This window comes from Hippocampus guttulatus, chromosome 12, assembly GCF_054856545.1.
Source record: "Hippocampus guttulatus isolate MCC_2025c chromosome 12, RoL_Hgut_1.0, whole genome shotgun sequence".
Classification (NCBI taxonomy): Eukaryota; Metazoa; Chordata; class Actinopteri; order Syngnathiformes; family Syngnathidae; genus Hippocampus; species Hippocampus guttulatus.
The window spans coordinates 7,169,102-7,714,864 of record NC_141272.1 but is presented as its reverse complement, the minus strand read 5'-3'; the positions used below and the strand labels follow the sequence as shown (position 1 = coordinate 7,714,864).

Genomic DNA, 545,763 nt, shown 5'->3' with positions numbered 1-545,763 from the left:
TATCAATCAGGGACTGTGGCCAAAATGTACCGTAAATCTACCTTCAGAGGTAATACATATATAAGAAAAGATTTATCTGCACCCATAAACACGTGGCCTACATACGCAATATGTATCCATATTTTCAAGGAATTTCACAGTTCACATATGCAATATAATATAATTAGATACAGCATATAATATAAGCACTCTTATCTGAGCTGAGCAGGGATATGGGCACATCATTTTACATTGGAGAATATGTAGGTCTGTCGCTAGGAGGGTACCCCGAAAGTACTTCTTTTTACACTTTTACATCTTGGGAATTTACACATCTCGGATACAAATAGTTGCATTGGAGTCCGATAATTAGCTCTACGGAACCCCCCGTTTGTGAAAGCGTGTTGTTTGATTGGGCACCACGAGGTGGAGCATTGCAGGTATGACCAACCATTAATCGCTGACGTGTGGCAGTTCAATCAAAAAGGGGTCGAGTGGTGCAGGTGGAGGGTGCCGGTTAGCATGGCAGATCAACCTCTGGCTTGGAAGCAGCCAGACGCATCAACAATCAGTGACAAAAGATGCATTGGGGAGACGGCAAAGTATAAAGGAGAATCTGAGGGTTGTGAAAGATAGATTGTTAGAGAATCACTGGAGGTCAGGATGAAAAATGAAGAAGGGGGGGAGGGTTGATATCGCTGGCAGGAAGACCTGTTCATAGCCTGGGGTGTGAGTGATTTACTGTCATTCATCGAGAAATGTTTTGCTTATTTTCATATCATTCGACTAATAATGGTAAAGACACTTGTAAAAAAAAAAGTTTGTTTAATCATCGTTTATGTAGCTGTGGTTCAATAGGGGGAAATGCCTCCTATGCTTCAAGTCCTATTTTTCAGAAATCATTCATGACATTTTGAAGGCATCATAGGAAAGAGACAATCAAGAGATAAATCCACTGCTTTCATGGCAGTTCGAGGAAAATGTAAACTGAGCAACAACATTTCTTAAACTTGTACAGGAAAACAATCATAAACAATGGTAACTTTTATTCACGAAGAACAACTTTATTCAGAAATAAAAGAAAACCAGCACTTGACTTATCAATTGGTGGTAAAACCTTACAGCATGATACTTTGAACAATGACAGTCATTGCGTAACTAAGCTATACAAAATAAAAACACAATGATTAAAGAATCCCATCCTTTAGAACAGGGGTAGGGAACTCGGGTATCTGCGAGAGTCAATTCCTGCCTGTTTTCGACCCCTCCCTACTCCAACACACCTGATTCAAACAATCAGCTGATCAGCAAGTTCTGCAGAGGCCTGAAACGATCATCAATTGAATCAGGTGTGTTTTTCAAGTTCTGCAGAGGCCTGAAACGATCATCAATTGAATCAGGTGTGTTTTTCATTTGAATCAGGTGTGTTGGAGTAGGGGGAGAGGGAAAACAGGCTGGAGATGGCCTGATTCAAATTCTACCGCACCTTTGTTGATCGAAACAATTGACAGCAAATGGAAGACAGTAAAGAAAGACGTCACGGTGAGTCAGGCAGTGAGTTGCACGATTGACATGTTCTGCCCTTCAAAGCCACCATAGAAAGGTGGAGTGGTTTTGATGCACTTGATTGCTTTCATGAAATAAGGAGTCCTCTGTCACCGTTGCTTTGAGGTGCCGATATATTTATTCAGCACCGTTACTGCTTTGCACAGCCATGCCCAGATATTATTTACACCATGCCCAGATATGTTCTACCCATTCAAACATAATACGGCAAACAATGTTCTGAGCTCACGGTTGAAAACTACTAAAAACTACTTCAATAAGAACACTCTGGTGTATTGCAACAGCATAATGAGGTTTCTTCCAGTGTCATTAATGGTAATGCCATATTGAGTGACACAGGAGAACCCAAAAAAAGAAACTCTTGACCCACTAAAATCCATTTGTGTTAGCTTTCATTGAAAAAACCCCATCTTGAGCCATAGGAGGAAAAATCGTCTGTCTCCAAAACGTAAAACACATTTTGGAATTAAAATTGTGAAAAATATCATTTCAAAAAAAAATTTTTTTTTAGGTACAATGATCAAATTTGGAATTATAACAACTGCCAATAACTCAAATAATGACTCAACATAAGATTCAGTGCGTCGTTAGAGTTATTGATCAGATTGTATAAAATTGACCCATAATTACAGACCCAATGAAAAATCCCTTCAAAAACATGTTCGTATGAGGGTGAAAACTTGTAATAAAGAAGACAATGGACAAATAGGAGGACAATTGAATGCTTTGACACTCTTTTGAATTTCATGTCATAGAGCCGGTAGTCGTGATAAAGTACAAAAAAACCCCGAAAAAACAAATAAAACATAAAAGACAGCAGAAAGCTCCTACGACCGTTCTGCGGTACCACCTGAATGGCTGCCCTTGTAGGAGTCGTCCAATGGTATTTACCCAACCCCAAGAAGGAAAACAATCCTTCTTGAACGGCAATGATTCCATACGTTTTCAAACATAAATCATATTTCGGGTGCATGTTATTTTCACCTTCCCACTGATGGTTTTCCTCTGAGCCTTTTTGCAAATGTTGATGAAAGAACAAATTGACATGGTGGGTGACAGTCTTTGGCCCGAGCTCTGGTAAAAACAACAGCGAGGTCTCTCTTTTCTCCTGAGAGGCCAAGAATAGCAGAAGCGGTCATTTATCCTGCACTATCTCTCATAGATTCAGATGAACACAAATACATACATACCTCCCCAAAAGACCGGCACACATACTTTTGCAGGCTATCCCATCTTGAAGGCCACTGAGTGATGATGAGACATTGTGCAAGGGATGCCCTTTGACACCATCTTGTCTGTATGGATCATTTTCTGGCAGAATAACAGTCCCCAAAGTCAGGTTTCTGTCTTTGCTTTTTTTTCTTTGCGGTTGTGTCAGGCAGTCAGGTTGTTGGTTGTTGGTCTTTTTCTCAGCCTTCATCACATTCACACACCACTTCATCACAGTCATCTCTGTTTGTTTTAATAACAAGAAACAAGGGAAATATCTCCTTTTCTCACTGCCAAATGTTTCGATGTCATCTGGGTTGTTTTTATTTTTTTTGAGGTATGAATTCTCTGGTGACAAGTAAGCACAAATTTCATTGGAACGTGAGCTGGTAGTTGTGGGTTTATCCAGCAACAGAAAGGATGAATTCTTAAAAGGTGAGGATGTTTGAAGTGATGTATGGTATTTATGCATGTATATAACAATAGTAGGCTATCAGACACTTTGGATTGATGCTCACCAATCAGACATCTGTAATTCCACTTGTTGCTCTTTCCCCCCCGACCCAAAATGGCAAATTGATGTGAATGAATGTTGGCGCTGCCCAGGGACAACAGGAACAGGAAGTCAAAACCATTCACACAAAGTACGTTCGTCAAAATGAAATACATTTCATGAGTTTCATTTCACAATTGAATCACTGTTCTGTATTGAATATAAAAACAATCAGAGATAGAAAAACAACACCATCTTCTGGATTTGGTGGGTACTGTACTATAAATATTCAGTCATTCCAAACACACACTCCTTTTGTGTTTGGTCTTCTGTGCAGATTAACTTTGAATTGCTTGTAATTAAATGTATGTTGTTGCATTGGTGTGACCCCACCCTGCTAAAAAAATGACTTGATTTTCAGCTTTACATGATTAAAATGTGTTAAACCAACTCACACATATCATTTGTTTTTGTTTTGTTTTGGGGTTTTTGGGGGCGGAAAAACAAAGGGCAAATTACATTGGTTTACCAGATTTGAATCAGGTGCAACCGATGTGCATGTTTGAATTAAGTCAATCCAAAGGGATCTTTTTCTTCACTGCACTTACCTATTACCTTTTATTTGTGAATGTGCAGAGTTGTTGCTAGTCCCCAAATGCACTGTGGATCAGAGCAGAGAACATAAGCTGAGGAGTCACTTTAAATTTCTGCACGTGGTCTTCTCTTCAGTGCTGCTCCGTCCAAACGCAACCACCACAATGCTGGGTGACGCTAATATAATTGTTGCGCGCGCTAGCGTTTGATCCTCCTCCTCACAAATGGAATTTGTTTGGCCTGATTTGATCATTGGATCCAGCATCGTTTTTGTGCAGGCAGGAGCATATACAATGAGGTAAAATGTTTTGTGACAGAGCGAGCGGAAACTCTATTAGAGGTGTTTCGCGTTGCGGGCGCCGCCGTCTCTGATGAAATGCTTCTCGGGTATTAATGCAATTCTGATTTCGCTTTGCCTGGAGACTTGTTACCTCTGGGGTTTGAAAGCTGGCTCGGCAAAGCAGAAAAACAAACTCTGGATCCAAACCGTATAATTAGAAGAGTGGAAACTTTGAAGGGCACTTCCTGATGTGACATAGTAATCTTCCTTGGGACACCATACAAAGATGCTTTGTAATTGTGTTAATGTTTGTATGGAATCAAGATTGCTGTTTACGCAATGAATCCGACTTTTAGATGGTTGCTGCTGGACTTTCCCATTTTTAGTCACCGTATGATACATCCTGTTCTGCGAGAAAGGGCAAATGGATACCAAACAAAATAGGTGCTCTGTGATTTTGGGGGAGGGGGGTGCAAAAGACACCTGGAGCTTCACTGTGATGATAGACTGCAAGAGTCCGAGTTGCAAAGACCCACAGGCAGGACATCACATTTAGCCGTGTTTAAAGAAGACCACAGTAAGCACAGTGGGAGGAGGCAAAAGTAGGAGATACTCTGAAGCCCACGAGGAATTTGCCAAGCGACTTCCCCCCCCCCCAGAGCAGAGCTTATGGAACAACGTCGCAATGTCTTTTTTGCAACGTTGTATCCAGAAACCGCACGAATGTCAAACCAACAGCGTCTTCCAACAAAAATAGCTCGGTGCAATGGCCTGTCGTCATGATGCTCCTTGAAATTACAACCACGGCAGGTCAAAAACTCGGCACATTAATTAACCTCAACGTACACACAAAGCAGCAGATTGTCTTCACCTCAGAAATGAAACCATGACATTTGTTGTCCCTGGTTTTGGGTGTCTGGTGGTGACTGAAACCACCAAGAGGTACCTTCTGAAGACAGAGAGGCACCTTCAAGTCACAACGGTTGGTCTGCTGTGGCCTCGACAACATTGCAGCTAGTCACGAACATGTCACGGCCAAGCAACTTCAGAGGTTCTTCCCTGGCGATCCGCTCAATCAACTGCAGAGACCAACCTTTCATGCACTCCTCGACCCCTCGGATTCGAAACCTTTTCATTTGACGTTCCTTTGGAGATGAATATTCTTGGTTTTTGTTTCAAGAAAATAGCTAAAATAGTCCTCAGATTTCTGCCACAGTGAAAGCGAAATATGTCCCAGCCAAAGAAGTGACCCATTACAGCCCCACGGGGGCTTCTGAGACACAGGGTCATGCTAGCTGTCACATCGGCAGCTAGCCCAGAGCCCCAACAGATCAAATACAGGTATGATTTATGTCCACTGTCGCAGTTTGGTCACACTGGGTTCTCCTACATTGAAAGCGTTGGCAAAACCGATGGCAGTGGTAATTTGTCTCCTTACATGTGTAGGAGGCAAGGGTCAAAGGCCGCTGAAATGAAAATAACCAGACCTGACTTAATTGTTGTATCTATTGGTAGTTTTGAGACAGAATGTCTGTCTGAAGGTCTATCTGTCTATTTGTCCATCTGTCTGACTTCTGTCCTGGCGCCCTGTTGTGTGTCATTGGGTCGAGACCCTCCGGCTGCACACAGCCATTATGGGCACTGATCTGATCCAGCAGGAGCGCAGGGTTCACCGAGGGGATCTCTCAAGGCCAGATAGGATCATTATCACAACACAGCCTGGGGGGCAACCACGTCAAGGGCCCATCATTGCTTCCGCATTTACTAAATATGTCGGTCCTTCTTTTATTTATTTCTTTGAAAAATAATATAGAAATAATAATGCAAAGGCACATCTTTGTGAGCAATTTCCTCGGCGGACCAGCACATCTGACAAGGTTAAGCCAGTAAATGGTGTTGAGAGACGCTTCCTGGGTGTGATTACATTTATCATGTATAATTAGGAAGTTCTGTTCTGTCTACACATGATGACCCTTGACCTTGAGTGTGACACTTTTAAGCTGGTATTGCCAGACACTCACATATGATGTCCAGGTCATGGAACCCTAAAAAGACCGGTTTCCGCTCTTTCATTGGAAGCTTTTTTTTTTTTTTGAATGTTAGGTCAGGCAGAAAAAGTACATGATTTTGTTCATATTAAAGTAAGAAGTTCAACATTAGAATTGTACCGTATACGTCCAATTGGTGTAGTTCCAAATGCAATGGGCCGAAATTCATGTCCTCAATAGAACACATGTAATTATTCCAACTTTTTGAAACGATTTCCCTTTCTGCCTCTAATCATCCTCTACTTCTCCATATTACTCTGTCATTTTTTTTCTTGCTCTTTCTTTTCACTCATAACCTTTTTGTGTTATAATTCCCACCTATTATTTCTGTCCCGAGCCCTCATTAGTCATGTCGCTGTCAGCCACCAGCTGCAGACACACAAGCTCATATACACAACCACACATCTTCTTGCACATGCACAGGTATGGAAGTCATCAAGACAAGGTCAGAGGTCTGTCTCATTACCCAACTCTCGCGAAAACTTTTGCTGTGTTTTATGCAGTGCGATCAGACATGGGCGTTGGGAGGGGTGGGGGGATGGTGGGGGATAAGGAAAAGAGGCTAAAAAGGGGAGTCTGAAAAAAATAAGAGAGAGACTGCATGAGTAGTGTGGAAACAATGTCAGTGTGTTCTGTCTGCTCATCTCGTCTTGAGAAATAGATCAAAATCTCCAAGTCAACAGCTCGTTGGACAAATAGAGAGTAGGTGGTGGTAAGGATAACAATAAAAATCACGATCGCGCTATTATGCAGTTATCAACATATTAGAGCAAAAGTATCTGCGAGAAAGAACTATATTTCTGTCACTCAAGAAGGAAAAACCCCAACAATCATCTGGCTTATAAAGAAAAGAAGATATACTGGTTACCAAAGTGTTTCACAAATTCGGAAGCACGTTTATTTTATCCCAAAAAACAAAGTGTGAAATAATGAGCTCCATTTTTGGCAGTGTTGTCTTTGCTGTTTGTCAAAACAAAAGTCATGTGAAAAACACATCATCAAATATGTTTCAAGATTTGGAATTGATGATTGAAAGTCGGTGTTGCATGACAGGAAATGTGCAACCGCAAGTACTCTGACACTGAGCAGGGATTGTTTCAGTATCTATTTGACAATAGGCGGTAATACAAAGAAATCGAATCCAAAAGCATTTTATTTGTAATTCAATTCTATTCTGAGGTTAACGTTTTATTAGTCTCACAGCCATCAACTCAGCTTTCGTCTTGCGTGAGACGTGACACGTGTTCAGCACATCTATAACAGAAGCCTCTTAATTCATTCTTGTCCTGCTCTCCAACCTATGCTCACTGGACACTTTTCTGTCTTAAACATGCTTTCACTCTGTCTTTCTCTTTGTGTCATTGACGCACAAACAAACATTGAGTCATAAGACTCTGCGCACTTGATTGGATGCTGCTATGTGACAAAATACGAACCAGAACTACAGGACTATGTTCAGGTTCAGCTTTGGTTCAGTAGTGTGCGTGTGTGTGTGCGCATGAAGTTAGCTGGGAGCAGTCAGGGAGACACTGGTGATGTAGACTGACGGGGGACATAAACACTCAGTAGCGTAGTGAAGGGCCCCATTGTCTCCATAGCTGCCACGTCACTCATTCTCTGTAATGAAAAGATCTGTTTCTGTATGTTTGTCTAATTGCCCAATCAGTCTCCGGGTCTCCCAGCCTGGCATATGTCCGTCTTAGTCCTCAACTAGATGTGTTTTCCTCCACCTAGATTTATCTTTTAACTTTTTGAGCCCTTAGCTGCTCTTATCCCAAACGCCCATCATTTTTTATTTAATAGCATTTTGCATTTTGCGTGGCAATCAAACAAGTCATGATAAAGTACGGTACTGCTCACAGGAGTGACATCGAGTGCAATGTAAGAACACGTTCCTTATTCAGAATTGAGTTGACTTGATTATTATTGTTTTCATTGTGAGACTCACGCTGTGGCATTAGTGCAGATACACCTGAACAACTAATGTTGAATTAAATCTTGTATTATTGTTACATGTTTTCATTCAGAGAGGTCGTAATAATGATTATTGCATATTTGTGTTATTGCAGGAGGCAGTCAAAAAGTAAAGAGCCCAATTTAATATAACCTCATAAGAACTGATTTATTATTTTTTTATCAATAATGGTTACCGTTTGGAGTTTAAATACTGGTTTGAAGTTGTTTCTTCTTCTTCTTCTTATATATTTTTGAGAGCTCTGATTAAAATTCTTGTTTTGGACATTTTTAACATTGAACATTTCACATTAGAAAGTGTACCCAATGCAGTTCGACACCATTGCAAACTCTCAGCTTCATAATAATCACTCATCTTAATGATTAAACCTTTGAAAGTGTCAGTGAAGATGAGTATCTTTTTTTTTTTCCAAAAACACAGCTCGCTCATAGATTCTCATATGCTTAATATTGTGGTCGATGAGTGCATCAAATGAGAGCAAAGTCACATAGCTAATTAAATGGTTAATAATTGCAGTGCAGTAGAGCAAACAATGGATTTATTAGCTTGAGAGTTTTGACTGAGCTCCAGAGGGAGGTAAAGGTGTGTGGAGGATATGAGGGTGGAGGTGTCGGGGACAGTGATGAGGTGTGTGAGATGAAATGGGGGGAAGTTGGAAAAGCAGGCAAGCGAGAAAAGGGTGAGGTGCTGAGGACACGCTAGGTGTGCTTTTTGGGACTTGTGTCTATATTTTGTTGGTGTTCAGGCTCAAATTTCTGACCATTTATTTTGACGCCTCTACTCATGTCTGCATGCTGTCTCATTGAGAATTGAACATTAGCACTTTAAAAAAGAAATAGCGATGCTCTTATCAGTGTATTTTGCCAAGAAAATCAGGTAAGATTTCACATGCATATTTTCAAAAGACCAAATGATCTATTTGCATTAGTCAAACATTTTATGCAAAAGCAACAGTCCTAGGGAGAGTTGCAGATACCTCTGCGTGTCTACAAATAGTGACAAATTACATAATCGTGTTGTTTATATGTGATTGACCGTTCAATGAAACATTTAAGAAGCCTTAAGGCCATGCTACTTGAAGGACATGTTTCTATAACTTGGCCTACTGTTCACACACGCAATCACACACACAAGCATGAACGCTGGCATTTATGCGTGCGCGCACGCACACACACACACACACACAAACGTAGTTGAGGTTTGGATGTTTATGCAGTGGTGAGGCAAACGAACCAATCTTAAGTGTGAAACGTTTCTAAAATAATGTAAATATCCACAAATTGAAACACTTTGCCGCCACTTGTATAATTTGTTATTGCTGATAATGAAAATATACTGAGTGTACTTGCTCCCTTACTTCAAATGAACTGCTATTTGATGCGCTGCACACGAGTAATAAAAAAAGACACTGAACAATAGTAGTAATTGTTCTTAGCCTAATTAATTCTTATGCATACACATAAAATATGGTCCTGAAGGCTGTACAGAATAGAATCAGCTGTATTTTGATTTTTTTTTACTACTTTTTTAAGTAGATTTAGCATCTACTTAAAAAAGTATCTTGATCCAGATGATTTTATTTCATGCACAAAATAAAATTGAGTAAATTCAAGACACCATTTTTGTCAGTGTATGCTGATCTCATAGCATCCATCCATCCATCAATTTTCCGATCCGGGTCACGGGGGTTGCCGGAGCCTATCCCAGCCATCTTTGGGCAGTAGGCGAGGGACACCCTGAACCGGTTGCCAGTCAATTGCAGGGCACACAGAGATGAACAACCATCCGCGCTCACACTCACACCTAGGGACAATTTGGAGTGTTCAATCAGCCTGCCATGCATTTTTTTGGAATCGGGGAGGAAATCGGAGTACCCGGAGAAAACCCACGCAGGCCCGGGGAGAACATGCAAACTCCACACAGGGAGGCCAGAGCTGGAATTGAACCCGGTACCTCTGCACTGTGAGGTCGACTCGCTAACCACTTGGACACCGGGCCGCCGATCTCAGAGCATTACATTTTAAATTGTTTACATGAGTCCCAGGGAGGGACAAATACAGCGTATCATGAAATCAAAACAAATCATATTGTTTGGATATTTGCCCTTGACTGCCTAACTTTTCCCTCCCGGTCGACTGTGCCTTCGCGTTTGTATAAATGCGTCATAGAAAGCCCCACAATAGTCGAGGAGGGATAGATGTCAGTGGTCAGTGTAGATAAGAATGACAAAGCTCTGCACTAAGCCACATCACCAGCAGGCTTCTCACCTGCCTGTCTATCACTCGAGTGCACTCAACCATCACTGAGGGATTGTGTGTGCCCATGCGTGTGTGTGTGTGTGTTTGTGCGTGTGTGAGCGTGCGTGCACACATGTGTGTTATTGATGCTTTTTGCTTTGCGCCGACTACACGCCCACATCTCCCCCTCTGGACGCACCTCAGTCGGGACTGTCACGGAAACATGAGGCCTTTGGAGATAGCAGCCGCTCTCCTGGCCAGCCCTCGGCTTGCACTGTCTCTTTTTCTCCCGCTTGAGCCAGTCACTTACTGCTGTGGGAAAAGCAGAGGAGATGAGGCCTTAAAAACAGATCATTGTCCGCCTCCTAGATTAAAGCCAGAGAATGTGAGCATTGTCCACTGAATGGCTAAACCTTCCTGCTGTCACTCAAATGCTGCTCTGTGCGCTACTTCATGTCTAAGAGGCTTATCTGCAGTGAAAGGCCCCTAGCTGCTCCGGGGAGAGAGGACGTAATGAAGCGTGTTTTTTTTTCTCTCTCTCTGTAGGGAGAAACCTGCTGCTGAGTTTGGTAGTAAGACTTGGGAGGGCGGTGGGGGTCTCACGGGGTGGATGTGGCAAGTGGGACAGCTGCCGCAGCCCTCCGCCGCCGCTCCCTTTTAGCCCAACTGCTCCTTCTAACTGCCCTTCTCGAAGGAATTGTCATTCATCTAGTCGCACATGAGAGCCGGCGCAGCATACGGTCCTGAACACCGTGCCATTCTGAAGGGGGGGGGGGGCAGTCGGGTGGGTGCTCGGGGCCGCGGGACATTGAGTCGGGTATCCAGGGACATGCCTGTTGTACACGCTCAGACGTCAGGGGATGATCAGGAGGCCGCTGATGTGCTCCTTGCTTTGTGCTGCGCTGATTGAGGAGGGGAAAGTTTAAGTGGCTCTCTCATTGAGAGCTGAGCGACGGCTACGCCGGGAGTGTTTGCAGAGCTCTGAGGCCTCAGAGCCGTCTGGTGCTTGTTGTAGATGTGTATGTCATTATCGACACCAAGTACGGAAGCAAGAGCTGTTGTTTTGATTGATGTTTGATAGTTAGCAGGACTGTGCAAAAACTGTTTGTATTTATGCGTGGGTATAGGAATGAGGCCCATTCATTGTGATCCAGTTCCTCAATTTTGTCAGATCGCACGCTACTGATCGGTGAAACTTCCACTCACCAGACTCTTGCTGAAAAAACGAACACCAAACCAACATACAACTTTTAACAGTGGTGGTGTTTTTGGGCGCATTTAATGTTGCATATATGTACCGATAATAAAAACAGAAAGAAAATAAATAAATAAATAGCTTTGCCAGACGTATCTTAGGTGAGCAGTTTTTCTATTGTTTTGCAAGATTTCTAGTCTTTTAAATTGTGCTATTAACATGACCCTCACTCGTACTTTTTTGTTGAGATGAAAGTGGAAGAAGAAAACTTTCACATTATGGCCATGAATCCGGAAAGAACCCAGGAAGTTTGAGCGTGGTTGGATTGGAGTCAAACTGACGATGATGTCATGGTAACGAGTCAAACAAATTAGTTCAAGATTGTTCAGCCTCTGTGGCGATTTGTGTTCCACTGACTGCCACAGGTGTTGTCCAGTGTCAACTGCAGAACTGTAAAATCCACCCAATTCCCATAAAACATCCACTTCTTTTCCCCCAACAATTCCTTCCTAATTTGCATGCAGACATTGGTATCAACAAAACTGTCCAATCCCAAGTCATGGTTGTTTGGCCTTAGAGCAAAATTTCAAATAATTATGTTCTATCGCACTGACCAACAATGTCTGCCCATCGTGCACTTCAAGTTACACAAATCAATTTTGTCTTCTGATGCCAAGCATCACTCGACACTGCCGGAAGTGCCTGTTTTCACCTTGTGCAGTACCACGTGATAAACACACAACGGCACCTAATTGATACTTTGTCAAAGTTGAGTACTGGACTTGAACTGTCTTTGTTCTTTCCATCTTGGTGCTCATATAATGACAGACTTCAAGTTAATGATCATACATGATCATTCCAAGGATGGGCAGAACGCAAGCTTTCAGTCTCTCAATATGATCTACGACCTGGCCCGTTCTGTGACGTGTCGAGAAGTTGGGTGGGCCGGAGAGCCACAGACTCAACCTAATGAATTGTCTGCCGCAGTGTGATCGGGATGCTAAGTGATGCAGCCCAGCTGTGACGGGTGTCTCGGCGGTCCATTTACAGTTCCAAACTCATGCTGGGAGATGGTACATTCCAACAGGATGAAGGGATCCTACCCTGGTGCAAGCATGTTCTTGGTTTTGTCAAAATATGAAGGTCAAATTGTAGGAACATGACTTTTTTTTGCATGTCCCGGTGTTGACTCGGAGTCTCCCGCGGAGCGCGAGCCATTATTTACGGCCTCATAGTGCAGGCACAAAGAAAAGGAAAAGCCAGGGATGATTTCATTTGGAAGATGTATTTTTCTTTCACCGTAGCATTTCAATTGAGCGTGTTTCGGAACAGCATTCAGACGGTGGACTTGATCTCAGTTTTTGTCCACCTCGATTGCGAAGGGTATCATGTTGAAAGTGAGAACGTTGAATAGGAAAAGATTGACCGAAACAATCGCTACATGTCAGTGGTTGACATCAAACCTTGCGCCCACGAACCAAGAATGATAGCTGTCACATTGTGTAAGAGTGGAGTGGAAGGTTCTTTTTCAGTAAACATTTCAAAGAGTGGAGAAGTGAACAAAAGCACTAAGAAGGAGCTGTTTTGTTGCCCCGTTTGGAAGCTAAATAGGCGGTCTGTCCCACCAAGGCCTTGGCTTCAAAGTATTATCCCACACATGCAATTACCATTTCTATCAAGTGGGGAGAAAGATTATGCTTTTGGGTGTTCTTCTGCATTTCTTCCAGTGGCTTCACTTGGTGAATGTGACACGTTTTGTGTCTCCCATCCCCTATTGAATTTAAAAGTTCTCTATTCTCCGAGAGAGCGGAGGAAAGTCCTACACGAGGCCTGAATAGACACTAAATCTTTCAAGGTTAGGATTTAACCTTCTCCCGCTCTCATTCCATCTTCAAACTTTCGTGTGAAACCAATCAATATCAGATGATTGGTAAACAATATGCGATGTCTGATAAGCAGGTAAGCAGGGTCCTCGGTGGGATTGCAAATGCTTTATGTATCCCCACTCGCTTTTGCTTTAAACCGCCGTCACCAAAAGTGAAATTGCCATTCAGTTGGAATGATGCCATTCATCTTTGTCAGAGCGCCAAGCGCAGCACGCAAGTCGCTCCCCTCAAATTAATTCCTTGTTTTGCATCAGCTGAATTTGCCCAAATCCAGGAGGATGGCCGCCTCGGCAACCTGCCCTTCATTCTTTAATGTTGCAATTCCAGCTGATTTCACAATGCGAGAGGCCCCGCGGCTACATTTGCCTAATTTACAAAAGAAATAGATATGAAAATAAGTTGGGGGAAATTAGATAAATAGCGCTGCGAGATCTCAGCTACTTGGCATGTTGGAAAAAAAAAAAAAGGAGAATCAGACTAACACAATTCCCATGCAGGCTCCTCAGAGTCCAAAGTGATGTTGCTGTTGATTTGTTGTTTCATTTTGCAAAAACCGCTAGTGCAAGCATAGTCCCGCCGGTGGTGCTCTGCTTATTCGAAACAAACGGCAATGTAGAACGAATGTTTCTTCGGCAACTTGAATAATTGCATCCTAATTGTGCTCATTGTAAACTTAACACTGCCAATGAGTTTTAAATCAACTTTTTTTGATGTGCCGGCTCGGCACAACAAATTCAGGATGGTTTCCATTGAAGAAATTTGAACAATTAAGGAATGGAATTCTCATCTTGCTTGCAAGAACGGAAAGCGAAGCCGCAGTTGCAACGTAGCCATTTGTTCTATCTTTGCCTTTCTTCCACTAAAACCACCGCTAGCCACTGAAGCCTGCTGGGCCAGTCAGATTCTTACTGGTGATTTCTTGGTTGTTTTGTCTTTCTGCAGCTCATGTCCATGTTGCCCAAGTGCTGTTTCTGAGCGCAAAGGCAGCGGTGATGAGATTTTAAAGAGCGGGTGGCCTCCTCCTTTGCTGTCCTCCCACCGTCAAACGAACGCTAAAAATGGTTGCACGGCTTCACGGTTCAGCTGCCCGACCGCTGATTTGTGATGTTTTTGTTTATAGAGCGTGGCTTATTTTCTTCATCTTATCTGTCAGGAGATGGACGGTGTGTTTGACAGAGTTTATTTCGCTGGTTGCTTTTTCCGTCACAGAGTAGAATGGAGTGCATTTACCAGAAACATCGTGAGGCCCTGAGATATAAGGCCTTCATTTCATTCCCCATCCCTCTGTGCCCAGTCCTGTGTTTGAGTTAGTCACACACGTCTGTCGTTGATGTATGTGTTCTAGTCAAAAAGGTTTCGCTGAAGAGACCATGGGAGGGCCGATAAGGAAGGGAGCTCCCGCAGATAAGTGGGTCACTTGTTCATCTCAGACACCTGCACCTCTCCACAGATCCCTCCTCAAGGATCACTTTGTCCCAGGGTTGCTCCATTGTCAACCGAAGAGCCCTCCAGGCTTTGCCTCGAATACGTCTCTGGTCTCTTTGCTGCTCCAAGAGGACTGCCTCAGAGAGGGACAAAACAGCAGATTCCAAGGCATCGGCCCCTTAGCATTCCCCATCCTTTTGGCGATAAAGAGAGAAACTTCAGCCTGATTCACTCCTCCGCTCTTCATCCCTCTCCAGAGTTCCATAGAACAAGGAGATGAGGAGGAGACGCTGAGGGGTTCAGAGGGGTGGTCCTATAGAAACGTGATTAGCGGGGAGCGGAGAGGTGCTCCGTCTCCTTCAAAATCTTGCATGACAGTGAAAATGTTTGATCAAAATTGCCTTCAAGTTTTAAATGTTGACAGTTCGCCGTTAATTATTATCATCTGATGTGAAATCCGCGTGTCTTTCGGCAGATTGTGTTTGACCTGAGAGGTCCCGGTGTATAAGTTGCAAATTTCCACAAAGACTCCCATTCGTAGTTCTGGTGTGGCTAGCCTGTAGTCGTACTGCTGGGGAGGAGTTGGAAGCGATTAGGGAGAAATATCCGTGTCTCCCTGTAATGCCAGTAATAGGCAACAGCACATCAAAGTCCTCGCCTGTCAAAATCATCCGGATCAAACTAGACCCCATCTGGAAGCCATAACTGCCTTTTCACTCATTTAAACATGCTTAAAACACACTGAACAGACATAGAGCTCCTGTCTTTGCTCACTGCAACTCATACCAACACCCTCTGCTCGTTGGTTGGGTGTGTTTGTGTTTATGTGTGGAAGGCTCTTTTACTCCAAACATGTATTCTATTTCTGCATCCTTTTTGCATCAAAACGGAGCACGTGTTTCACATCTGTGGCACGGTGGCCATTTCTTTATGACGAATGCCTTCAGACAATTTCTTCAGAATCTTATCCCAAAGTGAAGACTCATTGTTTTCAATTGTAGAGGGCTCAATCTTTATTTTAATCTTAAAAGATGCCTCGTTTGTGAAGACCCCGCATTTATCAAAATGAGCAGCACAAATGACTCGGTCGGTGCTTTGTGCCTAAATCGTGACAGACTGTTTCCGAACAGCTTATTCTGCCGAGCTTCCAGTAGTGTTAGAATCTGCCTGCTTGGACTGTTATGTTCTGTGATGATGAGCACCAAGAGAATTTGGGAGGAGAAACAATAAAGTGAGCCGCTGACAGTCCTCACCCCAACCGAACTGAAAATCTCTGGGATCATCTTGTGTGTGCTATTTCATGCAAAACTGCCTAACCTGTTTTTATTTTATTTTATTTTTTACTTGCTTTTGTCTTTGAACTGATTTGCTTTACCTCACAAAAGTCCACTGATGCTTAAATTATTGGACGGGCATAGTTACTGCACTAAAAAAATAAATAAAAACCATGTGGCTGTGAGAAGCGATAATGAAAATGCTTACAAAGTTCTATGACAAAACAAGAGCGACCATGAATGAGATCGAGAGGTCTAAAAAAACAACAACAACACTTGAGCATAAATGGCAAGCAAGGTCAATAATCCGACAAGAGACGAGGCAGCTCGGCAGTCCTTAAATACGGCAGGTTTGATTGGTAAATGCGGAACAGGTGCGCCTGTTGGAGGGAAACGCCCTTCACTCCAGCTGGGGCAGAAAACAAAACAGACAGACATGACAGAAAAGTCTTCTCACATTTCACACTTGCAAAAGTTTGCCAGGCAGATTGCATCTTGTGTTAAACTGGCAAAGATTTAATAGTGACAATAAATTCGGCATTTCGGCAGGCAGCCCAGGCATTCTTCCCCTGCTGCGCTTGAACAGGGAGCAGCGCCTCTTGTCATATCTCCTCCAGACGGCGAGACTGAGGGCCCTCCAGCTCCACAACGATTATGGTGCTGATGCTGCAAATTCTCAATGTAACAGCACATGCCATTACGTCAAACATTTCATGAACATTTCATTCATTTTGCTCTACTATTTTTTTCAAAACGAAATCACTCTTAAAAAAAAGTTGTACAACGCTGTGAATATGATCTTATGTTTATTTTGTATCAGTCTTTGGTTAATTAAATACATTTGGACAACTGTTGTTTAATCCCGCAATAACTTTAATGTTGGCACGGACCTGTCAAACAGATATCAATTGATTTAACTAAGTAATGTAAAGTAAATGTTTGAGACACTTTTATAAAGAAACGTATGAATAAGATGTTGCAGTGTGGGAGCCGTAAAACTCTCAAAGATGCATACTCCCCCCCCCAGAAGACCGCATTATCTTTCTCGAAATGCGATGCGCACCCACTAAGAACCACCCGGAGTTATTCTTACAAAACCAGCATCAGAGCTTCCATGTCAGCCTTCGCAAGTAGTTATAAGGCACAAAATGTGTTTTTAAGAAATCCTGCCAATCCTGCCTCTCCATCCCCTCCCAGTTGTGGTCGTATGCGTCCACTCGGTTGTGTGCTTTTCATGACTGCAACTCGTGGTGTCATCATGATGGATGAGCAAGGCTGGTGGGGGCTTGTCTCTTGCGCTCCTCTTCTGGGATGTCCCAGGGGCCGACAACCACATTGATGATGCTCTGCCCGCTGGCACAGGCGGAGACAACCCCAGAAAAGGCCCAACTTTGCTCTCTGTACTGAGGTGCAGAAAACAGGGCTTCTGTAACCACCAAGCAGCGCTGTTCCATAAGCTTGCATGTGTCACACATGCTCTTTTTTTCCCCACCTCTGTTTTTCAGACTTTTGAAATCACTGTGCACTTCTGGAATAAAAAAAAAAAAAGGCCTCTCTGATGTCTCAAACAAAATCAATATATCAGCTCCGGCTGGTGTTGTAAAACAACTCCATCTAATATGTGTACCTGTACCTGGAAATTTGCCCTTTGGGTAATACCACATTTTCCCTTCATTTGGTGATGCTGTAATCAAAGTTGTCGTGCACGGGTGCATGCAAGCACTCTTATAAAATAATACAATAAAATATTACAATCCAATAATATAATTTCAGATATTGTACAGCATATATCACATGACATGCCATTTGAAAGTACCTAGTTAAAAACAAATATAAATGATGGTTAAATATGAACATTTCTCAATACTGTACGTCTGATTTCTCAATACGCTGATAATTAGTGGAAAGAGAAGTGATCAAGAAACTGCGTTCTGTTCCACATCTCTCTTTTTCAACTTCGGTTATGTTAAATGTTGCATGTGGCCAGAGGTTAAGGGGGGGGGGATAGAAATACGGACAGAGTGTGAGTGACCATGACCTGAGAGACACAATCCACCATGTTTGTAAACAGGATGTCTTTCACATTGGGAAAATGTCCACGTTAACAATGACTTGTCAGTGTGTGGAGGGAACGGAGGGCGAAGGGGGTGGGAACGAGAGTCAGATGTGGTGATAAAATTTCAAATAAAACACTTAGTCCCACTGATAAATCAGCAGCCTCACCGTTTTCTCAGAACTTCCTTGTACTTTTGTGCCTAAATAACATCCAGGTTAACTTTGTCACATCAGATAAGTGCCGGCTAATGTGATGAAATTTATGGCTTGGCATGGCAACAGTCCCGATACAGCGGTGAATTGTGTGAAGCTGTTCTAAGTGCATTCAACTGTCAGCTCTTATTGTGGTGTCAGTTCTGCCTTCTAATTAGTGTCCTCAGCAGGCAGGAAGTGGGCCTGGGCTGGACTAATCTGTCAGTGAGGCCAGTCCATCCTTGCCCCAGCGACTGTTTCCTTAGATAAACCCAGCGCGCTTTATCTCAGAGAGTCGCGACGCACAGGGGGTCTGGGAAGCCCCTGGTGATTTTGTTATTACTTGTACCGATCTTCGTTTTACACACGCCGAATGAAGCTGTTTTGAAAATGTGTCCAAGAAGCATGAACGAGCACTCAGCTCCCGGTTATCAGATCACTGCGGTGACAGGTGTTGATTGAGCATAAGAGGGGAGGAAGCTTTGCGAAGGACACTTCCTGGCAGACAGTTTTATCAGTGAGGGAGCGGAGGGGTCAAAGAGAGGGTGGAAGAGGTTATCACACCCTGGTAGTCAAGTACTGTATGGTGCCCTGAGACATGACAACATTGACTTGCTGACCAAGGTAAATGTCTCTTTCATATAAACACTCTTATGAGTTATAGAGACGTGGCTGCAATACCGAAAAACAGAAGGTTCCCCCCGCCACACACACACACACACACTGAAATTGGACTGTTTAACATGAGTTCAACAGCGCATGAAATACTTTTTACAAACAAGGACACTTTGCCATTACACCAGTTACCGTATATTTCCCGCACTATAAGGCGCACCGAAAAGTCATCCATTTTCTTAAAAGCTCCCAGTGCGCCTTTAATCCGGTGCGCCTTGTGTATGGTCATTACGGTAATATGTCGACCCCCAAAATGGCTCCTTGCCGGAGACATGCGTACAATGTTATACCTTGCTTTTGGTTCAGTGAACTGTGTCGCTGCAGAATTTATTTTGTGATTTACTTGTTTGTGAATACAGTACACAACAAATGAATAAATAACAAATACTTCTGAGACAGTCCAGTCTCCTACATTTTACTGACATGTCAAGTCAAGTCAAGTACAACTTTATTGTCAAATGTGCTGTAAGCACAGATGAAATTTCCTCCTTATTAATAAGACAACAAGACAACATCTGATCGTTCTGTTGGAGCTATGCTCAAGGAAATGCCAAAATAAATTCTGCAGAGGGGCTATAGAATTTATTTTGTGATTTCCTTGCTTGAGTTTCTGTTTTGATGCATTATTTTCATAGTTTCATTGAAGTAATCGTTAATTTACGTTTATCGGACGCGGTCTTGAACGCCTCTCGAGTCGAAAAGAATGAGCGTAGCTCCTTCTAGTGGACGCATTGTAGATTGCGCCTTATAATCCAGTGCACCTTTTAGTGAGGAAAATACGGTACTTTCGCCTTGGCAGTGATGTGTTGGTAATTTTCACAGAAAAACAGATCCAGGTTCAAATCTTGGCGTAAGGCGGTTCTGTGTGGGATTCGATTCTTCTTGTGCTTGTGGATGTTATTTCCAGGTAGTCTGACTTCTTCCCACAGTCCCAAACATGGTTTGTTCGTTTCACTGAAGACTCCTAATGGCAAAAAGTTGTGAATGAGCGTGTTTGCTGTCTGCGGTGTATCCCGCCGCTCTCACCCCATCTCAGCTGCTTGACTACCTGTGACCATTTAAGCAGTACAGATATACGGGTAAATATCCGGATGCCTGTACTGTGTAGTTTTAAAAGTATTTTTGGCTCACGATGAAGAAAGGGGGTGAAAAAAGTAAAATAGGAAGAAAGCGACAGGGACGTTTCAACTTCACTCACTCTGTCCTTCTCTGGCTCCCTTCCTTTCTTCACCCCCAGCAGAGTCCAATTCCTCCACTTGAGCGCTCAGGGCTAACAGCGGGCTGATTAGTCGCACACCCCCAGCCGCGCTTCGCAGAGGACTCTGCAGCGGGACGACTTCAAATGCACCTCGCTTCGTCCACCCCAAATAAAACCTGACTGGCCCTAATGGACATGTTTTAATCTCCCTGGGTTATTTGAAGATTTATCCAGTCTGCCTCTGGCCCCAGCAGAAAGAAATTCCTCTGGCTTTGTTGATTAAACCATTGCCTCTCCACCGTTGCTTATCATCCAACAACGAGCCTCTCTTTTTAATTAAAAGTGAGACGGCACAAGTGTGCAATTAACAGCTGGTAATTATAGAGTTTTTCAGAAGTGCAACACTCCACCTTCATTTCCATTGTATAATGGACAAGTGGCGTTTTGATCTGCAAATGAGTGAAAACTCTTTGTTTAGCGGCAGATTTGGAGGGTTAATTGTGGCCTACGTTGGCCCCCTTTGCCGATGATTGATGCAAGAGCAAAACGAGGGATATGAAAAACTGGAACACTCCATCAGCAAATGCAAATGACACCTTCATGTTAATGAGCGGGCAATGGCCCGACCTGGCTCGTTCTCGTGTTTCATGTGAGGGGGAACCCCCCCCCCCCCCCCCAAGCATCAACTCTGCTGCAAACTGATTAGTCCGTTTGAGTATGAAAGTTTAATTAAGTGCGTCTAATACAGTTTGTTTGGGAGAATGACACAAAACAGCTAATTGTTTGATACTTAATTTGGATGGCTTTTGATCGCGAACCAAGCAAGAGTGAATTTACCATGCTCGTGCAGAGGCGCTGAGCGCTATCCCAAAGGAGGCAGAAGCCGTGGACGTCGTTTAAATCCTTTAACTGATAACTGATGAAAATGGATTTAATGAGCAACGCAGCCTTTGAGTGAATCAAGCGGAACACTTGTTCAGTTTTAATTACAATTGATTTGCATCTAAGTACATGGCAGTTGCTTTAAAAAGTTGTACGTTTCTTTTACTCAACGCGGTCCATCAATATGTGGAAAAGAGGAGCTCTATTGATTTTTGCTAGCATGAGTGCAAAATGGCAAATCTTAATTGCCTGCCATGCTTTAATGTCTGTGTGGGGGGGGGGGGTCTATTGTCCCAGTATTTTACTGAAGGGTAGTCAATGTATGAAATGGTTCAGAAGTACTTTAGTGGTGCACCAGCATGATCTATAATTGCATGCTCTAATAGACAGCAAATGTATCAAAAACAAAGTTGCAACACTCCAGCAGGTTAAAAACGAACTAGGGATAACAATTTTAAAAAATTGTTTTGTTTGGATAGCATTGAAAAAATGCTACTTGACAAATGAAATAGCTTAAGGGTTAACAACATTTTTAGTGACTCTGTCAAAGAACAAAACTTAATAAATTATCGATCTTTTTTTTTTAAAAGACTGTTCACACGATAATATTTGTGTTTTTTTAATATACACCCATGCATGCCATCCCATGATTGCCCTACAAGAGGTTCTAATCAAAATCAGTGATCAGGATTGTGAATATTTATTATCCTTGAACAATATCACAGTCGGAGAAGAAGGAAAAGTGGCTTTGTTTGGATTCCTCTTACAAACTAGTATTTCCATGAGATAAGTGAAAGACGGGATTGAAATCCCTTTCCCCTGCTGCCCAAAACACTAACGACAAGACATGTGCATCTCCTTGAACCCGCGCCCACCCCCACCACCGTCGTACCGATGCTCGATCAGGGGCTTCTGATCCCACATGTGCTCTCCGTCTAATCTGGCTTGCTGTTACTGTCATGTTCCTCTTCTTCCATCATTGTCGTTTTGCATTCCCACCCCAATCTCACTGGCCTTTGGCAGCTGTCACTCTCAATATAGTTCAACTCCCACCTCACGCAAACACACACAAACACACACACACACACACACACATGCACGCACAGACTCCAACCATCCCTTCACTCTCTACTTTGAGCGCATGCTAAAAACAGAAATGACCCTCCACCAGCTCAAAGTAATGACAAAAATTTAAAAAAATACTTTTTAATTTTGTCTAGGCTAAAGTGTTACAAACGATTGAATTTCAAGAAATTTAACGTATAAAGTTTATGAACACGTTTGCGTTTGAGTGGACATGCTTTAGCAGGTGCCAATCCAATGGCAGATGTTTGTGCAGTCACCGTCATTGGTCTCTCAGTCCTGGCAATGACCCAGTGGTCAAGTGCAGACTCTCATAACAATTAAACAACTAAACTAAACAACTAAAAGGGTACAATTGTACAATATTGTCTGATCGAATCAACTTCGAAATACAAGGAAATTAACAAATAACAAACAGCTTCAGTCAGGGGGTTTTGTTGCTCTCGGTGTGCGAATGTTAACCTTCAACAATCGCTGAAGCTAACATCCTTTGCGGCACCGTTCCGTGAGTGCTGAGGTCCATGTGTTGCCCTGCGGTTTGGAAAGCATCCGCCGCTTTGGACATTATTTTTTGTAACAAGACGAGAAGCAAGCAGACCTCAGAGTGGCAAAGCAACTCTCAGACAAAGTCTATTCACATCCACCACTATTAAATCAAGGATGTCAGGTTGGTACTCGGTGGTCAGCTTGCCGCGTTAAAAACAGCCCTTTTTTCCTAGTTTGTCTTAACCAGATCGCATTTTGGATTGAATTCAGCTTCCTTATTTTTTCAAACAGAGCATCAGATGTGCTGTGTTGAATTTGTATAACACGTTTCATATAAGTCTGCATAAACTCTAATCTCATGATGCAAATTTGAGGTTTGTGGTTCCCCTTTGTTTATTGTGCATGTTAAATAATACTGCCATTGCTGACCACTGACCTTCCATTGCGCTGCCATGCCAGAAATAGGCCCATGGTCATTTCTGTCTTTCGGTGTACCATCATGTACCCCATAGGGTAGAGGTGAGGTGTGAGATCGTATTTGGTGTAACGACTGGGCAAAGTAAAGTATTTTTTATAGCCCTGGCATCCATACAAATTTATCGTCTTTTAAAGAGATATTGCTTTTGCACTAGGTGTGAGAACATATCAAAACATGTTCTCGTAGTGTAGTGGCTTTGGACAAAATATCAAAAATACATTTTGAGATGGCCCCCCCACAGTGAGAGACATTGTGCCCTGAGGTATAAAGATGTACTTGCCATCATCAGGAAGAAAGATGAGTTGGATGAAGTGTCCCAAAAGAATGCAAAAAATAGCATTTTACAGATCGGTAAACTTTAGCAACCTGTCTTAAAATATGCACGAAACACTGACATACTTGACCACAGAATATGTACGATTTTCGAGTTTTCGTATGTCCAGCTGTAGGTATGTGTGAGTGTGTGTTTGTGCCCAAGTGATGAGTCTGTGTTTGTCAGATGCCTCAGTCTGGACTTTAAGGGCCATTTGTCATTGGTGGGATTCATTACATGTGTCCTTAACCCCGCACAGCTGGGCAGTGTGATCAGCACTGACCTCCTGTGACAGCCACAGCACCTTCATTATGTCTCAGCAGCCACCCTGTCACTACAGAGACTCTCTAACTGTCTGGGTGACACCCTTGGGTGGGACTCCAATCGCTCATCTGGAAGCCCGCCTGTCTCCAGGCCCGTCACTGTATGCCCTGTTGTGGGCGTTTTATGTTTATGTGTTTCCATAAAGGCATTACTTTTCTTTTCTTTTTTTTTTTAAATCTTGAAACCCTTTGCCGTTACGATAAAACTTCAATTGCAACCCTTTCCGCCTAACGCAATATGGTACACAAGAACTTTTAGATTTTTTCAACAATAAATGGAGGCAAAGAATTTCACTCTGAATTAATGGAATTGTTTCTTAATCAGGACATATTTTAGTATCCATTCATATTCCTTATAATTACATTTGCTTTCCCAATGGTATCATTTGCGATAACACACACTGTTATGTTATTCCTACTCCTCCCCTTATTTTCTAATCAGCAATTATTCAATTATGTCCCATTAGTTGGGGGGGAGGAGTGTTGCCAGCTTTGCCGCCCTGGGCATTTACCCCCTGCTCTCTGTCAGGGGTGGACCCCGAGGGCCCTGTGAAAAGCCTGTGATTAGTGTTGCTTCTGCAGAGAGGTGACAGAACCCCTCTTCAAATATTTTGTCTTCATTTTACAGCTTTGAGATGCAATTATGGAGCAGCAGTTCATTACGGCAGCACGCAGCGCTTCATGTTTTATGCATGCTGCCTCATTTAGGCTTTTATTAACGAGCACGCTCTGACCAGGCTGCCTGCAACGATCCCGCAGGCTGCGCCACGGCCGCGGCTGCTCGCGCGTTTGGAGGTGTGCCGCGCTCGGGAGACGAATGAATGGAAAATAGAGAAATGAGATTGAGGATGAAATGGAAAATAAAATCGAAACAAAAGGCGAGATTTCAAGAATGAGGCAGGGTGCGGGTGGTCAGTGAAGTGGTCACTTCACCCACTCTGCCCTCTTCATCCAAGCAGCCGGCGCATAGCGTGGCTCTATCACGGAGCAGTCTATCTCGTTCTTAAAGGAGTAGATTGGAGGGGTAGAGCCAGGCGGGGTGACTAACTGCACCTCCCTCAGCAGAAGAAACTCCATCTGCATCCAACATTGAGACAGATGAGGCCAATTTGGCTCCTTAAATTTCTAGGTTGTGATGGATGTGGAGTGGCTGCACACCAGAAAAAGGTTTGTGGAAACGTGCGCAGGGAAAGAGGGAGACAGGTGAGAAAAAAGGGGGCTATTCTGATGAAGGAAAAAGGGTGACGGATGACTGTTTAATTTGTTTTCCTCTTGAAAAAAAAAAGAAAACGTTGTAGCCAAAGCTCGATGGCATTATAGAAAATTTCTGATGGTGGTGCAAAATGAAGCTCTATGCTTTGTTTGCCCTATCAGAGTCAAATCAAAATCTAATGTTTCATACAGCCAGAAATTTGTGTTGCCAATAATTCTCTTGCATGGAAAGGTTGTGGAGGGCACACTGCCAAGGTCATAATTTGCTCCGCTGAATGCATTCAGTGCGGGGACAAGACATGTGCACTTCCAGGACATAAAGTGTGTTTGATTCGCTTCAGTTGTCCATGTCAAAGGCCAAAATCGAAACACAGCCTGGCTGTATCGTCTTGATCTCGCAAGGAACCACTCCTGATGGACCTTCTCATATATTCAATGTCATCCAAAAAAAAGTTAAATGTTCATTTGGATTGATGAGAATATCGGGACCCGTTTCCTTTTTTGGGGGGGGGGGGGCGGGGGGGAATACAACAAACATTTGAAGGCATAGATTGTGGTTGACCGTACATTCCGGGTTAATTTGGCATTTGCAGACATATTGACCAGCGAGAGCAGACTTCCCATCTGTACCGCCGAGCCGCCCCCTCCCTTTTGATAAGATCTCCCATCCTCAGGCCTACATAAATATTTTATCAAGTATAATGGAAATTGTCAAATCAGTCTAATTGTGTAATGTATTATGAAGGCATCAAAGGTAAACAAAGCACATATGCTATCATTTCTTTTAATGACCGGGCCCGGCTGGGGAGGGCTGAGGCTGGTGCTGTGGTACCCAGGGGGCCCTTCGGAGGGGCTCAGGGGGGCCTGTCAGTAACCATATAATATATGTCCCTTTCTGCTCTGCTTGGACCTGCCTCACTCACATTTCATCGAAGGAATCAATTTCTCAAATGTGCACAACTGTGGGCCATAATGATATTAGCGCGTCATGGCACCCAGCCATGGCATGGAAGTGATAGAGGGTGGGACTAAAACGGAGTGCGTGTGTGTGTGGGTGTGTGTGTGTTGGGGGGGGGGAGGGGGGATCAATGTTGTTTGGGATTTGTAACGTGGCATGATGGAGCAAAGTCATAAATGTACTAACTCTCCTTTTTTATTTGCGTCGGTCCCTTTTCTGGATAGTGCTGTACTTTACTGCAGGTGTCCTTTGTGATGTAGATGAATGAGGACAGTAATAAATGACACACAGATACACACGCACACGTACACGATAACGATAGAGGTGACCATTGGAAACTAAAATGAATCGAAATAAATCAAGTGTGGTCATTGAAGTAATGACACGTTGATTCAAAAGATTTTACAGATGGACGTAAATTGTATTTCCTGTCAATACCGCTAAATGCGGCAACAGACGAACGACTGTGATAGAATATTGCAGCCAGTGTATGTCCTGAAATGCTGTCCAACATTCGAACAGATGCCTTGCACCCAATTCGATAATCACCACTTGAACAAATGCACTTGAACTCCTCTCCAGATGTCTCCCTCAAATAAACACGCGAGGGAATTCTATAGCTCGGCTATAGAATAAATGTGTCCACTTGCTTCCCTTCCTTTCTGTTGTCGGCTCTTTCAGTCCGTTATCATCTCTATCCTGGTCCCAGTCTTTGATGTGAATAGTCTTTTGTCTCCGCACCAGCCAATGAACGGCATTCATTCACCAAATGAAACATAGTTGTCATGTTGTTTTGCTATTGGCTTTCCGCGGGACGGACTTAAGTTAGTGTCCAACTGGGATCTTATCTCATGAAAACAAGCAAGGAGATCATTTGGCTAAATGCCTCACTTTGGGCCCTTATGTGCTTGCGGGAAGTCAATGGAAGTAAACTCAGGGAGAGAGTGAGAGACAGAGATGAAAATGCCTTCAGTGGCTTCTTGTCTTTTCATTGGGGCTATTGATTGTGGCTCAAGGGTGCAAACTGTGTGCGGCTTTTCCATCTGTATCAGGATCCCATTTGTTTGCATTTCATTAAAAACAAATGCACTTTGTTAGTCTTTCATATTGATTATCTCAGTGGCTTAGTCACTCTGTAGTCCTGAAATTAAATTCACATAATTCTTGAGTGCACGCATACATTCGGTCCCTCTTTCTCCTCTGATGCATCTTCCTCTCCGCTCCTTGTCCAAACATACGTCTTTATCAAGTGACTGTTGTCAGACATTAGATAATTAATAGGCCATTTGTCAGGCCTGTGAGAAACATGTTAAATTCCCCCACCACCATCCCCCCCCCCCCCCCCGCCCTGAACAGCTCCCCAGATAAATCCCGCCGTGGACACAGGCGCCTTTGTTGTGTCAGCTTGCCATCGGAGCTGCAGATTTACTATTAAAAGGCCCCTCATTATTAATCACAACTAATGCTAATTAATTAAGTGTCAAGGCGTGCACAGAGGCACCCGCTCCGAGTTTCAGCTTCCTGTGAGATGTTAATTGGGTACTGGGCCCTAAATGAAGTGTTTTCCATTTGGTGTAGTAGCTGAGTCATTCCGAGTTGCGAAAACAAAACAGACGATGCTCATCAATTAAGACTGTGTTATGCACTTGTTACTCTGAGTGTGTGTGCGAGCGCATGTGAATGCATCTGTGTTTCACAAAAATTGAATTTCAAGTTTTCAGACTCTCGATTTTTGAGAAGCACATGGTGCTGGTGGTTGCACTGTTTAATTGTTTCAAGAACCAAGATCAGGAATAACATTTTATCATTTGATGAATTTGGAAGGAAATGAATGCAGCAAATGTAAAAAAGTAAATCGAAGTAACCACTGCTGAAAAAAGCTGTTCCCCGCAATCTGTACGTGCGGTTTCCTCTTAGTCACCCCACTGGACCTGCAAACCTAAAGATTGTCCAACACGGCCCCCATTAAGCACAAAGAGAGTGTTAATTAGGAAGCTTATTGCTTCTCCTGAGGGCAAGCATGCTCAAAACATTCGGCCCCTCCACCCTGCCGAGGGAATGGAGGCACAAAGTGATCCACTGTAATTAACAGTGCTTCGTAAAATGAACAGCAGCCCCTTTCTGATAGGGGGTGGAATTGTTTTTATGTTGTTTTGGATTGGGCCAATATGAGTTATTTCTCAGAGAGGTCTACCCCTTTCCTGAGGTTATCCACATTTTTTCATGCCCACTCAAATGATAATACAATAAATATTCCCATCCCCGGAATTCTATGAAAAGGAATATCCTTCACCCGTAATAAAAACCTATGCATTAACATTTTGACTACGATATTACGTGTTACCGGAACTTGCGTAAGCGTTGATCACCGATGTCTGGTAATTCTTGTGCATACTGAAGGATAGAGAATATTTACTGTACTGTATTGTCAATTTGCCACACAAATCTCAACTTATTTTGGCTCAAACTCAGTTCTGTTGTGTTGCAGTGAACCTTTGTCACAAATTGGCTCACCTTAAAACTGTCTTGAAGGAACCATATGCAATTTGTTTCACAATTAAAAACATCATGAGGGAAAACCCTCATATGCCACCTACTGGAGACAAATAGAAACATGATCACGAAAGTCTCATATTAACATGCATGTTGCATATTTGCCTCAAAATACCCAAAGAATCAAGACTTTCTTTTAATTTTTATCTACCCTATTTCCTTTCTTGCAAATATCAAGCTGTTTCAGGAGTCAGCCATCTCATGAAAGTGTTCAAGCCACAATCCTGGCTCACATAGTGCCTGGCCAATCGAAAGTCTACTTTTCAGTAGACCGACAACCAGTGGGCTGGATCACCGGTACGTTCCAGACGGTGTTTAGCCGTCTCCTCTTCTGCCTCGCTTCTGCTTCCAGAGGCAAAGCCCAGAGTGTGGAAAACAAGCTTGCGGCCAAGACAATGATTACATTTTTGTGACTCTGCCTACCTTTTGGCTTTAACATTGTTTTTTCAGCCACCGCTTGAAAGTAATTCTTTGGAACGTTGTCCAGCTTTGGCTGAGAAACTCTATTTAAGGCGGTTATTATGTCAATTAGTCCCGCTGTTTTGTAGAAGTACAAAACGGTCTGCTCACAGGCACAATTTCAGAAATGAACAGTTCTCATAAACTGATTTTTTTGTCGAATCTCAATCACTCAATTGCCTGTGCTCACCTGATGGTAAATCCAACTCTGCCCTTCAGATGGAGACATTATATGGTTTTCCAGTCACACACATAAACGAGCAGTCAAAAAAATGATGAAGAGTGCAGGTTCAAAATTATGATTCTGACTGATGGAGGGGAAAATGCGCGATTAGGTTTTGCAGTAGGCGCACACTTCCCCTCTTCTTGTTATCTGCATTCACAGGTAATAAATGATATCTGCAAATGAACATGAAGGTCCATTCTCATTGGTCAAGGAGTTCATATTTCATGATCTTAAACCCCATCAGTCAATAGGTGGAGCTGCTTTCTCTCAATGTCAGGTAGAGTGTGTGAATTAGGTCCTCACAATGTTGCATCTTGTATCTCCAGTGTCAACTTCTTCAGTTCCAAGAATGGGCTAAAAGAAAAATTAAAAACAAACAAACAGAACATGATACTGTAATTTCAAAAGAAACCATCTTTGATTTATCAATGCATCAAGGCATACTGCGAAACAACTCAAATGATTGAGCTTATTCCTACCGATGACCAACTTGCTCTTCATGAAATATTATCATTATACTGACAAAATGAAAGCAACAGATAACATAAGTCGCTTTGTAAGAGAGAAAGAAAATGCAATGGGGACAGCAAAAAGGACAGTGCTGAAAAGGGTGGGGGTGGCCCTCGTCCACAGGTAGGTTATTTGGCTCTGTAAACATATGTATCCATTTGTCCCGTGGGTGCGCCCCGTTGGCAGTGGCTGGGTCACACCTCCATTAGGGGCTTTGTCACAGTGATTAATAGCTCTTTCTATCATCTTGAATTCACTCCCTGATGATGGCAGCCCTCCTCGCGGCTCGGGTAATCGTGTGATCTATGAGTGCGCCCTACACCTTGTGGCAGGGGTGAAAATCATTCCACCCATGCAGATAGTAGATCTGTGAATAACCGTTTCTCTTCTTAATAAAAATGGATGAATTTGCCATCAAATGCAGTTATTTTTAAAATATACTTTATAAGACATTGAAATATTGGGACTCCTATCTTTTCGCGTACATACTATAAATTACTGAATTTCTCAAAATGTTGCGTTTGTTTTGTATTCTTAAGCCAGTATTTTCAGTGATTGACACACCTTAAGAATCAGTTAGCACGAGGAGGACAAGGAAATCATGTAATGTTCCTTATTTAGCTTTAAACGTGTTTGGTTCAGTATGCAAGCTTTTATTTGTCACTTTTGTTCTTCCTGCATTGTGGTGGCTGTCAGTTTCCACATGCAGCTATCTTAGATGCAGTTCAACTTCTCTACTTGGAATTATCTTTTTGATAAAAGGGTGTCAGCCTTGATCTCTCTCAGGAGAGATCGAGAGAGACACATACAAACTGATGTGTTCATTCGAGTGAGTACTGACCACCTTCTGTGTCTGAGCTCTTGCCTTATCTGCACATGGAAGCCCAACTTTTAGCCTAAAGTATTTGCTTCCAGCTAATGTTTACCTTACCGATATACACATAGATGTTTATGGGTCAGAACGCTCTTGCCGAGAGCAGTGGACCAAGGAAATTTCTGGTCTAAAGCAAATCTAAACTTAGAGACCAGAATCGCAGGGGGAAATGTCAAGGGAGGAACGGCAATGGGGGGATACAGTTACCTATAAAAGCTCTTCTCCCTCTACCATATGGTAAGCTTCACATCCAGGACTATAACCGTGTTACACACTGTGTGTTGAAAATCATTAGGCTGACTTCTTTTGAGGGCCATTCGGTTTCATGCTGGAGCCAGCGCTCTGTTTCCAACAACGCATTAAATGTGATGAACACAAGCGTTTCACAGATAGTTTGGTTTAATCTTGCTTCGCTTAACCATTTCCTATACATACGGTACACAAGCTCAATGCGTCAATGTCAGCGTGTGATTTATGAAAAGTGAGAGATTTTGTTCAGGTATCCAGTTGGGCTTTGGCAGTGGAGGTCAAAGCCACTTTTGGCGGATCACAGTGATCTTTCCAGTCATTCAGAAGAGCAGTTGCTTCATGCTCGGTGAACAAGTAATGCATTTGTATCCTTGTGCGGATTAAAGGTTCCACGGCTTACCACACAGTGAGGCAGTGTCACATCAGCAGTCATTCAGGAATGTTCCTGAGCCCAGAGATGGGTTGCTGAGCCTCATTAGCACTCTGTAGTCTGTCAGCCCATATTAGGCACAGCTCACCACAGATGCACACCAGGGAGTGACCACTTCCTGTGGATCATTTCCGTATTTGAGTGTCTCTTCCTTCCACTATTTACCTTGTTCATCAGAAATCACCAAATCTGTTTCCCGCTGATTTTTGATTATCGCTTAATTGGCGTCCATGTTTTATTTCCCATAAATGTCAAAGGAATTTCAAAGGAAACTGAATTTCCAGTCAGACCTATAAGCGCCGTGGTATCAGGAGGAATTGATGGAAAAATCTGTCAACAATCCGTAAATTGTTGATTACCTACTAAATTTGGGGTTGATAAAGACACCCCCAGTGGACCCGTGACATGCATTGAATCTTACAGAGAGAATATTATACTCGACAAACAATTAGAGAATGGGATTTTCTGATTCCAGCAAGACTATTTGGGTAGTGCGGAAAGCGATTTCCACAAAGGTGTGCCTGTGGAAGAATTTAACAGCCGGACCAAAACTTTGGAATTTAGGTTTGATACACAACAGATATAATGGGCCAGTCCCTGTCATCGAGAAGTCTATCCCAAATTGGCGATCTAAACCATTTGGGCATGATCAGCATATGCGGATTCCTTAGTCTGATTCAGACCTGTGATTTGTGCCTGGCAATAAGTTACCAGTCAACGTATGTAGCGCCCATGGAAAACGACCGAATTCTGTGCATCTATTGTTGCCCTGCTTGTCACCTATCATTTTATTTATTCTCCTTGAGTCTTTTGTCAAATGTTAGACGCGCCTTAAATTCTTTCAATGACACTTTATATTCGGAATAAATATATTTTCCATTGCTGGATGATGAATACCTTAAAATGAAAGAAACAAAGTCACAATAAAAATGTAATGCACCCAAATGTCATGCTGAAGAAGCCCTGTGTGAGTTGAAAGGTTATTTCCCATGTCCTGTTTCACCATATTCATAATTAACCCCTGTACGCTTCCTTCTGTTTTCACTGTATGACAAAGATCAAGTTCAGGAAAAGGAAATATAAAACAGTCAGAGCAATACAATGCCCAGTTACTTCTGCTCACTCGCCCTGGTATCACCCCATCTCAATGCCATAAACACTTGATCCTGTTTCTCGCATTCCATGTGCAGTATTTGTTTTGAAATTGCAAACTTAAGCTATTTCACATCGCAGTATAATATTTAAGGCGCGGTTTGTCTTGAGAACGTTATGTGACGCAGTCAAGGTGAAAAAATAAAGAAAAAAAACATTTTTATTAAGATGATGGTGCTCCCTCCATCCTTCAGTTCATTAGTAATAACCACCATTTAAACACAATCAAGGCATTATAGTACGCCCACTCAACACAACACCTTTGTGACATTATATGTTGTCCTGACGAGACTTTTTAACTTTAACTACAACTTTGTTGTATTGCATAAGTTACTCAAATGCTCTAATGCAACACACGATCTTTTGCCGATCACTGCCCTCACAAGAATTATTGTTGTGTTTCACTTGAACAGATGATGGAGATGACAAGTACGCTGGTCAACCTACTGACGTCTTAGATGATGCTTGTGGCTCAGATGGTGATCCTGTACCGTCTTCGGGCCTGGCAGAGGACCCGTCGTCCCTGTCGCTTTCTGAAGAGGAAGTGTCACCTCATAGACCTGCATCCATCCAACAACCACAACCAACGAACATGTTCTTACCTCAAGAACACTTGACCATTCCTCTGGACTTTGAATTGCAACAGTCAGCTGTTCTAAGAGGTGCTCTTGGCATCTGGACTCGCAGGAGCCTTTACATCGGTGAACGCTTTGGACCGTACCTTGGCGAACGAACGCTTTCTCTCAAAGACCCAACTCAAGGCTGGCAGGTAGGAAAACAAGTCCGTCTAAATGTGCAGAGAGATAATATGTTGACTCAAATTTTGTTGGAGTCACATTTCTTTCATGGTTGACAGACACCGTCGATTTGAACGAATGTGTTACGAAGCACTTTGACAGCTGTGATTATTTCCTCTTTGTTCTGTGCAGCCGAAGCAACAGAGACATCACATAGAGACTTGGCTAGTGCAGTTGTCTTCTTATTTTCCTCCCATTTCACCATGTTCACGTTTAGCCCTGTGCACCACCAGGTGGTTATTTCCGTTTCACACGGATGTAAAGTTTAAGTCGAACCAATGAAAGCATAACAGATGCGGTTGTGCTCTTAACTCAATTAAAATGAAATGCCATAAATCCTTGTTAGGGACCCAGTGCGGCCATTGGCAAATCGCATATTGGTCAGACGACAGAGCAAATCGAAGATAGGGTCACAGGAAAAGGTCAAAGGTCATTGTCAGACCTGTTTGGTTTTATGTAGGTGGAGGAAGGGTCTAAGTTTCACCTAGTTTTCTTGGATAGATTCCCTCCCATTTGGAAATCAGACACACACACACACACACACACACACACACACACTTATTATGTAGGGCAGCGGGATGATGACTGGTTAGCACATCCACCTGACAGTTATGAGGTTGCGGGTCCTTCCTGTGTGGCGTTTGCATGTTCTCTCTTTTCCTGCATGGGTTTATACTGTGTTACTCCAGTTTCCTCCCGCATTCCAAAAACACGCTTAGGGTGAAGATTCCAAATTGCCCATAGGTGTGAGTGTGAATGGTTGTTTCTCTATATGGACTCTGCGATTGGCTGGTGACTGGTTCAGGATTTACCCCGCCTTTCGCACAAAGTCCCAAAGTCAGTTGTGAAAGGCTCCAGCACACCGCACGAATGGTTGGATCTCTCTTTCTCTCTCTCTCTCTTTCTCATGAGAATTTTTTGATAATCTATACTTCATTTAGAGATGCTTAACTTTAAATTGTCCAAATCCTTGGAATTTCAGCCTTTTAACAGTTTCTGTGGTGCTCCATGAAAGCAGATGATAGACATCTGTAAACATTCACTTTTACTTTGGAAAGCAATGATCAACATTTTTGCCAACATGATACAAACCAAACCAGTAACTGAATCATAATTAATTTATTAAGTATTTTCTGGACTGATTTTAAATAATTTCCTCTTTCTGAAAAGAGAAATGGAAATTTAATTAACAATAATCAACACATTATTCAATATATATTACAGAGAGAGAAAGAGAGAGAGAGAGATAGAAAGAACTAACCTTGCAGACTTCCTTCAATTTAAACCACAGAAATAGTTTTTTTTTGTTTTGTTTTTTGGAGTGTGTACAAAAAAAACAATTGGCTGTGGACTGCTTGGTTCTCATTGACATTGCGTCAATAGACTCTTAGTCTCAACTTTGTGGCTTTAGTTTAGCTCCAACAAAAATAATGTTCCCCTTTTCTACTCCAGACAACTATTCCACTCCATACTTGTATTGTTTTTAACTGCAGAGTGAGACATCATTTTCAGTGTCTTCACATAAAATCCTTCAGTTTTGCCAATTTCAAACATGACCCGAACAATGATGCAAAACAGCTTCTCTCTCTCTCTCTCTCTCTCTCTCTCACTCCCTGCCAGGATACCTACTGTGCTATTATGTGATGAATGATGCCTCGATTTTTGTTTTTCCCTGGGAAAGAAAAAAAAATCATCATGAATTAAAATCCAGCAATAATTCATAAGGTATTTCAATAATAATAAGCATGAAAAGAGCAGAGGGACCACCATATGTCTGTATCTGTGAAAGCGGGAGATGGGGTTGTGAGGTGTGGGGGCAGGCTGGCTGAGGGAAAGATGGGATCTTGGTGAGGCAGCACTGTATCACAATGTTTAATTACCATCTTGACAGCGAGCCATAAGTCTTTCCATTAAGTAAATAAGTTGTAAAGAATTTATGATGAAATGCACATTATTCAGAATGGATATTCAGTGATGACATCCCTGCATTAAATGTGGTAAATGCCTCTTGGACCCCCCCCCCCACCCCCCTTCTCATGCCCATCCCTTGCCCATTGCCAGCACCTCTCCCGCCTTCCCACCGTCAATATGCCAATAAGCCCTTTTGGAAGCTCTGTGAAAACAAAATTGATTTGGCAAATGTGAGTTAAGACAGAGATGTTTGCTTTCATCATCAAATCCAGCGTGGTGAGGTGATGTCACCGACCGGGGAACGATAAAGTGGAGCTCCCATCTGGAGCGCTTGATGAAGAGCCCCGAGCGGCTGGAGCTGGTCTTGACAGATCGAGGGAAGTTTGTCACCCGAGAGGCCACAGCTCCTCAACACCATCACCCTAAATTTATGGGATTTATTCATAAAGGGGAAGTGTGAGTTATGGGGTCCATGATGCTTTATGAATACAGGAATAGTGACTGATGGGAAAGATAGCCTCAGTAAATAAAAGGCATAGAGGCAGCATTGAGGGGTCCATTGGGCTGAGGCGCTCACCTCCACTGTGGTGGATAGAGCTGGACTGCAGACGCACCACAACTCACGATTGTGTGGGTATTACTGTACAGGGGGTCCTCAGTCTATGGCGATGTCACACAAATTTGTAGTCAAGTCACTAATACAGTTGTTCAAATCATATACTCCAAATTTTAGGATGCAAAACACTTCCTGGCCATTAAATCTTTTTTCTTTTTTTTCTTTTTTGTTCACATACTAGCTAACGTTTGAAGTGTTAAAGTTTTGTTTGTTGAATGATGGTCTTGTAGCTTCAAATGACACAAGAGAAAGGCAAAAGACTGTGTTAGACAGATTCATGTTTGCCATTTTTGCTCAAATGTATATTTCATTCTTTCTTTACAATATGAATTTTTCTATTTACCATGCAATTTCCATTGAAAAGATACTTATACACCAAATTGTCTTGACTTTATTTTTAACCAATCGCAAACCAAATTTAAATTCTAGTGTCAATTTGGAAATTAACAAATAGTTAATCATTGGTGCTCTGCTATAATATTGGATGATGTGGTCTGCATGTAATTTAAGGTATTATTTACAGTTTACTATGATCATTATTATTATTATTATTATTGCAGGGCTTTTGGTATACAATGCCAATGCCCGGATGCCGCCCATGAGTTCATATTGTTCTGTCTCTCTCTGTCATCTGGCACATTCAAATTCAAACTCATTTTGTGTCAAGTAAGCACCAACAATAAGAAAGGGAGCTGAAGTCTGAGAGAGAGTTATCCGGGACTCAATGAGTCTTTGGCTTCGACCAAAAACCTGTTGCCCCGTGGGATTTCTGGGTCCTGGTCTTAAAAAGATGGGCGCCTCCTGCAGTTGGAAGGATGGGCGGAGTACGTTAGGGGTGCGGGAAGGGATGGGAAGGTAGGCATGGGCGGGACGGAGCTTCTTAAGGCTTTTATGCTTCTCTTGAGTTCGAGGCGGAGGCGATAGTTTTGGTGGTGAGGAGGTGGTGGTGGAGATTAGCAGTGATAGTGAATGGGAATAGAGGATTAGGTGGCTGGGTTAGGCCTTTCTTGGCTCTGGCTGGTCTTCTGAACGTCCTGAAAGGATGGAAGGAGGAGAGGCAGATGCCTGCTCACACGTCCTTCAAACTGCTGTCAACTTAAGTACTTTACCGTTTTTATAATGTGTGAACTGGATCATTCCTGTACTTTGATTTGCTTCCAGTCCTTTTTCTCACAGACATCAGCAAGTTAGTGACTGGACAAGGGTACAGTCTCAGAATAAGTAACGCATTTTACACATGCATCTTACATTACTTGACCTCTTCTTGCGCCTATTTACTGAGCACAGGTATAAGGATAGATGAAGATGTAATCACATTTAGGGAATCATTACATAACTATTCCATTCTTTTGCAACATAAACTTTAAGCATTTTCCAAACCTCAACTGTCAAAGTCACCAATGTGCTCTTTGATTAGCATATGTTGTCATCACAGGATCATATAGGTCTCAGACAGAGTGTGGGAGTGTGGGCTTGAGGGTGTTTCAAGAGGTTTTTTTTTTTTTTGTGCGTGGATAAGCCGCTGTCCTGAATGAATGCAGATGTCTCTGGCCGTCTGTATGTCTGTCCCCTGTGCACTGACGGCCTGTCACCTCTCTCTGTCACAAGGAGAAAGAACCACTCTCATGGCTTGCGAAAAGCCCCTTAATCCCCGAGGCCCTGGCCACATCCCATCCACTGTCAGAGAAGAAGGTCCAACTCAGAGCAACGCTTAGAAGGGGAACGTGCGAGCGGGATCAAACTCTCTGTCACTCATGCAACTCTCAGTAAAAAATAATCTTCACATTTTCTCGTTAAATGAACACACAGGTACCTTTTTTAAAATAATGTTAGTTTATATATATATACTGTATATATATATATATAAAAATTCCCATCCATTTTCCGATCCGCTTATCCTCACAAGGGTCGTAGGGGGTGCTGGAGCCTATCTCAGCTGTCTTCGGGCAGTAGTCGGGGAACACCCTGAACCGGTTGCCAGCCAATCGCAGGGCACACAGGGACGAACATTTTTTAAAAATATCGATTTATATATTTTTTAAAAAACGTATCCAGGGAAGCCAACATCAGCACATTATGTATATTTATTTTATTAGTGATGGATCCTACAACGCTACAATAATGTTTACCGGCCGTCACGTTTGGAATCTCGTTTGGGTTTTATCATTGTAAAAGTAGTAATAGTAGAGCCATTGCCAACTGAACAAGTCCCATGCAGGCAGAACACGGACATATGAGGATAATGTGAAGCACATTTCTTTGTTCCTAATAATGTAATTCATATAATGAAGTTGAAGTTTTCCTTTTCTGGAAGTCATGTGACAACATACATCTAATTCAATGGGGTGTAGCGTCCATCCTCTTTTGTGAAATCTAACAGAAAGCATTTTTTAAATGAAATCTATCAGTTCAATTTCTTAATCGGGCGACTTTTAATTTTTACTTTTTATTTTTTCCATTGACGAGGACTGGTCGTAATCCTGTTTGAGCTGAGCTATCCAAGGCCTCTAACTTGTTGATGCTGAGCATTCAACCCCTCTTCAACCATGCGGGTCTTCTTTTGTCTCACTGGGAGCCTGTGAGGTAGCTATGAGAGATGAGCTGCCCGTTCAGTGCAGCCAGAGCTTGATTGTCTTGGAGTGATGTCCATTGAAAATCCCAAAGACAAAACAAGAGGAGGGTTCATCGTCCTGCCTCTCAGTCAATTTGCTAATCCCTTTCTTTTGGGTTAATCTGTTGTTTTTTGGTGCTGGTGGAGGCCCGTGTGTGTCTAGCAGTGGGGGTTACTGACGTTCTAATCTCATGTGAAAAGAGCAAGGACATTTTGTCAAAGAAAAGGCACAGTGTTGACTGCAAGCGCGGGTGACTTTCATTGCACGTCTCACAATTTGTCCAAACTTGTCCTCTTACAGTAATAAAGAAAAATTGCGCTGTGACCTTTTACTGATTTCCTGATTTCCCGTCTGTCCTAAATGGACTACCCAAGTCCTTCATCATCTCCCCCCTGATGCCCTCCTCCTTCTTCTCTCTCTGTTTGAGTTCCCAGCAGGGAGGGGAAGCTAGGTTAACTAACTGAACAAAGTCAGAGTGAATTGCAGAAGGATAAAGGCGGCTGTGAGTGGGAGCCCTGGCATTTGGAAGGTATAGCTCCCACACAAAGCCAGGTGAAGGAGGCCCTCATCAGGCGTTCATCGGTGCAGGGCAAAGGTCATAGGACATAGCAGATTTTAAATGAACGGGAGACCAAATTTGAATGACGAGTGCAAAACAAAGAGATGAAGAAGGAGCAGTGATTGAATAAATCCGTGGGGGGTATTGTTAGTCCCAGTTAATCTGACCTGCCTTGATGAAGACAAAAGTCCCGCTGATGCTTTGGAGTGGGAGGTACAACACATGCATACGACATTGTGAACTCAACGGGGGTGCTGATCAAATTGGGGAGTAATTTAAGAAAGGTTCAAGAACATAATGTGAAGTGTCTAGACTGAAGCAAATGCGCTAAACAGCCTGTCTAATATTTTGTATCCTCCAATTAGTTATGAGAGATCCAAAACTAGTCGGAGCAGCTGTCAGCATGTGAGGCAGCTAATTCTACACCATTACAAACTAAACTCATTTCTGAAAATATTCCTCAATAAATACTGTTATGTTGTTAAAGGGCACAATATTTCATACAGCCCTTGAATTGGATATTGGATATTATGTTGTGCAAGTTGTCTTCATCGTGGGGCTAGTTGATGTGTAGTACAACATAATTTGGGTGTACTTACTCATCGGCGTCGTATTTTATGACACATTTACATATTTTACACCCTTTGCATTTAGTGTGACTCATAATGCTGTATATAAGGAACTGTAAACGTATTCTCAAATGGAGGCAAATACAGTAATAAAGGCAAATTCTATGTTCGATTACATATGATTTTTATTTAAAAAAAATTTTTTACATAAAGTGTCTCCTCTATTGACAAATAATATGCACCATTGGTACCCCAACAGGCGCACTGCAACAAGTGATCCGAGTGTCGAGCAGCTGCACAACCATTATATTGTTCCTCTTACATTGTTCATGAGTGCAAATAGTCCCGGTAACTCGGTTACACGTACCAACATGGTCAAAAGGTGGAAGCGAAATTGAAGGGACCCCGAAAAAGCGTAAAGGAAATCCAAGTGATGAATTCCGTGTGCTGGGCCTATAGATACCTTATCTCTGGGGAGCGTGATAGGCTAAGGGCCTTCTCTTAAAACACATGACTGATTGTTTCCAAATGTCCACCCAATAGGGAAAAGGTTGGAAAGTGCGAAAGACAGCAACTCTGGGGCAGAGCTTGCGAGCTTTTTATTGGTCTAATTGAAGGTAAATGGAGAGAGAACAGCTACTCAGTCCCAGCTTTGCTGCCTCCAGTTGCTGCTAGTGCTTAACTATCACTCAGATCACATTACCGAGCAGTAAATCTAAGTACCAGTTAAGGCAAATAATCATGGCACGCTAATACTGCTGTACCAAATCACTTTCTTGAAGTCTGTGGTCAGAGTTATACAAACAGGTACAATGGAAGGCAGAGTGTGCTCTTTACTTTTACTCCACTGTTGTTGTAACCTAGAGTTTTTCTCTATTTTTATGATTTTAAGAAGTCTACCTGTGTGTGTGTGTGTGTGTGTGTGTGTGTGTGGTACATTTGCGTAGTCACATTTTTAAGAACCACTTTTTCTTCTGCACCTAAAGTTCAAAGGGTAATAAAATACCAGGCTCATGTTTGAGCATTTAAAACACAGGACCAGATTTATCACATAAATACCGCGCCTCCAATTACTCCATATTGTTGATCCAATTGGAGTCGATCCAAAACCAGAGCTTGAAGCTGCCAGGTTCGGGGAGAGAGAAAGCAAAGGCCCCAGGTGGCATTAACCCAGACATTGCTCTATTATATCATAATACTTTAATTCGATAAATGCGACAGATTGCTGGGCACACTTGAGCACATGTGGAGAGTAAATATTTGCGAGGGGTCCCTGTCCATTCTTTGAAGAGATGACGTGGTAATTAGCGTAAGTAGCTGAAAATAGTGGAACAACAAATGACCGACAGAAGAGAAAGTAGATACTCAGAGGAAAAAATTCCCTCATAAATTGATGAGACCAATAGAACTAACCGAAGCAAATCTAATTTAATTGAAGATGAATTGACTGAGAATTGCTATCACTTCATTTGGAACTAAAATGCTACAGAATAGAAAAAAAAAAAGTTCGTCGGGATCTTTTGAACTCCCCGCAAACAATAACGTGAACAGTCCCCTGCAGCACTGGAGCGCCGCAGGGGACTGTTCTGGCTCCATTCCTGTTCATCCTCTACACCTCGGACTTCAGACACGCCACTCCAAACTGCCACCTTCAGAAGTTCTCCGATGACTCTGCGATTGTTGGCCTCATTACAGAGGGGGACGATCGGGAGTACAGGGGAATGACGAAGGACTTTGTGGACTGGTGCCAGCAGAATCTCCTCCAGATCAACCCTAGGAAAACTAAGGAGTTGGTTGTGGATTTCTGCAGGAAACAGTCCTCACCAGCACCGATGAACATCCAGGGTATGGACATAGAGAGGGTGACCTCCTACAAGTACCTAGGTGTTCTTCTGAACAACAAACTGGACTGGTCTACAAACACGGACACCCTGATTAGGAAAGGACAGAGCCGACTCTTCCTACTCAGGAAACTGAGGTCTTTTGGGGTTCAGGGGTCGCTCCTTAAGACTTTCTATAACTCGGTGGTGGCCTCGGCCATCCATTATGGCATTGTCTGCTGGTCAGGCAGCATCTCAGCCCGGGACAGAAAGAGACTGGAGCGACTGGTCAGGAAGGCCAGTTCTGTCCTAGGCTGCTCCCTTGACACTCTGGAGGAGGTGGGCAACAGAAGGATGCTAACTAAGCTAAAAGCTATGATGGACAGTCCCTCCCACCCTCTCCAGCCCGCCCTGACAGCACTAGGTAGCTCCTTCAGCCAGAGACTGTTACACCCGCACTGCAAGAAGGAGAGATACCGACGCTCGTTCCTACCAACTGCTGTCAGGCTGCTGAATAAAAAATAGCAACAATAATATTAATAATAATTAAATGATGTGGAAAACAACTGTAAATAGCACTGCGATTTATCCATTTTGTATTTATATTACACTTAATTGAACGGTGTTTGTTTGTTTTTTCTTCTTCTTTCTGCCTACATTCTTGCTGCTGGAGGCTGTAAATTTCCCCAGTGTGGGACAAATAATGGATATCTTATCTTATCTTATTATCAATAATCTTTCACTTACAAACATAATAATGTTCATTTTCAAGCCACACTTGTTCTGATTGGTATTGTTGTGATTTCGATTCCATTTACCATTGTTTTGACTCATGTTATGTCTTCTTTTCTTGTGGTTTATGTCTTGTCTGGCTGATTTCGTTTCCATGTGTGCTTGTCATCCCGGTCCCTTGTGTCTCCCAATCATCTCCGCCAGTCTGTCGTGTCTTGTTGAGGTGTTCCTCATTTTCAGTCTCCTTGAATTTAGTTCCCTGGATTTGTTCTGTCTTTGTCCATTAGTTGCTTCTTTTCCGGTCTGTTCTCAAGCGCCCAAGGCATTTCGTATTTCCGTTTGTTGTGAATTTATTTATTTATTTCCTGTGTTTGCGTGCCTTGAACTTTGCTTTTTTTTGGGGGGCGGCTTAATTGAATCGTAGGTTTATTTAGAACGAAGGCCCGGTGGTCAACTGGTTAGCACGTCGGCCTCACAGTGCAGAGGTGAAAGTTTCCTGTATAGAGTTTGCATGTTCTCCTTGTGCCTGCGTGGGTTTTCTCCGGGTACATGCATGGCAGGCTGATTGAACACTCTAAACTTCTATATGTCTATAAGTGTCTATATGTGCCCTGAGATTGGCTGGCAATCAGTTCAGGGTGTCCCCCGCCTACTGCCTGAAGACAACTGGGATAGGTGAGGACAAGCGGACCAGAAAATGGATGGATGGATGGGTGTATTTAGAATTGAATTGTTTTGATCCCACACATCTTGTTTGCCTCCTTGCTTGCAGGGAGAATTGCGTGTGAATTTGAGAAGAGGTATTGATTTGTACAAATGCTTGTGATGTTAATTGGTTGATGGAGAATTGGTGCTGCGCCGCATAAATATAAGTGGGGCATAATGGGATTCAAACATACTCTTCTTCTGTAATGGGAACTAAGTCATTATTTTCTCCAATGATTATAATAAGTTGAGTGATTTACTCTGCTTCTTAGTATAAGAGCAGGATAATTCATAACACGTTTTGAGAGCGAGGACAGATATTTGAGTAATATATTAGAACTAGAAAGCCTCATCAATCAAGTGTAAGAGTTCCCCCGAACATGAACTGTATGATACATATGCTACAAGTCACTTTTCATTTGTGTTCTCCAGAGGAACATTTTTTGTTTACACTTGCGTCAACTCCAGGAATGTTTGTTCCAAGTATTTTAGCCGCTTTTGCGACAAATCCTTTCCATACGCTCAACCGTTCACTGTTCAAAATGTAAATTTGACCAAGAATAAAGGGAATGTGTTACACATATCGGATTAGACCTCCAGCGTGCTGAACGATCATATGTATTGAATTACTTTTTTTTTTCCCCCTGTGGGTAGGGAATTGATCTTTCCATGTTACAGTCACCCTTATATGCACAGATAAATACAATTCACTCATCCATAGATGTTGCAGAAAAGATGGTGTTTCTCCCATCAGGGAAGGTGGAAGGGGCTGCTTGGGATGAGTTAAAACAAGCTCATGCATAGTGACTTATGGAAGCCTGTGATGAGACAGGATTGGTTGGAGCTAGATACCTAGATAGGTGGCGACCCAGAGTGATAGATGATGTAGAGTAGAGAGAAAGATGGATTTATAGAATAAAAGAAGAGAGCAAATCAAAGTGAGTGAAAGTGTGGTGGAATCACCCAGGAAAGTGAGAAAAGTATCCAATGTCTGGTCTTGTGTGTGCCAAGGGAGACTCATTTCCCTCTGGAGCCTTCCACCTGAAGTCTGTAATAGGATTTTCCAGATTGCAGCAGGTAGACTGTGAGAGATCTTTTTTCATGGATGCTCACAGGTAAGGGTTTATGCCGCCCAAAACACTGATCCGTCACAAAGCATTTCTCCCAGCAAAACTCAAATGCCATTTCTGACATCTCCAACAAACTAATTGTCATCTCCATTTCTGGTAAGCCCTGCAAGTATGTTATGACATCCATCGTAACATATTTTGGACAGCTTCTGATTGGTTCTCCTCTCCTCCCAGTTCTCCTCTTTGGCCCTGAGTGATACTGGGACCAGGTCCAATCCCCAACTAGGACACACAGCCATAAATCATCTTGCTGGCACAAGACTATGCTTTCTGAACTGCATCAGAGTCCTTTACGGGATACAAACGTCTTCTTTTTGATGATTTTGACTAATATTACAGATTTTACAAAGATTCAGGTTAAGAGAGCACCGTTTCTGTATATTATTTAACAAAACAATTATGACTACCTTCCATACAGCTACAAAAATAAAACGATACCTCTTATGACCCGCAAAAGTCTTGACGCAACTTTCCACTGTACCTTAATCAGACCCTTGAGGCCAGGGTTTTATTCATCTGTAATAAAAAATTCTGGTCAATGCCCCATTCAAAATTGTGGTGTCGTCTGCCTCTCATCCAAACTTAGTGGGATAAAATCCTTCACCCTTGAATGCAGAAAGTGGAAGGATGAATGGATGATTGTTGGAGAGAACTTTGGGGGCTTGCTCAAGGGCACCTTCCAAGTAGTGTTCATGTGGGAAATTGAGCTTGCCCCCACATCCATTCTCAGTTTGGAGTTGATCTTGACTCCTAATTCTCGATTTCAAAGGCAAGTCCTGACTCATATTAAGATGCTGCCACCCCAACGGGCTTTTGTTCGCCAATGTGCTTTTACCTTAAAAATGTTCAAAGTGATTTTACAAAATGTCATTTACACACCTAAAAAGTCAAAAGCTCATTGGCAAGTGGGGTTTCAGTATTGTCCTTGAGTACAATATAATTGAACTTGAGAGGGAAACAGGCACTTAGCATGCGTCTTTCCATTTGTGAGACAACCAACAATACCTTTTTCCGGCATCTGCTTGTTGCCAAGATAACCAAGACATGCTTTTAGAATTCATTTGGCCGCAACTAAAACAAATTGACGACAAAGGAATTGGTGATAAAATGATGGAACTCTCATCTAAGTATGAGGCTTAATTCACTTTATGCTGTGCCCAGTCTCGTAGTTGCTATTAAAATTCGAAATCCCTACGGGATGCATCAGCTCTCAGTCAACACAATGGTGCAACTTGGGGATTTCACCACTGTTACCATGAAGAGTCTTGCCAAAAGTGGCCTCCCCTCACTGCTTTACATTCCACATTTCCACCAGTCTCCATCGTCCCTGTGTGTTTGGATGGCGCCGCCACTCTGTCAGAGTGTGAGGGACTGCTGTTTTTCTTACAGGCCAGATCAAGACAAGGGATGGGCCTCGGGGGGCTTGAGGATGTGAAGCTTTTGACATGTCTCGTAAATCTGGGGTGTCCCATCTCCACTGCCCGATCAGTGCACAGCAATGAGAACAGCAATGAGGCGTGATTATGAACATTCCTCCGGCTGTTCTCCCAGACAAACCTCTGGGTTTTGCGTGTAGATTTTTTTGCAACTCTTTTCTGACTAGTGATCCGTTTCCCTTTCCACTTAAATCAAGTCCGGTTAGATACGTTCCCAAATCCCAATTGGCATTTGAAATATGTTTCTGAAAGGTGTCTTAACTGAAGTTTATTGTTCGCAGTTCATTATTGTATGTGGACTAAGGCCCCCACATGAGATGTCCAGAGATGCACTGTAAATGTGAGGGATTGACTGACCAATGAGCACCCTGAGCAGTGGATGGTTTGAAGTAGTCACAATCTCTGTGTTGATAATTCTCATGTCTGCCAGCTCTATGATGCTGACTCCTTACATTTGTCCCAAGTGTAGGGTTATTTTACTCAAAATGCAGCCAACCATTTTGTGTACTGTGTACTACTGAATACGATATTCAGGGTCACAGGGAAGTTGGAGCATGTGCTAACTGACTTAAAACAATAAGCGGGGTGTACCCTGGTCTGATCACTTTTCGCATCTTACTTTTTTTTTTGTGTAATTGTTTTAAAAAGTCTTTTTATGTCTTGTTCTGAGAGAGAACATGAACTGAAGAGGGCAAAAAAATGATGATGCAGTTAAAAGTTAAATGACCATCATTTTTATTCTTTACTCTATTCCTTGTTTTTTACATTATGCACAACTCTCATTTATTGTGCAATAATGTAATTGTATTTACATTTACAATAATGTATTTGTTAGCTATTTTGATGCATTTTTATGCCTGGAAAAACATTTCTGTCTGAATTTTGGGTGGGCTTCGAACGGATTAGGGCATTTATATGGAAAACGTGTCTCTACTTACAACATTTTCGAGTGAAGATATTTCTTCCAGAACCAATTAATTTCGTAAGTAGAGGTACCACTACATACCAAAAGAAATAAAACTCCACCCACTGGAGACTGCCCTTTGCGCTACAATCGCACTGGGCACTAAACGAGGGCCCACATGTCCAAGTAGACCAGAAATTTAGTATAATCAGAAAGGCAACCAGCAGTTACTCATCAACTCTAATTTTGATGAAGAAAAGACAATTCCAGTTGACAGATAAACCAAACCCACAACCACGAAAACATCCTGGGCCTCAGTTTGCCCATTGTGTCCTTCTTCCTTTGATCCAGTGAGCCACGTAAGCAACGTTCACAAGATTTTTCACCCAAATGGAAATGCAACCTGTCACTTTACGCAGCCTCCAACTGCTATGTCTGTCCAATCCGTCATCACGCACAGGCAGCCCTGCAAATAGGCCTGCCACTCTCACTGTCATCTGAGTAACGGATGACCCGTTACCAGTGGGTGGGGCCAGACTACACTCAGGTCCACTTTCACCCCTCTTGCCCTGAACCATTTTCCCCAGTTGTCTTCTCAAGGCTCTCCTTCTGTGATGGTACTTCGCACAGTTATTTTAATTGCTTTATTGGCAGTCTTATTTTATTCGTATGCAAATGCAATACAGGCTACTTGGCCTCTAAACAAACACACATGTCACGCATCAATCCCAAATCATCACTCAAGAGCAGTTTTATAATAGGAGCAGACCTGTGGTGAAATAAATTGTGTCCTGGATTGGTAACCTAACAGCCATCATAAATAATGTAGACCTATTTGAAGGCGAAGATGGGGCATTAGAAGCTATTAACACTGTAGGAGCTGGGCTATCGATCAGGGGATGTCCCATAGATAAGAATAGAATGATGTCATGGTTATTTATAGGGCTTTTTGATGGGAAGGCCAGAGAGGAGGTTTCAGGATGACTTAACCATTTTTGAGGGGGGGGGGGGGGGGGGGGGTGCATTTTGCCAACAATGGAAATTAACAGAGTGGCTGAGGATCTTGGCGAGATCTAGTCATGAGATACACCACAACGTTCAGCCAGAAATAAGCTCCGGGATCTATACTCAGAAAGTAAAGACAGTGTGTCCAGCCAAGGGTATTGTCTTTGCATCCGTACACATCTTAAGCATGCATGCCTAAGGATACATAATGCCTCTGGTGTGATTCGGGCCTATAAAGTGTCATGAGACAGAATCGCTAAGAGGCAAAACAGTACATCTCTGTCTCTTAGCTCTATAAAAGATTGGTGCTACACTGTGGCGCTATCAAGTGAGCCGAAGGCCATATTCAATAGGAGTCCGAGACACAATTACTATTCAGGGATCACTTTCCAGGGCAATGTAAATACAAATGAGCTTCTGGTGTGTCAGAAGTGGAGTGAGAAATATGAGGTTCAGAGTCTAGTTTCTAGACTCTCTACAATCGATTCTCAAATCAAAATATCAGTGCTGATACGTTGCCATTCGAAGTCATGTGGATCAACAGCAACACTGGTTGAAAGTAACTCATCTATTGATAGTTTGTCTAAATCTTATCTATCAAACTCCTGGCCAGCAGACCGCATCCTACTATGTAATTTTAGGATCATCATTTCCACAAGAGTTTAATCTACAAACAGGGCACCAAATGATTCCCACTTCCCTTGTAGTTTCAGTCGTGCGGCTGAGGATGCACACTCAGTTATTCTACTACCCACATGCACTGACAAGAGGTTGCAGATGGCTCATCACCCGCTCCATTCAAGAAGTCCAAACATGGGCGTGGTCTACGAGCTCCTTAAATGAGGCTCTTTTGCTCATTTCAAAGGTCAGGTGACTAGAAATGTTTGTGTTTTATTAAATGTTTTATGTATGAGTGGGAAATGTGGGACCAAATAGAAATTGTATTGACACTTAATTAATTGATTCTTAAAAGGAACACTGTGGTAACATAACAATAACACACGAGGGATGATTGTATTTGTGTCACATATCTCAATTCATTTATAGGTTTAGAAATAAGAACTTTTTCCCAGCTTTTTTTTTTTCTCTTGCAGCCCTCTGAAACAGACTCATATTGAGCACTCATTTTAATTGCATTTCGAACAACAGTGTTAAAAGGTACAGACACGATGCATAAGGAACGTTTCTTTGCTTTAAAAATGCCTCGGGGGAGTCCGCGTTTCAACTACAGGAGTGACTCCCAAAGTGCAGTGAGGCGTAAAGGGAAACGAGAGTTAATGCTGGCCGCACTCCACTGTGTTGTTTTGTCACCAGGCCTTGAGCAACAAACATTATTGTGAATATTAGTTCAGAAATGTTGGCAGCCATCCAGACACCGCAGTGCATGTGCAATGGGGAGGCTGGTTGGACACAAACACATACATACCCCACAACAAGATGTGTGGAGTCTAAAGTCCTGCCCGGCCCTGATAACAAGTCGCAGCTTTTAAAAATAAGCGTGCACATATGGCTGTTTGATGTTCTCCTCTGCTTATCTCTGCTAACTTCAAATTCTCTGAGAGTTTCTCCTGTGAGATCAAGTTCAGTTGCTAATCTACTTGCTTTTGCTTTTTGGTAGTTTTTTTTTTTTAATGAATTATTATTGTTGGGGAGGCAGGCGGTGTGGTGAGTGGGGGGGATTTAGCTGCTTACTAAAAAACTCACAGCTATGTTCCTGCACCAGTGGTGTTTCCAGTGGCCTTCTTTGTTTGCTGCTAATGAGAAAGTGGTGGCGAGGCCATGAAAAGTCAACTAAACTCTGCGGAACTTGCTTATGTTTGAAACACTCAGATTGTTGCCTTATTGTCAATAATTCGTTAACGGGGTTATGCAATTCTATTTTGTGGTAGATCTGGATGAAAGTGTGAATCATGTATTTCCTCATTTTGCAATTGTAGTTCACTTTGACTGGAAATAGAATGGTGGAGTCAAAACTTTAGTTCCTGGCAAACCACCTGTGATTGCTTTCCGACCATTCCACGGGGTACCGCAGTCAATTTACATTCACATTCTGATACACATTACTGCCACCTACAGGTCAGGAGTGGGCCGGTGTCAGCAAGTCAACAAACTGGACAGACCGTTGTAGGATCAGCCGTTGGACCAGATCATGCATATACTCACTTTCTAAATGTTGACGTTTTCCAGAGCAATATGTCATTCTCATGACTCGTGGCTTGATACCCTTAAAGTTACTGACACGGCTTTTAAAAACCTGTTTATTCTTGGACAAGGTATAGACAGTTAGCGAGGAGTCCTATAGTTAGTCCTGTAGAATAAATTAGTGTTGTGTAATGACGGTTGCTTGTGGATGATGCTACTCACCTGTGCTTCTGCAGCTTGGCACAAGGTCAAAAGAGAAATACAGGGAGTGCAGTTAACATTGATAGGGCACCTCTCTTCCAGGGAGGCACAGGAGGGGGAGGGTGTAGTGGCTATTCAAGAGGAAAAGGGAAACACAATGCAAACGGGTCATTGCTGGGTCAGCGAAGTCCATGAACTCTCAGCTTCGAGATACAAGTGTGGAGAGGCAGGCGACTGCATCATGGTTGAACTGTTTCTGTTTTGCAGTGCTCTTGCAATTTTCTTGGCCAAGTCAGGAAAGGTTTGAGGGAAAACAGAGGATGGAAAGTAAACAAATATCTCGCTGGCCTCTTCCCAAGTGTCCATTTACAACTGTGTGGGTCTCTGCTTGACATCTGGAGATTGCTATGATATGCTGTGATGTACAGTAATAACAATCCATCCATCCATCCATCCATTTTCTGAACCGCCTTATCCTCACAAGGGTCGCTGGGCATGCTGGAGAACTATTCCAGCTGTCTTCGGGCAGTAGGCGGGAGACACCCTGAACCGGTTGCCTGCCAATCTCAGAGCACACAGAGACGAACACAGTAATAAGATAAGATAAGATAAGATATCCTTTATTTGTCCCGCAATGGGGAAATTACAATCAGAATTCAGAAATAACACACTTTAATTAATTCATTTCTTTGGTGTTTGAGCGTGTGGACATCTGCCCGCATTCATGTGAAATGTCTCAGACCTCCAACTTCTGTATTGTATTTTCTTCTATGCTTATGGGCTGGCAATTAATTGCGTCAAAAGGAAACAAAAGTGAAATAAATGCATGGAATTAATGAAGAGTCTTGCGTATGAAGCCCAACAGAATGGGGAAGAGTTATGATGTGTTTTGTTCCTTGGACCTCAATCAACAGTAGAATGTCATGCAGAGATGTACTCCCGCTTACACTTGTGAGCCAATCACAAGCACAATATATCCGTTTCAGTTGCATTCACACAACCGACACAAGCGTGCGTGTGGGCATGCGCATTTGTTTCATGCGTCCATTCATCTGCGTACGTCGGGAGGGCCTTTTTTGAGTGAAGACATTTCAAGTTTTGGGCAGATCTCTTTGACAAAGCCATCACAAAGGTCATGCATCTCTAAGTATGTCTTTGACCTTTGACCCATGACCCCTTGGCCAGTCAACACAACAAAGCGCTGGGTGAAGGGTTACTATGGTAACACGACCAGTGGGTCAGTGAAGGGACAGATGGCATCTAGATAGTGCAGTGATTGCGTGGCACATTTAAACATGACCTAGTGCGAACGCCTATGTGTCACGCCTACGTACACCTGCTCTTCACTCAGATTAACTTTACAAGCTAGCATTTACTTCCCAATAAATATGTTTGATGATTAGATATGGAAATAATACAACTCAATATCAAATCAATTGTATGGTAGAAAATCACGTAATAAGAAAATATTTTATTGTTAATCCACGCATTGGAAAAGAAAATAGCTAAAAACAAAACAAGAGTCAAGCTTGCTTTACAGGCAATGTACTGTATGTTTTTATTGAACCTGCATTGCTTCCAACATAAAAAAATGAATATTCCAATTCTTAATGCAGGTGCTAAATGTTTCCTTTGGTTAGGTTTTGTTCGAATTACCATTTACACACGAGCCATGTAATTTGGTGGTAAGCTCCAGAGACAAGAGTTCAAAAGAAGTGATTATTTATTTGTTTTTCTTTTTGGGGGGTCATTTCAATCATGTAAGTCAAGAATTTCAAGCCCAATGCAAATATGTGCGCAGTTCAACAAACAAGTGCGGTAATCAACTGCAGCTGAAATGAGCTCACCAACAGCACTTGACATTGTTAGGTGTCTGCTTCACATCGGTCGGTCCTGTAAAGCCAAAGCTGCCCTCATCCTCTCACACAAGCCAAGTGAGGATGAGTTGCTGCGCTCCCGGGCCTCTGTCCCAGCCCGACTTGCAGGAGGAGGAGGGAAACTGGGGTTTTGTCTCTCACCACCCCCCACCCCCCTTTGTTAGAATACCCGCTATAATAAATCTAGCTCTTGTAAATAGCCCATGAATAAAGGGATATTTTATCCTGTTTGGCACATAGAAAGATTTAGTGGGAAGAAGCAGCGTCGCCTCTTTTTCTGAACAACTACAAAGTGGTCACTCAGCGAGCCTTAAGAGGCATAAAAAGCCTGCAGTAGTTCATTAAATATCCAGAGTGAAGATGGGACTGCTGCGGTGTTGATTTAGAGTCGTCAGGTGCATACATCGCGGTCACACTCGGCCCCACCTCTTATCCTCTGTTTGTCCCGGCAAGGAAGAAACTGAGCATGCTGTGCTATTTATCGTCTGAGTGGTAGGAAGAGAGGACACTGGGAGAAAAAAGAGATGTCCAGGGAAAAGTTTAGCCTGTTTCCCTTAGATGCACGTAAATCAATAAAAGCTCAAGGTCAATTTACTTTCAAGGTCAATTTGGAGGGGACTCATTGAAACAAAATGTTGACTAAGAAAGCTCAGCATTATGATGTTTCTTTCCTTGACATTCCCTTGTTGAGTGGACCTGGAAAGAGTGGTAAAATAGCCACAAGAGGCCATCACATATTGAAGTGTATCATTTGATGGCCACTGAAGTTTTACCTCCCGCACATTTCTGTCAATCAGGAGAACTGACATCTCTGCATACATCATGGCAGTTTGATTTTCAACTCTAAAGGCATATTTTCTTGTTATATGCATTCTAATTTGGATGACATCTGACCACATGTGTTACACTTTATATTTTATGTGTGTTTGGTCAGTGGGATTGTCATCAGATGGATTCACAAATGAATTGCAACTTGAATTGTCCCACTATAAATTATCACCAATTTAACGCTGTGCCATGAGGCATGTTCACACATGCACACAAATTGTTTCCTCGGCTGTTGGCTTTGGTTTGATCTTGTTGCACTTTTTTTTTTTTTACAAGTCTGAGATTCTCACCTGTGTGACATTGACGGCTAAGCCATGGTGTAGAACATTCAATATTTGAGTTCACATTCTAAAGTGTTATGTCTGTGATTGGGCCATGGCTTGCGCAATGCTTTTTGTCCTGTTCAAATATTTAACACAGTACAAAGGAGGGGAACCCAAAATACTGTTATGGATTTGTATGATACGCAGCACAAAAGAGTTTGATAATGCTGTCAAAAAAGGAGTAGTATTACCTTTTGTCTCAATGAAAGTCGTGACAGTAGCAGAATTTGTGTCGGAGGTTTTTGGATATGATGCTTTGTTGTTGTTTTTTTTAAAACAGTGATGATTCTCAACTGGTGGGTTGGGACACAAAAGTTGTCGGTGGAGGTATTTTAGATGGAAAAGATAAACTATTGCACTTTCCTAAAATGAAGAGATCAGTGCAGTCGTCATGTTCCTTCTCAGTATCCTAATTAGGTTCTCCAAAATGCACATTTAGAATGTAAGAATGTGTAGTTACAGTTTATAATCTGATACACAGTACATATATCTTCAAAGGCTACATTTGAACATGTTCTTTACTGCTGTCAACTTCTGCAAAAGTGGGTCACGATTTAGCCCATGTCCGCACTGAAACAAAGCTTTCTTTGGACAGATGACAAGGGGGCACTTGGCGATGGGTGGATGAAGCTTCATGAAGCGTTGAAACATTCAACAACACAAAGTTGTGCCAAAACCATGAGCGTGTACCAAAAAAAAAAAAAAAAAAAAAAAAAATTGGCTTACTTCAGATGTAACGTAGTTGGATTTGTCATAGTTCTTAAAGTAATCATCGGGTTGCATTTCGTTTCAATACATTTCTTTTTTTTTTTTATTACAACCTAAACGCGCACACTCTTTATTGAATGACATGAGACTGTTGATGATGTCAAGAGGTGATGTCATCTATGTGTTTGAAAGGAAAGGCATATTTTAGCCACACCACATCTTTTCTGACGTCAGTTAATTAGGGTTCAAATATCCGTTTTCCCAACCTTGTCAACGGGAAGACAAGGAAGTAAATACCAAAAGATTTATGTGAGGCTACTGAATAGCGTCAGTGAAATACAGTTGCATCAATAGATCATTAGCGCACAAACCTCTGCCATAGGCAAGCCAATCTGTTTCCGGGTTTTGCCAATAATGTCAGCTGAGTTTAAAAAAAAAACACTGAAAATGTAGTGGTTTCTTCTTTGTCTCAGGCCACACCCCACGACAATCTTCATGTCTGTTTGAGTGGTCTTTTTGTTTGTTCATAGCTTTAGAGCGTTTGGCGATTGAGTCTCATTACTGTACCGTACTAAAGGATTGCTGCACGATAAAGAATGGTTGGGATGCTGCTGTGGACATCAGCTAATGTTTTCAGCGAAGGGCAACATCAGGGTCCGTCAATGCCACTTGAGACTAAAGTACAATTGTAGGACTTCCCAAATAGAATCATTTACCATCATATTAATCGTATTCAGGAATGTCAAATTCCTTTCTGGCTTTTGCAGTAACTCTCACGTTTGGACATTCATTTTCCCCTCCTCTCTTTTCCCTTCAGCCACCTCTCGGGTGTCAGTATAACGATATGGGGCCTGATCAGTGGAAGCTGATGTCCTAATAAAGAAGTAATGAGAATAGATCTGCTGGCTGCCGGGCCGTCCTCGTGTCTCTCCGTGCCGCTGTGTTCAACCACTTTTGAAAGACATACGGGGGGAGAGCGTACGATGTGCTCCAGCTCTTAGCGCAAAGATAATATTCACTCTTTTATCCACCTCTCCTTGACAAATGGCTGTCATTAATCAGAAGCCTTGTGCGTATGTGTGCACGGGCAGAGGTGAAGACTGAGCATGAGCCTCGCTCGCTATGCGGGGAGGGAAAGAACGTGCACGTACCACTTACAATTTTAATACAATAGAATTATCTTGAGAATGTGGTTGCAGAAGTGTTGGAAAAAATAAATAAATGTGAAACATAACAGAAACATGGAGTCAGTTGCTTGCGCTCTCAGTTGATATCTTGGCAGTTATTGAGAAGGTTAGTGAAGGGCTTGTGTGTGAATGAATGTGTCAAAGCCACATCCAACTTTATCATGAGGGTAAGTCATTAATCATTACATTGACAGCATACACACAGACCAAAAAACAGACACTTGGCTACTAAACACACACACACACACACACACACACACACACACACACACACACATGGACATGAGCCATAGTCTTAGACCTCCATTGAATTTGTTGTTTTAACAATGCTGTTATGACTGCATACAACGAGAATGTCCCTTTCAGGAACACTGAGCTCCACCAAGTCCACCAACCTGCTACACAAGAGAAAAAACCCCTAAACAAAACATGATGGAGTGCCATAATTGTGTTGTTACTCAGCAGGATGATTATGATTTTCAATTGGTTACATTGGTGCCGTGAAGACGTTCTTTGGCGGTTCCTTTATCAGGTCATTACCAAATTTTGTAATTTCTTTCTTGGCTCATAAACTATCCTTTTTGAAAACGGTGCATTCTTTTGTATTCTTTTATCTGGTTGCTTCCTACTACTTAGTGTCAAAGAGATTAATGATAGATACCTATTAAAAGAAATGAACTGAAAGCTGAATATGGCTTCGTGTGTCTGTTTCTCCTTAAGTGCATGGTTCTCATTCACACCAAAATGGGCCTACAACAGTGATAGCCAGAACTGGCAGCAACAGTTCACTGATATTGAGTTCCAGGAGCCTGTTACGAAATAATGTCACCATAGTGGAGGTCTCTCTTTTGTGTGTGTGTGTTTTTGGGGGGGGGGGGGGTGGATAAATGACTTGGCAGCCAGGAGATGCTGACCTATACAAAGCCGGTATCCTACACAGAGGCTCCCCTTTGACTTGGCTTTTTCAATTGGCTTCAGTTGGACTTCTGCTCTGAGCCTGCTTTTCCACTGGCCTGCCAAATGACCACCACATCCCCGAAGAGCATCACTGCATGTCTCAGCTGTGGCTTGCCAAGCACACACGCCAATGGGTCAACCAAATTCAGACATAATCTGACAAGCACGCTGCCTTGATCGTGAGCAGAGAAACCTTACCGGCTATTTCTGGACCTGTTGCTCATATGTTTGGCTTCTTTGTTATCGCAGTTCATTCACACACATCTACAGCAACACACTTCAACCAGAGGTCATTTGGCAAAGGCTTCATCTTTTGCGATGTAGCCAAAAACTGTTGTCATAGCGAAACGCTCTCATGCTGAGCGCACTTTCAACGCACCATCTCTTGCTCTAAACCTTCCAAAGACAGCTATTTTCCATTTCTGATCCGCTTTATCCTCACAAGGTGTCGCGGGTGTGCTAGAGCCTATCCCAGCTGTCTCCGGGTAGTAGGCATGGGGACACCCTGAACCGCTTGCCAGCCAATCGCAGAGCACACAGAGACAAACAACCATCCGTGCTCACGCTGACACATAGGGACAATTTTGAATGTTCAATCAGCCTGCCATGCATGTTTTTGGAATGTGGTAGGAAACCGGGGTACCCGGAGAAAACCCACAGGGGAGAACATGCAAACTCCGCACAGGAAGGCCGGAGCTGGAATCAAACCCGGTACCTCTGCAATGTGAGGTTGATGCGCTAACCACTCGACCACCGGGCCGCCCGCCCCTATTTTCCTTTTATTTAAAAGACAATCTTCAGGCCCAGTTAGTTTATGTCTTTGAAATGATTTGACTGTAATTTATTTAACATGGTAAAATTAATCAGTCAGTCCATCATAGATTGGTGTTGTTTTATTTTGAAAAACTGCTATGCCACATTTTTCTACCAAAGTTCATATAAGTCAAATAGCTTTGGGTTTTTCAAGGTTTCGGGGTGGACTGCAGCCCTGTATGCCACTGGAATAGATCCGCCCCTGCAGCTGAATTCCATTTTCACATTCAGAATCAAAACAAAATCAATTTGTTGTAAGATGACCATTTTTAGCATGATCCGTTCAAAAAATTGTACCTTGACATGGAGAAGAAGGTGGAGGGAACCTTGTTTGCTTCTTACCTACAACATTACAGATCTTTTTTGTCAATAAAAGTGGCTGCATGAGGCAGTTTAACACCTTAATATAGAAGATGCATATCTTTTTTTTTGTGCTTTCGGGTATTACATTTTATTCTATTGTGATTTGTGAGTACCTGTCACCATCAGTCATTCCCTCTCCACCACCTCGATTTAGAGTGCATCAAGTAGCCACTGTCCTGAAAAGACTGTACGACACCACCACATATGAGAGCATTTAACAGGGCTAGAGCTGTAGTGTTTAATAGTTCTCGTGACGATAATGGTGGGCTGTGTGATGGTTTGCTCGTTAAAGTCCCTGCAGTAAGGGCTGATTTCATGGCTATAATTGCAGCTTCTTACGATCACGCCAATCAGGAGCTTCGGCTCGCTTCAAACTCTTTTTCTTTGTTTACATCCACCCGCTCAGAGGTTCTGCAGCAGATAAACAAGAACATGCACATGCAGAAAAGGGTTTCGTTTTGATTGCTGTCCGCCGAATGAGCCTTATGAGAACAATTTTCCACTTTTGATAATGCTTTCACTTGCTGCTTTTATGTACCATGCATTGTCAATTTTCTTTGTTACCCACAATTTATACGACCAAAATAATAGATTTCGTGTACTGATTGAACATAAGTTGAATGTAGTAAGTTGATAAGTTCTTGTAGCACAATGTGAATGTATTTTATTTTAGGGGTTGCTGACATTGTTCATGTTGATGACTGTCAGTAAGTTCAAATTTAAAAAAAAATCACTTTATACAGTCTTCCACATTGGTTTAAAATTTGGCTTAATAAAAAAGCTTAATTTTCGCTGAACTTGTACCAGTATCGTCTTCGAGAGAATATCGCTAAGAAATGCTCTAAAAAGTCACATTATTTGAGCGATTTGGCTTTAATCAGCTGTGTTTGTCTTTGAATAAAATTCAGGTTCAAACTGGCACTTCTTCGCTCTGTGATGTGTCACTTTGTTGTGGAAGAGCCAGGTTTAGCCATGCAGGCCTGGAAGTGGCAGCTCTGATGTGGCCTCTTTCCTTGTGCGGGGGTGTACATTTCTGCACACGCCTTGTTTATAATTTAAAGATTTCTGAGGAGTTAAATAGCACTCTTGCCCAATTCTCATCAATATTTCGCTTGTAAAATGTGTCTAAGCCGAGTTGGAGGCTAGGTGGCTTGTTTGGTTCTTGGAATGTCAGAGGCAGGTGGTAGAGGGCCAAGGTCCTTCTGGATCTGATTACCGAACAGGAGTTTCAGCTTGTTGCTTTATTCTTGCACATTGTGTCCGTCGAGCACATATGTCTCAAACTCCTGGTTTGTGGGCCAGAAATGGCCGAGATGTAGCGATTTGCAAAAGAGTGTGAAATCAGCCCATTCAGCAAACTTGTGGAATAAAAGACATTTTTCTTGTTTTCATTGTAATGTCAGGATACCGGATTCACCAAGAGTCACCACCACTAAAAGTAGCAACAGTTCAACTGTACTGTGTTTGACTGGAAACAATGCCACTACAACCGCGTGCTGACAAAATAACACATTAGAGAGGCGCGAGAGCAGCCAGTTGTGAGGCTTGTATGCTGAGCAATACATCCTCTTCTCTTCTCACACCACAAGTTTTTTTGCATGATGTAATGCACCGCTGACACACTAATTGCCCTACCAAACTATAGACTGGCCCCGGACATTTCGTAGCTTCGTCTACATGCGCCTCGAACACTGTGCATCTTGGGTGTAAGCAGCCATTTTGTGATTAATTAAGTGAGTTTACACCGATCTGATTAAGTGGATCAAAATCGGTCTTTTGTGAGAGTAACCTTTTTGAGATGGGGCAAAACTTCGGCAAGATCTTGCAAACTTTCATTTTTCATCTGTGTTGTACTTCAGTGTCAACTTCTAGGTCAACAAATGTATTGTCTGAGGTGCAGGGGCAAAGAAAATTTTGAATGGGCAATAAAATTACTTTTGCTGGTCAATACTGGCCCGGCATGCCAATCCCACCAAAGATATGGGTCTGGGCAGCCCGCCTCGACCATGGCTCGTCGCATTATTGAGGTCATATCCGCTCTTCGCTGATTGGTTCCACTGTCTGTTTGCTCAGATTTGCCCTGCCTCAGAAAAGCACTTGACGCAACTCTGATCAGATTCAATCGCTGGTACTGCATTGAGTCTGGATTTCCAGGCAAGGTCAATAACCACACGCATGTGAATGGAAACATTTTCGGTCCACATCCCCCACCCCCATGTTGATGAAAGTATAGTATGTGGTCTTTCAGGAGCGGGCATCCAGCCCAAATGCCAGTGGCTTGTTTCACAGCCGTTTCATAGTCATCCATTGGCACCAAAACCGCACCTCGATAAATATTTTTTCGGAGGCTCTTACAAAAAATAAAAATAAATATATCAGTGGACAGAATAATAATAATGTTTTTAAAACAGATAAAATTGGAACATTACTTGCTCGTTTACAGCAATTGTAGCCAGGATGACACAATGTGACATAGAGCATGGACACACATTGACTTCCACACACTTGCTCAGTCAAGAGAGAACACACATCAAAAGTACACGTGCGTGCCTGCAGACTTGTCAATCAAGCTGTGCGAGTGTCTATATTTAGATGTTTTAATGTGTGCGGTATCATTTCTCCTCACAAGGCGGATACCATCAATTACTCTGTGTTTGCGGGCACTGGCAGGCTGACTTGTTTGCCCGATTAGAAAATGCATTTAAAATACTGAATGGGATTACGCCTGAGTACTTGTCTCTTGGTTACCATCCAGTTTATGATTTTTCTTTCTTGCATTGGCAGACATTTACACTGCATAGAAACTATTTTCATGTGACTCTTTTGATAAGCAACTCCGAATAAAGAGTCCATCTTGAGGAATAGGATCGATTATCATGTGTGCACTCCTTAACCCATACTTGTACATATTCTTAATTCTTAAACACACACGCTCTCACACACACAAACACACGCACACACACACACACACACACACACACACACACACACACACACACACGAGTAACTTGAGACTTGCACATACGTGACTTACTCCAACGTCTGCTATATCGGAATTGGACTCTCAGACTTACTGTGTAAAACCAGCTTTAACGTTGACTGGTTCAATTTCAGTCAGGTGCAGGATACTGTCGGATAGGCTAAAATGACAAGCCCCATGCTACACTACAAAGTGACCAGTCAAGCGGTCGGCACTTTGTCTGTGCCCTTGTTCGTTTTGTCAAGTGCATGTTAATGTATTAATGAAATGCAGGGGAGAGGGTTGGTGCATCCATATAAACGGCTAATTAAAATAATGAGGAAGGAAAAATCACGTAGCGTCGTGTCACTATTGATTAATTCATTCATAAAAAAAAAAAGAAAAAAAACAAGCAGGCACAGCAGGGGGGAAGGCCCCTGACAGTCGACCCGCTTCATAGTGTTCTTCCCAGAATTATTCAAAGGAAAAGGAGGCTGGCGGGAAACACAGGAGGGAATCAAAGTGTCAGTAAAATGCTTTATTCACCTCTCCAGTGATGTCAAGAAAATAATGTATAGTATGCGGAAGCATGAGAATACAGGCTGCACCGATGAAACGGTTGCGAAATATGGAGGATAATGGTGTCAGCGTTGTAAAGTTTGTTGCGATGTGAATTGTGTGAATGCTGAGAGACAATTTCATTTTTTTCCCTTCTTATTATGATGATTACAAGTGCTCCCGGTGTGATGTGATGAGAAACGTTGAGCCCTAGACGAAATGTACAGCATAATTTTATAGATTTTGAAACGTTACAGACCCTGTTCTTTTTCACACAGTTTGCACATACGCTTTGAACACAAATGCCGGGTGACATGAAGTTATTTAACATTCCAACTTCTCCGTCACTGCCCTCTCTGAAGGTGACTTTCAGCATTGGTGTCTCTGTGTTTTTGTCAGGTCATTCGTATTTGTCGCCGCTCTTTGAGACAGATTAGATTCCGATTGCGCTTGAAACCTCGTGCCCCCTCCGTCACGTTGGAAACTGTCTTCCTTGTCTACCGATTCAACATATGAATGGTGAAGCAAGTTCTTTGCCAGGTCCATTCACTTGTCTGTCCTTTAAGCACGTTCATAATTACAGTCTGTCTCGCATCTGCAAGCTGGTTGTGCCAACGATATCTCGCCTCTTGTTCAGGAAAAGGCAAACGAATCTTTGGTACGAGAGTTCTAACTCAAATGAACACCGCTGTGCCTTTTGCACATTTCCTGTGCAAGTGTTTCACATTCACTCTCCGCGTGTCTCACTGAATCTTTTTCAATGTGTCAGTCTGTGTGCAGGCAGCAGCGGGGCAGCTTGACTGCAGACAGACATTCTCTGCTCCCTGCAGGATCAAGGCCCATCAATCATGTTAACATGTTAATTACTGGGATTTATTTTATTCAGCAGAAATAACAATAAGGATCCCATTACAGAGACTGGCCTGAGGGCGTGAGATTGTGTGTGTGTGTGTGTGTGTGTGTGTGTGTGTGTGTGTGTGTGTGTGTGTGTGTGTGTGTGTGTGTGTGTGTGTGTGTGTGTGTGTGTGTGTTTGCATAGTGTATGTTCACAAATAAACTGGGGAAGGTCCTCTGGGGAAGTTCTTTCTTTCAACTTGTACAGCAACCAACTGCATTTAATGGAGAAGTATAAGAAATAATAACACACGGATACTGTAATCGATCTATAAATGTCACACATTTCCTTAAGAGATGTGAACATGACAAATACACACTTTACAAATAAAAACAAATAGAAATGCAAATTGCAGGATAGTCCCATCGTTTTAGTAAAGACATTTTGTGCATTAGCAAAATACAATGAGGTCAAGGGCTGTCCACATACAAGATTCACACTCCACTGCTCACTTTCAAGGTGTGAAAACGATTATCAAATAAGAAGTAGTGTTCAGGTTACTCCAATTGCGGTCCAATGATAGGTTTCATCTTGCATGAATAGCACAGTCATGGATCATATTACACCCCGTTTGAAGGTTTAGGTGTGGACTTCCTGACACTTGTTCTGTGTTTAGAAGGGATGGTGGAGTTCACGAATATTAAGATTAATTTCCAGTTAATACCTAACTGTATTGATCTCTCTGCGTATGTGTGTGTGTGTGTGTGTGTGTGTGTGTGTGGAGGGGGGAAGGCGTGGATGAGGAGAAGTTATTCTAAAGTCTGTGGTTACTCATGTAGCTCAGTCTAACAAACTGTAAATCAAAATTGCTTCATGTACTTAAATTGGGTATACATATTTGTGTAGTTATTGATTTACAAAAAACATTGGGAAAGGAAATAGGAGCTGGAAATCCGATCTACCTTGTCTTTATCTAGCCTAGTAAAACAACTGCACTCCATAGCAATTCATTCTGCAGTGGAAATGCACACATGTTTCTTGCTCTGTGTGTGTGTGTGTATGTGTGTGTGTGTGTGTGTGTGTGTGTGTGCGTGCGTGTGTGTGTGCGCGTGTGTGTGCGTGTACATCCATGTTTCATCCACTGAAGTCGACAGATCCTTCAGGACTGGAAAGTGAAGGCGATGTAAGGAGACAACACCAATGCATCAAAGCCTACCAGTTATGTGTTAAAGGTTACCTTATTCAACATTTTTAGAAACGTTGTTTGACATCTTCATTATTGTCCTTTTTAAAGTGTGTGTGCGTTTTTTTAAGTCCTCGATAAATAATAATTCTCCCTTTACGATGCTACTTTGTAATCCACAACCTCATTCTGTACATACATTCAGATACAGTATATACAGTAGCTACTGCTATTCATTAATGTATGTGTATATTTATTTATTGATGGCGCTTATTCTCATTAGGGTCACGGATGTGCTGAAACCATGACTTTTGAGGCAGACAGGCAGGGCACAGCCGGTTGCTAGTCTAGCTGTAGGGTACGCAGACATGTATTGACATAAAGAGCTATTCACGCTCAAGTTTTCACCTAAGGACAATATGGAGTCTTTAATTAACCAAACTTGTCTGATTTTGAGCCAGAATACCCACAGGAAACCCGCAAAAGCACAGAGAGAACACGGACACAGGCAGGCTGCAGACTGAATTGGAATCTCCAACATCTGAACTGAGAGGCAGAAATGCTAATCACTCGGGCATAATCTGTGTCAGAGAAAACATGAAAATAACACAACCCCCCCCCCCCCCCCAAAAAAAAACATTGGTGCGTGTTTTGCAATGTGACCTTTTCACTTCATGTTCTCAGCTCATGAAAATGAAGAACGACCAAACGACCTTTCTTCAGTGTTCGGTAATTTTAAATGACACTTTAATGATTTGCCTCTTCACTTTTAGTGTCACTTTGTATTTCATTTTTTTTCCCCCCACAAGATCAAAGTAGGATCCCAATTGATGTCATCATTGTATGACTCGGATTCATCATATTCAGGAACATATTCTTGTTTTGGTTTGAACAACTAAATATACTTTTAAAATCTTTTAAACCGCTCTCCAATCAAACACCGACAAAGGCTTTCGTTTGCTTTCTAAAATATCTTTATAGGCATGAAAGTACTGGATGTAAGGGGTTCCAGTCGTAACCAGCTTGACTTTCCTGCTTTACGTTTCGAAAGTGCTCTCCTCACTTGTGTGTGACTAAGAGATACGCGCGAGGCCGCTTTGATTGTTTCACCACCTGTGCCCGCCATGTCTCCAGATTAGTGCCTCCCACACCGACACTCAAATCAAACGCGGCTCAGGTTCCTCAGCTGTCTTTTGTGTCGAGCGTGTTAAGCGATTTTTTTAAAGTGGCCCTATCCAGTTTCTCCTACTGGTTGACCAGACAAACTTCCGTTGCCCTCTTAACTTTCTCTCAGATTCGCATTGCTCATCAGAGGCCACCTCCTCTTATTGTGTCTTGAAATAAGCTGGACTGTAAACTTCACGTCTCCCTTCATCCGGTGTCTGCCCATACCTCAGTCTAATGCAAAGCTAATATCTCAATCCCCACTCTGCATTTAAGCGGCATCCTATTTGCATAGTGGAGAACAGGAGTGGGCAAAGTTGATGTCCTAGAGAGTGCATAGATGGATACTTGCCAAACAAACTCCCTCCTTGCGCCCATCCCTCACTCCCTCCGAATGTAGATGAGTGTACCCACTCTAAAAGCTCACAAATTCTGTTCCCTGTGACAATGGTTAGGTCAGCCTAGATAAAGCGTGTCCATTAACGGCAATCGAACTGGCGAGCAGTGACAGACAGGAGGGAGGAGTGGGAGGACTTTAACAAATAAAGGTGGCCATAACTCTGCCTTACCTCCCTTGCGTGTATTTTCCCTCGGAGTATGATAAATGCCTTGGAATCAAATTGGTTTTAATTAGCAGCTCCTAAGTGGTGATTGTCATTAAGAAACTAATTAGCATATCACACGGCTGAGATGTGGCTAAAGATGGCGCAGCTCCCTTGGGCTAAGTCAGTCCATTTATTAAAAAAGGCAGACATCTACGTTTGAGCGACACTACACTTGTTTACCATTGCGACCTCATGATTGCACACCTCGGTAACTGTCCTGTTAAGATCCTTTCTCCCCATCTTCGGATTGCCTCACCCTCTCTGCTCACGGTTAGCCTGTGGTTATGTGGTGTTGGAAGCTGATGACTGGTGGTTGGGGCTGTTCTGCAGGGATTTTGGAGGAATTCGTCTGTGACCATGTGGTTGTAATTTGGCCCGATGGTGAAGGCTGGCCTGTTGCGTTGGCATCGAAGAATAAGACTCCTATTAAAAGAGGACAAGTGGGTTATCATGAACATCGGCTCAGATAATTGATCGCCTAAACACCAGCCTTGATGAGGAATTCACTTATTACAGTATAGACACATAGACGAGGGGCAATCATTTCCTTAAATGTTGTTTTTGGACTGGGGGGGCGGAATTGAAGGTACCCAGGGAAAATCACAAGCTCGGGAAGTCGTTTTCAACAAAAAGCCATCCACGTAGAACTTCGGCGTTGCTGTCTTATCTGCCCGGAGTTTGACAAGGCTTCTTCAACATCTATTGTTTTTCTATAGCGCTTGTCTCTATAAAGATTGCGGGTAAACTGGAGCCTGACGGGACACACTCGAGACTGGTCCCCAAACAACTCATGGGCAATTCTTTGATTAACAATACATTTACAAAGCTAAAGTACCCGGAGAAACCCAACGCAAGCACGGGTAGCGCAAGCAATTTCAAGGCAGAAAGCCAAGATTCCAAACTCAAATCTTACATCTCTGAGGCAGACTTGCTTACCTCGTGGACTCCATGCTACGCCTGGTTCCTTCCCCTTATATTTTAAATCCGAATTTTACGATTCAATTTGGAATTACAATTCAGGTCGAAGTGGCCAATTACAATTTAGCGCCCGTTTCAGATTGTATCGTCTGTGTTCAAATTATTTTCCAGTGACCCATATCTGACACTAAAAATGTTTGAATTGTTAGAAACACACACGTGGCTCCTTGTTTCAGGCTGTGTTGGAGTGTTGGAACAGAATTTCCCGTTTTCCTCCCGTGGTTCTGTTTTCATTGAACGAGCTGAGAGGTCAACGACCTCGACTTGACAAAAGCTTTGACCTCATTCCCAGACGACAGATCAATGATATTGACAGATGTATCAGGACATGCCAATACTTGAAACAGAAGCAATACAGTTTAGACATGCAAATGCACATGTGGGCTTTTTTTTTAAAGCAACTATTTTTGCACATATCAATCTTAGACCCATCAATGTTGCTATATGGGACGGCGGGACATTTTCAATACCTTACGGACTGCATGTGAGTAATTAGTTGAATGGCAAAGGGGTTGTCCAGTATGTTTCTCGCAATCAGCCCTGTCCCCCCCCCCCCCCCCCCCACCCACCAAACTTTAGCATTTAACCATCCCAAAAGCTGCTTCTGTCTCAAACACTGTTTCCTACTTTTCCTTTTTGTGTCATCTTCTTTCCCCTCTTTTCCCTCCCACTGACCAGTTCACTCCCGTCTTTGTGTGTTGATGTTTAATATTCTAAAGTTGGCTCAGGCCACCACGGCACACTGCAGCCAATACAGGCTGATTAGCTATAAATCTGCTTGTGTTGACCAGTTACCTCATCGAGGTCAGCAAGAGACAGAGGAGGAAAATCTGTCTTTGTACTGTCAGTCTGCGAGGACTGAGCACATAGTGAGAACTGTCCGACCCTTGATAATGTAGGCAACGCTGATAACACCCACGTTAAGTCCGTCAAGCACTCGGTTTAAAAATTAAGCCATAACTAAAAACCAGGGCGGTGACCTCAGCTTTTCTATGGATCAACGATTCAGGCCTGTTTGAATAGGAAACACTTGATTAAACGGTCTAAAGTCGTTTGACTAATCTCAAAGGAACGCGTGTGTGTGCGTGTGTGTCCGCGTGTGTGTGTGTGTGTGTCTGTGTGTGTGAGAGAGACACATGGAGGATATCAAATTTTATTATAAATAATGGCTTTAAAAAAATTTACTATCCAGAATATTTTATTAGGATAAAAATATTGTTAGTGATAAAATAACAGATATAGTGAATGAATTTGATGAATATTTTATCCATAAAATAAATATGAAATAGATGCTTCCTCCACTATGTTGTAAATGACAGAAATATTAAATATTGTAAAAACACAAAAAAAATAAAGTCGCCTGATTGTTTTAATATTGACATGGCATTATTAAAAGTATTATTAAATATATTGTGCCTGTCTTTCAAAATTGGTGTTTCCCCGTCACCAATGAAAAAGTTATTGCGATTTACAAGAGTGGCATTTCATACTAATAGTCGAGTGTGAAAGCCCATGTTTTCAATCAATCAATCAATCATTAATATTTGGTAGTATATTTCATATCCGGGTACTTTTAACTCTCCAGGCATTCATTACATTACCCATTCATTACATCCATTATCCAAACCGCTTATCCTCACAAGGGACGCGGGTGTGCTGGAGCCGATCCGAGCTGTCTTCAGGCGGTAGGCGGGGTACACGCAAAACTGGTTTGGCATTATATCAGTTAAAACTATGAAGTGAGCGACACTCTCTGGAAACACCTGCAAGAATACGTTTTCACCCTCTGTGAGGGCGAAATCTCAAAGAAAAATATGGAATTGGTCCATAAAAGAGCTGTAGCAACAAGTGCAAAAAAAAAAAAAGCATGTTACTTATTCAGTAAATCACTCTTTGTTTCCGTTGATTATAAGGTTATATTCTGTTGACAAAATGGATTGTAAAGGATTTGCAAATCAGTCTGCTATGTTTTTTTTATGTTTTAGACAACATCACATGTTCTTTAGAATTGGGCCAGCAAATTATTTAGCGACTGCACTCTTGCATACAGAACAGTGCCGAACAAATATAGCTTTATTCTGGCTATGATGTCAGGTTTTTTTATTTTATTTTTTTTACTATCACGAGTTTTACTATTTGCTATCCCAGGAGTATTTAGTCAGCTTTCTCACAGCTCACACACCAACCCAGTGTTCCACACGTTCATCTAATTTGATAGAGAGGAGGATGAAATGCAATCGTAGCTACCAGTAACCAAGTTGGAGCCTTGCGGTCAAGCAACAAATTCTCCGTGAGTACACGGGTGCAAGAGGCTTTCAGGTTGGAAGCATGTCTGCGTTGTGAGCGCATGCTGTTCCACTCAGCACACTTAAGTCCCACTTCACCCCGTTGTGTCTCCACGTCTGTTTCTTTTTCAAATTGCATTAATATTAACACATGATAATGAAGGCGCGGACGCAGACAGAGAGGCCTTTTCTCTCACTCTCTCGCACTGGGCCTTCCCCTCTGCGTGTCTCTGTAACGCTCTTCCTGTGACAATCTAAACCAGATGCCACGGGTCACAGAGTTAAGGAAGAAGGTGATGGTAGTAGAGATGTGTGTGTGTGTGTGTGTGTGTGTGTGTGTGTGTGTGTGTGTGTGTGTGTGTGTGTGTGTGTGTGTGTGTGTGTGTGCGCGCGCGTGAGTGGACTTCAGTGTCCAGATATGTGTGGCTGTGCTTACGTGATTTGGAAGGGATCAAAAGTCAGGGCAGGAGGGGAAGGAGGGCGGGGAGGAGTGGCAGGGAAGTGCCAAGCTAGAAGTCAACCGTTTGAGGCTGGGGGTGGAGGGGGATTGCTGGGACACGGGTCATTAATTTGCTGTCCTTTGTTTTGTCAGTTTGTTTTCATGATGGTCGGCCTGAAAGTAAAAGCAGTCAGGCTGAAAATTGTCTGCCTGCTCTGCAGCGTGTTTTCCCCCCTCCGGGCTGACCGAGCCACCCGTGGGATGAGGAGTGATGCTGAGACCAGAGAGGAGCTGGCTGGGCTGGGCTGGGCTGGGCTGAGCTCGGGTGGGGTGAAGAAGGGTTGGTGAGAGTTGGGATTGACCCCACTTGCCTCGCATACCACATCCACTTCGGCCAAGATTGATCACAGATTACAGATAGCAGACCCCGCCTTTCTTGTACTGCATCACTCGTCTCTCTGCTTGGCTTCTCTTTTAGGAAAGATAAGACCTCGACTCGACAATTAAAATCAGGAAATGAGTGCAAGTCGTAAAACTAATCAATGCACACTCATGAATAGGTCAAGAAAGGTGTTCAACCGTTGCTGTCTAAGAGGGTTGTGTCTTTTTGCTTATGATGAGACAACTTTGTTGCAATACTTAGTGAACCCTAACTGTCAAATCAATGAAGTGAGTACATAAAGATAAATAGTAGACTGAGCAGCATTATATTGTGTTGTGTTATTGTGTTATTTTGACTTCAAGATGGCGCCGCGAGAGTGGCTGCCTTTCCAGCAGCTCCTATATTTTGTTCTTCTACTTCTTCCTTTCATAACTTTGCTGCTGTGATTTGGGAATTTCTCCATTGCGAGACTAATAAAGGATTTCTTATCTTATCTTATCTTATTATCTTGAAGACAGAATTCTTGACAGGCCTTGAATTGGCTCTCATTTTGTTTTTGTTTTTTTAGGACGACTCCGTGTTCATGCACGTGAATACGTGTGTGACAAGTGCATGTTGAAGAATTCTTGTCGGCTCTCGGCTACCAGAAGATGAGTTTGTGGGCTAGTTGGGGGAAATGAGGCAGAGGAAGTTTCTGACTAACTCCGTGTTGTACAGCAATGAGATTGTCCCAAACATTCAGAATCAATGAACTGTTCAGGGGGATCGTCAAAAGAAAGACCTCCATGTTTTGTTTACCGCACTCTCCAAAAAATACCAAGTGACATCAACCTACTTCCTCCTCACACTTTTCTTCCTTTTCACACCATCAACCTCCTTCTTTTTTTTGGTTTGCATGTGTCAAGGTGTTGTACTTTTATTTTCTGTCTGTGTTCCGAGAGGCCCAGTTCAGCCAAATGACTGAAGGGAGTCGAGTGAAGTTTCACAACATGTAATTAGGGACTAAGTAGCGAGGGTAGCATTGGCCGGTCCTTGTGGCCCCTCCAGCCCAGTGCCGCCGCAATTATCTATCTCCTCTCATTTCAAATCACTTTTTAATGACATTGCATTTTTTCCCTTCTTCTTCTTCTCCCATTCTCATTGGCTGTGCTTCTCCTCCTTTCTTTCTCCCCTTAAATGAGGCACCCCGCTCCAGCGGCATCATAGCAGCGCCATTGACATCATTCCCACCATCCTCAAAAAAGAATGAAAGATGTGAAAGCGTGTTTATGGAGACGTTTAGCTTAATTGTAGATTTTTCTCTTATAAATGGTTAATTGAAATGCCAGAGGGTAGCCTGGTTCAAAAGTCAATAAAAAAGGTCCTTAGAATAGAACTTTATAGGGGTTGTCTTGCACATAATTAAACCCTTCAGGCAGTTGAGAAAAGAAAATCTGTGAAATGAAAGATGATGCAAGAGCCGCCTGCTGGGAGGAAAGATTTGCAGATAGAGTGGATGCGAAAGAGCGAGAGAGAGCCTGTAAAGCTTTGCTTTGCTCACCCATCGCATTGGTTCTACCGGTGGCTCTTAGATGCTTTCACTTTGGCTGGCAACAGAATAGCTTGACACTGTTCCTGTGAGGAAGAAGAAAGGACGGAAGAATCTTATCGACTTCTTATTGACAATTTAAGAAGTCGTCGGCTGTTTTGTTGTAAAGTTGAAGATTAAAAAAACCCACATAAAAGAATCAGAATCATCTTTATTGGCCATGTATGTAGAACACACAAGGAATTTGTCTCCGGGTAGTACAGGCTACACTAGTATCATCATAAACAAGGACATGACAAATAGGTATGGAAGGACATTCTGTTATGTAAGTGTACCGCCCAATGACAGCTGTGAGACAATGTGCAAAGTATCAAGCAGGGCTAAAGTAAGCTTGCGTCAAGATTGTCTGAAATCCTCATCTTGTGCCTGCTATGAGCGTTAGCATGGAAGTTGGACTCATAGTCTTCCCGCACAAGGAACCATCAATTATAAGGTAGGTCAGTTTGTGACCGAGATACACATTGTCATTTCTCCCTCAACAACAACAAAAAAAGTCAGACAGTAATGATAATAATAAACAATGATTATAATGTTCAGAAGCATTGCAGGTAAAAAAAAAATATATATATATATATACAGTATATACTGTATATATAATCATTATTGTACTGCCTGTTCTGTATAAAATTGAATGATGAAAATAAAACAACCAAAGTAGACATGTACACCCCATAAGGGCCTTCCAACTGAAGTTTTCAGGGAGTGCCCTATCAAAGGCTAGTTTGTTAAAACCGTGTGCGTTTGCATAAGCAGTGGAATGAGAATAGTTTCAAAGTACCCCAACACACACACATACACACCCTTAACTTATACTTGTGTGCTTACAGCCGATTTTAGGAAACAAGAGGAGATATTCAGGCATTGTTGGGCTTACGCAATGGAGGTCCCAGTGATCACAATCATGAGTGTGCTGTGCTTGCGTGTCATTTCATTCCACATGGCTCTTATGATCTTATTTAATGTCTCCTAAATGGCACGCCAGCACAATATTTGTTTCTTTGCGCTACCGTTGCTGTTGTTGATCAAAACGATGTGCATATTTTCAGTTTTTTTTTTTTTTTTTACAAATTGAAATATGGGTGCTAGCACATCTGCCTGTGTGTTCTGTTTACACATCTGTTCGCGTGTGTGAAGTTATAGGTTCCGACTGCGCTGGCCTAACTGCTCCTGACTGATGATAAATGACAGTGCCAGGAGCAGATAACCCTCCAGGAGTTTTTGCTCCGGAGAACAGCGGTGGAGAACATTCTAAAACTCCCCAGTGACTTGACACACACTGCAGCCTCTGTCCTGTTTGTTTTCTCTGCCTGGATCTCTCTCCTGCTCTCGTCCTCACTTTCTAACATCCCTGCGATTGCTACCTCACCCTCTCTCTCTCTCTCTCTCTCTCTCTCTTCTTACTCTTTTTGCTCCAGCCAGTGATAGAGAAAGGGCCCTGAGCAACCTCCTCGCTGTGGGCAGCACACCATTCTTGGCGCCAGGCTGTCGCGCGAGCCCCCCTCGCAAGAAATTTTGGAGGGGGTGTGATTTTACTGCTCTGCTCTTCTGCCAATGTCCTACATAGAAAGGGAGAAAGGGAACACAAAATTTGGGTTCACTTTGGAGATTTGGGGATGGGTGAATGTAGTCTAGGAGCAGCATAGTGTTGCAGCTGTAGACCTCCAACAAGCCCATCACTTGCTTCTTATATGAAATGTTTATATACATCTTTTGGAGAAGGTGTTGCTGCTGGCGTGTGTGTGTGTGTGTGCGTGTGTGTGTGTGTGTGTGTGTGTGTGTGTGTGTGTGTGTGTGTGTGTGTGTGTGTGTGTGTGTGTGTGTGTGTGTGTGTGTGTTTTGTTGAAGGCCAGATCATAAAGGCGATGCAACGTGGAGATGATGGGTGGGAGGGAAGGTGCGGTGCGGTGCTTTTACAGTCGAGTAGCAGCAGGCTCTGTTTAATCTGAAGTCAAGAACAGAATCAACTGCGTCTTTAACTCTCAATTACAGCTATGAGGCTTGCAGGATAGACTGAACCGAGGGCAATTTGTGCATGTGTGTGTGTGTGGATGTGTGTGTCCTTTATGAGGGGCAAAATACCACCAAGCTCAGCTTTAAATTGATGTCAAACAATTATTTACTTTGTTGAAGGCATGGTGGCAGCATGTTCAGTTTGGTTTTATGGTACTTGTGCACAGTAAGCATTTTCCATATTAGAAGGTGTGTAAGGGGTGTGGTTAGTCATACCACATTAAAGTACTTTTGTTGTTCCTGCCACGTCCATAACCGTGTGTCATCTGATGGTTTGTGCATTGTTGTCGTCTTTGACATCACAGTAGTTGGTTTCTTTTCAGTTGGTAATTGCAGAACTATGTGATTTTCCTTTTTACCTTATGAATGAAAGCGAGGAAAGGCGGATCACTGCTGGTTTCAATGCAAAATTCTGGGTTCGGCCAGTCTGGGACTTGAGAGAAGGCCTTTGGTATTTGCAATCCGAGACAAGACCAAAATCTTCAAAATGTTGTCAAGACCAGGTTGGAGTGTGACAACACTAGTCAAAGAGTTATGAAATCCACAGGTGCATTTGCTTTTTCAACTTGGCACTGAGATATTCAATGTGTATAATATATATATATATATATATATATATATATATAATATAGTATTTTCATTTAAAAAAAAATTAATATTCTTTTTTTTTTTTTTTTGCAAAACCTATGTACAGTATAGTGGGACCTTGACTTAAAATTTTAATTTGTTCTGTCGCCAAGCTCATAATTCAATTGACTTGTATCAATTCAAATTTACCACATCTAACTGAATGAAATTGTTCTTTATCAGGCCATGAGCGCCTTGTTAGTTAGTTGTTAGTCTTCTCCATGCCCGTTGGGTCTATCATCTTGGATCTGTGTTCACCGCATGCTTTTACCATGAAAAAAAAATGCACCAGTGACATTTTTTTTCGCTTTACTTGATAAGTTTTTGTCTCGCAACATAAAGCAAAATACATAAACAAATAAATAAATCATCAACCGACTGACACCAAAACCGAAAGCAAAAGTATTGCGCAAAACTAGAAGTCACGGTTCAACTGTAATTCAAAATGGTGCAACCTTTTTCTTGCAACTCTGCATGTCTTGGATGTTTTTTCAATGAACTTTAGCTCCATGTGATGCCACAACGGCAGTCTTGTTGGTTTTCTTTGAGGACGTTGACATTTATATTGGCTCGCCCTCAGTATTTTGGGTTAGTGACTTGGAACTCTTCCAGGAATCTGAAACATAGGCTGAGCCTGAGCACATCTGTGGCATGCCAGGCAGGATGCTTACGGATTTGCGGACGGCAGCTCGGCTTGGCACCGCTCAATTTACAGCAAAAACAACAGTGACGTAAGCCATGCTCATCAGGAGCAACAGTGACAGTGATCTTGACAAATCAATGCCTACTTTCTAATGTAATTATTTGTAGGAGATCAACTGAGTACCAATCAAACCCGGCGACCCCATGTAGAGCAGCTGCGGAGACCATTATAAGGTTGTGACAATGGACGCTGTCTCTGTACAATAACCACACTATTCGGTGTCTCATGTTTGCTTATTTTCACACTGTCCTTGAAAGCTTCCCTCTATTCTAGTCCTGTCCTGTGTCTCCCTCTCATCCTCCCACTGTGTTTGTGTGAAGAAGCTTGTTCCCCTGCTGGGATAGAGTGCACGGATGCCAGCCTGAAAGACCCGAGGGGACAGCGCTTTTTGAACCCCTCTTGTCCTCCTGGTTTGATGCAGTGCATCTCTCTGTTGCGGGTTGTCTTTGTCGCGCACAATGGGAGGCCCATTATTTCAAACCGATCCGACGACAATTTTTGAGTACCCCCTTCACTCTCCTTAAAACTCACCCTTTTCCCTGAGTTCTGCAAACGTTTTGTGTTACACTAAGGGTAGTTTGTGTGTGTGTGTGTGTGTGTGTGTGTGTGTGTGTGTGTGTGTGTGTGTGCGTGCGTGTGTGTGTTTGTGTGTGTATGTATATATATATATATATATATATATATATATATATACAATACCAAAACAATAATAATAATGATAATTCGCAATTTTATAAATAATATATAAAATATATAAATATTTTGTAATATAAAATAATATTAAATAAAATATAAAAAACGATACCAAAATTAATAAAATGCAAATGTCCCCAGTGTGGGACAAATAAAGGTTATCTTATCTTATCTTATTTACAAACCACTTTGAATTAAGATGCGCTACCAAGACACACGGTAATGAATAAAGACAAAACACTGTTGGAAATAAATGTATGAAATATTTGATGCATTTATGCAGTTTAAACTGCAGATCATGTTGAAACTTTTAACATTTTAACAATGTTTAGGCCAGCAGAAAATGCTTTGAAGGCCCCGACGGCACCCCAGAAGGTGGTGTAAACGCTGGACTGATTGCCAGCTATTCTCATGTTCACACCAAAGGACAATCTTTGGCCCTTGCTATCATCAAGGTCGACCGTAACTGCTCTATGTGATTTGTTTTACGTGGTCTTGTTAGCTTGCCTGGCTGATCCTGAATGTCAGCCATTCAGCTTGTTGCCTGTCCCGGTTCCAACTGTTGATATTTACAATAAAAGGTAACCATGTGGTGATGATGCTTTACTTTAATGAACCAAGAACATTTTAAAAGATATCAGATTTTTGTTCTGGACTACATTGTGCATAATGGTTATTCGATTTTATTTTATTTTATTTCATTTCTGTTTTTTAATAACTAGATTAAATATTATAATATATAATATATAATTATATATATATAATATATAATATATTAATATATTTGATTCATGAAAAATCTTTTTTATGGTTTTGATGGGGTGATCACTCCAACCCCTCCATTTAAATTCCATGTCATGTTCTGTCTCTTTATTGCTTACTATTTCATTGCATTTGTGGGTTTTCTCCTGCGTGACCACTGACAAGCTTTTACGGTAAAGCGGTAGAGAAGCTGAAAGGATGCGTATGTGTGAAAGAGACAGAAAGAACACCCAGATTTTGGTGCCCTCCTTGTGTGAATACATTAATTCATTTACCACTTCATGGCTGCCAAACGCAAATATTTACTTCTGTAGATATTTAATATTTATGATGTCGAAAGCAAATATTGGCTTGAGGATTGAGTGATATAGAGAGGTCAAACTCTGGGCTTGGCCAGAGAGGGCAAAAGCGGGGAGTGTGTGTGTGTATGTGTGCGCGCACTATCTGAGAGAGCCAATCCACATCACAGAGGTGGCTGCACATTGCTCTATTTGCTCAGAAACACAAATGCAAATATAACATGGTTTAGCAAAAATTTGCCTATCATACATTCATGAGCTTAAATCTTGACTCTTCTGCTGGAAAATACAGCTGTACTGATGATAAGGGTGTTCAAGTGCATTTGGGACGAACGCGAATGGATTTGCCCTTTGCCTTCACGCGTGTGGACACGGATCCAGGATTGTATGCACACACTGATCTACATCTTTGTATGTCCGTGGCTTTGGAATATACGTTCCAGGAAGGTCATCCATTGGTGGTGGACAGCTTTACGGGCCGGATCAGCTCAGATAAGATATTGTTTCCTTCGGACAGATCTCCCTCACCACCAATTCCGGCTCAAGAGCTCCATGACTAAATGGGGGCATACCTAATCTCTTTTGAAGTGACACCCAATAGAAGCGTCCCCGAATTGTAATATCAAGTTTGCTTGACAAGATCTACTTTCAGATAAGGTTGCATGCAGCTTTTGTGAGGAAATAGCAGTTTGCACTGACAAACATTCAGAGCGTTGGACAAGATGACAATACGAATGACCTGAGTTAACCTCTGAGTTTCATAGAAAACGGCGCACATATCTACAGAGGGTGATGAATTGGCATCCACAAGAAGAACAAACTTGGAGAGATCCACAGATTCTATTCAAGCAACTACCTTGTCAACTTAGTCATCTCAAACACAAAGCAATCAGCTTTTTCTTATCGGCCCCATTTCTCCCTTTTATCATTTCTACCTTATGATCTATTTTTCTTTTTGCCTTTCTTTCTTTGACCTTTGATAAGTTATTGTGCAGGTGTGTACAATGCATACAAACCGAGGACCTCAATGAAACGTCAATGAGTCATTTGTTCTCTTCCGGATATGAGCAGAAGAAGAAAACACCTTTTATGGCAGAGTGATAAAAAGTCTTTCAGTGAATAAAATGCAAAAGATGAGAGAAAATCCTGTGGCAACATTTGAAAGTGATGCACCTTCAGTTCACACCAATAAGAAGCAAGAACGTAAATTCAGATAGGTGTCGAGGTAATTTCCATTTCATTTTGAAGGAAACAAATCTGCGCCCAAATGTTGATTTGTAAACACCACTGACTGCATGTCATTTCAAAGGGCACTTTCATTATTTAGTCAATTAGGCTGGCATTCATGGTGACACAACCCATGGCACAAATAGCAAAGTGATTGAGAACCGACCAAACCTGTCAAGCTGGCACTCCAAGGACTCCTCTTATAAAAGTCAACTTGGTCAAAATAGATGTTTAAAAATAACCTCAGATTGATCCATGTAGAACACCTGCATTTTTTTTTCAAACACTGAGTTTATATCAATAATGTTTTTCAAGTCCTTTAATCAAAAGCAGTGTGGAAAACTTGTCGTCAAGGGCATGTCTTGGATTTTTTTAAATTATTTATTTATTTTTTTTACAGTTGAGATGATTTTAACCTATATTGGGGACAAAAGCATTTCGTGCTTGTTAAAAAAAAATTGGATTTGGTTTGTGGCTATTCTGTACTTGATACTAAAACGGGTAATCTTTCGTACCACTGATCATTTCTGAGGAGGACAGAATTTTTCCATACTCCGAAGAGCAATAAAGGCACGAGACTGATGAAGACTGACAAAACGCATCTAAATGTGCCAATTGCCTTTAGTGAATGTAAATACGGGCCCATTTTGTGATAATTAGTAAACCAAAATTTGTGCTGTCAAGGCAAGAAGGCCAAGGCCACGTTCTTTGTGGTGGGGTGAAATTAAACGTCTGTGTGGGAATGAGTGGATTGGGGTAGCTGGTAACGCTCCCTCTCTTCTTTTGTTGACTAAACCATTTGATGCCATTGAAACAAAGCAGGACTGAATGAATTCGAGAGCAGAGCTGATTGCCAGTGTGAAGGTGCAGAGCAGCGTGATGCAATGTGAGATAGCAGCTGGATAAGGGCTCTGTGTGGGCGTGTATTCATGTATGCCAGTGTGTGCAAAGAAATGGCTAAATTCCCTTTAATCGCGTCAGCTAGCCAGCCTATTACAAATCTCTTTCTTTCAAAAGCTGTCACTCATCCCGCACCCGCTTGTCCATCTATACGCGCCCGTCCTTTCATTTGACCAGAAAGTGCAATGGGAGGCGGTGGCATGAGGTGGGGATGTTTTGAAGCTGTTGACAGTTCCGCACCTGTGAGTGGAAGACAGTTGGTAACCTTATCTTTGTGGCTTTGTGCGTGGCCCTTTTCTTTGGCACTGGATATGAACAAATTGTGCATTATGTTTGGGCGGAGGCCATGGGGATTGTGGGGAAGGAAGTTCACAATCCCTAACTCTGCATAGCAGTAGCCTGAGACAACAGATGAAGAGTGATTCCATGTGTAAGAGTGCTTCCTTCTCATGACAGTGCTAATGAAGTGTGTGCACCTTTTGTTTGACAGGCCCCTCATACAAGACCAAGGGCTACCAACAGCATGCTTGTGCACCTCTTTTCAGAACATGTGTCTGGTTAAGAACAAATTTAAAAGTGTATGTTCCCAATCCCTCTTTAGTCAATTCCTTACGGATATTTCTTACACACTTTCAAGGCACGGTGATTCTCACTTCTCGGCTTCTGGCACACCCACCCGCGTAACCGGTGAAAACTCGCACAACCACCCGACAGGTGTGACCCATTGAATTCTGAAGATAACTTAAAAGCACCCAGGAGAATATTACCCGAAGTGTGCTCAATATTTAGGATACAGTTGCAATCTGGTCCATCTTTCAGTCATCCATTTTCTGGAGCACTTTTCCTGTTGATGTTCGTGGAAGTCAAAGGTATACTAGACCCTGGATTGGTTGCCAGTCAACCTCAAGGCACATACTGTCTAGAGACAGAACCATTAACACTCCCATTCGCACTGTAACAGAGTGTAAACTGAACCCAAGGGCTTCCATCAAACTCGGCCGAATGTACAGCCACATTATAGCTGACACTGTCATGCATATTTGAAAAAAAAGCCTTTTTAATAAGTTTCCAGGCAACACAGTGGTCAACTGGTTAGCACGTCTGCCTCACAGTGCAGAGGCGCAGACTTGAACTCTTGCTTCGGCTCCGGCCTTCCTCTGTGGAGTTTGCATGTTCTCCCCGTGCCTGCGTGGTTTTTTTTTCCAGAGTACTCCGGTTTCCTGCCACATTCCAAGAACATGCATGGCAGGCTGATACAACACTCTAAATTGTCCCTAGGTGTGAGTGTGAGCGCCGATGTATGTTCGTCTGTGTGCCCTGCGATTGGCTGGCAACCAGTTCAGTGTGTACCCCACCTACTGTCCAAAGGCAGCTGAGAGAGGCTCAAGCACACCCCGCGACCCTCGTGAGGATAAAGCGGATTAGAAAATGGATGGATAATAAGTTTCCCAGTGTGACAAAGGGTGGTCATGACCACCCGGGCCACCACTTTCCTCCACCCCAGCATGACATGTTCACCGTTTACTTCAATCAATTTTCCAGTGACTTGGGTGTGTACATTGGAGGATTACGCTTACACAAAGTCATCTGGTCCCATGTCCACTCTCTTGCCTGAAGTGAGATACAGCGATGTGCATGTGTCTGTTTTGTAGGAAGGCTGGGGGCAATGGATTAGTCAGTGTGGGAAGATCAGAAGAGACAGATATCCCTGTTTCCATGCATCCTATTAGGAAGACTCCTGTTTCCAATTATAACTGGCTGTAATGATAACAAAATGTGATGGCGGCGAGACAATTGTATCACTACTAAATCCTCGTTTCGTGCCTGAGTGGTACTTAGGCTGAGCGACATGGCTCAAAAATGAACTCGAGGAGCAAAGCAGTCAATGATGAGAGAACTGGAGGGAACCGACTCTGTGGGTATTTTTTTCCAAGGACTTTCACACACTGTCATGGATGAAGACAAACAGGGTGAAGCCAAGATAACAAACGCATGAGTCCAAATTAAGTTTTATACACAAATAACAGTACTAAATCAAGTTACCTCGCTGTTTTCGTCTTGCAAATATGCATTACTTTTGTCAGCATGACTGCCAAAGTCCTCATTGTGTTTCTTCATGGGGTTGGAGAAGCTATGGAGAAACGTCCAGGACCACAGCTCAGCTCTGCGAACCTATTTTATTTTATTTTACTGTCTCGCTCACCCCAGCGTGACCCAAACACGCGGACAGTGAATCGACTGTGTTTGCTGGACATTTGGGGAAGGAATGGCGGCTCCAAACCAAACTTCAGCCATGCCAGGCTTGAAGAGGAAGGAGGAGCCTCATTTTTGAGGAAATCCTCAGAGAATCCAAATAACAGGGCCGTCCCACTTGGGGCCCACTGTCAGCCCAGTGATCGATGATGGAAGTCTCAGATGCCAGCACCAACTGGCCACCGATAAACAAAGAGGGTCAAATATAGAGATAAAAGTGGGGTCATCTGTGCAACGGTTGGAATGACAGACTGCTCGACCGAGGGATGGATCAGAGAAGATCGTGAATGAGGGAGAGAGGTGGAACAACATGCAGATTGTTGGTTGTCTGTCTCTTTGATTTGAAAAAGCAGACATGTCTTGTTGTTTTATTTCATCTGCAACGTGTCCAAAATTTGCCTGGATTGAGACGACACTACATTTTAGTGATTGCAGCTTCCGCGGCTGTGGCCACAGGAATTCAGCTCTGCCTCTTTCCACTGGTCTCCATCGCATAGGCTAGTTCCCATTCAGGTCTTCTCTCCCAGATATCTCTCTCTCTCTTTGTCTGTCTCTCTCTTTCTTCTAAGGCAATGGCTTAATTCATTTGGAAATCACAATGGCCTCGTGTTTAACAAGACATGTATCAAGGTGCACATCCTGTTTCATAATCAAGCGACAGCCAGGTCTGATGGGAAATGGAAGCTACAGTATCCAACCTCAAACCAGTGTATTTTGTTTCTTGCCCACATCTCGGGTGTACTCATTACCATGTAGGAGGGCTCTATGAATCTAATATCTGAGGTAAGCATTAGTAGCTTAATAAAAGTAGATACACACTGTTGGTATAGTCTTTTTATGCATCCGGTGTGGATTTTAGATCGAGAGAGAATTTTAAAAAAAAATCACACCACACCATGTCACCTTATCTCAGTCATTCAATCGTTGATGACATGGTCCACTATTGTAGCTCTGATGTCATCAGTTATTTAATTTCTTCCTCTCCTCCTCCTCTCCTCCTTGCTGCTCCTCCTCTAACACTCACTCTTACTGCTCCCTCCCCATTGTATTCCACACCAACATCTTACCTGTGGCTTATGTTTAGTAAGCTGATCGCAAAGTGAACTCATTATCTAAAACAGTTTTCTGCTGTGATCGTGTGGCCAGACAGTTGGCAGAATAGGATGAATAATAGCCATAAATGTGTATAGGTTTACAAGGAGTGTGTTAATCATTTGGAAATTGAGTGCAGATCAGTGACTTGTTTGTTCCAAAAGTCCGAACTCAGTACACAGCAATTATTGTGCTTTTAATTTTGCAAATTATGTTAGTGGTTTTGCAATAGGTATAAATCATTGTCGAAATTGTGCTTCAAGTCGCTGATGATGAAGTAATACACTTGCATGACTTGTGTGTGGACACCATGGGATCGGTTCCCACTCAGTGACAATGTGAATGTGGGTGTGAATGGTTGTGCATCTCTGTATGTGCCCTGTGACTGACTGGCGACTAGTTCAGGGTGTACGGTCGCCTTTCGGCCGAAGTCGGCTGGAATAGGCTCCAGCACCCTCCCGCAACCTGTTCAGGATAAGCGTTGTTGAAAATGGATGTATGGAAATCTATCTATCTATCTATCTATCTATCTATCCATCTATCCATCTATCCATCTATCCATCTATCCATCTATCCATCTATCCATCTACCCATCTATCCATCTATCCATCTATCCATCTATCCATCTATCTACAGGTATCTATCTATCTATTAGTACCTGGTTTTGCCATGATAAAAATAAGTATGCCTGCGTTGAGCTGAGTCGATTCTGTGTATCTTAATCAGCTCTCTTTACCAGGCATTTAAAAATTTAAATTTCAACCAGCCGGGGTGTAGCGATAAATACAGTTTTCAATACAAAAAAGTATCAATGGAAAAGGCAAAGAAACAAACGGATCCATCGTTGTTATGTACCATAAATTTCAAGAAGTCTTTTTGTCCTACTTCATTTTCTCTGAAGTACCACTTCAGGGACTTAATTGTTCTCTCGAGGGTTGACCAGGGCAGCCAATAAAGACAGCTGCTTTACTCACCATGTTCCCTACAAAGATTTCAATCAGCTGTGCGCTTGCCAATAACTACTCACGATTGTATCCAGAGACTACTTCCCTCCCAGGTCATCAAATAGAGATGCTCTGTCTTCTGTCTTGCATTTTTTAAGAGACGCTGAAGCATTTCAGTATCAACTTTGACGTCAACATGAGATGCTCAGAGCATGACTATGATATGTATTGCTGTGAATGGGGAAAGTCATGATTGGAAACTGGAATGAAACAACCTCCTCCCAGTGTGTGATTGCAGTGGGGGTGGCTGGAATCTGATGTGTACAGATGTCTTCTCATGCAGTCTCAGAGAAGTTTACGTTTATGTTTTACTGTCAAGTCATTTTTCTCAGAGGTCCAGACAGAGCCAATTAATAGGCAGGAAATGAGTCACGTCCCCGCCGCAAGTGAGGTTGATGTCTAGAGGAAGTGATCGCGAATGACCGACTGAGGAAGAGGAATGACTGATCTGGGAGTGTGTGCATGCATACATGATTCTCTCCCAGTATGATCTGTTCCTTTCTGTAATGTGATATTGTGTTCATTTAATCGTGAATAATGAAGCTTTTATGAGGCCCACTCACTTCACGTCCAAAGTGAGTCCAAAAAATATACTAATATAACTTTGACTTGGATCCCCCAATGGGACGCGGTGAATGAATCTGTAGTCCCCAGTCTGCTGCAGAGATCATCTTTCTTCACTTCATGCACAACCTTCTAGCGACGATATTCAAATTTACAACTTTTAAGTATAATTTTTAAAAAAAGACTTGTGAGACACATTGCTGTTCTCCGCGGCAATGGATTTCTGTTGCTTTTTTGTTTGTTTGTTTGTTTGTTTGGATGTTTGGTTTTTTTTGCTCATTACTTTTTTTACATGCATTTTGCAGTTTAAAGATTGCGATCCCCCTTTTTTCTCTAAATATGCTCTTACTGAAAGCTCACTTTGTGTCTGCCAACAGCAAGTAAGGTGCTTAGAGTTATGGGAAGAATGCTGATCAGGTGAGATATTGTACGTTTGTACACCTGTGTTTTCATTTCTTTGTGCATGTTTTATTCTTAATGTTGGTCACATCATTTGGTCTGCTGCATAAAAACAAAAAGACCTCACTCCTGTGGGCAGGCTACCTTTTGTCGGTGGGAGGAGGAGGGGTGGTGATGATTTGGGTAGGGAGGGGGAGCGAAACGACTTTTTGGGCTCCCTTACCATCACTCCTCCAGAGTACTTTATATCAGGGTCAGTGTATTTAACTAGTGGCAGGCGTTCAGATGGGTTGCGCTGCAACTTCAAACAGACAGCATTATAGCTCCGCACGTGCACAGGATATTGCATTGTAAGGCCACTGGACGGGGCTGCATTACAGAGAGGAGGCTTTGTATCAAGCCCATTAGAGCCCTAAACCAGTCCTAATGAAGCTGTTTCCTTTACAAACTGGATAGTTCATGGGAAACCGGGTCTAGATTTTAATAAGCCTTCCTCCGATCCCTGCTAATACACTTGATTTTTTTTTTTAAACGTGTATTCAAGGTAGTGAGCAGGCGACTCGTGGTCTCACAAAGTATCTCCCTTAGAAAAGTTAATTATGCATGATTAATGGAGCGCTTTCCTTGCAATGATATCTGTGACAGCACAAAGCTGTCGTAAGGCTTGTCAGGCCCAATTCGAGCTGAATAAGTATTTATGTGATCGCATGTGATGGGGCTCCTCTCAGCAGCACCAGCCCTCATCAATCAAGCCCTGCTGCACGCAGTAGTGGGAAATTGGTCTATCAGCGTGGCTGCCTCACCCCCAGCCCCCCCCCACCCCCCACAACCCCAAAACCGCCACTACCACCTCAGCCATGCACCTCCCTCCCTCCCCATTCAATCAGGCCTGGGGCTACAATGCTTCTTTAGCTCTTACTTCTGACCAACGCAGAGGTCACGGGGGAAAGTGGGAGCCAGAGCCGAACCCATCCATTACAGCTCTTGTTTCTCTCAGTGGCAGCCGGACGGCGGGATTCTATTAAGAGCTTCGTCTATTCAGCACTGAGATTACACCAGGGCCCTCTCTCAGGACACACCGCACCACCAGCCCCCGAGCCTTTGCCAAACCCTATACCTAGCCTGGGGGCCATAGGAACTCGCCCCCATACTAGCCCCCCCCCCAACAGCAGTGGTGTTTTTCTACAGTCATAATGAGAAAGCCCTACAGAGAGCATGAGACCGAAAGACAGGGCAAGGAGTCTGGAGAGGAATGAAAGCAGACAGTTTAACCTGAACCTGATCTTGTTCGGGATGTGGACACCCTCCCGGTCTGCTTGCCTGCATAGCATTTGGCATTGAGCCTCTGTCACACTGACACACAGCCAAAAGGAATTAACACTCACATGCACTAAAGAAAATCTTCCTTCTCAAAGTGAAGATGAAATGCTTCAGCAATGGTGCAAAGGGATGGAGCCCATCTCCACTTTTATAAACACACTTCCAAGAGGATCATCACAGTCACGACTACACTGCAACTACGCAATAAACACGTCCCAACGCCATATCAAACCGTCACTCAGCCGAGGTTTAAGAAGCCCGTTTGTCTCTACTAGGCCAGGAAGGACTCTTCAATGAATTCATATGCACCGTCACATAAGAGTGTGAATGGAGGGGAGTGCTGCCAAGGTCATGGCCCTGCTTGGACAGATGGGGGGTCTTCCCGTCAAGGAGGAGGAGAGAGACGGGGCTTCTGTCAAACAAACAGAAATTTAAGCCCCTTCCTTCTATCGTGATGTCCACTTTGTGTACATACTCCCTTGAGCTTGGTTATGAACAAGCTTTCTGTCATATAAACAAGTGCAGCTAAGGCATTCATCAGGAATAGAGAGGTACGGGTGTGAAAAAGGTGGAATGTTCTCTCCTCCGAGTAGACCCCGCTGTCAAGTCATTGTATGAGAAAAATACGTCATAAGAATTGGAACATCTAAAAAGAAAAGGTCTGGGCAGGTGTGTTGAATGTAGAGGTGCAGCAGGACAGTGATTCCCAACCAGAGACATAGATTTGGTCAACTTTCCACAAGACTTGAGAGTGTGTCTGTGTTTAGAAGGCTATGTTTTAGGTCAGTTCCACTTTAGTCCACAGGTGCAGGATGGGTTTGAGATTCGGTTCTCTCATGCTTCCATATCAAACTCATCCAATCGTGTCTTTATTGACATTGTTTTGTGCACTGGGGCCTTCTCCAAATTGTCCCCACGATGTTTCAAGGAAAGAAAATATCGTGGTAAGATGTTAATTATATCAAGATTGGATGTTCTAGCCCAATCGCCGTTCAATTTAATTGAGGGTGAAGCATTCCTTTCAAGACTTTTAGGCTCTGAAGGTCAAGTGTCAAAGATTTGTCAAAGGCGCTTGAGTTTAGATACTCAGAGTGGGTCAGCAAGTGAGGATCACTTTCACACTGCTTTGTTGCTCCATTTGGAATTTGCAGTCTGAACACGAGTTAACAGGATTGGAATGCTTCTTCAGGGGCAGCGCAATCAGCACCGACTTCCTCCGATTCAGAAACCATAAGCTTTGCTCTCCGCCTCTTTTGTTACAGCCGAGTAGTGCTGACAGCATAGAGGAAGCAGCCATCTGATGGTCAGAGATGATCAACAAGGATAAACACCATGTCCAGGCAGGGATCGAAAGAAATGGAACAAACTTAGATGTGACTAATGTGTCTGTGTGTTAACATGTGCTCGTGTCATCTGTGCTCCCACATCTCTGGTGAGAGTCGGGTGAAGGATACTCGGTAGTTGCTGCTCTGTAGGGTTAGTCATCTCCAGCTGCACACCTGATACTTTTGTCTTTGTTAAATGTTGTGTGACAATGAGATTTTCCAAAGGGCCATCTAGATAAAGAACTGCACCTAGAGAAAGAGAGAGAGAGAGAGAGAGAGAGAGAGAGAGAAAGAGTGGAGGAGGGAGGGGGATTTGGATAAGAGCTGAGATGGTCTGGTCATAGTCCAGCGGCTGTTCATCTGTGCCTCAGCACTCGACATATCTGCTCTCTGGCTCCAAAGAACTCACACACACTCTTTCATCATTTTCGTCTTCACACACACATGCAATGACACCAACTCATCATATTGCACAAACACACACACACACACACACACACACACACACACACACACACGCACACACACATAGAGCTCCATTCCATCACCACACACACACACACACATAGAGCTCCATTCCATCACCACCGTTCCAGATCCACCATCGATCCTCTACCCTCACCAACCCCACGGCAGACACCTGCAGGTGATTGATCCCCAAATCAGTCTCACACAATGCCAGTGCAGTAAAAACCATAACAACCCATCATAAAAGCTGATTTATCTCCAGCAGGGCCTCAGCCACACGGTTAGAATATTAACCCAAAAGTGTACAACACCTGAATGATTGATCTGGAATTGAATAAACGCGACAAGCACCAATGCTCGAATTTGATGGGCCTATTACTGAAATGTGTCATGTAGAATTCTATTATGTTTGAATGGAGACGGTAGCTGGCATACCTTGAAAATCATCACTTTTCAGGAGAGCTCCAAAACAATACGCTCGTTCAACCGATAACATTTCATTGGCAAAGAGAGGATGGCATTTTCAACATTTTGGATTTGTCAATAATTTGTAATATCCACGCATGTGGACTGATCAATAGTTCAGATTTGTGAAAAAATATTACATTTACCAAATAGTGACAAAGGAGTCTTCCGACCCGACGGCAGCAATATACAACTTCAGTGGATGAGCATTTTCATGTAATCTAATTATGTACAGTCTCATAAATCCAGAAAAATGTGTCATCCATTGCAGATTTTCAGCAGAATTGCATTTTAGTGTTAAATGAACACTGTTGACTTGCATGCAAAACAATACAGAATTTTTTTTCCAGCCGCAATAAGACACAAGTACACGTTTTATTTATTCATGAATTGATTTTTCAAATAAGGGATACTGGTTAGCATGCCATCCTCACAGTGCAGAGGTACAGGCTTCGATTCCGGGTTCGGCCCTCCCATGTGAAGTTGGCATGTTTTCCCTGTGCCTGCGTAGGTTTTCTCCAGGTACTCCGGTTTGCTCCCAAATTCTAAAAACATGGATGGCAGCTTAATGGAACACTCAATTGTCCCTAAGTGTGAGTGTGAGCGCGGACGGTCATTCGTCTATGTGTGCCCTGCGATTGGCTGGCAACCAGTTCAGGGTGTACTGCCCGAAGACAGCTGGGATTGGCTTCAGCACGCAATGGATGTATGGATGGATTTTTTTTTAAGATTCATATTTGAGTGATATTAAATTGTGGAAAGCTATAACAAAAGTTTATCAGGAGAAACGTGGATGAAAATTGCTGTATTTTAGTGTGATTCAGACACAACATAGTAGAGCGTTGGGATTAGATTTTTCTTCATTTAAAGCAAATTTTAAAAAATCTTAACATCAAGAAAACACTTAAAAGAAAATTAAATGATCAAAGGAGAGTAAACACATCAAATCACCTTGATGCCTTTGTTAAGTGCTCTTGTAGGAAAGATTGAAAGGTGAGTGCTGCTTTAAGTGTTGGAGTGTTAGTCACGGTGCGCAGCAGTGCTTCAGGTTAAATATAATTCCAGCCTAACTCAGGGCTGCTTTGATGCTACTGAAAACCAGTGAAGCCTTTAATGGGAGTCACTCAGTGTCGCTATGTTACCGTTACTGATTTGTTGTTTTCTCTGGTAATTCAGACTTTAATCATCGCACTTACAGCTCAGCTACTGACCTGAGCTGCCAAGCAGGTCTAGTACACCCTGGTCTCACTTTCTCTCATTTTCCACTTACATTGTTGAACACTTTCTCAGTTTACAGCTTCACTCACTTAAAAATTAAAAAGAAAAAAAAATACTCCATCGCTTTTGTTAGGTTATGGCTTTCTCTTTAGTATGGTAATATAACGGCCCTTCGAAAAATTTTGTTTTATTCAGCTGTAGAAAAAATGCTGAAAGTCTCAGAACAACTTTTAAAATGAAAAAAAAAAACCTGTTATTTCCCTCCCGTCGGCTTCCCTCTTAGAAATTCAAAGATTTAGCTTTGAATTACACGATAGCTGCTACACTTAGCGGACGAGGAAGTGTTGTCTTTCTGCCGTCACAGTGAGCAAGTCCGACATCTCAACCTGATATCCGCCAACATTAAATATTAGCCTTCCAATTGGACACGCCACAGCAAAAGCTAATTATCTCAGTATTCCATCTGCAGTAGGACTTTAAACGTTAGACTGGAGATAAACGTAATGAACGTGTGACACTTGCTCTCGCTTGATCTGAAGTGCCGTGTTCAATTCCATCATGCGTTACCTCCACAGCATAAAAATGGTCTTTTAAAGATGATATCTATGAGCGTTTTAGAGCCAATTTGTTCACCCTGCAGCGAAAGGCAACATTCTCTAATTACCTAGAACGCCCCCCACCCCTCTCGCAACAGGCCTGAGTGGGGCTGTTTAAGTTTCCAGTCTATTCTGTTCAGGTCGGAGCCGTGTGCCCGTCCGATTTATGTCTGAAAAAGCTAGCCTTTGCCCTTTGTGGAATTTTATCACATCCCAAAGCCTACACACAGTGTGGGCCTGTATGCAAACGCTCCACAGAGGAAGTGTTTGTAATTACTCGATAACTTGAAATACTTTCTGTACACCCTTGGCATACCACCATTGCCATGTGCCTCAGCTTCATTTTCAGACGTTTTGACTTCGCAATTTGCCTACCTGCGCAAATAATCGAAGTCTCTCGTCTTTTTACACACACAGACAATTTAACTTTAAATTGAGGTGACAATCTCACATTATTGTATCATGATAAACAATATCGGAAAAGTATCTCTTGACTTCCTTCTCGGCAGTTCTTCACTCTCCCAAGCTTCATATATAGTTTTATGAATCTGAATTTGCAGGTATGGTGCAGCATTTTATGAATCACTAAAACAATATGCTTTGAGACGTAGGTCTTGCTATACTTAACCCACTCATAATGTCAGAACTTGAATCAAAAGCACACTTTTCCAGGTCGGTGTGACGGTCACCAATCAACAATCCCTGGCAGGTGTGAAGTACTGTGAAGTGAAGTGGATGAGGGTGTTGTTGACTGCGGACCCTCTCTGGGCTGGCCTGTTCTCTGGGCTGCTGGCATTCCCTGTAGAAGCCACCTGTCAAAACATTATAACTATCTATCTATCTATCCGAATTAAAGCTAGCTGGTTCAATTTTTTTTTAAACTAGCCAGCTAGCTAGCTATAAGGCCTCAGAGCCTCGGATTCGAGCCCGGGTGACAAAGATTTTGCTTTGGTGCCCTCCAGGTGAATGCTGAATGTTAAAAATGTTATTTTCCAGGGCTTCTGTCAGTCAGCATTTTTCCTTACTTGTACCATCCCTGTCTGTGTGTCTGTCTTTTTTTTTTTAATCTGTTTGACTCTCTAAATAAATGAGAGCCATATACTTTGTGTCACGGAACAGCTGAACTGAATATGAATGTTGTCTTTATTTAATGGACAAAAACAAATCAGTCTGACCTCTTGCTCTAGTGCTAAACTGATGTTTGAATGTAATGATAAGGAAATGGACATTTTGGCCGATAGACTCTGGCGCAGCGCTCTGAAAGGCAAAACAAACAGCGTGAACACAAAACATCCAGGTGCTAATTCAGCAAACATGTCAGTCCTATTTCTCCGAGGCCACAGAATTTGTCAGAAAATCATCCCTACTCGCTCTTTCTGCCGGAATGCCTGACTGACCCCCGGCAAATGAAAATAATCCACAGTAATTAGAAGTGGGCTGGTCTGGTCCTGAGAGCCCCCGGGAGGCCGGGTAAACATGGCGGAGGGGCCAGTGGAAGGGGAAGGGGGTGAGCTGACCTTGTCCACATAAAGCAGTGATTTATGAAGTGCAGGGCACAGCAGCAGGGCTTCTGTCTTCTGCTGCAGAACCAAATTACTGAGGTGGAGATTAACACGCTGCTCACGACAGGCCTATTTCCAGGCCCAGCGAATTTTTGGTATTTACATTTTCCACTTTCATTTCCTCCACTCTGTCTTAATGGTAATTGGTATGGACCGATTGGACACAGGGTCTATCTAGAGCAGTAGGATTATTCCGCTGTACACTAATCTTGGGTCAAGGATTTTTAGGTTAGAGGTAAAGTTGACGTGTCTTGTTTTAAGATTTCTGTATCAGCGGCTTTTCATCCCATCTCTGGGAGGTCTTCCCAATGAATGGCGTATCATTTAATGTGGATTTGGCTGCAACGTCGACTTTCTCTCCTTTTCCTAATGGTGCCCTCCTATGATGGAATGTGCCACACAGGCCTCTGCTCTGTCTCCATGTAGCCCCCTCAGCTGCAGCGTGGAGCTGTCTGTACGGCTGGAGTGGCTGCAACCCACACGGGAATCCCCCCTCTTCAGTCCTATTATGACTTACAAAAAGCCAGAGCCCAGCAGCAAAAGTCCAAATCTGCTGCATCAAAAACATAAAAGAAAATCATATGATCAATGAAGCTGCACCTCAGCTCAATTCAAAAGAAGACATTTCACCATCAAGCTTGTCTGCATTCATGCATGAATATTTTTTTCCTTCCATGTCTGAACTCTTAAAACAAACAAGAATGCCGCAAGACAATTTCACAGTGCCCGAAAGCCGCAGCATTAAACATGATTTGAACACTTAGGAGATTAGAAATAGGTATGAAAATAAGATAAGATATCCTTTATTTGTCCCGCACTGGGACAAAATGCTGTGTTGTAGTTGGAAGAAATATAGCCTGAATTTTACATGTGTTGGTTTTGTAATATGTTGACAAACAGCTTTCCACAAGGGCAACATCTTTACCTCAAAGCCAAATCAAATAATTCTGATCAAGCAGATCAATTTCCTCCATGCACATCACAATATGGTTCAAATGCTATGCACATTGCAATTCTTTCCAGGTTTGTTAACACTGTTTGAACAAACTGTCACCCATCTTTACACAGCTGTTTCAAGCGTTTTAGAGGAGCACGTTCATGGCATTATCCATTCAGGTCCATACAGTTGAATTTCAAGGGCAAGTTACTTTGAATCATGAACCGGATTATACTGAATTACTGTAATAATTTAAGACTAAACACTGAGTTTTATAGTTAGTTCACATCTTTCATTTAGTTTGAAATGCCATTCTGCAGTCCAATGTTCCATTCTGAGCAATTGGAAGTTCACTTCAGTAGAGCACGCCATCTCCTGGTGTGGGAAAGTAATGACACGTGTACCGATGTCGGCATTCGGGGGTCCTGCTACACTGTTACCCACGTTTACCCCCCACAAATCGGGAGCGTGCGTCGTTCCTTTTCCATAAAGATTCAGAATGCTGGATCAGACTCGAAAAGGCTATGAAGCCTTCTCAGATTACTTGTATTTAATAAACAATGCATCATAAAACAAATCCCTCATCCTGACAGGAAGAAAATAGAACAGCTCATTCGGCTTGAGCTTTCCCAATTTATGGCTAAATTAAAAGGGCTTCCAACAATGGACAAGTCGAGGAGAGGCAGGAAATCAATGACCGGGCGGACCGGGGTCTCTGCTGGGTTCTCAGGGAGCGCAAAACGATGGGAATCGGTGGCGGGGTCCTGCCTTATTTACACATGATTTTTCCTGTCCTTCCTGCACATTTGCTCCGCGATTTGCCAAAACAATGGCTATTATCTCGGATGGAAGGTCAATGTCACAGAGTTGAGGCATTATCCATCATCATCTGCTCTCATCAGCCAAGGCTGCAGCCCTCCTCAGTTTTATGAGCTGCTTAATAAACTCGGCTCACTGACAACAGTCGCCTTCTCTTTATTCTTTGCACTTTCGAGATTCAAACGGCATGTCCCGACCTGTCTTTTGTACAATCACACTAATTCTTGAATCAGCTTCTTGCGTGACACTTCGCTCCGCAGGTGTGCTGACGCGTTTTGCGCCACATTCCGAATAATTAAAAAAAAAAAAGAAAAAGAAAGAAAGAAAGAAAAACTAAGTTAACGAAAGCCGACAAAATAATCGTTAGGTCACCATTGTAATGAAACGCCTCAAGAAGTGACATCGAGTGTTGTGGACAAGTTTGGAGAAGATATGAACAATGGCTCCCTTTGAAGCTTCTGTTGGTTCATTAAAGTGTGCCGGGCCAGTTCATCCCTTTAGAAGCCCCATCTCGACCTGTCTCTGACCCTGTTCAACCTTTGCGACCCAGGGCCCCCGTCACTTTACAATTTACTGCGGAGAGGAGCCGCTTCCGCCGGACAGTTGCCCAGAATGGGGCCGTAAGGATGGATGTCGCTTTTGCGTAAAACAAAGAGAAAGAGAGAGAGAGAGAGAGAGAGAGAGAGAGAGAGATCCACAGAAGAAAAGAAGAACTTTTAAAACGCTGCCTTTATCTTATAATTGATACATTACAATAAGAGGAGGAGGTGGGTGTGTGTCTGCGGGAGGCGGGGGGAGGGGGGACACCTGGGTGCGTCGGGACAAGAGGAGTGACAAGAGAGGAGCAGACGAGTCGCGCACAGTGAAAAAGTTGGAAGCAAGTTGATGTACCGGAGGGAATTGCAGCCGGGACGTCTCCGGGGTCCACCGCGAACAGAAGGGAGATGCACCAGTCAGACGGGTCCGTGAAGGCAACGCGGTGATGAGAGGACTGGAGTTGAGAAAGCACGCGGTGTGTGGCGGGCAGTGAAGTGTGCGCGCACCCGAGAGGAGTCTGTCGTACACTCATCCGGCGTCTTGGAGAGCCTGATAAAAAAAATACAAAAAAACTTTTGCCGTATATTTTTGGTGACAATTAAAATGGACGGGGCTGATTTCATGAAAAAATACAACCAAAATAGAATCCCAAGATAGAGCGATCTTTGAAGCGGAGTTCCATCACTTTTGCTCACTTCACCACCCGCACTTTCTTGAACGGCACGCCGACATCAACATTCAACGGTAAGAAGAAACCGACTTAAACGAAAAAACAATTATATATATATATATATAAAAATGTATATATATATTTAGTGTGCTTATTGTTAGTGTGTTTATTGTTGCTGTCAGGGCGAATTCAGTCCGACTTAAATTGTTCAAGACGTGAAAACAATGCTGGAGCGCCAGACAAAAGGACTCACTCAATCCTAAAAATGTATCCTTCTTTTATGTTAACACATTTTCGTGTCGTGGATAGTGGTGTTGTTGTTTTTTTTTCATCCTGCTTGGATCCAAATGTGTGTGAATTATTTCAAATGATTTATGCTTCAAGGAAGGAAGCGAGAAACAAAAATAAATAATACATTTTTTTTAAAACGGCATTACAATGTGAATGCTAAACACGGTGTCCACGTTTTGTTGTATTCTTTCATGTTCAAAATATTTTTCATTGTTGATTTTTATAATGCATAATTTCCTTTTCGTGTCAAGAAATTCATGAGCCAAGCGTCAGAGGGCCGACCTAACTGTTGTTCCTTGAGTTTAAATTGCTGTTGTTAATTGATGTGTCCTTCGTTAAAGATGTTGTGTAAGCTTTAAAAATCAGCTTTTTTTTAAATCCCTTTTGTCTCTAAATCAATGAATCCGTTGTATGTTTCATAACTGTGACTGGCTATTATTTTTCCCAGCCCACATTATAATAATAATAATTATTATTATATATTTAGCATAGATCCATATTTATATCTCTGCATACGCAATCAATCAATCAACCAATCAATCAATCAATCAATATATTGTATATATTGATTGATATAATATATCAATATTTACCAAGGACTCGTGTAAACAAATCAATACTTTTATTGTTAACCACACATTTTATTTGCTGACTGTCATATATGCACTTGTTGTCCCCCCCGCCTCCTCACCCTTGTTTAGATGTTGAAAATATTTCAAAATAGATCTTTGGCGTGGATGTGAATTTCCACAGTGACCCCCAAATTCGAGCCTTATTTCTCAGTGCAAGGTATGGTTGGTACACAGTCACCTGGACTGATATTGATCTCTACTTGTCTCTGTCTACTCAGATCTTGGATGGGTCAGGCCATGTGAAATATTGTGTTGATGCCAGTAAGCCAGATATCGGGAGCTGGCTGAAGTACATCCAGTTTGCCCCCACTGCCAAGCAGCATAACCTGACAGCCTGCCAGATCGATGATCAGGTAAGTGGAGACACATGCAGCTTATCCTGGAGAAATGCACACTGGATTCTGATGAGAAATGGGCAGGGGGCTTCTTATTTTGAATTCCCAAATGATGATTGTGCCCATCGATGAATCCCACCAAGGATGAAGTACAATTGTAATCACGCTACATTTTTAGCATCTTTTTCAACTGTCGGATGAAAGTCTCGCTGTATTTTCAACTCTCCGTCCTGCTTGCTGTTGTTGTCTTAAAAGGTGTTATTGTGATTCAAGTCAGATAGTCCCATGTGCGACTGCGTGGCCCACCCTGCTCTCACTTCTCTCACAGACGCACACACACAATGCGGTGTACTGCAGACACTCTACGTTATCAGCATGTGTTTTCATTCTGTAATTGTGTGCTGGCTTCTGCTGTGCGAGGACCACAGGGCAGGATCAGAGGCGGCCTGTCGAGATGATATTTCCCCACACTTCCCTGTCACGCTGGCGATATAAACTCTTAGATATGTCAGGAATGTCACCGTCTTTTGCTGCTCACCTGGCTGTGGCCAGAGGTGCGTGCTGCCCACATGGGGGTCTGTTCACCTCACTAATCCCACTCAGTCATTCCTTCATAGAGGGTGGTGGACAAGAGACTAAACTTTACTTGACACGCGTGTAGCACATTCCGTGGCGTGACCCGTGCAAAAAAAAAAAAATGGAATTTAAGCCCCATGCCTGTCATTACCTCTCAGTGAGGAGTCACTAAAAAGAGGGACAAAATTGTCTGTAAGGAAAGGATGAACAGATGATCACAAAATGAGTCACGGTGTTATGAAAAAGTCATAGGCCACCTTTTCACAACAGTGGTTTTGATGGCAAAAATGTAAATACGAATCCCGATGCAGGAAGCAAGATTACGCTTAAAATACATTTATTTTATTTATTTTCCTTTTTTTTTTTTTTTTTTTTTTTACATAACTGTGCAGCTGTGTTGAGCCCATTGAAGTTTAGTGGTCTGGATCAAGATGTGGATTTTGAAACGTTGCACTCTTCAGAATCCTAATGATGGCACCCACCTCTGCTCCAAGAAGCAAGAAAAATGCAAACAAACAAACAAACAAACAAATCTCTCAGATTTTTTTTTCTTTTGTATGGCTGTGTTGAAGATCATTTCTGGTCATTTGAACAATGGTGGATCGAAACCTCCGCAGAGCCCTGTAACAAAATTCAAAGGAAAAGGATGTGTCAGGTATCCTTGGTATAATGGAGCCTTTAGGTGAACAACTGAAAAGGACTTTCCTGAACAAATCAGCGACTCCTCTGTCACCCCTCTTCTCACTTTTCTTAAGAGGATAAGTATCCTTCGAGGTCGCCCCCCCCGTTCTCTTGAAAGACACCAAACGTCTGGAATCACTTGGCCTCCGTGTTTTCAAAGTGACAGGGAGACAAACAAGCAGAGAGAACCGTGCGCGAGGTGTGACTTGCTGTCAACACGGTGGTTCTGCTCTAGTGCTTGTGTAAGGTTCCGACAGGTCTCGGACATGGCTGTGATGAGGTGATTGTTAACTATTACACACTGTCACAACGCAGTACAATGTGCCGTCTTTAAGCCTTCCGGCCAGCATTGATGTTTTTGAAAACACACTGTAGCGGCTCACAATGCCTGTCTGTGTGCTCAAATTGAATAGACTAAATGTGGGGTGGTCTTGCAAAGCCCCTGTCATTTTTTTTTTCGCTACCGCGTGCGCTCATGAGGGCTTTTTGATTGTGCTTTTTCAGTCTCCGTTCACACATTCCGGTTTGAGTGTGTGTGCAAAGTGTGGCTCGTTGCATCTGTGGCAATGCGCACGTGTGCCGGTGTATCCGAGCAGCCACGTAAGACTGCAAAGAGTTCATTCGGGGCTGAAAACGGGAACTTGTGCCTTACCTGAGTCCAACAGGTTTTTTTTTTTTTTACAACCGCAGAGAAGTGCTGAGTATGAAGTCAGCTTGAAAACACACGCACACATGCTCCACCAGACGAAACAGAGTGGGCTCCCTCAAGTGTAAACTGCAGCAAAACGTCTTCTGAGAAGTGTATTTAAACCAATCCAGTGCAGTACTTTTAACGGAGATGATTTGCCGTGTGATTTATATGACGGCAATGTCATACAACCTCAGCAATTTCCAGGTGTGTTGGTCATTATGGCTCACTCGTAAGCTCCAATTCAGCCCTTCCAATGTGAAAGTAAAACTGGCCTCCATCCTCTTATTTCTGACCCAGTTCTGTTTACCATAAAACTTTATGAGCAAATCTCAGAGGGGGAGAGTGTGTGAGTGAGGAAGGAATGAGTAAGGAGAGAAGGGGAAATAGCGTGTTTTGTCTCGTTGGAGAAACTGCCCCCCCCACCCCCTTCACACTCTTCACTTCATTCTATAATGAATCGGTTGTGTTAAATCCTCTTCAGAGGACTTTGAAAAACATTCAATTTCATCACCATTAGGTACACTCGAAAATTCTACAGCATAATATGATGAGCTAAACAAAACTTACCTGTGCAAAATAATGTGTACAATTTCAGAGAGGAATAAATGCAAAGATTGTAGTTTTATATCTGAGGTGAAATGGCAAGCATTCTGAGAATCAAAGTTCTCGAATCCTGTCTCAGACCTAATGATGAAATTACAATAGTTTTACAATCGTGCTCAGCGCGAATTAAGGAGGCCATTTGACCATTGAATGTGGAAACATTTATTAATTTTCAAAATTGGTCTTTTTTTTTCACAAAAATTGTCTGACTAAATCAATTCCACTTTTTGGTTTAAGCCGAGTAATGCACAAAACTTTGCATGGGTGGATTTCCTAAAGATGAACAATAAAGACAGAAAAAAAATGGAATTCTTAACAATCAGTTACGTCATTATTATTTTGCCCATCCATGATGCAAATGGACTGTCACTTATAGAGCGCTTTTCTGCCTCGGGTACTCAAAGCGTTTTGCACTGATACCACATTCACCAACTGATGACGCAGCATCAGAAGCAACTGGGGGCGGCGGAATTCAGTGTCTTGCTCAAGGACACTTTGACATGGTCGCAATGGCCAGGGATCGAACCACCAACCTCTGGAAACTATTTTTGAATCGGAATTGGAATTTAACAGAAATGAGTTAGCCACTGAATTCTGAAGTTCACTCAATATTATCGTCACACCGCATAAAAGACTACTGGAGACATCTTTTTTTTTTTTCTCCACAAAATGGAAACATTCTTTAACTTTTACAGTAAGAGCAACGATGAACGGGCATGCTAATTAATCTTTATCATTAACCTTTCACATACTGTATGCGTTCAGTGACAGCCCTTTTCCATTCTACCCCGTAATGCCGGCACTCTCTTGATGTTCCCGTTGCTTTGCTGATGCATGGAACAAGGCAGTCTGCAGAAAAACTCCCCAACCATTGTGGTTTATCATTAAGATAATGTGGGTAATTAGCGCTTAAAAAGCCTGTGCCGCTGCTGTCCTCGGTCTACAGACAGAACTGGGTGGCAAGTGGATTATTAATGTAATTATCATCATCCGCCTTGTTGAAGAACATTTCACAAGACACTACAAAGACATATAAATGTCAGTGTGTACTCTCTTTACCAACATGGGTGCTTTCCTTCAGCCCATCTCACACCTAGTCTTTTACGTTTGGCGTCAAAAGAACAGGACACATCCCTTTCTCTGGCAGGCTTAGAAAAGTAGGCCCGGTTTTCCAACTTGCTTGCAATGTACACGTGTCGTAAAATTACTGTCATGTGGTTGCTCCTTGCCAGTTATTTAGGATGATGGTAGTTTTGTCCATCTATATGTAGCCTGCGATTGACTGGCAACCAGTCCACGGGATACAGTAAACCGCCTCATGCTCAAAGCAAGGCTCCAGCTCGCCCGCGATCGTAATGACGTTAAAGTCCGACACAGTTCAAATGGCCCAGTCTGAGTATGCCCTTTATCTCATTCGGCCTATTGATTAAAATTTAAAATTAGGCCGGGCCGTTGATGCATTTCACAATGATTGCCAGTGACTCCGAGATGAAACGGTCAAAGAATTATAAATCAATGAGACAAGAAGTGAACAAAAATCTCTTAACAGAATGAAATACATGAAAATGTTTTGAAACCTTTGATTGCGTTCCTGCTGATAATAATGTTTTTTTTCTCCAACCTCCATAAGACGTGCACAAATAAAGTTTCCCAGTATTTAATTTTGTTTCACTTGATTGGTTCTCATTAGCTTTGGCTGACTCCATTGCTACTCAACCCCCACTGTTATTTTCACATTGCAGTATACCCCCACAAAAACGCAACAAAAAAGCAGCGACAATCACAAAACACCTCACAAGCACATTTACTGTGCGTGTTATACAAGACCGAATTCAAATTAACAGTGTTTCCAGACGTCAGGGTAAGCAAAGTTAAGAAATACTCAGATGGTTGAATGGATATCGACATACATTGAATGTATTTCAACGATTTTACATTTCTGGAAATATGCATAGGCATCGTCAATGACAACCTCTTTCAGTAAATCTTGACTTGTTATTTTCTTAAATGATAAATCTGCCTCCAGTGGCATGTCTCTGTTATATCATTTGGCCTTCAAGACGTGCATATGTAATATGTAGTCATTGATAATTCCCAAATAAAAAAAATCCTGTAGGAATGAGGCAGGAAATATGTTCCCTACATTCAACCAACTAGAGCATAAGTGTCAAACTCAGGTCCTGGAGGGCCGCTGGCCTGCATGTTTTCCAAGTCTTCCTGTTGCAACACACCTGATTCAAAGGAACAGGTTCAATGTCAGGCTTCCGCAGAGCTTACTGATGATCTGATCATTTGAATCAGGTGTGTTGCAACAGGGAGACTTGGAAAACATGCAGGGCAGCGGCCCTCCAGGACCTGAGTTTGACACCTATGAACTAGAGACTCATACACTGAACCTTCATTCTGTGTGGAAAACAAAGTAAACAGCTTGCTGCCTTACTCTGAGCAATCTTTCTTGAGAGCGCTGCTACCCGAAAGTTTTATTTTGTAGCTTCCAACAGCAGACTGCAATAGCATTTCCAAACATCAAACCTGTTCATCTACTTTGATGGGGCAAGATGCTGAAATATCACGTTGCTATCTTTTTTACTTTGCCGTTTTGGGTGAGGTATGGAAGTGAGCAGCATAATACCAATTAAAATGCTTGAAATTCTTGTGGGCCCAAAACAGACCACAGCAAGTCTTTTTTGTCATACAATAGTACCTCTTCATTGCATTAGTGTCCCCCCAAATAATAATAATATTCATAATAATAAAAAGAACAATATAAAAATTGTAAATTTGGTGCTTCTAAACGTTGCTGTTCAAGATGTCAAAATTGCTCGTCATTTCGACTGCGCGCATCCAGACCAGCATTCATTTGCATTTGTGACCTCTTACAACATGAAAGCTCTGCCTAATAGCTCACCAATCAATTGCGCGCAAAGGAGTCACCAGGGTGTGACCTGAGAGAACGTGCTAATAACGTGGCTAAGAAGTAATGGTTTCAGGGAAACCAGTTGGATCATGTACTTGTGGTTGTGCCCTTTGCTGGGGAAAGAAGCTTCGCAGAAAGATCAGATAAATGGTTTGCCATTCTAGTACGTAAGTGGTTTTATTCAAAGCTTCTGGGATTTGAGGAAAAATATTGATACATCAGAATGGGAGTGTGTGGTGTAAATGGCCGCCTTAATGCTTTGCTGGGTCTTTGTCACTGTGAACTCCACCACCCCAGTTATCTAATCTCTACAATAACCTGCTAATTTAAACCAGTGGCAGTCAATGATTGTGTGTGTGTGTGTGTGTGTGTGTGTGTGTGTGTGTGCGCGCGCTCGCGTGTGGTTTTGATCTGCTACTGATGCCCCTTTAGATCAAACAGTGGGTCTTCTGTTCTGCAGTGAGCCTTTGCTTGTTTGTTTGTGTGTGTGTGAGGGTTTTGGTGTTTGTCTGTGGTGGCCAACAGGGAAGAGGTGGAGCCGTGAGGGGAATTCCTCAAGTGTGCCTCTGCTTGTGCCTGTGGAAATACTTTTAATGCCACACTACCACAAAATTCAGAGGCTCATGCAGAAGTATTTAGTCAGTTGGGGTTGTCCAGACTAGTCGACTTTACCACTTCAAAATGACATTCAAGACTAACACCGACTAGTCACTATCCTGACTGTGTTTTATGGTTGCTTGCTGCATTCCATACTCCCGTGTGTGTTTGTGTGTGTGGTACTGCACAAAAAAATATCAATGATGTCATAAGTACCTACCGGTAGTTGCAGTACACTTGACTTTCATCACACTCCCGTTGAATGAAAAAAGGTCTGAAATTGTGCCACCGCTTATAAACCACTAAAATAACACAAATGGGAAAAGGTCAAAGGCTCCAAATTGTTGTTACTCCGATAGGACTTTGGACCGCGTCCCTTTCTTACGTTCTTTGTTACATATACATAGGTACCTCTCAACCTCTAAAGTCGAATGCATGCCATTGGAAGATGTCGGTCGACCTCAGTTTTCCTCAGATTTCGAAACAATTTGCCTTTGCTTCTCAAAAGCCCCGTTTTTCCACGATCGATCCGTTATACGGGATGACTTTCCATTTTCTGTACTCGTGTCTCGCGATGTGTGTCCACATTTTATGGTGACGTGTTTACACCTGTGTGAGAAAATACATTGTTGGCTGCATTTGTTTGAGCTGCGACATAATACACAACGTATTTTGTGGATGTCTTTTAGATCTTCTACAAAGTCACTCGAGATATTTTCCCCGGTGAGGAGCTTCTACTTTTCATGAAGGCAGAAGAGTATTCATGTGATACTTCCATGGCTCCTGATATTCACGGTCAGCATCACACATGTATACAGTACACGATGGTTGCTCACTGGGACAACTTGCACAAGACGTTTTCTTCAACGATTTTCTCATGTTCACCCCTCCCGCTTTGCAGAGGAGAGGCAGTACCGCTGTGAAGACTGTGACCAGCACTTTGAGTCCCGCAGCCAACTGCTGGACCACCAGATGCAGCAGTGCGGGATGCCCCCCTCCTCCTTCCATGATGCAGGTTTGGATTGTTTTTTTTTTTTTGTGCCCGGACTTCCTTCTAGTCGATACTCTCTGACTATTTCCTGGAATGTGAATTGTATAAGATTTAACTTGTTGTTTGTGTCTAGCAGAGGACAGTGACATCAATGCCCAGGAACCTCAAGACCTGCGACCTCTCCACATGTCTCATGACTTTCATGAGTGTAAAGAGTGTGATCAGGTCTTCCCGGATATCCAAAGGTGACTTCTATACGACCTGCGCTTGTGTTGTTGTAGTGAGAGTGTGCCTTAGTGTGACTGATTGATTGGTCATTTGTCCCGATCATTCCGCGTGTGGAGCAAGCCAGAATAATAAATGTTAAATGACAAATGTAAACAGGGTCGACTTTGCCGTTGCCAACAGATTTTTTTTGGATCCCGTAACAAAATATACAACATAGTCTAGACATGTACTGTACGCTATTATTCACTTCCAACACTGAGTCGAAACATGATTTCAATGTCTTTGGCTACTTTTGTACCAATGATAGTATTGCTCTGGAAGATCATCGCACTTGCTCAGCATGCAATCAGACTGACTCAAAGGGGCCTATTTAAATTATATTCTTGGTGAATTTGGTGACAGATCAGGCACACACACTTTCTCAGAGAATCAGCAGTTTTTTTCTCCCTCTCTTTCTCATTGTTCTGTTTTTTTTATCTGTGCTTCCTGCAGCCTCGAGGCTCACATTCTGTCCCACTCTGAGGAGAGAGAATACAAGTGCGACCAATGTCCCAAGGCTTTTAACTGGAAATCAAACCTGATCCGACACCAGATGTCACATGACAGTGGCAAGCATCATGAATGTGAAAACTGCTCAAAGGTAAAGTGATGACTTTTGGGGGGAAATTGTGATGGTTCAGCCACTTTCTCGCTTTGATTTCTGTGTCTACTACTTTGTGTTTCTTTGGTCGATAGTAACACCTTCTGTGTGTCTGTGTGGTTCCTTCCCCAGCAGGTGTTCACAGACCCGAGTAACCTGCAGAGGCACATCCGCTCGCAGCACGTCGGGGCGCGGGCCCACGCCTGCTCCGACTGTGGCAAGACGTTTGCAACGTCTTCGGGCCTAAAGCAGCATAAGCACATCCACAGCAGTGTCAAGCCCTTCATGTGTAAGTCACTAAGACCCTACCTATGTAAGTCTACTCAGTACATTATAATAATAACAAAAATAACATGCTTGTGTAACTAGAAAACTTGTTCTTGGGAATTCTTGTTTTCAGCTTCTCCTCCAGATTCAAACCTAATGTTCCAAAGTAAATAAAGGAGGGAATATTAAGAGTTGTGACATAATTTACTAGAAGTCAAGAGCAAACACACCAATGATTATTTGACTAGCATGTAATTGGAGCCACTTACACTTGGTCTTATCCAAGTGACCTAGTCTGACACACACAAACTCATGCACGCATGCACACAAATACGCTCACTCACACACACAATCGCACTTTTTCCCTCTTGCATACCCCAGCAAGACACATTTTGACCTTTCACACTCTCCTTTCCCTAAAGCATTATGACCTTCACCCTTTGCCTCTTCTATTTCCCTGACCTGCCACATGCTAGCATATGAAAAGCAGTCCACATAAGAGATTCTACTCTCCTTTTCAATTAAGCATATTAACATGTCGTGAGTACGCAGGCTAGTAGGGCTGAAACGAATAATGATATGTTTTTTGACCGATAAGATTTGTATCGAATTGATATCAGGCCTGACAATTTGACACAAAGCGATACACTGTATCGCTTTTTTGGAATGATACAATTCAATGTCGATGTGCAGCCAGCATTGATGTGCACCAGTCCAATGTCTATCAATGTAGCTAGTAGTGCTGAAGCAGTAAGCGGGTTACACCCTGATCTGGGTGCCGGCCAATTGCAGGGCACACAAAGACAAACGTGTTCACACTCACACCTAAGGACAGTTTTAGAGTGATTAATTAACCTACCGTGCATGTTTTTGGAATGTGGGAGGAAACCAGAGTACCCGGAAAAAAACCAAGAGGTTTGGATAGGCTCCAGCCCCATATATGTAACATCTGTTTCTAAAACAAACTGGATTCTGATATCAATATAGTATAGGTCTGTATGATAACCGATTTTGTTTTCAAACAGTGTCAAATGTAGTCAACTTCCATTTATGGCTTCATGAAAACTATTGCAAAAGGAACGACTATTGCAATTACAGTATTTCTTTACAACCCTGATGTGAATTACAGTAAAGAGTAGGCTAGGTCGTAAATATGTTGATAGACTAGTAAGATGGTCTCTATACTAGATATGGTCACTGTCCATCTCTTCGGGTCAGATGGTGTCACAAAAGTACTTGAGTGTGCTGTGGGAAGGTTACCCAGTACAGGATGACAGGGACCGAGCTTGGGGACAAGGTGAGGGACCTGAAAGGGTGATGGGAGAGACTCAGGGTAGGCAAGAGGGGTGGGGGGCAGTATAGGACGTGGGACCTGTCCTGGGAACCAGACTGCAGGATAGGATTCATTCAACTCTGCTTCCTTCACAAACTTAAAATAGAGCCATTGTACTTCATACGCCTAAGAATGTGTGTGTGTGTGTGTGTGTGTGTGTGTGTGTGTGTGTGTGTGTGTGTGTGTGTGTGTGTGTGTGTGTGCGTGCGTGCGTGCGTGCGTGTGTGTGTGTCAATACTCTTTCATTCCTTTGTGTGTCCTTCTCTGTGACTTAGTTTGTCTGTGTTGTTTTGTTGTGTGACTGTGTGTGTGTGTGTGTGTGTGTGTGTGTGTGTATATGGAATTGTTTATGGAATCCCTGGGACACAATGAGTCGAGGGATGCCTGGGAACTATTTCAGATGTGCAGGTGATGAGCGGCAACAACCGACTCACACTGTCATCCTGTTACAATACCAGGAACTGGACACACCTCTCCTCCTCATATTGATGGAAACCATGGTCATAATATTGATGGGAACACAAGTGTTTCACATTGCATTTCCTCTGTGTCACATGTTAAGTAGATATGTATTGTGTGATGTTCTTGTCGGTACTTTGTGCGTCTCTGCGTCGCGTTGTGAAACCCTCTTTGTTTACATCTGTGTGCCCCTGCAGGTGAAGTGTGCCATAAGTCCTACACCCAATTCTCAAACCTGTGCCGTCACAAACGCATGCATGCTGACTGCAGAACGCAGATAAAGTGCAAGGACTGCGGGCAGATGTTCAGCACCACCTCTTCCCTGAACAAGCACCGACGCTTCTGTGAGGGAAAGAACCATTTCACGACAGGAGGAATATTTGCTCAAAGTATGCCACTCCCTGGTGGCCCTGGCTTGGACAAATCAGCTTTGGCGATGGGCCACAGCAGTGCCGGATTGGTTGATTACTTTGGAACTAGCCGCCATCATGGTGGGCTTACGTTCCCTGCCGCGCCAGCCTTCCCATTCAGCTTCCCGGGCCTTTTCCCTTCTGGTATCTATCACCGCCCACCACTAATTCCAGCCACTCCTTTGCCGGTTAGGCAACCCGCTCACGCTGCTGTTGCTAGGCACGGTGCAGAGCTAAGTAGGAATCCACTGCTGCCACCTAGCCCTGGAGCTCAGGAGTCCAGAGAGCTCCTTAAGGCGCTTCGGAAGGACAACAGCGTTCCTGAAAGTCAGATCACAGCTTCAGACCTACGCAATCAAAGCTCGCTGTCCTCCACAAAGCAACGCAACAAGCAAAGTGACCAATCTGAAAGCAGTGATCTGGATGAAGTCAGCACACCCAGCGGAAGCGATCTAGAGAGTATGTCGAGCTCCGAGCTCGAAAGTGATATGGACACTGAGCGAGATAGGGGGGCCGTGCGGGAAAATGGCAAAAGCCTCAAAATGAAGGCTCGTGATGGAAGCCTCCAAAGTCTAAGCCTGACAAGCAGCGGTGCTGATAAAAACTTTGCCGGACCTTCGCTTATCCCTTCCTCACTGGACGAGCACACGGCTGTTACCGGAGCTGTAAATGACTCTATTAAGGCCATTGCCTCCATAGCTGAGAAGTATTTCGGCTCGACAGGCCTAGCTGGCCTGCAAGACAAAAAAGTCGGCTCACTGCCTTATCCCTCGATGTTCCCTCTACCTTTCTTCACAACTTTCTCTCCGCCAGTTTATCCTGTTCAAGACAGAGATGTCAGAGCTCACGTGCTGAAGAGTGAGGCGCAGTTGCAGGCTGACGATTGCAAAAAGGCTCAGAGCAAATCGTCATCAGAGTCACCGTTTGACCTCACCACCAAACGAAAAGACAAATCGCCCCCGTTTGAGCCTTCCAAACTCGAAGCCTCCCAGTTTACCGGTCAGGATCAGCCTTTGGACCTCAGCCTAGGGACCAGGGGCCGTGGATGCAGTGCAAGAGAAGAAGAGGAAAAAATGTGTGAGGGTCATCAGGATGAGAAGGCAGTTTTGGTAACACCAAAGCCCGACTCCTCGTTACAACATGCCAGGCCGACTCCTTTCTTCATGGATCCCATCTACAGGTATTGTTATTCCCAGTGGTTTTGTCAGTAGACACGTTCCTACCAAGAACTGTGATTTGATTCAACTTGGCACAGTACAACATCTGCATTTTCATTTTACAAATTTGTAAAAGGCACCAAAATAAACACCGCGTAGCAATGTCGAGCATCCATCCATACCAATCAGCTCACAGCCTTGTACCATGTGATGTTGGTATTCTTCCATCATCCCATGGACAGAGAAACGCAAGTCCGATCAAGATTTAAACGGTGTCGAAGTTAACTCGAAAGCAGGATTGGTTTGGAATTTTGAAGGCACAGAAACATCGCAAACTTAATTGTGTAAAATTACGTAAACCAAAAGAAAATGCTACCTCTCGTTGCTTCACTTTTTACCTTACTATAAATGTGCTGTCATGAAAAGTCTTACGCAGCTGACAAATGAACAGCAGCAGGCTACAGTTGGAGTATTTCACTCGTTTCTCTTTAAATTGCAACATTCAAATTCCGTACGTGTGTGTTACGAGCTGATCGAAATCTACTATTAGCAGGGTTGAGAAGAGGAGAATGAGTGATCCGTTTGAGACGCTGAAAGACAAGTACTTGCGGCAAGCTCCGGGCTTCCTTTTCCACCCTCAGGTATGTTCTGATTGTGCCATCAACGTGGAATGGGACCTGGAACTGATCTGTTTATCTCATCAAAATGTGTCTGTGTTTATTTGTGTGTATATTTGTGTAAAAAGTGCTTAGAGCTTTGATTTCTGCTCACATTTTCTGTGGAAGACTTTCCGATGTGAGTGCAGTCGGCGTAGCCTCGAAATGAATACACATGGAATCGCAAAACTGATCATTGAACACCGACCGTCAAAAGTAGTGATGTGTACTGGGAGCCATTGTCACCTTCCACTTTTAAGTGCCCGACATGATTGTCACTCACTAATTGTCAGAGCCTGTGGTAGTAAGAGCACACACAGGAGGCGCAAGGGTCATAAGGAAAAGCAAAGACAATGAGGGACAGAAGGAAAAAGCGGGCACATTGAAACTGCGTTGACAATACAAAGGCCGAATTTAGAGTCCGCAAGGAAGAAAACAAAAAAAACATATTCTGTGTTATCAATGAAAGTGCCCGTTGCTGCTTGATCCTGGATGGAGACTGCTTTGGAGCAATGTCAGTCTCCTCAGAAAAAAAAGGGAAGATAATTTCTGACAGAAGGAACCAGACCAGTAAATAATGTTCACTGCTATACACAATGTGAATTTAAGAAAAAAAATGTTCATTCATTATATTGTCAGATTTTTATTGTTCAATAAACCCCTTGCTTCACACGATTGACCTGCAAAAAAAAAAAAAATGCTCCAAAAAGTTAGAAAGTTGCTCCTCAAACAAAGTAATTGATCGACGAAATTGCTCTGCAGTGAAGAAAAAAAAAATTCAAGCCTTGTGTATGTACTGAACTACATTCGTTTAATCAGTCTCTGTTGTGGGTGAGAACGGCCTCGGAAAGTGAAAACAGCACTCTCTCAGGCATATGATTCTGTTCCCCCTTTTTCTCCATTTCAGGTCTGGTTTTTACAGGCTGTTTCATTTGCCTGATTTATGTCCTCTGTCCAGACTGTGGCAAAGGCCTAGCCTGCAACGACCACATGGTCGTCCCACATGCCTTAATGAGGTGTCCTATCAGTAGAAACACTAACAGAGTGCTTAGGCCATCTTTATGACTTTATGATGTCTGGACACACAAATCATTCCCAGAAACCCCAGACTAGTGTAGGTCCAAGACAGACCAGGCGAGGGGCCCTTCTATATACCTTTGAGTGGCACTGCGCTCAGTCACCTGACTCACGGCTTGCTCATATATCAAGTCAAACGAAGAACATCTGAAAGACGATATTCTTTTTATTTTTTTAACCTGTTTGTGATTCAGCTTTTTACTTCCTGGCAGGATATTTTATTGCAAAGCAATTTGGGCTCATATTACATTCTGGATGCTATTGTAATATTTTTATTGCGCACGGGGAAGTGTTCGGAACTATGAGAGCCATCTACAATTCCGCCGCCATAACTTTGGAGTTAGGCAGCTCATTGCTCCTTTATAGTTAAAATCTTTGACCCATGTTTTGTAGAGCTATAGACATTGATTGCTGCTAATTTCTGACTTTTTTTTCTTTTCTCCCTTCAGTTTCGTTTGCCAGATCAGAGCACTTGGGTAAGATATATGTATATATATTTTTTCCTCAGTAATTCATGTACGCCATAAGAGCGTAGTGTTTGTTTTTTTGTTTGTTTTTAAATAACATTGTTTTGCACAATCTTGTTGCAACACTCAATTCCTCAAGAGGTACTAATGAGTCACAGCACCTTGAAACTCTGGATTTCTCTGCTCCTCTCACACTATTGTGGGAAATTGGCATTACAATGGAAGACCAAAACAATTTGTTCCGCGCAACTAGTCCACTTCCGTTTTCGAGGAAATGTACAGGAGACAAATTTCTTGTGTGCTCTACATACTTGGCCAATAAAGATGATTCTGATTCGGATTCGGATTCAGATAATGGGACAGAATTGATCAGTTTCAGGCCAAAACTTTAGTCATTGTAAAACTTTTATTAGCTGGAAAAACAACCGTGGCCATATGTTAATCACTGTCAAATAATAATTAAAATTATTATTATTACGCTGATTATTATTATTATTATTATACATCGACCTCACAGTGCAGAGGTATCAGGTTCAATTCCAGCTGCGGCCTCCCTGTGTGGCGTTTTGCATGCTCTCCCCAGGCCTGCGTGGGTTTTCTCCAAATACTCCGGTTTCCTCCCACATTCTAAAAACATGCATGGCAGGTTAATGGAACACTCTAAATTGTCCCAAGGTGTGAGTGTGAGCGCGGATGGTTATTTGTCTCTCTGTGCCCTGCGATTGGCTGGCAACCAGTTCAGGGTGTCCCCCGCCTACTGCCCAAAGATGGCTGGGATAGTCTCCGGCACCCGCCGCGACATTTGTGAGGATAAATCGGATCGGAAAATGGATGGATGGATGGATAATAAAAATAATATATTTTAAAAAGATGTAGGGGATGTAAGCCACTTCACAAAAAGATCTCATTCAGCTCACTTCACAGTGTTGTTTTTCTTTTTTATATTGTCAAGCTCATACTTAAGTTGTAAGTGTAGCAAAACAACATTTTGGGCTACTTTGTCATACTGTAGTGAAGCGCCCAGTCGAGATGCATACTGAACAATCAACTTCATGGTTAATTTGCATAAGAGATCACAGGGCAGAAAACGAGGGTCAGTCTGGTGTCGGATGCACGGGGTGAAAAACGGGTGGTCTGATTCAAAAAGGGAGGCTGGAGAGGCACTTTCCATCAATATACCCAAACCAACCACTTTTGAACATATAGTATGCTTTCTTGTACAGATAATGAAGCGCATCTATTGCATATGATCATGAAAGGGAGAGGGAACGGAGGGGCAGTGGAGATTTTATTGAAGGTAGTTGTTTAGATGGAACTATGTGCTTTACATGTGTCCAAGGGTAACAGTCTCTTTGGGACACCCCCGTGGAGGGTGGGGGTGGGGGGTCGAGGGTTGAGCCTGTTTCTCTCGCCAAACATCTGGTTGCTGATAAAGATCAACAATTGAGAATGCATCTCGCTAATTAGGCCCTCGCAGCATCACCGACTTCTGAAGATAGCCAATCAACCACAGGTCCCACTGCGACGCTACAGCAACAAGCAAGTTCACAAATGCTTACACACTGCCTTGGGGAAAATGAAAAGGGGTTTTCATGAGGTGTGCGTCTGTGTGTGTTCAAAAGTATGTGCAAAGGGGCCTGTTATACAAAAGAGTAGAGTGTATGACCTTGGGAAAATTACCTCAGAGCGCAGTCTGGTCTCTTCTTGACATTAAGTAGCTTAAACATTTCACACAGACAAGGCACTGTGACATAGCAAAATAGACTTAATCAACCTAATCCATAAAACGTACACATCCATCATTGAAGTGCAATCTGTGGTTAATGCTTTGTAACTTTTCAGACATCCTTAGAGAATCGGATATGACGAGTCACGAATGAGATGTAAATGAATGAATAAAGGCTGTATACTTTAAATAGAGCTCTATTAAGACGACGTCGTAAATTATGATTGATCATTTATGATTGGCAAATTTGATCGTTATTTTTGTAGTTAGCAGGAGCGTACGACTGCATCGTATCACAAAATGTTTTTGAAGATATTTTTGTGGTAAACATATAAACAAGGTGATCAACATAAGAATAAGAGTAAGAAAACCTTTATTCGTCTCAGCATGGAGACATTCCCAAGTCCAACCATTATATCATGATGCATAGCCGTTGCAAACTACAATTACATTAATGGTTCGAATCAAAATCTACCAAACTTGACAATCCGCATCCTCCCACATTGAGAATGTCGACTGCATCGGGAACTTTGTACTCAGCCGTCACTTGCTTTCAACACGTCTCCACGCACGGTCATCCATGAGTTTCTCTCAAACGATAGTCTTTCTGTCCATCTTTCCATCTTTCTATCATTTTATTTATTTTTTCTATCTCGCCTGTCATCTTGTCCTTCATCGTGCTTCCTCTCAGAACCTCTTCACCTCTCTGCTCGCCATTTACTCCATCTTGGCGTGATGCCTGAGTGTAACGGGCTGAAAACAGGAGATGGAATGTCAGAGTCGAAGCGGTGCTCCCGTAGAGGACCCGAATCACCACTGATTTGTTGCCTTGATGAAATAAGAACAAGCTGAAAATTCAATACGAGTAAAATAATGCAAATTTTTGTGGCCCCATTGGAAAAGAACAAAAAAAATAAAAAGTGCGAGCGTGTGCATGCATTTCGTGTGCGAGCGGGATGTGTGTGCGAGCATGCGAGAGCGTGTGCGCATGTATGTGCGTGGGATGGCCTGTCAGGCCCAGTGGTCTACTGGGACCACCACCCCTCTGTCGCCCCCTTCAACCCCCCTTGCAGCTCTGCTCCTCCCCCACTCCGCCCCTTTCAGCACAGCGATATCATTATTACCCATGTCTGGCCCTTGATCAGCAATGTCAACATCTTTCATATTGACGAATGTGCTGTCTGCCCGCATTGTGCACAGAATGGTTTACTGCCCAGCAGTGGACATGAATCACTCCACACACAAACACAAACACACACCCGACATGGCTCTGACAACACACAGATACACACTTGGCACGTAGAATCAAACTCGCGGGCAACACGCGTTACAAATACATTCTCCTCGCTCACACACAGACATCTATTTTCACACACACAGGTGGCAATTAATCAACTATAACCACCATGAAATAGTTTCTTATATCCATATATCCACATACCGAGTAGGCAAGAAGGCATAATTTTTCCGAGGATATCTGATGAAAGCAACCGGTCAACTTCATTAGCAGATTGGCTCCAGTCGTTAATTCTTTCCTTGTGTCTGAGTCTGTCTGTTGAGGTGTTGTCTGTCTGAGAGAGAGAGAGAAACGGAGAGTTGTGTGAACAACTCAAAACTTTCTCAGAGCATGTCAGGAATGTAAATGTAGGCTATGAAATTGAGGCCCACATTCTCATTGTGCCTATTTCAAATGTAGGATATACAAACCTTGCACCTTTGGTGTTGCCCAATTTTTTTTATTACTTTTTAATCGCACTTGCTGCTCTTTGCTGAGAAATTTTCAGACCCTGATCAAATCACTGCCAGACTCTTTAGACCATTCATGAACATGAAATTCCAGCAGAATGGCATTTCCTGGAGTTTTTAGTTTAGACAATGATCCGGTCTCGTCTTCCCGTTGCTTTCTTTCAGATGTCAGCTATTGAGAACATGGCTGAGAAGTTGGAAACTTTTGGCTCCTTGAAGCCGGACTCGAGCGATCTGCTGCGCTCTGTCCCCTCCATGTTTGACTTCAGGGCTCCACCTTCAGCGCTTCCGGAGACGCTGCTCCGTAAAGGCAAGGAGCGCTATACATGCAGGTAACCGCAACACGAACTGCAGCTTTGATTATCAATACTTATTTGACGAGATTCAGGAGTGTTTACTCTCATGAAGAAACGGTACAGTTTTGCTGATTCGCCCCTAAAAGAGACCTACAAAGGATTATTCCATTTCAAATACTGTGGAAAACATAGCCTATACCATATTTTGATTGGCATTTACATTTGATTTACAGAGGGTTTCTGTATTATTTTCTCTTATGTTGAATAGATATTGTGGTAAAATCTTCCCACGTTCTGCCAACTTGACGCGCCACCTTCGGACTCACACAGGGGAGCAACCTTATAGGTAAGAAAGACTCTTTTGTGACTTCATTTACAGTCATTAAGCCCACGATCTAGCTGCTCACTGCTGTCCTTGGTGTCAATCAAAGTAGACCATAACTGTAGAAAGTGTAGTAATTTTAGTGCTTGGATCTTTGATCCTTCCCAAATTTCCCAGGGCCTTGCAGATATGCCACGCCAGCCCAGCATTTCATGGAAGTCACTTTTTGGGGTAGTCCTGAAAACAAACAAAAGGGCATTGAAAACAATATCTCTCGCCATTGTGTGAATGAGTTGTAGGCAATGACATCCATTTTCCGATCCGCTTAATCCTCACAAGGGTCGCGGGGCATGCTGGAGCCTATCCCAGCTGTCTTCGGGTAATAAGCGGGGAACACTCTGAACCGGTTGCCAGCCAATTGCAATCCGCGCTCGCACTCACACCTTGGGACAATTTTGAGTGTTCAATCAGCCTGCAATGGATGTTTTTGGAATGTGGGAGGAAACCGGAGTACCCGGAGAAAACCCACGCAGGAATGGGGAGAACATGCAAACTCCACACAGGGAGGCCGGAGTTGGAATCGAATACCTCTGCACTGTGAAGTTGACCCGCTAACCTCTCGACCTGCCTGGAATAATTGTGATACTGCGAAATAATTTGTCTCTTGAAAAATGCTGCGCTGTCACCCAGGCGACAACATTTTCCAAGAGCAAAACAAGGAGGCAAATATTGTGATCCTTTGAGAGATCTTTCAAGCTCTGGCTAAATGCCTCACGAGGAGAAGCTGTCTTCACCAATGGCAAAGGCTGTCATAAGTCCATATGCTTGTCTTTCCGACATATCACGCTCAAAATATTTACATTCACCCTCTCTACTACGTTAGCAGCTCCAGTTGCTGAAGAACCAACAATGAAACTAATTTGTTGTTTATCCAAGTACCATTACCTTGTTAAAATCAAGAGTAATCCCTCGCCAGAAGGCAGCTTTGTAGTTACTTAAATGAAATGTTGCCCCGACGCTTGCAGGAGGCCTTTTCACAACAGGGGAGCGAGGTCTCTACTGCCCCAGCCTGATAGCCTCCACTCCACACACTGGCATGCCATTAAAGATGACCGCTGTTTATGGTCATTTGTTATGTTGATAACCAGGGGGGTCCTGAGGGACAGCCAATCCAGCGAGCTAATTCCAGCCGAAGAAAAGATCTAATCTTCTGGTATAATTTTGCATGGAGAAACTTGGCAAGGGCGGCTAATTTTGCTGGGATAGAACACAATCTGTTGCGTGCTTATTGAGTGAGAGAAGAATGCAATTTTATTGAGCTGGCTGGAGATAAGAGGCAATTCTGTTTCACCTTCAACAAGCTCCTCCATCATGTCTGGATCTGTGGAATTGCTCGGACTGGGTGTGTGTGTGAGTATGTGTGTGTGTGTGGGTTCTGTATCACAGATGATTGCTGCAACACAAATCAAGAGTTCCAAAGTCATGTTTTTGGTGACTGTTTGTTTTGTGCTTAAAACACTTTCTCTCTCTCTCTCTCTCTCTCTCTCTCTCTCCTTGCAGATGTAAATACTGCGACCGCTCCTTCAGCATCTCTTCCAACCTGCAACGGCATATTCGCAACATCCACAACAAAGAGAAGCCCTTTAAGTGCCACTTGTGTGATCGATGCTTTGGTCAGCAAACCAACTTGGATCGCCACCTCAAGAAGCACGAGAATGGTAACCTGTCAGGTAAGGAGCAGAGAGGCCTCATCTGTTATTCCAAATGAGAGCTTGAATGCTCCTAAAGAATCCCTACACGATTCACCCCCACACTGCGAAATAATCTTAAAAGATGAGAAATGAAATAATTCCAGTAAATCTGCCATCAAGATCAACAAGAGCACAACATATTTATGAAATGAGCTAATATAATCACAAACATAGCTTATGGATGTGATGGACTCACATCCATAAGAATCTCACGCGCACACACACACACACACACACACACACACAAAAATGCTCAGTACTGTCGATACATGCATATACATTTCAAATTTCTGACCTGAAATGAAAAACCTCTTCAGATATCTTCACAGCTCTATTGCATTGCATTACACTGTGCAGCTTTCTGATGTCGGGTGTATGCCGAGTCTCAATCTGTGACATTGAAATCACTCATCAGTCACACACTGTTATGTGTTTAGTTTATGTCCGACAGTCGTGGTCTCATACTCACGGCCCGGGGGCCACTTTACGCCGTACCATCGCACTTATGAGCTACCACGGCTCAGGCTCATGACCTCTTATGACGAAATTCCAAGTGGAAGGAAGATATCCTGTCACCAAGGTCCTTTCGTGTATTTTTTTTTTTTTATATCTGCTATGAAGAGAGAGGTTGGTGATGAGAACAGCCAATTTCTAGCAAAATAGGACACACAATGTTTTTTTGTTTTTTTTTGTCAAGGCTCCCCAACACGTCATAATGCACAGAGAAAGTTGTTGCCGCTCAAGAAATCAAACATTGTGACTCAAGTAGACATGCTGAGGAGTATGCCAAGTACCGGGGAGATTAGAGATTAGATTGAATCTTGTTCACATTCTGAAGAAGAATGAGTGTTCTGAACTGTTATTAATAAAGGTTGGATTAGTTGAACCCCTTTTTTTGTAGAATACTTGATGCGGCTCAAACACTCCCAGACTTTCGAGCAGCACCAACATAAATTGAGTTTCAGAGCCGTGGTCAACAGGAACAGTTTGTCCCGAGAAATAATGTGCAAGGAGCTGCATGGTAATTTGGGTTGAAGAGTGTCATCGTGACTCATGCATTAACCTCCAAACCCTACCAGAAAATAATGACACTGAGAAAAACATGTTTCTCCCTTGTTTCTTTGCACAGGCACCGCAATGTCTTCGCCACAGTCGGAACTCGACGGTAGCAGCGCCATATTGGACGACAAAGAAGACTCTTACTTCAATGAAATAAGAAATTTCATCGGCAACACAGGCCAAAGCCAAACATCGCCGGACCCCTCTGAAGAAGGGTAGATAAACATCTACATTTTCTTAACTCTACTTTCTGCATTTGATTTTTATTTCATGTTTTTCTGGACGTAAGGGCTCGAAGACAGAAAATTGTTCTCCAGCGGTTTGTCTGTCTTAGATTTGGATTTTACTATCACACCAGCCCATCTGAGTAATTGCGTACTGTTGAGAGTGCAATCATGTGTGTCAACATTTAAGGAGATCACAGCTCTTTCATGCATTAAATCAGGTGATGTCCCTGTCCATGCAAGTCCGTCTGTGCATTATGCAAATACATTCTTGGAGCTGCGATCAGGTCAGATAACGGTTGTGCAATCTGCTCGGCTCTCAAGAGTTTGTTTTCACGCGCCTCCCGTCGGTGTGATCACAGTCTCGATTGTACGGCCAGATAGAGATCTCGTAGACTGCTCGATGATTGGGCCTCCATGAGCAGGAGCAGGCGCAGGAGCCTCGGGAGGACGGGAAGAGAAGCCCGAAGGGGGAGCGAAGCAGTTAGCCCGCCACATCTGGAACCAACATGTCTGCCGACAGGAAGAGGGTAGAGGGGGTGGGGTCACAAGGTCGGCCTGTGTTTCCTTTCAAAATGGTGCGCTTCTGACTGCTTCTGATAGATACTTTATCCCCAGCAAATTACCACGTTTGAAAGCATAATTAGCGAATCTGTTTGTTTAATCACAGAGCTCTCGCTGGCTCTTCAGGAGTCACTATTCAGAGCCGTGTGAGCTCAACACGACACAAATACCACCGTTTCAGGCCCAAGCTTACACCGTACCGGTTCAAGAATGATGTAAAACACAATGCGGTAACGACGTCTGATAAAGAACAAAGGATGATACATATCTTTTATGTCTGCACACACTTAACTGCATTGCCATCAAGTCAGGTATCGGATACACGCACAGTAATTATGTGATGACATGTGTTACTTTCCGATCTGCATTTCTCTTTCTCTGAGCTCTCTTTGTGCAAGTTTTTTTTTAATGTACTGTATCTGCAGAAAGACATCCCTGAGTGTAATTAGTGAATCAGTCTGAATGTGGTTCCAGGTGATTTAGCAAATGGTGGTTTCCTGTGGCACTGAGAAGGAAAAATTAAGACTCTGGCAGTTTGTATAGCTGGTTCTCTTTCCCTCCACAAGCAGAGCAGAATGGACCGCTTGGCAGTGCATTCATAATTCAACTTCCAAATGGGGCTGTCAGCTAAATATTTTGCCTATTAGATGATTACTAGATAGTAGTGAAGATAAACAAGAAGAGAGACTAAGCACTCCGGTTAAGTGCTGCAGTGATGAAGTTGGTGCTGCTGTGCCCAGAGGGGCCCTGCAGCCTCAATGACAAATGAGATTCCGGCTTTGCTCTGTCCCAGCTGCCATGTCCTGCTTCGCTGCTTTGTCGAGTAGGCCACTAGCCATTGTGCTTTTTCACATATGGAAGCAGAGGAATGTTGCAAGAACATTTCAAAAACACACACACACACAAAAAACATAAAAACAGTTCATATAAATGTGTTATATTCTTGCTCTGCAGTGTCAATGGCAACGCATTTGAAGAAGAAAAAACTCTCCAGATGGCCAGCCATGGGTCACATGACTTGGAAGACGAAGAAGCAGAGGAGCTTGCTGCTGATGAATATGGGGAAGAGCCCAGCAACACCCTGCATAAATCCCAAGAGGAGATGCCCAATAGCGACATTAGTGATGACATCATACAAGATGGAATGGACTTCAGTCGGACAAATGACTCGAGCCAGAACTGTAAAATCTCTCCCATAAGGTAACGCTAATAGTGTAACGGTGTCTGTTTTTTAATTTCAATGTTTGACATGAAGATATTTTGCTGTGGTTTTCAGGTATAAGGACGAGGAAGAGCTGAGTGGCTACTCCGCCTTGGATCAGATCCGTCACTTTCCAGACATCCACAAGCTTGAAGAGAGTGAGTTGAGCGATGGGGAAGGTGATGAAGACGACCAATCGTTTGCCTCTGCCTCGCTGGATGACGCAGTCAAACAGCCCCTCTTTCGGAAATCAAAGTCACAGGTAACAGCATTTTGGAAGGAACCTCCAAGGTCTTGATTCTTAACTCTTTCATTCCACAAGACGCACTTGTACGTCTTTTTAAAATTAGGCCCCACCTACCAACGACGTACTTGTACGTCTAAGTCTTTTTTTTTTTTTTTTGCTTCATAGAAAGGAGCAGGGTCTGATGCAATCTATGAATGAGAATAAGCCGTTCGGACCCAAAGATAGGCAGCACACTTAGGTCGAAGATGCGGCATAGGTGATAAATGCTATGCCGTGAACCCAGAGGTGTTTTAACTTATTTGAATTGCAACCTCTTTGACATGACATAATTTTAAGTCATGCATTTTTTTTTCACTTTTGATCTCGTAAATTTGATGCTTGCACACACACCTCGTGTTTAGTTTTTCGAGGTGTGTATTGTTGCATGCCACGCACACACACTTTCCATTAGTCCTTCTTGGTTTGCACTTCTTCCACTCAGCTGGCTCGGAAGCATTTTATTCTATTATTTATTCACATCAGTTTAAAATCTGAACGACTCCAAGAGAACCGGTCTGGCACTTTGAACTTCGATCCCGGTCCCACTTGACCTTCCGTCAGTGCTGACAGAAGGTCCACCTCTGCATATTTCCAAATATCTTTCAAGATATGTCAATGAGAAACTAATCATCGCTGTCTTTCAAAATTGTGTGTGTTGTGTCCGGCCACTAAATGACCTGCTCATCTCTGTCCTTTGCCAGGCATATGCCATGATGTTGTCTCTGGCTGAAAAGGACTCTCTCCACCCCGCCACCCACACGCCGGCCTCCATGTGGCACAGTCTGGCTCGGGCCGCTGCTGAGTCCAGTGCCCATGTATGATGACACCTGCTTTTCATCTTTTACATCCCCCAACCACTGACTCATGGAATTGGGAACCCATTGCCGGGCGTTCTTCCTGTCTGCAAAGCAGAATCATGGCCCTTCTGACTGCTGAGTTCAGCGCCTTGTACAAAAGCAGGGTCCTTGCAGACCCCAGCCCAGAAAACCTCAACTTCAAAAGAGAAAAATATCCCTCTGAGACCTTAAAAATGGATTTCCTAGTATGGCACCTAACAAGGATGACGCGATTGTGGTGGAAATAATAAATCTAAAGTAATAATAGTCATATTTATTCTCTTCATTTGCACACCAAAGGCAGCTGGTGGACATGGAAGATGTGCTGATATATCTTGGATAGACTGCATTCACTGCCCAGTTCACACTAAGTCGGGTGAATATATGGAGTCGCTTGTGTCTCAAAGGCAAAGTATGTATCACTGTAACAAAAACACTGTCTCGTATGACATCATGTATATTCAAACTGCATTGCAATTCAAATCCCCGGGGTCCACGTGTTACTTTAAAAAAATAAAATTTAAAAAAAAATGCACTTGATGTAATGAAGGGTGGTAACAACTTTGGTCACAGAAGTTCTAAAAGAAGTACCTGTTAGTAATGCTAAATCAAGCCAGCCATCTGTATTCACGGTGTGTCTGCACAATCATCTATTCTCTCCTGCCTTCCATCCTGCCCATCTGCACTATCTGTGAAAGGTTAGGAATAGATTGGCATTTTAGTGGATGAAAAGAAAACACGTTTTTGTTTTTTTTTCAAACTGAGATAAGTAGCCAGCGCTGAAGTTAAATGTTGTTCTCGAAATGGCATTTATCTTTTTCCACACCATTGAATTCATCCTAGTCAGCCAACAATACCACTAAATAGCCTGAATGCTAGTTGTTAACTACTCATTCTTGACCTTCATTCATTTTAGACAATCATGATTTCTTTTTTTTTTATTCCTTTTTTTTTTTTGTTGATGTTGTTGGTGTTGTTGGTGTTGTTGTATGTTGTTGTATGTTGATAATTGTATTTATTTGTTGGCAAACTGTAGTTTGTTTACTGAATAGCACTGCTCCGAGCCTGGGCAATGGCAGACTCCACTCCGGGCCTATCCCAGACTTCATTGGGGTATGTAGATTCCATTTGAGTGCCAGATAGTATTAAACATACAACTCACTCCTTATTCTTTTGATGAAACTGGTTGATGAATAGATTAGTTTTTTTAATGACAATTTAATGATTAAATTGTTAAAAAAAAGAAAAGAAAACAAGAAAAAAAACTGTATATAGAAGGAAATCATTAAAAGACAAAACAAGCCAGGTATCATTTGTTCATATGCGCATGGTTGGTCTGCTAAGATTTGTGTTGACATTTTCTACGGTCGTCTGCAAGCTTGTGTGGCGTTCAGTTCATGTTAAACCCTTGTGCCAAACTAAAAAAAGAAATAAATAAAACAGATTTCTCTTATGTATTCTCCCGTTTTGTGGGACCACATTTTTGGTTTTGTCTTTGTTTGTAATCAATTTTAAAAAGTAATCAGCAAGTTGTGGTACTTTTATTTTAATGCTTTTTACAATGTAACTGTTACGCATTTCAATTCAAATAATGTGGGAGGAACAACTAAATAAAGGACTACAATGTGGATTGACATGTCTTCCTTCCGCTCTTTATTCTTCCACAGACATTTTACTCACTCATTCATTTGGAACCTCCCTCACGGTACCCCAAATAAACCCCCTTCCCGTGCCCATAATTACGGCACCAACACGGTTTTCCACATATGGGTCAGAGAACCACCTGGCATTTTATTCTGGCACTCCCATGGCCTCCGCAAGCAAGCCAGAGCCTGAACTCTGGTCCTTTTTCATTTATTTATTTCTTTATTTTCATCCCCGGGTATTGGCTTCCATAGAGGGGACAGAAGGCCAGTGCGGGCTTGAATGTGGTAGTGGGAGCGGAGGCAGGAATGTGTCCTCTTCATTTGTGTCTGTTTGTGAGGCATGATGGATGAGGTGGGTAGATGTGATGACCTGGCTCATCGCTCAAACGCTCAATAAGAGTCCCATCCAGTGCAGCAGTTCTCCCCGTCCTGCAACCCCTTTTCCGTCACTGCTGCCAGCCGACGTGGGCGGACATTGTGGCTGTGAGGGTTTGGAGGTCTTAACAGCTCCATTGTCCACAGGGCAACTCGCGAAGGGGGCTTGCGGGCTTGGGTGAATTGAGCATGACGATGTCGATGACTGCCTGGCTTTGACGCGCCGCATTTACAGTGCTTTTGTTACCCCGATGGGTGGGGAATTTTCTTCGGGGCTGTCGTCACCCTTCAGGTTTCCACGGGGCGTCCACCTTTGATGAGGTCGTGGGGGGTCAGGCATTGTTGATGAGGTCGGTGTGGGTCGCACAGCTTTGATGAGGTCAGTTGCAGTGATGGTGCAAGGCGACTTCATCATGGAGTGGCCGTGACAATGGTCCTGAGTGGGACTTTTGCTACCTGTGCTAGCGTTGACGACATACAGCCTGTTTATGTGAAACCATTGGTTCAACTTAACTTAGACATTAAATGGCAACATGTATATCTATAAGCACTGCAGAAAAAATATGTATTTTTATTTTTTATTTTATTTTATTTTTCTTATAGATATACAAGTTGAGATTTAATGTCGACTGCCCCCAAGTGGCATTAAGTTACTCCAACAATTCTAAATAGTTTTTTTGGGGGGTGGGGGGGGGGGCAATGTGTGGTTCAGATGCTGTTTATTTAATTTTAAACAAGTATAGCAAATATAGAACATATATGCATCCCATCATTTCTATGTGACCAGCATGGTTTAAAAGTGTAAAATTGCATTAAACCTTCACTTAAATGTGGGCACTAAACGGCAGGAACTTTCGCTACCCCACATTGGCCACATATCCCCCGGTGCATGTGAAATTGCTTCCATAATTTTGCTAGGTATTAATACAGTAGAATATCCCCCAAAAAAATCCACTGCCTCTGAAATTACCTAAACTGAAATGAATTCATAGCAATGTGTGTAACATCATCATGTGTTGATGAGCACATATCAGCCTCGTTTCACTGGCATGACTTGTTGGCATTATAAAGTAACATCCATCCATCCATCCATTTTCCGAACCGCTTGATCCTCACTGGAGCCTATCCCAGCCGTCTCCGGGCAGTAGGCGGGGGACACCCTGAATCAATTGCCAGCCAATCGCAGGGCACACAGAGACGAACAACCATCCACGCCCACACTCACACCTAGGGACAATTTAGAGCATCCAATCAGCCTGCCATGCATGTTTTTGGAATGTGGGGGGGAAACCGGAGCACCCGGAGAAAACCCACGCAGGCCCGGGGAGAACATGCAAACTCCACACAGGGAGGCCGGAGCTGGAATCGAACCCGGTACCTCTGCACTGTGAAGCCGACGTGCTAACCACTGGACTACCGGGCCGCCCTTAAAGTAACATCTATCCATCCATTTTCTGATCCACTGATTCTCACAAGGGTCGCGGGGAGTGCCCAGCTGTCTTTGGGCAGGAGGCGGGGGGACACCCTCAAATGTTTGCCAGCCAATCGCATGGCACACATAGACAAACAACCATTCACACTCACACTCACACCTAGGGTGTCGTGTTTTGTCTTGATTGGATTCCAGCACCTGTGCCTCGTTTTCCCATCAGGCTAGGCTGTGTATTTAAGGACCCCGAGTTGTGCGATGCTTTGTCACATTCTTGACCTTGCTTGCTGTTGTACTTCAAGTGTGATTTTGTTTGTTTGTTTGTTTGTTAAACCTTTAGGTACCATTCATAGTTGCTGTCATATTGTTCATAGATGCTTGTTTGCAAGTATTTTTGTGTTTCTGGTATTGCTCTTTGTTTTTGTGTTATTGGACTTTTGGGTGTTTTGTTTGAGTATTTTCAGTGTTCTATTGAATCTTGCCTTGCCTTTGCAAGCGTTTCATGCGTTGTCTTTTTCCTGGCACCTTGTGACCAGCAATCTCATTTTATAACTTGTCAGTGTGATTTTCTTTAATAAATATTTTTGTAATCGCACTTTGTCTGAGCCTGAATTTTTGGAATCCTAAAACATTATTCGCCTCGGTCATAACCGAACAGAGGGAACATTTAGAGTGTTCCATTAACCTGTCATGCATGTTTTTGGAATGTGGGAGGAAACCGGAGTACCCGGTGAAAACCCACGCAGGCACAGAGAGACCATGCAAACTCCTCACAGGAAGGTCAGAGTTGAACTGCACCTTTGCGCTGTGAGGCAGATGTGCTAACCGGTCGACCGCCGTGCCACCAGCCATAAAGTAACGTTAAGTGCCCGGGTGGGAGGGCCATGTGTAATTATTATTAGTCATGATCCAAAACGTGCTATGCTGATAGAATGTATGCTTCCAGACAGGTGGGCACAATGTGGGCAGCCCTTCCGGGGCTTGAAGCCACTCAGCTAATAGGGCATCTGGCAGAACCCCATCCTCAAATCCATCACGCAGGCCTCAGCACAGATCCTGAACAAGCCCCATTTTTTTTTTCGACATCCTTTCTCTTCCTTTCCTATGCCGTTGGTCCAGGCAATCATCCCTGCATGGCATGTAACTGAAACATACATCATGATCCCCAGAGAGCGGTGCTACTGTAGCTGGCAGCTCTCACACTGATTGACTTGGCAAACATGCTGACTCAGACCCCAGGGGAAACTGTTTTGGAGCGGGCGGCAAGGATGGGCGTGGCCTGAATTCTCTGCTTATCGTCTCCTTAAACATCCCTGGCTGTTCCGAATAGAAAGTAGCTTAGCTTAAGTTGCCGTTTGAAATAAATTCAATTAGAAGTGACATACATTCAATTACAAGTGACTTATTTTACTGAACAACTATTTGGGTCAAAATTTCAATTATTTTTCACCTGTTTGGGTCTATTTTCCTCAGTCTCACTGTCATTAGCATTTGCATCGCTTAGGCATTCCTGGTTAGGCCCGGAATTGCGGCCACCGCTGTACAATGTGTGCATCTGAGCACTTTCAGGTTTTGAGGCGGCGAGGGGATGTATGTACCGCAGCATAAACCGGTCCACAGCTAAAAAAACTTTCCTCTGTTTCTTGCTTTGCTGGTTGTGGCTTGCTTCACAATTTTTTTTATCATGTCCATTTCATGAAATGAGATTTTTTTCTTTTTGTGTTCAAATTTTAATTTTTGCTTCTTAGGTTTTGAAATTGTAGTGTCACATCACCACATTCACAAACACCATAAAAAAAACGTGCCTGTTTTATCAAGTCCTATGTGTCTCACTCGTGTGATAAGTTCCCAAGGTGTCAAAGCTGATCCAGCTTGTTTATACATTCTGGTCTGTTGCCGCTTGTTTGATTCCGTTTGCGTGATCATTTAGTTTCATTGTTTGCAAATCCATGATCTTGTTTGACACTTTAAGGGAAATGTAATATTTGGCACTATTCTAAAGGAGCCTGCTAGAAATGCTCATCCACAGTCTATTTAAAGAATTGGATATGATAATTTTGAACGTATTTTCAGAAATGTGAACATTTTTAATATATATACTTTAACATATTACTGTATTGTGTCGCAAAATTCCCTTGATCTCAAAACTTCATCAATATCGAAATAATTCTGGTTATCCTCCGCTCATGGGGTACATTTGACGACAACACTAATTTGGCGGGTGTATTCCTCAAATGTATTTTTGTGCAGGCACGTGAATCTTGACATACTTTGAAAGTTCAGGGTCAAATGTCCTAATTTTTGAATGAAAAGCACTTGTGGAAATAAATACATTAAACAAATACTGATGATCATGTAATGAAAAGCTTTACTACTTTACTATGGTTCTTTACTACTCTTCAGAGCTTCAGGGTTTTCCTTATAGTTTTTCGGATCTTTTTTTCCACCCCCTGTAAAGATAAACTCAAAAATAAATTGCAAATGCGGTCTACGCGTTGATGTGGTAAAATGGAAGACTGTTTGATACACATCTTATTTGCCATCTTGACATAATTTTTTTTTATACTTATTTTTCTTGGCAGCAACCAAACTAATGGCATATGATCACCCTCATTCTTTTTATCTTGGCCCTCGGCACTGTCAGCTGGAGCTTAAACATTCCGTTGCTTTGGGATATCTGGTTCAACGCAGAGGTTAGAAATGATCACTGGGACGTGAGGCGAAGGCTGTAAAAGTGATAGAATCTCCATGCAAAAAGTGGTGCATGCCTAATTACAACGAAAAAGTACCCATGATCTGATCTTACCTTTTCCAGGCTATTTAATCTGTTTCCTGCAACCCCCCAGCCCCCCAGATAGGCAGACTACTTATAACACTGAACCATTTATAAATGACCTTAAGCACAATTACTTTACTTGGTTGTTTTAAAATGTGTAACATTTTGGGATGATGAAAAGGAAAAGTGAAGTGAAACCTCCATATTTGCAAATGATAACTTATATTTAGAGGCTGAGCATTGTTAGATGTACAGTACTTTGTGAAAAGTCTAAGACCATCACTAGTTTTGTTGATGGAAGGACCTTTTCCCAGAATCATCTATGCCATAGGTGTCAAACTCAGGTCCTGGAGGGCCGCTGACCTGCATGATTTCCAAGTCTCCCTGTTGCAACACACCTGATTCAAATGAACAGGTTCAATGTCAGGCTTCCGCAGAGCTTGCTGATGATCTGTTCATTTGAATCAGGTGTGTTGCAACAGGGAGACTTGGAAAACATGCAGGGCAGCGGCCCTCCAGGACCTGAGTTTGACACCTATGACTATGGCATCATATCAATTTGAAGTTAATTTTAGCGGAGGAAACACTGGGGAGTTTTGCACTGGTTGATGCAAGGTCACTTAGTCGAGTTTTCTCGTAAATCCAACAACCTGCCTTTTAGATCCAATCCCCACATCACTTTTAAAGACATTTTATGGATTCTTTGAGGAACAGATGTTGAATATCATCAATTGCTCTCTTTAGATGGGTGTATTCCTTGTCGCCTTTAAAACGGCAGTGGTGAAGCCTCTTCTCAAGAAGAGCAGCTTGGACCCCAGAGTTTTTAAGAATTACAGACCTGTATCCAACTTACCATTTTAAGTAAGATTTTAGAGAAACTAGTTTTTCTCCAATTAATTTTTTTTTTTTACATACAAATAATATTTTATAGAAATACCAGTCTGGTTTTAGGATGAACCATAGTACAGAGACAGCTCTTTTCAGGATTTTAAAATATGCCAAGTGTAATGCAAACATGAAAAAACTAACAGTATTGGTGTTACTGGATTTAAGGGCTGCATTTGACACAGTAGATCGCCACATTTTATAAAACAGACTTAAAAACTTGGTCCATTTTGAATTTTGGATATTTGTTCCTCCAGAGTCCATGAAATTAAATGTGGGGTTCCTCAGGGCTCGATTTTAGGCCCAATACTTTTTAATCTTTACATGCTTCCTCTTGGGGATGTCATCAAGTGGCACGGCGTCAGCTTCCACAGCTATGCTGATGAGACACAGTTGTATATTGCTGTGGATCCTGAAAACACAGGGCCAATTGACACAAGGTAATAACATTGTATTTATATGAAGTCATCAAATTCCGACAGCTCAATCAGGACAAAACTGAGGTTTTAGTGATTAGCCCTGAAGATGAAACTTTTACCCAAACTACAGTATCTTAAACCCTCACAATGTGTGAAGAACTTGTGCATCGACTCACTCGTCTTGACTACATTAAAATAATGTCAGATTTCCAACTAATATTGAGTCCCTAAAAATTGAGGCGCAGTATTCTGCGTGTAATGTCTGTAATTCTAAATTATAGATGGCCAAAGTTTGTGAAAATTCTCAAAATCTTGCTGGAAATCTACTTTTTAATCACATCTCAAGTTCTGTATTAAACATTTAGACCTACACTATCTATACAGAGGTCCACATAACTGTACAGTATATGGCATTTTTAAAGGTTACTTTCGATAGCCGTGCAATACGGAGGTCTGATATATAGGGATACAGTTCCCACCCAGAGTTTGTAGGATGGATGGCCTTTCTGGGCCTGTTTGACTGGAAACAGGTGTGTGTCATCTGAAGATGAAGGCCTCACCGATAAACATTATTGGGGTACATTTGCAGCCTGTCACAACACGGGCTGAGCTGGAGCAGCCCCCCGTCCATCCATCACCGACACCAGAGGGAGGATGCGTGGTGATTTCCATTTGCCACTACTGGGTTGTTCACCCATCAGTCACCCTGGGGATGCTGGGATGCGTGCACATTCGGCACAGGCACCTGCCTGCCTCTGCTAGACCGCAACCACCTTTGGCCGACGGTAAAGAAAATGCTCCAGTGCACTTGAAAAATGTTGTATCTCTCCTTTCACGCAAATCCATTGCACACAACACTGTGTTCCAGTGCACATGCTTGAGAGATAATTCAAAGCAAGTCTTCACAATTTTCTTTATTGTTATTTTGGGGTTCATTGATCAACATATAGCCATCAATGAGACTTTCACTCAGGACATACAATAGTAAGACACAATTTTATCTAGTAAACACATGCCAACACACTATAGCACCACCAACTTGTAAGTAGGTAGAAAAAAAACAAAAAACAGAACATTGGTAGAAGGCACCCCTGACACATAAATGCATTTTCTTGTTGAAATATTCTTTTGCAAAACAATGTCAATGCTGCAGGTGAATCAGAACAAATATTTACACCAGTTAATGTTATCATTTACAATCAGCAACAATCTTTGCCAGCTGCTAATCCAGTTCTCACATGACAAAGAAATGCCACACATGCACGTTTTGCCTGCAGTATTTTGATCTGCCACGTTTACTGCAACAAGGAAGCCTTTGGTGAATTCATAATGCCCGCAGTTTGATTTAGAAATTCTAACAATTGAAATAAATGAACAAAGATATCCTAAATATTTCAATGTGTGTATAAGAGTTTGCTACCGTGAGAAAAAAGCTAATCCATTAAACAAAGGCAATCGGATACTGGTGAGATGTTTTTTTGGGGGTTTAACACAAAATACAATGCAATAGTTTTGTATGAACAAATATACAGAAATTGAGTCAGCCAAGTGGACGTATAAATGCAAATAGTGAGACGGTATACACATTTGCCTTTACAAATATACAGGTATTCTGTATTACGCTGTTGGTAAATTAGATAACGGCTTTACAAAAACCACACCTTGAAAAACGTGATTTTAAATGGGCAATTAACTTTTGCAGTTAACTTCTTTTCTTTTTCAAATTTCTTCTTCACCTACAGATGCGAACTAAAACCTAACCCCGTAAATACTGTCTGTGCTAGAATTAATACATGCACACGGTTGCGGCGAGCCAATTACATATGCTTGGGTGAAAGGAGGGGTCCACTCTGGAAAGACGATCACTCAATCAAAATGTGTTCATTCAATTACTTTATATGTTGATCACGCATACCTGAAGCGCTTCCCCCTATAATGCCTTATAAAGGAATAAAGAGTCTTTAAAAGGGAACCGTTTGTGGTACTCTGAGGCCGGCTCACGAGTCAAGTTATTTGCTTGATAGTCTTGAACTCCAGGCTCAGTGATGGAACACTACTTTCTGTCACACGATTCCAGACCACCTTTACCTGTGGGAAGCTTCCAAGAGCCAGCAGAGTCATGTGCTTCAATGTTGGTGTTAATACGGTTTTACTGCCTGCTCGTTCTTCAGGACAGAAAAATTCAGCTGTCCACGTGTTGGGTGAAACGGTGCTGAAAGAGAAATAAGAAATCAGCGCAAATCGAAAATTCAAAACAAATGTTCTTTGAGGATGTAAAATGGAAGACAGACCAAAGCCTGACTCCACGCTGGGTGCACATTAAAATAACTGTCAAGGAGAAACACGTAGCAATCGAAAGAGACAGAGTGAGGCAGAGAGGCATATGGTGTGTGTGTGTGTGTGTGTGTGTGTGTGTGTGTGTGTGTGTGTTATCTTCACCACAGGTGGGGCCCAGCCAGGTGAGTGGGGACTGACAGCGTCCATTCACCCCATCACAGCGCACCCCGTGGGAACACTGGCAAGACAGAGAGCAGTCTGGGCCAAATCGGTCCCCACTGCACTCTGAGAACAACAAGGGAAGACAGAAAGATGGAGGAAATCTTTATTTTCTAAATGCCGGCTCTGTTTTGATCAGTCGATTTACCTTTTTCACACCTCCGTCCAGTCCTTCCTGGAGGACAGAGGCAACGTCCGGTAGATGGGTCACATGAGCCACCTGAACAGTCACATGACCTTTCACACTTTTGGCCAAACTTGCCAGCTTCACATCCTGAGAAGCAAAAAATAAAAAAAAAACTAAAACTATCTTTATTTCTTCAGAGAGAATGACCCTGCTCACAGACATATATGCAGCTGTTATCCAACGTGTCCATTCAAAATTTTACCAATTTATTTGGAAAACTTCACCTCAAAAAACAAAATGAAACTTTGGAGCCTCCACCGTTCCCATGTATACTGTCATGCAAGGCATCATGCTTACCATCCCGCATGACCGCGACATCCCTCTGCACATTTAGCTTTTACTTTGGCTTTTGTAGCGTTTTGTGACGCCTGTTCCAAACAATATGAGCCTGAAGGAGCATGCAAAAGCAGCGAGACTTCAAATATCATCATGCACGTCATCACTTACGCCAGTTGTTCCTTTGTATTGGTTTACTATGACCAGTGTTGAACTTTTTTAAATTTTGTAAGCATTAAGAATGCCAAAAAGTGAGAAGCGTGAGATGCACCTGTGATTTTCCACATCATGACTTCATCATTTGTCAACAAGACTGAGCGTTTTTTTGTTTTTTTTTTTTAAACGTCTTACTGTTAACAATTCTTTCGTTTTAATTTCATCAGTCATATTGTTCCTAAGCTTTTATGATGGTGACAACAAATTGGAGCTAGACAAGTGTCCCAGAACACATTTCACTCATGACAGTGCAAAAGTAGTAGTCAGTGTAATAGAGGTACCCACAAATGTATCATCATGACAAAGAATTTTTGTTTGTTTTTTAACCGGAATGAATTCCACATTTTGTTCCTCAGACACAAACGCACACATCGAGTCAACGATGTTTCTATGCTGGCTGTCCCTCCTGCCGTGTCTGAAGTGGCCATTTAAATGCTCACACGCCGTGTGAGATCCTTGCAAGCAGGCAGGAGGGCACCAGGATGGTCGAGGAATGCATTAAGCGGCGGGGAAACACATGTCTGTCATCAAATAACCAATCCATCTGCTCTCCCACCTTGCTCCAGGCCTGTCTGTCTCCCCTCAAAAACAACCCCACAGACATTTTGGAACTGTTCTCTTCATGCATGCTCACATCTGTCCATGCAGCATTACAAGTAGGGAATCCCAGTGGCCATATACTGGTAATTGTACTTATTCACAGTAAAAAAATCTATATAATTTTTAGATGGATAAAAATACTTCATTTTAAAGTAGAGAGTAAGATGACAGCACACACCTTCACACATGTGCGAGCACACACACACAATTTTTAGACATGTTACTGATACGATCGCTATAGCTGCCATTGTGAATTCTTTAGAATTTTTTTTTTTTGGTTGGAGGTATAAGTAGTGATAGCAGTGATTGTTGTTGTGTACACTGTACCTTACAGTATGCAGTATGTATAAAGTGAAAGCTTAATTGATCATTTATTACCACAAACAGAAATTGTATTTCGTTTCACTGTTTTATGCAGAACATAAGTCAACCGCTGACAAAAACAATGGAAATGCCAGTCTCAAAAGATGTTCATTCTTCTCTTTCTTGATATACTGCATGTGACTCACTAAATGTTTCAGAAACCCTTTGAAATCCAAACAAGCACTCACTGCACTGAGGCCCGTAGTAACCCGGAGAACACACACATTGTCCTGTCACGTGATCGCAGGTCTGCCCGGGCTGACAGTCACATGTACGGCCACAGTTGAAGCCAAAATATCCAGGCGGGCATTCTAGAAATGCAAGAAAGCAACTTTTAAGCAATTACAACTATGCTAATAATGGGGAAAAAAATGAGCAAAAGGTGGTTGCATACTATGTTGACACGCGTGGCCGTAGTACCCATTTGTACAGTTGCAGGTGCCAAAAAAGCGGTCACATGTCCCACCATTGAGGCAAGGACAGTCTTGAGAACAATTTTCACCATATTTTCCCTGTGAACAGACTACTCACAGACACGAATGACAGAACACATTACTGGGATTCATTCAAACATTTGTTACACTACGTACATACAATGACACCTGATTTAAAGTAGCATGAAATGCAACCGGGGAATAATGATATGCATGTTTTACTTGGTGTAAAATTCAAAGCATCTATTGGGGCTGCACAATATATCAAAAACATATGTTTCACGTATGACAGGGACGACACATAATTGCATGTTTTTATCTGACTGACAAATCAGACGCAATCTTAAATGGGCATCGAATACAATGAGCCAACTTATTTTGGAGTATGAAAACACATTTTGTTTTTCGTTAGAGTTGGAATATTCAACAACCATATCGCCTATCATGCAGGTGTATCGTAACGCTAACCTGTATCACATTCTGGTCCGGTCCAGCCAAGGCCACATTTGCATTTACCATCTTCAGGATCACACAGACCACCATTCTGACATCTGCATGTGTGTCGGCACTGCAGGCCATAACGCCCCCTGGGACACACTGGAGAAATATTGAGAAATTGTCAGGACATTGCAACAGCAATCAGAATCACAGCAATGTGACTGCACGACAACAAAATTAGTGAGGGCCCTATTTTCGTACACAGTCCAGAGTAAAGCCAAGTTTAACTGTTTTTGAGTTCTGAGTTTTCTTTCTTTTGGTATTTTGCGAGATGAAAATTGGGCGTAATGGGGTGTTTGCGACTGTGTCGCCGCTTTATTACATACGTTTTACTGACATCTGATCGTTCTGTTGGCGTTTCCTTGGGCGTAGCTTTATCTAGTGGATGCATTGTACATTGCGTCTTATAACGTGGTGCGTCCAATGTATGAAAACAATTACAAAATAGGCCATTCACTGAAGGTGCGCCTCATAATCCGGTGTGGAAAATACGGTAGTCTACTTTTTGGAAGCAAATTTGCGGCGGGGAAAGGTAGAAATGCTCAGTGAGGCGTGACACATTACCAAATTCAGAAGCACTCTGAACTAAACAATTGCCTTGGCAGGATAATGATGACACACCCGTTTTTACGCCAAGCACAGGCCACTTTCTATTACCAAATTGTCAGATGATCCGAGGGCACGGCAACTTCATGCATCGGAATGCCCCGGGAAGCTCAACATGGCCTCAAACACAGTAGACTAAACTTGCGCTGGCATGAAAATGAAGTGACTCATTTGAATAAAAATATCATGACATGCCGGGCAATAATGTTCCATGTTTATGTAAACTATGCAAAAGATATCAGAAATGGACTTATTGTCTACATATTTCAAGGACATCGGGACACGCAACACAAATCAGAAGACATTAAAACAATGCACCAACAATCGGAGAACAACATGAAGCACTTCTGCAAGCACTCAGAGACAACCCCTTTTTTGTTTATTTAATCAGCAGGTCATTAAAGAGAGGCAAAATAGTCCAATTTGGCACTGATATAAAGAATAATCATGTTTCTCTGGGCAATTTAGCTTGGGAAAACAACATGGAAGATGTCTTTGATTTCCATGTGTATTTATTTGCTTATTTGCCAAGTCCAGTGACATGCAACACAGAAAACGAGCTGCTTATATGTCTCTGTAAACATTGAACAAGAGACATTTAAGAATTGGTGAATACACATGTGCAAGAGGATAGAGAAGTGGGTACAGAGTGCATCCTGGGCTGGAAACCCCCGTTTACAATCGCTCAAATGCTGATGAACCAGATTGCCTTCTGTTTCCCAGCAAAGCAGTCTGTAATCATTTGAGACCCAACACTAGAATGTGTTTCTTAAAGTCGATGTTTACTGAAGAGACTGATAAAATATCCAAGTTCTAGGACTGACCAAAATCATCTGTGATACCAACTCACAGCCTGAACACATTTGTACATTTCTAAAAATGTTTCCCTTTAAAAGGTAATTCATTCATGTTGTTTTACTGACTTGTCACTGACTTGTTAAAGGTGTTTTGGGATTTTATTTTATTTTTTTAATAATGATGACACATGAATTGAAAAGGTGTGAATCACTTACTGTGTTCATAAAGAGGTTTAAAAATGTTACATAATAATATAAGCCTATCAGCACACGTGTATAACGTTTTTTTGTTTGTTTTTGTCTGCATGTATAGGTATAAGAGTTTAAAAGTCACGCTTATACATAAAATACAGTACATATGTTAAGAGGAGTGTGTTTTGTTTGTTTGTTTTTTTATTATATTTTGGGATACATATAAAAAAACCTCCTCATGTAATAATTTGATATGCGTAATAGAGAACACCGGGCTCGGATTAGATTCGTTTTTCTACTTCTTCTTCCTACTCCCTTTGAACATATAAACCGTGATCAACTCCGACATCCATTGGCGATCTTTTCTTTCTTTCTTCCGATTTAAATTTTTATATCTTGTAATGTGTTTACCTCTTCAGTAAATCAAATGAAATCAGATAACACTGTTTAGATGTACAACATTGAGGGTATAAAATAATGTTCAATCTGGTCTTTGCATTAGGTAGGAGTGCAAAAAGGTCGTGGGACGATTCATTATAAAAATCTCTTTGATCATTAGTGATGCCTTTCAGTACCTTGACAGGACTGCCCCATTTTGCCACTTGCACAAATACATCTTCCATTTATTGGGTGGCACTGACCCCCTTCTCCGCAGGAACACACTTTAGCACAGTCTTTGCCATAGTACCCACTTGGGCAGGCTGTAGGGGAGAAACGAGGAATTAGTCCGATGGTTAAGTGAAAAAGTTTTTTCAGTGCAGTCATCATCCCCAACTAATTTGCCATGATTTCATATTTTGGAAGCACAGAAGGGGGAGCGATGTTAGGTTGGTTTTTGCTTTATCATGTGAGTCTATATGTCACAGTAGAAGTGTGGATGCGCTCTGATATGCCGGCTACCTTCCACAGACATGGTTACTCCTCCGTCAACTGTCCCGTGTGGCTTATTTTGAGTCATTCTGTGCATTCATATTACGCAAGAAGGAAGTCTACATTGTCACATGTCTGTGTCGCTTGTCTCAGAAGAGAACAGGCCGTATGGAAAATGGTAGACGGATAAATCAAGCAAAGAAATGAAGGTGTTAATGTAACAAACATACATGAGCTGCAGTCAGCTCCGATGAAGCCCGGAGGACAGCGGCATGTCCCCGTTCGGAAGTCACAGCGGCCACCATTGAGACAACGGCATCGACACTTGCAGTTTGGTCCATAAGTGCCTGAGCGACATCCTACCACAAAATAGCCAAAAAGAATACGTGGAAGGAAACATATCAAGTCGGGAATGGTGTATTGTATGTACTGATTATCATAAAATGGGCTCAGACAGATGGATGGTTAAAAATATGGCCTGTGACTGAAGGACACTCTGTTGATTCTCACAATGCAAGGCCATATAAAACTAAGGAATCCTTGAGCATTGCATTCCAATATTCAAGCAGAAGTAAAGTGGTTTTAAAAGTGTACTCACGTAACTCACAACTTGTTCCATAGTAACCAGGTAAACAACTACAGTTCCCCGTAACTGGATGGCACTGCTCATGGTCTCCTGAACACTGGCATAGTTGACTACAGTTGTTCCCAAACATACCAGCAGCACAAGCTAACATAACACACAAAACAAACAAACAAACAAACCAATATCACCATTCAGCAAAAACTCAAGAGATATGATTAATATATGAAATGAATAAAGCAACATATAATGTGCAATGTACAAACCCCGTGCAAATTTAGATGAAAAAAGGTTGAACATATTAAGCTGTAATTCCAAAGGTGTTCACTTTTAAAAAAAAGTGAACACCTTCATAAGAAAAAAGTCTTATGAAGGGGTACTTCATAAGACTTTTTTCCCCTCTAATTGAGTTATTAGGTCACATTAATGGTGGGAAAAGTTTTGAAATGATAAATACTGATCTCATTTTTTAACACAAAACCTGGCATTTGAGCAAGGGACTATAGACTTTTTATCCATCATACAATGTGTATTCAGCATACATACACGTCAAGTAGTTTTACATTAAGTAAAAACAATACACATATACTGTATATCCGGCTGTCTTCGGGCAGTAGGCGGGGGACACCCTGAACCGGTTGCCAGCCAATCGCAGGGCACACAGAGACAAACAACCATCCGCGCTCACACTCACACCGAGGGATAATTTGGAGTGTTCAATCAACCTGCCATGCATATTTATGTTATGTGAGAGGAAACCAGAGTACCCGGAGAAAACCCACGCAGGCTCGGGGAGAACATGCGAACTCCACACAGGAAGGCCAGAGCCGGGATTAATAGTCCCATCCTTGTTGCATTTAGTGAATGTCCCATGTAGATGCCCATACTAAGACTGCTCCCAACAATGTAACCTCAACAGCACTGCCTTTTAACAGTAAGGTATGCACTGGCAGAAAAAAAAAAAGCAATACAGTACTTTTAATCAGCTTATCTCATTGCCTTTGACTGCGATATCTGTCTCATTATTCAGTGGGAACACTTTGCATTTGTTTTGATAGAATGTGATCAAGATTTAAAAACAAAAGCGCCCTTAGTGTACTCACATAACATCTCATCATTTAAAAAGTGCAAAAGCAACAGAGAGGGCTTTTAAATACTGCATAGTGTGTCGTCAGAAATGTTCTCTCTCTTGCATTACTGGATTGTGTGAAAATATAGCGACTTTCAATCCTAACTGGTCACAAAAGTCATCGACATTCTCTGGTGCCCAAACCCAAATGGGGATAACATTTTTTCACACACCCTTTCTCCATGCACACATTTGTGCATACAACAAGAATGAACGCAATCCTCCAAACCATCAGTCATAGTGCATGAATCTGTGAACCCAACATGTTTGTGGGTGAGATCGCCGCCGCACTCAGTCAGGCAGCAGCAGGCAGCGTGGGGAACAGATAAGAAAGGACTCCAGACTAAAGAGGCAATTACGGAGCTGTCATTATGCATGTCTGCCTTCCAAAAGCCCTTATCCGCTGCTGAGGAGACAAAAACAATGCCTTCTGTTTTACTTGGCAACTGGTGTGTAACATTTATCAGATGTCTGGGGAGTATGTGCGGAGAGGAAGGGAGCTAAGGTGGTGTTGGGGGTGGGCTGGTACATAAATGGTACGGAGCACAAGATGAAATATTACATCAAGTAGTGTAACTGTGCGCATTTGCTGCACAACATTATCATATAAAAACATTTTAGGCAAACGCGGTGCAGTAAGAAGCAACAAGAAGAAGCAACGACAATTGCCTTTCCAACAAGGAGTTGGGCAATAAAATTCTAGGGGGTGAGAAGTTGCCCCAGACAAATGGAGGAAAGGTGTGCTGTTGGCCATTTTCAAGGATAAGGGTGATATGCAACGTTGCGGGAACTATCGAGGAATCAAACAAAACTCCATCTGTGTGCACAGTAAGAGTGCGATTTGCGCTCGACTTGCACTGGGCTGTAAAATGGGGCCGTTAGCCTTGTACAACTTCAGGAAACTTTTGGGCATTAGAAAAATAATAAACATTAAACTTGGAGTCCAGTAATCAGCATTCAGATTGTACCTTGTGGAAACAGTGTTGACTTCAACTGTGAAGCTAATTTCAAAAAGTGTGGATAGAAGGTTTAAATTGCCTGATCGCTTCCTATTTAAACCTTACAAGAGAATTTTTCTTCAAATTATTTTCCGCATTCAGCTTGTTTCGTCAAAATATATTTTCCTTGTCTTTCTTATTTTTCTCATTTTACTCTCGCTGAGTTCAGCAGGGCATCCACAGTTCCCCATCTCATGACAACATGACACACCAGCCTCACACAGGAAGCACCAGAGAACCCCACGAAACAAGCTGGGTGTTCACTTACACATGCAAATACAAATGTGTCTGAATTAATTTTCAATTTCCTCAGTGTTTTCCACAATTACGTTTGTCACACTTGGCTCCTGTCCAGCCGGGCTCACATTGGGGCTCACACTACAGTATATGGACACAATCACACTCATGCTCGCAGGCCTCACTAAATAAACCACCGGTACAACCTTCAAGACGAAACAGACGCACTCATTTGTAATCAAAATGCAAAAGCGCTTTTTTCACGTTTCTTTTGTGCTTACTCAGTCAGCACCTAATGCACAACTTGCGCCAACACAAGCAGAAAAAGCACAAGTATACAATGAAGAACGAAACCTAGATGAGAGAGACACTACTGGTGACAAATGAATAAGCACACTCATGATGAAAATTTTATATATATATATATATATATATATATATATATACAGCATATATACTGTATATATATATATATATATATATATGTACACTGTAAATATGAAAAAGACTCCTTAAGACATACTGATGGAGTGTTATTAATTAAACAATATACACATTACACATTTCCTAAAGGAAACTGCATTGCATTGTTTTCACATGTGTCTGTGAAACCTTCCCTACTATGTGACGCCATGTAAGGAGTTGCATCGATTTGCCCCTTCCCTGCACTTTACGAAATATGAATTCAGGGTTTTATTTCAATTTTTGGGGAAAATAATGAAAGACAATGAAAACCAAACAAACAAACAAAAAAGGAGGCAATTTAAAGGATTGACATATTTCACATTTCCATCACTATACTTTGTCAGAAGTCAGAACAGACCTTGATTAAACCTTATTTGCTCCAAGATATCTTGGCTCCTTTGTTTAAAAGTGCCCCGTTGCCCAAATGTTTTTGCTAATGTCTCATTCTAGGGATAATTGTGTGTCAAGAGAGGATGTTCAGCAGCGAGGCCCTCCCTCACACCCCATTTTAATGATGTGGCTTCCTTTACCCAGATTGCAATGAGGTCCTGCCCAGCCACCATTGGCATGCTCCTGTGATGTGGTGGCAATGGGCACCATTCCGGGACTCACACATCTGGCCACAGTCAAGACCGTAAAAGGTGTCCAGGCACACTGTGGGTCCAGTTCAAACATCAAAACAGCCAGAGTTGGCAAGTTCACAAACAAAAAAGGATGATTTTTTTATTATTATTTGTCAGTCTTATTTGGCTTTTCCGCTACTTGTCTTCACTGTCACATCAGCAAGTGAAAATGGCAAAATCAAATGTCAGTGTTTATTTGAATTTATACAACATCGACATTCATTAAGTGAGTTGATGTTGCACACGTGTGGTGAATCGGGGACACATCAAAGTCAGCAGCAGCTCGAAGGCCGTTCCCTTTTTGGGGGCCAGAGACCCCATAATTTGAGCACCTGCTGAGTCCGCAGGCCCCACCAATGCACAACTAAACAGAACCAGGCTACTGCGCCCACTTACGGCATGACAGTCTGTTGCTTGGTGGAAGCGTCTGGTTCTCATTGTCAAATCGGCAGACGCTGATTGTTCAAGAGTGTGTAGTTGGTCGACAAAAATATTTGAGCAAACACAGTACTGTCAGTGTTAACACGAACATTTCCAATAAAATGAGATTTGTGTGTTATTGTAACAGACCTTGAAATATCAAAACCTGCAATCTGAGAGCAGCTTTCATACTGTAGAATATATATGGTATCGACTGTCACACATGCAGTGAGTGTCATTAACAGTTGGAGCATGCCTTGTGGGAAACCTTTGGGCAATTTCAGTTGGCTTTTGAGTGTTTTTTCCATCCATCCATCCATTTTCTAATCCGCTCTATCCTCACCAGGCGTGCCGCAGCCTATCCCAGCTGTCTTCAGGCAGGAGACGCGGGACACCCTGAACCGGTTGCCAGCCAATGGCAGGGCACACATAGACGAACAACCATCCGCGCTCACACTCACACCTAGCGACAATTGAGAGTGTTCCATTAACCTGCCATGCATGTTTTTGGAATGTGGGAGGAAACCCGGAGCACCCGGAGAAAACCTACGCAAGCACCGGGAGAACATGCAAACTCCACACAGGAAGGCCGTAGCCGGAATCGAAAACTCAACCTCTGCGCTGTGAAGCGGATGTGCTAACCACTTGACTACTGTGCCGCCCTGAGGGCTCTCAATGACTGAACTTTGTTCATTCACCTCAAAAAAATAAAAAATAAAAATAAAAAAGAATCAACTTCAGCTGAGTTGATTCCATTGGTGTTGGTGCAGATAAAGGTGCAAATGCAGCACAAAATTAATGTGGTCATATTAAAATATCTTCCCTAAATGTTTCCATGAATAATGACTCTTAAAATATGCCAGAAATTCTGTGTACAATCGGCTTCCAAATGTTTAGCATTGGAAGAGGTCCGTGACTTGATGCCCGCTGAGCTCCATTTTACTTCCATATATATTTATAAAGTCTGAACCAATTGTCTCAGCAATGAGCAGTTTTTTTCAATAGACCACCTCTTCTTTCCATAAGGGAATCAGTGGACCATGTAACCAAAGGAAGCCACAAACTGGGGCGCACCAGAAAAGTTAACTTTTGGCGGTTTCATATGCTGAGGGTGTTTCCCTTTGGTTTTTACATCACTTCCTCCTCCTTCTGATGTTGTCCACTCGTCCCTTCAACCCTCAGCCTCAATGTGAGCGAAGTACATATCCTTTCAGGCATGCCCATCACCGCGTTCCCACGCCGACAGCATGACGTCTTGGCGTGCAACGGCAGTGGTTCAGCTGTGATGTCGTTAAAACCGGCCCACTGAGGATGCCGTCACCATAAATGAGCTCCACGGCAACACTGTTTCAAAAGTACTTGTTCTTGTCTCGTGTTTACTTTTACTGAAGTTTGTGGTACCATGGCTATGCACATGCCTTTTTGTCAGATGCAGTATTTTTAGGAGAGCCTGCTCTTACAAGAATTTAGTTCAAAGGGAAATGCACACTAATGAGATCCACTTTTTTGGCATGATGGAAAAAATGCTTTCTTTTTATTGATGGTTTAATGTTTCTGAATCCAAATTGCCTCAGAAACAACGGTCTACAAGTGTTTTCTTTTTTTTGTGGCAGCATTTTCAGCAGAGCTGATTTATACAGCATTTGCACTTAACTGAGTTGAACGAGTTCTAGCACAAGCCAAAACAGATCCGATAGAATTCTGACTCTTAAGATGTCCTACACCAAGGCACTGCAATCCCCTCAACACGCTAAAAGCAAGAGACACCACCTACTACTGGAGTGACTCAAATCTATACTGTCAATTGATGCAATGTAACTTATGGTTTGTGGTTTATTTATACCAAGAGGGAGTGAGTAGCTTTCATATTAACCACAGAAGCCTGTGCACAGTCTGCTGGTACTTGTTAGTTTAGGACCATCCCACTTCCTCTCTCAAAGTTTATAGGTAGGCATAGAAGAAATGGTCCACAATGACTAGCGCACACACTGTGTCATCACTGAAAGACTCCATCTCTGGGATAAATGAGCTCTTTAAAACGGGTGGATTATTTCCAGATCCCTGCTTGTGGAAGAAAGAGGGCTGTCAGCCCATAAAGAAGGTCCACGCAGGACCACACAGTCGGAAGGAAGAGACCACAGAAAGGGAATGGATGGAGAGAGAATAGAATCGAACTTCCTGGTGTCATTTACACTCAAGGAAGTCAGCAATGACAATGAACCAGTGTGACAGTGGAAGAACAGCGCTATTTACAACAAACACAAACTATTTTTGAATATGACACTAAAGTTGCAAAAGCAAGCGACATGTCGGACCAATGTCAGCATAACAGCCCCGCTTCCACTGAAAAAAGAAATATGCCTGAAATGTTAAGCAGTCCCAAGATCCCATAAAGGCTCAGCGAAACAAATGTTTCTGCCGTAGTCATGAATCTCATTATTGAATCATGTGTGTGAACTAAAATATCCCACTGAAAGGGAAGGCCATATCTTTCTATTTTGATTCTAGGAAAGAAAATACCCAATGAGATCTGGTACATCTCACAGCACAGGCCTTTTTCTGATTTCTCCTGAAGGGAGAGGCCTGGCAGACTGAGAAACTGAACACCTCAACTTGAGAGGAAAGGGCCTACAGAAAACAGAACCGAGATAGAATGATCGGCTTATTTCCACAGTAAGGTCCAATCAGAGTGATGTGAATCATGAGAATGTTATGACTAGGGACAAGAGACTGTGCTCTCTTGGGGCATGGCCATGATTTTAAGGGCAATACTGCTACTTCTGAGGTGGTACCAAGCTTTGAGCCTCATGGAACACTTACAGTAAAGATTATTCAGAAGATCATCATTGAATTAAGACAGTTTAACTAATGGCATCAACCTGCCCGATTTCCCCGTGGACTGGGTGACTAAATAAACGGAAAGTAACGAATAAAATAGAAATAATTATGTACGGTCTAAGACACAATACATATTGCATTATGTTGTGGGGTTTTGTAATGGTTTTGCCACTGACAAAAGTGGACGTGATTCTTTTGTGTGATTTGTTTTTATAATCCATTTGAAGCAAGAAACCAGAAAACTAGACCTGCAGCGTCCTCTGCTGGAATAATATATTATTGTTGTTAAATGGGCCCTGACTTTTCTACCTCGGCTTTACACTGTTACCTCACCATCTACTGATGAGCAGTAGGTTCAATATCTTGCTCAAGGACACTTCAACATGGTTGCAATGGCCGGGGACCAAACCACCAACTTCTCTCCAAAGTTTGTGAATGAACCTTCGAGAAAAGCTGATATGACGAAAGAAAAACACACGGTGGCAGCAGTCGCTGCCTAAACCTCATACTGTACTGTCGGGATCAGCATGTCTAACTTCTAAAAGAAACACATTTGTGTCCAGTAGAACGGAGCTCACATATCCAGTGACCAGTGAGAGGGTAACACCCCAGAGAGCTTTTTTGGCACTGGCATGTATTGACGTATCCTTAACCCAATGGCCCAGATTCACATGCTGCAGAAGTAACAAATACATGTCGGAGTTTTAGTATGTCAATCATGGCTACTGATCGAACTTTCTTTACAAAAACTAAATGCTTAGTGCTTTATTGCAACCAAGGAATCTTACAAAACACCAAGACTTTCTTAAAGGGGAAGTCCACCCAAAATAGTACTTTGCAGTATTATGGCTTACGTGTCTCCACTAGTCTGAACACAGTATGGCTCACCTTCAGAAAACAGGTGAGCTGTGATAGCTCGTTACCCGAGCCCTGAACAACTGTGAAATAATTTTCAGTCGCCCAAAAGTGGCAAGATGGCCGCCCCTTGAGATGGACAAAAACAGGTGAATTTTGCCGCTTAGCTCATATTCCACAATCACAATAGTAATCAGAATACCGTGTTTAGACTAGTGGAAGTAGTTCGGGCATATTCTTGTGAAGAAGAATTTTGGGTTGACTTCCCCTTTAGATTTACACATTTTAATTCTGTCAATCTTCATTTGGGCCATTTATACTCTTCATTGAGGTGTGTGTTTTATAAAGTACCGGTACTGTTCTGCATTGAGTTGCTGCGAAATTTCAACCTGGGGTCAACTATATTTTGTGATTCTGCATTTTCTTACGTGATGCACAGTCATGGCCGCTCCTTCCAGGCGGACAGACACATTGGCCGGTTTGTGGGTCACAAGCAGCATCAGGGTGACAGGAGCAGCTCAGTAGACAGCCGGGTCCGTGGTAGCCAGGAGGACACACTGTAGTCAACGTGAAATGCACATGTTTTGGTCTTTAATGTATTATTCTAAACAAAGTTTAAAAATCAGACTTTGGTTATAATGATGATGATGACTTCACCACTTTAACGTCTTCGTTAAGACATGCATGATCAACATAGTACAGTGTAAGATCATCATCATTAGCATTCATTTGGGGGGGAAATATAATCCAAGAGTTTCAAATGGGGCCCATTTTTGCATAACGACAAGTGGTATCTACAATAATAGACAATAGTTGATTTTTTACGTGAGAGAGTTGACAGAAAAAAGTCATTCTTGTAAAGTTTGTCACCAAGGTCCAGTTCTAAATAGATTTTGGAGAATGGATGGGATCAATTCTTGAAAATGTGCTGTTCAAAACCAAAACAAGAGCTCATAACACCTGCATGACTATTTTTACAAGAATATGAATCCGCAGTTACAGGTGGCACAAATATTAGCTTGTGCGTATGAGATTACTGTTATAGCTGGTTAATGCTTAACTTTGTTTTGAAATCTTATTCAACAGCACAAAGACAAGCGACGCATAGTGTACATACAGGGCAACATTTAATAAAAATAGAGTGCTGATCTTTCAATGAAGATGTATTCTTGTGGTCAAATATAATTTGGCAATAAAACAGGACAGTCTTGTCTTGTACATTTAATGCATCAGCAGAACCTTTATAGTCTTACTCAAACACTTTCAAAAACACTCCTTTTTATAGTTATGTTGACATCCATAATGGAGCACATATTTATACAAGCATTTAGGTATGCGGACATTAACCACACTTGTGGACACACTCTTGAGCTGTATGCTTTCTCCCATAAAGTATTCTTACAGTTATGCGGCACTCTTGATCATGAATAAAAACCACAGGGGGCGCTGTAACAATTCTCTTTTCTTTTTTTCTTTTTTTTAATTCAAACTTTTGAGCCAAATGTTCAAGGCAAAAAACTAGCACAAAGATCACATTTCTGTTTATCAATCGTGACACTACTTTAGTTTGGTTCAGAAAGACGCTGAAGTTTGTTTGTCTCACCCAGCTGACATCCCTTCCCACTAAGGCCTGCAGGGCATTGCTGGCTGCACTCCCCAGTCTTGGGGTCACACAACCCCGTACTTGGGCAGTCGCAAGGCTGCTCACAACCAGCGCCAAAGAAGCCGGGCTCACATTCTACAGTGGGACACACAAACACGTAGCGGTACATATAAAGTGGAGAACGGTTTGTGGTTTCTCAAAATGCCATTTCAGAACAGTACACTGTCTTTCAGATGCGAGTGCTACTGACGCTCTGCAACTGTGAAATAAAGTGGATCTTTTTGACACTTCACAATGAAAAGATGATCAAGTAATGTGCTGGAATTTAGGCGATTGGACCTGTGAAAGTTATTCATGTGGCCCTAATGAAGCATGCCTCCAGCTATGCAGATTTTGCTGCTGTGGCCTAACAAAATAATTACATTGAGATCAGTTTTCCTGTGAAGGGATTATACCTTTCTCACATTGTGAGCCATGGTATGCAGGCTTACAGATACAGCTTCCCATCTTGGGGTCGCAGCCAGTGGAATGTTCTCGAATACAGTCACATTCCTCCGAACAGCCAGAGCCGTGCGTCCACCTGGGACAAGCTGAGGAGTAGAAGACAAGCGCACGTAAAATCTCGGTTTGGAGGATTTCAAGTGTCATAAAGCTTCTTTGATGGTGTTTGCCAACCAAACTGTAACTATTGGTTATTTTGCTCATGGTTTGTTTGGATGGTTTCACCCCTTTTTCATGCTGACATTAAACTGTAACAGATTCTTAGCATACTGTTAAGAGGCTATCCCACTGAGTGGGAACTGCTGGCGAAGGTAGCAAAGGGCCAGTTTACATCAGGATTTGTTCAAGCTCACGAGTTTGTCGCACAAAAATGTTCAACCTGTTCAAAATTCTCTTGCGACAAGTAAAGTGTAGGCAAACGTCTGGCAACCGTTTGGTGATCATTTGCGACCTTGAACGAACCCTGACGACAATGCAACATTCGTTACCTTGGAAAACGCTCATAATTGTTCACAGGTCAGTGCAGTTGAATTGAAACAATGCTTTCTTTGTGTAGATATTGTTGAAAATGTGTGCATATATATGCATGATAAATGTGCATGGGAACATCCATAATCATTCTTCGGGTTGTTAAATTTTCATGCAAACTGCCAAGACTGTCCCAAAGCAGCAGCAAAAACTCCACTCCACCCTTGTCCTGCTTGACAGAGGCTTTGTGTGAGGTGCAGCTGGAGTCTCTGGTTACACCCTCCAAATGTCGCGCTGCAGGATGGAGCAAGCAGCTGGGGGAATCTGACAATATTTGTCAAGCACATTCTTCCATCATTTTGTTTCGTGCTTGTAAGACTGAGCCTTTCATACGGGAAAAAAAGAACTCTGTGATAAGTCGTCTTCACAATGTCTCGTCGGAGAGGCAATCCTAAAACATTCGGGGGTGTCAACATGGTGACAGAGGAGCTAAGGAATCTTTACTACAAAAGACTGCTGCCGATAGAGAAGTACTATTCCTTCCATCACTACCACTCTCCAAGCTATGAGGATGCGGACTTTGACAACAAACCAATGGTGCTGGTAATGGGCCAGTACTCAACAGGAAAGACAACCTTCATCAGGTAATAACATTTGGGTACATTCTGATGCAATTCAACAGTATCCATCTGAATCTACAGAAAAGCACATTCCGGTGCCATCTGTGCGTTCAGATATCTCATCGAACAAGACTTTCTGGGTAGCAGAGTGGGGCCGGAGCCAACCACCGACTGCTTCACAGCCTTGATGTACGGAGAGGTAGAGGGAATCACACCAGGGAATGCCCTCACCATGGATACCCAAAAACCATTTCGCCACCTTGACCCTTTTGGGAATACTTTTCTGAACAGGTGATGTGAAGCGAGAGATAAGGAGATGGAGGAGGGAGGGCGTTAAAATTTGTGATCATCAACTTTGCATCGAGCTATGTTAACAATCAATAATATTGCCAGGGGCAGTCGTGTGTAAATGCTGAGCGGTCAAGCATTCATGTTCCTGATATTCTGCAGAAAAAAACCAAACAGTTCAATAGACAAACTTATTTATTGGATATATACATACCTGTCAACTTTTCGGAGTGCCAACCTGTATAAACTACCAAAAAAATCCTTATAAAGAGCAAAAAATCCTTATACAATACCAAAGCATTTTATATGTCAAAATAACGGCAGAAAAAAAACCACGAAATTTTCAATGATATTTATTGTAGATCTCCATAATACAATGTCTGGTTAATGTCTAATCATCATTCTACTCAGTGGCATTACTGTGTTCAGAGTTGTATTCCTGCGTTACTTTTTTCACCAACTCCAAATCATTTGGAGTTGGTAAAAAAAAACAAACGGAAATTTTCAGAATCCGTATGATTTGTGCAATACGGCCATATACGTAAGATTCACCACAAAATCCGTATGAACTATGGCTAAACCGTATGAGTTGACAGGTATGTATATATGGCTTTTTCCTTGCAAAGATCCAAGTCGAATCATCATAAGATGCTGCATATACACTTGGTATCCGCGGATCGATGTGATTAACAGTACTTGACTTAACTCTTTGGAATTTTCACTTGGCAACAGCATCTCATCATTCACATGCCATTTGAAGAAAGATGCCTTTCTCGCAGTAAAAATGTCGAATCATTCATCTGCAGATTTCAGTGTGTGCAGATGCCCAATCAGGTCCTCGAGAGTATCAGTATCATCGATACACCGGGCATCTTAACTGCAGCGAGGAAAAAACTAAGCAGAGGTGAGTTAAGATACTAAATAATGTTGCTCCCACTACATATCCAGTTTGTATCAAAATGAGAGTAGAAGCAGATGAGGCAAAGTAGGAATTTGAATGATGCAATACTTAATCAAATGCAGTTGATTCGTGACCATGGCAGATGAGAACAATTTCACAGAGTTGGAAGGGGATCGGCAGCAAGTACCAAAGCTGCCTCTACTTTACTTTCTTGACGCATTCATCTATGGGTGTAGCTGGAATAGCTTGCGAACAGTGAGGGGCCGCTGGGATGTGTTACATATTTCTCCCTGCTCCTTGAGGCACAAGGGCAGATGCCATTAGTATCAATGTTAATCGAAACCCTCTGCTCCTTGTCCCAGGGGCAGATGCCATTAGCATCAATGTTAATCGAAACCCTCTGCTCCTTGCCCTATAAGGCTACGACTTCCCAGCAGTGCTGCGCTGGTTTGCCGAGCGTGTGGATCGGATCATCTTGCTGTTCGACGCACACAAGCTTGAGTTTTCGGATGAGCTCACTCGGGGCTTTGGGGCTCTTTTTGGCTACGAGGACAAGTTACGTGTGGTTCTGAATAAGGCTGACGGTGTGGACTCGCAGCAGCTCATGAGAGTATATGGCGCCCTCATGTGGTCACTGGGGAAAGTTTTTAGAACCCCTGAAATTTTGCGAGTTTACATTGGATCCTTTTGGTCAGAGCCAAGGCGGATGTGTGACCACTACCAACTGATAGACTTGGAGGAGGAGGATCTGTTGGCCGACCTAAGAAACCTCCCACACAATGCTGCTGTGAGAAAACTGAATGATCTGGTGAAGAGAGCACGACTTGTGAGGGTAAAATATCCAACGGGAAACACATTCAGCGATTCTCATTCAGAGTTGATATTGTTGTATTTGATATGTGCTTTGTCGCTCGCTCAGGCTCATGCACACATCATCGGCTATCTGAAGCAGGAGATGCCGACTATTTTCTGCAAAGAGAACAAGAAGCACAATCTGATCTACGAGCTTCCAGTCATTTTCACCAAGATCCAGCAGCAACACAGAGTTCCAGCGGGAGATTTCCCCGATTGCACCAAGATGCAGGTCACACTGAAATGCTGGATTAAGAGAGTTTAAGAGGCCAACCACTTGAGGAATGGCTATCATCCAGAAGCTAATTGTGCCATTCATGACCTTCACATAAGCTTAAAACGAACCCAAAGCCGGTCAGCTATGAAATGCATTTGGAATATTTGCTTGTGAACAAAAGGATTTGGCAACAACAAATGAAAGCAGTTGTCATGATACCCAAAATGCATGAACATAACAAGCTTGCTTTATCCAATAATGAACTTATTTGGAATTGAATATTCTCAGATATAATGCGAAATACTATCAAATCAAAACCAAATACTCATCATTACATTCAGGCAGGTATTGTTAATAGCAGTATTTTTAAAATATTATCCTTTTTTATAACACCATATGCTTGATGGAATCCCAAAGTGCAAGCAGGATATGATTCTAAAATTGATTAAAAAGAAGTCCTACGCATTGCATCATGTCGGCTTCTCCAATCATTATTTTTATCCCCCTTAAATATGATCTGACTCATCATTTACAATTTTGCTTTTTCAGGAGCAACTTCTGAGTCAAAACTTCTCAAAGTTCAAGAAACTGAAACCAAGTCTGATGGCTTCCCTTGAAAAACTCCTAAACACTGACATAGCTAACCTGGTTCACCTACTTCAGCAACAAGAACTTGGAAATAAATCCCTCCCCGGAGTTCTAGATGGCGAATTCCTGGGAACGTTCAGGCGCGAGCATTACAAGAGGCATCCCTTCAAGGAAATCCAAGATGACGATGACAGTGAACAAGATTCCATTGAGTGGATAGTGGAGAGACACAAGCCAAAGTACGATGAGATCTTCTACAACCTCAGCCCAAATGAAGGCAAACTTAGTGGAACCAAAGTCAAAGAATGGATGACAACAACACTTCTGCCAAATTCTGTGCTTGCTCATATTTGGAGGCTGTCAGACATTGATGCAGATGGTATGTTGGACAATGAGGAGTTCGCACTGGCTGTCCATCTTATCGAAGGAAAACTGGAGGGCCATTGGCTTCCGCGTGAGCTGCCCTCTCACCTGCTACCTCCTTCAAAACGACTAAATATGACTGATGAAGAGATCTGAATTGACATGCAGTATGGGGCAATAATTAAGTGCATCATTTGTACAGATTGTCCAAAAAAAAACATACGAGAAGACAGTTTTCTTCACTTTGAGCAATACATACAGAATTGTGAATTCAGTTTATGTGACACAGTCGTAATACTTTGGTGTTAAAGCTGCAATTAAAAGATAACTATGAGTAATATTTCATTGCTTCCGATGAGCGTGATCAGCACCTTTAAAATGGCGGCACTAAAAATCGAGACGATAAAATGAAGTTGGTACTCACGCAGATGACAGTGTCGACCATATAATCCTGGGGAACACAAGCAAGCTCCATATAAACGATGGCAGTGTCCATTGTTGGGACAGTTGCACTTTATCATGCAATCACTTCCAAAATAGCCCCTCGGACAACCTGCAAACATGAATGATAACGGAGAACATTGGTCATAATCAAAGGGCAACATTTTTATTGAGAATACAATAAAACGGAATTTTATGTGATGGAAAAAATATTTTGTTTGGTGCAGATGTGCGTGAATTTGTGTACAAATAATACAAACCGGCCTCGCAGAGTAGACCTTGTACCCCCGGCGGGCACAAGCACTTCCCAGACACGGGGTCACACGTGCCTCCATTCTTACACTGGCACAGACTGTTACAATGAGGCCCATAAGTGCCCTGTGGACAAGCTGGAAAATAATGTGGGTCTTGAGAAAAATACATCGTCACCATTGGGTAACGTTAAGACACTGCTTATGTTGGCTTATGTGTAAGGTTTTAAATTCTGGACAATTCAAAGTACTATCCATTCGCAATCAAAATGGACTTTTATGGTCTCATTTTTGGTTGCTGCTGTCTTGTTTGTTGATTAGCTGGCGAGGATTACGCATAAAGTGCATAAAGTGTCCAGTGACTGTGCATCCTAGCAGCGCCAGGCGCATTGGGAGCGTGTATTCTGTAGAAAATGCGACGTTCTAATGGACTTATCCCACATGACTTTCCCTTCATGAGAACCAGCATGACTCGGGTTCACAGCAGACACAGCCATTAGTCACAGGAGCGCACGGGAAGAGTGGACCCTTGGTTTTAAACCCGGCAATGAACATCCTTGGACTCCGGCCTGCTGAGGGCCCTGGCCTTGGAAGGTAGTTTACAGATTGATTCGCCTGGTGCTTTTTTATTCAGGAGTCCATAAACAATGATCCAACCTACGCAGAAGAGCTGACAGGTTTTGATATATGACCCTGGATTGATGCAAGCAGGAGGCTATCTCAGTCTAAAACTGGTCTACACTTCTATAGGTAGCGCAAATAGAACTAACAGATGGATTTTCCCTCGAGGTGGGAAAAATGATGGTTTTCTGAGTCTGCGTGTGTACGTGTACATATTCATGGCCAAAAATAACTAGTTAAAAGATAAACGATAGTTCGTCTGGCAAAAAGACTGCATATTCTTTCGCTGCTGCTGTTCTCTGTGAACTCCCCAAAGAGTCTCTCTTAATCACAAAAGTGAACACTGTCAGACTAATTTCATCAATAAAAAAGTAACTTTTTAACCGTATTGACGTTTCATTGAGAATCAATCCTAATTTGGATCAGGACCAAACTGTACATTGTTGTGACTTCATGAATGTGAATTATGCCATTCGTCGTCATATATTACTTTGAAAGAAGTTGTTTTCAAATCAAAATGTCTCACATTGAGTTAAGTCATGTCAACTTTTTATGACTTCTTCGTTGGTACCATGCTGCATCCGTTACATAGTTTAGTGAAAATCAATTTATTTGTGAACAAACAGGTAAAAACAAAATCATTGGTAGACGATGTTGAAGCTTTTGTATCGCACAAATGAAAACAAATCTCTTTAAAGCATTTTGGAAACTAAGGATCAGACTGCCAAGCGTATGTGATGCAAAAAGCAGATGCGACAGGCACTCTTCATACCGAATATAAGAAACTGTTGAACTTACTCTCATTGCAGATAATGCCAGCCCATCCAGGTGAACATTCGCAGCGGTCTTTATTTTTACCACAGTCTCCATTGACGCAATCTTCACATCGCCAACTGCAGTCTTCCCCAAAAGAATTGTCCAGACACACTGTCAAGAATGAAAAATAAAAATAAAGACACTGTCAGAAAGGTTGAGCACCATCGGCGGATAGTTGATCATGCTTTTGTTGTACCGATTTGGGTGTCCAATCGAAATTCTTCTCGACTTTTTATGAAGCTTTCAAACACTTCATCAGAGTCACCAGCATCGTTATCTTTATGATCGCCGTCGTACGGGGAACGTAATGCTGCCGTGTAATGGAGAAGCTGGGGAACGTTACGGAAGAGCAGCTCTGGAAACCTCGAGACTTCCATCTGCTCTGCATCTTCTTCTTCCTCCTCCTCATCTTCCTCCAACTCTCTGCTATACAAAGCTAACAAAGGCCACACAATGACCACATGTTACCATTGGAATATGAATTGTGATTAAATATTCTATTTAAATGTTATTTTTGTAGGACTAACTAAAATTTCATGTGGATCGAATTACTGGGTATATATTTTTATGGTCATAATATCACAATGTTGCGATTGTTCATTTAAAGCCAGTCTAGCCAAGTAGGTTGAAACAAACTCACACCCTTGGCTGTGTTAAAGCAGGAGATAGTTGGGCGACACATGTAAGTAGAAATCATAGAATTCATGGAAAATTGCATTTTAAAATGCATTTTGTTAAGAATTGGGTCAAGGTTACTGACAGATGCAAGTGTGCTGATCTTGATCCAAGCGGAAACCCTTTCGGCAAAAACACTCATACGCTCCGAGGGTGTTGACACAGCCATGGTCGCAGCCTGAAGTCTCTGCCAGACACTCGTTGATATCTTAAAAGATAATGGAGAAATAACATTTGAAAAAAAATCGAGAGAGGGACTGCACAAAAGTTGTTATCATTGAAATAAAATGGACTGGAATCTGACGAATCAACAACTCTTGAATCTAATGTTTGGTAGCTTGCCTTGTCGTATCAATTGCACAAATGCCTTTAAATAATGGTTTGCTTCTTAGCAACCATACACTTTCTGTTCTTTATCACGGAATCTGGAATAGCTTCTGTCACTTGAACATGTCTTGGGATTTGCGTACAAAATCACAGTGCCACAACACAAAAAAAAAAAAAACATAATTCGCCAACAATGCAGAACTCTTACCATCACAGCCGCAGCCATCTGGGTTTTGTGTGTGGCCGGCTCTGCAGCTGCATTCGTAGCCGCCTGGATAGTTTCTGCAGAAGTGACTGCAGCAGGATTCCCCATTGACACACTCATCACTGTCTGAAGTAGGTACGCAGAAGCACATTGTTAGATTCCGTATATAACTGACGGTTCACTAGGCTAAAAGAAGTTCTTACCTACACAGGTCTTCCTGTCCTGGTCTAGCTGGTAGCCATGATGGCAGGAGCAAAGGGGCCCATTGGTGGTGTGCTCACATTGATGAGAGCAGCCTCCATTATTCTTCTCACAGCTGTTCACAATCTCCATCTCTATGCCTGTCATGTACAAAAGTGTATGGCCATAAAATATCCATCCATCCATTTTCCGAACCGCTTGATCCTCACTAGGGTCGCGGGGGTGCTGGAGCCTATCCCAGCCGTCTTCGAGCAGTAGGCGGGGACACCCTGAACCAGTTGCCAGCCAATCGCAGGGCACACAGAGACGAACAACCATTCACGCCCACACTCACACATAGGGACAATTTAGAGCGTCCAATCAGCCTGCCATGCATGTTTTTGGAATGTGGCAGGAAACTGGAGCACCCGGAGAAAACCCACGCAGGCCCGGGGAGAACATGCAAACTCCACACAGGGAGGCCGGAGCTGGAATTGAACCCGGTACCTCTGCACTGTGAAGCCGACGTGCTAACCACTGGACTACCGGGCCGCCCTGGCCATAAAATAGACACAAAATATTCGGTAAACAAGTACAAATGACTTTAGTTTGGAAAGGAAGTAAAGGAGTCATACATTGCATAGGGAATGTCCTTCACCGTTCAAAACGTGTGCACAAAGCATTGTCCACTGGTGGATGAATGTATCAATTCTTTTTCTGCTATAATGGGTCTGTAGTGGGGAAAAAAGATGTTATCTTTACTCACGGTAGCACCGTTTTCCATCTGCACCAAGCTCAAAGCCCGGATGACACACACATCGAAAGGAGCCCAGCATGTTGACGCATCCATGGGAACACTTGTGATGTCCGGTATTGCACTCGTCAATGTCTGTTGAAGACGGGACATGCACAAAAGTGCTTGGTTGGTTATTTTAAAGACCTAGGAATGCAATACAAATGGCAGAAAAGCAAGACTCACAAAAGAATGGAAGATCCTTGACAAAGACATCTTGATTTATTTATCAGTGTCATGGACACAAGAACGTATGTTGGTAGGTCAGACTGGAATTCACGGTCATGTGCATTTCAGCTTGCATGAAATAAAATGTATCTGTCTTGGCGGGACTTGAGTAAACTGTCCCTCTTGGCTCTGTTGATTAAATTTTACGATAGATGGGAAATTTCCACTGATATACACACGCAGACATAACATGATTGCAAATTAAATACTGGCGGCAGATATTACAAACGATATTGCATTTGTTGGAGCAAGGTTTTGTCGAGAGATGGAGAGATGGAGATTAGGACAAAAAACCCTGATACTTCATCCAACATCCAAAAATCAATTTCAGGGTCAATGCTTTTCTTCATTGTATTTGAGTTTAGTAAATTTGTAACTATGACGAATGCTTGAAAATAAGTTAATTGCTGTAAAATGAAAACATAAATACGATAAACTGTGTACCGGTATGCACATTTGAAGAGTTGTAGCAGCCGTTATGTATTTGTTTATTTTTTTTAATACAAGTTCAGGTTTAAGTTTAAGTGGTTATTTACAGAGCTGTTCAACTTCAGAGGTTTCATTTTCTAGCGCTCCAGTAAATCGCTACTTCTGCCTTGACCAACCCAATAACGATCAATATTTGAGACTTTTGTGTGTAATTGTGATTTTAAATAAATAAATAAATCGGACTCAAGTAAAGCACTGAAAATCCCTTGAAGAATTTTTGAAAGAGCTCAATGGAATTTCTCCATTGCGAGACTAATAAAGGTTTTCCTATCTTATTTGCTAATGTCCCTTAATGCCCAGTGTAAGATGAGTGTATCTGCTTCCTCACCTTCACAGCTCTTGCCATCTTCAGCCAGAGTAAAACCGGGTCGACAGCTGCATTGAACATGGCCATCCGCTGAGACACACAGCTGTTTGCAGCCTCCGTTCCGCTCCTCGCAGGGTTCCCTCACTGCCACATAAAGCCACAGAGGATTTGACCCACACATGCACATTCAATCCTGGGTATCTTGTTGATAAACACATTGTTTGTTCAAGGTCTTGTGGAGGAAATTAGGACTGATGACTTACATTCACAGTGTCTCCCATCTGTCTTGAGCTTGTAGTTCTTTCGGCACTCACATTTATAGTGATTGTTACCCATGTCTAGACATTTGTGCTCACAACCACCATTCAACACCAAGCAGGAGTGTATGGCTTAAAAAACAAAGGAGACACATGCATGTATGAGAAATAAATGTAAAACATTTGCACGAGGCGGCCCGGTAGTCCAGTGGTTAGCACGTCGGCTTCACAGTGCAGAGGTACCGGGTTCAATTCCAGCTCCGGCCTCCCTGTGTGGAGTTTGCATGTTCTCCCCGGGCCTGCGTGGGTTTTCTCCGGGTGCTCCGGTTTCCTCCCACATTCCAAAAACATGCATGTCAGGCTGATTGGACGCTCTAAATTGTCCCTAGGCGTGAGTGTGGGCGTGGATGGTTGTTCGTCTCTGTGTGCCCTGCGATTGGCTGGCAACTGATTCAGGGTGTCCCCCGCCTACTGCCCGAAGACGGCTGGGATAGGCTCCAGCACCCCCCGCGACCCTAATGAGGATCAAGCGGTTCGGAAAATGGATGGATGGACATTTGCACGATAAACATTCATGGTGCCCTTGAACGAGTCACCGTCCTCACTCCCATCTCAAACGGTGCAGCACTGTTTGTCTCTCGCCGAATCTCTCCTTGCACGCCTGCATTGTGTGTGATCTGGTTTTCCATGTGGTGTGCCGCGCAAAATAGGCAGAAGAGTGTATGGTGAACGTTCCCTTAAATGATTAGAATGAGTATAATAAATGACATCAAAACACAAAAATATGTTTAAAAGGTGAAAAGAATATGTACCGTAAGTTACAGTTACCGCAGGCAGTCCTACTGACTTTCGAATATTTCCTTCCAATTACAGTACGATGAACCAAATATGAAATATCACCTCTGTGCCTGAGATTTTATTGGAAGAAAAGATTTTAACACTGATGATTTTAGCAGGCCCAAACCTCAAAGTCTGTCCTCTTGTGCAAAGATACGACAGAAAGACGGAGCGAGACTCTCACTACAATCATAACTTTTTTTCATGTTCGCTGTATTCTCTCTTGTTTTAGAGCATGATCAACTCTAAACTTGTGTATGTTGCTTGTCTATGCCTGGACCTTGAGTCTGTAAAAAAGCAATTAAAATTCAATCAGTGTACATTTTTTTTGTAACTCTCAATGAGACTTTTGCACCTGCTGACGGGTATTCGGGACTATTCATTGAGCGCAACATGCTCCGGATTTGATGTGATCCTTCTGCAGTCTGCATGTTTCAACGCCTTCCGCAAATGTTCAAGAGTCTTTATGTAAGAACTCTTCAAAGTAGGCCAAAGTTTTTCCATTGTCGGTACTTTAGCTTTCGGTCATTATCCTGTTGAAGGACGAATGACCTGCAACTAATTCCGATCTTTGTGATGCTGGGCAGTACAAAAAGCTCCAGAATACCTTGACAATCTTTATTTCATTGAACCACTCATACACAGATTCAAGACACCCAGAGTCAGATGGAGAAAAACATTCCCAGATCATAACCAAGTCTTGACCTTCTTTCACAGACACTCTTCAAAGCTGGTCTAGCTGTAGTCGTTATTAATGAGGGTGGGCCAAAATACTTGTGTGCACGGTGTGCACGTCTCACTGAGTGTTAGTTACAGCAATTAATTGATTGGAGTGACCGGCTCAAAAGACTGTGGGAAAAAACATTCAGTTAAGGGTACCGTTATTTTTGTCTAGCGAATTTAATTAGGGTGTGTGGGGGTTTTTTTAATGCACAAGTACGAAGGTTTTCCAATGTCATATTCTGTGTATTTGTTCTCATTCCCTAAAACAATGTTTGAAATGTGTGTGCCAATGTAGCAACATGAGCTAGTGAGGAAGTGTTAAAACCGCTTACCAATGCAGGTCCGACCATCAGTGTGCATGCGGAATCCTTCACTGCACTCACAAAAATAAGAGCTTGGTGTGTTGACGCACGTCTGCTGGCATCCTCCATTGAGCTCCGCGCATTCATTGACATCTGAACACACACAAATGTACAATAATATTCAGAATAATCGAAAACAAAAGGAAGATGTCTAGTGTGGTAAACTGTGGTTGTCTGTAGCCTCATCTGCAGAAAGCCATCAAAAGGGAAAGCACGAACAAAGTGAGAACATGCCAACTAACCAAACTGTTATTATTCCAAAGGTGGTCCATATATAAATAAAACGATACTGGGAAGAAAGGTGGTGGTAACATCAGAAGCCAGTTGTCCATTCATTTTCTAGACTACTTGTCCTTATTCAGGTCACGGTTAGGCTGGAATACTGAAGAAAACTATCCAAACTGCACAGGGGAAGGCCACCTAAAAATGTGTTTGTGCAAACTGGTTGTCTCCTCACGTTCTTCTTACCTTGACATGACTTGCCATCTGGCCCCAACTCACTGCCCACAGGACACTTGCAGTAGTAGCTGCCGATCGTATTGCAACAGTTTTCTTCGCAGCCTCCTTTGTCCACCTCACATTCATTTATATCTGAAAGAAAAGCAAATTGTGAAAATGACTTGGCTCAATTATTAAGACAACGTGAGATACTTTTATTTTAAATTAATATATGCATTGGGGGGAAAAAACTCAATACATTGCTGATCATTCTGTTAAAGATTTTAGAGATAAATGAGAATTTGAAAATGAAAAATGAAATGGAAAAAAAAACAACACGAAGAAGAAGATGCACAAGAAGAATTAGACTCTTATATCCTTCATTCTGTAATTAATAAAAGTTCTGATGTAGTATTAGAGTGTGTGCCAGATGTAACTTTCTGAATGTGTGATGCTGCAATGGCTGTGTGCATGTGCATGGATATGACAATGTCCAATTCTGTCGAAAAGCAAAAAAAAAAGAAAAAAGTGCCAGGAAGGCAGTCTAAAAGGGGCAACAGATACAACAGAAGTGATGGAACAGTGCCTCTGTTTGTGGATTACATAACTGGTTAAGGACACATCAAGAAGGACCATAAATCAGAACCTCGGGATGGAAATCTGAGACTCTTCCCCAAAATGAGTCTGTAAAGATCTCGATCTAGATCTAAAGATCAGTTGTCACTTTCTTTGCTGGAAACACACTGGTGCATGCCATTATTCACGGAATTAAGTGTGTTCTACACTCAAGTGGAAAGTGTTGCCATGGAGCTGCTATATGAACAGGGCAAATAACAGTTTCCCATCCGGTAACACGGACAACACACAGCTGGTTAAAAGCTCTTGTGTTCTCTACAGACAGACTGATTCCAGATCCCTGTGTAGATCATTAAGTCTTACTTGCATAGCGTGTTCTCTAGACTCCACTTCAGAATTTCCCAAAAGATCTCTTCGCTTCCTCCACCAAAAACAACCTCAACTGACTGCTTCAACTTTGAAGCAGTCTTATTGAAATAGTACATTACAGAATTGATTCGAATTTATTTTCCATAATACTACCAACAAAACTGAATTCCCTTTTCAACAAGATATCAGTTTAAGTTCTGTAGTTTTTGTTTTGATGTTATACTTTTTCGTGTCATTAGACGACACGAGAACAGGTTTTCGTGTACAGTACTTACACCCTGCATATAAACAGCAGGTGTGTTTGATTTAGCATTATAAATCAATCCCGTTCAAACATGAACTCTGCAATCGGGGTGAGAGTTGAAGCGATGAGAGATGGCCTAACTATTTGCTCCTGCAACAAATACTCAATATACAAGTCACACTTCGAACATAAAAAATGCTTGTCGAAACTTTCAGTCCTAATTGTGTCCAAGAAACCGGAACAGAAACCACTCAAACCACCTCCAGTGTGAAGTCAGTACTGACCATGAATAACAAAAACTAAAGTAAGTACCGGTAATCGGAATCATCAATAGTTTCCAACCTTGCTCAGCTGAATCTTGTGTGTGTGTGTGTGTGTGTGTGTGTGTTTTTTCAACATATACATTTTAGAGACACACTAAATTCAAACCAAACTTGAAGTCCTATTACAAAGTCTTACTGCAGCATTTATTTAACAACAATGTGTGCAGTGGATAAATTGTTCTGCATATGATGGAGAGCTGCATAAATCTGTCCGCAGAAGTGCAAGAAAGAGAGTGCTTTCATCACTGAAGAAAACCAAAAAAGTGAGTTGAGCTGAGACCTTAGAACATGTGAAAGACAAACTCATAGAAATCCTCATCTAATCTATCACTCCAATGTGCGAAAAGCAAATAGTTTGGGCCAAAAACACTCACAGCAGACAGCTGCCTCTACAACACGTGCTTGTGACATTGTCGTAAAGAAGGGCTTCCGTTTAAAAAACAGAGGCAGGCAAGCGCTCGCTCAGGTGAATCTGTGAGGGTGGCAAAGGCCTTGTGGAGTGTACATCTGTGTGTGTGTGTGCGTGTGTGTGCGCGGTGGGTGGCTAGCAACCCAATATCCTCAGGTCACCATCAGTATTCCCAACAGTCCCTATGTATTTACTGGACAACGGGTATTTTACAGTATTTTGTTTCTTGAATGTGTCGCGAGGCATTTGGCAGGTTAGAATCCCAAGCACACAAAGCACTGGTTTTTTTTTAATTGCAGCAAGACTCAACAGAACTAGATCCTTCAAAGCCCATGTGTACCACGACCTCTCAAGAATTTCTACCACCTTGAACAGCCAGAGACCCCACAAGACCACCTCTTAAGAAGTTAACAGACTGTCGATGCTATGCTGTAGGTAAACTCCAATGATGACGTGGTGGAAATGTGGTGTACGTAGAGTAACAGTGAAATATTGACAACAATAGGAGTGAACACTTACCATATTGGCACCGTGTCCCTTTAAAACCTTTTGGACAATGACATATAAGATCCCCACTCTCTGCGCATCGGCCTCCATTGAAACACGTATTGGCACTGCATATCCCTAAAGGTGTGACATATAAGAGTGTGACATTATCATATATATTTTTACAATTTTTTAATGTTTAGTTAACTGGTGCAATTACACACTGTATGGTTTATTTTTTGGGGTCACCATTGAAAACGTTGCATACTGATATTAAAATGCTAATAATACCTACTATGAAGACAGCCTGGTTCGCCATCTGTTTGAGTCCAACCAGGGCAGCACTTATAAACTGTGCGAATATCTGTCCTGTACACTTGTCTGTACATTGTGTAATATGTTGTCCTGTGGAGAGCAAAATCGGCCTTGCTTACTGGGTTGTAATAGCTACATTTCACCATGAACATGATGAATTATTTAGTGTTGGAGAAAGGAGTGACTCTTACCTCCTCTCATATCCTACACACCATCTGTGGCCTGTGCAGCCCTGCCTCCACACCTTCACCATTCGTGTAAAACCCTGAACACAAGGCTGAGGGCCACCCAAATGAAACATCTCCTGGTCGGCGCAAACATTGGGCCTGAAATGCAGACAGAGATGAACAGATCTGTTGCTGATGCCATTTGAATTAGTTTCACAAAAGAGAACAGATTAACCATGGCCTTTCGCATGCTTCTTCTCATGAACATCACTCTTAACAATATTGCCAATGACAATTGCAAGTTTTGTGATGTGTTAAAATCCACATGATGTTACAGGGGCATCCAGAATGCCCAAAAATAAAAAAAAAACGAAATCACTTTTCTGTACATAGAAGCGAAAGTTTCAAAACCAGTGTGAGTCCAAGTTCTAAGTTTTAATATATATTCTGTAGAAGTCACAGGACCAGCCAAACTCTGAAAAAAAGTGTCTTCAAGTCCGAAAAATACAGTAGTAACTCCGCGAACTGTTAGTTTATCAGGTCACTCCAAATTCTTTTTTTTTTATGTGTGAATGACACGTAACGCAACCAGTTGCTCCTCTATTTAGAACGTCCGATCACTTCCTAATGAGCTTCCATTATATTCCACGTCACTATCACAGGATCTGTACCTTAGCCAAACTTGTTGTTGACCAAGCACATAAAGATTTGTGATCGTAAACAGAGAACAGGTTTAACATTTACAATTGTCTGCACGACCATTTTCCAAGCAGATTTGGGGAAAAGAAAAGACTGTTAGCTTGTCTGTTAACTCTTCTTGTCATTATTATTGTGGCAACCAACATTAACACCCAAGTTGATAAGTTGCTCCTCTATTTTTTTCTGGCAATGGCGGGAGCTTCAGGTGGCTTTCCAAGTGGCCTATGGCAGGGTCCACCTCTACCAACCATCTTTCTGACTTCCGGGTTGAGTGAACGCTGGCGCGTTTTGGCTGCCGCTGCTCAACCCGTATTGTTTTGTGTTTTTTGTTATTGTAAAGTGTCCTTGGGTGTCTTGAAAGGCGCTTATAAATAAAATGTATTATTATTATTATTATTATTATCTGGCTCCAATTCAAAACACTAACAGCCTGAAGTTAATGAAAGGAAGTGTTCAGCTTTTCTTGTCATTAAAACGTTTCATTTAACCTTGCCGAACACACTCTAATTAATTTAATAGACGTCTGTTGGCGAGACAAAATACTTTAAAATTTGAATTTTGTTGGAAGGTGTATGAAAGGCAATTCAAACCGTGCATTTGTCATAGGTTACTTGCAAGTGCGAGCTCTAGTGGCCAATTAAAAGAATAGGATTTCGATCGGTCATGATGCTTGCGTCTAAATACAACTGTTCACACACACACACACACACACACACACACACACACACACACACACACACGTGTCACAATAATGAATGCTCTATATCGCTCCAGAAGTGTGTGAACATGTAATTTAGTTTAGTTTTCATTTAACAAGTTCAGATATTCGATACAATATATTCTATTTCGAAACAATCTACTTACATTTCGAGTTGCAATTCCAATGTTGACCCGGCGTATAATGTGCTGAATGATATCAGACACAAAGTGAAAATGTCTGGGAACATATCTAATTGATATGAGGAAAGAGGCCTAATTTAACAATACTTTCTGTCCCTTAGGAAGCCGATATCATCATTGGGTTGCCGGGAAGCAAAACGCTCCACCAAATGAAGAACACGTTTCCATTAAAATAATCCGTCTTGAGACAAGGCTCGAAAAATTGGTGTAAGTCTTTAGTGCTCCGGCATGTGATCCGGACGTGAGCTCGCGTCAGCTGTGAGAGAAGATGAAGGTCGACGTCTCATGTCAACAGGTTTGCGCGTAAGTGCACCACCCACAGTCGTAGAGTGGTTTGCTTACCACCTCCACCCCCAGTAAAACTGACTCGGAAATCTGGAGTTTAACGTCATGTCTTGATGGTTGAATGGTTGGATGGATGGATGGATGGATGGATGGATGGATAGATAGATAGATAGATAGATAGATAGATAGATAGATAGATAGATAGATAGATAGATAGATAGATAGATAGATAGATAGATAGATAGATAGATAGATAGATAGATAGATAGACAGACAGACGGGTGCATCCAAATATTAGATATTAAATATTCATATTAGAATCGAGTGGAAAATTCACTTCCTAAAGGGATACCCCAATTCATGCATTAACACAAAGTGAGATTTCATGAGTATATAATATATTCGCATTATGATACATTGATGATAAAAGTCCAAAATTGACCATCTCAAGGAATAAGAATGTTTCATAAGAAATCCAAATAATTTTTAATATTGAAATTAGGTAGGTATTGGCCTTCTGAAAAAGTATTTTCAGTTATTGGTAATCTTTTAGTTTTACTTCTTGAATTGAGGTCTCGAAATAAACTTTTTGGGAGATATAAAAAAACAATAAAAGTAATAATTCAAAATAGCTGAACTTATCCATAAGGCATGTTTTGTTTGATGGCATTACGTAACTATTCATAAAAGTTTTGTTTCAACTAATATAACTTTCCACAAATCTGTATCACAAACATATTCACACTTTGTTACTGGTTTTATGATTTGTCATTGTAATACATGATGTAATAGTATATTAATTGATATTGCTCAAAGTGATCTCGTAATATTGTGCACCAAGTGTAGCTATTGTTGTGGAAAATGAATTTAGACGTACAACTTTATTCGTAAAAACGTTTATGCTTTCGATATGAGCGGTCGTGTCCGTGACGTCACTTCCCGTGGTGATTCCTGTTCGACTGAGCACGCAGGAGGATGAAAAGTTCCTCTCCGACTGCCCTCGACTTTTGGAATTTTAACTGTTGTATTTTGCTCTCGCACATTTGGAGTAAATGTGAAAGGACTTTTCGCGACTCGGGAGCTTTATTAGAGGAAAGTGCTACCTTGAGCAAATAAGCAAAGGGTGAGAAACAGGTTTGAACTCTGCGCTTCAATTGCGCTAATGCTAGATGGTTACTTAGCGTCATAAACAGCCAGTTATATTTACAGTATATCTATTTTTCCTCGAATGTCACATATTAGAAACCCTAGCTAAAGGAGCACATACCACTCTTAGCCAAGCGTGTTTTATGTTAATATTTGCGAATAGTAGTGTTAACAAGTTTGAGGGTGACCGCTATGTAGCAAACAATGCTAATGAGAAGAAACAAGACTTATTGGAAAGGGCTTTTGCATGTCATTGCGGTTGACTTGAACTCCCTAACGACCATTTCCATGGTCATTTACATGTAACTGTAATAGTTCCACCTGGTTTGTATTTATGTCAGTGTACTGTTGTGAAAAAAATCCACTAATATTTAGTCTCCGTTTAGTCTGTCAACGGACGTGATTGTTTTCATCATGTGATTTGTTTTCGCATCATACATTTGAAATGGCTCTCAGTGATACTGTACGAGGAGACGATGGCGATGTGAATATTAGTTTGTTGCAGTGAGTCCGCTACTATGCATACTGTCAGTATTGACTGTATGATAACTAATGATGGTGTCACTTCATATTTCCGCACAGCCAAATGAACGGCGCAACATTCCCCTCTCCCGTTGCCGAGATGGCAGAAATCAACCGCATCCACTATGATCTGGAGTACACTGAGGGGATCAGCCAAAGGATGCGCATACCTCAGATGCTTAAAGTGGCTCCCCAAGGCCAGGATGACTCCAGTCTTGGCTCACGGCAGCTTCCTCAGAGTGTTATAATGCAGGTCCCGGAAAGAATTGTTGTCTCAGGTCTGAATACTTGTTTGTACCCTTCATATAAAATCAATGTGTTCTTCTAAAATTGGTGGCTTTGTAAACATGTACCAGATACAATATGATGAAAAATATATTCATTTTAAGCGGTTGTGACGGAGTGTGGCCTTTAGAATTTATTTGATGGTTGAAAAAAGGAGGCTTGCGAAAGAAATGTATCATCAATGTAGTCTTACTTTTTTTTTTTTAATTAACCTGTAATGTAAAGATTTATATTTGATAGCACTTTGACCTCATATGATGACTCCATACTTCAGGAGACACTGATGACAGCCAGTTTTCAAGACCGAGAGACCTAGATTTAATCCAGTCAACGCCTTTAGAAGCCTTGTCCCTGAAGACCCCACCGAGAGTACTCACACTCAGTGAGCGACCTCTTGACTTCCTGGTGGAAGAGCAGAATAGAGCACCAGAAAGTGAGGCTGTGGTAAGTGATAGAGCAATCAGTCCTGTTCCATTACAGTATGGGAAAAATCAATTAAGCAAAGTAAAACTCTGATTTACAGTCAATCTTGGATAACTGGCCTTCTTTGTTTTAGCTGCGGCCCCATGGCCGATCGAGACGAGAACGCTCAGCTAGTGAGAATGCAGCTGTCCGTCATGGTAGTCAACTGATGCATAATGATTCAGCGTGAGTATTTGTTCATCCATTGGTACTGCATCCTTCTTGCATGCTGCATCTTTTTCCTACTTCTTTTACTTTCATGTTTCCCTTTTTTCCCCATAGAGACATTGTTGTCTTTATTGCCACATAATACACATTTTTTGTGGGGGGTGGTGGTTCAGGAATCCATTAAAAGTTGTGTCATATTAAGTATTTATTTTGGATTAATTGTTTGATAAGAGCAAAGTTTGTCAATTGTAGAGCCTTTGCAATTTTTGCAGTCAGGAAGGAGAGTGCCCAGGGACCATCATATAGAAGAGTTCCACCGCACAAAAAAAAAAAATAATTAACACACCGTTTTGTAACGTAATCCCTTTTCCTAGCTCGCATGATTTAATGTCTTGTTTTTCCTAGCTTCTCTCTGTATTTGCAGGGCAGTTGCTCCAATAAAACTCTTTTGTTGGCAATTTAGGATAATCCTTGCCATTTCTTTAACCATGGTCACACCATTCCTAAAAAATAATGCATGTTAGAGCTTGTAATTAAAATGTAATTTCATTTGCATGCCCTACGGCGATTTTTGTTTCGTGCTTTGGGTGTCAAATTTTTTTTTCTCAAGCTATGTAGCAGTGTATCTTTCCTGAACACTGCAGCAGAACTAACACATTTGAGGATAGTTCCTTTTCCTCATTTCTCTCCCATCTCCTTCCCTGTTCCCTTTTCTCTTCCTGTTTCCTTTCCTTATTATTTTCTCTAAATTGGCTGCTCTAAATGGTTGCCTCCAAGCAGTGCAACAGCATCCCCCCCAGCCACTCTTCACTCCCCTTCCCCTTCTACCATGGCTGAAGAAGAACACAACCTGTACAGCGCTAGTGGCGTTTTATCTTTCCTCCAGTGCACTACACGTCGGGCCTACGAGCATGTCCTTGAGGTCTTGGATGAAAACCCTCGCAGGTGACCCCCCAATTGCCACAAACTCTCATTCGGCCAGTAAGGAGAGCGTCACACAGCGAGATGGCGATCTTTTCTAGCAGTGAAGCCCCCTCAACATCACAGTTGTAATCAGATAGGATTGCAATGATATGTAAACCTTTTAATAATGGACCAACACATGAAGCATTTCAGGTGGAAAGGTCAAATGGCATAACAGTTTCTGCTGTCAATATGTTACAAGCTACTGGGATGCTATCTGACCGAAAAATAACCCCTGCCATTTACTGTATGATAACCTGAGGTTGTGTAATAGGTACAAGTATAGTGAATAGTTTGGTGCTGGTAAATTAAGCTTAAGACGGCATCAAATGTTATTTCCTTATCAAATGCGAGGACATAATTCCTCCAGGCAACACTGCGGTGTGCCATAATTCCTCCAGGCAACACTGCGGTGTGCCATAATGTTCCATGCTCTCACTGTGTGTTTGCATGCCACCTTACAACAAATGGGGTAGTGCTGCGTGCATATTAGAGTCAAATTTCAAAGAACACAATGCAGAATTTGTGAAATAAACTGTTACACTCGTTGGTTGAGCAAACTACCAGTTATAAATATACTCATAATCCTCAAAGAAGTTCAAAATGTGCCAAATCTTGGTAACAAACAAGAGAAATGGTTTGGCAGTTAGAACATCAGACTTAACGAGGGAGGTCAAGTCGATTCAACTAAAATGAAGGCCTGCGTACCTTGTTTGCAAATTGGCAAAACCAAAACATTTTTAACCTGTTTGGCAAGCGTTTTTATTTAGAATAGGGAAGGGTATCCAGACATTTGCATGCTTTTGGAACAGTGTTTTGTGTAAGTGCTAGCTCTTATTTTTCCCTTTTTCACCCAACCCAAACCTGTATTTCCTCACCCCTGTAGAAAAACATCACTGCGAGGGGGGTCAGCTTCAAGCTCCAACCCCCTGAATGAATCCAGGTAACATCATGTAGCACTCACTTTTCATTTTGTTCCGCTCCTTTAACCCATCCTTTCCTGTCTATTCCTCTTGTTTCATGCACCATTTGTCGAGAAATGAATGAATTTGCATAGACCATTTTACGTGAGGTATATTAAACACGTTTTAATCCAGGTTATTGTGCAACTGTTTTTTAAGGCTTGCATTATCAACATACGAAGGCTCTCTGGATGGAGGATCTGATGACATGACCATTGTAGATGCTGCAACACTTCGACGACAGGTTGGATCCTTGCAATAACAACATCGGTGTTTAGTGGCTAAGAGAGTTGATCTGGCAAAAACTAACTGAGGAAAAATAATGTACTTTTAATTTGTAGCTTATCAAGTTAAACCGACGGCTCCAGCTTCTGGAAGAAGAGAATAAGGAGCGAGCAAAGCGCGAGATGATCCTGTACTCTGTCACTGTCGCTTTCTGGCTCGTCAACACGTGGGTGTGGTTAAAACGTTAAAAGTACATCTGTATTGCTGGTACCCCTGCAAAACAAGTTAACATATCTCTATGACGTGTGTGACATGTTACACTTGCTGCCATATGAGCAAGACCATAACCTATTGCGCGAAGCACTCATGTCATGTTTGGTTTATTTAATATACAGGGATGTCCATTTTTTTACAGCTGTGCTTTTGTTAGTTTAGTCTGGTTCTATTTTTGTTTTTGATTCTAAATGTTGAGCAATGCTAAGCATGACTTGTAAATATGTATCACTTTAGAAAGGAGTAATGCTATATTTTGTTTCTAAATCTAAATGTTGAGCAGTGCTTGCTGTGACTTGTAAATATGAAAGTAGTATGTCATTAATAAAGTACAGCTCTGTTTACCAAAGGAAAAATGCAGCTGTGATAGAGATGTGTAATTAAGTTGCATATTTATATATTTACATGCAGGGTATGTACAACTGTGGTGCAAGAGAGAGAGGTTAGAATGGCTCTGCGTAAAACATGACTATTCTTCAAGTGTCCTTGTAAGAGCCCTGATCAAAATTCTATTGAACCTCCGTGGAAGGAGCTGACAAATACCATCTAGAGAAAGCACCCCTTCAAACATGGAGCCATTGAATCAGTTTTCTAATGAAAAGCAGGCCAAAATACCTGCTGAGAGGTGCAAACGTCACACTAAAAGTTAACTAACATTTGAATGCAGTGATTGCTTCAAAGGGTTGTGAACAGAATATGAAGTACCACTATTTTTGTCAAGGCCTGCTTGATGAGTTCAGTAATTAAAATAATACAGTTGAACCACAATATCAAAGCTGATTTTTATTGGTTAATTCTTTCAATTCACATTTCTTAATTACTTTTGGAAGCTCCAGGATATTTCTGACTACTGTGGGCTTTTCTTTCATTAACAGAGTGGTACCAACACTTGTCCACGTGTCTTTAGCCGCAGAATTGAGCATCCTACACACCAACCTAAACAGGAGAATCAGTCAGACTGTGTCCTCAATCAGAGACCACCTTCATTTTGAAGCTCCTCAATCAGGCAATGTGGTTTTAAGGACAGTTCGCTTGTTTGGAATTTTGCATCTGGGTTAGGAGCGTCCCTATCTTCGGGATAGATTAATGATGAATCAGGATCTTTGGTTAATTTGCAGACACTTGGGCACACTGGATTTTCTGCACGAAAAGGGGTAACTTTTCTGACTGAATGACCCTCGTCATTCAGGTCGTCCCCTGTAATGACTTCTATTCTTGGTCTCGCCATCAAATTGGAAACCATTTCTGAGACATTCTCTGGCTCCACATCTTCCAGGTCAGGCAGATCATCCACAAGAAGTGGACCTGTTAGTGGAATGGTTTCCAACTGCTCTGCATCCACCAGTTCGGTCAAGTGTAGGCCAGGACTATGGGATAATTCTGGGGAAGTCACTCTTACAACAGGAAGTAGTTGATGTGGAATGTTCACTTCTCGCCCTGCGTCATTGCTTAGGGTCACTCTCTCTGGTTCTTCCCTGTTATTGTCCTCAGGTGCTTGCTTGTATAATTCCTTTCCATATTTCTTTGCTTCAAAATATTTGTTGGGAACCTTTTCGTGGGGCAACTGTTTTGTTTTGTTTTGTATCAGCTCCTCACGCGCATCCAAAGTGTCTTGAACAAATACTTGGATTTTCTCTACAGGTGGTTCCTCGTAAGAAGCCTCTGGGTTGATTAAAGGCTCGGTTTCACCTGAAATTGATCAAAATGGGAAACATCTTCATGAGTATATTAAAACACATCATTTTTCATCAGCCTCTCCAAGGAGGTAAAATACTGTAATTATAAATATGTAATTGATTTACTTTTACAAAGATGTGTCATCTTGTAAACTGACTTTTAACAATTTAATAATGTATTAGCTAATTAGGACCATAGGCAAAATCAATCTACTATATGCTCAGGATTTGTTTTTTTAGAAAATAAGTGTAAGAGTTGGCAAGTAAAAAGCCATAGAAACTCATGATTTTTGTGCCCTTTGGAAAGATGGAAAAATGCAAATCAACATGTATGATTATCGAACTCGCCAACCTCTCTCAACGTCCATTTTCATGTGTTGTTTCTCCTGGGCTTTCTTTCGGATCATTGCCAAAGCATCCAAGCCTTCCTGAATTTTTCTCCTTTCTCGTGTGTTCCATTGCTCTGCCTCCTTGCGTTCCTCCTCAATTCCACCAAGTGCCCAAGCCTCTGCACACGCCTTGTCTTTGGGGAATACAGGCCTGTCATCGAGGAAGGTAAGCTGCTTCAGGCGCACAATCAGTGTTTTTCTGTAGTTGGGGATTTTTTTCATGACTTCATTGCCCATCAAGTTAAGGACTCGCAGTTCAGGCATGGCTTCAAGCACAGCAAGAATACCAGGATCAGTTAATAGGTTGTGAGACAGATCCAGCACACTTATGGATAGACACTGAATCAAATGCTCTATGTCCCCAATTCCCTCCAGCTTGTTATGGGCAATCTGCAGAGTAGTAAGTTGAGGAAGGCAAGAAATGTTCTCAATGGTCTGTATGTAGTTATTGGAGACATTTAGAGTGCACAGGCTTTTTAGAGGCTCAAGATTTTCCAGCTTGCGGATAAGGTTCTGCTGAAGAAACAGACAGCGAAGGTCAACCTGTGCATTCAGGTTACCAATCTGTTGCAGCCCATTGCTTTCTAGCCAAAGACACTTCAGTCCTGTGTACTCCTCCAAATTTTCAATGCTGTCGAAACCTTTAAAATGCAGATACAAGGTGTCATTCAGGCATGGTGTTGAGTAGAGTTTGTACTGCTTACAGTGGTCTTTTAAAAATGTCTTGGTCATCCGCGGCCCTGAAGTCTTTCCGTGTTCTTTCTTTTCTCCACGTCCGTCCTGTATCGCGGCAACTTGAGCAGATGTTTCCCCGTCTTCAACTCCCATTTGAATGGTTGTTGACGTACTATCATGTTTTGGTTCACCACCCTCGGTAAGCAACATTGTGCCAAAGGTGTCTGCGCTTTGTGTTTAAGTGTCGCGGTCCAAAAGAAATCCTTAGCTGGCTGGAGTTCGTTCAATCACCAAAAAACTAAATGTGTTCGTTGATGTTTTGTTCCTATGGTAACTCTCTGAGAAGAGGCCGTTGTCACCTGTTTCTGGTCGGACTTGTTTAGCTGACGTACCGTCTATCAAAGTAGTAAGCATGGCGTCGGGGATTATTCTTAATCGAGGCGCGTTGACGTTTGGGACATACTGCCAACATTTGAGTTGGAATGTCACAGTCACGCAGGTTCGAGGGATTAAGCGTTGGATGAAGGCCTATACACATCTAATGGCAAAAAAGCTAAAGCTTGAAGGTCCTCCACTTCCGAAACCAAGGTGAGGCTAACGTCGGCGAAAACAACTTCGTTCGAGATCGCCTCAAGAGCCATGAATAATTGAGATTAGTTAATTGCTGCATATTTATTTAACGTGTAAAACTTTGTATTGCAATGTGGAATAATTATCACTGGCCGTGAACATGCAATCTTGTTACTCACTAACCCTGCAAACTGAGCTAATGGGAAACAGTCAGCAATGCTGATGCCCATTCACTTCCATTGAAGTTCAAGTTCTGTGCTGGACATCTTGAATTTAGGTCGAATATATCCGAGTCATTGAGCGTCAATGCAAAAACTATCTGAACGAACGCACGAATGAGTGTTTTGGAGCGGCCCATTCGGATGATGACGTCATCGATTATTTGTTGTGACTGTAGTTTGCACTTTGCTGCATTGTACAGCTGCCCTGCGTCATACTATGAGATGTTTGCCCTTCATATTGGGATCCATGGAGTTAATTATTGTAAACACTGCACAGCATCATGCAACGTATACTAAACTAACTATAACATTTAAAGGTCACACTGACAAGGACAATCAAACAGAATTATATTTACACATTTTTATACATTTGTTTGGTCTTGTATTGGGTCACTTACTGCTTCTAATTGAAGTGTGCTTCATTTGCATCGTTAGTGTAAATGTAACCCATATTTAATTTCAATTCCAGACTAATTTTCTTCTTTTAAACCTCATGTCAATTCCACCCAAAAATGTAGTGATTGATTGTTTTCAAAATACAACACTAATCAGCTACACATGTGATTTATTTCAGATATCAAAAGCCTAATTGGGATTACCATGCTGAAGTTCAGGCTTTCAGTACCCGCCTCCATGAAAACTTCTCCCTGGAGCGACTGAAAACAGCTTTCATAAATCCCTGTTACCTGCAGGCGGAGCTGAAAAGGAGACAAGAGCTGGGCATGGACTCTGAAGTCACAGCTCTTGCTCTGCATGATAATATTGAGTTGAGTGCACAGGGAGATGCCTTCACAAAAAGCTTCCTTACTGATTGGTGCAGGGCTAGCTTTCCCAGCTTGCCAACACAAGGGGTGGAAAGTGTCGTGAGATACCTCACGAGCGTAACCCTAGTGAGCAATGTAGCACAAAATCTTGGTATTGAGGATCTAACTATGAGTTTACAATTCCCTGTCCCGGACAATGTACTTCATTCTACATTCATGGCAGTGATTGGAGCACTACATGACAGCAGTGGAACAGAACGCACAGGATACTTCCTCAGGGTGAGAGTTGATCAATCATTTTACATAATGAGGTCTCGGGCTGGGCGATAATTCAATATAAATATGAATTGCGATTGACATCAGTTAGTTCGATATCAGTAGAAAATGCTTTCGATTAAAAAAAAAGTATCAGAAAGCAAATCCAAGCATGAAGTGGGATACACTATTCCAACGAAGAAGAACCATTCTATCCAAAGATGAACCAGCAGCCAAACCAATGACGAAAAAGCGTGCATGTATTAGATTGTGATATACTTTTCAGTCATATCGCCCAGCCCTAATGACATAAGGGATCTTTGTTTAGCTTTGTTGTCTGTTTGAAAACAAAGGATTAAATACATTTCCCTTCTTTCTGCATCTTCTCAACCTCAGGATTTCCTAGTTTCCCAGCTAATAGGAAAAGACCTTTTTGATATGTGGACAGTGGTCAATCCAATGGGCCTTCTGGTGGAGGAACTCGGTAAGAGGAATGTTCCCCCACCAGAGCCCCGCCTCATCAGGTCTGCTGGGTCCAGCACTGTTCTGCCGCTCTACTTTGTTGGTTTGTACTGGTATGTGTATGTCTATTGACATAAATTGTATTTCATTTGTCTTTTATAATAAATATTCTGTTTCCTTCATTGTATACATCCAGTGATAAAAAGTTCCTGGCCCAGGGTCCAGGTGAGACACATATTGCAGCGGAGGAGGAGGCAGCTCGTGTGGCCCTGCGAAAACTCTATGGCTACACTGAGGACCGCAAACCCTTCGACTTTAGTCCACAACCACAGCATGAGCATCCTTTACTTCAAACAGTCAGCAGCAATTCATAAGACAAGAACACTTGGCTTGCTACTTGTAGCTGAAGAACAACTTCCCAACTTATTGTCAGCAAAATAATGTGCTTATTGAGATCATTGTCTGTTTTGTGGTCTTAAAATGTCTATCTAAACAAATACATGTAAGTTGCAGGTTTTCTATTCGCTTTTAGAATACATGTATAAAAATATATTACCTGCCCTGGGTGACTTACAGAAAAACAATCAATGTTACAAAACTGCCTTGTCTTTACATTGAATATCCAGTGTAACTATATAATTTCCAATTATAGTCTGTTATCTGTTCACTTAGAATTGAAAAAAAAAATCAGGTGGGATATACGTCTACTTTAAGTGATTAAGATCATCACAACTTTGTCGTCTCGATGCACAAAGTATGCAATCTGTACTTGTACACAGTACTATTGTCTATTTTTATTGCGTGCCATGATATTACGCTAATGTTACACATGCAAGTAATTTGAAAGTGCGTTTCATTATGAAATTGCAAAAAGGTACTTTTGGACATGCAAGTGTTGGCTGGCACTAAAACTACTTGGTTCTTTACCCAAATATTGAATTCAATTAAATGCAATTTAAATTTATGTTCTTTTTTCAGCAGAAACATTCATAAGGAATACATTCCCATGGCGTTTATGGGTGCACATGGTAGTTTTATTTGATTCATGTTAGAAATGAGGGGTGTGTGTATATATATATATAAATAGAGAGAGATGGAGATGGATAGATAACGTTGTCAACGAATGCGGAAGTTTATGGCGGTACTGTACTACAGATAACTGCTTTGATTTCTCATGCTGCGTTCTGCAACCTCTGATATTTCTAAACCGCCTTCCGCTCTGTTCAACCAACAGGTTCACCAGAAGACGGACCAAATCGTTTTGTCATTTTAATGACATGAAATGTCGAAGTTATGTGTTAAAAATTAAAACTATTTCAGTTTGTTGTGGGAAACCACACCAACATTGAACAAAACAATGTCAACATTTCGAAAAGTATACTGACGACCACGATGTTAAAACTAAGAACAGACGTACTGATGACGCCACAAATCTTGACAATCGACTTTTACAAGCAAATATGTCGTGGATGTCAGCGCCCCACTGTGTTGCCGAGCGTAACGTAACTTCCCAGCATACATTAAACGCACCATCAAAACTCCAAGAGGAGTCGCCAGGCAGCCCTGTCAACTGAGCCACCTACCTTTCCCTCCCTCCCTGCTCAACGAGTTGCCAACCTTTATAAAGCGCACCCCTTTAGACTCCCATCAGGTCATCAAATATTTCTCTTTAGTCGATTCGCGTTGTGTAGATATAATCATGGCGGCGAGTGCGAAACGAAAGCAAGAAGAGAAACACCTGAAGATGCTGAGGGAAATGACGAGTTTGCCTGCTAACAGAAAGTGCTTTGACTGTGACCAGCGCGGCCCGACCTACGCCAACATGACGGTGGGCTCCTTCGTGTGTACCTCCTGCTCCGGCATCCTGTGAGTTCCCAAGCCGCCCGACCTCATAGTCGCATGGAGATGGCGTGCTCACCACCCATCATAATGTTAGATTTAACCCGACATATGGTTACTACGAGCGGTTAGCCTACCCGCTACTGGCTAACGACGGCTGCTCGAGCATCGTTGGTGTTGCCGAGAGTTTAAATATGTACTTTTTGACATCACATTTTCAATGGTGGTCAGACTGAGAGGCGTCTTGCTTCACTTTGGTGTTTGACTTAGGCCTATCATGGCAGCCGGGTGAACGAACTGACATTTACACCAGCTAAGTCAACACACTCTGCGCCTGGCACCACGACCGGTTGCTTGTCAAACCTACCCAACCGCGTTTGCCAAATGTAGTACCTAGTATACGTACGTATAATAGGATACAACCTTGACCACACTAATCAATCCTTTTGGGTGTTTTGACAGTAATATGAATACAGAGTGTGTCTTAGTTTAAGTTTGACAGTGCAGTTGTGTAATCAAGCATCTGTAGCCTGGGATTTGGGATTAGTAAACGTTCTCCGACGGGTATTGAGATAGCACATGGTACTCAGGATGCTGGGATTCTAAACTTCCCGAAAATAATTACCATTACTGGAAATTTGATCAATCTTCTACCAGTCATGGAAAATGAGAAATAAAAGTAAAAGGGGCCAAACAGATAAATTGTTTGTTTTCGCTTTTCTGCTTCATCTCTGCCCCGAGCCCAGGGGTAGGGAACACTAGTTCCACTAGAGCAGTGGTCCCCAACCACCGGGCCAGGGCAACCAGTACCGTCTGTGGGTCATTTGGTACCGCACAGAAGGGATAAATAACTTGCATTACTTCCGTTTTATTCATTTCGGAATCTGAAAGATGTTTTTCGTTGAAGAAATTGCCAGATTCTCTGTTACATCCGTCTACAGGATGTCACTCAAGGCGCGCTTCTCGGTCACGTGATAGGTTACCGCAAAAAGGAAACCCCGGAGCTAGCAAAATGAGTTAAAATGAAGGTCTTGGTCTTGTTTTGGCAAGGGGAAAAGGCCCAGCCAGGAGACAGAAGAGGAGTCTACGACTTTCAAGAAAAAGAAAGCTACATGTAATAGACAGTATCAAGAGTCCTACCTAAAATAAGGATTCATCTCAACGGGAAATTCTCACGCATCAAGCCCGTATTATTCATGCACTTTTTATTTGCACTATATCTTATTTTGAAGGCACGTTTAAACATTACCACAGTGACCAGAGTGTTGCGACCAGATAGGACGTTCCTCGTGTCATGATTTGTGTTTAATCTGTTTAGAAAATACCACAGTTACCAAGAAAATGCATATTCCCTCATAACAGTTCTGCTGCAGTGTTTCCACTGTTAAGCATTACTGACCTTTCCCTCCCAAGAAAGGATTTCTTTTCTCCAAAGAAGCGCCAAAGCTAGCGGCTTCCAGTTAAAGTTTGTTGCTGTAGTGCTTTATATTGAGTGGCAGGTTTTTTTTTCTCCCTCTCTCTGTCTCTTCTATTGAGTGACAGAGAGCTGTAGCGGGTGTGCTGTCACTTTTGGCTATGCACGGTGAGATGAAATACATGTCTGGTTTCAGAAGAGCTGCAGCGACAATCATCAGTCGCTGCAGCAACTGATAACAGGTAGTCTTCCTTGGCCACTTTCATACTTTCACCATTGTCCGACAGCAAAAACAGAACATATGTGAATGAGAAAACTTCATTAGGTATTCAGCTCTATTAAAATAGTGTATGTGCACAGAGAGCAGCACACAAGACTTTTACTGCAGTTTTTTCCCCCCTTTCATTTTGGGGCAGTGTGCAAAGTGCGTAATTGGTGAAACCTTTCCAGCAGTTTGAAGTTGTATAATATGAAAATGGAGAAATAAAGGTGGATAGTGAAACTCTGCAATTCAAAGAACAGACTGAAATATTTGCACTCATTCCTCTTCCAACCATCACTGACCCATGTGTCCCAGAATCTATGGAGATTCTGTGCACATGGAAACGGAGTTGATGTTGTTGGTTTAAAAAAAAAGGTTCCTGTAAACATGATGCTGATTTTTGGCAGAAAAAAAAAATAGAATAATCGGCAGATTTAATCGTTAAAAAGTATGATGCATAAAATTACCTTTTTTGTTTTAATGAATGAATATTTACTTTGTTTTGAATGACAGATGCAGAGAATGACCTTATCAAAAAATGTTATTTATATTGAAGGATACAAGGCTGTGGTTTAAATGTATGTGTAATAAATCATGAGAACTGCTGCAAATGGTTAGAGGTAAAAACAATTGGTAAATATTGGTTATTTGATTATTTGGGCCGATGTTTGAAGGGCCATAGTCATCTGGTCGATTAACTTTACAAAAAAAAGCATTTTTAAAATGCATTTGAATTATGCTCACCATTGAATGTTTAAAATAAAGATAACAGTTAAAAGGGATGGGCAGGCAAATGGATTGAGTGTAAAGAATGTGGTCAGTGGCTTGGCATGGATTGTTTGATGTGTTTTGATTCATCATCAGGTTCCAATTCTTGCCAACTTCAATCTTTTAATGAATTTTTCAGGCACTTTTTTAAGTAACGTTTTAACATTACTAAAAGTCATACAAATAGAGTGCACAGTAAACGGTCAATGAAAGCTCAGCACAAATTGGGTAAGGAAACATAAATTTGAATTCTAACATCTTGAGTGTCAGAAGGCATGCACACACTGTCTGTCCACTGACTGTATGACGCCTAATCTGATTGTAGTTCGAGGGGGCTGAATAGTTTTCTGCGGTGTCACCAGCATGTGATGTGCATGTGAAAACAGGAAGTGGTAGAGATATCTTGCTTTCGCGCTCAGACTTGCAAAGAAGTTGGCATTGTGCATGCGCCAACTTGATTATTATTTTTTTTGTCTGCCGTCCCAACATATACTCTAACTTTAAGTGACTACACGAGCATAACTCACTTTTAGCCCCCTAGTGGTGGCCGAATGCTGGTTTTATGAGTCTTCTATTGCTCTAAATATCAAGTCAAGTCAACTTTCTTGTCAAATGAATGTGCAACAGACAGCACAGATGACATTTCTTTCCTCTCAACCACAGTGCAAACACAGGAGAGAGAGGAGCCGCTGTGGGTACCCGCAATATTACACAAGATGAAACATTGCTGTGTGTCAAAGCTCTGTTTTTGATGAAGTGACCCATATTTTGGGAATGTTGTTTATGTGTTAAAACATATTACAAAGGCACCAATACCTTCCTCAGTTTCTACCCCAATAATTGTGGTTGCTCAATGGGTGGAGCTGTAATCCATTATGTAAACACATTCCTCATGAAGGTGGAGACTTTCCCTTGAGGAACTCTACTCACAATGTCTCCTTTGCTCTTTCCGGAAATTTGTACTCGGCATCAAGTCACACCACTTGACCCAAGTATTACCACTGTACCGTCGTTAGATTTACATGAATACAAGCTGCAAATCTGTTTTGCCAAGCATCATACTGATAGGATTTTTATGTGTCAAAAAAGGGGAACAAGCAACCCCCCTCATAATAATGAACGGCTCATTTCATGGGTGGAAATCAACAGTTGAGAGAACAGTATTTAACGGGTGTGTAATTCACTGATTCGACTCCTCCTTGTATACGTATTTTGCTAGTGTATAGACCAACAGTATATATTATTTTGGAAAAACTGTACAGTCATTCAATAAAATTGACATGTGCTATTTTTCTTCTTCTTTTTTTCTTTTTTTTTTTTATATTCCACAGACGAGGACTGAATCCACCCAACAGAGTCAAGTCCATTTCCATGACAACCTTCACACAACAGGAAATAGAATTTCTACAGAAAAACGGCAATGAGGTAGTTTTGGCTGTCAAAGAGAGAGAGAGAAAAAAGAAGAAGTTGCCATGCCTTTCTGATCAAGTGGTGAAAGTTAAATTAAGAGATGCCATTGAATTTTGAAAACCGACCTGAGTTCTCAAACAAAATTCCTTTCTATAAGTTGTGCATAGTTATAATATCCATCCATCCATTTTCCGAACCGCTTGATCCTCACTAGGGTCGCGGGGGGTGCTGGAGCCTATCCCAGCCATCTCCGGGCAGTAGGCGGGGGACACCCTGAATCAGTTGCCAGCCAATCGCAGGGCACACAGAGACGAACAACCATCCACGCCCACACTCACACCTAGGGACAATTTAGAGCGTCCAATCAGCCTGACATGCATGTTTTTGGAATGTGGGAGGAAACCGGAGCACCCGGAGAAAACCCACGCAGGCCCGGGGAGAACACACAAACTCCACACAGGGAGGCCGGAGCTGGAATCGAACCCGGTACCTCTGCACTGTGAAGCCGACGTGCTAACCACTGGACTACCGGGCCGCCCATAGTTATAATACTTTTTGGATTTATGGAGGAATTGTTTGGGGGGGGGGGGGGGATTCCATTCCTTTTAAAAACATCACATTCTTTCAAATTGGCATTGCACAAAACAGATTTCTGCACAAACACCTTTCGCCCTATTCACACTGCACTTAGCAGAATGACGTGAGCTTTGGTCCACAAGACTGATGACATATATCAACTTGTTGAAGAAGGCACTGCTCCCTGCTAGCCCGAAATAGGGCCTTAAAGCTTGAGGTATATTAAAGAATATAGTCAAATTAAATTAAACTCTCCAAGTTCTCACCAAGCTATTAGTAAAGGATGCATCCATTCTGTTTTCTGCTGCTTGTCTCCACTTTCTCCTCCTCAAAATGAGCTGAGCTGGAGTTTTCTTTTGCAGCAATGAAAGATACAACTTGTCAAGTTGTGGTCTACTTCTCGTCCAAAACAGTGGCCACTGTCTCCGTGTTTATGTCAGCGCTTCCAAATATGGGTACGCTTGGCATTGTGGCACCGTTGCACCCCAAGTGTACATTGATTGTGCACTTTCAGTAAATAATTTGAATCTCTTACCGTCACTCATATTCAGATTACTGATATACCGGACAGGCTAAACTACATCATTTATTCAGCAGAAATTTCAGGAACAGCAAGTATAAAATACAGCATTGTCTCTTGGGAGGCAGCGTCTATTTAAAGCTCTAGCAAAGCAGCAGACTCAAGGTTAAAGCAGTCATAAATCCTCCAGAGCTGTTTTATAAATACGACAGCCTTCAAGTGGCCTTCTGTCTGTCCATAGAGACACTTGGCATTGATTGCAGTGGTGTGCCCATGTGCATGCCTGTGAGCTGCATATTTAGCCCACAATCTAAAAACGTGACTGTGATGCACACACCGGCCGGCTTCCACAATGACGGCGTTGCTTTTATTCTACCTCGCGGAGATGGCACTTCATCACCAAGCCATCAAATTGCACTTGTCCGTGATTGCGGCGCATGCAGTGGATACATTGCCAATCACAAATGCCTGCCAACTTCACCGAGCGATCATATGCCACTTATCAGAAGTGAAAACTAATGTGAGCCTGTTTTCCAGTGAAACTCAATGCAACTCTGCTTACCTTTTGGCCATGACTCCTACTGTTGATTGGAAGAGGCTCTGGATCTTTACCGAGTCATGGGAGGAGAAACTGTGGTTATCATGTCCAGTAAATCAGTGATTCCCAACTGGTGTGCCCGGGCACATTAGTGTGCCGTGAGAGCTCTAACGGTGTGCCGCGGGAACTTATCAAATTGGTGAGAAAATTATTTATTTCATAACAAATAATCTATCTATGTCAGCAACTTATAGTGACGAAGAACAAATAAATGATCTTCTATTAGATGGCAACAAGTATGAAATTGACAAATATATCCTCATTTTGTGACAAATTTGTTCAGTGGCGTGGCAATTTTTTTTTTTTTTTTTTTGAACTTCAAAAATGTGCCTTTGCTCAAAAAAGGTTGGGAATCACTGCAGTAAAGTTTACACATGGCACTGGGGTGGAAATTTAGGGTCCACTCTCACAGACATATAGTATAATAGTCACTTCGTCTAGGTTCACACTGCAGGCAAATGCAACTCAGATGGGATTTTTTTTTTTTTTGCCCAGATGTACCCTGTACCAGTTTTTTTATGATAATCTGAGTGGCTCAATTCAGATTTTTTTTTTTTAATTCGGCCTGGGTCACTTTGGTTTGTTTTTTTCCAATTTATATTTGCAATGCAACTGCAGTCTGATCAGTCAGATCACATTTATCTGACCTATACAGGTAAATCATCCAAAAACAGAAGTGCTTCATGGGTAGATTGGCAATTGCCCGTGAATCTGCAAAGTTGTTTGGAGTAGCAGTATTGACTATTTATTCATTTTCTAATCCGCTTCTCCTCACGAGGGTCGCAGGTGTGCTGGAGCCTATCCCAGCCGTCATAGAGCATTAGGCAGGAGAAACCCTGAACTGATTGCCAGCCAATCACAGCAGTATTGACTATTTGATTTTAATTTAATCCCACTTGAAAAGCCTCGCCTTAATTACCCAAATTATTGATAACTCCTCTGGCAACGCTCCTGTATAAATATGAGATGATTAAAAAGATGAGCCCCTTCTCGCTGGACCATATTTACTTTGGTAAACACTACCTTGTGAGGGACGTCGTTTCTTCGTCAGCACATTCGGCTCACTTTGGGGAGGCATTTGGTTCACACACACCATACAGACTATGGTCACATTTTAAAATGTAGTTTGAACGTTTACACACACGCACACATGCACACACACACACACACATACACATTTCTGAATTCACCTCATCTGAATTGAGCATTAAGATCTGCAGTGTAAACCTAGCTTTTCAATATGCATGGGTCGGCACGCCCCCAAGAGACGCCTTCTGAGTACCTGCAGTTAAACAGTCCCCTATGACACAATGTGTTAAAGCCACGCTGAACTCTGTGTCTACAATGAATTGGTTTTCGATTGTGTATGTTTCAGGTATGTAGACAGATCTGGCTAGGCCTTCATGATGGGAAAACCTCATCAGCACCAGATTTCAGAGAACCACAGAAAGTCAAGGAGTTCCTTCAAGAAAAATATGAGAAGAAACGATGGTAAGATACCTCTTGAAATTAAATCATTGCATAATAAGGAACCCTTGTTCGACTTGCCCCTGAATTACCGCAGTCAGAATAAGGTTAAGGTGACTGGAAGTGTAGTGGCAGAAGTGGCAAGTTGCGAAAGGGCATCCAATGTAAAAATTGTGCCGAACAAATCATGCAATTTGATTTGCTGTGGTGTGACCTCTGATGACACAAACTGAAAGTGGCAGTAATCATGCCATTTACATCTGAAAATGTAATACGAGTAGTTGCTTTATTGTGTGCTTTGCTCCTCAGGTATGTTCCACCTGAGCAAGCCAAGGTAGTGGCATCCGTCCACGCGTCGATTTCTGGCTCCTCAAACAGCAGCACAAGCAGCACTCCAGAGGTCAGACCTCTTAAATCCCTCCTTGGGGACTCGGCACTGACCCTCCATCTCAACAAGAACCCCCCACCCAATCAGGTAAGATTCCTTCAATACCTACAACTGTACACAAGCTGATTTTGTAAATGTCACCCCCCCCCCCCCCCTAGGGTTGTGACGATACCCACATGCATGTCAATACCTTTCGATGCTTTTGCAAATAAAAAGGGAACGAAAAAATAAAGGTCACGACTGACTGTTTAATGCGCACAATCAGTAAACAGAATAAAATACCACAAAAACAAGCTTTTCAAATGCATACAATTTTCAAATGAATAAAAAAACATCTTATTGATGTGAAGACAGTTTTTTTGTTTTTTGTTTGTTTGTTTTTTTGTGACCTTATCTTTCTACCTGATAACGACAGAATATTTGACACTACTCTGAAAATGAAACAATTTAGTTCTACACAACAAAAAATAATAAATTATTAAATAATACATCTCGATCAGGGGCAATCGAAACAGGAGTTGCCGTCTCTCTAAAGGATGATATATGATGCACTTTATGATACACTTGGATTGATGCAGTTTTACCGAAAGGGTTAGTGTAGGTACACTCTTACCACTTTCTGTAAGGCAGGCCTGTTTACAATTATGTCTGTTGTCTCTGCCAGTCTCCAGTCATCAGCCGTGGGCAAACCCACCAACAGCACGACAAGAAGTTTGACCTCCTCAGTGACCTGGGTGGTGACATCTTTGCTGCCCCACCAAAAATGAGTGCAGGCGCCAGCTCCAGTTTTGGAAACTTTGCACATTTCAACAGCCACACAAGTAAGGTTATAGTATTTGTAACTTCAATAGAACAGCATTGATGTCGAAACATCTTGGCAGGAATGCCATTCCAAAAACCATGACAATTTGTGATCTGCAATCATTTCATATTTACATCTCAGCTTTAATGCTGCTCTGCATGAAAGATCACATGGCATCCCATCTCTGATTATGTCACATTTATCCCATAATCCTATGTGTGTGTGTTTTATTCAATCTCATCCATGTTCTCTACTATGTTAAATGTCATTCTCCTTTCATTGTCTTTGTTGGTCTGTCTATGTGAACGTCATCGTGACCACTCCTCCAGCGGCAGGGAATGCCAACACAAATGCAGACTTTGCTAATTTTGATGCATTCGTGAGCGCTCCTGGGTCTATGTGTGGTTTCCCTTCAGCGCCCCAAGCCTCATTCCCAGCCTCAAGCACAGGTAGATCAAGTTTCCTTTCCTGGACACATACCCAACTGCAAAACAACCTTTTTCTTATGGCACTCTGGCTTTCTGTCACATACAAAAACTCGCACGTTAGGTTAATTGAAGACAAAATTTTGCATCGTAGTGAACGGGAGTCCAGACTTTCAGCAGCACTCTATTTGCTTTGACCTCTTAATTGTGTGTGTGCGTCTTGTGCAACATACAGTATGTTTCTCCACCTTGCGTTGCTCATTGCCCCATGACTCATTTTCATCATTCCCGTTTTTGATCTTTGTCAATCGCTGCTTCTGGGGCTGCCAGTATTGACTGTCCTCTCATCCAGCTGCAGTACATATGAGTTAGCAACTGCTCTGCCTCTCCAGGTTGTATTCAATAGGTCTCACATTGGGTTTGGCCTCTTTCATTATGTGTTGTCAGCTGTTTTCCTCCTGTCTTTGAAAGGTTGCAAGGAAACATGTGAATCCTTTGGAATAACATCGATATGTTTATGACCAATTTGTGACGATTCTTGCATTTGTATTTGTATATTCTAGCTGCAAATTCTGTATGTAAATTTAAAGGACATTTTACAATTTAGCTGGTGGGAAACTGATGATAAGTCTGCGTTATTATTATTGTCCCTGTATAGAACTACTGCAGACATTGCATCAAAGGGCGGTCATATGGACCAGGTTGAAATCCGCGGAAAAGGGTTGTGAACTGGCCCAGGAGGATAGATGATGTTACCGTACTTTTGTCCGTTTGGTTTTCTTTGCCACTCTCGATTGATTTCAGTTTAGCGCTCAACTTGCGAGTAGCACGCGTATTGGAAAAGGTGCTGTTCTGCACATCCCGTAACTGAGTGCAGAGGATGCAATAAAGAATCCACTCTCCAGTGCCTGACTCCACCCCAACGTAACTCGTCATCTTCTCGCTCTTGTATCTTGTCACAGAGCACCAAGAATCCACGTCCCCTCATGACTCAACGACAATCTCTCTCTTTCATGCAGGTAGTGCTTCAGGGGGACTAGCAAATGCCAATTTTGCAAATTTTGACAACTTCCCCAAATCATGTAGTGCCGACTTTGGATCCTTCAGTTCGTCCTCCCAGAGTAACTCCACAGGAGCAGTCAGGGACACCGTACAGAGTACTAGTGTCCCTGCCGATAAATACGCAGCCCTCGCTGACCTGGATAGCGTGTTTAGCTCTGGCAAAACAGAGCAAGGTAAACCTTTCCTACCTAGCCTGTTTCATCGAGCTCAGTTGTTTGGATTGTTGCTTGTATGAATAAAGTGCACGTCACACCTAAAATACATTTAGTGGCAAGTCAGTCATGAATTCTATAGCTATAGCTGAGCCAGTTAGACTTTAAGGAGGACGACCTATTCTCTGGTTCCTTGGCTGTGATAATCCCAAACCACAACAAGCCTCAGCCTCAAGATGTGCTTCAAAAGATGAGCCTTGGTTTTATTTAACGACTCTGTTTAATTAGGAAAAGTTGACGTTTGGTGATGGAGGAATATGTCCTTTATAAAGTTTGATCATTTATTCGGTTCAATTGTTCAAAGATTACCGTTAAATGTGGCAGGTGTTTCCAGACCTTTCGCCTTGAGCTTCGAAATGGAAAGAAATCTCTTTGATTGGTTGTGCTCAACTCAGCCCCCTTGTTGTGTGTGTCTCCCTTCCAGGGGGGGCTATTCCTACTGGGGTGAGTTCAGTTTCTGCACTGTCTCATAACCAACCGGCACCAGGAACAGGAGGGGACCGCTATGCTGCTTTAGTTGAACTTGATACAGTTTTTGGCCCCCCAGCTCCCACTTCAGGTCTTTACAACAGCAGCAGCCGCAGCAGCACACAGGGGTGAGACACCACGCCGCTTCTCAGTTCCCATTTTGGCAACATTTAACAACCGAGTCATATGCGGTATGATTTCTTGGCCAGAGTTTCCTTTAGTTCAGCGACTGGAGTGTCCGCACAACAAGTACTACCTGGTATGGATCAAACTTTTGGGGGTGAGTAAACAATCAGTCATTTTAAGACATTTTCATATTCAATGTAATTCCAGGTTCTTGTTTTCAATGGTTTTGCTATGCAACATTGATTACCTGTTATATATCCTGTCTATTTTTCTCCATAGCAGCCCAGCCAAATAATCCCTTTGCAGCTGCTGGTGTTTCAACCGCGCCGACCAACCCATTCCAAAACAACAGCAGAGCCGCCACTGCTGCAGCAGCGGCAGCAGCGGCCGGTGAGTCACTTTGCCGAGCACATGTGACGTCGCCTCTGCCTCACTTGTTTTACTGTAATTTATGACAGTATTTAACCCGCTGGTATCCTGTTGTGTTGCAGCTTCATTTGGCACCGCCTCCATGAGTATGCCTGCTGGATTTGGCAACACTGCAGCCTACAACCTGCCTACCAGCTTTAGTGGAACCTTTCAGCAGCCTTTTCCTGGCCAGGTGCCCTATTCGCAACCTGCAGCGTATCCGCAGCAACTCAACGGTGTGTGTCTGTGTTTGTGGATAATAGTGTATTGAGAGCCACTCAAGCTAAAGAATGACAGTGCATGAACATTACATTTGGTTCAGATGAAGAAAGTGAATCCAACAACTGTAATATGTACCGGTACTTGTGCAGGTGGAGGCTTTCCAGTCTTTGGCCAGGGCAAGCCAGTGTTGACTCCTTTTGGGCAGGCAATGGCTGCTGGACCGGCGGTCTCCAGTAACCCTTTTCTGGTTCGTAAAACAAATATGTTTTACAGTACATTTTATCTAAATACAATTATTCACATACTGTTGTTATAATAATAAAACTTGACCAGCACGTCATAAGAGTCAGCATCAGCTCAACGCATTAAGATAGTTGTGACTTTACAAGAAAGAAAATGCAAATATAATTTATTCCTACTTCACTGTCATGCACACATCTAATGCCTGGCTTCTCCAGGGTGCTTGAAATTTTTATTAATGATGAATTTTGTGAAACTTGACCTTGGCAAAAGTGCATGACCACTGTAATGGATAATTGTGGACACCTCACAGTCACTTGCACTTGTTGCATCAACATTTGGTCCTTGATTTCTATGCATTTGTCTTTTTAGGGTGCGGGTCCAGCACCGCAATTTCCAACAGGAGGCTCTTCAACGAATCCCTTCTTATAGCGTTCCATCACATTAGCTCCTCTTCAGGGTTGATTGATGGCACTTGCACCTATTTCATCGTTTTATTTCACAGGTAGCATTAAAACGCAATGTGTGTATAGATTTGTACTCCACAAATCGACCATTTTGCGGTGTTACAGTCATGACACTGAGTATGCTGACAAAATAATGTGATGGTGAGTGCAGAGGGGGAGAGGTTGATCTCCTCCTCTCCATGAATGGCTCATCAAACTGGCTGAAAATGTGAGTTTGCAAGGGTAGTCAATCTAAAATTCAGTGAACATTGTTTCCTTCAGCAAATCCACTCTTTGTGCATATCAAGTTTTGTTACAACGGAACTATTGCTTGTAAAAGCCAATGGGTATTGCCATCGATATTGTTTAATTGTGCAGAATACTTTTCAGTGAACCGGACAAATATTGCATGTTCTCTTGACAAATAAGGAAAGGGAGAAAGGAATGGTGTAATGCTCTCTGCCAGGCTAAGCCTGCAGGACAGAGGCCTGGTTCACAATGTCATCCACAGCAGGATGGCATATCAACCACTTGGCATTGGCTAGAAAGACAATTTTAAGTTAATTTGTGTGTGTGTATGTGTATATATATATATATATATATACACACACACACAAACACGTGTATGTGTATCTTAAAATGAGTTTTAAGAATTGACCAAATCATTGATTTATATTGATGTATGAAAATATTTGTGCTGTTTATATGAATATATGTATATAGATATATAAAAAAAATTCATTTCTAATAGTGTTGAATTCTGTATCATTGTTGTCTGGAGGGTTTATTTCTTTTTTTCATCTTCGTGCCATCCAAAAAAGGGCACACAGTGCAAAAACAACAGTAATTGCTGTCAAGTAACTGCCAAAACAAAAGCACACATTTTTAGCTGACTGTTGACAAAATCCAGTGGCTCACCTGAGAATAATAGCCTCTTTCAACGACTATAGACTTGACTAAGTCAATGCAGCAAAGGTGTGAGCTCCAAAAACGTGCGCATGTTGCTTCATTGTAAGGTCAACTGCAATCTTACTAATTCAAAAAACGGTTTAGTCAATTTAGATTTTGTTTCGCGATGTAATTAAGCATTTTTTTAAAATCCATTGTTAAAAATAAGACTAAAACACAAGGTGCAATAGAAAGTGAGGTTGAGCTCAATCTGTTTCCTGTTGTGCATGCTTCTTTTTGTATTTGTTGTGGGGAAACACCCGCACCTGCCTTGAGTCATATCTTGGTGAGTCAATTAACAGTCCGGACAAAGGACATTAGCTTATGTTGATTTACAGGTCACGTATCAAGACTATCCAGCAACATGACAGCGTTATTATGTTATTCAACAATTTATGAGATTGCGAACTGTATAATGATATGATATTGGTAATTCATTATAGGCAAAAAAATATAAAACTAAACAGCCACCCTCGGTTGCTGTTTTTGATAGCACCTCCAGGTAGGCAACATATTTCACACTAATTGTGGAATTATATTTCGTGGTGGCGGTCCAAGAGGGAAGCGCTCCCTTGACCCCGTGCCTCTGTAATGCATGGTAAGATGGATCTGATTTCAGGCGAAAGGCTAATTCCACCCTTGACTGGTCGCGAGACAACCACTGATCACTGACAGGATTATTGTGATTGTGCTCACATTCACCCCCTCAGTAAAAAGTGGGAAACGAATCCTGCAACCTGCATGCAAGTCAGGCAAGTGAACCGCGACACCACAGTGACTGTGAAGGTAAATTGTGTTGATATTTCTGCAATGGTGAAATAATTTCTTGATAAATGTGTCTTTATTACGGGAGCAAAGCAAAAACGTTGTGTGAGCGATATGGCTGGAACTCAAACAGTACCATATAAACATCATAAAGGGAAATCAATCAAAACATAGCATGAATGGGTAAATAACATCCATCCATTATCAAATCTGCTTTATCCTTACGAGGGCCGCAGGCGCGCTTGGGCCTATCCCAGCTGTCTTCAGGCAGTAGGCGCGGTACAGCCTGAACTGGTTGCCATCCAATCGCAAGGCGCACATAGACGAACAACCATTTGCGCTCACAATCACACAAATTAACCTGCCATGCACGTTTTTGGAATGTGGGAGGAAACCGGAGTACCCGGAGAAAACCCACGCAGGCGCAGGGAGAAAATGCAAACTTCACACAGGAAGGCCGGGGCCGGAATCGAACCCTGCACTTCTGCACTGTGAGGCCGGCGTGCTAACCAGTCGACCACCATGGCGATTTTCATCTTTAATTGGTAAGCATGTAAACATGGGGAATGCACACTGATTCAAAATGAAGCTATATTGTATGATTATCTACTCATTCAAGTACTATTACAATTTAACAGCTGGTTGACCATGATCAGAAAGGCGTATCATGGATCACCTGCACGGGGTCCTTCCTCTCCTTTGGCAGGTTATCTGGTGGTTCTGGAGTGCTTCGCTTTGTACAAGCAGTGTAGGTCCCTCGAATCAAAAACAGCACGGAGATGACAGCATGGTAGATCCCGTAAATGATGAACTAGAGGGAGAGAGATCTTTTTCACAGCACTGAACGAAGTTCCATCTTCGGCTCTGTATGCAATTGTGCATGTTAGCCACTAGGTGTCACTGTGTTTGCATCAGTATCACACGTTCCTGCGTTGCCATACGTGTGTTATTTTAGAGGCATGAGTTTGCTTCGATTTTGTTAGGTGTCCAACCATACCTGCGTTACAATGTCCAGTCCTAATGTAGCTCCATCAACAAAAATAAGTGTCATAATGGTCTGCAGGGAGAGGGCCACAAATGTGTTGATCCCGAATGTCAGGGCGTAGCACTCCATGGAGAGATTGGCGGCAATCTGAAATCTGAATTGCACTGCGGCCGTCATGTTTCATCGAAATGTTTTCAAGAACGCTGCTATGTGACTACAGTGAACTTACGTTGTGATGGTGATGAGCAGCATGTAGCATGATTTAAATAGGGCGTAGCCAGCATAGCAAGCCCAGATATTGCTGGTGAGTCCTGTCAAGAACACAGCGCCTGCCCCAATGGCTGAAAACAACCCTAAAGCCAGCTCTCCCCACACGGACCAGTTCACCTTGATATAACCCACAGAGAAGGCTGCTGCGGCACCTGCCCCACAAAAATGGGGGAAAAGGGAGATATGAATAATATGGTAGCATATGGTATACTGTATAAATATGTACAGTATGTTTATATGCGTGTATATGTGTATCCGATATTATAAACGTTATAATGTACCGGTATTTTTCCCATCACACACATTACTGGAAGAGAATGAAGTGAAGCTAATCGACTATTGAAATGAAATGAAAAGAAAACATTTTCATTTCATTTGTGAATGGAGGTCAGTGCTTCTCAAAGTGTTTAGGCACAGCAGACGCCCTTGCAGGCCCTTATTGCACACCACTGTGTAGAACGAATGGTTTTCATAGTCGACGCATATGTAATCAACGTCGAGTCAAAGTTCATTCGTCAAAGGCCTCATTGATCTGTTTTTAGTAGAGCGGTCCCCAACCTAATTTGTGCCGCAGACATTTTTCTTGTCGAGAGATATTTTGATCGACTGGCATTGAAAGAAATTCAACAGAATGTTTCGAAATACAGTTCACCATTACGCTGAATGTTGTTGTAATTAGCCCGAGGGTTGTTTCTTGTCGAAGAGCCGGCAATACTGCTACAAGTGTTCTGATTTATGATGCGCAAACTGCTGAAATGTCCTGTGTTCTTGTTGACACGCTGTTGACCACACCTCATATTTTGGTGCCAAAGACAGACCTTCACTACACACCGCTGTCCTAATTCGTCACCCAGTCCTGTCATCCTGCTGCCATGAAACCATTTAAGATTAGCGGCGATGGTCATCTCATACCCATGAGTGTGTGACATTCAAACTCACGTTCAATGAAAGTCAGGACACACATGGAACCATTTAAATTGCCCTGATTAACCCTAAATAAAGTTCAGATGTTCTAGCGGGCCTTTCTTGTCATTTCCGTAATTAAATCTGACAGCACAGGATTTCTGAATGTATACGTGAGAAGGAAGATACGAGTTTATAGGCCACATTCATGGTGGAAAAAAGTTTTCCAGTTAAGCCAATCAACTGTCTACATTGCAAGCTAATGATGCTGTGGCAACATGTGGTTTGATTGAAAAAAGTACACACACACACACATTACAAAGAAGAAAAAGTCTTACCAACGAGAGAGCATGCAGATTCTACTCCACCATTGTAAACGGATGACGAGGCAGATGGCTCAATATGGTTCCACATGAGTTGGATGTAATTAACTATTTGTGTATATCCAGCTGTGGCCAGAGCCCACCACAAAGACCAATAGATCAAATGCCTGCATGTGGATCATGAAGACAAGAAATTATTATTATTAATGATAATTAGTCCCAAGTCACTGTAAAACATGTTCCATCAATGTGGAAAGTGGCAAATGGCACATGTGCATGCACGTAAGGTTAGTATAGATGCATAAAGAGCGGAAGAAAATGCCTTGACGAGTAGGACTCCCTGAAGCTTTGCCAAAGTAAATGACCTGCACTGAACACATTTTTCCTGCTGCACCAGCCAGCGTCGTCATCACACTCCATCTTCTGTTTCCCCGAGCTAGCGTCCTCCTCATCCAATGCCGTTTCATCGGGTCTGTCCGTTTTCCCAGGCACCTCCTGCTGGGACTGTCGACCCAAAGATGCTGTCTTTCTCCCTTTGAAGAACATGCTCCCCTGAGGCATTGGCAACCAGAAGGAGATGAGAAAAGCCACGCTTACAACGCCCAGAGTGATGGCATTGAGGTAGAAGTAGTTCAACCCTGTAGATTAGAATTCATATTTTCAGACTGCCTGATGCAAATGATCAAATAATTCATTAGTTTCTCTCCTAGTTCTCTTTGCGGTGAATATAACAGTAGTTTTGCATGCTGAAAAGACACATCAAAGTGATGAATCGAACGCTTTTTTGTTGTTCTCTGTTGCAGGATTTCAAACACCACCTGCCAATGAGATGAGAACTTGGCCCAGGCCGGCACCAGACGTGTACCCAAAAAGCATGGCGCTGCGAAGGTAACCGGTGGCTCGCTGGTAATTCTCATGGGGAATCGCGCTGTATATGTAGGAAAAGTAGGCCACCTCTGTAGCAGTCACGACAGCATAATGAATCTGTAGAAGAAAGAGCTGCTATTAAATGGCTGAAATGAAACCGGTGAGAGCTGTAATCCACAGAAGTTGCATTCATGGACTAATGTCAGCTGTCTCTCCAGGCCCCTTCAGCTCTGGGCAAATTATTCTGGGTTGCCTGCCTGGTTGCGGAATCTCTGAGTAAGGGACAAAGTTTCCAATCATGTTCTGTCAAATATTTTTTGATGACACTTTGTGCAAACCTCAAGGAAGACCATGGCAAGTAGTCCTGGGGCAAAGCAGAGCAGGACATAGTTGGAAACCAGGAAAAGCGCCTGGATCACAATGAGCGGCTTATGTCGCAGAAAATCAGTCAGCAGGAAAACAGGGAAAAGGAAGGCCAGGTAGGAATATGTCCATATTGGAAATAGGTAGTTGGTCACCTAAAGGAAAACAATGCACAAACAAGGAACATGAATGCTGGTGTAGTTCAGTATAGTAACACGCAATACTGTTGAGTGAGATCAGTTTACCACTTCTTCGGAGATGTTCTTATAAGGTCCAATTAAGTACGGCGCGAGGAAAGGCTCTGCGATTCTGCAGTTGGCAAAAAAACCATAGAGTGACAAGACTGCGGTCGGGAAAGCCCAATCTGAGGACTTCAGCTTGACCCAGCAGCCCATGGTTTCTCCTCAATAGAATCCCTCTGTGGTTTCCTTCCCGGCGGGGTTTCCTAATGTGGCATGATTGATTTGGTCCTCAGAAGCCGATACGTGCCTTAAAATAATGACACTTCAGTTAGTCACCACCACGAGCTGGAATAATCTAATCTAATGAGTTGTGTCGTTTCACGTGGCACGCTTTATGAGTTTAGACTTTCACCTGTTGGGAAACAGAATGCTATTTGTGCAGACTCTGCTCTGGAGTGAAGGCAAAAAGCATAATATTTTATTAATATTTTTATGGTATTGAAAACGATGATGTTGTGAAATGAAATATTATTTATATATAAAATGTATCGTTGCAAACAACAAAAAAATGGGTTTTTTTCCTGACCTCAGGCGTGATCCCCCCACCCCCTTTGCTCTGAGTTCCGACTGCGCATGCGTCATGACCACTTGCGCAACCCACGTTGTTGCCGTAACAACGGTTTGTTGACGGGACGTAGGCTTGCTTGCGCAAAATGAGGCTCAAAAGGTTTCTTCTCAGATATTACCCACCAGGTAACACAAATCATGAACGTGATTTATGGTTCTTTTCACGGAAAATGCGTCTGTAATAGAGGAGAAGCTGTCGTTTTTATTTGCATTCAGCCGAACGACTTTTGCTCCCATTAGGTATCATCCTGGAGTATGACAAAGCAGGGCTTCTGAGGACTAAATCAATCGACCTTTTGGATTTGACATTGGAGTACGTGCTTTGTTTATTACATATGCAGTATCCATTATGCATACTTTCTGTATATCGATTTGTTAAGTAGTACGCTGCAGGTACTTGTGTCATAAAAGACTGCTAAAGGTATTACTGATGTAACTTTTTTTAACTTGAGCAAACGCAGGAAAAAAAAGGAAAAAGTGACTCTGAATTGTGCGACAAAACCAAGATTTATTTTAACTTTCAAGAATATATGCTGCCTGTTTCAATAAATTAGCGTGGCATGAAAAAATTGCACACAATACTTCATTTTTTATGACCTCGCATATACAGTACAGTATAGTGGTCAGACTCAATTAGACGGAAAAAAATCACAATTTTTCAAAACAGTATTGTCAGTTTTGCTTTCATATTAGATGGATAAATGTGTTTTACATTGTTCTCATCAAGGTGGTATTCTTGTATTTTTTTTTTAATGCAGAACCAACCCAGATGAGTTATTGAAAGAGATCATGCAATCAGAGCCTTTGATCACAGAATCTCGAGCTGAGCAAGTCAAAAAGCTCATCATTCGACTCCAACAGAAACAGAACCAAGAGGACAACAACAGTTTCACCTTTTCCAAGGTTAGCCCATCTGAGCGATTGCCTGTATGTCTGTCGGTTCCCCTGCCCCAGTTCCCTCCCGCCCTTCTGCCCATCCAAATCTAAAGAAAAAACTTGGCATCACATGATAATTTAAGTGCATGGCCCAGGCAGAACCCAGATCTAAATTCATTGCCCGAGAGATTCACACGTATGGAGTGCTTTTCCAAGAAAGAGCGGAGAAATACGATATCGCCAAGTCAAGTTGTGCTGACTTGCACTGATAGATTTTTGCCCAATTAAGTGAGTGTTGTCATTAAAAGAAGATAACGTCAGTTAAATATTTCTATTTGGGTTTGCCCACATGAAACTAGTTTACTGTTTGTGTATAATATTGTTACACACACACACACACACAAGGATTTGTTTCTTTTTAAATAAAGTTGTCCCATTGACATTTCAGTTTATTTGAATTTAACAGGTGGGTGTTGACTTTCTGTCTGGAGACGGACGAGCCTGAGCATCATCTGCCTCTGATGAGTCAGGAGTAGTGACATTAGCAAGTCACTGCTCCTTCTAAGCAAGAGAGAGCCATAATGTGAAATTCTGACAAGGCAGTGAACCTCTTTGATTGAAGTTATGCGAAATTCCTGTCCATGTCTTAAATTTGCATCAATATGATATGCATATTCCATGTGTAACTTCGTGACTGAAGAAAAGTCACGACAGTTATCATATGCCCTTTTTATGTCGTTTTTTACAGGAGCTGAAGGCACACATACTGCCTCTGACAAATGTTGCATTTGACAAATCAGGGTCAAGGTGATGTGCAAACTTCTGCCGCCTCATGAAAAGCTCCCGCGTTTGTTGCTCTCATCATCTTCGTTCACTCTGCAGGTTTCTAACTGGGAGCTATGACAGAACGTGTCGTATTTGGGACACCGCCTCAGGCACTGAGCTGCACTCACTGGAGGGTCACCGAAATGTGGTGTATGCCATCGCATTCAACAACCCCTTTGGGTACGAAGCTATTATAGCTGAGAGCAAGCATTATTATCAGTTTTTCAAATGGGTTTCCACATTGAAGTGCTATTGTGTCGATGCCATTTAGAGACAAGATTGCCACTGGTTCTTTTGATAAGACCTGCAAGCTGTGGTGTGCTGAGACGGGTAAATGCTTCTATACGTTTCGAGGCCATATGGCTGAAATAGTAAGTACAGTATTACGTTCTGGTCTAAATACAAAATGTGAGCAGTAATCGTTTGATTGGGGGAGCAGAGGGGGGGGGGTTGGGGGGGAGAAGCCACTGCACTGTCGCACTTTAGCACTTCTGCCGTTTTTCATGGACCTCTGACACTATTCTCTCATGCAGATCTCTGCCCGGTGTGTGTATCACTTCTGTGATTGTATTTTTTAGCATTATATTTGATTCCATTTCATATTTTTTTTTATTCTTTGAGTAGGTTTTACTCTCTCTTAAATTAACTTGCACGTTATACTTTGCTGCTGTGGTGCTGTGTTGTGCTGCAAAGCTAATTTCCCAAAGGGAACCATCCCAAGGGATTATGAAAGTATAATTGAGTGATTGATTGATATGCTGAGACGATGTCCCAAATATTGTATAAATCTTATTTGGAAATACATTTAATAAGACCAAATGCAGGTAACCCACACTGTTTACACCTCAACTGATGCTGGCACTTTGATCAGATCGAACTCGTGTTGTGTTACATTAAATCCAAGATAAGAGAGTCTCGACTACGTATTTTTTCCCCCCAACTGAAATGTGAAAAAAAAAAGTGTTTTGTGTAGGTGTGTCTGTCATTCAACCCTCGGAGTACACTTGTGGCCACAGGCAGCATGGATGCCACCGCCAAGCTATGGGACGTGGCGACTGGGTGGGAGGTGGCCACTCTCGCTGTGAGTCATCTTTTCTTTTTCCTCTTGCTGTCCTTGCGTTCGAGGCATTTATTACATCATTGCAACTCTCCTGGTCATTGTTAAATTGAACCCTGATACCCCTGCAAGCAGACCCTTTCAACCTCACGGAGCCACCAAGGATCTGTGTTGTTATTAGATGTTAATAAAACACAAAATCCTTTTCTGAGGGCAACTGTTGGAACGTGAACGTGCAGCTGGCCTGTCGTAGCGGAAAGCAGTCATTTAAGCCGTTGTTTGAGATTTATAACAAGTGAAATAATCAACCTTTGGGTCTTTAACATATCTACTGTTTGACTAAAACTCTGTGTTTGATTGCATTCAAGGGTCATACCGCAGAGGTCCTCTCCTTGTGCTTTAACTCAGTCGGCAGTCAGCTTGTAACTGGCTCATTTGACCACACCGTTATTATTTGGGATGTTGCTTCAGGAAGGTCAGACATCCGTCCTTGTTGCAACACTGTAATGCACCATCGTATGCAAGAGCCCGCCGCCGTACCGCTGTCCCGTGACCGTTTCCTCTTGTAATCGAAGGCGTGTCTACACGTTGATGGGCCACCAGGCTGAGATCAGCAATGTGCAGTTTAACTGGGATTGCTCACTTATAGTCACAGGCTCCATGGATAAAACCGGCAAGGTGAGAAAACGGATATTCTGTTATTTACTGACTGTAAAGAAGTACCAACATAAAGGGATCGGGCTGAAAATAAGGGGGTTCGCATTGCAGTTTGTGACTCAAAGTTCACATTTTGCGCCTCAGTGAATAGCAAATGACCCACTGAGACTGTCCCAAACAACTGCGCTGGACCGGACGCATGCACGATCAATCTGATATGTAATGTCTAATAACATAATTTTCGCTGCTCCTCTAGAATCATGATGCCCTCAAATTGATTTTAAATAAAAATGAACACATCTACCGTGGTTCCCACATGGCAGGAAGTATTTTCCAAATCAATTTTTTTTCACCATTTCACAAAGCTCTCGCCACTTGGTAAATATTGGTGCATATCCAGGACATTCTTCTCTTCTTCGGTGTAGACCGGGCTTTGTCTCACTCCAGGTAGTGGTGGTAACTCTGACGAAAACTTGACTGTTGACCGCCAAAACTGTTAGGAAGTTCAGAGAATTTCCCTTTCCGTTAATATAAGTTCCAATCTATCAAATTACGATGCCTATAATATTAATATTTGTGAGCATGGATACCACCAAATCGGGGGAGTGCATAATACCTGAGTACCAAGGAAAATTGGCCTTTGGAAGGTAATTTTGGGGGATGCGTATAATACAATGGGCATTATACTCCAGAATTTACGGTAATGCAATTGAGGCACCTTACCATTCGAGCTCTACTTATGTCTTCATTTGACTGTTTAACACTATTTATAGTGAACATATATTTGCACTGCAAGTCTCTTTTTTTCAGGTTTGGGATGCAAGCAATGGTAATTGTGTTGCCACGCTTGTTGGACACAAAGAGGAGGTGCTGGATGTGTGTTTTGATTTACGGGGTCAACTCATTGCGACAGCCTCTGCTGATGGTGAGACATTACTGTGTTGTGTTACACTGCATTGTTTTAGCAAATATCAATGAGATGCATTTACAGTCGTGGAGAAAAAAAAAAATTTGACCACCTGATTTTCTTCAGTTCCTTGTTCATTTTAATGCCGTGTTCCACCTAAGGTGACATGTGACTAATGGAATAGAAAACATGGACTGCGTAAAAGCACAGTATTGCTCAATACATTGTCACGGCTTTTGATAGCAGCCCTTCAATTCAACTCTTATGAGTTATTTCTGTTGTCATCATTATATTTTTCCAAAGCAAATGCCTTCAGTTCTTCCTACATGTCATGTAAAATGTAAAAATGTGATCACTAGTGGTTTCTCCTCTCATAAACGCAGTGTCGCAAATAATTGCCAGGTTCATCTTCTACTTGAATTAATAAACAATGCACCTCAAATCAATTCCTTTTTTTCCATTACAGGAAAAATAAATGGCGGTGTCACTTGGTGATGTAATTAACTTTATTATGACATACGCGTCGAGGTGGTTACATCAGTTTCACAACACAATGGCCTCACAAGGGCCATTTGTAAAGCTGAAGCCGAAAGTGCTGTTTCAAGAGAGTGTGGAAGGACTCAAAACGTCACCGATCATCAATAAAAGAATTGGGGACTGGAAAACATGGACTTTTTTTTGTTTACTTACCAGTCTCATCGCATGCAGACTGGTGCCAGTTGATCCTTGTTTTTTGTTGTTGTTGTTGTTTTTTTTCTTAAAAAAATGTATTCATTTATTTATTTATTTTTAGGCACAGCCAGAGTGTTCAGTGCAAGCACACACGAGTGTCTGACAACACTCGAAGGCCATGAGGGAGAGATCTCAAAGGTGAGAGTCGTGCATGCACAACACTGTTGACAGGGTGTCAGGAGAATTTTTTTTCTTCTTTCTGTTCTTGTATGCTTATAGTTGGTTTTGCTTTAAAAAAAACTGAAATTACAATAGCTGCCGCAAGGAGGCGCTCAGTCAAAACTAAACGCTGTGGAGGAACCTTGGCCTGTTTACTTGAACACAAATCGATTATTCTGTGGGAAGAATGGAAAAAGGTGAAATGAAATTGAGTGAAACGAGTTAATTTCCCATGGCGCGCACTTGATCTCTCACATTAGTGTGCCGCGGCACAAAGTTTGGGAATCACTGAAGTAGTGTGAGATCAAGGGAGTCTTCATATGTCACACTAACCCCACTGCGCCTCGCATGACAGGCAATGATAATGACGGTAAATTTAATCTTGCCCATACCTGCACAGGAGCTGTTTGCTTTCTTTGAGTTTCTCTTTTTCCAATTTAGAACAAACGACAGACTTTTGTGGGTAGGGGAGATGATATCGACAAAATGAATAATGCACGGCTGGCTCGAACTAGAAATATTACATAAGGCCTCATAAAATATGGACAATCACACACTAAATATTGCATTATTCACCGCTTCTGTTTGGGACGCTAAGAGTAATTTTGACCAGGATTACAACTCTTGCAATTGTGTGACGTTTAGCCTGAATCTTTGGCTGCAGCTCTCCTGGACTGTGCTCGAAAAAAGACCTTTATTTGTAAATGCGCTGATATTCAGATGGGATGACAAGAGGCCTGGTTTCAGGCCGTTGGATGCTCATGTGTCCAGTCGAGTTGTTCAGCAAGTCGGTATAATTAAAGAGTGTTTTTTTTTTTTCTTCAATAGTCCGTTGTGCTGCTTCTGCAGGAAAGACCTGAGGTCATACTCTTCGATTTGTCTCTTTCCCGTCACGTAATCAAGTGTAAAGGAAAGGTCAAATGCCTTTGTAGTGTTGCGCGTGAATGAACGCACAGAAGTGGTCTTGTGTACAATCGTGCATGTGTTGTGTACACAAGAAGGTCCCTCTGTTTATCCGTCAGCTATAAATAGACTGCTGGGGGATCAATCCAGAGGATTATGACTCTTATCTCTCTGTAACAGGACACCTTTCCTACCTCCCCCCCCCCCATGCTTTTTAACTGTGACATTTTCCGAGTATTTATTTGACATTGTCCCCTTTGTCTGTCTGTGCACCTGCCCTTTTATTGATTTTTTTCTCCTTTATGAAAATTGATGCCAACCAAGTGTTTTTTAAGGCTATATTACAGCTTTTTTTTTTTTTTATTCATTCCCGTCTTCTCCCTCTGGCCTTCTTAGGCGCATTCTTGACAGTTTCCATTTCCTGTGTGGGTTTGCTTCTCGGTGCTCTGTTTGTCCCTCATAAAACCACACTTTATTTTCATGGCGTAGCGCTATTTAATCACCTCTTCTTTCTTGTCCCCTCTGTGTAAGAATAAAGTCATTCAGAGAACAATCCGCCCGTGTTCGAACACAATTGTCTTCAAGCGTGATTTTCAAAATGCTCTCTTTTAATAAGTAGCGCCATTGCTTTCCTTATCCTTCTTAAGTATTTAAAGCAGGGGTGTCAAACTGATTTTAGTCGCGGGCCAATTTGGAGTTACAGCTTCCCTCAGAGTGACAGTTATGACAGTGAACAACACACAACAAATTAATAGATTACTCAACAAATTAATAGATTACTCGTTTTGAAATAAGTCAACTCGATTAAAATAGTTTGTTGAGTTATTGTTCAAGCGACGGTAAACGGGGTCACAAAGTGATTGCAAAATCTCATCGTTATTTATTACACGTGACAATTTGACATTTCGGTACACATTTCGGTACACATTTAGCAACACACGATTTACTTTCGCGGGCCACATCAAATGACCCTGGTGGCCGGATCTGGCCCCCAGGCCTTGAGTTTGACACATTTGATTTAAAGTAAAATTCCTCTCATGGGCTCATGAAAGTGTTCATTACTGTTCACCTCCTTTTGTCATTTGAACTACTTCCGCTTGAATCTTTTGTTCAGTATCCACTGAGTGATTCAATGACTACAGTATAGACCCGTCTCGTTAGATCTGCTTCAGTCCGCAGGGCAGCAGGGTTCTGACTGCCAGCTCAGACAAGACAGCGCGCTTGTGGGATGTCCAGTCCGGAGTCTGCCTTCAGGTCCTAGAGGGCCACACGGACGAGATCTTTTCCTGCGCCTTCAACTACGAAGGTGACACCATTATCACAGGTACAGCGGCCCCACAAATGTCCTACATTTGGCAAGCATGCACAAGGCCGATAACGACTGTTGCCTTGAGCGAGAAAACAAGCGGTCCTTGCTAGCCTGTCACCAATTGTTAATTGCAAATGTCCCAGCTGTGCAGCCACCTGCTCGTGTTTGTGTTCGACTGCAGGCAGCAAGGATAACACGTGCCGAATCTGGTGCTGACCCTTCCTGGGAAGCCAGTAGACGTCGTCATGTCACTCCCGCTCCCAATTGCGCATGCACGGTGCCGTGTAGACAGCTTCATTTGAGGATGAGCAGCTCAATGACATGCAATGTTGACAGCGTCTGCGTGACATTGAAATGTTAATGCAAGTGGTTGCCACTCATCTTCAGTCTTGTGATCATCCGGATGCAATTCTTGATGTCAATCCCTGGCTTGTTCTTTTGACATTTGTATTAGCATCAGGCAAAGGGGGATGGATTCCCCCCCCCCCCCCCCCCATTCCTCTTGAGCTCAAGGTCATCTTGTTGTTTCCACCCTACCATGCTAACGGAGCCTAAGCTAGTTCCTCCAAGATTTAGCTTTTACAGGCGGCGCACAGATATGAGACTTATGTGTGCGCTCAGGGAGACCATAAAGATGATTTGAAGTTTGTTTTGTGTCGTCTGAGAGAACAATCGCATCCTCAAATTTGCAGTGTTACCGATTGCTGCTACATTTGGTATCTCTCCATTTTGGAATGCACATTAAACGTCTTACCATTGGAATGTGCTCATTAGAATCTGGGTATATTTGAGCATATACAGTATATTTAAATATATATATGTAATTTTGGCTGCTTTGCTGTTACGGTTTGTAAAGTGAGTTAGCATTTCCCACTGACAATCTCAGCTTCCTCGTGCTAACTCAAAGGTCAAATGAGCTTAAAGTCTTGCAGTTTGGAGTTCAACCAAATATTTCTGCAAACATATGACTACACAAAAAATTTGGGAGGTCAAGCCCTCATCGTGCCTAAGACCTGGAATTTAAAGACTGTGAGACTCAGTGAGCATCGAAAATTCTACCCTCACAAGTATTATTTGTTTGTTGTGTTTCCACTGCGACAAAATTCTGATGATGGATAAGTGGGAAAAACATGATGAAGACTGTAAAACTGGAAATTATTGTATTGTCATTTAATTTTGTCTCTGATTAGTCTTTTGTCGCGTAGCCGACCAGATCAATAGAGAAGGCGGTGTTACAGGTCATCGATTTACTCCACATCACAGGAATCTTTATTAATGTCAAGAAATAAATATTCACTTGTGACACTTTACAGCTGAATTGTGTGCTTCTGTTAACACAAGAGTACCACAATAGTGAAATAAACACACACAGTTCACTTACAAATTCAACATTACGAACCTTACGTGCTCGTCCTGACCATAAATGCTAAAGAGTCCACTCGGCCGAGGTTGCTGCAGGTCCAAATGGTCACTATATACAAGACAACAATCTAAGATCTGTTCTCAAGTAACGCTTACGAGATCCCAAGACAAGCCTTTAACTCATTCACTCCCAAAGACGTTTTTAAACGTCTTTTCAGACTTGGTCCAGAATTGGCTGGTACTCAATGAGTTTTAAGATCACAACGACGACATTTTTGTTGGCGAATGAAAAACAAATAGGCATTGACTTTGATTTAAAGGAATATGTAACGTGTGCTAATGCAAACAGCCATGTCTTTCAAACCAGCAAGGAAGGTACTGAAAAGCAGGGAAAGTGCACCTGATATCCTATGTATTAGTACTTTTTCCAATAAATAAATGAACCAACCCATTATTTGGTTGTGAGAATCTGTAAATATACTCTTAATTACCGTGTCTATCAATATACACCGGAGCAGTTAAAACCTGCTAACTAACTATAATCTCTTAATGGCTTGTTCACTCAAAATAGGAATGTCCAACCCCGTGTTCCTTTGGGGTGTATGTGAGAAGTAACAGACAGAAAACAAAACCTCCACAGACAGAGTGTGACAGCAGTGAAGGAAAGAGCATTCGTCAAGTTGGCTGATCACTTTGTGCTCTCAGCTTTGGACGCAAACACACTTGGTGAGAAGACAAGTGTCAGTGTGAGGGAGTGAGCATGCAAACTTTTACGCAGGCTGTCGAAAGAAATCCGCTTCACAGGATCTCTAAGAGCCAGTCAAACAGGCTAGACAGAGACATGTCCTCACTCTCCTCATGAAGTTTACAGAACCGAACCACAGCATCGAACAAGTCCGCGATCTTCCATGACTTCTGGGACATCAGATGGACCACCTTCTGAAACTGAAAGAACAGATGCACCAAAGTCAAATGTACGCTAACAAATGCTTCCTTAAGCAGACAAGCACCTTGGCAACCCTTTTTTCTTTGGACTTCTTGAAGTAGAGTGCTTGAAGGCCCAGCTCAGAAGCAGCAATCCATTCCAGAGCCAAAGTCACTTCCGAGTCCATGCAGTCCGCTTCCAGGTCGCAGTTTATCACAAGGAGCTCCCGAACATGACAGCCACCCCCGCCTGCTTTCCTGGCTGAGCTGCTCTCTGAAATGTCAGTCATAAATTAGTCATCACAACTCCCTCGTAGGACCCTCACGATACACACTATGATTTATTTATCATATTTACAGTAGGTTTCAGAGTTACAAAATGAGGTAAAGGCAATACACAGTCAATGGATTGGATTGGAGGGTTTAATCCCAGAAAGCAAACACTATCTATCCTGTTCACTCTCTACACCTCGGATTTCAGCTACGTCACTCCAACCTGCCACCTTCAGAAGTTCTCTGATGACTCCGTAATTGTCGGCCTCATTACGGACTGAGATGATCGGGAGTACAGGGGACTGACGGAGGACTTTGTGGACTAGTGCCTGCAGAACCACCTCCAGATCAACTCTAGGGAAACTAAGGAGCTGGTTGTGGATTTCTGCAGGAAACAGTGCTCACATGCACCGGTGAACATCCACGGTATGGACATAGAGAGGGTGACCCCCTACAAGTACCTGGGTGTTCTTCTCAACAATAAACTAGACTGGTCTAACAACATGGACGGTCTGATCACGAAGGGGCAGAGCCGGCCGGTTCTTCCTGCTCAGAAAACGGAGGTCTTTTGGAGTTCAGGGGTCACTCCTTAAGACCTTCTATGACTCTGTGGTGGCTTCAACTATTCATTATGGCATAGTCTGCTGGTCAGGCAGCATCTCAGCCCAGGACAGAGAGAGACTGGACCAACTTATCAGGAGGGCCAGCTATGTCCTGGGCTGTGCCCTCAACACTCTGGAGGAGGTGGGCAACAGGAGAATGCTAGCTAAGCTAACAGCAATGATGGACAGACCCTCCCACCCCGTCTAGGCCACCCTGACAGCACTGGGTAGCTCCTTCAGCCAGAGACTGATACACCCGCGCTGCAACAAGGAGAGGTACCGCCCCTCGTTCCTGCCGACTGCTTTCAGGCTATTGAATAGATGGTCCTGAAAACCTGGACTCACCCCCACTCACCCATTTTCAATATGCTTATATTTATATTTTATATTTATATTTGTTTCTATGTTCTACTTTCTCCCTTTCATAATTTTGCTGCTGTAAATTGGGAATTTCTCCATTGTGAGACAAATAAAGGTATTCTTATCTGACCTTGTTTTATCTTATTCTAGCTGTAATCTAGCCTCCAGTCACTGCCGTTTTTGAGCAACAAAGCCTATACTGTATAAGATGTTTTCAGCATCAGGGTCACACTTACCAAAATAGCAGTCTTTGGTTGCTGAGCGGTCACCTTTCTCTGACCCTGCACTGTGAACACAAAATGAACTAGCCTAAACAAAGTCATCTTAGTTGAAGAAGTCTTCCAGTTAATTACAATCAGCAGCAGTTAGAGAAACTGTAAAGCCAAAGATGCATCACTGAACTAGCTCTCCCAAATCCATGCGCACCCAAAGTTCGGAAGCGTGCCCCAGATGCAATGGAGAGCTCAATGCAAATACTGTATTTCGTGTTAGTGGAGCGCCAGGCGCGTATGCATCCACACACTTCTGCGAGTCACGGGCAGAAGGGTTACATGGTCACACTTACAACTCCTAACAACATAAACAAAAAAAATCCCAGAATGAATAGACGCACAGTACAAATATTTGAGTATGGAAAAGCCCTCAAAAGGGTGATTTATTTGGCCCAAGACGAAAAGTGATTAAGCAATATCAAAAGAGCCTTTCAAGTGGGCCAAGTTATGCCAAGTGTATCAGACATTGCTTTTCCAAACCACAATATTCATTTTGAACTTCTTGCAGGACTAATGAACAATGATAGGAATATAGTGGTTCCTCCCTCGCAGGGGTTACGTTCCGAAAAGCCGTGGTAGGTGAAATCTGCCAAGTTTTTTTACAATTACCGGTATTATACAATGTTTTAAGGCTGTAAACCTGACCATTAACATTTTCTCACATTTCTTGTATAAACATGCTAAAAATTCAAACCTTTGCAAGAAAGACACGTGTACAGTATTACCGTATTTTCGGCACTATAAGGCGCACCTGAAAGCATTCAATTTTCTCAAAAGCCGACAGTGCGCCTTATAATCCCATGCGCCTTCTATATGGATCAATTTATGATGTCTTGGAAAAGTGACAGTTACCTTATTTCTGTGCTATGAGATGGCACATCAGAGAAGGTCTCGAGATCGCCCATGCCTACGCTTGAGTCGCTGCTGGTCGCATTCCTGTAAATCATTGTTAAGGAAACAAAAGGACAACATTTATATCTTAGTTTCACGCATCCCGCCTAATCACTGAGGACAATACGCAGCTGGTCATACTGCCAGTTAGGGGGAGATTTCCATGCATACAGCAGTTGCAGCAGATTCTAAAACTGATGGTTGGAGAGCTGGTGGTAGTGGAATCATGGCAAGCCTGTCTGAAAATGAGATTTGGAGATAGTTGGAGTTGAATTGATGGACGAGCTGGGCTGGTAACCATGCCATCGCGTCACATGGTTTGGGGATGAAGTGTTAAATTAAAACTGCTGATGGAGAAGTTGAACAGAGCAGCGTGTGGTATGACCTCGTGCTTCACAATTAAGTCAACGTCACAAGAACTTTTTCTCATGGAACACAGAAGGCCAAGAACGATCAGTGATTGGGCATCAGGAAAGAGGCGATTGGTTTGAGAAGTCACATGTTCTCCAATCACGAAAGCTGAACACTGTTGAAGGTGGGTCACACCTTGTACACGGGCTTTGTGGAGCTCGCTTTCCTAGCAAGGTGGCATGAAATCAGCAGCAGCAGCAACAGCAAAAAGCAAGGGAGTAAATTTAGTATTTGCACAAGGGAGCACAGGAGTCAGCAGCAATGGGCCAATGACAGTGAGGTGACAGTGGGAGCAGCAGCCTTATTCGCATTTATCGGGAAACAGCAATTACTGACCCCTCACTCAGCTGGATAAAACTACTGGTCTCATCGGGGGGCTCATCCTCCGTGTTTATGTGGGACCAGCTTCCCATGCTCTCTTCACTGCTGGCGCTCATTGAACGCTTGTCCCGCTTCGCTACTTTCGCCACAACCACACCTGACCTGTGCCTTTCACTGCTGGAAAAGCAAAATTGATCACGGATTAAAGTACCTTAGTGTCCTGAGGTCTTCTCAGTGTGCAGTACACAATAAGGTAGCTCATTCGTCAGCATATTCAACATATCAACCAAGTCCATGCCTCCAAGTGTATGCCGGTATATTCAGTGCTTTTTAACAAACTGATCAAATGAAGTCATAATCAAATGATTGAGCACTGTCAACCTTGAGAATACAGAAGAGAAATAAACGTTTATTGTCTTTATGCCTCTCGTACCTTAGGGACAGAGACTAACACAGATTGCATGTCTTGTAAAACAAACAGGAGCATCTCTCCACCCTCATTCATTATTCATCACATTAATTGAAGGATTAGCATACCATTAAAACCTCAAAATATATCAACCAATGCCCTCTCTATACACAGTGCAAAAGCCACTGTTAGTTAGTGTTGTGTTTAGCAATGCAGTAATGACCAAAGTGAGGTTTCAGAGATAAACTAGGGGTAACATTTGCCAAGCTCAATTGATAATAGCGACCAGTTGGTTCCTGGTTCATCGAAGGTGATTGTGAAATCAAATTTCTGTATCCTCACTAAAATATGGGATTTGGCCTATACGCAATAGCTCGATAAGCTTTTGTGGAAATTGGTAATTGCATTCTGCATCTGTCCGAGTTTATGTAAAGTTCGCACAATAGGCCTGACTTTTTTCCCCCTCAGTTTTAACCACTGATGCAGTTTATTTACAATATTCCCCAATCCCAGGATAATTACGTTCTCATGTAGTGTACTTAGGTCAGGCGTGATAAATTCATGTTTGTGGTTTCTCACAGGAGGCCGTTATGACTGTGAAACTGTATAATTGTTTAAGCACCTTATCACATCATAACATATAAACAACAAATTGATGTATAACAAATTTTGAAATCCAGAAGTCCAGCAAAATAGTTTGTTCAAATTGAAATTATAATAGGGTTGGTAACAAAAAAATACTTGTAATATCTCAAAGTAGACTCCCCTTCTCTCTGGTCTGGGGAGTCTAGCTTTAGCTTCAGTTTAGCTGGCTAACTATTGATTTATTCTTGAAATCATCAATCAACTCGTCATACTATTGCCATTGTCGGGCTTATGTGTGTACACCAGAGGGGAAAGCAAAGTGTGCGTAATGTGTCCATCCATTCATCCATGCAGTTTATAAACCAGTGCACTCAAGTCATAATGTTCCAAAAAACTATTGTTGGCCCAACATTTTAGCACAGAACAGGACAGAGTTTTGTTTTCTGCTCCTAAATATATTCATTAGCATCTCTCTTCAGGTTCATTTGATCCTGAGATGCACAAAGTACAGTGACATCCTTCATTAACTGTAAAACATTAAAATGCAGTTAAAACATCTGTCTATGCCCCATTAACTCTTAGGGAAGCCATTTGGGAATACAGGATTTTTTTTCCCGAACCATAGCTGTCCTTGCCTTTCAAAAGACGAAAGGAGTTACATTGCCTTATTACTAGAGCTCAGACTCGCACTCTAAAGTCTGGTTTGTTATTTGCGTTGACAGTTACAAATGACTTTCAAATGGAATTGAGTCATGCTACTTTTTCGAAACAAAACAAGTCATTGTCCAATAAATAAAATCCGATTGGGTAAAATTGCTAAATGGAAAGCACTCAAAAGCACGTTAACTAGAGTATGTGATACCCAAAGCAATTTACAAAGTCTGACATTAAGTTATAGTTGAAAACTTATCTATTGTATCAGAAATTACAGATTTAGATGTGGCAGACACTAGCGTACACCCGCTTCTAGTCCCTACTAGTTTAAAATATACTTTCACCAGGATCCCACACCACGTAGTAGCCAAAGGGAGAATCTGGGTCAGTTATTGCGCCTGTTGGTGTTGTAAATAATAAATCCTCCATGTCATGGACCAGCTGCATCCCAGAGCTACGCTAGCTAACTGGCGAGACAGTCTCTCTTGGGCTGAAATTATCTATTGCCCTTCATTTGTTGCCATGCAAGAAGGTGTGAGAGAGACGAGGGGAGCAAACCAACAACAAAGGCACTGATAGATTGCTGAGATTAGCTTCATTGACCGTACTGCTGAACAGTTCATTTAATACTCATGATCTGGCTAACTATTCCCACAGACACATATACACTTCTGGGTGTATCGCCCAAGGGGGCCCGCCTTCCTTCACACAATGCATACACATCCTCGTTGTACCTACTGTACGTCACATATAAACATACGACTACACTCGGCTGAAAGGTCAGTCTCCTCGCTAGAGCTCTGGGTGTCCTGAATTTTGCAAAAATCCATCCATTTGTCCATTTTCTGCACTGCATATCCTCACAAGGCTCGCTCGCATGCGAGCTGGATTTTTCAAAGTCCAATTTAGAAATTTCACCAGGCCGACCTCCAGGGATTTTTGCACAGATGCATATCTGAAATTGACGCCATCAAACAGGCCACTCGCACCACATTTCATGTAAATTTCTTATTCTTTTATAATGTCACAGTCTTTTTTTTTTTTTTTACACTCAAGGTTTAATCTCAGTACCTTTTACCGTTGGCTTTAATCCTCTCTGTACACTTGGTACCTGGCACCTCTGGTGGTCGTTCTGGATGCCCATCTCTCCTTTCTTGGGTATCCCCCTCAATGTGGATCACTGGCACATCCCTGGGGGCTCTTAAACGGGGTGTACTGCTGTCACCTGGCCCTGGTATAAACCCTGTTTGTTCTTGACTTGATCTACCCCAACTACAGTTAAAATGGGATTGTTTGAATCCCCTCCTTCTCTCACCAACAGGTATGTGCATTTGTGATTGTGGCCCATTTGTGCTTCCAGGAACCTCTCGCTGATCTCCGGCAGATGATTTGCCAATATCTACAATATCAGCTGCCAAGCGGTTAGCAAATTGCTCTATGTGTGGCTGGGGGTCTGCTGCACCCTCCAGGTCGATACTGTCCTCCGGATCAGCAATGATCTTGTTCTTCCGCATCAATGACTCAATAGAACTGGACCAGGTATCGTGGATCAGCATGTCAGTGATCTGGTCAGTCTTACCTCTTTGATAGAGACATGAGTCTGATTTGCACAGTCCTGTTGCTGCCACTGAGTTGCGGGGGTAGATATTCAGGGTATCTCCATGAACATTTTGGGCAAACCCATCAAATGAATTGGCTTTAATGGGTGAGTTAACGGTCAATCTTGAATCTGAGGAACGCCTGTCTGGGACTGATGACTGTCGTATGCAAAAGGGACTCCGGGGGGATGGCGGGAACAAGCTATTGCTCCACTCTTTAGTCTTGGCAATGCCGTGCTCTTTGTTTTCCTTGTCCATGTCCCGGAGCATAAACCTGTAGAACTCCTCTGTGATGCTCTCAGTGCTGGATTGTTTGGACAGGCAGGATGTCGTCCTGACATTAAGGTGACCATTTTTCTTGGATGCAGCCTGTTGCACAGCTGCCGCCAGGATGCTGCTGGCATTTTTCCCTGCGTAGTAGTCCAGAAGAAGGTCAAAGCCTCTGCCCTCAGTCTCCATCTGGTTGACCATGAACCGTGAAAATTCATCTGTGATACTCTCACAACTTGACTGCTTGGAAATAGAGCTACCGCGACTCAGGTTCTGGCCTAATCGACTACCGGGGCCAAGGGTATTTGGTGTACCCGAGGGGTCTGCGTCTTCCTCTGGAATGCTTTCATAACTCGAGGCCTTCCCACGGCTCCACCTCTCACACTGCAACCTGCTACGTGGCTGGCTTGTTTTGGATGTGTCCACTACATTAAGCTCAGGGCAGTTCATGATCCTGGCTGTGACTTCCGAGGCAAATAGGGCAAATGGGTCCTGCGATTCATCAAGGTTGACCGACTCATCAACCACACGGTTCACCAGGCGCTCCATCAACTCTGGCTGCTCCTCTGTTTTCTTTTTAATCTCACTGAGGCGTGGTGCTCGATGTTTCTTGGAGGTGACATTGTTGCTCTGACTCTCTTTCCTTCTGAATACTGTTCGGCAAGCAGGGATAAAGAAAGCCTCTGGGCCCTCCGCAGATGTCCCTTTGAGAGCACAGAACCAGGGTTGCTTCCCGGTTGAATTTTCAAGATATATAGCAGCTAGTTCTGTGGCCATAGACACCACTGTAGCAGCCAAATCATCAGCATAGCAGGTAATGGGTGTCCTGCTCTCTGAGTCCATTCTCCAAGACAAAAGTGAACTGCAAGAGTTGAGTGAAGACTGTGGGGTTAGAGAAGACTGTCTGCTGTCATTTGCTGTCGCAAATCGGCCCCGCCTCTCTGTGCCATGAACTGGGATGTCACTCACAGGGACTCTGACAGCAGTTGTATCATGGTGGCCCGACCAGTCTTTTGTATGTAGGGCAGACTTCAACTGACTTTGTGCACAGCATGCGTGCTGTGGTTGCTCTTTGCTGGATGTCGTAAAGAGAGATGTATTTACATCGCTTTCTTCAAACGCATTTGTGCTAATTCCAGGAACCGTGGTAAGATTATCTGTGCTTTGACGCATTCCACTGTGTTTGTCAGTGTTAGTGGATTGCCTGAAACCTGCTAACCCCTGTAACTGACTTAATGAGTCATTTCCCTTTGGGGGAACACACTGCTTGGAACAAGTACCAAGGTCCTGTGTCTCAAATGTCCCTTTATCACTTCTTGAAATGTGACTAATCTTTTTTTGTGCCTGGCAAAGGATCTCAAACAGCAAATTGTTTACACTGTCTTGCAGAAGAACCTGGAGGTGTGGTGCATCTTTCCCAGTCCCCTCCAATTCTTTTTTCCTTTTAGCTTTTTCTAAAGCGTACTTAAAAAGACTGTCGGCCATCTCATTGATTAATTCACTCACCTCACTTTCTTCAGTGTACAATTTTTTGGGGCAAGTAATGCCATCAACTATCTTGTTATGTGTGGACTCCAAGAGGTCAGCTACACTCCGGTAGCCATGTGGATCTGTCAGCACCCCGGCTGCTTCCCTATGAAAGACTTCAGCGATGTTTGCACGGAATGCGTCAACACTGGTACCTTCTGCAACACTACAATGTAGTGTGAAGGCTGCAGATGTTTGGGCAGCAGATATTAAACCCTGTGATGTTGTGTAGACTGCACTTAAATCTCTGTCATTATTGTCACCCTCCCCTGATGCATCCGTAAGCTCCAATGCTGCAACAGCACCAGCAACCTGAGCCATACTACAGATGGCTGAGGAGAAGGAGTAGTCGCTTTTCTCCTCCGGTTTCTCGAGCTCCGCTTCTGTGTCTTCTTCTGAAGTAGAATCCTGGGTGAGATGTCTCGCTAGCTGTGGGGATGTTATGGTGCCAATAACATTGGCAGCACAGGCCAAAGCCACCTCTAAAGGTTTAGATGGAGGTCCTCCATTATGGTGAGGAATCTGGGCTTTCTTTTCTGGCATCTCAATGTCTTTGGTGGTAGTATCCTGAACGGACACATTTGTCACCTGAGTCTCTGGCCACTCTGCAGTTCCATCTGCACTGTCTGGGCTTTGAACGATGACAATTTTGGGGAGTTCAAAGGAGCAGGTCTGCAGTTGGGAAGGCTGTTTTCTTGGTGAAAGTGCTGTGTTGGGGTGACACTGAGAATGTGGCACACTGACTGCAGCCTCAGAGATAAACGAGGTTTCATCTTGAGAAAGTCGTATGAAGGCATCTTGCAGGACTGACTCTGCCAGATTGGTGGCGTAGTAACCAGCTGATTCCTTTGTGTGCCGGCTGACCCGCTGATGTGCTTCTGTTTTCAAATCTGCACCCTCCCTTCTCTGATGATGAGCCAGCTGTCCCCTCTGACCCGTGACACCAGCATTATGTTTCTGCGCAACCTCTACCAAGCTCTCTGTCTGTTCACCAACTTCTGCCTCTGTTGAGAGAAAGAAAGAGTGGTAGAATCGTGAAAGGCCAGCAGATGTCCAATAACACATTAGATTAAGTGAGGTTGGACTTCAACAATATGTTCAATATCTCTTATTCTAGTTGGGAGTCCTCAGTGGTGTAGAACAGTAAAAAAGTCTGGTCAGTGTATCACAATTAGTTTACAAATTGTAACTGTCAACAGATTTCTTTTTCGAGAACAAGCACATACAGACAGAAACATTGTGTAATATGTAGTTTTAAAATATTAAGTACAATATAATTTTTGAAATGTGATATTCTGAAATGTTCTTATTAATATGAAGCCAGGTTTTCAAGTGAAAAATGGCCTGATTTTGGAATATGTCCAATGACACGATAGAAGAATACGGTTCATCGAAATATTTCTTCCCTATCTTACCTATCATAAGTTGTCTTGTTCAGAAGGAAGTTATTTTATTTAAATAAGTGGCCAATGTGATCGAAATAAAACAAAACCACACAAGCAGAGAGGGATATTCGGTAGCACGTCTGTCTCACAGCGCAATGGTTCATATCTTGGCTGTGGAATTATGCGCATTCATATATCTGAATATGAATGGCTGTCTCTATGCGCTATCAAATGGACCAGTCCAGGTTGTAGCCTGCCTCTCACCAAAAGTTATCTAGTTTTGGCTCCAGTTACCCTTGATGAGGACCAGTGGTAAAGTAAATGGATGGATGGAAGGCAAAAACACAGTAAAAAGAATGAAAGCAGAGAACATATTTGAAATTACGTATTCAGCCAGAATTTACCATTTCTAAAACCGTCATCTTCACTGTCATCTCCCATGTGTTCTGAAGCCGTCAGGAAGTCTTCCTCTATGGATGAAACTGAACGATTGGTGTCATCATCAACCCGTTGTCTGATTTGCCCTTGATGAAGCTGTCCTTCTTGTCCCCACTGGAAACCTGCAAGGAACCTGTTGATCTCAAAGATAATGCTGCTTGGTTGGATGAAGCGCTTTTGTCCTGGTCGCTGAAGAAGGCACACCCCCGTTCTTCTCTGCTGCTGTTGAGGACCAGAATATATATATATTTTTTTTAAAACAACAATATATCACATAGTTTGACTTTTTTTTTCTTCACACAAATGGTTATTTTTCTTTGCGGTAAAAATCTCCTACCTCGCGGACAGTGTCAGCTGCCACTTCACCTTCATCAGACCTGTCACTGCTTCCTGCTGATCCGGTCGGGGAACCTTCAAAATAAGGCTCCCAGACTTGATCAAAGCCGTGCTTTAGACATGTCACACCAGGAAGCAGTGACAGCGCTGACAAAGGCTGAAGTGACAGCTGAAACTGTCAGCAAGGTAAGAGATTTTTCTCTTTACTAGAAAAAGAAACATTTGTCTGGGAAAAAAAAACTTTGAACCTATTTTTAAAAACCAGAAGGCATGATGAACGCCACAGCGCATGACACTGTATGTCACGATGGAAATATGCAGTGTTTCACGCTTCGGTTCTTTCTCATCTCAATCTCAAACACTTGGAAGGCTACGAAAACACCCAGAGTCACCTGAGAAGGAGCTGTTGGGTGTGTTTGGCAACTGTCGGATCCTTCAAGGCCATCGAAGAAGAGGATCTCATTTTCTTTGGGCCGGTGAGCAGTTAGTAATTCAACAAGCTTTGGCAGGTCTGGAGACACCAGTGCCAGTTTCTGTGGAGAAGAGCATGCAAAATGGCTTCGCAGCATTACCAGCGCATCTTGAACACTGATTGCTCGCTACGGCCACTGGGAGCAGTTATCAAACCTTCACATTACCGTATATAAACAAATCGGCCATTATAATGACCTTATATGGAAAGCAAGGATACACGTTATGTGGATCTAATCTAACATGTGGTATTCATATGTTTGTTTGTTTTTTTTCCAAGGGGGGAATAGGAGAAAAAAAACAACAAGATTTTTGCTCACCTTAATGCTTTCGTCATCTCGACAATCTGTTTTCTGAGGGTCCAGTTTCACAAAACACATCTGGAAAGGACACATGGAGACAAGGTAAGAAACGTGTTTTTTTTTTTTGCATTGTTTGCTCATGCACATTTCAGCATTTGACCACCAGTTAAGGCAACCCCTAGCGCCACTGCTCTTTCTTTGGTATAGAAAATGCAGGGTTATACTTTTTTCACAATGTCACTTGAGTTAAAAAAAGACAAGCTGTCATGGTTGACAAAAGGGCTGTGAGGCAGTGGTTCCTTCATTTCATTCTCTCCCGTTCTGTCATACGTGCTTCATCTTTTATTTCCTATCTCACCCACCTTCGTCTCTAGCTACAGCCTTAATGGTTTATGATGGAGTCCTCATGTCAGCATGGGGAGCCAGGGACTGTTCACAAGGCTGGCAGTTTCATTCTTCAGCACACAGCCACTGATCTAAGGTGGCATAGTCAAGTACTTGCATGGCTAAATGGATGAAGTGAAGCTACAGTGGAGGAGGAATTGGATGGGAGGGGGCTCCCAGTTGAGCTCGGCTGCGCAACATGAATCAGTTGGGGGTGCGATGATTTTTGTGTCGTAGTCACGACATTTCTATATGTGTCTGACATCTAAGTGCAACCATTCTAGTCATCTTGCTGAGAAGTGAGTCATGGAGTCTTTCCAATGCAAAACACGCACAGGTGGAATCCTGCTCGCTCTCATTTACTTCAATCATCATCTGCACCACCTGCATCAACCACCTCCTCTCCTCCAGGCGTACCAAAATAGATACATAGTTCCAAATAATTACACCTTGCCACGTCGCCAGTTTGAAAGTCTGCTTTCAACTTTTCACAACATATCCTGCCTCACAGCTGGGATGCTCAAATGTTTTTCAAAAATGTTTTCACTTCTATTAAGCGGTGCTTGACTCAACAAGAAAGCCAAATATGTTACTTGAGTCATGTGGTCTTATAAAAAAATGTTCACAGAGATCAATTATAAATGAAGGATAAACATGCAGGGCTGGGTGCTATGGCCTTCAAATAAAATTGCCTAATTTTTTTCAACATACTGGTATATCCAATTTAAATCAATTGGTCGCCATTTCACTGACAGAAAAAAACAAATGTCGTTCAAAAATTTTGTTTTCCCACCTTTTGGGATTTGCTTAATTTCTCCTTTTACCCCAAAAACTGAAACAGTTTTTCCATCCATCCGGTCATTTTTTGATACCGCTTATATTAGGGTCACGGATGTGCTCGAGCCTATTCTTGCAAGCTTTGGGTGAGAGGCGGGGTACAACCAGGAGGGGATGCCGGCCAATCGCAAGAAACCGTTTTGTTTTGTTTTTTCCAGCATTCCCCACACCCCAGCTTCAACCTAGATCACAGGTTATCAAACTCCGGTCTTTGAGGGCCACTATCCTGCAAGGAATTTTAAAAACATTTACACATGTCCATATAAAATCTAAATTTAATGCCTGTTTACACCTTACAAACTAAGGAAATTGCTATTAAATGTGTAAAGAATAAATTATTCACATGTCCTTGATAGTGTCTGCTGTGTTGGGTCTGTCTCAGTGACAGTGTCAGACTGTTGTCTTCTTCTCTGATCAAAATAACATTGCCTTCTACTCTGATCAAAACAGTGTGTCCCCCTAGCGGATACTCCACCAATTGCACCTTATTAATAATATTCATTCCGTGTCTTTTATGCATTTTTCACTTTTAAATGATCCTGCGGGCCTGATCGAACCTCCTTGGGGGCCGGTTCCGGCCCGCGGGCCGTATGTTTGACACACCTGTTTTAGATGCTTCCCTCCTCCAACACACCTGATTCTAATGATCAGTTCATCAGCAAGCTGTGGAGAAGCCTGAAAATGATCCTGATCATTTGAATCTAATAACATGCAGGATAGCGGCCCTTGAGGAGTTTGATACCTGTGACCTACATCGACAGCAACATAATAGAAATATATGTTCTTTTCTTTACAGTTGATGTCAAATTAATTTCTTCCTCCTCATGGAAAAAAACACTCCTTAGGAAATGAACATGTTCAAGAATTTAAAGTAAAAATAGCTGTCAGACTGCACGGCAGTGGTGCATGTCTGCTGCCAAAGACGTGTACAGGAGATGTGAGGCAAACTCCTAGCAACATACCCAAAGCTATTATATTAATGCAGAATGTAGGTAAAAGCAGCAGGAGCCTCTGCTGGCACAATAAGGAGCATTATTTGGAGGGAAAGAGCAGATGGTGAGTGCAAAAAATAGACTTACTGTAAGGTGAAAGGCAAAATGTTTTGGACATTCTCGCCGTAGCAAATCAATGCCAGCATAAACAGTGTCGGGGTTGGATGTTCTCTCTAAGAACTAAAACAACCCTCCGCCCCCCCTAAAAAAAAGGACATCAAGTATCTCCTTTGTCTTTGTGTTCCTACTACCGGTAGATCTGAGAGGGCCAGAGTTGAGTGCTGTAAAATGTTACACACCTTTTTCAACTCATCTCACTTGCTCAGCCCATGTGCAATATTTGCTCTCTAAATTAATGATGAAAGACCTGGCTTTCTGCCCGTTAGTGTCATACCATGAAAAATGTAAAGCAGTTATATTTAGGGAAATAATTTACATAATATAAACACTTTATTCTGCCTGTCATCACCTCATCACTTCACTTAAAGAGAACGAGGCCTAAATAATTCATGTTTGACTTTGTGGAGGAAGAGAGGAGGGGTATATTTGACCTCATCAAACAATGAGGGCCAGAGGCAGTTGATAAGAGGTGTCAAGGGAAACGCCCTGATTCTATCAGTTTGACACCAGACGTACCAGACAAGAACAAGAACATTTGGTGTCGGACATTCCCTGACTTAAGAAGTGACCATGTTTCTTGTGTAGGCAATTGTCATGGACGGAAATATTCCACAAGCCCATGTAAAATGCCTGTTCTTTATAACGTAAAGCTGTTGAATGAATTAGAATGAGGGCAACAAGGTCAACTTGGTCAATGTGTGCAGACAGAACAAGCGGGTGTGCAGCAACGGATCAGCCACCCGCGATAAGTCACTGAGCAAGGCACTGAAAACACTGAACGGCGCTACAGAAGTCGCCCCCTCGTGTTTGCTACTGTGTGGGGTTGTTACATGCACAACATACTGTATGTTTCTTTGAAAACAAATGACGTATGTTAATTTATGAAAATAGCATTCTTCTTTTCAAATATGGAGTGGAAATCCGTCTGCAGCCACATTGCAAATATTACCACGATAAACAAATCATTCGTTCATTCATTCATTTTCCAAACCGCTTTATCCTCACCACGGTCGCGGGAGTGCTGAAGCCTATCCCAGCTGCCTTCGAGCACTAGGTGGGGGACACCCTGAACCATTTGCCAGCCAATCGCAAGGCAAACAGAAACGAACAACCATCCGCGCTCATACTCACACCTAGGGACAATTTAGAGTGTTCAACCAGCCTGCCATGCATGTTTTTGGAAAGTGGGAGGAAACCGAAGGACCCGGAGAAAACCGGGGAGAATAATGCAAACTCCACACAGGAAGGCCGTTGTGGGAATTGAACCCGGTACCTCTGCACTGTGAAGTTGACGTGCTAACCACTCGACTACCGGACTGCCTTAAAAAAAAAAAAAACGGTACCGAAAGAGTGAAAAGATTTAACTCTGTCGAAGTCAGTCTTTTTTTCAAAGCGGAGAATGCGGAGAAAATGTGACACATCATTGGCGCAATTGACACAAGAACTGGACATAAGCGTGAAGTTGATGAAAAGACTTGATGATGCCGAGGTGTCTCATTTAACAGTAAATAAACGACCGCAAATTTCTAAAAGGTTTTAAGGGCAGGTGGATGCAAAATGCTTCGAGATTTAACTCGGTTCATGGAACACTGTGTGGTCCTGTTGGTAACTGGGAGTTCCTGTTTTTTTGTGTCAGCGCTTTTGATTTACCACCTGCCAGTCATCATATGTTGAATAAATAATTTGACACAGCAACCTAATTGGTATCTGACGATCTGGAAACATTACGGTAGAAGTGGCATAATGAAGCATCCTGGTTGGAAGGCATTTCATGGTGTTTTCTGTTTTTCAGATTTTGCCAAAAGCCACCAATTGTTCCTGACCTGACCAAACTAACTTTAAAAAGAGGCCTGACCAGAGTGCATGTCGTGAAGAAGAGCAGCGTCGTGAAAAGTAAGGTGAGTGCCTGACAGTTTTGGTGATGTACCTTCATCCATGTTTCTTTGGAGCGGAACAGTTCAGGCTGGTTTCCTTCAGCGTGGCGGGATGTGCTACGTGCTACTTGCATCAGCTCATAAACAGTGACATTCGGGTTAGGCGATAAATCCCTATGTTATGGCTCGCGATCGATACCAGTGGAAAATATGTTTGCGAGAAAACAAAGTCTGGAAGAAATTTCTCTTTCAGCCAGCTAGGTGGCTTGTTCGTGTTTACAGAGGAAACAGAAGCTCGGAAGACAAGTGAGAGCAAACCCTCAGCCTCCCCAAATTGTCGCCTTTGCAATTTCAATATTCTCCTACATTGCGATGTCGATTAGATTTTGATTCATTGTTCAGCCCTAACGACTAACCCAACAAAAGGAGAGATGAAAAGTAATATGGTATGCGTCTGAAACGTTGGGACAATTTACAATGGAAACATGGAAAAATTTTAAAAAAGAAGAAAAAAATATATATTTTTCTGAAGTGAAGGGAAAGTCACTGCTTGATAGAATCTGGGCCAGTGCTCAAGTAATTGAGCCTACTTTATGCCTGAGTGCAGCATGGAATTTTACACCCTGCACATGTGTGTACCGTATGTGCGTCGTCGACCGCAGCATCCGAGGAAAACAGACCGGTTCTTATTGTTCTAGCATATTTACACATAAATCCCATTTTGTGTCAAATCTTCGACAACATGCACAGTGACCAGCTGCCAGTTTCCTTTCATCACATGCCCACAAATAAATCTCATTTCCCCCATACGATAATGTCTGCACAGACTTGGTCAATACACAAAACCATTACTGAACATTTCAGTCTCATTTGACACTTGAAGATTTGTCCTGCTCTCTCTCTCTCTCTCTCTCTCTCTCTCTCTCTCTCTCTCTCTCTCTCTCTCTCTCTCTCTCTCTCTCTCTCTCTCTCTCTCTCTCTCTCTCTCTCTCTCTCTCTCTCTCTCTCTCTCTCTCTCTCTCTCATCCTCCCACACGCAGCTGTTGCCCTTCTTTCTGTCTCCCTTTTGCTTATACTGTGACTCCTGTTTACTTTCAAATCAAATCAAACTCCAGTATTTACTGTGCACTTGTGACGAGCACGCTCTTCTTTTGCCAGTTCAAATATAAACCTATACACCATTTGAAACCAGTACTGCAGGTATTGGCAGCTTGTGAAAACAATTGTAAAAGATGAGAGCGCGACATCTGACGTTTTTGTTTTTTTCCCAAACAGACTTATTTATGGGCTCCAACAGTCACAGCCAATTTGCTTTGCTCTCTTCACCCTGCATTCGCTCGCTGCATTCTTAGTGTCCCAGATTTGCAGATTTGTGTTAAAACGGCATACGCAATCAATATGAAGATCTTTAGATCTTTTTTTTTAATTGAAAAAAACATGGTGGCTTTGCAAAAGAAAAAAAATCCTCATTAGTACACATCATGATTTAACAGTCAGTATAATAAACTGCGGATGATATGAACACACACACACACACACGGATAAACATATTGACTCTTATTGGTGTCAGGTATTAATGGAAAACATGCACATTATAGTTAAGCATTTAATTTGAGTTGGATTGATTACCGTTCATTAACCAATTTTATTGTTGTTTATGTGCTATTCTTTATCGGTTTAAAAAAAACAACTAAACATTAAAAATTAAGTAATATCACACAAGCGGGATTTTGTAACTGGCTTGGTCATTGTCATGGTAAAAGCAGATGTTTGCAAAAGTCTTATTTTGATGACACAACTCAAATGATGACCTGATTATTAAAACTAGTTGATAATCGATTAGTTGTCACTTAATCTTGACACCTTTGGATGAGTTGTAGTAGCTGTGGCAAGAGCCGAAAGTCTCAACAAAAGAGTCACCGTCAATCGGTAATTCAACTCAACGCTATTTATGTCGCGCTTCAACAGGAGCTGTAGCTGTGAACAAATCACACTGCCTCCTATTTTAGCACAAATGAATCTGTCTTTCCTACGCAGAACCATTTCTAGCATTAAACTGAATCGCATGTATGTGTAACCTTCTTCCAAAAACAAAGCGAATATGGACGAACTCCTCAGCGCTTAGGCCCCCTTTACATTTGGCAATGCGCGCGGCGCTTGCGTACGCCCTAATCAAGTGTTGGATTTGACACCGCAGTCTAATTGGAGTCGTGCAGAAGTGGCGGCGCTGTCACCACTCCTACTTGTCCCCGGTTTGCCCCAATGCACATTGCACCGCACTCATCCACGCTTCGGCTCAGTTTCGATATGCCAACCCCGTTCGCGATACCACGCTGTATTATTAAGAAGTTTGGAGTCATCCCTTTGGTTTTTCACAAGCGCTAAACATTGCGCCGCTGAATAGATGATATGTCGTGATCATTTTGTTTGTAGTGTTTCAAAAATGTTTACGCTAGCGCCGCTTTACATGCGGGTTTGCGCCTGCCTTTCGGATCCAATATTTAAAGCGCACGAAATCAGCCAGCGTAATTCATCTCAGGTACGTCGAATGATGGCGCACATGCTAAACGTGTTTGATTTTGATGATACTCCTCTCAGAAGGTGCAAAATGAACAACGGAGACATTTTGCGCATTTGTCAGATGCAGTCCTGTGTGCGCCTGGTTAGTAAATCAGCTTCCACATTTATTTGGGTGAGTTGAACCTTGTGTACATTTTCCAAGTGCAAACCTAGTAAATCAGCCACTTAAAATTCAAACGGGATCATGAAGTTCTTTTTTTTTTTTGTTTCCGTGCCGGAAATGTTTTAGTGTTTTTGCAGTCTTACAAGTGTCACGTGAAATTAACCAAAAACAAAGCCTCTTCAGTTCAATGATGGATACTGTGAATATTGTGAAACGTGTTGTCGTCAGTTGACGATCTTATTTTGTTGCTGAAGGACTTCATTGAACACAAACCGTCATTGAACCCCAGATTGGAAATTCAAATTTACAAGCAGTACAGGATAAAGAAGCACAAAGATCGCAAGAACTGCCAAGAAATAAAATACATATACCGGTATTATAAGAAACTATTCTACACAACTACTATGAAGTGAATGAGTATGTTTTGCAGCAGCAGATGTAACCCAAGGTAGACTCTTGTTTTGGTCTCATAACAGAGAATTGACTCATCAATTCTTTGATTGTGAAGAATTCTCTGGATTGTGTTACTGTGAGTTAACTGGATCTTGAAGCGGTTTTAAGAAACTGCCTCAATCATCAGGACACTACTGATTCAGTCATAACTAGCTTGTAGTCGAGGAAATGACAGTACTACAAAGCATCTGCTATGGGAAGTTCAGCTCCATGATTGTTTTCTATATGTGCCCTGTGATTGACAAGTGACCAAATCAGGGTGTACCTCGCCTGTCGCCCAGCTCACCTGTGACCCTAAGAGGCATAGAAAATGGACGGCTTGAAAGAAGCCCAAGGTTTTCACTTGATCCTACTCTACTGGCTCGTTCCATAACAAAGCGTAGTGATAAATCGGGTCACAACCCAGCTTATAATGCAGGACTAGTATGTTCCGCAAAAAGGCAGACATTAAGACTGAGGTTCCAGGCAAAGATGAGCATGTTTAAAATAACAAGGTTCACCTTCCTGTCGTAAGTCAACGCTCCAGCTGTGGCTGATGGCATATTTATTCTGCTCTCTGGGCAGGGAATGGAAATGTCACAATGTGGAGACTTGCTTGAATCCAATGACGAATGGATTGTTCTCCTCGAGCTTCTAAGCCCCGGAGGCCAAAGGATGTAAGCAATGGGCGGCGTTAAAATAGGACATTCTGACAACGGCAAGAATTAAAAAAAAACATTTTTTTTTAAAAGAAAGCCCCTAATTCACTTTTGTATGCTAGATATTCAATTTCCATATCATAATAATATGAATCCATAATTGAGAGAGAATGCAATGATATAGCAGTACACTACAGTGAAGTTAACTTTGTATTTGCCAAAGAGTAAAAAAAAAAAAAAAAAACAACGTCAATGTCAAAATTCTAATATCAAATATCTCTGGGTTGGGATGAGATTCTGTGCCGTACAACATGAGTGACTGATGAAAGGAGACAACATCCTCGAGCCTGAGGTGGGTGAGGGGAAAACGGATGATCGGAATGTTTTCATATTTTATGAAGCTCACAGTTTTTGCTTTCCAGCACTCACTCTTTTTTGAAAAATCTTTTTTAACCGCTAAAAATATTGGAAGGTTGGAGTTAATTAGTGTACAAAATGAATAAAAACAAACAAACAAAATCCATGCATCAACTGATTTATTCAGAGCAGTGGCAGCTGGTAGAATTTTCATGGGAGCGGAGCTATAAAACACACACGCGCGCACACCCGCACACAGTATTTTGTCTTGACTGCAATTGTTTTTCAAATTACTATTCCCTTACGAAAAAGTAGTAGATATGAAGTTTACTTTATAGAGCATACTCAAGTCTAAGTATTCAAAATGTACTTTTTCATGCTAACCTGGAACAAATTATGTTTTAAAAGGAGACTAAAAGTACCGGTACTTGGTTGTATACTTTCCAGTACAAGACAAGTACTGTATACTCAAGCATACTCCTGTGAAGTTTATAAACAGTATTTGAAAAGTACACTCAAAGTATACGGCCTCCATTTAATATTGAAAAAACGTTTACTGATAATATACTTGAATGTATTACTTTTTGCTCAGGGTTAGGAGTGGAACATATTGCAAAATCAATGTATGGTTTGGTTCATGTCTTGGTTTTGGGCTCATAGTTTTCGGTTCAGTTCCGTATGGGTTGGCTCAATTTTGAAAAATCTATTAAGTCTTGCATAGTTAGGTTGAATGTAAAAGTACATATTTACTTGTTCTGTTTTTCTACTTTCTCTTTTTCAGAATTTTTGCTGCTGTAAATTGCGAATTTCTCCATTGGGAGACAAAGAAAGCTTTTTCTTCTTCTTCTTCTTCTTCTTAAACCATTATTTTAATGACTATTATTGTTGTTGTAGTATTTCATTTATTATTTTGTATTTCTACCTATTGCATAGCGGCATGATGGTTCCACTGGTTAGCACATCCGCCTCACAGTGCGAAGGTGCAGGTTGCGATTCAGGGTCCAGACTTCCTGTGTGGAGTTTACATGTGTGGGTTTTCTCCGGGTACTCCCATTTTCCTCCCACATTCCAAAAACATGCACGGCAGGTTAATGGGGCACTCTAAATTGTACCTACTGTAGGTGTGAGTGTGAGCGCGGATGGTTGTTGGTCTATGTGTGCCCTGTGATTGGTCCGCAACCGGTTCAGGGTGTCCCCGCCTACTGCCCAATGACAGCTGGGATAGGCTCCAGCGCGGCAGCGACCCTCGTGAGGATAAGTGGACTCGAAAATGGATGGATGGATGGATGGATGGATGGAACTATAGCACGTAGTGGGTTTAGAGCATTCACTGAGGTCAAAGTTATTGAAATGTATTTTAGTGGGTACAGTATTCCAGGACCCCCCCCCCCCTCCCCCCAAAATGACTTTTTGGAGCGCTTGCGAATGTTTTACATCGATGAATTGAAATGACACATAAACGCACCCCTTGTAACGCTTGCAGTTTTTTTGAAGACGTCAAAGCTTTCATTGAAGGCCACTATTTGCACTATTCTGCAGCTGAACACGCCGGGTTTCAATTGCATGTGATAGTGTTTGATTCAGAGTTACAGTAATTAAAGAAAATACATTCTCATTGCAAGCGCCTTTTCTACAAACAAATCAGAGGCAGCCATCAAAGCAATTGGGCCGATGATTGCCTTGTTCCATTCTTAACAGCGATCCACTGAACGTTAGCACTGTGGTGACACCGCAAAGAGAGCAGTGTGATAGCTTGTCGTAATAAGATTGCGGTTTAGGCGCCACGCTCCAATTCACTTCACAATCCATCTCTTACAATGTCTTTGTGTTTTCCACTTCGCCGTCTTTTCTGCTTTTGTTTGCAGTTCAGTTTTGTGAGTGAAACGCCAGAGACTGCATTATCAATTGCATGCCCCCCATTTGACTGATTGGCCTTGTAATGTGTCGACAGCCTGACAGAGAATTCAGTCAGAGGAGCAATTTATCGTTTCAAATTCTGAGAGTTGACGCGGTGGGAGGAGAGGTTGCATCTGTTTATGCTCACGTGAAAGGGAATCTGTTGTAAAGAAAAGAAAGGACCATGGACTGAAGGAAGCACAAAGCAAAAAGGAGAAGGACAGTCATGGCAAAAAGGGCAAATGTGATGACGCAAGGACTTAAAATGGAAGTCAAAGCGACATACTAAATTCACATTGCGATCAATCCAGATGCGAGCTGAAGCGGTTATTTTTGATTTTTTTAGAAAAGTGGGAAAGAATGAGAGTGAGCAACTTCATTCCACCTTGAGGAGATGAAATGCAGTCTTTTTATCAGGCTGCCGCTGCTGTGTGGGTCTTATTTATTAGGACGAGATTTCACATCATGTTATGAGAGACAGCGGCCTTTCACTCTGAGTAGCTATTTAAACTTTTATCTCCTTCAAAGGGAATTAAATAGAGTCCTCTGTGAAAAGGTCTAAGATATGATACTGTGATGAGACATCTTTTGTGCCAACGCATCTTATGACGTTTTCAACGCCTCTCGATTTCAAAAATGGCATATAAACATTCACCCTTCTCAAAAAAAAAAATAGAGATAATTCTGCTTTTCATCAAGTTGACATCCAGGAGGCATTCTGATGAGATGCCCGAGCCACTTCATCTAGCTCCTCTCAATGCGAGGGGCCCGCGACTTGACATATTAGTATGACAACACCCGCTCTCAACTCACCATGGGCACCTCTAGAGCGAAAGAGAGTCAAAACCCTCTCCAGAGGACTGGTAGCAGAACCCAAGATATGACTGGAAGCGACTCCGACGATGTCGTATCAGAATGTCTTTGCCTTTCACACTGGCGCAGAGGTGAAATTGCCCTAGAGCTAGCTTCTGTAGCCAAGGTCCCCGCCTTTGACCGCTGCCCAGTTCACTACCCACCTGACCCCTTTGGCCACTCCCATAGGTGGTGAACCCACGAGGCAGACCCACGTTGCCTTTTCGGGCTGTGCTGGGCCCCGTGGGTGCAGCCCGGGCTCGCCAGCGAGCACCACCTCCAGGCCTGGCCCCAGGCAAACAAGGTCCATACATTGTATAGTGGTACCTCTACTTGTCAAATTCATTGGTTCTGGAAGAAATTTCTTCACTAGAAAATTTTGCAAGTAGAGACGTGTTTTCCATGTAAATGCTCTAATCCGTTCCAAGCCCCCCAAAATTCTGACATAAATGTTTTGTCAAGCATAAAAATGCATCAAAATATGTAAGATATATGTTACAATTAGATTATTGCACAGTAAATGAGAGTTGTGCATAATGTAAAAAAACTAAGAAAAGAGTAAAGAATAAAAATGATGGTCATTGAACTTGACTGCGTCCTCATCGTTTTTTCGCCCCCTTTAGTCCATGTTCTCTGTCAGAAGTGTTTTTTGCCTGGTATTTTGTAAATAATTGATCAGAGGACGTTTCCTTTTGTCGGCTTCGAACAATCCTTCGCCTTGACTGGTAAACACTTTTTTTCTGGATGATTCACGTTTACGTAAAACTATCCGAACGTATATCACACTATATCGAGTGTGTGCACGGCAAATGGAGTTGTCCTGAAACATCATCGTTTTGACAGTGAGAGTTAGAACGGTTGGCCCACTGTCATTTGTGGCTTCCACAACTTGAAGATTCTACATGAGAAGTGAACAGCTTCATCTATGTTGCCAAAAGGGGTGCACACGTTTCATCATTTACAGTCTGCTTCTCACCATGGTGCAGCTGCTCTCTGTGTTGTCGTCCAACAGGCCCAGTCTGCACAGAACTTTGTTATTCCTCAGCCAATAGTCTGATGAGTCCAGCACACCGTTACTGCACAGAACCTGCAACAAAATCAATCACCTTTGATGTCCAACACATACTGTAGGTCGACAACAATGACCATTTTGAATAGTTTTTATTCAAATGTGTAACACACATTCCAAATTAAAATTTTTGTATCTGCACTTGTTTTCTAGACATATATGTGTGTTGCCACAGCTCATCAGAACTTGCAGGCCCAATAATGAGACAGATATCAGGACATTCAAGGGGAAGGCAGTTAAGCTTGTGAGTTACAGGCAAGTATGTACAGAGAGTGTGATGGTAACTGCACAAAAATGTTCAGAGAAAGGTCAAATTAACCCAAACACACTGGAAATGGAAACTCAATTTAGCTTTCACCCCAGTCCAATGATCTATTCTGGCTGTGCTCCTCTCTCCCTGGAAGAGGGAGACGATACATCTATTGCGTTGACCTGAAGGCCCGGCGGTTGCGCTTATTGCGCTACTCCCAAAGGATGAAATGGAAAGGAGCTCCCAAACAGACCAACTCGCACAAAACTGGAATACACATTTCAAGAAGAATCCATGCAGAAGACAAAGAAAATTGATTGATTATTTTCCTCCATGACACCGTTGTTGTTTTTTTTTCCCTTACCTTTTTACAAGCGCTGATGGTAGAGGCTACTGTGCTCTCTGTGCTGCTTCCGTCTACCTCCACAGACTCAGAGTCTTCAAACATGGCAGATGATTGGAAATTACTGTAAGACCAAAAAAAATAAAAAATGTCAGAGCAAATTCTTGTCAAAATGTTCAAAGACTTGCTTTTGATTGGTCTTGAATCAGAAGCACCGGTTTAGACTGGCGCTGACTCGAGCAGTAAAATGCCTGCCGCTTGTGTTCTAACTCACACTTCTCAAGCCAAGAAATGCAAGTTGGAGTCATGTACAGTACTTTTAGAGTACTAACTGTCGGAACGCAGGTTGCCAGGAATGGCATATGTGGGCCGCTTCCGTGGAGAAATTGGACAAGATCTGATTGTTGATACTTTTTTTTTAATGAACCAAGTGCCAGAAAACATGCATAATGATTACAACGTTTTAATGGGTGACAATAAGTTACTTCAAATCTGACTGATGATCGCAGGTGGAAAACCGATGGATGATGTATCCTGATTTCAATGTAATCAGCGCTCATGACTCAAAATTGACAAGAAGAAAACAGCTCAAACCCCTAGTGGGAAGTATTAGCGTTTTGTTTTATTTTTTAGACCTTGTAACAGGTAACTGGCCCAGGATGAGCACCAAGTCTAAAAAAAGCAAGTGGAAGGAACTGAAAACCAAACAGCATTCCATTGTGTTTTCACTTCATCACCAACCCACCCTAAGCACTTTGCATTTGTAATTTGCCAATTATATTGAACCCCTATTTTTTATATATTATATAATATTAATAGTTTTACCCACCCCGCATGCTTCAAACACACTAAAACAAACTTCAATTGATTAGAACGCACTATTTAGGACACAGTCCAAACGTATTTCAGTACCAAAAATCGCTGCTAGCATGTGTCTGTAAGAGGCAGGGCAGGGTGAGGTGGCGTGAGACTATGGTGGGTCTGCATGTGAATGTCTGGGTAGCTCTTGTACGGTAAAATAAAATAATCACTTCGGAATGCTTTTTCTGTCAAATGTCAGCTTTAAAACAGCAGAACAACCAAAGCTTTTTTGCAATGGCACTCACGTGGAGCAATTTCACAAAGAAATAGGGCACGGGTGCTAATGGACAAGAGAGCGGTTGTCTTTCTGTACCTCACATATATCAAAGCTAATTGTAAGCTTTTTCCCTTAAAAAGCCTGAGGACCACCAACCATCTATTTGATCTCAGGGAACATTCCCCAGGGCAAATTTTGGTGTCGGGGGGACGACTGAGCTGGAAATGCAGGGACAAGACGATGTACAGCAGATAAGTGGATCTGATGTGCTCTTAAGTGCCTTCTCTGAGGAACACAACAAAACACCTGTCAAGAAGCGTGCAGACTTTTGCACTGACTGCTGCTAGGAATGTGACATAAAGACATCACAATTTGTCTGCCATTGATATTTTACGCAGAGCAGATTCTAGTAGAAATAGCTGGTGTTATTTCCTCTCTTTCTCGGCTGTTTTCGGAAACAAATAATTCCTATTGTCTCTTGTTTGTCTTTCAAGAAGCCAAGAGAGAGCGTGTGTCCATTTCAGATTTTTCCAACGGGGCAGTTTCGATTGCGTCCTTCCAACTTTGCGTGGTAACAGGTGGACAAATGCGATGTAAACAAAGAAAACAGTCCGAGTGATCCTTTCAGCAATTAAATGCCACTTACAATCGTTGATAATGATTTAAATGTATCTGTTAAGTCCGTTTATTTCGTCGACGTGGAGAAGACGCAATTATTTCAAGGTCAGTCCTTGCTCAGTGCTCATGTGCTCAGTCAGGGCTCAGTTTTTATCTCTCTCTCATCACAGGAAGACAACTTAGTGACAGGGCTGATATTTTATTTCTGTAACCGAACCAGCCAGCCTGCTCGTTTCGTCCCTTTGAAAGAGATACCTTTCAAATGGGCAAAACAATCAGTGCACTATGTATGCATGCATAAGGCATTTTTTTTCCATACACAGAGATGGGGAAAAATGAGGTTAATATGGAATCTAAAGAATAGAGAAGGAACATTTCAGCCAGCAAACCAGTTCTTGAACATCTTGTCAGGTGCCCCGGTGATGCTGGCTTTGAACACTTTGCATCATAATACGAGACACAACACGCAAAGGAAGGGGCTTTCAAAGACTTCACCCCAGTTTACACGCCAATTAAGTGCCGTCGCCTCATTAATTACAATACTGTACCGCCATAAATGCGACAAAATGCTGCACTGTGGAAATCGTGCCAGTTGACTGTGCATTTTTGCACGTTTTTTTTTTTTTTAACCCAAGTAAAACAATCTGCATTACCATGGTGTTTTCAGAAGGCACTTTGCGTCTGTCATGATGTCCAAACGGGCAAACCGTCCTCCACGGGTGAGAAAATGTTCCTCCTCCGAGAGGTCGACCAAAAAGCACAGCGGAGAGCACAAAATGACGCGTGACGGTGCCCGGGTCACTCTCCGGTCCACATGCGCGTCCTCGAGCGTCCAAGAAGTGAAAGTGTGAATTTCGTACCGCCTCGTCTAACACAACGAGCCCGGCGGTGTCAGCTGCACTTGTGACGTTCTTCTACCATCGCGCTAAGGTGCACGCGAGCAAGCCACGCACACGCGCCTTCGGGCACGCGTCACGGTTCCAACCGTGCGCGCGCACCTTGGCGCGCGCGTGTTGCTGAAAGACCTCGAGCCGCGTCATGGATGACCTTTAAATGAATCGTTTGCATAGACTAACGGACCGTGATGAGTTTGATGAGTCACGTTGAAGGATTCGCAACAATAAATTAGATGCCTTATGCAGATGACTTGTGCGCTCTTGTTTATTCAATGAATGTATTTTACCGCCAGTCGAGGCGTGTTGCAGACCCCCTACGGAGGTGCCTCGAACCATCAACATTTGACATCTGCGGAGAAAATCAATAGACAGCCTTTTCATTACACTTTTTTCCCCCCAAACAGAACCGCATGAGAACTCTTGTCTTGTCTTTTGATCTCATGAACTTATAAGACGGGGAAACAAGGGACATGGAAGAAGGTGACTTTTGATGTAGTCAATTTAGAAGAATGGTTTGTGGAAAATGCTTTGTCCTTTCCCAGACTGGAAAAAAAAACCTCACTGGCTTCTTCTTTCAGCTGTTGTCATTATCGGTAATCTTGCAATTGAGCATTTTGGTGGCATTGCTTTGTTTTGCGCATGCAGGATCTGTTAGTTCAGTCTCAAATAACCTGCCAAAATGTAACTTGTGGCAAAGCTGCGTCCAGCATTATTATGTGAACACCATGCGAGGACAGCTATCGTGTGTGTGCGTGCAAAGGTCTTCTTTCGCTGTCCAAGTTATCCAAGTATTGTACATAATTGCCTTAAAAATTCAATTGTACTTTTTACTTGTGTACTTTCAGAGTCTGTACATTTTACTTTTAATTTTTCATAGGAGATGAATCAGTAATTCAACTTTTTTTTTTTAACCAATATATTTCTACTTCAGTCCAGCGTGTGAGTAATTTTGCCAGCTCTCGAGGTTTGGGGTTTGAATCTCGGCTACTGTGTGGAGTTTGCATGTTTTTCCCCTTTTTTTTTGTGGGTTTTCTCTGATTGCTCTGGCTTCCTCCCTCATCCCAAAAACATGCACAAGGAAGATATTGAATCTGCAGGGTTCTCAAACTCAAAAAAAAAAAAACGTGTAGTGAACAGGTGCATGCTCCGCACCATGACATTGTGACAAAGTACAAATTAAAACTGAATCTAGTGTAACTGTGTTCGCTGCATGTTAAAGAAATGAAAGTGAAATGAATCTAAACCCACATTTCTGAAGCAAACTTCTGCTCTTCTTTTGGTTGCATAATGGCTGCAGGTGCGGCATAAAACATGATGTAAGCATCCATAAAAATCATGCCTCCAGGTTTAAAGGAAATGGTCGTCACAATCACTTGAAGCTGTCTGTGAGGCTAGACAAAGTAATGTCAAAGTTTTCTGCAGTGTCTGTGGTTAGGCACAATTTCCCTCCTCGGTCCATTAGCGAGGCCAATAAAATAAAAAATAAAAAAAGAAACGCGAGCGAGAATTGCTGTGACTTTCAGTTTTCCATTTCTGTGACAGAAATTATAGAAAAAAATGGTTATTCAGAATGAAAAGGTAGAGACAACAGGGTTTTGTGCTTGCGTGTGTGTGTTGTGAGTGGATAAGGTTTGAATTAATTAGTCAACCAGTCAATAGGTCGACTTCACTACTCCGAATGAATATTTAGTGCTTGAAGTCGACTCATCGCCACAGAAGTGTTTTGGGCATTTCATCTTTCAGTCGGCCAATTCATGGAGGGCGAGTTTTAAAGATGGGCCCAGTGATGGGGGCTTGCCGAAACACCGCAGTGCACATCCTCTCTAAATCAATCTCACGGGTTCGGTCTGCAGATTGTAGAGCATGCAGCATTACATGCAGATAGTGACAAAGATTGCAGTATGGCGATTACAAGATGTCACGGTTTGTTTTGTTTGACGTTGACTCCGAGTTTTTGACTGACGCTCTGCTGCTGTGTTTTTTTTTTCATTTCGTTTAGAAAGAATATGAATGGCTGACATGTTATTTATCCGGATATGACTTCCCAAAGGGTGAATGTCGAATGCCACTGATGACAGATGAGTGTTCCACTGACAGGTGTTGAAGTGCTAATCTTTCTGCCCACACGAGTAGCTGTAGGTGCCCTTGTTTCTGGCAAAAAACAAACAAAAAAAAAGCTCGGCATGATGCTTTTGTTTTCAGCACCCGAGTTGGAATCACAACAGCAAAAGACATGAAGGCTCCAAACTGCCAGAAACTTAAGAGTTGCATAGCAACAGTGACTCTCCTCTCATGCTATTCTCAAACAGACAACAGACAAATAAATAATTGTGGATAATTACAGTGCTAATTGCCTGTTGGTGGTGATTTATGTTCAGCCAGTATGAACATATGAACACACACACATTTTTCCCATTTATCTTTTTTCACCCTCTTAATCCTGTCCTTCCTCTCATCACCCTTTTTTTGGCACTCTACGCTTCTTAATCCAAAGGCTTTTCAGTGGCGAGAACTAATCCATTGCACACTTTCTCGAAATAAAAGATGGAAGGACAATTACGGTGGAGATGAAAAGCCAGAACATTTGAGAGAGCAGGCGGTTTTAAAAAAAGAAACCAAACAAGGGAGAATCAGCAGTAAAGTGGAGCTCACAGTGAACGTCTTGTCATTGTCAGACTATTTTTAAATGACTGTATGCAAATCAGAAAAGCCATCACGTGGAAGCAGAAAAGTCAGACAGACCAAAGGATGCACTCACTATTCTGAGCCGTTGTGTCATGACAAAGATATTTATAGAACATCCAAAGAGCCAATTGTGCCATGTGCTTGCAGGCCCGTGAATTCTCTGAATTGGTCAATAAATAAATAAAAAGCTGGTTTGATAGAGTTTGTATGCTCCAGCGGCAGTTTACATTTTTGAGAACTTGTCTTTCTTGCAGTCATAAAAGTAACATGCTGTTCAGTAAAAGTGGTTCTTTTTTTTTTTAATGATGCTACTTTTTAGAATGTGACAGCTTTTAATTTGTAAACACCATTCTGAGTCAGATACACTGTCAAAGACAAGCACTTATTTGTGACAGTTTGTTTTTACAGCCACAAATTACAATTAAGAAAAAAAGGCAGCTGAAACCCAATTTCTTTGTCAAGGAAATATCAAACATGATGGAAGAATAATGGGGGTTGGTGGGGGGGCAATAGATGTGCACTCCATCATCCTGGATGACACAGCCCAAGAGGACATTAAAAGCTTCTGCTATTTTGGGTTGAGTTGAATGATATGATAAACATGATATCGTTATCGATGAGTAAAACTGACTCCTGTTAAAAGTGTGACATGCTTAGTTGGTCTGCCCAAAGCCAGCGTTAGGAGTTACCATTCAAGTATAACAGAAATTCCCATCCGGCTCAGAGTGGTACCTGACTGAGTGGAACTTGCCACATCTACGTAATGGCCGATGGACTTAGCCAGGCTTCTACATTATGCAGCACTGTACTGTATACAGTGATCCTTGCTACTTCGCGGTTCGTTTATCGCGGGTTCAGTGCATCGCGGATTTTTTCAAACATTAAAAAAAAAACTTTTTTTTACATATACATGGAGTACAGTACAGTATATGTTGCTCTATGTGACTCGCTGTTGTTTTGCAGCTTCTCGCGGACCGTTTGCGGACATTTAAAAAAGGTTTTTTTTTTACCTGTTTATGTTAATTGGACGCTACGTCGCGGATTTTCGTTTATCGCGGGTGGTTTTAGTCCACATCAACCGTGATAAACGAGGGATTCTTGTATGTTGAATTTACCTGGGGCTTTAAAATGGGGCGGGGCTGCCACTGACAGGTGACCATTCACTTGACGTATTTTAAATACATCAATGGCAAATCTTAAAAAAAGGTATCGAAGTTTGGATGAGTAAGAAATGACTCACTTCGTCACCAGCACAACCCCAATGGTAAGCTACGTTTCCCTTGGCCAGATCTGTAGAATTATCTTTGAGTTTGAATCATGCTTGCTTGCTTTGTTTGCCTGCTTTGCTTTGTGTCCGTGGCGCTTCTTTATGTTTGCTGCGTCGCTTGAACGTTACTTGCTGGTCGGAATGCGACGGAGGAATTAAGACTTGCAATTGCAGCGGTGTACATGTTCAGTTCTGTTTTGTTGGAGTGTTGCCACGTCGTGGTTGTCTGGCTGCATTGGAAACGTTTGAATGACGATTTTGTGTTTCGGCTGGAGTTAATCATGCCGGCGTTTTACTTCCGGTTGTGATTCCTGCATTTGTCGTCCTTGTGTTCGGTTCCAGTTGTCTGGTTTCTCATGAAGTTGAGACGATTTGAGAAGATTTATATCTTGATGACATTATAAATCATTTGGATTACATTTAGAACTTTACGAGAAATAATGATGATAATGATAATACATTATGCTAAAATGTGATAAAATCATGATTGATAATATTATGGTTGATAAAATTATTGTTAAGATGAAGGTATTGAGTTAATGAATTCATGTCTATTATATACAGGTACATTATTTACATTGTGATGCACGAAGATAGGTACATTTTGATGTATTCATGCCTGCTTTTAGGTTTTTACCTGCTGTGTGCTTCAATAAATAATCAAAGAGTGCATAGCGAGTGATAATTTCATGCAGTGAAAAACGGAAATAACTCAAATTTGTGCTGGAATGTGCTCCTAACTCCGTCAAAGCTCCACTGATGGGGCATAGCTGAGAGCCCTGCATTCATCCTGTGACCTGCTTAGAAGATGCTCGATCACACCCTCAGTTGCTGCCCAAAAGAACCGGGAGATGATTGTATCATTGGCATTACGGCCACGTTCTGAAGACAGTCGCTGACTTTCTCTCTTCAGCCAAAGCCAAGCAGCAATAGAAACCAGCCAAGCATTTCAGCCCCTTTATTACTAATGATGGGACTGAGTAGACCAAAAAAAAAAACTGTGTTTTCAACAGTTTTTGAGTTCTTCAACTCATTGTGCTAAAAATAGATATGTTAGACACACACTCGAACCCAAACCGTTGGAACACATGCATTAACATGACAGTGGAGAGCATCTGTGATTGTAAAGGTCCATATCTATCAGCAGACAGTCAATTCTTGGAAGCAATTAGCAATAATGGTCTTGTTAATCAGCGCAATCACAACCCACACTCACCTCAGTTATCCTGGATTTATTTTTGTTTCGTATTTCCATCTAGCTGTCTCCCCACCTGGGCATTCAGCATAATGAAAGCTTGTAATTACGGGATGTGATCGTTATGAGTGTATGAAAAGGTTAATGGTGGGCAGAGTGATTGGTTGGTTTCTCAGAACCATCAATGATTAGCACAGCTGTGGCTCTCTTTCCCTTAAGGATTCGTTTGGAAATAAAGGGAGGCACCAAATATAAATTAGTAGCAATATGTTTCTCATACAGTATAATATGTGAACAAATATTCCATCTGTCATATGTGAGGAAGGAGAGCACAGAGCGGGGAATCAGTGTTGTGATTCAGTGATTCAGTTGACTGCTGAGATGAACCCAGCAGGTTTGGCCCGGAAGCAGCCAACGTCCTTGTATAAAGCCGAGCCAGGTTCTGGGAAGGCTGTATTAAATCAGGCGGCAGATGATCCAGGTTGGATAGAAAACCAACATTAGCGTTAGAAATGGAAAAAAGAAAAAAAAACAGCATTCAGATGGCAACAGATGGGTCGAAAGTCTTTCGGGGGTGGAGTTTCGAGCCTTGATGTTTACCTATTCTACCATTCTGATCTCATTTGCCCCGGCCTACTCTTAGTATTTGTGTTATTGTGAGCATATTGAAAGTTCATAAAAACAGAGAGAGTTCAAAGAAAGCAAAAATAAAAAATAACAGGTCAGAAATGTAGGAGTGAGTTATTTATCAGTATTATAAGAAATACAATACCGTATTGGCCCGAATATAAGACGGTGTATTTTACATTGAAATAAGACTGAAAAAGTGCGGGTCGTCTTATATACGGGGTCGAGGCATTACACCCATTCACGACGCTAGATGGCGCCAGATATCATTGAAGCGAATGCTGAACTTGACTCCCCAGGGCAAATTGAACCCCTGCCACGAAGACTAAAAATAAAAATAGCGGTAACACGAAGAAAAAAAAATAGGGGTAAGAAGGAAAAGCGAAGAAAATAATAGAAGAGATAACAGAAAATGGAGAAACGTAGTCACAGTCTAGAGAAAAATGGGTCGAAGATCGGCCAGGTTAACCGACAGCTGAGGAGAAGTTATGATGTAATTTACATTTCAAAAACCAGAAGCCATTCATTTACGAATGTGATTGCACTTTAGATTTGAATGAGGCAAAACAACAGGCTTTTCTCTCAAATATATTGTGATAATCATTTGTTTCAGATGTACTGAAATTATTTTCTGTATAAAAATGAATTTGGTGTTCAAAAAGTCTTTTTTCAAACTTGAGTCTTGAAAAAGGGGGGTCGTCTTATAATCAGGGTCGTCTTATATTCGGGCCAATACGGTATATTTTTTAATGTCACTCTTACATTAAGGTTTGTACCAAATTAAAAAAAGGATCAGAATTGACTTTCTTTGTGCAGCAAATAGTCTGTCAGCACTGACTGGAAACAGCATGCAGTACATGAATTGAAGTAATGCAACGTGATGGTGACGAGCCCAGGGTTAATCCAGCCTTCGGCCCCACAATCGAATGGGAATAGGCTTTTACCACGTGAGGAGTAGCTTCATACAAAAAGGATGGAGACATGGAATGTCATGCCTGAATATTATACACATAATGTACAATATTTCTTTATCCGTCTTCTTGACCTTTACCACACCACGGGATGTCTGATCAACGCTATATCAGCAGCCTCTTATCATGCAACTGCTTGTTCACTCGAAAGTACAATCGACAGCAGACGTTGTCTGTATGACTCCAGATAAAAGTGGAAACGACGCCAATGTGGCGTGAGGACTCAATTAACCTTCACAATGAAGATGAAGAGCAAACGGACCAGGTGCTTTTACTCACAGCTCGATTACAAGCTCATACAGGCAAGAGACTCTGTGAAAAGGTTGAGGGCAGGCCTCATTTATGCAGCATGTACTGTATAATAACAACTGTGGGGATTATTGTAAAACAGAGAGCTCTTTTTTAAGGTTCAATATCCCTACGTTAGTCGTTAATTAGTGGCAGTCGATTGAAACGTGTGTCATTAGGTAATGGTGACAATGATGGAGGAGATAATATGTGTACCACCTCTCGGTAAATTCACAAATGCGTCATCAGATGTTTCTACATTTGTCCAGTGCTCCACAGCTTTTGTGACAATGTGTTGGATTGTCATTTTAAATTTGGGGTGGCACAATAGCTCATCTAGAACAACTTGGGCTTTGGAACTGAACGGTTACGTTACACTTTGGACAAAATGCAAAAATGGGAGCCATTGTCTGCTTCCTGATTACTTTCGAGGCGCCCATGAGCAAGACACTGTTCCCAGACCTTGCCGAGCTCAAGCAGTGTGGCACAGTTTGTGTTCCCGTTTAACTCTGACCTCTCTCCGGTGTAATATTCTTGCATTACACCGAGAACATTAGGAACAACTTTCAGTGGAGCGTAGAGGAGTTGTAACTGTATTACAATACCAGTGCTAAATAAATCATTTCAACAGTGTCAATCAACTGAGCATTTATCATCTTTGTGAAGTCCAATAGCTCTTACTGTATATTGGTTCTCATCGCCTTGCTCAGGTGGTCAAAATCGGGGCCCCTTTGAAAATAACACTTGAATTGGCCCTGCTTCAATGGCGCAAACTGAAATGATTATTTCCTAGGTCCCCTGTCAGTCTTGGGCCAATAGAATTATCTTCACTTTTCGCCTACTTACAGTGACACTGGTCAGTTGTGGCTGGTCTGTGCATACAGTTATGGGCAGTGTATCGCTTAGGGTGGGGGGAGAACAATGCAACTTAGAAGCCAGAAGGTAATTAAGGCCAATAAATAAATAAAGACAGGTGAAGAACTGCGGTCACAATGACGGTAATTGCGAAATCCGTATCTTGATGGATCTGCACTCCAACAAATTAACTTGCTATCTACTAGCTTGCTGTTCATTGGTATTTGAATAACCAGTTTAATGTTACAGCTGCCTTACACTCACAACAATGTCCCCCAGCGGCCATGAGTGAGTGATGGCCGACTGGTCAGGCATTTGGAAGGATTTCCACAGTTTAAACATTGATAAGGAAATGGAAAAGACATGAATTGGCACGTGGCGGCTGTAAACACTCTGGATAAATGCTTAAATACTTGATCTGCAGAGAGCTAAATTTAGCACAGCCTCATAACCTGTCCCATAAGCCTGGTTTATCAGGGTCATTCATTAAAATCGGAGACAGGCTGAACACTACGGCGGCAGGAAAAAGCAGCCTTTTCTGGAGGCTAAGGAAGCGTGAAACCACCTGGAGAGGGGAGGAATGATACAGATGAATGAACCCTGAGTTTGAATTTTAATCTCTGGGAAACATCTGTCCTTTGAGATGGAGAGAACCGACCTAAGCGGCTGCCGCTGACGCATTCTCTCCTTTGTTGCTTCATCACACTTTGAGCCTGTTTTCTCGCCTCCTTTTGTTTTTGCACATTTCACCATTTTTTTTTAACCATTCCCATCTGTGAATGTGAATTCGTGTTCATTCAAGTGCTGGCTGGGTAAACAAAATTCCTCACCACTGTCAGTCGGCAATACTGTACAATAGGGATCCCCGTTTTGTTTGGAATATCAAAACCATTTCCCGTCGAGTTTTAAAACTCTGACAACAAGGAGGACTAATTTACAACAATTTCGTGCCTACGTTATAATTCCCTCGGAGACACAGGAGGCCAATCTTTACAAGAAAATGAAATAACAAGAAACCCGTTGACTCATTTTGAAACAAGTGTTTGGTCCATTCTTTTTAGGCTTAAATCCAAAATAATCAATAAAGGGAAATATGTTTGCCAGACACTTCTCTTGGTCTAATTTTTTTTTTAATATAAAAGTTGCCACGGTGCATTAGCATGAGTCATGCGTGATAATCGTGATAAACGTGATTAATTTTTAATGGCTAACGCAGCACATGATCGTCACGTCAGAGGATGGCCATCGCCTTCATACAGCTGATATTTTACATGGAATAAAAATGTTTTAAAATGGATTCTTAAACATCATCATTCTGGTATCAAATTTCTTAAATATTAGATACAATATGTATCACAATCAGAAGAATATCTTTTAATTTTATTGGGCGTGACGAAGAACAAATTATGCAAATGAACTACAGAGATGACAGCAGCAGCAAAAAAACAAAAAACAAACAAACCATCTCTAAAGACCACGAATTAACATCCTAAATTCTACCAAGACCAAAGTGTAAATTTAAAAAAAAAAAGGTCCAGCGTAGAACCCGTGATGCAAAAGTAGTAGCTTTTATTAATGTGCACATGTCCGTCTGTTCCAATGCTAAACTAACTCACGTCCCTTCTAAATTATGTTTCGGTGTAGGTTCATTGACATTTCGCTCCACAAAAGTCATCCATCCATCTATTTTCTAATCCGCTTATGCTCACAAGGGTCGCGGGCATGTTGGAGCCTATCCCAGCTGTCTTCGGGCGGTAGGCGGGGGACACCCTGACCTGGTTGCCAGCCAATCGCAGGCGCATGTAAAATGAGAAGTATGACAATGTGATTTACATAAAATTATCTCTGTTTATAAGCACACTAAATCTCGAATATCTGGCAGGCTGAGAGTAATTACTGCCAAGCTGATGTGAAGACGCATTTAATCATCTGTGTGTGTGTGTGTGTGTGTGTGTGTGTGTGTGTGTGTGTGTGTGTGTGTGTGTGTGTGTGTGTGTGTGTGTGTGTGTGTGTGTGCGTGTGTGTGTGTCCGGGCGGAGGCATTGTGCAATTAATCGTAGTTTTTTTTTTTCTAAATGGGAATGTTTTCACAGTTTCAGTTATGAGGAAAAAAAAAAAGATTTGCTTCACAAAATGAAAAGGTAAGTGACAAAAAACAACAACAATGGGACTGTTGTCCTTTCCTGTAATGTAACGTTAAAGCAATAAATAAACATTCTCAAATCTATATTGTTTTCTAGTAGGTGGCAGCACTGAAAGAACATGTTTGCACAATGTCACATCATTTCATGAGAATCTGGTTGGAAATGGTACAATAAAGGTTTCCATGTTAACTCAAGGTGGTTTGCCAGCACCTGGGGCAAGTATTTACACTCTCTAACCTTGGGGCAGAGTAGCACTCTCTGAGTCCACCAGTCCAGTTTGAGACTATTTGACCCTTGAAGGCAGTGGTGTCAAACCCAATTTTGTTGCTGGCCACAATGTGGTTGCGATTTCCCTCACAGGGTCACTAAGACTGCGTTATAGCATATACATGTTTGATTGTCACATGATATTATTGCATACTGTACATACATACAAGAAATATGAGGGACAATTGGTTTTTAAATAAAAAAATGAACGTAAAAAGAATTTCATTTTTTAAATAATTATAATAAAAAACTAAAAAAAACATAATTGTCACTCATGATTTGCTTTCACAGTCCACAGAAAATTATATGCTGAGCTGTATCTGGGCCCCCAGGCCTTGAGTTTGCCACCTGTACTGAATCAGACTCATCTCATATCTTTATAAGTACCGGTACGTAAAACACACAAGGAATGTGTCTTTGGTAGCTACACTGGTATTGCAATAACAAGCAACTATGATGAACAAAGACATGGCATATAAGTATAGAAAGACTTTCTATTCTATTGCTCTAATTTTTAGGCTAGATTCTCACTATCTGATTCAAGTCACAAAATTCTGATGTCTTTGTTCGCAAGTGGCACACCTTTGCTATGAGCAGCATCAACCTGACATGGCATCATTGCCCTTGCGGCGAATGAGGTGATTTGGCTCATGTCTCTCCCATTTGGCAGAGCAGATTGCCAGTCCGATCCTGGCTGTGTTTTATTGTGTGTCAGTACTGACCTCCAGAAGTCGACAGAAAACAAATGGCGGCGATATGATCAAATTATTTTCATTCAGACAGATTGAGTAGTGTAAAATATTTCCAAGCTTATTTTAATTAATGACGCCATATTTTTGTTGCCGCAAAGGAAATTATATCATCATTAATTGTGAAACGCAATGCACCGTATTTGGGTGCTGCAATGAATCTGCTCCCATTTGATACGACAAAAATAATTTTTTCAAGTGCACTGACACTTTACGTTGATAATGGCCTCATATTATAGCACCGAATGTTCTGTGAGCCGCCGTGTCTGCAGAGATGCTCCGACAGATGGCTGTGGGAGAAACACTCTGGCGCCCTGCGGTCTACAACCACATCACTCTCTCCTTCTATACACACACTCACACACTCACACACACACACACACACACACACACACGACGGTACATAATATCTCTCAGGCTTCCGGCCATGCCACATCTGCTCAAGTGTGTGTGTGTGTGTGTGTGTGTGTGTCCATCTCCACTTGATCCAATATACATACACAACTTGCAAAGATGAAATCAAAAGCTATATTAATGTAATTAAAATCAACTTACTAATAATAATAGTGAAAAATAAAAGGACAATCACTGAAAGATCACAGTCATGCATGTGAGAAATCTAGTCATGAAAATAATACGCCGCACAGTGGTCGACCGGTTAGCACGTTTGCCTCACAGTGTAGAGGTGCAGGGTTTGATTCCGAATCCAGCCTTCCTGTGTGGAGTTTGCTTGTTCTCCACGCGCCTGTGTGGGTTTTCTCCGGGTACTTCGGTTTCCTCCCACATTCCAAAAACATGCATGGCAGGCTGATTGAACACTCTAAAATTTCCCTGTAGATGTGAGTGTCAGTGCGGCTGGTTGTTCGTCTACGTGTGACCTGCGATTGGCTGGCAACCAGTTGAGGTGTGCCCTGCCTACTGCCAGATGACAGCTGAGAGAGGCTCCAGCACGCCTGAGACCCTTTTGAGGATAAACGGATTAAAAAATGGATAGATGAATAGATGGATAATAATTATAATAATAATGAGAAGAAGAAGAAGATATTGATGATGGTAATAATATCATATCATGTGAAAATATAGTCATAAGAGGTAGATTTTTCTTTTGAAAATGTCACAGCTATAAATTACACCACATGGAAAGATCCGAATTGCTGACGCTTTTATAGGTCAAATGAAAAAAATATATCTGAAAACCCTGATTTTTTTTTAATCGGCATCAAAAATGATGCCATCTGTGATTCAAATCTGCTGTTGACCACTGTTATTTTAAAATCTCTGTTAGATTTAAAGGTTCCAAAAATAAATTCATATACATTTTGGAAAAGAACACTTCAAAGGTACTGTTAGATGCTTGAATGCGATATTATGGGTGTAGTATGACTAAAATGGTCTTTGTAATCCCTAATGTCTGATCATTAGAGAACCATTACCTTCCTCAACTCTTGGCGGGATTGCTAGAGCCAGAAAAGATAGTGAAGTCTAATCTTTTTTTGTCTTTCATGCTCTGTGACGAGCCCAGTCCCAAACTGTTTTCTATTACATGTCACAGTGCAGAAAGTGAACAAGCTGTGAAATGAGGATACTTTACACATCCCACTGATCTGCCAAGAGCACTGTATCACCACTCGGAGGAAGACGCGTGCGCAGATACACACACAGATACAGTCCTCACGCACATACACTTGACAGTGTGTTTCTTATCTGTTCCTCCAAATAGTTCCCTTGACCCTGGGGGGAAAACTCAGAGGTGTAATATTGGCACGAAACCCAGAACAGAGATTTTCTCACTTCCCACAGTCAGACTGCATTGCCAAATTCATTCTTTTTGTTCCTCTGCTAAAAAAAAAAAAAAAAAAAAAAAGGAAATTAAATATGAAATGAAAAACATAATCAATGCTATTATTTGTAGAAGATAAGGCAGCGCCGTCTTTTGTGTGAATGAAATCTGAATATTCTTGTTTCGAAATGATTTGTGAAGGCCAAAATAATGTATATTCAAACACTCTTTATTGTATGAGAGTGACAGTCCACATTAATCAGCCCTTGAGACGGAAGAGAGAGAAAAATGACTCAAGTGGGCTTGGGTAAACAGAGATAATGACATAGCCTCGTATAAAATGTAAACCATAAAACAAGCCTTTACCTCACCAGTCACAAATGTTCACACGAGACCGTTTGGGAATGACGAGAAAGTGACAAAATGTCTTTTTAAGGCATGAAGATGTCTTTTTTTTTTTTTAATGTTACACTGCCGCTTGTTCCTTAAGTAAATGTTGAGTAAAATGATGAAAATTGTGATTAAAATGTGTGAGCAATCACGTGAAATTACCAAACTGTAATTTCTTGAGTTCTTTTTAAATAGGCTTTGCTTGCTACCGTCCTGCAGCAATCTCGGGGAAAGACGTCAAATATGTTGTCGTGTTAGCAGATTTTGATCTGGATATCGAGTGAAAGCAAGAAGGGAGAGGGATTGAGACAGATGAAAAGAAAGAGAAGCAAGGGACACCTTGGGAGGGAAATTTGGGGGTAATTAGCATCTGCTCCATGATGGCTGAATCCATGCAGAGGGAACTAGAGAGATGCAGAGGGAAGATGATAGAAAATGGCAAAAAAAAAAAAAATAAAATAAAATCAGTGGTGATTCACCTGCTGTTCGAAGCCTCTTTCACTCTCTGATTGGTCAACATACGGAAACATATGTTCATCGGCTGTTGTGTAAAATGCCACATTTTACCTACCAGCTGGCCAACTTCTATTTGTCCCAAATGACGGAACCAGAATATTTTCAACGCCGGTTTTCACAGTGCCCTTCACTATTTTTCATCTCCATGTCTTTGAATGCTCTACTGAGCCTTATCAGAACATCTGCACCATGTCGTGTATATTTTGCAAGGAAAGGTCAAGGTTGTTGATGTGGGTGCATGGTATGAACGCAACCTTAATTTGAATAAAGGTGGGTGATCTGCGATGACTCGCTGTAGCAGAGATGATGGATTGCTTGTCATGTTCACCATGCATACGCAAAGATATGAGGACACATTGCGATTACGCCAACAACAACGGAAAATGAAAGCCAACGCCCCACTTTTTATGCCGCCACATTTTCTGGCAGATGTTCTACAAGATCATCAACTCATTAGAACTTAGAACAGAAAAGCGTCTTCTGCAAACCGTTCCAACATGGCGACAAATATACAAATGTCCAAAAAGTCTTCTTAACATTCAAGAGGAACCGACGTTTGACTGTTGTCAGTACTGCCCACCAGTGTTTTACAATTGCAACTGCGTAAATCGTGATACCAACCAGAGTTAGCGTTCAAATCCTACAAGCAAGGCTCCACTCCACCCCTGCGCTCAACTTCCCCCTCACTCTGACATCATCTTCCTGCATGGCTGCATGTGTTGTCTGAAATTCTGTGTTATGCGGACCAAAAAGAAAAATATACAGCGGAATGTCAATTTAATATTCCCTCAAGGGATCAAAATTGGTATAAAACTAGGATTGTATTAGCTGAAACTCCAAAATGGCGGTGTAAATATGTCAGATTTACTTCAATGTTTTATGAATAAGATCTCAGTGGCGAGATTTGAGAAGGCAAACGAATGACTTGTACAATATCACCTGCAGCCATCTGCTCTCGCCCGCAACACTCCTTCCTCCATTAAATGAATTTCGACCCTCTCTTTGCACCATATTCCCGCTTCTTTTTCATGCAGGAGTATGGGCATGTGGCACGACGTACCTGTTCAGGAGGCCGTACTGCCGATACATCAAAGTAGTTGCAGGCTGAGAAGTGTTCTGAGAGGCCCGCTCACCCCCACCAGTGAGCCGTTCATTAGTACTTTTTTAGTAGCTCTCATTCTGAGCTGTCCCTTGCTAAAGTGCTCGTCAATTCATTTTCTTCTCACTCTCTCCCTAACCTGACACCCCAAGCCCCCAGTGATAGATTGCGACTATTATGCGGTGTAATGACTCCCACACCTGAGATAGGTGTTAAAAGGGAGTGAAACAAATGCGACCCCATATGTGTGTGTGTGTGTGTGCGTGTGTGTGTTATGACCTTCGCTGTTTTCTTTTTTTAGTTTATGAAAAAAAAAACAAGTATGAAAGAAGAGAACGGGCAGGCTGAAAAAAAAACTGAATAATAATGGCTGCATGTGAGAGTAATTATGACCCCACACGGCCCCACACGACGACGATCATAATCTCGTGCTTCAGACCCCACATTTGCATAACAACAAAGCAAATGTCAATGTTACACAAGGTTAATGAACCACTTAGTAATGTGAAGCCTACAGGATTGACACGCTTATTCATGTCACCATTTTTCACACATGACGGCTGTGACAGTCCGACCGTGACTCAGGTGTGAAGCTGAAATGGTGTCACAAGACATCTGGAATGGTGAGAAGAGAAAGAACACTCATGATAAGAAATGTGCTTTCATACAAGCATAACAGGTGGGTGGGAGACTATCGGATGTTTGTGTTGCTGGGGTGACAAATGAGAAGAACATTGTTTGAAAGCATTCACCACCATCATTTCCACTGATGGGAATGTTTTAATTGGTTGGTCGGTTTATGCCTGACTCGTCTCCTGCTATGAATATTTAGGTCTCACACACAGACGAATCATTTTTATACGTTATTGATCGCTTGAACCGAAATAATGAACAAAACAATTTCATACTTGAAAATCACAAAACTTTAAATGTTCTTTTTAATCACTTGTTGTTTTGGGGCGGGGCTTTTTCAGATTAGTTATATATGAGTGGATAAGTTAGCCTGCACAGACAGGTAGGAACTGTGTGTGTGTGTGTACACATACGTTTGTGTGTGTGTGTGTGTACATCTGAGATCAAATTTGCTACAATGAAAAAAACCCTGTTGTGAAAAATGTCTTGCTGCAAACATGATTTCGTTGTAGAGGAGTTTCACTGTATACCGGTAGTGTTTTGGGGGTTTTTTGTACACATTGTGACGTATTATTAAGTGGTGGATTAGATCACTAAATACCCATATTACTATACTATTATACTAATAGGCGCAGGTAACAAAATTCACCGCCCGCCACTGTCAAAAAGACACTCCTCAAAATAAATGTTATTTGAACTTGTGAATGGATGGCACCAACGAGGGTAATTAGAAGATAGAAAATGTGGGTTTATTGCCTACGTTAACTGCAAGTAATTGACAGTAAATTGCTTGCCATGCTGGAGCTCCCTGCTCTGTAAACACAGCCAGCTCAACAGTTCGGTCTAGATTAAGTTTGATCACCCTCATCTCACCTTTTATCCCTCGTCTCACTTTGCCTGCCTCCAGTTTTCACAGATACTGTATGCCATGTGTTCATTGTTCATTTCAGCAGCTTGCTTTGTTCAATTTCTTCACTCCGTCCCCAGTCATCATGGCAACGACAATTATGCATTCGTTCAGCCGTACAGCTGAACGAATGCATAATTGTCTTCTTACGTTCATGAGACAGGACCACCACCTCAAAACAGACAAAATTAGGATTAAAAAAATAATCTATCGATTTTAATTGCTTATGTTTTGTAACTTTACTGGACATACTTTTTTTTTTCCATTCGACAGCACCTGGAACAGCATATATGTGAAATAGCAATACGTACACTTTGCGGGCAAAGTACAGGACTACCGAAGTTTGACACTCAAATAAAACAGCACAACGTAATGAGAAGTCAAGGATTAAGGAAAAAGATGGATGAACGATAGACGGATAGGCGGGGACAGACGCACTGACATTTCCTACCTATTACCATGGTCCACAGAGTGTGCGATCTCTCTGCCCATCGACACCGCTGCTCCTGGCTTTTTATGAGCACTGGTGTGGAATGTAGGCCTGCTGTGACCAGGCACATATTTATTTTCAGAGGAGCCTTAGGTAACACAGGCAAACTTTTGAAGAATTTCAAGCACTGCTCGGGGCCAGTTTTTGATCTGTCGGCCAAATCAGGAATGACAGCGCATGCTTGAATGGCTGCAAAGTCATATAAAATTTAAGCAACAATGCAATCTGTGCACATGCACCTTCCAGTCGGTCGCGAGCGTGTTATGTGCTCTTCAAAGCATGCACCTGTGCTGCGTTGTAGGTACTCTCATTTGATCAACTGGAAAATTGTCACTGAGACTAGTCGAGCTTTGAGCTTTTGATCTGCCATGTGATCAATATTCTCCCCTGCCAAAAGCCATTAGACGATCTCTGCCTCATCAATGGCGGTCACAAAAGAGACAAGACACCAAAAGGCATCACACAACACCGATAAGTACACGAAACTCAATATCTGAAAGTGGTGCAGCACAGCCACAGAAAACAGGGACACAAGCATGTGATGATGCCATCTGTTCAAAAGGTTGGCTCACTCCAGACACGGGATTCTTGAGCTACCACGGTCCCTTGCAAGCCACCGGCATGGCATCATTGCCCTCCTTCTGATGCAGATTTCAGTTGATTAATAAAACGTTGCATCAAATAGGCAGATCAGGTCTGGTGCCATTAAAATCGCAAATATTGTAAATGAATGAATGTAATGACCAAATGGGCTCATTATGGGTGGGTTGGAGACAGATAGCCCCCCCCCCCCAAAAAAAAAGACAGAATGCATGGCCATGCTGCACCAGAAGGCACGCTCAGTTAAACGCCTTACCTCAGGGGTGTCAATTTTAATTTTTTTTTGTCGCGGACCACTTTGATGTTCCATAAAATGACGCGGCTGGCCGGATCTGGCCTTGAGTTTGACACCTGTGCCTTACTTATTTTTATCACATCACACTTTAGGCCAGCAAATGTTTTCCTTTCATTTTTTTTTTGGACTGTAATTGTGACATTAGAGCAGACTACTGCGAGCATAGTTCAGTGATACACTGCACTTTGCGTTCCGACGTATGCAGAAATTGTGGCTGGGTCACTGCCATTGCAGCAGAACTCGTGCTGCAGATCCCTTGTAGAGTGAAATATTTATTGTGACCTTGCAGGTCAAGCTTGCCTTTCATTTGGAAAATTACAATCTTTTTTACAGAAATGTGTCTGAAAGTTTATTTGCAGTGTAATAGCTCATGTATCCCTAATTTCTCTACCTCTGTAGCATATCCATTTTCCAGACGGAACATATCAGGTAGCAAGTGTGTTTCATGCTCTTGCCAGTTGCCACATGGCTGAGAAATCGACAAAACAGTGCGGCTATCGATGTTCCTGGCTAGCAATACGCTACACATCTCACATATCAAATAGCATCATTGTTCATCATAATTTCGACTCTAATGATTGCACTTTTTATATTATTGATTTTATACTATCATTATTATTATCTAACTATTGACGTCTTAATTTTCTAAAAACGATTAGATCAGTACCAAGATATAACAGAATTTTTGTGGTTGTATCTTGTGTAATTGAGAGTTTCATGTTACGATATTATGCAGTTGCGATGTTCATCCTTAGTTTAATAACAAGATGCTGTGAAAGGGAGTTGGAACAAAACCTATTTTTGGACAATACATTCTCTTGGTAACTTCTTTAAAATGTCGTCATGGTTTTGCAGCAAGAGGAAAATGTGGGTCTCAGGCTGCCAACAGTTGAGAGGTTTGGTTGATATTTGAAAGCCTTTCGCGAGAAAGCCAATACAGCACGTTTTGAAAATCTTTCTTGGTAGAAGAATATAATGACAACCTACCTAATGAGGCACCTTTTCAGAGTAATGAGCAGAGATTGTTGCAGCATTAATCAGATGCTAGTTTAATTGCCCAGTCAACCTAACGAGACAGGAGCTAGAGCAATGACTCCAACAAAGACAAATTGGAGTGTCACGTGTGTCCTCAATGACAAGGTTAGAGCAGTACAGCCAAAGGTCCTAATCTCCCCTTCCAATGGGTTTCCTTATTTGAGCTCATCTTTTTCTTTACTACGCGAACACGAACTACTGTTTAGAAATTGCCACTGCGGGCAATCGACTCATTTTTGTCCGCTTATTTGTGTGCGCTCACTGCAGAACGTGCCGTTTTCCACAATCCTTCATGCAGTCTCGTCTTTCTCTTTGCAGGAGAAGTAACAATGTGCATAACCGTGATCTATGATGATAGTTCATTTCTTTAGCAGAAGAAAAAAAAGCCTAAGAAGCTAACTGAGTGTAAAATGTTCATGTACAGTCTATGAAAAGATAATTGCAGGAATACGGTACTTGAAAGGACGCAAATGGGTCAGTTTAGTGCATGCTAACCATAAATTAATACTTAGGATTATATGTACATTTAGATTGAATGTGCTTCGAGTTTTAGCTCGGTGAAGCAAGGTTTTACGAATTGAAAATGCTTGACTTATAAAAATAATTATCTACTGTGCTGGGTTTGGGTTTCATTACCCAATTATTAAAATCGGTGTAACAGTGTTTAAGGCTAAAACAGATGAGGCAAGTAATTGCATTACGAGAGAGCGCATTGCAAAATTATTATTATTATTTTTTAAACAAATATGCCAAACATATAGTATTGTGGCGATAACTCGCTGAGTCAAATGTATCCAGGCATGTAGTCTTTTGGAATTTACCGGTTGGAGAGCCTTTGCATCTTGTGAGGACAGATTTGGGCGACGCGACGTTCGAAATGTCAATTCGACAGTCTCCACACAGTCTTCCTTGGTGCTGTGGCACTTCTGTTTGAGCAGAACGTTTCCACACCGTTTGACGACCACCATTGGCCAGCCTTTTTTTTTTTTTTTTTGTCACGGTTCATGTGGCTATTCGACAGCCTCCATTTTCAGTCATTTTGCACAGAACTGTGATCCTGTGTGTGTGTGTGTGTGTGTGTGTGTGTGTGTGTGTGTGTGTGTGTGGGTATGTATTTGTGTGTTGTGATGATATTGACCGATCATGGTACTTTCATGTAATTAGCCAACTAGCTTAATTTCTTTGATCATATTTAATATACTGGCAGCAAATCCATTAAAAAAACAAACAAAAGAAAAAAAAACGTTGTGCCGTCTTATTTTTGTCTTCTTGTTTTCTGAAAACATCCAGATATGGCTTAGGCAACTACATCGATGCTATGAGGCAAACGATATCTTGTTTCACGAGGAAGAAAAGATCCATGGCATCATGGCTGAAAAGCCTGTTCTATAAATGTCCTTGACCGCGGTGTGTGAAAGCTGAGGAGCGCTAGTCAAATTGGCATTACCCACAAATCGATAGGCCTCTGTCTACTTTTGGGAGGTGACTGGAATATATATTAGTTTTGTTCTCCCGAGGATATTCACATTTGAAATAGCTGTGCATCCTAACGCTGGGTTAAAAAAAAAAAATCATGTTCTGTACTGTAAGAACTGACTAAAGAACTGCTACATCTAGGTGATTGTATCTGTTTTGATGTTCTCGTGCGATTCACCCAGAATGAATCCGTGTGTGTGTGCGTGTGTGTGTGTACGGACGTGATCCTCATTTGTATGGCAGTAAATCATGTCAGCCAGCTTTATGCCTGAATGCAGCCAAATAGCCTCAGCTATATTTTTATCCCGCCCGCATTACGCACCGTATATGTACCGCGCACGTGTTCCCAGTGCTGCACATGTACGATGCCACATTCAGCATCTCAATCTGCATTGAGTGAGCAAATTTGGCAGGACTATGCACAATATTTTTTGAAGCTCATGGGCTTTATACAAAGATCAAAACACGAGCAGATCTGGGCAGATCAGATGTATTTGGTCTGTGGAAGGACTTCAAGTAATTAATGGGCATCATTTTGGTTGGCACATGTGACATTTTTGACGGAAGAAGGACTCTGTAGGCGTATGGTTGCAGTAAGAGTAACATTCCTGCGCAAGAGGAAATCTATATATCATGCATTTTAACACTGTTGGCATTTTAGAAATCTAGTTCCACTCCCGGTGGGGTAACCTTGTTCATTCTCTTGCTCCCTCTTTCTGCTGTTATTTGAAATCCGTCAATACAAGTATTTGCAGGAAAAATTGGAAAATCACTTTCAGTTTGGAAAAAAAAAAAGCATTCCGGCAAGCATAGAACACAGAAGGAATGACATGATTATTCATCATAATGTTGTTTGCTCTTCAAATGTAGCATCGAGTTTCAAAAGGGTTTATTTAAGAGAGCGGGTTGCCCGAGAGGATAAGAAATCCGTCTTCAGTCGCTCCTCTGAGGTATATCGTTTCCTTGAACGCACCATTAAATCTAGTACTGTACCATAAGATTTGCAAGCAGAACCTTAATAGTCATAATCCTAAAAAGATAAAGCCTTATATTATATTGACATTGATAGGCCCTGGCTCAAAAACATCCTTCCATTTTCTATAAGGCTTTTCTTCAAGGTCGTGGCTGAGCTCGAGCCTCTCTCACACGACTTTGGGCAAGAAACAGGATCCACCCCGGACTTATTGCCAGCTAATTACAGGGCTTAAAAGCAATTCGTATTATGTCACTGAAAAATAATTTTTGATTGAGTCGCTCTTGCGAGCTTGTATTACCTTCTCAATTGTCACAATAACCAGTGGGAATAGAGTAGTAGAGAAGAAGAGAATGGAAACAGTGATAGAGTACTTATCACAAATGCAAATGAAGCTTTTACTACGATCGGAGAGGCACTCAGAAGCATTCACTGTTAGTGCTAATAAAGCCTCACTCCTTGACTGAGGTGACGGCGGGTCAAGTTGACTCGAGCTTGCGGCGTACAGCGCGGATCAAAGACGTCTGACTCAAATGGAAAAACAGAAAAGAAAATGGCTATTTTTCTGGATCGCGGCTGACTCATCAACTGCGGGAGCTCGTAGCTTCTCCGCAGCTACCGTCAGCCAGATCTCGGCGTTGCAGTGAGGAACCCGGGACGTGTTACAAATGGTGTGATCGCACTCATTGTCTGATCTATAAAACATGACTACTCTCCTATCTCATAGTCGGTAGTCTTAATGGGATTGAGAGGGCAAAGGGAAACTTCGTTACAGGTGGAACGTTTGCAGAACTAAATGCATTTGGCACAATAAAGTGAGAGTGAGGAGGTAACCTAATTATTGTGCGTGTGGGCGCCTGTGGGTGCGTGCATGTTCGTGTGTGCGTGTGTGTGTGTGTGTGTGTGCGTGTGTGCGCGTGTGACAACAGAGCTTGTCTCCTTGGCTCCTTGTGGAAAAGAAAGTTTGTTCCCAGCAAGTTGCTCAACACAGAGCTTGAAGCCAATTACAGTTAATGGCAAAATGAGGCATATTCCAAGAGTACGTTCCCATTTCTTCTCTCCCACACATGCCGCCCACCTCATAGGAAGAAGTGGAGAGTGGAAATGAAATGATAATTAAAAACGATGGTCATCTCATGTCATCTGGGACTGATTCCAGCTCCCTGCGATACTTCCCAGGCTATGCAGCATAATGGATGATGCGCAATATTTAGAACCAGTGCAGCCAAACAAATGGACAGGTTCACATTTTGCATTGTCTACTTGATTGAAACACATTAATCCACGTGCAACGTGTCGGGAGACAATATCCACTTACCGTATGCTGCATTTATTCATTTATGTATTTATTTATTTATGAATAAAGTAGGAGATAATTAGTGCCATTAAATGATGGCGAAGGCTCAAATAAAACCACTGATTAGCGCAGCTCAGACCCTTCCTCGCATTTATACACAGTCCGGGTGGCTAAATTAATTGTTACACAATCACAACGGTCAACAAAACATGGTGTCACCGGTACAGTCTCACATGATTAGTTCCGCTGCTTTTGCAATAACAAGACACTAACAAATGCACCTGTGTGTTTCATGAGTAGATTTAATTCAGTGGCACAGACTGAAATGAAAATGGTGTCCAGTCGTTTTATATGCCGATAAACGCCATATACTGTAGCACTAAAGTAGCATAGGCCAGATGCCCCCCTAAGATGAGTCTTAGGATGTTCAGCGCATCGACAGTAGTCGAGCAACTAGCTGCAATTACGTTTGGTCTGCAACGGGACCGCAACTGTGACCGTCTGTTTTCAATGGTCTTTGCATATGCCCTACCACGACTCATTCAAGTTGATTTATGAAACACTCGGTAACCAATCAAGGGGTGCCTTCATGTCGTAATAAAGCAAATGACTTTACGTGTCAAGTGCTAAGATGAGATAGACTGCTAATACACATTTTCTAGTTAATGTGACTATCATCATATTTCCTGTTCGAATATACGGGTGAGAAACAAAGTGGGCCAGTGAGCAGCCGAGCCTTATCTCAGATTGTGCTGCCTCTCACTAACTGTGTTGAGGAGGCGTGTCATTGGCGACTGCCTCTTTCTGTCTCTCTTCACGTAACCCAAGATGATACTGTCTGACTCTTGTAGCATGCACTCCGCTTTGTATTACTGTGTACACAAACAACTATTGTCATTCCAAATAACAAAGCCCAGACTGATTTATTTCATCTTTAAAGAGAAATTTTACAGATCAAAATGCACTCATTGAATCTTAATATGATTTGCAATGTTTCACGGGTGATGCAGCGCAGTGCAGCCAAACTAGCAGGTTCTGAATGTGAAGCTACAGAGCCACGTACAAGTCTCCAGACTCGTTTTGGAAATTGTCGCACGCATTTAAAGATATATGTACAGTACATGTTTGCAAATTTGTAATTGTGACACCCACCCATCGCGAAGATCAAAGGCTTTTTACCTGCACTGAGCGGCAACAAAGTGACAAAGCTAGATGCTAATGCTAACGTGAACGCAAGTGTAGTGACCCACTTTATATCACTTCGGCGATCAGCAAGCTCTAATCTTGTTACGAGCGCTTCATGTGCCATGATGAGTCGCAGCTCGGCTCACAACCATCAAAGGCAATGCATGCACATTGAAAATAGGTCAGAACTTGCTCATTTCACAACTGATTTTCATGAAGCATCCTTTTATGTCAACCTCAAAGCGTGTGCTATCGATACCGAAAATGCATCCTGGATTTCTTTTGTTTGTTTGTGTGACAGTCATAAACACGGTCAGCATGGGGATGATCTGGCCCGCAAGCCGTACGTTAGATAGCACCGATCTAAGAGATGTCACGAAAATGATTTATTGAGTGTGGTTTCAAAATACAGTGAAATGCTGAAATTCAAGTTGAGACACTGTACAGGTGGCACCGTTTAACGGTGGCACCAGTATGACTGTGAAACATTTAAATGAGAAGAGGATGTTTGCAGGAGACGAATGAGGCAACTATAGAGACTCAAACTATGCATATGAGCTGCGGTATAAGCAATCTGCAGGGTATCTGTAAAATGCTCTCTGCCTTTAAGGAGGCTGATGGATTTTAAAGTAAGAGGGGAAAAAGACCGCATGAACCACCAGTAAAAAATCATTCAGTGGATCGACTGTCGCGAACATGTACAATCTTCACGGGGATAATAAGTCATGGTCAATAGAGATGCCCCTGCTGCTTGTACATTCGCACAATACTTACTCCATTTTCAAAATTCATTTGAGAAAAATGCATGATGGCAGACGAGAACATTTCCATCTTAATATTAAAATATGGCCTCCCACTAGCTAGAAAAGATGATGTCCTCACCACAGGTCATTTCTTGACCCCGTATGGAATCTGCAGGGAGATAGCCCCATTACTTGCCAACTGGGGAGAGGGACAAAGACGACATTTTCAAACATGGTAAGTCACTCAAGGAACGGCCGTTGTTTTCTCAAAAGTGGGAAGACAAATCAACCGGGAGTCAGAAAAGACCATTTTTGACCTTTCACCATATTTTATTTTGCCGTTTTCTCCCCCGAACATACAGTATACCTTTATTTTGATCGTACTAACACAAATTGTGTTCTCTTGTGACATAAAAAAGATATTTGAACACCTTGGCAAAATCACAAAAGTCAATGCAGTTCATGAGTTTATCAATAAAACATCTTTCTGAAGGTGGTTTAAACTTTCCTAGTTCTAAGATTTAAGTTTTTAACAGCTATTTGTACAGAGGTGACAAAGGTAATTGCTCACAAACTCGTGCAAAGAAGTGGCGCTTACTGGGTAGAGCCCCGGCTGCAAAACAATATGGCAGATGCCAGTGGCATTACGATCCCGAATCGAGCCATAGTTCATGACATTTTTTATTTTTCTTATTATTGTGCAATTTTTGCCTTTTAGCTGATGGCAAATCAACCACCCCACCCCACCCCCTCCAGTTTTCTTTTTTTTCTAAACACAAGTCTTTGACCATCCAAATGCAATTCAGATTGAGTCGTGGTTGGAGGGCATTTGAAATGAACTCCTCAAAGGCTCTGCTTAGAAAATGAAATTGCTTTGGCCCTGGTCTTCCACAGTGCATATTAATGAGCAGCAACATGCAGTGGAGCAGTGAGCTGACGGATTCATGCAGGGACCAAGGTTGTTATCAACGAAAATTAGCAAAATAACAAAAACTTTCATTAAAAAAAACATTTTTGTTAACAAAATAAAATAAAAACAAAAATACGATAACTCACTAGAATGACATTTTCTCCTCACAAAACTAGCTAAAGCGAACAATAAAGGTATTGAAAATATCCTTCATTTACATCTTTGTAAAATGATTAGCGGCGGCCCGGTAGTCCAGTGGTTAGCACGTCGACTTCACAGTGCAGAGGTACCGGGTTCAATTCCAGCTCCGGCCTCCCTGTGTGGAGTTTGCATGTTCTCCCCGGGCCTGCGTGGGTTTTCTCCGGGTACTCCGGTTTCCTCCCACATTCCGAAAACATGCATGGCAGGCTGATTGATCACTCTAAATTGTCCCGAGGTGTGAGTGAGGGTGTGCATGGTTGTTCGTCTCTGTGTGCCCTGCGATTGGCTGGCTACCAATTCGGGGTGTCCCCCGCCTACTGCCCGAAGACAGCTGGGATAGGCTCCAGCGCCCCCGCGACCCTAGTGAGGATGAAGCGGTTCGGAAGATGAATGAATGAATAAAATGATTAGCGTTTCGTTGGGGTTGAAATAATGACTGACAGACGGTGACGGCCGGGTGCCTGTGTCGTTCACGAATGACGGACCGACAAAATTGAGTACAGTGCCCACCACTGCGTTGTCCAACATTCAAGACATTTTAGGTGGTGGACATGCCAGAAGAGGCACTTAAAATATTTCTGTTGCACTGACATTCCAACAATGCACAAGCACAAATTATAATTTTCTTTTTTTTTTTTCTTTTTCTTTTTTTTTTTTTTTTTACTTAATGGCAGCGGTCCCAAACAGTGTATGAAGACACAGTTTGTAGGACCGGCAAAGGAAAAATATCACTTACCATTAGCGACGCCTCAAATAGACCACTTGTGTGTCCTGTTCCGAATGAGTCTTTATGTGGATAACGACACAAAGTGTAAAGTATTTTGGTGGCATTGTCCTGAAAACATCTACCACCTTCCATTTTCTTAAAAGCTCACAGTGCGCCTTAAAATCTGATGCACCTTGTGTATGGTTATTACGATAATATGTCGACCCCAAAATGGCTCCTTGCAAGAGACACGATTACAACGTAGAGTTCAAACTTAAGGCGATCGGGTTAAGCAGTTGAACACGGAAATAGAGCAGCGGCAAGAGAGTTCAACGTTAACGAGTCAATGTAATAACTTGCTGTTGTGAAGTGAACTGTGTCGCTAATTTATTAAATATGTTTTACTGACATCTGATCGTTCTGTTGGTATTTCCTTGGGCATAGCTCTATCTAGTGGATGCATTGTAGATTGCGTCATAAAGCGTTCAATGTCTGAAAAAAATTACAAAACAGGCCATTCATTGAAGGTGCGCTTCATAATCCAATGCGCCTTTTAGTGTGGAAAATGTGGTTCAATGAATAAAGTAATCTTGAGCACATAGTATTGTCTGTGTATTATTGGACATCATCTGGCGACAAAGCGTCACTTTGCATCACTGCCCTTGTTGTTGTCTTGGTACCACCTGCCGTTGCTGTAGTGGTCAGGTTAGCCAAAGCTAGCGGCGAGGCCGCAACCCATTCCCATTTGAGTCTTGCCGGACGAGCGCCCGGTTGCATTTTGCTCTTGCGTCATCACAACATCCTGTTTATGCCAGCGATATTTCAGTGATAAAAGTCTTTTGATCCGAAGGGTGGAACAGAAGTACGTCAGCACCCAAAAAAAATGCACTCACGCCATCTCATACTTTCCAAGAAGAATTTTATTGTTGTGACATATGACACTAAGAACTGAATATTTCTCCTCTCAGGTAGTCAGAAACCTCTCAAAGAGGCAAAGTTAAAAGCAGAGACGAGATGATAGAAAAATGAGTTGTGGCACAAGAGAATCCGAACACTCCCCATGAAATTTGTAACGCTCCCACCTCCCCAAAAAGCAATTTGATGTCAGCTTGGAGGCCACGACCTTTCCTCTTGCAATATATTTGGACGCAGTCAGTCTCAAGGAGACAGTGCACACTCCACCAAGGCACATTAAAAATCCAATTCGAGGTAAAGACTCTTTGTAAGAGAGCAAATGGAGAGTAAAATAAGGTTATTTAGTGTTTCACAAAATAGGAAAAAGGTGATTCATCCGCACTATTGAGGACCTCACTTGTATCTTTCTCATACGTTTTAATAATGAACTGAGTTTAAAGCTAATGTTTGTGATAAAAAGCTGCAGACACACAGTCTGAGAAATCACCACTATTCAATGGTGCCCAGTTTTTTGATTCGTTTTCTTGTTCCCTTTCCAGAAACGGTAAAGACAAAAACACTTTATAAACCGAGACTGCACAGTGTGTGTGGCCACTGTGCAGCAAGTGACTCTGCAACCATATACAGTAAAACCTTTTACATCAAGTACCACCTTAATACTTTGCTCTCCAAATTGTACCAACAATCGGATTAGCATCAAAATGCAGTAATGTAGCTTAAAATGTATACAGTATTCAACAGTAATGCAAAGCTCCGTGACATGATCCAAAGTTTAAGCATTAGATACTGCACTTATATGCAGGGGGGGCATTGCCACCTTGTTCCTAGCCCCGATTAGCCCCCCATGAGCTTTTTTATTTATTTATTTATTTATTTATTTTATTTAAGGAAACTGAATCACATGTGTGTCATTCTTTTCATGACCATTGAAGTCACTAGTTCACACTGGCTCCCAAAGGGCGGGGTCAGATATGAAGTTGTTTTGTATAAGTTACAGTGTATGCATTAAAAGTGGAGTGTGCAACTTTCTGGCGGTGTTTTGTGCATACACATGAAATCTATTTTTAATTAAGCAGAAGTTGAACGAAATCAATGCGTGGCAAAAGGTATAATTACATTCAAGTATTTATGAACTTTGGACAAAAACCATGGTATTTTCCAAGAAACAAGGCTAACTATCAGCAGCCATCCAAAACAATAAATCATTCAGGCTTGGCTCCAAGTGGATCCTTTCAAAGAAGGTTAAACTTTCCAACGTTTTTATCATGGCGCACCCCTCTGTGCGTCAGGAAACAAAAAAGAGATTAAAGAAGAAGGTAATCTATTTCCCGTTGATGAGCCAGGGGGTTCAGGGGCTCCTCGGCTGGCTATGATAAGGCCACAGCCATCCCAAAACATCCACTGTTGGCATCCATGCAGGCTCAAACACTGACTTCTTGTGGAAATACATTTAAATTCAGACTAAGACAGTGTGCCAGCTCACCAAATTAGAATTTTTTCTGCAGTATTGCACACACAGACACATCCTTCCAGCACAGAAAGAACTTAATGGCAAAAAGAAATGAGGTTTAGAAAATAATTAACAAAACAACCTAATTTTCCGCAACCATATTCCTGGAAAAAAAAATTATAGAAATGATTTTGCGCCATCGATTTTTGATTGATGTTCGCTGTTTTGGGGTACAGGCAGAGGGAACTGTTTCATGTCGGCTTCTATTTCCCTGATCCACTGTGAATGAGTTTGAAGGTGAGTTGCTGTGTAATTTATAATCGTAACTTTTGTGCATACATTACCATGGCCGCAGTCATTCACAATTCACATTCACAATTCATTCATTCCTTCTCCATTTCAAATCATCTGTCCCCATTGAAACGAATAGAATTGCCATTAATCTGGTCCATCTTCTGAAAAAAATCTGCAAAAAAATGTGTATTGTGTTCTTGACTGAGAAGAATCGCTCTTGATAGTATTACTGTATTTCAATACTGTATAAAAGGAATTAAACAGTTTTTGTCACACTTTCTCCTTCAAGCCCATATCCCACTGAGGGGGGAACGTTTGCAAAGGTAGTGAATGTCGTGTTCTCATCAGGGTCCGTAGGGGTTCATTTAAAGATGCAAACGTTCTCAAGGGAATTTTGAACGCGTTTAAAATTTCCTTGCGACAAGACAAAAACAAAACATTAAAACTGTAGGTGAACGTCTAGAGAACTTTTGTTGAATGCAACCTTGAACGAACCCTGACGTTCTCTACCTTCGCTAACACGTAAATGTTCGCCCCCTCAATGGGATATGGGCTTCAATGCATATTTTGCTATTCATTCTGGTGTGCACGCCTTGGACCAGTAGAAGACAGATTCTTAAATATATGTTAATGGACTGTGTAGATTCATCTCCTCTCTTGGATTCTCAGTACAGCAGTAACATAAGTCATTCTACGCAGAGGATAAAGATGTTCCCGCGAGTGTTGTTATATTATCTGTCTCTATGTGTTTCTGTTTGTGTTCAGATATTCCTTGCTGAAAGTGTAACATTAATGGAGCATTGGCTATGTGGTTGTCTGACTGTCCGCTTCCGCTGAGAGTAGCACTAAACAGCTTGGAGTCTCATTCCAAGCTTTTTGCTTGTTTTTCGCCTGAAATTCTGTATGCTCAAAACAGGAAACCGATAAAGTGACTTAATTTCCGTTGAGTAAATTACCCGAGTGATATGGGAACAGAAGAAACAAGTCGACTGTGACGGTGAAAACTTATTCAATTAGAGGAATTCTCAGGTGTGTTGCAGACATTTTCAAAAGCATGGAGGAAAATCTCCTCAGAGGCAGCAGCATCAATGCCAACTTGATCTGGGCTTCTCTAATAGGATTACTAGTGGGGCACTTCTCCTCCCAGCTTCTCTATTCCTCCTGATTTCTCACACAATATTGACTCAGCTCCTTCTTGTTCACCTGTCTTCTCACCCTCTTTCCTTTCCCGTTATCAACATCCATTTAAAAACCGCGCCCCTCCCTTCTTTGCACATCCTTCCATTTGACACATTATCACTCTTGTCTACATGAGTATGAGCACCTCGTGAGAGTAGATAAGGTGTCTGGGCCACAAAAAGAACAGAAGCAAATACACAGGAGAAAAAAAGAAAAAAACACCCTTGCAGATGCAAGCAAATATGAAAATCTTGGGACAACACTACACATGATCACGTCTTTTATGTTGAACAGTCCTCCTAGACCACTTACCCCTGATGGGATTAAGTATATTGTAAGACGACATTCCACTTTTTTGCTGTATTGCCACTAGCGGATACAATTTTTGTCTGACTTTATACATTTTGGAATAATTAAAGACTCAGATATATAGGTACATTGATATTTCTGGTGAAGTGAGTCTGATTGATGCGAGCAGCTCAAAATCAGGTAGCTAAAATAGCCCATTAACTAAATGATTCAGAAGTTTTAAAATAACATGAAAATGCTGACATTTTGATCATTATGGAAAACACAATTTCACCTTACGACACCAAGTTACAAACTGACAGCGACATATTGCTGGTGCCCGGCCAAAACTTCATTGGTCACAACTCGTTAGATTTCATATTTTGTCACAAGTCTACATTATGGCTCAGTTGATGTGTGTGGGTGTTCCATAAATTATTGACCATGGCTTGACAATGCCTTTCTCTCTTTGACGATGCAATATTAATGGTTGAAGAAACACACAATTTTGGGGGTCTCCCAATGGGTTTGACAACAACAACAACAACAAAGACAACAAAAAAGAAGAATCCTTGTTACTCGATTCAGTGTTACAAGAGCATTGAAAGCCGGGAGCAAATTATGATCGGAGAGTAGACGGATGACGTAGACGCTATTGTTGCCTAGGCTATTAATAACCAAGCTCTAGAAGGGACATACAATAGTTTGTTTTTGGCCTGCTCTGTAATTTCTCTCCTCTGTAATTGCCCTCACCCTCACGAAGCTTAATGCTGCCTGTGGAGATTGGCGCAACAACTAGAAATTAGAGGGTGAGAAAAAAAGACACAGCGAGAAAAGTTGGCTTCATACAAAGATGCAATGTGTGGTTGTGTCTGCATTACTGGATTGTTTGAAATTCATGTTTGCTCAAATATTATATTGTATACATTGAAAAATTTGAATGCTTAAAAGATGAGTAACAATGTTTTCATTCCCAAAGCATGTGACACGCTAACAAACCATGAAGCTAAAAAGAATTGAAGGGCATTGTTCGCACCAGTACCATCCTACTATTTACTACTGCTGTCAAGAGATTAAAAAATGTGTGATTAATTAATTATGATCTGTAATGAATTGATCTAATTAATCTATATTTTAATCTCATCTAAAAATTGCTGAGAAAACCCCGATTTTCATTTTAAATTCATTACATTATTGAGGCAGATCAAAAGATTGACATCACAAAAAAAGTGGTGTTAGAAAATATTTTATTGTTTTCAAATATACTTGAATAGATGCCTAGCCATTTAATTTCTGCTGTATTTGACACTAGTCCCAAGTCCTACCTGCAACCTTTAGTTTCGACCACCAGGGGGAATATCACGGTTTTGTTTTGGGGGGTTTTTTGGAAATCTCCAAATAATTACAAAATGAAAATAAAATGCGAAATAAAGTGGTAATGTTAACTTATCAAAAACTGCATCAGAAAACACTGCATCTTGAACTGGTCTTCTGGGACATTAACAAACATTCTCCCAAGAAAATCAGGTGATCCCCACATGAGCAAATGCCACACTGGCCAGTGAGCTAAGTGAGCACACAGCATTTAGACGACAGAAGATTAGCAAATTGGACCCATGTCGCTCATCTGTCTGTCAGAGAGTCAGGTAACTCACTTCCACAGCAACATCTGTGCTCACCAAAATCCTTGTATGAGACCACAATCTTATTGAAGACACCAAGTCAAATGTAACAGACTGTGTCTTTGTGTTGGGGATTCGTTTTGAAAGTATCCTGATGCTCTGTCATCAAGCTAATGAGAAGGATCTGTAGTCTGCATTATACTAATGCCATGAAACCGGAGCTACTATTGCAAAATATCGACACTCGCCAGACACTTCGGTGAGTACACGGCTACATCAACAGCATTGACAATGTGTAGAAAAAACAGAAACTAAACCATTACAGACACCACTTAGCATGATGCAGACACATGAAAATATTTGCACTATAACAGAGGAACATTAAAAAAAAACTCCAGGGGTACTCACCAAAGGGCATGTGGCGAGTCACTTTTTGACTGCTTCATGCTTTGCTTATGTAAATGATTCTTAGTCCTACTCACTTGCTGCTTCGATTGCATTTCATTGTATGTTTGTGTGTATGTCTTGGTGTGCCTACCGGTAATCCCTGCTGAGTAGCGCGGGAGTGGGCGCTAAGCAGCAACAGCTCACGAGAGAGTAAGTCATGTGATGTGCTGTGTGTCGCCACATTGTTTTCTTGGGACATGGTGGTGGTGGTCATTTTTAAACCCAATATGACTAAAAAGGCCTTTTAAGTTTTTGAGTATCTTTTGTAGAATTTTTAGTGCACGTGTCTAGTTTTGTCATCGTTGGTTGCAGGGGGTGGCATGTTCATTTGCAAAAGTCTTACAATGCTCCAAAGGTGGTCGAGTCTTTCGAAGTTAATGCTGGAGTGCATTTACAATAAGCAGATTACGAGGCTGTATGGTGAGCTCTTAACAGGACTGTACCACACAGGCCAAAGGACCTTTTAGGTCTGAAGTGTATCTCATGTCTTATTTACCTGTTGTGGATTGACAGAGAGTAAATCTTGTAAGCAGGTCTCTCCATTTGTGTTAAATGTATCCCACCGTGGGAACATTTGGGGGGGAGACAGTGAGTTGAGGAAGTTTAATCACATCCACACTTTACTGCGGATAACCTCAAGCTACTGGCAACTGTTACATATGCTCAGAACAGCTGGAGGTTTGTGAGCATCAAGGATTCCGCTGCTCAAAATGCTGTCCTCGTTGGCAAGATTTAAATAACACAATCAAAATCGAATGTTTTTGTTGTTGGTGTGTCTCAGAACTGATTGTGACCAAATGAAGGACACAACACATGCTGGCAAGCCTCAAGTGGAAAAATCTGGCTTTTTAAAATACGATGAAAATGAGCTGTTTTAATGGCATGCAAAAAAAAAAAATAGGTGGAGAAAGTTTTGGTGCTTTCATCAGAATGAAGCATTCTATAAAGTAGATGCGTCCATACCTCCGCTCCTATGTCCATCCATCCATCCATCCATCCAACACCCCTTATCCTGAAGAGGGTGCGGGAGCCTATCCCCAACAGACTTCGGGCGAAAGGCGGACTACACCCTGAACTGGTCACCAGTCAATCACAGGGCACATATCGAGACGAACAACCATTCATACCCACAATCCACACTGACCCTTATTGGGGACTGATCCCACGCTGCCTGCACACAAGTCAAGCGAGTGTACTACGACACTATCAGCGCCACTGGTATGTCGGCACTTCTATTTCCTGGGCCAACAATTTTGCCTCTGTTACTCCATTCTCATTTTCCTCAAAAACACAGCTGTCATGTATCCGAATGGCTGCTCTACTCAAATTCGCAGCACGTCGCCAAGAGAGTACATGTTTTGTTGAATCTAATCTTGTGTTTGTTTTGGCTTTGTCGACCAAGACGTCCACTAAGATGCTGTGATAAGCAAACAATACATTCCTAGCAGTGACATTAAAATTTCACGATGCTTTTCTCTCTTTTCAAAAACGCATTTTTGCTCATTGTTGGGGACATCCTTTCAGGGACAGTGATGACTACAGTGGACAGTTTATCACATTATCAGGTTACCGGGTGCATGAAAGGGTAAAATCTCACAACTCCCACTTCATCTGCTGCCACTCCCGCCTGTGTTATGAAACCATGATGCATCTGTCTTCCTCTGCCTCGGGGAACAAAACAAAAAGTGATGGAAGGAACTTTTTAAGTCTTAAAAGCATCTGACACATTGTCTTACTCTTACTCCATGTGGGCATCCCTTTTGCAAATAATAGTTTTAGGTTGCGGTATCTTATGTGGTCATGTTTTATTTACCTGACACTTCCTTTTGTAATTTTAATTTAAATTGCAAAAAAAAATTTAAATATTACTTAACGGATTTCACTTATCACGGGTTCTTTTTCAAACGTAGCCCCCATGATAAACGAGGGACGACTGTATGTAAGGCCACTTATTTTTTCAGACCCTGCCCAAGTGTCGATTTGAATGCACTGGGGAATACTCCTCGCTGAGTCGAGTGATTAAAAGATGTAAGGATGTCCTCGGGGGAAAAACGTTTCTTTGAAGGAGGTCAGTGTTGGGCCAAGGGTGCAAGTGGAGGACTTGCGTGTTATTACCACTTGCCTGAGCATTTCTGGTTCAACCAAGCTGAAAGTTTAGAGCACGCTTTCACACTCTGCTCTGTGTGTTGTTGTTACATTTTGTGATGGTGTGTCGTCGATCTTCCAATGACATTTTGAAAGAAGGTTGATTAGAAGTTTAGTCGTTTCTTTCTATCTGATTAGAATAATAAAATGACATGGCCTCTTATTGTTTCAATCTGTTTCGGCACACGGAACTCAGTTCGATGGAATCGGTGAATAATCTATTCAGTCCAATGACTTTTGATTCTAACATGACATCTTTAGAATTTCTTTTTTTCAAATTTTGAGTCATGCAAACAAATCAAGGCATTCAGCCAATTACGATTAGATTTGATTTAAATGCATTAGGAAGATCACTGAAGCGGGAGAAGATGCAATTTGCTTCCTGGCAAACCGTGTCCAAATCTGCTTAACTGCAGCAATAACAACCTTGTTATAAATCACATGACTTCAATCATTGATGGGATTGTATTTATGTAACCTTTATTTGCTCAGATATGACAGTTGAAAGTCTGATTCTCATTTGCAATGCAGACCTGCCTGCAAACAGCACAAAGCAAAATAAAATTACGTAAAATAATCATTTTAATTGGCGGCCCAGTGATCCAGTGGTTAGCGCGTTCAATTCAAGCTCCGGCCTCCCAATGTGGAGTTTGCATGTTCTCCAGGCCTGCGTGGGTTTTCTCCGGGTATTCTGGTTTCCTCCCACATTCCAAAAACATGCATGGCAGGCTGATTGAACACTCTAAATTGTCCCTAGTTGTGAGTGTGAGCATGGATGGTTGTTCGTTTCTGTGTGCCATGCAATTGGCTGGCAACCAGTTCAGGGTGTCCCCCGCCTACTGCCCGGAGACAGCTGGGATAGCCTCCGGCGCCCCCACGACCCTTGTGAGGATAAGCGGATCGGAAAATGGATGGATGAATAATTGTCAATACGAGGTTGGACACATTGTGACTCATGCATATTTCCCAGTTCCTCTTCATCTTGAGTCTGCTCCGCTGTAGCATCTTATTCTACTAAAGGCGGAGGTACAGGTGTCTTTTTTACCAAGAGAAGAACAGAGTTATTGGTAACTGTTGGGACTTTTTTTTTAAATTATTATTCTCATTCAAAGTTTGTTTCATCTGCAATTCACCGATGGCACTGGCAAAGAATGGGAATCTGGCAAGCCAGGAGAAGCATTTTTAAAAGTGGTACGTCACGTTGGTAAAGGCATAGTTTGATTAATCTCCAATAAAGGAAATTTGTCATCTTACTCTTTTCTTCAAATCGACTCGCCCATGAATACGCATATCAAACAGGTTTGGGAGCCACTTTATAGAACACTGAATCATGCCAACAGAAGTGTCAACAGACTCAATTGTCTTTTGAAAGCAAAAGCACATAATGATGTCGTGTTTGGCAATATTCTTCAGATTTCAACCGTGTGCTTGTGCTTCAGAGACGCGTTTTCACTTTTCGAAAAATGTTTTCCCTTTGGGTCTTTCCGCATATCTCTTTCTACCATGCTTAGCTGTCTTTCCTTCGAAGCCGGCAGCTATGCATGATTTCTCTTGGCTTTATCAGAGAGGATGAGCCCGGGATCGAAAATGATGCTCTCGAGACTGGAGGCAGAGGAAGAACTTTAAAAATTTTGACTTTCTCAAAATTAAACAACTTTGCTCCAGTGAATTTGAAAGAGTCTTTGTGAGGAATGAGAGGCTCATTTTTTTTTGCCCTCTCCCCAATTTGCCTCAGCTTTCCCCTTTCATGCCCTTTTCGAGGCCAAATAGGATGCGCAATATAAGTCAGGCCTCCGGTACAGCTTTGGAAAGAAGTGCAACCTAAAGTTGTTGGGAACAGATTTTTTTTTTCTTTGCAATTGAATCACATTTAATGTGAAGGCTATTCAGGCTTGAAGACAAGACAACTCAACAAAAGTTGTTGTGTACTGGCATGAAAGCTTTTAACATTCATTCAATCATCCATTCATTCGGTGACTCACGCACTTCCATAGGAATTAAACAAGCTGTTGAATTTTGAAGACCTGCTCTCAAATGTATGCACAACATATTGCACGTGATAAAGACTTGACTCGTCCAGATCCAGCTCAGACTTTCATCGAGCACCTGGTCCAACACTTAGACAGGCATCATGGAAGTTGACATGTTTGACGTTGACAGACTGTAATTTAACAATGACTGATGGCAGGGAGGTTAAAATAAAGATCTGTACATGAGAACCACAAAGATAAAACATTTACATTTAAAACCAACCCTACTGTCAGAGGTAATCTTTCATCTGGACCGACTCTATTAGACATCAGATTCAATATTTCTGAGTCGCTTTTTAGTAGGAGGGACAATTTTGATAATAAATTCTCAAGAATGGCAACAGCTGTAATATGGACACGGTATCATGGAAACAGATTACAAACCAGAGAACCCAAAGCAGAACATCAAAGGTGCCTCGAGGTTTACGGTCTCTTGAGCTCAGCCTTCATCAAAGGGCATCTTGTATTGCTTTGTTGATGAGTGTAGCACACACGGGCTTCACACCCCAACTTATCCACTCACACCAACTCTATGTCTAAGATAGCTTCATTTAAAAAATGTAAAACTTTTGCGGTCATGTTGATGGGCTTTCTATGGCCTGCAAGGGCAAATCGAAAAAGCAACTTTGAAGTTAAGTTGCGTCGCGGAATGGACTGATTTGACTTTGGAAATTCCCATGCTTCTGCCACGTTGTGGTTTGACACTCATTGACCTCATCTTTGGGCTTTGGCATATGCAGATTCATGCAGATGCGCAAAAGCATCCATCTGGAATTTATTCGCATGGGCTTCAGTGACACTTTGACATCCGTCACATGTCAAGTTTGACAGTCTACGTTGACAACCTTTCACATCTCACTTGAGCATTGGCACGATGGAGTTGGATCCAATACGCTGTGCTGTGATGACACCAAGTGGACACATTGCTTCTCAACTGTGCACTAAAAGCCACACGTTGAAGCTTTTTCACTCCTTTTTTGTGAAAGAAAGGCTGTTTTATTCACAGCGTTTTGGACAGAAGAGGCTTGTGCGACCACGTCTTTAATCCTTGGACCAGCCAGCCGGACGGCAAAGGTGGATAACCCGAATGTGTTATAAACATCTGGACACAAGATGTTCAACCAGATGAGCTGTGACTTCACTCCGGTCACATGTTGTTTTTCCTTTCTCTCACCACACAGAACAAAGTCATTTTCACTGGCCCTCTGTTATACACTCATGTGCAGAAAAGCGACATTTTTTTCTGTTTCCTTTCAATAGTTCAATGTTGGGAAATTTACCAAACACCAGTGTAGGAAATTGTGTGAAATGTTGAGCGATGTCGAATTTAAACGCAACTTTTTCCTCCTAATGTGAATGGCCACTCACTGAGTCATCTGTAAACTCAACCTGGCACAAGCACAGGTAGAGCATGCTAACTCCCCACTGAATGGCATGAAAAACACAAATTCAACTCCTGGAACTTCTTGCAGTGTGGAAACAGTACTAACCGCTGTACTACAGTGTCAAGAAAATAAAACTATAAAACTATAAAGAGCAAACAGCCATGATATTACGTATGAAGCATGTGGTTACCCCCTACTTTCTTCTCATGAAGCAACTCTGCCTGTGCTTCAGAAGGGACAAATATACTGAAATCTGGGCAATCAGAAATAATGTGGGACGTTTGTTTTAGTTTAGGAGAAAAAGAGACTTTTATCAATCATGTCAGACTACTATACACCAAAATAGTAAAAGTAGAACATCTGACGTCGAGCACAATCCATTCCGGGATGCTGGAAGACCAAATGCTTTGAATGAGAGTCCACTTGTATCATTTATTTTCCAGGGTATATTCTCTCTTAAGCTATTCTTGAGATGAGTCCTTCTTTTGGAATCATTTAGGCAAAAATCTAAAGAAAGAAAAAATGAAGCACACTCCCACAATTAATCCTTTGATAGCTGAACTGAGGTCCTGCAAGATGCTCATGGATGATTTGGTTAAATTAAGGTGTCTGAGAAGTCTTTTGTGACCGCAGCTCATTTTTTCGCGAAGTTGAAATGTTGTAAGGAATATGGACACATCTTCTGAGTTAAACACATCGTATACACTCCCGAGATTGAGCACAGCATCTTATGTGTATGTGACTTCATCATCTCCTCCAAGCTTTGGAAATGAGAGAGGGCCTTGAAATCATCATCCCAGTCCACATGACTTTATTAACCTCAAGTGAAGACTTCAGGGAGCAATTGCCTACACAGGATGTGTGAGTGGAAATCTGCTCCTGATCACAGGAAATACTTGGCGTGTTGGAAAGCAAAAAAAAGACATGGCTGTCTCTCTCCAGGATAAACATTAAAAAAGCATTTTTCTGATTTCATGACCTCCAACATGTCTTACCATTGAGAGTTCAAATGCTCGGTAAGAGTTCTTTTGAAGAAGAAAAATGGTGTTGCATTCCAGTCAGTCTGTTTTCTGTTTGGTCCGGACTGGAAAAAAAAAAGAATCCCACTGAGCAAAGTGAAGGAGTGGTTATGTTCCAGTTCTTGTGTCCCCCAGCAGGTGGCAGACCAGAGCCAATCCTCCATTGTGCGAACCTGCTGCCAATGTTATCATCCGGGAGTCACGTATTTAAGGACCGACAAACTTTCAGCAGTTTGTCGGATTATTGTTGACCTTGCTACTGCTGTTGCGCAAGTGATCATTTTTCTCTCGACCTCTCGCTCTTGTCGTATTAGTTCTGGTTCTCTGGATTATGGGGGTTTTTTTTGTTTGGTAAATATAGTCTTAGTTTCATTATTTGATCTCACTTCAGGGGAATTGGATTCTTGGCATTTCGTGTGATATTCTCGAGTTAATTTCTTCCTGGCCTTTTGCAAGCGCTTTTGGTTAACGTATTGTTTTTCTTTCCATGGTCTTTTTTTTTTTGACCAGCGATTTCTGTTTGTCCTTTTGTCGGCGGTTTGTGTGAATAAATATTTTTTTGTGACGGAGTTTTGTCTGTTGTCTAGAAATCTGGGATCCTAAAACATTATTCGGTTCGCTTCAAACCTGACAGGAGTAGAGTAGAGCTAAGATAGTGAGTGTGAGACAGACGACAATAACACTGCTCTCATTCACATCTCTTGGCCTAAAAGACATTCAAGGCTGTCCCCAAAACAGCCGTTATCTGGATTTCCCAGGATGGAAAAAAACCACACGGCATCCTATCTCCCAGTCTTCCTCTCCTTACTCTCCCAAGCCTGTGACTGATAAGGTCTTGGCCTTGCAGGTGCAATGTCAAAGTCTTCATGTGAAGTCTTGAGAATTGTTGTACTGTTTTTAAATTTACGCGACATGCTCAAACTATCCTCCCATTGACGAGAATGGTTGGAGTCTAGTACCTCTTCCCGACTGTTTCTTTTCAATTCTAGTATATCAGGGCTCTTAATAGCGACCCATCGGGCTTCTGATTCAGTCTCCCCAATGTTGATGATTGCTGTCTTATGTTCCTCCGAACGGGTTGTAACTGGGAAGTAAATTCATTTTGTGTTTCTTGCATACATGACCAATAAATCTGATTGTGATTCACGCTTTTAGGCCCTTGACCAGGTGGAAGGCAGGATCTTCTGGGACCGCATGGGTGGAAGAGTGTCAAGCTGGAGCAGGTCCAAAGTTATTTTTGAGCTGACTGACGCCTCAGTGGAGAAGCAGATACACAACCCAGTCAGCAAAGACATCTGGCCCGGATTCGGCATGAAGCTGGCACAGCTGGCCTTGAGTCGGCACTGGCATAATGCATGTGGGCCGAACATGGCCAGGAGTGGCAAAGGAGGCACTGGCTTGTCTCTGGCAAACCAGATGAGGGCCAGTTGTGGAGTGAAGTATTTGGGCCAGAAATCAATTTACGACTCCGGCCCGTATATGGCCAGCCAGTATTGAGCCACCCTTAAATGCAGTTTCAGATTTATTTTTTCAACACACAGCCTTGTTTTACAATTGCACACCGATGCGGCATTCCATTCATCACACACACACACACACACACACACACATGCACGCGCGCGAGGTTCAATCAGGCCCGCAGGATAATTTAAAAATTAAAAAAATGTATAAAAGACAGAATTAATATTTTTAATAAGGTGCAATTCATTGAGTATCCGCTAGGGGACACTGTGTTGACCAGAGAAGAAGACAACAGCAGCCTCAGTCCGTCACTGAGACAGACCCAACACAGCAGACGCTATCAAGGACACGTGAATACTTTATTCTTTACACATTTAATAGCACTCTCGTTAGTTTGTAAAGTGTAGGCAGGGATTACATTTAGATTTTACCCCTAACGACCACGTATAGAAAGGCGTTTTTAGCCGAAAAAAACGACCACGTATTATAGTAAGGCGTTTTTGGCCGAAAAAAACGACCACGTATAGAAAGGCGTTTTTAGCCGAAAAAAACGACTATGTATCTAGTAAGGCGTTTTTCCCCGAAAAAAAACAACCATGTCTAGTGATCCGTTTTTAGACAAAAAAAAACGACCAGTAAGGCGGTACTAGCCGAAAAAAACCAACCATGTATAGTAAGGCGTTTTTAGACGAAAAAAACGACCATGTATAGGAAGGCGTTTTTAGACGAAAAAAACGACCATTTATAGTAAGGCGTTTTCAGTAAAAAAAAAAAAAAACGACCATGTACAGAAAGGTGTTTTTAGACAAAAAAAACGACCATGTATAATAAGGCGTTTTTAGCCGAAAAAAAACCCGACCATGTATAGTAAGGCGTTTTTGGACGAAAAAAACGACCATGTATAGTAAGGCATTTTTGGATGAAATTTTTAGCCGAAAAAAACGACCATGTATAGTAAGGCGTTTTTAGCCGAAAAAAACGACCATGTATATTTTGGCGTTTTTGGACGAAAAAAACGACCATGTGTATTAAGGCGTTTTTGGACGAAAAAAACCACCATGTATAGTAAGGCGTTTTTAGCCGAAAAAAACGACCATGTATAGTAAGGCGTTTTTGACCGAAAAAAACGACCATGTATAGGAAGACGTTTTTGGACAAAATTTTTAGCCGAAAAAAACGACCATGTATAGTAAGGCGTTTTTAGCCGAAAAAAACGACCATGTATATTTTGGCGTTTTTGGACGAAAAAAACGACCATGTGTATTAAGGCGTTTTTGGACGAAAAAAACGACCATGTATAGTAAGGCGTTTTTAGCCGAAAAAAATGACCATGTATAGGAAGACGTTTTTGGACAAAATTTTTGGCCGAAAAAAACGACCATGTATAGTAAGGCGTTTTTAGCCCAAAAAAACGACCATGTATAGTAAGGCGTTTTTAGCCGAAAAAACCCCGACCATGTATATAGTAAGGCGTTTTTAGCCGAAAAAACCGACCATGTATAGTAAGGCGATTTTGACCGAAAAAAACGACAATGTATTGTAAGGCGTTTTTAGCCGAAAAAAACGATCATGTATAGTAAGGCATTTTTGGACGAAATTTTTAGCCGAAAAAAACGACCATGTATATATAGTAAGGCGTTTTTAGCCGAAATAAACGACCATGTATAGTAAGGCGTTTTTAGCTGAAAAAAAATGACCATGTATATATAGTAAGGCGTTTTTAGCCGAAAAAAATTACCATGTATAGTAAGGCGTTTTTGGACGAAAAAAACGACCATGTATCTAGTAAGGCGTTTTTCCCCGAAAAAAAAACAACCATATCTAGTGATCCGTTTTTAGACAAAAAAAAACGACCATGGATAGTAAGGCGGTACTAGCCGAAAAAAACCAACCATGTATAGTAAGGCGTTTTTAGACGAAAAAAACGACCATGTATAGGAAGGCGTTTTTAGACGAAAAAAACGACCATTTATAGTAAGGCGTTTTCAGTAAAAAAAAAAACAAAAAAACGACCATGTATAGAAAGGTGTTTTTAGACAAAAAAAACGACCATGTATAGTAAGGCGTTTTTAGCCGAAAAAACCCCCGACCATGTATAGTAAGGCGTTTTTGGACTAAATTTTTAGCCGAAAAAAACAACCATGTATAGTAAGGCGTTTTTAGACGAAAAAAAACGACAATGTATAGTAAGGCGTTTTTAGACGAAAAAAAACGACCATGTATAGTCAGGCATTTTTTGGACGAAAAAAACGACCATGTATAGTAAGGCATTTTTGGATGAAATTTTTAGCCGAAAAAAACGACCATGTATAGTAAGGCGTTTTTAGCCGAAAAAAACGACCATGTATATTTTGGCGTTTTTGGACGAAAAAAACGACCATGTATAGTAAGGCGTTTTTAGCCGAAAAAAACGACCATGTATAGTAAGGCGTTTTTGACCGAAAAAAACGACCATGTAAAGTAAGGCGTTTTTGACCGAAAAAAACGACCATGTATAGGAAGACGTTTTTGGACAAAATTTTTAGCCGAAAAAAACGACCATGTATAGTAAGGCGTTTTTAGCCCAAAAAAACGACCATGTATAGTAAGGCGTTTTTAGCCGAAAAAAACCCGACCATGTATATAGTAAGGCGTTTTTAGCCGAAAAAACCGACCATGTATAGTAAGGCGTTTTTGACCGAAAAAAACGACAATGTATTGTAAGGCGTTTTTAGCCGAAAAAAACGACCATGTATAGTAAGGCATTTTTGGACGAAATTTTTAGCCGAAAAAAACGACCATGTATATATAGTAAGGCGTTTTTAGCCGAAATAAACGACCATGTATAGTAAGGCGTTTTTAGCTGAAAAAAAATGACCATGTATATATAGTAAGGCGTTTTTAGCCGAAAAAAATTACCATGTATAGTAAGGCCTTTTTGGACGAAAAAAACAACCATGTATAGTCAGGCATTTTTTGGACGAAAAAAACGACCATGTATAGTAAGGCATTTTTGGACGAAAATTTTAGCCGAAAAAAACGACCATGTATAGTAAGGCATTTTTGGACGAAATTTTACACCGAAAAAAACGACCATGTATGGTAAGGCGTTTTTAGCCGGAAAAAAACGACCATGTTTAGTAAGGCGTTTTTAGCCGAAAAAAACGACCATGTAAAGTAAGGCGTTTTTGACCGAAAAAAACGACCATGTAAAATAAGGCGTTTTTGACCGAAAAAAACGACAATGTATAGGAAGACGTTTTTGGACAAAATTTTTAGCCGAAAAAAACGACCATGTATCGTAAGGCGTTTTTAGCCGAAAAAAACGGCCATGTATAGTAAGGCGTTTTTAGCCGAAAAAAACGACCATGTGTAGTAAGGCGTTTTTAGACGAAAAAAACGACCATGTATAGTAAGGCGTTTTTGGCCGGAAAAAAAAGACCATGTATAGTAAGGCGTTTTTAGCCGAAAAAAACGGCCATGTATGTAAGGCGTTTTTAGCCTAAAAAAAACCGACCATGTGTATATATAGAAAGGCGTTTTTAGCCGAAAAAACCGACCATGTATAGTAAGGCGTTTTTAGCCGAAAAAAACGACCATGTGTAGTAAGGCGTTTTTAGACGAAAAAAACGACCATGTATAGTAAGGCGTTTTTGGATGAAATTTTTAGCCGAAAAAAACAACCATGTGTAGTAAGGCGTTTTTAGACGAAAAAAACGACCATGTATAGTAAGGCGTTTTTGGCCGGAAAAAAAAGACCATGTATAGTCAGGCTTTTTTGTCCTTTTTTTCGTCGAAAAACGCTTTACTGTATAAACATGGTCGTTTTTTTCGTCTAAAAACGCCTTACTCTACATGGTCGTTGTTTTTCGGCTGAAAACGCCTTACTATACATGGTCGTTTTTTTTCGGCTAAAAACGCTTATCCTACATGATCGCCTGTCACTGGGGACTTGCTGGAGCCTATCCCAGCTTTCGGCAATCGGACCTGACATTTATGCTGTCACTGGACGGGTTTTGAACCCGCGCTGCCTGGACGGAAAGCCGGCGTGTATACCTCTACGCCACCAGTGACTAAGAGCTGCTCTTCACTGTCGGCATATTTGACTTTCAATCTGGAAGGTTTGCAGGAAAAAGGTAACTGGTGTTGCATTTTCACACATCACTGAGCGGGGTCTGAACCTGGGTTGCCTGGACGGAAAGCCAGCATGTATACCTCTACGCCACCAGTGACTGTGAGCTGCTCTGCACTGTCGGCCTATTTGACTTTCACTCTGGAAGGTTTGCAGGAAAAAGGTAACTGGTGTTGCATTTTAACACGTCACTGAGCAGGGTTTGAACCTGGGTTGCCTGGACGGAAAACCAGCATGTATACCTCTACGCCACCAGTGACTGTGAGTTGCTCTGAACAGTTGGCGTATTTGACATGCACTCCGGAGGCAGTCCGTTTTTTTTGGCCTAAAAACGCCTTACTATACTATGTCGTTTTTTTCGGGCTAAAAACGCCTTACGATACTATGTCGTTTTTTTTGGACTAAAAATTTCATCCAAAAATGCCTTACTATACATGGTGGTTTTTTTCGTTCAAAAAGGCCTTACTATACATGGTCATTTTTTTGGGCAAAAATTGCCTTACTATGCATGGTCGTTTTTTTTTTCAGCTAAAAACACCTTACTATACTATGTCGTTTTTTTCGGGCTAAAAACGCCTTACTATACATGGTCGTTTTTTTCGGCTAAAAATTTCGTCCAAAAAGGCCTTATAGTATACATGGTCGTTTTTTTTTTTTCAGCTAAAAACGCTTTACTATACATGGTAGGTTTTTTCGGCTAAAAACACCTTACTATACATGGTTGTTTATTTCGGCTAAAAACGCCTTACTATATATACATGGTCGTTTCTTTCGGCTAAAAACGCCTTACAATAATACATGGTCGTTTTTTTCGGTCAAAAACGCCTTACTATACATGGTCGGTTTTTTCGGCTAAAAACGGCTTACTATATACATGGTCGTTTTTTTTGGGCTAAAAACACCTTACTATATACTATGTCGTTTTTTTCGGTCAAAAACGCCTTACTATACATGGTCGGTTTTTTTCGGCTAAAAACGGCTTACTATATACATGGTCGTTTTTTTTGGGCTAAAAACGCCTTACTATACATGGTTGTTTTTTTCCGCTAAAAATTTTGTCCAAAAACGTCTTCCTATACATGGTCGTTTTTTTCGGTCAAAAACGCCTTACTTTACATGGTCGTTTTTTTCGGTCAAAAACGCCTTACTATACATGGTCGTTTTTTTCGGCTAAAAACGCCTTACTATACATGGTCGTTTTTTTCGTCCAAAAACGCCAAAATATACATGGTCGTTTTTTTCGGCTAAAAATTTCATCCAAAAATGCCTTACGATACTTGGTCGTTTTTTTCGTCCAAAAAGGCCTTACTATACATGGTCGTTTTTTTCGGCTAAAAACGCCTTACTATATACATGGTCGTTTTTTTCGGCTAAAAATTTCATCCAAAAATGCCTTACTATACATGGTCGTTTTTTTCGTCTAAAAATGCCTTACTATAATACATGGTCGTTTTTTTCGGCCAAAAAACGCCTTCCTATACATGGTCGTTTTTTTCGGCTAAAAACGCCTTACTATACATGGTCGTTTTTTTCGGCTAAAAATTTTGTCCAAAAACGTCTTACTATACATGGTCGTTTTTTTTCGGCTAAAAAGGCCTTACTATACATGGTCGTTTTTTTCGGTCAAAAACGCCTTACTTTACATGGTCGTTTTTTTCGGCTAAAAACGCCTTACTATACATGGTCATTTTTTTTCGGCTAAAAACGCCTTACCATACATGGTCGTTCTTTTCGGCTAAAAATTTCATCCAAAAATGCCTTACGATACATGGTCGTTTTTTTCGTCCAAAAAGGCCTTACTATACATGGTCATTTTTTTCGGCTAAAAACGCCTTACTATATACATGGTCGTTTTTTTCGTCTAAAAATGCCTTACTATAATACATGGTCGTTTTTTTCGGCCAAAAAACGCCTTCCTATACATGGTCGTTTTTTTCGGCTAAAAACGCCTTACTATACATGGTCGTTTTTTTCGGCTAAAAATTTTGTCCAAAAACGTCTTACTATACATGGTCGTTTTTTTTCGGCTAAAAAGGCCTTACTATACATGGTCGTTTTTTTCGGTCAAAAACGCCTTACTTTACATGGTCGTTTTTTTCGGCTAAAAACGCCTTACTATACATGGTCATTTTTTTTCGGCTAAAAACGCCTTACCATACATGGTCGTTCTTTTCGGCTAAAAATTTCATCCAAAAATGCCTTACGATACATGGTCGTTTTTTTCGTCCAAAAAGGCCTTACTATACATGGTCATTTTTTTCGGCTAAAAACGCCTTACTATATACATGGTCGTTTTTTTCGGCTAAAAATTTCGTCCAAAGAGGCCTTACTATACATGGTCGTTTTTTTCGGCTAAAAATTTCATCCAAAAATGCCTTACTATACATGGTCGTTTTTTTCGGCCAAAAACCCCTTACTATACATGGTCGTTTTTTTCGTCTAAAAATGCCTTACTATAATACATGGTCGTTTTTTTCGGCCAAAAAACGCCTTCCTATACATGGTCGTTTTTTTCGGCTAAAAACGCCTTACTATATACATGGTCGTTTTTTTCGTCCAAAAAGGCCTTACTATACATGGTAGTTTTTTTCGGCTAAAAACGCCTTACTATACATGGTCGTTTTTTTCGGCTAAAAAGGCCTTACTATACATGGTCGTTTTTTTTGGGGGCTAAAAACGCCTTCCTATACATGGTCGTTTTTTTTGGCTAAAAAGGCCTTACTATACATGGTCGTTTTTTTCGGTTAAAAACGGCTCATCGTTCACTTCACCGGCTCGTTGAACAGTCAGAGGTGCTGCCAAAAAGAACCCTTTCTGCACTGAAATACAATGAAATTAATTTTGATTCCGTTTGCTGCAATACAAACCAGATACTTCATACTTGACCATAAAGTTAATTTAAAACTTAGTACCTCAATTCAAAACCAAAATCTGACGTTGAAAAAAACGTCGTTTTGTATTTGTAAGACTGAATATGAAAATAAACTGAATTTAATTTCCAGTGAGGATCAAATACAGTTTCAAAGAAAAAAAAGTCTGTCGTTTCAAATTCAGATTGTACAATTCAGATTCAGTTATTCAATATGATTCAGAGTCAAATATACAAATCCATCCATTTTCTGAGCCACTGACCTTCAATTCACATACGTAATTCAAATTCAGTATAAACTATTTAAAAGTTATTCACGTTTAGTTTTTGGTGGCAAATATTCTGCCCCACAGCGTCACACCTAGTTTAGTTTTGGTTGTAAAGTGTCCTAGAGTGTCTCGAAAGACGCTTATAAATGAAATGTATTATTATTATTCTTATAAGAAATTTCAGGGGTTATTTTTACTGACTATTCATTGTTTATGACATGTACAAATGTTTGTTTTCCTAACACACTCTCCATTCTTGTTTTCTTACAGTTCTTACAGCCGCTGTGAGACCTAACAGCCTAACATCTTGGGCCTCAGACCAGGAAATTGATGTCACAATCAAAAGATGGCTACATCTGGCTCCTGATCGGGATGGTGACAGGAAGGAGAGCATGAGAAGAAAAGAGGACATGGAGAGCGCAACAATTTGATGGACAGAAAAATACCGTTCAAGAGTAAGCTGGACTTTGTGTTCACTGTTAAATAAAGAAAAGTGCATTTTTCCAGTGTATGTGGAGTTATATGTGAGGTTCACAAATTATGATAATAAACATATTTTTATAACAGTCGTTTTTGAGACTTTTTTTTTTAATGTGGGTCAAATATGGCTCATGAAAGATGTGGCTTAGTCGAGGTTGAATTCAGGCTGATATCAGGAACCTGTTCTGGCCCAGCGTCGGGCCGGAGTAGGGCCAGATATGGTTTTACAATGCGGCTCAGATCTGGGCCGAATGCGGCCCACATCATGGATGCCAGACGTGGGCCACTGCAGGACCGTCATTCATTGAGGTATGTGGGCCGAGTGTACGTGCCGTGTCTGCCCCAGAGCTGGGCCAGACCAATTTTGCTGACTGGGAAGCGTCGGGTGGCCTCTTTCTGGGGGCCCCCCTGTGTTGATGCTGGAAATGGGTCAGCAAGACAGAGGGGCACAGTGGAAGGAGGAAGTCGTGTACGGTGAGCTGGAAGAGACCGGGACACAAGGCTTTGTTTACCGGCAGTTATAAAACCTCTGGTCTTGTGCTCAAATGATCGACTGTATTTGTGGTTGAGGCAAGTTTTATTTTGTTTTCGCAGAGCAATGTTGCAATTGCTCAGTGGATGGAAGATTGTGACACATTGAATTATAGTTATGTTTTATCTTTTCACATTAGTTGCCCAAATAAGCAAATAACAGACCCACACTCTGCATGGGCTTTTAGATATTTCATTCAATTGGTCAACATTTGTGATCTAAAAAGCTAATGTGTGTCTGTGGGTGGCGATAATTAAATATTATATGAATCACTTATAAACAATTATAGGATGTGTGTTATTGTAGTTTTAATTTACAGTAGCAAAGAACTACAATGCATCATAGTTAAAGTTAAACAGCACAAAGCAAAATAAAATTACGTAAAATAATCATTTTAATTGGTGGCCCGGTGGTTAGCGCGTCGACCTCACAGCGCAGAGTTCAATTCCCTGTGTGGAGTTTGCATGTTCTCCCCGGGCCTACGTGGGTTTTCTCCGGGTACTCCAGTTTACTCCCACATTCCAAAAACATGCATGGCAGGTTAATGGAACACTCTAATTCGTTCGTAGGTGTGAGTGTGAGCGTGGATGGTTGTTCATCTGTGTGTGCCCTGCGATTGGCTGGCAACCAGTTCAGGGTGTACCCCGCTTATTGCCCTAAGACAGCTGGGATAGGTTCTAGCACCCCCGCGTCCCTAGTGAGGATAAAGCAGATCGGAAAATGGATGGATGGATGTCATAGAATCAACCCAATAATGTTAGGGAGTATGTGCAATTGCTAGAGAGGTTAAAAAGAAAAACAAAAGCATGATAGAGGAGAGTTTGCACAAGTTGCCACAAGGAGGCAGTGTTTTACTTTTGAGGAACATGATCACAGCAGCAACCATTTTGCCTCCAATTCTCAGCTGCTGTTACTTTTAAGATGCAAAATGATGGCAGGCCATAAATAAGGGCAGCGAGTAGCTTGTTATTTCATTATTAATGTGTCCGCTTTGAAAGGAAAACAGAGGCCTGTTTCTCTCTGGCAGGCGAGAAGAGGAAGCACAACAACAGTAACACAATAAAATGACGGAATGGAAGGAATGAGTAACAGCCACATAGTATTGACTAAACTGACAGACTTTACCCTAAAACATGCTGGGAAAACCCCATGAGGTTATGAATATGAGCTAGTCGGGACACTGAAGCCACCTTAAGCTTCATGGTGGTTGCCACGAGGTGGTCAAATCTGTTGAACTTGATAACTTCCCTCCAGCACATCCCACAGCATTCAATCACTGACATGCTATCTTGTATACAGTGAAGCCCAAAGGTATACGGACAATGAGGTTTTTTTGTTGGCAAAAGAGGCCTCCATTAGCCTGAAAGAACAGCGTATATCAGTACACGAGATAGCCAAATTAACCATGCAGAACACTGTTAAAAGAAGAAAGCAAGCTCCGGTGACCTTCAATAATATATAATACCTGAAGGAAAACAGAACACAACTAAAGTACATGGGTCAAAAGTCACCAATACTCTGGAGAACATTGGCATGTCATTGTCAGCACACTGAGGTGCCTTTGTGGTCTATGTGAACATGGTGAAAACCAAAGGCAACACGTTTCTGGAATCGAGAAGGGAACGGTTGATGGTCCAAAGGATAACGCAACAGGGTGCTTGGGCACGTGTGGCCCTTCATGGGCTGACTAGCATTCATTGTAACACAAGTTGCAGTGATGTATCGAGGGGGAAAAAAACTATTTGAACACATATAAAAAGTAAATGGAATCAAGATCTGGTGATAATGCAACATGTCTGTGCAACATCAGTGACTTGATGTTGTATTTCTAACTTGGCGGAATATTGGCTTACTATAAAGGGGAAAATAATTTGTTTTTTGTCCTGCTTCACACCACACAAAAACGATGAGTAAGAAGGGCAGACAGATGTGTGGTTTAAGGGGGGAAAAAAAACAAACGGAATACATCACATGACTGGTCTTTGAAAATGCTTTATATGCAACTGGTTCTTGATCTTTGCAGACACTGTATAGAAAACACTTGTTTTAACATTTGTCAAACATTTAAAGCAAGTCGGAGCTTTCAAACAGACATGAGAAGTTTTCTCCCTCCTTGGACATGCACACATTGCGTCCAATCTCATCTAACATGGACAACAAACGCACACGCAAACGCACGCTCACACGCAACAAATCACTTTTATCAGGCTCTCCACTGACGATTCACAGTAGGTTTTATAACACTGTTTCTTTATCGTACGATATTTCTCAGCTTTTTTTTAAAATGTATTTATTTAAAATACTTCTCAACAGTTATGCTGTAATATTTGTAACGTGATACATACATTTTATTTACATAGGCTTATTAAGTGGGAGCGCAATGCAATGTGCATGTACATACAGTATGTTTGAATTCGATGTATGGCTGAATGTGTGCACGTTAGCCTTGATTCGCCCAACTGTTTGTCAGAGCCTTACTTGAGCCAGGTCTGGACTCTCAGTGCTGCAAGCGGTTAGCTGTAAACAGACTTGCCACTCCCTTAGAACTACCGTGATAACTTGAAGACATCGTCGGGGACCGAGGTGACTACAGATGATGTGAAGAAGCATTCAGTCTTTTGCACTTTTCGAACTTTCAGAGGCCAGGAGATCTGAGCCTCGATCTCCGAAGGTTCGCTGGTTGCATGGCTACGTTCATACGGGACCGTAATTGATCACAGTGCCTTGTTTGCTTGAGTCTTCACCTCAGTCTGTTCACGCAGGATCCTTTTACCTCTATTCTCGGATCTATCTGTTTCTACTTAACGCAGGCTACAAGCACTTGTGCAGAGTACACAATCGTCTCTAACCACAGCGATAAAACAAAAAGAAGCGGCCGCACGCATTCAGCCAGACATCCTCATCAGGTCCTCGACAAAACAAATGTCGATGAAGTTGAGGCACATAATCCGACAGGCACGGTTGAAGCCTGAATTTTGGTACGTTTGAAACAAAAATCAGCCAAGAATGATTAAGATGTCACAAAAAACGCTCCAGCTATCATCGAAACGTCGAGTATTTCGATGTCCTACATGTACTGGCATACCTAAGTACCATATGAGTAAATACCTGTAGTTGGAGGAAGATCAAGAAGTATCATGAAAATGATAAGGCGGTACTACGGAGTACCAAAGATGCAATGGCTATTGCGCAAGCACAAAAATCAATGCGCTCCGACTGTCTCATCAATTCAGGATTGGAGCCCAAAATAAAGTCGGAGGCCTCTTACTGCTGGGTCCTTGCATTTTTTTGAAGATCAGGTATTGTTGTTTGTGGTTCCGCTGATAGAAAAACTTGAATGACCACAGACAAGTGCCTCTGCTGGGTGCAGGATGAACATTGTGGAACATGGGAATGCAAATATCGGGCCAATCTCTTATGGGTGACTTCACCCACAAATACCCCAAGGAGGCTTTTTTTTTTTTTTTTTAATTGGACTAAAAATCTTATTGGACTTAAAATATGATCAGTTGAGTTGATTCTTTGCGTCTGCTAATGGTCAGCGTGAAAGTAAAAGGGGAGCATGAGAGAGAGCAGGTAATCTGTCCATCCTTCCCTTCACCCCTTGTTTTGTCAGAATGGGGATCGGGCGTTTGGGACAGCGTCACTTCAACCATCGTCTGGGGTCGAATCTTCTGGAGTGGAAGAATCCTCAGCAAACTCATCTGAAGAGCCACTCTTGTGGATGCGCCCATCGCAGCGCATGCTATTGAAAGTCTTGCGGAAAGCCTCCATCATGGAGTGCGCTAGCTTCTTGGCCTCCAGCTTGCTTTCACACTCCACGGCGTGGCAGTCCATCTGGAAGGTGAGGTCGTCGTTGATCTCCCGGTAGATCCAGGCAAATACGTTGGGCCGGACGCTGTGATCGGCTGTGCAATATGCGATCCGCGCCACCTGGTAGGTGTCCATGGTTACTGAGGCCTCACCGTGCCCATCCAGGTGGTGGAGACGTACCTGGAAGGGCCGTATCTCCAGTAGAGAACTGCCAGCGGGGCACATGCCCTGCTGCTGAGCGAGAGCGCGATGTTCCACCAGACCCACCACCGCTGACTCTGTGCAGCCAGACAAGAAGTTGGTTCCAGAAATGGTCACCTTCCCCAGGTAGGTCACCTGCAGCAAATGAAATCACATTGGGTGAATAAAAACAATTGATTCCAAGACTTGGCTTTTTTTTTTTTTTAAACCACATATACCTCGCGTAGACAGCTTGGGAGGCTTGATACACACAATAAAACCGCTGCAAGTCACCATAAGCCGTTTGTAATGTCGAAAGCAAAAATAGGTTACGGAACATAAGGAGTCAGTTAACTTGAGGTTCAATAACTCCCTGTCTTCTTTGGGAACAGCGCGGACACATTGAAGGCTGTCTGCGCTCGAATGCAAAGAGAAAAGGTATTTTACGCCATAATGGAGGGAGCAGAAGAAACGTGAAAAACAACACCGCATACCAGGACTGCGGCAGACTGAGGAGATTGAGATGGATAAATTGTGAAGTTCTTCACACGGTTCTTGATGGGAACTCAGCCAGTCTGGAAGCAGCCCATAATGGCTCACTTGTGCCCTTTCGCTACACTACTCTTTATGGCTTTATAAAAATACACATAGGAGGAGCTTTTGACGAGCCAAATGCTCAAATAGTTTTCATTCCCGTCTGTGTTTATAGTCGAACCGGGGCATAATTCTTTCTCAAAATGCTATTACATTTGACACATCGCTGCAGATGATGTGAGCATATTAAGAGGACATATTCTGTGTGTGTGTGTATACATATATGTGTGTATATATATATATATATATATATACACACACACACACATATAACAAAAAGTTCTGACATTTTTGGAACCAACTTGACAACGAGGTGACGCATCTCAAGAGGTGATTCGCTTTAAAAAAAATGTTTTTAATTAGTCACCGACACGTCCATGTTGAGGAAACGGTTCGGCTGTAAGTCAAATTGACAGTGTATACAGACGCCCTTGTCTGATTTTATTCCTAGCATACTTTCCTGCTTTCACAGGATCTGTTTAGTCTGCCACTGCCAGGGCAAACCCTCTTTTCTCCACCACGACTTCAAATGAATGGGATCTTTCAGGAACGTGTGGATAACAATCCGCAAGTCACTGCGTGTGTGGCTCTGCCAGCCAATGAACAAGTGACCACCAAACCAAAATCTCAGCAATATTGAAAATTCATGGTGACAGTAATATATTTCACAACACCCCCACCCTAACCCTAAACCATAAACCCAAACCCAAACCCAACCCTAAACCCTTAACCTAACCCTAGCCCCAACCCTAACCCTGAACCCCAACCCTAACTGAACCCCGACCCTAACCCCTAACCCTAACCATAGCCCGAACCCCAACCCTAACCCTGAACCCCAACCCTAACTGAACCCCGACCCTAACCCCTAACCCTAACCATAGCCCGAACCCCAACCCTAACCCTGAACCCCAACCCTAACCCCTATCCCCAACCCTAAACCCTCACCTCCAACCCTAAACCCTAACCCCCTAACCGCTGACCCAAACCCTAATCCTAACCCCTAAACCCTAACCATAACCCCCTACCCCCGTACCAACCCTAACCCTAGCCCTAACCCAAACCCCTCACACCTAGGTCCTAGCCCTAACTCAAACCCATAACCCTAACCCCCTAACTCTAGCTTTCAAGGCTCCTTGACATTATAATGCTCTGCTACTTTGATGGACAAGTCATGATGGGAGATCCAAAGATCTCGTGAGCCAAAATCAATCATGACCCACACCCCACCCAAAACCTGGACCATATCCCTCACAAAGCCAGAGGTTTCTATTTGTCAAGTCAAGTCAACAGTATTTATAGAGCACTTTCAAACAGCCATCGCTGCATACAAAGTGCTGTACATGGAGCAATTTAACATGCACAATAAACAGTAAAACAAATCGGTAATAAAGGCGGTAGAAAGCACCAAACAGTAAAACCAAGAACAAGTCTAAGTCATTGGTATTTGAATATCAAATACCAAGTCAAGTAATTCAGGTCTCCTTTGCTCACTCTCATATTTTGACACTGAATATTTTGCCAGCTTCCGAGTTTTATTTGAGTTTTTCACTCACAGGGTTGAAGGCCAAACATGCAGTTGGTGTTGTTTCCCCAGATGTTTGCATGTCCTTCTCCCGTGAGAACCGGGTCCGTATCTCGGGTACGAGTATTACAGGTCGATTCACTTTATTTGCCCTATTAAGAATGTATCTAACTCAGGCGCAAGATACCTTGTACATGTGTTAGGTTGCATGGAAAGATGGAGAAATGAGATGAGATACTCACACAACTTACTCATAGTCAAAGCTGCGTCTAGATTTTTGGTTAGGGGACAAAGTAGAACCACAAATGAACTGTAAGAAGTATAGTCCCAGTATCACTTTTTTTCATTGTTTAAAAAGCCTGGCTAATCAGGCAAATAATTCCAAATATGTTAAATAGCATTACCGGTAGACTTTCAATGGAGTCAGGGTGGAAATTGTCCAGCAAAGCAGTTTTATAATATCACCGGAATTGGTCTAAATGTGCCACACTGTAAAGTGGTGCTGTGCGCAGCATGTCAACACAGTGGTATTGTAGCTATCGTGTCGATCCAAGAGTGTGTGTGTCAGAAGGATAAATAAAAGAAGCAAAAGATTCAGAGTTGGAAACGACAGTCACTTCTGCTGGAGGAGTTACGAGTCAAACCGCATAGTTGCTGTACTGCAGTTTTCGTCACAAGTTCTAGCTAAAATTGATACCCGAAATAAACCATCAGCAACCAGCACACATCTGCAGTCCTCCAAGTGATTGAAAGCCAGGCATGCATCTTTAAATCATCTCAGAGCGTTACAAAGTCCTCCACATTTGTTCCTCATCTGTTGACTCCTCTTCTTTAAACTTCTCCCACTCTCTCTTTTATTGGTTTCTTCAGCGTACACGTCGCATCCCACCTCCTTCATCTCATTAATCCTCACATCCCCTCTGCTGTGTTGCACTCCCTCATTCAGCTCATGATTAACATTTCGCAAGAGTCAGTCTTACACATGTGCTTTCAAGACTGCACAAATCCTGCACAGAGTGAGGGAAGGAGGCCGAAAGGGCGCCTAAAGTGGAAGTGCGGGCAAGAAACGGAGCGTGTTCAGAAAAACAGAGGAAACCATGAGAGTCAAGAAAACCAAACAAATGTCACTTTTCCATTGCGAGTCTTCACCTTGTGTGCGCGCGTGTGTATTCACGCACGGTTCGCGTGAGGTCTGACTACCACCACCTGATGACTATTCATTCGGCACTTATGGATTGTGTGATTTGTACGTTAATCAGTCGCCGCAGAACCATTAATGAGGCCAATCACTTGTGTGCAAATAAATGTGTGCAATTATGGGGAAAAAAATAAAATAATCGGCCATCATAAGGGGTTAGGGTTTCAAAATACGGTTTCAAATTAGGGTTAGAGTTTCAGATAGATATGGTAGACAGACAGACACAGAGAGAGAGATGTGCGGATTTTTTTTTCCAACACTCACATTTCCGTGTGAAATCTGAGGAGAAATAAATGTTTATTGAGCAATAATGAACAAAGGCCACAGAGGAAAGTCGGATGCATGGAGGGGAGGGCAGTGAGTGAAGGTTGTTCTTTCAAGATGGGAAGTGAAGATGATTAAATAAATGCAAAGTATGACACAAGAAAGCAACGGATACACAGAGGGAGACAAAGCAAACATCCGCAGTCCTGGGAGCTGGCTGGTAGGAGGACAGACAGGAACACGTTGGCCTTTTCACTGAAACACATTGCTGGTGTCTGCTGATATGCGTCCATGGAAGGGGGCAGAACTGAGGCGCAGCTGCTTCGGTTATCAATGGAAAATAAACAAAAAGGTGGTGGCAGCAGAAGAGGTGAAGAATGGTAAGCAATGAGGAGATACCTGACCCTGAAGAGAGGATCGGGAATGTAGAAAAGGAGAGAAAATGGGTAAAAGGACTGAGAAGAGAAAAGAAAGGAGAGAGATTTTGGGAAATGCAAATTTAGAGGAGCAGGTCTGGGAGCGTGAGACGATATTTAAGGATGTTTCAGCAATGGCAATTTCCTGCACAGTGGACAGAGAAGCAACTACTCAGTGTCAAGAGTATTGAATATTTTATCACTACTGTGTCATCGATGATCCATCCATTCCTTTTCTGATCCGCTTATCCTCACAAGTGCCTCGGGGCGTGCTGGAGCCTATCTCAGCCGGCCTCCGTGTCCTTTTTCCAAAAGGCAACGTGAACGTATTGAAAGTATTGAAACACAAATGTGTTGGTTGACGCCTGAACATCTGATTATTTCACACATGCAAAATGGTTATGGTGATATAAAGCCACGTTATGTTTTATATTTACTGACTCATAAGAAGAAATATTTTGCCTTCTTCCCAATGCGCGAAAGTGGTATAATATGGGCATTCAGCAAAAAATAAAAATAAATTAGATCTTTTGCCAAAGGAATGTATAGAATTTTTTTTTCTGACAGCAGCGAGCAGTGTTGGTGTCATCAAACAGAAGAAGGGCACGAAAAATACAGAAAGCAAATCCTGCACATAAAGGTGGCACATAGCATCGCGAGAATTGCAGTGACCACATACTTGTAGACGAGACCAAATTGACATGACTATCCAACCTAATGTAAACTACTGCCTGACTAGCCGAACAGAAACTAGTGTCCGTACAGTAATAGTCAAAAGACAAATGTTGCACTGTCCGAGACTGAGGCTCACTTGACATTTTCCCTCAGAAGGCCCCCGTGTCTGGATCCCCCTACATGACTGGGAATCCACGGCTTGGGAACGCAACATTCCCGAGGAGGTTGTTAACATTCCTCAAAACTTATTGAATCAGCGCAGCACAGCTGGCTCCACTTGCCAAGGCATGCAAAGATGGATGAGCTGTGTGTGAGTGTCTGTGCACGCTGGTGTGTGTGTGTGTGTGTGTGTGTGTGTGTGTGTGTGTGTGTGTGTGTGTGTGTGTGTGTGTGTGTGTGTGTGTGTGTGTGTGTGTGTGTGTGTGTGTGTGTGTGTGTGCCCATGTGCGCCCGTTGCATGGGGTTTATGCGTAAAGAGCAAAACTTAGTCGGAGTGTTTTGGTTTAGGTCAAATCAGTAGTAGCTCAGTCAAAATGAAAGCTTTGGTATCTAAATGCAGAGCGCAAGGAATCACTATACAGTATATTCCAGTACACCTTATAATAGGTCTTTTCTTTCGAAAGATATTCTGGTTCAACCCACAAATTTGTATGTATAATTTGTTGGTGAGGTGATACCTTCTGAATCGGCAACTAAACCAAGCTGTCTCATGGAAGAGCTGGACCCGCCATTGACAATTTTTATTTGACACAGTGATATGGCTACACCTGTTCAAAGAAATGAGGAAAAAGCTTTTTTTTTGGTGTGCACAAGTGACACAATGATGTGAAAATTGAACAAGTCGTTTTGAGAAATTCAATTTTGATCTGACAAAATGTACAAGAGCAACTGAGAAAAACTGTGAGAGCCAAAGTCAAGGGAAACAGAGTAAGGGAGTTAAAACAAAACATAACATAACAAAATGATGTTGGGCAATTCAAACTGGCCCAAACTAATCTTAGTCTCTGGCTGCAACTCTGGCCTAGCTGCAAAGTGAAAAGTAGCACAGTGTCTCAATGGATGCGAAGCGGACTGCTTTAACGGCACCAAACCAGGCAGGGAAATGAGAGGTGGCCTTTCATCCAGGCTCGCTGTTAGCTTTGGCAGTATGTCAGCAGTCCTCAGCCAGCCTTTCTGTTTGCAAAATGAGACTGCGGGCTCGAAAGGAACGAACTGGAGGAGGGGATGGCGGAAGCACAATATAAAACACTGTGAGAAAAATAAATGGTGTCATATTGCGCTGTTGCATGTAAAGTCGGCAGGGCAGATGGCGGGGGGAGCAAAACCGCTATTGTTTCTTCAGTTTTCTCTCATTACAGCATTGAGAGAAAAATGTCTGAAAGTGGAGACACTCTGGCAAATGACGGGTCGTGAGTCAGACAGGATGTTACACCTGCCAGCAGATGGAGGCATTGAGGAGGACCGCTTCGCATTTTCGGAGCTTTCGCTAACAGATGGGAGAGATTACTTTTATGTGGCTGGTGCTCTGCGAAATAATAGTGGTAGTGGTATCCATGGCGACGCAGCTTGCCATCCTCTACAACGCTGGAAAGAGCAGTGAGCTCAGAGGCTACAAGTGAATGTTGGGATTCACACCAAGAAGAGAGGGCTATCGAGTCCAGCTCTGTTCAGCCTTCACCTAGGTGACATATCAATATTTATCTTCTTTCATGGAAATGAGAGCCAACGGTGTGAAACAATGTGCCCGCTACCACGACTGTGCATCAACAGTTTGAATTGCTGAGCCATAAAAACGACAGCTAATGAAAAAATGCTCTTTAAACTGTGTCCCATTTGTCGCATGATGTCACTGAATAACACCGAGTTTGAACATTAAAAAGAGCAAAAATATTCATCCTTCACTTTCACACTAATGACATGTGTGCCGACGTGAAAAGCACCGAAATGGCTATCGGCGAACAAGTCGCTGGGGGTAACTGTTAAGGTTAGAACCTACTCACTCCAAAACTGAGCGAAACCTGCTCTATCGCCTGGGATTAAAAAAAAAAAAAAAAAAATCATTCTGATTTCAACTAATATTTTGACAGATTGTGCATTAAAAATCACAATGGCAGTCAGTGAGTGTGAGCCATGCCTGTGTGTTTGTGTGTGTGTGTGTGTGCGAATATGAATATATATATAATATGAATTTAAGGAACTTTGACATTGTGTCGTTTGAACTCTCATCTATTTAAGAAAACCTTTATTAATCTCGCAATGGAGAAATTCCCAATTCACAGCAGCAAAGTTATGAAAGGATTTTGGCGTCTAAATTACTGTTTGTTCATACGCCTTGTTGAGTCTGCGTCACGTGGCACTTTGTCCACACTGCAAGAACGGACATTACAAAACTAAAACGTCATAATAATCCGCCCGTGATAGCCAGGTACAGGAACAGGTTAGGTCAAGCACATTGTAGAAATGAATAGAACTTGTGTATCCAGAAGAAAAGTTGCATTATGACTGTTGTAATACTATTATAGCATTAGTAATCCGGGGGGGAAAGGCTGGATTACGGGATTATAAAGTTTCATGTGATTTTACCTTATATCCGGCATGGGTTTTGTTCTTGGTAAGTGGTGTGGTGGAGCAAAGTTCAATGGCCTCGGGCTCATGGAAGATCACCGTGGGCAACGGCTCCTTTCTCAGCGTCAGCACATTCAACTTGGTCTTCAGCATGCTCTGAAAGTGCTGAGGAGAAAGAGGAAAAAGGTTAGTTTATGAACAAACTGAAAATCTGGACCAGACAACTGTTTGCACCCCAGCTTGAGGCCAAATAAGCGTAATTTCCGTAACACAGTCGAGCCTGTTCATGGTTACCGAGGTTAAAAACTTGAAATTGACATTTTCATGGACAAGAATTCAGAGCCCAAATCATCTGATTGAAAACAACCGCAAGACAACGGACCTAATAAAGGAGCGAGACAGAATCGGGATGCATTAAATTAAACCGTGGAGGCAACCCTGCTCATCTTCAATCCAGCCCCGTGAACAAGTACTCTCTAAGAAACACCCCGTGAACACACTAGACTGGGCGGAAATGTGGAAATTGGTGGGCCGCGTTTCTGTCAGCCGTCAGCAAAACGGCCGTCCCTGAGTGACGGACTGAGAGGAATATCGACACATATACTAACTAACACTTCCGTTCAATCCCGAGTCCGTCTTTTTTTTTCCTCTTTTTTATTTTTAGTTTGCTGCCATTTGATCATCGTCAGCAAAACAGGCGCCCGTCTTTGATGGAGTGACGGACCTCTAGCAACCACTACAGGGGCTATGGTCACATTCATTGTGCAAGGACTCTTTTTGAGAAAAGAAAACCAAAAGGAGGTTTGCGTATCATAACAGAGGGATATAAAGGCAAGAAGAAAGAAGCGCAAGGAGCAAATGGAGAAAAAGGAGAAGAACAAAATTTGACAAGAGTTGTGAAGGCCACATGTGTGTAAACGCTTGCTGACCTCCGCGTCAGCACTTTATGGCTTCCTGACAGCGGCTCACATTCCTGCGGTCAGGCCAGGCACCGAGTGAAGGCAGGAGAAGTTCCCCACCCCTTACCTGGAGCAAAAGGCATGAGTGGTGGGCCGCTCGGAATTGTAGCCACGCTATTTCTAATTGTATTTCTAATATCCCCGAGGTCCTCTTATCAAGTGATGACATTTATTGATTCTATTTTGGATTTAGACTTGCAAACGGCGGCAGACTCCATGGTCAGATCAGTGCTGGGCTGGTTGTGAGTCAAAGGTCTTGTCCGCACACGACAATACACAATGGCTGGCGTCACAAGAAAACCTCAGGAACCTCAGCCAAGATTAGAAAACACAAAAGCTCTGTTTTGAGATTTACATTTCAGCAACTATGTTGTGCAGTCTGAAGGACTTGCCTAATACGCTCTGATCAAAGCGTCGATGGTAAACAAAAATGGGATGCCTAAATTAGCTTACTCAAGACTGCATATCCCTATACAGGGAGGAGCTTAAAATGTTTCACAACTTTGGTAGTGGAGTATAACGGTGGCCCAAACCCGGTCCTCGATCCATACATGAATCGATAACTTGGCTGTCGTGCGTTTTGGAAATGTACCCAACATTTATAGGACCCATTCAGTCAACTTGCCGAGTTGAATGGGAAAGTGAGTCCGAAATGAAATTCAGTTGTCCAAACTTTTACACAATAAGATGAACAATTTAAAGATCCATCTGTCAAACCATCCATTTCGATGATTATTCATTTGGCTGGTAATTGATTCGTCGGTACAAGCAGGCACGGAAAATTAAAAATCGAGTCGTAATTTGCGGACTCAGATGAGATGGTGTGACGTCAATGCCTTTTTCTTTGTTACTTCACTGCTGGCCTGTCACGCAGTTCCAGCAGCATACAAAGGGAGTTTGATTACGGGAGTTCTTGGATGCCGCCAGAGCGAAGCGGGGACACAAATAGCCCGGTTAGCTAAGCGCTAGCAAGCAAATGGTTTCTTTTTTATTCCGGAAAAAGTACAATTAGCAATCCATTCCAATTGATTCAGGATTCGTTGGTTAAACACTCAATGAACAGTGATCACGGATTTCAGTTATGAGTCCAGGCACATAACTTTCGGACAAGTGAAATCCAAGAGTCAACGATACACGTATTGTTTAAAAGATGCAACATAGGAATATATACTAATAAAGGCAATTCTACACCTAAAATGCAAGCACTGAAAGTTGATGACATGCTGCAAAGAAGGAACAGGCATGCAGTCTTTGGAGAGTGTCCTGTGCGGTCTCCTGCAACGATGACTTTAACAGGTAGCAGATGGTAAATGTATATTGTATCCCCCCCGCCCCCCACACCTATAGGAACAGTACAGGAAATAGTTTCCCAGGTCAATCTCATGGTAGGGAAACATAGTGGCATAACCCGCCTCTTTCAAAAATGTATGAATATACTGTGACCACTGCGACAAACAGTTTTACTGAGACTAGTGCTTCCATGTGTCCAAACGTAAGATTAGGAGACAATCTGTTTCATTTTTTTGGTTTATTCATCCTGATGGTGTGACTCTTTACAATAGTTACATATTAATATCACACACACTGGTGCGGCGGCTGGGTTGTCCAGTGGCGAGTGCGTCGACCTCACAGTGCAAAGGTACCGGGTTGAATTCCAGCTCCGACCTCCCTGTGTGGAGTTTGCATGTTCTCCCTAGCATGGGTTTTCTCCGGGTCCTCCGGTTTCCTCCCACATTCCAAAAACATGCATGGCGGGCTGATTGAACACTCTAAATTGTCTCGAGGTGTGAGCGTGAGAGCAAATGGTTGTTCGTCTCTGTGTGCCCTGCGATTGGCTGGCAACCGGTTCAGGGTGTCCCCCGCCTACTGCCTGAAGACAGCTGGGATAGGCTCCAGCACCCACCGCGACCCTTGTGAGGAAAAGCGAATCGGAAAATGGATGGTTGGACGGATGGACACACTGATGCGAAATCCTCGCTGGGTTAGTCTGGAACAAAGATCATCAATGAGGTGCCCAACCGGGTAGCCCTTGAGAATCACAAGCACACCTGCGACCCGCAGTAGGCTATAGATGATGGATGGATGGATGGATGACTGAATCGTACACCATGCTTGCTATGTGTCTAGTGAGTAGCACAACAAAAGGGTGCCAAAAAATGCTGCAGATACAGACTGCTTAAAAGTATTTTAGAACCGTTTACGATGAGACTAAAATACCACACATTATAACAAGAGGACCAACTTGCACTGATTAAGTTTCATCCATCCGCATTTGTTCAGTTTGCAAATGGTCTGTCGTTGTCACACAATTCCGAAGGCGCGGAGGAAAGCTCTGACCGAAATCTTTCACTGAGGCTTCCTCTTTCTGATTCATCATCATGTGGAGAAAATTAGGGATGGATTACTGGCAATGACAGATACTTTGCCAGTGGTCCAATGTGAAAATATGTTTTTATTTATAGGGATACCGCAGTTGCATGTCAATAATTGTGTCCCTTTTTTTTTTTTTTAATGTTTCAAATCGCTTCCATGAAAACTACAACATCCACAATTGATGGACAAATAAAGACAAAGAGGCAGACACGAATGCAAACACAGGTAGCAATAAGAACCAGACAAGTCATGTCCAAATGTTTTCTTCAGCAACATCCTGTTTGTCAAGTGTCACACATAGTTAAGTGTCAAAACGTGGAAAACCAAGGCTAAAGAAAGAACTGCTGACACAGGAAAAGACAAACCGTACTTGCTCGCCACAGGGATTTTCAAAAAAAAAAAAAAGGAACATTGTGTGTTTCTATTCATTTTTGTCTGAGAGCGCACTTGTGCCAAGACCAGTGCAGGTTAGCAGGAGGATGATGAAGATTTTTTGGGAAAAAGACAATGAGAAAGAACTGAGGGAAATGCTAAAAATTAATGAACATACCGACTATATTTTTGCTGCAACAGATATCTGTCTTTTCTGAAAAACTCTTGCCACCGCTTTGCCGCCATCTATCTTTTCTTCTTTCCTAAACATGAGACTGTAATGCAGCAAGACATCAGGTGTTGCCATGGCAACAGAGGAGCAAAGCCAGTGCGAATATGGCTGTCTGCCATCGCGGATGAAAACAGGAAAAAGACAAAGGGAAAAAAAATATAGAATAAAATTGAGACCAACTAGCGATATGATCCCCATCTACCATGACTCAACTGATGTGAAGGCTCTCAATGTAAGGAGGCCTGTCGCTATGGTTACACAGCAGGCAAGAGCCTGCTGCTGCACTTAAGTTGTAATGCGGTTCTTCACCTCTTTTGATGCTGTTAAATAGAAAAATTAATTTGTATTTATCAGTGCGGCTGTTGTACGGGCAGACCGTCACAATGAATTAATCTGCAGTGTCACTGGGCCTCAACTACGAATCCATTTGGATTATTCTGGGGGGGAATGACATTTATTTATTATTATTGCAACTTTTTAAAACATTGATTTTATATTGCTAAAACAAACATTAGCTCAGTCTGAGAATGTTCCATAAATGACATATGCCACAATGTGGTCGATTATAAAGATATGCTTACCGATTTTTTTCATACTAAATCTAATCATGCATTTGTTTTTGGTTTTCATTTTTTGACTAAGGAATAAACTGAGGTTGTCTGCCAAACCACTCGATCAAAACAGATTGCATAACGACTATAGTCAAGTCACGATCATTTTATTGAGTGCGCCCATTTTTCTTTCTACAAACTCATTTCCTGCTCAAACTGACTGGGTAAAAGAGAACATAGCGGGGCAATACCATGACAAGCTGTGGCGTGGTGTGGAGGTGTGGCCCTTATTTTATGTTCGAGGCAGTTAATTGGTGCAATAAATGTTGTGAGATGAGAGGCCTGCTATATTGTAGGTCTCCTTCGCACCTGCAAATTTTCAGAGTCACGTATGCAAAAGTATTTCATTCCATGACCACGCAAGTACTTCAAAACACTTTGATATCAAGTCATCTTTCCCAATCGAAAGAAATACAAATCCATTAATCCACTCCACCCCCACATTGGGCACATAGGTCACGAGGGGTAGTCTAATAGAGACAGCGCTGGTATGTCAATTTTTTGCTCACAAGTCAAAGTAAAAGCAAAAAAAAAAAGCCTGCATTGCCAACAACCTCAAAACCTGGTCAGTTCAAACTTTAGGCAACACTGGAAATATTAAAAAAAAGCACTAGACCCTTTTTGATATTTTGACCTTTATTATTGTGATTATCATTATTATTATCTACACATGAGATGCTCTAAATGACAATGGTTGTGATCGGAAATTCAGAATTTATGTTGCCGTTATATTTATAGAGTAAAACAAAAATCAAAAACGTGTATTTTACTCCAAAATATACCTTAAATTTTGCAGGCAGTCTCTTTGTTGTCCAAGCTGTAGTATTATTAGTAACTTACATTTAAAATAGCTTCCGGCAGTGTTTTTTTTAAAAAAAAATTTAGATTATTTTAAAAGAAACACGATTTCATCTAATGTGACGTACCCCAACATTATGGATAACAGTGAAGTTATAGAACTTTGTCCAACGGATGATCGTAACAGACTACGGTTGCTAGGCGACGTATGTCTCCCTGGTTGTGTAACTACTTGGAGTGCATATATTCATAAATTGAAGATGAGAGCTGATGATGTACTTTACGGCGGCCACAGAGTGCAACTCACCCTTAATACAAAAAAAAACTCCTGCGGAACTAATAATTGATCATTCTATTTTGTTGACGTCTGGGCAGAAAAGAGGATTGTGCAAGTTCACTTGGCAGCCATGCAGTCCACAGGCAGGCGAACATCTGGATAGTATTAATGTCTGTAGGAGACTCGAAGAAAGCCCCCCGCTTAACAAACTACAAGTTATTAACGAGCATTTTTTACATTGTCGAGCATGCACCTTGCTGCCATATCACACCGGAAGTTAAAGACTAACCAAACATCGTGGCGTTTTGAGGGTGGATTGGGAGGCCCGTGTTTGCACACTTGAGGTTAACGTTCATTTGAAGAAGAAAAAAAGGCGTCGTGGGCCTTTGCCACTATTTTAAGCATTAGTGAAACGTTAGTATTTTTGGTGGTGGTAGGGGGTATAAAATGGGGGGGGGGGGGTATAAAACATTCACTGTGGGTTGTGGGTAAGATGTGCGTCCCACTACCGTGAATAGCTGTACGTAACGTATCACCAGATACAAAGACGTTGACGAGATTAGTGGGGAAAATGACGATTTTGGTCAAGTCTTGAGTCAATCAAAACATCTGTGGCAAGTCAAAGTGCAGCAAGTCTCTCCAGCAGGAAGAAAGCAGCCTCCACATACTCACACATCACGGTGGGAATCAGACGACATAAAAAGACAGCACAATCTGGATTTTCCGGCTCCAGTCAACGCAATCGCTGGCCGTCGTATCTTACCTGCAGTCTCTCCGACGCTGGTTGCCACATATTAGTAGTATGACAGGATTTCCGTCCAGACGACAGCTTGTACTCTGGTCGTAGTCCGGTTCACATCTGTTCGCTGTTGCGATTTGCCTTTCTGCCCTCCTTCTACCTCCTCCAGTCGACGACCAACGCGGTGTTGCTCCGCCTGGTGACAGTTACTTTCTTCACCGGCAGGTGGCGGTCGCCGCTAATCTGTCGTGCGTACATTGATTTCGGAAAATGACAATTTGCTTTTCGGTGTCAGGCTGATTCCTACTGCACTACACCCGTATTTGTTTTTAATACCTATCTGCTATCTATACTTTACTGGCGTATTTATTTTCCTGTATTTTTCTTGTACTTCCTACATTTGAAAACAAATATCTCAACTTTCTACCGCTTACTTTGTCAAAGAAACTCAACCAGCACCAATTTTCTTACTTCAGAGAATTGTTTGAAGTTGTCCTCTCCAATGTACGTGGCAAATGGATTGTATCTTGTGCCACCCTAAAAACCATAAACTTCAAGTGTTTAAATACACAATTTTTTTTGAAATTATAATTAACTAACTGCATTTTGGATTCTATGCTCCTTTTCCTTTACTTTTAGTTAATAAATGACTTGAATCTGTACTCGTTTTACCAGTGATTTTTCTTCTTACACACATATCTGTTGTACATCAGTAATCCAGGAATCTGTGCACTTATTTTCACCTGCATTGATTGCTGCTATTTCAGAAGGCTTCAGGACATTTTGACAAACTCACATCATCTGGCTACATAGGACTAACGTTAGTGGTCACGAGGTGAATCTATTTAAGCAAGTTGCTAACTTGTTGGTCAGTAGGACAGAAAATATTGGACTAATGGACTATTTAGCAGAGATCACGCCAAGACTAGTGGGGGGCGTTGTTTGCAGATTCTTCTGTTGACTCCAAATTGGATTATTTTGTCCAAATGAATAAAAATAATGCAGTTTGAGTATAACCCTTGATCCTTCATTTTCAACATTTCTACATGTTCTGGATGCAGCAAATGGCAACTCAAAAATCATGACCACACACTATTTGAATCACCTTGAAATGTGGCCCGACTCACACACATTCACACCAAGGCCAAGTCAAATGCCATTAACGGGGCCTCTAACTCTGATAATAAGCAAAGGTCAAACCGGCCAATAACATGCTGCAGTGTTGTGTGAAAACATAATAGTTTGTAGGTGTCTTGAGCGACGTGTCCGAAGTCGCAGTCTGTCTATGTTGAGAGCTGTTTACACAGGGAACATCTGGCTAAAGCCTGAGGTCGCTGAGGCTGTTTCACATGACAAACACTCCATAAAAGGACCCACAGCCGACTGTTGAGTCTGGTGTCAAAGACCTCGTTAGGTGGCAGACAAACATTCACTCAGGCTAATTTCATATTCGCATTGACCAGTTGCATATACAAAAGTAAACTACAAAATTCATTGACAAAATGCTTCGGCGAATGTAAAATCTGTCTTTTTGTTTGAGCGCGTCAAATGACTCAAGGCATGATGTTTGACGGACATGGTTCACTTTAATCTTTACATTATTTAACGTAGGGAACACAAGGAATAAGTGTTGAATGCATATCTAGGGGTCATTTCAGCAGAAGAAACCATACTGTACGATCAAGGATGTGAGTTAGTGTTGTGTAATAGAAAACAGGTAGAGCACACTGCGTAAACTGCACTGACAATCATACAAACTGTCTACCCGACGGTTCACTGACGTACGCACAGCAGGATGGTAGGATCACAGAAGTCTAGCAAATACACAATCTGGACAATTAATACAGCTGTGAGAAATTTGCACGTTAAAGAACAAAGACGATCAGGTATTACTAAAAAAAATAAAACAAAATCACCCTTAAATATGTAATATTCTTACACGTGTTGAACAACCACAAAAGAATATTTGGCACAGTCTTTACAGAGTAATACATCTACGGAGGGGAAAATAGCAACCAATGAAAGGACCTCAAAAATCTTACAGAGATGAACAACAAATCTAACCATGCGTGAAGTAAGGCAACCTACTGCAGAATTGACTTGCGTTATAAAAATATTCAGCGTACGCGGTGATATCTATTTACTGCAACAACCCGGCCAACTGTCGTCAGGTTTGTGGCACTGCGAAGTTGCAGACCCTGACAGGAGGCCAAAAAGAAAGAGAGTTGTGTGCAGACATCATTATTTTGTAGTTGAGCTCTAGAAATCTGGATGTATTGTATTGAGGTGAGTTGCTCATCAGTCTACCGTCTCAGTGCTGCGCTTATGCTACAGTAAAGCCTTTAGCGTAAAGATTAACAGGAAAATAGATCTATCAAATTCCATAGTTGTTCCTTTTAATCTAAAGATGACATAATTTGGGATCTTTTTTTGTTCTCACATTTTACATTCAGACTGACTTTTCCTATATATAAGCCTGTGAGTATGTGTACGTGGGTGCAAGCATGTTTTACAAATCTTTCGTTTTAATAAGGGTAACCAAAGGTTTGTCATCGGGACTGTAGTCTTCATAGCTGATAGGAGTGGCGTCATACATGGCAGGCCGAGACTTCTTGCCAAATCTGCAAGCAAAAATAAATAAATAAACATTAAAAATCAATCATGCATTATGGGAAATGGTGTTGCCGTGTAGACCATCCACAGTTTGTGCTGGGATTGATATGATATGGGCACGTAAGGGTGTGCAACCTCACAGACCGCTGAACAGTGATCTAGGTTTGGTGTTATTCTGAATGTGTATGTGTGATGCTAATAATTTTTTTTTTTCGAGGGCAAACACAGGTGAGGTCAACTGTCCCGGTTGTGTTGAACCTTAGTGGTTCGAATGTTACCAGAGATTACAAAGGCAGTTAGGTAATTTGATGCTTCATTTACATTTCCTTGTTACATGGAACCTTAGGCCTTTTTGTCACGCTGTATGACACGCTTTCACAATTCAATCTCTTGCTGGCTAAAGCGCAATGACTGGCCTGGCGTGGCGGATGGAGGCGATGGCGTTGCTGAACTCGCTGTCGATGCTGCGGCAGTTGTAAAACTCCTGGTAGGCGTGGCGCGAGGAGCCCTGGTACTCGATGCGGCTAATGCGACAGATGCCCACGATGAGGATGATGAGCATGAGGACAAAGGCCACACACAGCGCTCCGATGATGATGTAAAGGGAGTGGCGGGGCATGTTGGGAAGAGTTTCCTCCGAGTGCGGCGGCTTCCATTGCAGGTCTGCAACACACACACACACACACACATGCGCGTGCGCACACAAGTTTAAGTTGAGTCCGTTTTTTTCTTTCCCTAATTCTTGAACAAGACTATTTTTGACAAGCTGACTTACGGATCTCACAAACAGGCCCCACCCAGCCAGGGTGACAGTGGCAAGTGTAGCCATGTGATTGGTCGATGCAAGTGCCCCCGTGATGACAAGGGTTACTCTCACACTCATTGATGTCGACTTCACATCGCTCCCCTGGATGGATTGGCAGGAAAGTTATTGTGTTCAGATTATTTTGTCAAAGAAAAGTCATTTTGTATTCCTGGTCATTGTCGTTTCTCAATAATCATATAACCAGGGTAAACACAGAGTGACCAAACTTGTGCATTCCTCTTCTTATCGGGTACCATTAAAGTTTGATTGTTTACTTATTTTTACCTTATATCACATCTGGGGTTCCGCACGTCGGGCTTAACAGTTACTTGTTCACAGTACCAACCGGTAGCAGCACTCACCCGTGTATCCGGGTGGGCAGGTACAGGAAGCATTCTGTCCTGAACTCTCGCAGTGCCCGCCGTTGAAGCAGCGCATTTTTAAACACGGGTCCTTGAAAATTTCACAGTGTCTGCCTTCACAAACACACAAATAAAGACTTAGTGCGATGCCTTTGATGGAATAAAAATCAATAACGAGTCGTGGCATGAATCAATAATGTGTAGTGATGGCATACCTTCAAACTGTGGTGTGCAGACACACTCGTAGGCATTGATGAGGTCCTGGCAGGTGGCATAGTTCTGGCAGGGTGCTGACAGACACTCATTGTACTCCTCCTCACAGTACAAGCCATGATAGCCTGAGCAGAACACAAAAGAAAAAAAAAACTTAACATCTTGTATTTGCTTTCATGCACAAATAATGATAAGCTATAACCTGATAACTTGATAAACTGTCCACTGAAGTAACCGCTGTCCCTCAAAGGGTTAAAATAGCATAAACCGTTCCCCCAAACTGAGAGTCATATGATTGTCCATTCATTTTCAAATGCGGCGCGTCAACTTTGTGACACTTTGCAGGTCTCATAGTACCAATGTCGTGGAAAGGCTCGAACAATATGCTTCCATCCGTTTTCAGTTAGTGTACACGGCCCCTGGAGGTTTGTGCAAAGCCCTCCCGGATGATGACAAACATATTTCTGGTGGTAGAGAGAGCGAATATAGGGAGGAGCGCAGTTCGGGCCTCTTGAGTCGTTTCAGTGAAATGCCAGTGAAATGTCACTTGCCTTTTTAAGACTTTCTACTGTCACTGGGGAAGCTTGGTGGGCTGCATGTCATTACTTGATAGATTAGAGGAAGCTGGAGGATGGATCCTTCCATATATTAGGTCCCCATTAGCTTTCTCTCAACCATAACGCCATCCACACACCGTGCACCTCAGACGTGTGTGCGTGTTGTGCATGCGTACGTGCATTTTGCCATGCCCGTGTGTTCATCGTGATGTCTAGCATGCTAATCTTGGATCTCCAGTTTTACCAGTCGTGCTAGAGCAGTATTTGATTGCAAAAACCACAAATCTGCTCAACCGGCAAATAGTCCCATCCAAAGAATTACCCCCGCCCCCCCCCCCCCCCCACACACACACACGCCCACGTTTTTTGTGACACCGCTTCACCCTGGCAACCAGACAATTGAGGGTGACAGAGAAATGAGGTGAGGTAAATGGCCGAAAAGGAAAAAAGGATGAAGGTCAAAAGAGAGAGAAGCTGGAATGCGAAGGACTAGATTGAAGAATTTAAACTGCTGCATATACAATGGATGTTTGCTTGTTAGATGTATTAATTGAAAGGGCGGGGTGGGGGGGCACCCGAAAGGTTTTTCAAAACTGTTACGGATGCGTGTCTACTGTAAATCCATCCACAAATTTCCAACTCCCAGTCCTCACCAACTCTGCACACACCATTGTCAGTGGTGGAGAACTCATGTCACATGACTTGGCTCGAGTTGCCAAAAAGTGGATACTACGAAAGGCAAACCACTGCATGTGACAGCTGAGAATGCATCTCACCTGGGACGCAAAGACACCTGTAACTGTTGCCCGCGCTGCGACACACTCCGTGGGCACAGGGGTTCAAAGCGCAGAAATCTACCAACTGGGCACAGGTGGGGCCGGTGAAACCGGTTGTGCAGCTACAGGCAAAGCCCAGAGGGCTGGGACCCTCAGGGGAGCAGGTTCCATTGTTGTGGCAAGGCCCAGAAGCACACGGATCCACCTTCAGCTCACATGTGGGTCCCTGATATCCTGCATGAAAGGTTTTAAGAAGATGGCAGGGATAAAGAGAGGGACAGGGTCAAAAATGCAGCAGTTACGCAGGAGCTTGCATCAATGACTAACAAAACAATCCTTTGAAGATAAGTAATAAGATAAGATAAGATAAGAAAACCTTTATTAGTCTCGCAATGGAGAAATTCCCGATTCACAGCAGCAAAGTTATGAAAGGAAGAAGTGGAACAACAAAATATAGGAGCTGTCAGGAAGTGATCAGTAATTATCTTGTCAATATCCCCTCAATTGATGTCGCAAATTTTCTTGAAAATGCTAAAAATTCTCACCTCTTATTGAAATAAGACATCAGCACAAAGAGTAGCTATTTATCATATGAGATAGTTTGCATCATATCATTTTAGCAAAGTTTCACAGCCATTGAATGTCAAAATTTGTTAACCGTATATTTTTTCAACAACCACTCAGTGGGTTACTTATTACTCACAATCGACCTTTGGGGGGGGAACAAATTCACAAACAATATCAAGTATTAGCACACATTACAGCCTTTTTGGATGCTTCCAGTTCTGCAATCGGTTTTAAAAATAATGTTTATGTTAACACAGACCGGATGTATCAAGCTAGTCCCTAAGTGTAACCACATATCATAAATAACTACCTGAGAAAAACATGAACGTTTTACACATGGGAAAAACCAGGGTGAATGCCTTTACATGATTATGTATGGTTGCTTTAAAAAAAATAAAAATAAATAAGAAGAGACTTTAAGGAGGCTGCCAAGTTTTCTTCACAACACTAAAGACAATACTGTATCCTGATTCATATCGCATTTATGGAAAAATCCACCTGCGTTTATCCGTCTCAAGGAGTAGCCATTTTGCCTCGTAGAGCCACTTGTTGTCGACTGAAAATGACATCACAGTGCCTACAAAACAGGTGAGCCTTGACAGTCATGACTTGAGCCCTTAGGCACCGTGATGTCAGTCTCACAATAAGTGGCAGTACAAGGCAAAATGGCCGCCCCCTGGCATGGATAAAAACAGGTGCATTTTTCTGCTTAATTCATATTTGACAAACACAATATTTATCAAAATACAGTACTGTGTTTTGTCTCGTGAGGATGCATAAAATATAATATTATACATCTTGGACTTGACTTGCCCTTTAATGTCCAGGAACACATACTGTGAAAATGATATAAAGACATCAGATCAAATTCCATCTCCGTCATCAATTGAATGTCATACTATTAGAGTGAGGAATGGTTAGCGGGACATCCACAATCAATATTTTCCAATCTGAGACAACATGCGGCTCCTTGCTCGAACGAGCAACCTGATACGATTTGTGCTGCGATTTACGGTGAAGAACACAGAAAATCCCGACACTGGCGTGTCTGAAATGCACATTGTATTGTGCCGATGAAGCGATTCTTCTTTCATGCATCTGTGAAATCTCTAATTTGCTGCACGGAGAGGATGTTTATCGTCGACCAAAACAAGGGCGAGAAAAATTTGCAGCAGCCAAACAAAGCTGCGTATTTTCGGTCAGTCATCCTAAGTGTCATCCTTCTGCTTTTTCTCTGCATGTCACTCCCACAACCATTTGTCCTTTTCTCACAGCCCTCACATACACTTAGAGAAGCTGTCAAATAAAACGCTTCACTCCCTCACTTTGTTCTTTTTGCCCCTCTTTGTTCCAAGTGAGCTATTTTTTCACAACCTTCAGATCATCCTACGTACTGTATGTTTGACTTAATTTGTAGGTTGCGTATCATCTGAAAAAGCTATAGCGTGCGCAGAACATTTTGTGTCATCCTGCTGCTGGCAGTCGAGCCGGCCTACTTTAAAGGAAGTTAACGGTTTAAATATAGCTGGCCCGTTTGCTCCCCCGCCCTGCTGGTTCTAACTGGCGGTATCATCATCATCATCATCATCATCATTATCATGGCGACACAGATTTCATCCTCTGGCGTCACGCATGTGTGATAGAAGAGAGGTAAGGCAGGTAAACATATTACGTGAACAAAGGGAATCGGTCCATTTGAGCAAGCTACGTTGAAAAGTTGGATTCTACTTGAACACAATGGAATGAACGTTAGAATCAGCGGTATTCGCATGGATTGCACTTACTCTGAAAAGACGCACATATTAAAAAGTGTGGCTTTGTAAGAAATTCAAATGACCTGCGGTTATAATAAAACAGTTTTAAATGGCGAAGTCCACTGTCATTTCACCAATTGGAATGCTTGCATCTCATTCTTGAGTCAAGCCTTAATCACATCACAGTGTGTTCTTGAGAACCGCTGTTTCGGCAAAGGTTTTGCGGTCACAGATTTCCTCAGAGAGTCCGATTCAGGTCATTAAGGGTATGAAACCTAATTAGGATGGAGGAAGGAGGTTTAAATGAAGTGTCTCAGTGGCACTGATATGTGGCGTATATGGGGTGGAAACGGCAGAGAATCTTCCAAAAAACAACAACAACTGGTAGTCGATTCCACTATTTCTTAATTTTATGAAAGAAAGACTTACTGTTAAAGAGTAAATTGAAATGCACATGTATGACACTATCACACATGCAATAATTGCCGGCTTCCTAATACTGCAGAACACGTTTGAGAGTTAAACAAGATACACATTGCACCTTTCAGTACAAACTTGAGCATTTTGCCTCCCTTGCTATCGTTTTGTTTTTTTGTATAGTGCAGGTGTCGGCAACCCAAAATGTTGAAAGAGTAATATTGGACCAAAAAAAACCCCCAAAAACAATTCTCTAGAGCCGCAACAAAAATCAAAAGCCTTATATAAGACTTATAATGAAGGCAACACATGCTGATGTGTTATGTTTGTCCTCTTCCAGAAACCACATGAAAACAATTTTTTTCCCCCATTTTCAAACATTTTGCGTAACGCTTTAGGGAGCTACTAGGACGGCGCTAAAGAGCCGCATATAGCTCTTGAGTCGCAGGTTTCCGACCTCCGGTATAGTGTGTCTCTCAAGTCATTCACCACATTAAAATGACATGGAGAAGAAAATGAATGTACTAACCAGACAGGGTAACCGCTTCTATTTCATCAATCACTATTACTAATTCTTATGGAAGTGTAGAACTGCCAATTCAGAGTGAACATTTTTGATCCACAAATATGTTTCAGGCGGCCCGGTAGTCCAGTGGTTAGCACGTCGACTTCACAGTGCAGAGGTACTGGGTTCAATTCCAGCTCTGGCCTCCCTGTGTGGAGTTTGCATGTTCTCCCCGGGCCTGTGTGGGTTTTCTCCGGGCACTCCGGTTTCCTCCCACATTCCAAAAAAAACATGCATGGCAGGCTGATTGATCACTCTAAATTGTCCCTAGGTGTGAGTGAGGGCGTGCATGGTTGTTCGTCTCTGTGTGCCCTGCGATTGTCTGGCAACCGATTCAGGGTGTCCCCCGCCTACTGCCCGAAGACAGCTGGGATAGGCTCCAGCACCCCCGCGACCCTAGTGAGGATGAAGCGGTTTGGAAGATGAATGAATGAATGAAATATGTTTCAACGTATTTGACCCATTAAAAAAGTTGTGTTTTGTTTTTTCTGCAGCCATACTCAAATTATGACCCTGTGGTTGCAAATCCCAAGTCTGATCAGATGACTTACTGCCTTTATCCCCAATTTTGGGCTCATATGACACGTGTCTAAAACACACTTTTTGTGCACGCCGTGCAGCACTTTACCTTCAGGACAGATGCAAGTAGGTCCGGCCAGGCTGCTGGAGCAGGTGGCTCCATTCTCACAGGGCTGAGAGAGGCAGTGGTTGACCAGCAATTGGCAGCGTTCCCCTTCGTAACCTAATAGACACACAGTCATCTCAATAATTTCCTGCAAGCCTTGAAAAGATACTTGTCCATACTACACAGTGAATTGACACCACCTGAAAAAGATTCATTGATGACACTTGCTCATTAGTTTGATCATTTATATATGATAGCAATGATTGTAATAAAGTACTCAGCGATGTTACTTTAAGTCAGTATCCCCGACATCAAAAAGGTTTGACTTACTGTAAGTCACACAAATAAGGTAAAATATCGAGATCTGGTGGTTTGGTTAAATAATGCTATTATTCACCACAAGATGGCAGACATGGCTTTGATGCACTTGTATACTGCCCTCTACTATGACGTGAGTCGGCCTACCGTAATCATTTTTGGAGGCGACTGATTGACAAGCAAGACAATCATACTGTAGGACCTGAATATAATGTTCTGATGTTGAATGAGTTTATTTTTGTAGGGGGAAAAAAAAGTACAAAATGAGTTCTTGCACCTAATGTTGGTTTCTTCTTCAGCAGGTTTGTGCCATCCTTGAATAATAATTTTCATGCACGAGAGCCCTTTGCACACGGGCAAAAAATAAAATAAAATAAAATAGAACAAGCAAATGGCACCGATTTGGTGGAATGGTGAACTCATGCTTCAGGGCGTTGCTTCTTTAGGCCTTGTTTTAAGTCAATTTTTGATCCAACACAGGTATCTCGTTTGATCATAGAGATTTCTCAAATTCTCACTACAGAAGACACCGACCTAAAATGCACACACACATATATATACGTACACACACACAAGCACGCACGCACACACCTGGTTGACAAGTGCACGTGAAGTTGTGTCCTTCGCCACCCTGCCGAACATCGGTGCAGGTGGCATTATTGCGACAAGGGCGGTGCTGACAGGCATCAAGTTCCTCACAGAAGATTCCTGTGTAACTGTCATCACACTCACAAAAGAAGGTGCTCTGCAAACAAATATTTTCAAGGGAAATTGAAACGAGACATGTCATGTTTTTTTTTTCTTTTTGTAATTATTAGTTAAAACAGTTCCCAGAACTATTGACACGGTGCTACGGCATATTTCTTGACACTGTGCAATTGGCTCATTTTAAGTCCGATGCAATCAAGATAAGCATTGGGGAAGGTTTTTTTTTTTGGTTTTTTTTCCCAGTCTGGAATATATTCGTGCAATAAAATTGGAAAGACAATTTACCGTAAATTGAACTGTTCTATTTTCTCCGTCTTACCTCAGAGGGCTGCGTGACACATTTGCCTTTGCCCGAGCACTGGGGGTCACTGAAGCTGCTGCCAGGCTCCACACAATTGCTAGCTTTCACTGTCAGGTTGAGACGCAAGGTGACCTCTGGTGCTGTGGGGGCATCGACCTGGATCACACCTTCCAAGGGGGGAAATACCGTTACATCATACATCAGATTTGTTTGAGCGACTTCCATAAACGAAAGGCGAAGAATAACAAAGTGACCCGTGGATCTTTCAGTTTCTCTGAATGTGGCCTTCAGGGAGGGGGGGGGGGGGGGGCGAGGGGGGGTCGGACAGTCATGATGTAGAGACAAAAACTCAAACATCAAGGAGTGGCCTCTGTATGAACCAAAACAGAGTTTGCGCCTTATCTCTCTCTCAAAGCATTGAAGATGAAGACATATCTTGCAGCCTCTTCAATCACAAGAGACAACTACTCAGGCACTTGGATAAAAATAGACCCTTAGTGCACATCAATGGCCTTTTTAGAGCCAATCAGCTGTGAGAACACCGCTGATGGAATGCATGTGATGCAAACTCGAACCGATCAATGCTTTGTTACGTTCCCTTCTGATTGAATGATGTCCAACCCAGATGACCGTGTTGAAAGTGTAGAGTCGCAGCAAATTACTCTAACAGACAAATTGAAATCCAATGACGTGCGCCAGAAAAATGCATCGTCATTGCGCCTCCTTCTTTTCTGGCACGTATTTTCTCACTCAACATGTCTATGCGTGATTCATATCTCGATGATGGGTTTTTGAATTGATATTAAAGTATGAATTTGGTCATTTGCAAATGCCATTCAGCTTAAGCCGCGTGCCTGCATTTTTGTCAAATCAAATCATCAACTCATTTTTGTCCTCAAGCTTGACCTTCAAACTTCCCCTCCCCTCTTAATTATTTTCATTGAAGTCATTGTTGCTTGGCACCAAGATGAAACTAAAGCAGGGACTATAACTCTGCTTTTATTTACTTTGTAGCATTCATATGAATGCTGACTAAAGTAAGATTTTGGGTGATATTGACATTTTCTGCTTCTGATCAGAGTGGCTATTGTTGATAAAGTGGTAGCATCATCATATTGCAGTGCTCTCGTTTCCCTAAAATGTTTTGGGGTTTTTTTTGAGATGGAGCAAATATTTTCCCTCATCATCTTATGACTTAGTAATACAACCATGAAGTTTTCCGTGTTTTAAGTGGAAGAGAAAAGAGCTTCTTACTGAGGAAATAGTTTTGGCCCAGAGGCAACGCATGGTCAGGGACCACCAGCCCATTGGAGGCCTGCAGGAACCACATTTTGGACCCATTTATAAAAGAAGAACGCTGGAAGCCTTCTTCGTTCACACGCCACAGCACTGGAGCCCCATCGGCATTTACCACCAACCTGTTGGAGCGGCAAAATATTTGTGAAAAATTCAGAAAAGGAAATAGTACAAGTTTGTACTGTATGTATGCCCATGTGCATGATGCGGTTCTTTGCAGTACCGCAGTAAAAAAAAATGGCTTTTCGTCTCTGACTGGTCGCCCCCTGCCCCCCCCCTCCCCCGAACGACATTGTACAAAAAACAAAGCAGTCTCAGCTGATTCGCTCTCACTTCATAACTCCTCGTTTCAAACCATGAACTGACTCACCACTCACCAGCTGTAATGAGGGGCAACATCAAGGACGCTCCTCATCTCCTTGACTCTTCTGCATAATTTATTGACCTTACTCACGGGAACGTAACGCTTTTTTATGAGCACGCATGCTGAAAAGATGGGAACGCTCTTGAATGTGTAATACGGTGGAACATCCAAAGTCGAATACAATGTTTGATAGTAATTTACTTAGTCGTTCCAGGTTCAAAATGTCATAAAATATCTATTAGGGGTATAGACAATGTCTTTACGGTCATACGTGCACACAGAAAATGTAACCACGGTAAATTGTAAAACCGTAAATTTCAAAATTAAAACTCTTATTCGTGGGCTTCTTTGGTTTACCCACACTACTGTATGTTTGACCTATGACCTTTCATGGTTACAACAGGCACAAATTAAGAAATACTAATGAATATCTTTTTTTTTTTTTATTACCTGTTTTTCCATTCTATTATTTCACAGTCTGTGTGGCCTGGAAATGTTTTTCAAGTAAATATTGAATTTATATAATTGTGTCTAATATTACTGGATTTTCATTGGCGGCGACAGTGTGTTCTGACTTACACACGTTGATGACGTAGGAATGAAACAGCGTAATGAATTGAGGACAGCAAGGTGTTTGCAGAGTGCGAGAATGAATCATCTACTTGTGTTTAAAAGGGATTGCAGGCAGCTCTTTATGAATGTATCGATCTACTGACCTATCACTCTATCCATCTCTGTATCTGTCAAGACAAAGGATGGTGTTTTGCTTTTATTTCCTTCACTATGGATATTACTTATGCAACTCTTGTTGGCATTCCTGACAAACAAGAGTGAGTAACATTATTGAAAGCAATGGACCGTTTCAAATATATTGCTTCATTTTAAGCCTATAGAGCAAGTAATTCATATTTTGTTCAGTTTGATAGAACATTTCTTGGCACTCTTACTTCACAGCCGTTTCCTCTGGCACTTCCAGAGATAAAGTCAGCGATGCTGTCAGCTCACACAGCTCCGGGCACGAGCAGTGCAGACCCTCCGTCACCTAAATCACAAACACAACCACATGATTACAAATTCACAGACCCTAAAATTAACTGTAACAAGTAACAATTGCAGGAGAAATTTGGCTCACCCTGTCCGCCTCCCACGGTACCATCAGAAGCCGCTGCCCAGTTTTGGGTTGCCATGGTAACAGGGTGGGAGTTGCCGATGTTGGGCTGGTGGACACGCTGGTTGGGTGAGGTGGTTGGGTGGCGGCTGGTGTTGTGGAGGTGACAGGGGTGGCCGGTTCAGGAGCTGAGGGGGAGACAGGTTCCCATTCAGCCAGAGCCAGTACGATTTGATCGCACTTTGGCCCCTCGTAGCCTTCGCTGCATTCGCAGGTATAAGTCGGCTTCCCCTCCGCTTCTCCAATGTGCAGGCTGCAGTTTCCATGGAGACAAGGACTGCTGGAACACGGGTCTGTGAAAAACTGAAATGATGGGGAATAAATAGACAGAAGGACAACTGTTGGTGAGAGGCGGAACAAAAACATAATCTTCAGCTTTGTCACTTTGCCTACTAAGCTTGGTCAGTTTTGCCAGTAAAAGTTTCAATAGCATGACTGTAGGTTGACTGCAAAAGCGGTCGCTCAGTATAGCAAACAATGCTTGTGGTCCAGGGTGTCACACATCATTATCTCCAACGATGTTATCAAGCAACTATTTATTTTTTCTTTTTTCTTTTGTCTGTCCTGTTCAGCTGCTTGAGCATGCAAAATGGTGGATCCGTATGCCTTTTTATGTCAAAACAATTTTTCTGTGCACCAGGGGAGTTCAATATACTCCCCCTGTTGCTGTTACTATTGTGATGGATATTTATTAAACTCATTCAGTACCAGCCAATTCTGGACCAAGTCTGAAAAGACGTTTAAAAACGTCTTTGGGAGTGAATGAGTTAAAATGCAGTCGGACAGAACAAGGTTTTGGAGGGGACAGAAAAAAAAACTAACAAAACAGGGGGAAGCTACTTATTGTGTTCTACTGAAATTTATCTTGTACACTCTCAGATTTGATTTTTACTGACTACTATTACATCACCGCACTGACAGGTATACTTCCCCTGGCATGCAAAATGTACTTGAAGAGTCATACGCATTTGAATAAAAGTGTTTGTGAAACAATCTCATCAAACCTGACTCTGAACAGCACCAGTACATAAAAATGGAAGCATGGATAAATAGACCACAAATAAATTGAAGCCTTGAAACCCATCAGTACAGTTTATGACCATTATCAATTAGTGATATTTGCAGTTGTTTGCGTCTGTTGATTACAGTGCTTGTTTTTTGATGATAACAGTGGTTGACACTGGCTGGATCAAAAGTCAAGTACTGTAATAGGGGGACACACACACACACACACACACACACACACGCTCGCATTGGCATAATAAGTGCAATGAGATAGATGCCTCCTGACAGCCGTCATGCTGGTTCCCTTCATCAATATTTAAGCACATTTGAAGCAAATGTGTGGTTGCATGGTTCTTGAAGGTTAGGACAAAGGGGCGCTTACAAAGCTGCCTGACAGCATGGTGCCTGTGCTTCTTTGGTTTAAAGGATCAAAATAATTTGAGTTAAGTAACTTCTCAGCTCTGTGATTTAAATACAAAACAGATTTTATACCATCATGAGGGATGTGAAGTGTCTTCCTGAGAAGAGGCTGAACAGATATGATGGTAATGATGTTTGGACCAAGTCCCCTAGCAACCGTACTGGAGATCATTTTTAAATATGTATTTTTTTTAAATGGTGTATGTGTGTGATATGGGTTTAAAACAGCTACTTGGTTTTGACCACATGTGGTGTTATTAGCATCAGATAAAAAAATTTAAAAAAGAGGTGAACCTAACCTCATTATTCTACTTGCAGCACGTTCAAAATATATTAATGAAACTGAATGACATACAAAACATTGATTTTTCCACAGACAACATATGGATAACTTCATACACAGTACTACGTTATAATTTATATACTGTATATTATATAGAGTCCAGGCAATTTAAAAAAATTTTTTTACTGTTACTCGTTTTTGTCCTTCAAGGGGAAATTCAACTCACATTCTCAGGGGGTCAAGACAAAAATAAGAAAATGCCTCCCAGACCAAAGAGCAGAAATTGTATCAGAATGATGAAAGCAGAAAAGCATTTAGAGTGAAAAGAAGTGCTCAGAATCCAAACATAACACATCAAACAAGATCATGTGATGTCAATGTTTCTTGTGGCTATTCATTCAACAGGCTCATTCAATGAATTCAGATAAGTTGCAATATGTATCGAGCTCAATTATTATACCAGAAAGGAGCATGAAAAGGCTAGGAAAAGCATCTCGAAGGAAGAAACTCTGGTGATGTCCGATGGGTTCCACGCATTCAAAATTACTTTATTATCTACTATATTGAGAATTATGTCAATCGTCCATTTATTGATTTATAGTCTTATAGCCTCGTTGCAACTTCATTGTTTTATTTCAAGTAGGCTGTGGTGGTATAGAAAGAAAAACATAAGTCCTCGTCCAAATGCTTTTGAACTCAGAGTAACTGTAAGTTCGTAAGTTTGTCTATGTACAAAGAACAAAAATCTGTAGAGGCAACAATCACATCCTAAATTGAGTACTGCGTATGTTGAAGCTGAGTGAGGCTCATGAAATCTTTCTGCAGGTTGCCTTGAACTTGTTCTACACCTCCATAACTGCAAGCGAGTTCCCATAGTTACGGACCGAATGGGAACAATTAGCCCAAAGCACAACAGGCAACGTGTTGTTATCCCGCCCTCGCCCAATCTGCTTCCGGCAATGTTTGCCAGAGTCCCATCATGCTGTCAAAAGAAACATGTTACACAAGCCTTTTTTTACGTCATCTGGGATTCCAACTCTGCCACCCTCTCTCAAGGTGTCAACAGGCAACAGCCAGGACGCCTGATAATAATAAACGGCAACGGAAAATCTGTATCCCGTAATGGTCAACACTTCTTGATGAAAGCATTTTTAAAAGTGTGAATGTATGCATGGGTGTGTGGATGGATAACAAAACATATTGATTCATGTTGGGAAAATTATTCCTATCCCTGATGAGTTTTAGGAAGTATAACCTGTTGCATCTCGGTCACTTTTAACACAGAAGAACATTTTAAAAGTTGACCGTTGGATTTGAAGAAAAATAGATGGAATTTGAATTGTATTCTATGTAAGGATGCACCAAAGTATCAAGGCGAGTCTTTTCACACCGAGTAATGACGTCATTTAGGAAAAATTGACAGGAATATATTTGAAACAGTCAAGTATATCGATATGTGCTGTTTCGGCTTAGTTGTGATATGTTCCGAACAATGCACTGCCTTTTCCTATATCCCCCCCGATCCGATGGTGAATACCACAAAGGTCGAGGAAAGGTGCAACGTATAAAGGTCACGAGCTGCTTAAAATATTCAACTTCTCGCACTCACAAAGATGCTGCTTGACGGAAGAGGAGAAATGTGTACGTGCGATCGATCGCTCTTCCTAAAGTACCCCGTGTCTGTCAATCAAGCTGAATTTGGATTTCATCTTTCTCAATGAGGGAATGGTGAAGTGAACTTCGACAAAGAAAATTGATTTTGCATCAGTGTTCTGCGGTAGGTTCATGTATTGTTTTGAAGGCTTACCATTCAGGCAATATCCTGACAGTATATCAGGCCCACATTCCTATTAAAATGATTTATTGCCTCTGTCAGTTAGAGAGCCACCCAGCAATAAATGCCTCGTGATGCAGTGCCATCCCTTTTGCCGACACACACTCTCGTAGTTCATCACTCAGTTTTCCCACTTGCGTCTCAGTCGTGAGTTGGTGACTGACATCAGCTCCTCATCGGGGCTGAATGCACTTGATTAGAAGTGTTTGGTACTACATCAATGTTGGTGATTTGGGTTCTTGTTATGAGACCGGAGCATATTAAAATCAAGTACACGCTGCTCTGCTCACCCTTGAGTGAGGTGGTCCAGCTCTTCTACAACAGTACGTAAACTATAGTTGTATATGTAATTGATATTTACCTTACTGTCGTTCATATGTAGGAGACTGGACTGCTATTTATTCCTTTGCTTTGTGTTCACAACTCCCCTCCCCCCTCATTTAAGTTGTGATTTCCTCAGTTGATTTTCTGTTTTGGTGCATTATTTTCGATTTTCATAGTGTCTTTGAAGTAATCGTTAATTTTTTTTTTTCGGAGGCGGTCTTTGAACGTCTCTCGAGCCGAACGGGAGAAGAGAAGGCACCGAGACGTGTAAAAGAGAAAAGAGTGTTTTTGTCTTCAAGCCTTTAATGTCTGTTTCTGCACATCAAAGCATCCAGCATCCATTCACTCGCAAACTCCTTTGCCTTCTTGCGCAGTGGCTTCAAGGAGGTACTCGGTTTTTCAAAATGCGCTTCCAGTGAGCCTACATAAGCATTGCAGAGTACCTTGATAGGTTTCAATTTTGCCCCAAAGCGTGAATAAGTGATAATGAGGCCGCACTGGAGCGTTCAGAGGAACGAACACGCTTGAAAAGTCGTTTCTAGTCTTCTCAACTTTACTTAATGTTTTCATGTCTTTGGATGCGTCATTAATAATTTAGCACACAGCCGGAGGAGGCTTTAAGACTTCAAAGCAAGGTCCCTGTGCTGTCGTCGAACAAACAGGCGATGAACGGCTATGATTGCCAGACACCATCGCTCACAAGACAACCGATATCATGCCAAACGCTCACCCTGACACGGCGGCGTTGATGGGTGATAATGAGAAGGGGAGGAGGGAAGCAAGGAGAATGCTAAGCGATTGGGGAGCGATTTCAGAGAAGGGGTGTTACGAGCTTCTATTTCTAACCTAAGTACACGTATAAGGCGTTACCACCGTTGCACCCAAAGGGATTTGGACAAACCTGTCAATCATATTGGGATAACACACGGCAAGTGACGCGGTTCTGTTGGAACACGCTCTCGACGCGGGTGCAGGGAAATACGATGTTGCTCCATCTCCCATACGCAGGGACGCCACATAATAGTGACAACTCATCTGTCCACATGATGCATCGATTCTGTACAGTGAGAACACTCAGCGGCTGCGCCGTTTCTTTATGAGCTCGGATATCGCCCCTGCTGCGATGGACATAACAAGCTTGACACGCCTCTGCCAAGTGCTATAAAAACAGTCGCGTGAAATACGACAGGTTTTACTCCCTTCATACTGCATTAACGTGCAAGCATCCATTTTCTATAGAACTGCAGCCCATCTCAGATGACTATGGCAAGAGGCGCGTTACGTCCTGGATTAGTCAGCGGCAATTCTATGCCGGCCTAAACTCGATCAGAAGCACTGACCTACATTTACAACCTAATTTCTAATTCAATAAAATGGAATTGCTTTTCTCTTCATTCTGTACCATTCATGTTGGCTACGCTACTTTGCGTACACGTGGTTGCTAAGATTTTTATTAATGATTTTTTTTTTTCCAGCCTGATTCAGATCTGGCCCGGCACATCATTTTTACGTGACCCACGAAAGCAAATTATATGCATCGACTTCATGTTTCTTGCTAAAATACAAAAATTGCTCTTTGTCGTTTAAAAACATTGAGATATCATTGTAAGCATCTTTTGTTACCAAATCTCTTTTACAATAAATTTCATAATATTGGAACACACGGTCTTACTAGCCGCTGCTCTCAAAACTAGTTATTGATCAATTTGTTGTTGACATGTCGTTTGATATGTCTTATGTTTATATGTCACATTATTTGCGTTCAAAACTATGATGTGAAACGAAACTATGTGATATGAAAACTAACTAAATTTAAAAAACAGAAGTCCATACCAAATAAAAACTAACTATCCAAAATTATTATAACCCTGGTCCTCACAAGGCGAAAGCGACATCCTAAATGTTATTCTATCCTGATTGGTTGGACCAAAATTTGTAACATCCGTAGCAATTTGTACACATTATGTACATTTAATAGTCAGCATTTGTAATGAGTACGATGTCCTGTATTTGATTTAAATTTAAATGAAATGTTTTTGTCATGGTATCGGTACTTTCACTGTTACGACGATCAGTCATGGTCGATGGCTTCAGCACAAACACGGCATCTGTAAAGCTAACCTTTCGAGTGGAGGTAAGAGCTAACTCTAGTAAACTGCGAACATTTCGGGATTGCCCCCATAAAGAATTGTGGGCAAATTACACAATGACTTAAAAGTCACTCACAAAAGAAAACCCCCGCGGAGAGAAAAGGTGACGCCAGCGACTGACGGCTACTGTGCTGGCTCAAGAGAAAAGGTGCTTTGGTGCAAAATGAAAGCGTTTTCTTATCTTTTTCCACATATCCTTTATGGCATGCTTTCAGATCAGAAGCAATCCTTCACGGGCAAAAACTGGCTCTTAAAGCTGCTCCTGCTGCCACTTTGAGTTTGTCTCAGACGCGCACACCGGGGGGAATAGAACATCCTGTTCAACCTTTGTCAGACAAAACGCGATAAGATTTATCTCCTCTTTATGTAGCTTCTCATTAAGTGGTCAGGCAACCAGAGAGAGGCCACTCGCCGCATGCGGCAACATTTGAAGGAAAACTGGATCAGACAAAGAGGCGGACTTGCTGACCGGCCAGTAAGTTAAATATGGACGTATCCCTTGTTTGTCTCCAGCACAAGGGGACACGGCAATGCGCTAACATTTCCTGCTTGGTGTTCCGTACTTCCCAGCCGTTGATCCTTTAGCTCCGAGCTCGTCATCAGTCTGTTGCCATGGAGATCTTCGAAGTGGTACAGAGGCACGGTGTTCCAAATTGGGCCTCATATTGTGAGAGTGCACTGGACATGAACCGTGACTCTCATCCAGCAGCTTTCTGGCTGAAGAGGTACAAAATTATGATTTAAAGGTCAACGCAGAGTTCAATTGTGTTTGTGACTCCCATACACTCTTAACCTGGTTTACGTAACCCCTGCCCAGGATGATCGTTTGCGTGGTTGGTGCAATATTACAACAAATGAAATGAGAAAGACGAAAGTATCCATCAATTTTCTCAAAGCGCTTAGCTACCAAGTCGCAACTGACTTTGGTTGTTAAACGTAGCTATTTTGTACAATAACACTGGCGCTGGATGGAATCCTCACATCTCCAAAACATCCATGTTTGTGGAATTGCTCGGTAATTTGTGGAAAAACAACAGACCCACGTGCGGACCGACCAAGTGTCAGATACTGTACTGGATCTCTGCACTTTTTCATCAGTATATTTCCAACCCCCAACAGACATCTTCCCGCGTAGGTGCAGATGTTAATACGAGCTAATCATCGTGTCTGCAGCAGCGCCGGAGGCGGAAGACAACTCGGTGCTTGACTCTCTGCTGGAGCCGCTCTGTTGGTCCGAAAGGGATTTGATGGCTTTAGCTGGCGTTTATTGTTTGCAGCAAAGAGATATTAAGGACACGTAACAGTATACCAACATCCCATGCGCCGGCTTGTCTTACAGTTGCCTTCATTAAAGTCATGCTTTGCAAGATCGACTTAACAGACAAGCTGTGAATCTGAGAACTAGGCCACTGGAGACAGTTATGCATCAGCTTCTGAGCTGGGATAATGAACATCATCTCTACTAAAAGTAACACAAAGAAATGTGTATATCATGTATTAACTGTAAGAGTGTAATCAGATTTATTTATTTTTGGAAACTTCAACGGTACAGTATGTACTTATATAACTAGCAATAATTATGTAACCGAACAGAGAAATCGGAAACAAGGTTACCCCCGCCCAAAAAAAAATTTTGTTTGCTAGTACGGTATTGAAGCAGGGCCCCAAGGAGGTGCTTCATTTGCTTACGCCTTTGGCCTGCTCTGTGTTGAAAGTTTAATAATGCTGCGCTGCAGCGCCTAATTGCACAGAATTTTCTGGGAATGCGAACAGGACAAAAAAAAATCCTCATTTTTGCATTATCCCTGAAATATTAGATGTACCATTTTTCAGTTCATCCATCCATCCATTTTCCGAACCGCTTGATCCTCACTAGGGTCGCGGGGGTGCTGGAGCCTATCCCAGCTGTCTTTGGGCAGTAGGCTGGGGACACCCTGAATCGGTTGCCAGCCAATCGCAGGGCACACAGAGACGAACAACCATGCACGCCCTCACTCACACCTAGGGACAATTTAGAGTGATCAATCAGCCTGCCATGCATGTTTTTTTTGGAATGTGGGAGGAAACCAGAGTGCCCGGAGAAAACCCACGCAGGCCCGGGGAGAACATGCAAACTCCACACAGGGAGGCCAGAGCTGGAATTGAGCCCGGTACCTCTGCACTGTGAAGCCGACGTGCTAACCACTGGACTACCGGGCCGCCCTTTTTCAGTTCAATATTAGGAAAGATGTTATTCCTTCATTATCAGGGGCACGGGCAAAATAGCGAGGAGAGAATGTAATCATGTGCAACACTGTTTAACGTCTGAACCAAGTACAATGAGGTTGTACAAAAAAGAGAGAGAAAAAAAAGATCCTTTTAACTTTAAACGGCAATAAACATGCCTTTTGTTGTTGTTCCATGAAACCCAGTTGTAGAAGAGCAATGCAAGCACAAACACAATTTGAGAGGTGTCCTAACTGTTCCACCAATATTACCGCAAACTCAAGTAGCTGGTCTGTAATCACCATGGCAACAATACAGCCTGTTATCTCCAGTATACAGTCGACAGGCACACACATTACAAGCATCAAATCAACTCCTTCTCCTTTTGAACTTCTTCAGATCAAAAGTCCAGCTGATGTGTGAAATGGAAATCATGATTCCCAAGACCGCTCATCTATAAAGCAAACGCGTACGGTGCAACAGTAATAACGGTGGGAGCTATTTTTCACATTTTTTATTTATAGAACATATAGAAGTTTGTTCTTAGGCGTTAGAGTGAAACAAACAACAAAGAGACATCCTCTTGTTATAAGAAGTAAACAAGTTACACAGTATTTTGGGGGGTTTTTTCTTATTCCGGGTCTTAGGACTATGAGCTTCACTTAATTGGACGCAGCACGATGTACTACCACACACACACACACGCCGTGTGAGTTGATGATTCAAGCACACCTAATAGTCTGTGCGGGTTGCGAGTGTACCATTTCTTCAAATAGCAGCACTTCAAAAGTTGTCAATTAATAATGCAACTCAAGAAAAAAGTGCAACCTATTATGATGATGTGGCCAAACGGTACGGTGCTTTGTTATGTAAATCCAACTATTTAAATCAAACTCTTTCTTGCACTAACTCTCAGCAAGAGAGGCATTTTACCCCCAAAATCGGAATCCCAGTACCAAACATTTAACGAGTTAATGAAATATTAACATTCGAGATGAAACGTGACTTGTAAGAGTAGTACAGCTCTCATATTGAAGAATGATCGGGTGACGCGAGAACAGCTCCATAGTATAGACTCTTGATTGATTGTTGTTATTATCATGTCATTTTCATAATTAATATCATGGAGACTGAGGAATGGACCGAGCCCGGGATACTCTCACGTTCGTGAACACGCAACGACAAAACGTCATTAACACCCGATAACAAAACGTGGAAATTGATATGGACACAAGAACAGTTTTGACATCAACCGAAAAGAAAGTTCAAGATAAACACGGTCACGGCTGCTTGCTAGAAAATGCTCCCCTCACTGCCCATGGAATTAAGGAAAAGCGAAACCCATTGGAAATGAATCTTCAAACACTCAATAAAGCATTCAAAGGATTCACAAAATTTTCTGATGCTCGCGACAGCTCTTCAAATTCTGAAGTTTTGTGCAACTTTGGAGACATATTTTCCAAAGTATTCCTGTTTAAATCCAAATTGTACAACTTTTGGATTATCCATCTTGTTCAGTGTATTGCCAGCTGTGATTGTTCAGTTATCTTTTCATTTAGTTTCTTTTCCCCTTTTTAAGGCCGTCTAGTCATCTTCCCTCTGCGGAACGTCCATCAAGCAGAGGAAGAGAAGAGGCAAAGCAGCACTGAACTCTTCCAATCAAGTCATTCAGCAAATCTCAATTGATGGCTGTTCCAGTTTCCATGGTGAAGGGATGGAAAGAGAGAAGGGGGGGGGGGGGTCAAAAATAAATGAGTCTAGTTGAGCTCAACTTGAGGTCTGTGTTGGCCATGAGCTCAAGAGCTAATAAAAGGGGATACATATTGTTGCACCATGCTAGAGCAGAGGACAACTGGTAGCCGCAGAGGTACCAAACCTAACTGCAGCTGCTCCCTCTGTTCTGAGAAATGAAACCGGGACGACAGGGGGGAGACGCTTGTCTTTGGCTTGCTTGTTCAATGCATCATTTTGCAGGTGTCAGTGATAGAGACAAGCATTGTGGATACATTTTCATTAAAAAAAGAAATGCTACTCATGTTCGTTCGAAAGAAATCCAAAGGGTCTTATGGCTGCCACCTGTTGGTGAGTCGGTTAAAGTTCACCCATTCACCTTGCAGTTTTCCTCCGTCACACTGCAGCAGACTCATTTATCCTCCGCGGTGCTTGTGGGTGCTCTCTTTGGCCTTGGCATGACTCATAGACGCGGCAGACTATTGTATTCAGCTAGCAGTAGCCGTGGTCCTCTCATTGTGAGCTCAAGTGGACAGCAGCAATCCAGAAGAAGTAATTGCCAAATTGCCAGTACTTGCCAAAGTATTTGGGCAACGGCTCAATAACAACACATTTTGACAATTGTGTCAGATCATTCAGTGGTGAGGACACTCCAATGGCACGGGGCCCAATGTTGCCCAATGCCCCCACTCACAATCACCTTGTGAGTGGACATTTTCAGGAGTAGTCCCTTGCTCGCCCTAAATCATCTACGATAGACTCAAATTCTTTGGGACCTTGAACAGGGATGGATGGAAAATTGCTCTGAATGAAGCCGGAATGTTTTTGTTTTGTTTTTTTTTGGGGGGGGGGGCATGGGGAACACAATGCCGTCCAATGTCATATCTCCAGATTTTCTTTCAATGCAATAAATTGACAAGTAAGAATGAAGAAAATAAATAACTATAAATGAATAACTAAATTAGGGGGAAGAAAAGAAGAACTTTGTGTCAACAGCAGGGGCGGGGCACAATATTTCATCAGTGAGACTGGGGGGGGCACATGCTTCCTTCTAAACCGATGTCTGACAACAATGCCATTTTAAATATGGATAAAATATGTGTATGTGTCTGTTTTATAATAAACCAACGTACATCACATACTCAATGCATAAATAAAAGATCCAGCTTTGCATAAACAACAAAGGATATGAACAATCAAAAAGAACCACAATAACTATGACTATTTTTATTCCAGTGCCGAGGGCTCTCACACATGCAAAAAAAGGGAGGAAAAAAACATTCAAGGATGGCACAAGACTGCTGAACAGCAAACCAACATTAAGTTGAAGAACTCAATTTGGTGATAATCCAACTTAAAATGATACATAGTAGAGGAAACATGCTTATTTTGGGGTTGAGGGGTGGGGGAGGGGGGGAGTGACAAGGGGCCACTCAGAGTATGTGGCCCGCGGGCCACCAGTTGCCCATCCCTGGTGGAGAGCGTCCCTTTCACTTTAACATAATAGTCCTCCCTGTTGGCAGAATCTAATCAGGCTACTCAGGGTGTTACAACGACCATTTGTGGCTTACCGTTTATTTCAAACATTCAAAACAATATATACTGTGATGCAATGCAATCTGTTTATGACACACAAACACACACAAAACTCAAGTGAGCATTTGTGCTAGCGCTCTTCGCTCTTGTTGCCACAGCAACGCAGCCCCTTGCCTCCATAATGGCACATGGCCCCTTTATAAAAAGCTCGTGCTGCCACAGTACGCATGCAAATAATTTTGCTTTTGTTCATCACAAATTAAGATAGGCACATTGCCACAAAAGAATAATCACAATCAGATTAATTGGCTAAGTACGTAAAACTCACAAGGAATTGACCTTCCCAGGTACATGAGAGTGTTTTGTTCAAAACAGTCATACACTTATGCTAGGAACAAACCATAAAGAAAGTGCATTTGTAATGTTGTAAGTAGTACTGTTAATCTATTGTACACCAACTACAGTAGACATGTTTCAGAAAATTTTACTTCACAGGTGACAAATTCAAGGCACGGCGGTCTGATCAGGCCTACTGACGACTTCCAAATTCTTGGTGAATTGTCTTTTCATTCGGGCAGAAATTCAGAAGCAAAATTAGATTCTTTCCTCCCCATTTTTCTATAAATTTTACATATTTTCCTCCCCACCAAATCCTTTCTGAACATGAACTGAACCATTGGATACGTAAATATTTGCTGGTCACAATTTTCGACTACTTCTAAATCTCAAACTGAATTTGTGGTAACATTACAATGTAATGGAGGGCCAACTTTGAATACGTCAGGGGTGGCAAATTAAATTTTTGCCGCGGGCCACATCGTAGTTATCGTTTCCTTTGGATGTCTGTCTGCTGCTGATTACTTTTAACGAATATCCCCAAATGAGGAACGCAGGGATGATTCTTTTTTTTGTCTGACTGCACATAAAACATCAGCGTTCTTCACCATTGCTTTCCCAAAAATGAAGACAAGTTAACCACTGACCTCACAGTTGCGTCCGGCAAAGCCCTGACCGCACGTGCAGGTGTAATCCCAGGTGTCCTCTGGCCTGCCTGGAGACAGAAGGGCCAGGCAGAGCCCACCGTTGAGACAGGGTTGACCTTCGCAGGGGTCCAGCTGAGCCGCAGCCCGGGTCGGCGTGGGTTCGGCCGGTGCCGGGGTGTCCGGAGCCAGCTGGAACGGGGAGGGAACGGCGCTTACGCCGCAGTTGAGAAGCGAGGGGAGAAGGAGGAGGAGAGACAAGGCAGGCGTGAAGCTCAAACTCATCCTGAAGCTCGTACTTGTCTATCTTGGCTCTGCAGAGCGTGTGTGAGGAAGCTCACTACCCGAATGTGGAACCTCTGCTGGATACAGGCAGGCAACAATGGAAGCTGGCTGAGGGGATGGTTGGGATGCAGTATAAGAACAGAAGGAGCAAGAGAGGGTGGGCGCTCTGCTCTGCACTCTGTGTGATGACGACACGCGCACCCACACTTACATCCCGCTCCCGCCCTCCTACACTGTCACTCTCATGGCAGAGTCACAGTGATGCTTTCCCCTTTCAATAGGTGTAGCCTCTGATTGGAGCCGGCCTTTCACTGAGGCTGAGGTGAGAAAATGAGATATCTTTGAGGATGATGACTAATTACAGCTCACTGTTTTCTGGATTTGGTCAGGTGATGTTTGCATACGGAGCTCTTGGACACTGTTTCGTCATTTCCAGTCGCCAGTAAGTGGCATAAACAAGGCAAAATGCCTGCCCCCTGAAATGGATAAAAATAGATGGATTTTGATGCTTAATTCATATTACGCAATCGCAATGTTGATCAGACGACCATCTTTAGACTAGTGGGGCTCCATAGAGCTATTATTGTGAAGAAAAAAATTGCTTTAACGTTCCCTTTAAACTTTAACTACCAGTGACCAATTTCAGCATTATGTAATTTCCTTTTTTTTTAATCAATACAAAATAGATTTGTTTAATTAGCTCAAAGGTTCAATATCTAGGAATGTGATTAGCGATTCAAAGTGAACCAAAAACGTTGCAAGGCACGGCGCTCCGACTGGGGAAACGCTGCACAAGTGCTGGGTGTTCAGAAATTAATGAAAGAGGAGCACACTCGACTTCTGCGAACACACCCACTCAGAGGACATCAGAGTGAATTTCCAAACGCGCCTTAGGTTAATTAGTTTGCAATGGATCGTTACCAACCATTAATTTTGGTTAACACACTCATACATACACATATATTATACATGCACATATATATGTAACGGAGTGATATGTTAAGCTTGTTAAATGATGACGGAAGCGACGCAACAGCGCACAGTGTGGCACCAGCTTCCCTGGTAGCCCTGACTAAGGCGGGAAGCTGGATATGACCCCCGTCACACGCACTGATATCCACAGATTTATACATATGCATTATACATACCCCAAAGATTGCAGGCACGTTTTGGGCCAAACTGCGTCAGCATGAACCAACCTTTTCACAATTTGGCAAGGATGAGCCGAGGCTGTCGTATACGCGCACGCACACGGGCCACACACACGCGCGCACACACGCGCGCACACACACACGCGCACGCACTCGATTCAAAGTTACAAAACAAACAGAAAACAACATGACTTGTCTAGGTTTGAAAAGGCCTGAGACAAATAAACAAGAGATGACTAGGATAATGACCCGAGAAAGACTGAACGGAATCCGCGAACTAAATACAAACTGACCAGACAACGAAGAACACTTTGACAAGTGGTTGACGGAGCCCATTGGAAGAAAAGGGATTGTAATAACAAGGACAGCAAGCCCAAAAAAAGTCTTAACGATACAGATCATGGGACACAAGGAAAACAAGATTAAACTAAATTCTAATCAAAGCCAAATGAAATAAGAAAAAAACAAAGACAGATCACGAAATCACTTCAAAAGATTAGGTCCCGACAAAATCAATTTGGACAACAGATCCATCAAAGCTGCAACCAAATTACACCATCCCCCAAAATTTCCAGAACAGTCGAGAAATAAAGTAAACAACATCCATTAGTCTGGAAAGGGTTTCAAAAGCCATTTCTTGAGCTTTAGCATCCTAGCGAACAGTCACGCTTTCGGCACACGATAAAACTGGTAGTTATTAGAAATTGAACATTTATGTGGTTTGGTTAACTAATAAGCTAAATCTAAAGCAGTTATCAAAAAGAGAAGCGATGACAGCAACAGTAAGTTAATTTCGATGAATATGCACGTATCTTTGCGCATGAAACCAACATGTCATCTCTCGAATATGGTTTAAGGGACATTCGACTTGGAGAGAACCACTGATACAATGAGTGAAGAGTAGCAAAGCAATAAGCAATGACCAAACATGAGTCAAACAGTTACTTTATTTATGTTCAGGTAAAAACATGAACCTGATGCAGTAAATTATTGCAGATCTTAGAAACAGCACATGAACGATTGGGCCAGGAAAGCAGAGTGGCGCCCTCCCCTGGTCACGGACTGCAGGTGCACACCAGTTTTTTTTCCCCAAGCCAGCAGTGCAAGAAAAAAAATACTACAGCAAGAAATAAAGACCATATAGAAAATTAAAAAAAAAAAAAAAAAGAAGAAGAGCAGACACTCTCACCTCAAACAGGGTGTGAAGCTCCATATAAATTTAACTCCATAAATGAACTTGAAATGCTATCTGGCCATGAAACAATAAAATGAGACCAGTCAAAGTTTTGTGCCCGGCTACATTGTGTGTTGAGGGTTGCTCAAGATAACCCTACAAATCTGATAGGGCTCAACGGAAAGACGCTAACACTAGCAAAATAAGAGCAAAACACCTGAACCAGATCAATACATCGGTAACAACTTTTCATCTGAGCTGAAGCTCTATAAATGTGGAGGCCAGAACACAATCCAACTTAGGTAGGAAGAGGAAAACGGTAATATGTGTTTCATCACTACCCACATTCAACCAACTGTAATTTAAGCGAGGACCAATGAGAGGGAAAGCTAACGAAGAGTGAACACGCACACAAACGGGTTGGAAACAGTGGGTGGTGGTGCGGCAACAAAATAAGAGAATGCAGACGGACAAATGCGGGAAAATGACGAACAAGGAGCTATTCTATTAAATGTATAGAATGAGCAAAGTCTGCAAATTTGTCTGTACAAATGATCTTTGGAGCTAAAGTAAACCTAGCTTGCTTGATGGACCCTCCCCACCCTCCCCTCACACCCACATTGTCCACTTTGGAGAGGAGACATCCCTTTTTTGTTTGCTTTTTTTTTTAATATCACACAGCAATGCAATTTAAAATACCACCCAGATGTTTTCATCAATTTTAAACATTACTCAACTACTGATATAGGTTTAACTCTGTTTTTTATGTTTGAACATCTGCGTCATGGAACACCTTTCTATTTTTTTTCTTTTAAATATTTTTTGAGAGTCGGGGCAGCAAATATATATTTAATGTTTCTCTGCAAGCTGCTTCTCTAACAAGAAGGCTGTACGAGAAGCCTTAATGTAGGATTACAAAAAAAAAAGGGGAAAAAACTGAGAAGTGAAGTCATGATTTCAGTCGCTGAAGAAGGCATCTGAATGTGAGATGTGGAGAGATCAGGAAAGGTGAAACGACTGTTGGCCCTCGCGAGCTGCCGTCAACAGTTTCTCTCGCATGATCTCAATGCTGGAGTAGTCAGGTAGCTTCAGGTAGTTGACGCAGGTCATAACTGAAGGGAGAAACTCATCTGGGTTCTCCGTCGACTCAAATGTCTTCCTCACAATCGTCAGAGGGGGGTTTAGGCTGCGGAAACCTGAGCGGCAAAGTGCGGTCCTTCTGAGTGGCGCTGACATAGTCCAGACATGCTCTGCATTTTTTGGATCTAGAGGCCCCAACGTTGATGTGCATGTAAGTGAATGAACGTGTGTGCACCGACTCACCTCCAACAGGCAGTCTTGGACTTCCCGTGACAAACTGCAGAAAAAGTCTCTGTTGCTCGGCATCAAAGCTGCTCAACACTTCAAACAGGAACCGCACTGCCCGGCTGTAGGGTGATGAGGTCAAATATTAAGTCTTAAACTCACCATCTCATATTGCATGCTGTCTGCATTGTATTAAAATTAGGGCAAAATTAATCAATAGGATAAGATGCAAGCCCACCTGTCATGTGTATAGCCGTGATCCGGCCGACAGCACTCCATCAGCGTCTTGACGTCCCACGTCTCTGATTTACTGCCGCACAGCAACTGGTCAAGCTACATGAAGAGACGAGCACAGTTGAAGATGAGGCGGGAAAGGTCGCCAAGTGACGGAGGAGCTCCAAGTTCAGTGACATGGCAAAGTGGGGGCAGGGCGGGGGTTTACCTCTTCTGGATAAAAATACTGCAGGTGATGTAGTGGGAAGACGGACTCAAAGCCTTCCCTAAAAGACTCAAACTGTCTTGACACCCCTTCATTAAGAGTCCAGTACACCACCAACTAGCAGAGACAAACAAGCAGGTTCATTTTGGTCATCAAGGACCCAAAACACATTCCAGAAATAGCACCCTACCCCCAAAACGACAGCATTTCATAGTAGCCCCCAGACCCTAATGCAAATAAGACCCGTTTGGTGATTATGCGGCAATGGGATGACTGACAAATCTTATTTTTTTGTTCAATAAGTGATCCTCACTGTTCCTGAACAAGCCACACTTTGTTCTTGCTTATGCACTGAAAGAGACAAAAAGAAGAAATAGTGATGCCATACCCTGAGATACTCCTCAAGGTTGTAGATCGTGACAGGCACGTCTTTTCCACCCTTTTTCAGCTCGATGTTGGGGAATCCTGGGAGTGTGAAATCCAGACCCAGATCCTCGACTGAGCAACCGTTCATATTCAGGCTCTCCAGTGCCTGCTGTAATGTCTCTCTCGTCTACACACAAAAACATGAAGGTTATTCATTTGTGAATATCAAATGCTTTGGAAAGCAAGTAGCTGCTGTGATCAATTCAAGGGTTAATCAAACGTTTATCGACTCATATAAAACAAAGGGGCCATATTAGAAGATGAACAAAATTAATGGTTACAGAAACTGATGTCAAGCCTCTCAAAGCTTTGCCATGGACGACTCACCACATCAAACATCACTTTTGAGTTTTCAGTTTACCTGCGAGCAATCCTGTTCAAGCCTCTTCTTCTGGCGAATAATATCCTCCAAGTGCAGGATGGATTTGGCAACATCAGGATCAATATTGACCAGGTCATGAGAGTTTATAGACATCTCATGCCGCAACATCCACTTATAAAATGGCAGCCCCAGTGGCAGGTCCAGCTGGTAATAACACCACAAGCACTAATTCAGTTGGGCAACGGGTTGCATTCCACAATTTAGGTTCCAAGAGTGACACACTGTCCATCTTTCATGCAAACATATGTTTACATTGGTACATTTTGACATCGGCCAACATTTTATTCATGATAATTGACGATACATGAAATGAAAATTAGCCCCAGTTTGTGATTTTTGGATACACTGTAAATTCAACTCAACAATATGTAGGGGGTAAAGGTGTCAGCAAAAACACCGAACAACCAATTCCTTACCAGTCTGAAGTCCATGATGGCTTTGGCCATTAGCTTTCCCAAGAAGCGGAACTTCATTTTGATTTTGGCTATGTGTGCTGGTTTGGTTGTCCTGCCAAACGGAACAGCAAAGAGCCCCCTGGTACTGAACATGTACTTCGTTCCTTCTTGGCTTCCTAATCCAATAGAAACATGGAACAGGCGTGAGGTAAAGGCAACCGCATAATTACATTACTAGCAGCGGTTTCATTCACAGATGATCATGTAATCGAAGTTTTACTTCAAACAATTCATTATTGAAAAAGAAGTTCAGGGGGGTACCTTTAGGATTTGTCAGAGTCACCTCTTCACCCCTCCACAAACCGAGGTCAGCCCGCTGTAGCTCTTGAGAAACTAGAGCATAGAACTCGAGAGTGGGACCAAGACCTGTGCCCACCTGGAGAACAAGGATAGCAACTATTCATGCTCTTCTTAATATAATGCACCACAAAAGCAGTTTTTGGGCATGGGTCAAAATAATTGCAGAACGGTTCAGGGTAACTCCTGTTCCGGTCTGATTTTTAATGCAACGTAAAAATATTTCAGGACGCAGCACATGCTGAATGACTTCGATTATTAATGTTTTTCATTGGGTTATTTTCTATTTAGGCCCAACAAGTACTTTTACTGCATTTGAAATATTTACTGGACGAACATGAGCACAGTCTGGTGACAGACTACAGAGTTTACAGATTTACATACACGCATAAATTCAGGTTACATCAAACCCGTAACTGAAAGGAGAACGCCTTGTAAAACGACATCCTGCTGTATATTGAATTGAATACAACTTTATTGCCAAATGTGCTGTATGTGTGACATACAGCACAGAATGAATGAAAGTATATCAACATTGATTGACTTTTAAAAGGACATTGCAGCATTTGAGTTCAATTACCTCATTCTCATACTGAATCTCCAACATTGCACGCGAACTACCCAGGTCCTGCATCACAGACTCCGCCTGCTTGAGCAGCTCATCTCGGTTTATCGTCCTCTGACAGAGTGGGACATAAAATTACATTTTAAAGAAGGAACAAGGAAAGTTTACATGGAGCTGAAAATGAAAACACAGTCAATAAACTCAGCACAAGATCACGAACAATGCGAAGTTTTTTTTCAATGCCAAATGTGACAATGTGTTTGTTTCAACAGTTCAGTCACAAGATTAAAGAGCACCTTTTTCCTGTCAAGACGTGGTGCAACTCTGCTGTCCTGAGAATCGGATTGATTAATCTCAGGGTTTGTGTCCAATAAGCGCTGCATGGCTCTGTCGCGATCAAAAGCAGTTACGTAGAACAACATTTGCCGTGTATCAAAGGGGAAGAAGAAAGGGCTGTGGAGAGAAGACAACATGAGAAAATGGGCCGATACCAATTTGCAACTACTACGACAAGGAGAAAGGGAGAAGCAGTTACCACGTCTTTCCGAGCTCTATGAGCCAAGTTGGGATATTCCCTGTCATAATAACAAGGGGATCTTGGAGCTGACGGTTGGCTTTGGCAGTCAGCTTACTGTTAATGAACTCACTGGTGGGGATGATTTCCTTACACACAGCATTCTGCGAATACAAAAACGATATTCGATCACAAATTCAAGCAAAGGATGGAGCAATACATCTATTTAAACAACTTGCATATTTACTCGACTGTTGACCACCCGCCGTAGTGAAAATGAATTGGGGGGAAAAAAATCATTGAAACTCCCCAAATCCTTCAAAAAAACGAACATTAAGATCTCCTTCTGACATTAAATGAGAAAAACAAACAAACAAACAAACAAGCATGAACATCAGTAGTCATCAAATGTGGCCAGGGCTTTTGCTATCTTGGTTCAATAGCGGGACACAAGTCCATACACATACCAGTTACGAATAGTAGCCAACGACTGCTCCTTTTGGCTTGTGTTGGAAGCTGACTGTGTTGTACAAGTCCGCGATTGATTATTTTGTCTTTCATTTGTTTGTGTACTTTTCTACCGAGGCATATCTCGGATCCTTGTTTAGAAAAAGTTTAGTGCGTCGTGTCAACAAGAGAGCTATTTCAGTGTTTGTTCAAACAACGGCTTGTTGGTTGCATATGTGCGGCCCATAGTACACATAGCTTATGGTGAGTGGATAACACACATACGGTAGCTTGTTTTTTAGTTTCTGACGTAAATAAAATGGTTTGGGACTTTTTACCAGTTAAAAAAAAAGAAAGAAACCCTATTACTTTATGTTTGGATGGTCGCGGGGCGCCGAGTTGGAACTTCTGCCTCCCGGCGCAAAGGCGTTCCACTCACAAGACATGCGACAAAGCTAAAAATAATTAGCTTTGGGGCTCACATATAAACTATGGCAGCACAGAACGACCCTGGAGTGGACGAGGTTGTGTTTATTCTTGTCTTATTTCGCTGATCCGAAGTCATTGATCCAATCAACGACTTCATTAACAGACTGACAACAAACTGTGACATTACAGTCGATGTGCGATTTTCCATAAAATGCAAACTATTAACCGATTTCGATCCAGTCAATCAGGTCGGTGTAAAGTCTACATTCATAAACTCCTACTTCTGAAAATGTGCGTTTCAGCCTTTCCGAAATTCCTGAGTCACCGTGACGAAAACATGGAGCTGATTAACGTAACAACTGCGTGGTGTTCAGAGACGTGTCCTCACATATAGATGCTGCCGCGGCAGCCTCAAGTCAAAACGCTCCCATTATCTTTAAACAAAACGCACTCGCTGAGAAGACATCTCCTCGTAACTCGTGGGGACTTACGTCATACAAGTAGAACCAGTATCTACTGATTGAGTGTAGGACCCTCAGCAGCAGGTTGACATCTAAAGAGGGGTCATCAAAGGTTATGCTCTCCGGAGGCTCTGAAATGAGGTACGTCTCCAAGGGATTGATGACGCCAGGACACACACCATCTGGAAATAAACAGATAACGGCACTGCTACATTTACATGTTAACTCGTGTAATGTTTGCCCCTGTAAACATTGTAGTGATTTCTTAACCATTGCTCAACTGCAGACTAATCATTAACAAAGGCAAGTGCATTGCATTGTGAAGCATTGAGATCCTCACCATGCCACAGCTCATCCTGCTTCTTGGCATTGCGAGGGGATGTTTTCGTGGGTGCAGTCTGGGCTCTGCCCCTCTTCCCCCCAACAGTTTCTTTGTTGCCATCCTCATCCTCTCTAACAGGCTTATACCTGAGGGTTGAAATCAGATGTATTAACTTGAGCACGGGTGTTGATTTTAAACTCCATCCTGGGCCAGATACAGAGAACCTCGAGGATGCTGGTACCACAGCTGACAATTTTCACGCAAAAAAAAAAAAGTATATGTGCTAACACCAAATCAATGCGGACAATGCTATGCTAAGAAATGACATGGCTCGAAAGAGAGACCATTATGCTTGTGAATGCTTTCGTTTTTTCAATGTGTGCTCGTACAAATGTCCTGCTGCACAGCGCGCGTGCATGTTTTAAGGCTATATAAATGAAGGCTTCCACCTCAGTCCACTCGCATTGACTGAGGCGCCTATGACCCGCACTAGATTTTGGCGATGGAGATTGCGCGCTTGTCTATTTTAATTACAATCAATGGTCCATTGCGTCACTTACGTCATTATATCTAAACAAGCCGGGCGGGTCCATCCTTCAATCTAGTGATTGGGTTGTCAAACTTAAATTGAGATTGTACATTCCCCAAAGGCTTAAATAAAAATATTTTGGTGCCCTTTCGGCATTGAAAGCATTCAAATTATTTTTGTTGAACTAATACAACTAAAGCAAATTTGAAGTTCTTTAGCTGTCAGCGATTATTTCACTGATGTTTTCAGTTTTTACCATTGTGTTTCCTTTTTTTGTCTTCTTTTAAAAGTTCTATAAAATAACTGACCTGTTTTGTCAGGCGCCAATATGGTCATGCTGTACTGCCCAAAAAAAAGCATGCATCCAATTCTGTGTTGTACGACCAAATGATAAAGTTGGTCGCTACAGTACTACCAGTCCCAAAAACTAAAAATAAAACAAAAATTAAAAAAAAGAAAACACTCACAGAGTCTGATCATGAGGAAAACGTACCATATTGTGTGCGTTTTGGTCCAGATGCCTGCTCGCCCGAGTGGGTTTGCTTCATCATCTGTGGACTCTCTTTCTTCTTCTGCCTGAAGGCTGTACTGTCGCACAGCCTGGTAAACTGTCATGTTGTACGGCAGCAAGTGGTCACCAATGTAGAACTGTAGCCTATGACGTACACTTCCTGAATTCAGGAACTGTGCAGCCTACATAACCAATAGAATTACATTACGGTCAACACCAAAACAAGTGTATGAGTTTCAGGAAAAAAAGAAAAAAAATGCAGGCACATTTTGCTTCGAGTTGTTCGCATACCAGTGACTCATCTATTTCATCATCTGAACCATCATCATCACTATCTTCATCTTCTTCTCTGATTCGGCCATACCCTGTATAATACACGAATGCACAAAAACTGGTTAAGCTCAATTACACAAAAGAGGACAATTGGGAGAATGTTTAAATCAGCTGCTGATCCCTTGTCACTCACCTCTAACAACAAGGTATCTCTCAATGGCTTGCACCAGGGCCAGAGGGTCTATCTTCACAGGGCCTCCTTTCCACTGTTTAACATTAGTGCAATCTGGATGCCTTTGCAGCTGACACTTGAGCTGATGTGTGTTGAAGAACTTAAGTGCCTGTGAGCCTCTACAAAAGCATATTCACTTGATTAAACTCATGTAGACAGATGAATTTAGGGTGAAATAAAATGGTGATCAACAAACCAACCAACTGACCTGCTCCCATTGCCATTCCCGCTGGGGAAATCATGCACTTTGACGGGGAACTGCTCCATTTGACTCAGACAGCTGTTCATTTTGTGAACAAGTGCCAGGAAAGGCCCATTTTCTGTTGGGTCGAGACAACTTACAGGCTCTGTTCCTGGAACCTGTTAATCCCGTGCAAGAATGACACTGGGTTAAAAAAATGGGGCTCCTTTTTACATCTAGCTTCTGAATGAATTAGGCAAAGGTTTAATTAAAAAAAAAAAAAAGATCTTTCATAATACAAGTCACATTTTCTCACCGGGCATCCGATAAAGACATGGAGGAACCGTTTGAGTCGCAAGTCTCGACTAAGCAAGTCCCTATCTGTATGAGACGTTAGGTAAAGCAGGAGTTGCTTCACCAGCCCACTGTGTTGAATCTCAAAAGACGACACATCAGATTCTGACACAATACTGGAGATCTCCGAAAGACACTCCAAACCACCATCGACCTATGAAGCAGAACATAAAATATCAAGACATTACCTGTGGCTAGATAACGTATCGGAGAAAGTGCCTGCTATACCTGCAGGTTGAGCTGCTCGGTGGCTGTGCAAAGCCTCTGAAGTACATTCAGTGCAGGGTTGCTGCCATCCACTTTTTCAGAGTTGAAGTACCGCTCTACAAACTTGTTGGCCTGTTCTTTGATCCAGGCCTTGATTTTATCCCTGCCAAAATGCAGCAATACGTTTAAAAAAAATCAAAAACATTCTTAGCACAGATGCATTCAAACTCATGATTTCACATCACATTGAATTTTTTATTTTTATTTTCTAATGGATCACACCTGTTATTTGAAATTGAGTCCTTGGGAGGCACCCTTGCCAGGCCACTCACTCCCGCTGTTCGTGAGGGCTCGGAGTTGGCATTATTGGTTTGGGCACCCAGTTTACCCCAGGTTTTAGGATTGAGGCTGGCCAAGAAGGATGATTTGGGTGACTGAGTACTTGTGGGGCTTTTGGCTGTTGAGAAAAAATATAATTCAAATTAAGAACATGCACAAAAATTTGAGTGAATTATCAACATTCTATTATTTTTGAGAAACGCTCCAGTGTCTGTGGTGTGCGCACGACAATACCAACGAGATGTTTGGAAAGACTTATACTGACAGTAGGGTGGCAGAGTAGTAAGTATTAGCCAAACTTTACTCAGAGAAACTTACCCTGATTGTCTACTTTGTCATCATCCCTTGGTGGTGAATATTTGGGCCTTCTGGGCCCCCTTTTCGGTAATCGTTTTCTCTTCAGGACATCACTTAACCTCCTAAGTATAAACAACAGGAGCATGGTAAATATGGTTATTACCAAATGTGGCGGGTGTAAAAGAAAACATGACTTGCCCTTCAAGATCTGTTGACTCTTTTGACTAAAAATTAAAATGTTTCTATCTAATTTTTGGCAAACCTTCATGTTGCTACGACTGATAAGTCTAATCGTGTAACGATGCATAATGATTTACTGTTCTTTAAAAAATAAAAAACCCTCAGGTAGCCTTTTATTACAATAGGTCAATCCACTGGTCATTACAAAAAAAAAATTATTTCAAAGAAAATCAAACTCTACTCACCCTTGCGGACTGAGGTCCAGTGAATCATCCATGCTGTGCTGGAAGCTAGGAGAGCCCAAGTCAGGAGTCGCATTATTGGTGGTTGTGGTGGATGTAGTGCTGATTGTGGTAGTACACAGACTGGTACTACTACTGGGGCAGGCCTTGGGGGGACTAGTAACTAGAAAGCTCTCAGACTCTGCCAAGTTTTTAACCTGGTGCATTACACCTGTAGAGAGAGGTCAGGACAAAAACAGGCCGTGACTATCCACATACCCTCACAACATAATAGAAATGACCACGGCATACAATGTATAAAATGAGTCACTGAGTTCATGGTTTTGAGAAAACTGTCTCTAAATATATAATATAAAAAATAATAATAATTTGGTATATCATGTTACTTTCGTATTGGCTTATATTTAGCGATTGAAATTGAATTTTATGTCAATTCCTGGGCCCCACATCCACACTAAGGAAATATGCTCCGAGCACAGACTGGTTTACTGTGAAGTTCAGTGCGGTGCTCAAATTCAGAGTGCACCAGAAATGGAGTTCCATAGCACACACTAGGCACTCCGACTGGGGACAAGGTGTGCCAGTGCTAGAAATAGTTCAATCACAGGCTACTGATTGGTTTGGAACATATGTTGCATACGTAAATTAAAGGGAGTGGAGTGCACTCCGCCTCTTTGAACACACACACACTGTCACATTTACTCGCACTGTCTCGAATTTTAGGGGCAAAATGTGACCATTTAGGGGGAAGTATGGAACCTAGCACTCAAAGAAAAATTGGGGAATAATGATTCTGAGGGAACACAAATATTTTTTTTCTCTTTCATGTTCTCTTAGGGAATCTGTAATTACTACACTAGTAGGGATTTTAATTTTGAAGAAGTTGCCTTTCCAAAACAGACAAAACGAGATTAGCCGCAATAAAGCATTGTGCACAATAACATAAAGAGAAATCTAAGACCTACCTTCTCTCCTGAAATAGACACTGAAGACATCAGGCAGCTTCTGCATGAGGATCTCAGCCATCTGCAGAGAACCCACTACAATCTTTAGGTCCTGGCTGGATAGCATGGAGGCAATGTGACTGGTGGTGGGGAGAAAAAAAAAGTCAATTGTCTTACCCCAAGAATAAAGAAATAAACAAAAAAATAGAGCCCTGGTCACGTCAATAAATGTGCTCTTTTTTGGCACCTTCAAAATTGAGTTGACTGGGTTACCTCGACACTGCATGGTTCCTCAACACATCCTTCAGCAGCTCTGCATCAGCAAAGTAAATGATCCTGAGGATGGCTCTAAGGCACTTGTGTCTAACTGCAGGTCCAGCAGAGGAGCTGTACACTTCATACAAGACCCCAAATAGAGTTTTGATAAAACATTTAGCCAGCTCAGGGTCTTCCTTCATCAGCTGGGCACGTGCATCTTCTCGCCTAACTTCCTGGTGGCTCCCTGGAGTAAAGGGCAAAACCATTTTACAATAGGCTTGAAAACCACACACCAAATGACGACAACAGACACTTTAGTCTGATGCTCAAAAGGACTACTACCGTAATTCCCGGACTAAGAGCGCACCTGATTATAAGCCGCACCCACTACATTTGACGACAACAGACACTTTAGTCTGATGCTCAAAAGGACTACTACCGTAATTTCCGGACTAAGAGCGCACCCGATAAGCCGCACCCACTACATTTTTAAAGGCAAAACGATTTTGTAAACACGCAAGCTGCACCTGTCTAAGCCGCAGGTGCCCATATTGTAACATGATTTTGTGTTCGGTTAAGTCTGTCATAGACCCAGCCACACAGCTTTCGGATTGCAGTGCAGCTCAAAACACCGGTGAAATGCACCCTCTCATAGCCGGTTGTTTACACTGTGACACACGATAGAGTCTCACTGTTACCTTTTCTGCTCGAGTGCTCCCTGGCGGCCGTTGGAAAAAATCTTTAGACAGGCCGCATCATTAAATAAGCCGCAGGATTGAAAGCGTGTGACAAAAGTAGCATCTTATAGTCCGGAAATTAAGATAAGATGAAAGAAATGTACCTAATTTAGATAAAATACGGTACATCGTGCGATTTGGTTTAGAACTTTGATATCAAACTCACAGCCCATGGGCCAGATCTGGCCCACCAAATCATTTAATGTGGTCCACAAAGTTAAATCAGGCAAACCCCTTATTAAATTAACGTGAACAATGTTTCGACGAGCCATTGTTCTTGACGTCTGATTTCCAAACTAGTTATCCATCAATCTGTTGTGTAATATATGAATGTGATTAAACATTCATATGGTTTCACAAAATTCACAGTCATAACAGCCCTAATGTGGCCCGTGACAAAAATGAATTTGACACCCCTGGTTTAGAAACTTAGTCGAGACGATTACCGGAGTTGGGATTTGCAAGTGGATTTGGCTTTCTCTGAATACCACGTGCAGTTCCGGTGTCTTCATTGATCTGCTGCATAGAGTTAAAGTCAATTGTATACACGCGACCCAGAGTTGACAAGCTGATCTCATCTTCCCCATTCTGGTGGGCTGTCTGCAGGACATGACAATCACCAAACACAGCCATAATTACAAATATATTCATATGAATGAGCGATTTGATCATAATTCACTACGGCATCAATACTTGGACCGTAAATGGACCAGAGGTCCACAATGACAATATAATAAAACTTTCAACATGTCACAATGTGTCGATAGTAGATCAATACCTCAATAATGCGGCTGTCGATGCGATTGTAAGGGTGCCACAGCCCTCTGTCATCCCTCCATTGCCATATGACTCCTTCCGTCGTTTGGGCGCTGCCCTTCTTCAGCATTACATCAACTGCAAAGATGCCCTCTCGAGGAAGGCAGGGCATCAGCTCACTAGATGGAGAAGAAGTTCAGAATGTTGTGCAACTATTTTAAGTTTTTCTGAGGTTTTACTGAGAATATTAAAGATATACAGGTACATGCTTGTTTATCTCCGTTTTGTTTGTCGAAGGCTGGGTTCAAAAATGTAAGGATTTTTCAAATGATACAAGATTTGTATTTTTCTTTGGCAGACCCCACACAGTAAGATTACAAAAAAATTGTGCATTTAAAAGATGCGGTCCTATTGTGTCTAGTGTGCTCCAATAATCTCAACATAGAACCGCGCACACAAACATTTTCTTCCATCACTGTCCTCAGAGGCAGAAATTTCACGTGATCACACGTGACCTCTTAAAATTGAAGAACAGCTCTTTGATATGCGCTCATGTTACCCAAGTGTTTTGCAAAACGACCGCAGGCGGCGCATTCTAAAATGGTGATGTTGGCAAGAGAGGATATTGGAAAGCACTTAGTGGCATCTGCAGAACCTGCTCTTAAACTTAAAAAAAAAAAAAAAACAATGTTGGATAGGACATTTTGTTTTCTTTGCTTCCACTTCCCCGTTCGTCTGTCAGGGTTCCTATCTGATTGGCCACATTCTATTCACGTCACAGCCCACTGAATCAAACAGCTCAAGAAGGCTTTCCCCACACGAAGATTTGGGGGAAAAAATATTGAATGCATTCATTATTTAAGATCGTCGGCCCAAGTCGTTTTAGACCCTATTATCGGAACAAATCCCCTCCCAACACACTGCAGACATCAGGATAATCTTATAGGACAATCTTGTAAAACAAGATGGCTTGTAAAATAAAGATTGTCGGGTGTTTGATGTACTGTAAAAAGTGGCAAAATCAGGATAAAAATCAATGGCCTTTGTGTGTACCAGGCAAGCTCATCAGGAATTTGTCAAAAAAACATTTTTAATTACAGTATTAAAAAAAATATACATTTGTTTATCTTTCTGTGACAGTGACATATATTAACAAGCAGAACAAATAAGTTCATTTAAATTAGATAGCAGAAGTTTCAATAAATGTGTGTATTCCCCTGCTGTCAATCATACAACAGATTAAGTCATGGCTTCCTGTGTGTGTGTGTTTGTATATATATATGTCATCTTTGTGCACATTCCCAGATTTCTCACTAATCACAATTGTGAGCTAATTGAGCGGGAATCTTCATTATTTTAGTATTCATTCGCTGATTTGTTTTGCTTTGTGATATGGGGGCATGCTGAGAGATTTTTCTAATGTAAATTGGTGCTTCACACATTCGTCCAATCAACATTGTTCAGAAACAGAGGTACAATGGTACCAGTCAATGTGTTCATATTGAAAAAGAAGAGGAAATGTTATGTATGGAGAAAGGTCTGTGCTACCATATGAGGGAGGTCAGCTCGTAGAGCTCTTGAGGACTCCGTGGTACAAGTTCAATCTGTTCCTGGCAGCTGCCATTTGATGCCCCACACAAGAGGAAGCGCAGTGTCTCTGCTATGTCTGTTGAAAAGGTATTTAAAAATAAAAAAACAAAAACAAAAGAAAACAGACATCTGTGGTTAGCAGGCAACTCCTAGCATTGCTATGTTTCTTTATGAAATGATGCCAGTTCTTGACAAGTATTGCAGTGTGCTGATTAGTTTGTGTTTTACTGGTCTCCCGGCATTCAATAAATGGCTGAAAAGTGTTGGCCAACTGGCTCTACTTGTCCACTTGCAGTCAATTATACTGTAAACCACCATAACAAACAATCTCTTTAAAACACTGGGATAAAGCGCTGGGCAAAATAATGCCCTAAAATAAATGCCTCATCAGTAAAATGAGCAAAATCTGATCGTCTCTCCCTGAAAATTTTGATGGAAGGAAAATAAGGCAGAGATGTTATGGCTGTGTGCACATACAGAATACAGGAAACTGTGCTGAGGATAAATTGTTTGCAAAATGCATGGTATAGGAAAACTTGATTTGTTGAGCAGTGTGAACGGATACACTGCTGAGCAAACCTGCCACCAATTAACAGGTCAAAAGTTGGATCAGAGATGATGTTAAAGTGTGAATCATTGGGGTTCGAGGGTTACTCACTTTGTTTCATGAGCTGAACTGCCAAGCAGGGACAGTTGGAACACATGAGGGAAAACATGCGCACAACCATGATGAACATCCCAGAGCTAAGTATAGGTGGTGTCACTACCAGCAGCTGTTGAATGTTGGTCAAAAGGTCTCGTGATGCCACCTCTTGCAAGAAGTTCTGTTGATTCAAACATAAAAATTGGCTTTTAAAAAAATTGGTTACTGAAACACGGCAATCAGAAAATAGATCTTAATAAATGATCCCCCAAAATTATTGAACAGACCTCCTCATGTTGAAAATTGTCCACCAGTCTAGCAAAACAGAGACAAGTGCTCTCGACAGACTTTTTGTCCTGCATGGTGAATAAAAATGGGCAAATTAGAAAATCTGAAACATTCTAGAGCAATGTGTACAAAAGCAATTTGCATTCCCGTCATTTTCAAAAGACAAATCCTAAGGAATAAAAACCATGTGCAATTAAAGTAGCTTTAGATTTTTTTCCAATGACTTAGTGAGTCGGTCGATTTTCCGGAACCATATTTTTCGGATTAGAAAAGTGTAACTTGGGGATCTTATTCTGTTTGTTGCACGTGTTTACAACAAGAATATAGCCAATATCCAGGTTTTGAAAGGGTTATTGACTGCATGTGAACATCGTCAATGGGAAACCTGTCGACAGACAGGTTTGATGACATCAAGTACCTGATGTGCAAGTCTCTGAGTCAACAGAGGTAGAGAATCAGCAACAAAGTGGAACTCATCAGGTGTAATGCTCTGGCAGCAGTTGGCTGCTATGGCCAAGGCATTTCTCTGTGCATTGATGCTGAAGAATTCTAGGTAGAGCAGGCAGTCAGCAAGCCCACCCTGTGAGGAAGGACATGATCATCTAAAGTACTTTCGCAGTAGCAATGAACAATGATAAGATGCCTAACGTTACACACTTACAGCCTGCAAAATTGCTTTGCTGTGGCGCCTCGACAGCATTTCCAAGGCAGTCAGCGCCTGCTCAGCTACGTCAATAAACTGGATCACTTGGAGCTGCATGACATTCCATGTGAGTGTGTGTATAAAAAGGTCATCCTTAGCTATCACAAGATAGTTATGAACAGTTTGGGGGGGCATCTTACCTTTTCCAGGAAGACAGGAATAGCATCAACCACCACAGCTGAGGACCGGGGGAGGGCCTCCATCATATAAGTGAGTGCACGGGAGGCATGATTCATCTGGAGGCATAGATTATTATGTTAAAACAGGAAAAACACTGGGGGGAAAATAGTCATCACGTTTCAGCATACTTACAATATCAAAATTATGCTCCATTTGCAACAGTGTAATCTGTGAAATGAAGTTGAACAAATACATGTATTTGGTTAAATTGGTAAAGTGCCATAACGTGAAAAGCCAATCACTTCATCCATACAGATGTCAAGAGACTAATGGAATAAAACTCACCAAAGCGGGCACAACGCTCTTGACAGGGAATCCACCAAGTGTTTCTTCATTGCCCATTACTAACAGCTGGCACATCTCAATGGCAGCTTGGAGCTGCTGAGACTCGTCACCAGTGGCCTGCAGTCCTTGCAATAACTGCTGAGCCTTGGAGCCTGGACAAAGAATAATCACAATTTTTAAACTAATTCTTCACATCTTACTAAAGTGACAGAGATGCAAAGATAAGAATGTACTACTTACTGGCACCACTGCCAATGGTCCTGTGAAATAGCTGTGACATCCGGGGTCCCAGGGGGCCAAATAGATGTGGGGGGAGACCCCTGGCCTCCAGTAAAGCTTTTAACACACACACACAGTGGCAGGTTAAGACAAAAAACATATATGCGTAGGCATAATGACTATATGAAACATGTGGTAAACAAATGTTGAGGACATGTAGAGCTGAGGTACCTTGAAGCCTTCCCATTTCTGAGTCATCGGATTCGCTCTCTCCAGAGGTGGTCATACCTACTGCTCCAGTAACTGAACTTGAAGCTACAATGGTAGAGTAGATTTATTTAATTTGTGAGGAAAGCACTGAAGTTATGACTAAACCTATTTGAGTTAGTCCCTTTCTCAATGTAGAAGTTTGGTTTCTCAATGCAATGACTGTAAATAAGTAAGGAGGTACCTGAGGCACCCTGTGATGCCTCATCAGTGCGAGCAGCCGAAGAGTTTGCCCCATCTTGGTTGTTGTCAGAGTCGGCCATTTTCTCTTGTCGGCGAGCGTCAGCTGCCCCACGCTTGCCCAGGCCTGAGCCCCGCCGACTGCACGTAAAAAGCAGAATCAATATGAGCACCAAAAAAATAATTCAACATGTCTTATTGTCGAAACAGAAAGCGGACCGGTGTCAAACTCAAGGCCAGGGGGCTAGATCCGGCCCGTCAAGTCATTTTATGTGTCCCGTGAAGGCAAATATTGTGGCAATACACACATACACACTAAAAAGGGTCACAGAATTAATTATTGGTGAATGACAGTTCGGACATCAATGCTTCAAATTCATGTCTCCTGGATGTTATATGACCAAGAGAAGGGTCTTTTGTACAGAGCACATTTATTCAAACTAATTTGCTCCAGTCCAACTCAAAATGGAGGCACATATACTGTAAATATATACATATACCTGGTGCTGGCACAGGAGCCCGTGGTCTTTTGGCGTGTGCTCCGCCGAAAGCTGGGGAGCTCTGCTGGAGGAGACTCGCTGCGCTTTTTAGTAGATTCTCTCAAACCTTAGGTGAACAATGATGACATTTAAAAACTGGTGAGAAACTATGTAAGTATGCGGGGGACTTCTGTCAAAAACTTTGATCAAAAAGTACCACAATTGCAAATGTAATTTCAGTGGTTAAAAGTCTCTTTCAAAGCCTGTACCTCTGGCTAGACAGGCTAGCGGTATTGCACTTTGACAGGGCACCCTTCACTGTTACATGGTAGACATAAGAGTCATATTTCATTTCTTCAATAAAATGAAACGACAGATTATAATACCAAATGACAAAATTAAAATAGTGCATGAAAACAACACTAAAGTCAAAATGCCTCCCAGAACGAGGACTGGTACTGGTGTACTTACCATTAATGCTGTGAATACAGTGTTAAGGTATCGGATGATGAGAGATTAACAAACGGAGAGGTGCAGTTCAAACCAGAGTGCTGTCTTTGCCTGCCCACAAACATAACTGAGTCATGTGATAGATAGGCTGATAACCAAGCCAACTTAAAAGGAGTCTGCCTTTTTGGGCCCAGAGCCCAAGACACCGAGGTCCCTCACTAAGAACAGTGTGACCCAACAATCATTACCACAGGTACGATTCACTTTAATGCCAAAGTTTTCATTTTGAACCCGCACATTTCAAGATGGCGGGGCTTAAAAAGTAGATAACTGACTGGTGTTATACAGTAAAGTCTTCACAGCAGTGTTTGAGTTAATCACATTATTGTTTTATGTATTCCCCTTCAACTTCCTTCAGTCAAGACTTAGTTAACTTGCCGGGGAGGGGGATGGGTGGTTGTTAATGAAAGGATGAATATTTATTCTTGTATATCATGGATACTTGGCGCATCCTGGATAATGCAATCAGTCAACAGAAGTACAATTTGGTCCAATCTTAAAGAAGAATTTTTACAAAACTACTCCTGATTCAGGTGTGTGCATGCAGTCATCAAGGCCATACCTATGGTCTATAGGTCCTTGGGCTTTCCATTTGTTCTAAATGTTCGATCAAAGTGGACCCCAACCTTTTTTCTGCCGCAGACCAGTTCATACAATCAATATCGTTCGCGGACCGGCAACCATTCACCGAAATTAAATGGTTAATGGGCTAACCTTTGGTACCCAAAGCACTTTACACAGTTCTACTAATTTACCAACTGATGACACAGCATCAGGAGCAACTGGGGGGGCAGTATCTTGCTCAAGTACACTTCGATAATGTCGCAATGGCCGGGGATTGGACCCCCAAACTCGACCACTGATCCAAGGGGAGCAACAGTTTTAATATGGTAACTATGGTAATGTTTAAATGTGCTATAGGGACCACAAATTGCATGAATGATACGAGCAACACTACAACTCGAGCATTTTGCAGATAATAGATATGATGCCACATTTTTATGTAACCATATTAGCAGCGCCCACCAGAAATGCACCAACAAACAAAGGCACCACAGAACAAATATAACTAATCACCACGCTAAATTTACGAGCCACTCGCTGCTTATTGTGCATAGCGGGCTTGGTGCACAGGAATCACCTGTTGTGTTAAATCCGTAATTCTAGTAGTAGGTTGCCTAGTATTTACTGTGAAATACACCTTTCTATTTCTTCTTGGTCAAAGATTCATGTGGTTATGTCATTACTGGGTCTTTTGCCCGTTGTAAAGAAACTTTCCATCCACTTCCGTTTTTTTACTCATGTTGCTAGCTTGTGGGTTCAATATTAGCGTTACATGACCTAGACGATTAGCTTCGTGACAGGTGTCAAGAGTCCTTCATTGATGGATGTAACGCAAAGTATCCGGTCACTTTTCAACGTAAAATATTTTTCAGCCTTGGATTAATAAATAAACCAGAGGTACTCCACGTTTCTTAATCTTTCATCTGTGTGGAGTGCAGCAGCCTGCAGCCCATGGCCCGGTGGTTGAGGACCACTGTTCTAACCATGACATTTATTGAAGATCAGAATATTTAAATGACATTCAAAGAACGGAGAAAAATGTTCAAAAGTCAAATCTATTTTCATTTTAAATGAGATTTAGATGAAAGTTCCCTAGGAGCTCAAGATCAAAAACTGGACGATCCAGACGATGGCAGCATTGTCATTACATTAATCTATAACCCACGATGTGTCCACAGGCTCCCCGTATGCGTTCCTGACAACAACAGAGAACTCAGTACCTCAGAATTCAGTACCTCCGAATTTTTGAGTCCGCGGGCCACTGTTCTGCTGCCAACAAATATAAGTAACAACGGCAACTAGATGTTGGAGAGACACTAGTTTGCTTCCTGGCTAATGTCGAGGTGTTTTTGAGCAAGGCAGTTTCCACTCCCGCAGCTCAAGAAGTGCAGCACTCTGTGTGCCCCTTTTACTCTGACATCTTTCCTTGTATGCCTGCATGTGTGCTATTTGGTAGTGGTGTACAACACAAAAGCTATGCAGTGTGTGCAAGTTGAATTTCCACTTGAGGCATTATTATGTGGATGCAAAGTTAAATTAAAATACTAAATATTTCAATATGGCAATCATATAACTGTGAGGTAAAACCCCACAGGAAAATGGTGTCTGTGGCTTTGTGGGATGTAACCAACCTCACGCATCAGTGATGCCCTATCACAGCATGTGGGACCTCAACATTTTTGCAATGTGAACATCCACACAAGACTGAAGGGCTAAGATCACACCGCATGATAAACTATCCTCTCTTCTGAAAAACAAATTTTACATCCAAATGCAGAATGGACAAGCAAAGCTCTCAAAATACTTGCACATCTTCTCAACGCCAACGAAGGTATTGAAAATCTTGTTTTAGAATTGTTAAACTTTTCACAAAATTTCTGCAAAAGCTTCCCGATCAGCCTACACAGGATAAGGACAGAGATGGCATGTGGGAGACCAACATAAACCTGATGCATCATATTTACTTAGAATTGTTGCATTGGGATCATACACTGACCATATAACTACACATACCCCTGCAAGGAGGGTTGTCAAGCGAATTCAATTCTGTATTGCATGTCAATAATGATAACTCACGTGCTAGTTTAGCTTGTAATCCAGATGGTCCTGGTTTGGATGTCTCAGTTTTGGATGACCCAGTGAGAGACAGTTTGGGTTTTGACAGGTTGACTTTTGGGTTAAAGCGTGTCGCCCACTCAAACTTTGAAGAGCTGGATTTGGCCTGCTCCTTGTCACGGGTACTACGGCGAGGAGAGGGGCTTGAGGCGGAGCGAGAACGGCGTGCCTTAGTCTGGTCTTTGCCCTGTTTAACTCGGGCACCTGGAGTCGTAGCACTGTTTGTGCCTGTTGTGGAAGAGGAGGAGGAAGTTGAGGCAGAAGAGGAGGAGTCCGTCACGTTGCTGCACCCAGCTTTGGCTGAGGCGGCTGATTTTGACGCCAGCTTGGTGGGTTTAACAGTTCTGCCCTCGGTACGATTGGAGAGGGACACGGTGGCGCTACTTAGACCGGGGTGAGAATCCGCTTTCTTTCGTTTCTGAACCGGTGAGGCCCCAGAGGCCCCACTTTTCTTACTTTGTCCTCTACCTGATGATACAGGTGGTTCTGCAGCAAGTGACCTTTTCTTAGCTGGGCCTTTCCTGGTCTCTGGGGTATTATCTCTGGGTAAGGACAGGGATTTGGGCTTTTTTGTTGGTATCGGTCCTAAAGTGCTAATTTGGTCTGGAGCTTCACTTCGCTTCAGTCCTCGGGTGCCTTCGCTCTTGGACTGGTGGCTTTGTCGTTCTTGTTCAGATGTCCCTGCAGCTTCTGGGTCGTCTTGCAGTACAAAAGATGCCGCAGACAGAGCAAGTCCGCTTCTGTCAAGTTGGAAGGAAAACAACAAAATGTGATCCAAGATATTAACTAGGAGCTCACAAATGTCATGTGACACTCTTAGAACAAAATGCACACCGTATGTTAAAAAATCTCAAGCAATGAACTACCAAGTAGAGAGGACGGGTACCTTTTTGAGCTGTGCCCTCTGGTCTGGCCAGTGACTGAGCTGCTTGCGGCTTTGGAAGCCTTAGATATAGGCCTTCTACTTTCAGGTGGGGAATTTGCTTTTTGTTTGACCTGCTCTGACTGCAACCTGTAAGGTTGAAAGTTCAAGTGCAAGGAACAGTGTGGGTGTTTGTACTTAAACCACAGAGAATATCAGATGTAATCCATGCGAATAATTTTTGACAACTGCCTTTGAACATTAGCTCTTGCAAGCATGGCAAACTTCAACTACCAGTACACCGGTCATATTCTAGATATGATACGTGTAGAGTGGAACACAAAATGCTCTGGCAAGATGGTCAACCTCTGTTTTGTCTTTGTTCCATATTCTCATATTTTAAAACCAAGGAAGTAAAAGTCAGTTGTAGAGTCTAACTGTCACCATAATCATGCCTTCATAAAAACTGCAGTAACTTTTTAACACTGAGAAACAGAGCTACTTCCTAGATATTGATTAAGGGCAAAGGGCTACCAGTTTGACACCCACTTTTTAAATAGTAAATGTGCTCAAACTATCTTTGATCACGTTATTATTCATAAGAAACCAGATAAATGCGCCATTTCTAAAAATTTCACATTTTCAAATGATTACTCCGATAACATAACGCAACACTGTTGAGCTATTTTTAGAACAGGCCGACGGACTCCTCAAGTGTTCCTTGGGGGCTACCTGGTGCCAACAGCCGCCATGTTGGAGAAGCTTTTCCACAGTCAAAAAAAACTATTTCCAAGTTTTATGCAAGCGAGACACGGTGTGTACCTACTGGTTCAGCTGCACAAACTATCATGGCCTGTGTCTGTTATTGACTACCAGTCTGCTGTGAGATTATGTGGTGTGCCGCAGAAAATCAACCAATGTCAATTATTTTGCCAAAATTTATTGTCTATTAAGAAAAATGTTTTTGTTAATCTATCTATGCCAACCACGCACAGTGACAGGCAGAACAATCAAATGCCCTTCCACTATATAACAGAAGTTTTTGCGAATTGTTTTCCTAAATGGCATGCTGCAAGACTTTTTTTTTTTTTTTACAAGTTATGTGCCTTGGCTCAATTAAACTTGGCAAACACTACTCTATGCAGTTCACAATGCTGTGTGCGGATGAAGCGGGTGAAAAGTACTTTTTGACAGAGATGTGCTGCTTTTAAAAAGTGTCCCGTCTGTGAAATTCCTCCTCTATATTACAAAGGATCAAGGATTTAGGAAATACTCTTGATTTTTCTGTATTCCCCCATGAAGCATACTGATTATATTTGTTTAATCCAAATAGAATGTTTGCAAACATCTGCTTTTATTTTTCCTATTTTCTGACATGTGACAGACCCAACTGCCATATTGTGTGATGGTCGGATATTAGTTGATTCCAGTATGCGGCGAACCTAAGGCAACATCACAAGGCACAGTGATTGGCAGTGAACACTCACTGGCCTATGTTTTTGTTTTGTTGTTATTCTTTGACCACAGTTGTTTTGTGTGGAACTGATGCATGCTTAATTCTGTGCATTAATACAATATACGCTTATGTTTTGAGTTTGAAAATGTTGTTTTTCCAATTATGAAGGGTGTGGTGAAAGCATGTATGAAATTGCAATGTTCATGACCACTGACAAGGTGAAGAATCATTGCTTTATATACGCACTGAGCTCATGAGATGCTGTGAAAACGCCATGTTTGTAGGTGACTTGAATGGCTCATTTTTCCAGAAACTTGTGGTTGAACTAAATATCTTGACCTTAGGGACATTCAACTTTAAAGGCTCCATTTCAGGTTCTAAGAAAAACCATCAAGGCAAGTTATATACTCATTTAAATGATAAGATAGTTAAGAAAACCCATCAAGTCAAGTTATATACCCATTTGAATGATAAGCTAGTTAACAAACAGTATAATGCTTTATTCACAAAGAAACATACCTTCCAGAGACTGTGTGGTCTTGTGGCTGGGCCGCAGCAGTGTTCCTCTGTGAACGGCGCAGTGACCCCCCTGGATTGGAATTAGGCCGGTTGGACATTGGCACCTCTCTCCTGAAGGGACATACCCTTTCTAGACACTACCATTCACTGTAATCAAAGAGAATTCGGAAAAAAGAAAACGAAAATCCTTATGTTAGTGTGATACTACTACTATAGATGTATCGACATTTGGCAAGTATTTGGAAAATCAATATAGCATTTGACTATAAGAATGTCATTTAAATCTAATCAGCGAACAAACAGGGTAATCATTCCAGGATTATTTAACCGAATAGGTTACATTTTAGCAGAACAGATGATTCTCTGCATCATCTACGTTTTGTTTTTCATTTAAGATTCAATTACCTACTATCATGTTGGGTTCATGTGGTGAAGAATTTCACGTAGATGGCTTCCATTCATGAATGAATAAAATGCTTGTTGATGCATGTCAATTACAAAGAATAAATCATTAGTAAACTTGATTAGATTAAATGTAAAACCATCAAAAGAAATCAGGGACATTCTGCCTCTTCAAGGAATTCCAATTGATGTGGTTAGTACTGCAAGGGAATGAATCAAATGTTTTCACTCGGTTCACGTTTCCCCACACACATGAGATTATCAACAATTACCGACGTACATCACAAAATGATTTTCACGGCTATTTCAGACAAAAGAAAAACATCGATTTTTAAAGAAAAAAATGAAATAAGTGGCCATAAAAATACGACATACTAAGGCCATTTTAGGCCCTCACTGACAGTGAATCCTGGTCTTTGTTTATTCGTCTGTCCGGGTGGACGACGCGTACCTTTTCCGTTAAGTTCCAACGTTGTCGGCAACACTAAACAAACCGGAGTTAACTCTGATGCGCCAGCCATAAAACACAACGGAGTCTATTTGTTCAAACCTTGATAATAGAGGACTGGAATTTTGACGTCGCTCTCGACAGTCACCGACTAGCATGTTAAGCTAGTACCTTAAATGTTACCACTGTTACAGTGTCCCTTTTGTAGACTGTATACGTGTTAAGAACCCAAACCAAAACTGGTTAACGATCGGTTAGTGGCTATTATTAGGACACGTTGTTAGTAAACGCATACACGACATCCAGTCGGCTAAAAGTATAGCAGCTAATGGAGCATTGAGTTGATTAAATGCGTAGTTGGCGTACCGGTGTGTCCACCTTTCAACCTGAAGCTCTCACCCAAACTCACTTATCTGTTTCTTTGCTTGATTTCCATAGAATCTACCCGGTTCGTGCAGTTCAATGTTATTTTTAAGTCCTGTCGAGACAGGGCCCTTTTGACAGGATACACATTCGATCGCCAAACAATCCGGTTAGCGTCACATATCGAAAACGATAGCATCGAAGGCGATTAATGACACACGGCAAGCCAGCAGGCTACAATCAATCCAGCTAACTTGTTAGATACGAACTATCGTGACAATTCTGGTCTGTAGACCACACTGGCTAACTACACCACTCACAGGACTCTTAGGAAAGTTTAGCTTACATGACGTGCTGATGTACGTGATGATTAAGCCAGCAACACAAAATAGTCGAATTCGTGAAAAAAACAGTTACCAGGCATATCCAGCATCTCTTCCGCGAGTGTCGATGTGAACGCAGAACTCGCAAGTATGGCTAACTAAGGATAGCAAGCTAAGGATCACCAATGTTTTCCGAGGTGATAGAAGGCCAATGTCCTCTCAGTGACGCCAACTCGCGTTTGTCTTTAATGTTTCAGAGGCAGACACAAGTTGAGCTAACACGCGACATCTGACATTTAAACCCGTGAAATATACTGTGCTGTGCCAACACAATATTTAAACACCTTAGCACTGACGACCAGGTTGTTCACGCATTATTTTGGGGGTAAAACTAGCTTAGCCAGATACGACAGCAGACGCTTCCAATTTGTTTACTTGCAAACAGTGAGCTGACATAATGGCTCACCAGAGCTTCGTTATCGTTTGCCAAGAGCTATGGTAGCTGCTCAGTTCAAAATAAAATACTGACCTTAACATTGAATTCGGTACAATAGGAGACAGTCGTTGACGCTGAACGTTGCCAAACCAAACAAGAGGGATACAGCTACCAGCTAGCACTGGCACTGGAGCTACTTTTTATTAGCATGCCTTCTTGTCGCTAGCTTGCGTTTTCGCCAGCAAGACGAGATGTGATTCTCTGAACTGCGGATTCACTGCACCAGTCAAACGATGTACATGAGGCTGCAACTGAGTCGCATTGAACTAAGTGTACAGTCTTCTTTTCTGGGTTTCACGTCAGCTAGCAAAACGAAATGGCCTCGGATACCTTTTAGACACAAAAACAGAAAAGCACAGACAGGATTCGAGACCTTAAACAAAGCCTGGTGCATTAGTTCATTTTATCAATTTCGATTGTGGAATTTTCGACACGTCTTAAGGCTGTCAAGCCAAGTGTCACTGAAAAGCGATACATTTGTTTGAACGGTGTTACCTATTTCTTCCAGTGTTGTAGTTGTAACAGACAGTGCACCAGCTCCTCTATTTTCTCTCTCCGACCCTCATACCTCTAATTTGACATCAGCTGAGAGACCGACAACAGTGATCCGCCAGATTCATCCGCGCAGGGACTAGATTCTTCTGATGTTCGCTTCCGGTTTTAGCCGCATTCGAACGCTGTTGCTCAATTGGACACTTTCCTTTTCTAACTTTGAGAAAAATGACTTGGCACCTATGTGATGATGTCTGCAGAGTGCACACCACATACCTTAATTTCACCCATTTCCGCACATAAAGACATGAGTTTTACTTTTTGGGGGCAAAACCCCTTTCACACAGTAGCCTATTCATGGCATGTTTTGCCAAGAGCATAATTGCCTTTCAAGGACACCCACTCTCAAATGTTGTAATTATGCAGTAATACAGCGGTAATTCTGTTAGTTATATATAATTGAAAATGAATTAATTTAATGTTGGATAAAATCAAATTATCACCCTTCAGTCTTTCATTAGTTACAAATGCTGACGTGCGATGTATGGGGGACTAGAGAGAATAAATAAAACCTTTAAATTAGGAGTGTGACTTCATGACAAGGTCAGCGGTCACTTGTCACCCTTGTTTCCTGTTTTTGTTCCAGTGAAGAAGCTTTTGCGATATCTACTGGAAGCAATCAGCACGGCAGTCTCTGCATGCTCTCCCCGGCAGCCAGCAGAGGACGCAACACGGCAAAGAAAAGTGCCGGCCGGTCAGATGGCGCTGGTAGGCGGGGGATCAAGTCGGGAACGTGTGCAAAGCAAGTGCTGTCATTTTGTTTCCCATTTCAGGCCTACACAGTACAGACTACAACACATTTCAGACACATAAGAAAAAGTCCTACATCACCCGAAAGTGGCACAGACAAGCAACATCTCCGTAAGACAGAGGTAGGCGTATTTCATATTGTTTCTTTGTTTCTACTGTAGACTTATTAGTTGTTAAACAGATGGTACAAAAAACGCCTGGAAATCTAAACACCTACATGATCAGGTAGGGCATGTACTTATTTTATAACTTCCATTGTGTAGTGTTCCACGTAATGATCAAGATGATGTCATTTTAAGGTGGAGGGTATGTCTAAATACTGTTCAGGGCAAGCACGTTAAGTGTCAAGTTCAGCTAGCTAGCTTGCTATGTTGAATGATCTGCTCTAACATGACCACACATAATTTGACTGGAAGGGATTGGTTTATGATTAGACTCTAAACACCGGATACTGCCTTTTCAGCTGCCCCGCAGATGACAAAAAATATTTATTACATAACAATAAAGGATCTGTCTGACATACCCTTCCTGAATACCACAGAACTCGGCCTGAACCTGAAGCAGAATGGTGGCCTCATCTATGTGTTTGCTGGAATGGCATCATGAAGTGCCGCTTGTTGTTTTCCTTCATCCCCAGCCTCAAGCTCGTCTTTGTGGGTCAGTGATGCAACGAGGGTGACGCAGCAGTGGCTGCAGCTCTCAGAAGGCTGCTAGCTATACATGGCAATGAAGGAATCATGGATCCAGGGCCAACAGCGTGTTCCACAGAAAGCTACTCGACAACACTGAAGAAACACAATGGTAAACACTTGATCCAGAGCAAAGGCAGAACAAGACCCCAACAAGAATTTCCAAGGCTGCACATTCAAGAATCTCTGCACCTTCAGGTAAGCAACTCAAAGTGTGCTTGTTGTGGTGACATCGGAAGATCTCACAGATGCGGGTCAAAAGTGTGAATGGTTCGTCAGTGAAGATTAGGCCAAGTCTGCTTTTTTAAACATGTAGTACGGACTTTATAGACTTTTAGTATCAGTTAAATACAGACCATAAATGATGGGCGTTGGAAACATTTCATGTGTGAAACCAAAGGCATTTCAAATATTTCCAGTCCCAGTTAAGTCCAAAAAAATGTCTTCTAAATTTGACACACCAATGAGAAGAGTACTATTATCACCCCAGCCCCTCAAATTTGAATGAATAAAAAAAACAACAACAACGAATCACAGAGGACATAAAATGAAGATTCAAAATCTTGAAAACTCAAGCTTTCTTTTCTGCTCTTGAGTGCTGCAGCCGTGGCGGCTGAATGCGCTGAAACCACACCTCTCTCAACTGTCAAATACCAGTACTATGACCTGGGAAATCGAATGTGACTTTGTCTAGCATCTTTATTATGCCTGCACACAATTAAGTTTGAGTCTTGAAAATATAATGAATAACACACTCATTTCATTTTTTTCCCTTCTCTTTATTGTTTGGATAGTTTGTAAAAGAGCTTTACATTAAATCCAGATGTGCAATTGTGTCCTCATTAATAGTTATCATACAAAAGTACACGACACCCTGGACTGATCTGTATGTGTTGATTGAAGGTTTATAATTTTCTGCAACGAGGGCTGCCCAAACGATTATTTTGCTAGTCGACTAATCGCAATAGTAGTCACCATTAGTCGACTAATCTGATCATATATAAATCGTGGGATATCACACCAGCAAGCACCTGCTGTTTTAATAACTATTATACCTTACATCTTGAATTTTGTATAGATATGTACTAATATAGTAAAAACGAGAATTAAGATGACGGTATATTGAACTGTTATTCAACTTTGCTGCTTGTACCAGCACTCTTGACTTGTTTATAAATAAGCGAGCAACATATTCAATGTCACAAATGAAATCAACAAACAAAAGACATACATCTTTGAAAGAGAAGTACTGTTTCACTCGGGATACTTCGATCGATTGGTGGCCCATAATTATCGGTTGATATTCGTGAGAAAGTGCATGATCGATGAATCCGATCAAAGCCTCTAAAGGCCGATCGATCACCCTATGTATATAATTCTGGTAAGAGAGGGACGTATGTTTCTCTAAGAAAAAAAAATACTCACATCTACCTTAAGAAAATAAGTAGAGGCACATTACTGTCTCACACAACTTACAGTTAATGTTTGTTAAAATACAAAAACCAAAAAAAAAGTGGCAAATATTTTCATTTAATTTGACATATTCAGCTACTGGTAATAGAGAAAACGTATTTAGCTTAGCTTATATAGTAAAAACAATACAGCCACCATTTATCCGAGCCACTTATCCTCACGAGGGTTGCGGGCGTGCTGGAGCCTATCTCAGCTGCCTTCGGGCAGTAGGCGGGGTACACCCTGAACTGGTTGCCAGACAATCGCATTGCACACATAGACGAACAACCATTTGTGCTCACAATCGCAGCTCGGGACAATTTAGAAAGTTCATACCACACATGTTTTTGGAATGTGGGAGGAAACCGGAGTACCCGGGAAACTCCACGCAGGCTCGGGGAGAACATGTCAATTCTGCAAAAGAAGGCCAGAGCCTGGAATTGAACCCTGGGCCTCTACACTGTGAGGTGGACGTACTAACCAGTCGTCCACCGTGCCGCTACACAAGGAATACCAGACAGCGCATGCCATTGTAAATGTTAGCTCAGTATCTGGTGAGCGCACATTGTTACAGTTTGAAATTACATTTGAATTCTAACTAGCAGAGGTTGTACAGAGTAGTCGTCTACTTTTTGTTGCTTTGTTGACTTTAAGATAAGAAGATAAGAAAGCCTTTATTAGTCTCGCAATGGAGAAATTCCCAATTCACAGCAGCAAAGTTATGAAAGGAAGAAGTAGAACAATAAAATATAGGAGCTGCTGGAAAGGCAGCCACTCTCGCGGCGCCATTTTGAAGTCAAAATAACAAAAATTACTATTCCACGGCGACGTTTACAGCATGTGGCTAGTCGCTAGTCACCTTTTTGGCTCGAGGGGGAAGCAGAGATGCTTGCAACAACATACAGCACGTGGACTGAATCAAACTAGTATGTCACCTCAATTGATTTAAACTGACTTCTATTTCTCATTGCTTCTACAAGTCTGACGGAACTAATAAAGGGGGGGGGCAACTGGGGCAAACAGGATTTTGAACAACTATTCAGTCCATAATATCAATGTGGAAAAATGCAATAATGTGGAACTGGAGAATGCAATAATACTGTAGTGTAGTTTAAGGTTAAGTTAGATTCCCGAATGTTAAAATGACCTGGCAATGACAAATCTGTTTGACCAATGAGCAAGCAGCAGTGGTTAACACCATCTGCTCTCGGCACATTTGGAACCTCAGATAGATTAGGAGTAATGCTCAGTAGCACCAGTGTAAAATCACCGCTAGCAAGTAGAGCTGCTGTGAAGTGAGTACTAGCTACCGTAGGGTGAAAAAGCACAAAGACATGCACTGGCTGCTCTTCTGGCTAACTTAATGTGCATCCTGTGTTTGGTTAGCTGTATTTGTGATACATCAGTAATTTCTTTACCGTGGTATTTACAGTGAGTTTGGGTGATCCGTATATTTGATTGACACGTGCTGGTTCCTTTTAACGAACAGTGGTCAGAGTTGTTCTTAGCCATGTTGAGGAGACGGAAGAATGTCATGTGACACCCCCTCCCACACTGAGTGGTGGAAATAAAAGCCCCGTTTTCATCCTCAGAGGCTCAGAGTGTCATGGTGGGTTCAGCTTCAGCCCCTCCCCCACATCGTCTGCAGTGCTGACGCATCCACTGCTTGTGCATCAATCGACACCCTCTATGTCTGCATATATTGCGCCAGTATCAGAACTGTTTTACCCCAAGCATTCAGTTGCCATGCTCATTGAAACTGCGAATGAAAACATTTAGAGCAGTCTCTTCCTGGCTGGCAGTGATAGAAATTAGGACTACTGTTGCCGCCATCTTCTCTCCGGTTCTGCATTACCAACCACTGCCTCTGTATGAGAACAGGCGAAGAAGAGCTTGTGTGTAACATACTGGGTGAGACCGTGCATGAAATAACCCTGTGCATTATTATTTTTCCTCAGCAGTGGATTGCAGATGATATAAATAGCTGGTGTGGTGCTGTGGGGGATTAATGACGCATTTCTGAAGAAGCAGAGGACTCCTGCTACCAGTGATGCATTTGCCTTGGCTCTTTTATCGGGCACAGAGCTTGTGTGATGTAGCGCCTAGCATCGCTCAGTTTTCAATAACCCGCTGCCATGCTTGAAAAAAGTTGCCGTTTCCTGCAAAATACGTGCCGGTTGCCCAGCTAGCACAAAGGCGAGCCCATCTTCCAAGTATAGCTACACGACAGAGGAAGGACAGCCCGAGAAGAGAAAAACAGGGCAGATACACTTTTGGACTTGGGTTGCACGGCTGGAGGCAAAGGACAAGGAAGCTGGAGTCATCATCACACAGAAAGGGAGAGAAGCAATGATGTTTGAAAAGACTGCTTTTGACAGCTCCACCGTTCGCCGACTATGAAAATAAGACTTAAGTCTTATTCCCACAAAACCATTTCTTTTCTTGTAAATTAGGTTTGAGATGTATAGAAAATTGACACTACGTGGCTCTCCATCAGTTTCTCTGACTTGCTAAGGTATGTTTTGCATGATTGATCTCAATTTACATTTGGTGTTGAAGCACGCGTTCGAGGTGTGTAGCATTTGCTTAGTTGATGTTTTTGCCGGTTATCTTTGAGAAGGTAGTACAAAAATATGTTTAAGTTTGAGGAGAAGTGGATTTCATATCATATGATGACATAAAAAAGATTCCCTTCAGCGGTCCTATATAGTTAGGTGTTGTGAAATTATGAGCTCTGAGCACAATGTAAAATTATCTCTCTCTCTCTCTCTCTCTCTATATATATATATATATATATATATATATATATATATATATATTATTATTTATTTATTTATTTATTTTAATTAAGCGAGGTTTGGCAACCTTAAAATGTCAAGGTGAACCTTGAGAGCAGACAAGCTTGGCACATCACATGCTGTGATAAGGGATTCAGTTTGGTAGAATGTCCACTGCAGAGAAAGTAAAAGACACAAAGAAGCTTCAAGCGGAGACAAAGATCACATCGCTTACTAGGCAACCGTGAGTGCAGGTTTCTCGAAAAATAAAATGTTTGTGGAAAAATTTGACAACAATAGATAGTAGTGTTTCTTGCAATTCCACTTCATCTCAACACATACTGCGCAAAAATAGTAGGTTGCCATAACAACAGAAGCCTGTTGAAGAATGTGGACAAGGAGGCTGGTTGTAGTTTCAGCAATATGAGTGTTTAAAAAAAATGGTGACCATATTATATTTGTTGCACAATTAGAACTTTTACAACAATGTAATGTCCCGTATCTTAAAAGTCTGGAAGTTGAAACAAAATTGAATACATGTCAACGTAATGATGACATTGATGATGGTGATTTTTGCCCAAAAGAAACAATCCAAGTGAGACATGCTACATGATTTAGTAGCACTTAGACCAGGGTCACTGGCATGGCTTGAATACTCTTGCTGTGACGAATCATCTTTCAGAGAGACAGTGAATAAACTGGATCTTCCATTATGTCTTCATATAAATCCTGCTTTGCAATCAATTCCACATATTTTAACAGTGAAAACTAATTATAGAGCGCAACCAATATGAGCAAAGTTTTTCTTTTTTTCTTTAACGAGATCACAGTCATGTTTTGATTCGTTGACAGGAGTTTTTGTCTGACATTTGGATTATTCACATATAAAAACAAATATCTGACTTATGATGCATGGGATAGTACCATTACAAAGAGTCAGTGATTTACATAGGACTATTGACCTGCTGGCATGGATACTTTGCTGTCTGGACATTACTGCCATCTAGTGTTGTGATATTAGCAACATTTGGTGAAGGGTCTTTATGTTGTTGTGGATGTATATTTCCAAAATTAATGTGTATAACTAATGTAAATTGTTCTTTTTTTTGTTTGTTTTTTTTAGATGGCTGCGATTTGTTGCTTCAGTTAGAACCTGATGGATAGTTTTCACCCTCACACCGTGCTCAGCAAGCTTAATGAGCAGCGCTCACTCGGCCTTTTCTGTGATGTGACTATTGTAGTGGAGGATGTGAAGTTTCGTGCCCACAAGAACATCCTGGCAGCTTGCAGTGGCTACTTCAAGAATGCTCTGTCAAATGAGACATGGAGTTCTAGCCGTGTGCTGGAACTGATGGACCTTAAGTCTGAAGTTTTTGCCTGCGTCCTCAATTTTATCTACTCCGCAAAGGTGACATCACTTTGTGTTGAGGACAAGAAGGAGCTAATAGCAGCAGGGAAAAGACTTGGTATTCCCTTTTTAGAGAAGCTCGCAGGGCAAGAGAAAAAGGACAAGAATCAAAACCAACTGGACTGCGTTAAATCCACAGACTGGATCAGTAAAAAAACAAAGGAGGAAGTCACCAGACCTGAGGAGATTGATGGTTCAAGAGGACCACGAATCACCAATGCCTTCTCTATCACTGAGGTGTGTCCTGGGAACAATCCATTCACCCCACTAGGAGACGGTAGGCAGTCACCAGATGAGGGGCAGCTCCCAGCGGGTTGCCTAAAATCTTCTTGCCTTGATGGAATCAGTGAAACCCCCACTTTCTTAGACCACTCGTATGCTATGATCAAATTACCTGAAGAAAAAGGTCAGACGAGTCAGTGGGACAGCAAGACGGTGTCTAAGTTTGCAGCATTCCAGCCAAAGCAAAATATTTACCGGAATTCAGGCCCACTCAAAAAGCGCCACAGGCTTAGAGGTGCTTTGTTTCGAAATGAATTTCCAACACACGCGGAAAAAAATAAGACGTTAACCCCAACATTAGTTGAGGGAGCGACTTCAGCACATCCACCCTTTCCACAAAGTGAACAAGATAAGCCCAGCGCTGCAGTTATTCCTTTTTCCAACAGCTATGTCCAGACAGCATCGAGTCCTTCGAATCTTCCTCCTCAAACTGAGGACAGCGTCTCAATCTATGAGTGTAAACGCTGTCCACAGGCATTCAAAAGTGAATGTCTCCTTGCAATTCACTCCAAGGTACATCAAAAATGTTCTGATAGTCATTTGTTTTGCAAGTTTTGTGACAAAAAATTCATCCATCCGAAATGGCTGCACAACCATGAGCAAAATTGTCCGAAGTCTGTGTGGGGAAAACCTCAACAAGATTCCGTTGGCATGGCTGTCAAAAAGGGGGACCTCGATTCAGTTAGCATTTTGAGCGAGGAGACCACCAGAACGCAGTTTCCTCCTGTTGACCACCTGGAGACTGGCCCCCTTCTTGTTGATCAATTACAGCTCCCAAAAGATGAAAATAAAAAAAGGTCAGGAGTCGGTCAGAGAAGATATAACTGCAGTGTATGTAAACGAGTGTATATCACACTTTCCAGTTTGAAGCGCCATGAGAATGTACATTCCTGGCAGAGGGCTTATCCCTGTCATTACTGCAATAAAGTGTTTGCATTGGCGGAGTACCGGACCAAGCATGAAGTCTGGCATACAGGCGAACGCCGCTATCAGTGTATTTTCTGCCTGGAAACATTCATGACATATTATATCTTAAAAAACCATCAGAAGTCTTTCCACGGGATTGATCCCACACTAGCCATTAAGCGAAAATCCGCCAATGGTGGTCTGAAAGCCAGTGTTTATCCAATTAAGCTGTACAGGCTTCTGCCTATGAAATTTAGGAAAAGACGATATAAGACATACAGTCAGACATATTCAGAAGGTGATGAGACAGACTATCAAGGACAACTTGACAACAATCCTCTCTGCCCTCAGTTTGAGGGAAATAGTGTGAGCAGCTGCCTCGACAGTGTTTCATTGCCTTTGACTTTCATGGCAACAACAAAGATGGTGGCTCCTGTCATGCCCCGCATCAGCTTTGACAAGCCCTGTAAAACAGATATTGACCAAAGTTTGCGCCACAATTATCACCAGAGCGCAACAGGAAAAGACGCTGAGCATAGTTCACCCTTCATTAACTTTGACTGTACGGTCCCAAAATCTGACCCAGCGAATTGCTCCGAGAGTAAAAAGGGTCGCCCTCTTGATCTAATCACCTCACATCACATCAGTCAAAACGTAACATTCTTAAACTCACTGAACACAGTCGAAAAGCTCAGTGAGTTGTCCGCTTCTGCAAAACGAGTTGAGAAAATGACTAAGGACATGCTTCGGTCAAATACCGAGAAAGCGAGTCTCAATAAAACAGCGGGCTCAAAGACGCAAACCTACATTGCCAAACCTGTGTGCCCGGGCCCGTCTGCAGATGGTGAAGCGATACCATTATGCCAGATAACGGTAAAAATAGGCGATGAAGCCATCATCCGCCGCAGAATCAAAGGGTCCAAGCTCTTCCCAAGAAGGAAAAAGAGAGAAACGAGCAAACTGGGGGAGATGGAGAGCCAAAGTCAACTCCACCCGGACGGCAAGTTGGAGAGCCCCAGACTCCGCTTCAGACCAGACATTTCAGGTTTAATATCCGAGACCCATGAGGATCCCAATGATTGTGACGTGGCTGATGAGCTTTGGCGTCCCTACTATTCTTACAAAGCTAAAAAGAAGAAAAAGAAGCGGAGATTCAAGCACAGGCAAGCTTTGTTTCATGATTACAATGAGACAGTTAGAACCGACACCGGTGCCACTGAGGCTCGATTGGACAGTTGGCAAACTGGAGACAGTATCTCAGGTGGGGAAGATGTGAAACGTAGTCTTCACAGGAGTTGCAGCCCAAGGACAACCTACAATTGTGACATTTGCGACAGCTCTTTTATCACTGAGACGGGTTTAAGAGCTCACATTATTGGTTCTCACCCATATTTCTGTCACACGTGTGGAAAACAGGGTCCCCCAGGGGAGACACCCAGTGGCAATGATTACGTTTGCAACAGTTGTATGGAAAATGGCTCCTGCTTTGATAATTCAACCTGGAGCAGCAACCCAGAGAAGAAGTTCCGCTGTTCCTTCTGTCCCCAGCGGTTTCTCTACCTTGCCACCAAGAGGAGCCATGAGAAAAAACACCAGGAGACAGCTGAAGAGAGCTACACCAGCCAACCATGTTTGGAATACTTTGATAACTTGAGTATGGACAACAAAAAAGACTGCATCAAAACAGAGGAAGATGACAATCAAGAAATTTCTGACATGCAATGTGAGGAAGGAGGACATTTTCCCATGAAGAAGCCTAAAACTGAGGATGCAACAGAGTTAATGACTTTGACTCCACACCAGGACATTACATACACTCACATTAAAAGTTCCTTATCGCACCAGACTGAGACGCTGTACACTTTGGCGTCGCCCTCAAAAACACATCAAATGAAACATAAAGTGAAAAAAATAATCAATCCACCAGATTCTTTTGATCAAGCTTTCAAACCTCAAGCTCAAAAGAGAGATGCCAGTGGACACAAGGACAGTTTGGAAGTAAACAGCGTAATTGATTGCCAGATATCCTGCAAACCATCAACGAAGAATGCATCGGACTTGAGAGACAACCCCGTCTCTCTTCACAAGCCAGAGAAAAGGATGTGTAAAGACGAAACGTTTTTCTAAAGCCCTTTAACCATGGACACCTACAGGAGGCGAGATAAAGAATTAATTTCGAGTCACTTCTGCGGGTAATAGATGTACTAAAGTTGTCTTTGCAGCAGCCTGATAAAATGTTTGGGAAGAACACACTGAATATCAAGGTCTGACATCTGCTTGTACCCTACTGTCAGCAGGGGTGAGTTCATCATGTAATTCATAAAGGTTATGAAGACCCCTCACAGACTTTTATAGGTTGTGAAGACCTTCTGACCCAAACTTTTTGTTTGATTGTTTACACAAAGCAGTTCATGTGAGCTGGATGGGGGGTCCAAAAAGAGAGCTGTTTCCCGAAAGTAGGTTGAAATTGTGTTTTTTGAAATGTTTACTTGTTCTGAAGATGAATTCCGTTGAATACATCATAAAATTTAGGGCAATGTTTGAACTTTCTGGGGGGGGGGGGGGGGGGGACAAGCTTGGGTGGATTTCTTGGACTCCCATGCCAATATAGTTGGACATAGTGGGTTGCACTTTATACTCTCATATTTCCGTAATAATAATTAAATTACAATTTAATGGTTGGGTAATCCTTTTTGTTCTGAACACACAGCAGCAGTAAGTCCTGACATTGTTGTGTTTGATATACAGTATTCAGTATACAAACCATCCATCCATTTTCCGAACCGCTTTATCCTCACTAGGGTCGCGGGGTGTGCCGGAACCTATCCCAGCTGTCTTCGGGCAGTAGGCGGGGGACACCCTGAACCGGTTGCCAGCCAATTGCCGTATATAAACCATATAAAATGTAAATAAATTATTATTCATGTACTAAACAGTTACATCCTGTTGTTTGTTTGCTGAGTTGGAGAAATTATTTCACTTTGTTTCGTAAAGCATTGCCTAATGTCACATATATTAACTGAAAGAGAAGAAATCTTTACAAAAGTACAGTAAATACCTTCCCAAATATAAAGGTGATAACCAGCTTTCTCATCGTTCGAAGAGCAACATCTGAAAGGTCCCTTCTACCTTGAGACAAAAGTCTCCACGTCATGACTTCCATTCCACATGAACATCTCAATTCGTGATTACTGGTCGACATATTTATTCATTTAATATGGAATAATAGTATTTTGATTATGTGATTGAGGCACAAGCCAAAAATGATCCCACTGAATGTCTTGTAAAAAGGACAAATAGTTATTTGTAGTGTCTGGATCACGCTGACATTTCCCCCACTTTAGCTTTGCATCTTACAAGAACAAGACACTGATGCTTAATTGCAGTAAGTTACAGTGGGTGGTTTCTTTTTTCCACCATACTATCTTGGGGCACCACATGTGTCAAATTTTCGTAATAAAATCTCCCTGCAGGTTTGTTGCACCGCATGTCATACACCTGGCTGTCCTCTGTAAGTAGACCAAATTCAAATGCAGTTGTAGCTTCCTGTATTATTCATTACAGTTGACCTTGTTCTTTTGATGCTCAAGTAGGTTTGTATAATGTATTTTGATACCTGCTTTCTTTAGGATTTTTGGAGCGGGTTGGCATTTGATGTAATGGAAAATTGTTAATTTTCTTGTTTCTTGTGTTTATGAATATATAATAATATATAAAAAAACAGGCAGGATTTGGCTCTCGAGGAACCAGAGTTGCCATGCCCTGATTTACAGCAAAGAAATACTGTGGAGCAGCTTTAGAAGTCACAAAATCCTGGACTTCCCATCACAGACTTAACGACGGAAGGATTAATTTAGTGAGAGTATGTGTTTCTGGGTCAATATTAATGTTTTTGAAAAGGGGAGGAAGACTATAATTGTACAATACTGTATGGTTATTAATTACCATTGAACAGGAAATGGAACTTGCTGCGATGAAGCAGCAGTAAAGGGTGAAATGCGCTTCTATACGTCTCTGTTCTGGTTACTCAGTACAATACGGCTACATCCTCCACAATGCAAGACTAGAATAACATAGTGCAAGATGTGTACGTGTTGGTGAATTGAAGTCTGACCGAAGGAAAAGTTCTCGCTCCACAGGTTCGCCACTGTGCCCTGATATCCAGATTCAAAAGGTGATTTTACATTTTTATGTTGTTTGCCTGAAGATTTTACTATAGTACCGGTTAACAGACTATGCATTTATGATGGTACAGATTGCTTGCATTCACATTATTTTCTAAAGGGAACTTCTTTTTTTTTAAATCAGACATCCAGGAAAGATGAGCTATTGGTATTTTGAAATATATAAAAGGCACCTTTCAGAAAGGTATGCCGTGAATATTAGTCTGCATTTGGAGTCATAAACATGTTATAAGTAATAATGTCGCAACTTTAAATTTGAAAATGTATACGGAGGCTATCTTGGGGTCTACAGTACTGTACTTGTATGTAACTCATCCAGCAGATGCCACTATTTTCCCTTCGTTCCGATATGCATTTTATATTTAATATAGTTAAGTGATTCAATTGAAATTCTGATTGTCTGATGTCTTTTCATGTATAATTAGTTTGGTGTAATTTTCTTAGTGTGTTGTCAAACTTTCAGTTCCTGCTGGCTCGAGGGACACGGCACCGTTTTTTAAAAGAAATGATATGAGGCATTATAATTATGGCAATGTCTCAATTGTGGCCGGCAACAAGTGGGGCAAATATCTCCTGTGGCCAGGCAAGAGTGCGTTTGTTAGCAAGCTTAATGTTTGAATATCAACGAGGGCAGAGTTTACATACTGCAGCATTCTTTTTTAAAAGAAATGATATGAGACATTATAATTATGGCAATGTCTCAATTGTGGCCGGCAACAAGTGGGGCAAATATCTCCTGTGGTCAGGCAAGAGTGCGTTTGTTAGCAAGCTTAATGTTTGAATATCAACGAGGGCAGAGTTTACATACTGCAGCTGAATGCGTCAAGTGCGAATAGTGTTGGCGACCATGTTGTTATGACTTTCGGTCGTATCTTGTCTTCAAATAATGACAGTCAATCACGGCGGTTTGCCATGCGAAGACATGAAGAGAAATCCATCAACATTGTACTGGCTCCGCTTGTGGGCAACTTCTCTTCCAAAAGGCAATTGCTAGTGTGCATGCTGTGTTAGGGAGCCTGACGTAACGCGGCAGTGGGGCTGGTTCTCTCCCACTCTGCCTGCCTGCATTCATAAACGGATATGATAAAGCCGTGCTGAATACACAACGGTCAGCTCTCACCATGGCGGAAGAGGACGACGCGAGGATTCGGATTCTACAGAGCCTGCGTGGTAAAATATGTAAGTTTGGCGGCCAGAGCCGATATATTTTCTCTCCCGTGAAACCGAGTGAGTGACCACGGGGAACGAGCTAGCAGTAGCGAGAGGCAAAGCCGGAGGGGCGCGGCGTGCTATCTATCTCCAGTCGGGGGGCAGGAGAGCCTGTTCATCGGCTACTTCTGCTGGCTTCTGTTTATCGCGTCATTCATGAAACGCGTTCCCATCGATATGTCGGGGCCACGGCAGCTGTTCAAATAATAGCGCATTTGAAAACGGAACTCTGCTTGCTTTTATTTGGCCTCTGGTCTTTACTTCAGGTGCTCCGTTGGGCAAATCGCATTTCGAGGCAGCCCTGGTTAACCACCTTTTAAGTTACCATGTCTGGAGCGAGCGTTAGCACTCGTTATTGACAATAATTTGAGCAATCAGGTTGAAAGCAAACGACTGACGGATGGCGAGCGGAGAGTCACTCAACCGATTATTTCTAAGTACACCCACTCAATGTTGTCTATGACAGTGTACCTCACATACAGTCCTATAGTAATAATCTAATAATGTTTTCGACACCCATGGTATTTTATTTCACAGTATGATACGCTTCTTATAAACGTCCTTCAACGTCTTTACAACACAGTAGCTGCTGTATGTCGATATTGGAAAGACTGAACAGAAAATGTCAATGTACGGTGGCTGAGAAGTACCGTCTAAGCAAAATGATTGAAGTTGCGTAGACGTGTGTGTGTGTGTGTGTGTGTCGTACCATCATTTCAGTGAATTTTTTTTCACTTGTTTAACTTAATAAAATAAAGTTTATGTCTAGTTTAAAAAAAGAGGCCCAATGAAAGGGGTATGTACAGGAAGTGCAACCGGTCTGTCAATGAAACGTGATCATAGTACAGTACTAGTTCTGAGAATTTCAGGATACACGTTAACCTTTTGCCCCTTTCTTCATAAAAGCATTGGAGAATATATGAAGACCATTTGCACACAATCCCATTTCAATTATAACAGTTCAAATTTATTTTTCATGACCAATAAACAAAAAAAATTTAACAAGGAAAATAGCACTCTATAAAATTGTACTTTATAAAAACTTGGTTGAATAGAATGTAAAACATTAAACAGTACATCATGATAATCATTGTGGACAAGCAAAGGAAGAAGACTGACATTGACTGTGAGTGACTTTTTAAGCTGCTGTAATATTTTTTATTTTTTTTAATAGGGAATACCTGTTATTATGATACTGTGTGTCTGCATGTGTTGCGTCACCATTTAGGTTCAACTATCTTAAAGCTTAAGCGTTAAAACGCAGATAATCATCATTTGTCTGTCTGTGGTGTTTCCCATTATGTGTAGATAACGTACTTTGAAGCAAAGTTATGTGGTTTTGAAATACACAGGTGTAATTCCTTTTGTTTTATGTTTTTAGTATGTGGTTGTTTTAAATACTCTAGGTGTGATTTTCTATGATGTATGGGGGGTTTTTCGGTAAACTTCTGATGGTCATTGCATTAAACAACATGAAGCCACTTTTTTTGAAGAATTGTTCACTATCTTTCAACTCACTTTCAACATCTTTGATGTCTGTCCTATCACAGCCCTATGATGTTTATATAGACTACATTGACCTTAAATCATTAAAAGAAAGGCTAAGGCACATAAGCATAGGAGTAAAACATGAAAGCAAGTGTCAGTTTCACTACTATGAATTAATCCGCTAAGGAGAACAAAATAGAGAAACTATCACCTCATGTAACTCACTTTGCCATCTTATGAAATGGCACTCTTACACATTGACCCATTGTTCGTTTTCCTCTTTCATACACAATTCTTGAGCGGTTCATTTTCTGTGTATATTTCAGAGGAGCCACTTTACTCTTTGTGGGGGACGTTGTGAAACCAGATGCTCTGCAAAATAATGAATGACTTGAGGAATATCTTAGGTGCTGGTTTTTACAGGGTGACGTGTTAACGTGTCCGAATGTTGACAAAGGCGCATGACAATCCAAATTGGAATGAAGTGACCTGTTTCCAATCATTCCTAAACAAACTGTGAACTATAAACATATTAGTTAACCTTAACATAGTAGATACTGTATATTTATGTCTTGATGTGTTTTTATGCTGTTCAGTCTGCTGCCCTTATTTTTAGCTGTGTATCTTTCAATGCACTGCATGTTTGCACTGTGGTTGAGAGAGGGAAGTAATTTCATCTGTGCTGTATGTTGCACATAGAGCATATTTGACAATAAAGCTTGACTTGACTTAGCTTGTCAACTGACTAACTGGAAGCTTTTCTTAATTACGCCCCCACCGGTGTTTAAGATTAGCGCAAAAGAACCAATTAAGGCTGTCTGTTTCTGTCTTTCTAATCCCTTTAGTCCAAATCTGACCTGTTGCGAAGATATTGACAGCATTCTACCTTTTGATTTTCACCTTTTCATCATCACCTCCACCATCACTGGGAGGTATGCTGGTGCCAGTGACAGGCACAGCCTGCAATGTACTTTGCATGGTGCTGAGAAGGTGGCCGGCTGTAAGGTCCCGACCTGCATGTCTCCGTGACCCGGAGCCATGCAGGTCAGATTACAGCTGATCCTACTCACCCTGGACCCAGCCTGTTCGGCCCTCTCTTCATTTGCAGAAGGCTACAGTCCATTTGGACCAGAATCTCCCGCCACATGAACAGCTTCTTCTCATTGTTTTTATGTGTACCAAATTCCACACATTTCATTTCTTAAGAGTTCAATAAATACTCAATTTCCTCCTCTCATACATATCCACGTTTAATACTCACCATCGACATTTTTTTTTCCAATTACAGAAAGTAATGCAATAACAAATAATAGAAGAAGTTCATTTGTGATTAGCGGTGATAACCATGTGCTTCTTAATGTGATGCAGGTGCAGCTAAAAACCTGGGTCCAGTCCCAAACCGACAAAGAGACCTTTGTACCTTTTGCACCGTCAGCCTGGATCAGGAAGAGGTGTTCCGAACCAAGGTGTTTGATAAAAGTGGCAGGTAAGTAGGTTAAATTCTGTCTGCTGGAATTTCAAACATTCTCTTGGGTCACAGTTGTCCATGATGATTGTGTTTTACATTATTGTTATTTTTACCCCTACTTTGTTGTCAACTCTGTAATTGGAGTGTTTAAGCCCCTATCCCACTGGGCGGCGAACATTTGTACCTATTGGCGAAGGTAGCACAATGTGCGTTCACATCAGGGTTTGTTGCAGATCACAAATGTTCGCAAAAAGTTTGCTAACCGTTTGCTAGATGTTTGCCAACAATATTAGTGTTTTTCTTGTCGCAAGGGAATTTTGAACATGTCCTCGTAAATATTAGCCACTCAGTGGAATAGCGGCTTTTGTGATTACCGGTACCCTATTTTTCGGACTACAAGTCACTCCGGAGTACAAGTGGCACCAGTCAGAAGATGCATCATGAAGAAATAAAAAACATAAAAGTTGCATCGGAGTATCAGTCATATTTTCGTTTTGTTTTTTTTTAAATAACTGATACTTAGAACATTAAAGCTCAGACTTGCATCCAAAATCTGTTCCCTAATCGGGTTCATGGCAGCGAACGAATTCCTGTTGGATTCTAAACTTCTAACAACAGAAAAGTTCATTCTTTTTTTTTTTAATTTAAATTTTTTTTTTAATTAAAATGGCTTAGAATCCTGCATGGCATTATGGCCAAAGGTAGAATCCCAGACGGTTATCACACATTTTACTGTTGTAGTCAGTAAATCATTGTTGTGGAGGATGCCGCATGCGAAAGAAGGGAGCCGAAATGCATCAAAAGTATTTGCCGGTCACCAGAAGAACATAGAAGAAATGTAAGTAGTAGTAGTTGCCATGGCAAGTTAATGTGTGACATATCGCCATTTTTCCATGCAGCATTCGCCACAACAATGATTTACTATTAAGAGAACCAAAACGTGAAACAACCAACTAGTATTCTATCTTTGGCCAAGCGTGATAACAGAGGTTACGTTCAGAAAGTAATGGGAGCAGAGTGCGCTCTGCCTCTTCGAAATCGCCAGTCTCATAATGGTGTAAGGGTGTCAGAGTGAATTTCCGGATGTACCCCTATTTAATAAGCAATTTTGAACTAAAAAGAAAAACCTATTTGTAGTTAGAAACGGAAATATGAAATCCAAACGGAACTTGTTCGCTGCAGTCCACATGGGGAACAGGAATCTTGGGTGTGAATACGAGCTCTAATTTTAATATGTAAAGGAGGCATTTGAGTAGTCAGAGGACCAGCCAAACTAAGAGAAAATGTGTGATTTATGGTCCATAAAATACGGTATTATCTCTGTACACTACTCTTTTTTTAGTTTGTCTATTTAGTATTAAAACGTACTGCAAATTTTTGTGACATTTTCATAGGTCTTGGAAGTTTCCAATGTGTCGTAGGGCAAAACTGAAATACCAGGCAGCAAATGCAAGTCAGCTTGATGTCGCGCATTTCAGACGCGATATGCTTCACATATTTCAAAATACCACGTTGAAAAGTATTTGCAAACAAAATAATATCAGACATTTAAAAGCAAAGTAAGGAAATCAAAAATTAGCTTTCTAAAATTACGAAAAGAATGTACTGTGCAAGAACAACATTTGAGAAAAATCGATTTTTGCAAATGCTTTAAACGACCATGATCAGGAGTGTGTGTCGTGGGGAAAAGCAGTTTGTGACCTGTATTTAAAAACATCTACAGTTGGCGCTGACTTCACTTCTGTTGGCAGCTTCCACATTTTAAAGGAGAGTTACTGCACTGTAATTTTACTTTAATTGAATGTGAAAATAGAATTAGAAAGATGTCAGTTGTCATCATTGTACTCATCTACAACCATGCATTTCTAGTTCAGCTGAACCATGATATTGACCGTAATTGTGGTTTCCAACCTGTAATATTACGTGTGTCTCAAAAATAGAGTAGCTGTATGACTTTCACAGGCACCCCTCACACCGAGAAAACTTTGAATTTGTTCTTGTACTGCAAAACATACTGTAAATGAGTGACAAATTCATTTCAGAAACAAAACTTTTTTATCCACGATTATCTAACATCCTTGTCCGGTGTATTTGTATTTAAGGAAGAATGAGTGAATTCATTATAATAATTAGTGCAAAGATGTACAGTATAAATGGAACTTGGTTTTGAATACATTTTGTGATTTTGAAGAAATGGTGTCTCATAGTGATTTGAAAAATAATCATGAAAACCTTTATTGTTACAATTCACATAGTTTATCCAGCAGGGATTTACAGAAAAGTGCTGGAGCCTATTGCACGCCTAATATAACATGGGTCTTCTTTTGCTTGTTCATATCAGCTGGGGTTTTTTCTCTTTTGATTCCCATGCTGGTTAAAAGAATTTTACACTCTCTGAGGAAGTGTGTCCTCCCACGCTCACCCCTGTGATTCTCTCTTCGCTACCTCTGCCTCTGTTAAAGCAGTTAATATTCACTCACCTTCTGTGTACTCTACTTGTTCCTCCCTAGCTCCCGCTCTTGTATTTGCCTACTACTTCTGATGTTCTAGAGTTTGCAAGGAAGCTTCCTTTTGAATAGTCATACTATATCCTAATTACTTAGAAGACTGTATAACAACACAAGGAATGGTGCATCAGCACTATGTATAATGTGTGTTCATAACGAGGATGGCAACGTAGACACGTCTGTGTTTGGTGAAGACTGAGACATGCACACTGAATGTGTTGGCCAAACTCAGTGGTACCTCTACTTACGAAATTAATTGGTTCTGGAAGGAATGTCTTTCCTACAAAATGTTGTAAGTAGAGACGAGTTTTCCGTGTGAATGCCCTAATTCGTTCCATCCCCTAATTCTATCTAGCTATCTACACACATAGACACATGTTTGGCCGAAGTGCCTCTTAGCCAATGGGATGCCAGGATGATGCTCGGTAATAGCCAATAGCAGAGCAGCTATAAGTGTGTTGCGTTCAGGAAATTAGTAGCAGGCCATTCTGTAGTTTTACCTTTCGTATCTTGAAATTTCTTTCGTAACGAGCGGCGATATTTTCCTGTTGAGACGTTTTGTAACTTTTCAATTTCGTATGAAGAGACGTAAGTACAGGTACCACTGTATAAATAAATCAAAAAGAATGCTGAATCATCAATGGACAGAGTAAAGTTAACTCAGTACAAGTAATTAATATTTAAAGTATAAATTGACTCGACTGAGGATAAGGGGTTTGGAAAATGAATGAATGAATGAATGAATAAATGAAGTTACAACAATAAAGAGAAACTGTTTCAGTGTTTATACAGGAATTTAAATTCTCACTTGGCTTTTTGTGCACCAGGCGACAGGGCGTCTTCATAGGTTTAAAGGACTTCAAGATGGTTTGCGATGTTGCTTGGACATACTGTATCAATACTTAATCCCGCAAACAACTGAGTCTGTTTGGCACAGGTGGTCCATCTGCAGTCAGCGTAATGTTTAACCTACAATTGGCTGTGTCACATCAAGCCGTCTCGCTTGTGGTCTTGCTTGTGAGGTACAGTAGTTGTGTTGGCGCGATGAAATGGCACGCAGATGTTTTGGCTCTCTCTTTGCCAGCTCTAACAAGGATTTTGTATCGTGTCTGTTTTGTTAAGCGCGTTGTTACAGCTGCCGCTGATGTGAAAGTGCTATATAAATCAGCATGTATTGTATTGTATTGTTTCAATAAAATTTTAAACACTGGGATTATGTCGTAAGGTATGGCACAGCCCATTAGCACGACATGCAGCACCTGCACGGTCCGACATCAAGTGTGCAATCATTCTTTTGCGAAATATTCCCCCCCCCCCTTTGTTTTTTTAAATAGTCATTCTTCTGGATGGTACCCTGTTGTGTTTTCAAAAAACTTGTGACCTGCATGTCAATGGTGTATTGTATATATCAGTATATTTTCAATGCAGCTCCAGCCACAGAACTAACAACCCTCCCTACAAAGAGTCATTACTACTCCCTGCGTAGTCTGTTCAGTTTGCAATAACAACTCTTTTAGATGTAGCATTAATAATAACATGAATACTCTTCCTTGATTGACTATTTGGAGAAATGACAAGTAAGTTGTTATTTTAAAAATATATTGTTTAATGAGGTAAGGAGACTCCCTCGCTGAATATGTGTCATATTGAATGGAATGATGTTGCCATAATGTTTCTTTGGCTCAGCTTCTTTTAGTAGCAATGTGACAAGTGGCCAAAAATGGAATAAGCACTTCATATGCCTCTTAAACCCTCCACAACAAATACATTCTAAAAATTTAAAAAAACAACAACAATTAACCACTGCCCACATTGCCCTTGTCACTAATAATCTTCCATTCGCATTAGTTAAGTTATGGCAAGTGTCCGTATTTGATTTTTTTTTTTTTTCCTAACCAGATGTCCGACAGGCAATGTCACCCAAAAACATTCCCCAAAACGGCCACTTTTTTCCAACACAAAAAAACTCAATTTGTCCGTCACCCACCATCCGATTCTTCATGTTGAAATGGCCATTGTAACCAGACTCTGCATTTTGGGGAACTCTTGCCACGTTGCTACTTTTCGTCAAAGTTACAATTCTTCTTTACCACAAGCTTGTTGAGACTGAAATGATTATGAACAGTGCCACTGTTGGTAACAGCCAAGCACTAGCTTCCATTTTGCCTCATTTCTATGTTTTTACTCAATGGCATTTGGCCAGTTAGATGAAGAACTTTCTTAAACACTTTAAAATATGCATTACAATCCCTATTTGTAATGCTCTTCAATTTGAAGCTAACTGGGCTATGACCTTGAACACATTGCTTGACGTATTGCACACATTTCTACACATTTATGCTGTTTTTACACCAAAGCTGGACTCATTTTTGTAAACGGATTTTATGCCTTTGCTTACAGCCCTTTCTACGGTGAAGACTTCTACTTTGAGATTCCACGGCCATTCCAGGGTTTATCATTTTATGTTTATGCCAAGAGTGTTTTCCAAAGGGATTTACCAGTTGGTAAGTCACTATATTCTGTACAGTAATCCTAGTTTAGTTATTGTGGAGCTAGAGTTGAATGCATTTTTGTTTCGCCTTTTCAGGTAAGGTGTCAATTCGAAAGGATGACTTGTGTAAATACAAAGGGAAGGAGCACTGGTTTAGCCTTCAGCCCGTAGACCCAAACTCAGAGGTTCAGGTAAATACCTTTCAGGATGTACTGTTGTATGAAGCATTTCATCATGGATGTGTTACATTTGTAATGTGGCTTGTTTTAATTGCAAAATGTTTCCTTTTAATTTGAACACCTCACTCTAAAGCTCCTGGTCATAATTCTTATTGTTGTTTTATGTCGTCTTTTTGAAACTGTGGGCCCTTGAGGATTACATTTCGATCACACATCTTGCGCATCGATAGTAAAAGCATACCATACAATGCCACATTCGTGATAAAGTTTCCTCCTCGGGACACATTACAGCCCCCTGCACCGCAACTACACAAGGAGGAAGTCACTCATTTGCAACATTTGTAAACATTTCCATTACGGTTTCATAGTCTTGTCATTTTGTTCGTTTGTTTGCTTGTTTGTTTGTTTGTTTTTGAAAAGGCCATTGTTCTAGATTTTATGGTGTATAGGCCATGCAGGCGAGTTGCTCTGTTTTACGGTCTGTTGTATTTGTTATTCTCAAAGCAAGTGGTTATTGTGGTCTGTACACCACCACGACTGTACTGCTTGTTGTTAACATATTGACTCAAACTGCCATTAACCCACAGCAGACTATTCTGGGTGTCTCCTGCTTCACTGATTCGCTCAGACACACTCAAATGTAAAGGTCCGTTGGAAAGTGATCGAGGTGTTATTTTAATGTCTCCCCTTGGTTTGGAACTTTGGGCCTGAACCCTGGTTGCTATGTTTGCTCAGATTCAAATAAGTGCATCCATTTTCCAAACCATTTATCCTCTGATAATGAAAATAATGTGAGGAGCAGTTTGAGACAAAGTAGCTGTCACATTCACTAAAAGCATTTATCAGTTGAGTCACTAAATTTGCTTTTCATTTAGACTACTTGTTCAAATACTTGGAATGTGCTTAACATTATAATACCTCCTAAGTTTGCTGATAGAATAAAATAACTTCAGAAACGTTAAGTGCTGAGCTGCAGAGCCGGTGCATGTGTGTGGGTGTCTTGTTTATCTCGATCTCTCACTCTTATCCTACTCTCTCACTCTTTTTTTTTTAAACTTGTTCTCTTGCACTGTGGCACTTCCGAAAGCCTTCACCACATCCGAGTTCTGTGAGTGATGACAAAATCAACAGCTGTGGTGGATCTTATCACACACACTGTACTTTCTGTCACCTTAAATGCTGTGACATGAAACAAGAGGTAGTGTGAAGACACTTAGTGAAGGAATAACAACAATTGTTACTAAAATAAAATGAAGAAGGCTTGAAGAGCGGAAAATTAGACTCCTTAAACAATCTACTGTCTGCTTGGTCCGGTCGGTGGATGCAGGTGACATTTGAATAATTGTGTTCATTCTGTTTCATGAACTCGACTAAAAGGAAAGTGAATACTGTACAGTGATCCAACACTGAATCATAGCTTGTCATTGTTACTTTTAACCAGCCACACCTTGTCCTCGTTTTTAACAGGGTAAGGTTCATCTAGAGATGAGACTGAATGAAGTGATCACAGACAACGGCTCAGTGGGTCAGCATTTACTTGTGCAGTGAGTATCTACACTCAATACGCAAACTTTCAACCTTCTTATGCCGTAATGGTGTTTGTCTTCCAACATTTTGACCACTTCGCAAAATATTGATATCTGTATAAAGTGCGGCGGCCCGGTAGTCCAGTGGTTAGCACGTCGGCTTCACAGTGCAGAGGTACCGGGTTCGATTCCAGCTACGGCCTCCCTGTGTGGAGTTTGCATGTTCTCCCCGGGCCTGCGTGGGTTTTCTCCGGGTGCTCCGGTTTCCTTCCACATTCCAAAAAAAACATGCATGGCAGGCTGATTGGCTGCTCTAAATTGTCCCTAGGTGTGAGTGTGGGCGTGGATGGTTGTTCGTCTCTGTGTGCCCTGCGATTGGCTGGCAACTGATTCAGGGTGTCCCCCGCCTACTGCCCGGAGACGGCTGGGATAGGCTCCAGCACCCCCCGCGACCCTAGTGAGGATCAAGCGGTTCGGAAAATGGATGGATGGATGTATAAAGTGCTGAATATACCCCCCCCCCCCTTTGAAATTGCGATATTCGGTTTTTATTGACATTGCCAGTGAGGTATTAACTTCACAATATGCATATTGTGTTGTGTTTGTAGTTTGCAGTGGTGTACAACTACAAGTGTACTACATCATAGACCTGCAAACTGCAACTACTGCAATAAAAGCACTGTTAAAACAATACTTCTAAGACAGTGTCAATCAAATCTTAACATTATATGCAGACGCAGAGTATTCGATTCTGATCATGTATCTTGTGGAAGCGGTCACTGGTTGGTGTGATTTAAAGTCACAGAAAAACTTGTGCCAGTTAGTTTTGTTTTGTTTTTTTCAATTCAGTAATTGTGCTATACATTTTGCGGCGTTTAACTCCTTTTGATTAAAATGCATTTTTTAAGGGGTTATATTTTTACTTCTTCAGGAAAAACACCAACATCCTGAATTTCTCCTTTTGCTGATGTTTCTGCGCAACATACTATGAGCCTAATACCCTCGTGATAATTGTAACACATCTTGAATCAAATATTTCATGACACGGAAGGCTGATTTGTTGAGAGGCAAGCACTCACTAAACGCATGAGTAAAACTTGGATGCAAGTGAGTCATGGTCAGCCCTCATTCAGTTCTTACATATTGTTTGCACACCCCCTTTTATAATGCGACTGCAGGGTAATGAGGAGGAAGTGATGGTGCCTGGCTGAAAGCCTGCAAGCGCTGTGATTTTCTGTAGCTGTCATTCTATCACTCAGTTTGTTTGTTTAAAATGTCACCTGCTCTCTGTCACCTCTCCAGTGTGCTTACGTTGATGACTGCAGGTGTAAAATAAATATGAGTGAGCTCATAAATTGCACGCATCTGCAAGTCATGCTGTCAGTGACACGAATCGCTGAAGATCATAGCGGACAGTACTGCGCTGGTTTTGTCAATTAAGAAATAGACAAAGGAAACTTCGGGGAATAGTGTCATGGTACCAAGGCACAAACAACGCGGCCTTCTCTCGGCATGTCTTCTCCCCTCTGGCCTCACTTAGTGAGAGGCTGAATTCATTCTTGCTCCCCAGTGACCCTTGCTTAGCAGCCACATCCTGTTTAGGGTTCCTACAGTGTCTGTTTGTTTTCACCTGAAACACCTGTGAAAGAAATCATGGTCCCTGAGCAACACAGGTCATACATAAGGGCAAAGCGATCTCCTTAATTGTCGAACATGCTATCACTTTATCAATGAATGCCATTTTTATATGATTCATAATCTGGGTACACCTATACAATAACGGTACCCTCGTAAGGATTGCGAGACTATAAAGGTTTTCTTATCTTAAATATGGTATTAATTTCAAAGGAGGGGAAAAAAAAGGAAATTCCACCTGACTTTCCTGAAAATGATCAAGTTTGTGAAATCTCCATTGCCGCTGTCACCTTAATGATCTCCCATTCCTAACTGTAAAAGGGGACTTTATCGTACAGAAATCTGACTTGAACTGTCGTTTATTTGAAACAACACAAGTGGGCAAAGCCATAGAGCTCGATGTGGGATCACTAAAAAGAAGGTTACTCTTGTTTGCCGTTTCATGGAGTGAGTTCAACCCTGAATAATGTGTTGACAAAGTAGTAGTCAATAGCCAATATAATACATTTGTTGGCATGTCTTAACTGCATTTTCTTTGTGCTATCTGCAGAATAATAGAGTGCCAGGGACTGCCGCTAATCAGTGGACAAATCTGTGACCCGTATGCCACTGTGTCACTAGTTGGACCTGCCAGGTAACTTTTATCAGAATATTTGTTAAAAGACTCATATGTATTTTCACAATTTTCAAACATGTCACGCTTGCACCAAAATACCCCAAGGATCCAGAATTACAGCACAACTTTCAATCTCTTTTTAGAGCCTCGTTGAGATTATCCGACCAGAACACCAACATTGTGATCAATTAATGCGTTCAATGATTGATTTTCCATTTTTGTGTGGGTTCTGTCACAGATTAAAAACATATCTTAAGAAAAGAAAAACTCTTGTGCGTACTAGGCCTTTGGCTTTCTTTGCATGAAATTTTTGAAATGTAGAACTTGCCAGTTCATAGCCACTTCACTCTTTTCATCTCTTCTTAAAGTGTCGCGATAGAGTCTAAAATGTAACAAGAAAAATGCATGGTAGAAAATGTTTAAAAATTTCATCAGTACTTTTTTGAGAAAGTACGTGTTTTTAATGACGTTTTTTTATTTTATTTAACTTTTCTCTTCAGGTCTGACCAAAAGAAAACAAAGGTCAAGAAGAAAACCAGCAACCCTCTTTTCGAAGAGACTTTCTTCTTTGAGGTAAATTTGGAAAGTTTTAGAACCCATTCCCATGACAGCAATGCAATGCTCCAGTTATGATTTTTAATTTTTTTTAAATAAGTACTGTAAGTTGAAGTTTAATAAAAATACACTTTCATTTTCAGGTCACACGGTCTAGCAGTTACTCCAAAAAATCTCATTTCCAAGTGGAGGAAGAAGACATCGAAAAGCTAGAGATCAAGTTAGTTCATTTTTATTCTATCTTTAACATTTGTATGTCCTCCCAAAATAAAATGATTTCCTACCAAGTACAGTACATTACAAAACGTATTGAAGTACAAAAAGAGAGTGTTTGCATCAAGCATGTACTGTGCTGATAGAGGGCCTTGGTTTCTGGTTAAGGATATGTGGGGCTTCAATCCCAATGGACTCATAGCACATGGGGTAAGACTAGACTAATTCAAAGGTAAACCTTCTTGCACGTTTCTGAGGTTTGGATTTGAAGTGAACTGTTGCATGGTTATTCGATTGGCTTTTATCAACCAAGACAAAAAGCACTGTTGAAACCGCCATTTAATATTTTTAAAAGGAACTGCGACTGAAATGACACGTTTGCTCCATATGATTTATTTGATTGTTAGTAACATAACTACAAGTTAACATTTTTGAAAATAATTTCCAATTTAATACATTCGGTAGAAATTCAATTTACATGTACCCCGCCCGCCATTGTTTTTTTACATCCCTCTTTGGCAAGCAAAGCCAAACTATTGCGAATTACTTCTAGCATCGGTGAAAAGGAATTGCAACGCCCCACTGTGATGCTTTTGGAAATCATTTTCCGTCAAACGGGAATGCACAAAGTAAGATAAGCTTCCAAAGCTTTCCTCAGGAAAGGAAGTTAAGAAAACAGTGAGAGGATGCAGTTGGAAGAGTCCGCCTCTGCACCGTAATGTCTTGCCGCTCTATTGGCTATTATCTCAGAAAGATGCACGAAAATGACAAAGACAATGCTAGAGGGCACACCACCTCGGCGACCACTCGCATCGGCCTCATCTTGGTATAAAGAAGTCAAAAGCCACATAGCGAGGCATTCTGACTCCTATTCACGATGATAGTGGTCGTTCGCAGTTGTTGAGCTTCGCTCAGCAGAGAGCAGCACTATGGTCAGCAACCATTGTACGTCACTACTCGGAATGCATTGCGACATAACCAAAAATGGCGGCGTACATGCAAATAAAGTTTCTTCAAAGTGTATTTCAAACTGGAAATTATCTTGAAAATATTGTCTTACAGTTATATTACGAACAACCAAATAAATCATATGGCGCAAACATGTCATTACAGTCGGGGTTACTTTTGGGGCTTTGAATTTTTATCTATTGACTTGTGGGTTGCGTCTTTGTGATGAACACGAGCGGGATCTTACGTACTGTAATTTGCCTCTACCGTATTTGGCATATGTCCGTACATGAATCTTGTACCTTTGCAGAGTTGATTTATGGAATAATGAGAATCTGGCTCAAGATGTGTTTCTGGGGGAAACACGGGTGCCTGTCAAGATCCTGCGAAATGACCACATCCACAAAGCGTGGTAAGGACATTGCAGAACAGAAGTACTCTACATGTTAAAGGATGATATTGTTCACATTCTGCTATCAACATTTCCCACATTGAGACCCAGCATGTCTCAACAGTAGCTTTTCTAACAGGTTCTAAGGTCCCAGTGTTGTTTGTTCAGGAGACCCAAGCTTGTGTGTCCCTTTTGAACAGTCCTTTTAGTAATTACATAATTCAAACACGGGCGGCCCGGTAGTCCAGTGGTTAGCAGGTCGGCTTCACAGTGCAGAGGTACCGGGTTCGATTCCAGCTCCGGCCTCCCTGTGTGGAGTTTGCATGTTCTCCCCGGGCCTGCGTGGGTTTTCTCCGGGTGCTCCGGTTTCCTCCCACATTCCAAAAACATGCATGGCAGGTTGATTGGACGCTCTAAATTGTCCCTAGGTGTGAGTGTGGGCGTGGATGGTTGTTCGTCTCTGTGTGCCCTGCGATTGGCTGGCAACTGATTCAGGGTGTCCCCCGCCTACTGCCCGAAGACGGCTGGGATAGGCTCCAGCACCCCCCGCGACCCTAGTGAGGATCAAGCGGTTCGGAAAATGGATGGATGGATAATTCAAACACAGCTGTGGGCTGAAAGGTTTTGTCTCAAAGGTGCTGACATACATGCTGTCTTTAATACAGTTGAATGGAAAGATAATGCTGTTTACTGTTTAATTTGTTTACATTTCTACAGGTTGTATTAATTACATACAGATATGAAGTTTAAAAAAAAAAAAAAAAAGAAAACGCCTGACATCTGCCACAGTTGCCTTGGTGATAAAGCAGGATTAACCAAGCAGCACCAACACCACATAAAACCAATGAATCATAAGTCTTTGGGTTGTGAGTATAATTTTAAATATAAGCTGCGTGCATGCTGCAGCCAAATAGTGTGCTCGTCACAACTTTGAAAAACACATGAAAGTGGGCACATGAAATGCATATAAATAATAATAATAATAATGTCATTGTCGTCAAGTGCTGTTGACATGGCAGGGGAAGGGCCTGCAGCAGAACTTTAAAAAAAAAGAGAGAGAGAGAAAGAGAAGCTCTCTTCATTTTAAGATGGCATGAGCTTTTTGTGACTCCCGTGTTTTTTTATCTGTCTGACAAGGGTTCAAATGTGTAAGATTTCCTTCCTCATTTGTCAATCTGTGCAATGTGTGGATGTGCCAGTCTCCCTACCGTCCTCGTTCGGCTGTGGTTATTTACAAATACGTACATATTTTACAGACCTGTCATGCCACCACCCATGGCAATGGGAAATTGAAAGTGGGTCTCATAGTCTATAACAATGTGAATGACATACGCATACACAAATTTGGTATTGCTCAAGACTGGGATTTTTTTTTTTAACAATGTTCACAAGTATTTCACTCACTCTGTCCGTGAAAAGGAAAAAAGCAAGCTAAATTTTTCATTGACCGGCACAAGAGTAAATCCATTTTATTCATATAGCCTTTCTCACAGTGCACTCACTAAGTGCTTCAAATGGTTAAAATTACATCACATTGTCTGCCTGTTTTTAACAAATTAGTCATCTATAGCACACAGACAGGACATTAATCGTTTTTTCATAGCAATTAAAGAACTTTTATGAGCAGCTGATATCAAATACGTGGAGCATGGGTTAGTTAGTCCCCTGCAAATGAGATTTTACTTTCATTTTAATGTCTTGGACAGCTTAAGCATATGCAAGCTGACCGCGGGGCAGGGTACTTCTTTCAGATCGGCAGTCAGTCACATTGTTCCGTATCAGAAAATGTTATTTCTTGGACAGAGCTGATACTTTGGATGTGTTAGATGTTAATCATATTGCACAATGACTCATAAGCCATGAATGCTAATACATTCTACATGTATTCAAGTGTGACGAATCCCGTTAATCATCCAGTCTCTTTCTTACCTGTTTTTCTATCGTGCGAAATCTCTGCGATGTTGTGTGTCAACATGTTGAGGCTCCTGACCTCTAAGCCCACCACATAAGCTTTGTGATTTGAAGACTGATAATACAGTGGAGTGGTTAGTAGTCATATAATAACAAACAAAGTATCTCTGGTTTTATTAGGTATCTTCTTCAACCTAAAGGGAACGGAAGCAAGTCAAAATCTGATGATTTGGGATCGTTGCTGTTAAAACTGGCCTACGTAGAGGACACAGTGCTGCCATCTGCCTGCTACATACAACTCTGCAATTTGCTGCTCAAATCTCCGGATGTGAAGGTAGGATAATGTAAAGCCTTGTGTTGGACAAGTTACTTTCAATATTTAGTAAATGTCATATTACTCAGGATTTACGTTTATAAGTTCCATTACAGTCTGTAGAATAAGAAGTCACTTCTTACTCTTAAGTTATAGCTCTCAGTTGATTGTAATTCCTCATGTAGTGGAGGGAGGGGCGCAAAAAGCTAGAGTCTAATGAGGTCTATATTGCATTTGAAATAGTGGTTGCCATAAATATGTGAATAACAATAATGTAAGAATGTAGAATACAATACAATACATATGTATTTACATAGCGCTTTCACACAGCTGTAACGAAGCTTTTTGCAGAACAGTTAAGATAATATAACACAACACATAACATAAGACACGGACAGTCATGCAATCTTAACCACTTTTCCGGCATACGCTTGATACTTAAACAACCCAAACCTTTACACCACATGACACAAACACTTTACTTCACCAATTCTCTCTCCCACAGACTCCGCCATACACCAAATCAGTGTATTGCCTTTATTCCCCTCCCACCTTCTTCACATCCTCTTCCATCCTTTCAGCCCATCTCAGCATCATCAGCACATATCCTGGGGGACATTTGCCGAGAGCGATACGAAGGCGTTCTGCCCATGGTTCGACTGCTGCTGCATCATAATCGCTTTGTGCCTTTTGTCTCTGCTGTGGCAGCATTGGAGTTGGACAACACTCAGTGAGAACTTTGCACACTTACAGCATGGCGATTCAGTATCTTTTAGCACTGTTCCAGGGACCTCAGAACTACAAGGGAAATTTCGGGTTCAGTTTTTGAATGTTTCACTCATCGAGATTCATTCATTAGCCCAAAACAACTCTGGAAAACAATGTGAAAATTGCAATCATTCTTGTCTATACAGGGAGGCGAACACTATCTTCCGTGGCAACTCACTGGCAACACGTTGCATTGATGACATGATGAAGATTGTGGGAAAGAATTACCTCGCCGTTACGCTGAAGCCCGTCATAGATGAGGTACAAGAAAATACAAAGTAGGAGGTGAAGCTGTCACTGAGTAGTCATTTTTTGTACTTCAGTTGAAAACAGTTGTAATGTTTAGAACAATTTATTTGACCATTTTTGTTCTACTCTCTCAAATAGTTCTTGTTCCTTTCATAGATCTGTGAGTCCAATAAAACATGTGAGATTGACCCCAATAAACTAAAAGAAGGGGACAATGTGGAAGTCAACAAGGTATGTAAATATTTACTTGTCTTATTTTATTCATTTGTTTATTTATTGATTTCATTGGGACCGTGCACATTGATCGACAAATGAATGAACAGGGTAAATGCGCCGGACTTAGCATAAATTGCTACTTTTCTCCCATAGTCCCATGGCAGGTTTCTTAACATAAACAGTTAACATTAAATAACGAAATAATACAACACAACACATAACATAACATAAAACATGGACACTCATGCAATCTGAGCCAATTTTCCTGCATACGCTTTGTCGTTTGAAGCAGTTCTCGATGAAAGAGGAGAGAATCAAAGTCTCTTTTCACCAGTCGATCAGAGTCAGTCTAATAGACTTTGTGATGTTCAAGGTAACATACAAAGGTATCCGTTTGCCGCACATGACGATGAGTGCCAAACAGCAAGCAAGACAAACAGTAAAATAATAAGGAAATATGGTTCCCCCCTGTGAACCATCATCTTATTGTGGTGGGTGGGTTTGTGTGTCCCACTGACCCTCGAAGCTACCGGTAAGTTGTCTGGGGCGTTATGCGCCTGGCAGGGTGAGGGACCAGGCAAAGCACGGCTCATACAACCCTTACAATGTTTTCATCAAGTGTCAAACATTTTCCTTTTCCCAGACGCGAGTCAGTGCCGCAGGCATGGACCTTGCCAGTCCGATCTCCAGACTATTCTCAAAGCATGATAACGGTTTTCTTTGCAGTGTGGCATGAGTGCTCATTCCTAGTCTACCACTCACTATCATTTGTCAACAAAATCACACATATGTGTCCTTCTCTCTATAGGAGAACCTCCAGGTTTATGTCCAGAAAGTCTTCTCCTCAATCACTCAGTCAAATGCCAACTGCCCTCCATCAATGTGTGCTGTCTTCAGGTCATTGAGACACTTGGCCTGCAAGCGTTTTCCAGGTCTGTCTGTCTTGAAACCCTTCTAAACTGCTACAAAACTATTCCAGTGAAAGCAAGGCATATCGCAACTATGTCAAATCAGAATCTAATTACAAAAAGTACCACGAATTACATTTTCAGTTTCATATGGTGTCTCAAATCGCTCAACATGGTTGTTTAACTCATTCACTCCAAAAGACGTTGTTAAACGTCTTTTCAGACTTGGTCTAGAATTGACTGGTTCTGAATGAGTTAATGACACAGTTAAGTTGACACAATTACCAACAAGCTGTATGAACTTCTAATCGTGACAATTGTTTGTAGTCATAAATAAATAAACTAAAGTTGACTTTTGACAACACTTGGACGCCTAATGTTTACATTGTGTTTAGCCCAAGCAAAAAAAAAAATACTAATGCAATTACGATGATCACGTTAAGTTGTTTTGGAAACTGGTGTTGTCTCTCACCAGCTGACCCTCATGTCCAGTACTCTGCTGTGAGCAGCTTTGTGTTCTTGCGCTTCTTTGCTGTTGCCGTTTTATCGCCACACTCTTACCAGCTCCGTTCACATCATCCTGTAAGTTCACGGCACCAGTATTGTTCATGCCCATCTAATGGGTGGACTAAAAATACAAAGATACTTTTTATTTATTATTATTATTTTTTTTAATGTTTTATTCTAGGATCCGGACATCTCTCGTACGCTCACTCTCATCTCAAAAACCATCCAGACTCTGGGCAGCTGGGGCAGTTTGTCCAAAAAATTGGTAAGCTGCATTGTTGTATTGTCATTAGAATTGGTCATAGAAAATAAAACACTCATTAAAATAAAGCTCAGTCGTAAAGTTTAGAGGCAACATTGAGGGTCTTCAAAGTAAAAGGAGGACTTTAATTAGGGTTGTTGTTGTTGTTCCAGTTGCCTGAGCATAGATGTAAGAAAGATTGAATAGTGTTGAAATTAAACTGGCAAAAATGGAAATGAGAATATTACACTTAATACACAATAACATTTTTTTTATCACCCAATCACGTGATGTTTTTATCCCCCCCCTCCCCCACCTTCAGTCTAGTTTCAAAGAATCATACATGTATGACTTCTTCAAATCATTCCAAGAAGATAAGTGCATTGAAAAAGTAAAAAAGGTATTATATACATCTTTTTAGTCATTGTCAAGATTATTTTTAATAGTCTCAAAACTACATTTTGTCCTCCTCCTGTGTGTAGTTTCTTGATGAAATATCTTCAAATGTCGGCAAAGAGTCGAGTGGCTTGGAAGATGCCGTAGTTCTGAAGGAGGGGTAAGTGTTCTTTCTAAAACTGGGGAGCCAGGCGGCCTGACACGGATTCCGGAGCTGGTTTTGGCTTGATCGTTAATTTAAATAATTATATTTCAATTGTAAATTGACCTTTCGAAATGTATTCTAATGTAGCCTCTCGACTTTGCAAAAAAGTTGACATCTTCTGTGAATCTGGATGTGCAATTGTAGTCCAAGTAGAAAGAAGCGGCATATGTGGGTGAATTGGAAGTTAAAGGGCATGCTGGTGACTCTTTAGGGAAGTACAGAAACGGGCGCAGGGGAGAAAACGCCTTGGCAAGAAAAACTTCAAAAAGCGATGGCTTCGAGTGACAAACAGAGAGCTTTCCTATCACAAACATAAAGGTGAGCGAGCAATATTATTCATCCTTCCCCGAAAGGTTTAATCTCGGTCCAGTCCGACATCATTTTATGTTGCTGTTTAGGACAAATCAACGTTCGTGTGTCTTGCTCAAATTTGGACCAAAATTGCCAAATGTCTTCACTTGTAGTAACTTTTTGACATGATCAAACCCCCTCTTCAGATAAATTGTTCAGCAAACTTTTCATCCATCCATTTGTTGGATGCATGTCATAGTATGAGGAGTCAAGTATACATTTATATAGTTTCGTAATCTTCTAATGGCCCTCTGAGGCAAACTAAAAGTGCAATGAGGCCGTGGGGGGCGGGGAGGGGTTCCTTCATCGTCAACTCAACCTATTGATTAGCGCTTCGTCAGAGGGTCGTTCCTAGTATTACCAGCAGATGGCATCAAATTAGGCTTGCAGTATCTGAGCCAGAAAGGTGGATTAAATGTTTTTTATTACGGTCCAGTATACTGTTTTGGTCAGCTGTGTTTATTTTGCTTCCATGCACACAGGATGAAGGTTATATGAAAATGTGAATGTTGTATATTAAAAAAAGGAAAGAAAATGGCTAAAAACAATAACTTGTCAACATTTTGGTTTAAAATTTTTTTTTAATTGACTTCAATTGTGAAGAGAGATAAAAACAAATGTGAGGTTTTGGATCCTTTGCTGCCATATTTTCCCCTGACAATGAATTCTGCATCTTAGGGAAAGAGGCCGTCTGTATCATCAATGTGAAAAATATCCAGGCAGTGGAGAAACTTGAAGAAAGTGCCTTCAAACGGAAAAATGTAAGCAGGTTCCCCTCTGACTTCAAAGGATCGTTGTGGCTTCTTATTTGCTTAAACAAGTGACAGTTGCTCAGAAAGGCAAATTATTATTTATTTATTTTATTTTACCAATGTGACTTCAGAATGGAACTGTATCTGGTGTGTCAGATGTTTCAGGTAGTTCATACGGAGAAGCAGCTGTACGTGCAGGCAAGAAATTGTGTGGAAGCCTGTGAGTGGCTGGATGTCCTGGGCCAGGTCAGTCGCTGTAATGAGGGCCGTTTGGCCAATTTTCATCCATCCACCTACACTGGCGGCTCCTGGCAGTGCTGTAAAAGCCAAAGTAGCAGCTCGCCAGGCTGTAAACCCTGCACCATGTGAGTCTTTCTCCACATCACCAAAAAGTCAACGGATCAACCCACTCTTGCCTAGCTATGTTTTGTTTTTTTACACCAGTAAGATCAAAACAAACACTCAGGAAAAATGTTCATGACTGTGTGAATTTCTTTGAATTATTTTGGGCGAGAAAGCAGTATACGGTGCTAGAAAAGGTTAATTAGATCTTTGTTTTGAGACGTCGAAAAGAAAAATGGCCACAGCTTTTGTTCCTATGATGGCCAATGATCTCAACAAATTTCGGTAGAGCCGTTGTCTCTCAGCTTGGCGCTCCCATCATCACGTCTCTCTCAACTTGTCCTCTACTCTTTCAGCACCATGCAGGCCAACCTGCAGCTGGACATCGACTGTGATCGGGAAACAGAAAGGATTTTCTCTCTCCTCTCTGCTAATGACACCAACTTGCAGAACATGGAGGGTTAGTGTCTAATCTTCAAAAAAAAAATCAATTCACTCTTCCTGGAGTACTGAGACGCCATCAGGGACTATATTCTCTGTAAAAATGCAGGAACGTTGGTTGGGATCAGCGGTTATAAGGAGAAAAAGAAAAACTTCATATTCTCAGGGGCGGTATAAGTATAAAAAGCACAATGAAAAACATTAAAGCACTCTAGGAGAGTTGATGCATGTGCGAATTGCTTGACTTTAGATTTTAAAAGCAAAAACTCAAGCTGTTCACGTCCAATGAATACCTCTAAATGTTACAAAGATAGTGGTGACAAGCCAGAGGTTAAAAATAAACAGCTAAATTTGCCCCAAACTGCATAAACTAATGTACATTTTAGAACGATGTTAAAAGGCCTTTTTACAATGAACAAGACACGGACAGGGGTGGATCATTCAAAGCCCTTCTGCAGCATTAGAGGTTGATGTCATAGTTCATAGTGACGGATGGATCATCATGACTTTCAAAAACGTGAGTCTCTCCTTCAGAGAAATTGGAAATAAAGCCAAAAAAAAAAAATGCTTGCATGGGCTACCAGTGGAATGCTGGTAGAATGTGTGATGGACTGATGAATCAAAACTGGAAATCTTTGGTTCATCACACAGGATTTTTGTTTGCCTTCAGGTAGTTGAAAGGATGGAGGATGGTAGCGCCATGCGTAACAGCAGCTGTCCCACATGGAGAAGGGAGCGTGATGTTCCAAGACTATTTTGCTCTTTATGTAATAAGAACAAGATTTTGAGCTTTAATACATGGTATGGCCAGCACAGTCTGAGCTGGTTTGGAATGAACTACAGTATACCAATGAGCCAAAGCAAAGGAACAAGTGCCACACATTTATGAGAACCTCTGCAACCGTTATGTATGTCTCACTACAATGTGACCCATCATAAAAATGAGTTTAACACCACTACTGAGTCTAAATTCTCCATAGGTATGAGTTGTACACTACAAATTGGTGTGTTGAATTGACTCAAATTTATTTCCTCGGGTGGTTGGACACAATAAAATCATCTGGATCCAGGTACATTTTTTTAAGTAGATCTATAGCTGATTCAATTTCATGCAACCACTTGACAAAATAAAATTGAGTAAATTCCAAACTTGGTTTTAGTCTTTATGTATGTGTCCTACATTTGACTGGCAATCCATGGTGCATCCTTCCTCTTGATTGCGATGACGTGACTCTGAACATGACAAATGGCATCAAATGGGTGGGTTGTGTTTCACCATTTTCAAACAAACCAAGCTTGGCGCACGCTCACGTTTTAGGAGAGCAGACTACTACTACTACTATATAATGGCCTGTTCTGAGTTGCCAAAGCCAATTTAAATGCTCACCTTTTAAAAGTACATTCTGTAACATTGTGTGTAATCTGCTTAGATGCATGTGCCAGTTTGGCAGTATACCAGGGCCCTCAGCGAGAGCAGGAGGAGTACTCCAAGTTTACCATTCAGGAACCCAAAGAGACCTTTCAGACGCTCAAACAGCTCCGAAACATCATGATGGAGCTTCAGCGGCAACATGAGATGCGAAATGACACCACGGCGCAGTACGGCAGTTTGTGAGTATTCGCCACCTGACTGTTCCCTCTTAAAAAAAAAATAAAATAAAATAAAACAACTCTTCTTATACAATACTGTTTGTTTTGCAGGGACAACCCAATAGTGGGAAAAACCTCCTAGACGGGCGAGGCCTTTACACCAGCGAGAAGACGCCAGTGACACAAGTGAATGTTCTTCGGGAGTCCCAATGAAGGAAGCCAACACTTGTCCCGGAGAAGAAGAAGCTTTCACTCTGTCAGCCTTGCAGCTTTGACATCCTAAACCCAGGAAGTTAACTTATTCATTCCTCCGAGCAGAACTAGATGGACCCCCTTTTTGATTTTACCGTCTTCATGCCATATGTCATACCCCCCGCCCCCACCCTCGCCTTGTAGTTCTTTTATAAAGAGCTGCCTTCATAGTTCATGTCCACAGCTGTGTGAGTAGGCTGCTATTTTAATTTGTATTCACTCAGTTTTAGAAGAATGGCTGTGAGGATGGACCATCCTAAACACTATGATGGAAAAAGCCAATCTGCCTTTCTTTGGATGTTCTTTCGCATGACATGGTGAGGGAGTAAATAATGCAAAAGCACTTTAAATATTTCTCCAAATGAGAAACCAATTTCTAGATACTTCGTGTATCAGACTTCCCCATTTTGATCAGTTACATGATCCCGATTTTGTTTTCAACTCTGTATAGTAACATTTCTAGCTGGTTGATTTTATATATATTTTATTCTTGACCAAAGACAATTTCATAGCTTTGACTTGAAAAACAAAATTAATGTATTTTGAATACAACTATTTTGAAAGTGGAACGAAATGTAAGATCTATATATTTGTTTAATATGTATGTTTTAATAACATATGCTTTACTTTTTCATGACCTGTGGCAGGCAGATTGCATGGACATGATTTTTTATTTTTTTTTTACCTGTTTGTGGCTCATATTGGTACGAGAGCACAAGTACATCTTAACAGGTGACTACACATGATGAAGGAAATCAAACTATTTATGAACATGACCGCAAAAGATCTCAGTAATGAACGCATTTCTTTTGGGCACCACTGGAAGAATCTGTTCACGGCACTGCTACAAATTGACTGCCACAACAGACAAAAATCCACAAAGGCAAACAAATGCCAAGCAACCAAATCGTGATATTTAAAAGCACATCATTTTTCTAAACCAAAAGGCTCAACTTCTAGATATCTTTTTATACAGCATTCTTCTAATACAATTTGTGTGAGCAGCATCAGTGAGCCATTCCATCATATTCTCTTACGGCCTAGGTTTATTGAAAATCACCTTTCTTGGTGGTGGTCTGTCATTTCTTTCTAATATGTCTTTGACATTTAATGCAAAAAAAAGATATTTTATGTCACCCACTCCTCCTTTTTTATGCTATTGATGTTCTGCTAGTACAACACCTTCTCAACTCTTTTTGCAGGCTGTGTTTTCCAGATTTAAAGAGAAAACCTGACTATTGAGACCATAACATTTCAATCTCAGCCACACTGTATTAATGCACATCGACGCTTCTGTAGTTTTAAGAAGGGAACCGTTATCTCGTGGCTGGTCTTGTGTGCGATAGTGAAACGTGAAATTGTGCATTTCTGTTGTGTTCCTGTAAGTCCATATTAGGTACAGTATGATTTGATTAAAATAACATGCCTGTCACTTTCCTCTTAAGGTCAGTCTGTGGATGAAAACATAGCAGCTGTCATTTTTGCCATGTGAATAAGAATATTAAAAGGGAAAAAAACCTATAAACTGCCAAAATAAATCCAGATGGCAGTTAACGTCCATATCTGTTGTATGTTTTGTGTTCCAGAGAGACAAAACAAAGTCCTCTTGCATTTGTGACAGAACCAAAAATAATAATAATTTTAAAGCACGTTGCTGTGATTTGAAAGTATACTGCTATTAAATACGTACATTTTTTTTCTGTGCCATTTGGCGTTTGTTGGGATGTAGGTCACTTCTCAAGGTACAGGGCGTTGCTTCTGAATGTCTCCATAAATGTCCTTTTTACACACAAATGTTTTATTTTCTATACTTGGTCTTTTTGTGTCAGTTTAAATAAATGTACAATAAACATTCTGCCAAAGCCTCTCTTGCTTGTGGAACTTTCCCGGATGTGCATCTACAATATTGTCATGGTTTGTGAAGTGCTTGTACAGTATAATATAATTTGTCATTAAGAGGGCTACGTGGGAGGTTTTGATTCCATGTGAATTGAAAAAAAAACTTTGGAACAAATTAATAGTTGTCGGGTTACCCTATTGTGTCATAGTAATGGATCCATCCTGAAGAGACAATTCAGGAATAAATCATACCAATATTAATCAATCATCAATTTATTAGCCATCTGTTTATATGTTTGTGTTTTGGTCAAACGTACTCCCTGATACTTCCTGTTTCTTTCACACGCTTCAAAATGTGTGAAATGCACACCAGCGTTCACTTGAGCATTTTCAACAATTGAAACCTCAGAAGTCGAACACAATTGCTTCTTTGACACTGGTTGACTACCAGGTTGCTTTGTACAATGTGGTTAATTGTTGGTAAACACTGGTTAGTAAATTGATCAAGTGATCGCGCTTTCATGTTAAATTGATTTTTTTTCATTAGGCATCCTTTAGAAGTACTGATACTTTGGAAAATAGCGACCACAAAATATTCATACCAATACAATTTTATTAAGTTTCCGTATATTATGAGACGCGGGCCACTTCCAAATTCATAAAGCATTTGAACTAAGCTTGAAATTCTTTAAAGCTTTTCAAACTTACAACATAAAAAAATAATACCACATATTCACACATAGGTACATACACACGCACGTATACTGTATTCAATTGGCGGACGCGCTGACACAATCGTGTTACACCGTAGCGCCCCCTAATGTTGTTGAAGGCAGTTGGACCTTCGCCTTTTCGTCCATTTTGGGAGTCCAAGCTAAGCCTGCTAAGCTAACTGCTGTGTGGAGCTGCAGACATGGATGACGGCGACGAGCTCGGAATAGTTCTCTCCCACAACACATCCTCTGGTTCCAAGTCGGGTGGTGACAAGATGTTTTCATTAAAAAAGTGGAACGCCGTTGCGATGTGGAGTTGGGATGTCGAATGTGATACTTGCGCCATTTGCCGGGTGCAAGTGATGGGTGAGCGTGTCGACGCTAGTTTTCTTAAACTAGCTTCTCTGTATCGAAACGCCGGTCGATTACGGCAAATGTAAACGCAGTTTCTCCGTTTACAGATGCATGTCTCCGATGCCAGGCGGAAAACAAGCAAGAGGACTGTGTTGGTAAGCTACTGTCAGTTGCAAAACACACATGCTAATGTTTAGTCGTTTCGCAGCTATCGCGAAGAAGTCCGATGGAAGATATAACAGTGGAAGAGCATATTAGCTACAGGGATTTACGCTCCCGACATACGACAGTTCGACTTTACGAACAGCACGCGTCATAAAACCTTGTCCCCCAAGGTTCTGTGCTTGGTCCTCTTCTCTTCATCCTCTACCTTCTACCCCTCGCCCGAATCATTCGTCATGGTCTCCAGTTCCACTGCTACGCTGATGACGTCCAATTGTACATCTCCACCAAATTGTTCACCCCAACAACCCACTCCACCCTATGCAAACAAACGTCCTCATTCTTAACTGCACTAAATCTCAACTGCTAATAATCGGTCCTAGCTCCCTCACCCAACAGCCTCCAACTTTGACCTCACTATCGACAACTCCACCCTGTTCCCCTCTTCTCACTGTTGTAACCTTGGTGTCCTTTTTTATCACAATCTCTCTTTCGACCAGCGCATCACCCAAATCACCAAAACTGCTTTCTTGCGCCTCAAAAACATTTTCACCCACACCTTCACCGTGATCACATCACGGCAAATAAATAATGAGAGCGACGGATAATATCTCAAAATACTTGTAAGTCAGGTCACTCATCATAACAAGATACCAATGTCGTCTCTTACATTTTCTTTTCAAATACTTTGTCTCTTGCCTTACTGTTTAGCTTAACAGACAACCTTTTCCACTGTTTTGCAGTTGTTTGGGGAGAGTGTAACCATTCCTTCCATAACTGCTGCATGTCCCTTTGGGTGAAGCAGAACAATCGGTGCCCCCTCTGCCAGCAAGACTGGGTGGTTCAGAGAATCGGCAAGTAAGGCCAGCACCTTCGCGACGTGATTCACAGACTTCAGCTGCACGCATCCGAGGGTGGACACAGATCTGGCCATGATCATTGCGACGCCCCATGCAGAGCCGCTGTCTACATCTTGCCTCGGCAATTTGATTGCATGTTCCAGTCCTCCCAGTGTCAGAGGCGGGCAATGAATTAACTTAAGTACCAAGTGGATGCCACACACGATCTGACTCGTGGCTTATGATTGATGTGCAAGGATGAAGAAAGAGGATGACACTTTACAGCGGGCGGTCACTTGTTAGCTTTTGAGGTTTTTTTTGGGGGGGGGGGGTTGACACATGTTAAATATGTGACTTTAATTTTTAGGAATAAAACATGATATATGTAAATTGATGTATTTTGCTTCTTTTTGGTGCAGTTTGGGATATTTCAATTCAGTGGCGGGCCGTGCATCTCAACCTTAGGCCTTCAGTGACGTCACATACATTAACGCAATATAGGCTCGTCAGGCAACACTTAATTTCAGGAGCATTTAAAACCATCAAGTATGCATTCACAATTAAGAGCAGGAAACTAAATTTACATATATTGTCAAAAATAAAAAGATTTAAAATATACTAAATAAAATGCCACCCAAATTACGCTGTGTGATCATAAACAAGTCTGTCCAATAAATTGCGCAATGTCGAAGTTTCATATAAGACAACAACCAAACAATAACAAACTATTCTTTGAAAATAAAGTAAACAGATCATTTGCATTTTGAGAATAGGCTATACAACAGCAAATAACTGAAAATGTTGAGCATGTGAGATTGAACGAATTTTAGTGCACGAAGCTGACTACAATGCGCCATTATAAATTGCAGGTGAGCTGATTTATTTGATACATTTTTGCATCTTTGTCATTTTATTTCGTTACCATTAATACTAACGAAATAAAATAACAAAAGAAATGTAAAATAAAATTCATTTACTCACCAATGTAGTGCCTGTTCACTGAGCTGCAGATCTACGCGAGTGTCCCCAAACGTTTTTAAACGCGCCGTAGCTTGTAAGTGCCCAGTCGTGCTCTGATGTTACCTTGCTGCCTTGGTAAAACAACTTAAATTGGTAAATCCAGTGGAAGGTCCCTCTTGAAAATTGTGTGGAAAGTAGTCCTGCAACCAGATCAACGTCTTCTCCTTCGGCCATTTTGGGTCAAAATGCAGCAACAGCTCCCTCTAGCAGGCGCTAATCCAATCTTTTTTTTAAAGAATCTTTATTGAACAAGTCACAGTAAACAGAAAAGGCGCTAATCCAATCACCGAACGCGCACATCCAGTGTCGACGTAAACCCTTCTAGCTGGCCCTGGTACGCAGACTCGTGATCTGATTGGCTATTACAAGCTGACTGTGCCCGTTCATTTACAGCGCACAGGGGCCTGCTCTGTTTAATCTGAAGGCCTCGAGCAAATTTAGTTGACCTGGCAAAACAAGCTATCTGAAATATGATTGGTTAAAAACTCTACCATAATAAATAAGTTATTTATCAAGTGGCTTTCAATGTTCTTTAAAATAACATTGAAAGCCACTCGACTAAGTGGAAATAATATGACGTAAAGAATACAGAGAATAATTTTGTTTACATATTCATGAAAATAAAATAACAAATTAAATTTATGTTATTCTCAGAAAAGTAAATTTATTAAATTTACTTTTCTAAGAATATTTAGACCAGCAGAGAAGGCCTTGCTGGCCCTGACGGAACGCCACTGTTTCAATTGTATCAATATTGTATTATTGCCCATTTTAAATCTGTATAAGTATTGTTAATATACCATAAAATAAGTTAACAACACAACTGGAAGAATGACAAAATATGTAGTACAATCTAGAAAAAGAAGAAGCACACTGCAACGTTAGTATGCTTTCTTATGAATCTAATTGCATTTTTTTTGCCCCAAATTCACAGTCACTGCATTGACTTGAATACTTAGAACGTCGACTTAGTGGCTCGTCAGACCACCGTTCCTTCCTCTATATGTGCCTTTGAAGTCGTGTGCCGCCTAGAGCGTGGACACCAAGAAAAATCGGGGGCCCACTTGTGTTCACGAAACATGATTAAAATCAATTCAACATGCTTCGCAGTTGAACATTAAATTGTTCATTAAAACGCATTAATGCAAGTTTTGATTGACACGGTTAAAGAGATACGTGGATGATTGTGTAAGTGGTCATTATGTGAGTGGGGCGGCGTACACTCCTTGAAATTTATTGACGGACTTCATAATTCTAATTTGCAATTGAGACTTGTTACGTATGACGTGAGGTGGCAGCACACTTACTGGACACAGGCACTTGCAACTCCTAAAAATAGGCCCGACTAAAGCCTCTTAAGTTCAAAGCACCTAAGGTGCTTTCCCTCGGGGCTAACAAATCCCTGAAGATAGTGGCACTTTTAATGCCTTAAGAGGTGTGTCAGGACCGGAGGGATGCTTGCAGGTGTTCACGGCTGCTTTTCGGCTAGTCGGACCATGTAGAGGATAGAAGTAGGGCCCCACAGATTACAGTCGGGGCCACCGGTATGAGTGACCTGCTGGTGAAGGAACTGGTGGCCAACACAGCCTACCTCAGGGCTCAGCGGCAGGACCGCAACGAGCTACGAAAGGAGAGACTCTCCCTGACTCTGCCCCTGCCAAAGAGCTCCGCAACTCTGCAGGAAGCAGAAGGGAAGCAGTACGAGTCACTTTGCGAGCAGCAGCCCATTGGCAGGGAGTTATTCCGGCAGTTTCTCCTCAGTTGTAACCCGCAGTATGCAGCCGCCATCGAGTTCCTGGACGAGCTGAGAGGATGGAGCTCTGCTGTAGATGACGACCAAGAAAAGGCCAGGCAGAACCTCGTCGATAAGTTCTGTCACTCTGAGTCCAGGGGTTTTCTGTCTTTTCTCAAAGGAGACTCAGTGGAAACAGCCAAGCGCTTCTCAAACATTTTGGATGAGTCCTCGGTGAACCAGATGAGAGAAGCCACAAGAGACTTCCTGCGAGGAAAGCCTTTCTCGGAGTTCCTGAGGAGCCCGTTCTTTTTCAGGTTTCTGCAGTGGAAGGAGTATGAGAGACAGAAGATTAGTGATAAATACTTTCGTGAGTTTCGGACGTTAGGGAAAGGCGGTTTTGGTGAGGTAGGTGTCAAAAGCAACACGGTTACCTGGTAGACACTAGCGATAAAAACAACAGATTGTGGTCTAAAACGGTTGTGTATTGCAGGTGTGTGCAGTCCAGGTGAGGACTACAGGACAAATGTACGCCTGCAAGAAGTTGGATAAGAGACGCTTGAAGAAGAAAGGTGGCGAGAGATTGGCCCTTCAGGAGAAGCGGATCTTGGCAAAGGTGAACAATCTTTTCATTGTGAACCTGGCCTACGCCTATGAAAACAACACCCACTTGTGCCTGGTCATGGACCTGATGAATGGAGGAGACCTCAGGTTCCACATCTACGAACTCGGAGAGCGCGGTCTCCGTATGAACCGCGTGGTTTACTACGCAGCCCAGATGACCATGGGCCTCCTTCACCTGCACTCCTTGAACATCGTCTATCGTGACTTGAAGCCAGAGAACGTGCTGCTGGACGCCTGCGGCCATTGCAGACTATCAGACCTCGGACTGGCGGTCGAGCTGCCAAATGGGAAAACGATCTGCCAAAAGGTCAGCTGGCGGCCTCTTCCTTGCTTGACCTGCATTTCGAAAGTCTTTGCACTGCACTCAGCAAAGCCTAATAAGAGTACAGTTGATGTGTTTTGGTGAAGCTGAGAGTTTTGGTTTTGTATCCTTGTGTTTGTCCTAAACAATAAACCTAAGTGTCAAGGGCCAGGAAAAATGTATTTATAACGAGTCCCCATTCTGCATTTTGGACTCTGCAAATGTGAACATTTGCAAAGAGACACGGGCGTCGTGTCTCTGCGAACACTGAAAACACGACATGCATCTGAACTCATTCAAACCCTTTGACGCCTAAAAGCGTCAATTAACGCATAGTCCCCGCCTCCCCATGAGTCAATCAGGTTTTTTCATGGGGAAGGGTACAAGGAGGCTGATGCAACTTCTCACTGAAGGAGCAGGCTTGACTACAATGTTAAATAGTAAAAAAAATGTCCAGCAGGTGGCAGTGGTGCAAAAGTCCACCAGTCGTTTGAAATGCATGCTTTTACAAAAAGTATTTCTGAAGAAAATTGGCCATTCCCATAAAACGTAGCAATTTTCTAATGCTGATTGCCAATGAATGGAGAAGGATAGAAACAAACTTTTTTCTGCTGAAAGAAGAGAGTCTCACCTTTCTTCTGACAGGTCGCATGTTTATATAGCCGTAGAACAGAAAATTCTGTGGGCCTTGCAAATCAGTCGAAATTCAGTAATATGTGAGGGTTGAGGGGGTTGCTCCAGTGAAAAAGGGTGGTATTCAAATTAATATTCCCGTTCCGTGTCGGAATGCATGAGGTGAGTCACAGCCAAAACAACGATAATTAACCACAACACCACGGTGACAGAGTCGCCTTCAGCTCTTGCGTTTAACATTTCAGCAAAATGGTTGAACATGACACGCCTCCTGCGTCACCGTACTGCGAGTTAGTTGAGGTCCCACAACAAAGGGGTACAATGGTTGCAGGGCTATAATTATTGGGTTTGAAATGACACATCTGGAGCTGTAAAAATCGAGTGGAAGGGTGCAAAAAAAATGCCTTTTAGGGGAACACCTTATTAAAAAGTAATTTCTTTCTGAGAGTGTGCTAATACCAGTTTTCATCCTGTGTGTTCATCCCCAAGTGCAAAGGGTTTACTAGGAATAGATAAAATACTGTATATGAATGCTTCTTAGTCCAACGCTGACAGACAAGCACCATGGAACACTCTTCATGACGCAAATGAATCCTATTAAAAGATGCCTGACTTTTGAGTCACTGTCGGTGTCAGCACTGGCTGGAAATGTTTTCAAATGAGAGTCTGTTACCATGAAGTGGTAAATTTTAGCTTTGCTCATGATGTGTACAATACGGCAGTGCTCCACCTCGTAATATCTCCTCTATGTGTGTGTGTGTGTGTGTGCCTGGCTGACTGTTTATTTGTTCAGGCAGGCACAACTGGTTACATGGCCCCCGAGATGCTGACGCAGCAGTACTACAGCACATCGGTGGACTGGTGGGCGCTGGGCTGCTGCATCTACGAGATGGTGGCTGCTCGCTTGCCTTTTCGAGACTTCCGCGAAAAGGTGCTGAAGAGCGAGGTGACCCGCCGCACGCTCGAAGACCTGTGCAAGTTTCATCACAAGGGATTCGACTCCACGACCAAAGACGTCATTTGTTGCCTCCTTAAAAAAAAAGTAGCACATCGCCTTGGGTGCCAGTAAGTACAAAGCATGGGTCTTTAGGAACGTAGTCGTGGTTTTGCCGTGAATCTAACGCCAATGCAAGAAGCAAAAGTTGTTGTTGTTGTTGTTTATTGAACATAAAACATATACAGTAATAATTTGACAGAAAATAAGGTAGATAAAATAGTAAAAAGAAAGAAATCAGTCTTCATTCAACACAGTTATGTTCAAGGGAGTAGGAAGAAGTAAAAAACTTATCTAGTCCTTCCCCGTTATGTGTTTATATCTAATAAATCATTTTTATATCAATCAGAAAAGAAAAAAAGTAAGAGGAAAGAAGTCTCCATTAAGGCTCATACTTTACCCTTAACCGTGATATTTTTACAACTTTTGGTTTGTATCGGGATTATATACATCCACACCCTGGCACTCTTGTGTCAATTTTCTCTTGTATTCATAATGGATATTTCAATACCTTTCTCTATTGAAAAGTACAGCAAATGATGTATTCTCAAGGTTGCCAAAATGTTAAAAACTTCTCCAAAATGCTAAAAACTCCTCTTATTTCTCCGCTCTTATTTTTCATACCAGATGTGATGATCCACGAAAACACCCATTTTTCAAGAGCATTAATTTCCATCTCCTGGAGGCGCGGCGTTTGGAGCCCCCATGGATGCCCAAGCCCAATGTGGTCTACGCCAAAGACACAAATTGCTTCAACGACACCTCAGAAGTCGGAGATATTGAACTGGATGCCAAGGATGAAAACTTTTTCGAGGAATTCAACACAGGCGCAGTCGCGGTCTCTTGGCAGAAGGAGATGATTGATAGCGGGTTGTTTGATGAGCTCAACGGGGCAGAAAGGAACGGCCATGAGCGAGCAATGGCCTGGAAATCAAAGACGTGTGTCATTTTGTAAACATCGCTTCTAATCTACGGTCGGGAGGAGAAGGGGCTTCCCACCAAAATCTGGGCCTGCAGAATTAATCGTCAGAAAGTGCTCCCCTTTGATGGCGGGGAGTGCTGAGCGATATGTTGTTGGTGACACATATTATCCTAAACGAAAAATCGATTCAATAACATTACGATGTTACATTACTAATTGCCAACTTTGTCGACGGGGATGGTGGTGACTGATTTTGAGCTACTTGAAATTTTATTACTATTGTTTCGACCAGGATTGGGTGGGTGCGGGTTGGGGAGGAGCGGGGGGGGGGGGTGTTCCTGGGGCCCCCGGAAAGTCTTCTCAGTTCCCTCTCAAGATCGACACCCATGGGGGGGGGATAAGCAATGCAACCCTGGAATACTTGAAATGATGGTGCTGGTTTTAAATAGAATCATGACACAATAAATCTGACTACCTCGAATAATAAGATTGCGATGCATTCTCGTTTGATTGACAGTTTGATAGCACTTTCAATCAATATTGGGCCAGTAGATTAAAAACGAATGTAATTATGATCACGTCTGGTCAATGCAGTTTTAGCAGCATCTTAGAAGCTGTCCTGTTTTGTTTTTCAGATGAAAATCGTGTTGTAAACATGCTCTGCGTACGCTTCTGCAGCACTGCTGGAGTAACTGCACTTTGGCCGGAGTTCAAGTTGAAACATGCTGTAGTCTATTAACAACTTTTACTATTGAGTTCAGTTAAAATTGGGAACAATATTTGGATGAAAACCACTTCTAGGCCTTAAATATGAAACAATGAAATGGGAAAAAAACAGTAAGAAGGGAAGTGAGTGTGCATTCTTGTGTAGCAGCATGACAAGGTTAATTAATTGCACACACCGTTCGCAAGCTCGAAATACTGTTATGTCAGTACCGCCATAAACCGAGGATCCTTAACAATCAACATGTTTTTCCCCCTCCAATTGCTTTACTATGTTACTTCACAAGTTACGTGCTGGCTTTTTATGCCAGTCTATCCATCTATCCTCCCATTTTCTGAACCGCTTATCCTCACAAAGGTCTGGAGCCTATCCCAGCTGCCTTCGGGCAGTAGGCAGGGACACCCTGAACCGGTTGCCAGCCAGTCGCAGGGTACACATAGACAGACAGCCATTTACACTCAGTCACACCTAAGGAAAAGAGTCTTCAATGAACCTACCATTCATGCTTTTGCAATGCGGAAGGAAACCGGAATACCCGGAGAAAACCCACGCAGGCACGGGGAAAACATGCAAACTCCACACAAGAAGACCGCCCTACGTCAGTCTCATCGTGACGTTGTCGTTCCTGTAGGTCGCAGTGAACAGCGTTCAGATGTGGCGTGTAGGAAAACAAGTTTAACCACCAGATGACGCCAGACAACCGTGAATGCATTCCACACGTGACTTTTTCTGCTGTATAAGGGGGCATAACGAATGTTTCAATATGTCCTTATTGTTGTCCAACTATATACAGTATATATATATATATATGTTCATTATTCTATCCCATTCTACACCTGATGATATAACGATTCATGGCAAACTGATGTGCTGCGGCAGTGAGTCACATTCATGTTCTCCTATCATCAAACTGGTACAATAACGACTAGCAGTGTAGCTTATGCATGCTTATAAAGGTGAACATGAAAGGCGGCCTGCCATATGCGTCTGAAAGCAGGTGAGGCCAGAGGAGGTGCGAAAACATCTATCGGTCAAGACAGAGAGGACTGGGCGGGGAAAGTGAGAGCCAGTCACGCAGGAGGGACGTTAAGGTCGGGGCCGATGAGGGGAATGTTGCTATTTTCATAACACTGGAGACAGTAGGGCAGCGAGCCAGCGGAGGTCAAGGTCAATTTACAAGAATGAAGACTCAAATTAAGACTTGGAAGGAAATCATATGACCATTGTTGTGGTAGCAGGGTCACTCCCACCTCTGCTCAGGAAGTGTTTATTTTTTGGTTAACGTTCAATTTGCTTTGCTTCATTGCTTGAATTCCTCACGTTTCCACAAATAAGTGAATTCCTGCTGTGCAATCCAACAGGATGTGTGTATGGGTGTGTGTGGGTGCGCGCGAGTGAGTGTGTGCGCTCGTGCGTACGCGCGCGCGCGTGTGTGTGTGTGTGTGTGTGTGTGTGATTCCTTCTATGGTAGACTCAGACCCAGACTTGCACCGCTTGAGAGTGGACACAGTCACAGTTTTCTCTCTCTCTCCCTCTCTCTCTCACACACACACACACAGACACACATGCTCTTCTATCACTTTGGGCCTATTTCTCAGACTTACTGTCATTTCCGGGAGACTTGCCGTAACACTTACTCAGAGTATCATCAGCTTTTGGCCAAACGAGGACACGGCTCGTAAACAGTCCAACAGCCATAGCTCATCTCTCCACCAAGCTCAACTGCTTTACTGCTGAAATCTGTCTATGTCATTTACAGCGAGATTATTCAAGGAGAATTCTGCTTGTGGTGTAAAGTAACACCTCTTGTTAGTCACAAAGTAACAGTGGAGACAATGTGCTTTTAGAACTAGGAATGTGAAAATTCTTTTCACTGTTGACTTGGGAAAATATCCTTTTTTTCTCCCTCTGAATGAAATTGATATGATAAAAAAAATATGTACAGTATATAAAATAAAAATACAAAGTAAATATTACTCCCAAATCATTCAATTTGAAGTCTTTCAAATGTTACCCTTTCCCTCACATCTCGACTCTGCTTTCTGCTCACCTGTCACCCGAAATAAAATTCTCCCCTACAAATAGAAAAACCCCAAGGAAACGGCTAGAAGTTCAAGAAGTCGTGATATCCAGAAACCTGAGTCAGCTTGAGTCGTTGCAAGCTGCCTGATGCCCCCCCCCCCCCCCCCCTGCTGGAGGCTGATTGGAGATCAGGACTTCAAACACGGGGAGAAGGGTGTCGGGATACGGGCTAATGCAGCGGGGAAGCACTTTACAACATCTCTTACTTTCGAAAAAAAAATGTGCCGCATATGTTCGTGTACTTTGATTACAGTAGAAGCGTGTGTGTGTGTGTGTGTGCGCGCGTGAGTCTCAGTGGAGAAGGGCTCTAAAAGCGTTTGATTCACTGGATGACAGTAAGGCAAAAACAGAAATATAAGCTGCAGCCTGGTATTGGTTCCTTGGACTGTATCAACTTTGATTTAATTAGCTGGTACTTATCGCATTCTTCGTTGGTAACGCATTGTGACTGACAGCTTGGGGTTACTCCAAGTACTCTGCTCTCCCGGCCGCTTCCAATCTGTCAATATGACATTTTATTCACTTATGTCCATCCGTTTTCTCTATCGCACTAGTTCTCAGTCGGGTCGCGGGTGACCCGGAGACTCAAGAAAAAAATGTTTGTTCACCTATCGTTTAAGTGACTGTAATGAGGGGTTTGGTAACACGAAAATACTTACAGTATCACTCTTATTTATTTCCCAATGAGAATTTGAAATTTTGATTGCGATTTTAGCAAGAATCATGAAAGTTGCCATCTTTGATTTGCTTTCGCGGGCCACATAAAATGAGGTGGTGGGCCAGATCTGGCGCCCGGGGCCTTGAGTTTGACACATGTGAGTTACAGTATGTGAGAGCACTTCCAATATGATACAAAGTCAATCACATCCACAGTGGAAAGATTTTCTATTGACTAGATTACTGACAGTTATCAATAAAAATCAACACTTTTGTCATTGTAAGTGCAATGTTTTACTTGAGATACGCTGTCCTATTGGATCAAACCGTTTAGTACTCCACTGCGGTAGACCTTGAGATGTATTTTACTATATATTATTTATTTACGATACTTCTTGTCATCCCTCCAGGGGAAAAGCATGAAAGGATTGACGTCAGAGTGAAGGGCCACGCAAAGAGTGCCGTACCTCGTGAGTTGTAGAGTTGAGCCACATATCGATAACGTAAAAAGAAAAATAGCCAAAACCGTAGGGATCCTCTACAAAACCAAGGAAGTGCTAAATAAGAGATCTTTGTACACATTATACACTTCATTATTATTACCATATATGACCTACTGTGTGGAAATATGGGGAAATGCCTGCAAAACAAACACACTCCCTATTCTCAACCTACAAAAAAAAGCAATTCGAATTATTAATAGATCAAAATATACGGAACCCACAAATCCACTATTTATCAAATTAAATACGATGAAATTTTATGACCTGGTTGACTTTAAAATCGCCCAATTAATGTACAAAGCACACAATAACCTGCTCTGCCAAAACATTCAGAGGTTTTTCGAAATTCGAGAAAGCAGCTATGATTTAAGAGGTACCAACTTATTCAAAAAACTCAAAACAAGAACAAACATCAAGCAAAGAAGTGTATCTATCAAAGGTGTTAATCTGTGGAATAATCTCGAAACGGACCTGAAAATGAGTAAATCGCTTGCTGAGTTCAAAAACAAATTCAAAAAAATAGTACAAACAACCTACATCAATCAGAGTTAAAATGATAAATTCAAAACATTAAATATAATGATAAATCAGAACTAAGTTGATAAATAGAGAAAGGTATATAAATATCCATTATGAATACAAGAGAAAATTGACACAAGAGTGTCAGGGTGTGGAAGTATATAATCCCGATACAAACCAAAAGTTGTAAAAATATCACGGTTAAGGGTAAAGTATGAGCCTTAATGGAGACTTCTTTCTTCTTACTTTTTTCTTTTCTGATTGATATAAAAATGATTTATTAGATACAATCACATAACGGGGTAGGACTAGATAAGTTTTTTACTTCTTCCTACTCCCTTGAACATAATAACTGTGTTGTATGAAGATTGATTTCTTTCTTTTTTTATCTACCTTATTTTCTGTCAAATTATTACTGTATATATGTTTTATGTTCAATAAACAAACAAACCAAACCAAACAAACCAAACCAGTTGGGGGATGGGTGGGGTTGGTGGCTTACTCAATGGCACATTGACAGTTGTCAAGAAGCAGGCTAGCATCTGTCCAACTAGTTGCAATTTTTATGATGTGAAGCGAGACTTGGAACCCTCCCAATCCGAAGTCCAAATCCTGACAGATCAACTTCCGCTGCCCAATGCAGACATACAGTTTACGCTAACAATATCGGTTTTCATAGCTTTGTTGTGTAGCTGTATCAGGTCCCAACAAAATCTATTTTAACCCATAAAGCCGAGATATCGCGTGTTTATGAGCGAGGGACAAAATAGGTGAGTGCTGATGTTGGCATACCAGTGTGTTTGCTTGATGGATTGTCTTCAGGGGTACGTACTTCTTCATATTTTGACAAACAAGCTAATTCAGGGAGTCCAAACAGCCTCAAGTCTCTCTCAGCATTTCAAATCCAACATTGCTCAAGTTTTAGGCCCATCGCACATACCAGGAGAATGTTTTCACGAGGAGCACATCGCAAATCTAAAAGTTCTGTAACCTTTACGCGTTGTTTTGGTCCGGTGTGACGAAATAAATAGATATCTAAAAATAAATATGGAGGATTAAAGCGCCGAGCTCTATCTTGTGACCATCATGAGGATGAGGCACATGAGTTCCCGCTCACTTGAATGCCAGAATAAATACACACTGACACACACGCACAGTGCCCAGATGTTCCTCAGCATTGCCTTATGTGACTGCACCATCATTTGTTCTGCTATGGTGTTGACGTTTTTTTTTTTTGTGCGTGTGTTTTTTTTAACCCTTAACACGTCACACTTTCCACTTCTAATTAACGGAGAACCATCATAGAAGCACAAACGCGGAATAGAAATGTTCTTGGATGCTTATAAAGTATCTGTTTGCAAGTATGCAATTCACTGTAGTTGTAACACACTTGCTCTGGAGGTTATTTATGGCCGTGCGGGGGTGTTCGGTTACAGTCCCACGTCGAAAAAAGAGGCAGTTAATCTTGCTAAATTTGTCTGCTCCTGTGATCTTCCGACTGATGATCATCTGTTGGGTCACCTGCCCTATGTTTAGAAAAGTAGCTGCACTCAGCGAGCACTTACAAACATGATCATAACCGATGGCTGGGGATACCACGGCACAAAAATATGCATTGAATCACACTTTTCAATTTCCGCACTCCAACACCACAAAACCTTTCTCAGTCCCCTTGAAAAACTGGCACAGCAAAAACACATTTTTTTTTCTTGCCCGATGGAAAGCATGGAGAGGAGCATGAATGTGCACAGATGTTTGTGACAAAGACATTGATTCTAATTTAGTGAAGCACTTCAAGCCTTCACTATCAACTTAATGGAAAACATGTTGGATGCATGGGTCAGTGTCAACTGTTCCAATTCAAGCTGCGCTGTTAGTTCATCTGGATGAAAGAAGAAAAAATTCATTCTGGTCGGTGTCAACAGTGATGCACAGCGCATAGCTTTGTCGTTTTCAGCATTAGCATTTGCGGTCCGCAGTCGGCGTTCATGCCTTCGTGGTCTTGATTAGACATTGGCCAGTATCCCATTTTGATGGGATGATAACCTGGAGTAAAAAAATGTTACGGTTTGCGGTACTGCCATTACAGCTCTAAAATATAATATTTCGAAATGTTGGCTGGATATGTTTCACCCCCTCCCCCCCACCCCTTAATGAACGAAATCAATTTTTTTGAAAACAGCACAACATTAGTAAACATATACCATGTCAAGTTGTAAATAATTTCAAAACACATTGTTTTCCTCTAAATAAAACCAATATAGCACCTTAAGTACCTACAGCACAACAATATTAACATGCATAGTTTAATTCTTTCTGTTAAAAAAAATAGTTACATGAAAATACTGTATAGGCGCTCTCGTGTGCCTTGTTGTTTGAAGAAGTGATAGATGAAAGAGGAGAGAATCAAAGTCTCCTTTCTCCCGTGGATCAGAGACCACGAGGCATGACGTCCCCCCCCCCCCCGCCCCCCGTTGGCTACAAGCTAAATTTGAAAGTAAACAAGAAGCAGAGTAAAATAATCATGAATTGCTGCAATACCGACAAATGCTACATAGTGACAATATTATCTTTCCACCTTCAAAGTGGGAGTAGTTTTACTTACATTTCCGATATTTGATACAAGATAAGAAAACCTTTATTAGTCTCGCAATGGAGAAATTCCCAATTCACAGCAGCAAAGTTATGAGAGGAAGAAGTAGAACAACAAACTATAGAACAACAAAAATGGAAATAAATATAATTCACTTCTTTTCCATCTTTTATGAGGATTTGGGTTAGGGGTGTGCGTGTGCAACATGGAGCAATGAGAAACTGTTGCTTAAGACGTTGCCATTCAGTTCATACTCCCACTGAGCGCAACAGTTTGAGCTCGGAACAAATGAATTCACTTTATTATTACCGATGGGAAATATTTCTTTGGAAATGAGAGCATCAACTCGCTGAATAGATTGAAACCTTTTTTTTTAAACTTGCTCTTGGCACGTTTCGACCGTTATCTCTCTCCGGCCCCTGCGGTCACTCCAATAGGTGAGAGTTCTGCACGCAGCTGCTGTGGGTCACATGCTTTATCAGATTGTTAACACATAATAAGCACACACACACTCTTATTAACATCAAAGTGTATTTCCATTCGGTGCATTGACCCGTGCGTTCTTGCTTTCAGTGCATTCACCATTACCGCTGCTTGGTGTGAGGAGATGGAACATTTCTCTGAAGATCTGTATATATTATCTCCTACACACGCACACGCGCACACACTCAAGACCGGACTTTGGCATCTCTGACATGAACTCTGCGATGGAGCGTGCCTCATTCCTCATTTGCCGTTTGAGTTGGCATTGGCAGACTCCTCATATGGTTCCCTGGCCATGCTGGCACATGGGCGCACAATACACACACGCACACACAGCACTTCATGGGGCCTGCAGAGAACCAAACTGCTCTCACCTGTTGTCTCTGGCAGTCTAAGAGGAGACGATTAGCACCCGGTACTGACAATATGTTCTTTGTTTCCCTCCTTGCCTCATCCCAGCTCTCCACCATCTTTCAGTGTGTCACTTCTGCCACTGCTTTTTGTACTTCTCTTCCTTTGTGTCTCTATCTGTGTCCATCTTGGCTCACTCGCTTGCTCTTGCTTTCTTGCCTTTCCTGCTCCCTCTGGTACCCTTGTGGCCATAACAGCAACATGTGGAAAACAGTTGAGCATATTATCACAGATCATCCAGATAATCCCTTTATGAATGTGTTTTGTGGCGGCACTTGACAACATGTGCTACAGGGGTCTCATCAAAGAAGGTTTAGCTCATAAGATTTACTCTGCATCAAGATTTAGAGCAGTCACCTTGTTTGGCACAAGTGTCCTTTTTTTTTTATGTTGCCCTCACAGCACATGCCAGAAGTGCTGGAGCGGAGAAGCGGGCAGCGTTCCATTTCTTGGGGAACCAGTGACGTCATGAGCAACTATGACTCAATTCAGCTTTATTTTGTTGCCTCATGAATCAAGTCAGACTTGTTTGACTTACTTGGATTTTGCCAAGTATGAGCAAGAAAAAATGGAGACCTGAAAGCAGGAGTGTCAAACTCATTTTTGTCACGGGCCACATTGTAGTTGCCGTTTGCCTTGGAAGGCTGATGACTCTGAAACCGTATGTAGAAGTCAAGAATAATGGTTCACAATATCTCCATTGTTTATTACATCAGCAAATGATGAAAATTTGGTATCGGCCTTTAAGGCTTAAAGGGTCAAAAATCAAATGTCATCCAATGCTATCATCAAATTGATTCTGGGCAACATAGACATTCAAAACTGATCGGACAAATCGGCCTTATACTTATTTAATTTCTTAAATTATTTTGCTTGCTCACTTGACTACCATGCGGGCAGCAGAGTGTGAATGGTTGTCTGTGCTCTGTGATTGGCAGGTGACCATTCCAGGGTCTAGACCACCTCTTGGTCAATTGGAATAGGTTCCAGCTGCCTGCGACCCTCGACAGGATGATGTAGAAAGCGGTGGCATGGAAAACAGATTTTGTTTGCTCATTGGGTGAGATGACTGCATTGTGATAATATGGGATTGAGCACTACTCAGATTTTTTCCACTCCAAGTCTACACTAACGCTAATTTCTGAAATCAATTGGAAGTATTTAAACCTTTGCTAGTGCCCAAAAAGGCACAGGTATAGTTTATAGAATAACCACCAAATTAAAGCTCCAATTTTCACCACGGAGAGCCACACTTGCCAAGAAAAAGTCCATTAAATGTTTCCTGAGGTCCCTGAAAACTTACAAAGAACTTTAGTTCGTTTTCTGGGAGGTGGTCGCGTACGATGAACTGAATGGAGATACTCTATGCGAGCATTATTACGAAACCCAAGCAAGCTGATTTTTGTGAGAACTTGTTACACCAAAGGCGCGTGGCTCACGACAAAATCATATTGCTTTAGATCAAAGGTCCCCAACCTTTTTTGCCCCACGGACCGGTTTCATGTCAGACAATATTTTCAGGGACTGGCCTTTAAGGCCGAATAGATACAACAATATAATATAATATAATATGACCTGCATGAAAAGTGTGGTATTTTTGAAATTATAATAATGAACACGAATCATGACACGGCGAACGTCCGATCTGGCCACAATGTTCTCTGGTCGCTATAGTAACGTATAGTAACAAAATAAGATACGTCGCAAATAAAAAGTGCATGAAAAAAACGACTCACCATCGCCGCTTATTATGTAGAGTAGGCTTGGTGCGTGTGAATCTCCTGTTGAGATAAAGCCGTATTTGAAATAGGACTCCTGATATTGTCTATTAAATGGAGCCTTCTCTTTCTTGAAAAAAATCTTTCAAAGACATTTGGTTTTTATTCATTTTGCTAGCTGCTGGGTTTCATTTTACCGGTAACTTATCACGTGACCGAGAAGCACGCATTCACCTGCGCCAAGAGTGGCATACTGTAGACTGATATAACAGAGAATCCGGTAATTTTTCAAAATAAAACATCCTTCTTCCAGATTGCGAAATGAATAAAACGGAATGAATGTAAGCTATTTATTCTTTCTGTGCAGCCCGGCACCAAATGACCCGCATCGTTTATCAGCAGTACTCAGCGATACAAACTGCAAAGTGAAGATTAGGATCACTGTAGTGAGTTGTGAAAAGCAACTTGGTGAACTATTGGTTAGCATGACAGCCTCACAGTTGAAGGTCCGAGTTCAAATGTTCGGCTATTCTCCAGGTACTGCAACGGAAGTGTAATAATTACGTGTACTTGTTCCTACAGAAGCTCATATTTAGTGGGGTCAAGTAAGTTCTGACATGAAACACAATTACTTTGACAAAGAATTTGAAAATATGCTGCTGAAAAAAAAATGTATCAGATTTAGAGATCCAGCTTTTATCAATTGAAATTCTCCCTCCACTAACTGTCTTCTTGTTTCCTTTGGCACCTTCGAGGCTGCAGCGCAGTGACTTGGTTTGAATTGGCGCCAGAGAGGAGCTGGAGCACAAGCGCTCCCCTTCATAGGAACAACGTATGGACTGACAACATCCAATCCAGCGTGAAATGTGCCCTACGGACATCATTGGAGCTGACGAAAATGTATTTTTCAGCTGGCTGTACAGACAGCCGAAGTGACCCACTGTCCACTAATGTCACAGCACATTTGGGGATGAGACACCTGGCTGCAGAAAGCGCCGCAGCGGTTTGGGATCTGACCTCAGTATGACTGACTACGTGAAACTCAAGTGTCAAGTGTTCCTGTTCCTATTAATGAAGCGTGGCTTACGACTTTGAGGCTGTGGAACATGACGTTCTTCCAACATTCCAAAAAGTGAGGGACACCAGGGGTCCTATCTGCCTTAGGCTTCAACTGGATCCTCACCCGAATACACACTGGCTTGTAGGACGGAAGAAATTAAAGAAGCTCAGAAACAACAAATACATCTGTTTGCTATTAACGGGTGCTAAATGGATATATTTGCATAAATCACGGACCTAATTTGAACGGGTCTCCTCAAGACAACTTGAAACGTAGGCCATTAACCTGTATGGCCTCCACAAACGTGTATGCATTCCGGAGGCTTCAAAGGTATTGACGATCATTATTCAGGTGGAAATATTGATATTGGAATTTAAAAGTACTTTAGTAGAAGTTGAAAAATAAAATAGAAATGCTTTTTAACAGTGTAAAAGCAAACGCAAAACAAGGAGGACAAAATGCACCGAAGCTGAAGTCAAGTGAAACATTTTTTTTCACTACGTTCTATGTGCCCTGATAGTCTAAATTCGGTTTATAAAGGCCATGATGTTATATTAAAATGTTACATAGAAGTCTACTTGTTTCGGCTTGCACATAAGCCCATAAAAAATTATCACATTTGAAAGCCTACCAGGCAAATACATCAAAGTGCTATGTGCACTACTGAGCATTAACATGTATTTCATGGAACGAAGGACACGATGACTACCAGTAGTTCAGTTTTGTAATTGTGCAAAAAGTCTAACTTCAATGGCCTGTCATCACTAACCTTTATTGGAAAGTAAGCATGCAACCAAACTCTGCTGCAGTGATGTGTGAAGGCCACCGATGTAAGATGACAAAAACTGGCCAAAAAGAATTAGTATTACTAAAAAATAATGCATTGAAAAAAAAAATACTTCAAGTCTTCATTGGTGTGACATGACACAGCAGGCCGGGTCCAACTGGAGAGTCAGACTCTCTCGTGGCAGGAGAAAATAGCTCACAAATGTAAATCGTGTACCAGCCAATTCTGGACCAAGTCTGAAAAGACATTTAAAAACGTCTTTGGGAGTGAATGAGTTAAATGGAGTCAGTGTTCAGCGTGTAGAAGGCAAACTGGGCCAAGCTTCAAGTTAAATGTCCTTCTACTAACTGAATTAATCTTCTGTACACTCATACCATTGTTTCTTTACTTCGGATTGAAACTCAGTAGCTTTTCAAAAAGGAAACAACGCAGCATGTCACAAATGCAATCGTGAGAAGTAACAAAGTATAAATACTGGGTTAGTGTCTTTTTTTGTTTGTTTGTTTGTTTTCGAAAAACGTGTTGGTGGGGAATTGTAGATTTGAACTTTTTCAAACAATGTTGACACAGCATCACAGCACAAAAAATATAGATATAAACCGACCACATGTCGAATTCCTTCAAGGTTGTTCTGTCATGCCTGTAGTACTGAGGTGATTGTTAGCCGCCACAATTACAGGCCGGAAACTTCCGCATCAGAGTTTTACATCTTTATTATGTCTCATGTCAGTTTTCTGGTGCATTTTGGCATAGGGGCTCTCTATCTCACTTCAACAAACCCTACAAGCTTCTAATCTCACCTTAGATGCAAGATGAAGACACGTGCACACACGCACACACACACACACGCACGCACGCACACACACCAAAGAGCAAAAGGCATGACTGCGTAGTTGAACTTTACCCCCAGCTCGATATTTAGTGTGGCGACACCATGTCAGCGCATGTTCAGTTTGTTAGTTTGTTTTGCAAAGCTCTGCGGGTGTTCACAAGAGTGTATTTGTTTCACAAGCACGAAAAGAGTGATGCAAGGTCACCACAGACAGTAAGTCTCATTCACTCACTGCCAATCAAAAATGGCAGCGCCCGTCTATGCCATTCACCAGTTTTCTTATCTGATCCTCCGCCAAATGCAGCGTACAGATGCATTTGAATGACAACATGGTCGCAAAGTAATTGTTCATTTCCTGTTCTTCAATTACAGTATTCCATTCTGTCATCTTATAATACAAAACTTAGTTTGGCAATCTTCATTAGAATCATATTCTAATCATTACCAGACGTCTTTTTTTTTTCTCAACCCACTTATCCTGTTCAGGGCCACGGACAGCTGTTGCCTTTCCGAGCTGACTTCAGGCAAATGGCAGACTACACCCAGGACTGGTCACCAGTCAATCCCATTCACATTCACACCCAAAGTCTGGCAAGTAAAAAGAAACCATTTAATTTTTCACTTCATCTACTGTTGTCAAAATCCGGATTCACACATGACCAGATACATCACGCAGGTTTTCAGACCTTAGTGAAGGTCTGCTCTCTGCCGACGGTAATTCTGTGTCCACTCTTGAGGCCAGTCAATAATACTGTCACGTAGCAAGGTGGTGGTGGACCCCAAAAAGCAGGCAGGAGGGAGGAGCAGGGTGTATTTGAAGAAGTGTATTGATAAAACACAGAAAACTAAATCCAAAACAAAGTCATGAAAACAAAACGAATCCAAAGTAACAAACGAAAACCATGGCAGAAACTAAAAACTCTCAATAACAAAAACATGACTGAAACAAACATAACAGTAGCATACCAACAACCACAAACAAACATGACAGCAGCAAAAAGCAACAATGACCCGACACCGAGTGTTCGGGCAGTAGTCCTTTTATACAACTAATAATTACATAATGACCAACAGGTGTGCAACTGCAGGGGGAGCCCTACAGTGCCACCTGTTGGTCCCAAACCAAATCATGACAAATACAAAATCATTTAGGAAGATTCCCTGCCGTTCAGGATTGTTACATTTGACACAAACTTTTCTTAAAGTTCAAAAGTTCTTCTATTCATCCATCCCATCACTTGTCTTTAAGGTTACGGCTGAGCAGAAGCATTTCCCAGCTGACATTGGGCCGACTTCAATGATCCTAACGTGGTGACAATTCAGCTGAATTGTTTTCAGGCTTCTTTATACTCGCGTGGTCGCTGCCCGCACGGATGCCGCGACGTGTTTTAGAGGGAACACAGAGGTACTGTACTGCTAAACACAATGCGTCAATTGCGTGATGTCACAAAGGAGTACAAAGAAGCCTTTACCTGTATGCGCCTCATGTTTTTCTATTCACTTCTTGGCTGTGGCGCTCTGTCAGTCACGCCCACCTTTTTAGACACTCCGCTCACCTGGGGGCTCAGGTGCTTCAAATCAGCAATCAATGTCTTTGTCGGGTTGTACTTCTGCTCTCCTACAAGACTCTTTTGTGGGATGAACGCTGCACTCCTACTACAATGAATGCATTTCCACTGCAGCGAGTCAGAGTAGAAAACAGAGTCCGGCTTTCAATGTAACGTGGTGTTTTTCCACATCCTTGAAGGTAAGGCAAGCTGAGTAAAGTACAAAAGAAACATCATTTTTATACGCCTTCACCCGAGAAAAGTGAAGCAGGCTGTGTCTGCTGGCGCTCAGTGAATGTGCGCTCCATGCGCTGTAAGACCGAAGAATGAGCTGCTTTATTGCTTTTGCTGTGAGCCGCCAGTCATCACAGCTCTCCCTTAGGCAAAAAGGAGCAGCCTGATGTATTAAGTTTTATATTGCCCCTTGTGAATTGAAATTTATTGTCGGCCTGATAGAACCAGGAGTGAAGCCTTGGTTTGACGACAATGCGCAGAAAGTTTGCACAAGCACGTAAAGTTGACATCCGTGCATCTTTTTTCACCTCACCTGGGAACAGAAACTAACATCACCTACTTTAGTGTCGCACTGCCTGTCTGATCCAAACGTAAACGTAAATGAAGCAGCAATCAAAGCAGAGTCTCCTATCTATTTTATCTCTTGATAACTGTGGATCGTCTCTGTAATTTTTATTGACGTACAGTACGTTTGACAAATGTGAAATTACAGTGCACTGGATGGATGGATGGATGGATGGATGGATGTATTAACCCTGGAGAACCCAAGAACCCTTTTCTTCTTTGGAAAATGATGAATTATACATTAAATGACACATGTTCACTGAACACCAAAATATGTCCCCCCCCCCCCCCAAAAGAAAATATTCAATGCTTTAATCCTAATTTAGGATTCGGGCCAAATCTGACCCTTTGGGATTTAAGTGAGGCATTTGAGTAGCAGAATTTATAGGTGCCATATTTGACACTGTGGGTTCTCCTGGGTTAAATCTATCTGTTGGTCATGTTGCAACTTGCCTAGGTCGCTTCACACTCACTGGACTGAACTTCTTGACAGTGAGGCAGATGCTAAGCACTACTCCACTATGCTTGCTGCTCCTCAAGGTCAACTGTCAATTAAAAGAATCTAGTTCTAATTAATACATTGTTGTTAATCCAGCTCCTCCCGAGAACATCAGAATTTGAATATATCTAGAACTACATTGTATTTTTAAAACACAGCGGCAACTCTCTTTGTTACTGGAGCCTGTTGAGGCCTTTGAAGCCTCCAAGGAACGTGACATCATGTCCTGTGTGCACTTGTATTGCCTGATGGCAACAGGACAGTAAAGTGATCTCCCGGATATCTGCGGGCCATCCGTATCATCCAGGCTATCTGTGACACCTCTGGGATGTTCCAAGCCAGGAGTCAGATTCTGTCTCCTTTTCCATGACTGCCTCTTTAAATCAAAGTCGAACGGCATGCCCTCCGTTGCAGAGAAGCCATCTCCTTCAAGGAAGTATTTTGGTTCAATCCCCCGGCTGCTCCGTGCGTTTCCACGTGCCACCGAGTTCCATGACAGCGGTGCTTTATGCTGCCGTGGCTTCAAATGCCAGCATGCAATTTAAGGCAGCCAATCATTTGTCACATCTCACATTTTCGGGGCAGTCACTTTGTCAAATGAAATTGGCCCGCTGTTTTAGAAAAGGAAACCTTGAAATCTCAGAAAAGAATCAGAACAAGGCCCGTGCCTGTCTGTCCAGTGCCCCCAACCCCTTATACACACACTCCTCCCCCCTGAAAAGGCAACCCCTGCTACCACATGCCAGAAATTATCATACAAGTTTCTCTTTGTATCCATATTTAAACATGATGGAGAAGAATTGAGCCTTTATATGAGAGGCAGCTTGTGTGTTTATCCAGCAATACCAGCACCAGGAAACAAGAGAAAGCCCCCATTGCTGCTGGCCCGGGCAGGAAAAGGTTGGAGACTGTGAGGCTGGCGGGACGAGAGGTGAAAGCAGAGTAAGAGAGAGAAAAAGAAAGAGGCTTTGAGGGACACTCATTTATGAACCTGGGCTTTTTATGATTTTTGTAATTTTTTTAGGAAAACACACAGACTTCTGGGTACAGCCTTCAGGACCAAGACAAAGAAGTCTTTTAACATAAAGTTGACTGTAAGTCCTAAGTTTCATTCAAAACACAACCAGAAAAACAGCAATAATACTCGAAAGGCACAATTTAGAAACCGCTGAGGTCTTAAAGTTTGATTAGGAGTTTGGGGAAATTTGAAAGTCCCATACAACTTCAGACTTCAAGCATGATCTTAAATCAGGGACATACTTAGGCAATCACAAGGAACTGCCTGAAGCCCCCCAATTCTCTCACTCAAAATGATTCATAAAGTTTTCATCAATATAATACTGTAATTATAGTTTTACTCTCAATTAATTTATCATGATTGTGTTGCGATTGTGTGTACAGAAATTCTGCACCCCAGAACAGATCAACAAAGATGCGCAAAGAGAAGATGATTTATCTAATCAAAGGAGCACCACAAGGTGAGCAAAAGTTAAAGGATGGCTTATTCAACTTTACGTGTGTATCTTGATTGGCAGTAATAAATTCGTTTACCTTGGAAAGACACATAAGAGCTGAAAAATCCGCTTCTGTATTGATATATTTCACTTTAATGGCAACATTTTCAACACATGAAGCCAATGAGACGGAATGTCTGCAATTAACTGCTGGACAATGCAGAACGCAAAGAAAAAGAATGCCATAACGCATCGCAAACATTTGCAAGAAGCTGCGAACAAGGTGCACACTGGCATGTTATTCCACAATTTTTACAAAACGTGTACCCATGCAAGTTTTGTCCAGGCCCCTCTGTGCACAAGAACAGGCTGGCACACGTGCATGTGCAGTGAACATTTCCAGGACAAGGACGGATTTACAGTTGGGAAGGAGACTAGTCACGCAGGTGACATTAAAAACAAATGCTGTGCCGAGTAGTTTTTTAACAAGCAAGAAATGGCTATTTATGGCTATCTATCTATAGATAGATAGAAATATGTTTGTGAACTTAGCGCACCCTATTTGGGAGCTTAGTAAATCAGGCCCCCTACAAGCCCACCAGTCTGAACATTTTTCTAACATTGCATTTAAAAAAAACGATATTCTAAAAGTATTGGAGTAGCATTTCAAAGTCACGACAGCAAAAGTATTCTGCAAGTGTAAGCCAGGAAATTACTGAAAGAGGAACAATGTGTAGGAATGCAGGCTTTTGTAAATGGGCCCTCTGATGGATCTGTGTTTTTGCAGTGTCAAAAGGGAGCCAGGACTGAAACAGGCCTCATCATGACCCGTTGGCCTTGGTTGCACATTCAGGCCTCTTCGTGAAGCCTGAGGTTTTGAACGTTTCAAACCACAATGACCTTCATGCTCTTTTTGCTTAGTTTGTAGTCTTTTTTTATTCAGAAACAAGACACTGGATAAATTACCCAGGCTCTACAATAATAAACAGAGAAAAGCATGAAAGGGTGTACTTGGAATGAATGAGAATCTTGTCTCATGATAGATGAACCTATCAACTGTCTAGTGTTGGCTGAGCTTTAGTGTAACACCTTTACTACTGTTTTCTTCCTGCGAGCCACAGGGGACCACAACGTGTTTCAATGCACGTTTAGCTTTTTGTCATTTTACACCTCAGGCCCTACTTTTGGCAGATGCTCGTGTGTTCAGCATAAAAATGGGCGCATCTTCATTTTCATGCCGGGGCAAGTCTAGTCTACCGTGTTTGGGACCACGATTCACATCATTGGGCGTAACAGCGCATAGAGTTGCCGCACCCCCGATGCACCTGACAATTTGGCCACAAAAAGAAGACTGCGCTCGTCGTGAAAACAGGCGCATCTCCATTTTTGTGGAGGGGCAAGTCTAATTTAGCGTGTTTGTGAATTTGGTCAGCAAAATTATTGTACATACTGTACATCACTAATAATTTACAAGTATGTCCATCATTCCGCGTCAAAATGTTTGTGAACATCTCTATTTATGCCCACTTCGACCTCCGAAAATATCACAAGCATAAGCCTCTCAATGGCTGATTTGTAGAAAAATGTGGAAATGAGCAGCCGAGATTCTTTTCGTAAACTGTAATTGTTTGGAAGTTGTTATCTTATTTCAGTTTATTAGCCACTTTAAATCACTCAACGTTTTCAAGGTGGTGAATTTGATTGCTTAGATAATTTTTTACATATCGACCTATTATATAAGTGCCAAGGTTCAGCCCAATCAAGTGTCCCTTCAACACTCACATTCAAAGCTATTGACATTTAAGATAATACCGTGTGTGTTATCCAAAATCCGTAGCCAGAAAGTTGTACACAAACACAAAGTCATACAATTCAGATTTTCTATTCCAGTTTTAGGAGTCGCATCCTTCATGTTAATCCATCACAATCCCTCCAATGTATTGTATGGCATAGGAAGTTGAAAGTGTGTCGTTCGCAAGGTGAACATGTGGTAGAAAAACCATTTACACAGAAGCTTAGTCATTCTTGGGGGCACATGCACAAGTACAAATATCACCACAGCCCCTCTGCCATGAGAGAGCAGCCATTGAGTGCCTTGGTCGTTTTCACTGTATAATGAAAACAAAGTACTTGATTTTTTGTTGCACCTGATTAAATTTTGTCTATTGTTCAGGGAAATGCGGGAAATCTACATTAGCTTGATCAGTTTAAATTGAGTGGATAAAATTAGCATTGGCGATTATAGCGCCATCTGTTGCTTTGTTACCTGCACTGGCCGTTTGTACTGGACGGGATATTTGGGACAACTTCACAATGGCATGACGTTTTTTTGTGGGGCTGACAAATCGAAAGGGTCTCCACAAAGATAGACGTAAACACACATTAACACATGCGTTCACCCTTCCAATTGGGACTCTCTCCACCTGATTTGCTCATCCATCCACAGCTTATAAATAGGACTTATCGGACTTACAGTGTGGGTGCTTACAGGGTGGGCAGATCGGGGTGGGGAGTGTTTGTTAGAGGGCAACGGAGGGTCAAAGATAGTTGATATATCTCCACTTGTCCTCTAACTACTCTCACCCTGAAAATATCTCCTCTCATTGTGTGCATGGACCTTGCCAGCTTTTGCTTCACACGCACTTCTTTGTAAGATCTCTCGAAGGACAGCATGTGTTCTCCTTCACTCAACCCTGCGTAACATGTGTCACTCTCTGCGCCATTCACTCACACGCTCCCTATCTCCACTTCTCTACAGCTGACAGTATATCATCCAAATTGTAAAACACTTGAAAACATGACAAATGGATTGGAGGGAGTGGAAGGGGCGGGGGTGGGAGGTGGGGGCTAGTTCCGATGAAGTTGGGCTGCCAGTCTGTATTCAGGCATGTGGCAAATGGTTGGAGATATTTGCGCCATCATTACGCTGACGGTGATAGACCTTCACACTCCTCCTGGAAAGATCTACACACTTGGCTGTGTTGTGAGATGAGTCAACATATTAAAAAAAAAAAAAAAGAAGAATGACTGCTTGGCAAGCACACGTTCCATTTCCCAACAGAGTCCCTGAGAAACTGGATATGCAGATTAGCCAGATTAAAGTAGAATCATTAGATGAAACGCTGGCGCAAAGTGAGAGGGGAGCAACAAATTGATTTGAAGCTCAACAAGAGTCGAAGACTGGCGTTTTTGGCTCGAGTCGAAGTGTGATTGTGTGTGTGAGTTGGGGATCGCTGTTCTCTCGCTAGTTTGAACAAGCCTGCAGGCTATAGCTTCCTGGTGCCGTGCTGGAGGCTGGTAGTGTTAATAATACAAGCGATATCACAGGAATGAAGAAAAGGAGGAAGGCAACTTACCCGGCGAGGATCTGCAATTGATCAACAATACTCAACGGTGTCAACTGGGACAGCATGAGACAGGTCCCATCACTTTGTGTTCTACAGATTAGAATCTGAAGAAACCATAGCGAGTTTAGAGTATTGTGAACACATCCAAGCTTTCGTGTGTTTAGCTTCCTTGATATCCCCTAAAATAAACAGCTTAAAATATCTTCCGTTAAAAAAAAGTTTTTAAAAACTCAGATTAGACTCAGAAACACAGGTTTCCTTTCCAATCTTTTGAGATCAATACAATCTTGCCTTTACAAAGATGACGCTCAGTTTTGATTGACACTGTCATAGAAGTATTGCAGTAAGGTAGAATTTCAGCAAGTCCTGGAAGCATGCCGCAGCTTCTCAATCGGGTTGAGGGCAGGACTCTGACTGTCTGCTCCACACGGCATATTTTGTTCCATAGTAGCCATTTTGTTTTGTAGAATCACTTATGCGCTTTGGGTCATATTGCTGCTGCATTACTGCGCTTCTGTCACGTTTGCAAGGTGTTGGTGGACCCCAAAGAGCAGGCAGGAGCAGGTTGTACTTGATGAATTGTATTAAAACAGAAAACTAAATCCAAAACAAAGTCCCAAGGACAAAACGAATCCAAAGTAACAAACAAAACCATGGCAGAAGCTAAAAACTCAATAACAGAAACATGACCGAAACAAACCTGACCGGAACAAACAGCAACAAGCAAACATGACAATAGCAAAAAGTAACAAGGACCCGACCATGAGTGGTTGGGCTGGGAGTCCTTTTAAAGCACTAATTACCTAATGACCAACAGGTGTGCAGCTGCAGGGGGAGCCCTACAGTGCCACCTGTTGGTCCCAAACCGAATCATGACAGTAGCCAAGAGCAAACAGCAACAATGACCCGACACTGAGTGTTCGGGCAGGAGTCCTTTTATACAACTAATGATTACATAATGACCAACAGGTGTGCAACTGCAGGGGGAGCCCTACAGTGCCACCTGTTGGTCCCAAACCAAATCATGACAGCTTCAGGTACGTCTTGATTGGCAGATGGATGGTTTTAAATTCTGATGCTGAATGTTTTCCTAAATTTGGGAAATATAAACTGACCACTACTTCATGTAATGATATCCAATACAACAGCCGTATCAAATCTTCTGCCTCAACATAGACAATAATGTTCAGTTTTAATTGATGCTAACCCAAAAAGTATTCATTGAATCATGTTGATTGGATGTCGTTTGCTGTGGTGAAAAACGGTACTCCTTTATACTGAGCGCTATTCCTAATATTTTGAGTTTGTAGAAAGGTATGATAACGCTGTGTACAGTGCCCCGAATAATTATAAAGCAAAAAGTAACTGTGCTAACAAGACAGGGAACCATGAGAGAGAGGGAGAGAGAGAGACAGAACTTCACAGATGTCTTGTCGTAACATGACCCCATGTTGGTGGGGGGGCCCCCTCCTTGAACCAAGAGGGCTAAAATTGTCGGTGCCAACTTGTTGAGGCAATGCTTTAAAACAGCGTCATTCTTTTCTCTCACCAAATGATTTTATTTGACTCCTTTACTGTTTTGTTTACAGAGATGATTTATTTTCTTTCTTATTTGACTTTTTAACACATTAACATGAGGCACCAACTCAACCAAGGACTTGCTTGGCTTTGTAATACAGTGAAACCTTGGATCAAAACTTTAATGCTTTTCCCTCTACACCCCTCGCGATCGACTAGGGACCAGTCTGCAGGCTACCGGTCGATTGCGATCGAATGGTTGGGCATCCCTGATGTAAAGTTTAGTGTTACCACTATCAGGAGTAGGGAATTCCTGTTCCTCGAGAGCCATATCCTGCCTGTTTTCGATCCCACCCTACTCCAACACACCTGATTCAATTGTTCATGATTGTTTCAGGCCTCCACACAGCTTGCTGATGAGCTGATCATTTGAATCAGGTGTGTTGAATTTGGTGTGTCTGACCTGATATTTTTGTTGGCATTATCGTCAGTTTTCACTTCAGGATGAAAAAAAACCCCATACATTATGGTCCACTGCTGTTTTATATGAGCTGTCTGTCATGGATTTAATAAAAGGAAATTGTTTTGGCTCTTTTTTTAATCTTGCAATGTGTTTTATTTAAGGAAATAAGGTATGGGTTATTTTTCCCCACATTGTACAGAGTTGGCAAGAACACTCATTTGTGTTAATTTAAACACTCAGATGTGTCATTATTACTGCACTGTCAACACTACATTTTCTTACTGTCAAATCCTATTGGGTGTTGAACATTTAACACTTTTGTAAATGTTACTTTAGCACCAGGTAGTGTGACTGTGCATTGACACTTTTTGACACCTGTGTTGAAATTTACACCCTGGGTGTTGAATTAGCACCAGCATAATTCCATTACAAACAAAAATCTTAATTTTTTTTTTTTTTTTTGTGAAGTACCAACCATTCAACGCAGACTGGAAACGTACTGTCATTTGACTCCATTGTCCCTATCTCATCTCGATAATGAATTGATAACACCACACTAACAGGCAAGCCAAACTACACGCACAGGAATAGCAGCAGGGAACATAACATCTGGAATATGGACAACTGCTGCCTGCCACCAAATGCATAATCAAGTTGTTTTGGTATCTCCAGCTATCTAAAGCAGCCATCTTTCAGCTATCCGAAGCAGCTATCTTATGTTCCTGCCCTCTCCGACATCAGACGGGGACAGAGCGGTGAGGGCCAGACAACAGTGGATACGCTGATACTGCAGGGGGGCTTGTTTTCTCATGTGCGTTGCCAGGATGTGATGTATAAATAGGCACTAAGCTGTTTGTGTACGTGAGTGCAGGGTGAAGTTATGCAGCTATAGATTGATAGGGGTTCTATGTGACTGTGTCGTCTCATGTCTCCCACAGATTAGGGGCCATTCCCAGGATGTGGTGTAGAGCTGTAGAAGGGCCCCTATTTCAGCGTTAATTGATCTTATTGGCCTGCTATTCATGGGTATGACATGCAATTGACTTAGTAGCCAGTGTGAGATTCACGGGGCTGACCTCTTTCAAGGCGACTTCTCAGATATGGACTCAAGACTCCACAGCTGTCTTGCTTGGCTTCTGGAGGACCAACATGCAAGCTGTCATGCCAAAGTACAGTGGTTCTACATTTTGTTGGATGTACCGAACCTTCCATCCATCCATCCATTTTCCGAACCGCTTGATCCTCACTAGGGTCGCGGGGGGTGCTGGAGCCTATCCCAGCCGTCTTCGGGCCATAGGCGGGGGACACCCTGAATCAGTTGCCAGCCAATCGCAGGGCACACACAGACGAACAACCATCCACGCCCACACTCACACCTAGGGACAATTTAGAGCGTCCAATCAACCTGCCATGCATGTTTTTGGAATGCGGGAGGAAACCGGAGCACCCGGAGAAAACCCACGCAGGCCCGGGGAGAACATGCAAACTCCACACAGGGAGGCCGGAGCTGGAATCGAACCCGGTACCTCTGCACTGTGAAGCCGACGTGCTAACCACTGGACTACCGGGCCCCCCTGTACCGAACCTCGCAAGTTTAAAACTTGCATTCACTGAGCCCTACGCAATAAAGTCAAATATGTTTGGGGGTTTTTTTTTCAAAACGCGTAGTACGTACTTATATCAGGGCACAGTGTCCAAACAACAAAACCAACAAATGGTGAATTCCGCCGCCCCCTCCCTATCTCATTCCAATTGTCATCATTCGCAGTCATCATACAGCGAAATACAATCATTCCCACAATTTAAATTTGCACGACACCCGTAGAGGATTTACATTCTGAAAGAGTGAAAAAGAGCATTTTCTTAGCTCTCAGTTAAACTAAACGTTATTTTCTGTCATGCAAGAATTTCAACTTTCATCGTCTCGGCTCTCTTTCAATAAAACTCTTTAAATCCCTCCACATTATCTGACCTTTATGCCACTCAGCACAAATCTTCAGCCATTCAAAACAACCCCCGTCCCTCTCTCCAGTATGGATACATGACCATGCAGCCATATTGCTTTCAACGGCACTGCTCCCAAAGGACATGTAAGAGACGAGTACATTTACTCAGAGACATCCAAAAACAAAGGAGAGATGTGAACTGCTGCAAATATACACAAGAATACCTTTAGATGATATATAGCATCACGCAATGATTGAATCAGCCTTATGACCTTTGATCAAATACATCCTATTTTTAAAAAAATGTAGGACATGCACCAGCAGACCTCATTTATTTTGGGGCAAACTCAGAGGAATGTGTTTCTCTTATCAGCACCCAACATCCAGGACTAATTTACAGTGAATAGCTGAACTAGAGAAAGTGTCGACATTCAGTTTTCATATGCCCAAGTATGAATAAACATCCTGCCATCAAAAGATGGCGCCGCTCAGGGTAAAGTTGTATTAAATAAGGTCATTTAGAAGTACTGGGAGGGGGGAAAACAGAGAACCACTCAGCCAAACATTTGGTTTGCCTGATACCTTTGACCATCAGGTTGGTGAAAAGGTAAAGTGCTATCTCACTAAACCGACGCCAGTGTCTGAATTTATAGCACCTTTAATGATGGCATTTCATGCTCTGTCTCTGAATTAACTAACACTTGAGTTGTAACCATCAGAATGATACAGTTGGATAGAACCAACAATTAAGTGTTTGATAATTGCCTGTATTGCTCCTTCTGTGTTTCTGGTACTCATGATTATCCCGCTCTAATCCAAACAGGTTGTGACAGCATCAATTTCAGCTGTATGAAACATGTGCAGTTACAACCCACGCTATGCCCACTTGCACTTTATTATTTTCGTTGTAGTTTGTACCGACGTAGCGCTGAACTGCATCGTACTGATAACAAGTAACTTTAACCCTTTCATGCACCCTGTAACCTGATAACACGATAAGCTGTCCACTGTAGTAACCGCTGTCCCTGAATGGTTTAAATCTGAGAAGATCAAAATTACATGAGGAGTACCACAAGGCTCAATCCTGCAGCCTCTTTCTGGTTAACATTTACCTGCTTCCACTTGCTCTCATAAGAGAAAACAACAAAATGAATTACCTGATCATGACCCTGATCATTTAAATCAGATGTATTGGAGGAGAGAAACCTCTAAAACAGGCTGGACAGGGCTTTCGAGGACCGGACCTGGGCACCACTACCCCATATGTTAATACTCTATAAAAACACATTCACACACGAAGTGAGCTCTGGCACGGCACAAGCAATTAACATTTACTGACAAATAATCAAGATGTCACTTTGATTTCCAATGATGTTTTGAATTTATTTAGTTTCCAGATGTTTAAGAAGTCATAATAACTCATATTTCACTTTTTTTTTTCAGTTCGACAAGCTCTACTATTTCTGGCACCAGTGTCCATTTGAGACAAGTATCAATGTGGTCATTATGTCACTAACTTAGTCACGTTTAAATGACTCAACACAAGCTTTCCATTATGTTATTTTTTTGGATGGAGAACACAGATGGACACAGGGAATGAATTGCTCCCATTCACCAAATAGTGCAACAAAATGAGATAAGAGTGAAAGTGAAACAAGGTCCTTCCTTTGCTGTTGATTGCAGATTCGAATAGAGTTGAATGACTTCACCAAACTCTATCGGCCCAGTCATTATTAGAATAAACAGCTGCTGATTTACACGCTCCCGTGGCACCGCATAATTTACAGATTAGCACAACACAACATGAGCAAAGACCGAAATGTGTGATCCAAGCCTCAGCAGTTCACTCCAGGCACTACGCTGGTTGTGATGAACTGCTTTGAGTGTGAGGTGTCTCTCATTACATCCAAAACAATCTCAGACAGCCGGCGTCTCTGAGATCGTATTTTCATGCATTGTTTTCCATGAGATGTTTATAGCTTTGTTCCTGATACATGATAAGCAATAAGTAAGAGGTAGTAATTACAAGGCCGACACTCCATCAGCTTGTCTGTTGAATGTGTGAAATTAAAGATGCCTCTTCATTGTGGAAGGCGGTTATTTACAAAGCATACAAAGGCTTTACATGTGGCCGGATTCTAAGCGAGAGAAAACCAAGATGTACAAATTCAACCATACTATTACCTCCGCTGGATAGTAAAATAGACTTGACCTTGCAAAGACAAAATCAAGCCAGAAAGAAGGCTGAATGCTAAATATTTAGTTGCTATTTGTTTTTCTTGTGCCCATTTATTGTTAAGGTCCATAAGAAATAACACAATTAAGTGGAGGAAAATCACATTGGACCTCCGTGTTCTGAAAGTGGTGCGGTCAGACCTCGTGTCTCTCTAACTAATCAGCAGCACAAAGTTAGTGATTTATTTTTATTTTTTTAATGATTATTACCTCTGGAACACAGAGAATAACTTGGTTGTTCATTCGGGGGATCACTACGTATTCAAAGATTATTTTTGTTTGGGGAAATATGCTCTAACGCACAAAATCAATGCCATTCTCATTTCTGTGGTCAAATGACCTTACAACGGTTAGCTTAGCTTGGCACGAGACATGCAAGCCTGGAAACAAAGGGAACCAGAAAGTAGAATTTGGACGGCATATTGATGACAGGACTGTTGGAATTTGGTGTACCCACAACAATTTTCCAGCATATCCATACATCACTCCATTTCTTGACGCATTTTTCTATATTCCTGAGCAGGGTAATGTGGATTTGGAGCTGACTTTGAAGTTGTTTGCACTCATGAGCAAAAAAGGACAAACCATTGCTAGTCCATTCATTTATAAGTCCACACATGCACAACAGTGCTGACCTTTGCATCCATCCATCAATCCATCCATTATCCGAGCCGCTTTATCCCGACAAGGATCGCGGGCATGCTGGAGCCTAACCCAGCTGTCTTGGGACAGTAGGCAGGGTACACACCGAACTAGTTGCCAGCCAATCGCAGGGCACACGTCGACGGACAACCATTTGCGCTCACAATCACAACTCGGGACGAATTAGTGTCCCATCAACAGCCATGTGATTCCGCCCCGATAACAATGTGAGCCCTTTTAAGCGTGCTCTCAGGTGTCTCCTGACCCTTTCAGATGTCCTCTTATCTATGACAGGCACTCTTAAAAAGTTGCAGAGCTGTGGTGGAAATTCAGCCAAAGCCGTTTCAATTGATTTTCAAAGTGTCTCGGCACCAGCACTTACAAAAAGATATCATCTCAAAATTGCGGATACACTTCAGATTTGACTACATCAGAGTTGTCTCGAAGTGTTTTTTTGGCCTCAAACTGATGCAATATCTGATGAAAAGCACACCTTCAAATTGTTATCTGGAAGACTCGAGACCAGTTTTCATGTTAGAAGATTAATTCACTCTGATCCTCTTCAAAATAGTCTCATACCATTATACAATCAATGCCACTTGGAAAGGGATTTAAAAAAGCAGTTTTCTACTCTGTAGTCTTTGTGTTCACCACTTCCTTTTAACCACACAGCTGTCAAACTCGCATTTAAGTTAAACTTATAAAAATGAATGTAGAATTAATGTTTACTTTTTTTTAACAGTCATTTAATACTCATTGATCTCTGAGAGACAACGTGTGTCTTTAAAGAACAATGTTAAAAAAACAAATTTGCCCACAAATTCAACTCTCCCCAACCCCGAAGGTAAAACAATTCAGCAAATAGTTTTGTGGCAAACAACTTGTTTGCTTTATTGTGCTAATGAATATGATATCCATAAATGTCAGTGATTTCTATCTTAAAGTTGTTCTAACTTAAATGACTGTTTTGCCCCCCCAAAAAATACAAGCTGTTTATTACAGTGTATAGACTCAACAAGTTATTTGTATCTCAGGTCTTGCACAAACTGTCTCAAACAGTCAAGAGCTTTAATAGAGACAGTCTGAACTTAACAGTCAATTCAGGGCAAGCGTCCAAAATCCTAAAGTTCCAGCTCTGTTTGAGGAAAGATCAAATGCTCTTTGCAACAGCTGTGACATATGCATGCTCTGCATATTCAACCACTAGATGGAAACAATCGTCCTCTACTCTTCATCATCCCCGCTTGTTTCACGGTGTACTATGAGACCACCATATGTACTTTGTGCAATTCATGTCACTTTTTAAAACACCTTTATCATCTGGCTTAAAATTAAACGAAAGAAAGAACATTTAAACAGTGTACTCGTACCCCTGTGTGTAGATTTTGTGGCCCGAATATAAGGAACATCTGTTAACCACAATTTCAAACTACCTATATTTAACTACAGTATATCTACCGAACATGCAGTAACACACTTAATTACCCGTCACACAAACAGCTGCACGCCGTTACAAAATTATACACAGTTGCACACGCCATAGACAGACAGACAGACAGACAGACAGATAGATAGATAGATAGATAGATAGATAGATAGATAGATAGATAGATAGATAGATAGATAGATAGATAGATAGATAGATAGATAGATAGATATCCTATTAACAGTAAATAGGCACCTGGATGATTAATTGAGCGAGTGTACAGTATTGTCACACCAGAACTATTTGAGCGTCGTCCGCCATCTGCCCAGTCTTCCCCCGCGTGGGGTGCCTGGACTGAAACGTGAGACGCACGCAGCGACTCACGCCCCCTCCTCTACCCAACTCTCTTGCCCTTCTCCCCCTCCCCGACAGGCACAAGCCCCACACCGCTGCTCTCCGGGTCTCAGTGTGCGGGAGCCTGGAAGCGGCAGCACAAGCCACCGAAGCAAGGACCGCTCGTCCTTCGTCTCCCCCTCGCGCTGCGGAGCTGGCGGTCATGTGAAGGACCCCCTCCACGCCGCCTCCTCTTTTTTTTTTTAAACACTCATTTTGCTTCTTCTTCTTTTTTTTTTTTAAGATCACGGACTTATATCCGGGGCAACGTTTGAAAGACTCCATGATTTTAAGTCTCGTTTGAACGGACTGACAGCAGCTCTCGGCATGGGGGAATAGCGGGGATCGGAGCGGGAGCCTCGAATACTCTTCCAGCCACGTTCATATCTGAATGTATCTTCAAAAACGAGCTTGATTTTTTTGACCTCCGCGATGAGCATGGATGGTTGTCCGCTGAAGGTGGCGATTCTCCTGTGGTGCCTGCTGGTGATTTCCGGCTCCAGCTTCGAGATCGGCTCGTACGAGCTCGAGCGAGGAAGACCGGCCAAGTGCGAGCCCATCACCATCCCCATGTGCGAGGGCATCGGCTACAACCTGACGCGCATGCCCAACTTCATGGACCACGACGATCAGAAGGAAGCTGCCATCAAGCTGAACGAGTTTGCCCCTCTGGTGGCTTACGGCTGTGACGTGCACCTCCGCTTCTTCCTGTGCTCACTCTACGCACCCATGTGCACGGACAAGGTGTCCACCTCCATTCCTGCCTGCAGACCCATGTGCGAGCAGGCGAGGGAGAGGTGCGCCCCCATCATGAAGAAGTTCAGCTACACCTGGCCCGACTCGCTCGACTGCTCCAAGCTGCCCACCAGAAACGACCCCAACGCCCTGTGCATGGAAGCCCCAGAGAACGAGACCAGAACCGAGGGCAAGAAAGGTGAGGGCATGCTCCCCGTGCCCCCTCGCCCTCGGCAGGGAGCCGCCAGCAATGGCCGCTCGGCGGGCGGCGCGGGCTCCTGCGAGAATTCTGACAAGTTCCAGTTCGTTGAAAAGAGTCAGTCGTGTGCGCCCCGCTGCTCGCCCGCCATGGACGTGTTTTGGTCCAGGCGAGATAAAGACTTTGCCTTCATTTGGATGACGGTGTGGTCCATCCTGTGCTTCGTGTCCACCGCTTTCACCGTGCTCACCTTCCTCCTTGAGCCGCACCGCTTCCAGTACCCGGAAAGGCCCATCATCTTCCTCTCCATGTGCTACAACGTCTACTCGGTGGCTTTCATCATCCGCTCCGTGGCAGGCGCCGAGAACATCGCCTGCGACCGGGAACACGGCGAGCTGTACATCATCCAGGAAGGGCTGGAGTCTACGGGTTGCACCATCGTCTTCCTCATCCTCTATTACTTCGGCATGGCCTCCTCCATCTGGTGGGTCATCCTCACGCTCACCTGGTTTCTGGCCGCGGGGAAGAAGTGGGGTCATGAGGCCATCGAGGCGCACAGCAACTACTTTCACATGGCGGCGTGGGGCATCCCGGCGCTCAAGACCATCGTCATCCTCACCATGAGGAAGGTGGCCGGAGACGAGCTGACAGGCCTGTGCTACGTCGGCAGCATGGACTCGGGGGCGCTCACCGGATTCGTCCTCATCCCCCTCTCTTGCTACCTGGTCATCGGTACGTCCTTCATCCTCACCGGCTTTGTGGCACTCTTCCACATCCGCAAGGTGATGAAAACCGAGGGCACCAACACGGAGAAGTTGGAGAAGCTCATGGTGAAAATCGGCATCTACTCCATCCTCTACACGGTGCCCGCCACGTGCGTCATCGTCTGCTACTTCTACGAGAGGCTCAACATGGACTACTGGAAGCTGAGAGGCCTGCAGGCCACGTGCGGCTCCTACAACGGCCACGGCGGCGACTGCTCCCTGGAGGCCTCCGTGCCCACCGTGGCCATCTTCATGCTGAAGATCTTCATGTCTCTGGTGGTGGGCATCACCAGCGGCGTGTGGGTGTGGAGCTCCAAGACCTTGCAGACGTGGCAGGGCCTGTGCAGCAGGAAGCTGACGGACAGGACTAACGGCAGGAAGCCCTGCAGCGGGGTCAGCTGCGGCAGCACCCACTGCCATTACAAATCCCCCGCAGTGGTCCTGCACATGGCTAAGACGGACCTGCACGCGGACTGTCCTACTCATGTTTGACAAACGTGCCACATAAGAACCTGCTAAAAAGGCAGTCTGGGCAGGGGGTGTCGGGTCAAGATGGTCCGCCGACAGGATTCAGCGCAAAAAGGGACGTTCGGTATCGTTATTAGCCATATTGTTCCGTGCAGTGGACTGATATTGGAAGCAATTGTGGGATTTTTTTTCTTCGACAAAGCAGCACAATTAGATGTATAAATCTGTATAAATGTTTATTTATTGTAAATATATTTAATTTAAGTTCATCTTTTGCCTCACCACATGTTGTGTTTGGATGCATTTATTCAGAAGAGATGAAGTGCCTTTTGTAAGCACACCGGTTCTCGACTTTTTATTTTTGGATGACAATAAATTTGTAGAACTTCAGTTCAATTCCGAGCGTCTGGCTTGTTGTCATTTTGGAAACAATTTCACCGCCTCCTGTGATGAATATTCCAGCCTCTGGAGCGTTGAATGAGAGAATTAATATGTGACAAGTGAGTGCTCATGTCTTGTTTTCCAGATTTCTCTCTCCGGGAATGTCTCTGCAAGCGGGTCTCCGATCCAAATGCGTCCCAGAGGCGTCTCCGAAGATAATCCTCAAAGAGACTCGCTGATGAAAAGAGGGACAAACTGTGGCGAGAATGAATGTTTGCATCACGCGTCTTTAAAATGCGGCAACAGCGCACACAGGGATATGTTTAATTAATAGCTGGCTTAATCGCTGCTGTTGCTTTTCGCTGCTCTTCTTGAGCCCGCGAAAGCACGTTGATCTCGCAGGGACACATCGCAGGGACATCGCACTTTCATTGCCTGGCACAATTTGGCACAAGTTCTCATATTTGCTTTCAACAAGCAGATGTGAGATTAACATTCATATGTGGTTTGTGGTCAATCGGTCGGGGTGATTGTGCCGAAGCTACTGAGCGGTGACTGAATTTCCACGTCAACTGGAAGGCATTATCTTTATTTGACCGAACGAAACAAAACAATGCCACTTTTATGCTCACACTGAAATAATCGCCGGCCTAATTGAAGAAAAGCTACACAGAGCCTTCTTTTCTTGACATAAATAGCCCACTTTGGGTCGTACAAATTACCCCTCGGTAATGAAGCCAGTTTTATTACACGCGTAAAATAGAGAAAGTCAATCACTTTTACATCACTGGGCTTCGACACTTGAGGGAGCAATGTGAATTGCAGTCACACACTGCGAGTCATTGTAAAACACAACAGCGGAGATTAACAGTGTTTGACAGCAGCGGGACCAATTGTTTAATAACGTGTGTAGCGCATTAGCGTGATAGCATGGAAAAACCTGATAACCAGGGCATTGTTTTTATGCGCAGTGGCCATTCTAAGAACTGAGCCTCCAAGTTGGAAGCAGGAGTGGAGCGTTTGCATTCCAGCAAAGTTAAAGTATCGTTCTTGTATGACGGATTGTTCTCTGTGCATTTGAGTTTATGTGTTAATGAATCCTGAGCTCTTCGTTATCAATCAAAAAATGTGTCGACTTGGTGCAGGCTTTTGTGGATGTGTGCCATGCCTGAGTTAGCTTCAATTACTTTCTCCAGAACAAGATGGGAGGGGGCGCAGGGACCATCATCCTCCCCTTTGTGTTTTTATTACCGGGCCATTGCAGATAGTGGTCCACGGTTTGGACTCTGAGACTGGGCAGATCACATTTAACCATTAAAAAAGCGGTTTTTAGCTTGAAGGGTGTTCACAGCCAGAGACTCGGCTGGTGGTGTTTAAGCCGCGTGTTCCACTTCATGGATGCCTGAACGGGGGCGCGTGCTTCATCCCAAGATTACACTCCACTGACATGACCCGGAGAGGCCAAGCACTCGCTGTGTGAGACACAAAGCAGCTTGTTCCACCTGCAAACAGCACTTCAGATAAGACTGGAGCCGGTTCATGCGTGTGGGTATGTATTCAGTTTCTTGTAGGGGGGGGTTCTTTTTTTTTCAGCCAAATACATAAATAAGAACTGTTTTAACGTACTTTACGTAACATGTTTTTCTGCTCTTTTTATTTTTTAAAATAACCTTTTTTTTTGTCATCTCATTGGTGTTCTTTAAAACCAGCCATAAAAAAATGAAAATAACAAAAATGGTGTCTAGTATGTTGGGACCATTATAGGGTTCCCATACAGACTTTGGCTGGTGACAGTCAATACACATGCCTTGTGAGTCGCCACATGCTCAGTCTGTAAACAAACAGTTCAGAAGAAAGAAAAGAAACTGTTTGGGGACTGAACCTTCCTTTTCGCTTCGATCTGAAACCAGAGCAAATTCTTGTAGTTTTTAATCAGCCTAACTAAATATTGACAAAGCAATCACAAATGTCATTTGGGGGATTTTCGTAGCTGTAAAAATAAAAAGATGCACCTTTTCAGTACGTAACACTTAAATGATCAGTATTTTTTTTTACTTTGTTTTCATTTCAGGCAAAATATTGAAAATAAGAACGAATATTTTTGAGCCCAAATTACATCTTTGAGCAAACAATGGCCCGGGGGCCACATTCGACCCGTGCCCAGTCTCTGACCGACCCTCACAATGACCATGAAACATAAACAGCACCACCTAGTGAGCCACTAACCTTTCTTTATTTTCCTTAACAACATTTTAAAAAAAGCAGGATGTTATTGTTTCTTTTTCCGCAAATATGCTCTCTATCAGCACATACTGTAGTTCCAGCTCATTAGCAACTGCATTTAGTTTCTTATTTTAACAAAAGGAAGAGAAATCACCATGCAGTGTTTCGGAAGGTTCAGTCCAAAAACTGTTTGTTTGAGCTGTGGCTACTTTGGCGCCAGGGACGTGTCTGCCGGGAACACCTTCAGAACTCACGCACACACACACACACACACACACACCTGAGGTCTGCTGTTTGGGAATGTAGCCATCCAATCATCACTAGGCTCATTCTGCAGAAGGCCCCACCCCATACTCTAGTAATGTCCACTTTCAGAAGTAAGTAAGCTCCGTCTCGATCGAAACATTTAGTTTGGCTGAGACTCCACGCTGTTTTTTTTCTCCTGTTCTGGCTCACGCAGGAGGCTCAATAGTGTCAGCGTCAGTCACTCTGGGCAGCTCATTAGTCTAGGCCAAAAGTTAAACTACTCCCAGAAAAAGCAGCACTCTCCCTCATAGGTCCATCAGGGAATGTTTCGTTCTGTCTACAAGGGGCTTAAAACTGTATTTATTGATACGGTAGAAATGCAGACTTAGACTATTTGCACAGGATTGGGAACATTTGTTTTTATGAAAAGGCTTAAAACCCCTCCGTACTTTACCTGCTGACGCCATGTTATTGTCTGCACAGTAAAAATCCACCCATCTGGTCATGGGTCTGATTAAAGTTGATCATTATTGCATCAATGTGCCTCCCTCATAGACTTCATCCCCTTGCTCCATGAAGGGGGGAATGGGGGGGGGGGGGTGGGAACGAGAAAATAAAGCATCCTTCATTGGCCTGCCCTCCCTCCCTGTGCAGTCCTTCCCCCTCCTTGACTACTATCCCTTTCCTGGCCTGTTTTGATGTGTAAATGAGTGCATTGAAAACCTGCAGGCCCCCAAAGAGATGCTTACCATGAAAATGTGCCAGTCAGAGAACACCCGAATTCACACAGCTCGCCACTCCATGCAACTAGACTCTAATTAGACACTCGGTCGGCCACTGCTGCTAAGACGAGACATAACAGAACCCCCCCACCCCAACCCGACCCCTACCGGCCTCCCCGTCGCCACGTAACCCCATCACCCCCCCCCCCCCCCACACACACACACACACACAGACTCACACACTGTGACTACCATCATGCAGCACCCACAAACACTGACGCAGACATCTCAGAGGTGAATCCAGGGTGACAGCACACTGGCAAGAATTTGGCTTGACATTGATTTTCTGAAACGAGGATAAAGTAAGAGGTGAAGTAAAGTAAGAAGATCAAATCGTTCATTTGAGAGGTTGTCACGTTTGTGTGGTGAAAAGTACACAAACATGGAAAATGGGTGTTGGGTGTCTAAATTTGTTAGAAAGCATATGTTCTAATTAACGGTGGCATTTCTATCAGTTTATGTTGATGCATAAATCCATGTTTTCGGTTGAAGTCCGCTCATTTTGTATGCTGTCTAAAAACATCATAAGGTTTAAAATGGTTTCGCTAGCTTTGGATCAAAGATAGAAACTATCCGATCACTATCATTATTCACTTTCATTATTTGTTTTGAAGGAATAAAGAACGGGGGTGGGGGGGGGGGGGCATACTCCAAACAGATTTTCAGTCATAACTGCACTTGAGCTATTTGAAGTTTTTGTACACCAGGCTCAATCCTTTCATCTTGCTCTGAAGAAGTCGCGATGACTACTGCAATAGAGTTAGTTGAGTGCAGAATCCGCTTCTTGCTGAATATCAAACACTTGAAACAACTAGAAAGTGGAACTTACAAACTAAATCTGGTGAGATCCAAGAAACGAGTCGTCTTAAAAATACTCCCAAATTAATGATTTGTTTTGTCAACCCAAAAACTAGACACGGTCATGTACAATAACAACAAAGGAACTGGGAATAACGTTTCATAGGTAAGAATATTTTTGCCTCTTTCTTTCAAAAGTTCGGTATACTTTAATATTGAAAAAAAAGTAAACCTCGTGAAAATCCGCCATGACGTATTTTCAATGTACATGGCTTTGATGAGAATGTTGCCCCCCACAAACGCAGGTGCAAAGTCCGGCGTTTTGCGTTCAGATTTTTATTCTTATTTTTGGTTTGTTTGTTGAATCGCATCTTTTTATGAAACTCATTAACATAATAAAAACAATTGAGACTTCTAATGTGAACACAACGAGTTGGTGATGTGACACGCATGCGCACAAAGCACACCATCAAGTGACGTTCACCCAAACACCCACCGCCTCTCGCCACCGAAAAAAACCATGACTTGGCATGATGTTTACGGAAGTAAATATGGCGCCGGGTAGGGGTTCATCTTTTTAAAGATATTTTTCCTTTTTTCTATACATTCTTGAGATTGTGGAGTGTTGGTTTTCAATAGTTGTAAGATATAATCATCAACATTTAAAATAAAACATGACAAAGCATTTTAGAGCGGGTGTCTTCTGTAATATTCATCCATCCATTTTCCGAACCGCTTGATCCTCACTAGGGTCGCGGGGGGTGCTGGAGCCTATCCCAGCCGTCTCCGGGCAGTAGGCGGGGGACACCCTGAATCAGTTGCCAGCCAATCGCAGGGCACACAGAGACGAACAACCATCCACGCCCACACTCACACCTAGGGACAATTTAGAGCGTCCAATCAGCCTGACATGCATGTTTTTGGAATGTGGGAGGAAACCGGAGCACCCGGAGAAAACCCACGCAGGCCCGGGGAGAACATGCAAACTCCACACAGGGAGGCCGGAGCTGGAATCGAACCCGGTACCTCTGCACTGTGAAGCCGACGTGCTAACCACTGGACTACCGGGCTGCCCGCTCTGTAATATTCAAAGTGATTGAAATGCAGTGGCGGACCCTCAGGGCCAGCAAGGCCTTCTCTGCTGGCCTAAACATTCATACAATAACATAATTTTAATTCATGTTATTTTATTTTCATAAATATGTAAACAAAATTATTCTCTGTATTCTTTACATCATTTTTACATTATTTCCACTTAGTCGAGTGGCTTGCAATGTTATTTTGAATAACATTGAAAACCACTCGATAAATAACTTATTTATTATGGTAGAGTTTGTAACCAATCATATTTCAGTTAGCTTGTGTTGCCACAGTCAGGTTGCAATAGCCAATCAGATCACGAGTCTGCGCACCGGGGCCAGCTAGAAGGCCTTACGTCGAGACTGTTAGCACCGTTTCTGTTTACTGTGACTTGTTCAATAAAGATTCTTAAAAAAAAAAAAGATTGGATTAGCACCTGCTAGAGGACGCTATCACTGCATTTTAACCCAAAATGGCCGAAGAAGAAGTCGTTATTTTGATTGCAGAACTACTTTCCACACAATTTTCAAGACGGACCTTCCACGAAAAGCTGGATATTGTGCGAAGAGGTCGCCCAACTCCTGCGCTAGCTAGCCTGTCCCAGCAAGGAAAAGGGTTTGTCCGTCATTTTCAGACGAGCAATTATGAACGGTACCCGTGGCTCACAGCCTCTGAGAAACGCTGAAAATTGTACTGCTGGGAATGCCTATTGCTTGCAACGGACCGATTTGGTGTTTGGAGCAACACTGGATTCACCCATTTAAGTTGTTTTACCAAGGCAGCAAGGGAACATCAGAGCACGGCTGGGCACTTACAAACTACGGTGCGTTTAAAAACGTTTGGGGACACTCGCGTGGATGTGCAGCTCAGTGAACAGGCACTACATTGGTGAGTAAATGAATTTTATTTTACATTTCTTCTTGTAATTTAATTTCGTTAGTATTAAATTAATGGTAACGAAATAAAATGACAAAGATACAAAAATGTATCAAATACATCTGCTCACCTGCAATTTATAATGGCGCATTGTAGTCACCTTCGTGCACTAAAGTTCGTTCAAACTCAGCTGCTCAACATCGTCAGTTACTTGCTGTTGTATAGCCGATTCTCAAAATGCAAATGATCTGTTTACTTTATTTTCAAAGAATAGTTTGTTTTGTTATTGTTTGGTTGGTGTCTTATATGAAACTTCGACATTGTGCAATTTATTGGACAGCCTTGTGTAAGATCACACAGCGTAATTTGGGTGGCATTTTATTTAGTATTTTTAAATCATCTTTTTATTTTTGACAATATCTATAAATTTACTTTCCTGCTCTTAATTGTGAATGCATACCTGAGGGTTTTAAATGCTCCTGAAATTAAGTGCTGCTTGGCGAGCCTATACTATATTGTGTTCATGTATGTGACGTCACTGAAGGCCCTAAGGTTGAAATGCACGGCCTTTCTCAATGAGATGGTGAATTGTTTTTAAGTCACTAATGTTTATCATCAAAACGATTCAAACAACCCCCCCAAAACCCTGGAAGACTTCACTCTGGTGGAGTGACTCTATAGAACACAGGTTTCAAGTTTTACTTTGTGAAATTAACTACCAAAAAATAATTTAAAATCAGCCAATATTGTAAATTATTGAGATGCACCTGTAATTGGGGAATGTTATTTGGCATTTAGCTTTTGGAGAGTACTCAACTTAATGTGTTATGAAAAAAAAAAGTTTTGAGATAAAATATGTTTCCAACTGTTCTTTTTATCTATATATATTTTTTGGTTTAGTTTCTTCAATGTCCTTTGATCACTAAGCAGAAAAGTAAAGCCGCTTCATCCCTCTCTCCTCGTCCTTGTCCTGTTTGCCAGTGGCTGAAATTCGCATGAGTCTGCTCTCTGAAGCCCCCAGCATTACTGTGAGCACCGTTAATCTCCTTTGCCACTCTGCTGCCATCTCCCCAAAATGCATTCATCTCATTTCCCAAAAGTCTTCTCTGCCTCTTCGTCCTTTCTAAGACACCTTCAAGATTTCACAAGTCACGCATCGGTGTCCAGCAGCAGGCGAGGTGGCTCTTTGGGGAGAGGGGTCAGCGATGGCGAGTGTTTGCATGAGGGTTAAATCACAGCAGGCCTTTCATCATGTTGTTGTGTTGTATGATCAGAGCTTTGGGATTATGTAGGTCAGACATTTGAGTGTGAGAGCGCCCCTTTTGTTACTGCCATTTTTATTCAGTTGCTAGGCAGCACCAGCTCTAATCTCTTGTTCCAAAGAGTGTCTCCCCAGAGAAAAAGCGATGGAACTGCAGTTAAAAAGGATGAAAAAATGTGAAAACAGCATCAACAAAGAACACAAACGCAATGCAACGACTGCTTTTAGGGACTCTCGAAAGGGAGGGATTGGTGTCGACAGGATGTGGGGGTTCGAAACTTGCTCCGGTCCTCTTGGGCCGCATTAAACCACTTTTTTTTTTCTTCAGTGGCATCGACTGACTAAATAACCAATTCCTACTGAATTTCTATATTAAAATCACTTGGATTGTTTCTTAGTTAGGGGGACCCAGTGAGCGACTGGTTAGCACGCCCGCCTCACAGTGGAACGGTGCGGGGTTCGATTCCGGCTCCGGCCTTCCCGTGTGGAGTTTGCATGTTCTCCTCGTGCCTGTGTGGCTTTTCTACGGGTATTCCGGTTTCCTCCCACATTCCAAAAACATGTATGGCTGGCTGATCGAACACTCTGAATTGTCCCTCGGTGTGAGTGTGAGTGCGGATGGTTGTTCGTCTCTGTGCGCTCTGCGATTGGCTGGGATAGGCTGCAGCCCACCCGCGACCCTCGTGAGGATAAGCGGATTAGAAAATGGAAGAATGGATATTTCCTAGTTCTAATTTCTTAAGATTGTGAATTGTGCGTTTTCATTAGTTGTAAACGACAGTATTATCATCAAAATGTGTAAACGAGTTTCACATTTTGAATTGATCAGTTGAAATAAATTGCACCTGTATGTCTAATTATTGAACAAACCCAAGTGTTGCGCAAGAGGAGGTTACACCAAATGAATTGCCACCGTTGCTTTTTACATTTCATGACTGGAAATGGACCTCAGCTTGGATTCAAATTTACCAATAACAGTTTAAGTCGTTGGTAAGCAAGAAATAAATTGGATCAAAAGCCCGCCGATTTTTCGCTGTTTTGTTTGTGAAATGCATCTGCTGGCATAGTGTAGCTGCAGTGCGTCCTAAAAATGTGGTCTTGTCACACACTGTCATCAAAGGCTCACCCGTGGGCTCTGTGTTCTGGCGGAGGAGACACAATCCTGCACACTGCATAGATCTGATATTCTCCCTTGCATAGTCTTTGATCGGGAGTTTTCAACTTTTTGTTCTTGTCTGCCTTTTTACCCACTTTTTGACTTGGCTGCGTTTCATTTTGTGTGGCTTTCTTCCAAAAGTTTCTCGACGAAACTCCCGACTTGGTGCTACTGCACCGCTTGGCTCCCGTGTCGCTTTAAATCACTTGACTGCTTTTAATCATCGACTCTTACCTTGTTAAAGCTGACAGTAAATGTAGCTTTTCACAAGGAAAAGTTTCACTTTTGCAAATGCTCTGAGGCAGATGAGTTACAAGCGTTAACACTTCTCCATTCTCCACTAATATGCTCCTGTGGAAGGAAGCGTCACTTAATTAACGTCAAAAATGAATGCCCTACAGCTACAAATATTTTTTTTTCTTCATAATTTTGCCCTCCCCCCCAAAAATAATGATAAGTAATACATACTGCACAACAAATTGCTCAGTGTAGTAATTCTATTTGTTTAATTTTTACGAATGTAAACTAAGCTGTTTTATGTTCCAGAGATTGCAGTGGCAACAGTCCTCTCATCTCACAGATATAAATACCAATGGCCGCTCTTGCCAGTGATCCAACATTTGGCTTTGAAATTTGTATTCATGCCATGGACGTAAATGACATGAATATCTCTTTCGAACGGTGGATACGTTATAGTCAAACACAGCGTCTGAGCTATATAAAAAAAAAATTCTGTGAAGGAGCTCCAGCATTCTTGCAAAGGAAGTTAAGAGCTAATTAGGGAGAGGCGGTGGTGCAGGTGGCAATGGTGAAGAATGAGAGGGGGGCGGGGGTCCGCATTGTACGGCGAGGGAAACTCGGTTCATACAAATGAACATGTTAATGAACTTACTTTTCCACATTTAGCCAGTAACCGGCGAGGTTGTCCAGAGTTATTTGTCTTTTGCGGAGCAAATGAGAGAGAGCATTCAAAGGGAGGCTTTGGGACAGTTCAAACACATTTGGAGCATAAATTTCCCCATCATCAATTAAGTTCTTTTTCCGGCCAGGACTGTTGACTCAGGCTGATCACTGTACATTAGCCAGTCTGTGTGGTAAAAGGAACCAGCTGGAGCCACTCACACCGAAACACTGGACCTTTTGTCAAAAACTCAGCCCCCTCGCAAGTCAAATATAAACCTTGTTGCACGAGAGATACTCCGTGTGGAGGCAGAGATTGTTCCTATTGTGGTGTGTCAAAGCTGACACACCAAGTCCAACACGGTGCTGAATAAACTGTGGTTTGTGTACATTGTGTAACCGTAGGCTGTGGAAAAGGAGCACAGGCAGCAGTCTGTGATGATCTTGGCGGCCGGTAAAGAATTGGCACGCAGAGCAAGACCTGGAATGGCAGCGCCGCATGCGGCCCTTTCCCTTCGGATAAGAAGTGCTAGTCAAGCAGAGGGAGCCGACTTGCAGTGAACAGCCTTCCTGTTCGCACCCCATCACGCAGACGCAGCCTTGTGTTGTTACGGCACAAGACATTTCCTGTGGCTGTGTTAAGGGTTTGCATCTGGCCTTGTTTACTAGCCGGCGTACAGGCTCATTAAGTGCTTCTAGATGGATCTTGGGAGCTCAAAGCCTATTAGCAGGACTGGCCCGCAGCGCCAAACCAGAACCCAACCGAGCCGAGTGCTGTAATGATCCAACTGGTTTTCAAAACACGGTCAAACAGGCCCACACGGTGCTCACGTTTCCTTCCTTGATCACATCGTTTGAGGTTATTTTTTTTGTCCTTTAGAACTCAAAGATACCAGGCAGCTCTCTGCCCCTTTTTGATATATTCAGTCAACCTCATGAATGAACCAAAACCAACATGACTCTCCTGGATACTTTACTATCGCACTCATTCCTCTTTATGTCATATTTCCAAACCAAGCACAGCATGCTGAACATTACTGACAGTCCCAGCTGTGTAAGTTCTGTTTTAAAATTCAAATTATTTCCTGAAAAGCAGGACTCAGCAGTGTTTAAGTTTCTTGTTACAAAGCAGTCAATAATAGTCACTAGTCTATATTTAGCCACAAGTTACTAAATGCGGCTTCCCAGTTCAAATTTACAGGTGGTGCATTTAAGATGAAGTCCAACCCAATTGAAGTGATGGCTCAGGGTCAACATTGCAAATATGATTTGGCACTTTGGGTCCATCCATCCATATAATGAGGAAAGTTGTTCTTGAAGTGAACATCCGCAAAGGTCATACATTTTGGGTTATAGGGTACATTATAGTTGCTGCTTCCCTGTGAAACACACATCTCAGTGAATGCATCAGTTGGAACTCAATGCAGCTAACATACAAAAACAATGGAGGAGAAAAGGGGTCTCCTGTATTTACTTGTCTACATACACAGTTTACTGTATCTGTAGAAAGACAAATTGTATTAGTGAAGAGACTGAAGGAAGCAAGAAAACAAACCTCCCTAGCTGTGCATCCTCAAAAGTCATAATGATGCGAATCCTTGCATTTTCTATAGCGCTTGTCATCATTATTAGGATGCTGGAGCCCATCCCAGCAGACTTTGGGTGAGAGGCGGGGTCTATCTTGGATTGGTCGCAAGCTAAAAGCAGGGCACATATAAACATTTCCCATTCTACTTCATCAAAGGCTGCGCGCGGATCAGTGGGTCACAACGACAGGAGACTAATGTGTGTGTGTGGGTGTGTGCGTGCGTGTGTGGTTATAGCTTCGAATAATATCAACATGCTTTGCTGTTGTGTGCGCAAAGGCAAACGGGGCATTTCAGAAACGGCCTGTGACTGCAAGCTATTAAACAGAGACTGGACCGAGGATATAATCAGGATTGCCCGTGTTTGCGATGCTCAGTTCGTATCTGGTAAATTATCGTGGCCATTTGGTTTTACCGAACCTCTGTTTTGAGATGTGGAGTAAGCGGTCAGGAATTGCGGAATGAATGGCAAGGTGTTTGCTACTAGTGCTAGCTAGTAACTGGTTGCTAACTCACTCAACGATGAACTTCGGTGCACACTAGCTCCATGTAACTTAAGTCACTTAATTAATTTGCATTATTGTTTGTGATGTTTACCTTAGCTGTTTTCTAGTGCCATCCTAGAACATCCCAGTAACTAAAAAGTGGTTCTACAATGCGGTCGTATCCCAGAGATCGTCGATGGAACAACCTGGCATGATTCTCAATTCCCTTTTAAATAATATAAGAGTTCTCTTTTTTATTGACGATGGCCCAAGCAGGGCTCACAGTTTTTCTCTGTTGTGTAAACATTACGTTTCTGGCCACTGGACATCGGGTCATCTGTAATCCCATAAGGATCATAAAGTTGCTTTCCATCTGGCAACGTTAGTTTTTTAAAGTAATTTTCATAATCTTTTCCCGATTAGTCGGCTTGTGTTACCCCGTTGTTCTTTCTGCGCCAACAATGATTACGTGATTACGACTACAAAGTAAAAATGGGTCTACAGACAACAATTTTTGTGTTGAAAAGCAACTTTTTTTTTTCCAAAGCGCTGTACCGCAGTATTCTTCAAGTAAAACCAAAAACAGTGCAGCAGAGGACAAAGCAGGTAAAGATTTAGCGAACTTGACCTCCCTGCTAACACGCACGCATGTACCATGTAACACTCAACATAATCAAACATTCACGCAGCGTAACACACAACACAACCAAACACTCTTGTGGGGTTGCGCTACTAAAACAAACCCCACTCTGGAACTCCCCCGAGGAGAGTGGCGCTGGAGCTGAAGGAGGCGGATGTGAGGACAGCCAAGAGCTTTGGGTGTTTATGCTGAACAGCCCAGAGAGTGGGAAACGCACGGAACGCGATCCTCATGTTTTCCTTACCCCAGCTAATCCGACAAAACGACTGAGGAGTAGATTCCCTTACAGAGAAAGCTGCCACTTAGATATTTATCCTTGCTAAGGCAACCTTCATATCCTGGCGGGCTCTTTTCACAAGATGAATATGAGTGGGTGTGAGACTCTGTTACATTTATTTGGGTGTGCGGCTTTAATTAAAAAGGGAAAAGAGATGCCCGCCAGGCAACCGCCTCCAGATTTGTCTCTCCCCTGAGCTCCATCTGAGCATGGACTGCAGAAAGAAAGTTGTGATGAGTGAAAAATGACTCGGATGAAAAAAACAAAAAAAGACCAAAAGAATTCGGAAGATAAGATACTGTACTAGGAGTGTCTTTAGGCAATCAGTATGCAGAGTTTATTTGCTTTCCTCAGCATGTCGATTACATGACATTTGTCAAGTGAAAAAAAAAAAGGTTTTCCCATCGTTCTTTTGAATGATGTCAAAATGGCGCGCAGGCACGGGAAGAACATCATCCGCACAGTTAGACTTCACTTTGCGCAAATCCTGGCATAAAAATAGGGCCAATTGCATCAAACGATTTGACAAACTAGGGTATCAAGTGGAAATGTTTGGCCGACACTGTACGACAGCATGGTGCTAAATGTGTGGCATAAAATGTATCCCCTTCAAAATAAATTTTTCCTTGTGTTAAAATAGTGTATATGGCATTGTGGTCACAGCGAGAGCAGTAGTTCACGGGTGAGCTCATGTTCTGCCTCTGGATACAAGCGTTCGGGCCACATTTACGATCTGGCACATGGATTCCATCATCATGTTACACAAAACAACAGCAACACAGGTAGTAAAATCAAAACCTCCCTTCTGTCAGTTGTGATTGGCAGGGGTACAGTACATGTGGCTATAAAGCCCAGTGTGATTTTCACATCATTTCTGCACATTTGCTCAGCCATGCTGAATTTGTTAAATGGTTTCTTAGGCGACATTTTCTTTTAGAAACTTTTAAATCACTCATCCAAACAAGGATGATTTTGAGATGATATTGATGATATTGAGAGAGCAACATTTTTGTTTTTTGGGATTGAAGGCAGCTCACTGGTTGAGTTGTTAGCATTTGCAAATTTTGTGGACTTAAAAGCACAAAATTATTTTTTGGAAAATGTATGAATACTTTTTATCCCCAAACACAAATATCTCTGGAATGTGGCTTTGGATATTCAGCCAGTAAACTCTCAGCCACACAAAATATATAACCAACCATATCTATAAGGGGTGTTCACACGGCAAGATTTGGTCCGGTGCTACGCCGGTGCTGCCCCAGTAGAGCGTTCACATGTGCAAATTAGCTCCGGCGTAGCCCCGGAAAAAGGCTTACACCGGACCAAATTTGATCCACCTCAGGGAGGTGGTTTAAAAATTTGCTCCGGAGCAAATGCTCGTTTGCGAAGCAGCACCGATGTAAATTTGCACGTGTGAACGCAACTGGGTTAAATTTGCTCCAGAGCAAATGCTTGTGAAGCGTACGGCGAAAATGCGTTGCTTTCGTGCTCTGTCGGACTTCCGTCATGTTTTTGTTTAATAACGACACAAGACTTGGCTGGTAACATCTTTCCTTTTGTAGGAGACTGGACTGTCTCGGAGTTGTTTGTGTAGTTTGTTCCTTTGTTGTGTGTTCACAACCCCCTGGCCCCCATATAATTTATTTTGTGATTTCCTCTCTTGATTTTCTGTTTGGCGCATTACGTATTTGCTTTTCTGAGTGTCATTGAAGTCATCTTTGATTTACGTTTTCGGGGGCGGTCACTCTCGAGCAGAAGGCACGGAGACCGAGAAGGAAAAGGACGTGCCTGTCCAGTAGTCGCTTGAGTTGTGTATACGTTTTAAAAAGAACCAACACGACAGCTCATTTGTCTTCTGTCGTTTTGCTCCGCTGCAGAAACTGCCGTGTGAACGCAAGTGGGGCTGCACCGACGCTGTGCCGGTGCAGACACGCTCAGCGGCTTTGTACGTGTGAACGCTCCACACAATTAGCTGCGGTGCAAAATATATCGCAACAAACTACATCGGTGCAGCGCCGAAGCAAATGTGTGCCGTGTGAACACCCCTTATGTATACACATACACATGAATAAATGTCTCTATAAACAGACGTACTTATATTATCCGTATGCAGAATTAGAAAAAAGAAAAAATACTGTACATTGAAAATAATTAAATAAGATGCATTTTAAAATGAGGTTGGAGATTAAATAAAAGGGGTCTATCCATTCCTGTTTATATCTCCAAGCATCAGTTTGTAAGTGAGAAGGTGTTAACAATAGTTTCCATTATATTTTGTAAGTTCACAGTCATAGTATTCAAAAAAAATGTAAAACAGGTGTGAACATTTTGTAATTGTGATTGCTGATCGGCTGCAGGTATGAGAGCACCCTCCGGCCCAGCCTGATATTTAAAGGAAAGAGAGACGGAAGGTCCCCGGAAGTGACTCTCCAAAATAAAAGCACAGAAGGAAGTGGGTCTGTGACAACACATCACATTGAAGTCTAAATTCAAGGTACATATGCTTAAGATAAAGCTCGGGCATTTCAAAAATCAAATCATGAATCTGTCCAATAAATTTGGAGCGTTTGACATTCCCATGTACAATGAAACCAGGTGCCTATCATTATTGCATTGAGTACATTGCTCTGGGATACAGTATTAGCACTAAAGTGGTCAAGTTGAACAGAGGTGATGTAACTGCCAGAACTATGCAAAATCTGTGGGCCCGACATTACATTTTCAGAAATGGGCAAATAAATAAATACATATATAAACATACATAAATAAATACAAGGAGTCCAGATGCCCAATCATTTCCATACAAACAATTAAAACACCACCTTTAAGATAAAAACAACAAACCACACGTGCCTGTTATGTCCGGTGACATGTATGTTCTGTGCATCCATAAGTCTCACCTTGAGCGCCTGCCGAACTCTACGGGATGATGTGTTACCTGGCTGCACTCTCAGTGTGAAGGCATGCTAATTGGCGAAGAGGCGCCAGTCTCCCACAAGCACACAGACCGCCCCCACTTCCACCAGTACCCCTTTCTCTATAGCGTCAGCCTGAGCTAAAAAAGGTGGCATAAATCCCGGCTGAGGACTACTCAAGTAGAAGGCATGATCCTGTATGTTAAGTCCATTAACATAAACGCATTGCATAAGTAAATAAAAGATCACGTTGGCCAGCATTGCCATGTCCAGGCTGATTGGCTTTTGCTTTGTGTGTGTGTGTTGTGTGTGTGTGCCACACGTTGTGGGTCGCTGTCTGCCATCCGTCTGCTTCCCCCGAGTTGGACTCCTGTTGCCTTCACAGTGAAGGGCCACTCAACCTGGGTGGATATTCTTTCCCTCACATCTGCTGTGAATTTAGCAGAGGCGAGCCATTCAAAGACTCCTTTATGGAGCTATCGGCAGCGCTGTGACGGGCCTCCTATTAAGACACAGGCACACCTTCACACACACGTGCCGCGTCCCTCACACACACTTACATTTGAATCGGCACATTGATGTCATGATGTGTCGCGCTTCTCTGTTCTGTTGCTTTCTTTTCCTTGATGTTGTAAACATATACACACACACACACACACGTGCACGCACACACACTTCCCCTTTTTCACTCAACCAAAAATTAAGACGGAACTGAAGTTAGCCGTGACAGCTGCAGCTTTTTTTTTTTTTCTCAAGTGACTCACCCGCTGGAGAGGCGAAGGAGTGGTTAGTGGTCCATTGCACACTTTAATCTATTTATTGCCGACGCCCCCTCACAAGGCATATGCGCCTTACGAGTTAAGAAACGTGAGATGATGGAACAGCAGGCCATCATGTACAGTAACGACTCTCCAGTACACCAAAATGGGAATAAGAGGGGAAAGGTGTGCACGTGCATTTGAATGGTGTGTTTCTCAAAGGACGCTGTGCAAAGCGGCGTCTCTAAAGTTCAACCCAAGTTGTGCATAACATGAGTTTAGCTGGCGTTCATCCAATCAAATCTAACTGCAAATACAGGAGTCCGCTAACTACAACACCGACAAACAAACATAAATGTACTGTCGAGCATGTGTGTCAGACTCTTTTTTTATCGCAGGCCACATTGCACTTCCGGTTTCTCTCCGAGGGCCGTTATGATTGTGAAGCCATATAAATGTTTCATATCATTACATATTGACATCAAATTGATGCAAAACTAGCTCTGGAATTAGAAGTCTTGGATAATAGTTTGCTCAACCATTGTTCAAGTTACTCTGAAAATGGGGGTGGTAAAAAAAAAAAACCCCTTGCAATATGTCAAAGTTAGTACTCATTAGATATGACCATTTGAAATTATTTATTTTAGCAAGAATCATTGAAGTTGATGAACATGATTAGCTTTCGTAAGCCACAAAAAAATGGTGTGGCGCGCCAGATCTGGCACCCTGACCTTGACCTTGCCACCTGTGCTGTAGAGTGTCAAATTTATAATGCAAATATGAATCTGGATGTATTCATCATAAAGTCAATACAGTAATGATATGACCCCATCTTCCATGTACCACACGGTTGTTCTTAAGTTGGTGTGTGACTTCGCACGACAGGACACTGTGACCTACTGCCTCTTTCTTGTCAGTGTCTATGGTTCTGATTCATTGCACAAATTACTTATCACCATATAGAGGTTCACTTTTGAAACTTTTTGTCTTTGTTTTTGCTTTTTTGGACACACACAGAGAAAAATTCTCGCCAGTCGAGCCAAACACGAGGCTGGTAAATGTATTCACAGGATGAATAAGGTATACAGTATATCTAACCGGCTGTTAATGGGGATCTTTTCTGTGTTGTGTGTTGCTTCACAATGGCCATTAATTGACATCTGCTGCCTCATTCATTTCTGAGCACGAGATGCTGATTGCAGAAACACGACATAATGTGGTCAGACAAACAAATGCAAAAATGGTGCTGTGATTTTTTTTTTCTTTTGACTCTTGGCAGAGGTCTGAGCGCTATTCTGAATTAGGTGATGACAGAGAGGAGGCTAGAAGCTATTTATTATTCCTTCTTCATTTCATCAAACATCCTGATATTACCTAATTGCAACCAAAAAAAAAGCCTGATCTGACTGAGAGACACGTGTTGTGAAAGGGAACTGAAGAGCGCAACCGTTGGAGAAAGTTAATTACATTCTGCTAAGCTTTGCAGGGAATTGCGAGATATATTTTGGAGCTTGACTGAGCAGGCAGATGAAGCCTTCGTATGAATCATGACGGGTCTTATCCCATTTATTACATCGACAAGTCTGACTGCCTTTCATCCCCCCCCCCCCCACCCCCACAGCATGCTCATCCAATTGTTTCCGCCACCGTATCTACATCCCCGAAGTTCAAAGAAATCCTTGGGTGACTGGGTTTAGTCTCCCAGTTCCTTTGCCTTATGTGCTTATTTTATCAACATGTTTCAGGAGGACTGGATATAGTCGGACTTGCCTCCACACACAGCCTGGGTTCTGGTACTAGTTCCCTCGAGAGGGGTTGGACTCTCTTCCACTCTGGAGTTGCTCATGGTGAGAGGCGCAGAGCAGGTGTGGGCATACTCATTGCACCCCGGCTCAGTGCCTGTACATTGGGGTTCACACCGGTAGACGAGAGGGTTGCTTCCCTCCGCCTTCGGGTGGGGGGACGGGTCCTGACTGTTGTTTGTGCATATGCACCAAACGGCAGCTCAGCATACCCACCCTTTTTGGAGTCCTTGGAGGGTGTGCTGGAGAGTACTCCTGCTGGGGACTCCCTTGTTCTGCTGGGGGACTTCAATGCTCACGTGGGCAATGACAGTGAGACCTGGAGGGGCGTGATTGGGAGGAACGGCCCCCCCGATCAGAACTCGAGTGGTGTTTTGTTATTGGACTTCTGTGCTCGTCACGGACTGTCCATAACGAACACCTTGTTCAAACATAAGGGTGTCCATATGTGCACTTGGCACCAGGACACCCTGGGCCGTAGTTCGATGATCGACCTTGTGGTTGTATCATCGGATTTGCGGCCGCATGTTTTGGACACTCGGGTGAAGAGAGGGGCGGAGCTGTCAACTGATCACCACCTGGTGGTGAGTAGGCTCCGATGGTGGGGAAAGATGCCGGTCCGTCCTGGCAGACCCAAACGTATTGTGAGGGTTTGTTGGGAGCGTCTGGCGGAATCCCCTGTCAGAAGGAGTTTCAACTCCCACCTCCGACAGAGCTTTTCCCATGTTCCGGGGGAGACGGGGGACATTGAGTCCGAGTGGACCATGTTCCGTGCCTCTATTGTTGAGGCGGCCAATCTGAGTTGTGGCCGTAAAGTGGTTGGTGCCTGTCGTGGCGGCAACCCTCGTACTCGCTGGTGGACACCAGCAGTAAGGGATGCCGTCAAGCTGAAGAAGGAGTCCTATCGAGCCTTTATGGCCTGTGGGACCCCAGAGGCAGCTGACGGGTATCGACTGGCCAAGCGGAACGCAGCTTCGGTGGTCGCCGAGGCAAAAACCCGAGCGTGGGAAGAGTTCGGTGAGGCCATGGAAGCCGACTTCCGGACGGCTTCGAGGAAATTCTGGTCCACCATCCGACGTCTCAGGAGGGGGAAGCAGTGCACCACTAACACTGTGTACAGTGGGGATGGGGCACTGCTGACTTCGACTCGGGACGTTGTGAACCGGTGGGCAGAGTACTTCGAAGACCTCCTCAACTCCACCAACACGTCTTCCTTGGAGGAAGCAGAGTCTGAGGACCCTGAGGTGGGCTCTCCTATCTCTGTGGTTGAAGTCACCGATGTGGTTAAAAAGCTCCTCGGTGGCAGGGCCCCAGGGGTGGATGAGATCCGCCCGGAGTTCCTCAGGGCTCTGGATGTTGTGGGGCTGTCCTGGTTGACACGCCTCTGCAACATCGCGTGGTCAACGGGGAGAGTGCCTCTGGATTGGCAGACCGGGGTGGTAGTCCCTCTTTTTAAAAAGGGGGACCGGAGGGTGTGTTCCAACTACAGAGGGATCACACTCCTCAGCCTCCCTGGTAAGGTCTATTCAGGGGTGCTGGAGAGGAGGGTCCGTCAGGAAGTCGAGCCTCAGATTGAGGAGGAGCAGTGTGGTTTTCGTCCCGGCCGTGGAACAGTGGACCAGCTCTACACCCTTAGCAGGGTCCTCGAGGGTATGTGGGAATTCGCCCAACCAGTCTACATGTGTTTTGTGGACTTGGAGAAGGCGTTTGACCGTGTCCCTCGGGGAGTTCTGTGGGGGGTGCTTCGTGGGTATGGGGTACCGAACCCCCTGATACGGGCTATTCGGTCACTATACCACCGATGTCAGAGTTTGGTTCGCATTGCCGGCAGTAAGTCGGAATCGTTTCCAGTGAGGGTAGGACTCCGCCAAGGCTGCCCTTTGTCGCCGATTCTGTTCATAATCTTTATGGACAGAATTTCTAGGCGCAGCCGAAGCGTTGAGGGCGTCCGTTTTGGTGGCCTCAGTATTGCATCCCTGCTTTTTGCAGATGATGTGGTGCTGTTGGCTCCTTCAAACGGGGCTCTCCAACTCTCACTGGAGCGTTTCGCAGCCGAGTGTGAAGCGGTTGGGATGAAAATCAGCACCTCCAAATCTGAAACCATGGTCCTCAGTCGGAAAAGGGTGGAGTGCCCCCTCCGGGTCGGGGGAGAGATCTTGCCCCAAGTGGAGGAGTTTAAGTATCTTGGGGTCTTGTTCACGAGTGAGGGCAGGAGGGAGCGAGAGATCGACAGGCGGATCGGTGCAGCGTCTGCTGTGATGCGGACGTTGTATCGGTCTGTCGTGGTGAAGAAGGAGCTGAGCCGAAGGGCGAAGCTCTCAATTTACCGGTCGATCTACGTTCCAACCCTCATCTATGGTCACGAGCTATGGGTCGTGACCGAAAGAACGAGATCCCGGATACAAGCGGCCGAAATGAGTTTTCTCCGCAGGGTGTCCGGGCTCTCCCTTAGAGATAAGGTGAGAAGCTCGGTCATCCGGGAGGGGCTCAGAGTCGAGCCGCTTCTCCTCCACATCGAGAGGAGCCAGATGAGGTGGCTTGGGCATCTGATTCGGATGCCTCCTGAACGCCTCCCTGGTGAGGTGTTCCGGGCATGTCCCACTGGGAGGAGACCCCGAGGAAGACCCAGGACACGCTGGAGTGACTATGTCACCCAGCTGGCCTGGGAACGCCTCGGGATCCCCCGGGGAGAGCTGGAAGAAGTAGCTAGGGAGAGGGAAGTCTGGGCTTCCCTGCTAAAGCTGTTGCCCCCGCGACCCGGCCCCGGATAAGCGGTAGAAGATGGATGGATGGATGGATGGATGTTTCAGGAGGACTGACGTAGATGCGAACGGCAATACCTTTCACATATCGTCGTAGTTTGATGAGAGGCCAGAAATGGCATATCAACGCCGTACAAGGGGGTTTTCGTCGTCGCATTGGTGCCTGTGGTTGAGAGGATAAATGACTGATATGCAAATATGCTGTTTAGGGGGAGTTTGGTCTATGTGAAGACTTCTTTCAAACGAGTGCTGGATCCCTTTTGGGAAGAAAACTCCAGAGAGAAAACGGCATCCTCTGAACTCCTCCGTTTCTGCACTCACCCACTTTTCTTCCTTCATATTTTGGTTATATCATCAAAGCGAGAGGAAGCACATCAGTGGAGAAAATTGGGGGAGAAGACTGATTTTCTTTTTTTTTTTTTTTCTAAATAATGTATTAATAATAGCTTGCACTTGCAAAAAGGAGAAAGACATTGAGAGCATTTCACTTCAGTGTACTCATGTGCATATAAGTTGACACATGATTTTCAGGGCACTTTTAAGTCTGTACGGGAATGTGTGACTTCTTTTTTTGGCACACCGTTGACTTGAGCTCTGTCTGAAGTGTGCCTTGATATAACATAAATCACTTTTACGCTCAGAGCTCCACGTTCCCATCAGAAGAGCTTGACTCTGTGTTGCTTTTTGGAATAGGACCAGTGGGACAGGTGTCAAGATGCACCAAAAAGGCAACCCCCCCCCCCCCCCCCTCCCCTCCCCGATTTGTTTTTCCACTACAGCTCCTCTTGGGTGATTCTTTGATCGAGAGATGGCAGGATATCCTTGTTTAATGATTAGACCGGCACAACAGAAAGTGTCTGTCAGCCGTGATCACATAATGAGATCACAAAGTGTTGACCAAAGCTTTCACTATCATGAATTGAATAACCCGAATCGGGTAAACTTGAACTGGATCATCACAGATAAGAGGCTTGTGACGTCTGATGCTGAAAACCACAGAGATAAGAGATGCCTGTAAGCTGAGGTTAAACTGTACGCTTACTCATATACGACAGGGAGGGGTGGGGGGGGGGGGGTAACTCCGGTCCTCAAGGGCCACTAAATTGAATGTTTTGGATGTTTCTCTCCTCTAACACGCCTGATTCAAATGATCACAAGCTCTGCAGAAGCTTGATAAGAATCATGATCATTTCAATCAGGCGTGTTGGAGGTGGGCAACATCTAAAACATGCAAGTTAGCGGCCCTTGAGGTTCCAGTTGTCCGCCTTTGAAAATACACACACACAGAGTTTTTTTTTTTTTTAATTCCAACAATTTGCACCCGTTAAGCCTTTTGTCTTACAACACGGTCCTTCTAATTTTGTCAGTTTTTCCTGATAATCGGAACGTGTAAATAACTGAAATTATTATTATACATCTAATGATTGTTCAAAAAACTTGCTCCATCATTAGATTTGTTTTGGCAATAAAAATGGCCAAACAGGACACCTCTAGTTTTGTGCAAACTGTTCAAGTACAACAGCTATTTCTATCAAATTTAGGTATAATCTTTGAAAATAAATTTTTGATACAGCTGTTGTATTTCACTTTAGAGTGGCCAAGTGGTCATACTGTTGCGGCCAGTTGGTGTATTATTTTTTTCTGTGACTATTATGTCAAGAATATAAGAAGCTAGGCATCACGTCTGGCAAGTCAACACACACTTGTTCCTTCCTCACCAAACGCGCCCCCGCGACTGACTTTGACCTCAGGTAAATATTTGCTGGGCAACTCGCTCCTCCGCATCCACAACCACACGCCCCAGTTGTCAGTTTGTGCAGAGTTCAAAGGTCAATCTCAGCACAGCCAGCGTGTTTTTCTTTTTTTGTTTTTTTAGGACAGCAGATGCCTGCTTCTGATTTTGAGCTCATTTGAAACCTGAAAACTGCACTCATTGCTGTTCATGCCTTCAAATGAATTGGCAAATGTCAATGTTTGTTCTAATGGAACAAATTACATAGTTTTACACCTCACTTAATCCTCATCACATTAAAACAGGTGTGCATTGTCCATGACTGCATGGATTTCTCTAAGAATCCAAATTGAACCACATTTACGAATCAAATTAGGTTTAATGAAGCGCTCAGCACTTTTTTACGTTTTCACCACCAACAGTAAATTGTTTGAAATCCCGGTTTAGAAGGATCAAGCCCTGCCATCTATTAGGTAAAATTCCAGCACTGCCTTTTTTTTTCACTCATCCTTTGCTCCATTGCAGCCTCTTCACCTGTTAACATAGACAGACAGCTTGCTGGCTTAATTTTTCATTTGTCTCGACGCACATCAAATGTCATCTTCGAAGACTGCTGATTTGCATTAAGTCATACTCCAGATATCTCATCACTCATTTCATCGTATTGAGTCTTTAATATACTATCGCTATAAGCAGTAAAGTAACAAACACTTTGTCAAAAAAATAAAACCAGAATGAGACGGATAGAAAATGTCAACTCCAGTCTTGCGAATAGCCTTTATTGGAAACCTTTACACTCAAGTACTCCTTACACCTGACTAGACTATAAATATACATATAAAAGGGGTGTGTAAAAGACAGTCAGGTCTCTCAAATTTCACTCACTGGTTGTAGAAGTGGAATAAAGCAGAAACATTAAGGCAGGAGAAAAGAACACTACAAAGGAAATACATCACAGGATGGACACAGGATGGGCTAACGGCCAACATCTTGGTTGGTTGTCTACGCGGGAGAATATTCAAGTCGTGTCAAATAAATGTTTCCTTCCCTGTATGATACTGTAAGAATAAAGAGTGGCTGCACATGTTTGCGAAGAGCCGTCACTTAATCTGATGGAAAACGCAGAGTGCCACCTGGTGACTCAGTGAGGGTACTCCACTGAGTACCTGCTTTGTGATTGTAAATTGTTGTTGAGGTGGTCTTTTACAAAAGCGCACGACTAAATCTGCCGTTTCTGTCGAGACAAACGAGTAAAAAAACAAAACAATAATACTACGAAACACATTCTCTGCACAAGCAGAAGAGTCCTGATTAATCATTTATGCAGATGTGACTTACAAAACCCAAATGAAATGTGCAAAAAATATTAACTCTTCAAAAATACCCATATTGAGAAACATATGTCATTTTACAAATGTTTATGCACATTACTTTTGCAAAGTGGTCCTGCAGCTGCTGGCTTGTTTGGTACAATTTACACAAAGTAGTGCACTTGACAGAACCTTGAGGTACCGTTTTGTTTAAAGTGGCAGGCCACTATAGAACACAAGAGCAAAATGATGACACTTGTTGGGTCAGCTTGCTGGTTCCAAACTTAAATTAGGGCAGTAAAGTACAACACAGCATGTGACCAAAGTGTTTGAGAAATGACGAAAGCAAGTTTAATGTACAAAAATTGCATTTGACTGAGGCCTCCTGCAGAGATACTTAGAATTTTGTCATTGTATATTATTCAAAGTGATCATGGTGTGCATAGGGTTCCGCTCCATGAAAACCAGCTCGTTACTTTTAGCCCAAACGAGGAAAACAATTGGTACACTGCTGTGACACTGGAACATTTTCTAAATCCTCAAAGCAAGTGAGAAATGGGAGTGTGCTTTTCTTCCATGCACATCAAGTCGGGCCGATTCCATCCCAACAGAATTTGAGAAACGTGTTAAACAAAAATTAATGAAAAAATGAAGAGCGGTGAGGACCTCTCTAAATGTCATTGGTTTTCAAATGGGGAAATCCCCCCCCCCAATAATGCATGTCAAAAATAGAAATCCTTTTTGAAAAACATAAAAATAAGAGTCATTGTGAGGTTGGATTCCCTGCTGGCTGATGGAAAGGAGTCTGATCACTTGGTCGGGAAATAAGAACTCAAAAGCTCCCTGGGCTTCATGAGTGTTTCTGTCTCTTGGAATGTCGCTGCCGGCCTGTCCCTTCATCATCGGTGCTCTCCCTGTCGGCCTCAGACCGGACTCTCCGCGGACGAGTTCTGCGAGTGTCTCGCTCACCGTCACAATCCTGCTCCCTGTAATCTTTCCCGGATGATTTGGAAGCGGTCCTCTTACTTCTCCTCTTGCCGCTGTCCTCCTCTTCCTCCTCATTCTCATCCTGTATTACCCGTCTGTTTCTGCTTCTCTTGGCATTTGACTTGCCATTCTGAATCAATTTCTGCGGCAGTGGCCGATCCTCCTCATCCTTGTCTTCTTCTTCTTCTTCTTCTTCTTCCTCCTCCTCCTCCCCTTCGTCTTCCTCTTCTGACGACACACGAGCGCGAGTGACGCGCTTGCGTGAGCGTCGTCGGAGGTAATTGAGGCCGGGTAGCAGCTTCTGGAGCAGCTCCGTGAAGGCCGTCTCTGTCTTAGTCATGCAGGAGAGCACGGTGCTGCCCTGCTCGTTGTACTCCTCCGCATTGGAGAAGACCAGCTTCATGTCTTCCATGAAGTCGTGGCCGTGGCGATACGAGCCTTGGCCAAACTTGCTCTGCATGGTCTGGAAATCCATGGGCTGTGAAATGACATCCAGATAGTCCTCTGCTTCCTCAGTAGACACGGGTTCCCTGAGGGGCAGAAGAGCTTTCAAGATCAGAAACGGGCTAAGGAGATGTAAAGGATCGATTGGACAACTTGGGATGGGCGAGACGCATTGATGTTAATTTGACTTGATTTACATAGCAATCATCTGCCTGAAGTACCATTCACACCGGTGACAATGTCCACTCACCTAAAAGGCCAGCTGTATCGGAACTTTGTCAGTTTTTTAAGGATTTCCTCACACTTCTCCAGCTCCAGTGCTTGTCTGCGCACTCCTGACTGGGAGCTCTGGCGCACCTACAGAAATGAAATTTAGAACATCACACAAATAGCAAATGAATATTTTGACGGAGTCCAGAAATTGTGAAACACTACATTACAGTTGACAGTGAGGCACTAGGATTGATCTGCTTTCTTACCAGTTCATCGATGTCTGCAGGGCTGCTGAGGCCAGTTCTGTGCTTGCTGCTCTGACTAGTAGAGGACAACTTCTTTTTTGGTTTACTTTTCTGCCTGGCTGAAGACTGTTTACTCTTCTTTCTTGGCCTCACTGTCAAGCAAAAATCAGAGGCGATTAAAGACATGAAATACTATTAGGAAATGATGCACATAATAATAAAGCCTCTCTGCCATACTCACAGCTGTGGCCCATGGCCTTGTATTCAGATTCTTCTTCATCATCTTCGTCCTCGTCAGAGTCTTGCTCTTCGGACTCCTCCTCATCTTCTTCATCATCGCTGTCTTGTTTGTAGTTCCTATTGAAGACAATTTTATTGCTGAGAGTTCCACTGCAACATTTTAAGTAAGTGGCAGTGGTTTGAAATAAGTGAAGTGCGAAATACCGCCGCTCACTGATATGAACACTTACCTTGAGCGTGTGCCCCGTCTGGCCACTGCAGGCTGACAGGCCGTGCACAACCACTCGCCTTCGGGAATGCGGTGCAGCACTGGTCTCAGGCAGAAAAGATGGAAGGCCTTGTTGCATTCGTCACAGAGGATGAGTTTCTCGTCATCACCTGAGAAGGATTGAAAGTTTATTTTATTAAATAAGACATAAGCTCGCAGTTCTGTAATGTTATTCGCTGCATTGATGACGACCATGATTTTTCCATCATTTTATATTTTATAATAATCTGTGCAGATTTACAATAAAAAATGTTTTAAAGGTCAATGTTAACTGTACCTTTTTTCCGACAAACTTTGCAACGAGCATTCTCGGCAGACATGTCCCACTTTATGCAGGCATCCAACATCCCCAGCAGCACATGCATGCGGGAGAAGGTTTGGGCCTCACGGATAGCTGTCCTCCACTTCTCTAGTGCTGTTGCCACCTGAGGGAATGGATTTGGAATATATCATGGTTAGACCACACCAGTTTTATGTTCAAGAAATATGTCGTCAATACACATGACAACATCAAATTATATTATTGCCATGTATCTTAAATTGTCTAATATTTTATTGTTAACATCCTATACTACAGTTGCACGAGTAGCAAATTATCCAAATGAAATGTGCAGCTTTTATATAAAACCTCGTAAGGATAAGCGGTTCAGATACTGGATGGACAGATGGAGGCCCGGAAAATTCATATTGAGCACGCTGGGGGCGTGGCAGAAAGATGACTTTTTGAGCAGGGGTGATAATGACCCGTGACTCACTGTTGTAGGGTGGCACAACAGCAAATAGCAGTAAGCAAAACTTTTATTAGTATTTTTTTTAACGTGGCTACACTTGCCACATAAAGTCAGGTTCAGTCAGTTGGCTTGGGTGAGCAGTACTCAACATTTTTCTCTCTCTATTTTGACTTATTCTCTTACCTTCGCCTCCTCTGCCAGTTTCTTTTCCTCATCCATCTCTTCGGCTTTGTTTTCTTCCCCGCCTTGCTTTTTCTTCATTTTCTGCTTGGGGGCCATGAATCCTTGCAAGAACTTCTTGATCACACATGCCTGAATGGTGATGATGGACTCTCCTAAATCTTTCAAGTTGTCCATTTTTTCAAGCTGTGTACAACGGACAGATAAATACATAAATATCAGCAAATGTACAACAAATTTGCTGACCACATATGGGGAGGGGGGGGGGGGGGGCAGGAAAATGCCAGTATACACTTCGGTCTTTAGTATCGGCCAATACATACAAACACTTTACCGTACATAGCCTGCTCACCTGATCTTCTATGTCCTTGTCATCGTCAAAGTATCCCAAGCCACCCTTCAGGAGGCGTGAGGCCATCTCCTGAATATCACTGCGCAAAAATTTCAGCAGCTCTGTGTCCTCATCAGGGACATCAAGGCCCACTTTGTCCTTTCGGGTCAGATTGATGGAGTGTATGATGTCCTGATACCTGGCCAAGGACATTAGAAACATAGTTATTTCCATTGCTCTTGCTTGTGAGTTCCAATGTAAAAGTAAGTGAAACTAATGGGAGAGCCACAGGTGGGATTTTGTCGGCCAAAACAACACGCGAGAGCAAGGCTGATTTCCTGAAAAATGATCTGCAGGAATGACAACTGTATCTGCTATCTGCACCAAGTGTGCAGTTATTTACAACTACTGCCTGATAAGTAATCTGACAGCACTTTACACATGTGTTGTGTGCGTGTGCAAATTATTTATATCTTGAGCATGCATTCATTCACCTGCTCTCTATCTTTGCCTTCAGCTCACTCTCTCGAACTCCATGAGGATGAAGACTGTCCACCAACTCTTCCAGTTCAGCAGGACTGTCGCATATAAACCTGGCAAAATTTGTTGATTAGAAAGCAGATATGATCGTAATAACACTGTACAAATTCTCAAACCAAAAGGCAAAGAGAAAGATGAATATAAAACACGAACCAGAGATTCTGTCCCTGCTTAGGAATTGTAGTTTCTATACAGACGTCTGTTGGTGCCCCCAGCTGGGCTTCGTCATTTTTCGTGCCATCGATACTTCCGCTATCATCAGCCTCTACAAAGACATTTTGATCAAAATAAGTTTCATCACATCAATATTTTGCTGATTTTCTGTGGAAAAATAACATGACTAGTCATAAATTACTTGCACATGCTTATGGACATAAATATACAGTATTTTCTTCCTTGTGTGACAGCAGCCTCACCATCGTCTTCATCGTCCACATCAGGCTCAGTTGTTTTTTCCTCAGGAGGAGGTGTGAAGCTATAGTCTATGCTGTCATGCACCCAGCCTTTCTCAATGTACAATCCAGGAACCACGTCGGAGAAAAACCAGTATCTGGACAAATGGCCATCAATTAATATGGTTTTATAGTTAATTGACTCACCATTATTTAATGGTTAAAATAATTTCACTGACCTGTTATGATTTCGGTCTGTACCCAGCGGAGTTCTACGCAGGACCAGTTTGGCCTTTGCAATACCCTCCTGAAAGTTCTTTTCTGCGGTCGCTCTTTGTCTGCGTAGTCTCTCTTCTTCGGCCGCCTCTTCCATGCGTTCTTGGGGATGATAATTTGGAAACAAATGAGTCCCCAAATCCAATCGCAACTGACAACTTGACTGATTTGAAGAGTATCACGGGAAACAGGGTTCACCTTTATTCTGTTTGTCCATCTCCTCTCTTTCTCTCTTGGCCTGCATGCTCATCAGCTGCCTGCTCTTGACTGAGCTGATCATGTCCACCAGCTCAACTTTGACTTCTTTCTTGAACTCCTTCTTTGGATCATCCTTTTTTTTCTTCTCATCTTGGGCCATGAAAAAAAAAAAAAAAGACATGTTGCAAAAGCAATGTTTTACCAAATGCAGAATAGATACAACAAGATGCTTTTTTCCAATTCATATCGCAGTTCTTTGATAAGTCCAATTTACCTTTGCCTTCAACCTCTTTTTGCTTCTTCTTCTCAGCCTTCTTACGATTGACCTCTTTCAGCATTGCCACGCGCTCCTTCCACAGTTCAGCGGTCCGTTGCTGCATGCCATCAACATGGTCTTCCACCGAGTACGTCATGAGAATGCGGTGGCACAGTGCCACCAGCAGGCTGACTTTTTCTTCCGGGTCAAGTTCAAACACCTCGACGGTTTCGAGCTTCTCGAGAAACTCGCTAGTGACCACATCATCAAAGCCACTCAAGGCCAGATCCATGGACTCCTGACCACTCTCTTCACTTTGTGCGTCAAAAGGACGCAAACACAGCCTTGCCAGCTCTGATACAGAGTGCAGGGTCAGGGGTATCTCAGATAAAGGGATATCAAGCTCGCTGTAGCCCTCTGCAAGCTCGTCTTGCAGCAGCGTCTGTAGCAGCACCACCAGCACACGGTTCAGGTAGTGGAAACCAGAGCGTAGTCCGACCAACGATTCCATCAGAGCTGTCGATGTGATGGGGTACTTGTCATCTGGCATAAGCAGGCCGGCGTAGCAGTGAAGGAATTCCACAACCATGGCAACATCCCCAAAAAGGGTGTTCGGCAGCCCCTCAGGCATGTCAACAAGCTTAAATGTCGGCAGCGTCTTGCCACCTTTGATTTCCCGGTCCTCGTATCGACGCGACTGTTCAAGACGGAGTAGCATCTCCTTCTCGCGACGTTTCTTGGCTTTTTCCCGAAGTTTCTCTTTGAGATCCTTGCGTCTTTTCTTCATTTCTTCTTGCTTTTCCTCTTCGCTCATGGCTGCCCAGCGTTTCTTTTGCTCCAATCTCTCCCAGCGTTTCTCAACCAGCTCTCTCAGCTCATCGGGTAGTCTGCCACGGTCATCTGGTGACAGGGCCTTTGCAGCCTTTGAGATGAGGGCTGACAGAACACTCTTTTTGTCCTCTTTGCCCTTGTTCTCCTTATAGTAACGAAGAAGGTGGAGAGCCATTGGATGTAATGGCTTCCCTAGTTTGGGAGTGCCAGTACTACTACTGCGGGCGCGTTTTTTGGGGCTGCCTGCAGCAGGGCTCTTAGCTAGATGCAGCAGGGTCATCTGCTTCATTTTTGGTGTCTTGGCACTTGCTTTTGCATCTTTTCGAGAAGCTTTGAGAATATTCTTATCACCGCCCTTTCCGGGTTTCTTTCCGTCCTTCTTGTCTCCAGATTTTTTAACAGATTTTGGGCCGGAAAGCCCTTTCTTGGGTGATCCAGAGTTCTTTACTTTTAATGGTGAACCATTCATTTTTATTTTCTATGCGGGGGGAAAAAAAGCAGAGAAGACACAAGCCAATGAAAGCTTTTATGAGGAACACTCCACAACTATAGGATCACACTGTGTCAATGTTTAATTGATATTGACCCTACCTGCATGTGACCCCAGATGGTGGGACTAAGGGCCTTGACGAGAGAATCTTTCTTGTTTTTTCTTTTCTTCTCCCCTTTTTCATTTCCCAAGTGCTCTCCTGGTGTGCCAGGTGTCTTTGGCCTCTTTTTAGGTTTACCTTCAGGAGAAGTCAAGCTCTTGCGCTTGGCAGAAGGATTCTCAGCTAAAAACTAGAAACCAAACAAGAGTGTGAGCTGATATCATTCACAACCTTATAAGGAAGAAATTACCGGTAACGTACCTTGTGTGGGTCGAGAAGAAAGTCACTGAATTTACTGGGCAGATTAAACTTTTTCACTAATTCATCTTCAACCACCCAGGGTGCACTCTCCCCCATGCCGAGCCTCTGTGCATAGTGTCTGATGAAGTAACGGATGATCTCTTTGGTTGGTGGGCGCTCTGTTCTGAAAAGACTATCTGCTGGCACATCACTAATTACCTGTGGCACCGGTCAGAAAGATTTGTCTCATTTTAGTGTGCAACAAAACATTTCAAAGACCAAATAAAAGTTAATGAGCTGATAATCATTGTATCCTCATTGCCCCCCTTATCCAAAAGTACACATCATCTTTGTTGTGTGTGTGTGTGTGGGGGGGGGGGGGTATACAAACCTTGTCCTCACTGACGAGCTTGACGTCATATTTATGAGGAAGGAATTTGGGAATTGCCCACCTCTTCTTTTCTTCCTTCATGGCAGTGGGAAGTTTTCTTGGTGACCGCCGTGCTCTCTCACCTCAAAGAAGAATCCAATGTCACAAACACTGAAGCAACATAGGCATGTAAAGAGTCATAGTGATCAGACCCAAAAAGTGTGCCGTCCCATAAGCTGTATTCGAAGGGACTTGATGCCTTGCTCAAAGGTACGTACCTCGATATACAATATATTACAGATCATATCTCACCGACATTGACTGGAATACCTGCATCTCTAAAACAATCCTTTTGAAGAAACAGATAAATGGCATAGGTCTAAAGTTTCCTTTTTCCCCCCAGACAAGTTTTTTTAAGTTAAAAAAAAAAGTCTCTTAATTTGCTGCGTTTCAGGTGTCATTTTAGCCTTTGTCAGAGCTGTCCATCAGGACAGCTCTGATGAAGGCTGAAGTGACAGCCAAAAATTCTTTTTAAGAGGAGATGAATGCCGCAGTGCAAAAAAGGAAATGCTGTCAATTATATACTGTATAGAGCTTTTCTACCTTGGGTACTCAAAGCACTTTACACTGTTACCTCATTCACTTACTGATGACGCAGCATCAGGGGCAACTGGGGGTTCAGTATCTTGCTCAAGGACATGGTCGCAATGACTAGGGATCGAACCATCAACCTCTGGGTTGGGAAACTACCACTGAGCCATGTCGCCCCACCCCCCAAAAGTGGCGTGTGTTGAGCTACAATTAACATTGCATTGTCACTGTCCCCTCGCTACAATAGGAATTTCAACTTGTTCAGCTGTTATTGTTTAAACTTACAGAGGGTCTCTCTCCTACTCTCCTCCTCTCTACGGGTTGGTTCCTTCCTCTGGTTCTCTTGACTGGTATTCTCTTTGTCACTGGAGGGAGAATCACAGGCACCTTCAAGCTTCTTCTCTCCAGCTTCACCTTCAGGGTGTTCAAGGGGATGAATCTTTGCCACCTTCGCTCGTAAACTTTTGTCTTGGCTCACCTACATTAAATTATGTTTGAGAGTATCTTAGCAAGCATCAAGATATTGATCACATTTCTGATTATTGATTTATGCAGATTAAGAGGAACTAGTTTACAAAATGGACAAGAAATAACTGCAGATTAAACTGACCGTGAAGTCACACTCTTCGCCAACAGCATATTTGGTGAGAATTTCTACCCAGGCCATTTCAACTAGTTTGTCCAAAGACACCGTGTTGTGGTGAACCATCTCCAGGATGGGCTTCTCAAACCAGTGAGGATATTCTTCCAGAAGCCTGCACAGATACAAAAGATAACTCTTTTTGTAGTTGGAAACAAACAAACAAAACGAATACTGTATATGTACGACTCACCCACATTACATAATACAACTAGAACAATTGTATCAAATTACATCAAAGTTTAGGAATAGAGCTCTGAAAAAGTACAATGAAATATTTTTATAAACACCATGAATCAATTTCTGTGGTTGCTATCACATTGTATTTGATGACAAGGAATTTTCCCCAACCATACATTCAATACTGAATTTGGCCTGTAGGAGTTGCAAAATCTCTTTTCAAACATGTGGACAGTGCTCAATGTAGCAGTGTGAAAAGATTTGACCTAACAGCCTACACATAATATTGATGCCAAGTTGGCTTGGAATAAGCAAAGAAAAAGTCATTTCCACTGTGACCCGAGACCACCCACTTTATCAGTGTGCATTATTGGAGAACACCCATGTCGTGTTTATTGTTTATACAAACACACAATGACATACAGTAAGAGGCTTCGCTGTAGATGAGTCCAAGCCCGTGACCGCCTCATCACTTCTCATTTCTGCTGGGCCCAAGGTCCTACTTAATTGATCAAACAAAACTGGTTTTAAATATGAAGAGGGGAAAAATGTGTCCTTTGGCTTCTCGTTTGCCTAACGATGCGAATCAACTATTAGCTATTATTCAACTTTTAAAAAGGGCCTCTGTAATAAGCACTTTGAAATGCTAGCATTATCATCCCGTAGAAACCCCCATCTGACATTGCTCCTTAGACACAATATAACAAGATGGGTAAATAGCAACTCAGCTGGTCAATGTGAAAGCAACGAGTTCCTTCTGATGTTTTTTGCAGCTTCATGTAAATAGGAATTGTTTTGATATGTTGTCTGTCGCCTGTAGGTGCAACTTTTCAAGAATGCGAATAAACAAAACCTGGAGTCGAACAATTAATACGGAACCTATTTTTAATGTTGACCTGAGTGGGGGTATTTTTACACCCACAAAAATGAGCTACTTACCTCTTACAAAACAAACTACAACCTCTAATTGCCTCGGTTGGCTTTTATATAAATGCACATATAGAAGAGTCTATTTAATTGCAACACTGGTTTACAATTAAAATATATTTCCCAACAGTAGCCGGCGCTTGGGAGCAGAAGGAGTATCACTTAGTGTTATTTTAAGTCCAGCTCCTGGTCTGGAGCAACTTCTGCATGTCTCCATTGCTCTTTGCTTTGTCGTGACATTTAACATTACTGCACATGCGGTTCTTGTCTGATAGCTCCATACTTTTAATAAGATAAGATAAGAAAACCTTTATTAGTCTCGCAATGGAGAAATTCCCGATTCACAGCAGCAAAGTTATGAAAGGAAGAAGTAGAACAACAAAATATAGGAGCTGCTGGAAAGGCAGCCACTCACACGGCGCCATTTTGAAGTCAAAATAACAAAAATAACACAACACAACACATAGGACACAGACAGTCGTGCAATCTTCATCACGTTTCTGCATACACTTTGTTGTCTGAAGCGGTTAGAGATGAAAGAGGAGAGGATCAAAGTGTCCTTTCACCAGTGGATCAGAGACGTCATGCTGAAAATGTGCACACGTCTGCTACAAGCTAAGGTTTGAAAGCAAACACGAAGCTGTTACGTTCATTGACGAAAAAGAGATTGGCTCACATCTCCTGTCCCATGTAAATCCACTTCAATTCCAAATTAATAGTGTAAATTTTGTTTCTATTTCCATGTTGCTGATTCCAATAGGTTAGCTTTTCTAAGACCAGAGCAGAGTTAGGATGACTCAATCACACGCACATCCTCCAAAATAGAAAGAGGCGGCACACAAACTTTATCCAATCATGGCACAGACGAAAGATCATGGCCTTCACTGGTCTGAGTGTATGGCTTTTGTTTTCACACTTGTGAGATACTGTCACGAAATTGACTTTACAATTAGCAATAACCGGAGATTGTGTGATACAAACTGAAACACTGCATCCAAGTTATTTACGGATTAATCTCATCATGATATCTGCTGGAAGAATCTGTATGGGGCAGAGGAATACCAGTACAACTCCGAATATTCACAAAGTAACTCGGAAACAAACGTGTGAGAATCGATACTTACAATTCTGTGACTTCCTGTTCCTCTTCCCATGCTTCTTTGTGTGTCAGCTGAATGCTTCCAGTACTTTTGCACGTCCAGATGCGCTCTTCATACCTCCTCAAGCGGGCCTCATATTCACTATTGTTATTTTGTCAAGGACAACTTTAGTATATATGAGCCATCAAGAATTTGTGTGTTCACAAACCTTATCAACCAAAAAAAAAAATACAAAGAAACAAATAATGAACGTGATGATCACTTGGGTGTACGTTTGATTTTATGAACAAATAGTCTATAATCCTTAAAAGTGGAGAGTAAAGTCTGAAATTGTATTGCCATTAAGTACTGTATCTAATTGTTTTACAGTGTGTGAATTACAAGTGCTATAGCTCATCTGTAGCTTATCCAACTGCAAGTGTGTAGACCATCTATGGAGACTTGGTGTCCAAAAAAACTACTTCCTTCAGCCATGAACACGCCTCTCGTGGCAATTTACGTTTGCAAAATTACACTTCAGACTTTGCATTGACAGATATGATCAGGCTGTTGTGACATAACACCAACATTAGCATTGGACTAGCATACCCGGCTCGCGATGATGGTCGACAGCAAAGTCGCAGAAGCTAAGAGTAAATTAAGTGGACATTTGCCAAAACCACTTGCCAACTGAACGAATAGATAAATCCATCTGACGCCAAGGGTCGGGAATTTGTTGTTTGTAGCACATGTCTGTATAGGCTAACCTGCTTTCCGACGAGAAGTAACAGTGCACGAGGAAATGCTAAAACGGTGGTAAATGTCAGCACCGAACAAATGAACGCTATAAACTGACCCGCACATTTGCACATGGAATGTGTGGCGTAGAATACCCCATCAAGGGGCAAGATGAGCAAATAGCTCCTGATGTACGGCTCCAATGAGGACCAGCATCACGTTTAAAGGATACTCTTTGTTCCTGAAGGCCTCCTTGGTGTGCTCGACGATGTAGACCTCCTCTCCTGGGCCTAGCGGCTCGGCAAACGGCTTAGCTAATGGGTAAGGCTTCCGGCCCAAAAGAGGCGCCATTATAAACCAAATGGCTACTGTGCAACGAAATAATCACTTTAACACCCGGATGTAAAATATGACCTTTGCCTGTATCTCGCCTGATAGCATGTATCAAGTTTTCGGTAGGCCTGGAAGAAGTCAACGTGTAGCAGCTAGCCGGCTAGATAGCGGCCCGGATTGCTATTCCGTTGCAAAACAAAACAGTGTGCCGTCCTCGCCTCCTCATCGAAATCCTCTTCTGTGCTTTAGCAGTGACGCCATAGCTATTCCAAGCAAGGTCCCGGATAAACAGACGGTTTTTATTCTTGTGTCGAAGTATTTGGCGAACTTTTTCCTTCCCGGTTGAGCTGTCAGGAGGCAATCCAAGTTCCGAGTCCAATTCGCGGCCAGAGCTCACAGTCCGGAGCAGCGGGAGATCTGGCGCGAAGAACAATCCACTCGTTTACTCGACCGTTAGAAGCCGAGGTGGTCTCGGGTCTTTTTTCTACGTATCCACTGATCGTTCTATGAGAGACAAAAAACAAAATGTTCTAAGTTGTTTAAAATAATGTCTGTAAGAGGTTGGTTCCTTGTCGAAATGGCGGGAGTTTCTCGACGCCGGCACAATTTCGCACTAAAATCTCCCGTTTCCCCGGCAGCAAGCGGCGTAACAATTCGACCACGCCTTCACTTGTCAGCTATTGGCTCTCTTCGCGAGGCGCCCTCGTCAAACTGGCCGGAAGTGACGTCCTATTGGTTGCCATTGAACATTCATTGTTAACAACCCAACAGCGAGAACATGCTTACATCGCAAATCAAGCAGTTCAATTACGATTTCAGCACAATCATAAAACACGTTGCTAAACGAACTAAGCGTAGTTTGGCTTGTTACAAATAAGAATGCGCTTGATAATCAAATTGTTTCATAAAATAGGAAAAGCAATGCCATCATATTTAATGCAGTGATGGTCAAATAGTATGATTAAATTCAATTTAAATGTAACGTTTATTATGGTTAACATCTGTTATAAACCCGCATATACAGGTGCGCACAGAGAGCGAGCGAGACACACAGACATATATAATATCGAGAGAGAGAAAGTGTGTGTGTGTGTGTATATATATACACACACACATAATTTTTACTGTGTATAAACGCATAGGCTACACATTTAACTCACTTCCAAAGTGTACTATGACGACAAATGCACACTGATTGGGAAATATGCAAAGGCATACATCAACAGCATTAAGACACTTGAGATATACAGCTATATAGCTTCCAAAAATGGCTTTTACAGTACTTAAAACGCCAAGCACAGTACACTGTACGTGTTCATCAGTTTAAAAATAGGTCAACAAGTTTAGCGGGGAATGTTGCATTGTCACTTGCACAGTACCAATGAATAGCACTGCTGTGCTATGTACACTTACCAAGCACACTGCAGCATTAGGTGTTGCACAATCTCACGATAATAACCAAAAACCTAGTCGTCACAAAGAAAATAATGCTTAGTTTTTCTACAGTGCCAAATACATTAACAAGTGCTGATTAAAGGGTTGTATGCTGCAATGTAAAACTGCACTCATCACAATGAGGTGTCTTTATTATTCTACTGCAGTGCAGCTAAGATGACCAAAACACCACAATTGACTCTCTCTATGATGTAAATGAGCTAAACACTGCTGTGAACTACAATAACACTATACGAATAAATTAATACTGTACATTTGACAATTGGTAGCTTAGCATCTATCTCACTTTAAAAGCTGACCCTTCAACTGGGCTGCAAAACTTTCATTGACAGAATAAATTTCATGTTCCCAAGGTGTTATTCCAACTCCAGCATGTTGGATTCACATTAACAATGTAAGCGGTTTACTGGTCTTCAAATATTAAAAATGTTGTTTTAACAAAGTCTCATAATTTGTGGTTCTTTTTTTAATCAGAATATTTATATCTTAGAGTGTAGCTGTGCATGTATGTGCGTAGCTCATTTCATGAGAACCAAACAGTCAAAGATTAAAATCCTGCTGTGGCCCAAAAATGCAGAAGTTGGGAATATTTGATGGAGAGATGCTTGCCCACTTCCAGATAATTGCCAAAGTAGTCACATGCAACACACTAAACCAAAGGCTGGTAGATAAAATCTTCCCGCTTGACAGCGAGTGCTATACTTGCAGTATGCTACAAACAGTTGGAGAATATGTGTGGATTGGCTCTGTGTGCATGGAACAAGAGATGACAGTGTACAGAGACCATATATCATAAACGTACAGTCAAAACATAAATATTTTTAAAGGATACAAGTAATTTAAATCTTTTTCTGTACTAGTAACCGTGGACCTCAGATACAGAACAGATTAGATTGTGCAGGTGTTCCAAATGAAGCATACTACAGAGACTTAACACCTGAATGTTGAACACTTAGCTGAAGTAAAAATAACTGCGGATAGGTTTTGTTTGCATCTTCACATAGTACACTATCTTAACACAGCATTTTCTCCTGTGCAAATCTTCTTTAAAGACGGTGCTCCCGATTCCTCAGATTCGTCCTGTAGAATGGGGGGAAAAATGGTGACTGTGGTGACTGAACATCACCTTTACATAATGTAACTGAGAAAAATGTTTCTATGTGTATTGCAACCACTTTATAGAAAAGTAATATGAAACCTGTGTGCATGTGGTGCTTCGTCTGGCACTTCCTGATGACAGAAGATCCTCCTTGATCAGAGTTGGAGGCTCATCTGCTCCATCCCTTCCAGAGTGAACCGGATCTGGATTCATTGGGGGACAACATAATAAATAAAGTCTTGAAGAAAGTCTCAACAAAACAAAACCAAAACAGGTATTTCTTTATTTGATAAGTATTAATACATACATCAGGAAAATTCGAGCAGACAAACATTAGCATGGATACTTTAAAGCAAGACAATTGTGGTGATCCATGAGAAAGCCATCGACATACCATCCACACTCTCCTGACCAAGCATTGGTGGTTGGGAGTCTTCAGTTCGGAGGCTGGAGGTATGCGGCGGGCTGACCTGCTGCGAGCTAGAGTTGCTGCTGCTGTTATCCATTTTAGGATGATAAACATCAGACAGAAAGCTCTGGTTGCTGTTTTCATCTGATGTAAAGAGCACATGATTCATACTGTTTATTCAATAAAATTGTGCATTTGGTTATATTGTTCGTCTCATCATGCGTTTACAGTATTTTTACTCAACTCGGCAGTACTTAAAGAGCACTTTAAAATAACCACTGCTGTATACTGTACACAGTTTGTGAATTGAGCCATAATAAGTCATACAACAACAAATGATAAAACCCAAACAATACTTTAAAATATATATATATATTATTAGAGCAAACTCCTTGCCCCCCCCCCACCCCCCACTCACCGGTCAAATCTGGCAAAGAGTTGGTGTTTTCAAGGACTACGTCTTTTAGCCCTCTGGCTTCTCCACCAGTCGACTTGGTGCGATAGATCTAATATAAGAAGTGGACATTGATACCAGTCACACACACACACACACACATACTGTATATATACCTGTATACACACAACGAGTTTCCTCATTGAATACATAATTGAAACGCCACCTGCTTTGTTTCTGTCACTGGCACCCACTTGAATATGCGTAAGGACGTGTCTCCAACCGTCACCCATTTCTTCTCCCTGAGGATTAAAGTTGTTTGGCTATATTTAGATAAGCTAACAATGATCTCCTCTAATCTGTTAAATTTGATCCTCGACATATAGTAGATGGCCACGTTTTCCGTGCACTCAGTTAAAGTACTTATAAAACTTAAACGCACAAATAATCGCGTTAATTGTCATTGTAAACCGTAAATTGGATGTCATTGTAAGAGCGGCAGCCATGTTGACAGCACTAAGCAAAAAAAAAAAAACAATCACACAGCCCCGCCTTTTTCCGCAAACAGGAACAGCGATTGGCTACCAGCTATGTCAATCATCGAACTTTTCCGACTGAAGTTAGTTGAGCGACATAGCAGCTAACGACCGACGCTCAGCTAAAACATTTCTTCCATATTGTAAACTAGACCGCTTACGTACCATTTGCGCACTTTCTCGATTGCGGCTAGAACCTTTTTAATATCATCCTTGGCTCGACTCCGGGTCTCCGCACGGCCTGAACGTCCCGACATCTTGACGCTGATATGAATCATCTAATGATGCATGAGGAAAACTTAGACCTAGCCCCAGCTTCTTCTGTATTGTGGTAGTCTCGCGAGAGTTTCCTTTGAATCCTTTCTTTTTATCACCCTCCCTTTTCTCGCGGGTGCTCGACTAATACTGTTGCAACTTTCTGCCACTCTTATACAGTGATGCACGACACACAATGTTTAAAGTAGTAAATAATTTATAAAGTACACACATTCTACGCTCCATTTTCATTAGACTGCGCCGGTCGTGATGGTGTCAAGTCTGAGTTTGGGTAGCCCCATAATAAGATTGCGATGACCGTAAAGTGGCATTGACTGCATTTTAATGTATACATTTTACAAATTATTTTATTGGATTGGTATTGCATTGTCAGGTAAACACATGCGAAATAATTTCATAATCTACATTTGAAATGACACCTATATCCTGTACAAATTCCAAAGAGAAAAGCGACAGCCCACAAAAGTAGCTTACATGAAAGAGTTCAGAATCAAGAACGAATTCTTTATCTTAAAAGCCGTATGCCACATTAGCTTCCGTGTACCATCGTTGACACTTCCAGCTTGAAAACTGAGGTATGTTGTTCAACTAACATACATGGAATTCGCATAAAAACACTTAACTACTATGTATCTGCAGCTAGGTTGCTAGCATGACCCACGGTATTTTATACACAAACACCGCAGTCACTCATCGGGGAAAAGAAACTGGAAGCACTATATTGACCGTGATGGAAACAAAAAAAGAGAGAGTGAGAGAGACTGCGGCATTACTAGGAATAGTGGAAATTAAGGATTATGGGTGCATGCAGTAATACATAGGGTATGTTTTTGCTCCCATTTGCGTAAACCATACATTTGTATTTATCTGAAATTATCAGAATATTGACCTATGTTCGTCGCTCGTGTAGATAGCGTGCTATCGACACGAGCTAGTCTACAACGGAGACTATGATGACTAGCCACGTTTGTCCTGTTGAGGGCAGCATTGAGCCTTGTGGAGTGCACATGGAGATGGAGCCATAGCTATCGGTTTTAAATCAGAAGTTCTCGCAATTCAAATGTGCTGTAAAAATGGCAATCATTTATTTGTGCATATGCACTACTCACCAAAAGTTAGGGATATTTGTCTTTCACCTGAAATTTATGGAAAATGTAAAAAGTTTACACTACAGTCATATACAGTATAGTGAAAGTAGGACATTTAAGTAGAAAGATACCCTGGTGATTTCCTCATTACAAGCTATTGATTGAAACAACACTTAACAATAGTGGGTACACCACAACAAACAATTTCTACGTCTCATTAACTTCATGTGCCTTTAAGCATCAATTGACGACGTCTCATGCTGTTCACTAATCGATTTATTGTCTGCTGAGGCATGGCATCCCACTATTCTTGAAGGGGCAAAAATATTCGCGCAGATACATAATTTGTTATGTTAAGGCTTAATGAAACCAGACACGACAGACCAATCGGGAGATCCAGTGTTGGGTGTAGGTACAGTATTGTGCCTCCAGCTTGTGGCTGCCAACGCTGGGAGGCGTTTCTGACCGTTGCTCTTAGGGAGAAAAACTTTCAAGCGGCCCAGGCCAATGAATCCGCGAGCCCAGATATTTATAAAATATCATATTTTCCACAGGATTCCAATAAGTAGATCTACATTTTTTTCTTGAAGTGGTCAGAGGTCGAACATATCTTTCTGTCTGCAGGCAGCAATATGCATGTGGGGGATGTGTTAGTCACAGAATATGAATACACAAAGTAGTTCCGATTTGACGGTTTGACCTCACAAAGTAAACATCTTTTTAATGCAGCGGGGTTCGAACCACAGAATTATATACATAAAGAAAAATGACATTTTGATCTTCTTTAGCTCTCATCATGTTCCACATTGTATTTACTACTTGTGTGCTACCTCTTAAACAATTAGCAGCGGTGTTTACTGAAGTGCACCAATGGGTGGAAGCTTTATTTTGAAATAACGCAAGGTAGCAGACGTATTCATTGTCGTGAAATTTTGCTGCTGTCATTGACAGTGGTGTTATTTTACAGAGGCCAACTGGTCCGCTGAACCGAACGAGTACTGTACGGCATGGACCGCTGTCCGCCATAGTTAATGTAACTTTCCTGTTTTACAGTTAATTAATCGGTCCCCCCCCCCTTTTTTTTTTAACCGTTGGCGTGTTTTGTCAGCCTGAGACGATGGATCGAGTTAAAAGCTCCATGCAGCAAGTACCCAACGCCATCCCAAAAGTGATTCGACGCACTGGAGCGGCCAACAGTCTGGAACTGGAGAGAGAAAACTTTGAGAGAGTGCAGGTGTGTAGCACAACAGACAACACGTTTTCCTGCCAGTTATATGACTTGTATTGCAAAGTAGGGATAGACAATAGTAATGGAGGCAAAACAAACGTATCTGCAATGGGAGAGAACCCATATGAGAAATTTATATTTTATGTCTGACACATACGCAGACTTTCAGTGCTAATCAAGTTGGTCTGTGTTCAGCGTCAGTTGTGTGTGATCAGCAGATACCAATGAGTACCCACAACAAAAGAGCCGTTGAAATGTAGGTCAGTGGCCTTTCAAATTCAAATAATTGTACTGTTTAGCCTACCAACTGGATACAAATCATGCAGGAGCTTTGTATATGACTTTCCACCCTAACACTACACTACATGTCAAGTCATACCTGCATTATCTTCAGGGCACTGAATGACCATGGTGCTCAGATGATGATGCATAGCAACAGCAAAAATCTGACTTGATCACGCACACCCACATTGAGCACGCAGGCTACAGTTGTGTTGTGGATCCTGCTGTTTACTGCCCACCCTCTTCTAGAGATCAGGCACACGGTGGAGAGGGGGTAGTGGTGGGGGGTTAAGTAGGTCAAATGAATCAAGTCAGCCAAACTGCTCTGACAGTGCTGTTACATAGACATTCTTTACGTTTGAATGTGAACAGCAGCAATCTGGCCTGCGTATAGTCTGTGTCATGCAGTTGAACCCTCTCCCGCTGGACTCACACACTACTCTCAGGCAAGACAGGCAGCACGGATTAGAAGGATTGTGTGTTCCAAGCAACACATGGTCACTAGGTCACTGTCAGGCTGCTATGTCACCTTTACTGGAAGTACGTCCATCATTCTTTTTCTACCACTTGTCATGATTAGGGTCATTGGTGGGATGCAGTCTATTGCAGCAAATTTGGTGAGAGGTAGGATTCACTCTGCACCGATGGCAAACAGGTCCTAGGTGGGGGACCAGACAAAGCACAGCTCAAAAGATCCCTTATGATGAGAAAAATATATGGACCTGTGTTTCCCTTGCCCGAACACGGGTATTGAAAAGTATTGCAGTTAAAAACATTTATTCTAACATGATGAATAGTACTGATTAATAATCGCGATAACACTCTTGATGAAAATGATCGTGATTATTGTCTTGGCAATAATCATGCAGCCCTATGTACTGTACATGTTTGTATTTTTGCCTCATGGTTGAGTTTTGCCTGGTGAGCTGGGGCAAGTGATGGCAGAAATCAATGATTCCACTTTTTACTTGGCAGGGGATCAACGAGAGATAATCCATCTGATCTGTTTTGTTCTAAAGATGGCTAAATCTGCTGTGCAGTCGATTTCACCTCTTTTGTTGTAAACCAAATAAATCCCTGTGTGGTTTAGAGCTCTGCCTTGCTGGCCATTAAGTAAATCAGTGGAGGAATAGTGTTTATAAAAAACTTTTATCAGGTGTTTTTCATTGGGTACAAATTATCTACACAGAAGAAACATAATAAAAATATAATAGGTCTACTTATGTTGCATAACTATTGTTTGGCATACAGAGTCAAAGGCATTTGGACTGTAGTTGACATGATTTGTGACAGACTGGTGAACAATAGATGCTTGTGTCCCTCGGTTTAAATACAAAACTGTTCAGCATTGTTAGTCTAGTGTGCAAGCCCACACTGGGTTTGGCATTGTCGTGGCTGGGTATCTGGCTGTCTGTCCGTCCAGCTCGTTATTAATCATTTCAATATGCTTTTCAACTTGGTTAACATCAAGACCTGTGATACCAATGCATATTTTCTCACAGAGGTTAGATTCATTGGTCAAAGGTATTGTTCAGATTTTCTGGCAAAACTGGCTACTGCAGTTTTACGTATGATGGCTTGACTTGCATTAACTGTTTTAACTAAATTGTTTTGTGTTTTTTGTTATTGTAAAGTGTCCTTGGGTGTCTTGAAAGGCGCTTATAAATAAAATGTATTATTATTATTATTATTATTATTATTATTAACTGACTTGATTTGTTTTTCTCAAAATGAAAATAATCAAACTTGCTTGAGGTATGGGATATTGTTTTTTTTTTTTAAATTATGTAACTTAAATACATTTTTATGAACGTGTGCCCCAGGCTACAGGTTTGCCTACAAAGACATGTACGCAGTTTAGCAATTATGGAGCAACTTACCCTTTCACCCTGTTAAGCAGGGTAAACTACCAGGGAGTGATCCAAATCATATCTGTCACAGTGTCCGCACGGGACATGAGAATGGACGAGGGAGGCAAGATAGCGCACAGTGCTTGATTTTAATGACACGCTCATTATGGCATGACTCTTAAATTATGCTATGATGTCAACCGGAAATATGTTTTTCTCAGACATCTATTTATATTTCGTATGGGTTCTCTTTTGTGTCTATGAGTTTGAAAGTACAGTTAACCCTCGTTTATCATGGGCTCCAAAAAGAACCCGTGATAGGCGAAATCCATCAAGTAGTCAGCTTTATTTTTTTAACAATTTTTATACAATACAATACTGTACTAGAGAATAAAATCTAAACATTTTCTTTCAAATAACTGATCATTTTTAGAATTACTTTAGTCAATACGAGGTTGCTTCAGAGTTCTACTCAGGTAGGCAGTGATTTTCTTTTCAGAAACTCACAAACACTAATATCTACTCAATTTTTATTTAAAACTGCATTAAAGAAATCCATGAATCAGCAATGCCCTGAAAAGTGAACCGTATTCCAGCAGGGGTTCACTGTATACGAACATGTGTTGTTTCTGCTTTATGTTTGTTGTTTGTTATCGCTGTCTTGTCACTCAGAGATTGCAAAACGGCTCCAAATGCTATTTTTATTTGGGAATTAGTGTGAGTAGTCATTTTTGGATATATATGAACCATAATTAAAGCTTGTGGAAGGCTTCTGGCCCACGAGTTCCGCCGCTGGGGTATGCAGTGTGAACCACTGACTGACACCACATTGTGTGTTGCAAAATGAGGGCCTTAAAATTAGACTACCAGCTAGGACTGGGCGATTATGGGAGAACACAAATAATCCTGATTGTTTTGATTTCTATTGAAATCATAATGAAGACAAGTGAATTATTCATTGATTTAAAAACGTAGTATTTATTCTATTACCAAAACTCAGCTACTGAAAAATACCAATTTTTTTTTCTCATGACCATTCATCCCTGCACATTGAGCACTTTATTCCTGAACACTCTCGTCTTTCCGTCAAGCATAAAAATGATCTTGTAAATATTGTTCGAAATTCTAGCTTCATATATTTTTATTCTACTGCAGCTAGTTCTTTGCTGCATTGCATCTTTGCACACATTCAAACTGTGAGTAAGCATCTTCCCAAAGTCTTTATCATATGTATTTTTTTTTTTTTCTTTTTGTTTGTTCGCTTACTGCAAAGCTTATGTCATTTGACGAGAGAAACGTGTCATCCATAAAATACAAAACCCATGACACGTTTAGCCACATTACACAATGTGCGGGACTCTTGCATGTAAACATTGACTTATTCATCGACTATACGCCTGCGTAACGAATCTTATTTTCAGTAACGCCGTGAATGGCTGTTGCAGATAAGACTGGCCATCAATCAAACAAAAATGCCATCACTGTTTGTTTATATTTTTAATGTCTTAGTGATAATCAACTCGACATTGGTATTTCACAACACAAAAACTACTATGACACAAAATAAAATATTAATGATAAAAACTTTGAGAAATCAGTGCCTCAAAGCATCTTTGTGGGCGGGCACCGAGAGACATATAACACAGCCAGCTTTCTGAGCTGGCTGGATTGAATTGTTTACAAAAGTTTCAACCAAAATAGCGTTTAGCTGCCAACACAGCCACTGTCGGTCACCAGACTGACTGGCAAAGTGTGAGCTATTTTGGACGGCGGACGAGTGCTCCTCCTCGTCTGCTTGAAGCAAAGTGAAGTCACTCTCCAAGTACATCTTTATCGTAGGGCTTTAATCACTTTTCACTGGGTGGTGATTGGCATGACACCTTCACATTTGGTTTTGCAGCTTGGCTGAAATCATTCAGGTATTTATATTTGATTTGATCAAATACACTTTTTCTTTTCTTTTCTTCTTCCCAAATGATGCAGTCTTGAATGAGAAAACAACCTGACATCAACACTGATGTTTTTGGACAGCTTTTTTTTTTCCCTGTCCCAATTTTCTTCTGTGGATTATGCCGATACCTTTGACTGCAATCCTATAATCATATTACCATTTACTTTTTTGTTGTCACTATTGTTGGACTTTGCTTCAAGCTGATAGGGAGTGAGAGAAGAAAGTCGTCTCGCTCTGTAGGAATATACAGTGTACCCGGTATATAAAAAGTCCACACACCTGCTCAAATGTCAGGCAGTTAGAGCACAGTTAGACCTAGAGGTATATAAATAATTTTAAAACTTTTTGCACCATGTTAACCATTCATAACATGTAAAATTCAATTGACAAAAATGTACATCTTTTCAAGAGAGGAGGTGAAAAAAATAGGAGAATGCCGATGCAAAAATTGGATCAATTGATATTTTGCATTTGATTCAAAATCAGTTGTCAGTTGTTATGCCATGATTTGCCAAGGATCTCAGAGACTCCAGATGGGGGCGTCAGTTGCCTAAAGTTGCTCTAATGCTATGAATTGAGTTTTTGTTCCTGAAGCTTGCTCTTTTACAATATCCAACAGCCAAACAGAAATGACATACCTGCTAACATTCCCGATACAGACCTCAGATTTCTAGGTTGCCTTGTAAAACATTACTACATGCTTACAGTTGGCTGTCCGCATGCAGAAATCAAATTGTATGCAAGGGAGCCTTTTGAGATCACATTTTTGTGAGATGTTGGATATCTTTCAGGGGCAATTTCCAGTCGGTCGGTAAGCAGGAGAAGGCGGATCATTCTGCCTCTGGAAGCTTGTTTTGGAAAACAAAAAATAGTACACTTTAACCACGCCACCGCCGAACTTTGCAGGCCCCCTGGTGGGCCCCGGAACCCAGTTTGAAAACCTCCGGGTTTGAGCCATCCTACTCCGCAGCCTCCCGTGCCGCTATTGTCTCCGAATAGAAGCGGGCTATTTGCAAAATAAAGCCAACGAGAGAGTCTCGCTTCAAGCTGTGTAGAGACATGTTGGCGGGCGGGATGTGAAATGTGCGGTCGTCCTTGCTGGTGGAGTCCCGAACACTTCAGTTTCTCCGCGGTCGCATGTTGCGTGGAGCTCGCGGAGAGAGAGAGACACACACACACACACAGCAGGGACTCCGAAGGAACAACGAAAGAAAGGAAGGAAGTGGGGACAGGGGAGAATTTTTATACCAAATCGGGACACATGTTGAGCTAACGTCGCGCTCCTCCACCCCCCCCCCCCCCTTTCTCTCCCAAACACATTTGTTACCTCCCGGGTCCTCGCGTTTGGATCAAGCCAGCGGATCTTCAGCCCACCGCTGCAGGGAGGAAAGGACCATGGATCTCAGTAAAATTGTAAGTGCTCAAGGGTAGATGCATTTTCGTGACATTAGCGACTGCCATAGAACGGCGTTGTTTCGGCGGGTTGCGGGCTGGTGTGAAATAAGGCGTCGAAGGTATTCTCAGTACAAGTAGGGGCCTGTTGTCTCCGTCTAGCTAAATGTGCCAATGACAAGTTTTGTAATTTTGTTGGGGGGTCTGCTGGGCACATGGGGTGCGTTTCATACTAAGTTACCCACCTCTTCAGTTAAATGCAAGAAGTATCGATCATTACAATCGTGAGCCAAACAGCAGCACAGGGCATCCTGTGTTATTAACATGTGGTTTTGCTTCTTGAACTGGGTCTGTTTTGGGGCAGAAGAATAAAATGCACTTGCTGTTAAGTATCCAGTTTGTTGTGTGAGGAGAGTCACAAAACGACAAAGTAATGAACTGACAGAATAGTACCGCAAAAACCGACACCTTAGGTCCCAACAAGTTCTAACTTGCTTGAAGGCTAATCTAGAACCAATATGCGTGTGTAGGTGTTGCTGTGGATATTGTACTACAATACAAACAGATGTATTACGGCCATTCGCACAGCAGCAATAGCAGTTAGAAAGTGTGAAGCAATCAAACTCTACGACTTCCCTAAAACAGTTCAGAATAGCATTTTTTAAGGCAGTACAATTTAAAACAAAAAACTGTATGCTTAAAAACAAAAAGGGGAAAATAAAGCAAGGTACCATGTGCAAATCAGGCCATGTAATTCCTAGATGTGGTGCAGTATAGGGGGCTGAAAAAAGTCCAACCTGCATGACTTGTGGCAGTAAATGGTGTGATGGAGACAAACGGGCAGTGTTCCGAATGCACTCGAGCAGGTGCGTGTAAGAAACAAGACCAGCCTTTTATCGGAAGCATGGATGGGATATACACTTGTAGGAATGGAGGTGGAGGGGAGGTGAACGGACCTCTAGAACACACTGTCTTTATCCTCGTGAAAGAGGTTTATTGATAACATCTCTGCGCAGATTATATAAAATATTGATCTTAAATACCATGATACTTATTTTGACCACCAAAAACAAGAAAATAATGATTTGTTGAGATGTTTATGACGATGTGAAGTGAGGTGCACACATATGTTGTAATTGCATTTGATATTATTTTGAAAGAGTCACTCTGATGGAGTTCTCAAGGCTGTTCCTTGCCATTATCTTTGTTTTGGTTGTCCAGAGATTGTGTAGAATGAAAACAAGTGCAACAGAAACTGTTGCTGCAAGCGCTGTTCACAATTCCCATTATAATGTTGATATTTGTAGTGCGTTTGCCTTCGGGGTAATGATGGGGCATTGTGATTTCCAAGCACATATGGGACAAAAAGAAGTTTGACACCGCATACACAGATTATTATAATTATTAATAACGTACTGTCTAGATACAGGTAATTTGAGAAAATGTGGTATTACAGAAGCGTATCAAATTGCTAGCCCTCCATATTAGTATTTGTGATCTCTGGTTAAGGCTGAATGATTTATCATTTTTCGATCATAATCACAATTCCAATGTGGTCATGTGATCGCCAAATCAGTTTTTTTAACAGAGCTCCCGAATGATCCAGAATATGTTAATTGTTTTACAATTTACACATACAGATGTCTCCCTTCTCTCCTGCCAAAGTAACCAATCATAAAAGTGGCATGCTATTCGTGCCATGTTGTGCAAACCAATTAGCTCCAAGGAGTTAAAAAAAAAAAATGGTGTATTGGCGTGACGACACACAGATGAACATCGTCCTTGTTTCGTCGGTGGCTTACAAGGAGGAATGCGAGGTGCTGAGCTAACTTGCTGCACAACAAGGCACATCTGTGTGCTTGCTCGCTGGTGTGGCTAAACATTATCGTAACAAAGCATTCATTTTTGGAACTTGGTGCATACACAAGGCGCCGCGCATTATTAGGCGCTGCGTCCATTTTGGAGAAAATGGAAGACTTTTAAGTGCGCCTTGTCGTGAAAATATGGTATTGATTGTAAGCGACGGGAATCGAACCAGGAACTTGAAAATAAAAAGCCTCATACAACTTTTCACTCAGATTTTGATCATCATTCCCGAGAGTCTGAAGTCCCAGTTACGGGCTTATTGAACGGGTTAAAAGGGAGAAGAAGCGGCCTCGTAGTGAGGCGGGGGTGGCGCTATTCCCCTGTTCCCCTTTTTTTGCGCGAGCCGACCGCTGAGAGAGAGTCGCCTAGGTTCTAACTGCCTTTACCGGTTTTAATAATACAGTAATAACAGTTTTTACGAAGCCAACCCAGTCTTCATCCGTTCCGTCTCTATCCCTGACGAGTAACCTCCATCGCAGAATCGGAGAACTACGGAGCGAACGCTTCGTTTTTACGGCAGCTCACTCTCATCATTTTTACGCTGTTGTTATTGGTATCACGCCTAGGTTAAGGTTTAATCACTGTTGTTACAGTCATTCGGGTTTGTTCGGGTGGCTTTGGGTTTTTAGGTTTGGGCATAACCTAAGCCGGAGTAAAACACAATTCATCGTTCTTTCATATCGATGGAATTTTCTACGGAGGCTCTGATGGTAGAGCCTCCCGCAGTTCACACTTTGGATGGAGGGTGTGATGGTGACGCTTTTAATATCATAAGAGAGGACACGGGCTCATGTGTATAATCAATGTTTTTTTAATAGAACATTCATTCTCACATGATGCAAACCAGCCAGTCGCTGAGAATTCACAACGTTCGAATTAGGAATTTGTCCCAGGACTTTAAACCATTCCAATTCCCTTCCCTCGATTTTGTGCTTAACTCATCGCTTGACGTGGCGCGTTACACCGACATGATGTAGCTTCGTCATGTAGCAAATATGAAGAAAATGTAAGCGATAAATACTGTTTATGTTGTGAAGTACCGTGAGCTGTTGGGAGTTTTCTTACGAAACAAACTCAGCTGGTGAACCTACGCATCAGTATTCCAAAATAGTACAGTATATTCACAGAAGAGGGAATTCATTCCGGGTTTAGTGGATGTAACTTGATGTCTTTTATACTTGTTGGGTGGTAGTTGGTCACAACTTAATTCCAATCATTTCCTGCGGGAAGACACACACGCACAGGGAGTCTGTGATGGATAGCTCCACGTGATTGGTGGTGGAGTGCATTGACAAAAGTGACCTAAGCAGCTTCATTGAGCTGCACAGATGTTCTTTTTTTTTTCTTCTTTTTTTATGATGTGTCCACATGACATCAGCAGTCCTCCCAGATTTGAGCTTTAGAGCCGAGGCTTCACTCGAGCCTGCAGAAAGACATCCCATTAGGAGGGGCTCATAAACATGCCACAGGGGGGTGTAGGTCTTAGAGTTTAATTATGCTGGAGTCCGGCCGTCTGCACATTTTTCTAGCTTTAACTAGCTTCTGCTTGCCTTTCACTTCCATTCTCAACATTTGACTTCCTTTCAATATGGCAAAGTTCTACATGTTTTCATGCCTTTTGAAGTGGCTCTGAAGAGACATTCGTAATCCACTGTGTCCACGTGTAAACAAAAGACTTGGGTTACGTGATTTACACTACTCTCAATAGGTAACTTCCTTCAGAACTCATATGTTAGCCGGGCTAAAATTACCTTGTGATTACGTCAAAATCAACAGAATGGTTCCAAGGTGGCAATGTTGTGTTGAACGGTATTACGGGCTTTCCTGTTAGAAAAGACCTCTAAGAGTTTTTGCATGTTCCATGCAGTACTCTAAAGCTGACAATTTTCCACTACCTTCCTCCCCTTAGTGCCAGCCCTCAAGAGGTGCGGAGTGACGTTGTAGGAGAACGGATGTTTGTGTCGGATGCGACAAGTAAAATGCTCCTGACACAAGCAACACATTTGTTCAGAGGAATGAGTGAAGTTCCATTTGCACCTTAGCCCCACATTGATTTTTCGGTTTAGTTTTTTGTTCGTTTTTCTTCCATGAAACGTTTCTTTCGTTGCTGTTGTCAACTTTTGTTATTGACGTGTGTGATTGAGAGGTGCGTTCTTTGAGGTTTTCATTTTTCGGAAGGGCCATGCATGTTGTAACAGGAAGATGGGTGTGTTGTGTTTGAAAAATGACTTTAATTTTAAGCCACCCAGACAAATTCAGCATTGCTCCATTTTCATCCTAGTATAAATGAGACAGAATTGTTCATGTTGTTTAACTGCGTGCATTTTTTTAAACCAGTGCCCACGTTTTGTTATATGTAAAGCATGTCATGTTTTATGAAACAAATCTTAGTGCAGTTTTGCAATCCTGTTAACCCTTCAGTTTGATATATGTAATGCTCATAGTTTGGGAGCAGCTTAACCCACCTGAAGCATCTGCAAGCAATGTGAGAGGGATAGAAGGAAGAATGTCTTTCACTATGGTGATCGTGCCACTGTCTGGAGGGACTTAACACATTTTTGTCGCTTGAGAAGTGGAGCAGTGTATTCTTCAGCAGAAGCCGGCCAGGAAATGGGCAGTGCTGGGTGTGCTAAGACAGGAAACATGACCAAGCACCTGTAAACGCTTTGAACCACCATTTGTTTGTTACAAGAAATAAAACAGCTGATTGGAAAAAGTGAGTAATGGTGTCATTCATTGAAGGTGGTTACAGCTTAAGGTCACCTTATCTAAATCTTGGATTTCCAAATTTTCCATTTCATTTAATTCAATTTTCCACTGTCTTTAAACTCACAGTGTTTTTTGGGATTCAACATCAACTTAAAATATTCAAGTGAGCTGTTATTTTTCCACAATCATCAGTACTGGAGGGCATTAATTTCCTATGGTTTGAAATGGTAGTCACAATTTCACAATGAGTCACTTGCAGGGAAAAAAGGCACTTTTAACCATATTAACTGCACTTATTTATCTTTCCACTTATCTAGACATTACCCAGAGGACAATTTTATAAATCATTTTACACTTAACCAGGCAGTTTTATCAAACTCTGAGATGAAGGCAGCTAACACTGCTCTTCCTGCAAGTGCTCTTATTTTGAAATCTGTGGACACCACTTCCGGTGGACTAGTTAGTAAACTGACTAACTTTCTGATTGCCACACAGCAACAGTTATTGGTGGAGGCTTTCCCATCATGCTTTGTTGCCATTACAAGTAACGCTTGTGAATTATTGCTACTTTTGGCATGAAATTATATTCACTTGGTGACACCCTTAGTAACAAAGGTAGTGCAGTCAGTAATATACTGTTTTTCATATATTGGCCTGCCAGTGTGTGTTATTAGTGCACTTATACGGTGATAGTTGGATTCAAATGTCTTGAACACACATTTGCTGATTTTACACAGGCCGGAGGAAAGCTGGAAGAGCTATCCCGAGCAGCATGTACGGTATAGCGAGCCAGCCCAGCAGGAAACCGCAAGAATGTGCTAATTACTCACTTGGGGCCTGCGTAGAGTATTCAACAAGTTCTCTACATTGTCTAATGATACTGTAGTTCCTAATGTGCATAATGTCAGACATCCAAAGGGGTTCTTGTTAGGCGGGGATGAAGTCCTGATCCCTGTCTCTCTATGAAGGATGCGTTGGAAATTGATGGATTATTGATCAAAGATGTCATGAATGCAGGAGACCTATCACCTAACTAATGAATCCACAGCACACAACATTCTTTGTCTTGCATGCCGTGACCCTGAAAATCTTGACATCCGTTCTCAATTCTACAAAATATTCTAAAATATATGACGGTCACTGAGAAAGTCACTGGTATATCATTTGTGTAATTCTTGAGTTATACGTTTTCAAGTGTAAAAGGAATAAAATGGAGGCATGTTGGAAGTCTTAAAAAAAGAAAGTATAGATGGATGAGTTAACCAGGTTAAATCTTTGTCATCAAAAACTACAACTCATCTCAGACTGTTTTTTTCCCTCCTCTCTTTTCTGCACTTGGATTTGTCAGTCAAGACCGTCTGTTTCAATGTAAGGAGCTAATTGACTATTGATGCCAGTCAGCCTCTTCAGCCAATTTAAGTAGTCCTGGGCAGCTGCCTCTCTCTTTCAACCCCCAAGTACAAAGTGTCACTGTGGACTAACTGGGTCATCCACTTGTGGGGAGCAATTGCAGTGGGATACCGTGGGATTTTAAATGGGGGGTGTGGGTGGGGGGGGGGGGGGGGTCGAAAATGTCTTCAGAATTGTAACGCGTGGAAAATACATCCAAGATCAAATAATAACAGAAGGTATTTGTTGATGGATGAGGCACTGGGCTTGCTCCTCCCCATTCTTGTTTACTTCCTCTCCTGACTGCTTGCATACTGGCACAAACAGACACAGGACATCTGTGGGAAGCGAGATTATAAAACAGGCCTCCCGTGCTCACTTGACCTCGACTGTCATCCACCAACTAAATGTAAATCGACAGAATGCCATTTGTGATTTACTCATCTTAACTCATGCAATCCCCATGACGTATAAATACGTTTTAAAAACCCGCAACTTCCGCCTACCCATGACGTATTGATACGTCATTTCCTTTTTTCTTTTTATTTTATTTTTTTTTTGCACCATAGTGTGTAGAACCGTCTGACGCAGCCTCTGTCTAAGCATCATCAGGCTTGTCTGCATCGTAAATCATTTAAAATCTGTCCAGCTGGTGGCAGTGTGTGTTAAAGGATCAGCCAGGATCATGCTGCAGAACAAGTAGAAGTAGAGGGGGAAGGTGCATGGGTGCAGTTGTGGAGTGGCATGTTGAGGGGTTTGCTCCAGTCAAAATGGCTAGGATCGAATGAGTTAAAATTTTGCATAGTCTTTAAAAACATCATTTATCCATCAGGTTAATATGTGTGATTAATTTTATTTCCTGTTTTTTTTTTTGCAACTTTGCAACGCATACACCAGTACCAGACCTGGCAGACTAACAGCCCACCCTCAACGATTTCCTGACAGGAGGCCAGGAGCTTGCATAGAAGTATCCAGTATCTGTGGGCTCAGCACCGCAAGCGTAATGCATTGTAAAACCCGGGTGCAAACAGGAACACGTACAGTTTTTCCTCCCCTACTTGTCACATCCACAACCACTGGAGGACAGAACTGATTTGCAATTGTGTGTGGGTGTGAGGTGCCTCCCAAAGGAGATTGCATATCAACAGAATTTACAGTGATGTTAATAAGCTACCCCTTCTGGTATTGGAGTTAATATCTTAGCTTAGACTACAGGTGTCAAACTCATTGCCCGGGGGCAAAATCTGGCCCCCCCCCCCCCCCCCCCCCACATCATTTTACGAGGCCCGCGAAAGCAAATCAAACATGTCAACTTCCACGGTGTTTGCTCAAATCTGTGCCAAATTTCAAATTCTCATATGTAATGAAGAAGAGAGATATTCTAAGCATTTTCTTGTGGCCAAACCCTCATTACAGTAAGTTAAACAATAGTTGAATTAACCTTCTATTCTTGACTTATTTATGTCATAACGGCCCTCCAAGGGAAACAGTAACTACAATATGGCCCGCGACAAAAATGTGTTTGACACCCCCTGTTTTAGACTGTCACTGTACTGCACTGTACAATGGAGTCAGTTTAACGGTCTCATACGCTTAGACTATTTGTTGTCAGCCTAACATGATCATCGAATGCAGAAAAGAGCTCAGTGGGCCTCTCAGCTGCTGTCTTGAATACCAACTCAACAGAAAATAGGTCAATCACCTTCAGTTCATCTTCACTGACTCTCATTTTCTCATTAAAAAGGGCAAAGCACTTTTCTGAAAACTACAAGTGTGTCATATTGTGAAATGAAAGTTTTGGAATATGTATACTTTGGCTGGTTTCCCATTTTGTTCCTCTTCCTCACAGGCAGTCAGCATCAACAAGGCCATCAACACACAGGAGGTTGCTGTCAAAGAGAAGCACGCCAGGAATATCCTCATATTTTGTGCGCATGCACAAGTGTGTGTTTGTGTGTGTGTTTGTGATTCCCATGTGACATAGTTGCTCGCTAGATGAGGTTATGTTAGTGCAAGATAAAAACAACAAACAGAGGGTAGCCTCATCTATGCTGAAACTAATTTAATCCCGTGGGATACAAAATATGAGGCGAGACAGTCAGTGCAGTTCTTTATTTCAGTGATAATCATATCAAGCTGCTTGAAATTAAAGTTAGCGAAATGGATATTTATGTTGTCTGTTTGGGTGGACAGAAGGACAAAATGAAAGTTGTTGGATTGTCGCCCAGAGCTATTTTCTGTTTATTAAACTTTGTGCTGTGCCCTAAACAAATAATTGATCCCCCTCACCCTGAAAATGATTATAATTGCCTGCATTGATATTTTAAACCATTAAAAAAAAATACCACTATGATCTCAAAACATTTATTAGCAGTTCAAACATTGAGAAAGATTGCTTTACCTTAAAAACATTGTACAATAAACAGCCTAAAGCTAGGCATGGCGTGTACAATGTACAGTATCAGAATCAGAATCATCTTTATTGGCCAAGTATGTAGAACACACAAGGAATTTGTCTCCGGTATAACACGCTGCATTAGTATCATCGTAAACAACAAATCATTGTCTGTACATAGACAGGGTTTCTTCTGCATTCACAATTGTCAGGGGAAAAAAAAACCTGTTAGATGCCGACAATTCTGATAATGGTAAAGAATTACTGCATCAGTGCAGTCTGCAAAGCACAACAAAGCGCAGAAGTTATGATGCCAATGCTCTCTGGGGTGGTTCGTGCTGATGGGAAACTCTGCTGCTTGGTAGGCCGCAGTGTCCAACCTACGTAGCAGTTAGTGCTAGAATACTTTGCACTTCACCCTTTAGTGACCCGAGCAGCAGTGACAATTCAAACTGCTGGTCATAGATAGGTTAAGCGATATTCTGCTGAGCTGTAGGGTTCCACCCGGTTTTTATATCAGGCTTAGTCCTAGTTGGACTTAGCTATCATGAGCCTTAGATGCTGCTATGGATGGCGCCATCATATATCTATCATCTCCAGGTGTCGAATTGAACATTGCTGCTGTTACATTTGTGAGAAATTATTTTGCACTTTGTAAAATGATGCTCCTTGACTGTGTCACCCTGCATTTTGGGGACTCATCATGAGAAAGGTGCCCACACTTTCTGGGCAGCGGTCAACCGGCTTCCTCTCTCGAGCAACGCAGTCCTTTGCTGGAAGTTCTGCCACGTCTTCCACAAATTATTACGAGATGGCCATTCAAACGTACGTAAAGACATCATCACTTCTTTCCACCACTACATTTTCCACGATGAATTTTATCGGCCGGTATTATTGCCCCCACTCGCCTCTCCAATTATACGTCGTCACCCTTTTTATTTGTGTAAACTCGGAATGTTTTTTTTTTCCTTCCCTAATTTCCTCTGTGGCTGTTGCCACCGTTTCAGGTGATCAAGGACTCTATGAGGAATAAGGCTGATTTGACGGACATGAGCAGGATGTGGGTAAGGAAGCACACACGACAGTCTCTTGCCATCACAGCATGCAGCTACTGCTGACTTTGTCAAATGATTATTTAAACATGAGCAGAAAATATGTGGCGTGAGGTAAAAATGCTGTTTGCATCTTTAAAGGTCCCATTCTTTCAATTTTTTATATATATTCTGTGTGTGTGTGTGTGTGTGTATATATACAGTATATATATTTGAATGAGGCACAATACTATGTCACACCAGTGCCAAATTCAGATCTGGTTGTTTTTGCATGCTTTTCCCTTTCAAAGGCTATTGCATGCAAACAACAAACTGCATGCAGTAGATGTGAACCTTAAACCGTGTCACAGATAAATTTTGACATAGGTTATGCACAAAGCATTGGGCAAAAAAATCGATTATGATGGAAGAGGACCTGAAAAAGGTAAATCCAAAGTCTGAAACCAAAAATACATTTAAAAAAATCGTTTTGGAGCGTTGACACTTCCTGCGTTGTGACCACAAGGGCAAAAAGTTGAAGTGGGGCAGAAGTTGCCTGCAGGGTGTAATTCCAAAGTTAACTGTATCAATAAAGCGTGAAGAGGAAATACTTTGACATAATTTCGTTATAGCTCTGCTCCACAAGAGGAAGCTGGTCAGACTTTGAATCTTAATTAAACACCGCCCCGGGCCCATGTGTCATCTCAAATTTCCTTGTGTTCTTTAAGCAGCCAAATTGCAGGCCAAAAATAGGAGGTAGTGTTTCCACACGTGGACATGTCTCCAAATGTTTGTCTCCTTTCGTGATTCAGCCTCTTGTGCCTACAGGGTCACCTAAGTGAAGGCTATGGGAAGCTCTGCAGCATCTACCTCAAACTGATCATCACCAAAATGGAGTTTCACATCAAAGTGAGTTGGCGTGGCCTATAAAACCCAGCAAAGCTCCGTCATCGTTCATTATCCTTGCCCGAAGTCTTTTTTTATTGCCATCGTTTCCCTGCGGGGCCTTGGGTGAAGATTGCGGCTGTGATACAAATGGCTTCTCAAATATCTTTAAATGACGCTTCTTTTTATGGGACAACTGAGCCGAGTCGTAGATAAACAGAAATTCATGATTGTAGCTACATTTTTTTGCAGTACCCTATACCAATGTGACGAGGTAGAGGAAAGAGTTAAATTCAAACATGATTCCCTTTCAATAACGAACAATAACAGGGATTCAGTCATATGTGTCTCACAGATAGCCCATGGCGTGCCACTCATCATGATATTTGAGCTTCCACCTTTCTTGTGTTGTCTTCTCGTTCAGAACCCTCGCTTCCCCGGCAACCTGCAGATGTCGAACAGACAACTTGAAGAGGCAGGAGAGAATGACGTCAACAATTTGTAAGTCAGGCGAGCTGCCACTTCATTTATGCAGCGTAACCTGAAAGATAAATGTCAAAAAGCCTTTTGACCTTTGATTTGTTCAAATGTTCTCTATATGTGTGAATGGAAATATGATTCATGTCAAATATTTGCCATTATAAAACTACAATATGCAAGCCGTTCTAGCTGAGGTGATTGTCATGCTAATAATAGTAACACTTAACAATAAAAAAAAAAAACAGCAAATACCCTTTGAATACCGATTCGGCCGATGCAATGTTCTGATTATTGTCATGAACCTTTTCGATTTGGGTTTGTCATGACTGACACCTGCCCAATTGTGTTTATACAACTGTGCGAAACGAAGCCAAAGAAAACATAAATAACTTTATGAACTCGGAAGCAGAGGATGTTAGTGGATTGATCTTAAATTTTGTCCCGTTTTTGCTCTTGGTATATGCTTGCAGAAACTGCCAACTTTTCAGTGTGTGCCGGTAAAAAAGTCATCTGTCGGCATTAGCCTGAGTGCATGTTTCCACGCTCCTACCGGTACTTTAGGGACAGCGGGATGGGGGTGGGGGGGATAAAGTGAAGGCGCTTGGAACACCTCTTTGACCCTCTGACTGCGCACACAAGGTGCCGTCTGTGACGCGCTTCCGGATAAATCCTTCCAGTATAAAATAAATAAATATCCAAGTCTGGATGTGTACTTTGCCAGGTGAATGCCCTTCTAACTTAGCGAGAACTATTTGCTTTAATGAAGGACTTTTTAAGACGGCTTCCTGTTCGGTTTTCTCCAATTCACTGAAGTGCGTCCCACGCATGTAACAGGCAGATGCTTGTGATTCAATATTTGTGTTATGCATTTGTAATACACTCAACCTTTGTGGTTGAAACGGATGACTTGAACATGCTTGGCAACGTCAGTTTTGCTCCGACCGACGTCATTTGCCTCCCAGAAAAGAAAAAAAACCTTTCAAGCTCAAATGACTTAGGACTGTAGCCGTGGGTGCAAACTCTTGGGCTTCTGAGGTTAACCAGATGCATTGTCGTACATATTATTTCCGATGAAAATAGCAGAATAGCAATGTTACATTTTGCCAAAGGTGTGTGAAATGTGTTCCTTTTTGTGTCTGCTCCCGCAGCTTTCAATTAACTGTCGAGATGTTTGATTACCTGGAGTGTCAACTCAACCTCTTCCTTGGCGGTAAGGTGTTTTGGACTGATGGGATCATCAGCTGTGAACACACTTTCACTTGCGCGCAAAGTTCATGCTTGGGCAGACAGGAGGTGCTGTACAAAACTAGATAGACACTTTTACCATCAGACCAGCGATGCGTCTGATTGAGTGGTTACAGACAGACTCTTTTGTTGTCAGGGTGAGTCATCATAGGTGCTTGTGTCTCACAGTATATGGACACATGGCTAAAAATAGGCTGTTGTGCTGAAAGGAAATGCTCCAAAAGCTGCTCTCCTCCACTCATGAATGAATCGAAGGAAATTACATTCTTGTTTCTTTTTATCATGGCCTTCAGTCTGCATCCTGTGCAGAGTATTTTCACACAATTCACTTTTATTTGGGGCGCTTTTGAAAGGGGTTTCTGAAACCTTTTCTCCTTATGTGGCTGCTTTTCGAATGGCAGACTTATTTAAGGCATGTTCCTTCATTAACGTTCACCATTATTATCACTGTGGAAAGAGATTTTTCACATAAATCTTCACTACAACTCGCCAACGCTCTTGTGAGATTTGTCATGTTTCATTCGTTCTGCTCCATTTTTAGTTTAATATGCTATCCACCAGGCTGAAGAGTGTAGCTCAGACCTTCGCTCTCAGTTGTATCTATTTCCAGAGTGTTTCATCTTTCAGGGTTCAAGAGGCAAGGCTAACGTGTCTGCGTTTTTGAGAGAGAAAAAAAATTAAATCTGTGATGTTTTTTTTTTAAATACTACTAATAATAATAATAATTTAAAAGATTGTTTGGGTCAGTCAGAAAACCACACCTCTACAAGATTCACATGGCTTGGCTTTGTTGATAATGGACAAAATATGTTTAATGATTTAGGGAGACTGAGAGACACACACACTTCTGTTGAGATTGGGGCGGCCTCTCTTTTAGATTCTTTTCCCTACGTTTTTGGAGAGGCAGGACTCTGTAATGAGTCAAACCAAACAGGAATACCTGGCACCTCCTTAGAAAAATAGCATCACGTAATGACCCTTACTTTATGACAGAAAAAAACCAGAAGTCTCAGTACTGCGTCATATACTAAGCAAGTGACATTGTTTTGATTCTGAAAAGATTCTTTGACGGGGGGTTTTCAGTATAATGGGGGAATACAAGTTCTGTGGGAGTAAAATTGCCCCCCCCCCCCCAAAAAAATTCTCTTATCATTCCCTAATTTTTGCCACAAATACACCCTCCTTCAATAGTTAGAACTTATTTTTTCAAGAGATCAACACTTTCTGTGTATTTATCTTCATATATTTACATCTGAATCAAATACACAACTTATAAGGTAGTACCTCTCTTTTGAATCCACCGAGAGGAAAAGTATTGAAACATGTTGCTGACAGGTGTGTTTTGTTACCCATCTATATAGTATGTATTACATTGATCATTCAAGTGCATAAACAATGCTAAATGTCTGCTTTCAGCCTCAGATCTGGGTTTACTTCCTTTTCGGGGTGCAAATAACAACAACAAAAAACAGTAGTATACGGGCTATGAAAAAGGAATAACAAAGTTGAGATAAATTTCAAAATCAATTGGAGCTGTCTGTGTGTCTGTGTCCCAGTATTCAGCTCGCTGGATATGTCCCGGTCAGTGTCAGTGACTGCTGCAGGCCAATGTCGTCTGGCTCCGCTCATACAAGTCATTTTGGACTGCAGCCACCTGTACGACTACACAGTCAAGTTGCTATTTAAGCTGCACTCATGTGAGTAAGACACAACTCTGCTGCTCAGTTTAAAAAAAAACAACTTGATTTATTCACTTATATATTGTTGTGGTTCTCTTTTTTAATTTAATACTCACTGAAAATGGAAATGTTTAAATACCGTACTTTTTAAAATATAACAATCTTGGCGATTTAAAGTAAGTAAAATATTTAGAATGTAAAACAAGTAGTCCTTTTCAATTATAAATCTTACTGTGGAGCAAACATTTAAGAAATCGGAAAAGTCAGTCAGTCCAGTGCAACAAACATGAGCGTATGAAAATTTGGTGAAGAGGCCAATGAGGCCTCTTTGATGCACAAAAACGCAAAAGCAAATGTGGAATCATCTGTGGTTGTACAACAGGATTTGAAAGAACGAGAAAATACAAATTTAAATTTGTGAAAATGTTCTGGCTTGATGTTATTTCTGAAAACTGTGGATTGTTTTTATCTGAATCAGCTCCATTAAATTCTCTCACTATTTTCTGAACGTCTTCTAATCTGACAACCTGAAGGAAATATTATCTGTAATTTGACGGTTTGATGGGTTAACTGCCTTGTGTGTATTTTCGTTCTGCAGGCCTTCCAGCTGACACTCTCCAAGGCCACCGAGATCGCTTCCAGGAACAGTTTAAAAAGTATGAATGGCCAATGGTGGCCAAACCTTGCCGGTCACGCCATCACCGCATGCACACAACTAAGTGCTGACAACCCCGTTCTTCCTCTCTTCAAATTTGTTTTATTGCAGGTTGAAGAGTCTGTTTTATCGCTCCAGTAACTTGCAGTACTTCAAGCGGTTGATTCAGATCCCACAGTTGCCTGAGGTGATGATTGACCTAAATCTCCATAGGATTCATTCTAACACATGGCCATTACAGTGTTACAGTACAGTGACATGTCCCCTCGTATTTCATTTTCAATGTGTTTGGTGGGGTTGAGGTCAGGGTTCTGTCTGGGTTTTTCACCATAAAATTCATACAACATTCTATTATGAACCTTGCAATCATGCTGGACCAGAGAAGGCCTTTCGCCAAACTTTTCTCATTTCAGGCTTAGAATTGTTCAAAAGTGATTCAGCGGGAGCTAATGAGTTGAGTCCATCTCCGACTGATTAATAAATGAAAAGGTCTGTCCAAAAGGTCTACTAAACACATCCATCTCTTACCCCTCTATTTGATGGTCGTTTCAGATTAACAAGGAGTTTAATCCATTTCCAGCATAAAGTCTATTCATAGTTTTGGACATTTATCTAAAAGTTCTTTTTGCACTTTGTGTTAAAAAGGGACGAATCCTTCCACTAAAGGGAGCACATGTCCTTAAACGTTTGCTAGCGCGACTGTGCAATTTGCTTTCTGTCTTTTAAAGTTTTTAAGCGGATGAAACGTTTCCTCGCAGAATCCTCCAAACTTCCTGCGTGCGTCTGCCCTGTCGGAGCACATCAGCCCTGTGGTCGTGATCCCGGCCGAGTCGTCTTCCCCAGAGTCAGAACACATGGTGGAAACTGATGACCTGGTGGACACAGACCTCCCCGTCCTTGCGGTAAATACAGGATAAGTGTCTGAATCGTGCTGACTGAATAGACTTTAAAGTTACGCAATAGTGACCCAATAATAGCAACGGAGACCGAAGTCATCAATGACATTTTGAACCCACAGCTATGTATGTTGTTTTCGGATGGGAATTTAATACTTGATGTTAATAGAAATCTTTAGTCGGAAAATTGATTCTGCAAACAGCAGAATGTATTCACATTTCTGTTTTAAATCTAGTACTTTGGAATTTACCTTTTTATATTTTGTTGTTTTGACTCCTTAGGCTCCGGTGGAGACCAAATTTGATGACATGTTTGGCACCTCGGCTGCAATTGACCCCTTCAACTTCAACAATCAGAATGGCATGCGCAAGGACGATAAGTATGACTTGAAGGCTCTGTGAAATAAAATTTCATTTGGTCAAATCCTCTAGTTAAGCATAGCTGAAGATGGATACAGTACTTGGTAAATGCGTCCGACCAGCATTTATACCACAGGTGCCCTAAATTAACAGCATTAATAATTACCAAAATAGCAGTTTTTAATGCCAATATATTGTAACTATCATTCCTTGAATTTTAAAATGTACTTTTTTTTTTTACCTAAAAATGTGAAGCGCATTATTATTTTTATTGTCAATCTGACTTGGCAGATAAACCCAGCACAAGATTTTAAACGCATAACTTTGACCTGAACTGAATGAATACTTTGCGATTTGGGCACTAGGCCAGTGTAAGCTAATTACCTGTATGCCTGAAATACTACGTCTTTACAGCTGACCAAAGCTTTTTGTACATTGATTTAATTGAGGATGACTGCAATCTCAATGTAAAACCCAAATTTAGAAAGAAATATAGTTGGAGGTTTTGATTGCATTGCTCTGTCTTCCTCGATCCGCCAGAGACCGACTGATTGAACAGCTGACAAGGGAGATCCAGGCCCTTAAGGATGAGTTGGAATCATTCCGACTGGAGGTAAAAAGGAAAAAACGAGTTTCCCCCAAATCCTAATTTAATCCAAGAGCACGATCAATGAATTTGCTCATAATTCCTCTCATCAAGCAAATATAATTACATTTTTCCCCCCGACTCACTCTCTCCATCTGCCAGAATGGACGATTATGTCAGACCTTGAGGGGCCGTGTCAATGAACTGGAGGCAGAGCTAGCGGAGCAGAGCCACCTGAGGCTACAGGCAGCAGGAGAGAGTGAGTTCCTGAAGGCTGAGCTTGACGACCTCAGGAAGGTCAGAGAGGACACGGTGAAAGAGCAGCGAAGTCTGACGGAGATAGAGAGTAAGTCATTTTATGACCTGGTTGTGTGGAAGAAAATGTTAAACTGGCCAAAATAGCTCTGAACTGTTGGCAAATGAAGTACTGTTTTATGTTAGACACATGGCCGTATCGGTGAAGATGTCAAATAAGGTTTCTAAATAAGATACAAAATACTGTATCTAGAAAGGACACCTAGAAACAGTTTATCAGAGAGCATAGTACCAGGTATTAAAGCAGAGGCTCATATAGCAATTCTACAAAGTACGGTATATTATTCAATTTCCTTGTCTTGCTTTGTGCAAGAATTGGTCTGTGCATTTAACGTGTACATATATGTACTCCAACTAAAAAAACGGCTGCATTATGTAATTTGTTTCCACACTTGTGAAAACAATAGGTCATGGTCCCTATAAATTGGTGGCTAATGTAATTAATATTTCCATACATTCTTTTGCAGAAAAAGCTCAGGCCAATGAGCAGCGCTATACTAAGCTGAAGGAGAAGTACAGCGAGCTGGTACAAGGCCATGCTGAATTGCTGAGGAAGGTAAGAAGAAACACCTTTCTTCATATTGAAGAACCCTTCTCGTTATCACCCTAAGTGTACGTTTCTGTGTCGGTGCAGAATGCAGAGGTGACCCGGCAGGTGACGGTAGCTCGGGCAGCTCAGGATGAAATTGATGCAGTGAGGAAAGAAATGCAGGACAAGGTGAAGTCTGCCCAAGATTGTGCTGACAGACAGGTGGGCATCAAAGTCAGCTTTTTTTTTTTTTAAATTGGTTCATAAAGTTCATAAATTGGCTTGTGTAACTTATCTTCAGCAGCGTTTTCTAATCACTGTGCTGTGAGGGATCATCAGGTGTACCGCACAAATTATCCAATGCCACTTAACAGTGTGAATCTGAAAATTATCATTGAAAAATCGGTTTGTGTGTCTTCCTTCACTGATCTAAAGAAATGTGGCATTTCATTAACCCAGGAACGAGCGCAGCGGGAGCACATGGAAGAATTGCAGAGAGAGCTGGTGTCCTGCACGGCTGAGCTGGATTCCCTTAAGACCACAATGGCCTCTTCTCAACAGGTCTGTTGTTGTTCTTCATTACACCTCAAAAACAACTTACTGTCTTTTTCAACTTCTGTCAGAATCTTTCAAAGCAATGCATGCCGACTCAAAAGATTACTGTTTTTATATCAATGACATGGAAAAAACATTAATGATACTATTCTTTATCGTGATAGTTTGTGAGAAAATATATCGTCCTAAAAAATGTATTCTTGTGACAAGCCTGCTTGTTTCCCTTCTTTGTCACAGCTCTCATTATGTTATGCCTCTATGCCAGTTTTTACTTCCCCTCCAGTCAACATCTGACCATTTATTCATGGTGTAAGTCACTTCCATATTTTTAGTGAGCTCATTCCAGCGAGTTCCAAACCGTGTTCACAAGGCCCCAAAGGAACAGACAAGCTTCCAACATGCAGGATCTGATGAAACTTCACTCTGTCGTCATAGTTCGTTTTGCCAAGTTTCACAACCATGGCTTCCCACTCCTTGTTTGATTGTGGACTTGACCGCCACTCAGCGCTCCTCGGAGACTACGTGCCAAGCCACAAACTATGAAAAAGCAGTGGTGTTGCAATCTGTGTTTATAACCGGAGGTCACTTGTATCATAAAGTACAGCATTCCCACAGCCTCATATTGTCTTGATCAAGACTTCCCATCTAATCACATTGTTTTATGATTTTTCGTCTATTCTGGAACACATCGTTTATTTTTTTTATTTTTTATTGTTTGGCAGTCCAATGAGACACTCGGCACTCAAGTAGCTGCCATGGAATCTCAGAAAGCGGAACTCGTTGAGTCCTTGTCCAAAGTGGAAACCGAGCTGGCCGTTCAAGGGGAGGAGCTTGAGCGTGTCCGGAGTTCGTTGGCCAGTGAGAGGGAGTGTGGTGTGAAGACAGCCGAAGCCCTGCAAAATCAGCTCAATGACAAGGTGAAAGGTCAAACACTTGGCAAACAAATCAACAGGGCCCAGCTATGTATGCAGTTCTAGTTCTTTATTTGTGTGTCAGCCATAACGAAATTGATGTATTCATTTATCGTGTTCATTAAAATGCCTTCATGGACTCTCTTATGAAGGCCGCAAGTTTTATTAACATTTTTGAGAATGTGACGCGTTTTGCAATTCCTACCCGTTTAATTTACTGAAAAAACATACCGTTTATAAATACGTATTCACTAACACCAAGCAATATATTAACTTTCATCATGAGCCATGATCACAAACATCATTGTCTACATTAGGTCTAGTTACCGAATTGAGTTGTTGATTTGGATCCCTTTTCGGAGATACTTTTCATCTAAATGAATTGATGTAAAAGGCTTTTAGTCTTCACTGTGCTTTCTCTGATGACAGCCGCATGTTTTCCATTTCAGCCTTGGTGTACACAAGATCAAATACCGTATTTTTTACTTAAAGGTGCCTCCGGAGTATAAGTCCTGCAGTCAAAAAATGTATCATGGGGAAAAAGCTTTTTCCAGGGTTGTTTGAAATCATGAGGAATATAGCAAATTCCAGAAATGGAGGGGGGCAAGGTGGGGGAACTTGTTTTGGAATTTGTGAAACAAATTGGAGAGGTCATATCGTCCAGCCCAAAGTGATGGAAGCTTGTGTGTCCGTAGGAGAGCAGGGAGCAGGCATTAGAGATCCAGCTCGTAGCGGCCCGCTGGTCCAGTCTGCAGGGAGCTGTTGAAGAGGCAGAAAAGATCATCCAAGACTCACTGGCCCAGATCGATGACCCAGCCCACATCACTTGCACTAGCTCAGCAGGTTGCTGTTATCTCCCTCCGCTGTGAGGCACTCATTAGTGTGAGGACGTGTGTCTAATGGCCAATAATGCCGACCTCCGCAGACTACCTGGCATCCAGATGTCAAGCGTCCTTAGACTGTGTGGTGCAGCTCCATCCTGCCAGAGACGCCTTTCTAGCTGATGACACAGGTAAGCAGCCTGTTAATATTGAATGCTGTCTTTAACAGCATACTTCCTGTATGCAAAGACCACGGGGAATTGAGATTAATTATCTTTTGTGTTCCTTTATTATTACACAGGTGTGTCTCAGTTGCTTAAAGTGGTGACCCAATGTGGCCACCTTGTGGGTGACGCCATTGTTCAGGGCAGTGCAACCTCTCACATGGTGCCTGTAGAGCAGGCTGATGGTAAGCTGTTGACTTGGTGTACCGGTTTTGCAAAACAAGATACAGTGCATTCGTCTGTAGATTGTTGTAGGCTACTTTTGAGATTAGAGTTGCTTTGTGGGGTCACGACATCCAACATTTAGAAATGCCTATCTATGAAACAAAATCCATGGTTCGATTAGCAGTGTTGAATATGGATGGATGGATGATGCATGTCACATGTCATAATTTATATCCAATAGAGAGAGAGGAGTGATTATGATGTGTATTATTAGTATCTACCTGATGGTAATTATACATGAATGAGTTCAGTTCTTGCATAAAGTAACTTCTTCATCTCTTCACACTTAAGATGAGGAGTATGCGTTCTTAAAACTACTAACAAGAGTTAAATGTGCAAACTCCCCCTTGAGCATCTGCTCTCTGTTTGAACCCACTTGATTTTATAGGGACTGCCTGTCATGCAAATGAACCACTGCTGCCGCTCCATTGTGTTCTTTTTGGTAGCCAAATGTTAAAATGCCAACAGTGATTTTGGTTGTAATAAGTGTACCCTGTAACAGTGCTTTTAGAAAGCGTGAAGGCATGTGGCACTGAGGCCCTGCTTTTGCTGGGCCACATGAAGACGAAAGAAGACATAACAACAGCAGATAACTGCAAGCTGAAGGAGGCTCTCCAGGCCATAATGGCCTCCGCCGAGGTCGTTACCTGTCTAAATGCTGTCCTTGTGTGCTCGTGAACAATGGCCACAAGAATGAAAACTCTGCCTTGTGTTGTCTTCCATCATGAATTCAGAAACTGCGTCCTCGGCGTCTGGAACTGCAGCAAGGCGAGCTGGGAGATCTTGTGGAGCAGGAAATGGCGGCCACATCTGCAGCTGTGGAATCGGCTGCTGCAAGAATAGAGGTGTGGATGTGTTTTATATGTTTAGTCTCGCAACTACGCAAAACAAGCATGCACTTCTTTTAGCATGGGAATTAATAGCCACCAGTTTCACGATGCACTCATACTGACTTGAGAAAGTTCTTCTCTGTGTCCTCCCATAGGAAATGCTCAACAAGTCTCGAGCAGTTGATACAGGCATCAAGATGGAGGTCAATGAGAGGTAATAAAATCAAACCTCTGTTTCACGTTTGGATTAATTTATGTTAGAGTCTTAATTTCATATGTTATTTTGATTAAGAATAATAATAATAACACTCTGCAACTGAGTAGCGACCAGTCCACGGTGTACCCCGCCTCTCGCCTGAAGAAAAGCGGTATCCAAAATGGAGGGATAAAAGGAGACGTATTTCACAACTTTGACCACAAAACTTCTCCAGAATGTGATTGCTTGTTTACCATATCATGTTTCGGCACACGTAAAAATCAAAACACATTTTTTGTTTGTTGGGGTTTTATTTTTTTGGGGGGGGGGGTGCAATGCACTCTGTGCCTGAGTGTTGTATATGATATGATATGATGTGTGGCACATTTAATGCGTGCTTATGTAAATGTGTTTGTGTGTGTGTGCGTGCGCCACTTTGCAGGATCTTAGCTTCGTGCACGGATCTGATGGCGGCCATCAAGGCACTTGTTCTGTCCTCCAAAGATCTGCAAAGGGATATTGTTGAGAGTGGCAGGGTACGTTCTGTTGATCTTTGTCTCCAGGTTTGGAAGTGTGTTTGACTGATAGATGTTTTTTTTTTTTTTTACTCATCTGATATTAACCTTCCAGTCCAGTTGCTTTTCAATAACAGTAATATATCTTGTCTTTGAATATACTTTTGCTGAGTGTAAATTTTCTGGTGGAATATCATCTTAATTCTGTCGGAAGAGAGTAAAATGCACAATACTGTTAATATTTTCATCCCCCCCACACACACACAAATTTTTTGTGTGAATTTGAGTCAAATTTGAATTTGTTGCCCTGTTGTACAACTCAGCACTATAAACTAGTGGTCTACACTGCCCCCCCTCCCCCCCATTTTTTTATGTACTAACACGTGTCAGGCACATACGTGTGCATGTCAATGAATTGGATTATCATGGAAGGCGTCATTCATTTCAATGGTTCAATTCAAAAATTGGAACTCAATATGTTGATTCACTCCACGCAAAGTAAAATAGTGCTGATTTTATTTTGTATGATTTTGATTATTATAGCTTACAGCGAACAAAAACCCCTAAATTTACCGTCTCAATAAATTTGAACATTAACAAGGAAGTGTCCAATTGTTTTTTTTTTTAAATATAGGTAGGAATCTGCCTTTTGGAAAGCATTTTTTGTATCTGTTTCATTAGTTTTTGAATTGAACCACTGAAACAAGTCACCAATTCTCTGATGTTTATTTAGTCTCATTTATTGAGCTACACTAGCATGTGATTATTCCAATGTCACTCTGAATTATAAAATATAAAGATTCTACTCATTAATGCAGAAAGCTCATGAGGTCAAATTTTATTTGCTAACAAATTCTTGAAACAAATTTAAGATCAAGCGGCTAGTGCCAGTTGGCACTGATATTAACCTTCCAGTCCAGTTGCTTTTCAATAACAGTAATATATCTTGTCTTTGAATATACTTTTGCTGAGTGTAAATTTTCTGGTGGAATATCATCTTAATTCTGTCGGAAGAGAGTAAAATGCACAATACTGTTAATATTTTCATCCCCCCCACACACACACAAATTTTTTGTGTGAATTTGAGTCAAATTTGAATTTGTTGCCCTGTTGTACAACTCAGCACTATAAACTAGTGGTCTACACTGCCCCCCCTCCCCCCCATTTTTTTATGTACTAACACGTGTCAGGCACATACGTGTGCATGTCAATGAATTGGATTATCATGGAAGGCGTCATTCATTTCAATGGTTCAATTCAAAAATTGGAACTCAATATGTTGATTCACTCCACGCAAAGTAAAATAGTGCTGATTTTATTTTGTATGATTTTGATTATTATAGCTTACAGCGAACAAAAACCCCTAAATTTACCGTCTCAATAAATTTGAACATTAACAAGGAAGTGTCCAATTGTTTTTTTTTTTAAATATAGGTAGGAATCTGCCTTTTGGAAAGCATTTTTTGTATCTGTTTCATTAGTTTTTGAATTGAACCACTGAAACAAGTCACCAATTCTCTGATGTTTATTTAGTCTCATTTATTGAGCTACACTAGCATGTGATTATTCCAATGTCACTCTGAATTATAAAATATAAAGATTCTACTCATTAATGCAGAAAGCTCATGAGGTCAAATTTTATTTGCTAACAAATTCTTGAAACAAATTTAAGATCAAGCGGCTAGTGCCAGTTGGCAGCCGTGCTTAGTTTTCCCCCCCTTGATTTGGTTAAAATTTCTCATTTGTCCACCAGGGTGCAGCATCCACTAAGGAATTTTATGCCAAGAATTCCCGTTGGACGGAGGGCTTGATTTCTGCTTCGAAGGCGGTTGGATGGGGCGCCACTGTCATGGTGTAAGTACCTGAACTTCTCATGAAATTAGTTCTGAATGAATGAACCGCTGATCTCAACAGTGTGCTTCACAATGTTTCATCTCAGGGATGCGGCTGATCTTGTGGTGCAGGGCAAAGGGAAGTTTGAGGAATTGATGGTGTGTTCCCGTGAAATTGCGGCCAGTACGGCGCAACTTGTTGCTGCTTCAAAAGTGAGTCTCGAGTGCAATCAAACGTTAAATCGTATTATTTCATCGCCACTGGATGTGGTATTCGAAATATGCTCCGTGTTTATCTGTGCTGTCCTCGCCAGGTTAAAGCGGACAAAGACAGTGCCAACTTGCACCGACTACAGCAGGCATCCCGAGGCGTCACGCAGGCTACTGCCACCGTTGTGGCCTCCACCAAGTCTGGAAAGTCCCAAATTGAAGACAAAGGTAAGTACATTTCAGCGTCTCGTGGGCTGTTTTTAGATACAGAATGAACAATATTGAGAGCCTAACCTTAAGTAGTTACAAGTTTTATTGTTGGTACTACATACAAACCTTATTTTTTTTTTTTTGGTCCTGATTGCGGTACAGATACAATGGACTTCTCCAGCATGACGCTCACACAGATCAAGCGACAAGAGATGGACGCCCAGGTTGGCAGCAACACGCATCATGCACGCACCAAGCAACAGTCAAACGATAAGCAGACCTGTTTAGGAATGTACTCATTGTTCCACATTTGACACTTGATTGTTTTTCAACCAGCGGGAAGTTGAACTTAAAGCTAGACAAATAGTAAAGGAGTGTGTCCGAGGCTCCCCCCCCCCCCCCCCCCCCCGGCCCCCTCTACCCCAGTGAGTGAAAGGAAAACAAAAGTAGCTGGACCTTTGTCGCACAAGCGCACACAAACATTAAATCAGGAACTGCTATTGGAAGAGTGCATTAAGCGTATTTACAGGAACCAAGCTTGAGTAAATACGTTTTATGTTTCTCAACTGCACTGAGCCACTGATCGGTCTTTTTTTGGTGGGCGGGGGGTTGTTTTTTTAGGTGAGCATTTAAATACTTAGCAATCAGAAGGTTTTCCACTGTTTGCGAGGGGAAACGTGACAAGAGTGTGTCTGTCCTCCCCTTTGGTCCGCGCGTGTTTTGTGCAGGTTCTGGTGTTGGAGCTGGAGGCGCGTCTGCAGAAGGAGCGCGAGCGTCTCGGGGAGCTGAGGAAGAAACACTACGAGCTGGCGGGGGTAGCAGAGGGCTGGGGGGCCGACGAGGAGGGTGAGGGCAGACCACTCATACACGGTGGAACTTCTAAGGCAGTGTTTCCTAATGTTAATTGGGCCAAGGAACATTGGGCGTTTACTATACAAATTATGTCATGTCACACCGCTAAACCAAAATGATGTACACACGTGGATGTAATTGTTAATACTATGCTTTTAATGAAAGGGAAAAAAAACCATAAAAACAACAATACTTTTGTTGTAATAACAAATAGAAATACGTATGACAATTAACTCATTCAGTACCAGCCAATTCAGGACCAAGTCTGAAAAGACGTTTAAATACGTCTTTGGGAGTGAATGAGTTAACCAATAAAAGTCAGCCATTTTCTTTTGAATAGCAGTTAAAAAAATACTGTAAAAGAGACTTAAAATGCTGTTTTCTCCCCCTCCTGCAGGCTCAGGTTGACCGCACGTATCTCCGTCATGGCCTTTGCCTGGAAAAAAATAGTATTTATACACCCTTCTCCATCTCTGTCTCGCTAGTTTTTCTGCCCTCTTTGTTTGTTGTTCAAGCCAAATGAAACGGTGCTTAATCTCACACCCATGTCTGGAGTCTTCTACGGAGACGGCGGGCGCCATGGGCTCAGCCACGAGGAACGAGACTCAGATGGAAGGTCGACCCGACTTCATAACGTCATGCCTACTGCTCAAAGAGTGTGTGCGTGTGCATGTGTGTGTGTCTTTGGGGGCGTATAGAGCAATTTATCGGTTATTTATTACCTGTGCTCCTTGCTTCACATTTGTAACAAACACACCCACCTGAAAAGGTCGCATCCAAGACATGATGAGCACAAGTTCCACATCTCGAAACAGCAAGATTGAGATCGGAGCTCACAAATCACATCAGTGGAACAAAGAGGACTCTCATAATGGAGTTTGCTAACCAGCCGGAGGAGCCATTGGTCAGTTTGACAGTTGTCACTCCTTGTTAAGTCCACAGCGCTTCACTGGACTTTCTTTCACCTTTGGAACAAACCTGACTGTTAAATCATGCTGAACTTCAATCTCTTTTCTTTTTCTTTTTTTTTTTTTTTTTTGAATAGTCACTTCCATAGAAAACTGTTCCAAACTGGCAAGGAGGAGGGCCTCACATCACTGACTCTAAATTATCACAAGTCAGAAGTAGCAGCACGCCAAAAAGAAAAAGCGATTAATGGACATTTTACAGTACTAGTTATAGTAACTGCTAGGAGAAGGGGATTTTTTTCCCTGCCACCTTTTCTGTCTAGCGATTCTGCAGAGATTCATTCCGTAAACAAGTGCATGTTTGTTTTGATAAAGCTGCCTCTTATTTGAGATTTTTTTTTCTTTTTGCCAAACTCAAGCGTCAACAACACATAGTAGCGTTGGAGATCAAAGTCCATCTGTTTTTAAAATCGGAACATCATACAACTACACACTTCTGTTTGGTTTAATAATGACACAAGTCATGATGGGGTTTGACTGATGCTTTAGTAGCATGAATGGCAACTGGTGAATACAGTGACAAGCCGCACCTTGCCTCTTGGGTTATACCATTTTAACTAAACCGGGGGAGGGGGATAGTCCCCAAACAACTTCTTCCTACCTGTTACTCTTTAAATACATTTTTGGATGTGTATTTCCTGCTAGGATACTACACTGCAGCGTGTGTCCTTAGCTTTCCGCATACCACAAATCTGTAAAATTGTCAACTTTCTCTATCATATGAGCTCACTGACTTTCAGCCGCATCAATATTTGTCTCTCATTGAGTCGGCCGTCATTTCATTTAAATAGACTAATGCAAAGCGGTGCAGGCCTAAACCAATCGACGTCATTTGGGGAGGGGAGGGGGGGTTATTCAAGAGAGAGGCTCGTGACCGTGTTGTGGTGAAATGGATGATCTTTGTTCGTTTTCAATCCTAATTTGAGCATGAAAGGTTGTGGATTAGATAATTCTTCGACATCTGCATGGAGCAGATGATGTAGTTTTTAGTTAAAGTCACTGTTGAATAAGGCAAGGCCAGTTAAGGATTAGGCAAATGTTAACGGCAGTGCTGTTGCTCCTTGTGTTCAATACTGTACTTGTTTAGGTGTGGTCATCTGTCACGTCACACCACAGACTTGTTTTAGAGGGAATATTTTCAGAAGGGGATGAATGGAGACGATTCATCTGTCTTTGGAGGTGAGCGGAAACACACTTTGAATAATAAACGCTTGTATTTTTGTCCAAACGGTCTTATTAACCTGTCTCGGGTCCGACGTACCAGCTCAACCAGCCTTTCAAACTGCCTCACATTGTAGTTAAAGAAACTACTCACTCACCTAGCGACATTGACATGTGTCTTTGTATCGTGTACTAAAACTATGTTGGTGGGTTTCTTTTTATTTTTTCAGTTTTTAAAAATAAATATTTCAACTTGTTAATACAATTGTGGGTGTGTCTGGTTTTTAGTTGAATGTTTGGTCAACATTAGTTTTGGGGAGTTTACAGTGGCGGACCCTCAGGGCCAGCAAGGCCTTCTCTGCTGGCCTAAACATTCATACAATAACATAAATTTAATTCATGTCATTTTATTTTCATAAATATGTAAACAAAATTATTCTCTGTATTATTTACGTCATATTATTTCCACTTAGTCGCTTTCAAGGTTATTTTGAAAGCCACTCGATAAATAACTTATTTATTATGGTAGAGTTTTAACCAATCATATTTCAGATAGCTTGTGTTGCCAGGTAAATTAAACTTGCTCGGGGCCTTCAGATTAAACAGAGCAGGCCCCTGAGAGCTGAAAATGAACGGGCACAGTCAGGTTGCAATAGCCAAACAGATCACGAGTCTGCGCACCGGGGGCCAGCTAGAATGCCTTACGTCGAGACTGGATGTGCGCGTTCGGTGATTGGATTAGCGCCTGCTAGAGGGAGCTATCACTGCATTTTAACCCAACATGGCCGAAGAAGAAGACGTTGCGGAACTACTTTCCACACAATTTTCAAAACGGACCTTCCACGAAAAGCTGGATATTGTGCGAAGATGTTGCCCAGCTCCTGCGCTAGCTAGCCTGTCCCAGCAAGGAAAAGGGTTTGTCCGTCATTTTCAGACGAGCAATTATGAACGGTACCCGTGGCTCACAGCCTCTGAGAAACGCTGAAAACTGTACTGCTGGGAATGCCTATTGCTTGCAACGGACCAATTTGGTTTTTGGAGCAACACTGGATCTACCCATTTAAGTTGTTTTACCAAGGCAGCAAGGAAACATCAGAGCACGGCTGGGCACTTACAAACTACGGTGCGTTTAAAAACGTTTGGGGACACTCGCGTGGATGTGCAGCTCAGTGACCAGGCACTACATTGGTGAGTAAATGAATTTTATTTTGCATTTCTTCTTGTAATTTAATTTCGTTAGTATTAAATTAATGGTAACGAAATAAAATGACAAAGATACAAAAATGTATCAAATACATCTGCTCACCTGCAATTTATAATGGCGCATTGTAGTCACCTACGTGCACTAAAGTTCGTTCAATCTCAGCTGCTCAAAATCGTCAGTTATTTGCTGTTGTATAGCCTATTCTCAAAATGCAAATGATCTGTTAACTTGATTTTCAAAGAATAGTTTGTTTTGTTATTGTTTGGTTGGTGTCTTATATGAAACTTCGACATTGTGCAATTTATTGGACAGACTTGTTTAAGATCACACAGCGTAATTTGGGTGGCATTTTATTTAGTATTTTTAAATCATCTTTTTATTTTTGACAATATCTATAAATTTAGTTTCCTGCTCTTAATTGTGAATGCATACTTGATGGTTTTAAATGCTCCTGAAATTAAGTGCTGCTTGACGAGCCTATACTGGATTGTTGTCATGTATGTGACGTCACTGAAGGCCTAAGGTTGAAATGCACGGCCCGCCACTGGGAGTTTATTTGATATCTGTCAAGCGACGAGGAACCTCGTGATGATTTTTTTAAATAATCTTTATTGAACAAGTCAGAATACAATTCTCAGGGACCTCGTGATGATGACTGCTTCATCGTGTTTGAAATGACGTAATTCCACTCGCAAATGCGAGTGTTCAAAAGCAGAGCCAAATTCTAATGCACCTTTATTGATCTTTAGGAGTGCAGTTAGTTCCCCTCTAAAAGCATCGACTCGTTTTAAGTGCTTGTGGGGTTATAAACTCAAGATGCAGATCAATTTTGTGGGCTTCCTTCTGCTCAAGTGTTGTGTAATCTGGAAACACTGGTTGGATTACTGAAATCTTCAGGATCAATGTTATCTTTTAGGGTTGTTCATTCACCGTCGTGCTGTGGTTAGCCTTCAATTTCAGGCAGATTTTTAAAGGCAAATAAACTTGGCTCAATCGACATCTGTGTGTCTGGATGTTAAACACAAGCGAGAAATGCAACATGCCGTAAAAGGCTCTTAACTTTTCAGCCATTCGGACTACTTTTTGACCAGCAGTCCCCTGGCAATAATTTTCAAGCCATGCTCCCATAGTCATCCACTGTCCTGTCAAACACTTCACACTGAACATCAACCAAAAAAATGTCTCTCAAACTTTTTGGTTGACACTCTGACTGACGCTGTCGACCTTGTATTACTGTGTTTATTAGTGCGGCTGTATGCTTTGCTTGACCTGAATGCAACTGCCTCTTGATTCTGCGTATATGAGTAAAGCTCAAAGTCCTGTTTATAAAATATGAATGAGTGGCTGCCTCACCCCCCAAACCCAAAGAGAAGCAGAAGCATTTGTTTATTTCAGTGGTTCTTCCGAGGGGAGCTGCTGTTCGGTAGCCCAGTTTAGGACTGCAGAGACTATAAATAGATCAGTTTGTCTTTCTCCCAGGCACCACCCACCACATTACCCATGTGACACAACAGCAGCCCTGTTTACTGTGCTGGTGCTGTACAGGCAAACATCCCACTTGATAATTGGGACCTTTAATCACTGGGCAGGAAAGTTCACAAAGAGTGGCTGTGATCACAGGGCTCCAAACCACCACATCGAGTTACAGTCCTGTAGGTCACAAAGTATTTGGGCAGTTGGCAGCATTTTCATTTGCCTTTAGCCACTAAAACAGCGGATTTGAAATAAAACAGCCTGCATATGACTAAAATCTAGTTTAAGACGGTTTACAAAATTATGCAATCTAGGAAATACTTTTTTAACGCTGGAGAACCCACGGGGTCAAATTTGGCCCCTATAAATTCTGCTACTCAAATGCTACCCTTAAATCCCAAAGGGTTAAATTTGGCCCTAATCCTATTAAAGCATTAAATATTTGGAAAAAACATATTTTGCTGTTCAGTGAACATGTAGCAGTCATTTAATGTAAAATTCATCATTTTCCAAAGAAGAAAAGGGTTCTTGGGTTCTCAAGGGTTAATGTATCGTTTAGTTCCACATACAGAGGCTCTTTAATATTTAGACATGTCACAAATGTTTTTTTTGTTTGTTTTTGTTTTTTACAGTTCATGAGTTGCTTACTCACTGTGTCAAGGAGGTAGAAATGATTTAATTAATCAAGAGATTTTCCTCGGGCATCGCTTTTGACTGTGATCATCATATGACTTCGTAGCTGACATTCTCACTCTTGTTTTTTTTCCTGGAGAGAGATTGAAAATAGGTACCGTAGATTAATTTTCTCAGTGAAATTATGTAACAGACACTCTGTCTTCATTGCATCCACCCCTACATCCATTTTCCAATCTGCTTTATCCTCACAAGGGTCGCGGCGGGTGCTGGAGCCTATCCCAGCCGTCTTTGGGCAGTAGTCGGGGGACACCCTGAACCGGTTGCCAGCCAATCGCAGGGCACACGGAGACAAACAACCATTCGGCTCACACTCACACCTAGGGACAATTTAGAGTGTTCAATCAGCCTGTGGAACGTGGGAGGAAACCGGAGTAACCGGAGAAAACCCACGCAGGCCCGCAGAGAACATGCAAACTCCACACAAGGGAGGCCGGAGCTGGAATTGAACCCGGTACCTCTGCACTGTGAGGTCGACGCACTAACCACTCGCCCGCCGGTCTTCAGTCCATCTAAATATAATTAAATTATACACGCTTTATCTCGTCATGCCGGGATCTCTTTGAATGCAGTGGTTTGTCATAATCAGTTTTCAGCTTTCTGCTGTTGCTGTAATGTCATGGAAGTAAGCATGTCATGGTGAGAGTTCCTACAAGTACGTAAGACCCGGGTACCAAATGCACCACCCGCCACTGCATCACAACCATCCCTGAGTAATAATTAGTGCAAACCCAAATTTCATGCTTAGTATTCACAATCAGTTCTGACACGAACCTTGGAGCGAATGAAATGGAGCTGCAGTGAAGACTTCTCGAGAGAAAAGGTCGGATTACGTACTTCCCGAGGAGTCATCACTACTGAAGGCCTTTGAATGCGTCATAAAGTTGTCGCTGCAGACCCTGACCTGCCAAATCTGGCAGATATATTGTGGACAGAAATAAAGAAACACGTTGCCCTCTCTGCTGATGCATGCAGGTACAAACAAAGTACAAAAAAGACAGCACTTTCCTTCCCCCAGAGGCAAACGATTCCTTTCATGGAAGAAATGGAGCTCTCAGCTGCTGCAGGGCCCCCTATCGATTCGCAAAATCTCTCAATAGAGTCACTTGCGTGCAAAATATAAAAATATGTATCCATCCATTTTTTTGTCTCACTTAATCTCACTAGGGTCAACCAAAGGAGGCAAAAAAAAAAAAAAAAGAAGAGAGAGGCAAAGGTGGAGAGATGCAGCCAGGCTTTCGATAAAGTGATAAAGTGCAGTTTGTGTCATGTGCAGAGAGAAAATTAAAACAATTCATCAGGAGAAGTTGCATCACGACGTATTATTGTTTGCTTTTCTTCCGACTGTAGTATCACTAGTGGTTGTGTGTGTGTGTGTTTTTTTTAAGAAACAAATGGGGTGTCAAATGTGCAACATAGCCGCTGCTGCTATGTTCTATTACTTACTGTTCAAATAAAAAAGGCCATTGAACCAACTGAACGAGTTGGTGGCCTAACACGTCTATGGAAATGTTGCTCAGATAAGGTGACTTTGATTATTTATCATTTATTATACAGTACTCAAGTCAGAGCAGACTGCATGTGTGTAAAGGAGGAAGTGCTGCTAAGAAGGCACTGGAATGTTTTCCCCCCTTCGGTGATGAAGGAGAAATGAAATGACTTCCATAAACATCCACAGGGAGATATTTCAAGTGCCATAAAAATGCAGGCACGGCTTCCTTCACACACCCCGTGACTTCGCCATCATAGCACTTGCGAAAATGTGGGTTACGTCAGGTTACAAATCGCTGTTTTTCTGGAGAATGAAGGAGAACACGTTCTCAGTGTCCTGCTTTGCTCGTCTTGCACGCCACGTCGAATCAATACACATGAGGCAAGCCAGACAGTCAGCCAGCCCCTGCCCTGGATTTTTACATGCAGACAGACGTAAACATAGACCGCAACGGTCCGGTCAGGGCCAGGGTGAAGAATAGCACATCCAGGCGCCGCGTGACTCCTCTCTCTTCTCCTCTGCTTTCTATTTGGAAAAAAAAGAGAGAGAGAGATGGAGTTGCTAGGAAACCCAGCCCGATGCAAACACTGCACCATCTGCTGCAGTGAGATTTGCGGCAGTTTAGCCAAGTCGGAGACAGAGAGCGGCGGGGAATCGTTGGAAGCAACAGCAACAACAATAACAACAACAACACAGGGAACCAGATAGATCGAGGAGATGGACATGCAGCGTGGGGGAGAGCATGAGAGACAATACAGCAAGTGAGTGGATGAGAGTGGGACTGAGCATGGAGCGCAGTGGAGTAGGAGGAATAACAATCACACAAGTGCACCATGAAATTTGATTCATGTGTGACTAACAGACGGCACTCTGACATGACCCGCTCATCACCTTCCTCCAAATACATGTGCAGTAGCCCACTCATCCAACCCACGCTCTCATTTAACAAAATGTTCCCTTTTGTACTCAGGCCGTGAGTTGTTGTTGTTTTTTTTTTTTTTGTTCCCCCCAATTCCCCAGAAAGTAACTCGTGTAATCTGCTCATCTCCATGGAAACAATGAAATGTTCATCTTCAAGGGTCACGGCTGACTGCTACTGTCGGCTTTTATGCTTATTTCACACAAACAACAACAACAACAACAACAACAACCATGTGGCCAGCCGATGTGAAAAGATACTCTCACTGTATTTGTGTCGTGATAAATCTTTTGTCAGATGGAGTAAGTGTTGCTCACCAAAGTATAGAAACACACTCCACAATGACTCCTTATTTGGACCAAACGTTTTAGTCCACCACTAGTTGTTCTGATTTCACTGGAGTCATTTGATGTATACACCGACTCAAATTTCACCCGTCTCCAACCTGAAGTTGGAGGGCGGTGACCCTCTCGTCCACCAGGGTGGCCCATTGCGAGGTGACAAGTGTATGAAGTTAAGTGTCTATTGAAGGCCAAGGCGCCAAATACATGGCCCCAACACGGACATGCGTGTAGCAGATAAATGTTTGTGTTGTTTAGGCAAACGCGTGCCAGTATGTCACAGGTGAGTGGATGTCAATGATGTCAAGCTTGCATCGATGAGATATAGCCCATCTGTCCATTTATGCTGGACAGCCGATACGTAATTGATTTGGAATCCACATTTTCCAATTCAATTGCAATGTGAGGACACCAAATGTACCCTTCCGCTGTTATGACACACCTTGAATTTTGATGAGAATCCGGGTAAGGGTGCAGAATAGATACAGTAATTTATTTTCAAAGTCTGTTGAAAAGGTTTTATTTTTGAAAATTTAGGCTGATGAGAAGATTGTCTGATAGAAATAAAGTCTTTATTTTTATTTTGTTAAAAATAAAAGTTGATTCTTACCTTTTAATCAGGAAAATGTGCTTTTACTTGTTTGGGGACACAAAAAAAAATGAAAATGAAAAATTTGGTGTTGCTTATTTCATATAAATAAGGGGGTGGGGGACTATTTTTGGAGATGAATTTCAATGGACAAGCGATAAAATGAACATGAGAAAGACTCAGGAAAGTGAATGACTCCAACTGTCAATTACACTTCACAGCTGAGCCCACGAGCAAACAAAATTATTTCTTATATCTGCATAAAGAGAAGAAACACCATCCAGATATCAAGGTGCATTTTATTAGATGATGATCCAATTACATGAAGTCAACATCAGCATCCCTCTTTACAAAAGACGTTCAAATTGAAACATTTGGGGTAAAAAAAAAAAAGTCATTTTGTACAGCCAACTGGAGAGAAAGCCTGACGTGACCCAAATCCAATTCTTTCATCATCGTGGGGCTTGTGGATAAAACGTGACCCGTTGACATTATTTACATTCTGTAACACGGAGTTTGACATGAATGGTGCGCCTCGCGGCAAATGCCGTAAATAACGATAGATTCATATATTAAGATCTGTTGTTTATAAAATAAAAGATGCGAAATACACACGACGGACAAGTATTTTATCCACGGCCTTGGCTTTCAGCTAAACACACCCTCGTTTTTGCACAACTTTTCCCCGCCCGAGCAAAACGGGATATTTTTTTGCTCGGTCAGGTTCATGTTGATGGGTGCTTTCTTTGGTTATGATGCGGTTGAATGCGACCTACTGCTGCTAACTGGAGAGGTTGGAACAAGTGTCAACAAAAGAGTCTATCACAAGGAAGATGAGACATTCTACTGCCATCCATCTGGATTGTATTGACGTCCGCTTTGCTTTGGACATTGTGCAGATGGATCAGAAACGGTGCCATTGGCAGTAACCCTCTCAGCTGGGAAGAAGCGGAGACTCGAAGCCCACTGGGCACTTTAGCTCATGCATACTGTATATTTGTGGTGTCCGCAAGATGGAAAGTCTAATGGATTCTCTCGTCTGGAAAAAAAAAGGGCATTTCCATCAGCGAAGGAGTCGATTCAATGAGGACTATCGAGTACGGGCAAGAGATAGGAAAGAAAGGGAAAAAAAAAACAATCTCAGGGCATTGCGGAGACTAACACGCAGGTCTTGCTAGCAAAACCGCTTCATGTAGCCAGCTTCATGATGGAGTGTTAGGACTACTCAGACGCGACAGCAGTTAAACAGCAACCGAGATGTAACACATAAAGGTCACCCACTGGAGTGTAAAGAACAAAAAAAGACAACACGGTACTAAAAAAAAAAAACGACAGCTGGATATTACGCCAGGAGATACTGATCATTGCCCTGGGAGTCCGTAGCAGGTCCTCGTACATATGTGTGAGTTTGACGTCTATGAACACAAAAGTCATGTCCGCTAAAGTCAGTCCAGGTCAAAGAAGTAATTTCCTCTGAAGTGAGATTGCACAGACACGCCACACCACCATGTGGATTATTAGCTTTTTAGCATCTCTCGCACTTCATTGTGCTGCTGCAAATAATCAGAAACACGATAAGCCCATGAAACCTGTCATACTGTGGCCATTTCTGTGAAGCGCAGTCACAGTTTTGGATCGCCCGCCATCCAACTGAAGCTTTCTTGTCTTTTGAGCCTACAACGAGACTTTGGGAACCACCAGAAATCTGCAGGGCACTTTTGAGCGTTTCAAACCAAACAGCAAGATTTGACGAAAAGCTGATGACGGTCGAGCTAACGTGTCTTTTAATTTGGCTGCCCTGAGCTGGACCCAGCCAGAAGCCGTCGAAGCACCCGCACGACTGGAGCACCATCTTTCCCTTGCCCCGCCTCTTCATGTTCAGTGAACGGCCCCGCTGAGCGTCAATCTCCCCGCCCGCCCGCTGTGCTCGGATGTCTGTGCCAAGCGTCATCAGTGGCCCAGCTGGCACCGCCCCAATCATGTCGATTTGCTATAATCATCTTAGGTCATCGCTAGCTACGGGAGGTGGGAGGGGGGCGTCGGTCAGAACAGCCAAGCAAGGCTGACTGCTCAATGCGTTTCCTCCGAGTTGGTTTTGGTGTTCGAACATCATAAAGATCCGGAATCAGGTTTCAGTAAGAAAAGGAGACCTGTCGTCTCATTCGCGGTCAAAAGGTCATCTACCGCAGCTCCCTTCTTAGATGTCGGCAACTTGAGGCGTGTCGCGTGTGAGTGTCGATGTGTGCGAGGCGTCATTGGGGTGGGGGGGAGGAATGGGCAGGGACTTACAGAGGTTAATGGTATATCAGCCAAACCAAAGTCACACACTCACCCACTACAACCCCCTAACACCCCTCCCCGCCCTCCCCAACCATCCATCCATTCACCCAACCCTCTCCCCTTCCACTGTGTTTGTGTCCTGGCGGGCTCGTCGCTCAGTCCCAGCCGTTGTCCTTGATCATGTGGGCCAGCTCGATGATGAACTTGCCCTCTTTATACTTCTGACTGCTCTCAAAGGCATGTTCCTGGGGGGGCGGGGGCAAAGACAGGACAGGGCGGCTGACATTTCATTCACATCGTGCTCAAAGACACTACCAGTAACACTTTTAGAGCACTGGTAGACACCAGAATGCAGTGGGTATAAAAAGTCGACACACCCCTGTTCAAGGTTGGGCTTTTTGTCATTCAAAACAATGTGACCAAGATGAGTTGATTCTAAACTGGATAAAACACACTGCAAAATTTCTTGACTCATTTTCCTGTTACCTTCAAAAAAGAAAAATAAGATCCAATGTAGCGGTGGATATTATACAGGGGGAAGAATAAGAACTGAACATTTTTCATATTGTAGGTATGTTGACCAGTAGCTAGAGGTTATTTAAAATAAATTTAAAAAAAAGGAACAACTGACTCATAGCAGTAGATACACAACGTAGCTCAATGTACTTCACATTCTGTCATTGAAAGTACATTTAAAAGCAGTAAATGGTAAAGTGATTTAAAAGATAAGTTAAGAAATTTAAAAATGGATTAAAAATAACTAACTCAAATTCCTAAAAGAGTGTAGCGTGCAAGTACAAGATTTCCAAAGACGTGATACTTTTGAAAATACGTTAATCCTCGCTGTGGGAAAAAAGCAGTTTTTTAACCGGGATTGAAAAGCATTTTCACTTTACTGGTATGTTTTGAATCTTTATGCGTTCATATTATTCACTCTGATGATAAAGAATATCAGCAAATCAGGGGAGTGTACTAGACACAAGTACAGAGAAGAAAAAAAAAAGAAGCTTTTTTAAGGGTGACTTGGGGGGGGCGGGGCATGTGTCTTACTCATGTGATTTTACGGTACAAGTCATTTTCAAGAGGTGAAATAAAAATAACAGATGTGATTGCACAAGTGTGAACACCCTCTAATAACTGCGGTGTGGCTGCGTTCAGAATGAAACAATCACATTCTGGCCAGAGTGAGGCTGCTTTCGAATCCGTCGTCATTTACATCAAGTCCCAGGTCACAAATTCCCACCACATTTTAAAAGATGGCATTGGGTGTAGCAAGAAACCAAAACTAAATAAACTATAGTTTCGCAACCAAAAGTTCAAATTCGAGGATATGCTAGTGTAATTCTGTTTTTTTTGGGGGGGCGGGGTAACCCCCTTTAGGTCACAGAAGTGTCTTTGACTGTGGAGTCTGTCTGCCTTGTTTTGTCTTTGACTGTGTGGATTTGGAGTGGCATGATCATATTTCTGCTATATAAGGGCAATGGGTCAAGGTCATCGCCACAGACCTTTGATGACAGCAGAAACTCGACACAGCTGCAACTGATATGTATGTCATTACCCCCCCCCCCCACCCCCAGCCCCCGATTAAGTACTATTACGTGTGTGTGTGTGTGTGTGTGTGTGTGTGTGTGTGTGTGTGTGTGTGTGTGTGCACTTGCCATGTGTTCTCCACCATGTGGGCATGGGACAGGAATAGAACCTCGGTTGGAAAAAAAATGACGACTCGTAAGATTAATGAAGGAAAATGTTTATGCTGGGAACGTTAAGAGTTGGAGGTGAGGCCCAAGCGGACGGTGAATAGAGCCTTCTCAGGCGCCAAACAACAAGGATATTGTGTACTTGTGCAGGGCCACCTTCGAGGAAGACGCTCACGTGCCCACAGTGTAAATTCTCACCTCCATGCTGACTGGGTTCACCTCCGACAACTGCACTCAATCAGCTCTGCTGATACATGAAAGAAGATAACATGCGCGCTTCCTAGTCAAGCCCCTTTTTACATATCACCAACGCTAAATACGTACCGCATATGGATTTTAACTGGGTGACTCTCGTTCCGATCGACAACATCGCACAATAAAGCGTTGGTGCTACACCCAATGCCAACGTTTGCTCAACGTTTGCTCAACGTTGAGCAAACGTTGGTGCTCAAGGCTCCGCGTTTGATATTGAAAACAGACAGATGAGGCTCGGTTATTCGTAGCCGAGGTGAAATAAAAAGACAGAATGTGGATGTATGTAAAATAGTTGATGGTAGTTTAATAATAAAATATTTTCATTATTACATTTTTGTATTATAGTGTTCCCTCACTTTTCGTAGTGACACGTTACCCCCTTCCTTGTGTGTGTGTTTTTGTTCAACCGAATCTTGCAGTCTCTTGTTACAGCAATATCGTCTCTCCAAAGGCCGTCAGTTTATTCAAGTTAAATGTCAGACTTTATTCCCAACCTGCCAAACAGCATCCCCAACGATATATAAAGATGCCTCCTACGGAATACTGCCTGCAGGTTCACTGATCCAGAATGCGGCGGTGGTCCAAATATAATAGGAGGTGCAAATATAATTAAGACGTGGCTGTTAATCATCTCGGAAACCTCTGAAGCTGTTTGCGTGCGGTACTGAAAATCGGCAAAGGGCACTCACATATTTCCAGCCCAGGGTGGTCTTGCAGTTCTCACAGTAGATGTCTGCTACAGCGTGTAGGCCTGTAAGCAGAACTCTCTCCTCTGCAGGACCACACCCCACGTTCACCCTACAAGAACAAGAATGGGTCCAGAGAGAGAGAGACAGAGAGACAGACATGGATGAGTTTATCTTGATCTGTTTCATACAGAGTGTAATGTGCACAGAGTGAGTGAGTCACTCAATCCCACCCACTCCCTCTCAGAGCAGAGAACTGGTCTGCCTACAATTGACTTGAACGGCCTTGAATTCATCTGACAATGACGGCCCCCCCGAGGCAGGCTTGCTCTGTCTACACCGCAGCCGTAAAACAAAAACAATGTGCCAACCTGCTGGAAGAACATACGTTGCGAACTTCCTTAAATAACAGCGTATGGAAAATTGCTATTCTCCCAAGGGTAGCGTGCATCGGCGCTCAAGTTAAGCCAATTGAAAGCAGATGGAGAAAACAAAGAACAAAAGACCGACACTCACACAGAGTTGAACAGGTAGGCTCTGCCCTGGCTGCCCTGGAACGACTGCAGAGGCGAGAAGAAAGCAATGAGTCGGCTGTGACACACATGGACCCTTTCATATTGCGGGAAGAGACGCTCACAGAAGGTATTAATGAAAACCATCAAAGCCGAGCAGTTCCAGGTCATTTATCTGCTGCGAAAGAAGTGTGTGCGTGCTTGGCGAGTGCTGCTTTCATTGCACGTGTAAAAGGGACTCATTCATAATACAACTCAATGACCATCTTAAAACATAATCCATCTCCAGGAAATACAGGAGAGAATATTGGACATATAGGAGGCCGATCTGCTATGTACTTGTACAAATCCACTGTGTAAAATATTCAAACATGGGCTTTATTTATTTATTTTTTTATTTATTTAATTTTTTTTGCAATACTTGCAAAAGTGAAGCCATGTGAGCTGGAACATTTTAAGCACATCTGGAACCCCAGTGGTTTCCCTTAATGGCCGTAATGCCATTTAAATGCAATCCAGGTGCAACAACTGTTGTGCAATGCGTGACGTCACCGCTGTCGAGTTACCTTGGAGATGAGCTCGTCGTGGTTGGCTAGGTGGGCCCGGCAATGGATGCAGCTGTACGTCCGGTGGCAGCTCGGTAGGTAGGCTTGGAAGGTCTTGGAGCGCGTCATTCTGACCATGGGCGGGGTTGGCGGGCGGTGCAAGAAGGGACTGCCGGCCCAGGTCGGCTCACAAGGGAAGCACCGCAGCACACAGGTGAGGGCCGTGGTGGGCGGTGGGTCGGGAGGCAAACACCTGCAAAGCAGAGAGGGACGGGAGAGCTCATGCTGCCGCCTTAACCCTTTCAGGGACAGCGGTTACGATAGTGGACAGCTTATCGTGTCATCGGGTTACTGGGTGCATGAAAGGGTTAGTTAAGCTCGTGTCGTCAATTCTGCCGCATGTTTTTATCTTTTGTTGCATGTGCATCTTGAAGCATTCGGCATTCCACGGGCACTTGAACACACGTCGGCATTTGAGGGCTGCAGTATGTTGTTGTTTTTTTGTTTTTTTTAAGATTGAAACAATGTGTCATCATTTGTAAATACTTCCACGACATTTCAATCGCAGAGAAAGCTTATGAGCATTTTAGTACAGCGGATGATCTGGTCTAGTGAATGCAGAAACGCATTCTTCGACCAGATCATCTGGACTGTTTATATCATTTTGGGGAGGATCAAACTTATGGAAGTTGGTTGCCATTTAGCCTTTCTTAAAATATGACTGTTTTATTTATTTATTTATTTTAATTAGACAAAATGTTGCTGGTTAGCACTCATTTAACTTGAATAGAGTGGTCCGTGTTATCCAGTACAATTGCAATTATTCTGTATTGAAAACAAAAGTAGCACTCTTCTTTTGACCTGAAGAAATGTTGTTGCCAAAGACTCGTGAGACACGTTATGCAAAGCATCACATTCATGGACTTGTTTTTTTGGCCCAAATTCGTGTTGACCACACAAAAGGATTAACAATCGAAAATATTGAACAGCTTTAAAATGGGTGAATATTGACCGAGAATGTTCTCAGAGCAGATCGTAGATGGAGAGTTAATCTTGACATTTTCCACATCACACAAAAAAAAATGCTTGATAAGTTTCTGAGAAACCTGATAATCAGGCCTTTGCTGACTTTTACTGCATTGCTCAAATTAGGCTCAATTATCGGCACCTCATTCTAGTCGCTGGTTAACCAAGTGGCCATTCAACCTGACAAAAACATTGCATTCCCTTAAACATGAGAGCACAAACCAGAGGCTGATGCAAAAACAATTTTTAGGGGGGGGGGGGGTTATTAAATTATTCAGCATTTTCAATATGATTTTTTTGTACTGCATGTTCAACATTAAAAATAAAAATCAATATCAATTGTAGTGTTTGTATTCATAATTCATGTATACCTGCTTCTCTTGCAACAAAAACCAAAACAAAACACTGAAACAGGAGTCACCAACCATTTTGAAAGTGAGACCTACTTCTTGGATACTGTTTCATACAAAAGGGCTACGTCTTTGATTCACACGCATGACTTATGAAATAAGTTTTCTCAAATTACCTTTACCTTTTTTTCTGTGAACTGTTGAAAACTGTTGTCTTTTTAAAGCATGGAAAAAGCGTGTTGCATGTTCACTCTGAGCCTGCGCAACAATCCCATGTTCTGTATCCATATACATGCAGACAAATAGCACTCCAATAGATTTCAAATTGCATGCAAGCGATTCTTTCAAGGAGAAGCAGCTGGCTCAAAAAAAAAAAAAAAGCAAATAAAGTTTGGTGTACCCTAAGTTTCAAGCTGACAACAACTCCTGCAGGCTCAAGCCATTTCCAGACCTCCTCCCCCAGCAGCTGCATTGGGGTGTTTGTCCACAATTGCAGGCACACTTCCCATTCACCCAAACCAATGCAGGCAGGAAAGCTAGTTCACGTCCAAGTCTAGCATGAGGCTGCAGAGTTAATCTTCTTAGCTTAACACAACTGTGAGCCTCACGCTGAACTCGCTGCATGATACCAAATAGTCCAAGCCCTTAAAATACTTGTGTTGCTCGCCTGGGTGACTGAGATTAGTGAGCTGGCCAGGACTATTGCAACGATAAGAGAATTTATGGCGAAATTTGCATGCAAAAATACACAGTTTGTTCCTGTCAAATCAATCACAAGATGCAATTCTACTTCCCAGCAGGCCATCCATTTGCCAAGTGAAGAATGTAGCAAAGGTGAAAAAAGGGTACCAGTATTTGTATCTGCAGTATGTGCCCAGCCCTTCGCGTGTGTGAAATTCGTGTTTGTCCATTTTCTATCGTTGTCCATTTCGGTCGTCCCACACTTGTGCTCTCCTTATCGAAAGGCCTCGCCACACAATTGCATTTGTTTTTCCTCTGCTGCCACTGTCTATTCATCAGTCCTACCGCATGTCGTTTGAGGTCACCGCATTGGCCGTTCTGGTCATTTCGGAGTGTCATCACAAAGGGCTACATGCCATGAGTCTCACCAGCCGAAAGGGCCCTTGTATATCCCAACAAAAAAACCTTTGTTATATAAGCGACTGATGCCACCGCCGCTGCCGTTTGCGACGACAATCGGGGCAAAGCGAGGGATGCGAGTCAGACGGGGACAGAGAGGGGAAGTACAAGTGTGCATCGAATGCTGCGCACGAGCTGCACCCACGAGCAGCAAATCAGCACTTCACCTTCTTTCATCGTGTTCCCCGTTTGGTGTTACCTAAAAGGCATACAGCAGAGTGACATCACTGAACCTCGCGGCACATCAAATGCCACTGGTTGGGCACAGCTACGAAATCGCAAAAGAATGTGTATCGTGCTTTCTTAATGTCAATGTTTTCTTAATGTCAAATTTCATTAAAAGTAAAAGGAGAGCGAGCGAGACCAGACATGTTGTGTAGTTTCGAGACAGTAGCAATGACCTGAAAATGGGAGACAGAGCTGGAGGTGTCAGAATTGAAAATGATGAGATTCTCTCTGAGGACGGCAGGTTCAGGAAAAACGGACTGGAAGGTTTGGAGACGCAGAGGAACGACTGAGACGCAGGAGTTTGAAAATATACAGAGGAGGGACAGTGGCTATATCGGGAGAAGGATGTTGGAAATGGAGCCACTATTTTCCAACCGAGTCCGACAGCAAGTGCTTTCATTTGAGTACACTGTTATACAAGCCGTACACTAACAACAAAATGTGGTTTCTTAAGCGAAAAGAGATACGAAATTATTGACCAAAACTTGAGAGGTGTACTCACTTTTGCCATTCAGGCCTATGCGGTCACAATGATAACATCAGATAATAAGTATGCTCTTAAATAGGCACCTGGGCAAGTGATGCAAATACGGCGAGGCTGCAAGTTTTTAGACAAACATTAAACTCGTGTAGCCCTTCAAAGCGTTTTGGAAAAGCCTGTCCAAAACTTGCGCAGGAAGGCCTACGTATCACATCAATCAAAATACTGTACTTAAAATGATGAATTGGTGGGGACGCTGAAGGCCTGCAGTGAGTGCCTATGTGTGTGTGATGCCTACTGTATGAATCAGGTCACACAGGCAGTGGCACACTTTATCTGGGCCAGAACTTCAGCCACCACACGGAGCCCAGATGGCAGGGATGCCTGAGCTCAGCAATCCTGTGCGCGCCCACACGCACGCAGGCAGACACACGTACACACACACTCACACAAACACACGCTGCCATATGACACTGAGTTGAAGATTTGCAGTGACCTGGCAGGTGTAGTGAGAGGGTTATAGGATCACTTGCATCGATCACGTATGGTTGAGGTAATGTGCAGCGTTCGCGACAAATAGCCGCGTGCGCGCGCACTGTGGCGCACGCGCCTCGGACAGACGCCACAAAACAACATGTGAGGATGAAGTGGATGACAGTGTAATCCTCCTCGAATATCAAAATAAATTAATGCACAAGAAGGCAACAATAAATAAATAGCACGTTAAGGCGAACACCAGAGTCCCGACTGTGTTGATAAATAATCAAGCACCATAGACTTAATGAGCTAACATCGACACCGACTCTTAACACAAAAACTGTGATTAATACAGTGTGCAATAAGAAATTCACTGAGATAACAACAACAATAACAACAACAACACGTAGCAATTAGTTTTACCTTTGTGGGGGAGAAAAAGGAACCTACGCGTTGCCTGAAAAACGTCGCACCTCCTCGTTTTCTTCGTGACAGTGCCAATTTTAAACGTTCATTTGGGCTTCTTCCAAGGTGAAAATGTCCTCTCAGCTTCTTTTCTTCCCGTCTCTTGTCTCTGCTCTCCTGGGCCCGGGGAAGTCGTGCATAGACTCAATGTTTTGACGCGCAACGATGCCCAGCACAGTTCTAGAGGAAGGTAAAGAGTGTAGAGACTGCCAGCCGGAGCAAGATGCTTCCCTTCACTTAACGCCACTGTAAACGCTTAAAAAAAGACGTACGTTGTATTTTCTCCTGATAGTAACATATACACTCCTATTCCACGATAATTATTTTTGTATCACTGCTAAGAAAAACGATAGTAACGTTTGTCGTGTGTAAACGCACAAATGCGCAAAAACAATGATGCCGCGTATGTAATGTGTCTATCTACAGAAAGATAAAATCAGATTCGCTTATAGACGACCTGGACATACAGTACATGTAACTGATAACATTTATCATGTTTTTAATGTTTTTTTTTTTTTGACAAATAACGTATTTGTAGATGTATAGCTCAGCTCTACCATTCAAACGCCCCAAAATCAGTGGCCTCGGTCTAGGAAATGCTCACAAAATCACAAAACGATATCGTTTTATTTTAACGATGGATCAATCGCTGAATCGTGGCAAAACGTTTTAAAGTGTCACTGGTGAAGGTTCATCCTTCCAGCTTGACTGTTTGATCTTTGGCAAGGGAAGTATTGAAGAATGATTGGCATACCAAAAGGCCAATCATTTAAGTGAAACAGCATAGCAACATCGCGATCATTGGTTTAGAAAGACGGTTCGTTAACAACAAGTTCGCTGACTTGTACGTCCACGTTTTACCGAATCATCGAGAAGACGAAGTATATTTTTGAAAGTGATTTATGAAGAACCGTCTTCTTTCGGTGTTAAATACTATGTTTTATGGGGGGGCAAAACATGTTTTCACTGACCATGACGCAATATTTGCGATCTGTAACTCCAGAATGTACTCAGAAGACTGCTAGTGCTAAATCCAACTTTCTGTCTCCCCCTCGTGTCGAATACGTGACCAGTTTCTATAGCGACGTCACCTCGCGTGTTAAATTGAAAATACCAGTTTCTACAGTGGTGTGATCATATTTACACAGGAAGAAAAACTGTTTGCCTCTGTCAGAAATATATCGTGCACATTTTTATTTTGTCGAAAAAACAGCTGAGATACCACAAAACTTTGTCACGCCTGCAACCATGACGAAGTGAGACTGTCAAAACAATCACCAAAACACACTCGTAAATCTTCAAACGTGCATGCATCAATGACACAATATAATACAAATAATGTAGACAATTTCAGTTGCTTTAAGATCTGCAATGCAAGTAGACTACAAGACTGGGGGGAGATGTACTAATCAATAAATACACAAATATAAAAGCTAATTTCATTGACAACACCAAATGGCAAAAACGCATCCAACATTACATTCAATCATGACTCAAAGTGCTTGGTCGCCTATCTGGATTGGAGAATATTAGTGGTTTGATCATCCTCCAGTTGATTTCTTATTTTGTTTCTCCGCATTTATTTAGCAAAGTCGATCATTATGTTCTGGTCTCTTGACAAAATGTTACGATTTTTTTCCAGAAAAAAAAGACAAAGACAACAGTGCAACTCATTAAAAGAAACGTGTAAATGCTCTTGCACATGGAAATGCCTCTTGAATTGAAATATGTTATTCATTCAAGAAAATACCGCAGTACTGTCCTTGAGCGCATGTGAAATTTAACTCCCCAGTGTTTTTACTCACTTGCTGTCTGACGGCAGCTCAATGCCGAATTGGCCATGTTGACCAAGTTAATTGAAATCAAATCTTGTCAGGACTGCCATTCCTGTCTCTGAAAACAGCTTTTCGTGCAGCTGTTAAGACAGTCCTGTTATCAGTGCAAACGTGAAACCAGATTTTAAAATGAAACCAAAAACAAAACATCTTGCCCATGAAGTAAAATGGGAGGTCAATTATGATTGGCAGCACCATCTGCCGGTGTTTTTGCGTGCAACATCTAATGCTTGAGTAGTATTGCAAACGTTACAAATACATTCAAGTACTGTAAAATGATCGAGCTGCGGTTGTAACGATTACATAAAAGGTGCGTAGAGATTTAATAACGAACTTCAATGAGTTTTTGGGTTCAATGGTATTACTAGTGTAAAAATGTGCAGTGCTCAAACACAATTATCCTCGTTTTATGGCAGTGTTCAGGTGGCTGTAAATAAGTCACTGAGGCTTGGAAAGGCCATTCAGATCCAAGAAGTCTTTCAGCCTGGTGGGAAAATCTGTCATAACCCCTGTAGCTCCCAAGTCAAATGCCCTTTGGAAGTCTTCTTCATCGTTCAGCACCCAAATGTACACCTGAAACCAGAGGCAACAGTTCTATTATCTTCGGGTATTTCTGAACATACAGATATAATCAATGTTACCATTGCATGCAAGAAAAATAGAATGTTTTTAAACGGGTAAATAATGGGATAGGCTCCAGCACCCCCCGCGACCCTAGTGAGGATCAAGCGGTTCGGAAAATGGATGGATGGAAGTTGGGTTACTCCAGGACAAAATTGAACAAAACAACATAGAGGTGAAGGATCAAATAACCTCCTAAAACCTCACCTGTATTCCCCGAGCAGTGAGATGCTGGAAGAGCGCTTTCCTCATCAATAAGCTGCAAAGGAAAAAATAATAATTAGGAGAGTAGTAAGGGTACAAATATTACTTAAAAAATAAAAAGAGTAAGGGACCAGATAAAATAGTAAAGGATGATGTTAAGTGCAGCTAATTCCAACAATCAGACACAAAGGTGATTAATTGCCTGACTGCCAAGGTGGTGGGTGAGTCAACTCACTTATCTGCAAGCCAGGTGAATAGGCGCTGACTCTTGCTCATTCTGTTCGGATCATAAAGTCTGTAAAGAGATATATTGAACTTTTTTTTTTTAAACAAGGGCATTGATTGATTTTAAAATTAACAGATGGGCCAGGTAATTCTTTGACAAAGCAATTGCGAGATAAAATGGTTAAGTCCTCTGCTTGATAAGGTAAGATAAGAAAACCTATATTTGTCTCACAAAGGAGAAATTCCCAATTTACAAAATTAGGAAAGGGAGAAAGTAGAAGACACAAGTATATAAATAAATCTAAATATAAGCATATTAAAAATGGGTGAGTGGGGGTGAGTCCAGGTTTTCAGGACCATCTAATTCAATAGCCTGACAAGTCTTGAGCAAAGGCAGTGAATGCTTGTACATGCATGATTTAATACATGCGCATAAATTCAAAGAAATGTAGCTGCTGTGAAAGTGCAATATGAATAAACGTGTTGTATTGTACAAGACCATACCTATTCATGTTTGTTATAAAGTGTTTGTAGATTTTTTTTTTTAAGGAAAACTAAATAAATGATTCAGTTTTGGATTAAGCCTGTAACATAACATAAAATGTGGGGGAAATGAAGCACTGTGAGTATTTCCTTCACTGTATGTGTTTTACATCCGACAAACATTGTGTCTACTTTTCCATACTTACTTGTTAACAATATTGGGCATTGGAATCTCCAAGAACTGTTCCTTTAAAGGAACAAAAGGGAGAAGACCAGTGTAGAAGAGACACAACAACTGCAACACTCTGGGAAAGCTAAACAACACAGGAATGCGAGGGTTCTGCAAAACATGAATCCAAAATGGTCAGAGATTGCTGCGGACTGTGGGAATGGCTTGTTTTGAAACTACCATGACAAATTTGACTGACTGGTGATGTGGAAACAGGAGACATACGGTACATACCTCTTTGTAACACTTCTTTACTATCTGGTTGCTGGCGTTGCCCCAAACTGTAAGATGCTCTCTGTCATATTTTACAACCAGCTCGGAAACCTGCCACACAAATACAAAAATGACCAAAAACAGAATCTGAATGTAGAAGGAAATGTGTATCTGACATGGAGCTGTCAGAGACAAAATTAAAGAAGCTTTCATATTGATATTTGTTCAAGAGCAGATACACGTACACGGGCACGCACCTTCTTGATGAGTGTATCGTTGTTGACCTTGATGTCAATGTTGACAGGCGTGTTGGGAAATGCTTCAAAAACATCCTTGAGCAGAGGAATGCGTTTGTCCTCTCCCCCCTCGCATATACACGCTGTACACACAAGGACATGTAGATAACAAGGTCAGACAAGTCCCCCCCACCATATAAAAATGGTTGTAATTATGTAATAGAACCTGCGTGGGACTTTTAGCGGTTTACAGCGACGGCAGTTTGATTAAGAGCTCCGATTGACGTATGAGCGTACATGGGAGTGCTCCAGCCGCAGACACTCACCCCTTTGAAAGGTCACATCCAGCTTGCAGAGGTATGGTGGCAACTCCTGCACAGAGCAAACAGCAGAAAGTGGAGAAGGCGTGGGGACCTAAGGTCAAATATGGCAGTGAAGTACTGTGAGTAAGTTAGTGACTGACAGATAAGATTACAGGGAATGTAAGTGTTTCATGGCAAGTGCGCTGTAGCCAGAATGGGAGAGTAATCTGAGAGTAACCATCTATTTTCGAGATGGGTGAGCTGGAGACGATGATGGCAAATACAAGTGTGATGATGACAAGTGAACCTCAAATAGCTTAAAACTTAAGGATCTTAAAATACTTACCCTATATGCCATGTCAGAGATGTAGGCATTAATACCAGTTGCTCGCTGCAGATGTGGGTCATGTGACACCACAACTTGCTCATCCTTCGTCAGGTGGCAGTCAAGCTCCAACATGTCAGTGCCAAGAGCCACGGCGCTGCGAGGAGCATCACACACTTTTTGTTCAGCAGAAGACTTTCACCTGGCGCTGCGGGTCGAAGTTCAACTTACTGTTTGAAAGCCGCCATTGTGTTCTCAAGGTTCTCTGCTGCTCCTGGAATGCAGACAAGAGTCAATCAATTCAAATCAATCTTCTGTAACGATTTCTGAGTCTGTGCTTTAATATCGAAGTTCCAGAGTTGAATCAGAACCTCTACTACACAAGTGTCTGTGTGCTTCTTCAGTCCTGACTGACTACTTTTCCTACCTTGGGAATTCCCCCTCTTGATACGTATGGGATCTCATAACATTGAATTAGGATATTATTGCGGTCTTACACAAGAATAAAATCATACGCACTGCTTGAGAGAGTACCACCGCTCACTTACCTCCACGATGAGAAATGTGCTTACTGTGGAACCTCTCTTTCTTCTTCCGATGCAGAAGAGTCGGGCATTTGAGCAACAACGCGGAGGTGAGGACGTAGCCCGTCACCGTGGACAGGACGTAAACCGCACCGTACATTACCTCCCCTGCAATTGACGGGACACGCACAGATATGAGTTGTTACGAGCACCCTAGCGCCATACGTTCAACGGCGTATACCTTTAACGCCGGTGTACGAGCCAATTTGAGTTATTTAGCATCCGAGTAAACCTTGTCAAATCTGACGGTTACCATTAAAGAGTCTCGCAGTGTCCTTTAGCTGTACATCGACCGTTCTCGTCCCGGTTCTAGTTGATAAATGTCTAGATCTGTGTGTCTGTCGTTTTGGTTAGTCCGCTGCTTGTTTTTGTTCGATCAGCTGTGCGCGTGACAGTCCTGTGTGGCTGTGTCGCTCCTCTTCTTCGTGGACTGCGTCAAGAACACAACGGGTCTTAGCAAGCAAAGCGCATTATCACCCTCTACTGGTTGGATTGAGACATGTTGATGTGAGCCACGGTTGGCTATGTGAACCGGTGCACTTGCTACCTTGGCTTTATCCAACTAAAACCACCATTATCACATAGCAGTTCTACAAGAAGGCTTCCTACAGTGCAACGTGTCTTCGGGCAGTAGGCGGGGGACACCCTGAACTGGTCGCCAGCCAATCGCAGGGCAAACAGAGACAGGCCGCCGAGCAGTGTTCTGTTTACATGAAATATACCTCTAAATATTATAGTCAAAGAGTTTATCCTTTTGGTCAAAATGACACCAGGCTTAGATGTTTTTCTTTGCAGCATTAGGCTTCTGTCTTGCCACTCTACCTCATAGCACAGATGTACGAAGAAATTGCTGTGTCTTGATAACATGATGATTCAATGTACCATAAACCAGAAAACGTAAGGTCGTAGTACTCGGTGAACATTTTCAATTGTACTTTGTACATGTACATTTTGACATCATATTCCTTTTTAGACCAGTGGTATGCAGTGTTACCTTGTAGATATTACATTTTTTTTGTATCACATATTCAAAATAAAAATGTAATTATTAAATCAGACAAAACTGTCAATCTATCCACCTAATCTGTATGATTTAGTCAGGATTAACTAACCATTACAGCTATGTTTGACAATGCCACACAGAGCTAAACACAGAACAATGTCCAAGTTAGAATTTTCGCACACCAGTCAAAGTTCACTCGGTGCAATAAACTATCCGTGATAATGACATACACACCCTGACGAATAATACTTCGGCACATAATTATATTTAAAGCAAAGACTGGTGTAAATGGAAGGCCAGCAAATGACTCACAAAACTTCGCAAAATTTAACAGATGTTCTGCACCAGTGCGACTGCCTGGAAGAAGAGTATCAGCATGCTCAGGTAAGCAACAATGAGTAATCACCAACCCTGTGTTTAATATTAAATAGCACATGCTCACAGTTCTCTCGATTTAAAATTCCCTAGCAGAAAGCTCAATCACATCGACTGCGCTGCATAATTTCCTGTGGTTATTGATGTTCTGTAATTCTGTTTTGTTGTCAATCAGGAAGCACACAGGCTATACCTACAAAAACTGGATGAAATTTCCAAACTCCAAAGGAGCTGCTCTTCCTCCATTTCCCGTCAACAAACAAGACTGAAGGAGATGTCCTCTCTTGTAAAAAAGTAGCTGTCAACCCCCCCCCCCCCCCCCCCCCCCCCCACACACACACAGATTTAGCTGAAAAGGGAGACTTTCAAACAGGCAAACAAATAGGCATACACTAAGACACTCAAACGCAGATATGCCGGTGATAAGCCCGGTCGTGTTTTTGTCTCATCAACCAGGTGCAGCAAAGGACTGTTGGAAGAAGATGGCCTTGATGAAATAAGAGAGAAAATAAAGCTGCAAACCAATGCCTTCTTTGAAATGGAATCCTTTCTCCCAAGGAAAAATGGGTGACAAATTAAATCAACCATGCTAAAAATATCAGTGTTTAGTCTATCGCTAAATACCAAAATATAGTGCTCGTCGTTAAAATCGTATTCTTACATTATATTCTTATTTATATTAAAAATGAAATAAGGACAAAGGGTCAATGTGATTGTATTTCAGGCTGTACCTCACTCTGGTTCTTGGAAATGTGAATGTCACTCTGCTCAGCAAACAGTTAAAGTAAGTGCTCTTTTTTTCCCCTAAAGTGGCGACCTTTTCTGGGTAAGATTATGTGGCATAGTCAACAATCCTCCCAAAGGCATCTCACTAACTTCATTTTGTCCACAAAGTCTTATGCACTTCCGGATATTTCTGCTTGTCACATTTTGACAACTTATTACCAGATTTGCCTACAAAGACGAATATGAGAAGTTCAAGCTGTACCTCACTGTCATCCTGCTGCTGTTTTCCTTTACGTGCTATTTCTTTGTGAACTACAGGTAAGCATTTCCAGAAAAAAAAATGTGGTCCTTCCCATATGTCAATGGGACATTTGCGTTTAATTTTGATACATGGCTTCAGATTTCTTGATGCAATCCTCAACTTCCTGCTGGTCTGGTATTACTGCACATTAACAATCAGGGAAAGTATCCTCATCAACAATGGCTCCAGGTCAGCCCGATACTGTGTACAGTTCTGAAGACATTTTACTTTTGAAAAATTATTTTGGAAGTTAATTCTCTCCATGTGTCACCTACGTTTCAGAATTAAAGGCTGGTGGGTTTTCCATCATTACATCTCAGCTTTTTTGTCTGGTGTAATGCTGACGTGGTGAGTAAATAGAAAGCCCTTTACAGCTAACGTGAAACGTGAATGTTTTCTGGCACTGTATGGTTAAAGTGTCCTCCCTTCTGCTCTCAAGGCCAGATGGCAACTTGTATAAGATTTTCAGGAACCAGTTCCTGGCTTACTCCCTCTATCAAAGTAAGGTTAAGTCTTTGGCAAATTAAGCTATCCCAGAATTTTCTTCAGATGTCATCAAAACATCTTCTCATGAACATGCAGGTTTTGTTCAATGTCTGCAGTGTTATTATCAGAGTGGATGTCTCTACAGACTCAGAGCGTTGGGTGAAAGACACAACATGGATCTGACCGTGGGTAAGGTTCACAAACACAGAGCTCGGTCACTGAATAAATATGCTGTCTGCATCATTTCATGTGGAAGCCATGTACAAAAAAATTAAAGTTTAGAATTCAGAACATGAACGTAACGGCAAATAAAGTACATGGGTGATTTCTGTTCTTAGAGGGATTTCAGTCCTGGATGTGGAAAGGACTGACATTTCTTTTGCCCTTCCTGTTTTTCGGTCATGTGAGTATACCGTCAGTAGAACATCCGCACATGAGTCACGGATGAGTTTGCATAAATAATTATGCTTTGTCATGGTTTCGACATGATACCACACATCACATGCATGTGCCTCATGTCAGCGTTCTGCATGTTTACATGCTAAGACAGGGGTGGGCAAACTTTTTGGCTCGGGGGCCGCATTGACTTTTAAAATTTGACAGAAGGGCCAGGTCAGCACGAGCTATGGTACATTTAAAAAAAAACTGCATTTGTTGACAGTCCATATCAAACATCAACAGAACAAAAGCATGAACGTACTGTATTAATATACTTCTTTAAAATGATGACAGTGTTGTTGATGACCTATTTTAGCCTGTGCATTTCTGCAGATGGGTTGTGATCAGACCAGTAGAAGTAGAGCGATACAGAGGTCCTAGGTGGTCGAAAAGATCCCCCCCCCCCCCCGTGTTCTGCAACTTCAAGTCAATGCGCCACCTGGCGGTGAAATGCCTGTCATTACAAGTCCAGTTGAAATGAATGCAATCATTCACATCGAACCTTAATTGTAGACCGACCTTCGGCGGGCCGGATTAAAAAGACCAACGGGCCGGATTCGGCCCGCGGGCCGTAGTTTGCAAACCTCTGTGCTAAGATCTGTTTGGGTTTTACATTTGTGTGTAATATTTGGTGTGTCACTATTTGTTATATGTTTCTTTTCACGTAAAAACAAATACAATTCTAAGACCTCCTGTTTTCTTGTAGTTCTGGCAGCTCTTCAATAGCATCTCTCTCTTCAGAATGGCTCAGCTCCCAGACTGCAAAGAATGGCAGGTCAGCGCTCACACAATCCAATTTTCACTCCCTCTTGATGTTTTCATTCAGTCTCATTCATTTAAAAAGCATGCCTTACTCGCGGTAAGGCAACCATTTTGAGTTGAGATGTAGTTTGAATTCCCAAATTAACTTTTCGAATTAAAAAGCTTGTCCAGATTATAACTGAATTGAAACTGTTAATAGCCCTGTTCCTGAATGCCTACGTGCCTGACCATTATCTATTTTTTTGAAATTTAAAATCAACCAGAGCAATGATTCACCTTCATTCTGTTGTTAATGCCAGGTCTTGGTGTGCAGCCTTTGCTTCTTTATTCTGTTCACGGGAAACTTCTTCACGACTCTTGCTGTGGTCCATCAGAAGGTCAAGCGGAGGAATCAGAAAACAAAGATCCTGTGATTCAAACAGTACTAGTAGTTTATCTTGAGTAAGGTGTTGTGGCACACAAGTGAATCATCGAAAATCATTTATTTTCACTCAATTCGTCCAAAGGTTGTTGTTTAATAACTAAGAGAGCTTTATAGCGGCAATCAGAACATCTTAATGCTCCTCCATTAGAAGGCAGAAATTAGAATAAACCTGTTTATCCACCGCTTGCACAACATAACAAGTCACGACTTCCTGCGAGTATCAACATTGTGTTTAATTTAACAGGTCCAGACAAGCCGATCATTATTTCTGTATTTATAGTTTTTTTTGATGGAGTTTTTGTTTAGCCTTTTATCATGAGATCTTTGCAATGTAAAATTGGTGATTTGGTTCAATAAAGGTTGGGAAACACTGGATTAGTGTGTTAGATATCACAGCATGTTTTCAAAGTCTATATTTGAGACTTGGTTTCTTTATGAAATCATCCATTATCTGAAGCACTTTATCCTGACGAGGGACGCGGGTATGCCAGCTGTCTTCGGGCAGTAGGCGGAGAATCGAACACTGCACCTCTGCCTTGCGAGACGGGTGTGCCAACCAGTCGTCCGCGTGCCGCCCACAACACAAAGTTTAAAAAAAAAACTTACAGTAAACTGAAAGAGGTGAAAACTGGTTGAGATCTAATTTGATTGACACCGTGTTTTTTAAAGGTGCAAATAATGAGGAGAACGTAGGGGAACCTGAAACATGGAGCATGAACAACTGGCCACAAATTCTAAAAAGCAAGATATTTGCCGCCCATGGTCTTATTTACGATAATTGTTTGACGATGTTGTTTATATGCGAAAATTCATAGGAATTGCGTTGTGTCTTGTGCCGGCCTAAAACAACAACAGCTTCTCCATCCATCCATTTTTCGAACCGCTTGATCCTCACTAGGGTCGCGGGGGTGCTGGAGCCTATCCCAGCCGTCCTCGGGCAGTAGGCGGGGACACCCTGAATCAGTTGCCAGCCAATCGCAGGGCACACAGAGACGAACAACCATTCACGCCCACACTCACACCTAGGGACAATTTAGAGCGTCCAATCAGCCTGCCATGCATGTTTTTGGAATGTGGGAGGAAACCGGAGCACCCGGAGAAAACCCACGCAGGCCCGGGGAGAACATGCAAACTCCACACAGGGAGGCCGGAGCTGGAATTGAACCCGGTACCTCTGCACTGTGAAGCCGACGTGCTAACCACTGGACTACCGGGCCGCCACAACAGCTTCTGGTATTCAAAAAAATTGTGACTTTAATCTGAAAAAAAAATCCACATACAAATTGTATTTTTCAGTTATTATTATTAGTTATAGATAATTTAGCGCTTTCTGTTGTGCAGTTCCCAATGTTAGCAAATTATGCACTGGAAACATGTTTTCAGTCTTGCCAATGGTAGCCACCTAAACAGCAACATTAGACATGTGACACGATGTTTTTTCCCCTTCTTGTCAGTTTAGTGTGAACATTTACCAGATAAAATTTATAAATATTATAAATAATTAAAAATATATATCGAACAATTTCAAGTTAAAACGTGAAAAGAGTATTTGTGTGCAAAGATTTTTTTTCTCTTGATGTGCATAATTATCGAAATGAGTATTGTATATCATGGAGCGTAATCATTTTGTTATTGTTGTGCTTGACTGTCTGTATTTTTTAACTATTATTTTATAAAGTATCAGAAATTGAATTGATGCCTCTGATGAAATACAGAGTGTTTTGCTTTGACTGATTTTATCATGCATGACACTACACTTTTTCATTTGATGATGAGGGTTCACCGAGTTAGACTGGGATACTCTTGATGTGCAGTTTAGGATGTGAGGGAGGAATCATCACATACTGGGCTATTCTTCAGATGTGTTAGGAATATAAACATTTATAACATTGGGAGGACGACTTTGAGGAGTCAGTGTCTAGTTTGTCAGGGTTACACAGCGTGTTGTGCTGTCCAGATTACATAACCATGAACCCTGCTCTCGAATACCTCAGCAGTTATATATCATGGCAGGTTACAATAGTCTAACGACATTAGGTAATGCTTTTGTAGGGGTTTACTTCGAAAAGCGAGTCAGCTTTTTGGTGTTCTCTCTGATTAAAAAATACATCTGACGACACACACAGTCACATGTATACAAGGTTTTTGCTAAAATCATTTGCTCGAGTGCATAAGCAAACAAAAAAAGAACATAGAACGACTAGGATTTATGGAATTTACTTTAACTACCAGACCGGATACCCCCGCTGTAAAGACTAAGATGGTATGGTCGAACATGCCGTAAAGTTTCCTTCTGCGTTGTGAGCTTCGTGAACGTGAGTTAGAGCAGTAAGCAGGTAAGATCGATTATACGCTCACAATTATTGACAAATCATTTTTTAATGAGTGGCAGTTAGATGGAATTACATTTAGGAAAGACGCGTTGGATATAATAGTTAAAACAAGGAGCAGAAGTTCAATTTTAGACACGAAGTAGCTGAAAGATGTGATGTGGGCTTACGCAATGTGAGGCTAAAGTCAGGTTTCGCTACCTTAGTTTGCGATGAACACCGGCTTAAACCATGTGGTACGTAGCTGACTAACAGTACTTTGTCACACAAGTGCTTCTATGGCGAATGTGCTTTTTCGTTGCTGTTTGTCCAGAGGGGGCCAAAATAAAGTCCTGCTAGCTAGTTGTCAATATTGTCTTTATGTGTACTTCAGTGTAAAGGGCAGCAGTGATCGAGACGAACGTGTTAACCTTTTCTTGGCACGTTTATTGTTGCCCATACTAATGTTATATTTCATCTTGTGACTTGTGTGGGTGAAATATTTATATGTCCAACCATCGTTCCGTTGAACACGCCGATGTCATTAGCTTTTGAAAGCCCCTTTCATTGGATTGTAATTGGCAAGAAACCCAAGTTTCACATGATGGTGAATAGACACTTTTATGAATTAATCCGTATCATGTATGACTGGTACCGAGTCGAGTCGTGAATCCCTTTGGGCTAATGTGACTTATATGCTTGTGATTTCAGTCAAGTTTCTCAATCACAAAAGTTCTTTTCCAACATCAAATCGTTTCATGAATGAGTTCATTCGCTCATCTGTTAGCAGAAGTACACAGATCGATGAGTTGTGTTGGAGACATGCACCAACTTAATACATTCAGACCAAAAGTGGACTCCAAACTTGTCTATTTGTTATTGTTGTTTTTAACCCCAGAGTGTATTTCCTGGTGTTTCTATGAAATAATTTGGCGCCTGTTAAGTCAGTCTCACACAGTATGCAAGAAAAACTGTAGTGTCTTTCATAGTTTTTTATCCGTTGTCCTGAGCTTGGAAGGAAACGCTCTGCAGCAGAAAGAATCAAATACTAAATAATGTATGAGTTGTAAACACAACTCTGCTAAAATGCCAGGCTGTTATCATCAATCGCTAACAATTCAACTTGAATTTCCCTTCATGTTTTTTTTTCAGCTCAATTTTGTTGACTTCTCACTCACATCGTTTGTTAATGTTTTCCCTAAAATCAGGTTTATGTGGCTTGAGACTAGTATTTTATCAGGTGTGTGTTCACTTATTAAAGCTATTAGGGATGTCGCCATCACGCTTTTTTGGCCCTCGAGTCTTAGTCTTTGGTGTCAAGTATCTGCCTGATCGAATACCTCTGCAATGCATTCATTGGAAATTAAAAGGCTTCATCTGATTTTCCTCAAATTAATATGGAGATATGCAATCATCGATGTGTATACATAATGTTCTATATATTTATACTGTATATATGTACCATTCCACCAAATCAGTGCCAATTGCTTTTTGTAACTCAAAAAGGTCAATTTTTTTTTTAAAAAAGCACTAAATTTGATGATGCACATATTGAACATGTGGGATTTCTCTGTTTGATACGTTTGTCTTTTCTAATGGTAAACAATACATTTACATCATGTCTCTACATAGTTGTCGGGTACGTTCATGACTTCTTTCATCTAGAAACGACACTATTGATTTATGATCTCGGTAAATACCACCTGTGGTGAACAAGATTGCTTGTCACCAAATAAAATTACGCTCATTAAACTTATTTTTGAAGTTATGTTGTTTAGATGCGTCGCAATCGTGAACCTGTCTGTCGCACTCATAGTTCACTCAACTCTTTTACAATGCCATTTTAGTCCCAATCGCACAGAGTGTCAAAAATGTGCTGAAGGTGTTTTGAAGGCAGTGAATGTTGCCAGCATTCGTCAGGGTTCATTCAAGGTCGCAAATTTTTGCAAAATGTTTGCCATGTTCGTTACTTTTATTATTTTTGTTTGATTTTCATTGGGCTGGAACCCATGAATGGCATTTCCCTTTATTTCAAAGGGAAATACGATTTGAGATAAGAGAAAAAAAATCATGCCTCACGATGGAGAAATTTGCAATTTACAGCAGCAAAATTTGAGGGAAGAAAGTTGAAAAACAAACTATTTGCATGGACAAAATAAATTTAAAAATGAACAGTACACAGTACAGAATGCAATATAAGATATAAGCATATCTGCAACTGCATGTATGCTGCATAAGGTGGCTATGGTATTTAAAATGGGTGAGTGGGGGTAAGTCCAGGTTTTCAGGTGCGTCGATTCAGTAGCCTGACAGCAGTCGGCAGGAACGAGCGGCGGTACCTCTCCTTCTTGCGGCGCATGTACTGTATCAATCTCTGGCTGAAGGAGCTTAGTTTTCCCGGGGTTGATCTGGAGGTGATTCTGCAGGCACCAGTCCACGAAGTCCTCCGTCAGTCTCCCATACTCCCGATTATCTCCTTCTGTAATGAGGCTGACGATTGTGGAGTCATCGGAGAACCTCTGAAGGTGGCAGGTTGGAGTGATGTAGCTGCAGTCCAAGGTGTAGAGTGTGAACAGGAATGGAGCCAGGACAGTCCCCTGCGGCGCCCCGGTGCTGCAGAGAAGCTTGTCCGACTCACAGCTCTGTGCCCTCTCATATTGTGGCCGGTTAGTGAGGTCATCTGTAATCCATGATATGAGGTGGTGGTCCACTCCAGCGTGCTGCAGTTCGTCCCCCAGTAGGTTGGGCTGGATGGTGTTGAAGGCACTGGAGAAATCAAAGAACTAAACTACATAAGCAGTTGATGTATGAATGAATGGAAGGTTAAAATGGGTAAGTATTCAAGTGGTCTTCAGGTTTTCTAGCAGGCAAGTTCAGCTGTGTTACTGGGAACAGCCAAAAAAATAAACTTGAAACATGAGCTCAGAGCATGTCTTTTTCCGCTCATTAAAAAAAAAAAAAGACTGATGCTATTCTTGAAGCTGGGCTAGAGATTTCTGTTGATTTCCAGCCAATTTGTTCAATAATGCGTGGACAAAAGCAGCCATTGTATAGAGAAAGTAAAGGGATTGGCCACATCTGTTAACCATCATATTTATCAGTGCAGTTTAACTGGTTCCAGGGGTGGCGTGGCCATTGGGAATTTTGGGGAAATATGTGAATTTTACCGAGCGGCCAGTGTATATCCGGGCCAATCCTGGGCATCATGGCCGGCCAACCCACCTTGACCGCTGAACCTCCCACCTACACCAACCCCGACCGTCAGCGATCGTGTGCGTCGAATTCCCCCTTCTTGCAAATTCTCTTCACTTTTCACAACACAGAGATATGAAATATTGCAAGCACTTTTTGCTACCGATTCCTCCTTTCAAGTAAATTGAAAAATAGTTGAACAATTACTTACTGGCTTCTGATTTCAAAAGTTGCTAGCCATCAATTTCTGATGTATATTTATTTAATCTGAGGTGATCATAGGTTTATATGTGTTGTGCAGATGTGTAAGTGCTGGCATTTTACTCTTGCATCGTCAACCTATATGGGTTATATGGGCCATGTGAGGGTCACCATGACTACGATATGGCCCGTGACAAAAATGAGCTTAACAGCCTTGTTCTAGAACCCCCCCCCCCCCCCCCCCATTTCCCAACTCATCAAACCTATTTGGTATTACCGTAATTCAGGTATGCTCAAAGTTGAAAGTAAAAATAGCTATAATAACTTTGATCATATAATACATTTAGTAATGATTGATCCTAATTAAATCGCCAAAAATGAAAATACCAAATATACACGAGAGCAGAATAGAATATTTTGTTCATTCAGAGCCGAAATGATCCATTAGCGACTTTAAGGTAGCAAGAAATTATAGGGGAATTCATACAATCAGATTGATATTGTCATTTGAGAAATTGTTCAGAAGGTTTTTCTTTCTTTGTCAAGAGGTTGGCAGACATGGACCCTGACACTCACGCAAAAGCCATGGCTGACGAGGACGAGCCTCTTTTCAGCAATCTCGACCTCTTCCTGTTCTCTCTCATCGTTGGGCTTGTCATCTATTGGTTCATGTCCCGCAAAAAGCCTGAACCCATCCCTGAATTCAAGAAGCTTGAAATAATGTGAGTCTCCTTCACCCTTCTTATTTATTTATTTATTTCATTTCATTTCATTTTATTTATTTCCTTAAAAACATTTTGGGAGCATTATCATCAAGTGTGGGGTGGCAAAAAAAAAAAAACATTCAAAAGAACATCCACTGCATTCTTGTTAATGTTTCACAACTGTGATGATGATGACCTGCTCCACTTGTTCATAATGTCATTCCAAAAGTTGTTTCCATGAGTACAGTAGGTTCATAGATGGTTGATTATTGAACTGGTTATACAAACACTGCAAACTGAAATCAAGCAATGGTACCTCAATCGTTTCAACAAGTGACATTAGAATATGAATCATCTTCATTGTTGTGAACACATGCATACTTGTATTGTAACGCGTCTTTATAACATGTTAATAAAGCTTGATAAAATATTAAATGCAATCATTTAAGCCATCTCAGTTGTGAACACTCCAAACATATACTGGAGCAGGGGACAGCTTTAGCCCCCAGGACGTAGTTCAGGGAATCTGGGTCTTGCAAAGGTAGTGGCATTTTACTCTTGCACCGTCAACCTAACTTGGGGTTCGAACCTGTGCCACCACTACGTCACATTCTCACACTTGACCTCCTTCGTATTCATTTAAATCTTACACGTACGACATGAAATTGATGAAAAGCGCTCGATTTCAAAACTTGCCCTTTATCTGGTGATGCTTCTTTTGTTCTCATTTTTTGATTCATAGTGTTCAGTCCAGATAACGCTCCATTTACCAAACAAGACATTATACACTTTAATAGCATTTTGTATAAAGTATATAAAAAAAAATGCAATTCTGTATGAATAAATGTTGGCATCACACCTGACCTTTGAAAAACGTACCTATTTGGTTTATTTATGGACTGACAATAAACAAATGATGCGTTAGCACTGCATTTCCCTTTATGTCCACTGGGTGGCAGAGGTAAATCCCTCCAAGTTAATATTATATAATATATAGTATTTTCAAAATAATTTTGAATATTGTCTATATCACTATAACACTTAGAATTATAAGACCAAGTTTGTTTGGCTGCTTTGAGCATAGACATGTATTTTGGATTGAAAATGAGCACTGGTCTATGGAATACAGTGCAACAGCACTGCATGCATTGAAAGTGTAATGTGTTCATCAGGATCCAAGAATTAAGCAGCAGGGCCTACGTCATCCAACTTCAACATCGTTTTTTTTTTTTTGGGAGGGGGGGGGTTACGTACACTGTATGTCATGAGAGCAGGCTCTCAAGTCCCATAGTTTCCACTGCTCTGTACTACACATCAATAGAGTGGGTGATTTAGGTAATAATAATCTGGTGACACAGCGGGTAACTGATGTCGTAATTGGAGATTATTGCCAACACTGTAAATTGTCGATTTTCATTGATGTTATGGATTAGTTGTCTCAGCAGTAGATGTATTGTAACCACATTGTATACTGACTGACATGTGTAACGTTTTGGCTACAACGCTACAATAAATTCGATCTCCATGGCCATCATCACACTTTTCTTTGGCCATCACCTTCTGAGTCTTGGTACCGTTCTGTGGTGGCGTCACCCAAAAAAAAAATCCATAACAAAATACAGTACAGTATTGGAGTTAATTCCATCAGAGGCACACTGATCTGAAAGTCTGATTAAAATTGATCGATTTTCAGTTCATAGTGGTCATTTTCGGATCCTAAAGGAAATGTGCAAATGGAAGCGCTTTCAGCCTGAGTATGTTGCGAGACCAAAATTGTCTTACTGTGTCATCATGTCTTAAGCTTAAACCTTTAACATGTAGCTTTCATTTCACCCTTCCCGTCTTTGGGTCCGCTTGTTCCCCCTTCATATCCAAGCTTCCCCTTGGTTATTTTCTGCCTACGTGACAACACACGAGGGATGGAGGCTTGCTTTGTTTCCACTGAACTCGAAGTCAACTGGATACGTTTGTCGACCCTCCCCAACCACAACACATATTAGTTAACCACCCCAAAACTATGCTCTCTGTGTGGTTGAGGTTTTGCCACAAAAGCTACTGACTTTGTGTGCGGGTGTTGGTCACCAGAGGAATGACCATCAGGAAGCATTTTGTTCAGTTGATCTGCGGAGGGGAGGAGAGGGGATACAGGAAGGAAGCATAAAAATGACACAAGCCCGAAGATGGTCTGCTGCCCCATTTAAGAGTGTGATGATTAGCTAATTGTTTTGAAGGAGGCGTAGTCTCCATGTATATCCTGCACCTTTTTTTTTTGGCCCTGAAATCATGAGAAAGTTGTGAGCCAAGCTTCTTTTGTGAAGCCTTTCCAAAAGGTGGACGTTGAGGCAAAAGACAAGCAACTCTTTCTTCACCCTGAGTTACCCCCCCCCCCCACCCCATCTTTCCCCTCTCCCTGCTTTTTCTTTTCTTTATGTGCGTCAGATGAGCTCCTCTGCCATTGGGCCTTGTCACAAATGGAATCCTTTTATGATAAATGAGGTTGCCATAGCAATGGCATTCCCCTCTCTCCTCCGGTGATGTGGGGGCGGGGAACAGAAACCTTCCAGTCAGCTCTTTCCCCACTTTTAGTGGTCCACGGAGGAGTGGCTTTGGTTAGTTGACTAGCCAAATCCTGAGAATGGATCTCATAGACTTTTTCTTGCCTAACACCTTTCAGGCCGGAGAGGAAAAGGGGGCGGGCCTGAGGGGGAAGGCTTTTCAGCCTCGGAGTGGTTCAGTGTGTACTGGTGTAAGTCAAAAATGTGGGTCTGCAACTCTGCTACATTTTATGGGAAAGTGAGTTTCCCACCATTGTGTCCAGACACTGACGGGGCTGCAATGTGCATGCTTGATTATGTGAGTATGAGAAACAGACTGAATTCTGAGAGTCGCACAGGAAGAGGCTGAGTTCAGATAACGCTGGAGCTTCTAGGGTGAAAGCAGACCACTCTTGGCAAAGCTTTTTTTAGCGTCTTTCTGGACTGGGCTTGTTTTTGTCTGCTTGTGGCTGCGGAGTGTTGACATCCTGCTATTGAGACGGAGCGTGGCTGTTCACGGTGTGGCGCTGCCTAGCCAGCGGTGATCGTGGCTTTGCTGAGCTACAGGGCCACATGCCATGGGCTGTGTTTTCTCCCTGCCAGAAGACAGGAGAGATGCTGCCGAGAGGTCAGTAACCTGTTTGCTTTCCTCTCTATCAAAGATGGATTTTAACTACAACTAAAAGATGCTCGGTTTGGGGCTCATGGCAGAGTTTGAGGTGCTCTTGAATTTAAGATCAGGAAGTAAATTCCTCATGTGCTGACAATGGAGTCAAATGCGACCCAGCGTTTCCAGTAAGTCATGAGAAAATTATCAAATGTTTTATTATTTTAACCACTAATTGCGGTGTTCGGTTTCCATCAGTAATGAGTCACCAAAAAAAAGAAATAGAAAACATTGCATGTGCAAGCCTGACACTGTCACGCATGATGGGTCAATGTTCTTGATTTACTTAAAAGCAGTAGACGGGCTCACAGAGGTTGTTTGAAAGTGCGCAAAAATACATTGGACAATTAACTTGAAACCTACTCTGTAAAGTTTCAAGTGTGGGGGAGGGGGAGGATTCATTTCCATTTTATTTTGTGACAGAAACACAAGAATGTCAAGGGAGAGAGTGGAGGGCTTGGAAGCGCAGTATTTGAGATGGCTTCTGCACAAAATCTCCGCTCTTCGTACAATGAGTTTCCCCTGAGAGTACTATGTGTTTTTCATGTGCTCAGGTTTGTTGCATTTGGTGCAGACATTTCCAAAACCATCTGATTATGTTCTTAGACTCTGTATTAGGTCTGACAGGAATGCTTGAGCTTGAGGGCAAATGTCTGCTTTTTTTATTTCCATCTGGAGTCATCTTTGCTCCAGAGTACAAGTGTTAACCACGGGAGACTGTTTTATGGCAGATTTGGGCATTGGATTCTCATGCTTGAATTCTAACTGCTTTCTTACGTTTACAGTAGTCTGGAAGCTGTTTTACAGATAAACGACAATTGTACGATAGCTTTATTTATCCTATTGACACCTGAGGAATAAACATCCATAATTACCTACAATGTTTAGATACTTAGATACTTTAGATACTAATCGAGTTCCTCAATGAGATGTTGTTGCAGTTTACCCGATGAATTATTGTATGGGATTGATGATCCAAGATTTTAAGGGGGAGTGAGTATCAAAAGAGGATTTGCACGGCAAACAAGGCAAATGTTTTTGTAGCACTGCAATCCCAAGGGGGAGCGAATAGCTCAGGAAAGCACATGAATGATGTGACTGAAAGAGGAGAGCTTGACCTGTGTGACCATTGAAAGCCTGGCGCTAAAAGGGTGAGCACCTTGACACCCAATGGTTAAATTTCTTTGTCGCGTTTTGGGCACAGACTGCATTCAGTCATCTTATGGTTGAAGCTGAATTAGAAAACATACGTCACTCTAAGAATGCACTGTGAAATTATTACATTGGTACCCGTGTAGCTTTGATTTGTTCACACCCTTTTATCACCTCTTGAATTTGTTCTGGCTCTCATTGACTACGTGGTGAGGGCTGCAGAAATTAGCGATCTCCAAGGACTGTAAATATTCAGTCACAATCAATCACAAAATGTGCTCGAATGTTAGCTGTGGCAAAATGAATAGAAACACATTTTTAAGTGATGGGGTTTTATAAGTTTAATATTTTTGTTTTAAGAATAAAATGTCATCTTCACAGGTCACTGAGCTTATTGTGGCACTGTAATGCAATAAAAAGTCAAGTGTCATGAAAGCCTGATTACAAAAATATGTTTTTCATATCTTCATTTTCCATCCGCTTTAGTCTAACAAGTGAAACATTTTGTCTTCTCCAGAGCCCCCACAACGAGAGAAACAAGTTTCATTGAGAAAATGAAGAAAACAGTAAGTCCTATTATTTCCAACAATTTCACTGTATACTTGTGTTGGTAAAGGTATTGCAAACAATGCAGGAATGTTTTGAAAGTCTTCGCTTGCAGCTCGGTAAACATAGATGTATATTCTGAGACTCCTCTGCTAAGTTTCAGTTGAAAGTAAAACCGTCTGAGTGATATTGAGCCAGAAATGTGTTTATTATTGTGGTGATGGTCTGTAATGGTCTCGAACTGCACCGAGGTCTATTAAATATTTTGGTTAACTTTTTAGCCTCGTATGAAAACCCACAAATAAATATTGCTCTCGTAATAACCTCTTGACAATATGACTCAAAGCTAGAATTATCTTTGTCAAGGTTGATTGATATTTTAAGTCCCCCCCACCCCCCTTCTATTCATTGTCTTTGTGCAGCGCCATTTGGTCACATGCATCTTTTAAATGTGGTTTCAGTATTTGGGTCTTGGCATTCATAGTGTCTCCCACATGTACGGTATTCACACTTGAGAAACCCTTTCTGATCATAAGTCTAAGAACACATGTAAAGTTCAGTACTAAACAGCACTTGTGATGGGCGCATGCATCATTCGTTGGACGAGGATGAAAGGATGTGAATAACGATTAGAAATAGTTCGGTTTGATTTGTGTGGTTTTGCTGCAAATAATTCAGATACAATGACATTAGCGGGGGTGGGGGGCAGGCAAAACTTTGGCCTGTTGGTCTGCATTGTGAATTCTCATCGCAAAGTTGCGCGTCAAGCTGTTAGCACTATTTCACTAGCTTTCTTTTCTGTTCGCCTCAACTTATTTCTTCCCCCTCAGGGAAAGAACATCATTGTGTTCTACGGCTCTCAGACTGGCACAGCAGAGGAGTTTGCCAACAGACTCTCCAAAGACGCTCAGCGTTATGGGATGAAGGGAATGGCTGCAGACCCAGAGGAATATGACATGGTAACTTAAAGCAGTTTGTGCAACATACAGTACATGTAGAGTTTCTTGCTTCCTTTTTTTCCCCTTTTTTTCTTCCTTATTAAATACTGCGCTTCATAACGTTGGAAACTCACATATGTTGCAAGTGCTAAAATTGAAAAGGTCAAATTCAATCAAGTCATTTGTTGATCTGAGCGAGTGACTGCAAAACAATACTACTTATACTTAACACAATAATGACCTCAGACACTCCCAGGAATAATGTGCAACACATCACTTACCTATTTAGAAATTGTATACTTTTGATGCTCAGTGCTGTCTGCGTTCCTGTCATGCTCTTTAGGGCGAACTATCTCGTTTGTCTGAGATCAAAAACTCGCTAGCCATATTCTGCATGGCCACCTATGGAGAAGGAGACCCAACAGATAATGCCCAGGATTTCTATGACTGGCTGCAGGAAAATGATGATGAAGACCTCTCTGGACTGAACTTCACGGTGAGGTTTATGAGAACGCATTTCCGTTCAGTTCGTGTAAATAATGCCAGTATGAAGTGGACTGCCAGTCTCCTTTTAACTCATTCACCCCCAAAGACGTTTTTAAATGTCTTTTCAGACTTGGTCTAGAATTGGCTGGTACTGAATGAGTTAAATGTGGATTTTGTTGGAAGTTTTGGTCTGTGGTCACACACCAAAGTGAATTTACCATCATAAAGGTTTTTCATTCAGTGGCCCATCAAATTTGCCCAACTCTGAAGCTGCTGAATGTTGCCACCATTGTTTCTCTCTGTCTCTAGAGTTGCTGGAGTTTGTAAAGAATTCAAACGATTTCCTACTGAGCGGGGACATTTATTTTTAGCCCATTGAGAGGGATACGTTGGATTTATAGTCACTCTGCAACCGCAATAATTTTGTAAACTCACCATACTGAGTGTTAATTTTGGAATGTTTTGACATTTGTCATCATTGTAGCAATGCATGAGATTCCATGAGATTTCCATAATTTCAATTTCCTTTACATTCCTTCTGAAGTTATTGTATTTTTTTTTCTAATTAATTCACTGGATGTAACAAGACAGGATTTTCCACATGAAAAATATTAGGAGCTGACTCCATGAACACGTTGCGCACGCCTGATTGGACTTCTTTTGTTTCTGCAGGTATTTTCCTTGGGCAACAAGACATATGAGCATTACAATGCCATGGGGAAATATGTGGACAAAAGGCTGGAGGAACTTGGGGCCAAGCGCATCTTTGACCTCGGTTTAGGAGATGATGATGGCAAGTAAGTGATGAAAAAAAATGATACCTTGCTATTTCTGATGTGTGTTATGTATGTTAAGGGTTAGATGCCTGAAATAACATCATGCATCAGTCCTCAGATAAATGCAAGACCAGTTGAAATTTCTTCGACTGTAAATATTTTAACTTGTGCGCTCACCTGGCATTTCTTTGTTCTTCTCTCAGCTTGGAAGAAGACTTTGTCTCGTGGCGAGAGCAGTTTTGGCCAGCTGTCTGTGAGCACTTTGGCGTGGAAGCCTTAGGAGATGACTCAAGGTGCATATCTAGTCTTTGTAATACTTTATATTGTTGCTGTTCTTTTGACTGGACTGTCACAGATAAAATACACCTTATCTTTTGACATAATGTTACACTAGAAGCTAATCTTCTCTCCTGTGTGAATAAAAAATAGGAGGTGTAAATTCAATTTATGTAATGTCTAACTTAAAGTGCTGTTTGGTCACATAGCATACGGCAATATGAGCTGAAGGAGCACACTGACATCAACATGAATAAAGTGTTCACGGGAGAGATTGGCCGTCTGAAGAGTTTTGAGGTCCAGAAACCGTAAGTACTGTAGTAGAGAAATCTGCCTGCAGCAAAGCTTACTGTAGTTCATTGAAAGCTTGCTGCCTCCTAGTGGACTTTTTTAAAAAAAATTTGCACTCTGAAATGTACTCTCTAAACCTCTCTATGGGTATAAATAACCTGAACATTTGCCACTTAAAATGTGTAAAAATTGTTGTGGGTTGAGAGTAAACCGAGAAGAAAATGTAACTTTGAAAATTTGACAATATTATATAATATTATAAGTGATTTTAGATATTCTCTGTCATTACAGTATCAGGCTAAAGTTATGTCCTCTGATTTACAGGCCATATGATTCTAAAAATCCCTTCATGGCCCCAGTCACTGTCAACCGTAAACTCAACAAAGGTGGTCAGAGGCATCTGATGCACCTTGAATTAGATATTTCCGGCTCAAAGATAAGGTGAGTTTGGGGCTTCATGGGGGTGCACTGTTTAAATGAGGCTCATAAAACCGAGTTCCTTCATCCAACATATGGCCAAAGGCTAAGGTGATATTCCGTGATTGCAGATATGAGTCAGGAGACCATGTGGCTGTTTTCCCTACTAACGATGCAGCGTTGGTGAATAAGTTGGGACAAGTCCTTGGTGTGGACCTTGATGTGGTTATCTCTCTCAACAACCTTGATGGTATGACATTGAAAGTGCAAAGTGATTTGACTTAAAGAGCTCCTCCCTTCACTCCGTCATGACATTTCCCCCTGATAGCTGCACTTGCACAATCAGCTCCTTTATCATAGCTGCAAGTGCGTGATATTGGTTATTAATTTATTTATACCATAATAACTGCGACTGATTGATCAGAGAATGATTAATACCAGAGTGATACAGGCTGAGCTGATGGGGTGTGGCCCCATTGACATCTTTTTTTTAATACAATAAAAAGATATACACGTGTATATATTTCCATGTGGCAACTAATGTATACATATCGAATGTTTATCTTTCAGAGGAGTCTAATAAGAAACACCCATTCCCCTGCCCCACAACGTACCGCACAGCTCTAACTCACTACCTCGACATCACACACCCTCCTCGCACCAATGTCCTCTATGAGCTTGCACAATACGCTTCGGACCCTCAAGAACAGGAGAATATGCGCAAGATGGCCTCCTCCTCTGCTCAGGGCAAGGTCAGTGTGCGTGTTAATAGGTGGAGACTGAATAAAATAAAAGCTGTAGTGGGCCCGCAGTGCTTGTTGCTCATCCTTGTAAATGTACATTTTTTGTCATCTGAGGAGAAGAATTCGTACTCAGTCGCAGACATGAGAGTCTGTCTTATCTACGAAAATACAAAGTAATTACAGAGAGCAGGGCTGGATGCAGAACATACTGAAGAGAGTTGATACTCTGGTAGAAAGCTCAACGTACTGACAAATTTCCATTCTGTGAGACATCAAGCCTATATCTAATGCATAGCAACTAAAACAATAAGGAGGAACAGTCAGTCACAACAAATTTACACAACTATTGTATTTTCAGTGTATGTTGCCATTAAATAACTTCACTGAATGTCACTGTTAACAAAGAACGCACCCAACCGATCACTGGGCTATTTGACATACAAGACATTCACACCAGCATACTGTAAATTGTGTAGAAGTCAATAAATAACATTTTTTTGGTACATGTTTTTGGACTACTGAATGCACAAGGACCCACAAAAATTACAGGGAGATCATGCAAAGCCCAACCAGAAAAGGCTAGCAATGTCTCAGATTTGAACTCAGAACCTCTTTGCAGGGGTGTGACAATACATTTCCAGTGTTAGAAAAATGCTGATGGTATTTTTTTTTCCAACCGTAACAAAGTAATTCCACTCTAGTCATTGTCATCAAAAAATTGGAGCATGTCAACATGATCGAGAATCATGACAGATAGCTGCATCCGATTTTCGTAGGTTTTGTCACTAGGGCAGTAGTATTTAGCATCTTTTGTGTTTTTGTTTCTCTTCAGGCGCTCTACCAGAGTTGGGTACTGGAGCCCTGCAGAAACATTCTTGCCATTCTGGAGGACATGCCCTCTTTAAAGCCTCCCATTGACCACCTGTGTGAGCTTCTGCCTCGTCTGCAGGCTCGATATTACTCCATAGCCTCCTCCTCGAAAGTAAGTCTCTCGTCAATAACAACATGAATGCAGGCAGCGCTTTACTTGTATATGCACAAATGGTATTTTCTTTGTTCCCCAGGTTCATCCGAACAGCATCCACATCTGTGCTGTGGTCGTGGAGTACAAGACCAAGACGAACCGTATCAACAAGGGAGTGGCCACAAACTGGCTGAAGAACAAATTGGTCACTGATAACGGCCACAAATCTACTGTTCCCATGTATATCCGCAAGTCTCAGTTCCGCCTACCCTTCAAGGCCAGCGTCCCGGTGATCATGATTGGTCCTGGGACAGGAATCGCTCCCTTCATGGGCTTCATTCAGGAGAGGGGCTGGCTCAAACAGCAAGGTATTCCTCGATGCCTTCTGGCCTTGTTTGGCTAAATTTTCTCAAAGTCAGGCCTCCACAAGGTTAGAATGACAAGTCTGTGTATAAACCCCAATTCCCACGAAGTAGCGACATTGTGTAAAACGTAACTATCAACACAAATTATCTGGGCGCCATGCCCTGCAGTGTGAACATAGCCTGTCTCCCTGCGACATCTAGCTGCCGGGATGAAAACTACATGTAGGTGTAACATTCTGCACCTCACTCTTATTTCCGCGGTCTGCTTTCAATTACGCGGAGAGGGTTGAAATTCTAACAAAGACGAGATATTTAATGTTCAAACTGATAACCCTTTTTTTGGTTTGTTCTCAAATATGCCTGGAACATGCTGCGAAAAGCTAGGACCGGGTTATGTTTAAGTTCTGGGGTTTTTTTTGGCTTTGATGCTTATGTGCATACATTTCTGCAAATTCTATGAATTTTGAGATTATAGTATGGATTGTAGATGATTAAAAAAAACATTCTTGTGAACAACTGAGTTTTCGCGGATCTTCCTTTTATACCCAATTATGACACTCACATGTTTCCAATTAACCTATTCACCTGTGGAATGTTCAAAACATTTTTTTTTAGTTTAGCACTCCTCGACTTACCCAGTCTTTTGCTTCCCCTGTTCCAGCTATTTTTTTAACATGTTGCAAGCATCAAAATCAAAATGAGATTTTTTTTTTTTTTTTTTTGCAAAAACAAAAATGTTCATAATTGTGAACAACACACAGCAACTCACAGCTGATGATGTTGTAGCCTGCCCGCCTAACAAGCCTTTGTGTAAAATTGAGCGTCAAATAAATGACAAGAAGAAATATCACACGCATTGTTGATGTTCTCTCTCTCTCTCTCTCTCCTGTCTGTGTACAGGCAAGGAAGTTGGAGAGACATTGTTGTTCTGTGGCTGCAGACATAAGAATGAAGATTATCTCTACCAGGAGGAGCTAGAGGAGGCTGAGAAGAATGAAGTTCTAACACGGCTTAATGTTGCCTTCTCCCGAGACCAGGAGCAAAAGGTACCATATGAGACACTCCTATCACTTGCTAGTACACATTTTCCTCAAATTATTACGAGATTGTATTTTGACTTTGCAAACAGAATGGAAAGAAATATACTAGCTAAATACTGAAAATATGTCGGACTGCAACAACGAGTCGATATCGATAAAAATCGATATTTAAAAGTGTTGGCAATGAATTTCATTATCAGTTTATTGTGTCGCGTGATTATTAAGTCAGTCACCTGCTGCGTAGGTAATGTTACTCATGCTACATCTCACGTCATGGAGTGCAAGAGTTGAGGTGTCTGGTCAATGCACACTCTTTCTGGGAGTTCTGGGATGTTCTTGGAGCCTGTTTGTGCACTTCTCTGCACCATCGGTTTGAAACAGTGTCCCGTTTGTTAATAAATGGATGGCCATTTAGTTTTTTTTAAATCCAATTCATCAAAAAAAAATTGATAGATTATTAAAATCATCGTTAGTTGCAGCCCTGAAACCATAAATTGTGATTTGTTGTGAATGCGTATTCATGTTCTACGCACTGCAGTTTGTGTGTTCAACCCTTCTCTTTTGATAGTTATCGTGAACCGATATGAGGTTTTCTTATTTGCTTTTTTTGTACATGCCAGGTTTATGTGCAACACCTCATGAAGAAAAATAAGGAAGACATCTGGAAACTCATTCACTCAGAAAATGCCCATATCTACATTTGCGGGTATGTTTTATTCATTGTTTCTTTATGGTCTGAATAATTTACAGATTTTTTTTTTTTGCGTTGTTATTTTTTGCCAGTATTTGTAATTAGAAACAAATAAAAACAGAGAAGTTGCATTTGCATTAAGGTACCGTGCTGTGCTGTGAAAATCCAAAAGCAATTCCATTGAGGTTGGCACAATGTGTGAAACATAAATAAAAACGATACTGTCATTTGCAAATCATGTCCAACCTGTCTTTAATTCAATACACTACAAAGACAAGGTATTTAATTTTCAAACTGATTAACTTTATTGTTTTTAGCCAATAATCATTAACTTTGAATTTTTTTGGGTGCAAGATGAGACAAAAAAAAAGCTGGGATGGGGTCATGTTGTGCTGTTACGTCACCTTTTCAGTAGACATTTGGGGACTGCGGACACTAATTGTTGAGTTATATCTTTTACAATACAATACAATACATGCAGATTTATATAGCGCTTTCACAACAGCGACAGCTGTAACAAAGCGCTTCACAAAACAGTTAACATAAAGTAAAATAATAAACACAACACATAACATAAAACACGGACAGTCGTGCAGTCCTAACCACTTTTCCGTCACACGCTTTGTTTACTGGCGAGAATAGTCACTATTAATGCGCATTGCTGTCCCTTTTTTTTTTTAAACATGGTTTACACTGCTATCTCCTTGTTGATGAACACATGGAAACTTGCGAAGTGACAACCCATGAATACAAAAACAAGTCTAACCAGATGTCTCGACTTTTAGTGATGCAAGGAACATGGCAAAGGATGTGCAGACGGCCTTCTATGAGATAGCAGAAGATGTTGAAGGCATGACCCGCACCCAGGCCACAGACTACATCAAGAAACTGATGACCAAGGGACGTTACTCACAAGACGTGTGGAGTTAAAACTCTCAAACCCGGCCTTCATCTCACTTCTCAAGTGGTTGTTTTTAATTGGTGGCATCTGTTTTTGTTCTTTTTGTTTGTTTGTTTGATTTATTTTTTTTAGGTCTTATTTTATTGTGACTGAATATGAAAATATTTAACAGTCTTTCATTTTCATTCTGGTTCATGAAGTTTAAAGTGGAAGCCCTACCTCTGCTGATTATTGAGTAAAACCAATGCACAGCTTTAGCCTACTACTCATCTGTGACATATGTGTATAACTGGATCTTCAGCACTTGTCCTTCAGCCTCCGAAAGCACTGTGCGGGTCCTCTGTGCTGTTAATTTTAACTGGCTGTAATAAGGGGTAATTAATGTATATCAATCTGGAGGGGTCTTGCTTTCCTCCTCTTTAAACTTCAAATTCTGGTGGTAAAAAAAAAAAAAAGAAAATTTGCGGGTGCAATACAACAAGTGTGCAGGGGTCGGCTGTATATATGTTTCCTTCAGCGATAAATTACAATCAAACATGTTAGAAGATATGAAGATTTTGAGGGAAGTGTTTTAGTTAACTGCCATAAAAATGTAATGCAATGTGCAGCTTTATGTTTTGACAAGGGACCTTTACTGCTTGGTTTAATCAGTAATTAACTTGAAATGCAGGTAGGTCGCAGGTGTCAAACTTTGGTCCCCGAGGGCCATTATCCTGCATGTTTTCCATCTCTCCCTGCTGCAACACACCTGATTGAAATGTTCGGAGGGATGGAAAACATGGAGAAAAGTGGGCCTGTATAACCTGGGTTTGACACCTGTGAGCCAGGTGATGCAAAGGGGATTCTTTACTGTATTCTACTTCATATAGGCATGCAATTTAAAACAAAAGAGAATAGAAAATGTATAGATACAATGTCAAGTGTTACAGAATTGAAAAATCTGGCCTGTAACAGCGTTTGGCTTTATAGTTGTTGTTTTTTTAAATGCATTTGACTGGTTTGTCCAGTGCCAGTAACACTGAAACACATCTGACTATACGTTTTAATGCAACAGATGTATGTTGTCCATTTATGTACCACAATAGGGAAACACTTCTCTCCATACGTGGTCTGTGATTTCCCAACAAATTGTATGTGAAGCATGGATTTGACGAGTAAACAAATGTTGCCATTATGCTAGCCAGCTTGTGTGCAACCTGTGCCTTTTGAACACTGCCTTACATATTGGATTTGTAAACCTTACTTCAATTATTTTACTTTTTCCTTCTGAATGTTTCATGTACTTTAACCAGACCGAGACACTTCGCTGAGTACTGTCACTTTTATCCATTCCTCCTCATGATGAAATTACGCTTGCCTTTTTTATATATATATTAATACAAATTCAATAATTTGTCACCTTGAGTTCTTTATTGCAATCTAACAGTTGCATTTTATCAATTTAAAAAGTGTTGCCTTTGTTCCCAATTTTCTGGACTTTAAGAGTAAAGTTAAGTGTTTCAACGTACTTGTGCAAATAGCGTGTGATACACTACTTGAAATACTCTATCGTCTAAATGTGGTAGGTGTGGTGTAAGTCTTGCACTGTAAGTCAGACATTACTTCGAGATTTTATTTACTCAGAATAAGTGCTCTACAATTGGCTGGCGACCAGTCCAAGGTGTAACCCCGCCTCTTGCACATTGTCAGCTGGGATAGACACCCACGAGCCACAACCCTATTGCGGCTAAGTACTGTACTATACAGTAGAAGATGACTAGATGCAATTTCCCATGCTTATCTAAACAGATAACGTTCCACACAGGTACTTCTGACACTGGGCTCTGACCTTTTGTTGCTGTTCCTTACTCTATGTATTTGACTACACAGAAGTTTAAATTATATTCATATTTTTTAAATTTTATGCACATCGTGCAAAGAAACTGTATACTTTTCTGAATATATT

General features: G+C 42.1%; 25 protein-coding genes across 56 annotated transcripts; 14 read left to right on the top strand and 11 right to left on the bottom strand.

Annotated features, from left to right (window-relative positions):
• Positions 1–91,708: 91,708 nt before the first annotated feature.
• On the top strand, positions 91,709–118,739 carry mecom (MDS1 and EVI1 complex locus). 7 transcript variants are annotated; one of them, XM_086126025.1, is made up of 17 exons: positions 91,709–92,164; positions 93,232–93,366; positions 100,103–100,208; positions 100,315–100,428; positions 100,541–100,649; positions 101,125–101,272; positions 101,408–101,561; positions 103,529–104,921; positions 105,452–105,539; positions 107,081–107,107; positions 110,736–110,902; positions 111,135–111,212; positions 112,749–112,918; positions 114,069–114,213; positions 115,741–115,986; positions 116,063–116,249; positions 116,975–118,739. In XM_086126025.1, exons 3-17 carry the CDS (start codon positions 100,157–100,159, stop codon positions 117,092–117,094), a joined length of 3,198 nt encoding a protein of 1,065 aa, XP_085982151.1. In that variant the 5' UTR covers positions 91,709–92,164; positions 93,232–93,366; positions 100,103–100,156; the 3' UTR covers positions 117,095–118,739. The 7 variants fall into 7 exon arrangements, with proteins under 7 accessions (XP_085982151.1, XP_085982150.1, XP_085982147.1 ...); XM_086126024.1 differs by having other exon boundaries at positions 105,449–105,539; XM_086126021.1 differs by having other exon boundaries at positions 101,408–101,585; positions 105,449–105,539.
• A 7,908-nt stretch (positions 118,740–126,647) lies between these two features.
• On the bottom strand, positions 126,648–159,396 carry egfem1 (EGF-like and EMI domain containing 1). Its single transcript, XM_086125318.1, has 28 exons — positions 159,126–159,396; positions 157,587–157,721; positions 157,376–157,485; positions 157,114–157,218; positions 154,704–154,826; positions 154,206–154,328; positions 152,320–152,445; positions 152,078–152,200; positions 151,006–151,128; positions 150,263–150,400; positions 150,063–150,185; positions 149,613–149,735; positions 149,049–149,288; positions 148,835–148,963; positions 147,425–147,553; positions 147,148–147,276; positions 142,381–142,515; positions 141,926–142,060; positions 140,751–140,879; positions 132,773–132,904; positions 132,405–132,533; positions 131,880–132,005; positions 129,680–129,808; positions 129,172–129,300; positions 128,966–129,088; positions 127,284–127,409; positions 127,079–127,201; positions 126,648–126,851 (listed from the first exon to the last, which is right to left on the bottom strand). Exons 1-28 carry the CDS (start codon positions 159,206–159,208, stop codon positions 126,778–126,780), a joined length of 3,552 nt encoding a protein of 1,183 aa, XP_085981444.1. The 5' UTR covers positions 159,209–159,396; the 3' UTR covers positions 126,648–126,777.
• Positions 143,204–147,063, top strand: LOC147197177 (EH domain-containing protein 2-like). Of its 2 annotated transcripts, XM_086125315.1 has the most exons (6): positions 143,204–143,538; positions 143,629–143,805; positions 144,609–144,706; positions 145,123–145,535; positions 145,623–145,787; positions 146,322–147,063. In XM_086125315.1, exons 1-6 carry the CDS (start codon positions 143,324–143,326, stop codon positions 146,877–146,879), a joined length of 1,626 nt encoding a protein of 541 aa, XP_085981441.1. In that variant the 5' UTR covers positions 143,204–143,323; the 3' UTR covers positions 146,880–147,063. The 2 variants fall into 2 exon arrangements, with proteins under 2 accessions (XP_085981441.1, XP_085981438.1); XM_086125312.1 differs by having other exon boundaries at positions 145,123–145,787.
• Positions 159,397–160,390: 994 nt separating the features above from the next.
• Positions 160,391–164,808, top strand: mffa (mitochondrial fission factor a). Of its 2 annotated transcripts, XM_086125316.1 has the most exons (8): positions 160,391–160,569; positions 161,175–161,392; positions 161,674–161,843; positions 161,956–162,047; positions 162,810–162,974; positions 163,879–163,935; positions 164,114–164,198; positions 164,296–164,808. In XM_086125316.1, exons 2-8 carry the CDS (start codon positions 161,179–161,181, stop codon positions 164,425–164,427), a joined length of 915 nt encoding a protein of 304 aa, XP_085981442.1. In that variant the 5' UTR covers positions 160,391–160,569; positions 161,175–161,178; the 3' UTR covers positions 164,428–164,808. The 2 variants fall into 2 exon arrangements, with proteins under 2 accessions (XP_085981442.1, XP_085981443.1); XM_086125317.1 differs by lacking the exon at positions 162,810–162,974.
• Positions 164,809–165,270: 462 nt separating this feature from the next.
• Positions 165,271–167,631, bottom strand: LOC147197174 (dynein axonemal assembly factor 1-like). Its single transcript, XM_086126331.1, has 2 exons — positions 166,481–167,631; positions 165,271–166,141 (listed from the first exon to the last, which is right to left on the bottom strand). Exons 1-2 carry the CDS (start codon positions 167,400–167,402, stop codon positions 165,423–165,425), a joined length of 1,641 nt encoding a protein of 546 aa, XP_085982457.1. The 5' UTR covers positions 167,403–167,631; the 3' UTR covers positions 165,271–165,422.
• mrpl44 (mitochondrial ribosomal protein L44) lies at positions 167,558–170,428 on the top strand. Its single transcript, XM_086126332.1, has 4 exons — positions 167,558–167,780; positions 168,558–169,026; positions 169,399–169,577; positions 169,661–170,428. The coding sequence occupies exons 1-4, from the start codon at positions 167,605–167,607 to the stop codon at positions 169,836–169,838; spliced, it is 1,002 nt and encodes a 333-aa protein (XP_085982458.1). The 5' UTR covers positions 167,558–167,604; the 3' UTR covers positions 169,839–170,428.
• A 588-nt stretch (positions 170,429–171,016) lies between these two features.
• agfg1a (ArfGAP with FG repeats 1a) lies at positions 171,017–183,857 on the top strand. 6 transcript variants are annotated; one of them, XM_086126045.1, is made up of 14 exons: positions 171,017–171,330; positions 175,079–175,172; positions 178,227–178,342; positions 178,628–178,793; positions 179,371–179,527; positions 179,838–179,957; positions 180,264–180,339; positions 180,957–181,168; positions 181,632–181,803; positions 181,885–181,955; positions 182,084–182,191; positions 182,293–182,445; positions 182,581–182,678; positions 183,044–183,857. In XM_086126045.1, the coding sequence occupies exons 1-14, from the start codon at positions 171,164–171,166 to the stop codon at positions 183,101–183,103; spliced, it is 1,770 nt and encodes a 589-aa protein (XP_085982171.1). In that variant the 5' UTR covers positions 171,017–171,163; the 3' UTR covers positions 183,104–183,857. The 6 variants fall into 6 exon arrangements, with proteins under 6 accessions (XP_085982171.1, XP_085982170.1, XP_085982167.1 ...); XM_086126044.1 differs by having other exon boundaries at positions 182,081–182,191; positions 183,044–183,856; XM_086126041.1 differs by lacking the exon at positions 180,264–180,339 and having other exon boundaries at positions 180,953–181,168; positions 183,044–183,856.
• A 1,498-nt stretch (positions 183,858–185,355) lies between these two features.
• slc19a3b (solute carrier family 19 member 3b) lies at positions 185,356–189,016 on the bottom strand. Its single transcript, XM_086125608.1, has 8 exons — positions 188,787–189,016; positions 188,517–188,696; positions 188,130–188,295; positions 187,634–187,949; positions 187,327–187,478; positions 186,045–186,237; positions 185,828–185,969; positions 185,356–185,641 (listed from the first exon to the last, which is right to left on the bottom strand). Exons 1-8 carry the CDS (start codon positions 188,934–188,936, stop codon positions 185,483–185,485), a joined length of 1,458 nt encoding a protein of 485 aa, XP_085981734.1. The 5' UTR covers positions 188,937–189,016; the 3' UTR covers positions 185,356–185,482.
• Positions 189,017–189,383: 367 nt separating this feature from the next.
• Positions 189,384–198,052, top strand: daw1 (dynein assembly factor with WDR repeat domains 1). 2 transcript variants are annotated; one of them, XM_086125344.1, is made up of 13 exons: positions 189,384–189,476; positions 189,591–189,663; positions 190,109–190,253; positions 190,975–191,033; positions 191,109–191,231; positions 191,323–191,422; positions 192,025–192,132; positions 192,477–192,583; positions 192,684–192,786; positions 193,576–193,690; positions 194,466–194,542; positions 196,628–196,790; positions 196,957–198,047. In XM_086125344.1, the coding sequence occupies exons 1-13, from the start codon at positions 189,437–189,439 to the stop codon at positions 196,989–196,991; spliced, it is 1,248 nt and encodes a 415-aa protein (XP_085981470.1). In that variant the 5' UTR covers positions 189,384–189,436; the 3' UTR covers positions 196,992–198,047. The 2 variants fall into 2 exon arrangements, with proteins under 2 accessions (XP_085981470.1, XP_085981469.1); XM_086125343.1 differs by having other exon boundaries at positions 196,628–198,052.
• Positions 198,018–258,073, bottom strand: sphkap (SPHK1 interactor, AKAP domain containing). 4 transcript variants are annotated; one of them, XM_086125340.1, is made up of 12 exons: positions 257,947–258,073; positions 222,936–223,038; positions 222,229–222,339; positions 210,185–210,244; positions 209,786–209,926; positions 209,024–209,279; positions 204,911–208,238; positions 202,207–202,368; positions 201,421–201,504; positions 200,533–200,582; positions 199,148–199,335; positions 198,018–199,082 (listed from the first exon to the last, which is right to left on the bottom strand). In XM_086125340.1, exons 1-12 carry the CDS (start codon positions 258,036–258,038, stop codon positions 198,936–198,938), a joined length of 4,722 nt encoding a protein of 1,573 aa, XP_085981466.1. In that variant the 5' UTR covers positions 258,039–258,073; the 3' UTR covers positions 198,018–198,935. The 4 variants fall into 4 exon arrangements, 3 of the variants coding, with proteins under 3 accessions (XP_085981466.1, XP_085981467.1, XP_085981468.1); XM_086125341.1 differs by lacking the exon at positions 257,947–258,073 and adding an exon at positions 225,264–225,514; XM_086125342.1 differs by lacking the exon at positions 202,207–202,368.
• An 18,185-nt stretch (positions 258,074–276,258) lies between these two features.
• On the bottom strand, positions 276,259–292,053 carry pid1 (phosphotyrosine interaction domain containing 1). Of its 2 annotated transcripts, XM_086126170.1 has the most exons (4): positions 291,899–292,053; positions 285,532–285,678; positions 278,280–278,435; positions 276,259–278,219 (listed from the first exon to the last, which is right to left on the bottom strand). In XM_086126170.1, the coding sequence occupies exons 1-4, from the start codon at positions 291,926–291,928 to the stop codon at positions 277,935–277,937; spliced, it is 618 nt and encodes a 205-aa protein (XP_085982296.1). In that variant the 5' UTR covers positions 291,929–292,053; the 3' UTR covers positions 276,259–277,934. The 2 variants fall into 2 exon arrangements, with proteins under 2 accessions (XP_085982296.1, XP_085982295.1); XM_086126169.1 differs by having other exon boundaries at positions 276,259–278,435.
• Positions 292,054–293,440: 1,387 nt separating this feature from the next.
• On the bottom strand, positions 293,441–318,567 carry dner (delta/notch-like EGF repeat containing). Its single transcript, XM_086126104.1, has 13 exons — positions 317,755–318,567; positions 305,248–305,586; positions 305,063–305,157; positions 303,710–303,873; positions 302,474–302,622; positions 302,038–302,191; positions 301,132–301,245; positions 297,201–297,434; positions 295,870–295,992; positions 295,655–295,768; positions 295,263–295,394; positions 294,904–295,150; positions 293,441–294,495 (listed from the first exon to the last, which is right to left on the bottom strand). Exons 1-13 carry the CDS (start codon positions 318,034–318,036, stop codon positions 294,384–294,386), a joined length of 2,259 nt encoding a protein of 752 aa, XP_085982230.1. The 5' UTR covers positions 318,037–318,567; the 3' UTR covers positions 293,441–294,383.
• Positions 318,568–320,116: 1,549 nt separating this feature from the next.
• trip12 (thyroid hormone receptor interactor 12) lies at positions 320,117–345,947 on the bottom strand. Of its 6 annotated transcripts, XM_086125367.1 has the most exons (43): positions 345,831–345,900; positions 345,369–345,665; positions 343,304–343,450; positions 341,353–341,478; positions 340,428–341,206; positions 337,299–337,404; positions 336,803–336,939; positions 336,583–336,666; positions 336,373–336,468; positions 336,133–336,284; positions 335,980–336,015; positions 335,808–335,903; positions 335,626–335,718; positions 335,383–335,544; positions 334,964–335,032; positions 334,692–334,857; positions 333,992–334,109; positions 332,466–332,622; positions 332,134–332,287; positions 330,966–331,194; positions 330,714–330,832; positions 329,752–329,959; positions 329,348–329,448; positions 328,973–329,147; positions 328,712–328,853; positions 328,446–328,637; positions 328,157–328,308; positions 327,910–328,067; positions 327,735–327,808; positions 327,426–327,625; positions 326,422–326,549; positions 326,112–326,263; positions 324,766–324,908; positions 324,527–324,683; positions 324,246–324,344; positions 323,630–323,744; positions 323,330–323,484; positions 322,893–323,057; positions 322,494–322,658; positions 322,109–322,222; positions 321,905–321,999; positions 321,685–321,788; positions 320,117–321,557 (listed from the first exon to the last, which is right to left on the bottom strand). In XM_086125367.1, exons 3-43 carry the CDS (start codon positions 343,399–343,401, stop codon positions 321,361–321,363), a joined length of 6,168 nt encoding a protein of 2,055 aa, XP_085981493.1. In that variant the 5' UTR covers positions 343,402–343,450; positions 345,369–345,665; positions 345,831–345,900; the 3' UTR covers positions 320,117–321,360. The 6 variants fall into 6 exon arrangements, with proteins under 6 accessions (XP_085981493.1, XP_085981492.1, XP_085981496.1 ...); XM_086125366.1 differs by lacking the exon at positions 345,369–345,665 and having other exon boundaries at positions 345,831–345,947; XM_086125370.1 differs by lacking the exons at positions 345,369–345,665; positions 345,831–345,900 and adding an exon at positions 344,863–345,179.
• A 674-nt stretch (positions 345,948–346,621) lies between these two features.
• zbtb38 (zinc finger and BTB domain containing 38) lies at positions 346,622–356,712 on the top strand. Its single transcript, XM_086124858.1, has 3 exons — positions 346,622–346,759; positions 347,275–347,524; positions 352,679–356,712. Exon 3 carries the CDS (start codon positions 352,712–352,714, stop codon positions 356,276–356,278), a length of 3,567 nt encoding a protein of 1,188 aa, XP_085980984.1. The 5' UTR covers positions 346,622–346,759; positions 347,275–347,524; positions 352,679–352,711; the 3' UTR covers positions 356,279–356,712.
• A 743-nt stretch (positions 356,713–357,455) lies between these two features.
• On the top strand, positions 357,456–384,870 carry rasa2 (RAS p21 protein activator 2). 2 transcript variants are annotated; one of them, XM_086124860.1, is made up of 25 exons: positions 357,456–358,325; positions 359,347–359,514; positions 362,401–362,518; positions 367,408–367,511; positions 367,595–367,689; positions 369,145–369,221; positions 371,389–371,472; positions 371,955–372,027; positions 372,153–372,229; positions 373,481–373,582; positions 375,653–375,806; positions 376,367–376,515; positions 376,700–376,814; positions 376,959–377,033; positions 377,827–377,950; positions 378,402–378,508; positions 378,615–378,698; positions 378,997–379,074; positions 379,157–379,230; positions 379,487–379,593; positions 380,305–380,387; positions 380,535–380,743; positions 381,077–381,180; positions 382,592–382,772; positions 382,863–384,870. In XM_086124860.1, the coding sequence occupies exons 2-25, from the start codon at positions 359,457–359,459 to the stop codon at positions 382,891–382,893; spliced, it is 2,463 nt and encodes an 820-aa protein (XP_085980986.1). In that variant the 5' UTR covers positions 357,456–358,325; positions 359,347–359,456; the 3' UTR covers positions 382,894–384,870. The 2 variants fall into 2 exon arrangements, with proteins under 2 accessions (XP_085980986.1, XP_085980985.1); XM_086124859.1 differs by having other exon boundaries at positions 357,456–359,514.
• Positions 384,871–385,683: 813 nt separating this feature from the next.
• Positions 385,684–387,254, top strand: rnf7 (ring finger protein 7). Its single transcript, XM_086125440.1, has 3 exons — positions 385,684–385,921; positions 386,017–386,064; positions 386,815–387,254. The coding sequence occupies exons 1-3, from the start codon at positions 385,756–385,758 to the stop codon at positions 386,931–386,933; spliced, it is 333 nt and encodes a 110-aa protein (XP_085981566.1). The 5' UTR covers positions 385,684–385,755; the 3' UTR covers positions 386,934–387,254.
• Positions 387,255–389,041: 1,787 nt separating this feature from the next.
• LOC147197162 (rhodopsin kinase grk7-b-like) lies at positions 389,042–393,428 on the top strand. The gene is made up of 4 exons (XM_086126255.1): positions 389,042–390,070; positions 390,156–390,593; positions 392,014–392,285; positions 392,842–393,428. Exons 1-4 carry the CDS (start codon positions 389,477–389,479, stop codon positions 393,167–393,169), a joined length of 1,632 nt encoding a protein of 543 aa, XP_085982381.1. The 5' UTR covers positions 389,042–389,476; the 3' UTR covers positions 393,170–393,428.
• Positions 393,429–421,627: 28,199 nt separating this feature from the next.
• On the top strand, positions 421,628–424,116 carry fzd9b (frizzled class receptor 9b). The gene has a single exon (XM_086126165.1). It carries the CDS (start codon positions 421,987–421,989, stop codon positions 423,742–423,744), a length of 1,758 nt encoding a protein of 585 aa, XP_085982291.1. The 5' UTR covers positions 421,628–421,986; the 3' UTR covers positions 423,745–424,116.
• A 23,017-nt stretch (positions 424,117–447,133) lies between these two features.
• On the bottom strand, positions 447,134–460,397 carry baz1b (bromodomain adjacent to zinc finger domain, 1B). Of its 2 annotated transcripts, XM_086125321.1 has the most exons (21): positions 459,410–460,397; positions 458,485–458,601; positions 456,224–456,368; positions 455,899–456,091; positions 455,044–455,165; positions 454,674–454,871; positions 454,414–454,602; positions 453,010–454,300; positions 452,736–452,885; positions 452,501–452,639; positions 452,286–452,419; positions 452,023–452,134; positions 451,824–451,922; positions 451,351–451,528; positions 451,002–451,184; positions 450,365–450,512; positions 450,050–450,197; positions 449,821–449,936; positions 449,601–449,731; positions 449,372–449,478; positions 447,134–449,207 (listed from the first exon to the last, which is right to left on the bottom strand). In XM_086125321.1, exons 1-21 carry the CDS (start codon positions 459,526–459,528, stop codon positions 448,541–448,543), a joined length of 4,686 nt encoding a protein of 1,561 aa, XP_085981447.1. In that variant the 5' UTR covers positions 459,529–460,397; the 3' UTR covers positions 447,134–448,540. The 2 variants fall into 2 exon arrangements, with proteins under 2 accessions (XP_085981447.1, XP_085981448.1); XM_086125322.1 differs by lacking the exon at positions 459,410–460,397 and having other exon boundaries at positions 455,899–455,978.
• Positions 460,398–461,078: 681 nt separating this feature from the next.
• bcl7bb (BAF chromatin remodeling complex subunit BCL7B b) lies at positions 461,079–463,737 on the bottom strand. Its single transcript, XM_086125324.1, has 6 exons — positions 463,569–463,737; positions 463,094–463,169; positions 462,892–462,979; positions 462,459–462,617; positions 462,164–462,267; positions 461,079–462,045 (listed from the first exon to the last, which is right to left on the bottom strand). The coding sequence occupies exons 1-6, from the start codon at positions 463,679–463,681 to the stop codon at positions 461,974–461,976; spliced, it is 612 nt and encodes a 203-aa protein (XP_085981450.1). The 5' UTR covers positions 463,682–463,737; the 3' UTR covers positions 461,079–461,973.
• Positions 463,738–465,723: 1,986 nt separating this feature from the next.
• hip1 (huntingtin interacting protein 1) lies at positions 465,724–498,265 on the top strand. Of its 2 annotated transcripts, XM_086125561.1 has the most exons (31): positions 465,724–466,001; positions 479,284–479,347; positions 480,512–480,654; positions 480,837–480,893; positions 481,689–481,769; positions 482,170–482,246; positions 483,374–483,435; positions 485,027–485,167; positions 485,748–485,805; positions 485,916–485,991; positions 486,563–486,706; positions 486,983–487,080; positions 487,601–487,673; positions 487,809–487,992; positions 488,429–488,517; positions 488,596–488,712; positions 488,950–489,051; positions 489,768–489,962; positions 490,652–490,799; positions 490,882–490,968; positions 491,079–491,186; positions 491,729–491,865; positions 491,961–492,071; positions 492,212–492,270; positions 492,695–492,788; positions 494,521–494,621; positions 494,707–494,812; positions 494,914–495,037; positions 495,182–495,243; positions 495,748–495,865; positions 496,269–498,265. In XM_086125561.1, exons 1-31 carry the CDS (start codon positions 465,885–465,887, stop codon positions 496,277–496,279), a joined length of 3,144 nt encoding a protein of 1,047 aa, XP_085981687.1. In that variant the 5' UTR covers positions 465,724–465,884; the 3' UTR covers positions 496,280–498,265. The 2 variants fall into 2 exon arrangements, with proteins under 2 accessions (XP_085981687.1, XP_085981689.1); XM_086125563.1 differs by lacking the exons at positions 465,724–466,001; positions 492,212–492,270; positions 492,695–492,788; ... (4 more) ...; positions 495,748–495,865; positions 496,269–498,265 and adding an exon at positions 470,979–471,491 and having other exon boundaries at positions 491,729–492,058.
• A 3,878-nt stretch (positions 498,266–502,143) lies between these two features.
• On the bottom strand, positions 502,144–515,038 carry ypel2b (yippee-like 2b). 2 transcript variants are annotated; one of them, XM_086124623.1, is made up of 5 exons: positions 514,812–515,038; positions 510,708–510,939; positions 510,146–510,189; positions 509,633–509,741; positions 502,144–503,387 (listed from the first exon to the last, which is right to left on the bottom strand). In XM_086124623.1, exons 2-5 carry the CDS (start codon positions 510,822–510,824, stop codon positions 503,322–503,324), a joined length of 336 nt encoding a protein of 111 aa, XP_085980749.1. In that variant the 5' UTR covers positions 510,825–510,939; positions 514,812–515,038; the 3' UTR covers positions 502,144–503,321. The 2 variants fall into 2 exon arrangements, with proteins under 2 accessions (XP_085980749.1, XP_085980748.1); XM_086124622.1 differs by lacking the exon at positions 502,144–503,387 and adding an exon at positions 504,991–507,236.
• Positions 515,039–516,021: 983 nt separating this feature from the next.
• Positions 516,022–520,531, bottom strand: gdpd1 (glycerophosphodiester phosphodiesterase domain containing 1). 2 transcript variants are annotated; one of them, XM_086126270.1, is made up of 11 exons: positions 520,292–520,531; positions 520,075–520,218; positions 519,758–519,800; positions 519,548–519,683; positions 519,226–519,271; positions 518,921–519,042; positions 518,685–518,774; positions 518,428–518,561; positions 517,749–517,808; positions 517,517–517,568; positions 516,022–517,261 (listed from the first exon to the last, which is right to left on the bottom strand). In XM_086126270.1, exons 2-11 carry the CDS (start codon positions 520,208–520,210, stop codon positions 517,127–517,129), a joined length of 954 nt encoding a protein of 317 aa, XP_085982396.1. In that variant the 5' UTR covers positions 520,211–520,218; positions 520,292–520,531; the 3' UTR covers positions 516,022–517,126. The 2 variants fall into 2 exon arrangements, with proteins under 2 accessions (XP_085982396.1, XP_085982395.1); XM_086126269.1 differs by having other exon boundaries at positions 520,364–520,531.
• An 847-nt stretch (positions 520,532–521,378) lies between these two features.
• On the top strand, positions 521,379–524,874 carry LOC147197155 (transmembrane protein 120A-like). The gene is made up of 12 exons (XM_086124624.1): positions 521,379–521,497; positions 521,664–521,782; positions 521,945–522,055; positions 522,213–522,272; positions 522,437–522,532; positions 522,615–522,704; positions 522,798–522,863; positions 522,955–523,016; positions 523,098–523,190; positions 523,340–523,404; positions 524,146–524,214; positions 524,501–524,874. The coding sequence occupies exons 1-12, from the start codon at positions 521,402–521,404 to the stop codon at positions 524,612–524,614; spliced, it is 1,041 nt and encodes a 346-aa protein (XP_085980750.1). The 5' UTR covers positions 521,379–521,401; the 3' UTR covers positions 524,615–524,874.
• Positions 524,875–526,895: 2,021 nt separating this feature from the next.
• porb (P450 (cytochrome) oxidoreductase b) lies at positions 526,896–545,216 on the top strand. 4 transcript variants are annotated; one of them, XM_086124618.1, is made up of 16 exons: positions 526,896–526,961; positions 530,874–531,049; positions 535,902–535,950; positions 536,761–536,889; positions 537,212–537,364; positions 538,027–538,151; positions 538,334–538,423; positions 538,616–538,714; positions 539,022–539,138; positions 539,246–539,364; positions 539,685–539,866; positions 540,690–540,839; positions 540,922–541,189; positions 542,087–542,232; positions 542,847–542,932; positions 543,703–545,216. In XM_086124618.1, the coding sequence occupies exons 2-16, from the start codon at positions 530,886–530,888 to the stop codon at positions 543,845–543,847; spliced, it is 2,022 nt and encodes a 673-aa protein (XP_085980744.1). In that variant the 5' UTR covers positions 526,896–526,961; positions 530,874–530,885; the 3' UTR covers positions 543,848–545,216. The 4 variants fall into 4 exon arrangements, with proteins under 4 accessions (XP_085980744.1, XP_085980743.1, XP_085980747.1 ...); XM_086124617.1 differs by lacking the exon at positions 526,896–526,961 and adding an exon at positions 526,978–527,191; XM_086124621.1 differs by lacking the exons at positions 526,896–526,961; positions 530,874–531,049 and adding an exon at positions 533,462–534,193.
• The last annotated feature ends 547 nt before the right edge of the window (positions 545,217–545,763 follow it).

Excerpts from the sequence above, each read along its gene's own strand:
- ypel2b (XM_086124622.1), bottom strand. The coding sequence starts at position 510,824 with ATGGTCAGAATGACGCGCTCCAAGACCTTCCAAGCCTACCTACCGAGC. Across the intron at positions 510,190-510,707 it reads ACGACGAGCTCATCTCCAAG|TCGTTCCAGGGCAGCCAGGG; the intron begins GTAACTCGACAG and ends TCGCCTCTGCAG. Across the intron at positions 507,237-509,632 it reads CCACCCTGGGCTGGAAATAT|GAACATGCCTTTGAGAGCAG; the intron begins GTGAGTGCCCTT and ends CCGCCCCCCCAG.
- hip1 (XM_086125561.1), top strand. The coding sequence starts at position 465,885 with ATGGATCGAGTTAAAAGCTCCATGCAGCAAGTACCCAACGCCATCCCA. Across the intron at positions 485,168-485,747 it reads GCTATTTAAGCTGCACTCAT|GCCTTCCAGCTGACACTCTC; the intron begins GTGAGTAAGACA and ends TTCGTTCTGCAG. Across the intron at positions 495,244-495,747 it reads GACAAGAGATGGACGCCCAG|GTTCTGGTGTTGGAGCTGGA; the intron begins GTTGGCAGCAAC and ends TGTTTTGTGCAG.
- daw1 (XM_086125343.1), top strand. The coding sequence starts at position 189,437 with ATGAGGCTCAAAAGGTTTCTTCTCAGATATTACCCACCAG. Across the intron at positions 189,477-189,590 it reads TCTCAGATATTACCCACCAG|GTATCATCCTGGAGTATGAC; the intron begins GTAACACAAATC and ends TGCTCCCATTAG. Across the intron at positions 192,133-192,476 it reads GGGAGGTGGCCACTCTCGCT|GGTCATACCGCAGAGGTCCT; the intron begins GTGAGTCATCTT and ends ATTGCATTCAAG.
- mecom (XM_086126018.1), top strand. The coding sequence starts at position 100,157 with ATGAAGGCAGAAGAGTATTCATGTGATACTTCCATGGCTCCTGATATT. Across the intron at positions 110,903-111,134 it reads AAGGAGCGCTATACATGCAG|ATATTGTGGTAAAATCTTCC; the intron begins GTAACCGCAACA and ends TATGTTGAATAG. Across the intron at positions 116,250-116,974 it reads TTCGGAAATCAAAGTCACAG|GCATATGCCATGATGTTGTC; the intron begins GTAACAGCATTT and ends GTCCTTTGCCAG.
- LOC147197155 (XM_086124624.1), top strand. The coding sequence starts at position 521,402 with ATGGAAGGCCAGCAAATGACTCACAAAACTTCGCAAAATTTAACAGAT. Across the intron at positions 522,273-522,436 it reads CTGCTCAGCAAACAGTTAAA|ATTTGCCTACAAAGACGAAT; the intron begins GTAAGTGCTCTT and ends ACTTATTACCAG. Across the intron at positions 522,533-522,614 it reads TATTTCTTTGTGAACTACAG|ATTTCTTGATGCAATCCTCA; the intron begins GTAAGCATTTCC and ends ACATGGCTTCAG.
- pid1 (XM_086126169.1), bottom strand. The coding sequence starts at position 291,928 with ATGTGGCAACCAGCGTCGGAGAGACTGCAG. Across the intron at positions 285,679-291,898 it reads CAGCGTCGGAGAGACTGCAG|CACTTTCAGAGCATGCTGAA; the intron begins GTAAGATACGAC and ends CTTTCTCCTCAG. Across the intron at positions 278,436-285,531 it reads AAACCCATGCCGGATATAAG|GTGACCTACCTGGGGAAGGT; the intron begins GTAAAATCACAT and ends CATTTGCTGCAG.
- gdpd1 (XM_086126270.1), bottom strand. The coding sequence starts at position 520,210 with ATGTACGGTGCGGTTTACGTCCTGTCCACGGTGACGGGCTACGTCCTC. Across the intron at positions 518,562-518,684 it reads TAAAGAAGTGTTACAAAGAG|AACCCTCGCATTCCTGTGTT; the intron begins GTATGTACCGTA and ends CATGTTTTGCAG. Across the intron at positions 517,262-517,516 it reads TCACTGCTCGGGGAATACAG|GTGTACATTTGGGTGCTGAA; the intron begins GTGAGGTTTTAG and ends CTCTGGTTTCAG.
- egfem1 (XM_086125318.1), bottom strand. The coding sequence starts at position 159,208 with ATGTTCCCAGACATTTTCACTTTGTGTCTGATATCATTCAGCACATTA. Across the intron at positions 142,061-142,380 it reads TGGCTCACAATGTGAGAAAG|AATGTGAGCCCGGCTTCTTT; the intron begins GTATAATCCCTT and ends GTCCCACTGTAG. Across the intron at positions 132,006-132,404 it reads CGGAGCTGACTGCAGCTCAT|CCTGCCCAAGTGGGTACTAT; the intron begins GTATGTTTGTTA and ends TCTCCCCTACAG.
- LOC147197174 (XM_086126331.1), bottom strand. The coding sequence starts at position 167,402 with ATGTTGCTTACCGAGGGTGGTGAACCAAAACATGATAGTACGTCAACA. Across the intron at positions 166,142-166,480 it reads GAAAATGGACGTTGAGAGAG|GTGAAACCGAGCCTTTAATC; the intron begins GTTGGCGAGTTC and ends GATCAATTTCAG.
- rasa2 (XM_086124860.1), top strand. The coding sequence starts at position 359,457 with ATGGCGGAAGAGGACGACGCGAGGATTCGGATTCTACAGAGCCTGCGT. Across the intron at positions 378,509-378,614 it reads AGCTCCGTTCACATCATCCT|GATCCGGACATCTCTCGTAC; the intron begins GTAAGTTCACGG and ends GTTTTATTCTAG. Across the intron at positions 381,181-382,591 it reads CAACTTGCAGAACATGGAGG|ATGCATGTGCCAGTTTGGCA; the intron begins GTTAGTGTCTAA and ends TAATCTGCTTAG.
- zbtb38 (XM_086124858.1), top strand. The coding sequence starts at position 352,712 with ATGGATAGTTTTCACCCTCACACCGTGCTCAGCAAGCTTAATGAGCAG.
- agfg1a (XM_086126044.1), top strand. The coding sequence starts at position 171,164 with ATGGCGGCGAGTGCGAAACGAAAGCAAGAAGAGAAACACCTGAAGATG. Across the intron at positions 171,331-175,078 it reads ACCTCCTGCTCCGGCATCCT|ACGAGGACTGAATCCACCCA; the intron begins GTGAGTTCCCAA and ends TATATTCCACAG. Across the intron at positions 178,794-179,370 it reads AGAACCCCCCACCCAATCAG|TCTCCAGTCATCAGCCGTGG; the intron begins GTAAGATTCCTT and ends TGTCTCTGCCAG.
- porb (XM_086124617.1), top strand. The coding sequence starts at position 527,168 with ATGAACACCGGCTTAAACCATGTG. Across the intron at positions 535,951-536,760 it reads TTGAGAAAATGAAGAAAACA|GGAAAGAACATCATTGTGTT; the intron begins GTAAGTCCTATT and ends CTTCCCCCTCAG. Across the intron at positions 538,152-538,333 it reads TTAGGAGATGATGATGGCAA|CTTGGAAGAAGACTTTGTCT; the intron begins GTAAGTGATGAA and ends TTCTTCTCTCAG.
- rnf7 (XM_086125440.1), top strand. The coding sequence starts at position 385,756 with ATGGATGACGGCGACGAGCTCGGAATAGTTCTCTCCCACAACACATCC. Across the intron at positions 385,922-386,016 it reads TTGCCGGGTGCAAGTGATGG|ATGCATGTCTCCGATGCCAG; the intron begins GTGAGCGTGTCG and ends CTCCGTTTACAG. Across the intron at positions 386,065-386,814 it reads CAAGCAAGAGGACTGTGTTG|TTGTTTGGGGAGAGTGTAAC; the intron begins GTAAGCTACTGT and ends ACTGTTTTGCAG.
- slc19a3b (XM_086125608.1), bottom strand. The coding sequence starts at position 188,936 with ATGGGCTGCTGGGTCAAGCTGAAGTCCTCAGATTGGGCTTTCCCGACC. Across the intron at positions 188,296-188,516 it reads TTGCCATGGTCTTCCTTGAG|ATTCATTATGCTGTCGTGAC; the intron begins GTTTGCACAAAG and ends TTTCTTCTACAG. Across the intron at positions 186,238-187,326 it reads ATCTGCATGCTCTCTCGTTG|GTGCCGCAGCAGCCTTCTCT; the intron begins GTAAGACTTTTT and ends TTTGTGGGGCAG.
- bcl7bb (XM_086125324.1), bottom strand. The coding sequence starts at position 463,681 with ATGATTCATATCAGCGTCAAGATGTCGGGACGTTCAGGCCGTGCGGAG. Across the intron at positions 462,980-463,093 it reads CAGTGACAGAAACAAAGCAG|ATCTATCGCACCAAGTCGAC; the intron begins GTGGCGTTTCAA and ends TTCTTATATTAG. Across the intron at positions 462,046-462,163 it reads GAAGCACCACATGCACACAG|GACGAATCTGAGGAATCGGG; the intron begins GTTTCATATTAC and ends CCCATTCTACAG.
- dner (XM_086126104.1), bottom strand. The coding sequence starts at position 318,036 with ATGAGTTTGAGCTTCACGCCTGCCTTGTCTCTCCTCCTCCTTCTCCCC. Across the intron at positions 302,192-302,473 it reads GTGTCACGCAGCCCTCTGAG|AGCACCTTCTTTTGTGAGTG; the intron begins GTAAGACGGAGA and ends ATTTGTTTGCAG. Across the intron at positions 295,151-295,262 it reads GGGGCCTGTTTGTGAGATCC|ACCTGCAATGGAAGCCGCCG; the intron begins GTAAGTCAGCTT and ends TGTGTGTTGCAG.
- mrpl44 (XM_086126332.1), top strand. The coding sequence starts at position 167,605 with ATGGCGTCGGGGATTATTCTTAATCGAGGCGCGTTGACGTTTGGGACA. Across the intron at positions 167,781-168,557 it reads CCTCCACTTCCGAAACCAAG|ATATCAAAAGCCTAATTGGG; the intron begins GTGAGGCTAACG and ends GATTTATTTCAG. Across the intron at positions 169,027-169,398 it reads GCACAGGATACTTCCTCAGG|GATTTCCTAGTTTCCCAGCT; the intron begins GTGAGAGTTGAT and ends TCTCAACCTCAG.
- baz1b (XM_086125321.1), bottom strand. The coding sequence starts at position 459,528 with ATGGCGCCTCTTTTGGGCCGGAAGCCTTACCCATTAGCTAAGCCGTTT. Across the intron at positions 451,529-451,823 it reads AAGGCAAAGATAGAGAGCAG|GTATCAGGACATCATACACT; the intron begins GTGAATGAATGC and ends GTCCTTGGCCAG. Across the intron at positions 449,937-450,049 it reads AGACGGGGCACACGCTCAAG|GAACTACAAACAAGACAGCG; the intron begins GTAAGTGTTCAT and ends TGTCTTCAATAG.
- mffa (XM_086125316.1), top strand. The coding sequence starts at position 161,179 with ATGAACGGCGCAACATTCCCCTCTCCCGTTGCCGAGATGGCAGAAATC. Across the intron at positions 162,048-162,809 it reads CTGATGCATAATGATTCAGC|TGCAACAGCATCCCCCCCAG; the intron begins GTGAGTATTTGT and ends GCCTCCAAGCAG. Across the intron at positions 164,199-164,295 it reads CTGCAACACTTCGACGACAG|CTTATCAAGTTAAACCGACG; the intron begins GTTGGATCCTTG and ends TTTAATTTGTAG.
- LOC147197162 (XM_086126255.1), top strand. The coding sequence starts at position 389,477 with ATGAGTGACCTGCTGGTGAAGGAACTGGTGGCCAACACAGCCTACCTC. Across the intron at positions 390,071-390,155 it reads GGAAAGGCGGTTTTGGTGAG|GTGTGTGCAGTCCAGGTGAG; the intron begins GTAGGTGTCAAA and ends TGTGTATTGCAG. Across the intron at positions 392,286-392,841 it reads GCACATCGCCTTGGGTGCCA|ATGTGATGATCCACGAAAAC; the intron begins GTAAGTACAAAG and ends TTTTCATACCAG.
- fzd9b (XM_086126165.1), top strand. The coding sequence starts at position 421,987 with ATGAGCATGGATGGTTGTCCGCTGAAGGTGGCGATTCTCCTGTGGTGC.
- LOC147197177 (XM_086125312.1), top strand. The coding sequence starts at position 143,324 with ATGTCTCGTCGGAGAGGCAATCCTAAAACATTCGGGGGTGTCAACATG. Across the intron at positions 143,539-143,628 it reads GGAAAGACAACCTTCATCAG|ATATCTCATCGAACAAGACT; the intron begins GTAATAACATTT and ends CTGTGCGTTCAG. Across the intron at positions 143,806-144,608 it reads GGGAATACTTTTCTGAACAG|ATTTCAGTGTGTGCAGATGC; the intron begins GTGATGTGAAGC and ends ATTCATCTGCAG.
- sphkap (XM_086125340.1), bottom strand. The coding sequence starts at position 258,038 with ATGCAATCGAAGCAGCAAGTGAGTAGGACTAAGAATCATTTACATAAG. Across the intron at positions 222,340-222,935 it reads CCATCAGCGCTTGTAAAAAG|GTTCTGTGCAGTAACGGTGT; the intron begins GTAAGGGAAAAA and ends ATTTTGTTGCAG. Across the intron at positions 209,927-210,184 it reads GAGATGACGAAAGCATTAAG|AAACTGGCACTGGTGTCTCC; the intron begins GTGAGCAAAAAT and ends TCTTCTCCACAG.
- trip12 (XM_086125366.1), bottom strand. The coding sequence starts at position 343,401 with ATGTCCAACCGGCCTAATTCCAATCCAGGGGGGTCACTGCGCCGTTCA. Across the intron at positions 335,904-335,979 it reads TGGAGCATAATTTTGATATT|ATGAATCATGCCTCCCGTGC; the intron begins GTAAGTATGCTG and ends CTATGCCTCCAG. Across the intron at positions 334,858-334,963 it reads ACAATTTTCAACATGAGGAG|AACTTCTTGCAAGAGGTGGC; the intron begins GTCTGTTCAATA and ends TTGAATCAACAG.